The sequence below is a fragment of the Aptenodytes patagonicus genome, chromosome 1, assembly GCF_965638725.1.
Source record: "Aptenodytes patagonicus chromosome 1, bAptPat1.pri.cur, whole genome shotgun sequence".
NCBI lineage: Eukaryota > Metazoa > Chordata > Aves > Sphenisciformes > Spheniscidae > Aptenodytes > Aptenodytes patagonicus.
The window spans coordinates 41,179,776-41,756,491 of NC_134949.1; the positions used below are offsets into that span (position 1 = coordinate 41,179,776).

Below are 576,716 nucleotides of genomic sequence, written 5' to 3' on the forward strand. Positions count from 1 at the left end.
GTGAGGGAAAGGTGAAGGCGTCGCCTTCCCCCAGGGGCGGGCGGGGGGAGCCGCCCCGCAGCGGGGGCCTCCGGGGTTGCGGTCGGCACAGCTCCCCCGGGGCGCCCGCAGCCCTCCTGGCCCTGGGGGGGCTCCTGCCGCGGCGCGGGCGGCGAGGCTGGGCAGCGCCGGAGGCGACACCGCTCCCCGTCCCGCCCCGGCGGCGCTGGCGGTGCGTGGCGGCGGCTGAGGTAAGCGGGGACCGTGGGCGTCCATCTGCCGGCGGCTCTCGTCACCCGGAGACGGGTCTCCCCTAATCGGGTTTCCATCAGTCGCCGCGGGGGCGTATAAAAGGAGCCGCCGCGGGGCGACGCGGGCAGAGCGCGGCGCTGCCCCCCGCCCGGCCGGCCCCATGCAGCCCGCCATGATGATGTTCTCCAGTAAGTACTGGGCGCGGAGGGGCTTCTCGCTGGACTCGGCCCTGCCGGAGGAGCGCCCCGCCGTCGGCAGTCTCACCGTAAGTGGCGGGGCTGGGAGCGGGGCTTCTCCGCCGGGCCCACCCCCGGCGGGGACCCCCGCGGCGGCGGGGGCAGGAGGGGGGAGCCGCTGGTCGGGGGAGCTGCGAGGTGGGTCGGGTTCAGCCGGCCCGTCCGGGGGGCCCGGTGCCAGGGAGCCGTCTCCCTTCCTCTGAACTTTAAGGTCAGGTGAACAGTTTTTCAGCAGTTAGAGGGGCCGATGAAACTAACTGTGCAGTCTAATCGGTCCTCATTCAAAACGCAGCCTTCAGTGTGTTTTCAAACAATAGTGGAAGTTTCGTTAGAAATGAAAGCCTTGCTTACAGAAATTAACCGTATTGCTATTGGAATAATAGAAAATTACTGGGGTCCAGTTCGGGTGTTTTTAAATGCTTGAATTTTGAAAGCCTGTGATGGGTCCCGCCGACTACGCGCACTAGTGCTGTGTCAGCGGAATCTGCCTTTCCAAGGCACTTACAAACCTCGCAGCACGGTTTGTTTTTGGCAATACGCAAATCACATGCGCTTACACTGCCTTGGTGCCTATGGCACTGAGCAGCTGCCTTTGAGGTTGTCCAGCTTCTGCCAGCTAGCAGGGGCGTGAGTACGCCTGGGAGCTTCATACAGGGGGTGTGCAATTTCCCTGCTGAAAACCCTGTCCGGAGGTGGAAACAGTTCTCCGTAAGATACGGGTGCAACAGGTGGTTGGGTGATTTCAAGCACGGGATAAACTTCTGTATGCTTACAGGTAAATGTATTTGAATAGGTGCACTTTGATAAGAATAAAGAATGTTAATAGGTACTAATAACATAACCTGCTCTGAATATGTGAAATATTTAGGATTATGAAGACTTTGCCTCCTATAAAATTTTGCAACACAGGAAGATTCAGATCACTTGAGTAGAACCAACAGAATGCACCAGTTTGTACCAGTTGTGAACTGGCCTGTTGTCTTTATAGTAAAAGGTGAAATATCCCTATTTGTACATGCTTTGCTTCTATTGGAAATATTGAATTAAATGGGATAAATTTGCTTTACTGTCTTTATATTTGAGTTACTTTCTTCACTGAGTTCTGCTATAGATGACTTTTTTTCCTGAGTACTTGCGCTTGCTCCAGATAATTCATTTTCATTAGGAAAGTTGATCTGCTAGTCATTATTTAGTTATGAAGTATACTAATGAGGATGGCTGATAAGATTTGAGTTCTTGCAATATCACAGCCTCTTCTACTGGGCTCATAACAATCAGCTAATCTAGTTCTCAAATGCTTGAGACAGGCTTTCAGTCATCACTTCAGGTAGTGCTCTCTTGAGAGTATTAGGGAACCTGTGACAGTCTTGGAAGGTGCCAAGTGCTCTTGTTTCCCAGAGGAATTGATGGTATTGAGATTCTCAGACACTCAGTTGAATACATGATCCTCGGAACATAGCTTCCAGAAAGCAGCACACAGTGAAAAAAATCACAGATGCTATAAAAATAGCATCTTTGTGACTTCATGCAGAGGTTGTGTACTTGATGTATGTGCAAAGGGCTCAGCCAAATCCCAAATATTACTGAAGTTAAAGCAAAAGTGACCTTCTCCTAAGCTATCCCTGAGCAAACCTCCTACCGAGCAGAATCATATAAGCTCAACTACTAAAAAATAAATGTGTTTGAAACCCTTCATATATCATTCCGCAAACATAATTGCTTTTCCAGATTGTTTCTGTGTAGTCTAGTAAATGATGAGAAAAGAGCACAGAGACTTTTTAGCATGTCCAGTAAGCAGTTTAAGTGTGGCTAGTTTAACCTGTGTTGTTTAAAGAGTGGCTTTTGGTAAGATGATGCATTTTAACTAGCCCTCTTTTTAATTCAGTGCATTCTTGCACCTTTAAAAAAAATCTCAGTAGATCCAGTGGGAGCTGACTTGGGAGCTGCGGGCTCTCTATTCAGTGGATATTCCAGAGTGGATGAGGATCAGGTAAAAAGGTAAACCAATTTGACATGAACCATGTATATGCGTTGAGATGGATGTGATGCAAATACCTCATCACTGTCAGCGATACCCATTTTTAAGAAAATCATTTTACATAATCCAGTTTGAAAAGGAATCAGGCTGAAGCTTACTAATTTTCTGCTGGGTCACGGAGCACTTGATGAACTCTTGTAAAATCTTCTAGAAGCACAGGAGACTCTTTGCTAAAGTCCATTGGCGCAGGTCCACAGACATTATGCAAATGGGATAACCTACCTTTAAGGAAAAAATAAGAATACAGATTTAACTTGGCTGTTATCAAGTGTTGTGAGACTTGTTTAAAAACTTCATCTGTTACCAGGTTATTTTCCTTTCATGCTGCTTTACAGTTTACCAAAGAAAAAAATGAATCCATGTGGAATAGTTGTATATGATTCTTAATTTCTATCTTTACATTTTTTTTTAGTGACTATATTATGGATGATACTGTTTTAGAAAAAGCAGTTAGCAGCTCACTGGAGATTTCATTTCTCCAGGAGCCACAACCTGGGCATTGGAAAATGCAGGCTGGTTTTTGAAAATCATTGTCAATCTTATAAAAATTGTCTATAAAAACTGTACTGTTGGTGTCTCAACAAGATTTAAGCTAATAAAATTAAATTTTTTGGAAAATGCTGGCTGAAATTTAGCTTAAAGCAGTCTTTGACCCCCAAATTGTGGGAAGAATGTAGGAGTGGCCAAGGATGGTGTGATTTTTCTGTATTTTTTTGAGTTCCTCAGCCAGCTTATCTTCCAAGGGAGGTACAGTCTACGCTTGTATTTCTGTTCTCGTTTGTATAATCAACAGAGGTTTTGCTTTCTCAGGAAAAATGACATTACATGACAACATTAATTGTGGTACAACAGGGAACATAAAATTTATTTTTTAAATTTAATGGCTAATACAAAAATACAGACCAGTATAAATCATCATGAATTGACTGGTACAGGTTAGAATAGCATCACTGCAATTTTGCAGTGTGATTTTGCAGCAGTATTCAGGTTAGAATAGCATCACTGCAAGCTTTGCAGTAATTCAGACAATCTCCATTTGGTTCATGTTTATTACTAATGATAGCATTGCCCTAATAATATCATCATATTTGTATCCCAAACATTCATATACTTCTCCTTATGCTTTTTTTATGGACTGGCCTCTTACACAATCATCTCTAACAGCAGCTTTTGACCTGTGATACTGATTTCAAGTAAATACATTACCTTTTAAATTAAGTCTAGATGAGTTACATTCAGGTATTTTCTAACAAAAACTTATCTTTGCCTAAAAAGACTTAATTTTAGGAAACGCCCATTTGCATCTGAAATGATGCTATTCTTTATCCATTTATAGCTAAACAGATCGAGTTCTGGGAAAAATGAGGAAAAGAAGGGGAATAAGGGAAACGGGAAAGGTGAATCTGTTTCTGAAGGTGGAAAGACAGCCGTGGTGTTTTCCTTGAAGAATGAAGTTGGTGGATTGGTGAAGGCTCTCCGACTCTTCCAGGTAAAGCTTAAATCATTACGCTGACTGGACTGAGGAAGGCTACTGAGGTCAGGTTGTTTGTTGGTATAAATCTAATGGACTGTGGTGGAAGGAATAGAGTGCAGTTATACCCTGCAGAATTGAATAAAAGTAACTTAAAATTTTATGGACCATTCAACAAAGCATTTTGGGCTCGTGAAGGGTTTTTTGGAATAAAGTTTAACAGTGATGCTGATTTTCACACCATTTGCTTTAGATTTCCCATGTGCGATTCTCAATACTGTAAATTAGATTTGAAGTTGTCTGTGCAGGCCACAATGAAAGGAGGCACTTTCAGAAAGCAGTTCAGAATCTAAATTACATACAATCAGGTGGTGGTGGCAGCCTTGCCGCAGGACAATGTTTGGTCATGAAGTTAAATGCACCTTTAAGTGCTTGCCGGGTCAAGGCTTTATGTGTCTGACTAGAACGTAAATTGTGAAGCATTGGTTCCCATATAGATCCCCATGCAATCGGTGGTTTTCAGTCAGACTGCTGGTACTGCATGTAGTTTGCTTGCCTTATTAGTAAGTTGAAGAGGGCTTGGAGGCATGTCTGAGGATAGTTAAAGCAAAGCAGTACGATAAAAGTCTTAGGTTGTTCAGTCCATGCAGTGCAGTAAAGAGAATGTTAGGAGGTGGCTTGGGGTCTACTTCTAATGCCAAACCATCAGAGGGGTGTACGTGTGGGACCACTGGGCATTACCAATCTTAACTCACAGGAGCTTGCTCTGGGAGCAGATTCCCAAGGCTGATGTAGATACCTAGATTTCCCAGCCAGGGAAAAGGGGGTGTTAGATCCCTGGGAGGGAGGCTGCCAGGAACCAGGGTGTTTGACAGAAAGCTGGTAGGAATTGCAGGAATCATGTTTTCAACGCAGCTTCTCTCCAAGGGTTAAGTGTCTAACTGCAGCTCTGGCTTAAACACTTGAATGGGTTCATACCTGAAGTCCTGGATTTACACGTCAACTCCCCCTTCCTGGGAATGGGCCTATAACTGACTCTGGTCTCTTAAAACATGGCTGGAAGATGTTACAGAGACATCACCCCCATTCACGGAGTCACTTAACTATTTGAGTACCATGAGGGGGAGTGCAGGGTTTTGTTCTCTTCTCAATCTAGGATAGATCAAAGCCACTTCTCCGACTTCCCAAGAGAATGCCTAAAACTGGTAGCTCTGTGTCAGCTGAAAACACACAGGGGAGCCCTGTGGCCTGTGTTACTCAGGAGCAGATCATCAAAATGATCCTGCTTGGCTTTGTAATCTGCCAGTTTACAAATAGCAGATTCAAAACCCTCAGCACATACAGGGTTTTCCTTCTTTGAATATGTTATGTGAATGGGTTAGCTAAGGAGATACACTGTATGCATACCTTATGGAGCATGCCAGTTAAAGAATTATGTACGTATATCCAGAGGTGTAAAAGCAGAGACTGCTGGTTGGCTGTACCAGAGGGGACCTTCACCTGAAACGGACATTTCTGCAAAATACAGCAGGCAGGTGGAAGTACAAGCGCAGAGTTCTCCCCATTTGGAAGTCAAAAAATGTTTTATTGGCTTCACTGAGTAAGTGAAAGGATAGTTGTGAGAAGTAACAGATAGTTTGTGTCTGACGAAAAAAGGAAAAATCAAAGAGTCAATAGAAATACCGGTTGAAAGTAATCATCTAGTCCAACCTCCTGTTTTGAAGCAAGGCTATCACAACACTCGATCAGGTCAGCCATAACACATCATGGTTGTCTGTCATTGTACAACACCCTTGGCAGACCAGTAGTTGTGGTGGGAGAGATACCCCATAGGAAAATTTTAATGCTAGAACTATTTACACACTCGTGTTTAGTTTTGATGGGGACATTATAATAGAGAATAAATTGAATTAGATTTTATTACTATTACTGCTTCAGGTAATTCATAATTGCTGCAACAAAGGTAGATGAGGACTGATACACAGTTATCCTTAAAAAATATTTTCTCCCTTGTGTTCGTGAGAGATGCTGAAGTAGTACACATTTAATAGCGTCTAAGTAAACACACTCAAATGCAGTTAAATTAACAGTATTATTATGCACATTGCCTAGTAAAACTGGATTTCATGTTTAACAAAGGTAAATATACAATTGCATTACAATTTTTTTCTTTTTAAAAATTATAAAGTAATATTGTCCTTTATAAAAGATTGCCTTGTTAGATAAAATTAAATCATTAGTTAACTTTCTTCATTAAACACAATAGTATTATTTTTACATTCAGTATACAGATTTTTTTGTCTGTCTTATTTATTAAGCATCACTAACCAGTTACGTAGGTCCAAAGTGAGTACTTTCAATGAAAACATCTTTTAATAACTGGGAAAAACTTTACCGAGGAACATGCCATCAGTATTCTCCTTCTAGCTGGTATGTCTGCATTTCATATGCTATTTCATCTTTCCACAGGAGAAACATGTGAGTATGGTTCATATTGAATCACGAAAATCAAAGAGAAGGAACTCGGAGGTGGAAATTTTTGTGGACTGTGACTGCAGTAAGAAAGAATTTAATGAACTAATCCAGTTGCTCAAGTTTCAAACTAATATTGTATCTCTCAATCCACCAGAAAACATCTGGACTGATGAAGAAGGCAAGGCTGTTTTTGTATCACTTGGTTTAGACACTGACAAATGTTTTGCACAGGTATCTCCGTAGTTTTACGCTCCAGTACATTCAACTCACATTCTGTCTTCTACAGATCTCGACTGTGTCCCTTGGTTTCCCAGGAAGATATCTGAATTAGACAAATGCTCACAGAGAGTTTTGATGTATGGATCTGAGCTGGATGCAGATCACCCTGTAAGTGTAACATAAAATTGTATTTTTTGTAGATAATTTGTTCAGGTTATTTGCCAGTCAAATAAAAAGCCTGTTGACTGCTGATTCTGAGTACTTTTTTGAGTGTATGGTTTTCAGAAGATGGGGATTTAGTTCTCTTCAATGGTTTCAGTGAATTAATTTTCTTTTTCTGTAGTAGGACACCCAGAAAAGAGGTCCTCCAGAAAACTTACTCACTCTTGAACAACTATGTCCCCTTTTGTACTTCTTTTGTTTGTTTATTTTTTTAATTAACAAGTTGATAGAAGCTTTCAGACTCTGAAGAGTTTAGATCAGTGTGACCTTCAGTTCTGGCACAGCTCTTAGGTAAGAATTGATACTAACCTAGGTGTCAGAGAAGAAAGAATTATGAAGGAAGACTTCCTTGGGCATTCGAGATAATTGCAAAATAAATCAGAGCAACATGTTCCTGTTTCTGCATGAATGCAGCAGATGGGAAGGTGTCTCACGTTGTTTCCTGACTTTGGTGACAGGAGACATTTCACACAAGCCGTATCTGCAGTAGTGCCAAATGCTCAGCGCAGAAGGCAAAAAAATAGCTTTGTTACTGTTTTATTCCTTTTGGCTGATGTCCATAAATGCTTAACTTCTGGGTCTCTAGATGGCAGATGATGGCAAGCATTTGTGTTACAACATTTTCACTTGTTATAAATCCAAGTTTCTACCTTTGGACCACTTGGCTGAAAGATACTGATGGTAGCTAGTTGTATTCATTCCTACTCCAAAGTAAAATAGGCTGGATTAAACTGGTATTGTAGGAAACTTCCAGCTGAAAGGACGTAGGTAATGAACTAAGATATCTGACCATAAGATTGTCTTGTAATAGACTCAGATTAAACTGTAGCTGTAGGCAATAGTCTCCTTTGGTTTTTGTCACACGCATTTTTGTTGATATTGTCCAAGGTGGTGAAAAATCATAGAATCATAGAATAGTTTGGGTTGGAAGGGACCTTTAAAGGTCATCTAGTCCAACCCCCCTGCCATGGGCAGGGACATCTTCAACTAGATCAGGTTGCTCAGAGCCCCGTCCAACCTGATCTTGAATGTTTCCAGGGATCCCAAAGAGATTGCAAGTGACAGCAGAAAGATCAGTTTGGTGTAGGGGACTCTCTAGTGATGCATCTGTGCTATACCATGGTACTACAGCACCTGTGCGGACTCCTCCCCGGTGACTGCCTTAGCTGAGGAGAGGCAGGTACTCCTGGTGGCCCTGGGTTTGGGGCTCTATGTCAGTGCAGAAACGGCACTCAGACCACTGCCTTCTGTCCTGTCTGCTCCAAAGCTCCTACAGCTGCTGTGCCATGGTGGGGGCTCAGGCACAGACCCTCATGCCTGCATATACAAACAATGCACGTCATCATGATGTCCCCTGGCAGCCCCACTTCCCTGTCTCTGGTGTCACCTGCCTGCATATCAGCCGCGATAACCATCATCACCTCGCTTGGTTTTTGGCCATCTCTACCGTGCGTGGGCCCTTCCCACACTGTGGGCCCACAGCTGGGGAGCGCGTTCCTGGATCCTGGTTTCTGCCATGTACTTCTTGATGGCAAATGAGGATTTACCTCACGTTTTCTCAGAATGGAAAAATCTGTTGATTACCTGCAACCATTAACAGTAATTTGGTTCAAACAGAGGCCGTAGTGGCAGCTCATTCTAGCCTTGAGTCGATGACTATGACAAGCCATTTGATATTGTTTTATGTTCTGAGCTGGTGCCTTCATTAAATACTTGAGTGCTCTGCTGAAAATCTGCCTTCAGTTTTACACACAATGAAAAAAGACATTTGCATTATATGAATATATATTTTACACTTGGGGGAACTCTTATAATTTACACGCCATTTGTTAGCCTATGCAGCATGCTAGGTATTAGAGATGGGGGGAAAAAACTGTAAAATCTGTGACTGGGCTTTCAAAGGCCACTTCTGGTGCCTGCCCTGTTCCTTACCGGTGGCGTGAGGTGCCAGAGGACCAAAGAGAATTACCCTATTACAGAACCAGCATAGCCCCACTTCAGCAGCATAGCCCTAACACACTCCGTATCGGCTAATGGTTTCAGTCTCAGTTTCACCACACGTGACAGGCTTTTAAATCCCCTGTGCTGTCTTCCATCACTTTTCAGCTCTTCAACGGTCTGCAGCTGAGTAACTCAATGCTTACGTCAAAAGGTATTACGCCAACAAGGAGGCGCCCCCAGATTACAGCAACCTTTTGCCAGTCAAAAAGCTTTTCTGTGTAGGAGTGGAGGCTTGAAGGTTTTCTGCAGTCCTTTGACATCCTCCCTTTCTCCGCCCCAGCAGTGCAGCTTTGGTTATGGGGCAGTAAAATGCCTTCTGAGTTTTCTGGAAGCTCATACAAATATTTCAGATCAAATGATGTTATCTTTTCATTCCCTTCAGTGATTTGCCTTTGTGTGTGGGAGCAGTAAGGAAAAAATGCATTTTACTTTCAGCTCTGACTAGGGGAAACTTAAATGCACTTTCTGGGCTACTAACTGGGGAGCTTAAATAACTCTTTACCCTTTTTCATCTTCAAGAGGTTGGCAGTTCTGCCTTGAAAACAGATAACTCTTTTTGTAGTCCAAAACCTGAAGTGTCTACGTCTTTTATAGGTATAGAAGAGATCTTGGTTTAGTTTTGTATAGCTCAAAAGGCTGTAACTGGCTGGTGTGTATGTGTTACATAGCGCTTCTGCGCTTAATATGGAAAAGGCATGAGCCTCCTGTAGCCCACGAGGTAAAGCCCTTCCTCTGTAACTCAAAGTGGAGCAATATGCATATTTGCTGCTGGAGGCTGTTCAGTCCCAAATATGTTGGTTAAGATGGCAACTGCTGAAGTAGCATCTTCAAAATGAGTTGCGTATGAACTCCGGGCGCTTGATTCTTCTAGTGAAGAAAGATATATTAAGGATAGGTAAATTATTCTGCTTTGTGCCTGCGTATAGATCTCCATTCAGATTAAGGAAAACCTGAGTGAGATGAGATGACAAAAAAAAAGTTTCCCTTTTTCAACATCTTGGATGAATGACTGTACCTATGCACAAACCTGTCTTGAAAAAACTCCTGTGGGACTTTGGTGGGGAAAAAAGTGAAGAAATCCTTATCTTCTCTTGCAGTCCAGTAGATAGTGTTAATCAAAATACAATATAATTGGGTACTAAATAAACACTTTAATGATTTATTTTATAATTCTTACAGCTAATTTTCTGTCCTTATTGTAAATTACTCTCTTCTTCCTTGCTTAAGGGATTTAAAGACAATGTCTATCGACAGAGAAGAAAGTACTTTGTGGATGTTGCCATGAGCTATAAATAGTAAGTACCAGCATAATTCTTTCCCATGCTGCTGACTAGTTAGAATTCATGCTCTACTTAATTCTGTAGGATGAAGTTTAACAGTAGACAAACTCATCCTTTAAACTTTGACTAGTTTAGTGTAGCCTATAAATGACAAACCTGATGCCTGAAATCCCGTTACATTTTCGGTACAGATATAGGCAAGTAAAGCATTTGAAAGGTAAGCACTATCTCTTCAGCATTTTATTCGTAGCTGCTTAAACTTAAGAAACTCTTTTACAAATGCTTGCATGTCTTAATGACAAACTGATGCACTGCTGAATTGCACATATCTAGCATCCCTACGTAGTTGGACAAGCTCACTGAAAAACAAAATTAGTATTTTCTTTTCATGTGCTTACTATACTGGACACTGCAAAATACCATTTATCAATTTTTCCAACACAGCTCTAAACTTCTCAGAATTCAGTCAGTGGATTTCTCTGTAGTTAGTGGAGCTGGTGCCTGTGCACAAATACACTGTGTGTGTTTTCTCTTTTTTTTTTCCCCCCCCCCACATCAAGTCAGAATTTTCGATTTGCTACCATCCCTGGCAGCTAGAAAACTTTCTGTGCTACCTACAAACACCTACTGTGTTGTAATTTTCTTGTCACAGAAGCATTCAGCTAATTCTAATCATACTGCAGGTTTTATTTGCAACAGGCCTAAGCCCTCATTCTCAAGGGAAAGAACATACTAATTTCATGTTCTTTTCCATTTTACCACACCACTTCCAGGTTTTTCATTTTTCTCCTTTGAGATTTCTACCTACATTGTTGAAAGAATATAAAACACAACAATTTTTTCTCCCTTTGTAGAAGGCACGTCCTGTCAGGAAGCACTTAAAAAATAGATTTTGAAGGGGTTTCAGTTCTGTTTTTGTTTTTAACATAAGGCTAGTATACGGGCTGCAGAAGGCTGGGGGGACTGGAGGATTAACTCTGCTTTGTGACCATATAATCCTGATTATATTTCTCCTTTACTTTTGTTCCATTCCTGTCATTAAGCTATTACCAATCTAATAAATGTGTAAGTGCTAGTGTTGGTTCCCCTTTTTTCTGCCCATGGTGGCATTTGTTTAGCTGGGTGCTCATGACATTCATCTAGCACACTGAGCTGCTGCCTGCTGGGGGCAGTGTGCTGGTTGGTGGAGAAGCTTCCTAGGCTGACCAGGTAAGTACTAAGTTTAAACAGTTTTCAAATGTAAATTGAGACAGTTTTCTGGTTGGTGGTTTTTTTTTTTTGTGGTTTGTTTGTTTACAGCTGATTGATTATCTTTTTTTCAGTCTAATGCTTGCTGTACAGTTAGTTCGTCTTGCCTAGCATTTATTGCAGTGTGAAATGTCAAGCAGGTACCTGTGGATGAGGGCAGACTGTGTGTGCTCTTAGAGCTCTTTCTGTGATCTCGGATAGTTCTCCATTTACCCGTGATGGTAGCAATAGTGCCATGCATTTCACAGCTGGTAAGTTGCTGGAAAAATCTTCCTCCCTTCTCCCTCTCAGCTGCCTAAGTGCTAGAAAGATCGTGCTGCTGGCTCAGTGAGCAGTGGTTGGTCTTCTGCTGCAAAGGTTTTTTTTTTGCCCTGAAACCAGTGAGAAACATCTTTTCACAAAAATCACGTAGAGTAATCCTGCATATTCCCAGAAAAACAGATAAAGGAAAGATCTTTTCCTTCTTTTGGTTTTGAAGGCTCTACAACCATTTCTGCAGGCACATTACAAAAATCAAACAACCCAGAACAGAGGTTATTTGGGGGCCACATCTTGTACTTCAGCAAAACTGCTTGGAAGTACTCCTTCATCCCACTGATCTTTTCAAACCTTTAAAAGATTTCAAACTCTTCCTACAATTATCAGCAGAGGGAAAACAAGATGCTTCACATATTTTTAGCTAGGGACCACAAAATGGCTGGGGGGCCAGTGATTAGGGCAGTTGCCTAAGATCTTATTCATGCTTCTCGGGTCTCCTGCAGTGGTTATCTTAACCCCGGGGATGTGCCATATCTACCGGACTGTACAGTCAGTCTGTCGCCGGGTATGCCTGTAGAGACAGCCCAGGCAGACGGTTACCCTCAGCATCCTGCAGCTCAGCCTAAGCCATGTTGAGGAAAGGCAAATCAGCTCAGGAAGGACTCCGTGCTGCTACAGCTAAGCTGTTTCTGCTACCCATGCTGGGGAGCTCAGAATTAATATCGGTGTCCTGACGCTACATTGCAGTCTCATCACACTTTCTTCTGTGGGCTAGTGACTATTTATTTATACAAAAAGAACAGCTCTGCTGTAAGGACTGCTTCCCTCAGGGATAAATTCAGAGCATTGTCTTGAACCTCTCAGTGTCTTCCAGGTAAGTGACCTTCCTAATAATTCACTGAGGCTTGATGCGTTTCTACTTTTCATTTTCCAGTGCAAAAAAAAAAAACAAAACACACTTGTTTCCTTAAAAAAATAACAAATTTGGCTGCAAAGAATTGGCTGCAAGGAGTTGGCTCTGTAAAAAAGTTTGAGTGCAAGGTGGGTCTTGCTTGTTGAAATAAGAATGTGAGAAAAATGAGATTAGCAGAACTGAGTGAGAAAGGCATGGGTCCTCCCTCAAATCTGTCTCCCTTGATGCTCTCGATAAAGAAAGCAGTATCATGATCAGCTGGAAATAAGATCAGCTCTCCTAGGCATAAATCCTATTAAGGAGTTAATGTTCAGTGAACCTTACTTCAGTACTAATTAATTAATTGAAACAATAACTAAGTTATAAACCTTTTAGTGAGCAGTGAACAAGCTTCAGATCCTTGGTTGTGTTTATACCTCTCTAGTGACAGGCTAAATAGAAACCTGAGTTTTTCCACTGGTGCACAGATTTCTTCAGCTTTGCTGGGCCAGTGCTGACCCGTACTGGCAGTATCTGTAGTAGAGGTCAGGTCTGAGGAAGGGGTAGAAGGCACCTGTGCGGTATTCAGGCAACCCCAGATGGATGGAGTAGCAACCTGCTTGTATCTGTCATGTATGGTACAATTTAGAATAGCTGTGTTATGCTTTCTGTGAGCTGGCAGGCAGCTTAAGGCTGATGAATTGTAAAGGTGAAGACAGATACTAGACCTGAAGGACTGACTCCCACTGCAGAATGGGCACAAACCCAACACAGCTTCTGTTGATGAGAAATGCTTCACTAAATGTGTTGCAATTCTTGTCATGTCTGCAAAAGAGTGGCTGAAGAGAAACTAGCGGATGTATTGGATGTTCAGTGAGTCCTTAAGTATGAGTACCTCATACATAGTGGCCTTTGACTGACGGATAACTGGCATGGATCAAAATACTTTGACATAGTGAAAGGCAAGGGGATTAAATAGTAAGTTTTCAATAAAGATGAGGGGACAACCACAATGCATGTAGTGTGGATGCACTTCTCTTGTGCATGTAGGGACTGCATAGCAGCAATCACATGTGACATGAGGACTCATTCCTTGTTACCTCGTATGGTGGCGGCAGGACTATGAACGTGGTGACAGTCGAGGTGGAGAGCCAACCCCCAGCAAAAGCCCAGCGCTGCAATTGTCCTGCTGCAGTGAGATTCCCCATGCCCGATACGCCTGTTCAGCTGCTGTCTGCGACACTGGGGAAGCTGCAGCACTGGGCTGGGAGTGCCCATGTTGCCAGCCCTGTGGCGGGGGAGTGGGAGGTAGGGACTGATGGGGTGGAAGGGATCCTGTGAATCCCTTTGCCAATCCGTACTTCGTTACCGGGCGGGAAAAGAGGATACCTGAGGAGAAGGCAGACTGCACAGATTACATACTGTAGATTGTGAACATTAAATCCAGAGAAAGATTATAAAGTGTCTAGGGGGAATTCATAACGTGAGATGATGGCCCATGACCGTGGCACAGGAAATTCCTTACAGCTAAATACAAGGCAGTGCAAATTGGAAGGAGCCCTTCATACTCTTCACACTGTCAGTCAGTTTTGAATTAGCTGTAACCACTCAAGGCAAATCTTGGATGTCAGGGACAGATTAGCAGGTACCCTGGAAGGCTCCTGCTTTGCAATTTCTGTGCATTTTTGTAAGGGGGAGGAGACAGAGGAACGGTGCAGAAGGAAAAAAGAGAGATGTATTTAGAAGCTTAGTGTCACCTATGCTAGACTCTTGGCTCTGAGGTGAGCTTCCTCATGATGTAGTCATGCATGAATTTGGGGTTCCAAACATATCTGCACATGTAAGCAACAGTGTAAACAATAAATACATATATTTTAATTGGATCCACACATTTCTAAACATCTATGTAACTGCCTAATCTCACTTTGTAAAATGCTAGGTAATGATGCTGTGTGAATATTATGTATTTTAAAGAATGCGTAGAGCATGCAGTCTGCTGGTGGTCTTACTGAATCTACAAGTTAGACTGAATCAGGATCTTCAGCTAACCACTTGCAAAGGCATCGGTGGCAATAAACAGAAATATATTACTCTGGGATAGGAATATGGCATATAAGAAATCCATCTTTCTACTATGATATGTACAAAGATTAAGAAATATCTCATTGCTTAATAAGAAAAACAGTTCTTAAGAAATAAATGTAACGTACAACATAACATCAAGAAGAAATTCTAAGGAAAAAAGCATCTAGTTGTAATTTTAAAATAGTTTTTAATAGTTTTAATAGGCTCTGTCTACCTTTATTTATTTAAATAATACTTTTCACAGAAATTTTGCCATCCAGAGTCTGTCTTGAATCTGGTTGTATTCAAATGTATTTTGTATTATTTTATTTTTTACAGTGGTCAACCCATTCCCAGAGTGGAGTACACAGCTGAAGAAATTAAAACATGGGGAGTGGTATTTAGGGAACTCAGTAAACTCTATCCCACCCATGCTTGTCGTGAATATTTAAAAAACTTTCCTCTGCTGACCAAGTACTGTGGATACAGAGAGGATAATGTGCCTCAGCTGGAAGATGTTTCTATTTTTCTTAAAGGTAAGATTCATATTTGGTTTGTCAATAGATAGAGTTTCATGAAAACACTCTTTTCTGTTAGTACGAAATACAAAGAACATTGAGTGAAAAGACTCCCAGCTTTGTCAGTGGACTTTGGTTTAGTCTGAAGTATCATTCTGTATTTGACATTCTCCATGGCAGAGAGTTTGTTGAGTCAAGACAGTTGTATATATGTACCTGCAGGTATGAAGCTGAGAGGAATTAAACAGCTGAACACGTATCACATGATGTTATCTTGCCCAGGGAGAAAAGTCCTTCAGTATGATGAAAAGAAAGAGCAGAGTTAGCTCTGCTCTTCTCATTGCCACAGGGTGAGTGTTCTGATAACTGCAGTGGGCATCCCCCAAATATCCAGGCAGGTAAAAGAGGGAGTAAAATCTCAAGATAACTGAATTTAAAGAGGAGAGCGGGTCTGGCATGTTGTTGTACAGCCTGATGAATATGAGGCTTTCCTGAGTGCCCAAGACTTCATGAAGCTAGTCATTATATTTGTATGTTGAAAAAACTCAGTGGGACTCCATAGGTAATCTGGTACTTCTCTTTTATGTTATTTTTAAGGGGTCTGGATATTACATATTTAAATTTGAAAATACCCTTCTTTTTCATCTGTAATGGAAATGTATCCCATGTGGAAGGAGAAGTGGCCGACATGAACCTGCAGTTTTTAACTCTAGAGGAAAAGCTGCCAAAGAGTTCAGTTAAGATTTTCTCTTCTCCTCAGGGGTCCCTTCAGATACATACACTTGTTCTTTAATCCTCTTGCTCAGGAGCTTCTGGAGCTCAGGAACTAAAATATTATAAAGACAGCTGTTTGGAAAAAAAATGTTACGTGCTGTTAAGTGCTATGAGAAAAAATAGCAAAGTGTTTTGTCCCAGATGTGCATGGAAAATTTTTAACTAAGGGAAATAAAAAAATTGTAATGAAAGGCTTACTTTCCCCAGTCCCTGCTTCATCCATAACTCTTGTTTGTGAAACACTTGCATTTACTAATAACTGACTCATAACTCTCTGAATTTGGTTGTGTCCTCCTGGGTCTCTCATCTGTTATGTTATGGTCTCTAAGGAATGATGCCAAAGTGTACAGGTTCTTTCTTCCTAACTAGAAACTCAAAACCTCACACTTCTTTCAGAAATATGTTTTCAGACTAAATATGACAATAGTAGTGTCTGTTGAAGAAAAACTTGGAATATTCTCCTGTAAACACTTGGAAAAAGTAAAGAAAGAATCTGGGAGAGACGTGTCCTTTTCAAAGTCACCGAGTCTGAAATAATTCCCCACTGGGACTAATCTGACAAAGGAACACTTTGTTAAATAAATGAGGACCTCAGCTGTGAAAGTCGGTATTTTACTGTCACAAACAGTATTTTATCTGTAAAAATAAGGACAGGTTTGATTTAAACCTATTCTGTTTTGTTAGATTTTAATGTATTTTACAGAAGTCATCTTCTGTTTTGGAAACTTCTCTTCTGTTTGGTACTAGACATGAAAATCAGATACTTGGTGATTTGAGAACATCACTTATGGTACCTTACCATCTTTTCTAGACAAAGGTATTAAAACAAACTTTGAAATACCTCAAGCTGTTTTCATTAAACATATGCTAGCAATGCAAAATAGTTCTTGTATGTAATAGGTGAAAATGATGTGTGGTGATCTTCAACCAAGATATTCTGTGTGTCATAGTTCTGGTAGCATAATTAACTATAGATCATTACCTGTCCTCAGAAATGGATATAGGGATATATAATACGGTCTTTCATTATGTCCTTCACTTTCAGAAAGGTCTGGATTCACAGTGAGACCAGTTGCTGGATACCTATCTCCCCGAGATTTTTTGGCTGGCTTAGCATATAGAGTTTTTCACTGTACTCAGTACATACGACATGGCTCAGATCCTCTCTACACACCAGAACCGTAAGTTGCTACATTTGCTTTAGTGCTGAAAAAATATGATCGCTGGATTCTTAAAAGACCCAATCGAATTTGCCGAGATTGAAAAGAGGAACCTTCCCACAAAGGTAAAAATCTAGTTACACTATTGATGACAAAACCCTTCACATTGGTGAGCCAGAATTTAATTCAAAGGCTTCTTTTGGAATTTTTACTTTTCTTAAATAACTAGGCTATTTATATGGTGGGTCAAAAAATTCTACCTGGATTATTTTTCAGTGGAAAATGGAGTTTTCAACTAAACATTTTGAAAAAGTATCTAAAGTTTTATTTTCTGGTGGACAGCTAAGGAAAGAAGTTGGGAAAAGAAGCCCTGAATCCCTTGGGAAAAATTGCTTTCAGATTGATAATTCGGTCTTCTTGTGTCCTCATTTATCTTTTTGGGGCCAGACTCCACAGCTGAACTTCATTTCTCTCCTATAACACAATGCAAGCAAGTCATGAGGCACTGTTCTCTCACCCAGAGAGGATATTAGATATGAAGCCTGTTACAGGGAACATGATAGAAATAAGAGACACTTTAATTATGACTTTCATGGGACAGCATTGCAGCTTTTCCAAAACAGAATATTGTGAGTTTGGATGAAATATTTTGGCATGTGGTCTCTTGATGAAAAGTGGGGAAAAAAAAGATCGAAGCAACTGTAGTTCTTGTCTTGTATTATATATGGTGTGCTCTGTGCAGTAATAACAGAACAATACATGTCAGATAATATGGAGGTAGTTTCACCGAAGGCATCCACTGATCTTGTAACCACAGGAATGGCATTTTCGCAGTGCATCAGTCACCAGACAGTTAGCATGAAATTGTAACTGTTGTTTATTCAGCTTGTACTATTTTGGTGTATTTTATTTTTGCCAAAATTTACACAAAGGGTTCACATATATATATTCAGCTCCAGTCCTGTAAACACTTGGACCCGTACCTAACTTTGATTTCATGAATAGACTGCTGAAACCATGGAATAATATTTTTGGATATAAAAGGATTGGTGGAACCACATATTAACCTGTCCCTAAAAATGCTTTAACATTATTCTGGCAGGAGTCACCAGGTGGTGCTGTTATACACATATCTACTTTTTTTCTCAGCATGTGAACTGGGCAAAGTATTTGCTAAAATGCTATGAGGCTAGTTTTGTGTGTGTGTTTTTATTGGGAAAGAGGTGGTAATCCCTGAAGGAATTCAGTCACTTCTGTAACCTCTGTAATTAGAACTTTAAACTCTTAAATTTGTAGGCAAATTGCTACAATGTAAAACTCTGAAAGAAAGGCTTGAATATATGATGCTGGACCTCTTCTGGTCTATCTGAAAATATCTGTAGATATTTCAAAACAATAAATTATACTTGGGAAGTATCAGGTTTTGCACCAATGATTTCCTCTCCTGTGGGAAGCCAGTGTTTCAGATTGCAGCACCTGCCAATGCTCAGCAAAAGAATAATGACATTTGTTAACTTAATACAAACTAGGAGAACATTTTCATCTATTGATAGGGGATTTAGGTACATAACTCCAACAGGAACAAGGGAAGGAACATCTTCCAGGAAACAATTAAGTGCATCTGTGTTTTTGCTGATGTTCTCTGGTTCGTTGATTTGTATATTTGAGACTCCTGTAGTTTTCAGGATGCTGCTTACATTCAGAATTATGCAGTGTATCATAGCTGATCCTTAGCAGTAATGGCAACTACTTTTTTGTAACCTTTCTGGTCATGGTGTCTGGAAAGTCATTATGTAGTAATACTAGTTCAATTAGAATGAAGATTTTTGTCCCTTATTCAGGCTGAACCTAAAAATCCAGGTTATGGTCCTAACAGCTCTAAATATGACTAACAGAGGAATTAAGTTGTCATTTTCTAATGATGTTACTCTCTTCCTGCAGACCTACTTGTTCTGCAGGAACACATGAATTAAATAATCTGTACTATCAGGAACTCCATAGGAAAATTTTGAAAATCCCTTTTAAAATGTGTTCAAATTTTTTCATAACATAGAGCATATAGTAAGCGTTATCAGAAATGTAGAGTGAAATTCTGGCTTTCTTGTAAGCAGCAGCAAAACTAAACTGACTTGGGTGGGGACAGCTCTTCATCTTCTGCAGTAGCTTCAATGCCCTGAGATCTGCTGGTTGATATATGGGGCCATAACGAGGTTTGCTGCGGGTCCCTGGCTTGGTGAATGTTGCATTTCAATGATATAAACCTAGTAAAAAGACTCCCTTTGACTTCAGTGGGCTTTCCATCAGATTTAACACCCAAGCGATAGAGCTAGATACAAATTAGAGAGTTCATTCGGTTTGATCTGTATCACTACTATACACATTTTAAAACATTTCTTCCTGAGTTTCATTATGTTTCTACTACATTCACAGAGCTGTATAGATTTGCTCTGCTCTGCTAACTAATTTACTCCAAGAAAAATCTTTCGCTGTGAAAAGTGCATTACGAAAATTGTATTTTCTCTGAACAATGTGTGTGAATAAATTAAAGGAACTTAATTATTTCCTAAGTAAAACAAAACAAAAGAATCAAGCCTTGGTAGTTAAGCGAAGAATTATATTGTTTAGACTATCTATAAAGGGCCAGACTGGCAGGGAAATCTAAGAGACTCCAATGACAGTCCCAAATGCTGGTTCATGGTTCTGCTTCGAAGATTTGATTTTTGGGGGTTTTATTTTTGTTCATATGTGTTTGTTTCAAGCTACCCTCTTTATAACTGCACGTTCAAAATACTACTTTGCATAGTTTTAATGGAAGAATCTACAAGTTAAAGGCATGAGAGAAGTACCTTCTGCCTCCTCATCCTTCTCCCCCTGCCAGGAGAGACAAGTTAATGGGGCTAGGCTTTATCTGTTCTCATTTTGTCTGCAAGGATGGAAGTGACACAAGGAGCCTGTGTCCCAGTGCAGAACTAGAAATAACATGTCTTCACTTATTTGTTTCTGGGAGTTGTTACCTCAGCACAGGAAAATAGGGATGTAGACACTGACTTAGCTACTAATAGTGGTGATGCTGCTGTAGAAGCCTGCCTGGAGACAAGCGTGCTTACCTGAAGCCAGGAACTTGAAGCCAGTCCCACTATATCTTCTTTGCTCTCATTGTTTGAACTACTGATATGAAGTTATCTTAAATATATCTGGACTGATGCAGTGCAACATAGGTGAAGTGCTCAGCAATCGGTGTTCGTTTCTCTAGTGAAGATGGAAAGTGGAGTTAGAGCTCTGGACTTCCAGAGAATGGGCTTTGTGGCCCATTTCTGTGTTGGAAGGTGATGGTTGGATGAGTCGGGGTTCCTCCAGTGAATTGTTTGGTACTGGGAATTCTTTGGGTGTACCTATCAGACTGCAAGCTCCATTTCCCTTTTCCTTATCGTTAGCAAGCTAAACCTTTCAGGAGATGACAGAAGAAATTGTTGTGACTGAAAGTGAATAAATAATAGAGGGTCATTAACCTTTGATGATTATCCACTCAAGTGATTCAAACCATCTCCTGAACAAAGAGATGGATACCATGCAGAGCCAGCCAATTCTTTAAGTCTGAGCTCCAGTGAGGAATGGAGTAGTATCTAAGCTATGGGTCTTGTGGTAGGGAGCTTTAATCATCTTTCAAGACTCAGAGCATCACCAAAGGGGTGTGGAGATCATAAAAGAAAAGCCTTCTTACCGGTCACTTTTGAAGAAATCGGGAATTTCCCAGGCTCTGAAAGGACATGCAATGATGTAGAAACAAGGGAGGAAATACCTGCCTTTCAGGAGGAAGGACAAGCTTTACCAGGCAGTGGAAAACAAATGCAAACAATTTTCCTTATGTAAGTATGATGTCTGATACTGTTCCTAGCCAGCTGTACATATCAAACATGTTTCATGAGTGGGTGTTGACTAAAAAATACTGGCGCACAGTAAACTTGAGCACTTAGACTATATCACTACAACTGAATCTCTAGTCAATGTCCTCGGACCATGTTCGTTTTATCATGTCAGGCACAAGAGTATCTGTTTACCTCCCCTGCTTCTTTGGGAAATACATATGTCTAGGAAGGAAGAGAAATGAAATTTGGTAATTCCTCTGTACTGTTGAGTGAATTACTCATATATGAGGTTGGCTCAAACTTGTCATGCACAACTTCAGGGCAGTGCTTGTCTCACCAAAAAGTGTGAATGTAACATGAGAAAATGTTGGTAAGCGTCTGTCAGTGAGGCCATCTGGGCTGAGAAGAGAGACTTGTATGTAGCCCTCCAATACTGGAACTGTATTTGATAAGCGTTTGGTGAGGCAAACTAGGAATGCCAAAAAAACTAATCTTCATTTGCATGCATTCAGAAACTACTCCTATCTACCTAGACATGGTTGGCACAGACTTTTTGGTGAAGAGTACTGAGTAAAGAGACTTTAAATTATATAGAGGGATGTTTTTCTGTTCATGATTTAACTGAAGTGTCAGGTTCTGTGTCTTTTCAAACAAAAATAGTTTATAAAAGACAAATTGGATGATTTTGGATAGAAGGCAGAAAACCTGATGTTTTCTCCCTGCCTTTAAAACATTTGTTTACAGCTTAGGAAAAAAAAGAGAAATGTCTTTGAAGAGACAAAAGCAAAGGAAATGTCAGATCCGATTTTTAAATTGAACTTTACTACCAAGTCCATTATTTTCTGTGAACAAACGCACCAAAACTTTCAGAATTGTTTGAGAGCTTTTGTAGATGATGCATGTGCACTTTCATTAGGTTGGTTAGCAGTTTTTTGTACACTTATATCTGCACTTTGTTGTGACTAATAATGCACTTACAGGTGTGGACAGTAGTTCTTTCTAAAATGATTCGGGTTCTCTGCTTTTTCTGAAATCTGCTTGGTGAAAAGTGGACTGTGTAACAAAAGTACGCAGTAATTGCAGTAGGAAGTCAGGACTAAATGAGAAATTAAGCACATAGAAACCTCTGTAAATATTGCCCTGAATTTCTAGTGGCAAGTGGCAAGATGTTTGGTTCTGGAGCTGTACCCAGGTGTGGAAAGGGGAATGGAGAAGAGGAAGAGGGAATGTGTTGGATTTTGAACTTGATTCATGTGGAGAGAAATGCTGAAAACTGTCCTTGTGAGACATCTGGCTTTCCTTTGGGCAGTTTGGTCTTCGTGGTACTAAGCCTGGAAGACAGCAGTGATCAGGCCCTCCCACTCAATCTAGAAATGATGGGGAAATCACGGAACAGGTGGGGTTAAGTGGCATATAACCCATTTAATAGAAGCAAACCTGTATGTTTCTACAGAACCATACACAGGGAAGAACAACTATTCTGTAAAAAATACGTTTCATGGTAAGACTTTTAAAGTAGAGGTCAGACACACGTAAAATGGCTTATGTTAAATTAATTATGGAATGATTATGGAACTAATTTCTGTAATGACTCTCTTTTCATTTCCATTCCCTTAGGGATACGTGCCATGAACTCTTGGGACACGTGCCTCTACTTGCTGATCCCAAGTTTGCACAGTTTTCACAAGAGATAGGACTTGCTTCACTGGGAGCATCTGATGAAGATGTTCAGAAATTAGCCACTGTGAGTCAAAATCTTTTTGTGGCATGCTCTCTCATCTGTTCTCCTCTTTGGTTGATGAAGTGACGTGCAGTGTCTTATTAGAGCTGACTGCATTTTCAGGTTGCAGATGACTACAATGTGACAATCACAGAGCTTTAGGTATTTTTCCATTGTTTTTAATAAGAGCAAAGCTGAACATGCTAGTCTTCAGGTAGTCAGTTTTACTTTTTATGTGCAATAACCACCAATTTTCAGGGCTAGCTGAGATGGATTTTGTCTGCTTTAAGGTACTGAAAACAAGTAAGCAAGGTAATTTGGAAAAAAAAAACCAAACCCACCAAAACCCCAACATTTTGGCCTGTGCTCTCAGCTCTACACTGTTAGCTCCTCCACAGGTGGCCACTTTGGCTTTTAGCACTGCTATTTCTGTACTCACTGTTCTGTTTTGCAGCTGTTCACTGTATTGTAGTGTGTGATGGATTTTGAGATGATGTTGCATCCTCGCTACTGCTCCTGTTGGAGAATATGTAGTTACTAAGCCAAGGTTGTGCAGCAGTAGATCTAGACCTAGGTCAAGTGATTTGATGAACTATAGTTTAGTTAATCTTTAATCAAGATTATCTTTAATCAACATAATTTAATTAACTGTATTGTATTAAAAATCACAGAGTAAAAATCACAGAGCTTTAGGTATTTTTCCATTGTTTTTAATAAGAGCAAAGCTGAACATGCTAGTCTTCAGGTAGTCAGTTTTACTTTTTATGTGCAATAACCACCAATTTTCAGGGCTAGCTGAGATGGATTTTGTCTGCTTTAAGGTACTGAAAACAACGGTTGGACGGTTGGACTCGATGATCTTAGAGGTCTTTTCCAACCTCAATGATTCTATGATTCTATGAAAAACAACTCCATGTTTAAATATTTATCTCATGAAAAACTCTGTGACAACCAGCAAAAGAATTGGTTACTTTATATCTTATCCAGCATACTACTGCATTTCTACGCGAGAAGTGCAGTGGGGATTTAAAGGGTTGGAAATAATTTGGACACAGTGTTGAAGGCAGATTCAAACCAGGTTCAATCAAACTGTAATAATTTTGATGCACTGGCTTAGAGTCCCATCTGCTGAAAAAGGAGTTTGTACCCATTTGGTAGCTTTTTCTCCTGTAGCCCTCCAGAAGTGGCCACCAAATTTATTTACTCAAACAGGCCTCAATCCTTAGTTAGACAGACTCGGTGTCTTGCTCATGGCCAGTTCCTCTCACATGCTTCAGGGTGTGTTCCTGGGTTTTCTAATGGATGTCTACTGAGAAGAAACTGTTGTTTGTATGGATGAATCATGAAAGTTGTGTGTCTGTTTGCACACTTGCGAGGAAGGGACTTAGTAGGAAGCAGACCTACCTTGTCATGACCTGCAGCCTCAAAAGAAACTAGCTAACTGGCTGTCCCTGTAGGTACTTTGAGGAAAACAGTACGTCCAAGTCTTTCACCCCAAAATAACCTTGGATGACACGGGCTTGTTGCAGAGGACAATGTTGGGACTGATCTGTTTGGGGAGAGATATTAATATAAAGTGACCTCTGAATATTACATAAATGCTTTTACTCCTCCCCCTCACACAAGTTCCCAGTTTTGACTGACTGTGTCATCCAAACAATGAGCTGCTCCTGAATCACAAAGCCAAAAATAAAAGATGACAGCTGAATCACTTTCCCTTATCACACCGAGAAGCTGATATCTGAGTCAAAGTTGATTTCTCCTCCCATGCCGGAAATAGCTCTTTCAGATGGAAGAGACATTTAGAATGAGACTTAAGGTAACCCAGGTGGTGTTATTTTTCATAGAAGCACAATGAGGGGCTGTACTCCCCTGGGGCAGGTGCTTGACAAATACAGACACGTTACTTGCCCTAAAATTTGCAATGTAAACAGTTGACTTGAGAGCAAATAGAAGGAACATCTCTCAGCAGTGGGGGCGAGGAGGCCAAGAAATTCATTCAGCTGAGCACCAAATGTCACCCAAGGTGCTATTAACTGACTTTTGCAACATTTGGTCCCACTTCCATCCTAGATAACAACCAGAGACGCAGCGAGCTGAGAAATGCCAGCCAAGAGTCTTAACACAGAAAAGCAGTGCAGGTTCCAGCGAGGCAACTTTAAAGTAAATAGAGAAACAAATGAGTGGAGAGAGAACATGCATATTAACGAGCTTGAAGCAATATGCCCAAAGCAAGCTTGCCATTAGCATGACCCATTTCAAAAGATAGTGACATTAACAGCTGAGCCATTACAGGGAGGACAATGGCTTTAGGAAGAGAGGAAAACGCCTCTTAGGAATTCAGACCAGAAGGGGAAGAATTATTACAGGTGATTTTGCCATCTTTCACTCCATTCAGCTTTCAAAAGCCACCACATATCAGCCTTGATAGATCTGCTTGTTGTGCTCCATCGGTCCTGAGCTGCAAAGGAAACGTGCTGATGTTTTTGTCCCTGCAGAGCTGACATGGTGGATGTAGAGCAAGCTGGAGCCTGGTCCCTGGGCAGACTAGAAGTGTTTGCTAAATTGCAGTTAATCACATCTGTGCAGCCCCACTGAGAGCAGGGATTAAATGGGAGAGCATTGCAGAGGCCCTGACACTGGCTAGCTGGAGGGGAAAGGATGGCTGCAGGGTCAGAGGGTTGAAAAGGAAGGATGTGAGCTCCCCTCATCCTCTTGTTTGAGTCTGGTAGTCAGGTTGGGGCAAGGAGAAAGGAATGGCTTCTGCCCCTTTTTAGACTTAGGCATTCTTACTGTGGGAAGTGGAATATTGAAAGAGCCAAGCAACTGTCTTTGCAGTGTTTTTTTGAGAGATGCAGTTTCCTTTACAATGTTTTAAGAGAGTAAGAAAGAGGGAAGACACAAAAAACAAGTGACTGAGAGATATGTTACTGAAACAAAACAAAATATTTGCACAATCCAGTTTTTTGCTTGTAGTGTGGTATAATGTGGTTACTAGTTGAGGAAATACAATATTGACCATGCATGTCTGAGTGCTAATTATTATCATCATCATCACTAATGTCTTGTGCTACTCTGTGTGACTTTCTAAAAATGCTTTTGAGTTGATTTGTCTGTCAAATCAACTGTCTTTTCTGCTTACCTATCAAACCATAAGCTGTAGGGAGGACTTGACACGAAGTGTTTCAACTAATTTATATAATATATCATTTACAACACATTTAACAGCACATAACGTAAGGTTTTGTCAGGAAAATTGTACAAAAAATATACCTCAGTTTACATTTCAGTATTACCTTGTAATTTGTGGACCTGGGAGCCAGAGAACGGCTTTGTAAAGCTGCGAGTTGATAAGCAGGATCCTGTCTCTCTTGCTAATGGCAGAAATGACTCCCAGCTCCTGCTGAGCTATTTCAGCGCAGCTCAGGTTGCCCCTTCGTGATGCAGTATGTATAGGATGTCTTTGTGTATATAAAATTCACGGGGGCACGTTAGCTGGTGGTGGTTCAGAAAAGAGGAAGTTAGCAAAGTGTCTGTGGTTTGCATGCATCAAATCTTTCCACTCAAGAGTTTGGCCATTAGGGAGTAATTAGTCACACAATTTTTATTACAGTGGTTTCTTACTGGAAGTTACGTTTAAACCTTCAGTTCTCTAGAACTGTAAAATTGTCACCTTTTAATCTTTCTTGATATTTGTTCTGGTATTTTAACAGTGTGGGACAGTAGAAATCAAGACATTTCTCTTGTTTTTGCTAGCCTTTATGCAGAAAACCACAATAGTGAGTTACTTCTGAATTTGAAGGAATTGTGTGTGATGAGGTCTTGTAAGTGCATTTCAGGCTTGTTATGAATCTAAATGTTTTATCTTGCCTGGATGATGACTGAGGCCAATGGTTTATTTCAAAAGCTGACTTTAATTTATCTGTGTACGTATCACAAACAAAATATTTTTGATTTATATGCTGGGATAAAAATAACATTCAGGACCGCCTCTCTGGGAGAAGTCGGGGGTAATTCATGTGAGCTTACTTCTTTGTCTTCTCTCAGGATCCACGTTACCTGGTCTTGTTGGCTTCACTCTAGTTCTTCTCCCACACTGAACAACTGGCACATAATTCAGGACAATTACGTGTTACGTTTGCTGAGGAGATAGCCAGAATGGAAGAAACAGGGGCATTGCACATAAAAACTGAGTTACATTTGGTAACTTCGGGTAGATGCAGCGTTCATGGTCTCACTAGACAGAGCAGACTGTTGCAGTCTCTCATCTTGACAAACAACAGATTAGATTTCCCAGAGGGGCTATTGATAGTGCTAGGCCATAAGTACAGCTTGTGAACTGGATTACTGTGTTCCTCCATGAATGAACAAATGGAGCCGAGAAGACGACTATGAAAATATTTGAGATTTCGAACATTCCCACTGTGCATCTGAAAAATCAAGACTGCTTGAATGTTCCTCATTTATAGTTGAAAATGATAGACAGTGAACTAAGCACTGTGGTAAGTCTGTGATCAGCTCCCCTGCTGAAGCTATTCTGCCATATAAAAATAATTATGCATTGGCCAACTGAAACCTGGTATTATAGCCCAAGAGCTATGGCATTCACTGAGCATATTGAAGTTTAATGTTCAAATCTCTGCTCGGTCTTTTTCCTGTATCCCAATTGCATGCCATGATTGTGTGACGAATGCCAAGAGTGAGCATGGTGAGTACCTGAAGTCCAGTGGTGACATAATGGAGTTTCCTGCAAAGCAGTCGCTTCCAGCTACACCTGTAGTTAATGAATAAAGGAGCTGCAGCATGAAGAGCTGGGAGTGAATATGATTTAAAAACTGCTTGAGTAAATTTTGACGGACTTACAGGAGACATAAGAAATTACTCTGATTTGGGATGTGTGTCACTTAGAGAAGATGAACCGATTCCCAGGGTAAAAGCTAGGACTATAAAGCTGAAATCAGGTATGACAGATCACTATAGCCAGACGTAATCCTGCCACACAGCATGAGACTGGAAATGCTGTGATCCGTATTGTCCATCGGTAGATGGCCTGGGCTATGTTTCTGTTCCTGACTTTGACCAGGTGAAAACACCCATATGCGGATGTATTTGGGAGTTGCCCAAGTGCAAAACCTGAAACTGATACAAGAAGCAGAAGAGAAATCTGATGAAACCTTGTGGCTTTCTTAATTGTTACAAAGTCATACAGGTGTGTTTGAATCAGGAGCGAAGGATAACTTACTGATGGATTACTTTCCTTTGATTGGTGAGATGTTGCTGGGCACACTGACTGCTGCTCTAAAAGCATGCCTTAATTTGTGGGTTTGCTCTGCGTAATGTTCTAAAGGAATTAATAACAGGTAATGGTCTCCATTTTTTAAGGGTTTCTTTCAGCAATACTTTTTGATAAAGTAGCTGAAGCACTGATGTAAATTCCTTCCTACAGTATGCGTAGGTAATAGGTAAGCAGAAAAGATAGTACATATATCACAGAACAGGATTAAAGGGGAAAAAAACTTGTAGATTCCAGGGATCAATAGTTAATATTTCAGAATACTGCAGTGTTCCCCTGCAGTGCATTTTCACAGCCATCACGTCAGAGATTCATGGCACAAGAACAAAATCTCAGCATCGATACCTAACTAGCTTTGTGGCTCAAAACCAAATGGCTCTGTACTACATAAAAATAACCTAGCACTCCAGAGAAGTTACTACAGGGAGAATTTTAAGAGTTCTGTTGCTGAAATGTGAGCAAATGCTCAATGTTTTCTGCAGGAATTGTGACAGTTTGTTGAAGCCTTTGTTCTGGGTTTGGAGAGAGTCTGTTTCCAGGTTTGGATCTGTAATAATTGCTGTGCTGGTCAGGCCACATGGCTGGTGCCTTGTGCCCAAGTGCAGTCATAAATAGCTGCTTAGGAGGGATGTAAGAACAGGATGAGCATATCTGATTCTTTTCAAACGTTTTCCAGGTTTCTGACCACTGAGAATCTCTGGGAACTCTTGAGCCAAATGTGGTTTCTATGTATTTAATTATCCTGAATGGATTTCTGTCCAGAGACAGCTGTTTATCTTTGAAGACATGTAAATTTTTAGTACCTGCAGTAACTTTGGCAAAGAGCTCTATGGCTCAACTATTCACTGCCTGATGAACTGTCTCCTTCTGTTGTTTTTAACCTGATTCCTACTAGCTTTTTTGTATTTGAAGAGAGAACGATCAAATCATCCCTGTATGCTTTCTGTATGCCATCATGACTTTGCAGAACTGTTTCATTTTCTCCCTTAGTTGTCTCCTTTTCTGGTTTGAAAAGCAATTGTTTGTTTAGTTATTTGTCATGTGGAAGATGCTCTGTAACTTTGAGCATGTTATTCCTTCCGTGAACCTTTCTACCTTTCCAGCTGGAACTGGAAAAGAAAGATGATATCTCAACCACCAGGCTGGGGAGTGAGGTAAACGAGCAGTTTGAACCTGAATCCGAGTTTTGGTTAAGAGCAGCACTGTGGAGTTAAGCCAGTTTTGGATGTGCTTGCTATAGAAGTGGGAGCCTTTTGTATGGCAGGAAGAGTGGACCTGATGTTGTAGAGGTGACATGGTTTACTGCTTAGAGACGGGAGAAATGGGCTGCATGCAGGAGGGAAGTAGGATTCAGTGGATCCATCTTTATCAGCCAGCATTGCTATTTAAGGATATGAGTCCCTGCAGTTTCTGATCAGCAGGAGGTACAAAAGGGTGATTCTGCTGCTGCAAATTCTGTGAGGGGATGGGAGAAGTAATTTAGATGGTGGAGAAATCACGTGTGAGCCACTGCAGTGAAGGTGGGGAGCTGGACTACTGCTGTTGGAATTGTGGTGGTGGGTTTTGTTTTTTCTTTTTAATTTGTAGAGGGTGGTATAAAATACTGGTTTGCAAAACATTTTTAAATACAAACTCCCTGCTTTGACTAGTTTCTGGGCTAAGTAGGTCAACATAGGACATGTTACATCTGGAAATGAAACATTTTGTGCTTTGTACTGTGTCACTCAACGTTAAGATGGTGAAGGAGGGTTCACCTGTTGCTATGAGGGTGCCCAGTTGTTCAGGTCAGTGACCTGCTTCTTGAGAGGATCTCAGTTTGCCCTAACAGACAAAATTTTGCCCTCACAGGTAACTAGAAATAGTGTTGTTCTATAACATGCTTGTATGTTTGTATGCTTAGGCCCAACCCTGTAATGGGGAAGCTAGATGCAAGAGAGAACTAATTTGACTTAATTAGGAGCAGGGAAGGAATTAGAAATTTCGCTGTAGAAATAATATAGCTCCGTTTAGACAGGATGCAGTTTAAGAAGATCGAGCCCTAAGCAGTTAGAAACGCTAAAGAAAAAGCCTCTAATAAAATAACAAATTACAGCCAGACACTGGATTTGTTTTTATTTCTTGTAGCATTATGTTTCCAAAAGTGGTTAGATCATAATCTGTGAGGTTATTGAACTGCAAATGCAAATTTACATGCACACAAGTAATACATTTTGACATACAGGTTAACAAGAGAATGGTGCAAATTTCACACAGCACTGGCTTGCTAATTACGTTTGTTTATTTTCAAAAGCAACTTAATTTTCATTAAGAAATTGCAGATTTTGCAATAGTAATCTTTGCTGGTAGTTCAATAGCTCACACTCTGAACGTGTGCTCTGCTACAACAGCAATGAAAGTGAGCCTCAAAAAAAGAGCTCCGGAAGAATTTGTGGAATTTAGGAGTGCATGCAAGTGGCAATCATCTGCCATTTCGGTGTTGGATCAGTTGAGATAGGTTGAGGAATAGGTGGAAGGAGTCTGTGAATTTTGATGGGGTTTTTGCATATTTGTTTTCTCTTTGGACCTAGAGTAGGAAATGTATTAGCAAAAAGGCATAAAGTGTCTTTTATAGAACATATGTAACTGGGACAAAAGAAAGGACCCAGCATAAGCTTCCGGTGAGCAACAACAGCACAAGCATTTTGGGTAACAACTACAAACAAAGCACGTAAGTTACAGGAATAAAGGTTTAAATAGAGAAAATGAGGGGGAAAAAAGCAGTAGAGGAAAGGTTTGGAATATATTGCTACTGCTGTTCCTGACTGCCCCTGTGCTTTCACCAATACGTTGAAGGAAAGAGGTAATCCTAGGCCCTGTGTAGATACCATTCATACTGACACTGCTACACTTAATTTTTCTTTGGTCGTAGCACATACATGTGAAACTCACTTGTAAAATGCATTCATGTACAGTTCAGAACTGGGGGGGGTCTCATGCTATTAAAGCTTTATTTGTGTACTGTAGGACGTCCCATACTACGTTAAGAAGTATTCTCAGAGGAATACATAGGTGTCGAAGCAAACTAACAAAGTAAATTTTATAATGCTCCTTGCTTTTTCTATTGTGTTCATTTACATACTTAAATCCATAAGATTCTGTAACATAGAGTGGTAATTATTTGAGTCATTTGTGTAAGACGTGGAGATCCTCTGGCAGCAGCACACAGCTATATGGGGAAGTGAAGGAGTTCAGCACATGGCAACTCCTTTCAGCCATGTCTAGGTCTCCCTTAGGACCGAGGGAATGCCTGTGCTGTGGGTGCACAGGTGGAGGAGTTGGCTTTATCCATGCTTTCCATGGAGCCTGAGCACCTGAGGAGTGCTGTGCACAAAAAGTTTTGGTGACTGCAGGTGGGGTTCTCTTGGGAGCAGCTCCCTGAATGCAGCTGCCCGGTTATCTGTCTGGGACCCACGGTACTGTTGGGGTGGGCCAGCTCCAAGTTCTCCTTGCTCAGGGATCTGTGCACCCTGCTGCACTGCGCAGTGCAACCGTGGCTGTGACCCTGCACACCCAGCCCTCCTTTCGGGGGTCTGTGGGCCTGTCAGGAGAAGAAAGCCAGGAGATTCTGCTTTCAGGCAGAAACCAAACCAATTATGTGTAATGAAGAAAGTCCTCAAACCATGCACTTATCTTTTTATTGTCTGGAATATTTCAGTAAATAATTCTGCTTCCAAAAGGGACATTCATACCTGTAGCTACTGGCATAACCCAAATACCATCTTATGGAAAGAGTCTTAAAATTCACGTCTGTACAGAGCTGAAAAGATCCTAAGTTAATATTCACAACTATGCACTAATCTGAATTGTTTTAAATACTGGCTCAAGGACTAAGTGTACTGCATGTGTTCAGTCTAATTCTCTCACCCAGCATGTTCCTGGGTATTTTCTTTCTATGCACAGATAAAAGTATGGAAGTAAGACAAAATATGGCTGGTATCCATAAAAAGCTAACTATGCCTAGGGCTTAATTACTTAATGCTGCAGCTTTGGAAGTGGTTCTTGTGCCTGTCGTCATCTTTCTATCAAATGGCATCAAAGTGCTGGATGGATATGGTCCCATAAATTTTTAATTGAGATATTTTGGGGTGATCTACCATAATGATTTTGTAAGTATAACTTAATTATATATTTATAGGTCCAACTCTGACACTACAGAAGGCCAAGGGGAGGTTTGCAATTGCTTTCAATGAGGTTAGGTCTGTGGGCTAAATACTACCTTCATTTCCATTTATACAGTCTCCTAAAAGTCAATAGGGTTGTACACATGCAGATGAAAGTAGGATTTGTTGCTGTAAAATTAATGTTAATCATTTACTTGCCAAAACCTGTTATTTAGGAATATGGGTTTCTGCAGGGAAGGAATCGACTCCAGAGGACACATGATTTTGCAGTTGTGTCTCTTTCTCTGTCCAAACCAAGCTCACTTGGTACAGCACGCAACAAATTCTGTTAGCTGCTTCTCAGAGCTGGCAGGCCTTCTGATGTTACTGTATAAAGGGGTTTTTTATTTGTTGACGATTTTGGAAAGTTAAAGCAAACACTCTAAACCTGAGAGCATTGTTGAAGCCAAAGAAAAGTTTACAGAGAAGCGCCTTGTGTCTGTTAATTTTGGTTGTTTTGGTTTGATTCCAGCTGTGGCTGAAGTTGTCGCAGTGCAAGGTCACAGAACATCAACGTGACGGCACCATTTCAGGCACACTTTGAACAACCCCCCCCACTCCCTCAGTCTGTTTGTTAGGTTCAAGCTTGGTTTGGGATTTTGCTTTGCATCAGACAAAGCATTAGTTTTGACAAGATAATCTCGTTTCAGTTAGCATCTGTAAGCTTTATATTTTCTGTATGTTATAGAGAACTTTCTATAGATCATCATTGTGGCATTGATAGAGATGGTGTCTAATAGGGCTAGATAAAACAGTTTGAACTCAGAGCTTTTTCAAGACATGCTGGAAAGAGTGGGTACTCCCAGATTATCCTTTTTTCCCCATAAAACATATTACTCTAAAGGTTTTTGTTCCCTCCCTTGAATCAGTAGGCTGTAATTGTTAAAATTATATAGTTTGACTATATAAAAGTGGCTAAAATTACAGTTTAAAAAGACATTTTACATTTCTAGAATGTAAACACCTTTATAGGATTAATTTTTCAACTTTGAATAAGCATATTAGCTTATGAACAGATCCATATTATACATCTGCAATGAATTTAGGACTTACATGAGCACAGAAATCTTGCATATCAGTGGGAGCCTGATCACTAGTGACCATTTCAGAGTGGTCTTCACGTTTGGTAAGTCACTCCTAGACCACAGCCACTGTAAATTCCTTGGGCTTCGGTACAGTGAAGAGCCGTGATCTCTCTGCTCACAGGTACTTGCTCAGTATAACTTTTCTCCACCTTGCTGAATACATGTTCATGTGATTTGCTTTGTGTTTACAGACTTCTGGCAGGTAACTCAATGGTGACTCAGATGACTATTCTGTGGTTATGGTAGATTCATTTTACATGCCCTCACTGCTGAAAGTCAGGGAGCTACAAGGAGATGCTCAACTATACTTGAAAAAGATTTTGTTTGGGGCTGTGAAAAACGTTTTCAATTTGGATATATTTTTAGTAGCAAAATTAATAGATATTTAAAATTCCCTGAGCTACTTTTCTTCTTTGATCTGTCAGCTTGACATGAATAGAACTTACACTTTTGTGCTGATGCCTACTATCTTTTTTTGGTTTGTTTTTTTTTTGCAAGGCAGGTTAAGCAAATGCATTAAGAGCTACAAAAGCTTTTGGGAGTCCCTTTGCATTTATGAGATTAAAAGAACATTGAGTTTAAATGCAGTGTTGCTGTTGGAAACAGTGATGTTTGAAAACAAGTCTTAGCTATTAAATCAGTTTTCAGTAAATAAATGCAAGTAGTTAATTTTCTTTTTTAAATGTTTAGAAAATTAGTGTGGATGCTGTTATTTTTTGAATGAAGTCCTACCCTTTTTTTCTTCTCAAAAATAAATTTGAAATGGATGTGACTGCGAAGAAATAGTGCACTTTTTCCTTGAAATAAGAATTTTTAAACTTCACTGGCCAGTTGTCCCTGTCTCTTCAATGTGTTTCTGCCCCCACAATTTCAGGGCTTGCAAAAGTTCTGAGATCCTTCCAGCCCCAGGAGGCTGCTCCCCTTTCTGAAGATATGACTTCCCCTTATTAGCAGATACATTAGGACTTTTGCTGCTGATCATGTACACAAGCACCTCATACCCCTCCTCGGCTAAAATGTCACGGGAGGCTCAGTGGCTCTTCTGCATCACTCCCTGCAGTGCAATTGCCATACGCAGTAATTAGCTTGGCAATTAGGGGGGGGACAGCCTGCTCCAGGGAACGGCATCATGAGAAGCACCACATGTGCCTGGTGCCTTTCCCCAGGGGAATACCTGTTAGGGAGGACACTGGGGGGTCTGTCTCGGCTGGCCAAGAATAGTTATTAAAGAGGCCTTGCAGCCCGCAGTAATTAATTCTGACAGTGGACTGGCATAGGGCAGTGATTCAGTAAACTCTCTGCTTACGAAATTAGGATTGCCTGTACTGTGATTTGTTGCTGCACCTTTGCTTCTTGTTAATCTGTGGATTTACCTTACCAGTCTATCAAAAGCTTCTCCCAGGAAAAGTAGAAGAGACTCCGGTGCCAGTTTTCCGCTTACGCAGTTTCCTTGGAGCATTGCAGCATGTTCAAAAGGACAGACTCTGCCTCCCCAGCCTGAAGAGGTTTTCTTGGTATTTCAGGGAGTGTTGCAACTTTATGCCCTTCTCTTCTGAGTCTCCTTCTTAGCGTGCTTGCTGGCGAGTGGAAGTTGGTCTTTTTAGAGAAGGGGAAACTATGTTGGACCGGTGCTGAGGTCTACAGATCCTGAAACGGATCCTGAGGGCTGGGCTAGGCTTTTGTAGAGATACTGGCTCTAGATGCCGGAGGAAGAAAAGTGTCTGAGGTTGTTCTTGTCTGTTCTCTGGGTATTCTTCTAAGTGATGCAGCTCACAATTGGGGCAACAGTTCTAGGGTCGATGACTCCCCATAAAATGGGAATGCTGTCAGGCAAAGGACAGCTAAATGATCTCTTGTATATGTATTTGTTCCAAATTCTGCTCTCGCTTGTGTCGTGCCAACCTGTCAGTGTTCAAGTCCCTGGCCCTTTGCTAGAGGAGTCATACTCTCCAAGCTGTAGCATAAGCCACAATGCTGAGGCAGCACTTCTGGGGTGCCAGCCCTTGCCCGTGTAGTGTGCAAAATCAGGACTGTTCTTGCTTTGATAGGTTTTGTTAATGCAAAGTCCTCATTTGAAAGAGTAGCAGGACAAAGAACTGGAAAACAGGAATGGCAGACCCCTAAAGACAGTCCCTGCTTGCAGCCTGTGAATTGTGAAGGATCATGGTGGATCAAGTGTGTCACATGAGACAGCATAGACTGAAGAGTGTGGTTGGACAGCAGTGACATGTTTACTCACTTTTTTTTTTCTTTTTAGTTTGACTTTCAGAGGACTCCATCTCTTGGAGTCCCAGCTAACATGTCGAAAGACCTGACTGTGCCTCTTACGTTAACGGTGTGAAATACCTAGATGGCTGAAATTTGAAGCAACAGCTTGAAAAAGAAATGAGCAAATATTCACTTCAGCTACCGTAGGGAGCGCTGAACATGAATTCATGTTACATATTGTAAAATAAAGTGGAAAGGGAATGGCTCATTATTGCACATCATTTGTTCTTAATAACTCCATATGAAATTAATAAACCTTAAAACCCCATGTTTTAGAAGTTGTTCAAGATAAGAGTCAAATGATAGGGAAGGGGAAATAGGAAGGGTAAGGCATTAGGGCCTCAATGCCTTATGTTTAACAAATGATCTAAGCAGCAGTTCATAGTTTCAATGGTCTCATCTCCTTAGCTGCATATTAAGCTTCAGCACTATTAGTTAATTATGTTGAAAAAACTAGGAGTTCTTTCTCTGACAGTGTTGAGCAAGTTGAGGCAAGCATGCTTTTGTGGGATTGGTTTTTTGCATCATCTCTGTGACTGTTAGCTTTGGTGGAGGGGAATTGCTGCCTTGCCAGGAAACACCAGCCTTTTACAGAGAAACCCTTTCTGCTTAAGTGTTGAGGTTCCTGATTCTGCAGCTCCAAAGGTCTCCAAGGTTTTCAGCTGACATAAAATGAGAGGGGTGGACAGACATCATCTTTGTGCAGAGCAAGCTTAAATTCAGATTATTTAGGAGTAATTCAAACATGGAGTAGGATATCCAGTGGCTCCAACTCTGTGGGAACTAACTTCTTTTGGAGCGGCAGCAGCAGAAAGATCCCAGAAGTGCTTTGCCCTCCATTCTCTCTTCCCGCTCTTCAGAGTAGCAAGAGGGCCTCCTTCATGTGAGAATGAACAACAGAAAGACATATTCTCTCAAGAGACACAAAGGTGTTAGAAGGGATGTCCTTCAGATCTTATTCCAGAAGATGTATTGCGCCTGCAAGGTAGGCAACTGCCATACGCATTGTCTTGTCTTGGCTGGGCTCCCCAGTGTTGGAGGTTTAGAGTTAGCTCCTTACTGATACTGCTGTAGCATTGTGTTGCTTGAGGTACATTTTCTGCTTCCTTACAAACTCATGATGATAATTTTATTTTGGTTACCATTATGAGTTTTTCTCCAGAAACTCCTGAAAACAGAAACATATAATTTCAAAGTATTCACAAGGGGTTAAGCCCCCCTGTGCTCACTATAGCGCATACTTTCTCTGAGTATGTCAAGCCTCTGCATTAGAGGAATTTGCATGTGGTGAGCATGCTATGGCTGTCAACAGAAATGCGAAGGCTGGTGTGTGTCTATCCCCGAGTGCTCTAATGAGCGGCACCACATCTACTCAAACTTCTGTTTATAAAGAGGTTGTTCCAAGCATTCACCCTTAGTGAAAGGTCTGAATGCAAAGCAGTCAGATGAGGGAAAAAGGAGAATATTGTTAAATATATACACTTCGAAATCCCCGAAGGAAACCTCATTTCAGTGAGCCTAAATACATTTCAAAGTGGCAGACTAAACAAAATACTTCAAGAAGGTAACTCTGAAAAATTAGTTTTCTTATTTAGAAATGCTGTTGGCTGTGAATAGGGTCACTGCCTTTGTTGGAGGTAGGCAGATCGTCTATAATGAAAGACTTAGCCATTGAATTTTACTTTTTTTCTGCTTTTGATCTATTCACCAGCTCATCATGAGATTTACTTGTTGTTCAGAAATCTCCCTGCATTTCTACTCAATAATGTTCCCACATGAACAGCTGTCAAATAGCCGGTATTGCTTGATGTTTGGACTCCAACATTGGGTTGTACTGGCTAGTTGCCTGGGTTACCTGTGTTGTATCTATCTGTTTCTTGTGGTGGAGCATTCCTGATACTACTCAACAGACTGTGAATTTTGAATATTTCAGTCAAATATGAAATGCCAGCTGTTTTTTTGGTGACTATTGATGTCTTTGAGATTGAAAAATAAGCAGCTATTCACAAATTTATTTGCACCAGCTCTGAATGAAGAAAGAAAGCACAAATGGGAGTCATCGATATCTCTGGCAACTAATTTTTTATATACATATAAAGTGATTGTTTGTGCTACTATGTGTCAGCTTGGGGCTGTAGCCCCATCCCATTAGCAGTTCCTGTAGTGCTGAATATTCCTGTCCATGTGCCAGGGTTGCAGTCATGCAGTTACTCAATCTCTCCTTCTTCCCCCTTGCGACAGGGAGTGCAAGTGAATCAGCTTTTGACATGGTTGGTGTTCTCAGGACTCATCCTGACAACATCTTTACAAGGTACTTTTAGAGAACAAATAAAATCTCATGTTATACATCATGCTGAAAATTGCCAAGTGAACACAAATATCGGCCTCTAAGCTATACCGTAAGAAAACTAAGCGAAGTGGAATGGCTTGAAAGGCCTTTTTATGGACAAGTCAGATTTTGAAGTACTGACTCTGTGACATTAGCACCCAACACCCTGCACAAGCTCTTCCCACAGGTCTCAGGAGGGAGATGCCCAAATGCAAAATGATGTGATGTCAGGAGTGACTTTCAAAGCCTTAGAAACCAGTCAGATGAGGAGAATTGAGTTTATCAGACCTTTTTTCCTGCCTGTGAAAATTTCTAAACACTCTTGAATAATGATTTTTCTTGTTTTTAATTAGCTGTCATAGCTGCCACCGATTTTTTTCTTTTTTCTTTTTGGTAGTCCAATTTATAATGCAGGACAGTACCTGAACATGAACAATAGACATTGTGTTTACCCTGGAGACCAGGCTTGGAGTTTGCCAGGGCTTGATCTGTTCTGTATCTTTCCTGTCAATGGTAGGACAACTGATCTGACTCTTACAATCGCACATATACTGGGCCAGACCAGCTACCCCAGTATCTTGTCTCTGACACTGGCAAATTGCAGACATCTGGAGGACAGTGTAGGTCTAAAGCCATACGGTGGTGATATTTTCCTGTTGTACTGCTTTAGTTGCCAATGACTTTTGGTTCAGCGACTCCGAAGGAAGAGATCTGCTATATTAGTATTTAATAGCCCTTAATAGGATTTTTTTTCATGGATCTATTTAATAATTTTTTGAACCCATGTAGACAGTGTTTCATGAGCATGACTGTAAAGTATCTTTCATATATTTTCATTAAATAAGAAATAATTTAAAATCATGTCGTACGCTGTTGTGCTTTTGGCACAGTCTTGATCATTACATTGATGTCGGCTTAAAAATTATTTTTAATTCTTCATTTGGCACTTTGATTCTACATCTTATTTTGCTGACTTGGCTTAACGGAGCAGCATTTTAGTGGAAGGCTCTTCAAGAGCTACAGAATTTATACAACATGGAAAGACACCTTTCCTACTTCAGGAGCCTACCTATAGGTTGTAGCAAAGCCACACTTCACCCCAAAGATGAGGTGGAACTGGAAGTAAAGGGAGATGACAGGATATTGCGGTAGCTTGTAGAGGAGCCACATGTCTGGGGCCGCAGGCTGGGGAATATGCCAGAGACAGGTCCAAGATTTGAAATCAGAATGTGAGAGCCTGCATGCCCTCCTTTGTGCTTGCATTCACCAGCCTACATGTAACAACAATGTAATAATCAGCTATTTGCCTTCAGGTGAGGCTTTAAAAAATTTATTCATCTCAACAGCCATTTCTTCATTCAGTCATTCCCACTCCAGTGCAGTTACCCTGTATATAATATAGAGTACCATAGTCAGTGTAGTTTACCATACAAAGACAGGCATATAGTGGGTGTTTATGCGTCCGGTCTATAAAAAGTGTCTCTATATAGTTAATATTTAACCTCCCTATCAGTATGTCTCGATGTTTGTAGACTTGAGACCACAGCTTGCCAAAGCCTGCGGAGTCTCCTAATGCACCCAGCTGCCTCTGCCTGTCTGGCTGAGTGGGAGGGTGGGGGGAATCATGTATTGCTGACTAATGATCTGAAGGTGGCAGCATTGGGTGAGCTATCTCATTTTCTTAGCTATGCAGAACTCTCTTAAATACAGAAATTGTAGTTGTTGCATATGGCAAATTTATCAAAAAATCAGCTTTTCCTTTGAAGGGCTTTTCTTAATGCTATAGCTTAATACCACAAGTTGGTAGTAGGCAGACGTATTTTATCATCTGGTCATTTTGTATGCATTTTATTTGAGTTAGTTATGCTGAGAGTGCAAGTCTTGTCAATACTGAAGATAGGCTCTCATCAGTAAGTGTTGGCTCGTACTTATGACTCCCTTTCATAATAGTAACAATTATAATAATTTTTGAAGTTCAGTAAAAAACCCCTCCCTCTGTGTGCTGTCTATCCATCACAGAGGAAGTGAAATCGAGGTCTCCCTCTGTCTTGTAAACACCCTACCCCTGGGTAGCAGGGATCGCTCTCTCTTGTGCCAGTGTTAGCTCTCTGCCTTCTGCCCCTTCCTTCCCCATGAGTGCTCATCCTCAGGGGAGTGGAGAGCGTTTCTCTTCCCTCCCTCCGCTGGCCCTGTAGGTTGCCGAGTGGGCATTCTCCTGGGAGCAGCATGACATGGGTTTGGTCCTCCTCAGCCTGAGGAAGGTCTACAGTAAAGGTGTCCCACATATGGGGGCAAAGTCATGGCTGCTCTTACAGATCTATGACAGACAAACACCAGACCCTCCCTTTTTAGCTGCTGTTGGTTTTAAGAATGAAAATGACCGTGATCACCGTCTTTTATCAGGAGCCCAGTCCTGCTGTGTATTTGTCAGGGTGTTCATGTTCAGAGCATAACAGCTACTACCTGATGGGTTCTTTTAAGAGAGCTGAGGGGGAGGGGGCAAATTCAAAGGTGTTAGTGGGATTTAAGTGTAAAGCTGAGTGGTTCATTGCTGACAGTGGCAGCATGTACAGAACCAGGACTGTAGCCTCCTGAAGGTTTGTCTGGCAAAATATTTAGGCAGGGAATCTAAGTTTGTACTCTTCTTGGCAACAGGTCTCTTGGCTTCACTTATCACTCCTACACTGATGCCTTTGTCGTTTTGTGTACCTGGCTGTTTGTCCCTGAGGCGTCTTTTTTGGAAACCAGTTGTCTTGGCCTTCCTCTAAGTGGTGACATCAGCTCATTGCATCTAATGAAAAATTTTATGCCAGTTTGGCTTATCCGAGTCAATAGCAAAGCCAGACATGGAACTTGGATTGTTTTGTTTTGTTTTGTTTTGGTTTTTTGTTTGACAGTGTTGTGCTTTCACCTCCTCTTGTGGTTATCTGTGCCTTTGACTGCTGTGATGGAATCTGACTCAAGACATTTGAAGTCACTGCAACCTTTCCTTCTTCCCAGCTGACTTAGCAAGTTTGGATCAGACACAGGGCTCATGTTTTTATTCTTTTTTATTACACCCTTCTACGTAGTGCCATGCTGCATGAATCACTACCTCTGCAGGAACTTTTATGAGAGGCAGAGAAATGAATCATTCCTCAATTTCTAAACATTTGTTGAACTTAAAAGAGCTGTTAATTTCTGCTCTTTTGCATTTAGTATGATACTCAGCTTGGAAGAGTGGTGGTTTAAGGAGAAAATGGATGAAAAAAAATTGTGTTAGGATCCATTCTCAAGTTATTCAGAAAAACTTAAGATTTAGTACGAAATACTGGCTTGTTTCTTGTCCTAAATTCATATTTCCTGCAAAGATATGTAAATCTGTTAGGTTCAGTGGAATTATGTCCCTTTGCACAAAAACTGAAATTGTCAGATAATGTAATAAGCACACATGTATATAGGTAAGTGTGTGTGTGTATATATACAATATTTTTGTATAAATTAGAAACTGACTTCCTAAAACCTTCATATGTAGAAATAGTTACTAGCTTAATCTCAACTGTTTGGTCTAACATCAAAAAGCAATCTTGATGTGTCATGACAAAACCGAACTAAAACTCAGCACCATAGAAGCAGAAGTGACTGTCTTCTTTTGCATTTAGTGAACAGTGGGCTCTCTGTGCTTCTTACGGTCTTCCTAACATTTAACTTTGTTGGGTGGATACAGCAAAGTTAGATACAGTACTGTTATGCTGGTTTAGCACATCTCTCTCACAGCTTCTCATCAGTTTTACAGCTCGGATATGTTACCTGATTGAATGTAGACCTAAAGAACAATTGTAATGGATTGGTCAACTCATTCGACTGACTGTAATTTCTTTCTGTAATTTAAGAAGCCAAGTGGCATATTAGTTCTTCATTTATGACAGAGTAAAATCTAGTGAAGACTGAGGCCTCGGCTCAAGAAGGCTCTTAAGCACATACATACAAGAAAGTTCATTCTAACTCAAGCCAGCACTTAAATACGTGCTAGACTTTAAAGTGGCATCAGCTTGAGCTTAAAGCTGAGTGCTCTGAATTAGATCTCAGAGATCTTCAGAGGTTCCTAGACAGGCAGACCAACTAACTTGCAGGATTTTATTTTAAGGCACCTCATTTATTTCACAAGGTTTCAAAAATCTCTGCAAATTACTATCAGCGCCTTTGATACCTAAATGATCTTGCTCGTCTGTTCCTAACTGGCCATTCCTGTGAACTGCTTGGGTGCCCAGAAAAAAAGCAGAATCTCACATTTTTGTGCAAAGCTATCTTACTGCAGAACATGACATTTAAAGTACTTAGCAGTAATAACATACTTTATCTGAATTTATATTAAAGACATGAAATTCTGAAGAAGTGGGGCAATCAAGTGAATATGGTACCGATGTTCATTGCTGAAGTGCCTGTTTGCAACTACACTATATGTATCTGTATATCTGTATATTTTGCAGTGCTATTTTTTTACGATTGAATTTGGCCTTTGCAAGCAAGAGGGACAACTACGTGCTTACGGGGCAGGACTTCTGTCTTCTATTGGCGAATTAAAGGTATGTGCCCTTAAAGCAGAATCAACTTTCTTTTAATCTTAACAAAATAATAGTTGGATGTAAATATTTTGACGTTCAAATAACAGTTAAAGTTCTCAAGGTAAAAAGCTTACTTTTAAAATGTGATATTGACCTAAAAGCTTTGTTTGAAATATCAGCTGGCACTTGAAGCATGAAATGGATTTATAAGGCCCCAAGTACCAAAGCAACTATAAACTACAAAACTTATTTTTGTTTGAATTTGCATTTCTTGTAAAAGGAGGCTCATAGGTTCTAACAGGTAAGGGTGCCTTGGGCTCTAAAAGCTTTGTTTAGAAGAGAAGCATATATTTTTAATACACACAAAAAAATGTTTTGAAATCAGACACGATTCTGTTGTAAGTAATCCAATGTCTTTCAATGGATTCGTTATTGATATTAAAAGAACAACATTCACTAAGGTCCTGATTCAGTAGATTAATCATATTTAAAATTAAGGAATGCATATAAACTCATGCTAGACTTGAAGTACATGCCTATGTGACAATACATAGAGCCCTATTCTTATAAAGGTGAAAGTGTTTAACCTTGCGTGGTGTGAGCAGTTGTAGTGGATCATTTATTGCCTCTTTTTATGCCTAGAAAACACAGGGAACAAGCAAAAGGTATTTTGTCACAAGTGTAGTATTTTGGGACATAATGCATCTCTGTTGGCAAGATGGGAGGGAAGGGGAAGGAGAGGGAAGAGTACTATCTTCTGGGAACCAAATGAACTGTTGGTGGCTTTTCAGGTAAACATTTGGTTTTAGAAAGCATATACAGAATAGTATTTACAAACTGTTTGCAATATATCTGCTGTTTATTTGTGTTTAAACATCTTCCCACCCTCCTGGACTGGCTTTCAGTGAACTATCTGGCAGTTTAATAGAATTATCTCAGCCTCTTTTTGCTGTTCGTTTCACCTGTAACTGAGAATATTCATGGTGAAGCTCATTAGTCAAATGGCTATTCTTACATTAGTAGAAAAAAGGTTGAAGAAAATTACCTTCTCCAATATTTTTTCTTTGATTGCATTACAGTTGCTCTAAGTTCAGTGCATACTTCAGCCACAGAAGCATTCTGTATCAGCCTGGCAATATTTTATACCCACAGTGCAAAGATGTTCATCTCTTTGCATTTAACCATGTCCCACTTGTTTTCCTCCGGCCCAACAACATTCAGTGCTGAGCCCCAAATTCTGTGCAGGATTCTGCAGAGAATCAGGCCTTTTATTTAAACTAACAGTTACGGTCATTAGGTGATGACCCTGAAAATAGTTACCACATCATTTACAAAATCTAAGGGCACAAAAGCGAGGAAATGAATAGTCAAGAACATAATAAATCTTCTACCATCAATGTCATAAACAAACCCATTATTCTTGTCAAGTGTGCATATTTTGTTACCACACATTTGTGATCCCAAATCTGTGTTCTTCACTCAGCAATAATCTCAGAGTATAAATGCAAAGAACAATAATTTTGAAAAGCAACAGTAAAAATTAAATAATGTGCACATTAATGGACTATATTGATCTGCTTCAAAGGTATGGCCATATATATCATAATAATTTTCCCATAAATCTATAATATTATATACTTTTCTATTACACTACATATATATTTCATAGATGTGAAGCTAGAAGGGACTATTAGATCATCTGGTTTGACCTCTTGTGTATCATAAGCTATTAAATTTCACTAGATCTTGCATATACCGAGCATAGGGACTTAGGTTAGACATTTCACTTATTGAGAGACTAAGTACTTGTGTGCTGCAGGCACAGAACAGCACCATACCACAAATAGCCATAGTCTCCATGAAGGAACTGATAAGGTGAAAAATGTCTGGAAAGTCCTTGTGGGACTGTGCTCCAGGGTAGAAAAGAAGGTAAAAGGTAAGGAGAAAAACGCAAAAAACTACTAAGTTTTCTACTAATCTGACCATGGGAGAAGCTGCTTCTAGACCAGAAACCTGGCAGTGAGTGTGCTTCTTGTCAACAAGACACATCAGGCAGGTGCATAGGAAAGAGAATGCCTGGGCACCCAATGACATTGGTGCACAGCCTTGCATCAAGCCGTTGCCGGTCTCTGATGTTTCCTGGGAAAGCAACCTCCCTTACCTCTGCCCTTATCTACTAGTACCCATGGGAGGTACTGGGAGTAGCCATGTGAGGGAAAATTTCTTCCTTGACCTGAAGGCATCTGAAAGATAATGCTAATATAATAGACCGTAGTTGAGATCTTGATGATATCAATATTCTGATTGTAACTGAAATGCTAATGGATGGCAGCAAGTGCTCTGAAAATGATGACAATACCAGCTATTTCTGTGGTGAGTGGGGATGAATAGGAGACTCAGACTGCATGGCCATGAAGTCTGACCCTCATGTGTGCAACACCCATACTTCTCATAGGAGTCAGAGTGAAGAAGTCCTTTCAGAAATAACTACTGCCATTGTGGGCCCGTAGTCCCTTCTATGAAGAAGTTCAGATACTTATTTATCCTCGTCACTAGGAAGGTAGATCTTGTTTCAGTGTTGAATTTTGCTACCTTGACTTTACAGGCATTTGATATTAATATGCTTTTGTCAGCAAGAAGAAGAGCCTTTCTCCAGCAGCCCTCCTTATCAGCTCTCTTTTCAATGCAACAGTATTCACAGGAAACAAAACAGTGGCCAATTTTATGTATAATTTGTAGAAATTTTTAGAAATAAATGAGTCGCCCTACTTGCAGGGTGGAAATGGCCAGCAGTATCTGGGTCTTTCAGATGAGTGAGTGTCTTGTTCAGTCATCCCTGTTTCTATATTACACTGTTCCACTCTGCAAAGCTGGTCAACAGCTTTAGCAACAAAGAACTATAAAAGCTAGAGAAATGTGGGCAGCAGCCTATCAATATAGGATTCCCTTCAAGTCTTCTTCCCCACTCAGTATTTAGACTTCAAATTTCGGATACTGAAAAATGCAACTCCTGATGTGCATGCTATGGAAGCATCAAGCAAAAAAATTTTAAAAGCACAACAAAATAAGGAGAAAGAGGAGATTAAAAATGAAGCCTGGGGGGAAACGAATAATACAGTAAGTAGTTATAAAATGTTCTGCCTAATATAGTCAGGTTAACTCTAGCTAACGCTATTACACAGTATATATTTGGGGCTTAGAGATAAGGCAGAAATAATGTACATTTCAATTATTAAAACTATTTCTAAAAGGCAGTCCAAATGTCTTTGGAAACTTTAAGCCATTTGCTTTGTATGATGCTCTCTTGAACTCTTTCATTAAAGGAGTCTCCTATCAACCTCAGCTGGCTGTAGATCAAGTCATATATCCCTGTTACATGCTTCTATATTTAACAGAGAGGTAGACTTCAAATCTTTCTGTATAGATTTTTAAAGTCAAATACAATATCCAGTCATATTTTGTTTTAATGATAATTTATGTTAAGAAGAGCCAGCATTAGCCTTTATAACCAAAAAGATTTAAATATGAGTTTTGGCTCTGTTTTCTGAAGAGGATGAAGATGATGGAGGAAACAACTCCTGGATCCCAGATGCTCATTTTAGTGCTCTTTTTAAATAGAGAGTCTTTTCCTTATTTGTCTAAACAATATATAAAATTATACTGATGAAATAAAAAAATTCTGGTAAAATCAGGACACTGTCAGATTTGCAACCTATGTTGTAGATAAGCAGAAAAACATTTAAGAGCAGGTTTTCCAAGACTCTCTGTCATTCCCCGCCCCGGAATAACAAGGCGATAAAATCAGTACTGGCACACAGACAACTTGTCACCTGTGTTCTTATTCCGCCCTCCTGTATTCCTCAGACAGTGCAGTATTCATAACTCATCTCACGTTTTCCCCTTGCTAGCTGAAGATTGTGCTTTTTGGGGTTTGGGTTTTTTTCTGTGAAACTGAAAAGCTCCAAGTTGTATTATTACACTCCTTTTTTTTATACTCAAAGGAGAAATTACAAGACCAAACTCTTTTTTCATGTGTCAGTGATAGTGGTCACTTAGGAAATGATTCACGGTTGATCGGTGTAAATGCCTGGTGCCATCTGAGATGCCCCAGTATATCTGCCCAGCTCTCCAGCTGCCACTCCAGAAACGTGTAAGTCTTCTTTAGGTCCTGTGCTATATCTTCCATCCCTGTACAGATGTATCAGACATCCTAGGCCCTAGAGACCTGTGGTTAGGTACCTCAATCACTCTCTTAACCTTTGATCTAGCAGGGAGTGGAGGCATTTCTTTAGTGTTATGCTTATTTCCAATATGGGTAGTTGTCTAATTCTTAAGCTGCCCAGTTGTCTGATACTGCTGCTTTTCCTGGGAATCAGAGATGATTCATTTGGAAGTTTCACTCCGAACTCTTGTTGCTTGAACTGAAGGAGAATCACCAATACCTGTATTAGCATAAGCAGTACAATTTGTATGAACGGGCCATTGGAGACCGTTACCACAAATCCACAAGATGGTAAGATGCTCTATTTGACCAAAAGCTGTTTTCCATATGATTGTTAGCCTTCACATCTCATTGGAGGTGGATAACTGAAGAGGTTTCTGATGGAGAAATCCATATTGGAAACTTACTCATTTGAGTTCACTGAAGAACTGAATGTCCAAGCAAAACATAAATGAATAGCATTCATTAAAAAAAAAAACCAGGCCTGAGCTTGAAAGCTTTGTGACTCGCCAGACGAAGTTTTTCATTGAGATTCTGTACTTCATAATGTTGAGAGTGCCAAGGACCAACATTTTAGAGCACTGTAATATTTCTGAAAAAACCGCTAGTTCGGCTTTGAGTCAGTGTCCTGACCATCCTAGTCCACACTAGACAGTTTATGGTCTGTCTGAAGGTTTGTCTGCAGGCTCAGTTCAGTTGCTGAACTCTGGCATTGCTGGTGTCAGCGTATCAACTGAATAGTAGACGTTACAGACGCCAGGCCGCAGAATTTGAAAACACCATCCAGATTTGCGAAGATGTTTCCCATTGCTTTGTTAGCCATGACAATGCCTACTTGATCCAAGAGCCAAAAGACCATATTCTAGAAGGGAGATAGGTATCTCGGGTGGGAATTCATCAGAATTTAGACGCTTCATTCCCAAACTGCAATCCTAAGAATAACTGATCAGTTGTCACCTAACTTTGAAGGCATGTCTGAATTCTTTACCTGTTTCCAGGTTGTGTGTTTCCTGGTGTCTGCACATCCCAGTCTCTGCAGAGTTGCTTTGTGAAGCAGTAGCTCTGCTCATGCGTAAATTAAACTGGGATCCAGAAAGTAGGAGTCATTTCATACAGATAATCTGAGGAGAATAACCAGAAAGGCTTTCTCGGAGGACATCCACTGTGATAAAGAATTAGCTTTTGCTTCTCTTTAAACTCTCCCCTTTTATAAAATTAGGGCTCAGTGATTAGAGCAGTTGTTCACAATGCAGGAGCCACAGGCTGAATCCCTTCTCGCCTCTGATGGCTTCAATCCCAAGGAGTAGGCCTGGCCCAGCAGAGGCCATTAGTGAGTGGAGGAGAAGAGGAGAGGAGAACACTGTCACCCTTTCTGCTGAAGCTGTCACAGTAAAGGAAATATTTCATGAGCCAGAAGTGGTCACCTACTGATTCAGTTCCTAAGAAAACGTGGCCCGTATCTCTCTCTTGATTCCCTGCACAGGGCTTCACTCAATCCACTCAGAGTTTTAAAACTTTGTGCTTTAGACATTTGAGGCATCAAGTCTCACCTGGAAGTACAAAGGCACCTTAAGAGGAGATGTTTTCATCTGTAGTTAACCCCCCAGGGAGCCTATCATAATTCCCAGTCAAGAAAAACAAATTCATTTTGATAGAAGGAGGTAGATGCCTAAATTTACAGGCACTCAACCACATCATGGCTCTGCAAGGAGAAAATGACAACAGGGATATAGACAAGGGCCTAATAAGGTCAGCCTGTTCCTGCAATCCATTTAGAAGAGGATGCTGGTTAAGACAGACCATTTTTGATTTTTGTTTTCAAACCTTTTTAACTGATGGCTGGCTAGAAACAGCAAACCTTGTGAGAAGGAAAAGATAGATGTACTAAAGAAAGTTAATTCCCTGGCATTTTAAGATTCCATGCATTAACTTTTCATGTATTTATTTTTGGAGAAAGAGGAGGTGGGAAGAAGAGGTTCTTGTTCCAGTTTTATGTCCTGTTTTTTGGAGACTGCAGGTTGAGAGCTAGTGTGATATTTTCAGAGCCTTTCACAGGGATTTAGGAATGAGCATAAGCAAGAGCTCAGATAAGAGGTGTGGTGAATACCTTAAGGTTAATACCTCACTCTGCTATAAAGAATGTCCATGCAGAAAGAAAGTAAAGAAACGAGGCACCTTTGGACCTCAGGGATCTGCTCCCTCCCTGTCATTTCTCTATGCTTTTCATGCACATCTTCACTATGGATAGATATTAGGGGACTAAAGAAGGTTGAAAGTTGACCTAAATACGCTCCTATTCCTTACCTTGTACTTCTGTACAGAGCACTGAGAATGAAAATACTTGTGCTCTAAAACTTAAGGTAGATCCAAAAGCTAACACAAGTATTCAAGTGGAAAGGGGAGCTAGAAAAAGATTGTGTTGGAAAATGTCTCAGTACCTGATTTTTAGTTTTGAAACCTCTGTGTCCTTTCTAGTGGCTTGTGCCAGTCACGTGAAGAGAAAGGCTAATCGGAAATCTCTTCTCTGTGTAGCAGCATTTGATGCCTCATCTGCCCAGTGTCTGCTCTGTACTTATCTATACCTGTTTATTTAGTTATTTTTTCCTTGCAGTACTATACGGAGCATTATTGCTCAGGTGTACGTGGCAGAAGGGTAATGCATTTCATCAGCATGCAATAAATGGGCGTTATTTAATGTGTTTTCAGATATATAGTTTCACTCTTAAACTCACTGTCAGGAAAATAGTATATGATTTTGGCCTGAAAATGCAAAGCACAGATTATATGAATGGTTTGGTCAGACTCAATTCACCCACCAAGATCAGTTCTGCCAGTTAAGTGACATTTTGGGGACATACATATTTGTAGTTGTATAGATAATTTTTCAGGAGTGGTTATTTGATGACTTTCCTGTTTCCAGCTGAAGATTTAGGTCTGTAAGCCTACATGGCAGGTGCAGTTCTAATCTCCTCTGTATTATTTTAATAATTATTTTTTGGGAAAAAAATTACTCTCATAAAAAGAGCTTTTTTAAGTAACAAATGATTTATTCTGTTCAAACTGAAAAACCACTGTATGTAAAACAAGAGAGGCTACCAACTAATGGGAAACATAGAGCACAGCGATATAAAAGCTGTATATACGAACAGTTGTATACGTACACAGCAGTATCAAAATACGGTTTAACAGATCCTGTGGTATATTTTGCAGCATGCTCTCTCTGACAAGGCCAATGTGAAAACATTCGATCCAAAGACAACCTGTTTGCAAGAATGCCTTATCACTACTTTCCAGGAAGCTTACTTTGTTTCAGAAAGTTTTGAAGAAGCCAAAGAAAAGATGAGGTAAATTATTTCCCTTGACTCAAAAATCTAATTTTCTCTTCTTTAGTAGTTGAAAAAAAAGAGGTGTTAATTTTCTTTTTTCTTTCAGGGACTTCGCCAAATCGATCAATCGTCCCTTCTCTGTGTATTTCAATCCATATACGCAAAGCATTGAGATTCTGAAGGATACCAGGAGTATAGAAAATGTTGTCCAGGACCTCCGCAGCGATCTAAACACTGTATGTGATGCTTTAAGCAAAATGAACAGATATTTAGGGATTTGATATGTGTGGCACTGTGATTTGCTGTCAGTTGCTTTTTCTGTAGCCAGTCTAGTAACATCACACGATAGGCTAACTTCTCAAACCCATCAATTTTCCCTTTACAGCTTGGCCTGTGGCTTGCATCATTGTGTAGCTCTGTCTAATTGTAATGTGCAGACAAACCAAGGCAACGCTAATTTGTAAACGCAACATGGAATGTGGCAGAATATAATCATCAATTCCTCAACACAATGTCATGTACAAGTACACCATTAAAAACTTGCCTGGCAATGGTTTTGTTTCCATAAGATGGTTCACTTCAATGTATAAAAAATGGTGTTGCTGATTTCATTAAGTCTGAGTTTATAATCCCTTTCCTCCCATAAGAATCCAGAAAAAATTATTTGCAACATTTTCATTTTCTTTGTAAGAGAATCTGTATTTCTTTCTATAGTGGTGAAGACAATGTTTTGCCCATATATCTGTAACAGAACTGAGTGTCTCTTGTGACTGAACAATACAATTTATATACCAATGCTGAGATCAGGAAGGCTATGTATCAGTACTAAAAGGTCTGTGGAGATTACAGATTATGAGAACTCACAACTGACAAATGTTCAACGTGGCTGAGTAATTGCAACACAATAAAAAACCAACCTCTGACAATTCATGTAGAAAGGTAGTTCTAGTTCATGCAGGTGTTACCTGTGGCGGTCCTGAGCATGCTTCCTCTGCGAGGGCTATCTGGGAATGAGAGAGGAAGTGCTTGTGTTAATTCCGGGTTGTTAGGTGTGAATATAAAGCCCTTCTACATCATTGTGTGCCTTCTGCATTCCCTTGTCTTTTGAACATACTCCTTTTGCATTTCATGCATAATTTGCCTTTCCTCATTATGCCACATTCAACCTTGACATGGCCATGCATGACTTGGTCTACGCTGTATCAGTATCAGCACATATAAAAGGGTGAATATGCAAGTTGTTATTTAATTATAGCCAAGACGATTATCCGTTAGTAGATTACTTGTGGGGTGATTAAACCACAGAGACACCCAAGCTGCCTAGCTTGTACCAGATGGATGCAGGTAATGCCTGAGTTAATAAACTCTAAGTTAGCAAGCTCTGACAGAAGTACAAGCTCTGTCTGGGGAGCACAGTGCAGAAATATTTGAGCCGGCTCTTATCTGGAAGCAATAATTATGCATGTCTTTCCTTTATCTGGGTTATTCTATTCTCCTATTAGCCAAGATAATGGAGAGTTGACTATATTGTATGGACCCTTCTTAATGGAAACCACATAGCTTATGCAGATCATGTCAGTATGGGTGAAAGTGTCATAGCTTGTCTACATATATGGAAAATAGGTATCTATTGAAGCTGCTCTCCCAGCTGAAAGAGTCATGCAGATGCTTTTAAGTGTTGCTAGCAATTTCAGCATAAAAAGAGCACCACTTGATAGTACCAGCATATCCTTAAATAAGAGGCAATCTATAAGGATAATTTGCACAGGGAAATCTGCCACCTCCTCAAAGATAACTATGAGATAACAGAAAACGCTCTTTTCTCCGGGTGGTCCCTGCTGCATTCTAATGCTGCTGTTAATAGGGTGTGGAAAAATCTAGTTTTAGATTTAACTGTGACTGCCATTGGTACAACTGAAGAGCTGTTGAATTATCCCATGGGGATCAGCATGCCGGAGGAGTTTTTTAACTTCCTGATACTAGTACTGACTCTAAGCTAGCACTTATCACAGAGGAATCGCTGGCAACCTCGGCATGGAAGTTTCTCCCTCTTTCTTCCCATGGAATCTGATGAGCCTCTCGTAGCCCTTTCTGGAGAAAATGGACCGTACTGAGATTTGCTTTAACTGGTCTGAAAAAATGATTGCACAAGGAATAGTAGATCTTACTCAGTTCAAGAACTGACAAAGTATTGTTGCTTGCTTAAGTAAAATAAAGCCACGATGAGTAACAAAGATCCAAAGCTTACAAAGTTGCTGAGGCTTTCCCTTGAGTCAGAATTACGCAGGAAAACTTTAAATACTTATAATATCTGGATTTATTCTTGACTTTTCTGAATAGCTTAAAATAAGAATTCCACAGCAGTAAAACAATAGAAGCATATCTTTGTTTTGTTTTGTGCTGTTAGTAAGTAAATCTTATTATGGATTAGGGAGAAACCCTTAAAATCCAATAGTCATTTTAGGACTAATGATGGCAAGGAAACTGTCTACAATGAAGATATAACGTCAATGAAACAGAGCATTGTCAGAGGATAATGGGCTCATGCTGCTAGATATATGCTTAATCCAATGATTTTATTTCTGTTACACAACATGATTAAAAATAAATTAAATATAATGGGCTAAGGAATAATAGTGATTTAGAAAGACAATCGCTCATTGTTCTTACATAGCAAAGCTGCCTTCTTACAGGCTGCAGAGCAAACTGGCTTTGGGCTTCAGCCACTCAGGAGCCAGGACTGGGAAGGAACGCTTTAAAAAGTGCACTATTGCACTTTTATGAATGAAATAGTTCCAGCTTAGCTGAAATTCTTCTCTGCGGTTTTTATTAGCAAATTAAGATCAGCCATGCAGCAATCTCCTTGGATGACAAGCTCATTTAAGCATAATGAGGGAATTATTGACATTTATCAAATTACACTAACGTTTCATTTAAAATAGGCCATATTTATCTAAGGTGCTTGTTTAGCTTTAGTGAGCTGGACTCTGGAAATTGGACTCCTGGCTTAGGCTCATTTATTTCCTCTGTAATTCTGAACTGATGCTTTATGGGTCTGAGATATATGCGCTTGCTTTGCCTGCACAGGGTAAATGGGCCCGAGCTTAATGAATGTAAAGCATTGCAGTGTTTACTACCATGCAAAGTCTAAAATGAAAAACAACACTCTGAGACATTGCAGCAAATACAAATACCAAGTTTCATTTGCAAACCAGGATATGGTTCATGCATTTCATTTCATTTGTTTGGTAGAGGGGATGGAGTGGGAAAGGTGTTAACACAATATATTGTGTTTTCCCTCTACTCTTCGAGGCCTGTTTAGAAGCCTGTTTTAAGTTTAGCCCTTCAGTACACTTTCACGAAATAAGGTGTCTTTTCCTTTTTTCTTGTTATGATATCCTAATGTGATGGAGAAAATTCCAGAAATTTACTGTACTGTAATGTATATTTACTGATGCACTGTAATGGATTACAGAAGAAAGTTTCACATCTTTGAAGGGACAGCCTGGCTCAGAGAACTAAAGCTGCTGAAGGCTTTCACCTACAGGCTGCTGGTACAAATCCAGCTCAGTCAGCAGTTACTGAAAGCTATCACCAGCCAGCAGCAGCCTGGCTTCTGTGTGATGAACTGGGAAGCTGGGATTGCTTAGTCTGGAGTAGAGAAGACTGCGGGGAGACGTGATAACCTTTTTCAAACACGTAGAAATAGCTGCAAAATGGAAGGGACAAACTGTTCTCTGGCCTCAAGAACTAATGGGCTTAAACTGCAGGAAAGGAGCATTAAGTTATGTAACAGTGAAACGTGGGGGACAGATTGCCTGGGGAGACAGGAGAGCCTCCATAATTTTTTAAGAGAACAGGTTAGGCTGCTATCTCTCAGGAATGATGTTAGCACAGTCGGTCCCGTCTTGAGACCGGGGGAGAGGCTATACAACGTCTTGAAGTCCCTTAGAGTGCCTGGAAAAGGCTTCAGCCTGCTCATGAAAGGGCTCCAGCTGGCTCACAAAAGCAGTAATGGTCAACAGCCACCACCGCGGAGCGTTTGTACATCACCTGCACCTCTGCCTCCTCCTTCAGTCTTTGAATAACCCCAAAGAGTGGTTCCTCATCTTTCTGTCTTCCCTTGGGAAATGATTAGGATCCATAGTCTGAGTGTAGCCCCAATTGCTGGCTTTGGTGCTCTATTTTAAATTCATAGGCCATTTGAGAGAGCTCTGTGTGCGAGTTGCCTCTGGGTAGCTGTAACTAGCAGGTAAAAGACTGATAGTGAGTATTTGTCCTTTTTGTAGACAAGGTTTAAAGCTGCTCAACTTTATAAACAAAAAAGAAATGCATATTTCATTCTGTCTGTGCCTGCGTTTGGGCTGTCAGGAAGACCATGCTCCCTTGAACAATCTGGAGAACCTGGAGCTCTTCCAAGCTCCTGAGCCCGAGTGCTCCAGCCACACATCAACCTTGTGTCTTGGTGAAATCCAGGCACAGAGCAGCCTGTTCTCCCTAACTCCCCTGGTTTCCAAGGGAGAGAAACCCACTGGTGTAGTCCAGAAGGGAGCTTTGGTTCAGGCCCCTGACGTAGCTGGCCAGGGAACTTGGGGACCACACCTGCTGCTCAGCCTGTTGTCACATTAAAGGCCAGGTAAGGATCAATGCACTGCTCTTCCATTCAGGAAATCAGCTTTCTACCCCAACCTGAAAGCTTCTCTTCTTGTTTCAGCAGGACAGTCTATGCCTTTTTAGAAATATGGCGGCTTCCCTTCTATCTCAGTAGGAACCATTGTCATATTTCCAAATAATTTGCGAAGGGAGTAATTCTGGTATTGTTATATAATGGCTATGCTCTGTGGTATCAATCGCTCCAACTCTGCAGATGTTTCACAGACAAATTCTTGCTTTCTCAGTGAAGAATAGGTCAACAGTGACAGATTCCTCTTCTGGGCTTCAAAGTACGTTTGAGACATGGAGCTAAGAGGGAGATCCTGGTTATACTAGCAAATATTTATTAGTAACGAATCCCTCTAGTTGACATAGTGAAGGCTGTAGAGATGTCCTTGGCATCCTTACTGGCAATGTCCTGTAACTTAACTGAGCTTGGAGGCTAAATAATGTCCTCCTCAGTTGAAATACTCCATGAAACCTGTGTTGTTTCATTTTGTACCTGGTCCTAGAGAGAAGGTAAGTAAACACAAAATAATCGGAATTCAGTGATGTCTATTCAAAACATTTTGCAACAACTACATTTAGTTTAAAAAGGCCCTCCAACACCTTAGAGTAAGAATTCATATTTCTTTGCCAGTAGCTGAGATGTTAAGGTGAGACTAAAAGTAAGTGCTGGCATCTTCTTGGGATTTGGCCCGGAGTGGACTATTCAGGTGGAATAAGTGTGAAATGGGTTACATAGTCACGTACTTTAAAATGCAAGTGGGTGATGGATATTCAGGTGGACATTTTTTTTAATGTAGTCAGAAATTTCAAATGTCCAGGAAAAATAATGGAGAAGAAGCTGCTGTTGCCACACTCCACCTTTGGAGGAAGAGAGTTGAGTTTGCAAAGCAGCAGGAGGTAGATTTCGGTCCATGTTAAACTGGCACACAGTGAAACACAACCCAAATACACCTACATCATTGGCTTCTGCGTGAGCCCCGGCATGAATACAATTCTGATAACATAGCAGCAATAAAGCACTCCAGAGCCAAACAGCCCTGCTTCCCCACAGGAGACAAAGTGGGTGGTTCGAGACCAGCATGGCACAAATAAAATCACTTTTATTTCCTAGTAAATCAGTTTTGTTTCCTATTTCTTTTGCAAAACACCTTTTGAAATGTGTTACTATTTTATTTTACCATAAGGATTATAAAGAGATGTTAATTATGGAACGGTTGATGTTCTTAGCGCTTTCTGCCTCGAGCTTTTCTTGTTGCCACCAAACTCCCTACCTAGTCTTGCTACTTTACATGAAAGTATAGTAGTGCTGAAGATGTGATGCTGTCATTTCCCAGGGCTTGGCAACTGATAGGTACACCTAAAATGCTACCCTCCCTCACCATCCCTCCTTGTAGTGAATTGCTAACCTCAGAGATGTTAATAAGGACAGTTAATGGTAAATGGGTTCAAGGTTATGCACGCAGTGGATTTGCCACTATGTCAGAATTTGTCTGGAGGATCAATTTGGTTGAATTCCCTTTTAATGATTACCCCTGATAGATCACTTGCAGGTAAAGTTACAAAAATCAAGCGTCTCGCATCAGATGGGAACCAGGGAGTCAAAATCTCAACTGCTGCAAAAACAGCACATGTTCCAAGAGGCATTTTAGTGCCAGTGCCAGTCAGTTCAATTAGAAGTAGCTCAAAATAGATTTCGTAGTTGTTGGATTGAAAGGCTACATTTTACCTCCAGGTCTCAATCCAGCCACTGTTTTCTGAGATAGATCTGTGTCTGCTAGAGCAGGAGCTAGAGCCGTAAGTCAGGCACCCAAGGCCTGTTCCTTATTTCATTTGCAGGCATTTTTTAAAAGCCTCTTTTGCAATGCTATCTCCAGAATAAAAATGCAGTGCGCAGAAGATGCAGAGGCAATGAGGTCTGATCTTTTCTGAGGTCTCCTTTCTTCCTCCAAGTGTTGGTCAGCACAGTTCATGCAGCCAAGGGAAGACTCTTGGCCCATGCTAATTGACAGGGGCAGAAGTTAAGAAGCCACCTGAGTCCCAGAGAAGAGCTCCCACTCCTAGCCGCTCCTGTGGCCTCAAATGACCACCGTTTGTCTTCTGTGACTTGTTTTTACAGAGCAACTCCTCAGGCTTTGTCTGGGTGTCTCCTGGGTGTAGCAGGGTCAATTAACGTATGCTGTCATACGTGCAGGAATGAGGTAGTAGAGAGAGGTTGAAAAGCGCCAAGAATTTATTTCATAGCTCTCCTTTCAAATCTTTCCTTCTCATACCTGGCTTCTGCTTGAAAAAAATGCACAGTAGAGGCCCACCAGCATTTACCCGTCCCTGTAAATACTGAGCATAGATGATAAAGTCATCCTTCCCAGGCCTTCCTCCTGTTGCAGTCATCCTGCAGAAACTCTGCAGGTGGTCATTCTCAGCTGTCCAGTGTAGCCCCCCCTCTTCTCCGAGGATCTGAAGGGTTGCATGAGCTCTCACTGCTGTGCACACCCAGGGCTATGTCCCCGCAGGACATCACTGCCATGCAGAGGTGGGCAGCCTAGTGCAGGTCTCGGGATGAATGCACTGTGGTAGCACACGGTTCTGCCTGGGATGGTAAGCCCTGTCTCATTGCTGGAGTGAAGCCCTCCAGGATAGTTAGGGCTCTCGGTTGTACCAATACAATCTTCCTTGCCCCATTTCAGAGGCAGAATTACTTTAAATAGCTTGCTTCGGAAGCCTAACACTTGGGGACTATTAAAAATGTCAACGGCTCCCCCAGACTTACAAACACAAGGAAAGGGCATGGGCAACCATGTGGTACCTGTAGGCAAGTATTGACTTTCTCATCACAATGTCAGCACAAAATCCGGCATACAAACGACATGGGGTTCATGTGAATTCAGTTTTGATACACTCTCTCTCAAAAAGCTCAGGAGAATCAAAAGGGGGGCTGTTTGCAGCTGGATAGGCACAGGGGCCTCTGTATAATTCTCTCTGTTTTCCTGCCATTACCTTATTTCTAAAGGAGAGGAAGAGCACCGTATTCATGAATGCTATGTAAAAGCTGTTGCATTTTCACCAAGCGATAGTTTGGTTTGTCTGAGTTGGGAATGAAAACGTGGTTAGAGGGAACGAACTAAATCTCAAATGTGATGCCTCCGATTTGCAGAAGGGAAAGGGGAAGTGCTAAGTGAATATAGGAAATTGCAGCTTTATGCGTTGTGAGAGCAATTCTTTCCATCCTTGTAGCTAATGGACTGAACAGAAAGTGAACAATTTGTTTCATACAATGATTCACCAACACTCTGACGGGGTTTCCAGTTCTGAGCTCAGTTTCATATTCGGCTCCCTGTTTACTAGTGCAGTAGTACAATTATCTGTCTACCTCTTAGATTTTATAAACAGGCAAGGCTGCGGTATCTGAAAAGAATAAAAATAACTGTATAAATCCTGGTTGTTTAAGGCTGGAGGGAAGGGAAATGAAGCAAGTGTTATCTTTCCAGCGGTCTATTGGAACACTCCTCTAAAAATGAAGTTAAATTCCCTGGGAAAATAGGTCCAAAAGAAAAATGCCAATGGAACTCGGTTTTCAATTTCTATTTAATGTTTTCCCCATCCAGGTTTGTGAAGGGAAATCACAAAACATTTCCTATTTGAGTCCACTTGTCAAATTGTTGATAGTAAAGTAGCCAGAACTGTTACAGCTGAATTGGCCACATAAAGCTCTGGTGAAAACGGGATGCTTCTCCCAGAGGCGTCTGGTAAATGTGCTAAGCTGCTTTACAAGACAGGATGACATTTTTCTGCCTTTAACCCCGGTTTTACTGAGAATAGAAATCACTTGGACTATCAGGAGTTTCAGTTTTTAATCTGGAAATGTTTGTGAGCCGGCCCTGACTGCATACATTTCTTGCTCGTGGGATCAGAGTGTTTGAATGAGGGCAAATCTAGGAACAGCCTTCCAGAAGAGTATAATTAGTCGCTTGTTAATATTGACTATTTATGATACATTAGTGCTTATCAGGGCTATTTGGAATGGAGATTCTGGACGAATATATTGTAAAAGGGCAATCCCTGTCCCAAAGTATAAATTCAGTAGAGATTTTAAAATCCAGCAAGAGTCAATGGGTTGGGTGGAAGACGGCGATGGCTATAAAGTTGGCTATGAAGGCTATTAATAAGGGTAACAGACTGCATAGTTGAGGATTTAGGAGTCTTATTTCAAATTACATAGCTAAAATATAAAAAAAATTAGAAGTCAGTAGCAGCAATTACCTGTTGCAGCCCCTTCTGCTAGATGGTGATGAGGCTGTCACTTCGTGGGAGAATCTGAGATGATACCCCTTATGCTTACCATAAACAACGAGTATAAAGTTGATGCTAAAAATGCTTTTAGGCTGAGAGCTGCTTAAATTGATGGCAGCAGCAGCAGTCAATGTGGGTGCTGAAATCTAGGATCTTGCTGAGGAGGTAGGGCGGGCAGCAGAGGGGACCTGCCTTGTTGGGAATGGCACCCGTCAGTGGCTTCAGAGCAACTGAAGAGCATGAATTTCATAGCACCCATTTTGCACGTTGTTCCTGGAGACCCAAGGGGGAATTCTGCATAGCAGAGGGAAAGTATCTGCCTTTTTCCTATAGATATAATGGAAAAGGGACAGAAGGTTAGACAAAACCAGCCTACATGACTTTGGTAGGGGAGAGAGATTTAAGATTATCAATAGCAGAAGAGTTGGAGTTACCTAATCTTAGCATATTAAGTAAAAAAAATGCCCTTTTTTGTTAGTTTCTTATAAATCCTAAGCTATCAGTACCTCTGTCCATGCACAGGAGGAGAATCCTCAGTTCCAGGGCTACCTCCCTCAGTGACACTGGGATAGAGGTGCCTGGTTAAATGTCTGCTGAGTCTCTGGGTGATTTTGCTGCTGCCCTTTCTGGAAGCAGTACACTGGGCCTGGGTTTGCTGGGTAAGCCCGCAGTACTGGCTTCATGGCTGGGATTTGCGGTGGTACAGTTAATCCACTCCCTGTAAAATGGAGAAATGTAGCATTCCCTCTGGATTGCAGGAGTGAATACGGAGCAATAAGGGCAGATTTGTCCTCTGAGGTGTTTACTTCAGGATGATATGAAATGTAACCCGTGAGAGCATTACTAGGTGTCTCCATTCGGTTGCATGGCTCTCACCCCCTATCTTTCTGACCTTAGCAAGCTCCAGGCAAACCTTGGCAGCGGTCTGAATCTAAGTGAAACCTGCCATTTTTTTTTAGCTCTGGAATAAATCACATCTGGAGGAGCAGGAGGAATCTGCCCAAAGAGTTACCATGCTGTAATGGTCCTTTGCAGTTAGGTAACTCTTTGAGCTAAGTAATACAGATCATGGTGGCCCCAGGGCTGTCTTAAAGTAAGCCTGGGCACAATTTGCACAAAGCCATTGCTATGACTGGGAAGCTACAGCAGATTTCTCTGGATTCCCTTAAGTTTCTGAGTTTCTGCTTTCTACTGGGCATAGCATAAGGGAAAGAAGCCACAAACTGGGAAAAAATGTTTTTCCTCTGTTGGTAAGCAAGTGGTGCAAACAGAAACCTCCCCTTTCTAGCACCACCAAGTTCAAGAGAGTGACTGCTCCACTCCCAGGCTCCCTGGCACTCTCACACCAGAAGTTGTTGTAGACAGCATTTGTTCCCTGTGATTCCCTCTTACAACCTTATTTTTAGTTTTCTGGGGCACTACAGTATGGTGAAAGGTGACTCATGTTTCCCTTTCAGAAGATGGCTTCATTTTTGCTACTGCAGAAAGGACCTTTATTTCTTGCAGATTCCTGAAAAATGTTTTGTGGTAAGATGACAGACAGTACATCTACTTTCACACATTTGCCTAAGTGCTTGCAGCCTGCACACGTCCTTCACTGTTGGACATTTCCCAGTACTGGGATCTGTAAAGCCCTAAACAAAAACTAACCCATTCTAGTCTTCTTAGAAGTTTAAAGTGAACAAGCAAACTGATATTTTATTGCCCTCCTTCCCTTCTGTGTTTAAATTACCATTTTCCCTAATTAATCTTGCGTGTGGCTCCTCAGTTAGGCAATACAGTTTTTCAGTGTGCGTATGTATGTACGCGTAAATTAAAAAGAGGCCAGATTATTTTCCGAGCAGATTTTTCCAGGTCTCCTATGTCATAATTGCTGCCCAGGGTTCTGCAAAGTTGCACGTGCGGTTCTCATGCAGAAAACAGAGCAAACATAACGTAACTAACACATATTGACTACCAGATGCCTCAAAGTGTTCAAGACTTGCAGTAAATTACTGTTTTCTTTGGTCTGTATCCACTCTGCCTTCTGATGCTTTTCCCTTTGATGCCCTGTGACCTTGCTGCAAATGCGATGCCTTCTGCTCAGTGCTCACATGGACAGATGGACAATGGTGCCAGCAAGGGATCTCAATAATCAGTCCAGCAGACTCTTGCTTGTCATTCCTCAGAAGAATGATAACTGATTAACTAAAGCTAATGATTTCTGACAAGTGCTTAACTAGACTTAAAGAAATACTGTCTCTGTGTAACAGTAGAGACAGAGCCTTTTGATAGATATTTAAAACTTCACTTCTCTGCCAGATGCATGTGTTAATAACCATACTTCACCAACTGATCACATCTCGTAATTACAATTACTTGTCCTAGCCCAGGGAAAAGCTCAGTTCATTTGTCCAGGTATTGATTAACTGGTGTAGTCAAGATTACTTTACTTCACAGAGGATAGATAACCATTAATAATGTTATAATTACAGCCCAGAAAGTATGGTGATGAAGGCCTCGGTTGGAACTTCAATAGATAAGGAGACAGGCATTGTTTATATAATCCTGAAAAAATTACAGCTGATATGTTAAAAGGGGGTAATTAACCTGAGGGAACCGCTGATGACAAGGAGCGGTTCATGTCCTTGGGCTGCGCGCAGGGGGCTCTCCCGGTGGGAGTCCTTGGAGGTCAGTCGCTCGCTTGGGGCAAGGCCAGGAAAATACTGGCCCGAGTGACGTCTCAGGGCTGCAGCGTGTGCGGGAGCATGAGGAGGCAGAGACACAGGCTGTATTTTGGTATCGTGAAACCACCAAATACAGCCATACCCGCGCACAGGATGGGTGGCGTTTTAGTTCCTGCTCCCTGTCTGATCTGCTCAGGCAGGAGGGGGAAGGAGAGGCCAGGTTTTACACCCATGGTAGGTGCCATAGCATGGGGTGGTACCAGGACTTCTTTCTCCTCTCACCCCTCTCATGTGGACGCCCTCGTACTCCAGCACAGGGTGTCTCCCAGCACTCACCGACCCTGTCGAGGTGACAGCCCTGGTGCTGGCTGGCAGCCACGTGATCCTGGAGAGAAGAGGAGGAGGAGGAGGAGGGAAGCCCATCTCGGGGAGCGGGGAGGCCCCGCATGGGACTGGGGCACAGTGGGGCACTGCGGGCTGGACGGGCCAGTGCTGCACGCAGTGGAGCAAAGCGGGGCATGGGGCAAGTGTAACAAGCAGAGGCACTGGCATTGTCAAATGATCTTGTGCATGTTCAGAGTGGTGACACTGCTGTGGGATCAGTACACAATGAAGTGTTGGAGTATCTGGTGGCTGAGGAGAGGCCAAGAGAGCTTGAGAAGAGAAGGCTCTGGGGGGGGATTTATCAATAGGTATGCATGCCTGATGGGAGATGGGGATGAAGAAGGAGCCAGACTCCTCTCAAGCGTGCCCAGTGACAGCAATGGGCACAAGCTGCTGTACAGGAGGTGGAACTTGAACAGAAGAAAAACATTTTTACTGTGAGGGTGGTCAAACGCTTGCACGGGTTGTCCTGAGAGGTTGTGGAGTCTGTGTCCTTAGAGGTACTCAAAACCTGGCAGGACCCAGCCCTGAGCAACTTGCTCTGGCTGATCCTGCTCTGGGCTGGGGGTCGGACTAGACAATCTCCAGGCATCCTTTCCAGCCTCATCCATGCTGAGACACTGTGACCAGGACATTTGACAAATGCTGCTAATACATTGTAATAATAATTCCGTCGGAAGCTTTGCCATGTCTTTCTAAGCCAAATGTGGATAATGTTGCAGATTGCATCTTATTTTTGTGGTAGGGTCCACAGTGCTGTCTGCTTAATGTTTTCTTCTATGACTATCTTCCATGCTTTTGCTTGAGACATTAATCACTGATTATTAACCAGTAAGCTCTGTTCCTGACAGAGTAAGCTCTCTCCTGATCTCCCATAAAAGGACTAAAGCAAATTTAAGCATGTAAAGTAAAACAAAGTTTTGCATGGAGGAATGCAATGTTGCAAAAGAAGGCAGCAACTTGTAGCTCACTTAGTTTGTAAGTCTGTTGCTGGCTTATTCCTATAAGATTCAGAGTGAGCTGCAGCTTTGAGTTAAGAGTCTAACAGCCCCTACAGCTCAGCAAAGAAATCCTGTGAAGATCCTCCCACTGTGGACAAAGATCAGAAAAATTTTCTTAGCGCTTTGGGTATCGAAGTCCAAAGGCCAGGTCACTTTGCCCTGCTCTGAGGTTGTTGGAAATCTCTTGGGTTAGGGGAGCTTCCAGAGACCCACAGATGGGACCTTGTTCTCTTGAACTTCTGGAAGTGGTGAAGTAGGAGATACACCAAGGATACGGCTTTATGAATGGGGTAAAAACTGAGAAAATTATTATCGGGAGTCAGTAAGTTCATATCCTCAATCTCTTTGACCCCATTATCTAGACTTCAGCTAATTTCAAGTACCTGTTCCAAAACTAGTGTCAAAACACAGTCAGTTAATCTGCTGTTCATCCATTACACGGAACAAACGTGACCATTCCAACTGAATAGTGATTGCCCATGGGCGGTGTGTGTGTGCTTGTATTCCCTCATACAGCCCACTCTCCACACAGGTCCATATTGTTTTCTGTAAATTCATGCCTTTCTCAATCTCTACATGTGGGCATATTTCACCCATCTGATAAGGATCAAGGGACTCACCCCTTGCTATATACTTTATATTCAAACAAGCTGGGGTTAATTTGATACCGGGAGAACAGCTTTTAATTCTCCCTTTCAGGGCATTAAACTACCAACATTAACTTTCTATGCTCAGCTCTTGAGGTCTATAAGGAAATGGTATGAGCAAATTTGATAGCAGGTATATTGGCATGTGAATGTAAATCAGGTAGAGAGTTGTAGGCGAAACAAGTATCAGGCTAAGATGTGTGGTGCTTTGCAAAGGAAAAAATTTAACCAAATTAAGCTCGAGCTACTTTTTTTGTTCTCACAGTGTTGATAGTTTGGGTGTTTGGTCTGAACACTGTGGGTGGATCGTTTGGAAATAGTAGGTTGTGAGATCTTTTGTTAATGAAAATGTGGGGGGCTCTTGCGTCCCACTCTGAAATGTAAGATCTCTTTGCCAGTGCAAAGCTTACTGTTAATTTGATTTATTTCTGTCAGTGACCTGTGTTCCCTTCCTCCCCCACTCTCCTTAATGTTCTCCAAAAAGATACAGTCCTTCATTTTTGCCAATTTGGATGCATAATCCAGTAGCGTCCTTTTTATTTATAGACTAAGTGCCGAGTAGTGAAATGTAGATAAACAATAATCTGTCCAACTCACAAATACTGATTGCATGCCCCTTCTTTACCACTGCTATCATCACTGCAAAAGCTTTGTTAGATTTTATGGGGTATTTGTAAAAGTCAAGAGATTCCAGGGAATTTTACCTTTCTGTTCAAGCTAAGGGAAAATATCTCAAAGCTTGGAGCCCTCTTCAGCAAAATCATTGCAAGCAGGTTCTGCTCTTTCTTAAATTGGCAAGGCGACAGCTTGAGCACATCCGCTGAGTGCCACTGTGGCAGTCTGATCACCTGGGGAGAGAAGTGTCTCACAGACAGGCAGATCCCAAGCCGTTTTGGTAATTATAGGTGAAAACTAACAGCTTGCCAGTGCAGATTCTTGAGTGCCCAAGGCGTGTGCTTGCAGTAGGAGCCTCCACAGTACAACTGCTGCATTCGGTGATTCTGCAGCAGCTCGTCTGGGGTGCTCCAGGGGACTCCCTGGGGAGAGTGTGCTGTAAATAGAATAATCAGGAGATAATAAATGTAATGGACAGTAGTTTTGCAAGCTCCTGACCAGCTGGAGTTGAGAGACCCCGTGCCAGCTAATGCAGCTACCTGATTGTCAGGTGATGGCTGAGCATCTAACCAGGCCTTTTGCTTGCAAACCAAAGTAATGCTCCTTCTATCCAAAGGTTGTTTATAGAATCATAGAACAGTTTGGGTTGGAAGGGACCTTTAAAGGTCATCTAGTCCAACCCCCCTGCCGTGGGCAGGGACATCTTCAACTAGATCAGGTTGCTCAGAGCCCCGTCCAACCTGACCTTGAATGTTTCCAGGGATGAGGCATCCACCACCTCTCTGGGCAACCTGTGCCAGTGTTTCACCACCCTCAGCGTAAAAAATGTCTTCCTTATATCTAGTCTAAATCTACCCCCCTTTAGTTTAAAGCCATTCCCCCTTGACCTGTCGCAACAGGCCCTGCTAAAAAGTTTGCTGCCATTTGTTTATAATGTTCCTTGATTGCTTCTCCCAGTAACATTTTCATCTTCCACCAGCCTCGTCTTGCCTGTTCTCTAGCTTTCACCCAGCACTGAATAAAGTATCAGTCTCATTATGGAAAGGAGAGGCACTTACTGTCAACCTTAATGTCACCAGCATTGACATCAGGCATGACATCAGGCTGTCAATTTTCTGTTCATGTAGGAGTTAATTAAAGCGGTAGCCAGTTGGTAGGAGAATATCTGTGTCTTCAACAGGTCTTTTCCTGAATTTAGGCATCAGTGCCAAAATAGAGTGTGTGAAAGGGTAGTTTAGGCCAAGTGTAGACACCTAAGTCAAAAAGCATAGAAAATGCCAGCTCCTTTCCGGCTTACACCCTAGAGGTATTTGAATCGCTTAAGTGTCACATGGCTTGACTCTGTCATTTCCCAGTGCCTAGATCTCTGGAAAGACTCAGAAGTGCCATTATCAGGACTAGGTGACTGCCTAAGTCTGACTGTGATTTCCCATCAGGCATTTCCCTGAGCAAGTCTCCTGAAAGTCATGAACAGGTTGATTGGAACCAGGAGGACTAATTTCACAAAATTAGGAGTGTGTGATCTTCCCCTTTTAAAACTCAGGCAGGGAAAGTCCCCTCTCTCCTCCTCTAAAATACAGTAGTCAGCTGGAAGCAGAACTGACCAAAGGCATAAGAGGTCTTCTGCCTGAAAGAAGAGAGCGCAGCATGTCTCATCTGGGCTGGACATCCCAGCCACTGATGCATGGTCCATCTTTGCCAAGAACTCTGGCTCTGTGCATCAAGAGCTGGAGGGGGCAAGTTGAAGCCTGGTGTTAGGATGTAGTTACTTGGGGTTTAATTCTTTTTCTTTAGCTTAGCTACCACTGCTGAGAGTGAGTATTCCTCTCAGAGGTACAGTGGGAATTTGAATTAGCATGAAAGATATCTCACCCTGATTAAAAAAAAAAAGTGAATTCTGTATGTTGTTTCATGGAGATATTGGCGGTTTGGCAGCTGTGTGAGCCCACCTTGTGACCAGCCAGGAATGAAGGAGGAGGTGGTAACCCTTTATTTAGAGGGTCAGGGTAAAAGAGTGTGGCTGTTGATACGGCAGGCTCCACGGCGCTACCTGCACCAGGCACCACATGCGCTAACAGGTGAGCGGCAGCAGGCAGGCACAGCGACAGCGGGACCACGCGTGTGCCCTTGCAACCATACAGAAAGGACCTACAGGCTGGCTGTAGTCTTCCCGCATACCCTGAGGGCACCACAGCAATGACTGAGATGATTAAAACTCCTGACCACATTTTAGATCCTTATTAGTGATGATTCCTGAGATAGGGGAAAACCAAAGCTACAATAGCCTTTTTTGAATTTTAGGTTCCGGCCTGAATTTGGATGACAAGCAGTCTGGGAAAAAGAAATGATGTTCTTTTTTACTTTTAACAAGGTGAGTTGATCCAGAAGTCTCTGGAAAAATTGTAAATATGGAGTCTGACTGTGCCATTTTCTGCAAAGATAATCCTCAGACTGGAACTGCTCTTAAATGAGTACTGAACTATGAAGACAAGAGCATGGACTGGAGCTGTCTGGGAAAGTTCCTTTTGTTTAGGGACAAATTACAGTTTTTCTCTGTAATTGCATGTAAAATAACTTCCTTGTGTCCAAGACTCAGCTATTTGATGAGTTAACAAGACTGGTGTGACTGCATCATAGAGTACCAAATATAAGCTTCTGTTAAAACAAGTGAATTTCTAACCATTTTGTTTGCCAAGAAAATCTTCCCACAGTCTAATTAATGTAATGTCTGAGTCTGTAGACAGCCTTAACAGAAAAGCATGAACCTTTCCACCCCGTTCATCTCAGTGAAGTGCCAGCTTCACACTCCTTGGTTTCACTCAATGTCAGTGCCACTTGGTTTATTGCTGAGTGTTTTATCTGAAGGTTTGGAAGAGGCATACTTGGGACATGCAGGGAAGGAAAAGCACAGGAAAGAAGAGCAATGATACAGAAAGGAAGAAGGCATCAGCCATCCTCTGCACATGGGTGATAGATTGACCCCCTCTGGTAACTGCAGAGCAAAAGGGAGCTGGAGCTCTGGCCGGCTCATGCATCGCAACCTCCCCCAGGGCTGCCCCTTCATGTGTTGTACTGCTGCCAAAGGTGGAAATCTTTCCCCAAAGCCAGCTGAGATTGTTCCTCCTGCAAAGCAGGCTGGTTGCCTCTTGTCCTTCTGCCTTGTCCCACTCTTTCTGCTGTAGTAATCGGAGGCTTCATGGAGACTGGTGTGAGTGAGTATGTGTAAATATCCTGAGTGCTGTCAACTGGAGATGTTGGCATTGGCACGGACACCCCAGCGGCTCCATGGAGGCTCAAGTCTTCTTCTGTCTGCCCTGTATCCAAGGAGCACCAGTCTGCGTTTGGCCTTGTCTCCATCACAGTGGCTCCTTCCCTGCTCAGGTGCTTTTGCAGAAGACCTTCTCTTCCCTGCTTTCCCCCTCACCTTTTCCCAGTGGGTTTTCAATACACTGCAGTCAGATGCTCTTCTCCATGTCACTTGGATGGGACTCTCCGTTTTTAGTTTCCATTTTTTCTAAGGCCCTCTCACGGTCTATAGCCAGAATGAGAGAGAAGTGGCCACTTCTGGGGGCTATGACTCCTGAAATGTCTCTTCTCCAATGCTTCTGGTGTGAATACTGTAGCTTTGTGTGCTTGAGCTTTGGTACCTTTGTTACAAATGCACGCAACGTTCCTCTTCATGTAGAGGAAAATTCAAGGCTATGCTGCAAAACGTTTGGCTTTCTTCTTTTAAACCTAACAACCAAACTGCATGATTTTCTTCACCCCTCTTTCTGTGCTGTAGCTTTTTCACACCTTTCCGCTTAAGAGCCCCTTCAGATGCACTAAAAGAAGTCCCTGCTTCTTTGGAGAAGAGGTGGTTAAAAAGGCACAGGACTGTGAAGGGGAGATGGGGCTACGGAGCTGAGCGAGGCTGAGCCAAGCCAGAGGAAAAGGCAGCATCGGCTGAAGTCAAGGAGAGGTAAGGGGCTGGAGGGATAGGGGAGGGAGGGCTGCCGGAGCCTGTCCTTCATCAACTGAATAAACAACCCACATAGCAATAACAATAAATAATTTTATGAGGAGCTAGATAAGCTTTTAAGGGGAAAAATGGTAGGGGGCGTAACTGCAAATTGAGGAGGAAAGCAGCTGAGATGGGTTTCCCTGTTGCCGTCTGTCCTCTATTTGGCAGCAGCTCGTTTGTGAAAAAAGCAATCAAGAGTAGTTTATGATGCTAAGACATTTCAATGACTTGCACTCAGTGAAAATCATTGATGTTTCTGCTTTAGCTAGATTTTGCTGCTTGCAGTTTAAAGCATTTCACTGCCTGAAATCCTATTTTGTTAAACCTGGCAATGAGTAAAATCACAAGTTCCTTAAGAAAATCCCCTGGGCTTGAAAGGGGATGTGTTCATTACTCCTGCAATTAGCAGGAAAACTCCACCTCAACGGGGCACTCAGTCCCTTCTGATTCCCCTCCTCACAGCTCCCTAATCACCAGGTGCCATTCAGATTGTAGATTGCCATCATTTAATGCATATTGTAGAAAACTCTGACTACATGTCACTGTGAAACACTCCGAGAGCTGGGCCATAAATATTTCCATCTACTTGTCTCTCTACCATCCCCAGGACTCCACTTCCCGCAATACAGCTAATCCCTCAAAATGCAGTTTGGGTTTTGGTTTCTGTGGAGCTGACCCATATGCAAAGGAAATGTTACCTTGGGAACGAGGTTAAATGATAGGCTTATGGACCTGGTCTCTTTTTCCCCCTTTATTTTATGATGGAAATGTAAGATGTTGTGAATGGTTCGTCATAACATATGCCAGCAGAAGCAGGCCAAAAATAACAATCTGAAGCAGCACACGGTATGTAACGCTTGCATACTTCTCCGAGAGTTAGAGAGATCATTGAAACAACACATGTCAGATGCTATTACTGTCACATTGTTGGGGCCATCTGTTAGAGCCCAAGATCAAGACCTGCTGCTTTCCCTGGAACAGCAGCTCCACAAAGGACTGTGGCAAATTAAACTAAATCCGCTCAGGCCTGGGGAGTTCATCTGAGGGTTTTGCTTGTTTTATTTCAAGATTTCATCAGGGATAAAACCAACAGTATATTTTGGGTATTGCTCCAGGGGAAGTCTGGGGAAAAGCTTTTTAATTCTTTTCTGTTTGTTTGTTTGTTTGTGGGTTTTTTTGTGTGTTTTTTGGAGGGACTAAATAGCAGGTATGAGATAAGGACTGAATTGTCAGGATGGGATGTGTACATTTGCACCCACAGGTGTGCTTCCTGGGAAAACATGTTCATAAATAAAGTTCATACAAATGTGCACATGCAATTATTTGCAGCTAGTAAGCAATAATTTGCTAGCAACCTGCAGTTGTATATGACAACCAATTAATGCGGTTGTCTACACAGACACAAATTTCCAAAGCAAAGCAAAGACTTTTGAAGTTGCATATGGAATTTGGATGCCAAATCCTCCTGGTGGTCTTCAAAATCTCAGCTAGAGTACCTGTAAATCTGTTTATTATATATAAGATGAAATTCTATATAATTTTGAATCCACAGGGAGTTTTGCTACTGACAGCAGTGGGCTGGATTTCACACATACACTTACTCTATCGTTATAGCTACTGACACACACATCTATACATATAGATATGTGTTTTCAATAGTATTAACATAATGGCACAGCTTTTAGTTCCACTGCATTCATATAAGTTTACATAATGGGCATATATTTTACTGACCTGTTTCATAACAGTTGTAACAATGTCCTTACTGACACCAGAACGCTGAAGAATTAGCTGTATTGATGTGGAAGATGGGAAGTCTCTGTTATAAAGACAGACATGGTTCAAATGCCATGAAGCGGGAGTAGTTTTCAAATGTAGGTAAATGACATCATAGATCTGGAATATTTTTGTTTTACTGCATGTTGGTGAAAGACTTGGACCCGGCTCCTACCCGTTCTGCGCTTTCCAGTTAGTGGGGGATCTTGACCACAAAAAGCCTCCAAAACTTTGCTTCAACTCTGATGTAGAAAGAGCTTCTGCTTTGAAATCTCAGGCTGTGCTGCAGCATATGGATACTTTTCCTACAGACTCAGGATGCACATGTTCATCGCGAGAGCCTCCTTCTGCTCCCGGAGGAGTCCAGCACAAGGGGGTATGGTGGCAGGAGAGACCTCCCCAGGGAGGGCACAGGAGAGAGCCCCAGGGAGGAGGAGGTTCAAAGCTGGTACTGAAATAGGGAGCGAGCAGCAGGGAGATCCCTGTTACTCTGCAGGGCAGGAGGGAGGTGCGTGGGGAAGAGAGAGGACTGCTGGCAGCACCTCATCGTTCTGCCCGCCGGCTGTTTCTGTGTTTTGCCCAATGATCGTGTCATGTAAAATCTGTGGATGGTCCTTATTGTTGGGGTAGGATCCAGGTCCCCGTTTCCAGGAGAGCACTCTCACTGGCAGAACAGGGACTTGAAGTTTATTAACTGTGCCTTCAGGGCCTGGGGAGGGAGCTTTTGCTTGTGGAGGTCAGACTCTGGGGAGAGGACAGTAACTTTATGCTCTCGGCAATTTTATAATCTACCGCTGTTCTTTCCTTTGGGTCTCTTGCAGGAAACTGGTGTCAGAACGATGCTGCTGCAGCTGTTGCTGGCGAGGAGGAATGATCCCCACTGCAGCACCCTCTATACACATACCACTGTCTGGGGATACTAACAGTACAAACTGATTATGCAGTGCAAAAGTATCTAACAACCTTCTATTTATTTCCTTTGCAGGAGAAATTCCCCAAGTAGATCTCTGTCATTCCTCCCAGCCATTTTTACTCATTGCAGTGTTCAATGGGAAGTGTTTGAAATACATTATTGGAAGCCTTGTTTAATTGAAATGCATTGTGTCCAAACTAATTCGGAAGAGCCAAGACTGATTTTATGACATATTGGAAAACTCTTGAGTCCTTGGAGGAGGGAAGCGAGGTGGAACTGAAACACGGTGTGGCAGTTTTGGGGCCAGGAAAAGGGCGTGCTGTCGAACCACAGGTACTGTGGAGTTATTTGTCACCCTTGAGAAGAGCTAGGCTAAAAGAGAAGCTTCCATAATATGAAATAACCTCCCCTTCCCTCCCTCTCCGGGTTTGATCTCAGTGTTATTTGGGGTAGAATCATTTTTCTGATTTTGAAATTTCTGCCAAATGATAAGCTCTCAGGACAGGGCATTTCAGCTCGGTGAGACTGATGTTCTTGTCGCTTTTACTGCCACTTCCAGCACGAACGGGCAGCGATGCCAATTTCCGTGAGCAGCTGTCGGCGCCTGACACCAAGTGGGACTCTGGGGGGATCCACCAGCAGACTGGCTCCAGCTGAGGGACTGCACAGCATCCAGCATCTCCAGCCTGGGGCAGGTGTGCCAGCAGTCAGGACAACCGATCTCAGAGGGCTATCTTGGATTAAGCAAAAGCTTGAGATGCATTGACTGGCACATTTCAGGCTGCAGAGGGTGGTATTTTTTGACTAATCTTTATTCTGACAGCACGTTCAAACAATTCTGAAGCCCCTCTCAAGAATTCCCACAATCTAAGTGCTCACATTCCCTCTTTGCTGGCACTTCAGATAGGCTCTCCAATTTCGTTTAATATCCAGCCTGCATGTGACCAGAAAAGCTCTTGAAAATAGGTTCACTTTTAAGGTCATGAAGAAAGAACAGTCAATTCTTTAACGATCTGACCAGCACTGAGGCATTTCATAGTAAGTGGTAATAGAAAACTTTCATAAAGAAAACCCTAAACCATCCCAAACTGCCCTTTCCATGAATGAATTCAAACACAAAAACTGCCTGCCTGTGGTCTGCAGGAGTTCAAACCCAAGATGTGTCAACATGAGTGCTGTGTCCAATCTCAGTCATAATGACACAGAGAGACTATTGCTAGTCCCACTGCCAGGCACTAAGTAATTCCTTGCTGGAAGAGGTTTGTTCAGTCCCAGCAGGGAAAGAGGCTATCCAATTATGTGGATTTTTCAGGAAACGCTGTAAAAACATTTTCCTTCGTGTGCCTGTGCTTGAGCTATGTATCTCTAGTGATACAATATTTTTGTTCTGCGTGGCTTTTTGTGGTGTTTAATGATGTGGCAGGTTTCAAAAAATTGGTGATTGAAAGATTAAAACATATAGCGTAAAAGGTGGCAGAAGGGTGTTTTGTTTATTTGTTTGCTGTTTTCTTGCTTGATTTTCCTTAGGTTAGAAGCGGGCAGAAGATTTCAGCTAAGCGAAAATGTGTTTTTTCAATGTTGAGGAAATACAGGCTTCCTTGTTTACACTGGGAATATTCTTTAATGAAGACAACCCTTGAAGTAATAATATATATGGGGGAGGCTGGGGCTGGAGCTAATTCTCCTAAGTGAATTGTAAATTAATATGTGTTCCTCTCTTTTCCTCTCATTTCCTTCTGTTGGTAGTAAAAAGTATATACATACCGTAGCTTCAGTCCATGTGGTTTAATATCCTAGACTGGTTCCCCCTCGGGATGTAGCGGAAGTGGGGAGAAGGAGTATATTTAGAAAAGGAGATAGTTTGTCAGGAATTAAAGAGCATTTTGGTCAAAACAAGACCCCTGAAATGCAATAGATTCAATAGAGATGATTTCAAATATGTTGTCTAGCAATTCTGCGCTGCTTTTGCTGCACCCTATGGCTTCTGGATTCAGAGGAAGAAACGAAGAGTGCCAAATACCCTGTGTCTGCTAATGGCTGGCAGTGGATCCTCGGGGAGAGAGTAAGAGAAACCAGGCAAGCCCCGAGGGAGCCTTGCCAGCACCCAGTGCCGGTGGCCCAGCTCCCGGGGGCTCTGCTTCCATGGCGGGGAGCATCTCTCCTCCCCGGGGAGCTGCTCTGCCAGCACGCACCTGGCTTTCGGGTCCCCTGTCCCTCACCAACCCCCCTTTCCTCTGCCGATGTGGGGACCCTACCCAGGAGCTTTTTGTGCTTTTGGAAACATGCCGCTCTGCTTTGCCCTTGAAGGGCAGCACTGAGGGAGGAGGCAGAAACTGAGCCCCTTTTTTGGCCTAAATTCTACCCGCTTTAGTTCAGAAGAAGTCGGCACCTTCTGCTGTGCCAAATGCCTGTTCCTAGAAAGCACACAGTCACAGAGCCATTTAATAGACTTCTCACATCGCTGGGGGGAAGCCATTTGTTCATTTTATCTGCTTTTTCCCCTGGGGAAGTGGTCCAAAGCCTGAAGTGGCGTCAGGAAAAGCTAGAGGAATACTGACAGTTCTCATTTTGCAAATTGTCAAATGAACCCATTTCCCACTGTTGCTGGTAATGATGTCTTTCATTATGCCTTTAATGAAATTGTATTGACATATTTATGGTCTAATAAAATAAAAAAAAAAAGATACCCTGGAAAAGCAGTTTTCAGGAGCTGAAATGTTTTAATAATGGTTTCGTAAATGATTTTGATTTTTTTTTTAGTCATAAACTTTGGCAAAAGGAACTGTGGATAATTCAAAACCACTAATGAAACAATCTCTGGACTGTGCCATTTAAATCCTCTAAGATGTATTTTCTGCTGCCTCTCCTTTAAATTTGATGCCCTTCATTTTTAACATCTATGGGGAGCTGGCTGCAGTGTGTTGTATCTTCTTCCCATACAGCCCATTTATCCGCTATTATATTTTCCTACTCTCTTATCACTGGGAAAAGAGCACTTTGACATACCATTTTATGATTTATACTTTAAAATACTCACCTGATCCAGTTTTATTACGTCCTCTGTTGTTGAATTCAGAGTGAGTTAAAGTAGGGACTTTAGCGTCTGTTTTGAAATTGTTAGGGATTAGCCAGAAAATTTTGTAATGGTTCTGATGAGCACCTGTCAGTTTTCTTTGTGGGGCAGTGGTGAGAGCTTCCAGATAGACTGTCATGTCTGGTGGATCTGGATCCGGACATTTCTTAAGCCTGGGATCCAATCTGTTAATTGTGCTCATTTGCTTGAGTGCAGTTCTGGGTTTAGTAGTAGATGACGTGTAAGTTTTTTCATAGTTTTTTTCTTTTGTAAACTCATAAAATGAGTCTGACTGAGAGCGGTGTCTTTTCACTTCACTTGTATGAGTCGGCCAATTGCTGTATCCAGCTCAATTAACATCTGAATTTGCTTTCATGAAAAAAAGGCTATTGGTTCTATCCCAGAAGTCACAGCAGACTAAGAAAATAAAGGTCATGTTGTATCTTGAATTCAGAACGTGCAGATGTTATACAAAGATAAAATCTGAAACCCAGAAGGGAAAGGAAGACCTATTTGCAGCTGTACTATGTATATGTAAATGGTAACAGATGATTTACTGCTGGAAGAGTGTGGTATCCCTTTTTTCTTTTAACAAAACAATGTCATAAAAATAGGCAAACAAGAAAAAACCCAAAATGGACCAATGAATTACAACACATACTCAATCACTCTTAAATATGAGACTGGGGGAATATATGCTAGTTTCTCAGGATATGGCCAGTAAATATATAGACCCTTAGTGGCAAATCTGGCTTCTCAGAACATTAGTCTTATATCACAGATGAAAATAAAGTTATAAACATCAAAAATAAAGAAGAGAAACAATACATATACCCATGAGATCTCTGTATAATCCAAATCAGTTGTCTGCAAGAGAGTTAAAAAATACTTTATGCATTCAGGGAATACAGCTTTCTGTCAGAGAAATAAAATAGATGTATCTATAATATGTCAGCGCTGGTCTCATATTTCCTTTCTTTGGGGTTTACTCTGATTTGATTTCATAGTAGCTGTGCTTTTCCCTTTGAAATTCACCATCCTTAGCTCAGACGTAGGGACGAGGGACATTTCAGAGGCAGAACTCTTGGCATATTTTTGCCCATGTTGTAATTTCATCCTGTTTCACATTTTCAGTCTCCTCCTCCGCCTGCTGTGACTTCTGGCTTGAACTTGGGCTGAGTAACTGCAGAGTTCACCATGTTTGAGACACGGTGAGTGCAGAGCTAATACATCATTTCATCCTCCGCTGGGCGGGGGAGACATGTCGTCGAGGAGTACAAGGAGTTTGGCCCAGTTTTTCAGCAAAGACGTGTGTGATACCTGTCAGAGTTTTATGAAGGAGTTGTCTTTTAAAGCCATTTTTCTAGAAATCAAAGTGTGGCTCTGACAGACATATTTGTCTATCTGCCTATTTGTATTTATTATTGGCCACCTTCAGGAGGGTGGCTGCAATGGCTTATGTACTTAGATAAGTGCCACGTTTAGATATGAGCAACTTTTCTTTTTGTTTCATTTGATCTTCTGAGAAGCAGTCCCTCTGTGCGCCGATGCCTTTGGTAGGACTGCAGATGGAGAGCTGGGCCGCCTGTAACCTCATCCATGATCTAACTGCTGCAGACAGATGAGCAGGGCACACAGTTTTACCTGAGAATTAAGGCTGCCCAGGTACATTTCTTGACAAAACCACAAACCCTAAAGTGCAAAGAAATCCTAAATTGAGGCAGCATTCAGGGCTCTTGCTAGAGGCACCTCCAAATATTAGCCAAGTGCTGCTGCAGCTCAGTTATACCATCACACTGATGACCATCTCAGCACGCTCACCTTCAGTGCAGCAATACTGTCACTGTGTGTAGTCAAGAAAGAAAAATGATGTTGTAATGCACAGATTTAAAAGTTATAGTATTTGATTAGACACTGATGCATTGAATCTTAAAATCATAAATTTTACCATAACAGAAGAAAAAAAATCAATCTGATCATTTCTGCATATCTTACTTTACCTAAAACTCACACTTCTAATATGTTTTATTAGAATATATCATGGTTTTTAGAGCAATGGATGGTTCACTGTTAACTGAAATCACATACAAATTCATACTGAAATCTACCCGTTCCCTGTTTCTTGTTTATATTCATAATATACACAGCCCTTAAGTGACTGTAGTCTCCAGGTGTCAGTGTGGGATGTTCTGTTCAGTTTCACCAACAGACAACCAAAGCTCAGACGGAGTAAATGAGTTCCCTAAGGTCACATGTGATGTTTGTAATAGGAACAGGAGCTGCACTGAACTTCTCCGGTAGATCATTAAATGCGAGACTGTCCTGCCATGTCTTTGCCAGAACAGGGTAGCAACAAACCGGGGCAGAATATGAGAATGTTTGTGGTTTAGCGTTTCTGCGTGTTTGAAGGCTGGTTTATGACAAGATAATCCAATGCGCTTATGGAAACTATTCATGATTTTCATAGGATCATAAGAGCATTGGAGCAGACTCACAGTCCTGTGTCCCGTCTTCTGTGCCTCAAAAGCAGGTGAAGCAATTCTGCAGCAAACAGGTGTAGGACTTGGCTCCCACACGATAGCTCATCCGAGCCTCAAATAGAGATCTGCATGACCTTAAAGTGACACTCTTACATACTCATAGAAGAATACGTTCTGAACTACACGCTGAGGTGCTGAATTTATCTGATCTTTATTTTATAAAATGTCTTCTGGTTCTTGTGACACAGAAATACATAAAACATAAAAGAGAACACATATAATTTAGTAGCATGGATTAGAAGCTCATACAAACTAGAAGCAAGTCAGTCAGTTGTCACCTCTAAAAGGTCTGGAATTGATTTGTTTGTCTGAATGGTGTAAATATTCTTAGAGCTATTCTAAGGATGATTTTAAATGATGGATTCATAAACTAACAGACTTTGTAATGTATGTGCACAAAAATTTACTCAGTATGTAGTGTTTCTTACTAATTTGCAAAGGTTGCTCTATGTCCTCAGAAAACACAGTGGTTTAAACTTAGATGTTTGTTAGTTAAAGTTTTAGTGCAATTTTAGAACTGATCTATTCTGATGTCTACTAAATTCTATATTGTTTATTACTTTGTCTAAATAATTAGTGACCTGATCATACTCCTGGTCCATTTTAGTGGTGAGACTAATGATGTCTTCTGTTATTGATGTCTTAAATGTGTCTCAGTCTATATCAAAGGGCAGTACACTTCTCATTTAATGTGGAACTTCAATGATAACACGCCCCAGATTTTCACAGGATTGATTATCATGTTGGAGAAAAAAGTATCTTTTTCTTGCATGCTATTTAGTTTTAAAAGTTGATAATACACAAGAAAATGAAGATTTGTTTTCTTGCATTGAAGTAAATAGCAACCATTTGATGAATCATTACAGCATGCGTAGTAGTTCAATTTCACTCTTCAGTCAGTTTGTTTTAAATAAAAATCTTGCATAGTTCCTTACCAGTGTTTCCTATCTAGCTTTAGCTTTTGTAGGGGATATTGGAGAGTTAGCAACAGAGGCTTGTTTGTTCTCCTGATCCATACAAGAGGAATTGTACTGCAATGCAGTTTAGAAAAGAAAGGTAGCAGTGTAAGGAAGCCCAGTTTGAATCCATGCCTGTATAAACTTCACCTTTATTCTTCATTATCCACTGTAGAAGGTGAAGTGTCTTCGTGTTTGTTAAATCGTTGGCCTCTGTCTTGCAATTGCCATTCAGGGTCTGCAGCCATGACATTGCAGCTGTCTGTGAAGCTGAATTCAAATCACCCTCACTCTGGCTCAGAAGGCAAATGAAGGGCTTGGGTCAACTGATGGCAATATTTGGAACAAGAATTTAACTGGTTGCCTGAGGGTAAAGGGTTTTGTATTTGCTTATCGATCCCCTGAGCCCCCCAGGCTGGGCCACATCTCATGGTGAATGCTAAACTTGGTATGGATCTGAATTGATCTAGCTAATGGAGCTAGACCTCACCACCTCTGACCTTTCCTGGTCCTCGCCAGACTGGACTGGGCATTCTCCTCCGAGCTGCACCCGGGGTTGCCTTTGCTGAAACCCGTGAGCCAATGCTTACTGCATAGCTCCTTTTCAAGTATCCCTGCTTTAGAGCCCTCATCTGACATTTACAGCCCTAACATTACAAGTATGAATTCTCAAATAACAAGCGGAAGTCTTCTTTCCCTGTAGACTCAGTACAAGATCCCTGTGGCATCTGGTAAATACTTTCTTCTCTCCCCTGTGAGTCCAGAATAATACTGTAGCATGTACGGGTAGGCTGAGGGCAGGAATCACCAGAAGTCCCTACTCGAATTAGGAGCTCTCTCCTGTTTTTGTTGTTGTTTTAGTGGAACCTGTAGAATGCCTGCTCCTCATGACTCCTCTCAAAAATCTCTCTGAGATTTTCTATGTGATAAATTGTCTCTAAAATATCTTCACGAGTAAAGTTGGTAGAGTATTTCAGGCATGTTCCTGCAGAGACTGTAGGACCATTCCAGGAAAGGGGTCGCCTGGATCTGCTGTCTAATAACTCTTTATCTGTCATAGAACTTAGCATACTAGGACAGGGTGAATAAATTGCCCTCAGACACCTACCAGTAGAAATTTCTCTTCACAGCATCACTTTAAAAAGAAAGCGGTTCCCCAAAAATGTTAAATTGATGTTCCAGCTGAGAAAAATAACAGTAACCTTTGAAAGAGAATTTGATTTTTATACTCTTCTGGTTTAATAGGCAGCAACCTTAGGTATCTGCAAATATATCCTGAATACATAATCAGCCTATGCTGAAAGCAGCACAAATTTCACATATCCCTTGTAAATACAACTCCTAAGAAGGAGTATTGCACTACAGCAATACACGAAATCACCACATGGACTTACGAAGTGCTCTGAAAACCTACCTTTAAAGGGTAGTGCTTTCAAGTAAACGACATTCTCCAGTTTTGTAATCTGTCATGTGGATAAATGCATCATTTACCAACTGGGAGGGGACCACAAAGCTTTGTTGTTGTAAAAGTTTGATTTTCCAATTCTTAGGACTGGAAAATAAAATACAGATTGTCCTAGCCTTGTGGCAGAATTGACAAATCATTAATTCCATTGATTCTCACGGCAGTGAAATTTATCAAACTGAAATCCATTTGTATTAGCAAAAAAGGTTACATGCCATGGCATGGAAAGCCCTCTTCTTGTGCTCTTGTTTTTATATTTTGACTTTTTTTTTTTTTTTTTTAAAAGCACTGTTATGTGCCTTGTAAAGAACCTAGAGAGGTAGATTATGAACCCTTCTACTTGTTCTCGCCCATTGAACTCAATGCACTTGTGTCAAAGTTGCAAATACACCAAGCGTCGTGGAACGAAAGCGTTTGCCAGTCTTCAGATGGATTTGCGATGAGCAAAGGGCTGCGTGCATCAGGCTAACCCCGCTGCACCTCTTCCCCCCCCAGCCTGCAAACTTCACTGGCGCAAAGGCCTTTTGCAGGGTGTCAGACTAGGAACAAATTTCCTTGATTTCAAGAAGAAAACACTCTGATTCCTGCTTGGGTGGGTTTTCCCCACCCTGGCAGGTTTTTGACCTTGGCTGGTGTAAATCAGCACAGCTGCAGCTGGAGCGGTGGTGGTTTACACCACTGGCGATGCCGGTGGCAAGTGCTCTGCTGCTGCAGGGAAGCGCTGCGCTTCCATGGGAGCTCAGCCTCTGAATGCCACGGAGGCGCACAAGAAGAGGAGGGTTAAGGGAGATCCTGATTAAAGTTCCATTTACTGATCCTCTTCACTAATTTATATCCAAGTGCTACTTTGCTAATTAATGACTGCTCATGAAATGCCATGTGTCAGCAATGAATCACTTAGTTTTGTTGCACTTCAGTAGTATACAGCTAATGAGCAAGGACAACTCATATAATTAAAGCCTAAAATAGCCCTGTCAGTAGGACACAGTCAAGTGTTTATATCTTGCTGTAGTGGGTGGACCAGACTATATCACTTTCCTGTCTTTGCCTTTGCTAGTTTTACAAGAAAAAAGGTGGAGGGTTGAAAAAAAGTAGGGGGCAGTAAACTTTTTTTTAACTGTAGTAGTAGTAGGAATTGAATTGTATTTTAAAAGAACTAAAATCCTGCCAGTTACCTGTATCTGGAGTAACCTTAAAATAAGACCGTCTTAATTATTGCCTCTAATGGGCCTCATCAAGCTCAAAACTAATTAAAAAATAAATAAGAAGGAGAAAAAACCTGGATCAAAGGGGGCACTTCAGTGAAAAGTTACAGTAAAATCAGTAGTTCAGTGCTCCACAGCTGCAGGTAGCTATGAAAACTGAGAAAGAGAGTCAAGCCCTCTGTGAAGGTATGTAGGCAGCCGTTCATACTTTAAGCAACATCTTGAAAAATCTGCAACTGGACCAGTAAACCAGTAAATAGCATTTCTCCTGCTTGACCTGGTCAGTGCTAGCACAGCTGGGATCTCGTATTTTCATTCATGAGAGGTGAGACCAAGTCTTTGGAGAACATTTAGTCCGTCCATGCACCCTGCACGCCTTTCCCCACAGTGTTATACATTGCAGTCTGAATGACTGAGGTGGTCCACTAGTCTTCCTCACAGGAGGGAAAAAAAATCATATTTCTGAGAGAGTAAGTAGCTACTATTAGCCAAAGTACCCCATATTAGTAGTGACATGCACAAATGACATAAGGCAAACTGTTTCCCAGATTTGGCAGTAGGAAAACTGAATCCCATCTCCTCTGCCAAGGGATAAATGTGTCTCTTGTGGACCCGCTTATTCTGATGAGCATCAGGAGGGAAGGGGAGGAATCTATGTAGTCTATATTGAAAAGATAAGACAAAAAAGAAAGACATTATGGAAGGGATGGGCAAAAGAATGGACTTTTTATTTTAGTGTTTTGGATACAAAATATTTCAATGTCTAGGAGTTTAAGTTTGTAATGAAAAACAGTTTTATGAAAATATTGGCACATTCCTCCCCACAACAGCCCCTAACATCTCCCTCCCACTCCCTTTTACACAAACCTATTTGGAAACCTAAGTTTCTGTGAAGGAACAAAAAGCTTGACCAAAAGTTATGACCGCTCCTGCTGGAGAAAGCAAGAAGTTACTTTTCCAGGAAAAGAGCAATAAGGGTGAACATCCATTTTCCTTGGAACAGGTTCTGAATACTTTCTCAGTGTGAGCAGACCCAATCTTGCCGCTCAGCAGTAAGAACAGCAACAGCTCTCCCATTATTGCTAGCACGACAGATCGACAATTGTCCTTGTTTATTGTCTATAGCAAGCACTGGGTACACCCTTTGTATTGGCCTCATACGGAGGTTTAAAAAAAATCCCGTGAAATGAAGATCTTTTCTGAAATGACTTCTACAAATTCTCGGAAAGCTTTGTGAGTGCGTGACAAAAGCCCTCACTCTGGTGTATAAAGCGCAGTGGGATTGCCAGCTGTGTGTTTTCACAGGCTTGTTTAGGAAAAACAGTCAACTCAGGTTGAGTAGGGAAGACCTGAATCTCCTTATTCTTGAAAACGCTGCAGCCTTCCCCACCTGGCCTTGCTTGAATGTTAAGCTACGAAGACACATGTGCTGCCTGGATCTTGTCCCCTTCACGGTCCCCCCTGTGATCGCCAATGACATCCTGACACTGGACAGTTCCCCACTGATAAATTGGGGAACAATTCCTCTTGTCGACATCTGCTGTTCCATGTTTGTTTAGCTCTTTGGATGCTGTTTGTTTGCATCGACAAGACTACAGATAACCACCCTCCATCTGAGTGGTGAGATTGTGAGAGAAGACCTTGGATGGAATTAATTTAGATATTTTTGGTCTCTTGATGTCCCTTTTGGGTAAGTCAAGGTGCTGTATAACTGCCGAGTGGAGGCAAGGATAAGAGTACGAGACTGTCAGAGCATCTGCAAAATGGGCACTTCATGGTTTTAAAAAACACGCACTGCTGTGGAACAGAAGCGTAATATATGCCATTAACGTTAGTGTCATTGAGCAGCCTCTAAATTGCAGATTGGTGGGAAAAAATTGATATGAAAATGTAAACAAGAGAAAATGAAAACTGTAATAAGCTCTCTGCATAAGAAGGGTAATCTACAATTAAATATAAAGGCTAAACTGAAACAATGTGAAGGATGAGACATATTTCCTATTTTAAAGCTAAGACTGATGCTCTGTCTCTAACCCCCAAAGCTGTGACAAAAACTTAACGGTGTGAAGCAGAGACATCATGTCAGACTTCACTCTGCATTCCTGGCTCTGGATGATTTATCACTTGCAGCCATTCTGTTTGCTATTAATGAAGTACAAAAGTTATTTTGGTAAGTTAGCTTGGCTGTGCTGCATCCCCTTTTGAGCTTAGCTGAAAGTGAAAACAAAAGGCCTTTATTGCAGCTGCTGTAAATTCAGGATCCAAATGTATTCCTTTGCATTTGCACACTCATAAAATGAAAAAAGGCAGCCTTGATTCTCTGCTGTAGGTGCTCCAACACTTGTTATAAATGTGGTTATAAAACCTGATTACTTCTTAACAAATAACCTGCATGTATTATAACATAGCCACGAGGATGGATGTGATCTGGATGGTATTACCAAAGAATTCTGTCATTTTTTTTCCCTGACAGCGGACATATGGGCTTCGCTTTATGCTTTGGAGGACAATGAACTATTGACCAGCAAATGATGGGAGAGCGATGTTCCATGCTGAGAAAGTACTGCTGGAAGTGGCCTCTGGAAGACAGTGCTCAGCAGTGCAGGTGTTTCTTGGAACTGGAGCTGACTACCAGCCAGGCTGTGTCTGTAGCTCTGACTGCTTTGGAAACGGGAGGCTTGTGAGAGAAGAAGACAGAGCATCTTGCTGAGCTACAGCAATAACAAATTTGTGGCTGAATGTGAGTTACCACGGCCTACTAGCACAGCTTTCAAAGTTGAGTGGAAAACGCACTCACCCCTTTATACAACTTTCCTGGTGCCACATCCCCACTCTGCTGGGAACTCGGATGGACACATACCTATGGCAAGGAGCTGGTTTTTCTCAGCTCTGTTGAGAATGATTTCCTGCTCCTCCTGTTGCATCAGAGGAGTACTGGTCACCTTCTGTTTCTTTCCTTTTTTTCCTTCTACCCACAGAATATTAGAGTATCCCCCCATTTTCTTTTTCTTAATGGCAGTCAGGAAGAATGAAAGATAAACCCCAATAAAGGCAGCCCCAGAGTGTCTGAGTAATTAGATGTCTTGCAATTCAAACTATGCTGGAATACAAAATACAAAACTGATGACTGATGTGGCTTTTTGTTCTCCAATCAGCTGATTATAAGGTAAATGCTTCCTTCTTTCTTGCACAGTGATGATAGACAAGATGTGTTTGGGTGATGCAGGGAACCAGACAGTATTCAAATGCAGGATGTGGAGGATTTTGTCCCTCCGTGTGTCTGAAAGTCCCACCGAGCCCTCCTGTCAGAGAGTCCCTGCGCGGGTGGGAGATGTGCAGTGTGGATGAGCTGAGAAGGGACGCCGGGGGCACAAGAGATGGTGTGTGTTAGATACCATGAGCGGCTTCCAGTCCTTTCATCTGGGCTGCAATTGTACAATTTGTACCCGTTCTTTCCTCTGAGGATCTCGAGAGTTCTGCTGCAACCCTTCTCCAGCATAGCGATGCTGTGCAAGGGAGAAATCTAGTTTTTATTGAGGATACAGAGATTTAAGCATTCCCGTCTAATTCCACGCTGAACGGCTGTTTGGTAGCTCCTTGTGCTGAACTTCTGAGGAGCCAGCCCGCAGCAGGCGCTTTAACTAAACACTCTGCTCCTGAAGTCATCCCTAAAATTTAAGTAATCCAGACAATCCTTCAACTCCCGTTTCAGCTCAAGAAGTGTGGGTCCCCGGGAGCAGCAAACACAGCACAGGATACCTTGTATGTAGTACTATCTTTCGTATGCTGATTTTAACAGCCCTCTGAAAAAGAGGTTCAATTACAGTTTGCCTTGGGAGAGGCTTTCTTCTGAGCTGCATGAACCCTCCCAAGCGCCGTTTACAGGCCAGGGTCTGCCAGGCTTTGATGTTTGCTGGAGGAGGTCCAGTCCGTGGGCAAGAGTCACCAGCTCCAGCTCCTGCTGGAGAGGCCAAGCGGTGCACGTGTGATGAGTGCAAGAACCTGGGGGCTTCAGAAAGACAACACCCCACCCAGAGAGGTAATCTTAATGCCTAACAGAGTTTCCCAGAACCAGAATTGCTTGCTTTTCTGAAACTAAGAATTTTAGCTTGTTGAAATGAGGATACATGATGGGAGAAATTTAGTCTTGATGGAATATTCTTAGAAACATTTTATTATTACTTTTTGCACTGAAATGTCTCATTGTGTCTCATGAGAACCGTCATTAGAGATTTTGACATACTTTCTATTTAATTCAGAAATTAGCAGAGTGGTTTTGACAAAGTTCAAATAAACCCAGTATGAATACTGGGATACAAGACAATTATTTTGTTCACAAATCAAGAAGAAAAACAAGCAAAAGCCTATCTAAAGATTACAAAGATAATGTCAAAGAAAATAAAAAGATGAAAGAATGAGCACAGGTATCATTCCCTTGAATATTGTGAAATGTGTTTTATGACATTTGGCTGTAATCACAGTCAGCCATACTCAGGGCTGTTTGCTTGGCTGTATGTGCAAATCTGAATGCATGTGTATGAGAGAGTAATAGTGGCTGTACAAATTAATTTTCTTGTGAAGATCTGATTGCTCCACCTGTTATAGTCTGTCTACATCCCATATTCCCATCGAGTGTTGCTGATTAGTTCGCAGAATGTAATTGAATGAAAATAGAAGAGCAAAATGTCTGATTTATAGACTGAATTGGTTATGCCCAGTGATTTTTTTTTATGCTGGTTTAAATATTCTGTTATTAAATTGATTAAATAATTAAATGCTGCTATAAACATGTCAGATGGTATTTCGCATCAATTTTCTACCACTGAGTGGGACTCTCATTTACTTCCCAATGTAATAAGTATTACTGAAGTAAAGTTGATGCTAGCCTTGAACAAGACTGCTAAAGAACACTAAGGAAAGAAGGAAAGGGATGAAAATGTCCTCTGTAATCACGTCAGTGAAAAACATGGGCAGCTCATGTTGTTTGCATGTACTTTATTCATGTTAAATAAAAAAGCTCTCTTTGCTGGGTTGAGCAGAGCTGAAAGAATAACAGGTTCCAAAGGGAAAAGATGATTTCAATGATTACTTGTTGTCTTTAAAAATAGTTTTGCGACAATACGATCACCAGACCACGAGCTGCACTCCTTGTATGTTTATTCAGTTGTAGAACTAAATCTGTATTTGAGGAAGCATGAGAAGTTAAGACTTAAGAAATCCCAAGATCAAAACAAAGCCACTTGCTGCAAATCATGTTAGTAAAACAGATAAATTAAAAAATGTTTTTTGGGAAAAAATAAAGGCTGATAAAATCCAGGTGGACCTGCAGGAAATGAGTATTGAAACTGTTATAAATATTGTGAGCTATAGCCAGAGAGAAGGAGATCCAGCTGCTGTGTGTTGCTCTCCACTCAGAGCTAAGGCACTGCAGGAGCTCTGCTCCCTTTGGAGCATTGTAACTGAGCTCCCTTTCTTCATATCTGATGGCACCTGAACTCCTGCTGCCTAGTTTCTGTCTTTGGGTTCAATCCTGTATTTTTTGTTTACCCTGAACTTGCTTGGAGTCTATTTAAGCTGTACTAGTGGCTGTTGTCTGATTTAATATTCTCCCGGAGAGTCATAGTCATTGCCTGGCTTTACAAATTTTTGAAGGAACAGAAAAATCTGTACCTGCCTTTTTGATGGTGTTCTGACTTTGACGTGTTATTTGGCCCACTCGCTATTCTCCACCTGTGTGCGCAGAAGAGGAGGTAGCAGTTTGTATATCATGCAAAGATAGAGTAAAAGCAAAAGTGTGGAAGCCCATGAAACCCAAGCATTTCCTCCAGCAGTGGTGTTACTGCGTGGCTCCACTGTCACAGCCCATCTTGCACCTTCTTTCTGGCCCAACAGACCTTACAACATCCACAGCGAATCCATTTGCCCTTCAGAAATACCTGGAGATATTTCTGGGTTGTGAACAACATCCGAGATGGATTTTGTTTAATGCATAAGTAACAGTTACGTGCTTTGGATCGGTGGCTACTTCATGCCCAGGTCCCTCAGTGAAATCAGTGGATTTTGAGCTGCAGAGCAAAAGAAGGTACTACTTCCAGCAGTATCACAGCACCTCTCTGCAGATGGATCATTCATTTGCACTGTCTACACAGTGCCTAAATATAAATCTCTGTATGGAAATGTTTAAAGAAGGTTGAGGAAGTTATGTTCACTGATACACTATTGTCGAGAATATAGCTGGCTTGTCAAAGAGGATGGCTCCTTCACTGACACAGGACCCCTCTCAGGAGGAGTAGATGTATTTGCATGGAAAGAGATACCACGGTCGATAAATCTTTCAAAATGAGTTGAGAGTTTTTGTTGCTGTGCTTTGCTATGATTTTGTTCTTCGTATATCTTTAAATTTTAAGAGCATTCTGGATGCAGTATATGTATTTTGCCCCTAAGACTTTACTTTTTCTTTTTTGCTTAATGTATTCCATTAATTTAAAAGAAAATCAAGGCAGAGCCTGAAGATATAGTCTCTGTATATGGCAAACAGCAATTTCCAGGCACAGGTTTGCCTTACAGCAAATGTAAGCCTCTCGTTTTTAAACATCCGCATGGACCCCACATTCCAGGAGTCCCAATCTCCATCAATCCTCTGCCACAGTGCCTGCTTGCATTTCCTCATCCTTTTTCTTGTTCACTGAGTATTTTCAGGACTTAACTGTTTAGCGATTTATAACTTGCATGTGAAGGCAAAGCATTCCTGCTACTGCAGTGGCAGCCAGACGCCTGGACACCTCCCTGGCCGCTGTCATTTCGCAGGTGCAAAGCACAGGCCTTTTTGCAACTGGTCATTAATCATGAACTGTCGGACTCAGATATAAAGACTGGAAACTGCTTAACGCGCTTCAGGTCCCCTTTTCAGACCAGTTCTGAGCTGAGTGAGCGCCCACAGTCACTGTTCTCTGAATACGTATCAGAGTGGATCGCATTAAAGTCCTTTTTCAACTTGCTGGTGAAGAGATTTATTAAGAACTTATGGTTCAATGTGCCACAAGAAACTTGGGAATTTGACTCACTGGGTCTGAAAGCATGTACTCTGGCTGAAAGGATGATAAAGGATATAAAATTGGCATTGTGATTTTGAGGCTGAGGTTCCTCCAGATTTATTTAGGAGAACAAGTTAAATAATACTGCGAACAAAAGCAGAAAGCTTATAAAAGGATCAGGATAAATACTGAAAAATAAAATTATTTTTCAGCAGTAAAGAAACTGGAGAAGGCCAATAGATCTTGACGACAAGTCAGCAATGATCACTATAAAAGATATACTTGGAATCGACATCTCCACAATTCAAGTGACTGGCTTTACTCCAGATCTGTATTTCTAGGTCTTAAAAATGGTAAGTGTCTAAATAGCTCCAATGGTTTGTTGGCTTTTTTTTTGGTAGAAATTGCTGTAACTAAGAACAGATATGATTGGAATTTGGAAGGCAACATTTGTCATTACTAAACTTGTTTGCTTATATTTACAGTTCTTGCAGAAGAATCAAGCGAGGAAGATTTCAACTTGAAACAAATCTGCAGTGTTGTTAGAAGACGTGAGAGAGTAGCTCCTTTGAGATGCTGTCATGGTTTAACCCCAGCTGGCAACTAAGCCCCACACAGCCACTTGCTCACTCCCCCTCAGTGGGATGGGGGAGAGAATTGGAAGAGTAAAAGTGAGAAAACTCGTGGGTTGAGATAAAGACAGTTTAATAGGTAAAGCAAAAGCCACACGCGCAAGCAAAGCGAAACAAGGAATTCATTCACTCCTTCCCATCGGCAGGCAGGTGTTCAGCCATCTCCAGGAAAGCAGGGCTCCATCATGCCTAACGGTTACTTGGGAAGACAAAACACCATCACTCCGAATGTCTCCCCCTCGCTTCTTCTTCCCCCAGCTTTTTATGCTGAGCATGACACCATATGATGTGGGATATCCCTTTGGTCAGTTGGGGTCAGCTGTCCCGGCTGTGTCCCCTCCCAACTTCTTGTGCACCCCCAGCCTACTCGCTGGTGGGGTGGGGTGAGAAGCAGAAAAGGCCTTGACCCTGTGTAAGCACTGCTCAGCAATAATGAAAACATCCCTGTATTATCAACACTGTTTCCAGCACAAATCCAAAACACAGCCCCATCCTAGCTACTGTGAAGAAAATTAACTCTAAGCCAGCCAAAACCAGCACAGATGCTCTCTTTCTGTCTTGTAAACACACTTTGGCAATTTTATGTAGTGCACGGAGAGCCAGACATAAGTGTCTGTACATCTCAGTTCATTCTGCACTATTCAATCTGAGGATTGTACTTTGGTGTACATTTTATTAAATGCAAAACTGAGAAACAGAGAAAGCTTCTAAGCCCCATGTCAGTGAACCACACAGTAAAAGCGCAATTATAAAACTATAATAAATATTTATGCACTTAGCACATATTGTAAACTGTGCACATGCATGGAATAACAAAAGACTTAATACCGAAGCATTTTCTGCTTTGCAGATTACTTTAGGCTACCATGGCCCACCTGCTTTGGAAGCAAGATTATTTTCTTTTGTTAAAAGCGAACATTTTAAGATTTTAATGTGCATGAAGAAGTAGTCACTTGCTTGTATCTGACGAGGAAGATGTACATGACATAGTGTGTCCAGGATCAATATATTCATGTGGTGTATAATTATCACTTTTTAGCAAAGGAACCTCCTCCCCTTCTATGGACAAAACCCAAGGCTATTTTGTACTGTTTACTAGGCTCGCCCTGATTCTTATTCTGTCAAAATAAATAGTGAAATATAAACTCTATTCCTCTGCAGAAAATAAAAGCTCTACAACTTTTCTTTTTTTTTGGTGAATGGAAATAAAGAAGGTTGAGAGATAAGTCTGGGGGCTATAATTACAGAAATGCATAAATGAAACTGTCATATAATTCCTTTGAAGACACTTTTTAGCATGTGTTTCAGAAAAGGAGCAATTCATGTGATGGCAACCATCATTAATTGGAATTTCTGCGCCTTTGCTTTAATAAATTTGTTTCAGTTACTTGATCCTTTAAACTCTCCCATTAAGTGATCTGCACTTGTTAAGGGTCTGGTGTGAAGCATGTGGTCTGTGTGGAATTCTGCTTAAGTGCTACGTCCATTGATGAAAAGAGAAGAGGTGCCCATCCACTTAAGGCGCAAATATGCGACCTCCTTTCTGTGGAGAAGTGGGTGAAGAAGGAAGGCTGGAAACGGTGACTTAGACATCTATTTCTGTAGGGTTTGGTCATACCATTCTATGAATAACCTGATCTCATTCACCCAAGGCACTGAGTGTGCGAGTGATTCCCATATGGCTAAACAAGGATTTTAAGGTAAGAATGTGCTTTTGAGTGCAGGATCAAACCAATGAACATACACAAAGTATGTGGTAAGCAGTGGCTTGGAAGCAGCTGACAACAGAATAAAAAATACATCAGGATATGCATCACTGGCAGGAATCTTTCAACTGGAGCAGGTTGGATAATGTTTTAGAATCGTAGAATAGTTTGGGTTGGAAGGGACCTCTAAAGGTCATCTAGTCCAACCCCCCTGCCGTGGGCAGGGACATCTTCAACTAGATCAGGCTGCTCAGAGCCCCGTCCAACCTGACCTTGAATGTTTCCAGGGATGGGGCATCCACCACCTCTCTGGGCAACCTGTGCCAGTGTTTCACCACCCTCAGCGTAAAAAGTTTTTTTTTTTTTAACCCCCAGTTTTCTGGGGGGGTACTCCAGCCCCTTGTCATCACAGGCTAGGATGTGTTTCCATCATGTGGGCAGATTAGTGGTCATCTCCCCTTGTGACAGGAAGGTCCCTGAACCTCACCCATGTGCTCTCCTTATGTAAGTGTTGTGTTTCCAGCTGGATGAGCGGACACCAAATACTCCTGGCCATAGAGTGCAGCATGCAGCTGGCACCTGCCAGCCAGCCTCGGTGGTTTGGTTATATGGAGAAGGTGCTTCCTTCCAGCCATGTGGAGACATGGTGTGGGGCTATGGGGAAAGAGGGCAGCAGGGCTGGCAAAACAATTCAATATCACAAGTGAGGGGACAGAATCAGGTCTTGGGCCAAATTCAGTCGTCACAGTAGAACAGACCATTCATAGGGACTGGAGGTTGTTAGCTCCAATGCACAGTGAGGTACCTGTCAGTGGCAATTTGCCTTTTCAGGGATATTGTTCTTACACTTTAATGCACAAACAGAGATTGAGCAGGTGTACTGTGATTCTTCCTCATTTTTCTTAGTACTATTTCAGCTATTATGCTGATACTGTGATAAACACAGTATAAAAACATCACACATGGAGAATGTTAGTTTGCACGTCCATTTCTAACAACATGGTAGTACCCAGGGGCTGGTAAGTGGGTGTCGTGGTTTTAACCACGGCTCACTTATAAGTGGGCACAAGCAAATCTCGATGACCTCAAGAATATCCTACAGATCACACCTTTAGGCAGGCACAGGCTACAGCCAAAAGACAATTAGAAACAGGTGCCTAAATATGGTGATAAGCGAGGGCTGCTCACCCCTGGAAGAAAAAAAAAAAAAAAAAAAAATCTGCTTAACTGCACCTTTGCTCAGCTGGCCTGTCCCAGCCTGAGCACCCAGAGGAGCCTTTCTGACACCCAGGCCAGGTGGGGAGGCAGCAGTCTCCCAGGCTGCAGCATCACTCACCTTTTAGATGTCAGCCTAGTGCGCCAGGCATGCCGTGCCTGCAGAAACCACAGCCAAGCTGCTGGCACACCCAGCCTGTGCCCATCACCACAGCTTCTTTCTGTCGGTATCAGTAAAATGAGGTCTTGGTGCATAATTGCTACCAAAAAAAAAAAAAGGCAAAGAAAAATGGTGGCAAGGCTGTGGTCTAAGGGATCTACCAAAACAGTGGGGCCTTAGGAGTTACTTCAGCCATAAATTGAAGCTATCTCCAAGGATAACTTGAGGGAGTCATTTCACACTGGGTAGCAGGTCTTTTGATGTGACTCACAATTGAATAGCTAGAGAATACGATCTCTTCTACAAACACGTAATGCATGTACAATTTTACACTAGGTATTAATTGTATAATCGTATGTCCCCTTTTTAAATGCAGCAACAGGTAAAACTGTTCCTGAGCATCAGTTTTAATGCTATTTCTTTGAAAACCATAACTCCTGTTGCAATTCTGTGCCCAGTTATGAAACGGAGTACCTACCATCCACAGTAATACATGTCGGAGGGAGGCAAGAGAAGGATTAGTGTTTTATGCCAACCTGATTCAGTAAGTGAACTCAAGTTACCTAAATCACATGAAATCCTAGGGTAGCTCATATGCTTTAAGGTAGGACGTCCAAATACCTTGCTGGGCTGATAGGCTTAGGCTTAGAGAATTCCTAAAGGAATCTGAAATAATTTCTGTTCCATATAGTGACTGCTGATGCGAATTAGTTATATCTTTATCTTGCACTGAAAAATAGAGGAGTTTCAGCTTCAGATTTGTCCTCTGCATGTTAGGCAAGAAGGTGGCTTAAACGGCAACAGGGGATCTTCCTGAGATAGGGAGATGTCTCAAGAACAACCACTGGTTGATGGAGGCTTCTGGCGAGCAGAAGAAATGGCAAATGGGTTCCCTGAAGAGAAAAAATCTACAACATCTATCAACATCTTGTCAAAATTAGGTAGATTAAGAATTTATTTTCTTCAGATGGATTTTCACATTTAAACCCATTCTGTTTGATTATCTATTCATTCATAAACAAATACTTTTCCCCATAAGTCCTTTTCCTTTCCATAATCTTCCTTTCTGGCTTCTCAGAAAAAAAAATCACAGCATTTGAACTCCCTTGTGCCAAATTAGGATCCTTGAGTTTTAGGTACAAAATTAACTGGGAGGATATAAATTACTTGTCAGTAGTCGACATGACTGGTAAAGAGTCAGGTGCCATGCTGCAACTTTTTGGATATCTGGTTCTCAGCTCCTGAAGTGAAATGCTTAACTCTCCCACGCACTGTGCCCCAGAGTGGTAACCAAAGAGCCCCCACCCAAAGTGGAAAACCAAGCAGAGTTACTCACGGGAACCAGTTCAGAGTTACTCAAGAGGAACCCGTTCAAAGCTGCTTTTTTAAACACTAGTCTGGAGCTCCAGTGCTGAACTCAAGGTGGTAGAAAGGCACCACCGTTCTCAGCCTACATTTGTCTCTCTTGGATAGTCCCTGACCTGCGTTTGATCAAAGAATGGGACTGACAGCTTTCTCTTTCCTTGAAATTTGGAATTAACGGGAGAGATTTGTGTAAAAAAAAAAACCAGTCCCGGGAGCAGGAGTCAAACTAATGGCTTTGTCTCCGTGCTGAAGGTCCCAAGCACAGGGCTACAGCCCTGGTGGGGCTGTGCCATCACGAAGACCCCTGAGACCGCTGTGCCCTGCTGTTCTTCCCGGTGGCTCTGAGACACACCTGTGTGGGAAGAGCAGCAGAACATCCACTGATAGCAACAGTTATTCTCCGCTCTTTTGGGTGAGAGTGGCCCAGTTTCACTACTTCTTTGTCAACCTTCCTGCAAAACTGTTGCTTTGGACTCTTGCAGCAGAATGTGGGCTCAAGTCCCTTCTGGGTGAGGAGGTCCTAAGGTGATAAGGATTTGGAGGAGGAGGATAACAAGTGGCTTTTTATCTTTATGTTAGAAGTGAATGGCAGGAGAAGCACTGACATTTTATTAAGCGGGCGCTGGAGGGTGCCCTCTGTACTTGGCTCCTTCCCTGTGCAGAAATAACTTCAGTGGGAATTTTGCGGTCACAGTTGTCAGGGGCAGAGTCTTATTCACCTGCTCTTGTACACCTCTCCACTTCAACACTTTATTTTTCTTCTTTTAAACAAATAGAGAACAGTATTTTAAAGGTTTCTTTCTGGCTGTATTTATCTACTGTACTTTTTGCATCATTTACATCATTTGAGGCTGTTCGTAGAAAACATACTTGCAGTACTTTTGGGAATTGAAGCATGGAAGGAAAGAAAATTACATGTTTATCTTTATTTGATTTCTTAATTTGAAAAGCAGGGATAAGTTAATTAATTGACAAAGATGTTTTAGATTTATCCCATTAGCAGTTAGGGCTGGGACTGCTGAGCTGTTAACTATTTTTGACGTGTCCAGAACCTGAGAAGATTGGTTTTTGTTACATACTGTTTTTTCTCACTTCAGGCGAAGGTACTTTTATATTTGTTTTAATATTTTTGCTAAGTAGTGGGAATGTTATTATTAACTAACAGGAAAGGATGTCTCCTTCCAATAGCTTATACTGAATGATTATCTTGCTGGGAGAGTAACAAGATGATATTATGCTACAATTACATAGCTCTGATTCCATACTTCTCAATAGCTGGTGGTGTTGAGATTCAGGGTTCTTGCTAGATTCTGCTAAGAGACAGCTAAAGATCAACTGATAAGAATTAGTAGTAGTATTGCAGAATGCTAATAATACCTATAACTAATAATTAAATTTTTGTCGGTTGATAATTCTTCAGAAATCTAATCAACAAGTACTGACTCCATTGTGCTAAGTTCTGTACCTGAAATTTACAGTCTAAATATCCGAGGCAGCCAGATAAGACATTTATACTTAATTCAATGTCCTCTGTGTTCTGTATGTTTGGAGGTAACATTTAGTCGTAGACAGATCACTAAGTGAAAGCATCTATGAAATGCTGTGAGGTTCCTCCACAGCCAAACTCTTGCTCTGGCACAATTCTCCATATGTCCTTCAATTTCTAATCCCTTTTCCAGGCCAGCAGTGCATTAGGTATGTGGTAGGAAAACTCAGAAGTATTTTCGTATTCCATTCAGATCTCAAGTAATTTAATCAAAACCCTAAAGAGTTACACCCAGACTTGGTTTGGCTCTTTATATTTAGCATAACCTAATACTAGGGCTTTATTTCCTCCTAAACTATCTGATTGAATGCTGCTGTAAATTATTCTGCTTTTAGCGAAGCATTATTTAATCTTGGGCTCATGTTTCATAACTTTCAGAATCAAAAAAAGGAAGAATTTTTCCAGCTTATTTCCAAGATTTGCTTAGGTAAGCGTTATGATATGCCTGCAAGATTTGAAACAACAATCTATATCTTGAGGGACAGAAGGACATCAGTGACATTTCATATCGCCCCAATCACAAAGGGAATATATTGCATAGCTTAATTCCTCTCTGACACATATAGGATTATGGGGTAATTTGAGCTGGAAAGGGCCTCAGGAGGCCTCTAGCCCAACCCCATGCTCACAGCAGGGTCAGCTACAAGGTCAGACCAGGTTGCTCAGGGCTGTACCCAGAGTGTGGGCTTCAAAACCTCCAGGGACAGAGACTGCACAGCCTTTCTGGGCAGTTTGCTCCACTGCTTGATTGTCCTTGTGGGGAAACATTTCTACTGCCCAGCCTGAACCTCTGTGGTTTCACTTTATGTCCGTTGCCTCTCAGCCTCCAGACACATACTGCTGGGAAAAGCCTGGCTCCAATTCCTTGATAAGCTCCTCGTAGGTGTTGGGGGCTTCTGTGGTATCCCCCCAAAGCCATTCCCTCTCTAGGTGAACAAGCCCCGGTACCTCTGCCTGTCCTCACAAGGCACATGCGCCAGCCTGACCATCGTGGTGGCCCTCCCCTGGACTCACTACGGCTTATCGGTGCGTTTCCTGTACTGGGGAGCCCCAAACTGGACGCAGTGCTCTAGATGTGGTCTAACAGCTGCTGAGGAAAGGGAATAATCACTTTCCTTGATCTGCTGGCTGTGCTTCTGCTGATGCAGCCGAGGGCACTGTTGGCCCTCATTGCTGCCAGGGCTCATTGCTGGCCTGTGCTCAGCTCTCTGCCCACCAGCACTCCCAGGACCTCCTCCGCAGAGCTGCTCCCCAGCCTGCCTTGTTGCAAGGGTTTCTTCCTCCAGAGGACACGGCATTGCATTTGTCCTTGTTGAATTTCATAAGGCTCCTGTTGGCCCATTATTGGAACTTGACCTTAGGCAGGGCTGGAGATATAGTGGGAAACATTTGAAAGGATACAATTGAATTGAGAGGTTGCTCTTGAATCATCCAGGACAGAAATTTAAATACATTAAAGGGAGGAAGAATGTGCAAAGGTGTTCCAATGAATCCTTGAAATATCTTGAAATACGGAGACAGAGTCTTTCATCAAGCTGTGTATAGTGTTAAGGGTAGCGTAAAACCTGCCGCTGTAGAAGCAGAGCCCACAACCACTTGACCAGGAAAAAATTCATTAGTTGTCACAGCATGAAGCCCCATATTTAGCAGCAGTCAGCTACGTAAAGTGAACATTAGGTGTCTGAGGCAATAGGAGGTGCTGCGTATGCCCTCACACATATACACAGCGTGTTTGAATAGGACTGACAAAATGTTGATGGGACAGGCCTGCACATGGGTGGGAGCATATGCCTAGAAAATCCCCTACTTGTAATAGCAATTCATTAAAATCAAGGAAAACAAATGGAGGCACTTACTTTAGGTCCCGAGTATAAACAAAGTTGCACAGGCATAACTTCATTGTTCTACTTGCTCCCTAAATTAGGCCTCTTTTGAGAGTTATTTAGGATTAAGGAAGGACATGAATTTAAAGTGAAATAGCTATTCTAGTTTTTCATGTAAACAAGCTCTTATTTGATTTTTCTCTGTAATTATTCAGTAGGAAGAAAATTAAAGACTATATTCCCTATCAAAAACCTTTATTAAGTATTTGGCCCAAATGACTTGATTGTATCATTTTAATGAATACAGAAAAAATTAATCAGCACAAAAATTCATTAATTATAACATAGCAGAAAGCCACTGAAATAGACAACAATGGTTCTTTAACAGACAGGTAATTACTCAGACAGACTATTTCAAAGCCATCTTGCAAATTTATCCAATGTGTGGGCAACAGATTCACCAGGGGTTCATAAAGCCCTCTCAGTGCTTTACATATACTCCTACGTATTTCAGTAGGAGTCACCTGCTAAGGCTGGCTTATTCTACAGTAGTCTATGTACACAAAAGGCAGAAGAATTTGCTGCAAAAAGGGGATCCTAATTTTAGGATCCATCTCTCTTTTCATAAACACAATTTGATCAAAATTGAAGACTGTGAAAAAAGATACTGCACATAAAAGAAAGCCAAAAAGATTCTGAAAATGGATACAATTTAAAGCCACATCAGCGCTACCAGCAATTGCAGTCCTCACAAGTGAGGATTAAGTTATGTGTCTGTGTGGATGACGTATTTTAGATCTGCAGAACTCAGGACACTATGATTTTTCTTGAATGCAGTTCCTTTCTTGGTCCATTTGTTCCAATAAATGGACAGCAATCAACTTCTGAACCAGAATCCCAAACAATAGGTAATATCAAGTGCCTGAAATCTTAAAAGCCACTCCCAGCTGCTCAGACAAGAGAAATCCTGAAGAAGAAAACTGGGACAGAGTGTCAGGAAAAACATCCTGAAGAATGAAGTGGTTCAAAGTGCATGTTGGCTTCTTGCAGAAAATGGGAAAGCCACACTATTTTTTGTCTTTAAATCTTAACCAATCAAAACATAGTAGCAGGACTGTCACGTCCAAAAAATCAGGACACGTGGTTTAGAAATTAAGCGATAATATTTTTAATTAAAAAAAACCCCAAATAGCAGGATCATTTTATTCACCTTTGGGTTTCTGGGGTTTTTTTTGAGATTTCTGATACCAAGCTTTTCTCTTCAAGCAGTTAGGCTAGAAACTTAAGTTTTTTTTTTTTTTTCTACATGAATGCTGAGATTTACTATCAGTCCTGGCACTGCCTGGAAAGCATCAGATGGAGGAAGACCTGGGCTAAGCCTGAGAGAGGCTGGAATGCTAAGACTGCAGCGGACACCCCTGCACTGGTGTGTGGCTGGAAGACCTACTGGTGATTTCCATGGGCCAGGTCTTCAGATGGTCTAAAGCGGGTTAATTCTGAAGAAGTCAATGGAGCTGTGTTGATTCACGCTATCTGGGTATGTGGCTAAATCATTCCCTGGCAGAGTTACAGAGCTGTAAAGGTGCCAGCGCTCTTCCACCATCACTTTTTGTGGGTTGATTCTATATTTGCTGAAAGAAAACAATAATTGAGGCACTGATATTTGCTTGACAGATAATACTCATGGCAACAATCTCTCAGGCATTTATTGTGTACACAGTTATTGAGAACGCTGACAGTTTTCCTTCAGTTGATGATAAAATAAAATACTACAATTAGTACAAAATGTACTCAGCATTCAAAATTTAGTCGTCCAGTGATATTCATTGTTCTTGTGCTTAACAGTTTTTAGTGGAGAAGGATGAATTTACTTAAGTGATATTTGCATGTTTTTCAATTGATGCTCATTGATTTGAAGTAGCCAAAGGCAATGTGATTTCTAGATACCAGGACCACTTACATTTGTTTTGAGGTTTCCCATTAATCCATGTAATCTATTGAGTAAATTGCTATTTATTTCATCATGGATAGGTGCATTTCCTATGAGGAACAAATGCTTGGTCTTTTGTTCCAGCGGTATGTCACTGAAAGGAAACAATGACTTGCCTCTGCATGCTTTGCTGACTTTAAGATCACAAGAATAGGAAGTAAGGTCAATTTTCTAAGCAGGAGGAGGCTGTACTAGCACCGCGACATTCACAGGAACAAGGTTGCTTTCCTAATTTTGTTATAGTCAAGTGCTGTGACAGTGCAGTGGTATCTAACGGAGTGAATAGTAGGAAGAGGACAATGTTTGTGCTATGGAGACAGAAATGGCAGAAAGAACCTCCAAAGGATCAGCGGGGGAGATAATGACACACAAGACCCTGGTAACTCTTCCCTGTTACTGCCTAGCAGAATATTTGGCGGGTTTTGCTTGCTTCATTTACTGTCAGCCACTTGCCATAAACCATTAAATTACCACATAAGTCTTTTGATAGATAGCTAGCTATAGAACAAATGCATGCAAACCATTATCAGCATGAGCTCAGGGTGCTTGCTGAGGTGCATCCTCACCAGATATTTAACCTGGGTGAGAACTCAGCTCTGAGGCTTGAAACATATAAATCATTAAAGCTCCCCAGCACACGTGACATCACCCCTTACCTCAGTGCCCTTGGAGGTCAGAGTGCAACAGGGTGGTTAGGTTCACTTCTGAATTGAAATACGAGAAAGGCATTAAGAAACTGCTGTTTGCTGCAGCAAAACCACTGCTAATCCTGGAACTGCAGAATGGCAGAGTGAGGAAGGGACTTCTGGAGGTCATCTGGTCCAAGCCCTGGCTCGCAGAAGGTCCATTGAAATCAGATTGCTCAGGATCTTGTCCAGTCAAATTTTGAGCATCTCTGTTCACGAAGATGCTATATCCTCTCCGGTCAAACTGGTCCAATGCTTGACTGCCCTCAGGGTGAATTTTTTTCTCCTAGTTTCTAATTGGAATTTCCTGCGTTGCAACTTGTACCCTTGCCTCTCATCCTATCTTTGGGAAGAGTCTGTCTCTGCCTTCTCTGTACACTTCTGTTAGGTAGCTGAAGACAGCAAGAAGATTCCTCTTTAGCAGTCTCTTCTTAAGATTGCATAAACCCAGCTGCCAGCCACTCCTTGTGCGCCGTGTGCTCCCAACCCCTGCTAAGGTCCAGGAGAAAGAGGTTAAGCACAAGGACTTTTCCCTGCTCTTCCTTCCCTCTTCCGTTCCTGGGTGCTCAAATCAGGTATTGGTGCTGATGCTGGAGGTCAGAGGTAACGAGGAAAAGAGGGACTACTCAGGCAGGTATGATCTAAGCAGGCTGCTGGGGTCCCTGTCTGTGAATGCAAGAAATCAAATTGCAAGCCCAGGCTTAATGGGAAGCAACCAATTAGGGAGTATTACATGCAAGGGTCATCCTGATTTGGGCCAGAGCCTCAGCTCAGAGTCACACAAGCTCTTTGAGAAAAGAGCTGGTTCCTTCAGGCTAAGAATTCTCTGTGGCACAGCAGATTGATAAAAAATTTGACCACACAACACATCATGTGCAGATGCTGTTTATGTTCAGCACAGGTATTTTTAGAATAATTTAAATACCATTTTAAAAGATGTTATTGTAACTCTTGCTTGTATTCTTCCACCTGCAAGTCCATACTGAGATGTACGAAGTGTGTACCAAGGAAAGAGGAGCGATGTGCGCTGATGGTACAAGGACTCATTCAGTGCACCTCTGACAAGGCTGGATTCAATGAGGCAGGCTGTCTTCACAAATAAATAAGCCATGCATGCCCATCCAGCGCAGCAAACCTTTCTTCCAGTCACTGCATGACTGTATTAAATACAGAATATCTGATGGTGTAAGACGAGTTTAGCTTCAGAGGTGAGGTTTCAATTCTACCAAACTCATCCCCATCCCTTAAACTACCATAAGCTTGACTGGCATAAGGGGGATGGAGAGGAATGAAGCAGTGGCTCGGTTCTTCCCTGCCTCTTCCCCTATCCTGCACAGCTGGGTTTGCAGGATGGGAACTGCACACCCTTAAGACATGTTGGAGTGTCTCCATTGCCTTGGAGCTCCCACAGCCGATACACAGATTGCTTGGTTAACACTCTTTCCTGGTACTCACAGTAACTGCTCCAAGACAGCAGTACCCAGCAGCTTTCTGGGGGCTCATCTACTTGTAAAAATCCAATGAACATCTGAGGGGACATGGCAATTTCTTACGCCTGTCAATCTGTTATTCAGTTGCCAGTGCACAGCGTGTTGCAGAAGCATTTTCAATAGTAGGAAGTAAAGTCTGGTTAATCTCTCTAAAGCCCAGAAATAGTTCTCCAATCATCCCAGTTTAATGGCTGATTCTTTTGCAAGGATAGCAATGTCTACAAATTTCAGGTAGCTGTGGATTCAACAGAATACTGAGATACAGGGGCTTTCATGGCACAATCTAGTGAATCATAAAGTTATGCATGTACAAGCAGTTTTTAAATTTCGGTTTAAACATCAAATTGCCATGCAACATCAACATAACTTTGTCACAATGTTTAGTGGAAAACACTTAGAGCAAAATATTACCCTCTCAGCCAAATATGCGTCAGAGAGAAATGTTCATGTCTTTCAGCATGGCTGTAGACACAAACTGGAGCTAAGAAAAAAATACAACATTTTTAATGTAAGTATTTACTTTAGGTTGATTTTTTTAATGAAATATTTGACAGCCCTGGAGTACAAATGTCATGATTTAGTGCAGGATTTAATTAAAAGATGCCTATTTTTTGGCAAAAAAAAAATATCTGTCCTGAAATACCAGTGCTACAGTATGCAAGCAAAATAAATAAAGCAACACAATTTTGAAGTCCACATTTATTGTATGCATGCTTTGAAGTCCTATTTATGGGCCAAATCCAAGAACTTGTAGAGGAGGTCTCTGTGGATGAGGAGGTTGTACTGTGGGGTGGGAGAAGCAAGTAGGATGTCCATAAGACTCCTGTATCTCTTATTGCCACCTTCTTTTCTCCCATGGGGAATGGCTGGTTGCTCCACATAGTCATAGAGTCTTATTTAAAAACCAGCAGGTCTTCAATCCTCTTCTGCCCTACCCTACAACTGCACTTCACCGTCCGCTGAGTTGGAGTCATCCATATGAAGAAATTGGCGGGGTTTGGCCCAAAACAATTGTTTCAATAACTTGCTGGTACGTAAGTAGGTAACTGTAACTTGCACTCAGTCGTGGGCAGGGGCCTTATTAGGATTCATGGAGCTTTGGGTCAGGATCGAGGTGACCTCCCCTCTGCAGAGGATTCCCTTAGTGAGAGCTGGAACTCTTGGTGGACCCATGTGTTGTGAAGGCAGGCAGAGGAAGGGGGAGCTGTGCACATGCTCCCAACATTGGATGTCCTAAAAGGAGAAAAATACATATTTCACTGATAAGATGGTGGAATTGGCTGGCTTTTGGAACAGATGTGGCCCTCTCAGTGAGCAAACCTGTTACAGCAATAATCTGGGCAAGTTCTCTGCTGATGTCCTTAAAGTGAACTGCTGGCCAGAAATGTTTGTTGTGCAGAATACCAGCCAGGATAGAAAAGAACATGTGCGATACACACCTTCTTCCCTCGAAAACAATGCCACACTGCAGGTGTGTAAAGAGCCAGTGTTTTCAAACTTTCCTGATCAAAGTGCATAATTGCAAGGGTAGCCTGTATGCATGCATATGGAAAATGTGCAACACTCCCCTCGGCTACAGGAGAGTCAGGGCTTCCCAGAACTCCTCTCCAAGTGATCTTGATGGATGAATACCACAAATTTCATCCTCTGCTTCTCCCAGGTGCGTTTTCAATAGCACTGCTGGAGAGAATAGCTTTCATTCACATAACTGGCCTCAGTTTCCAATCAACATATTGCTCATGCTGACACTCTGAAGGGGAAGCTGAAAGAAGGAGGGTCCTAATCCTGTTCGTATTCAAGCCCAAGGTAATCTGTGCTTGGCTCACACATGTGTTGGTGTCTGCATCAGGTTAAAAGGGTATAAAAATGCTGCTGACAACTTCCCTTAGGGTTTCCCTTAGGAATTCTTATGATGTGGGATAATTAGCAGGGCTCCAGGGAAGCTCTGAGGGAGCTCCCTTTCCCCTTCAGGGACCCCATTGAATAACTCAAGCTCCCTCGGTATTTGCACAGCTCTCACTGTATGATGGATGAGGATTTAAAGCAAACAAACAGGGAGCTACAAACAGACAAAACCAAACAAAAACCAACCTAGCTGGTATCTAAATGGAGGATCCTGCAGCCAGACCTAGACAAGCAAATAGGTGATGTTGGTAAGGGTGCGTGCTCCCAGAGCAGCTCCTGGCGTGTTCAGTGGGAATTGTTACCTCCTCTGTGTGTTGAAAACCAGGTCATTCGCCGAGTGCCTGAACGTGGCTTTAACAGCCTCAATAGGGGTGGATGTGGTTTTCCTCTGAGGAACTCTTGGCCTTATGTTACATATTTGCAAAAGCACACACTTCCCTCCCACCCCATCCCTAAAAAGAAAAATAAAAACCCCACAGCTGCTGTAAATCAAGGAAAATTCATAACTTGCTTGAGGTACAACAGCTGTTGATTTAAGGCTCAACATCTTTGGGAGCACATTGCTGCTGGGAAGATAAAAATCCTTTCGACAAAGTTGTGATCATAAAAATTGCAAGGCTTTAGTCAACATTTAGAGAGGATTTGCATCTCCCTTATAATAAATAACAATAATAATAGTTCACATTTATACGGTGCTTCCCAGATTCAAAATGTTTTACAAACATCAGCTAATTAATCTTATTGAAATACTTTCCCTCACAATACAGTGATATACAGTCCAAAATGTATCTCATAAAGGGGGCTGATGACTCATGAAATGCAGCATTTTCCTCGCTGTCTGACTGTCACTGGCTTTTAAAATGGCAAATATAAAAATCACACACCTTTATATTTATGCAGCCTGTTCTTCAATTATTACATCCGTGCAGTGGCCGCTATGGTTAATTTGGGCTGGGAGCATGACTGGAATTTGGATCTCAAGTCTGATTCTCTGGTCTCTTCATTCTGTGCTCTGGGATTTGCTCACATTACGGGGAACTCGTGGCAGCCATCGTGAGCCTGCCAAGGCTAATGATCCCCAGCTCCTGCTCAAGGTCTGTGGGTGAAACAGGCTGCTCCAGGGGGCAGGTCAGAGAGGGCACCAGTCTTTTGGGGAGCAGCGGGGGGGTTACCTCCCTCTCAGCAAGATCTGCAAAGGCCATGGAGGGAGAACAGCATTGGCAGCTCTTGTAAATACTCCCTGAAGTCCTTACTCTGTTTTGGGAATGTAAAGGAGACCTGAAAGGGATATGTGCCAAATTTGCACTCCTCTTGTATCCCCCTCCTCATATATCCCATCTCATACCATGTCCCTGAAGGAATCAAGCCTGTGGTGGTGAAGAAGGATTTTTGCTAACACAGTTTCTAGGATATATTTCTTGACTGACAGCCAATGTTTTTGTGAGAATCTTACCAGTCAAACCATACCATTGACTTACTGTCGACAATGGCTGATCGAGGTTTTCCTGCTGTTCCCAGCAAAAAAATCTCTGTGTTCCCAGTGCAGAGGACACATCCTCAAAAGCTGGAAGCACAAAATAGGGTTGTACCTAGGGATTTACTTCTCCCAGAATGTGCGGTACCTTTATTGAAAAAGATCGGGTAATTTTACAGCTTTCACCATTGTTTACTGCTTCTTACTTAAAAATTAATGTAGGTGAAAATCCTATAATCTTTAAACTGACTAAAGATGAAGCCAAACTCAAGCCAACCTTTGCACCAGACACACATACTAATGACTCTTCATGCTAATATACTTTACTTGGACTTACTAATTACTGCTACAACTATGGTAGCATTTTTTATAGTAAGCGGTAAGGTAATTGCATAGCTGTGGGATGGGATCATTGTTAAGTACTTCTGCTTTCTCTCTGTAGAAATTTTGAAAGACTGCATTCTAGGTCTTGACTCTTATTTATATGAATGCTGCTTTACTCCATATAAGTAATATCAGAAGCATTACAGTGAATGCAAAAATAGTTTACTAAGTCTACAAGGCCCTTTTAAGCTGACAGAGTGGTACAAAGTGTCTTTAAACATTTATGAGAATCAGACTGTTGGGGCTCTTTACCTCAGATCCATGCTTGGTTTAAATCAGTTTGTTGACTGAAGAAAATGACAGCAGAGGAAACCAAAACCTGTGGAGTTTGCTCTCCTCTCACAGGCAGGTCTTTTTGCATCACAACAAAAAAGACGATGGCATCCTAAAAAATTTTCAGCAACTACCGGTATGTGTCTTTCTGGTCACCAGCTGTACCACTCAGTCCTGCCAGGCTCAGCACATCACAGATCCTGTGACAGGTCTGGATCCAAAGCTTCAGCTGCCCTAAGTGCATTGCTGAGACTTCAGGAGAGGAGCAGCCACTTGCAGCGAGGAAAGCCCCTGTAAGTCCGCGCTGGGGAGGAAGGACCTGGAGGCATCCAGCCATGGCTGTCGGCTGCTGTCATGTAGCCCTAGCCTGCCCCTTACCTCCATCCCTGTTCTTGGCAGTCCTGCCTCCCACGGCATAGCTCTGGGTTTTCTAGCAGAAGCCCTTACCTGAAAAAGCAGGCTTAGAGGTATCTGAATGCTCTAGCTAGTCTTGAAATGCTTTGCCTCAACTGTGAAAGGTCACTTTGAACAAAGGGGATAATGTAACCAATTGACCTTCTTCCCTTGTGTATTCAGTCATAAATGATGACTTCTGACTAAAATATATGTTTGCTACTTTTTCCATCTGTTACTGCTGAAGAACCATCATTACCGTGGAAGCATGAGCCAGGTTCTCTCCGGTTTGTGCTTCGTCAGCAGGGAAACTGCCCGAGTCCAGGCTGCAGCGCGCTTATTGCTGGTGATGCATGAAGTCAGATGCATGGAGCCAGCTTTCTGCTCACAGATCCACTTTGCAGGATTGCCCATTAGTAGAAGATAGCTTTTCTTTGGGACTTCAGCAGATTTGAGCTGACAGTTGTCAACATGTGGGATGTGAATGTGGAGCCTTTATGGCAGAAGTTCTAAAAAGTTACTTTTTAAGCTAGAAAACGTACTTTAAGCAGTGACACATGATGCTTCAGTGACAGGTACGGTTTTCAGATCATACCTTGCTTCTAATAAAATACTTTTTTGTATGTTATCACATCACATGAACGATGTTTATATCATCACTGAAAGAGTATTGCCATGACCTCATACTTACAGAGTAATCCCTGTGCTTTATTTACACATTTGAGACTGATTTTAAGTGTTTAGTCATAATTTCCATTTAAGCCTGAAAATAAATGTTTGAGATATCTGAGCATGAGTTTGTTGTTCAGACTATTCTTTACACCCAGTACTGAGCCGAGAGCCCTCTTCACATTTTTAAACTGAACCACATATTGTCAGCTGGGTGAGGGGAAGACATGAAAACTTTGCTGGTAAACAGGGATCAGCACTGCTCACCACTTTTAATTCATGTAAGTGCTAAGGAATTGACAAAAATTTATGTGTAACCACTTAGTGGTAAGTAGAAAACAGGTAAGGAAAAAGTATTATCATATGACTTGAAATTGCCATGAATCTAGTAAGTAACAGTTAATACCTGCCTTTTTGCAAATACCTATGTACACAAATGCTCTGGATAGATGCTCAGGCTACTCTACTATAAAAAGGCTAAAACCTCAAAATCTACAGAAGACCTCTTGAGAAATAGGTCAGAATGTGGAGTTAACTAGTAAGGAAATGTGGAGGACAGGGGAGTCCAAATGGCACGTATCTTACATCACACGGCTTTCAATCATTATTTTTCCTAAAACCAGAAGGACTCCTCTGCATTTTATGGCCCAGTGAGTAGAGCCTCCAGCCAAGATGTGGGAAACAGAGGGTCAACCCTCCTTTCTTCCCAAGGGATTCAAAGCCACATCTCCATACGCAAGGAGAGAGTGTTATGTTATCATTTATTTTTGGAGATATGGATCTGAATTTTTTTTGGAAGATACCTGTTTTAGCGAAGCTTTTAGCATCACAGTTTTGAGTTTAAGCACGTAGGCTGCACTTAAATCCCCTTTTGGGTACCCAGGCCAGAATCCCATGGGCACAGAGATGACAACATTGCTAAGCTGACAGTAGCAGTATCATGACAAATCTATGGTTTTGACCTTAGTACAGTTGTCTTACCTCCTTTGATATCAACACCTCTTCTGAAAGAGCTGTTGAAGAGAAGTAACGTTGGTCTTGTCATATGAGAAGAAACATAACTGTGCAGGAAGAGTTTTTGACAAGTAATTGTAATGTCCCTCCTCAGTCTCCTCACGCCCTCTTCTCTCAGCCCATACAGTATAAATGGAGTTGTTTTATAGATTTTATACATTTTTTTCTTTAATGACTAAAACCTTTTAGATCATTTTAATTGAAATTAAGGCATTTACAGAGAAAATTCTAAACCATTTCTTAAGAGTAAAAGAAACAGTTTAGCTCCTTTTAATCGTGTCTACCGATCTGAAGAAACATGAGCAACCTCTCTGTAATCCTGGCAGTCCTGTAGAGCATCCCTTTCTCTGCATCCTTACTCTTAGAGATCTGTAAGGAATAGTTAGGATAACCCTGTATAGATTTAAGCCTTTTGTAAGAGTTTATTCTCCCAGACATTACACTTCTTTATTTATATATTTTAAAATTTCAAAAGCAGAGGACTTGTTATAGTCAAGTATATAGTTCTTCCAAGCTAAACCAGACTAATATTTTACGAGCAACGTAGCATAGCGTGGAAAGAACAGAAATAAATAAATCAGCTGGTGAACCATTATCATTCACTTTACGTAGTAAAAAACAAATAAAGCTGTCATTTTTTATTGAAAATAAATTGAAAAAGTATATCATTCTTAAACCTAGCAAAGAAACAGAGAACTGCCTAATATTCTGTGATGTACATTACTTGTGTAATATATATTACAAAGGGGAAAAAAAAGAATGAAGTAGTGAGATGGTTTAAAGTTGTAAAAGTGGCTTATCATATCCTAGAATCATAAAAGACTCATTTGAAGGAGAGAGAGAATAAAGGAGGAGGAAAAAATCAATTAAGAGTAAGCAAAGTAAATAGTGGTTGTTTCTATCTTCCTACACTGCTTTGCAGCCACTGTATCAAGCAGAGAAAAGGGTAGGCGGGTGTGGGTGTTGTAAAAGTCCAATATAGGAATTGGCTCAAAACCTCGGATTTCTGAAATAGTTTCAGAACTATGCAAAACACTGAAGTATTATTTTTCAAGGATACCAACATAATTACATAGACTTCTCTTCTGAAAAGTAAAAGAAACTTACTAGCAATTTTCTTCCAGCTCTGTGGATTGGAGTCACAAAAGCAAAGCAAAGAGTAAGTCCCCATACTTTGTCAGTCTGTCAGAGGCACGTGAAGCTTTGGTAGCCCAGATGAACGAGCCAGGTTGTGCTCCATAGGACGTCGTCCTTTTTCCAAACACCCGACCTGGGAGTCAGTTGTGCTGAGGACAGTTTTGATCTTTGCTCCTCATTGACCAAACACTGAGCCGGGTGAATTACTTGTGTAGTTCAGTGAGTTCAACTGCATGATTCACGCTTGCCCTCCTATAACCAGACCAAGCCTACAAAACTAATTCCCAGGGTGACGTGACAACGATCAGTTTACAGTGAGTCTCCTCCACCCCACAAAGTTTTGGACCAAGTAGCTACGCAGAAAGGCTTCTTAATTAGTGTCACTTGTCCCTTCTACCACTCAAGGGTTCTTCAGCCCAGTTTCTGGCACTTTGTGCCTCATTACTACGGAAATCTATGAGTTGCCTAATCACTATTTTGGATTTCAAAACCAGCTCAGTTGAGAAGTTCTCCATCTTAAATGCTTCAGATAGCCCTTTCCAAAGGATGATCTGTGGCCAGCTGACATGTCCAGGGTGCTGACAGCTAACGAAACATGCACTGATGAGAAACCTGCTCACAAAGATAAAGGGTATTTTATGCAATTTGGTTATACGTTAAAAACAGTTTCCTCAGAGCAGTTGCTGATCACACATTAATTATCCTTTAGAAAAGACCATTACCAAAGGCTAAAAAGGTTTAACCCTATTGAGGGGAAAATTCTTGTCCTGTAAAATATTTTTCGATAGTCAACGTATAATAGCTCGCTTCAGAAAAAAATAGCAGATGCCATGTTTAGGGGGAAGTAATGAGTTACACAGTGTTCAGCTCCTTCAGAGGACCTCAGGAAACAGAGGACATGAATTACATTCTAATTTATAGTATCCTAATTGTGTCAGTTTACCTGGAGAAATAAACAAAGGCTTCTTCATATAATATACCTGACAAGCATTTATTATAGCATCCTCCAGAAGCAACTTCCAGTGAGAGGTATTTTCATGCACAGTCTTATTAAAAAGTTAAGGAAATTGGACAGGATATTTGACAGATAAAATTAGAAAATTAATGGAAATGGATAACCCACTCAGATATTCAGAAAAATTTATACTTTCTACTCAGAGTAAGAAGCACACAAATTGTAATTGAATGTTAAATACAATTATCACTACAACAATTTTGCTTTGCCCATAGAGAGCATCATGGTGTCATGTAATGTGAATAATTTCCTGGTTTGTGAAGAAAGACATACAATAATTTTGTTTTCACTTTAAACTGTCCGCTATTTCCTGCAGCAGTCTTGGGAAAATGTATGAAATTGTTCCTACTTTTGCTCAATTCCTTTTGAAATACAAGATTTAAAGTGTATGTGAGATGGGTGCATCTGTGCACACTTTAAATGTCATTATATGAAGTTCTGTGCATGACTGTTCATTTTGGAGCCATTGGCAAAGCTCAAATTGATTTCGAACTTTTCATCTGCCATAGGAATACATATTAACACGATGGACAAATCTGCAACCTAATATGGGTGACAAGTGACAAGCCTTACATCAGCTAGGAACTGTGGTGTTCAGGATTATTGTCAACAGAATCTGTCCAAAAGGATGCTTTGTTTTCATCGTTCTGAGCATATTCTCCTTGAAAATATATTTTTTACATAATTTCCTTAATTAATTTTTTTTGAGCAAGAAGCCATTTGCATGAATTTTTTTTCAATATTTGGCACTGGGTAAAATACTCTTTTAGATGATGATTACTATATTTATCCTCAGTTTGGGGAGGTAGTACAAGAAGATAACAATAAAATAAACCGCAGTCTGTGGTATGCCTTGGATGTGGCATTGATTATGCGGCTGCTACTTTCCCATTGTGCCCCTGTTCCTGGCACCCAGTCAAGCTCCTGACAACAATGATTCAGGTTCTCATTCTTACTGAGCATCCCCTTCTCTTTCTGTAAAAAGCCTTTTGGCTCAGCTGGCTTCTAAACAGGTGTATCCCTTTTTTCTGTACCTCATTAGGCACCTTGCCAAGGAGAGAAAGGCTGATTCAACGTCCCTGTCAAACGGTCTCTTTTAAAGTGGCACCTTTGAAAGTGAGATCCGGTATTTTGCTGGTGTGTCTGGGCTCAAGTTTGGGAGACAACGGAGCATTCCTGGTTACCCCAGAAATAAATTTCTTAAGCTTTAGTGATGACATTGGAGCACGGGTCTTTGTTTCTGCGTATCTCACCAAAAAATGTATATCGTGTTTCAGATATTTCCAGTAATGGTTGCCAACGTATGACCACAGATAAATAGATCTTTCATGGTTTTCTTAAGGTGGAATTATTCATATGAAGAAAGCTTTTCAGGAGATCCATTCTGATAGTTTTTAATTGGGAAACATTTCCTTTGGAGAAAAAGGGGCTTCAGCCCATGCAGAAGCTGAAAAAACAGGTTCTTCATGTAAATAAGGTTATCTGGTGTGTTTAGCTTCTACATGTTTTGGCTGGAGCCCTCCACAAAACCTGCTGAGATGTTCCTGCTCTGGGGAGCTACCGCAGTCCTTGCACCCTTCTGTGTACACCCCTGGTAATTACATCCTGCGGTGCCATTCCCCGCAGGCCACAGAGCTCCTTTTCTTGAGCGACGATGCCTTGCATGTCCTCTCTTTTGATTCTGTCAAGCTGGTTTCCCAAGATATTTAAGATTTCTTCTGATTCAATGACTTACCAGTGGGCAAAAGGCCATCTCACTCTATTTTCATCCCTTCCCTGATGTTTGTGATAGCAGGGGACCTAGGGACAAATGTTCTGCATTGAAAGTCTCTGGCCTCTGAACTGGTTGCAAGTTAGTGTGCGTGGAATTTTACACCTGGACAGACCACAGCTAAATATGATAAATATTAAGGCTGAGGGTTACAGAGCTAGGTTTACTAGCTACTAGGTTTAGCTAGATCACTCCACGTGAAATGAATAGCGGTTACGTGGATAATTCTCTAACTAGTTTTAATTAGACAATGTGGGTGCAAGTGTGGACATGCTGAATGGATAGATAATAAAAAAAAATAATCACCAGTTTATTCTTGCTTCTTTTTAGATTGTCAAATCTCTACTGCAGCTGTCATGAGCCAAAGCTGCGTGTTAAGTACATCACATAGGATTTTGATAATTACTTCCTAAGCTAAAGCTAAGCCTACTTTGCACGTTTGATCATAGTCTCAGCCTATGTTTGTGCTCTTGCTTGCCTGTTTTCCACCCCGTCAGCAACCTACGCTTGGCTCCCCTCACCCTGGAGTCAAACCAGCTTGGGAAATGAGATCTCCGGTGCTTTTGCCATGGGACTTGCGCAGCACATGAATGGCTGCCTCCAGCAAAGCTCTGGGGGCCTGGCTTGCCACCCTATGCTCCAACCATTTGGCGATTGGCCCCATGGTTGTGATTGACTCCCCTGGGGCACTGCCGGGGGGAAGCAGCCTCTGGGCAGGTGGGGGTCTCAGCTGGGAGGCAGGAGCGGGCAGCGGTCGCTGCCTGGCAGCGGGGCCAGGGCTGGCCGGCCCCAGCTGCAGAGCCTGCCTGTGTCCAAATTTGGGCTCAGCACCACGAACCAGGAGGCTTCCTCAGCTACCAGCCTCAGCCTGGGCCAAACAGGCTGTATAGGTATATCCCACTCATCTGAATGCACATGTGGTTGTGCCACCGTAACACCTGTGCTGCTATAGCCTATCCTAGACTTCTACTATACAGGCTTAAAAATTAATAATTTAAAGAAAACAAAGGAAAAAATTAATTTAAGGAGTGCTTGATGATGCCAGATAATGTGGCCATCTATCCAGAAAGAGAAGATTATATACACAAGTTACAAAGAATGTTTGCAAACATTATCGTTAATGTGCACACCTTATCAACATACATTGATTTTATATGCATCCTTTAATTTAAATAGTTTTGATTTTCTGTCTGGAAGACAAAAGAGAACATTAATAGCCATCGCTTAGTGAGTTTACAGAGCTGTACATTAGCTCCTCTAAAATGATCTTGTGTTTGTTATGCTTTAACTACTAATATTTAAAAGAATATTAAAAATGCTGGAAACCCAAATCAGGTAGACATGATATAAATAAATTGTATATTTGATATTAATTCACCCTGTTACTTCCTATCATCCTCTATAAAATTGTATACTTCTTGCAAAGCTACCAACAACAATCTCTGTGTGCCAGTTTATTACCTGTATAGATATCATTATTCCCCTGTGACAGCAAAGTCAAATTCAAGGCATTTTTCATAAACTAGGAAAAATTACCTTTCCAGTGACATATGACACAACCTTCAACTACTAAATGAATCCAGGAAAAATTCTCCTTTGGGAAAAGACCTTACACATGATTTGTCAGCCTTAAAAACATTTTTTGAGAAAGTTAATTCTGAGAGGCTTTACAACTGAGCAATGTTTTCTGCCTATATTTAAACTGTCCTCTGCTCTGATGCATTTCAGAATCAAAACTACAGAAAAAAATTTTGCTTTACTAAATTTTAGCTGTACAAAGACTGTTAGGCCCTCATGGTGAGATCTGAGACCTTACTGGAAATCTCATATAAAAATCTTATTTGTAAATGTCACGTCATGATTTTCAGCACCAAGGTGTTCCAGGAGATTGATGCTGTGATGAGGAGCCTGAGGAATGGAGACTAAAACTGAGGTGAGACATCTGGGGATTGGCAGGGGAGTTAAAGCAGGATGAAGTGGTTGAAGCAAAAAGCATCAGCTTTGGGGATGAGGGGAGGACAAAAGAATATTCATGAAAAGAGCACACTCCTGCCAAAATCTCACCTAGATTTAACCTTCCTTCTGCTGTTGATAAAGACGTGTCTGTAAAGCCCAGTGGCACCTGGGCTCCTCAGTGCTGGTCCATATGCAGGATGATAACCTACAGATGCTACTACCTGCCCTCAGTTACTAGGATGGGGTGAATCCATTCTGCCTGCCCACACCTCAAGGAGGGTTAATGAATGGCTTAATTACCTCCCCTAGCTGAGATCAAGCTGCAGATTTGAACCAGCTGCTGTAAGAGACGGCTGCCTGGGCATCATGGGGCAGCAGGTGGTAAGGCTGCAAGCTGCCCTGGAGAGGCTTCAGAGATGCAGGCTGACAGGAGTGGTGGAAAAAACAATGATGTGGAGAGGAAAACCGACAAGCAGGGAGCTAGGAAGCTGCAAAGGAGGAGGGAGAGATAGAGAAGGATGATCTGCTATTGCTTGTTCTAGAGCTGGCAGCAAAGAGCATCTCTGGCTATCTCTGCTCCCACCTGAATGGGTTGGGCTAGAGTGTCTGAAGTTAAGGTAGGGGCTCGTAGCTGAGTTTGCAACCCCTTGCATCTACAGGGTGTGACTTTGAGCTGTTCGTTATCTGTGGGGACTGGCTCTCATGGTTGAAGAGAGCGGCATGCGATGGGGATGCTTAACTTCATTGTAAGCATGTGCAACAGGCCTCTGCTGCTCAGAGCAGGCTTCTGCTGCCTGCAGCAGAATTCCTGGTGGAATTCAGCTGCGCAGCACAGGTCCGTGCTGCGCAGAGACCCTGAGGCTACCTCTAATGGCAGCACTGTATGGCACCTGTGTGGCACTTGGTCTCACACAGGTGATCTTGCTGAAAACCTTGTCGGAGCAGTCTGAACAGCACGGTGTTTAAAGCAGCTAAACCCCTTCAACCCAGCTGGATCACAGCTCTTCCAGGTGATGCTATGCTAGATATACAGATACTTACCATTCAGTGTAACTGAAAATACTGCAAAGGCAAGGCTCTGGTGTTTACTGAAGCAGGGTGACACTGCTAGTCTTCTCTATCCTGCAGTCTAGGAAAATTGTTTGCCATCTGCATATGCATATAGTGTTAAAATTGGAATTTCCTGGGATCTGGAGAACTTGCATTTCAAATAAAACCATGTGAAATTACTTATGTACGTAACTTTTCAAAAGCAAGTTAAGCAGCTTCTTCAGGACTGGAGGTACATGAGCAAATGTCTGTCTGAGAGTGGGGCAGGCAAGATGGTCACATCCCGGCAAAACTGGGGTCTGGACTCTGTCACTGTCTGACTCGTGGGACCTGGCTAGCGGTGAGTGTAGCTGCCGGTGAGGTGGTCAGACTGCCGACCAGCTGGGGCTGGGGGGGCCTCACGCTTGATGTGTTTGGGAGGAGGCTAGGCCTGGCAGAAGCAGAGCTTGTGGTGCATGTATGTTGTTTCCAATGCTGCAGAGGCTAAAAACCCCTTGTAGAAAATGGAACTCAGTTCTGTTAAGTACTTCCCAAAAAATAACACAAGGACCTTCTGTACAAACAATGGTTGCAGTCCTGGGTATCCTGTTACTTTTTTCTTTAGGGTATTTGTTTTATGCCGTTACACTCACTCTCCCCACTTAAACTTCATCTGACACTTTTGCAGCATTTCAGGATTTCAAGAGTGTAAAAAAAAAAAACAACCAAAAAAAACCCCAAAACACAACCAACCAACCAAAACAAACCAAAACAAAAAAAACCCCAAACAAGTATCAAAAGCCCATTTTTAAGCATGTGGTCATTCCTCAGTCCAGTAAGTGCAACTTTCAGAGAGGCAGATTGCTAGTGCCTGTCTTCTGGTGCTGGTAAATATGTAGAAGTGCCTGGTAACTGATCATAATTTGGTCTATGTGAAGGTTTGGGTGGGAAAAAGTGGGGAAAGAGTGTTAAGAGTAACTGATGTATGGTGGAGTCATGCAGAGACAGCTCTACCCTGAGCAACTGCTGAGATGTGAGCACAGGGTGAAAGCTCTCTCACTAGTTGTGTGTCATTCTTCACTCAACCTTATTGCAACTACTTTTTCCCCCTCCTGTCTTCTCAATAGAGAAGTATTTGCCCATCAGTGTTTTGCAGTGGGTGGCTGCTCAGCTCACAGCAAAACTTGGAACGCGATCGGCTGTGCCAGCCGTTGCTATCTCAGTATTTCCATGGGGTGTAGCATCCAAACACCATACAGTCATTAATAGCTCTTTTCCTCAAAGGCTTTTCCACTGTTTGGAGGGATAAAGCTAGCAAAGGGGTACAGGAATACAGGGGCTATGGAAGAAGGCTGTGGCTGTACTGGGAAGTCAGTTGCTGAGTTGTTTGCAGTCCAGGCTAGTGACCTGTCTGTTGGACTATCCTTCCTACTCTATTCTGTTTGCTTGAGCTGAACTCATTGTGTTTGAACTTAACTAAGACTCAGAGAAACTGCTGGACACCTACCTACTCTATATGTACAGTTTGCTGGGCTCTTCATCCTCGGGAAATTTCACTGAACCTTGCTGAACTTCAGTGTCTGCTGTGGCATGTGCTCCTGTGCAGCTCTCTAGTCTCTTCACATGTAAATAATAGCTATATCTGATCATGGGAAACTGCGTTTTTCCACTGTCTTATATTCTTTCTCACCTGTTCTAGTCATATGTCTTAAGGATGAAATCTAATTTCAGTAAAACCCAAGAGCTACCATTTAAAATGACCCTTCTCTTTACCAGCAAGACTACCTGATATAAGACTACTTGATTTAGTTTAAGAGATTTTCAGGGATGACTTATTTTCCTTTGTAAGTCTGTATTTAGTAAGGGATAATGCAAAGGAGCTGGCTAGCTAAAATACAGAATTTGCAAGCTTAAAGTGGTTTGTTGCTTTTAATGTGTATGTGGAATAAAATGAAGATGTTTTGTTTGGGGGCTTATAATGTACAAAACCTTCTTTCTCAAAGCTTCCTAAGTTGATCGCATTAAGAAAAGCAACAAAAAGGGTTAATAAAAGTAACAAAAAGGGCTCTTTAAAAATTAGAAACATTGGAAACGTGTTCTCTGCTCCTTTCAAGAAGACAAACCGAACATAATTCCACTGTCCACAGCTCCTCCCAGTAATGTATGAGCATGTGTTTGTTCAGTTCTGTAAGGTCAGGGGACAGCTGAGTTATTAGTGCTGTATTAGAGAACACATATTGTGACCATGATCCAACCAAGCCTTGATCCGAACGTCCTTTGCAGTACATATGTCCCCTGACACTTTTAATTTTTTATATACGTTTTTGAATGTCTGTGCTTTATCATCAGCAGACTGCTGTGTGCAAATCCACCCTGAATTTCACAGGCAAGTATGCTATGATGTTGCATCTGATCATTCATCTTTTCTGAAAGTGGGATTAGTGGGAGTTTACAATTATCTAGCTTTACTTCTCATGGAAAGCTGTTGCAAAACTAATGGCACTAAGGTACGGGAGCATTTTTCTTGTGGCAAAAATCACACAAGTCAGAGCTTGCCACTTACATTTTCCAAGATAAGTTTGATGATTATCCTGTAAATGAGCATTGATTTTTTTTTCCTGTAGATCCCATTACTTTCAATCCCAGAGAGATTGTTCTGTCTTCTTGCATACCTATTATAAATGTATAGCAAACATTTTCTCCGTACATTATTGCTTTTTTCTTAAAAAGATACCCTAAACTCCCAAACCCACAACGTCCCCTTTCCCCGTCATGCTCTGAATGCCAGACCCTGACTATTTTTAGTGCAGCCGGAGATGGGTGTGCTTTTATAACTGGCTGACCCACAAGGTGGCACTAAAGAGAAAAGTGACAACTTGGCTAATAAAAAGTGAAAACCAAAGGCAAAATACCTTTTTGTACTGTGCTGAATCAATATTATTTTAATTAGGAGCATGCTTCCTTTATTGTCGGTTTAATTTTATTTTGTGAAAAGCCTTAAAGCTATATAGCAGCAAAGATGGTTCATTGCCCCCATCCCACATCAAAAGTTAAGTTTTAAAAAGAATGAACGAGACATAGGTCATCTACTTATCACAGTTCCAGAATCTCAGGGAGGATAATTGTGATCAAAATGTAGTTAATTAATTTTCTTCTCTAAGGAATAAAGGAATTCAAATGCACTAAAAGCTGAAATCTTCTCAGTTATTAGTCATGTTGGTAAGAGATACGACATGAGGAATTATTTATCGTCTGCGATGTGAATGAGTTTTCTACTGGAATGTTTTGATTGCTTAATTTTTATGCCTTTGCTGTTGTGTGCTCTGGTCTTATTTCATAAACAAATTATTTGAAATAATATGGTTCTGTGATCAAGAATTTTATACCAACGGGGGTTAAATCTTGCCACTTCGATAACGAGTATGAATTCTCACCAAAAACATCTTAATCAGGAAATTCCTTTTGAGATCCAAGTTACAAGTGAGTGGTCAGATTAACGCTTTTCTAACAAGAAAGTAGCAGCTGTGACTGTTCTGTAGGCTGCTGACCTGAAGCTTACAACATAATTAAATAAATTGCATCAGAGTAATTTCTAGACCTTTATAACCAGACTAGCTACAGTATTTTTATTTCTTCTGAAATGTGTGCCTATGGGATCAGTACTGTTAAGGGCGATAGGGGGCAGGAGTTTACTTGCGAAGACAAACTTAAAATAGTACCAATGCATTAAGAAACAAAAAAAATCCTTAAAGGGATTCTAAAGTATTTTTCTGTGAGGTGAGCAGTATTACAGAAAACCTGGTAGCGTGCTCTGGGACCCACCAAATGATCAGATGTATTGGTAATGTATTTTGATGCTTAATGAAATTGCAACTTTGCAACCACCCTGGAAATCAAAAGTGACCCATGCGTAGCTTGAAAGACTGGAATCTAGAATGACTGGGAAGGATATTTTAATGTATTTTAAACATTGGTTAAAATCTAAGTGCTACTGATGCATTCAGAATAGTTGTATCACTGCAAACAGTTACTATTAAAAAAAATAAATCAATAACGGGTATTCTACATTCAAAGACCTCATTCAATTGGTTCACATTATTCATTGCGTGAGGAAGTAAAAGCATCTATTCCTCAGGATCCCAGTAAAAGCAAACCCAGGCAAATGTTAGCCAAGACGAGCACTAGGGTAAGCACTCCCGTCCATTCAGCTGACCTCCTCTACCCTTTCCTAGTTTATCCCCCCCCAGTTTAGGACTCCTCTTCAGCACTTGCTCCATTTTAAAGGCTAGCCCAAAGAAAGCCACGTTTCAGCGTGTACCAAAGTGCTTTGTTGGAATCAATTATAAAAACACGGCAACCATAAGCACACGCTGACCTTCTTCCTTGCAGTCCTTATTCACAGAAAGTTTGGGATCAATCAGAATTTGGACTGAAGAATTTCACAGCGATTCTGGTTGTAGATGTTTGTTACTGTTTTTACAGATCATTCTTCTTGAAGGACTATTGCAGGCTATTTTTCCCGCAGCCGTTAAATTTTGGCCACATTTCTTCAAAAATTGTCTATTTTATACTTTATCCAGGACATTTGGCAAGTCACAGATCCCTAAAGTATTTTGATTGGGAAGGTGAAGGTCAGCGCGTATATCCGTACAGTAACTCAGGGAGTCCATGGGAGGGTTTGACTGGTTATGGTGGAGCTGACTAAACACATTCACATACTCATACAGTGTCTACTGGACACAAAAATGGGCCTGAGGCAGGTGATGGTAAAGCACGACAAGTGCTTTTGCATAAGGGGGCACTGTCTAGCTTAGCTAAATCAGGAGACCCACGAGGGAACATCCATATTCTTTCCTTGTAAAATGGGAAATGGGATATTGAAAGAAACAAAAGAGCGTGGGATGTTTATAATGCTTCACAAAACACGCTAAACTCTGCCTGCATTGACATCCAGTACCAGAAGTCTGAGCATGTATTGTAGAGTTAAATGGAGAAAGAGATTATCCACAGATTTAAAAAAAAAAAGTGTTTTAAAATAAATTTTAATGGAAATAAACCCTTGCCTTGCCCACTATCATGCTCCTTGTATTTTTCAGTGAAAAGGTGCTGAACTAGCAGGTAAGACACGATCTAGGTGTGGCAATGTTGGTTCCTAACACAATCTGGAGTTTCCACAAATTCTTGCTCTCCCCCGAGACTAACTTCTTACCACTAATTGATTCCAATTAGCCAGTTTTAACTGTAATTATTCAGTGAAAGAAACAAATGGTATTACAGCTATGCTCTGCACCCCACTACTAACAACATGGCATTATTGAACTTGTGGAATTGAAATGGCTCATGCTTGGAAAAAAAAAAACCCACACCTTCAAGAAGCTGTGTTTAAAAACACTGAGAAAAAAACCCTTTGTAAAGAAACTGAAATATACTTTAACTAAAACTTGCTAGCGGAGAATGAGGACACTTGTTTTACTTCTAAATTGCAGCTGAAATGAGGAAAAAGAAATGAATGGGAGAAAAAGAAAAATCAGTTGCTGAATAGATGTGGATAAATATGAAAACAGAACATCTGGGGAAAATAATGCATCTCAGCCACCTAATTTAGAAATTTAAAATATTTAATTCTCATATGAAAGCAGACATTTTAATCCTAAAACTTGAGATAGAAAATGTTGGCTTTTGAGTAAAAAATGTTATGATTTAGTAGGGTAGTACTGAGTAGTTTTAAAAGGGTTGAAATAAAAAGGAAGACAATTCCATAGCAAAGGATGGCGATGGTACGATTTCAAAGCACGGGGTGAATGGGAAGCAGTGGATGGTCACTGGGGCCTGGTCGTACATCGGCGACACTCCATTGATGCCTCCTCAGATGTTCCTTCCAACTCGAAAAGCAACTGAAAAGAGGTGATGGTGAGAGAGAAAGGAGGGAGGAGAAGAGGATCCAGATTACTAGGGAGCCTGTCTGTCCTGCGGTAAACTTCCAGCTTCTCATTAGGTAGGACTTTACCCACAACATAGTGCAGCACCGTGCCCCTTCCTCTTACGTCTGTTCCTTTATAGAAGAAAGAATAGAACTTGTCCAAGACGAAGCCGTATCTAGTCATCTGGCCATCTCTAATTATAAACTAAACATAAATAGTGCTTAAAGCCACTGGACTTAAGTAAGAAAGAAGGTCATTTATACAGGTGAGATGAGGTTGAAGGAGCAGAGGAGAATGATGGAAGGAAAGTTCCTTTTCTTGGTATGTTTAAGCCAGCACAAATCACGGTGTGTCAGCTTGTTTTACAATCCAGTGTTCTGGCTGTTTTGGCTTTTAATTAGAAAGTCCTTTCCTTAGCATTTTTTCTTAGCAGTAATTTTTAAACTAAACAGAAGGTGTATTCCCCAGTGCCATATGTTAAACCTGACGTGCTACTGAAAATGTCTTCTGGAAAAAAAAACCCACCCAAACCCTACCCCAAGGTAGGACCACTGTCCCAATCCACTCCCTTTGGCCCACTTGCAAGCCTCAGGGGGACAACAGTCCCCTGTTAGGCAGTGGGGAATTAGTCGTAACTTGCAAAGTCAACAGATGATAGGCTGCTAATCTTCTCTTTGCTTCCCTGGCAACCTGTTGTGGCTTGGAAAGAGTCATACCCCAGTCATCCACCACTTGGTCGCACAGACAGTGGTAAGTAACAGCCACACGGAAGGTGGGTCTGTGGGAAGTGAATAGTTCATAAGACTTTGGGAGGTCCCCTTATTGATGTGTTTTGACTAACATGTTAGTAGGCTATGAAGTGTAGTCCATTTTAGCACTTAAACAGAAGGGATTAAGAGCTATGGGTATCCTTGACTTTGAAGTATGGAAGGAGAATCCAACTATGACCACAGAGATGCCTGACTGAGGCTGAAAGGGTCAGTGGAGCACTGACTGATGTGGGCTGACGCAGTCTTTTTCCCCTGTAATTCTTCCCTGTATAAATTCCAGTTGTTTATGGGCTTTGCACAGAAGGACATTTTCTGAGCCCTTTACCATGGATTTTTTTGTATGAGTGGGGTCAGTATGATAAAATCTGTCTGTAAACTTTTGGTATACCCAGATGAATGAAGGATGGATCACTCAGGTTAAAAAGCTGAAAAGGTTAGGCAGCCTCGGAAAGCTGTAATGTGCCGATCCCCTGTTTGGATGAACTGTACCCAGCTGCATGATATACAATAAGGTTGCTCATTTATAGAGCTTTTCTTCCAAGACTGTAAAGCACCACTGTGAATACCGAGAGGTGTTTCTGTGCAATCTTAACGTAACACAAACCACAGCTTTACGGGGGTCCCTCATCAGCTCTTTGCTGGCCACAGTATAAGCTGGTATAGAATTGGAAACTGTGCTGTCTGAAGTTTATCCATGTTTCTTCTGATACTTGCCTAGGGAGGGCCATCTCCACAGCAATACAGTTAAGGTGAGACACGCTCTTTTATTTTGTATGAGTAACTGAAACCCTATCCTATAAGCTCATAAAATGTGATTGCATACAAGATGTTGATGGCCTAGGGGAAGTTTTGAACAACTGGGAGTCATTATCAGGATTTTGCTGAAAAAAAGATCCATGATCTGATGTATTTTCCAACAGTCTTTGCAGAAAGACCAAAGGAGTTGCAAGCTTCAGAGGCACTACCCATGAAATCCATGTGTACGCTTATAACTGTGGACAAATGAAAAAACAAGAATTTTTCACAGATGTACACAAATTGTTTCTTGGGAGGCCCATGCCTTTGTAATTTCTCATCAAAATGGCTATATATAACAATCTGTACACAGAACTACTTGCAGAGAGTAGCATTTGAGAACAAATTAATAAGTTAATACCTCCCTTGACCTGTATCTGGTCAAGCTACATTTTTAGATTCCCATCATTACTAATATGAAGAAGAGGTTAATCTAGTAATGTGCAGTTTTAGAATGATAGATGAGTTGAGGCACATGAGCTATTTAACACTGTACCTAGCAGCAGCTTCTTATCGTAAGTCTCCAGACTGACAAGAAGCCCAAGGAGGGGCGGGGGGAGCTGCAAACCTCTCGATGCGTTGTTTGAATAATGGGACCAAAGTTGGAGGTGAATATAAACAGCCTTAACTCCCGTCACTCATGCCTTGCTCCAGTATTTTGACTGTGCTATTTCAACTTGGCTTAAAAGGAATTAGCCTCATGGCTTTTTACTAGCGTGCACCTTAAATCTTTTACATAACCTATCCGATACTGGCCCTTCAATTTATAGACTAACGTTGTCAAAGCTGAGTTGTGTGACTGACTCCCTCAGCTCGGCTTTGGAAGATCTCAGCCCGGAGAGTTATGTTATTTGTTATTTGTGTATTGAGAAGGCCAAAATGATGCTTCTGTGCTGTCACGTGCAGCTGTACATCCCTCTTTAAAAGTGGCAGAGCTGGTTAGCCCAACTGCCTGGCACTCACCACTTTTCTGAGAAGCCTTCACAAAAACCTTAGCCCGTGAAACTTGTAACTATTCAATTGTATTTAATGAAAAATGTGTTCAAAAATCAAGAATATTTATAAATAACGCTCAAACTGTTCCACCGTATTCCAGGCTACTTCTTGAAGCACATCTTTGCCTGAATGTCCCCCTGCGCTGCTGATGGGAACAAACATAACTTAAAAACCATTGCAGAAAGCGATAGAGGGAAACACTGCCTATTTTACTAATGCCTGATACTGACAGCCTGCATACAAAAGCTTAAAAGCACTCAGGCACTTCTTTTGTGCTCACTTTTAAAGTGTTTAATGAAACATATAGAAACTGACATTTTAAACCTGTAGCTTTGGATATTATTTTGCAGTGTCAGTTTGTTTCTTTTTTTCCAAATCACATAGCAATAGTTTTCTACCTTTCTGCCTCAAACTTCAGTCGACAAATAATGAAGGCTGTTTTCAGATAATAAAATGTTTCTGTTCTTTGGCCTGTTATAACAGGTGGGCAGCCAAATAACGCCGCAGTAAATATGTGGGAATGCTAGTTAGGGAGCAAAATCTTAGTCCTCCTAGGACATACAAACACAATTAGCATGTGTATCACCATACTTACAATTAAGAATAGTTAAGATTACAAGCCTTCATTAGACTGTGCTGCAAGATAAAAACAAAGGCTCAATTCCTTCCAGGGAGAGCAGACCTATATATAATCCTTATATAGAAATATATAAGGAAATATAAGGAATACATAAGAAAGCTGGTCAATCCCTTATACTTAAACTGGCATTCCTTAGACTTAAACTGTATTCCGCAACAGCATGCAAAGTCAGATCACATTTCTGGAAGATGTAGTAGATTCAGGGAAAACAGAGATTAGGCATTCCTTTGGGTTGTAAAATGGCTAATGTATCACATTTCATGAAACTCTGCAGATTTACTTTGCCTATGACAGAACTGTAGGACCTTCTTTTTTTTCCCTTCCCCACTATGGAAAATAAGGCCCTTATTCTGCAAATTGTTATATATGCATATAACTTGACGTACAGCATATATTCCCGTAGATTCCACAGGACTGAATGCCGTGGATAAACACATACGTAACTACTTACAAGATTGGAGCTAAAGAGCTTCAAAAAAGAAAATGAACGGAGATAGTTTCTGAAGTATGCAAGCAACATAAGGGGAACAGGAACGCTTTCAGACATTGATCTAGATCCCTGCTGTGTATATTAATTCTGTGTTTCTGCAGTCCCTATGTGCAAAAGTTTGGGGGTGGGGTTTGGGGGCAGGTGGAAGAAGTGGGCTCAGATTCAGTAATTCCGTTTTCCAGACCGGGGTTCACTCCTAGGGCTACTCAAGCCACGGGTTGGTGTATTACCCCAGGCAGCATTTAACACATCCTTAAATCCTTCCAACTGAGAAGCGGGGTCCAGCACGGGCAGGAGGGAGAGCAGGAGTGAGAAGGCTGTCCTGGGGCCGCAGAGTAACGGCAGGGGGATTTCTGAAAGTCCCAGCCAACACTTACGGAGCGATTTTTCTCGGCATACTAATCCTATCGATTTAAGTAGGAGTATTTATCCTTTTTTCGGCTCCATCCCCACGTTAGTATGACAATGCTATTGTCGTCCACACGTGTAGTCGGCGACTCTTTATTAAGTCTCTATAAATACGACACAGTACCGACGTTCAATATTTATGTGGAGAGCACGCTCACATGCCTGTAATCCCGGGAAGTCCTGCGGCTCGGAGGCTTTGCAGCCGAGCAGCCGCCCCGTCCCCGGCGCAGCCCGGCTCTCGCCCGCCGCCCGCCCCGGCCGGGGCTCCCGCCGCCGCCGCCTCAGCGACCTCCCCCAGAGCCGCCGCCTGTGACACACCGGAGAAAAGCCTCCCCCGTCGCCCCCGCCTCCCGCCCCCGCCCGCTCCCCCGGGGCGCCGCCGTCACCGCCAGCAGCCGGAGCAGCCGCTGAAGCCGAGGGGCGGCGGGGCTTGCCCGCCTCTCCCCCCTTCCCATCCCTTCCCTTCCCTCGGCTCTCCCCGGTGCCTATATATAGCCGCCTCTGCCCGAGCCAGCCGGGAGAGCGCTCTGTACCTGCAGGAGGCTGGAAAGACAAAATAAGAGAGGAGCCGCGAGGAGTGACTCTCCGGAGCCGGCCCCGCCAGGAGGACGAGGAGAAGGACGGGCCCGGCGCCGCTGTCCGGTGCCGCCGCCCCCGGTGCGGGGCGAGCCCCGCGGGGGCGGCCCGACCTGCGCGGCGGCGCGGGGCGCGCATGGCTCGGGCGCTGCCGGGGCCGGGCGCGGAGCCCGACCCCGGCCCCGGCGGCTCGGGGCGCGGGGGGAGGAGAGTTCCCTGCGGGCGGCGGCGCTAGCGGGGGGGCCGGGGCGGCAGAGCCCTCCCCCTTGGCGCCGAGGTGCGCTCGGCGGCATGTGCTGAAGTGCCCCGCAGAAGCCGCACAAGTTGCCTGCGCGGCGCGGCCCCGGCGGCCGGACAGCGGGGAGCGCCCGCCGCCGCCGTCGCCTCTTGCCCGACCCCGTCCCGACCCCCCGCCCGGGGGCCGCTCCCCGGCGGGGCTGCCGGCAGCCAGGGGTGATGCGGCTCGCCGGGAAGTGAGAGGCGGCACGGCGACGCGTCCCCCCCTGGGCCGAGGGCCCCCCTGCCTCGGAGCCTCTCATGCCTTCGGGGGCCCCTCGGGGGGCGGCGGCCCCGCGGGAGGCGGGGGCGGCGCTGCCGTGATGGCCCTGGAGGAGAAGCGGGAGAAGCGCCCGCCCGTCACCCCCATGATGATCGAGGAGGAGGCCGCCCTGCGGAACGGCAGCCGGGGGCTGCCGTCGGGCTCCTGGGCCGAGGCGGCGGGGCCGAGACCCCGCACCACGGAGCGGCACATCGCCGTGCACAAGCGCCTGGTGCTGGGCTTCGCCGTCTCCATCCTGGCGCTGCTGGCGGTGACCATGATCGCCGTGCTGCTCAGCGTCCGCTTCGAGGAGTGCGGCGCCGCCGCCGGCCCGCCGCGGGCCGGCGGCAACGGGAGCCTCTCGGGGGCGGCCCGGCAGCCGCCCGGCGCGAGGCAGCCCCCCGGCCGGCCGGAGGAGAAGGAGGAGGCGCGGGGCGGAGAGGCGGCGGCGGAGGAAAAGGAGGAGGAGGAGGAGGAGGAGGAGTGGCAGCGGCGGCGGGAGCCGCCGCCCTGGGCCCGGCCGCGGCTGCCGCGGCACCTGCGGCCGCTGCACTACAACCTGATGCTGAGCGCCTTCATGGAGAACTTCACCTTCAGCGGGGAGGTGAACGTGCAGCTGGAGGTGCGCAACGCCAGCCGCTACATCGTGCTGCACGCCCACCGCATGCACATCGAGGCGGTCCGCGTGGCCGAGGACAAGCTGGCTGGCGGCGTGCGGGTGGCCCGCTCCTTCCTGTACCCCCAGACCCAGGTCTTCGTCGTCGTCCTCAACCGCAGCCTGGAGGTGCAGAGAAGTTACAACCTCAAGATCATCTACAACGCCCTCATCGAGAACGAGCTGCTGGGCTTCTTCCGCAGCTCCTACGTCCTCCACGGCGAGAGAAGGTAGCGGAGCGGGAGGGGCTCGGCGGGCGGCCCCGCCGCCGGCCCGACTCGACTCAACTCGGGCCGAAGTTGGCGGCCCCCGCCCCTCCGCGGCGGCCCGCGCCGAACTTCGGGCGGGGCGGCGCTAGGACCCGGCGGGTCGCGGCGCCGCCAGGCGGGGGAGGCCGCGGGCTCCGCGGCGCGCTGAGGGGCGCGGGGCTCGGCCGGCCGCCGCGTCTGTGGGCTGGGGAGCGGCGCGCTGAGGGGCGGCCCCCGCCCAGCGGCCGCCCGGCAGGTCGGCGAGCGCAGGCCGGGCCTCGCCTGCAGCCGCCGCCTGTTTCTCCGGGGGTCCCCTCCGCCGTCCGGCCGCTCCTGAGGGCTGGTGTTGGGAAGGCGGAGTTGCGGAGGTTCTCGGCGGCCGCGAGCCCTTCCCCGCCCCGCCCCACCGGCCGGGGTCGGGAGGGCGGTCGGAGGCGGCGGCCGAGGCTGAGCGGGTGTGTGGGAGCGAGCGGGGCGCGGGGGCAGGCCGGGCGCTGCCGGGGGGGGGGGGGGGGAGGCGGAGCTGCCTCGGGCGGGCCGGGCTGCGGGACGGCTTTGGGCTGGGGCCGTGCGGGAGGCCGGGCCGGGCCGGCGATGGCCGGGCCGGGCCGGCGTTAGCCGGTGCCGCCGCCAGGTGAGCGGAGCGCTCCGCCCGCGCGCCCCGCTTCGGGCGGGGAAGGCTGCGGGCTGTAGCCGGCAGGTGAGGAGATGCCCCTGCGCAGCTTGGAAACGGACGGTGGTAAGGAGTGAACTTCCAAGGGTGACACGAGTAAAACATACCGCCCGCTCTGTCCCGGTCGGGGCGATCCCGGAGCGCTCCGGGTCTGTTCAATAAACACTCCTGTGTGCAGCGACCGTGTGTCTTCGTGCGACAGAGCCTTGCCAGGTTACAGATAGCAGCGTGTAGGGGAGCGAAACTTCTCTGCTCTTTTGTTTTTATTTCATTATTTGAAGAAAAAGGTTGTGGGATGTGATTTCACTTAATGCGAATACATTTATGCCACCTGCTGCAACCGAATCGCTGCAGATTTACACCCTGTGACAGAGCAGAGCGGGTCAGTGTTCGCTGTTCTCATGCAGAACAAGATTTGATCTTGATCTGTATTTACTCTTGTTATTATAGCCCTTGGGTCCCTGTCGAGGCCCTTGTTATGGTAGGCAGGGTCACTATGGAGGCCCCGTTTGGGCAGTTACGGGGGCTTTTTTTTATTAAGTAGTTTTCTCTTTTAACCACGACCAGACTTTGTGATAGAAAAGGAAGATGGGATGGACTTCTTGATAGTTCTGGCATTGTCTGTCGCTTTAGAATTAGTTTCTTTTTAAGCTGTCCTTTCTTGAAACATCTGTGCAGTGACAGGTTCTCTCTTCCTGAATCTTACTGTTTTGTACTGCGAAGCAAAGAGTTTATAATTGGAAGAATGGGGCACAAAAAGTAAGACAGAAAAAGAGCGCTCCTCAACTCAAATCAACAGCCCTTGTATTAAAACATATTTTCGTTACTATGATTACTGACAATTTTAAACAGCCCGATGTTAGAACTGCAGGCAGGATTGAAATTAAGTTTGTGCGATTTGTCATTGCGGTGAAATAAAATGGAAATTTGGAAAAGCACGGTTGTAGGAAAAGATGCAGATAAAATGCCTTTTATCTCTGAGGAGTGAATGACTGGGCTAATCGGGAGTTTGTGCAGACCTGTATGGAAATGGGCAAATCAGAAGACAAAATACTGCTAACAGCAGGGGGTATAATTCACTTTACAAACTCAAGAAATTATTTAAGCAGTTATTATTCTTGTGTGTTTAGACTTTGTATAGGAATAATTGAACTGTCAAATAGGTGTTGCAGTGACATTTGTCCAAAGTTACTGTATTATACTTCAGCACCGATGCCCCAGTTATGGTGTAAAAAAAAAAACAACAATAAAAAAAGGCCTATTCACTTTTTGAATCATCAGGCTAGCTTAAGACATGGAGTGAAAGGCAATGGTAAAATGCGTTTCCCAGTACTCTTTGTGTAACTTTTCAGATACAAGTCGCTTTTTTTTTAAATACACTTGAATATAGTCACATTGGGTGAGATCCTTACCTTGTGTAAGGTAGCATTGTTATATTGAAATTGGTGGCATTTTTTCTTTATACCCACTCATTTCTATCTCTTTCAGTAAAATGCTGTTTTTAAAACAATAATCAGTGCGTGGTTATAGTTTCAGGTGTTTAATAGCAGTACTGTTTTTCCTTTTCAGCTGTCACAGGCTTGACGACTCACTGTGGTATAAAGTAAATAATACACATTTTAAACCAGGGAACTTCTTTTGTTCAGAGCGTGCTTTTGCAGTGTAGCAATTTGCATTTTCATTAATAGCCCATTTTTAATGTAATACATATAACCATTTGTAGTCCTTAAACATGGATGGCTTCTACTATGATAGATAGACAGGCTTTTCTTATGCTCTGAGAGACCTTGATGTTCTAGCAGGACTTTAGCTTTTTGTCATGTTTATATTCGATTAAAATACAGCAACATCGTTGGAGTAGCGGTTGCTATAAAAGGGTCTAAAGCATCATTTTTCACTTTTGTTGTACATGAGGAGTGAATAACTCTGGCTAACTGTGAGGCTTCACAAACATAGTAATGCCTTCACTTTATAATTTTTTTTTTTTCATAAAGTTAGTTCACTTTCTGTGGTCTTCACAGGTGAAAGTCATAAATCAGCCTGAAATGTTGATAGCCGCGTAAAGGTATTTATTTTCTTACTGAAATCTTTGCTACTTTAATTGAAATGTGAAATGTAAGTGATATGCTACAAATTTACTTTGCGTTATGTGCCAGAATTTAGTGGCAGTAATCAACAGACATTTAATACAGGGCTACTGTAGAGTACCATAAGAATATGCACGCATAATTTAAATGAGCATCAAACTTTGGCATAAATGAAAAGGAAAAAAATTTTCTTACATCACGCAGACAAAACAAACAGACATATTCTTCCATCTTGTAACAACTAAGATGTCAAAATAGATAGGTTGTTGAGGAAATACACGTCTTCCTTTAATAGATGAGGTGGAATTAAAACACCTGCAAATTACTGTTGTGGGTATGCTGAGAAGACAGGCTGCAAGGCTGTCATTCCCAGAAGTACAACTTTTTATGGTGATATTTTGGGGAATTGGAGATAAAAATGTCAGTGCCCAGAGAGGTGTGGAGAGAGATGGATGAAATACTCAGCCTGGTCTTCACTTTTGGCATGCTATAGAAGTTTTGCTTGGCTTTTAACTCCTAACACAGAGAGAAATAGATAAACACAGACAATGTTTTAGTTGTGGTTTTTTTTTTTTTTTTTTTAAATGTGTAAGGGTTTAGTCTTTGGGAAGCAGTTTTTAACTTCTTGTTTGTTTTGCTTTATGGCACAACAAGCAAATCGATGTTTGATAGTAATGCACATGTTATAAATATCACTGTTATTGGTAGTTGATGTATTTTTAGTATGAAATATTGACTGCCCAGTGTTCGCCCAGTTATGTGTATGTGGATATATCTATCTGTCTGTGAGAATACAAAAGATGCAGAGTTTACCAGGTTTTATTAGTCTGGTGAAGAGATCGTTTCAATGGCCTAACACATAACAAATATTAAAAGACTACTGATAGGATCTCTAAGAAGTTGGGGGGGGGGGGGGAAGCTTCCTTATTTAGAGAGTGTCAGAATATATACAGTATTCCCTAAGTATGCATTTACATGTGTGTCTGAGCTCATTAAAAATGTTAACTGCAGAGGAAAATTCATCATTCTTGCTTTATTAATAACAGGCCAGTACAGTTTTCCATGCTCACTTGAAGCTTCTGTTGATGTCTGTAGCTGTTTAGAGTGTGCCTAGAATGCAGAGTCAGGTCCACTTGAAATACTTTGCATATAAATTAAGTTGCTTTGCTTCATTTAATTGGCTGATTTGGCTTTGCACTAGTGCAAATCCACTGATAATACGGAATTTTGCTGGATTAACACTGGAATACCTGGCACCAACTTTTTACCTTGTATTTAGCAACCTTATGCAGAATTACGATTTTAGTAATCCATGTTTTATAATGAGACAAGAAAAATGTGATATGATGAATTCCTTCAATAATTACTAGCCAAATAAGGCTTTTTATTTTAGGCAAAAGACCAATTGTAACTGCTTCAGTGGTGGAAAAATTTTTCAAGTTTTTAAAAATTAGCCATATTTGAACGAGGTGATAATTTCACCGGAAAACATATATCTAGTTCTATCAGGCGTGGATGCACAATAGCAAGATAAAAGTGTAACATTTTGAGAAGTTTATTGCTTCGTTGTTTTTTATACAAAATATGTATAAAACCCAGGAAGTTTTAGAAAAAGTTAATTAAATACTTTATTTTCCTTATGGGCTACCTACTTTTTTTCTCCCTCATCGTTAGAGAGTATCATATTGCAGAATAATGCTTACAGACTGATTAATAATAGGTGCCACCATTTTCATTATATCAAATCTATCCACCCATCCTCTTCCCTCAGAGGAGTAACAGATGATTAGTCAACCTCTAAAATTCTGATAGATGTTTACCTTGTATCTAAAATTGCACGGTTATTTCCACTGATGGAATCTTGGAAAGTGAGGTGTGAATCAATACCACTCAAAAAGCCTACATATGTGCTACCTTTACAGTTACGTAGTTGGCTCATAGTCATTTTTTCATCCTGCATGCCTCCAGAAAATATTTTTATCGAACCCCATAATTCAACCTTTTAAGTGTAGCTTTTTGTTTCTGCAAAGAGATCATTGCACATGGGTTTTCTCCAAATGTGTAAATATAAGGCTCTACCCAGAAAGGTTCCTATTCTCTATCTGGATTAAAATCTCTTTAGTTCCAAAGAAAACAGTTACAGATTTTATTGTCAAACTAAAGCCTTCCCATTCTCTACAGTGGCATAATAAATGTCTTTTCCTCCTTCACAGATCTTTTCATAATTTGACCCATTAACTGAGAACATCGATTTGTTCTCTAAAATACACCAGAAAAGAAAAGTGCATGTAGAAGAATGGTGAACTACTCTCTGCTTGTTTAATCATTTGCTTATATTTGTAATTCTGCAAAGCTCACAGAACGGTTTTTTGGACTTGCACAGTCATAGCAGTCCTGTATAGTAGTGTGTCTCAGACCTACATGCAACTGGTACAGAAGTAATCAGCTGTGGAAAACAATGACCCTCTTGCTTGCACTATGTGACCGTAAGTTTTCATGCCCAAAGAAAGGCAAAGTGCCCTGTCGGTGTCTCAGGGCAGAGTGAACTCCCTGAAGGCTGTTTAAATCCTGGTTTGATCTGAGGGCTGTGCTTGTTTTACATCGTATAACCAATATTGGCTAACTTTTTTTCACTTATTGATGAACAAAACTGCTAGAACCTGAAGTTTGATACAAGGCGAGGGATTATTTATTTAATGTCAGTGTGGTGTCTGCAAGTTTATAGGAAATTTGTAGACCATTACTTTATATCACTTGCGTTGCAGTACACGTAGTAAGAAAGTGATAAAGCAGTGTTCAAACACTATACTTTGTACAGTTTGTTTCCCCCCACCCCCTTAAACCACAATAGTCAAGCAATGTCTTATTTGGTACATCCACAAATCAAGTGCTGTGCACAGTTAGTAATCGCTTTGTTTTTTTGTTTGCTTCTTTTCTAGGTTTCTTGGTGTTACACAGTTTTCTCCTACTCATGCCAGAAAAGCCTTTCCTTGCTTTGATGAGCCCATCTACAAGGCCACTTTCAAAATCAGCATCAGGCATCAAGCAACTTACTTATCTTTGTCCAACATGCCCGTTGAAACTTCTGTTTTTGAAGAAGATGGATGGGTTACAGATCACTTTTCACAGACCCCTCTCATGTCCACGTATTACCTAGCTTGGGCAGTGTGCAATTTTACATACCGGGAAACTGTCACCAAGAGTGGAGTAGCTGTAAGTATTTCTAATGTTGTATCAAATACATTTCGTTATTTTGAAAACCCTCACTTTTTGTAAGGGATCATAACGTCAAGTACTTCAAGTATTTTCTTGATTAGCATTCCTAAAATTTGCCAGTTTATTTAATGATAGTGTGTATTGTTTGGGACCTTTTCTGAAGGTTTGTCTAACATTTTTGGTTTGTCTGATACTTTTTGTAACTGGTTAGCTTAGTAGTTGTGGTTGTCTGATGACATTTGAAGCTTTTAAATATGCCATTTCACTTCACTTTGATTTTCTTGGGAAGTTTTGCCTTGTTTTTCCTGTAGCCTTTTCACTACCAGTGTTCGTGGGACTATTTATTAAAAGAAAGCAGTAGTACTGGCAGCGTTGCCAGTCTCCTTCCTTCAATACTGACATGTCCCTTGGTGTGCTGTGTGCTAGCTCAGGAGACTGATAAAGTAATTTCTACCTTAGAGCTCTTGCTTAGGAGTAGGACTTTACAACCTATCAGCCTCCTGTGGAGGTCCGGATTGATGGAAGCACTAACTTTCTGGAGCTGTTGTTTCCAAATATGGCAGGATTCCAGGAGTTATGCCATGGAAAAAAAAGAGAGAAAATCCTCTATTTATGTCAGTTTTGTTTTGGTTTACAAATATCAAGCTCAGAAGTGTATAACAAGCCAAAACATACACGAGAAATGCTGTCAGCTTAATGGAATATTTTACAGCGCTGTCATCTTGGTTTTTCAGGTGAACATACAGAGAAACCCTTCCTTCTTAGTTACAGTGAATAACAAAACAGAACTAGTTCTGGAAGCAGAGGGCTAGGTGGCAGTTTAAGCTGTGTGCCTGAGCAAAGGGAGTGTTTACTTTATACTTCTGTAAATGCTCTATGACTTTGTGCTGTAGCCTGGGGGCATGAGGAAGGACTGCAGGCCTCCCTTCCATGGCTGATCAGGTCAGGAAATGTCTCCATAACCACTTTTAGCTAGTCTAAGCATTGGGCTGCTGTGGAGGGAGCTGATCCCACCTTCTCTGAGCCAAAGGTATTCTTTTGCCTTCCTTGTGCCAGCCTTCAGCTCTGTACAGCCATATGATCTGGCTGAAAACTGACCTGAAATAAGAGTGAAAATGTGGTGAGTTTTCAACCAAATCAGTTCTCTGATTCAGCTTTTTGTGTGACTGCCAGAGCCCTAGTATGGATTCAAGGATGCGCTGACGGCCGGTGAACCCAGGACAGCCCTCTGCATTGGCATCCCTCATTTAGGCTGTACTGAAGTGATCAGAAAATAAGTCTTATTTTTTTCACTGGAACAGCTGAGTAGGACACTAGGGGCCTTTCACTCCGTTACAGCCCTTTCATACCATGGCCAGCAGACTATGACAATACCCTCTGGCCCCACGAAAGGGGAGAAGGAAGCATGGCTAGGAAGTGGTTCTCTGAGGTGCTTTAACCTATGAGTGTAAGGATGTGGGAACTGCTGAGGCCATGCTTGCAGTCCCAGTGGTTACCTGCAATGGCTGAAAGCCTTTGGGTTTGTGGGTTTTTTTTGTGGGTTTTGTGTGTGTGTGTGTGTTGGTTTTTGGTTTTTTTGAGTGTTGTTTTTTTTTTTTTTGGCTTGGTTGTTTTTCTGTCAGTTCAGTGAGTTCAGTTAATTTAGAAAAGGATCTCACAAGTGCCAAGGCAAAGAAGTAAGAGGGGAGAAGTGGATGCCTGGTTCTTAGTGTTGCTGTCAACAGATTAATTATCTGTACAAGAGGGATTGCTCTTGGGACGAGGAATTGGTTGCCTCTGGCTGTTGTAATGGTCATAGAATCATAGAATGGTTTGGGTTGGAAGGGACCTTAAAGATCGTCTAGTTCCAACCCCCCTGCCATGGGCAGGAACACCTTCCACTAGATAAGGTTGCTCAAAGCCCCATCCAACCTGGCCCAACTTCCAGGGATGGGGCATCCACAACTTCTCTGGGCAACCTGTTCCAGCGTCTTGCCACCCTCACAGTAAAGAATTTCTTCCTTATATCTAATCTAAATCTGCCCTCTTTCAGTTTAAAACCATTACCCCTCGTCCTATCACTACGCTCCCTGATAAAGAAGAGTGTTCGCTGGCCTTGTAGAACAGGGTGAGATATCAGGCCATTTCAGGGGAGGTTTAGATTGGATATTAGAAGAAATTTCTTCACCGAAAGGGTTGTCAAGCATTGGAATAGGCTGCCCACGGAAGTGGTGGAGTCACCATCCCTGGAGGTATTTAAAAGACGTGTAGATGTGGTGCTTAGGGACATGGTTTAGTGGTGAACTTGGCAGTGCTAGGTTAATGGCTGGACTTGATGATCTTAAAGATCTTTTCCAACCTAAACGATTCTATGATTCTTACTCCCTATCAACCAGTACCGAAACAGACTTCTATCCAGGTAGGTGTTGATGATTTTCATTGTAATGTACTCCACCTGCTGAAGGATTTAGTCTTAAGCTAAGAATGGCCTGGTATTTTTCAGCTTTAGAAAACATTGGTTACTTGAGGTTCTCCCTTAACTCTAATAAGTTGGAAGTTTTTGGTGCATACTCTAGTAGGCAGGTCTTGTGTTCCTTGTGCTCTAATACAGTGTAATGCTTGCAAATTTGTCCTACGTAATACTACCCTGTTATCTCACTTTGAAATGTCCTAGACTCATCTGAGGAACAGCTGCAAGCAGTTCAGCTTCCAACATCAGTGTAAGCAAATACATGGAATGCGGGGGATGGACCTCAGGACCATTAATTTGGAAGATACAACCTACTTCCTCTTTAACTCCTTTTCTTGTAGTGTTATTCAGAGCTCATATCCTGCAGACTTTTGCTGCTTGAGTATGTTTGATACCCTGAAGACAGAGGCACACTCGTGTCTTATAGACAATAATTGAGAACTTCCTGCTGTTCTCATATTTGGCAAAACTGTTCTCAAGACTTTAGGTTTAACAGGAATCCAAAGAGAGCATCCAAGTGTTAATTTATTAGGAATTTGTGGCTACTAGGGCCTGATAGTTACGCTTGAGTCTGTTGGTTCAGTGCATGTAGGACATATAAAAGTATACTCCACCGGCTTGACAGAACTTGTACAGAACTTTGCCAACAATTATGCAAATCAGTGAATAATCTTCGCAAAGACTTGAAGACCAAAAGCCTATATCAGTTGAGATAGTTTCTTATCCCATAAAATTGTTCAGTTAGTCTAGAGTTTTAGCTCTTATTTTTTATAGTGCCCCTATCACAGAGGTATGTTAATGCCCAGTAATATCAAAATAGTTTACACTGAGTTATTGGTTAAATATATTTTGCTATTTTTCAGTCCATTTGTGATCTGATCATCTTTCATTGTTCAATTTTGTTGAAAGAGTATCTTTTAAGGTATGAACTCACGGCAAACACTTCAGAGCTGTGTTCATTCAGATGAATTGCTGAGGTAATCCACCTTTTTGAGTCTTTCATACTGCAATACCAGGAGTTCATGGACACTACTTTGAAATTTGAAATTACCTGAAACCTGGCACGTGCAATTCTAAACTTCTTGGTTTCCTCTGAAGCCACTTATTCACTAAAATTTAGTTGCTCCCATATCCATGGCATTGAATGTAAATGTATGATAAAAGTAAGTTTGCTTCTAAGAATGAATGAATGTTCAGGAAAATTAATCAAACCCCCATACTGAAACATCTTGATGGGCAATTTCTTGCATTGGGCAATCTTACTTCAATTAATGCAGTGTATGTTGTATTTATTTTGTAGACATATAGTAGACACCTAAAAGACTTCAGCTTGCATATACTTTTGCTTTTGCTTTGGCACTTTCTTGAACCTCATTTTGGTTCACAAAGCATTTTTTGTGTGTGTGTGTGGCGGGGGGGGGGGGGGGGGGGAGGAAGGGGCAGGGAAGTGTCCTTTCAGATTTGGACAGCATGCTAATGATTAAAATCTCACTTCTCTTCCAGCTGACCAGTCTTACTAAACTGCTATGGTCAAGGGTAGATAAACTCCCTGAGGAATAAAAGAAACAGTGAGATAAAAAGCAGGTTTGTTCCTAAAAAATTGTTAAGTGTTAGCTGTTCGGTTTTTCTCAAAGAATGACATTGTCCTCAAAATTAATTTTAACCTAAGCGTGAGATTCAAATACAAATCAAGTTATAAATAGAAACTGACTTTTGGAAAGCTTAGGTAGCCGATCAAAATATAATTTTGATATATCCTATATAATTCTTGCAGACATGAAGATGTTCTATATTTCATACACTAAAATTAATTTGGGAAGAGGAATTAAGACAAGCAGTGCTTTTCTAGGAGCACAGATCAGTGGATGCGAATCATTAGCATAACTCTTTAGTCCATATGGGTCTGACCAGAATCCCTTCCAGAGCAAGTAATTTAAAAGCAGAGTTGACTTCTTATATGCATTATATATATATATATATATATATTACGTTGTTCAGATTCATCTGGGATTACAGACAATGATTCAAATCACTTGATTCTTGGGGAAAGGACTGTGGTGCAGTCATCTATGCTGCTGTGGACTAGGGAGCAGTATAATTCTACCAGGGTGCTGCCTGAGGTAATGCTGTATTGAAGGAGGAGGGATGTCCGTACGAGCAGGCTTAGCTGATCTTTATATGGCCCTAGACCAACTGCAGCTGTGCCAGCTGTAGTTCATGAAAATCATGGAATCTGTGTACTGTCGTCTTTGCACAGTACAATAATCCAGAAAACTCCACTTACCTTCACATGCTTGCTTGCTTGCTTCTACTCATATTTTGTGTTTCCTAATCATACCTCTTGCATATGTTCTTTGTCAGTCATTCTTAAAAGCAAAATATTGCTGGCTGGATTGTAATGTCTGTCACATCATCTCTGTGTCTCTTTCCTTCATTATCGTCTTTATCTGTCCTTTTGATCCACCAGGCCTTTTCCTACTACTGTTACTTTATTTTTCCCCTGTCTGGATTTATTTCTACTGTACTTCATGTTTAGCTGTACCTCTATTCTCCAAACCCTCTGTTTCTCATCATTCCTTTGTCAGATGGACCTGGAAACTCACTATATCCTGCACGCCTCTCCACTGTCTCATAAGTGATTTTAATTCCTTTTTGTCATGGTTTAACCCCAGCTGGCAACTAAGCACCACATAGCTGCTTGCTTACTCCTCCCCGGTGGCAAGGGGGAGAGAATTGGAAGAGTAAAAGTGAGAAAATTCGTGGGTTGAGATAAAGACAGTTTAATAGGTAAAGCAAAAGCCACACGCGCAAGCAAAGCAAAACAAGGAATTCATTCACTCCTTCCCATCGGCAGGCAGGTGTTCAGCCATCTCCAGGAAAGCAGGGCTCCATCATGCCTAACGGTTACTTGGGAAGACAAACACCATCACTCCGAACATCCCCCCTTCCTTCTTCTTTCCCCAGCTTTATATGCTGAGCATGACGTCATATGGTATGGAATATCCCTTTGGTCAGTTGGGGTCAGCTGTCCCGGCTGTGTCCCCTCCCAGCTTCTTGTGCACCCCCAGCCTGCTCGCTGGTGGGGTGGGGTGAGAAGCAGAAAAGGCCTTGACCCTGTGTAAGCACTGCTCAGCAATAACTAAAACATCCCTGTATTATCAAGACTGTTTCCAGCCCAAATCCAAAACACAACCCCATCCTATCTACTATGAAGAAAATTAACTATCCCAGCCAAAACCAGCACACTTTTTTTCTGCTAATTCTTTCTCTTTTCAGTTAGTGGAAGGAGTGAATGCTCAGAGACAAAGCAGAGTATATCAGTGGAGATGAATGCATTGCTGGAAAGAGATGTTTCAGGGAGGTTCATTGTCTACCATTCTTCTCTTTTGCTGTGGATGGGGTGTGGAGATAGGTATGAAAATTAAGTGCCAACTGGCAGCTTCAACGTGGCTCTTGTCAGGGGGAGTATCTGCTAAAAAGAAGAAAAAAAAAAAAAGTGCGTGGAAAGGAGTGGAGTCAGGAGGAATTGTGGGCACAGGGGTTAGAAGAGCGAGTGCAGGCAGTGCCAAAGCAGATGGGAGTGAGCACCAGTGAAAGGAAGGGGCTGGGTGGTGGAGAGTGGGAAGAGGAATGTCGATGGAAGGCAGTGCTGAAAGAAGAATTTTGCATGGTTTCACTTTTGCTACTCCTACTCCTATTCCAAAATGGTTGCAGCATATGTTGCAGGACTGGCAGTGTGTGGGCCTGACCACAGCTTGGTCAGCTGCGCAGGGTAGGACCTCCACTGGCTGTCTGAATCCATGCGCGTTACATTTTGAAGTGAGCTCTACAGCCAGGTACATCTTGCTTTTATTAAACATTACTGTAGAGTCATCAGTGCCGAGTAATTTGTCACGATACAGAGAAAGACCTTGAGGCTAAGAAAGATCTTATGAGAAGAGTCATAGCACCATAAGGCCAACCTTTATTGCATTGCTGCTGTTTTGTTATTACTTTATCTAAGATGTAATTAGAGATCACAAGCTCCTGGTTAGTAAAAATCTTAATTCAATACCTTACAGTACAGTTAAGTCTTATCCTGGCCAATGAGGAGGAGTTGTAATAATCTGGCTAAAGGAGAATAAGGTAATTACTGTTTCCGTAGTGCTCCATGGCTTGCGGAGAGCCTGCATAAATGTCCTGGCACTGAATTCTCTTAGGCTTGTGTTTGGGGGGCTCGCTCAGTTTGGTTCGGCATCACACAAAAAGATAGAGTGATCTCAAAAATGGGATCTGTGCAGTAATAGTCGCTTGATTCTGCACAAGTGAAAAATCCTTTTTGTCCAGGAAGGGCTAGTGAATGGAGTCACATAAGCAGACTTAGGTCAGAATCAGTGCACGTCCAACAGCCCATGTTAGTTTAGGTCCAGCACCATGGGACCATGGTTTTATACTTGTCCTTAAGACAAGATGACTGGAGGTAGTGTAGTGCTTCTAGCCCTCCCTGGAGAGCTGGGCTAGGCATTCCCTCATCTGCAGTGCGGTGATCAGTCTGAGGAGACTGAAGAGCTGACTTTCGTTAATAGTCTAAAAAAAAGTAAAGTCAGGTTTAACAACTATTCAGAATAACTTTTTCCCCAGTGGGTTCTGTCATTTGTTAGTTACTAGAAAAAAACAAAACCATAGGTTCTCTGTAAAATAACTCTGCACTTATTGTGCGGTTCAGCCTGTAGCTTTTAGAAAATTATTCTGTATTTGAAAAATGTGTTAATATTTTTATGTAATAGCAGTAATGACCTCAAGACCAGGCATTTTCTGTCAGTTAATGACTACCTGGGTTAAAGGCCTGAGGCTCTGCCTTAGGCCCTCTCTTCAGCTGCTGGTTATTAACTGCCAGCAAAGTCTCTCCATCAGTTATTATTTATTAATCAGTATTGAAGCAATTATACACCAGATAATTCTTTGTGGGTGAGCAAATTGGTTACAGCAGAATGATATAGCTATCAAAAGTAGAATTAGTCCTCAATTAAAACTAAGTTTTTTTCCTCTGCAACCTGAATTCAGTCCAGCTCCAGAGTTGAGCTCTACTTTCTAAGCCCACCTATACCTGAAAAGTAACTTTTGTTAGCCCATCACTTACCACTGGGAGGCCACACGTGTATCTGATAAACAGAGAGCAGCTAATGCAGGAAGCACAAGGCATATTTCTGAAGCCTGGTGCAATGCAGACTTGTAACGTTTGATCTTTATATGTCCTGGAATGCTGTTCTGATAGGGATATGGTGATACTCATTTTTTGGTCTTTATTACAAATGTCCCACTCTTGCCTTCCGCAAAATAGCTTTCATCAAACAGTTAAAAATAAAATGCATGTTACAAAGAATATGATGGGAGGTATGCAGTTATATTGAGCTAGAAAAGCATGCAGATGTATGAACATGGGTAGGTGTGTTTGTGCTTTCTTTTGCTTGTATGAAATTTTCTCTGTAGTAACAACAGAAAGGCTGGTTCTACAAGTACCTTTTACCGAGTTTAGTGCTTGCTATTTGGAATTGTTTTAGTTAAGTGGGAAACCATAATATACTACATTAGTAATCCAAAGAAATCATAGCGTTTTCAGATTCATCGCATCAATATTTGTTTACCCATTCTGTTTCAGGTTTGTATATTGAAAATGACTTTTAGTTTAGTAATTTTTAAATACTGTAGCTACAAAATTGCTACAAACAAACAAAAACCTATGTGATCAGCATTCATGCTAAACTGAGTATGCCAGGGAATCTGTTAAAAACATGAATTGCAAACGTGCAATCCATTGTTATTGATTTCTGGTTGAATTTGTAAGTTGAATGCACTAGGAAAACACTGGACATGTATTATGCTTACTCCTTTAAAAAAAATGCTCTCCGTCAGCACTTGTAGTACATGTAGTATTTAAATGTGCTATTTATTTTATTAACATAAACTCTCAGGTGCACTCTGCAAATAATATTATTGAGTTGAAAGACTTGAGTTTGGGAACAATGTTTTGTTTTGGTTTTGCCTAGGAAGATCACCTGTAAGTATCTGGTGGCAGTGGTGTACTGAACTTTGTATGTAGTAGCAAGAAGACTTTGAAAAGTGTAAATTCTTAATTTATGGCTCATTTGTAGGCTTATGGCTTGCTTGCAGTAACAGGGAGCAGAGAGAGAGGCAGCACCTGTGATTGCTGTTCTGACAAGCATCAGGCCAGGGTCTTGATTGCAATTCTGTACCTTCAAGAGCATTGCTTCGTCTGGGGTATCTTCTGGCTGTTCATTAGAAAAGAAAAGAAAAGAAAGAAAAATCTGGGACTCTTAGTAGTTTCCACTCCTTCCCTGCCATTTGCTCAGAGAAGTAGTGTGAAGTCCCTGCAGTTCCTCCGTTTTCCCACATTACAAGCAGGGGAAGGAGGGAGATGGAGGAAGAAAGACTTTACTTCCTTTTCCTTTCATGTACTAATGAGCATATGCTTAGTAGTACGTACTGTGACAATGTAAGTCATAGTGAAGGCTGAACACTCGAGCTGTGCTCTGCTTTCTGTACTACATTCTTTCATGTCTCCTTATGCCTCTTATGTTCTGCTGTCGTATTTGACTTCATTAACTTACTCGTTAAGGTCTCTGTCCTTGGCATCAACATGAGTTCTGCTTTCTGACATCCAAGGAAGTAGCTAAGAGTCTATTAACATGTTTCCATAAGAGTCATGCTCTTGCTATAAAAGCAAAAATGAAGTGCTGAATAATCTGTAGGAGGTATCTCACCCCAGGACAACGTAAAGGTGACCACATTCCTGCACCAGCCTGAACATCTGTCAGTCAAACCAGTGTTAGCCTGTATACCCACCATAGTAACTGCGCTCTGTGCAGTGAAAATAGATTACTGAGGCAGGTGGTTAGTTCACATCTAGTTGAGTGACAGATACAGTATTCGTGAAGGAGGAGAGTGATGTGTACTTTTATTTATTTATAGACCAGTCTCTCCTCCAGGGTTTAGGTAAGTTTTAATCATATTTTTCATACAGAAACAAGAAATTTAGCCTATTTGTTCCCAGTTTTTATGGCCAGTGGTGGGAAAGTAACCACTCATTTCAGAGATTCATAACTGTTGTCAGTCCAACCCCTCCTTTTCTGACAGTCAAATATCTGTAACGTTCACCTTTTAGGCTTGCCTTTACCTCAGTTTTTTGTTGGAAAACCTGCATAAATGCCATCTTATTTTTGCCTTTGTCCCAGTATTTTTTGCTGCCTGGAGTAGACGAAAGGCTCTATGGTTTGTGGTGTTACCCCCATTTGCACTAGTAGAGGAGCTAGTCTGTCTGTTTGATTTTTCTATGAAGATGTCCGTACGTTTAACAAGACTCTTTCATTCTTCCAGTGGGGTGCTTTCACACTTCAGGTACCTCTTCTGAAGATTTTTTTATCAGATGCGAGAATGGCACAGCTTCACAGCATAAATGTACTTTTCCAGGGTGCAGCCTGGCACAGACTGGCTTCACGTGTCCTTCCCTGCTACTGTCCAAAGGCGTTGTTTGCACAGGGCAAAGTCTGCAGCTGTGGGAATAGCCAGGGTGACTCGACCGCCTTGCAAACGGTGGTTTCATTCTCGAGTTTATTCTGTCTTGTAGCAGCTGCTGTGGCTGCCCAACTGCTCGAGCCCTGCATGCGGCCCCGTCCCCTGGCACCCCTCTCATGCAGTGGGGTGGGGACAGGTGGCAGAGAACCAGCCGCGTTGGCCTGGTTCCGCTGAATGGTACCCCTAGGAGATCCTCCACTGCTCCTGTCTGGCAGCTTTCTGGCTGCTGTGTGCTGTTGAGACATAGCAAGAGCAGCCAGAGATGGGAACTGAGCCTGTTATCTTCTTATTTGGAATAGCATAATTTGAAAGCAGATTATGTTTCTCTTTGAAGGGTAAATGACCTAAAGTGTATTTAAAAAAAGTTATCCCATAGCGGATTATCCTGAAAAATATTTAGTGATGCGTTTTGTTTCACAGCATGCAGTGGAGCTGTGTGGCAGCGTGGGACAGAACGAGAAGACTAATACTTTATTTATTTGAAATGACTACAGTGGGGGAGGGGATAAGAAGCAAAAGGTGGTTATTAGCATTCACTGGGGGCACCTCTGCGGGTACCCACACTTTCTTCCCTCTCACCCTCCCTTTCCTGAGAGCAGTGGATAGTTTGGTAGTCACAGCAGGTTGGAACCTCAATTAAGAGTTCGTAACCTCAGGACAGCAAACGGTACCTTAGTTAATAAAGATAAAAGAAGAAGGGAATAAAAGGTGGAGGAGATAAAAGACGGGAATAAAAGGTGGAGGAGACAAAAGAAGAAGGGAATAAAAGGTGGAGGAGGAAGAAGGGAAGTGGATTGCTATGGATTAATTTCAAAGAAAGAAGTATACCTACTGAATCATTCGCATACCACACGTGTTTCTTGTAGTTCTCCAGTCCTCTGGCTAATTAAATCACAGTCCGTGGTTGAACAGCAGTACATCATGCTGTGTTTTGTTTTACTGAAAAGTGTTCCTATATGTTTAAAATTTGATAATGTTGTTTTGGAGTAAGTTCATTGTTACCCTTTAAATACTGTGGGGAAAAAAGGGAGACTGATTTATACCTGGTGAGAAAGTTTGATAGTTTTTTGTCTGACCTGAGTAATTCAGATAGAAGCCCAAATCTGTATGTGGGAATGTCAATGAGTGATAACATGTACTGCTTCATTTAAAGTCATATGTATGAATGCATATGCATTCATAAAATAAATACTTATATTTTTGGCTACCGCTGTGTCAGAGAAGATACAAGCTTTTTTCCCCTGGACTAAAGGAATAATTCTCTTCATCTTACTGAAGTTCTGCTGGCTGGATTCAGGTGATGGAAAGGGAATGATGCCCAAACTTGGTTTTCTTCTCTTCATTAACCTTTGTTTTTTATTCCTTAGCAATTCCATATGTTTAAAATGTGTTAAATATGCAGTTCTAGAGTAAGAGAACACAGAGTGATCACAGGGAATATCTGATATATTTCAGTTCGCAGTACTTTTACTATATCACCTTTCTGTGGTAAGCACCAGCAAAGGTAGTAGTAGCATTCTGCCCTTATTTGGAAGCCTCCTCTCATCCCATGCTCAAGTTATATTCATGCAAATATTTGTCCATCTACTTGCACAGAGTATGCATCTGTGATGCATATAAAGTGTATGTTTGCCTTTGTGCTTGAATTTAAAAACTCCTGCTATTCTAGTTCCTACTGGGAAAGGAATGTATATTATTTCTTCTCTATTCCCTTTGTTTCTTTTGAAGGAGTATGTCACGGGTTTCTTCCAGAACCTGAGACCTTCTTCAGTTTAAGGTCTAGTTAGGATTCTCCATGGGGCTGTGGTTCTTAATATGCTTTATTGTGATCTGCTGTTTTACCCATGGAATGTGGAGTGCTGTTTCCTTTTTGTGTTTGGTTTAAAAAAAACCCCACAAGGTTATACTTTACTTTCCTTGGAGCTGTTTAACGTTTATTCTTGACCCAAGCCCATTTGGTCTTGAACTGGAAATTTAGGCAGTTAATATGAGCAGTTCTAAAAATTACATTGCAGTCACCCATTGACCCTGTTGATCACTTTTAAAAGTTTTAATATGCAGAGGATTAAGACACAGAGGAGACTCTATTAAGTTTTCTACTTAAAAATATTACATCTGTTGTGGACAGGGTATGAGTATATTAAAGGGACAGGGACAGCAATGAGTATATTAAAGTGAATAGGCCCTAAGTTAGTAGAAAGATGACTTCACTGGGAGTATGATATCTCGGTGTAGAAGAAGAAAGTTTGAAACTTTTCCTTGTGTCTCTGTATTGCTTGGCTTGTGATGATCCACAGAAGACTGGTCATTCAGAGTTTCCGTGGGAAGTATCATATAAAATCTGTCTGCCAAGTAAAGTTACATTAACTTCTGGCCACAAGAAACATGTGAGGCATACAGTGGAGATATGGTGGTATCTTAGAGTTAAGAACCTAGTGTGAACCTTTTCAAAATTGTGATGTGGAAAGCATGAGGAGGCTTGAGAAAGTGAAAGGGGTTGAAGAAGGCCACCTCTCAGAAAGCTTGGCACTCCTTCCTATGAAACAACTTTGAAATGCCTAACTAGCTTGTATGCGAGAGCTGCTTAAGCAGCAGAAAAAGTTCAGCGAAAGCATAATTTAGGTATGGAAATGAAGATTTGTAATTTGCATGGTTACAATAGGGCATATTATAACATTTGTCTTTACTACAAAATACTTTGATGAGTCACACATGACTAGGAATGATTATACTACCATGAAGTATTGTGAGGATAAAAAGGATCAGTGAATCATAGTGCAGCTGGTAGAGTGTAGAGTTGCCTGGTTTCATAGTTTCGTTACTCCGGAGTTGATGTCTAAGAAGAAATATCCTGAGTACTGTTTTGTACATATGTATGTGCTTTAGCAGCGTTTAAAGTATTTAAATACATTTAATTATATAGTCTATTCCCTAATTGAACTCGCCAGTACAATGATACCTTGCAGTACCTACGTGAGGAAGTCCAGAAAAGAACAAAATTGATTTCCCTGCAGAATCTATCTGCTCTGAAAGATGCTTCCTCTCAAACACAGAGGAGATTTACTGATGCTGGGGTGTTTTCATGAAGTTGAACTACTGTAACAGTTACGATAAACATTTACAAGTTGAAGTGCTTTTTCCATATTTATTGAGCTCCCCCCTACCTGCCAACCCTTAATTATAGATTTTCATATCCTTTTTCTTTCTTGTTGTGGTTTAACCCGGCAGGCAGCTAAACACCACACAGCCGTTCGCTCACTGCCCCCCCCGACAGTGGGATGGGGGAGAGAATTGGGGGGGGAAAAAAAGTAAAATTCATGGGTTGAGATAAAGACAGTTTAATAGGACAGAAAAGGAAGGGAAAATAATAATAATAGCACTAATGATAAAAGAATATACAAAATAAGTGATGCACAGTGCAATTGCTCACCACCCGCTGACTGATGCCCAGTCAGTCCCCGAGCAGCGGTCACCACCCCCCAGCCAACTCCCCCCAGTTCATATACTGAGCATGATGTCACATGGTATGGAATATCCCTCTGGGCAGTTTGGGTCAGCTGTCCTGGCTGTGCCCCCTCCCAGCTTCTCGCTGGCAGGGCATGGGAAGCTGAAAAGTCCTTGACTAGTGTAAGCACTGCTTAGCAACAACTGAAACATCGGTGTGTTATCAACATTGTTCTCATCCTAAATCCAAAACACAGCACTGTACCAGCTACTAGGAAGAGAATTAACTTCATCCCAGCCGAAACCAGGACACTTCTTCAGTGGCTGCTTTGTGGCATCTAGTCACTTCAGACTTGCTGTCTTTCAGGTCCAAGGACTTCTGTGTTTTTCATTCAGCAGACCAAGTTCAGATAATGTTGCTGAACCATAGGTTGCAGTTTAGCGTTGTATGTAACACAGTGTAGCTGAGAGCTGCTACTGAGTGGAGTTGTTCCCCCCACCCCTGCCTGTACTCTTTTGCTATATCCTTTCTGTCAGATCTAGTGATCTGTGGCTAAACAGTGAGCCTGTTCACTGCAATAATCCAAAGGGAAACTAATGAAAAAATTTAATAACCTTTTGACCGAACCATCTCACCCAATGTGTGGATAGTCCATGGATCTAACTTGGGAGGAGGAAGAGATGCGTGACTGTCCTTTTTAGTGATATGCCATCATAACTGTGGAGTAAGAACAATACAGAACTGTCTATGAAAGTATTTTGCCACTCTGGCTCATGGGGGTGTCACTCTTTCACATCCAAGCTGCTCTCCTGGTTACTCAGGTGAAGGAGTTAATGCCAGATGCTCGGCATGTGTGAATTACAAGTGAGACCCTTCAGAGGGGTGAGATGTTTTTACTGTTTCTCTATCTGTACCTCACCTTCCTGATTATTAAGAACCCATTATCAATTATTTCCTGGAGTCTAGCTGTGTTGGGCACTATAGTTGGGGAAAAAATCCCTGTATTATCCACTAGGGAGGGACTGTGAAAAGATCCACAGCCAGAGCTGGCCTTCAAGTCGTGTTAGATTACACTGAATTTTTTTTTTTTTCCAGTCTTTTAAAAAAAAACATGCTTATTGTATGAACAGCCACAGGGGAAAATATTTGACCGTGTCCTATATGGAGACCAGTTTAGAGATGACGACCACTGGAGTATTATTCTTAGATTCCAGCTATTAGTGACCCTGACCTGGAGTTATACATGGGCCACTGGTTTAATAGCCGCCAAAGGGCCTGCTCTCTGTGAATGTACATTATCTGGGTTGGAAGCTGTTGCACTTTGCTCTCCGTGACAATTGGTGGCAACAAGATCTGTATTTTACTTACGTGTCTCGTTTACTTAAATGCATTTATTCCACATTTTCATTGGCTGCCCTCTTCTTTTGCTGTGACGATCAGTGACTGGTTGTTCTTCATTCGCTTGTTGTGTACCAGTCCTGATTTTATAGATGGTTTAGCTGTCCTTTTTCAGAACTCAAAAGTACTTAATCTCTCCTTGTGTGGGATTCACTTCCCATCTCTTCTTATTCTTATCACCTTTCTCTGTGCCTACAGTGCCTGTTTTGAAACACTGAGCGAAAGAGAGGTGTGGTGCCACAGCTGCCTGCAGTGCTCAAAGTTTATATACTTGAGTTTTGCATAATGTTTTGTTTTTTATTCTTTCCTTAACCAGTTGTAACATTGTGTTTGCCTATTGAGTATCTGCTGAGCACTGAGCTGACGTTTTCAGAGAGCTGTCCACAGTGACTCCAAGAATTCTTCCCCGAGCTATAGCTAATTTAGACTCTATTACCGAGTATGTATAGTTACGGTTATTTTTTCCTATTTGTGTTTCTTTGCACTTACCGATGTTGAATTTCATCTGCTGTTTTACCAACCAGCCTCTCGGTATCATGAGATTCACCTGCAACATTTTGTACATAGGACTATTCTGAATATTCTGTACAGACTGCACACTTTTCTGCTTGTATGTCCATGTCAGTTCTGGACACATTCCTTATTGCTTGTCTCTGCTGGTGTGGCAGAATAGTCCATGGCTAGCAAGAACATGGCAGTTTCATGTTCTGTTTTGTGGCAGAAAACTTTGATGGAACTTTACTGAGAAGTCTTGCTGAAAAAGATTCTGACAATGTGATAATATACATGCCTGAACAGGTGAATAGAGAATATAAAGGTTGTTGCTAGAAGTCATAGGTAATTATGGTTCAGGTCATTGCTGTGCAAGAAGTCTAGTAACATTAGCAATTGCAATTGCTATGCTGAAGTTGACCGACATCTTCAACACCTTGAGTGTATTTTAGTCAGTGTCAGCTGCTCTGATGTAGGTGTATCTGTTCTGGAATATTCTGAATCACTCTTTAGGTTCTATTAACTCTGTTGAACAGACCTCCAGACAGTGGAGGTACAGATACCATCTTGAATGCAGACATGTACATCATAGAGACCTTTAGGACCTGAAAGACATCTGAGGGGTCTGCTTTGTGAAGCATCACTCTAACCGTAAGCTGTAGTGTTTTGACTGTAATTCTGTTACATTTGTTCTTTAATCAAATCTTAGGAAATGAAACATTCTGCTTTATTTCCAGAGGAATGTATTGTCTGTCATGACATTAAATACTTTGGTTTTGTTTTGGTGATAAACAGGGTTAAGGCAAATTTGATTCAGTACTAACAAACTAAGAATGGCAAGTTCAACTGGTGAATTGAAGAAGTCAGTTGTTTGCACATCCCTGGTGAGATGTGCACTTAAAGGCTAAGTACTAGAACACTGGGGAGATTTTCTTCTTTATATTTCCAGTTTTCCTGATTTTTATGGAATGCTAGTAATCTACAAATGTAACAAGTTGAATGCAAAAAAAATTGTAAAAATTGTGGTTCTGGTATGTGGAAAACTGTTTTTGCATTGGTCACTTTATTTTTTTGTTAAAACGTCCAAGGCTGCAGTGACAGGAAGATAATTTCTTAACAGAGAGCACATTAGAACTATGAAAGAAACATCATGTCATTGTTTGAAAGTCTGTCTATGCTAGAGGAGGACAGCTAGTGAAGTATTTAACTGATCTTTATATAGCTGGACAATGCCAAATATACAGCTTTTTTGGGAACTCCAAAATGGAAAAAAGTTGGACCTTCCATACCTGAACTTTTAATCTGAAAGAGACTGTGGTTTTGTACCATTTTCTGCTCATCAGCATTCAGCAACACTGCAGGATAGAGGAAAAATACAGAAGCATGAGAAAAAGATAAAAGGAGACTGGGAGCTGAAAAAAGATAAATGACTTTGCCGTCAGTGCAGTATAATGAAAATCAAATCAGTGCTTGGCAATGCGCAATTGCCCAGTATGGCTAACCCCAGACTGTTTTAAGTAAAATACATGCCTCTTGTATTTTATTCTTGTATTCATATAAAGATAAATGACTTTGTTATTAGTTGATTGCAGGGGAAATAGACGTCCTGATTCTGTAAAGTCATAAGAATGAGTGTGACTTGCATGTTCAGTGTCTGTTCGGTTACTGGCTTTGCCAATAATGGAATTTTGTTGTTGCCAAGGTAAGGCCTGTTACAACCCCTTTTTGGTTTGTTTGGGTTGGGTATAAAAAGATTCTGCAAGCAGGATACACTCACCTTAAAAGTGTAAAACAATTATTTGTTTGATAACGCACACAAAAGATACCTAGGAGTTAGTAAGCTACTAGGCTCAGTGTTAGTGTGCTCACCATTGCTCACAATCTTTGCTGGCCTGGCAGGCACTGGCTGGGGGGGGAAGGATTGACCTGCATGGCGCCTTTCAATAGGCCCTCAGTGTTGCTGAGCTGCCATCTTCCACCAGTTCTCATGACACTGATGATGGTGATGACTGGAGGTGATGATTCCCAGTGAGGCCAGCTGAGCTCTCTTTACAGTTTTATACCTTTGTGTTGGTATTTTCTTCTTGAATCCCTGAGCTAGCGATGATGTTGTCTTGATAATCTCAACCTCTGTAACTTTCATGTTTTTATCTGTCTCCACGCTTTCTCATAGCTCTTCTTCAGTAGTTACACAGCTAGGCAGTACCAGAGCTGTACCTTGGCACGCAGGCAGCTGAACTGCTGGGTGGTGAAAGCAGAATTACCAGAGAGGTTTATAGGCTATAGTGGTAGTATTTACATGACCAAGTTACATTGTAATTGAAAGTAGTATAAAAAATAATTTTAATGAATGTATCAATTTCATTTTATCAAAAGAAATAAGAAAAGTACCTTTTCTGTTTTATTTTCAAATAATATTAATGTTTCAAATTATTATGCATTGGCACAGTGTTGCACTCTCTGTGGGAAATGCACAATGGCAACATAATTCATTTTAGAATGTGCTTATACTGGAATCAAAACATGAAAAGGAATCTACAACAACTTTGAAAGACTTCTGCAAACTTGCATTTTGTTCCCGATTTGGATCTGACAATGTATTTTTAATGAATGTAGTCTTGAACATCTGCAAACTGTTTGCAAGCTGGAATTTTCGAATAGCTGACTGTGGAATCACAGACTCTGTAATCATGGATGCTGCGTCTCCACAGTACCTATTTGCAATATAATAATCATAATAATAGCAATAATGAAATCCCTTCACTCCCAGTTAAAATTCAGTGTTCTGGATAGCATTTCATACTAGTATAATGTGCTGTTGGCTGTTTATTGTGGCTCACAGATGACTGCAAATGGCCTCCAAACACCTTGTACAGCTGAAAATACACTCGTTTTCTGAGTTGTTCCTTTCCAGCTTCTTCATTTAAGTAAATGAATCCCAGAATCCACAAGTGTACAGGAAACTTCTGAACCAGAGCTCTTTTTTCTTTTCAGATTAGATTACAATGCACAAACCTTTTGGGAGCCTTGTTTTTATGTCGACAGAACGAACTCAGGATCCTGGTAACTCTCTTATCACGGGAGTTAAATGAGACAGAATTGTTCACAGGGTCATATTGTTCCATCCATTCCTGTACTTTCTAAATATTTGTGTTGATATTGATATTGTAGCTTTTAAGTCCTTGAATACATCCATATGAATGCAGTGCAATGTACAGCTAGGAAAGCTACTGGTATATAAACTAGCAGGGGTAGGTAACATTCCCACTAAGGTCAGGTGTAGAGACACCACTAATTTAAATGAGAGACTGTATAGTTGTGATCATGCTGTGTTAACGTGGGAGTAAATGCATCGCAGATCAACTCTTCAAACATTACAGCGTTCAGTGTAGACAAACCCTTAATTCTGCATTTGCTTTCTTGGCTCAGTTTTCTTTTTAAGCTGCAGGACCAAAAGGGAGTGAAGTGCTATGAGGTCTTTTCCTTGCTGGGCTTACCGGCTTGCTTATGTGAGTGACCTAGTAACTCGATCTATTTCCATAATTCCTGAGCCCTCAGTGACCTAGGATTTGGAGTTTGTTCCAAAATACTTGCTCTTTCCAGCATGTGACGAAGATGCTTCAGTTTTTATGAGCTCAAAGGCCACCACCATGCTTTTTTTCCATTCAGTACTACCCTAGAGCTTTCAGAATGCCTATTGCTCGAGAGTCTGAAAAACCCTTAACCATCTCAGCAGTAATGACAAAGTAAAAATCGGCATTCAAAGAAGAGTCATTTCTCAGGGTCTTATATGAGTGTGCTTTGCAGAGTGTGCAAGTGCATCAGTGAAACTTGGGTCAGAGAAGACCAATGGAGCGGCCTTTGCTGCTGCTTAAGGGTCTGTGGTATGGTGTCTGGATACAGAAAGTGATGGAGAAGAATGTGGAGAACGATGGCTATTCACAGAATCATAGAATCATAGAATAGTTTGGGTTGCTGACTTAACAGCTATCGCACAGCTCGTATTTGACCCCATTCCTGCGTTGGTGTAAAATGAATGAAGCGCATCTGTTCTTTTTAGGGAGAGATGAGTAATCCTTAGTGGGGTACAGTGCAAGTACAGCATGGTGATCCCTTAATTGGCACTGATTTAGCTGCCTCTGGAACGGAGAGTGGGATAGCAATGTCAGCAGAGCGTCGTGTCCCAGGTCATTTACTGTGCTGCAAGTCAAGGCTTATTAGCTCAGACACGGCTCTGCCTCTGCCATACACGTGTCTGAGCGATGCTGGATTGTAACACGCAGCGATGCTGGTGCATCTGCTAGCTCCTCTGCACCATGCTCTGCTGCCTAGGGGAGCTCTCTCCTCACAAGCATGGTCCAGGCTGCTGCTGAGGTTGCTTGTGTCTCCATGTGCCCTCTCTTCCAAAAGCTTACCATTTTCTGAGACCGAGCTCACCATCTACAGGCCTGCACTGATCTTGTGGTTAGTTTGGGTTTTTTTTGTGAGTAATGAGGCCCTTTCATTTTGTTAGAAAGAAAAACAGGTGAAGTACTGTAATAATTGTTTAACATAATCTGTGACTACTAGCCTTTTTTATTTTTTTTTCATGAGTAAGCTGGGCAGTGACCAAATGCAGCTGTAAAAGTCACAAGGTCTGTTTGGATTTGTATGCGTAATGCACGGAGGCACTTGGGAACAGCAGCCCGCTGGGTAGTGTTTGGGAGTCCCTAAAGTACAGCAGCTGGAGGCTGACTGTCACTTACAGGCTTAATCCTTTGGGGTGCTGGCGATGGGATTGACTGGTCCTTGAACCAGAGAACATTTTAAGCTTTAGCCTTTAGTTTAAGAAGGAGTCAGTCAGCGTTGTGAGCATGTGATCCAGCAGCAACACTTCGCCCTGGGATTTCTTTCTTGTTCCCTCATCATTTTTTTTCCCTTTGCTCTGCCTAATAGGAAACGGCAGCTTTGAAGACCCTCATGGGAAAAGCGCAGTAGGTATTTTAGAGGCGGTAGCAACAAGCTACTTGAGAGCTTTCGGCAAAACTGGCAGCAGAATATTAGCCAGTGATATTTATACAAATGGTTTTCTTAGAAGCTTCTGGTAGCAGTTTCCTTCACTTCATAAGCTGATCTGAAGACTCTCAACTGAGTATTAGTTTATACTTTCTCTGCCTAGCTCCTTCAGTCCCCTTCTCTTTTTAATAAACTTCCCATATCGCCATGGTGTTAGTGGCAGTTTGCCTTTTACAGAAGTCACAGTACTCCTCACTGATGCTTTGTTGCAAATAATTAGAGTACACAAACAGTGGGACAGGATCAGGCCATTTGTCCTTCTATTCGACTGCCCTCCCAAACACAAGAGTCAGGCACCAGAAACTTGGGGAAAAAAGGGTACTGGAGGTCCTGTTCTGATATGCTGAACCTAGAGAAAGCTTCCTTACAAAGTCCCTGCTTTATCCTTTCCAGTGTTTACATCCTGTGGAAGCTTCCAAAAGATTTTGCATTTGTTCATGTCAGTACTTGCTAAAGTGCACAAATGCTCTTGCTGCCCATACACTGTTGATATTGGCCCTAATAATTGTACTTAATGTTTGTTAATCTGGATACCTGGAGGTGCAAATCCTCCGGTTGTAGACACAGTTTATTCTGTGAGTACGGATAGAATGAGAGCAAATAAAGCCTACTGTTTTAAAGGTTTACCTTGCATTGTGCAGTCAGGGTATGTCTCATGAGAGGGAATGTTATCTTAGACTCTACGAAAGTGTTCAAAAGAGAGAGACTAATGAAGCTGTTACATTGATGTGGATGTCAGCTGGAAGCTAAGCGGGGGAATAGCTTTCCTCATCAGCTAAGAAAAGGGAAGGAAGGACTGTTCAAACAACGGTGATCTGCTCCACTGTCAGCAAAGGAATATATCTGTGCTTGGAATTAAAGAAATGATTGTGGCAAAAATGCTTCTGTCTTCCTATTTGCCTGATAGATTGATTATTTGAGACTTAAACCTTTAGTGTGAGTTCAGTTTTGCCTGGGGTATGACTGCCATGCCTGCAGCATCTAAAAGTTTGGAAAGCCCAGGTTTCAGAAATATTTATCTTCTTTCCATTTTCCCATAATCCGTTGGATCCCATTGTTGCATTTCGTCCTAGTTAGCTTCCCGGGGAAGGAATTGCTCTGACTTTTTTTATAAGAAAGGGTTTTAACCCTTTTTCTTCTCCTAGACATGATCTTGTTCTAAACAAACTATACTAATCTAATGCTAACCAGCACATTGGTATGAATAAAGAGATCAGCTCTCACCAAAGTTTTATTTTGAGAAACCTGTGTGATAGTGATCCAGACCTAGTTAAATCTCAGCTGATTAGTTGACTGGCTAGCTGTCCAGATATAAACCAGATGTGGTGTTTGAGCTGTGGCTGATCAGAAAGTATTAGCAAATTGGCCTTTTCCATAGGCGTGCAGAGGACATTGCTGATTAACTCGCATCTTCGTAATGGGAAATATGTCCTGAGTAGCAGAGGTTTTAAGATGAGGAATGTAATTTGAATGATAAAATGTGCAAAAATAATTTTTCATAATCATAAACTTCTGAGCATTTCATATATTGGAAGGGATTTGATTAATAACCCTGCAGTTAAACATTTTATAGTATTTTATTTTAATTTAAACAATTCACATGTTGTTATATTAATGTGTGTTCTGTAGATTAAAACCAGCATGCCTCAGAGTCTTGTTTATCACATTTGTCTAAGTTTGTGTATGTCAGAGTACTTGAATTTTGCAGCTTCTTCTGTCTTAAGGTGCAAAAAGCCCCTGTTTGCCAGTTCAGATTCTTTGTGTATATATGATCTGCCACTTCTCATCTGTGTCTCTGCTGGCTGCTGGTTAAGGCGGTTAATCACTTTGATCCCTGGCTGTGGCCTTGATCTTTCTCAGATGGGAGGCCTGAGATAGGAATAATGTTCTAATTGATTCAGCACTTCTGTTTTGCTTTCTCTATTTATAATTGTAATTTGCCTTTGGATTTTTTTTTTCCCTCTTCTAATTCTCATGTTTTACACTGAGATTGGTGTGCCAAGAAGAGGGCTGGCATCCTTCCAGCCATGGGTTGGAGATGTTATTGGTAGATAACTGCCTCTTCCCTAATTTATCTTCTCTGGCTGAAGTGCTCATTCTGCCCATGGTTTTCTCAGAGGCTAGTTGTGCAAAAGTGTTTGGATACTATTAGCCCATTTAGCTTTTTATATTGTTCTGTGGATTTGGAGGCTTTTTAAAAACATTTAAAATATTAGTTGAGAGTCAGAAACAGAGCGTTTAATGAAGTTTTTTTTAGTGACTTTTAGTGTGTGTCCATACGAAATTTGATTTCTTGTTTCCCTGTTTCATGGTTTATGGATTTTGCTTTTACTGGCCAAATTGTCTCTCTGCTCCAACAAGTTTTTAGCCTGGAGGAACTCCCACTGTTAATGTGGTTGCTGCTCTTATTGATGTAACCCATTTTTATTTTTGTTATGGATTTTATACCAGTCAGAGCACAAAATTTCCCATGTGCATATTTTTCTCCCTCCTAAGGGCTAGGTACAGTTTTTCAAAAAGTATTGTGGGCTCAGTCCAGCGCAGTGCAGACTTGTCTACAAAGTGGTGAGTTTCCTCAATGCCAACAAGTTTTAAAGGGTGCTTTAAAACTCAGCATCTTACAGTACTAATCTGTTCACCTTGCAAACAGTTTTTCTATTAAGTTTACATGTAGCTCACAAGATACTTTCCTGTGTTTCTTTTGCTTATTGCTGCTATTATAAGCTATGCATTGAGTAAATGCATTTGAGCTCACAGATGAACTGTGCTTCTGCTTTGCTTTTCTTAGGACTGTATTTTGTCATCTGTTCTCTTTATTAACCACAGATTTTTTTTTTTCCTAATACCAATCAAGATTTACTGCAAACATATGATGAGTATGGTGAAATGTATCTCCACCAGACTATGGTTTCCACTATGGTTGTGCTGAATTTATGTGAAACACGAAGGTACCAATGTGCCCTTGCAATCAACTTAATTGGATTGTCATGTACAGTCTGTCTCTATCTCCTCCCTGTTTTTTTGTTATGCTCTGGACAAGTACATCACTTTACTTGGTAGCTATTTTGTAGGGGACCACTTTGTTGAAATCTCTTAAAGTAATTTTTTTTAAGTGAATAACAAAATATCCTTTCCCTTTAAACAAAGCTAAATAGTCTCAGCACAGTAGCCTCTTGACAAAAGATGTTGTTACAGGAACGGGATGGTGAGTAACGTGGGGATGAGTGAACGGGGGGAACTGCAGTTTTCAGAATGTCTTCTGAAGTTGAGCAATTTCAGGGATCCTGGTCTACAGTTTGGGATATCGTTTAGGTCTGGTTTTTGAAAAACATGGTGTGACTGAGGGACCTGAAAATCGGATTTTAAATTTTTTTTAAAATTTTTAATGGAAGAGGCTGTTTTCCAGAAAATGTGTTTTAGGAATAGTAATTTGATGATTTATGATGAAAAGATGAGTTTATCAATTTAGGGCAGTGAGGAAATTTTGAGTTCTATTTCCAGCTTTTTTTCAGATTTTCTTACTGATGTTAAGCCCATCTTTCTGCATCCTTCATTTATAAAATAGAGATGATAACAGTTCATTTCCCCCCTGTCTCTGTTTAGACAGAAAGATCTGAGAGTAACAGTCAACCCTTGCTCCTATTTATGTAGCCGGCTGAGCACAGGGGAACCTCATTGTCATATTGACAGCCTCTAGACAATACCAAAGTATAAATCAGCAGTTATAATAGTTGCAGATTATAATTTCAAATGGAATCACTCTAAGGTAACATCTGTGTGCTTGTGACAGAGCAGTCTCTACCCACGTGAAATTGGTCATGCTGTAGGGCTGCTGAATGTTGTAGGTCACTTGTTAGGACTTTCTTTAAACTTGTGTACTTCTGTAACTCTGTTTTTTATCCAAGAATAGCTAAAATATTATTTATGAATGATGTGTGACGTGAATGCTTTGACTATAAAATAGCCAATGAAAAATACTCTGAATAAGATAATTCTTTTAAACGCCAATCCAATCCCAGTCCAACCAAAGGAAATGGAAACTGGTGTTAACCCTTGGGATACATCTACTGCAGATTTTTCCTGGAGGAAAAAGCCATTCTCACATCATCTTGCCACCGGTGTTGCGATACAGAGTTTTTATGTATAATAGGTAAATAATGTAAATCTTTGTGCTTTGTTTCTTAAAGCTATGCTGATTTTTCACCTTCTACAAAGAACTGGAAGGAGCTTTAACCACTGGGAATCTCAACAATTTAGACACCGAATTCCCCACAATAACAAAGTTTTTCCTCCTAGGTTGAAGTTCTGTAATGACTCAAATTCATCTGTATCCAGTCTGTCATGGTCCTCTCTTCTCTCCAAAAAACGCTTTCTCGTGCTGGCTCTAGCACCGACCCGACGGGTGGCCAGGTGAGGAAGCTGGGCTGCCTGGACACTACCCTCCTGGCTGGCAGAGTTAGCCCACTCATCCAGTTGAAAGCTTCCTGTGAAGTGAGATGAGCTCTAGTGCTGATGTAAGGGAAGAGTCGAGGCTGAATGACTGAGTATGTAGTGGTGGGATCGCGGCAGTCTTAGTTGGCTGAAATGGCTATGAAATGGCGTCCGTAATTACATTTGCTATGCATTAGTTGTTAACAAGTTCACTTTCTGTCCCTGAGCCATTTCAACAAGATGATACAGATCCTGAGTGCTCTAAATTAATCTTAATGGCACCGTGGTTAGTGACATAGCCAGTATTTTATTTTATGCCAGCTGAGCATTGGTCAGATTTATATGTGAGTGCAGCTCATTAACTTTCCAAAGTATTTTATGATCTCTTCTGAAGTTAGAAATTGTAGCAAGTCTGCATGACAGTTTCACCTCCTGGTGGAATATATTGTTGCACCTTTGACTGGAGCAGTCAGCACACACTTGCATTTGTTTTTGTTCAGATGAGAAATTGATGAGGCAACTAGATGCTTTTCCCATGCAGTTATGTTTATTTAGAAAGGAGAGGCACAAAACTATTTCCCCAGTCTCCCCTTCACAACTCTGAAAATACGTGGCAATCTCTTTGCTTAATATTCCTCATTTTCCCACTCTCAGCTGGAACCCCAGAAGTTTCTTTCACTTCTTTCTCCTTCAGAGTCATGCTACAAATTTTTATCCAGGAACATCTGCTATGTCTGTTCGAAGCCTCTTTCCCCTTGCCTTGCAACAATGTTCAGGCACCCCTGTGCTTGCATTTAGTTTCCTGAGAAACCTCTTTACCAGTATAACTCCCTCTGTGACCATTTCTTTCATATAAACTTTATTTTTAGTGGTGAATTCTCTCATTTTAATTTTTAAACCAGGTCAAGCTGTCTTGAATGAGGATGCAAAGATAATGTTTGTTTACTTCATAAAAAGTTCCACTCAATCTCCAGCAGAACAGTGTTTCCTCAGAAAGTATCAGATCATTGAACTCTCACTGTTTCCAGCTAGCTTAAAAAAAAAAAAAAATTCCTAAATTTATTAAAACATTTTTTGGTTATAATTGTATCCAAAAAGAACTCAGTGCAGTGCTGTGTGTGACTGCTCAGTTTGGAGAAAAGTCATCTTACAAAGCTGAGCTGTGCCTTCTGTATTCAGTAAGCACATTTCATTACCATACAGTCTCTTTTGGGTATTGTCCGTGATTAATAATGAATAGGAGATTGAAACAAGGCATTTTTCTGTCATTTTTTCGCATTATCAAGTTTAACTATGTTCACTACAGCAGAATTGATATTTCACTACAGCTACCTCTCTCTTTCTCTCTTTCACTCATCGGTGTATCCTCACTCAGTTGTTAAATTTATTGCATTTGAACACACAAAACTCATGGAATTACTCACACACGTTAAACAGCTCATACTGTTTCTTGGCGGAACTTGGCTTGTAGCTTGTTCGCGTATGTAGTGGTGTTATTTTTTTTTAAATTTATCAGATTTAAAAAACTCATTTGAGATGCAATGCCTTGTTTGCAGAAGTGACTCAGGGATGTCACAGCCAAGACTGTGACGTCCAGACATCTGTCTGCTACATTAAATGTGTAATGTGAACATACATTTGTCTCTGTAACAATAATAAAACCAATGCCTGTGCCTAAAACAGTCAGTGAGCAAAATAAAGATGAAAGAGATCTCAAATTATCTATTAAATTGAAGCTTTTAAGTACAGAGGCAATGCATGTGTTTTTCAGCTGAGTGTCACTTGCTGCAGTAGTATTATGGATCTTGAAATAAAGAGCATAAGACTATTTCCTCCCCCTTTATAAAATTTGTAAGTGGCTGCCCTGCTGAAATCTTAGGGCCTTCTGAAACATGTAAATGCATGTTTGGGGTTAAACACATATTTAAAATTAAACATAAGCATAAGTGCTTTCCTGAGCTGAGATTTTTAAATCATCCTGAGTGAGACCCCAGATGTACCAGCGCTGGGCTGGAGCTAGTTTGGAGGGGCCTCCCAAGAACAGTGCTTCATGTGGAGTCCTCTGGCTTTGAGGATGGGATTAAAGAACAAGCATTATTCCCAGGGTGCCACTGCTGATGCCAGTTGATGTGCAGGAACATCTGTTTTGTAATGGGAGAGCACTCTGAGCTGCTTTAAAACACCTGACAAAAGTTACTTTTAATTCTGCTTGAAGTAGGTGGGAGGGGAAACTGTCCTTAATTGTGAAGTGGATTCCTGTGTTGATACAAGGTTACCTAATCCGTGCTTGCCTGAGAAGACAAGAAGATTTAAGGTTGTCATCAGACTTTTGTTCAATTTCCATACCCCCATTTGCTCCCGGTCTGTTCAAACTTAAGTACATGTAGCAAAATGGACCAAAGATAGAAAAAAGGGGGAGGGGAAATCTAGACAGTAGCAAAATAGGTAGATGCCATCCTTGGAACATTAGCCACGTTTGCTTGGAAAGATGCTGTAATAGTGCCAAGCTAAAGGAGAGGGAAATTCAGGTCTCTTGTGGTCCCACAGGCCTGTGATGTGACGGCATTCAGGGCTGGGCAAAGGCTCTCCGTGGATGGGAGTACCTTCGGAAGTGGTTTTGTGTAGTCATGTGTGTGGCAACGTCCATGAAAACAGATGGTGTGAACCAAGGGCTGGGATTATAGATGCATCTTCTCCCCTTGTCAGCATGAAACAGCCTTGTTGTACCTGATGCTGTGGCAGAGATACAGTAATGATTACTGCTGTGTAAATTCTGTGTCAGGATGTTTTCAAGATGCAGAGAGCTATTTTCCTTACAGCACATGGGATATAAATGTAAGATCCAGTCAGTGGTCCTGCTTCTCATGACCTGAACTGTCAGCGGGCATGACCAGATTACTGCCATTTAAAGGACTATTTTTTTTTCCTTTTTTTCCTGTGCACTGCCTAACAAGGACTACTCGAGTGGTGATCTAAAAACATGGACTGTAGACATGGCAGATGCTGTTGGTGAAGGTTGCCTTGGCAGAAGTGTTCCTAGCCCAGGGCCTGGATTGGTCATGTCTCCTCTGAAAGTCTGATTTAAAGCCCCTGTAGTTAACAGGAGTCATTCAGTTGAAGTCAGCGGGTGTTGTGTTAGGTCGTTAGAGCCCAATGAGCCATCTGCTCTTACAAGCCTTCCCTTCCTAAAACAGAGGTGCACTTTATTCCCTTGGAGCAGTATTTCTCATTCAGTGAGCTATGATCCCCCCAGGGCATCAGAGAAGGCAGTGATGGCAATTGGAGTGGTCTTAAAACATGGAAAAAAATGGCTAAACTTTTAAAGAAAAGGTGCCTTGCAGAATTAATGCAGGGTATTACATGGGATTGTCGTGATCAGCAAACTTTACTGTTACAATAAATAAAAGAATAAAAATATGTCTTGATATCAAGTCAGGTGACACTCCCCTAAAAAGATAGCAACACTGTAAGAATGAAGGTTTCAAAGGGGATACGTGCATTAAATAGAAGATGGCATAGAGAATAATGTCTTCAAGAGCAGGCTTCAAAGGTGGAAGTGGATATTTAATTCTAAAGTAAGAGGTGGGCTCTGGTATATGGCACGCTTCGGGCCTGCAAGCCTCTTGCTGTAACATCCTGATTTCTGTCAGGTTGTCAGCTTCCTTAATTCCCTGGGGAAGGAGGTTGGCAGGCTTGTGGCACCTCTAGCAAAGGTTATTAGTGTCTTTCTGTAGTGCCAGAGGGAGGACATACTGTGGCTCTCTCTGGTCTTCCTTCATCTTTGGTGAATTCCTGTAGAGGGAGAAGGTTGGACAGCAGTCTTTTTTCAATTAGACGTGTAAATAATGGATTTTGACTTTTTATTTCCATGGTCAAAATGCTGAATGTATTCCATATTCCTCCTACCTGCAAAGCAGAACTGAACAAAGCCTTCAGTTTGACCTGAAATATTTCACAGAATGTGAAAAAATGACTGCAGGTTTTTCCTTACCCTTCTTCATCCCTTTCATCCTTTTCTTTTTTTCATGTACTCAATTGTAATGCCAAAAAAAGAAAAAAAAAAAGTCGTGATTTTAAAATGTTAGACTAGAATAGTTCTACTTTTTCTGAACCCATTCCTCTGTTTATTATGTGCTGAAATTATCAGTCTTTGGTACAGTGGAAACATTTTTAGTGAACATACTACTCACCAGAAATTAAGATGTTCATTTCTATTTACAGTTTGTACTTGTGAGAATTTACCCATTGTACCTTGTATATAGTTAGTAATTCACATTTTTGTGAAACACTCTGAAGTAATAAGACAAGAAAAACTCTCTTTTTTTCTTTTTAAGTGCTAACTTTCTTTTTGATGAATAATTTTTACCTACCGTAGACAAGAAGATTTTCTGATGCACAGTCGTTAATAACCTGACTTTAGTTAGATGTGATTTGTTCTAAATCTGTTGCACATTTCTTAGCATGTATCACAACTGTCCCTCCCTATGGGAAACAGCGCTCATTTTACAATCACATTCATCTGTTCTGGTGACCTGGTATTACAAAATTTTTAAATTACTTTGACTTATTTTATGTAACAAATGCTGAAATATTGAGAGACTACAGAAAGCGTTGCAATATGTACAAATTATTTGTGAAAATACACTTTTTGTACAGCAAATACTTTTGACTAACTACAGAGAAGTAGACTATTGATCACTTATAACAAATACGTGGAATTTACCATACAAGTTCCAGAAATATTTTAGTATTTTATCTGATAATGCTGCCAAAGTCATTCTAAGAACTTGAGTTAGGTTACTAATATTTTTAAATTAATCCTTCAGGATGATTTTTCTGTCATGGTATCTGAGTGTGGCTATTGTATTGTCTTTATTTAAAGTTCTAATTAAAGTAGTCCAGGGCTTCTGGAAAGGAAGCAAGGGGATACAACTCACGTTTCTGCTCACTTTAGAAGAGAATGAGAAAATATACACTGCAGTGACTTCATTTAGGGTCTCTAATAACTTCTTGCTCTGCTGTTAACAGAAGTGAAAATGATTTCTAGCAAAGTGTATCTGGTTTCCTCCATCAGTGGCTGTGTGGTCTAAGAAAAACAGCGTCTTATACATGTCAAAGGGGAGCTCTGGTTTGTAGGGCTGAAGCTGCAAACCTAGTTACTCAAACTTGTGGTAGGAAGGAGACCGTCAGTCTGGTTCCATTTGAGAGAGAAATGAGAGGTTTGGATTTTTTTTTCTTAGTAGTCAGAACTTCTGTTGAAAGATTGGTAATGGTTGCAAATAGTAATGGATGCAAAGGAGTTAAGAAAAAAACCCCAGAATTTAGGTTCACTTTGTTATATTCATAGGTTTTATGGCAGTGTCATTACTACTATGGTCCCTCATAATATTTTTCTGGTATTTTTGTCATTTAGACACACAGGGAGCTATGCTGTGTCAGGACACCACCAGTGTGCTGTGAATATGCCTGTTGTCTGAACAGTCCCTACCTTATTAATTCCCAAATGTGGAAGATGCTTGGTGCAGGCTGTCAGGTGGCTGCGAGGCTGAATGCCATCTTTGAATTACCTTCCTGCCTCCGCCACCAGAATTGCTATGAGATGTCGAGCAAATCACATAAACTGACATGGTCTCATTTAGTCACTAATCGTGCGTTACTGATTTTCTTAATACCCAAACTAAGGCACCTGTGACCAGACTCAAAGCTGTATAAAGGTTCACCACTGCAATAAGATATAATCGGAACAGTGCTTTAAGTGCATGCAATAAAACTGTTAAGTATACTTGACATTGAGAGTTGTCAAGATAGGCACCCATAATTAGTCTCAGTCTCTCTTTGTTCTCCACTTTCTTACATGAAAATAATAGTATAACCTAATCTTGCAAAGGTTATGAAAAAGAGCTTCACTAATACTTGCAGGGCAGTAGGTGCCATTGCAGTGGGTGATGAATTATGCACCTAAGCTAGAAACCTCTTTATCTTTTGTAGGAGAACACGTAATACTTTTATTTATATTTAGGTCTGACCCTGCAGAAGATTTTCTGTTCTTATTTAAATTAATTTAAAATCAAATTCTTAGTATAGTGATCAAATAGCTTGTGGGAAAGTAGATAATAATTATGCATTCTTGTTCAGTCCAACATAAAGTAACACAACCTATCTGCCTTTTGAAATGAAAGCACTAAACAAACAAAAAAATGATGCTAAACAAATCTCATGTCTTAATCTTCATTGTGTTTTATTTACTTAAGCTCCTCTTTGGAGCAGCGTCTGAAAACTTTAGTGTCTTTATTACTTAATACTCAGAATGTTTGTATAATTTAAGGAAATAATACAATCCCCATTTTATGCACTTGGAGGTAACACATGGTCAAGATAAGCCCGTACACATTAAAGGACATCGGTGTGTGAAAGTTAGGGGCTTCAATTTCAAGCTTGTAAGTGCCAGCCTTTAGACTGAACTCTGACCAAGCTCCTTATACCGTGAATAACACCTGAGAAGGTGTCATCCAAAACAGCCAGCCAGGTAGGCAGAGTATCACAGACTGTCCCCTGCGGTAGCCCTCTGCTAACCAAGAGGGAATTTGCTGAGGCCAGGGGTGTAAGTCTGCGGTGGTGCCTCTAAGGTTCCTCCATGCATTTCACGTTCAGTGGTTGTTGGGTGAAAGGCAGAAGCAGGCCCGGCATTTGAAGATGGCTGGCGTGCTTCGGCAATGCCTGTTGCCTCAAAGGCCCTGAGAGACCTGGGCAAAGGCACAGGTAATTTCTGAACTGTGTTCCAGCTTAGGGGTGACCTCGGTGTGAGCTATGCAGCCCTGGCAGTCCGGAGCTGTTCTAGGCAGGCAGAGAGGCACCCAGGGAAACTTTACAGGCAAAATAAAACTATATTCAGCATTAGGCAGGTGGCAAATGAAAAGTTCGCAGCATTGTGGTTTTTGAGCTTTGATACCTGGGCTCCATCTCTGACACCATTAAATGCCTTTTCTGCATTTGCCAAAAGGCACACGTTGTAATGCAGTAAGTTGAACCTTGATTTTTCTTGTATGTACCTATTTTTTTCTTCCCTTCTGTTGTCCTGTTCCTTATTATGGACACATTTGGCCACTGTCAAATTGAATGACTTTTTGCATACTTGGTTGGCTGACTCTTTTTTTGCTAATTTGCTGATACAGTCAACTGTGCCAGTAAAGCAATTATGCAAAATTGTGTATAAAGGTTTAATGATACAAAACAGCGTTCATCACAAATCTGTGATTCTTACCATCCTTCCATAAACTAAAGGTTTTGAGATGTTTGAATTAAGATCTCTGCGGTTAATATCTATTTTTTTTTAAATATATTTAGTTTAGCAGATAAGGGAACATTTAATGTACACGTCACTGTTAACTTTGGAAGGAAGCAATAAACAAAAATAGTGACTTGGAAGTGTTCAGATAATGGTTTATATGCTTTCAGGTGGTGATTATGAGAAGTCTGCTTTATTACATGTCTCATTAGGTTACAGTGTTACCTGTTTTACATTACAAATGATAACTATGTATGGTTGATTGTACACTGAGTCTAATACAACATGAAGATAAAAATATAAAGATGGACATAGTAACAAAGCAGAATAATGTGTCTGAATACTGAAAACAAAGAGATAGTGGGTTAAAACAGAACTGACAGGTACAGTGTACTGAGGTTTGATATCTGGTTTCCACTTGGGTAACTGAACTGGTTCAGGAACAGAGCAGTAAAGCAATACTTGGTAATGTTTTCACTGAAGCCGAAAATCCCATTGGCTTTTCTTGGTCCAGAATAGAGCATTTAGAAACATTTCAAAACTGATATTTCTGCTTCATGTTTGCATTGATATTTTCTGATTTCTGCCCTGCTGCTTTCCTCGAACCGTGGCTGGGATTTAATCTTGCCACAGAAAGTATTAGCAAGTCAGATATTATTATTGGGACTGACATTTAGTAGAGTCTTGTTTGTATCAGGTCTTTATGTACTTCAGGGAGAGACCTTCTGCCACAGCCACTAGAGACAAAGCACACACTGCTTCCCCTCGGCTACCTGTCCATCAGACTGCGTATGAGGAGGGAGAGCGAAAAGTGTCTCTCCTTTCTATCCCTTTCTTGGTTAACAGTTCTCATTAGCTGCATGTCATCTTTGTACTAAGGAAGCGTTAAGGACTGTAAGGACAGGGAATAATGAATAACCTGGCGGTGCTTTCCGCTGCCTCGTTGATGGGGAAGGGAGCCGGTCACACTTGGGTGCTGAATTACGAAGGTGAGTTCTGTTTGCTTGGGTGCTCCATGTAGTCAGATGTGTGAGCTGTTTTATACTGAACACAGCAGTCTGAGGCTTGTATAAACAGCTTTAACTTACTGCTTTCTGAAAACAGAGGCCTGAAGCAGTCATGGAGGTTTCAGGAATGTTAATTGTTTGTGTACATGAATGAGCTTATAAATGGTTGTTTTTGCAGTCTTCCATAGCTCATCGAGGGTAACTGTGTCACTGTCAGAGAAAAGAAGAGAATGATTTTTTTTTTTTTTTTTTCTCCACAGTCTACTAATACTTTCAGGGCTCGATATAATGTGCCTTTAACAAACCGTGAACTTCTCTCCTACTGAGCCACTGCATCCTGCCTACATTCAGTGTAGGCAGAGAACCATTATACTAATCCACTCTCCCATCATATCTCTAGCAAACACATGTAAGTGTTTTCTTTGAATATTTATTTTGATGCAAGGAGTGTTAAGTCTTTTATTTGGCGACACAAACAAGTAAGAGATTGTGACTTCTCACCTTTGTAACCTTAATTGTGGAAGTTCTGGTTTTCAGCTACGACATGTTTTGACAAACACACGACAGTCACGTTTGGCTTTAAGAGAATAATCCTGCCACCTCACAACAACCTTAGAATAGTTCATCTCTGCAGGTAGGATAGCTTTAAAATGTAGATGCTGAAATGATCAGTCTTTCGCTTTGTTTTTTAACAGGTGCGGTTATATGCAAGGCCTGATGCAATACGAAGAGGATCGGGGGACTATGCTCTAAATATTACAAGGAGACTCATTGAATTTTATGAAGATTATTTTAAAGTGCCCTATTCCCTGCCAAAATTAGGTAAGATTTCCCCTAAAACATGAAGTTCATCTAGAGACAGGAGATTGTCAGCTTTTTTAAAGTAGATTTAAGACTGGAATGTACTAGATTTCAAGGTAAGAAATGTTTGGGTTAAGAAGGAATGTTTGTTTAGAAGGATCACTAAGTAAGGGATTTTTCATCTCTTCCTTGCAGAGGAAGGGAAGTCCAGTTGTCTCCTTTCCAGCCTTTCACTGAAAGCAGCAGGAAGCAGACCGTACTTAAGTTTGTTAGGCAGTTGGACTCTAGGAAGAGAACTTGAGACCTTTCACTGATAAATGGGTTAGCATTTTTTGATGCTGTTTATTTTGGTCCTTACTTTCATTAGATAGCCACTGGGAGATGTTTGTTCTGTAGTATTTGTATCTTGATGCCTCAGCCTTAGATGGGGAACAGAATTGAAAATATTTGTGGGAACTGGGAACCTGTAACAGTGCAAGGCAGTATTTTTTTGTGCTGGTTTACGTGGTTTATTGATGATGATTAGTACATATGCTTAATTGTATTGTTGCTTATTGAAAGAATTGCTGTGAACTTGTTTTGCTGCTCAAGTGACCTAAATGTAAAAGCCGTCACTTTCTATTATTTCTTAAATAGTTTCTTCTCCTCCTCCCTTTCACCACAATCAATTGTTCTTCTACACACTTGAATACTTTACACCATATTATTATACCCTCCCTCCTTTGGAGCATGTTTGATCAAGATCCAGAAAAGCCTGTTGCTCAGCAGTGGGAAGAGAGCTTGTATTTGATCAGAAGTGTTAGAGTTGGAACCACAGGTGATCCTCCCAGGAACTCGGGGTATATTTCATTAAATCCCTTGCCTGCTGAGTAGCTTTATTAGTCTTACAGCTAATGGTGTAGGAGATAGATAAAGTAATTGATGTTGCTAGATGAGGGTGTTGCAAGAATTTTTTATAAGAATTTTGTGGCATTTGTTTCTTGTCGTCTTTAAATGATGGGTTACAGGCATTGTTCTCCTGGAGAAATATGCAGATCGGTTAAACATGGCACATGCATCAGGCTTTGTGTGTGTCCTTTCATACTTGGCTTCAGGTATGTAATGGTGATTTCATAAAGGAAGTTATGGACTTACCGGTGCCAAAAATTTAGAAGGAAAGAAATAATCAAAAACTTGCCGTTGAATATAAAGGACTAAAGGTGGGACTCTGATCATTACTTCAGGTAGTTTACTGAGGATGCCAGGTAGCAGCAGGCAGTAGTGACTGTATCTGCTTCAGAATATCTATCACAATTGCAACATATGGTCTTTCAACTCAACATGCTATATGCATTATCGTTATGCTGTGGCATATCTTTTAAAAATATCTCATTGGAAATGAGTATGTTCCACGTTTGGATCTCTTTGGAATAGAACAGGAGGAATAGTCACAAGTAAAATTGTATTTTTTCATCAAGCAGTAAAATTATTGAGTTAATATGAAAAACGGCTTGAAAACTTCAGTTATTCTGTAGTGATACTATAGGAAATAATTTGCAAAGTTTGTTATGCTATAATAAGGTTAAATTTATTTAAGGTAAATATAATAAAGAACATTTCAAAACTCTATCAGTGACGTAATATTTTTGAAAATTTGATTTGCATATGAACATAGGTATCTTTGTTCCCAGTTCAGCAGAACACCAAGATCACTAAGTTTAAGCATGTGCTAGTACTGTCTTTAACCTGAAGGAGTGAATTTTATTTTTTTTACTGGAAAATGGAAGGTTAGGGACAATAGTCTGGCAGGTGAATAGAAGGACAAAAAATGAAAACACTGTAGTCTTCCTATGATAGTGATTTTGCGGTAGTATTAAAGAGTTTTCTGAGGGAAGAGGCAAAACAGCATTAGCTACAGCAGCAGCAGGAGTGTGCATCAGGAGGATGCATTGATACAGAAAACACGCCCGTGCACTCTGAAGCCTTGGGACTGTCACCTGATGCACTGCTGTCACCACTGCAAAGGATTGCGTACTTCATTAAGGTTGTAAGAAAAATCAGAATGTGTTTTGTGGGACATTTTAGGAGGTTTTCATTTGATTATAAATGTGGGAGTGAAAATTGAAGAAGGTAGTTTAAAAAGCTTTTTAATGACAGTGTCAGTTTTGTAGAAAATGTTCTATTTCAAACGTAGATGTTTTAAAAAATGGAAATTTTTTTTTCATATATTTTCCAGTTCTAACAAGAGTGAACTAAAACAAATGTAATTATTTTGGTTGAAAATACACTTTATTTTTTTCAAAAGAATTCTGTTGTCGAAATACTGACCAGCTTACTATGCAGGTGCTGTATGAGCTACTGAGCGCTATGTTGTTAGTGGCAATGCTGTGTGCTGGGGTGTGTGTGTGGGGACAGGGGACCTGCAACCCTTGGCAAAGCACTTTCATCGTCTGCGTGGTCATCCATTTGAACAATCTATATGGTGGGCGTATCTGAGGACATTTAGGCTTCAGACGTGTTGCTATATCAGAGGGACCTGTGTGTGTTTGTTCACTTTGCGTTTCACTGAGGTCCGCTTCCACAGATCCTTGGCATTTGGAACTAGTGCTTGTCATCTGAGATTGTAATAAATCAGCTAGTGTTCTCTATAGGAACCACTTTCTCCTGGTGCTCTTGACTACTGTTTTTGACCAGGCTTTTTTACTGTAGTTACATGCAGTCAGTTGTCTGTGGTTGCTGTTGCCAGTTGTGGGCTCCTCTGACTGTGGAGAATCTGGGGGAACCTTTTTGTCACCCAGTGACTAAGATTTTTTCAGTCTTGTGGCCTGTACTGGCTTCTGAATGTACTGGAACAATAGATTTGTTTGCCAATTGATGTGAATTCTGGTAATGAATGTGAATTGGGGATTTTTCTCATTTGAATAACCAATTTTCACGGTTAAAAGTTCTACTTAGCGTGTAGATAATGTGCTTTTTTTCCACATCATACTCTGAACTGGGAGGTGCTTGTGTAGGGTTTTAAGCTATTAATTCTTGTATGAATTTCATGTCTGAAAAATAAGTCAGGCCTTTAAAAAACAGATTTTTCCAAGACTGTAAAATCATTATATAAACACTAGTTAAAATGAGGGGTGGGTAAAGCATTGGGTTTTATTTAATTCTAAAGAGATATGCAGTACGGTTTTTAATTGTGTTTCTGTGGCTGGTGAATATAAAATACATTTCTGTATTTGTATCACATTTAATTTTACTCCAGTTTGCAATACACAAAAAAATTCCTTTGTATACATAGAGCTTTTTCTTATGAGGATCTTTGAGACTGGAATAGTTTCCCTATGGGGAATGATTAGGTAAGCAAGCACTCTTTCATAGAATCATAGAATAGTTTGAGTTGGAAGGGACCTCTAAAGGTCATCTAGTCCAACCCCCCTGCCATGGGCAGGGACATCTTCAACTAGATCAGGTTGCTCAGAGCCCCGTCCAACCTGACCTTGAATGTTTCTAGGGATGGGGCATCCACCACTGTCCTGGTTTTGGCAGGGATAGAGTTAATTTTCTTCCTAGTAGCTGGTACAGTGCTGTGTTTTGGATTTAGGATGAGAACAATGTTGAGAACACACTGATGTTTTAGTTGTTGCTAAGCGGTGCTTACACTAGTCAAGGGCTTTTCAGCTTCCCATGCTCTACCGACCGAGAAGGCTGGAGGTGCACAAGAAGCTGGGAGGGGGGCACAGCCAGGACAGCTGACCCAAACTGGCCAAAGGGACATTCCATACCATGTGACGTCATGCTCAGTACATAAACGGGGGGAAAGCCGGCCCGGGGGGGCTGCTGCTCGGGGACTGGCTGGGCATCGGTCGGCGGGTGGTGAGCAATTGCATTGTGCATCCCTTGCTTTGTGTATTATTATTATTATTATTATTACATTATTATTATTATATTTCAATTATTAAACTGTTTTTATCTCAACCCATGAGTTTTTCTCACTTTTACCCTTCTGATTCTCTCCCCCATCCCACCGGGGCAGGGGGGAGTGAGCGAGCGGCTGTGTGGTGCTCAGTTGCCAACTGAGGTTAAACCATGACAACCACCTCTCTGGGCAACCTGTTGTTCCATTGTTTCACCACCCTCAGCATAAAAAATTTCTTCCTTACATCTAGTCTAAATGTAGACAGCTGTGACTTTACGTGTGGACAGTTGTGACTCTTAAGTTGTGAATGATTTGGGGTGGAGGCGACTGTCTCTTCCGGCCAAGACTAAAGGGCCACCCAATGAGGTTAGCAGGAGACAGCTGCAGAGACCACAAAAAGATTGCTGTTACTGCGGCAGGTGGTAGATTTGTGAAACTCCTTGTCAACAGAGATTGTAGATGCAAAAATGTTCAAGGGGAGACATGGACAAGTACTTGGAGAGGTCCTCCATTGGAGGAAATCCTATGGTTTGAAAATAGATGCTGAGAAATACTCAAGAGGGTGCTATTTATACTTCCCTGGTCTTACTCTTTCTTGAACATCTGCTTATGGGTGCTGTTGGAGAGCAGAATACTGTGCTAGGCAGTCTTTTTGTCTGAGCCGGCAGGGCTATCTGTATGTTCATAGTCTTCCAGTTTCCCAGGTGTTTCTGTGAAAGGGCCACAGAATCTGTTTTCAGAATAATTCATGTACTGGAACTGGGAAACTTTACAAGGCACCAGTTATAAAAGACTGACAAAACTTCATGTGTGGTGCATAAACAAGCTATTTGTGTGAAGATTTTTGGGTTTCTGGGCCTTGGTTTTCCTCCCCTTAACAGCATTGTGGGATGCATTTACTGCTTCTCTGAAAACTCATTTTACAACTCGATTTGTTTTATTCTGAGTACTGTATTTAGAGACCCATGTAATTAGTGTAACCACTATGCATTGTGTAAAGAAACTCGGGTGTCTCAAGGGTCAGACACTCAGTGCCTAACTTAAAGGCACTTTGCTTGGATTCATTCAACTTTAGGCACTTAACTGGCACGTCTAAATTAGCAAGCTGATTGCCCTAGGTTCCTTATGTCATTAGTGGAGAGGACATCTTCCTGGGGATGGTTCAAATCTTATATGGGCAGAGTCTCCCGCTGGAACTGCCTAGGTAAGAGAAAAAATGTTTTATTAACCATTAGCAAGTTTGCTGACAATACCAAACTGAGAGGTGCTGTTGACTCTCTTGCGGGACAAGAGGCCTTGCAGAGGGATCTAGATAGATTGGAGCATTGGGCAATATTCAATGGCATGAAATTTGACAAGTCCAAATGCCATATTCTGCACCTAGGACTGAGTAACGCCGGACACAGGTATAAATTGGGAGAGGAGTGGCTGGAGAGCAGCCCTGCAGAAAGGCATCTGGGGGTGCTGGTTGACAGCAGGCTCAATATGAGTCGGCAGTGTGCCCTGGCAGCCAAGACGGCAAACCGTATCCTGGGGTGCATCAAACACAGTATAACCAGCCGGTCAAAAGAGGTGATTATCCCGCTGTATTGAGCGTTCATACAGCCTCACCTTGATTACTGTGTGCAGTTCTGGGCCTCGCAATTGAAGAAGGATGTGAAGGTCCTTGAATGCATCCAGAGGAGGGCAACAAAGCTGGTGAAAGGGCTGGAAGGCATGTCCTATGAGGAGTGGCTAAGGACTTTTCAGTTGTCTTGTTTGAAGAAAAGGAGGTTGAGGGGTGATCTCATTGCCCTCCAGCTTCCTGACGAGGGGAAGCAGAGAGGGAGGTGCTGATCTCTTCTCCGTGGTATCCAGGGATAGGACGTGTGGGAATGGTTCAAAGCTGCGTCAGGGGAGGTTTAGGCTGGACATTAGGAAGCATTTCTTTACCGAGAGGGTGGTCAAACACTGGAACAGTCTTCCTAGAGAGGTGGTCGATGCCCCAAGCCTGTCAGCATTTAAGAGGCATTTGGACAATGCCCTTAATAACACGCTTTAACTGTTGGTCAGCCCTGAGGTGGTCAGGCAGTTGGACTAGATGATCATTGTAGGTCTCTTCCAACTGAAATATTCTATTCTATTCTATTCTATTCTATTCTATTCTATTCTATTCTATTCTATTCTATTGTAACCCCTGAGCTTAATTTAAGTGTCATTTGTACCATTAAACTTTCACAATGTGCAGACCTGGGAAGGAGACGTATCTAAGGCAGTTTAGTGATGGAGAGCTGTGAATAGGGTTGGGAAGAACTTGGGCTTCTCAGAAAGCTTTTAATTCCCCATTGAAGGTGTCCTGCAAGGTAGAAATATGAACAGCTGAAGAATCCACTTTGGGACATGGCTGCATATGTTACAGAAAGGCTGTGTGAAAGTAAATCCCCTTGCTGTTTTTTCTTGAGGTCAGTGGATCTGAATCAATATTTAATTTATAAATACTGCAATTTGTGTGAGCACTACAGTGTTAAAATATGTTTAAAAAAATATTGTTTTCCTAGACTTTAGGAAGTCTCTTTTTCTCTAGATTTGCTGTACAGCAAACTTTGGGGTTACATTTGATATATTTTATGTTTCTTTTTTTCTTACAGGTGTGTTCAAGGTACTAATTACCTGGTTCATGCAAAAATGATACGGTCTTTTTTTCATTATGCAGCATAAAACACTTTAAAGTTGTGAACGCAAAGTCTCAGAAAATGATTTTCCAAGGGATTTAGTGCATGTGCTGCACAATAGAAGACAAGATTGGACCATTAACATTTGCTCTTTGAATATTTTTGGAGAACAGGATTCAGTTTTTAAAGTGTGTCATGGAAGAATTTAAACTCTTTCTTATGATGTAAAAAATAGCCATGAAAAGAAAAAGTTCAACAGGGAACTGTTCTGATATTTAAAGGAAACTCATGTACCTCTGCTCCATTTCCTGATTGTTGACTGTGAATATTTTGGTGGGAGAGAGTGCTGCTGCCTGTTGCTGTGTTGAGGCATTGCAGGCCCAGAATAAAAGCATGAAATGCTGTTGTAGGGTGGCCAAGTGACTTGCTGTGAGCACTAGTAATGACCTGTTTGTTTCGATTTCATTGCTTTACTATTAGCTTGACTCTTTGACATGTTCCTAACTTGTTCATTGCCATATTGCCTTCTGCCCTGTTGGATCTTCCATCACCTTCATCAGCACTCTTTCTGCTGCTACTGCTTTCTTACTTCCCCTTTGTTTGTCCTTCCTCCTGTCTCTGTTGCTCCTTCTATGATGAACCTCCATGTTGTTGCCTGCATTCTCTGCTTTAGTTCTGCTAAAAGTTTCACAATTCCTGCCCTCGTGCTTTGTCTTTCTCCCTAGCAAGGTGGCCTCTTCCTGCCGCCTGTCCAACTCTGACCTGGAATTGCTGTATTACATCAAGCAAGATAGCTAATTTTTCCTTCTCCATCTGTATAATGGAAACAATAATTAGTACTTTTGGTCTTGTTTTTACAGTAGTTGAAAATGATTGTCAGTTTGGTTGCCTCTTGATTAAGAGGTTCCCAACCTGAAAATTTAAGAAATGCTGGTCTGATCTGGCCTCCAGCATAGAATCATAGAATCATAGAATTGTTTAGGTTGGAAAAGACCTTAAAGCATGGCAAGGCTTGTAGAGTTTCATAGCGTTCTTAATACATCATAGCTGTAGCGTCTGTCTGAACTGTACACAGTCTTTCTGAAAGATGTCCAGTCTCTTCCAGTGAGAGAGAATCCATCAAAGCCCTGTAGGAGAGAGGGAAAGGAACGTTAGACTCTGTTAAGTCTGAATGAACTGTTAGTTGTATGGTCTTCTGAATTGAGAAGAAGGAGGTGTAGGAAGGGACATGCCGTGGGAGTTGGACATACGACTTCTGGAATGAGGAAAGGTGGGAGAGGAGGCACTAAGGACCTAAACATGTGCCTAAACATAATTATCTGGTACTGTTTAAAATGCCTTGGGGTATCCTGAAGACCCCTAGCTGCTGCTTCTGCTGGCCTCCAGATGAGATCCTGTTGGTCCATGGCTGTTCCATACCTGACAACTCCACATGGATTTTTTTTAATAACTTTGAGCATCTCAGTTGGGGCTATCACCCATATTTAGGCAGCAGAATTGAAACCTACTATTTTCTTTGACCAGGTACTTAAAACAACGCTAATGCCTCTGCTCACAGGGGACTATTTGTTGATACAGAGCATTCGTGCACAGAATGAACTATGTCACTTTTACCCTGACCTTTGAAGCCCCTGTTTTGAGGTTGTGGGGTTTTTTTTCTTTTTAAATTTCTAAGCTGTGAGCACTTCAAAACAGCAACTGGTCAGGGCTCCAGAGGGAAAAATTCCAGCTGCAGCCATAGGAAAAAGCAATGTTTTTTCTCAGAACAGTGCTTTGAAATGTGAAAAGGAAATGTGAGTTACTAAACTGAAACAAACTGAGTAGGAAATCAGTCCGTAGTATGATGTTAAGAAACAAGGGAAAAAATAATCCTTGCTTTGGACTTTTTCTTACTGTATTGCTCTAAACTATGTTAAATGGTAAGCCAATTCATTCCAGTAATTAGTATAATACAGCTCATAATGGGCATTGTAACTGGTTTAGGAAGTTTATTAAGGGGAACCTGATCTTTCTCTGGTGACTTGGCGTGACAAGTCTGGTATTGTTTGCAGGAGACAGGAAAAGTTACATGTAGGAATAAAGGAGCTTTATATAGAATAAAGATGAATGGGCTGTGGTGGAAATAATCCTCTTCCGAGTGAAATGTTTTCTTTTTATTATGTAGCGCTTTCCCTCCCTTCTTAATTGTGGCATGAATAGAATCAAAACCTCTCAAACAAGGAGAATGTTCAGATAGTAGCACTATTGCCAGTAGTAGTTCAGCCAGCCCATAGTAAAAGGGTGACCAAATCTGACAGCATCCCCACTGGCTACTCAGCTAAATCAGCTTGGCTTTTAAATGATTAATTAAAAAAAAAAAAAAAAAGAAAAGAGAGGGTGATGCTGTTGTTAGGAGAGTGTAACAGGATGTGGGATTGTAGGAGACTTAATGGAAATGTCAGGGCTTTTTTGAGCCATAAGAATCCTTCATCTGAATGTAAATAGATGTTTTTCTAAGCTGGTCTTCAGTAAGTCATTTGAGTAGTTAGCACCAATGTAGAAGTGGGTGCGCTGAATTTTAGCCATCTAAGAGTCTGTCTACTCTAAGTTCTTCATCTTTCGAGAAACATAGATGCTTCAGAAAATGATGCATTTTATCATGTAAGAAGAAATAAATCTTCCCTGCAGAGGTACGAGTCTCTGCTGATCTCTCATCTGGCTAAAAGATGAGGTGAATCCTTCTGTAAGATTTATAAAATGGGGTGAGATCTTTGACAGGCACAGAAACTCCACAGAAATTATGGGAATCACCAGGAAATTGTGTGAACTTTTACCTGGTACGAGATGGTTAAATGCCTAAAAGCGCATGAATCCAAAATACTTTTTAGATAGCCATGGCTAAAGTAGTTTTCATTATAGCTCCTTTCACTCTGCTTGAGCAGAGCTCTCATCCCTGATTGTCTTCTCCAGGGCTGCTAGTGATTGTCTTTTTGTAAGCTTAATCATACTGTTCTTGACCAGAAACGTTCACTTATGAATATCAGATTTTTGAGGGGTAGTACTGATTTCTGCTGCAAAATAGTATTGTTGGAACCAGAATCCTCTCGACCATGTCTAGCTTTTGAACTTTTTTTTTTTTTTTAAGAGAGGCTACTGAAGATTGTTAATAACCTGTTAGATCTAACAGTTGAGAGGGTTCATCAGAGACTTTGACCAGCCTCTGAAACCTTTTACACCAGCAACTGTAGCTTTGTCTTAAAGAAGCACACGTAGAAAAAAAGCTTAAGCCTTGGCCCCACAATGAACTTCATGTTTGTATAGGCATTGGGAACTGTGTTTTTTATTATGGGGTAGGGGTGATATGTCATTAGGATATCGGGAGAGTTACTTTCTGTGTATAGTATGGCACTATGAAAGTTACCGTGTGGAGATCGGAGCTGCATGGCGGAAAAACAAATATAGAAGGGTTTGGAAGAAAAAGAAGTGATGTCACTGAGGATACTGTGATAGATTTAGATGGTGTTCATGAAGAGGACTGTGTGTGAATCCTTGGCCAGTGTATGGGAAGATTGGATTGCAGTAGGATGTGCTAAACTAGGAAATTTTTCCTTTTAGAAATCGTACCTATAATGTTTAGTTTGAATCAAAGTAGGTAATGTGGTTGGTCTGTATCAATTAACTGGAGTACCAAGGAGAAAGGAGTGGCCTTTTCTCTCAGAATTGAGGTAGAAACCTGATACTCTCTACGTTTGAAACAGTACGGAAGTGTTATATAATCTGCTCAAGTATATTGTCTTTTGATGGAAAAGGGAAATGACTATTGTTGACCTAATGAAACATGGTCCACCTATGCAGTCTTCTACAGTGAGTGGTGTTTAGACAGCATCTTCAAGACAGCTGTATATCCACAGACAGAGCTAACAGAGTAACAGTAACATGTTCATAATGACACCATTTGAGTCAATATGAAAGTTTACTGAGGACTTACTTGACTTTCTGTAATTTTGGGTGTATCTCGTTCATATTCATAATCATATGACAAATTTTAAATAAAGATAATTTCAAATTCAGTTCATGAAGGTTCCAGTTTTCATTTAACCCTGCAGTTTCAAGTGTGGGGAAAAAACAAGGGTACTATGGTGACATGTGAAGCAGAGGCTTTCCTGCCTGAAGAATGAAGCTCAGTAATATCAAGGTATTGTGCTGATGAGGGAGAAAAAAAAGTGACAGATTAGAGTACTGTCCACATGAAACACCAACACAGTTCACTCAGACTTTTCTTTTTATATGTGCAGTTTGAGTACAGGACAATTTTATTCTTTACTAAGAATTTTTGTTGTGAATTGATTGAAACAGGTAGTTTTACATACTGGAGCAGCAGCAATATGTTTCAGTGGTATTTTCTTTTCATTCAGCATTGTGGTAAAGGTTTTTGGCCTCCTGCATTTCATTTGAAAAGTGAAGAAGTTTCAGGCCAGACTCAGAAACAAGTTCAAATGAGTCGAACAGGAGCTATAAACGATTACCATGGACTCTTTCTTCCAGTCCTGTCTATAAACATATGTTCTGTACTAGTTTTAGCTCTGCCTAGTGTTATGCTGAACCCTGTAGCTGCTGCGTTGGCTCTCCAACCCTGGAAGAGCTAATGTCATGACAAAGCCTGTTTAGACTCTTATTTCAGAAGCACAATTTTATTTAGCTTGAAACTCACAGAGCAACACCAGTGTAGCCTATTTCCTTGGTCGAGGCAGGCTAGAAAGGCTTAAAAGACTTTTCTCTTGCCTCTTCCCCTCGCTCCAGGCACTTAGAGCTGTTATCGTTTGCCTAGCTCCCTGCCTTCCTTCTCTTAGGGTAGGCCTGATGTTCAAAGAGTTGTTAGCTAAGTGTTTTAGGGTGCTTGGCTATAGTTTCAGAGCTAATCTGTAACTTCTACCACTTATTCAGAGTCTTTGAATGGCTGGAATGACAACTTCCATGCAGAAAGACTGAAAGATAAGACCAAGGGGAGATTTCAACAATACTTGCATTGTATGCTTCCTTTTTCAGAGATAGCAATTGTTTTGACAGCAATTTTGAAAACACTGCCATCATTTTCATGCTGATTAGGACTTCTAAGAATGTGTGATTTTAATTATTTTTCGTATCAGTATCATTGCTAAACTCAAATGAGAATGGAAAACATTTTTTTTGTTCCTGCAGCACTGGAGAAGTGTTCCTGTTAACTCTCCATGTTTTCAGTTTTAGAAGGATTGGGCTTCTTTGGGGTAGTTCGTTATGCTCTCCAGATGGTATTATGATAAAGTTTGTTTTCCATTAGATACTGATTTGAGGGCACCAAATGTATTACTTTGAGAAACAAAGTTTCCCTGGGCAAAACTGATGAGAAAGCAATTTGTCCACTGACTCACTTAAACTGACTTGCATTTGCTTTTGTTTATTTTCTTATGTTTATCTTGAAATATGCATAAATACTTAAAAATTTTGACCTTGTTCATGCTTACTGTAATACCAAGATCAGGACAACTCCTTAATTGTCCCTACCAAGAACATTCTTCTTCACTGTGGATCTTTTGTGCCAGAAAGAAAATAGATGAGGGATGTACACACACACACACAAATATCTGTACAATTAATATTTTTATTTCCTAATAAATCTAAAACTTGAGTTATGCATTACTGGTGCAGTGAGAGTTACAAAAAAGTAACCACTTACTGATAATTTTCTGTATATTAGAAATAGTTAAAAGTCTGTATGTAGATGTATAAAATGAGCTTTCACATCTTTCTTCTGTACTGTAAAAAACCCATAGATACAGACGTAAAGAAGATACATTTTCATATATCATCAAAGAACTTGAGGAGTTTCTTTCAAGAGATTATGACAGTGTCTTGAAAAAGATTATAGCACATTAAAGTGGGACTTAAATAGGCCAGAGATTTCTGTTCATACAAAAGATGTGAAGAAGCGTGTAACCACAGAGCTGAATAAACCTATTGCTGCTGCCTAGATTCTGATGGCTTAGTTACAAACCTTCCACCTGTACTAGCTAGTTTCTGTAAGCTACTGAAATTCAAAGGGATGTAGGTGCTCACCTTTTATTGCTTTTCCTAAGGATATTGTAACTGAAAAGATATCCTAACACAATGAATTATGCTATGCTTGCAGCACCATGCCTGAAGCAACTTCATTTTTGCATTAAGGAAACCAATGATTTTCAGTGTAAAGATGAAAATATTAAGATGGCTGAACAACTTTCATTAAAACAAGTGAACTGTCACTGTAGATTCCACCCTCCCCCCCCGCATTCTGGGAAGCTTCTTAAAATGGTATATGGACATTAAAAGAATCACTTAATAAAAATGCTGTGGAGATCTCTGGCAGATACTGCTAAACTTGCTTTCCCTGTTCTCCCTTGCCGTGTATAAATTCTCCTTTTCTTTGCATCTCATTTGTTTCAGTGCCATCTGCTTGTGTATTTAAAACGTAACATTTCCAGATTCAGGATCAGTTCTGTGAAGGCTGCATTTTGCTGTCTCTGATTCTTATCAGTAACACTTCTAACAAAGCTGTCCTCATGAAGATATATATTTGTCATAGTGATAGCACACTTCAGAATGTGTACTAAGCTAAACCAACTCCCCCTGTTCAACTCAAAAATATGCTCCTTGTCATATGCTACTCCTCACTGAAATTAAACTCATGCAATAATTTAGTCTAGAGAGATCAAGTCCCTTTTTCTCCTGGTGTGTTCAGCTTTGGCTTGGCTGAGTGTAGTTCTCCTGTTGTACGTTACTGAGGAATTGAATCCCAGAGTGGGTGGTGGGGGAAGGCAAGGGGAAAGATGCACAGTGATGTGTGAAAGAGAACTTAGAAATCTATTCTGGAGACCCTTGTCAGAAGTTTCTGCAGCTATTGCTGTCTCTCTGGGTGGCTTAGATAAACTTTTGGAAACCGTTTCAGAATAGCTCCTGAGTCTGTGGCTTTCTAACTGACCCCTCAGCTCTGCAACAATAGGGGACTTGTCAGCCGAGCTGATCATGGCAAGAGAGCTCCTATATGTATTTTATTCAGCAGGGGGGTTGGTCTGTCACCAACACTATGACATTATCTACAGATAGATTTCCTATGACAGTCATGATGTAAAAGCACAGGTATTTTGACAGAACTTTAATTACACATAGCTATGTTTATGATGTGACTCCTAAAGCAATAACAGAAGTCAGTGGTTGAAGTCCTCATATGGAATTATATAAGATATTTCCATAGTTGTCATAGTACCTAAGCATTTTATAATCACTACTGGCTGTTTACACATAGTGCATCTTGCAAATGGAGAAGTACCACGGTTTTGTTGTCCTATTTAGAGGCACAGCTGAAAGCCAAAGAGTGCTGAGAGGTGAAGGCAGGCAGATGTTTTGCTGATTAGACCTGCATAAAATGTTCACTTGTCAGATAAAATTTGAGTGTGTATTGAAACAGAAGGCGGTTGGCACTTGCATCCTTTCATAATTAAGTATTGATGATTCAGTTTCATGTGAGGGACATAAAAGTGGCTCCAATATTTCCTACTTTAAAATTAGTCTGCGAGTTGTTCATCCTAGGGTGCTAATTCTCAGGTGTGGAAATACATAAATCTTCACAAGACTGTCAGCTATAACTTAGATACATAGACAAATGCAATATATGTCTTTTCACCGCTAATGTAAAATGATTTCCTAGGCATCTTTTCTCCATATTCTTGAAACGTTTTAAGTTTTGATTCTGTCTTAAGGTAATCACAGACAATTGAATTTTATGAAGAAGCATTGCTGTTTCTCAGTAACAAACAGATGCATTAGAAATGGAGTTTTATGCTGCATGCCATTTCTCCAGGTATTTCTGTAGAAACCATACAACAGTTTCCAAGTGATTAAAAGGATCTGAATTGTACAAGCTATGATTGGTGACAGAATGATATAATGTAGCTCTTAAAAAAAACCTTCCAAAGATAAGAATGTTGTCAGATGAAACCAAAGGATATTCAGGAATCGCTATAAGTCATTCAGAGTAACAATGAACAGACAGCTTTCTGTAATGCTTGTACTGCATTTGGGGACAGCTGGATGAAAGTCCAGCCGCAGAAGAATTCAGTGTTTTATCTTTACCAGTCTATTTCTTAAAAAAAAAAAAAAAAAAGAAAAAAGAAAAAAAAATGCTCGCTCTTTGCAATCAAAATACCATTGCTGTGTGGCAACTCTGATATTAGTGGATATGGCGTATAAAATGGTCAAATCCAAGTACTCAGCTGAAGGATAATTTAATGTTGCAATAGTGAAGTGGAGAAATTAAACAGTACAAGTGAATATAATGCAATTTTAAATGATAAAAGCAAATCTTCCTACAAGTAGTTCTAGCCTCTCAAAACTTTACATATATTTGTCTGTGAATGCTCCTTTAACATTAATCTATCTTTCCAACCATATGTACATACACATAGACACATGCAAACATATATACGTGTTATCCTGGCTGTATTTGATGTGCATATGACTGTAATCCTATTAATTAAGGTTATACAAATACTTATCTATAGATAAAACTCCAGTCAGCAGGTGCCACAGACTTTTATGGAGGTTCTCCCAGGCCATAGTTCCCACCTTTCTGCTGTCCCATGTAATGGGGCCATCTGACCATGGAACCAAGAAGTGTTTGCACTACGGGATAGGGAGTCTGGGAACAGGGAGTCTCACTTCCAAGCGTTAGATGAGTTTGGATCTGTGGATAATTAGAGAATTGGGGCAGTGTGCTTGCTTTCAGGCCCTTATCTGAGGGTCCCATGGGCACGATGGGTCCTGTTTACTGGTTGTGGGCTAGACGTCCCTTATTTCACAAGCCTCCTGACCTTTTTCTAGCTGCCCCCTCCACTTACAGATCCTCACTGCAGTACTCTCTCATCAGACCCAAGAAAGATGAGGCAAGCAGACTCTGTCCTACGTGCCTTTTCATAAGAGATTAATTTCAGTGGTGTAAAGTCATCTTCTTCCCTTTGATTTTTGGGAGGTTATTTTTAACCACTTCTTTCCAGGGATCTGTTTTGTAGGCTGGTCCCACAGTTTAGTTGCATTGCTGAGAAGCAGTGAACTGTAATGTGGAGATGGGGACTGGTGGCTGGGCTATGGGTGAAATCCAGAACTTCTTAAGACAGCTCTGCTGCCAGTATTCATGAAACTATAACCCCAGGAAGATTATAGTCACAGATGGTTCAGCAAGGTAAAGTTAAGTGTAATTCCAAAGTAGCTCTTAAGATTCATATGTAAAGATTCTAATGTGTGTTGTATCTGTGTTACCAAAATCAGGAACCTCAGCATCAGAAAGCCCCTGGTTGCTGCCTGTTAGCAAAATAAAGGTGGCAGAGTGAACTCATGTAGAGAAAGAACTGTCTCATACTCCACCACCAGCAGCTTGTTTCCATTATGCAAGTAGCCTATAAGTAAAAGTTGACAGACGCAGAAGCTATAAAATTGTTTCACTTCAATAATCATATTTAGGAAGAGGGCTCCTACAGAGAGAGAATAGGACTGGAGAGAATATAAATGTCTCTCTTCATATCAAAACTTTTGACTTGACAAGCAAGCTATTTTATATTTTGGAAGGTAATTCCATGCAGAGCCAGTCTTGTGACAGCATATTCTTTGATCTGTAAGACTGGTGAGCTTCACTGAAACTCATTTTAACGCTCCTAGCTAGGAATTTGCCTTCACTGCACATCCAGGATCAAGGCATTTTGACCTAAGGATTATGAACAAGTCCAGGCGGCACAGTGTTACTTTTTCTTTGTGTGAAGACGGAAAATTCCTGATAATGTTGCTATTGGTTCATGGTATTAAAATACAGAACCGCTCATGTAGGTATATTTAAAAGCTTTTTTGGATGTCTTTATCCATCTATGATCACTTATATGGGATAATACTTTTCTTGTCTTCAAGTTGCTAAAACCTCATCTCTGATGTAGGCCTTTATAAAACTGGATTTAGATAAAAACCCACATGTGGATAAGACGTCTTTTCTCTGTCCTAATACTCTAGCACCTTGTTCTTCCTTAAACTAAGCATACTAGTGAAATGTATGTGTGATAGAAAGGTAGTGAGTTTTGATTTGTTGGTGGTGTTCCCTCAATACGCAATTCTCTAATTTTTTTTGTCAGTAGCTCTGTGTCTCCTGCTCTGATGGAGACGTTGCATTGTGTGTTCATCTTGGATGCATTTCCTTCTTGTCTCGTGACTTGACACTTTTCTAGAGGTGTGTGTGGAATACCGCAATAAAGGAAGAGCATCTTCTTCATCTTCTCACAAATCTGCTACAGGGGATACATTCTCAAATGAATAGAGTATGCTGCATTTCTTTCAGCCTGAATTGGTTGTATTTTTGGTATCATCTATATTACAAAGTTGCACCTGTAAAGATTCTTTCTTTCTTTCCTTAGCAGAGGCAGTGGAAATCAAATGGCAGATGGACGCATTGGGTTTTATAATAAAGAAATATTAGTACCTCAGCTTATATTTTTCTTTATGCCGATCACTGAGTTTTACTTCAGAATCTAACCTTTATATTTTCTCCTCTTTGCTTTCCTGGGGAGGATTGACTGTATAGACTGGTTGCTGAGTGTCATAATTATAGGGCTAATTGCCTCTGTCATCCTTTTCTGGTCTTTCTGAGTGTGCCATTTCAGGATGGTAACCACCTCTGAGTCAAGCTGTTTTCTCATTTGTACGTGATACTTTCCTATGGTGTACTATGGTTTTCAGCCTTGGTTAACAGGAAGCTGAAGCTGAATCCTGTACCTGATTGTTTAAAACTATAATCTGAGATTTACTTCAGATGTAGTACTGTACTGCAGTACTCAAAATGTAATAAAGTTTTGATGGGTTTTAGCAGCATACTAAGATTTGTATTCTTTAAAAAGAATTTTTCTTTAGCAGGTAAAATAGAGAGTAAAAAGAATTTTTTTTTCTTCCTTTATTTATCTCACCTGAAGTCCCACCTTATGACATTTGGGATTATGGGTTTATTTGGATTTTATCTTGAGTGTTTGGTTTGCCGGGTAGACTGAGCAGTTGACTCTGTGGATAATACTAGCTTCTCTATGTTATTGTGTTAAGTTCTGCATCCCTGCCAAAATGATTGTGAAGGCAGTATAGTTGTAGAACTCAACAGTATATAGATAACCTTTTGTTTACCATCTCTGCTCTCAACGTTATTTTTACGTCCACTGGAGCTGTTCTAACTTTGAACCCAGCTCTCCATCTTTAAACCTGAATGCACAGCTCTTTTCTATTACAGCAATCTTTGCTTGACATCTTCCCTTCATGTTTTTATGCATTGTGATGAGCAGTGAGATTGGGAATCCCAGGTGCTGTTAGACTAGAAATTCAGCACGTGGTTGGAGAGGTGCCAGGAGCTGGGATGAGTTGCAGATTTTAGAATCAATATGAACTGCCTGACTTTACTTGTGGACTACCAGCTGGTTGTCCTTGGCCCTCAGTATGCATGCTTGATTTATGTTTTAAATGCGATTGCACCAAAACATACACTTTAAAAAGATGATTTCTGACACGAAGATAATGTTCTGTCTGCTTGATCTTAAAAAGGTGATGTCCCGTTTAAGCCTTGGAATTATCATAAGTCTGATTTAGAATGCTTTCAGTTAAGAGATTTTATTCAATTGGATCAGACTTTATTCACTTCCTGCATGTTTCTTTTAAATCTTGATGTAATTAACGAAAGTTAATTTCTTTTCTTCTTTTATTCGCTATCCTAAGTGAAAATGTACAGTTTTAGAAGATGAGATTGGGGAGCATTCATATTCTGTATTTATGTAGACACAGAGCTTTTAAAAACAGAGTTCTGAACAACTGCATTGCTGAATGTACAATTAAGGTATAGCGTGTGATCAATGCACATGGGTTTGTGCTTAAATGTCCCATTACTGTGCACTAAAACTGAGCAAAACCATAACATATTGAGATCACAGTATTTTAGATTTTTTTTACACTCATCGCCATTGATTAATGTACCATGGCTACTAATAGCACATCTGTGTATTGTGGGTTGCTTCAACTAGGCCGTAATCCCATCAGCTATCATAAATCAAACATGGCTAGGCACGATCAGAATTTGCATGGAGGCTGTCTTGTTGGTAAAACGGTCTTCTAATTCAGTTGGTGATGTTCTGCTTCTGACCAACTCAATTCTTCTTTTGCAATAGGATGAAATAAAACCAAAGAAATCCTTCACCATGTCATGCCTTAAAATAGTTGTACATTTTGGGAGGTACAAATATGGATACTTATATTTGGTGAAATTCCGGCATAGCGTGAATTGTGTTTGTCTATAAATGAATCTTCAACATCTAAACCCCCAGTAATCTAAAATCACTTCAAAATAATAAGTGAAGTGATTAAGTTAGAATTGAAGTGCTATAAAATCTGTCATCACTCACTGTTACCCAACCTAAATTGTATACTTCACATAGAATATAAGTTGTACTCTTATTTTTTCTTCAATGAAATTGTATTGTTGGATGCACAGAATTTATTCTGTATATTGTCTATTGAATATATATAGTACAGAATATGAAATGAAAGTCTTATGTTGTACTAAAAATGTCAGAGTAAATCACATCCCATATATATTTTCATATGGTGATGGGTAAGGCTGGAAAAATATCTCTGTGACCAGAAATATTTGACATTATGAAGTAAGATGGCTATGAGGTTGTAGGTTTTATAGTTTTTACAGCTTGCAAATTTGATTTATAAAAAGATTAACAGTGTTGCTAAAGTGATTTTCTGGAATGGGTAACATTAGAGTGTAGAGTGATATCTAAATATGTTAAAAGCATTCCTGCTGACTAACAATTGGAAAAATATTCTTGTATTTTATGGTTAAAAATAATACTATTCATTTTTGTTTTTCAAATAGCAGTAGACATTTTTGGAAGAGAGGCAATTTTAAAATGTATCCAGTGGGTTTTTTTAGGACTGTTAACTGGCATACCCTCAATGGACATAAAAAATAGCTACTTTTTTCAGTAAGAACATAATAGAAGAGGAAGAGTTGTGCAGCCCTATACATTCAAATGAATAATTTGCCAATGGAGATTTCAATTCAGGAGTTATTTCAACAAGTCATGTGTTTGAATTTAAATACGTGATTATTTTCACTGACTCAAACCTAACATGTTTAAGTACCTCATTGCCCTGAACTTTTAAATACATAGCTGGGAAATGCCAACAGGTGATTTCTATCTGCAGTGGTATTAAATGTACAGAATGTTTGGTAGCTAACACATGTCAATATCAATGTGCTTACAGAAGAAGTGTTTAAAATTCGTGTAATAAAACATAAATGAAGAAGTTGAAATAGATGCAACACATACATTTACTTGCAAGAGACTTCATTTTTGAACAAACGGGTATGCTTACCTTTTTTGGCTTTGACTGTGCTGAGGTTTATAATTCATAAGAATGGAAAAAACATAGGTGGTAAGTAATGGTTTGCAGTTGGCTATAGTAAGCTTTCATTATAAAAGTATGACCAGTATTTATGACAGATTTTCAAACAGCTTTTTCCTGGTACCTGACTGCAGAAGAAACCATTTTTCAAATTTCCTTCAGTAGTCTTTAGGAAAGAAGAATTTTGTAGAATATTTCAGGTAATGGAAGGTGCTCCAGACAGCGTTTACTTTCACCTGTGTTCGATGGAATTTTTGATATGGATTTTCAGTCCTAGATTTTCAATTCTAAGTAATCCTTTCCTCTCAAATTGTTAGCTGACTCCTGGTTTGTGTGTTGTTGCGTACATTACAAGTAAACTATAAATTACATTAAAGTGCCATATGCAGTTCATAAAAAGGTGATCTGCTAATTGATGTGTCATACTGTTAAGAGATCCGTGGGTAGTAATGTTCTTGTTGGTGCATGGTACAATTGGTTGGGGTCACCTTCTCAACTAACACCTGCCTGAGGAATCTCTGGCTCTTTTGGACAGCACTTCAATGTAGCATAGCTCTGTACAACACTGTCTCCATCAGGATTTTCCCATCCTGGAAATACAAATATTAGTAGCAAGAGTAACAGACCAGTAAGCCTTTCCATCACCACTTGGATTTCCTTGAAATTACTGGTTTAAGTACCAAATCATAGGTTACTCAAGTGTGGATTCAAGTTAAATAAAAAATCAGTTTGCTTTCCAGACTGAGAAGAACTCTTCAGTTGAGCTTTTGAATCCATGGTCTCTTTTTGAGTCTGCAAGTACGGGAAGTCTTCCCTGTTGGGTCCCCTCAGACTTTATTTTGGGGTGTGATTATACCATACATTGGCTTCAGGAGAAATCTGGCTTATGAAGCTGTTCTTGCCATTACTGCTTGTTCCTGCTTCTCCCACACATGGGCCATTAAAACTGTTTATTGGATACTGCTGTAAGTCAGCTTGTTGAAATGACGCAGGTTAAAATAAGCTGCCAGGAAAGATTCCCTTGGGCATTTGGATTTTTTTAGAGATAAACTTTAACGTTCACTTTTTTAAAGATACATGAAGAAAAAAACACCTTTCAGCAAATAATTAACCTCCCCCAATACATTGTGTATTAATATGAGGCAGTATCTTGTGAAAGAGTGTCCAGAATCACTTATTCAAAATACAAAAGCAATGGACTGAAGTCAGCATTTCTCTAAACCAGATTTATAAACATTATGTGTTTTTTTTGTCAGCCCCTTTTCTGAGAGTCAGATTTTTTCCTGATTGATTTTTTTTTTTGCTTTCTGCCAACAAACTGATATTTTATTAGCTTTCAGATGTTTTTCTATACACACTTGCCATTTCCGTGCAAAAGCATAACTAGTTGAAAATTCTGTTTCCCTTTGCAAATGAGCCTGAAATGAGTCACCACTTTTCAGTGTGTCTGGGGTAATGTTAAGGTAGCTGGAGAAGTAAAGGGGCAGATTGCTATTGTTGCTGGAAAGTTGTTAATCAGCTGAGAAATGTTCTTCCTCTATGTTTTTTCTCTCTTTCTGTGAGATCTTTCTTCAAGCTCATGTTGACAAGATAGCAGTGAAAAAGGTTGTTGAGAAGGATATGGCTGTAGTCCCTTGAAGAGCTAGTATAGTCCCCTGTAAATTATGTAAAAAGAGAGAGAATCATTTGCCATTGACTTTTTACTGGCTGAAAAAGCAAATTGTCTTTTCTTTCGTGTTGTGGAGAATTTATGTTATTTTGTTAAACGATTTCTAGGATAGAATGAAAGCATCTGCAGGAAATAATCGCAGAGAAAAGCCCAAGGGATAATCTTCAGGTACAGCGAGATAATTAGAGCTTTAGCTATATAGGCTGTTTGAAGTGTGATTCCATGCCCAGTGGAGTCAATGGAAAAACCTGAAATGGTTTCCACAGACATCGATTCAAAGCTTTGAGCTGGCAGAAGCAGCAAGCCAATTTCTTGCAACTGCTCTATGTGGAAAAAGCTACACTCTGCTTCCATCAAGCAATTTTATAAATTCAGAATTTCTTCACAAGCTCTAATCCATCTCTTAATGCTGGCCTCAGGACCAAAGAATGTTTTCTGACCTTTGCTGCTTTCTTCTATGGCTAGAAACACCAAATCCCTAGAAAAAAGCTGTCTTTTTATGTATAATTACTGGTTGTTTCTTCCTGGGTCAGACTAAGGAACAAGATTCTCAAGACAGCAGAGTCTTTGTGCAATAGCTGAATATATGTCCTTCTGTGAGAGTAGATCCACTCTCTGATAGGTAGCTCTGGTAGATGGGCCTCTTAAACTGGTCAGGTTGTTCACGTGAAGTAGGTCTACTGTGCCTTTGTGTTTTAGATGTGCTGCTGGGCTGCAGATTGAGGTGCCTGGTGGGCTACTGACAGAGAGACTAATATTTTGCTTCTAAATATTGTTAGAGGCAGAATTGTGGAACGTGGGGAGACCATGTGGCACATGGCAAAAAGCCTCTTCAGACTTCACTGAATCCCAGTTCACTGCAAATCTGACTCCAGGTTTAAGTTTGTAGATGGTAGCTGTGAATTTGAATTCCCTTCTGGACTGGAGAAGTGACTTATGGATTTCTGCATGGACTATGGAGTACATACATAGAAACCTGTCTGCAGGACAGACCTTTTGCTCATCGGGTGCCGCTGTCACGTTGTTGTGTGCCAAAGAGGCAAGAGTTTTCTCATTGCTTCAAGGGAAGGGAGCTGAATTTTGCACCCGAGTTTCTGTAGGAGCCTGTCAGCAAGGCTTCCCTTGGTTTCAGATAGATTGTCATCACTACCTTTTCTTTCGCAGCAGCACCCGCATGTTTTGGCTGCAGATTGATCTGAGGAAATAAGGACAGGAATGACGTTACTCTACAGCAGCGTGATCACTGGGTAACCTTTTGTGTCCCTTGAACTGTGGGAGACAAAGCCAGTGTCATGTGTACGTTGCTGCTGCTGCTGTTGCTAAATTATCCCACTCAGTAGTGAATCGGCATTTCTAGAAGTAGATTCTTCAGTCAAAGGTTGTGTTATCTGGGGAAATGCTGAGCGAGTGAGTGCTTCCTCCCATCTATCACTTCACTCTGAACACCAAGGAGCACGTTCCTTTCAGCGTGGTGTCCTTTTGGAAGACACCAAAGAAAGAATTGAAAAAGGCAAAAGTAGAGTTTAGAGTTTACTTTAGCTATTAATATCTCACTTCTGCAGTGCTTTCATCAGCATCCCAAACTCTCTCTCAAGGATGGGGAACAGTGTTTTTTCTCCATGTTAATTGTGGGAAATGTCAAGTGATGGAAACATTTTTTAGTAATATTTCTGTCTACTTTCCATGTGTGCTTCCACAGCATACATGTGGTTTATGTATGCTGCTTGATTTATGGGTCAGACTCTTGAGATTCAAAGCTGTTACTTTTTGTACTGTGTGTTACAGGAAACATGCAGAACTGTCCTTTTGGTGTCAGGTTTCCAAAAGGGCTAAGAATGTCTTCAGTTAACTCTTCTTGGCACACATGTGATCTTGGCATCCTTCGAATAAGTGACTGAGAAGCAAGCACAAGCAAACAGAAATAGCTGTATATCTCTGAGTACCACTAGTTTTTTTTCTTTCAAAAAATTGAGATTTCTTCTAAAATGCTGTTGGGCAACAGCCCCAGGAAGATAACTTGTACACCTGCTATAAATAAATAGACTTATTTTCACAGTGGTAGAAATTGACTTGCTGTGGGACCACCCTAAATAGGAGAAAATGCAGGGATTGTTAGGGCCAGGTTGACAGAATGCGTAACACAGCTGGGGACACAGCCTGGAAAGGGACCTCCTGAGTCATTGCACCCAGTCCTATTTTTGTGTTTGACTGCAAGCTGTATCAGCAACTCATGAAACTCCAGTTTAGATATGTCTAGAGTCTTCTGCTTCTGATATTCCTACCAGAAAATATTGTGGATTCAGAATGTCTTGACACAAGTGAATCTTTTTAAGTCTGAATTCTAGTTGCAGTGACTGATAGGATTCTTCATGTCTAGTTTCTCAAAGTTCATTGTGGCCTTGAATGTTTAATTTTACACTACTTTTTGGAAGAAAATTAAAACATTAATTTTAAAGCATACCGTATAAAGCATTGTATATACAATTTTGTTTTTTCTTCCACAGTGAATGTATCTTGACTTGGTAAAGGAATGAGTGAGCTGTCTGTGAACAAACAGCTGTTTACTACTTGGACTCAATAGCTATCATTGGTCTGTAAGGAGTGGGCAGGAAGGAAAACGTGCAAGTAGGAAAGTCTGAACCTAGACCTTACGTGGTAGTTCATTGGTTTGAAGTAAAACCTTTTGACTTAGTGCCATACCTTAGGCCTGGAGCAGAAAGGAGAAGCAAGTCAGAGAAAAAGGGCTCTTGGCAATCAGGGGAAAGTCTGACAATTTAGGCATAACATGGTAACCTATTTCCTGCTAGGACCACTAGCTACATAAAAAACACTGAAGACAAAATCCAGATGTCCTATTTTTGGCACTTAAACTAGATGTCGCAACTCAGGTCCAGAAGTAACAGTAACTGTATCAGTCATGTTGTTTCTGTTTTGTGGGATACTAGAATACTGATTTAAGTGTATGTTCTCTAGGTACTGTATTATTTCTCCTTTTCAGAGTATGTCAGTTCCACATCTTTCCCAAATCCACTCAGTTTCTTTCTTCTTCATGTATTGATAGGGGCCATGGCCAGCTTTACTACAGGCAGTTCTTTCCCAGAGCTGGGTTTTAGAAAACCCATGCTGTGGCTGGGGGGGCAGATTCCTTTGTAAAACCTGGTGCTTCCAGTTCTCATCAAGGCCAGAACCTTGCAGGTGTTGTGAAAAGGAAGAGAGTCTGATGAATAAAAGCATTCATTTACAGTAGAATATCTGAGACTTTGTAAGAGTTGTAAACCCTCTTGCTTCAGCACATAACACAGCTACTGGTTGACAGGGATGGAAGGGCAGAAGGGAGAGAGAGGCTAACAAATAAAAAAAGGGAGAATCTTGTGCTGTGGGTTTTTTACAACTGCTCATTCCCAGTGGTGCTGCTTACTGAAGCATTTGGGTTAAAGCAAGGTGCAAGACTTACATGGTCACCGGAGGGGATGAGGGATTGCATTTTCTCATTCTGGGTGCAAAGTCAGCTTAAGATATTCATTAGGGTATCAATGTACCCTTCCAAACAGGATTAAGATCAGTTCATCCCAAACTCATTATCATCCCAAAGAGGCTTGTTACCACCATAGCTGGTGTCAGTAAAAAGACAATGTTGCCTTTTGTGGGGGTCACACGCATCGCCTGTATACCTCTATAAAATAAGAGAGATTAACGTGTTTCAATCAATCACAGGCTATGAGTGTGAAATGGTTCCTGCTCCAGTGAAAGGAGTCTTATACCTCGTAGGAAGTAACTTGCTGAGGGTTCACTCATTGTCAGTCCAGGCAGGTAACACTGTTTGGGTGTCACCTCACATGTTAGCACTTCCAAAGCAGGACATGGCAAAGATGATGGGTGGAGATACTAGATTTCTTCCTGCCTGGGTTGAAGTATACAAATAAGAGGTTTTTTTGGCAGAAGATGGGGAAATGAGAGAAGAGACTGGAATGTGAAGGATTCCAACGATAGAACTGGGTTATAGGAGAAAGAACGCGTCTTGTTATTTGGGCTCTTTTCTGGTGAAGGGTAAAGGCTACCCTAGGCTACCCTATCTACCCTAGGAGATAGGGCATGTGTGAAAATCACAGTCCTCAGCTAGAAAAACTACTGGCTTACTAACTAAACCATACAGTGTGGGAGAAACTTCTAAAGCTGGTTGAAGTGCAAAGTAAATGTATGTCTGCTTCCTTCTTCTCTTTAAATCATCATTATACTTTTTTTTTTAACTGTGCAAACTGGTGTTTGGATTTAGAAAATGAGTATGTTTGTCTCACTTTAACTCGATTTAAGGCTGATTTAAAAATAACTAGCTAACATCAATATACTCCTTATTGCTTGTAATAGTCCTTAAAAATGGGGTGCTGGAGTAACCTATCAATAAAGTACCCAGCTCCCAAATTCAAGGGCATAAAAAAACTGCTTCTCCCCTTAAATGGCATTGAATAGCTTTTGATTCTTTGATTTGGGAGAAGTGTCCCCCAGTGACCAGTGATAACGAGGGAAAGTCTTTGCCATGTGGTCGGTAATGTGTGTGTTAAGGGAATGTCTGCACACCGAAGCATACAGTGTCATTCTCTGTGATTTCTGTGAGATACATGCCAAGCATAAGTGGAATATAATACAAATGTGTACATGTAGGAGAGGGGGACAGAGCAAGACAAAGAAAGATCTGCAGTGCTGGAGCAGAACTGTTACATTCTTGCAGGCCCTAGGGACCCGATTGCATCAGTTTACATTTCCTAGGCCTATTTTGCAGAGAAAACAACTATTTTTTTTTTTTTAAACTGTAAATGGAAGTCTTTTTTCTTTGGCTTACAGATTAGTGTTGTTGACAAAGTACTCATGAGGTACCTCCAGGTTGTTGCTGTAAGTTGAAAGCCACTGTCAATTTTGTTTGTTAGGGGATGAAACTGTTTAAAAAAAAAAAAAAAGAAACAAGGAAAGGAGAGGGGAAAAAATGGAGGGTTTCCTAGGGGGTTGTTTTAAAATGCTATCTCCATGCTTTGCACCTGCTGAGAAATTAGGACTTAAGCTATCTGCAGTTCCCTATGGCTACTCGCTGTCAGTGCCTGTTTGGCAACCTCTGAGCAAACAGCATGGAACAGCTTTGATTCTGCTGCTTCTTCCCTCCTTCCCATCTGTTGCTTCACTCTGGATCATGAGGTTTGCCAGCCTCCTTGTGCTGGGAGTGAGATCAAGCAGAGGCTCCCCCGCAAATGCTGCCGGAGTCTGAGGCCCCTCTAATTGGCATTATCTACAATGTCCCAGGTAGCAGCCGAAGATCAATGCAAACAGAGCAGGGAGCGACACTCAGAGCCTTTGCACTGGTGTGCGTGGGTTGCTGAGAAAAGAAGCCCGGTCCTGCAAGTTTCTTGCAATCTCCTTGTAAGGCATTAACAGCATTAGTGTTCTTTGAGGCTGATACTTCTCACGAATCAGTCTTTAGGGTTAAAGCTATGCAGCCAGCGCTATATAATTTTTTCCAGCATATGCCACGCTAGGACTAATGTCAGCTAAAGGCAAAAATGTATAGAAAAGGCTAGTGTGTGTACACTTCAAACTGAAGGCAGAGATAATATTTTGTCTTTCGTTTTTTAATAATTAAGCCATTTTCTACCAAAGCTGAGAGCAGAACAGCAGCCAGGTGTGAACCAATTCAAGGATTCTGCCTTTCCCAGGAACAGTGCCAGGTATGGGTGACCAGAGAATATGAGAGATGTGACACTTCCTTCATTAGCTGCGTACTCATGATTTTGAAGTGTGATTATGAAATTCTTCTTGTAACACATGAATTTAAAGGTTTTATTTCATTCTGACTGCCATTTTTGCAGAAAAACTGCTTTGGAGAATGAAGGTTCCAGTCCGATCTATAGGAGTTTAGAAAGCTAGTTGATAAGCTGACTATTAAGAGTTTATAAAGCTATGTTACATAAACACAGCTCTCCAAATTTGGCTGTACCTTTCAGCAATGAAGGCTGATTTTTTTCCCCCGTTGTAACACTTCATCCTGAACGTTTTTTGTAAACTGGACAAAAATATTAACATCCTTTTTTATTCCCTTGTTTTCAGGAGAAAAGGAGGCTAGCAACAAAGAAAAGTCTATTTTGCAAAATGGAAGTGATTCAGATAAGAATTATTCTGAGAGATGGAATTTAAAATTAAAAATTACTTGTAACTTTCTTTCTCCCTTCTTTCTAGTCTCCCCTATTTTTATCCAAACCTGGTTTGACTTTGAGAGTACAAAATATATTATTAAGGGGGCTCTTCACAGAGAGTTTATTAAAGGGAAAAATAAAACTGTAAATGAATTCATGTAGAACTACAGTTCATCAGATCCTGCAAGGGACACTACTACATGTGACGCTCATTGAAAGTGGTAGGAGATTGGTTTAAAACAGATAAAATATTTTTTTACAGAGTTGCTAGTGATGTACAGAAGAGAATTTTTGATTAATTTGCTCCAATAAGAGATCAGAAGGAAGTTGCCACCTTTTTATCAGTTTCTGAAACTGATACTGTAGTTACTACAAATTTAATTTTAATATTTTCATGGTACACTAGTGTTCTCTAACACTGGCTTTGCTGGTTCCTGGAGGTTCAAATGGCACTTTTTATGTGTTTGTTTATCTCTGACTGTACCTCTGCTTGATATACTTGTGAAATAAAAAGGAAATGAACAGCTCTTGTAGTTTCCAAAACCGTCATGCTAAAATAAATCATAAGCATAATTTGGGAAACTTGTCAAACTGTAATTAGGATTAGTTTTATTGAAGACTGTGTTGTGGTGGTTACTAAGCAAAAGATAGAACATAATTAATGACAGCCACTTCAAGTCACCTCGGATTATATGCCTTTTAACTGTTGATTTATTGATGCAAAATTACAATGAGATGGCAGCGCCTGCCAGTTCAGCATATTTGGGTAGGCCATTCAATCACCTCCAACATATTTCCGATGTGGGCTGGCAGATGCAGCTCTGCATCAGGTGGCTTCCCTGCCAAGGGAAGATAGATGTGGCCTGGAAGCGTGCAGGCAAATGCTGCTTCAAGTATGTACTAAGTTGGTGTTTTTCCTGAGCACTCTGGCTTAATCCTTTCTACTTCACCAGCACTAGCTTTGTTCATATACCTATACAGAAACTTGACATAAAGAGTCAGGAAAAAGCGCATTGCAACAGGACTGCTCTTTTAGACACATTATATTGCAAGGAAGAAGAAAGATCAGTGGTCCTGCTTCAACCAAAATAACACACAGACACCTGCAAATTCAGTAGCCCACTGGAAAAAAAAGTAGACCTCAACAGAGTATGAAGGCAGGTAATTATAGTTTTATGTCAACATCAGTGTGTAACCTTCAACCTCAAACCTGATCACATGGTTTTCTGATCTGTGGTTTTCTGATACGCTGTGCTGGAGGACGAGAGAGGGACAGAATGTTATCAGACCTGCAAGACACCAATTGAATAAACCAATCTAGTCACCTTCAGTTGCAGATGACTACTTAATAGTCCTTTAGTTCAGAAGAAACCACAAAATACTTCCCAACTGCTTGCAGCATACTTAAAACCTTTAGTACAAAAGGTAAAACCTCAGAAGTTGCAAAGAAAGTAGGGGAGACCAAGAGGTCTAAATCTTCATTGTACCTGGAAATGTATTGAACATAATTTCCCATATGAGCCTGGTAAGCTGATCATACCTCATTCAGTAGACTAGATCAGAAGAACTACTATTGACCTGTGCCAGTGTGACCTAGGGGAAAGTTACTGGCTTGTCAGTGTGATAACATTAACAGGGCGGCAAAAAGATGCAATTGCTGATGCTGCATAGGAAAGGCTGAAAAAGCTGTTACGTGGGCAATTCCTTTGGGTGTATGAGTACATACACACAAAGGAGTTTTGAGAATTGATGACACCACTACTTTTGGAGTCACACAAGGTTCAGTTCTCTTTTCAGTTTTCTCTTTAGTCCCTTCCAGCATCCAAACACAGTAAATTGCAAATACACCTGAGGATGTGAAAGGCGGTAGTCTGGTATAGGCAAAAGGGGAATAAAGGGTTTTGATCAAGAGGGAAGCATCATTAAAGTATTGGAAGAGGGGAGGAGTTAACAAATAACATGAGCTGGAAGAGATATGCTGGAATTGACAATGAGAGTTATGGGGAGGCCGGAATGTCTGGAGAAGCTTGGATTTTCTGCAGGCCAAGTGGAAAAGTCGTAATAGAGATTCAGGTGCCTGGAGACATGCTCCCTTAACTGTGATTTCAGCAGTACTATTCTGATCAGATTGCATCCTGATACAAGTCAAGACATTTCACTGACTGAAAAAGCAATTCAAGAGGTGGAATCTCTAGGAATGACAGCTTTTGCCACTGTCAGAGGGACTTCTGCTGTATAGACCAAGTAGCAAAATTCTGTGATAACTTTTGTTATCATGAGGGTTCCTTGCCTTTCTTCATTAGTTGCTAGAATGTATTTCTATAATCCATGCATTTCTGTGTATTGTAGATTGCATAGAATTAATTCATTGTGTTTGGACATTTGTTTTCAAATGAAGCTAACCCATTAATTTATTACACAAAATAATTAATATGAAATTATGAGAGAATGTCTGTGGAAAAAGGTGAGTATCTAGGACATTAAATACCAAATGGATGAATGTGCTCTTCTGGATCTTAAAGTGATGGTTGGGATTATTCATCTTTTGTCTGATGCTTCTAAAGGTTTCCATTGGTTAGTTCAAGTGCTGAAGTTTGAAAGGGCAGGTTATAATCTTGTTCTTCAACACTCTGTCAAGCATATTACTCCATTTGCTGAAATTTGTGTTGTCAATGCAACACTGAATATTCACTTGTAAATGAAATAGCAATTCCTTGTGTAGCATATAGCTGTGGCAAGAGATAAAAGTGCCTTTTGATAAATACGTGTTTCATGTTTTCTTGCTGGCAGGGTAGCTGGTATTCTTGAAGCCCCTAGTAATTTGTTTCTGTGGATGACTATCTTTGGTCATCGCTGTAATACCTGCAAGCTGACATCAAGCTGAACTCCCAGGCAGAGCAGACAGCAAGGAATGTACTGAGATCATGTATGGTAATGCAAAGTGCAGTACCTCTCCTGTCATCTTTGAAGAAGGATGCATTGTGCTTCTTTTAAACAGCTATTGAAGCTTTGAAGAAGAAGAAAATTGGGATTGGAATATCCATAAAGAACTAGTCACAGCTGTGGATTTTTATTCCAGATAGCCAGAGGAGGTTCAGCACCTTTGAAGGTATTAAACAAAACCAGCCTTGCTTGTTTTAGCTCTATTTGAAATGCAGACAGGGGGAAAAAAAAATCAATGTTTGCTAAATGAGAGAGAACAAAATTGCCTTTAAGAGTAAAATACCTTCTTGGGGAGTATCAAAATAATAGCATGAAAAAACAAAACAAACTGTCCTCCTAGAGAAATACTATAATGTGCCTTTCATCAAGTAAAGCCATGAGATAAGGACAGGGTTCCTCCACTGATATAATTGTCATTGTTTAATTTAAATCAGGAGATTTTTAATGCTTGCACCAAGAAAGAATCCCCCAATTCTCCTTTGTTTTTCTTCATCCTCTTCTGCATCTCTCATTTGCATTCTCAGATGTCAGTGAAGTGCTAGGCTTTGATCTTCCACATACTTAATCATTTGCTTTAAGCAAGTCTTTAGTCCTTTTGAATCTGATTTACATTTGGACCAACACTGTTATACATTGTTCCAGCACTGAAAAGGGACCAGGAACCACGTGAAAATACTGTTTCATTCAGGCTGTTTTATACTCTGTCTTTTGAAGGAGAAGATGATATCTTCAGTGTAAAGGAGAACTTGGTTCATAGGCTTCAGTGTGAATCTTGCATACTTTCAGTGCAGATGATTTGATGTCCTGGGGTCCTGGCTTACTAAGTTCACTACAGGACTGTGGTGGTCCTCTGCATGGTATTATTAAGGTTTTTAAGAACACTCCCATGGTGCACGTTGAATTATCTATGTAGTCTGAACTGTGTTGACTGGAGTCAGAACAAAAAGGCTTTCTAGATTCAAGGACAGATCCCATACCAGTTGTTCTTTTGTGCCTTCCATTATACTGAAAATCTAGCAGGTTATTCTCTTTCTTCTAATAGACTTATTACTTGCAATACTTACTTTGTGCAAGTTACTCTTACATTTTCTGAAAAGAAAAGCATGTATGCTCTTTCATAGTCTTCATCAAACATTACTGATGCAGCAAACCTTTAATTGGATTCTTTTAAGTGGAATGATCAGAAATTGTTTTTTCTGTAAATAACAATGAAGCAAGATGGTATGGAAAAATTATGATTCTAAAAGAGAAAAGTCATCATAATAGAAACACTTGAAAATGAAAACTATATTGTTTTAATGTAAATTATTCATAGGTTATCAAGTTTAGATGAGGTTTGTGAACCTAACTTTGTTATGGTTCTTTAATATAACTTTAATATAACTTTAATGTTTAAATCTATGATGCAGGGAATGAAATTCTACTCAGGGAAACCATTCTGATTTCTGCATAATTGGAAAAGTTTATGTATTCAGTGGACTAGTAGTACTGAGAGCAGACATTTATCTCCATGACACTGTAATGCACAGTGTAACATGGGGCATGGACAAGCTTGTACTTGGACAAGTAGTGCTCTTTTAGGAGAAGAACATGCTACATCTGTTTTGGTCTCTTGTTGCCAATAAAAGGGCTGATCAGGAAGGTTCTCAGCTTCTGTTACTTGGTAGGTGCAATTGGTCGTACTGAATTTCTGTCTGCTTTACATTCACTTTACTCACATTTCTTTTTTATGGCTTCTTTTGCTAGTTCCGCTTATTTAACTGCTGTTTGTTCCTTCAACAACTTTGATGCTCATGTGGTCACTGAATTCTCTTTGTCACTGCCTTTTGTGTATATAATTTGCTCTCAAACACAACTTCACCATGTAAAGCTGTTCCTTCAGTAACCCTCAAGCTACAGTTCTTACTGATTTCCAGAGTTCCCGAGAACTTCTCTGCAGTCCTTCTGGCTATGGAAAGTTCTTCAGAAAGGCAGAGTGCATGATTGTCTAAAGTGTTGACACCTCTAGTTAATAACCAAACAGTTGCTGAAGTGAGTTATTTCAATACCTCATGAACCTTCAGCTTCTTCAGCTCTTTGTACTTGAGCAGTGGAAAAGATGGGATTTTTCACAGGTTCTTTGTTTCCTCTTGTTCTTTGCACTGAAGATATGCAAAAACTTATTGGAATGAGTCTGAGGAATTGCAAATGTGTCCTAACAAAGTGTCTTCAAGTAAGTGTAGTTAAATCATGTATTCAAGATTAAGCCTGTATTCTCCTTCTGCATTCATTTGCTCCCTCTTTTTTTTCCATGCCCTCAAAATGGTTTGTATTCATACTCCCTTTGGCAATATTTCCTCAGCTTCTAGGTCCTTACTGGCTGTCTCAGACAAATTTTTCATTTCTTTGACTTGTTTCTTAGTTTGTCTGTCTGTGTTTCTCATCTATTTCAACTGTGTGTCTCAAGCCTTCTGGCAATACTTCTCAGCTTTTCCCACTGCATTTTTTGGTACTCTGAGGCAAGATCTTTCAGTTCCATCCAGTCTTTTTTAGCTCAAGCAAGTGCTTTTCTGGTGTTCCAAGCTACCTTCTTAGCTCTTTGGTCGTCACCCTGAAATTTGTGAAACGCGAAATATCTGGAGAAGAAATAGGAATAGCCTCTTTCTTTGTCTGCAGTTCTTAGGTTTGTTGAGTACAGAAAAAAAGATTTCATTTGGACATGACAAGAGTTCCGTATTTACTCCAGAGTAGCATTCTGAGTAAAATGTGCACACTAACAGAAAGATATTTTACAGCAAATATACTAGTAAAAATGTACAAAATGATGTTTTTTAAAATGTAATTTAAATCAGATTTTTCAAAGTTTAAAACAGATGTTAAGCATAAAATATTCCCTTTTGAACTCAGATTGTAAGTTGTACTGGATTTTGGGGGCCTGACTGATCTGTGTTCTTTTGTGCTATTTTAAATTTGAGGTAATATTCAAACAGTTTACTGTTCCACTGAAGTCTTAAAAGAATGACAGACTTCTAAAATTCGAAAGGTAATTTGATAAACCCCATAAAAAAAGAATGTTGAAGTGTTGTATCAGTTTTGTGTAGTTATAGCTTCTTGTGCTATTGGAAGAATAAAGTTTTATTTATGTTGATTTATTCTGTTTAGTTCCATGACTTGTTCAACATGGAGTTGAAAAACCAGAAAAGCTGACTCTCTTTTTTCAATTTATGTTGAAGAACTAAAATTGAGGGGGTGAGATTTATTAGTTCAGAAGTCAAAAAGGACACAATGGCTGAAGAAATGGGTTTAATTCATACCCTATAGAATCATAGAATCATTGAGGTTGGAAAAGACCTCTAAGATCATCGAGTCCAACCGTCGACCCAACACCACCATGTCCACTAAACCATGTCCCTAAGTGCCTCATATACTCGTCTTTTAAATACTTCCAGGGATGGGGACTCCACCACTTCCCTGGGCAGCCTGTTCCAATGTTTCACCACTCTTTCAGTAAAGAAATTTTTCCTCACGTCCAATCTAAACCTCCCCTGGCGCAACTTGAGGCCATTTCCTCTCATCCTATCGCTAGTTACTTGGGAGAAGAGACCAACACCCACCTCGCTACAACCTCCTTTCAGGTAGTTGTAGAGAGCGATGAGGTCTCCCCTCAGCCTCCTTTTCTCCAGGCTAAACAGTCCCAGTTCCCTCAGCCGCTCCTCATAAGACTTGTTCTCCAGACCCCTCACCAGCCTCGTTGCCCTTCTCTGGACACGCTCCAGCACCTCGACATCCTTCTTGTAGTGAGGGGCCCAAAACTGAACACAGTATTCGAGCCTGTGCGGCCTCACCAGTGCCGAGTGGAGTGGCACGATCACTTCCCTACTCCTGCTGGCCACACTATTTCTGAGACAGGCCAGGATGCCATTGGCCTTCTTGGCCGCCTGGGCACACTGCCGGCTCATGTTCAGCCGGCTGTCAACCAGCATCCCCAGGTCCTTTTCCGCCAGGCAGCTTTCCAGCCACTCTTCCCCAAGCCTGTAGCGCTGCATGGGGTTGTTGTGGCCGAAGTGCAGGACCCGGCACTTGGCCTTGTTGAACCTCATACAATTGGTCTGGGCCCATCGATCCAGCCTGTCCAGGTCCCTCTGCAGAGCCTTCCTACCCTCGAGCAGATCAACACTCCCGCCCAACTTGGTGTCATCTGCAAACTTACTGAGAGTGCACTCAATCCCCTCATCCAGATCATCGATGAAGATATTAAACAAGACCGGCCCCAGTACTGAGCCCTGGGGAACACCGCTCGTGACCGGCCGCCAACTGGATGTAACTCCATTCACCACAACGCTCTGGGCCCGGCCGTCCAGCCAGTTTTTGACCCAGCGCAGAGTCCACCTGTCTAAGCCGTGAGCCGCCAGCTTCTCTAGGAGAATGCTGTGGGAGATGGTGTCAAAGGCCTTACTGAAGTCCAGGTAGAGCACATCCACAGCCTTTCCCTCATCCACTAGGCGGGTCACCTGGTCATAGAAGGAGATCAGGTTGGTCAAGCAGGACCTGCCTCTCATGAATCCGTGCTGGCTAGGCCGGATCCCCTGGTTGTCCCGCTCATGCCTTGTGAGCACCCTCAAGATGAACCGCTCCATAATCTTCCCTGGCACCGAGGTCAGGCTGACAGGCCTGTAGTTCCCCGAATCCTCCTTCCGGCCCTTCTTGTAGATGGGTGTCACATTGGCAAGGCTCCAGTCGCCCGGGACCTCCCCTGTTAACCAGGACTGCTGATAAATGATGGAGAGTGGCTTGGCGAGCACCTCCGCCAGCTCCCTCAGCACTCTCGGGTGGATCCCATCCGGCCCCATAGACTTGTGAGTGTCCAGGTGGCATAGCAGGTCATTGACTGCTTCCTCCTGGATTACGGGGGGTTCATCCTGCTCGCCGTCCCCGTCTTCCAGCTCGGGGGGCCGAGTACCCTGAGGATAACTGGTCTGCCTGTTAAAGACTGAGGCAAAGAAGGCATTGAGTACCTCAGCCTTTTCCTCATCCTCGGTGACAATGTTCCCCCCCGCATCCAATAAGGGATGGAGATTCTCCTTGGCTCTCTTTTTGTCATTAATATATTTGTAAAAACATTTTTTGTTATCTCTAACGACAGCAGCCAGATTGCGTTCTAGCTGGGCTTTTGCCTTTCTTATTTCCTCTCTGCACGACCTAACGAGATCCCTGTACTCTTCTTGAGTCGCCTGCCCCTTCTTCCACAAGTGGTAAACTCTCCTTTTCCTGAGTCCCAGCAAGAGCTCCCCGTTCAGCCAGGCTGGTCGTCTTCCCCACCTGTTCTTCTTACGGCGTACAGGGACAGCCTGCTCTTGCACCTTTAAGACTTCCTTCTTGAAGATCGTCCAGCCTTCCTGGACCCCTTTGCCCTTCAGGACCGTCTCCCAAGGGACTCTCTCAACCAGCGTCCTGAACAGGCCAAAGTCCGCCCTCCGGAAGTCCATGGTTGCGGTTTTGCTGGCCTCTCTCCTCCTTACCAAGAATCGAGAATTCTATCATTTCATGGTCGCTAAGCCCAAGACGGCCTCCGACCACCACATCTCCCACCAGTCCTTCTCTGTTTGTGAACAGCAGGTCGAGCGAGGCACCTCCCCTGGTAGGCTCACTCACCAGCTGTGTCAGGAAGTTGTCTTCCACACACTCCAGGAACCTCCTAGACTGCTTCCTCTCTGCCGTGTTGTATTTCCAGCAGACGTCCGGGAAGTTGAAGTCCCCCACGAGAACAAGGGCTATCAATTGAGAGACTTCTGCCAGCCGCTTATAGAATGCTTCATCCGCCCCTTCATCCTGGTTGGGTGGTCTATAACAGACTCCCAGCAGGATATCTGCCTCGTTGGCCTTCCCCCTCATCCTTACCCATAAACACTTGACCGTATCATCATCACAATCGTTGAGCTCTATACAATCGAAACACTCCCTAACATACAGGGCCACCCCACCGCCTCTCCTTCCTTGCCTGTCCCTTCTGAAGAGTCTATAGCCATCCATTGCAGCACTCCAGTCATGAGAGTCACCCCACCATGTTTCTGTGATGGCGACTAAGTCATATCTCTCCCGCTGCACAATGGCTTCCAGCTCCTCCTGTTTGCCGCCCATGCTGCGTGCATTGGTGTATATGCACTTGAGCTGGCCTATCGATTTTGCCCCCAGCATTAGCATGCCACCCCTAGGCTCATCTCTAGTGAGCCTGGTTTTATTCCCTTCCCCCCTTCGAACCTAGTTTAAAGCCCTCTCAATGAGCCCTGCCAATTCATGAACGAATTCATTAGATTGTCTTTGAAAGACTGTGGTGACTGGGAGAGGTACCTGAGGACTGGAGGAAAACAAATGTCACCCCTATCTTCAAGAAGGACAAGAAGGAGGACTCAGAGACCTACAGGCTAGTCAGCTGCACCCCAGTCTCTGGGAAGGTGATGGAACAACTAATTTTGGAAGCCATTTCTATGCACATGAAGGACAAAAAGGTGACTGAGAGCCGTCAGCATGGATTGACCAAGGGGAAGTCATGCTTGACCAACCTGATAACCTTCTATGATGAAATGACTGGCTTGGTAGGTGAGGGGAGAGCAGTGGATATTGCCTACCTGGACTTTAGTAAGGTCTTTGATGCTGTCTGCCATAAGATCCTCATAGAGAAGCTGATAAGTATGAGCTAGATGAACAGACAGTAAGGTGGATTGAAAACTCTCTGAACAGCTGGGCCCAGACGGTGATGATTAGTGGCACGAAGTCTAGTTGGAGGCCAGTCACTAGCAGTGTATCCAAGGGGTCAATGCTGGGTCCAGTCCTGTTCAACATCTTCATTAATGATCCGGATGGTGGGGCAGGGTGTACCCTCAGCAGGTTTGCAGATGACACAAAACTGGGAGGAGTGGCTAATACACTGGAGGGTTATGCTGCCATCCAAGGGACCTCAACATGCTGGAGAAATGGGCTGACAAGAACCTCATGAAATCCAACAAAGGGAAGTGCAGAGTCGTGTGCCTAGGGAGAAACAACCCCATGCACCAGTATATGCAGGGGGCCAACAAACTGGAAAGCAGCTTTTCAGAAAGGAGCTTGTGGACACGAAGTTGACCGTGAGCCAGCACTGTGCCCTCACAGCAAAGACGGTGAATGGTGTCCTGGGCTGCATTAGGAGTGTTGCTAGCAGGTCAAGGGATGTGATCATTCTCCTTTACTCAGCACTTGTGAGGCCACACCTGGAGTGCTGTGTCCGGTTCTGGGCTCTACAGTGCAAGAGATGTGAACACACTGGAGAAAGTCCAGTGAAAGGCCACAAGGACAATTAAGGGACTGGAGCATCTCTCCTATGAGGAGAGGCTGGGAGAGCTGGGACTGTTCAGCCTGGAAAAGAAGGCTCAGGGGGGATCTCATCAATGTGTATAAATACCTGAAGGGAGGGTGCAAGGAAGATGGTGCCAGGTTCTTTTCAGTGGTGCCCAATGACAGGACAAGAGGCAGTGGACACAAACTGAAACACAGGAGGTTCCTCCTGAACACCAGGAAACACTTTTTTTTCAGTGAGGGTGACCGAGCACTGGCACAGGTTGCCCAGAGATTGTGGAGTCTCAATCCTTGGAGATACTCAAAAGCTGTCTGCACACCATCCTGGGCAACTGGCTCTTGGTGGCCCTGCTTGAGCAGGGGAGTCTCACAAGATGACCTCCAGAGGTCCCTTTCAATCTCAACCATTCTGTGATTCTGTTAGAGCACTGCACTGATGCCATGTTAAAGGTACTTGAAGAATTTAGTTCTGTTTTCTGTCACACTGTTTCTGAATTGGCTGTGGGATTACAGGGACATCTCTTTATCTAACTCTTTCAGTTCTTGTTGCCTTTTCAAGGACTTTTCTGATGTCTGTAAATGGGATTTCTCAGTAGTGCTTACAGTAGTTGCTCATTAAAAAAACTACATTGGGCACAAATTTGGTTGCCTAATTCATTATTCCAAGAAATCTTGGTGTCTTTTCTATTGTCTATACATGATGATAATGCTGTCCTTGTGATTTGCCTGTGCACCTTTGTGGATTAACAGCTCTCTGTACTTCTAGTGCAGTACTTCCATTGTATGCCCTTTATGCCTTTTTTTTTTTGGTTTAGTTTTAGCTCGGCTTTTTTTAATCTTTCCAAAGTTGTCCAGAGCCTCTTGCCACTCTCTATTTGTGTTTTTTTCCCAGATGAAGTGTTACTGTGTAAAACTTGATACCCTGTCTGTGCCATCCCAAGATGAATGCATAACCTTTTCAAATTGCATCTGCCAGAATATTGTGTATTCATCTAACATAGAAATATTTAACATCAGTGGTCTCTCAAAATCTCTCCCCTTGTTGGCAATAAAAAAAAAGTTCCAATTTTACATGGGTTCTTGCTTGTGCAAAAGCAAGGGAAGACATACCTTCTTTATGTTGTCTTACTCTGCTCTGTGACTTAGAGAGCAGTGAGGCTGCCATGTGGATCAGTTGCTGCAAGCCCACTGCTATCCCAAAGTGATTCATTACTGGTGTGTTAGCATTACTGGTCTCAGTTAGCAGCCAGTAATGAGCTGCATACATCTTCTTCTATTTAGAACTTTGTATAATGCAGGTGAAGATTGATACAGAATGTAAGCTCCAGTGGAGGTCACATTACACACTGAAAAATGCAGATGAATTACCAAAGGGAGGGGGAAATGTTTTTATCCCCTCACTGAAGTCATTGAAGTAAGAAGCTGCTTACCAGCCAGTTTAGTATGGAAGATAATTTCTAGTGTAACAAACAGATATTTGCATATCTAAGGAAGTGAACAACCGCTGTTAAGAAAAATGGACAGACTGTGTCTCGAAGATGGGGAAAACAGAATGAGTCAGGATGAAAGATTAAGTCTGTTTAGATCCCAGGAACATTTAAAAGGTGAGATTGGTAAAAGCCTGCTGTGGTTTAACCAAGGGACGTGCAGGAATACGAAGATCTAAGAGTGGAGGAGTGCACCTGAAAGTGCTCCATGAGAAGTTAATCTCTTGCAGATGAATTCTCAGACCAGAACTTCTGAATAATTTTTCGATGATAGGGAAAACATGAAACATAAGGTGTGCACAAGGACCAGAGCTGTGATTGCCCACTTTTCAGTACCAGCTCAATATGGATGTAAGTATGGATCAGTGTAAATACATTAAACATAGATTTTATCTATTTGGTGGTAACTTTTGTAAGCATTCGTTACAGTGTTGTCTGTTTTGAAAGTTATTGATAAAATTTATTACTGATTTTTGACCTTTTGGCTTAAATATGATTTAAGGGAACTAACAAGGCATATTTTATACAAAAGTGTAGCAATACCACACCCTAGGGCATCTGTGTATCATAAAAGTACCCAGGAAATACTAATAGGAGTTGGTGTTGCTGTCATCATCCCCTTTGTCAATATTGTCACTCCATCGGTGGAGGGAAGAGATTTAATCCATCACCTTTCCAGTATTTCTTCCCCCCACACTGAAGAGGACTGTCGCTTGTCCAGACTGTCATTGCGTGTGCAGCTCCACATGCTCTCTGAGCTCTGCATGATTTTCTGTCTCAGGTTTCATTTCTGGTGGGATATTGGATTATCAATCTTACTCACTGTGTCAGAGATCTGTCCGATCTCTATAAACTTTGTTCTGGACTGGATGACTCCTGTTGTTTGTCAGGCTCTGCTTTTCCTTCTTTCTGAGTCTCCTGGTAGTCTGTTGTTGAAGTAGTTGTCCCAGGTCTGTCACAACCTCTTCCATTCTCAGCTCTTGTTAGCTTCTTGCCAAACTTCAGTAGTACAGTTCAGTTTGTATCAGTCCCCAGCCTCTCTTTAGTGTGTCACTTTTCTTTTGTAACTTCAGATTAAAAACATATCTTGCTAGAGTTTTATTTTTACATGGTTTGTAGTATTCTTCCATTTTTGTAACACATTTTCATGTTTGGGTTCTACTTTCTGAGTTAATTGAAACTATTAAACACTTCAAGTATATGTGAAACCACAACTGTCAGAAATAAGGCTACTTTCTAATTATTGTCTTTCTCTTTGCTAGTACCTATTGCTTCCAGGAGCAGAATAAAGCACCATTTCCATCTCTTCCCATTGTTTTCCATGTTCAGAGAGATTTTCAGCTCTGGTGGAGGTTTCAGCTGCTCTTTTCCATCCTGTTTATTTCTTTCAATTCCTTCCCCCCCCCCCCCCCCCCGCTGATAATCATGTGGGATTCAGTAATAACTCTGGGCCCAAGATGCTTTAAAAAGACCCTCTTTATTCAGAGACATATTGCTGCCTGCCTCTGTGTACCAGGATGTGGGCTGAGCGGATCCCATTGCTCGGCCTTCCTGCGCCAGGGAAGCGAAGCTTCTTAGAGGTTCAGGTCCTGGCTCTGCATTTTACTGTGGGAAATCTGGAGTAACTGTGTAGAGAAGGATGATTTTTTTCTGATTTTTTTCTGTCACAGTCTTGCATGCCTGCTTTTTAACTGTGATTTTTCACCTGTGATGGGTAGCCGTGCAGCACATTGCTGGCAGCCTGTGCCCATGCTGACCTGGAACAGAATGAAGGAGTAAATTCACTTAGTTGAATCTCTCCAGGATATCTAAATGCACCAAGAAGTTCAGCTTTGACTTTCACATTTTGGTCCACCGGGATGTTCCTGTGAGCCTCTTGTAAGGGTGAATATGGATTCTATGACAGACTTAGTTTAAGCGGTTACATCCTCAGGCACGAGTCGGGAGGGGAGAGTGTGGGCTTGCATGAGAACAGAATGAGTCCTCTGTTATTCGTGTTTCTCTAGAATTCAGGATGATGGTTTTTTTGTGGTATGTGACAAAGTTATTGATTCTTGGTGTATTAAATAAACTGATGAATAGATAGATACATGCTGTCTTTTATCAGAAAAGCGCTCTGATAACTTCTTTAACTCTTATACTAATAAACCAGCAAGGGGAGAGCAAATATTTTTATCAAGATAGTAAAATTTATCCTAATGGAATATTATCTGAAGAATTTGCATAAGAATGTAAGATAAACTTTATTTTAGTGCTTAGGATAAGCAGCAAGACCTAAAACCAGTATCTCCGGAGCTATCCAGGACAGTCCATTCTTATTCCTTCTTCTTACTCTGGAGGAAAGGAGAAGAGAAATAGATACACTCCCCACAAAAACATTGCCTTCAAATGTAGTGCATATGATTAGCTATATTGTCATTTTATCTCCAGGTGGAATGTTGTGATACATATTTTTGAGACACCTGCCTGTCTTCCTAAAATTCCTATTTCTACTTTCACTGCTAAACCTTGCCCATCACCTGTGAATACAATCTCACTTTAAAGCAAACATAAAAGAGGTAAATCTGGGTATATAGAGTGTTGTACTAATGGAAACATTCATGTCTTTATTACTGTGATGCAAATCAGTTTTATGTATGGCAGATGAAAAGATTTATTTTACCTCATTGTTATAATTCTTCAGTAGTATGGATTTCTGGATTTTTCTGTATACATGCACCTCGGTTTTGCAGCGAAGGGAAGGAATATGGCAGTGGCACTTAATCATTTTCTTTGCGGCAGTATTCATACTGGAAGTGCTTAGTAATCAGTGGCGTGTTGTTTTCAGCCGTAGAATCCTCATGCTCTATTAACTGGTGGTAGGAAAATGGCTGTTGGCAATTTTCCATCATGTCAATGCTCTTAGTATTTACGTTAGTATTTATGAAGGCAACAAAAGTCTTTCTTGTTTTTTCCTCTCTCCAGATCTTTTGGTGTTGCGAGTTGGAATCTATTTTCTCTGTTCATCTGTTGTGTATATACTGTAAGGGATGCACATATAAGTACTAACCCTATAACTTGGAGTAACAGAAACCTGAGCTGATTTCAGTTTGTGTCTCGGTTTGTTCCATGTAACTCTTTGTTCTAATGTATGTCTAAGAAGAGTTTAGAATACCCCCATTAGACTGAAGGCTGGGAAGAAAGGTTTATATTTATAAAGAAACTTTGTGAAAGGTTTTTTTTTTCCTTGTTTGTTACTGTGCAGCAATTCATAATGATCTGTCCAGGTATTATTTAAAAGAAAAGCATTGTTCATGTAGAGATCGATACAACCAAGATGATACATAATTCAGTCTCAGTGGGCGATTGAATTCATTTTTCATTTTAACATTGAATCATTTGATATACTTTGAAATAACAAAGCAATGATCTGTAGATTTGGGTTATGAAAATTGAAAGCAATTTAATAATATGCATGTCAAATAAAATCAATGGGTTTCTATTTTATTTTCTTAAACTGTAAACTAGCCATCACCCAGTGTCAAGGCTCAGTTGCTTGAAAAAATAGCAAAGTTTTTCTTTCTATATTACTGCTTAGTCTCCCCCCCTTACCCTCCCCAGCTTTCTGTCCCACATTTTTTTTCCCTCTCGGGTCCTTTAGTATTCACATTGCATTAAACATCTGCTATTCATATCAAACACTCTGGAAATCCATCCATTGTTTATGTCAGTTAATGTTAAGTAATACTTTGTACAGCAATAAGAAGCAATAAAAAACCCAGCAATAAACTGCTGTGTGTCAGTGATTTCTCCTCAGGGTCTCCAACAAGCCATTTGATTTGACTGAAATAATGGCACACAGTTTTAGACCTTTGTGTTAACTCTGCAGGCTAACGTCCGTGTGGGTTGGTAAGTATCATGCTTGCATAAGGATATTGGTGATGTAGACCCCGAGATAAAAACTGATGGGTGCCAGAATAAGCATTTGGGTAAACAGAAATGTTAGTCAAAGAGTTCCCGTGGGGTTGTCATCCAGGTTGTTTCCGACTTCTGTGTGTTTGAATACTTTGCGTGTAGTGAAAGAAGATAGAAGAATACTATTAAGTTGTAGTTTAAATAAAAGTAATAATTAAAAGACATCTAATTTAGGGTACCTAAGTCCTAAGTGCCAAAAGTGAGATACTGAAATGGTTTCCTTTTCAGGAAACACGCACTTAGTATATTCTGAAAATCAGGCGTCTCGAAGTGTATCAAGGTGAACATTCAAATCCATTTCTGCTGTTGCGGTCAGTTGGAGACCTTCCTGTTGGCTTCAGAGAGCCTTCACCAAGTCCTGGGATGTTTGGGTTTTTTGTTTTTTTTTTTCCCCCCAAATAACTTTTTAAGGGGATGAAAGTACATACAAGGAAAACATGGTTTTCCAGCACAAACTTCTCTGTCATATACTAAGCAAACAGTGCAGAAAAGAAAGTTTTTCAGTAGCCAATTTAGATATTTCTTATAAGTACTGTTATCAGTAGTTCTTTATCAGTAGAAAATTTGGATATTTCTTACAATAACTACTGTTTGACTTAATGATTTTTAACCAGAGCTGTCACTTTTTGTAGTTGGCTTGTTCCTTAAAATCTGCATAAATCACTAAATGGTATTCCATTACAGAAAAGCATCTGCTACTTATTCTTAGTAAAAGAAATGGCTTTGATTAAGGAATCTTAGTGGCAGAAATATAACCCCTTTTAGTAAATAGTTCTTTTTTTTGTACAACAACATTCATTTAGGAAATTGCACGAGACGTTTAGAGAGATTTAATAAAGCTATTGATTGCATTATGCAGCATTAGGAAAGGGCAAAACTGTACGTTGGGTTTTCATTTCTCAAGACTAAAATAAACTGATATTAGTCCATGCTTTCTCTTAACTTGTTGAAATTGTTGTCAAAAAAGTGAAATACCTAGTAGCAAGAAGTTTACACCTGAAATCCTGAAGAAAGCCTCTCTGAAGAAATGAATGAAAATAACATTGTGAGAGGCATGTAGGTAAATTCAAATTATTTTTATCATGTCATTTTTGTAATAAAATAGGAATTATAAGGGAAAAACATGGAGTTCATGGAGTGAACAGTTTATCTCTGTGTGCCTCCTGGTTTTATTAAGGAAAATACGTGTAAAGATGCTTGACAGAAGTTTCTCACTGTATGTTCTCATTCACAAGCTGCAGTGTTTCAGGGCTCTCAGATTTATTTCGGAGACGTACCATGTATGATAACAGAAAATTTGCAGAAATTGTTCACACATTTAGTTAGTTATTTGTGCTGGTTTTGGCTGGGGTAGAGTTAATTTTCTTCATAGTAGCTAGGATGGGGCTGTGTTTTGAATTTGTCCTGAAGACAGTGTTGATAATACAGGGGTGTTTTAGTTATTGCTGAGCAGTGCTTACACACAAAAGGGTCAAGGCCTTTTCTGCTTCTCACCCCACCCCACCAGCGAGCAGGCTGGGGGTGCACAAGAAGTTGGGAGGGGACACAGCCGGGACAGCTGACCCCAACTGCCCAAAGGGATATTCCATACCATGTGACGTCATGCTCAGCAATATAAAACTGGGGGAAGAAGAAGGAAGGGGGGACATTCGGAGTGATGGCGTTTGTCTTCCCAAGTAACTGTTAGGCGTGATGGAGCCCTGCTTTCCTGGAGATGGCTGAACACCTGCCTGCTGATGGGAAGGAGTGAATGAATTCCTTGTTTTGTTTTGCTTGCGTGTGTGGCTTTTGCTTTACCTATTAAACTGTCTTTATCTCAACTCACGAGTTTTCTCACTTTTACTCTTCTGATTCTCTCCCCCATTCCACTGGGGGGGAGTGAGCAAGCATCTGTGTGGGGCTTAGTTGACGGCTGGGGTTAAATCACGACATCATTCTTTTTTTTTTTCCCTAGTAGGTGCTTTTTATTTTCCACCCTGAGTATTAGAAATTTAATACTGTCAGATGTTCTGCAGGATCTAGCCCTTGGTTACATTTCAACCAGCAGCTAAACCAAATAAAATTGCAGTACATAATATTACTAAATGTGTTCATGCATGTGGATGTCTGTCTGTCTTTCTGTGTTTATACACACACTCATATGTATAGTAAGGATGTGTGTCTCTTATACTAGTATCCCCATCAGACTTCAAACCGAGGTGGTTAAACATAGTGGAATCACAGTGGTGGAAAAGGTGCTTTGATGTTTGTGAAAGAGTAGGATGATAAAGGAGAGGGGGAAGGACCCCCAAATTCAGGGTACTCTGCATGAGAGAATTGGATCTTGTTTCGCATTTAATCCTATTCAGTTCTAACCCTGCTCTCATTTAAAGCAAGAGTGATGTTCTCAGTTGTGGGGTTTGGGGAATTTAATGTTTTTTAAGGGTGCCTAGAAAATACTGTAACTGAGTGGGGGAAAAGGAAAAATAGTATCATTTGTTCAAATTGCACAGATACTAAGTTCATAGATAAAGCTAAAAAAACATCGATAGTTGATTTGCTTTGTGACCAACTTAGGTGTTAAATTGCTAATTTCTATTTTGCTCTACGATGACACTTGCTAATAATGTCAGACAATTATATTTTGATGTAAACTCACATAGTTATGATACCTTAATTAAACGTTCAGAAATAAAAGAAGCTGTTGAGCTATGTACAGTTACAGTTGTTACTTGAAATGTTTTTCATGAGATTCACACAGAAATAGATATAAAAAACATCCAAATGCTATCCTTGTATTCGAATAATTGTACCAGTATAGTATGTTAGTGTGAAGTTCCAACACGTTTTTGTCCTGATGGCTTTTCTGGTTATTTTATTTTAGCTGTATAGTTTTTACTTCTTGATCATGAATTTAGTCTCTGTGAAGGCCAAGAGGTGGAAACCCTCTATTATTCCAGCAGTGCACAGGACTCTCCGCACTGCTGTATCAGGAAATCTCAAGTAACAGTTTTATGATGTATGAGGATATTATTCTCTGCAAGCAATAACACACATTTCTATTTCCCCAGCAATATCCACATAATCAAACATTCACAAGTGCTTTACAAAGAATTTAATTAAATAGTGTGCAGAGTAAATGGATGCAGCATGCACACAAGCTGTTATATATTCAGTAGTTCACATTCTGCAGTTAGTGCAGAACACTTTTGAGCAGCAATATGTGAATGATATTTCTATCAAAACATGCGTCATCATCCCTCCTTTTGTACCTTGCTCCTTAAAAATTACACTAAAACCTTAACAGATGTCACCTCCAGGAGCACAGGATACCTTCCTCAGTGCTCTAATGGTGTGATAAACAGAGGAAAATACAAATTCTCGTGTTGAGACTTGAACATCAAATGTTGTTCCTCTGAAATCAAACGTTTATGACTCCCCAGAGAAAGATATATATTATTGTGTCTTTTACCACAAAACTAAGCGTGTTTGGAATTTTATTTAAAGGTAGTAGAAATTTGTGGAGCAATCAAGACCAACCACTGAAGAATTTAATTTCTGAATTAGCACCAAGACTTGGACATTCAGAGTTTAGAGTTGGACAATGAGAAGCAAAAGATTTCTCATTTTGTGATAACGAGTATGTTCAGAGTCCATTCTGTCAGTCACATGAGATTAACAAAGTCTCTTCTTTGGCATTAAAGTGCAGTGCATCAGACTCCGCGCTAGGAAAAGGTAGGAGTGTGTTCATATGTTGTAGTACACTTCTTAATTCTTCAGTGTTATTGGTATGCTCATGCATAGTATGCAAGGATTAGCGTTCTGGAAACCAACAGGGTTATCTATTACATTTTGTTTTGTCTGTTCAGAAAAGCCCTTTAAGCATTAGCCGGTGCATGAGAGGAGTTTCCAGGCTTGCAGAACAACGGGGCTGTGTTGGATGGGAGTGATTTAGAATATCCCTCTGCAGTTGTCTTACCTGCAAGGCAGTTAGCTGTCCATCAGATTGGAAAGTTTTATTGCTATGTCAGTGCTATAAAGTATTGGTCTAAACCAGCAGACCAATACCAATAACACAAGTAGTGAAAGACAGTCTATAATTAGCCTGTAAAGGTGTTTCGTATGAGACCTCACCCTTGTTTCCCAGTTCCACAGTTATTCCAGTTTATTACTGGCTGACACTGACAAAATCTGTCCGTTATGACTGGCAAGAAAGACCAAAAACTACAAATGAACCCAAAGGAGAGAAACAAAAGGATCAGTTAAAAGTAGGGAACTGTTTTTACTTTCGTGCTAGTTCTATTTTGGTGTCGCTTTGCTTATTAGAGGGGAATTGCTGAAAACTTAATTGGTGTGAATAAGAACAGACTCTCTCTGTATTCTTCTTCTGAAGATGCTTTTTGGAGGAAAGTTTAATCGCTGTAGGAGAAGCTACAGCTTTCTTTACAGAGTTGAGAATGGGAGAGAGCCCGGTTTAATGTTAATGAGGATTTGCCATTAACTTCAGTGATTTCACCCAGTAGCCTTTGTGTCCTTTTTTTTTCATCCTCATCCCTTCTTTGTATAGCAGACAGGAGTTTTTCGTTTTGCATGTCATTTATAACAAATTGCAGTTATTAGAAAAAAAATTTTACAGTTCGAGCTTCAACTGAAGAAGAAAAGGAAAGCATGTAATTTTGAATTTACTTGCATGTCTAATCTTGAACACCATGTTTTGGATTTTTCCTTTATTTTCTTTAATTAGGCTCTTGTTCTAGTGTCTGCCTTTATATAAAATATTTATTCTTTACCATTTGTAGTATGTCTCTGTTTGCAATTTGGATATTTTCAGTTTGCTTGTATTTGGAAGTAGCTGCTAGACTCTCTCTGTGCTTCCGCAAGAAGGCTGGTATTTTTATGCTTCTTGCAGCAGGCCCTTTTTGGGAGTGCTGGAATATATCCAAGTTCTCCGTTCCTGATATTTCAGTGGCAACTTCCTGTGAATCCTGAAGTAGAGCTCCTGCTGTCAGGTTGTTTGCCAAGCCAATTCCACCACACGTATCAGCAAGCCAAAATAGACAAACTTAGGAGATATGTCAGTGCTGTGATATAATTTAGAGTATTATTTAGAATAAGCAGGTCAGAATTTTTCTTCTTCGGGTTAGGAAGTCAACCCAGAGACCTTTCATCCCACCCAGTGAAGTACCACCTAGGAATACTTGTGTTAACTGTGAATGAACTAGCTTTGGAACCAGAAGTAATACAGCCAAATGAGAGGAGTGTGGCAGCCAGGCTAATTAATTAAGAAGCCAGGCTAATTAGTTTGACTGGAGGGAGCACCATGCTGATGTGACAGTGTAGCTTCCAAAATTCTGGCTGATTTGTACACAGGTTGCACTGGGCTTCTTGTAGACATACAAGTTGTTTCTGGGCTCTTTCAGATGTTTTTGCCATGAAGCAGCATTGTGTATTTGTTTATTCCCGATGTCAATTTACTGTAATTTTGGATTTATTTCCAGAATAATAATCAATTTTAGTTCCTTCTCAATCTTCCGCAGTACGATTTTTCTAACACATGGGTGGACATTGTAATATTGTCTTGTTCAACCTCATGCCACTGAGAGAAATTCCGCTCTGCTTTTTTTTTTTTACCTGACGAAGGACCTTCCCATCTTCTTCCTAATATTTGTCACTTACTGAATACAAAACTGAAGTAATACTCCTGAAGTTGTGTATGGCACCATTGTTCCAGCCTGCCGGGCTGAGAGGTGGCTGTAAGCAGTCCTGTTCTCAGAGGAAGCATGCTAGCAATAGTGCACAGTGAAAGATGCCTTGTTTTGTAAGAACTGGTGATTCTGAACAGTTTGCCATCTTTTTGGTTGTTATGAAACAGTGTTTCTTCAATGCACCCCTCAATGTCAGTCCTTACATACAGTTTAATGTGTAAGATGTTCATAAAGTAGTCACTTTAATGAAAAGATAAAAAATACTTGTGGTAAAAGTCTGTGTTACTACATTTGCATGGTATAGTAGACATGAGAAGCAGTATCAAACCCAGAAGTAAATCAACAAGGTATTGTAAGCTGGATTCTGTATAGAAAACTTCAATTAGAAACAGTAAGTACTGTGTTTAAGCAATAGCATGTTAATCATGTGTGAATGGATAGTGGCATAAGATAAAAAATTAATATTTTATTAATGTTAAATAACATTACTAGAAAGCTGAAATTAAGTTTGGTTTTTTACATGTGTGTTATTTAAAATGCTTTTAGTGATCATTTATGGCCTTACTTACAATAGCTCTTCAGCATAGTAGTTCCCAAAAGGAGTTAACGTGTTTTTTCTATTTCTAGATCTGTTAGCTGTGCCTAAGCATCCATATGCTGCTATGGAGAACTGGGGACTGAGTGTTTTTGTGGAGCAAAGGATACTGCTAGATCCAAGCATTTCTTCTATATCATACCTCCTGGATGTCACCATGGTCATTGTACATGAGCTATGTCATCAGGTACTAAATGTGTTCAGATATTTGATATTAATATCGGAAACCATGCCTTCCTTTTCAAAACTGAAAATGAATGTGTGTTGATCACATAGACAGTTGCAACTTTTATTGTAACTGGAGTCCAAATAATACGGGCATCTGTAAGACATGTCACTACAATGCAGAAACTGGGAAGACTCAAGATGGGGATAGAAGAGAAAATTAGTAGCAATGAACAACTTCCCTATCTTCTGTATGATTATATTCTGTATGTTTGCGTGTGAGTGTGTTGTTGGTGTGTAGACTAAACACGTTGATAATTGTAGAAAATGATTTATTGCAGAACTATAGCAGATTCATGCTAAGTTTCATGTTCATGTCAAAAAATGTTTTGGCTGAAATCAGTTTGGTAGTCATCTTCTTCCGTCACCTATACCCATACTTCCATTTTCTTTTTCTTTTCAAATTTTTTTTAGTTTGGTATTGACCCTCTGTTCACTGATGGTGGATAATCGAGTCTCTATGTGTACAGAAACTTTTGTATCAATAAGGAAACCTTGTATTAAACCCATATTACAATTTAATTTACATTTCTTCCATCTTCTTATCTAAAACTAAACACATTACAAGTGTTGAGTAATATTGAGTTGAATGCAAATGTTATTTAAGAAATTTGCTACAGGGGCAGGAAACCCTTTCTTGCACTCATAAGAGTCATAATTATAGCCTTCAGGTTAAAATGAATGAAATCCTACTGTGTAATCAGCATGGCTTACATCTGTGACTTTACACAGTATTCTTTAAAAGGCAATGCAAATTCTTAACATTTTCTGCAAATAAAAAGTACCATATAAAAGGGAGCCTTTGTAATGAAGTTCTGGTAGATGAACCTGGAAGCAATAATGTTTGGTTCATATTCATGTTTCACATTAAATCTGTCATAGAATCATAGAATCATAGAATCATTGAGGTTGGAAAAGACCTGTCGATGAAGTCCTCAACTACAACATGAAATTTTTATTGAAAGTTATTGCCGGTTTGTTCTCAATATGATCATCTGATTTTGTTACATGCTCTTGATTGTGCAGTACAATAAGTAGCATGCTGTTCAGCTAGAAAAATTACAGTGCCTTAGGAATCAGGTGTGGAAAACACATATTAGGTCACCAAATCCTGGCTCCTGTTAGTATTAGATTCTTCTGTGTGGTGCGTTTTGTAGTGCCGGGTTCAGTGCTCCTGATTACAGTGTTATGCCACTTCCCTTAAAACCTTTTGATTAAATCTGATGGTCAATGACTTTTTCCTAGCGTTCAGCTTAAGTCTTCCTTTTTCTGAAGTCATTCCATTACTTCCAGTTATTCTTTGCACCACTTTAATAATTTCCTCTGCTTCCAAAGCAATTTATACTTCAGATGTGGGCAATTATCACATCAGTAACTTGCCAAGTTTGTTTATTTGATTCTCATTGAAACCGAAGCCTTTTTAAATTGTTTTGGGAATATCAGAGGATCATGAAGCGGGTGAAAATTATATTTGAATTTATTTTAGGGTAGCAATGCGGTCATAGAGTGCTTTTAAGTGACCTTAAAATTGCAAATCAGAAGGTTTACTTGGTGTCCATGTTGATATGACTTCCAGTGCTGTTCACTTAATGAAAAGTATCTTCCTCCATTCATGTTGCTGCAGTTTCTGTTTTAGTACCATGCAGATCAGGTCCTTGCTCAGCTGCTTCACTGGATAACTAGACAAGATAGAAAATATTCAGGTGGAAGAAATATTATTTCTACTTTTTAGATGCAGAATTGAGTCACAGAGAATATGGATTATTCATCTGCAAATAAAGATTAAAGAGAGAAACCTCCAAAAATACAAGCCACAAAACACTGTCTAGCACCTCCATCACAGTATTGTCTTCATTTAGCCGTTTTTTTCTGCTTTTATCTTACCATAGTCAGGAGCCCCTCAAGGAAACTTTAGCTGTGGATAGCATAGAGCAGGAACTGTAAACAATACTAGTTTAGCTGAAAGTGTATTGAACTGAGACCAGGTCGGGTCCAGGATCTCTTGTCTCTGCTATTTAGTTGTTAATTATTCACTGCATTTTTCATCCTCTTTTGCTGTGCGTCATCTCACCTGCTAACCTGGGGTGGCACATGAATATTCCTCCCCTTCACTCATTTTTACACACAGAATAACAGACATTAACCAAAATCACTTCTGGCGCAGCCAAAAGTAGAATCCACATCTCCAGCTCTACTTTTTATTTATCGATTTTTTAAAGTTTCAGGTAAGAGGAAAGGAAACTCTCCTAAAATACATTTTCCTAAAATACATTTTTTTCTTTTTCTGAAGAATTGTATCATTGTCCTATTTCCCCTGATTTTAAACCCATGACTTTAAGACTTACAGAACATATCTGACCATGTAGCAAACTGACCTGTATGAGACCCTTATTACTTAGAGTAACACAGCAATTGCTTTGCTAATGTTGTTCCCAAGATTATAAAAATCAGATGAATATAAAGAATTGGGATTGTTACCTTTAGATATGACTGTTTAAAATCGGAATTCCCAAACCTGCTGGGTATTAATGCTTGGGCACAGTGTTCAGGACAGATAGAAAATGAGAGACAGAATTGCAGAAGGTGGTTGTCAAAATACAGGTAAAAAGCGTGTAAGAAAGAATTTTATGCCCAATTTCTTCACAGGTGACTTTGTAATGCTTGACCAGATATTTATTTCAGGTACATGTTTTAGGAGGGACACATTAAAGTTACACGGGTAGCTTTATTTTAGTAATTTGGTAGGTTGCTGGTGCTTGATATTTCTGCTTGAGTGTTCTTTTAGAACATTTTATATATTTAGTTAAATTTATAATTGGATGATGGAATGTATCGGCATAAAAGCTTCTCCTCCAAGCCCCAAAACACAAATGAGATATCGGTCAAAACACACATATTTCTAGCAGCTTAAGTTGATAGCTCGAAATAATTACCATAATTTATTGAAATAATTCTGTTAAGGTAGTAATCAGTTTTAGATGCATATCACAGATCAGTCCCACCTACAGCCTTTGAAGAAAGAGTCATTTGAATTTATGCACTGTGATTTTTTTCTGATAGTTTTCCCACCTGAGCACAAAACTTGGTGTGACAGATTGAGTTAAAGAGGCATGAAAGCAGAAAGAAAATTAAAAATTCCTAAATCAATGTTTTTTTAATAATCTGTAAAGAAAGCATAAAGGAAAGAGCGTCCTTTCAGTGTGTTTGTAAAATAAGTGCCTTCTGCATGTCAGGCTGAACATAATACCCGAGGGAGATGAGAAATTTATGTAATCAATACATTTCAATTCATTTTTCTTTTCCAAAATGAAAAGAAGTAATGATCTTCACTCCAGGCAAATAGTGTCTATGGTCAAATACACAAATAAGTAAATAAACAATTACATAAATGAAGTGCTTTACTGAATGTTTTCCTTTCATACATGTAACACCTAGGAAGGCGATAGCACCTTTCTGCTGGAGGATTTGGCTTCTTTAATTGCAGTCTCTGGGACTGCTCTGTCTCTGACATTCATAACTATCTCTGATACTATTCAAGACGAGTTAAGCAAATTCCCTACATTTTCATATTGGTATCACATGCTGTTTTACACAGCCTGTAAAACACTTCTTCCTTTAGGTGGATAATTAAACGAATACTTTTAATTGTATCATTAATAAATAAACCTGGAAAACTCACAAAGGAGTATAAGAAATTCTCTTTTGTGACATCATAAATTAATGTTATTAATTCTTTTGAGTTAACAGGAGGATGTATTATGAACTTTACAACCTTTATTTTTTTAAATCTCTCTCTGAATAGTCATAGCATACCATGACTGTTACTGGTTTCATATTTGTTCAGCAGTCCTCTTGTAATTCAAGAAATAATCTCTGTGCTATTGTGTTTAGTCTCTGTCATTAGAAATCATTTAATCAACCTATTCTAGTATAAATATAACTTTCATACTCTTCTGGTGGTATGCTACTCTAACATTTCAAACTGTGAAAAGTGCATTATCTATATGAATGCATTTCCAGTGTTTCTTTGTCTTTTCAGTTAAATGTTCTTAAGATCAGGATCTATCTCTATTGGTCCTGTAGAGAGTTAATTTATTGATAGCATTCAACTAGATTATGATCACTGAGTGTCCATTAAGTTTGGTTTCACTTAGTGTGTGTATATGACTTTTGTCAACCTCATCTTTTCTCCCTAAATTCTTAAGTTGGTTGTCAGTGACATTCATTGTCACATTTCACTTCATTTTTTTGTTCAAATCCTATTTACTGAACATTGTGTGGCAATCTGGTAATCTCAGTTTCTGTAGTCTGTTCTTTGGAGCCCCTGTGTTCACTTCACTACAGATCCTCGTCGCAGCATTGATCCTTCCTTGGTGCTATTCTCACTCCACAAAGACATGCACAAAAGCGAGACCTTTCATTCAGGTCCCAGACAAAGCCTTCAAATAAGCCAACTGTCATGAAAGCAAACCGCTTACTGGTTAACTCCGCTTTCATTCGTTCCCCACTCTCATTACAATGTCAGCAGCAGCTCCTCTGCTCTGACATGAGTCTCTCCCTCTGGAATACTTATTTGCTGCTCCCTTTCTGTGTATTTTCAGAGCTTACTACTCCATGAAAGCTCAAAATTATCTGTGTTGATTATGAATTAATCTCATTTCTTATCACATTAAGAAAAAAACTGGCAGAGAATTTTACTGAAATAAAGTTTTGGTATTTGTTTGGCAAAAAAGATGCTACAGAGAGTATGAAATATGTTTTCATAATAGCATATGTGTTTCTGCTCTTACCGCTGGTGTTACGATGATCCAGGTTGCACAGGACCATTACAATAATTTAAACAGGGTCATCCATCAGCAGAAGAATTGATGACGCCTGATTTCCTTTGAATTTTTGTCCTCATTCCTCTTCCAATGATCATCCCAGCTCTGTCTAAAATTCCTCTGACACCCACACGTCCTGTACCGTTACAGGTTTGTGGCTGTTGGCGGCTACTGAGCAGAGTATCTAATGGCCGCGTTCTTGCCTTGCCTTCAGTTTAGGTCCTTCGCCTCTTTTCAGCTGCTGATCTTCATGTACTTTTGTAGGAGTTTAATTATCTTTGAGATCTCTGTCCTTCTTTCTAAATTAGATTGAAGTCAGTGGGGAAATTCAAGAGTGACCTGGGGGAAACGGGAAAGGCAGTCAGCTCAGTAGGGTTCTTTTGCATAAACGTAGGTGGCCAGTGCCGTTTTAGATACCCTCTGCCTCTGGTTGCTCTTTGGGAAGGCTGCAGATCTCCTGTAAGTCCTGTATGAAATTTCCTAGGCCTGTGTGGGTATCTCAGATACCCTAGGATGTTCTTTAAGTGGCATCAGCTACCTGCTCTTAGGCCTCTGAGTCCTACCCACAGAGAGATGGTATGACTGCATGAAACGGCTTTCCGTAGGAAACAGGCCAATGAACGGAGTGTCAGTAGTATTGTAAATCTTAGTGGGCAGACATTGTGGAGGAAGAAATGCTAAAATTTTGGTCTGGGGTATGGAGATTGTGTTCCCAGTTTTTCAAGATTTGCACTATACATAGTGAAGTTTCCAGGTAACGAGTCAGATTACTCGAGTTAGAAGCCTTTTTCTGTCCATTGTGTATGTTAGTCCCTTAAACCTAGGTGAGCATCTACTTTAGATAACTAAAGTAGACACTGTAAATACATCCTCAATGCTTCTTTTCCCCTGCTTGTTCTTTTCTAATATTTTACTTTAGTAACTTGTGCATCCTGTAAAGGCTTAATTCATTAGTACATGAAAAAAACAGTTAATGAGTTTCAGTGGGTGGTATATACTACTGTTTTTATTAAAACTTGTGAAGAAAGTGTTCTGTATAAATGAGATGTATGCAAACATGGTTTCCTAAAGGTTGTTTATTTGAACTTTCTTTGCAGTGGTTTGGTGACCTTGTAACTCCAGTTTGGTGGGAGGATGTGTGGTTGAAAGAAGGTTTTGCTCACTATTTTGAATTTGTTGGGACAGACTACCTCTACCCAGGGTGGAACATGGTAAGTCAGTTTTATTTTGTTAATTTGGAGACTCCCAGAAAAGTTGCTCTGCTGTTACACTCTGGCTTTTGTTATAGACAGGGACTGCTGAAAAATACCAAATGATGCATGTGAGTATCGGATGTCCAATGAAGCAAAATCACTAGGTGTGAAATAATTTGACAGCATTCCAAAAGTGTAATCTGCAATTTATTACAAAAAGAAATAAGGTCATGTCTATCACAAGCCAACATTAAAATTACTCTCTGTCTGCTCAGAAACATTTTGGATTAAAGCAGTTATGATTTAACATTGACCATTTTTGAAAATATTCCGAATATTGAATTTTATCCACAAATACAAGATAAATTGGGAAGAAATGTTTGGCTAAAACATACTGTAAAACTAAGCGTATTTTTTCTTACAGTATTCTGTTCTCTCCCTAAGTTTACTCTTTTTATCTTCCTGCTATTATTTGGCCATCTAGCAGTACATACTAAGTTAACATGGGGTAAGTTAATTGAGAATCCAGGTTTCAGTATGATTTCTAGCTGTACACAGTTGGACGTGTTTTGTCAACTGGTGTGCAAATACTGGACCTCTCTGAGGGCAAACTGGGAAGGCCATGCTGGGACATTCTTTTGGAGTCTTTCTGTTAAATCATATCATACCTAGTTAGGTCCCAGTTTATATCAGCCGCTGTAGTCTAGAAATATTATGCTTATAAGGAAAATAAGAGATACGAGACCTGAAGACAAGGAAATTGTGTGTGAGACCATGTTGAAGGTTGCTATATAGATTTTATTGTCCTTTGGAGAAATTTTTCTGTTTACTGTCCTTTTGCGTTTACATGTTTAAATATGTGGCAAAATACTTGCTATGAATACAGATTACCTGATAGGGATTTGTTGTAGCTTGAATGTTTTGCTTAAACTCTTGCATAGTAACTTCTGAAATATTTTTCCCCATTTTTGGGTGATTTATTGGGTATTCTTATCCCATTAACTTTTGTGTGCCATGAAATGAAAGTGCTATAATTATGAGTTAAAGCTAATTTTTTAAAATAGTTGTATATAGGTATTCTTGCTTTAGGTATGCTTCTTGTGAAGTTTGAATTCTTCGTAGTATTTTAATTTTTTCTTTCAGGTGTCAATTTTGGTTTATAATTGCATTATGAAAAGGAAAATAAATGTTTATCTGAACTGACATCTGTCTTGCATAGGTAGGCTTGTTGGGTTTACGTGGCTTTGGCTGTATTAAAACTCATTCTTCTCATCTTAATGAAAAACACATCCTGAATTACAATGTAATGATTCTAATTATGAATGCAGTGAAATCTGGCAGGCCTTTATGATTTTAGCATAGTGAAATGTCATAGATGACAACGTTTATACACTGAATTTTATCTTCAAATCATCAGTCATTTGTTCTTCACATAATCGGTTTAACAAATCCAGAATAACTTTGCTTTAGAAGTCATTCGGAATATAGAATATTTGCTTGAGATTTTTGTGGAATGAATATAATGTTCACTGTTATGCAAATGACATGCCCATCACGTGAAATCCTGGAGTCTTAGCAGAATATGGGCAAAACGAGTGAGTTGAACAAGGTATGACAGTTAAACTGGGAAATCAGACACGTGCTGTATAAATTAGAATTAAACCACAGTAATATTGCTGTGCCTGAAAAAATACTCATCTGTCAAGATTTTCCTTAAATTAAAAAGAACGTAGACATAAACTTTTCATAAAGCTTTGGATATCATTGGCCTTTGATGTAAAAATAACCATACTGACATTTTTAAATAATTAGAAAATTGGTGGCAAGATGGAACACTTGATGAGTTAAACATTTAAACATACAGCATTCTTTTGTAGACTAGGATAGGAATCAATACTGTGATGTTTCAGCCTTATTACAGAGATTGTAGGAAGAGGAAGCAAAAGTTACATTTACTGAAATTTGGCTTGCTGGATATTTTTGTTATCAGTGTAAAGCACATTTGCTGTTCAGATCATACTGACATTTGTAAACTTGAAAAAATAAAAAGTGAGCATTTATAAAAAGAAAAACTGTTCCAAACAACTATTTTTTTTCAAAAGTGAAGGATACAGTACAAGCTTCGTGAATCAGTTGCAAAAACAAGAACTACAAACCTTATTTTCTGTAATGATGCTTAAACAGAGCAATATTCCAGCTTTCCGGGTGGTGTTTTCAAGGATTCAAGGATCACCTGCTTCAAGCTCAGGAGCGATGCATCCCAACAAAGAGGAAGTCAGGCAAAAACGCCAGGAGGCCTGCATGGATGAACAAGGAGCTCCTGGACAAACTCAAACACTAAAAGGAAGCCTACAGAGGGTGGAAGCAAGGACAGGTAGCCTGAGAGGAATACAGAGAAGTTGTCTGAGCAGCCAGGGATCAGGTTAGGAAAGCTAAAGCCCTGATAGAATTAAATCTGGCCAGGGACATCAAGGGACACAGGAAAAGATTCTATAGGTATGTCGGGGTTAAAAGGAAGAGGGGGGAAAATGTGGGCCTTCTCTGGAATGAAACGGAAGACCTGGTTACCTGGGACATGGAGAAGGTGGAGGTACTCAATGACTTTTTTGCCTCAGTCTTCACCGGCAAGTGCTCGAGCCTCACCACCCAAGCCGCAGAAGGCAAAGGCGGGGACTGGGAGAATGAAGAGCAGCCCACTGTGGGACAACATCAGGTTCGAGACCATCTAAGGCACCTGAAGGTGTCCAAGTCCATGGGACCCGATGAGATGCATCTGCGGGTCCTGAAGGAACTGGCGGATGAAGTTGCTAAGCCACTATCCATCGTATTTGAGAAGTCATGGCAGTCCGGTGGAGTTCCCACTGGCTGGAAAAGGGGAAACATAACTGCCATTTTTAAAAAGGGAAAAAAGGAAGACCCAGGGAACTACAGGCCAGTCAGTCTCACGTCTATGCCTGGGAAGATCATGGAACAGATCCTCCTGGAAGCTATGCTAAGGCATACGGAGGACAGGGAGGTGATTCGAGACAGCCAGCATGGATTCACCAAGGGCAAGTCCTGCCTGACTAACCTAGTGGCCTTCTATGATGGCGTGACTACATCAGTGGACACAGGAAGGGCTACAGATGTTGTCTACCTGGACCTCTGTAAGGCCTTTGACACGGTCCCCCACACCATCCTTCTCTCTAAACTGGAGAGGTATGGATTTGATGGGTGAACTGTCCGGCGGGTGAGGAATTGGTTGGATGGTTGCATCCAGAGGGTAGTGGTCAATGGCTCAATGTCCGATGGAGATTGGTGACGAGTGGCGTCCCGCAGGGGTCCGTATTGGGACCGGTACTGTTTAATACCTTCATCAATGACATAGACAATGGGATCGAGTGCACCCTCAGCAAGTTTGCAGATGACGCCAAGCTGAGTGGTGTGGTCAACACGCCAGAGGGACAGGATGCCATCCAGAGGGACCTGGACAAGCTCGAGAAGTGGGCCTGTGTGAACCTCATGAGGTTTAACAAGGCCAAATTTAAGGTCCTGCACCTGGGTTGGGGCAACCCCTGGTAGCAACACAGGCTGGGGAATGAAGGGATTGAGATCAGCCCTGCTGAGAAGGACTTGGGGGTACTGGTGGATGAAAAGCTGGACATGAGCTGACAGTGTGCGCCCTCAGCCCAGAAGACCAATTTTTTCCTGGGCTGCATCAAAAGAAGCATGGCCAGCAGGTCGAGGGAGGTGATTCTGCCCCTCTACTCTGCTCTGGTGAGACCCCACCTGGAGTACTGCGTCCAGCTCTGGAGCCCTCAGCATAACAAAGACATGGACCTGTTGGAGTGGGTCCAGAAAAGGGCCACGAAAATGATGAGGGGGATGGAGCACCTCTCCTATGAAGAAAGGCTGGGAGAGTTGGGGTTGTTCAGCCTGGAGAAGAGAAGGCTTTGGGGAGACCTTGTTGCAGCCTATCAGTACTTAAAGGGGGCTTATAAAAGAGATGGCGGCAAACTTTTTAGCAGGGCCTGTTGCGACAGGACAAGGGGGAATGGCTTTAAACTAAAAGAGGGTAGATTTAGAGTAGATATAAGGAAGACATTTTTTACGCTGAGGGTGGTGAAGCACTGGCACAGGTTGCCCAGAGAGGTGGTGGATGCCCCATGCCTGGAAAGATTCAAGGTCAGGTTGGACGGGGCTCTGAGCAACCTGATCTAGTTGAAGATGTCCCTGCCCGCGGCAGGGGGGTTGGACTAGATGACCAAACTATTCTATGATTCTATGATTCTAAGTGAATCTATCCACAGCCTCCTACCTAACTTGTTGGATGCTTATAGGCTACAGGCACATAAGCTTTCACTATTAAAGCTCCATAAGCCCCTAAAGTTTTGCTACTACTTGTCTGAAGGTGTTTCTTTTTTAGCAGAGCTGAGCATTTTTCAGTGTCCATCTTATTTGGCATTCACAGACTTGGTATGGCTGAACCTGGGACTCTTGAGGCGAGCTATCCATTAGGCATGTTCACACCTTTATAACTTAAACCAACAGCACTGAGTTCTGCACAAAGCAGAGAGCCATGGGTTTTGTCTGAAACCTGTTTTCTGGCTTTTCCTTCTCTAGATTCTTTAGCTTGCTTAAACATTTCTTCCTCCTCTGAGGTTCTTGATTTTATCAGTTTTTCTTCAGTTGTTTTATAGGCTTGTCTTTTACCGCAGGAAAGATGGATGGATAACAATATTGAACGAACTGCCATGGAGCTGTAACACTTTATTGAGCTTTCCAGCAGGTCTAGAATTTCTTGTCTTTTCCAGAAGGTGTTTACATACTTGATCAGGCTTGCATAATCTTAATGAGAAAGGAAATCCAGTCCTTGTTAAACCCTTGCCATCCTTATGCCCTGGATCCTCCTATTAAAATTTTGGGTGAAGAACAGAACGAACAGTCATTCTGATGGAGGCGTCCATTATCTATTACAGTCAATATAAGATGCATCAGAACTCTCCTGAGGAAGTGGACGAAGTTTTGCTGATTTTAAAACAGGAAGGTGAGCTTTCTGTGCTGAGATCCTTTATGGTTCCACCACTGGTCTTAATACTATTTTTAAAATTTAAGTTACTTCAGATCAAAGCTAGAAATTCTCATTTCCTTCCCTCAGCTAAAAAGTAAGTCCTTGCATGTTACTTTTTACCTCTTGAAGGTAAAGCTACCTTTGATTTTACAGGAAATACATCCCTACTATACTGTCATTAGGCATTTGCCATAGAAATTAATTCACTATTCTTCCCATTTCAGCCTCTTGCCTTGCCTATCCCCCAAATTAAGAGTTTTTTGAAATTCTTATTCTGAAATGTCTGAAATTCTTATTCTTAAATCTCATTCTTCAAGGTCTTGGAATTTTAAACAATTGTTTCTGTGTTGTCAGGATGGTTTTAAAATGAAAGCTGGCTCTGCAAACTGTTCCCCCCAGAGATCAGAGAATTTTGCTTGATCATGCATGCTCAGAGTAGTCATCTGCATGTGAATTCCCTGGCTGTTGCTATTCCATGACTTAGAAAGAGATGAGGTTTCTGTATTAGAGGCTTACCATATAACTGTTTGCTTGTCTCTCTGTGCCATTAAAAAGCAACAGCGGCTGGATGCGAGTTCTTGAGCTGTAAGATCTTACGACTGATACAAGGTAGTCTCACCCCTGTGGAAGGTGCCTCTGCTAGTTTTAGGATCAGAGAAAAGAGAAAATGACAGCAGAAAACTACAGGCTGCTAATTTCCACTTCATAGCCTTGTCTTTTCTCATCTACCCTGCTCACCTTCCTCCTTTCAGAGGCCCGTTTGCAACCATGTATTCCATCTTCCTCTGCTTGTTTCTCTCATTATCCTGAAGTCCTTTGTATGTGACTTTGTAAAGGAAGGAATTCAACTGAGGCTTACAGATCCAGGAATTTATTGACTGATCTTTTGCCTCCTTATTTTCTGGTAGAAGGAACAATCATGTTTGTCCTTGAATGTCTCTGGTATTGGGGTAGGTTTTGAGGACTATGACAGCAGGAATTACTGGCATGTAATTTTCCCTTTCATCCATCAAATGAGCATCAAATACGTTAGCGGTCAGTACCTGGCTTGATGCTGAGAAAGCATTTCACAGAGCCCAGCTGCCTTCTCCCTTTTCTTTATTATATAAAAGTTAGCTTTGCTGACAACTTTATTGGCTGAGTCAAGGTGTAGTACATCAGTGATAGCTTTGAATCCTCTGCCTTCTCTATCCATTGAAGCTCTGGGATAAGATCTCCCACTTTCTTCTATGCTTACTGCTTTTATAATTAAGGATGGGTCATATTTGCCAGAAATTTTCTTGGTATTAAACAATTGTGATTAAAGTATTTGGAGTAAAACTTTGCGTCTACATGGAAGGGCATCTTTCATCTTTCTTAAAGTGAACCGTGCTTCCTTGACACTATTAGGTTCCACAGTCTAGATGATCCTGCCATTACTACAGGCAGCTGAAAATAATAATAAGGTTGCATATCAACATTTCTGTTTTAAAAATACGTGCTGCAAGAAATTACCTGTGCCTAAAAAAGTTAACAGAAAACCATTTAACTGAACTTCATTACATTAAGTACTTTGAACATCATGCAACAAGATGCCCAAATTCTTGATAAATGATCTTAATTGCCTGTCTTTCTCATTGACTCGGTTGAAATAATAAAAGTGAATACGGCCATTAGACACATGCATATCCTTAATGTGCTTTGTCTCAGATTGCCTCCTAAAGCATTTGTCTCCATCTGTAAAGTTTTTTTAGGCATTGTTTGACTGATAGAAAACCAAGAAAATCATTGTAAGTTTTGAAGAAGACTTAAGAAATGGGCCTTTGTGATTTATTTCATTATTATTTTGGCATTTCAGACCTGAGCTGTAGCCTGCTTGATCCTTCTAACCCAACATAAATATCACGCTGGCTCAGCATTGAGAGAGATTCAGCCTCTCGTTTTTTAAAACTACTTTAATCTCTTCTTTTTTGGTTAAAGGCTCCCCATGCTGGTATAAAGTAAGCCTTTAATTAATACCACATGGAGTGTTTTTCCCCCAGTAACTGCTCAGTGAAGTCAGTCCTTGTATGATTTTCTGTTTTAACTCAACTATGGGGGAAGCTTTCAATGTAAAATTAACTAGAATCTCATGTATAATTGACTTTGGCAGGAAAAAAGAGATATGTAAAGGTAAGCTGCAAGATCTTCTGCTTGCTAATTACTAGTCCTTTTTAAGTTTACCAGTTTAGAAATCCTTATACTAAATTTAGCTTATAACTAAGAAAATAAATTTCCATCTCCACATGGTCTTCCTTAACACAGTTTCTTTTTTTATGCTCTGGCAAGGTGGATTAATATATAGAATTCTTAACTTTAAGTAGTTAACTCAACATTTAGAGATCAGAAATAAATGAATATCAACATTTAGATGAAACTTTTATTCAAGAGATTAAGTACAGGTTTGGAGAATGTCAGTGTGTCTTCTTTCTTCGTGTCATTATCTGCTCATCTTGAGAGAACAGTTAAAATGACATGATGAGAGCTTTTGGGTCATGTGAGTTCAAATCTCCTGAGTTCAGGGTTTAGATGAAGCTTTGGTTTCAGAAAGAAACTTCAGTCAACTGGCTGAATTTCACATAATTTTGAATTAGTAACCACTTTGTCTTCAGTAAAAATGAGAAAGAACCGTTATGGCAACTTTTGCCTCAAGGCAAGGACTCACTGCAGGGTAGCCCTACTAAAACAAGAATACGCACTTCATCAGGAAGTATAGTTGATACGGGAAGTTCAATGGCAAAGCTGTAGCTGTGTATTTGAAAGACTCAGCTTCTCAAGTTTTCAGCTGTCCTGAATGTGCTGCCACTGTTTATGTTAACATTGTGCCAGTGTACAGCTACTTGGAGCACAAGCTGATAAGTAATTTTTGGTGTGCCTGCAAAACATCTTTGGTTCCTTCAGGACTTAGCTCATTGAATCTCATCACTTTCAGGTTGAAACAGAGTCTAGGTGTGCAAAATCCATCTAGTAAATGTTAGAGCACCTGAAAAGTATTCTCATTGATGGTGACCTCTGGCAGTTGCTGCTGGAAGTTGACTCAGTATACCAACCACATCTCAAAGCCACTTTTGATTTAAATATTATTTACTGTTTCTTGAATTGAGGTAAATTTCCTCTACAGATTCCCCCTGTGGAGTTTGAATTAGAGGATAAACTTCATACTTTGTTGCCTAATGTTTTAAAATGCTCTGGAGACAAATGCCTGAGGAGACAGTGGATCTGTGTTCATCCGTTTGCTTAATGACTGTATTTCTGTGAAGGCAACTACATACAAGGTGACAAAACATGATCTTGCAGAGTGAAACGGGCCTTTTTTTTTGAAGTGCTGGCGGTCAGTATGTGTTGTTTCCTTTTCTAACGCTCACTTTTTTGTACTGCATCCTCCCGTTCTGTAGGCCTACATTTGGCATATTGGATCTGGTGTACAACCAGATCAAAGCTATACCTGAAAAACAGAGTGGTGAGACGAAACGGCAGTTGAAGTAGCTGCTGAAATTGCTTAAAAACTCCAAATCAACTACCCATCTGCTTGGCAACTTAAGCGGGTGGTCATGAATATCTGGTTTGGCGCTTCATTAAAAAGAAAATACATATCCAATTCTCTTTCCTGATACTCAAAGCTATTGGTCTTCCTTAACTACGAACTCCTAGAACATCTATGTTGCTTTATAACAACAAAAATTGTCAATCAATGTGAAAATTTCTCAAGCAGAGGGACAGAAATATTGCAAGAACTTTGACTGAAGATGCAGAAAAGAGGGTTATGAAGGTAGACACGGAACCATGACATATTCACAGCTGATAAATGTAGAATGTGTTGCAGGCCTCCTTCAACAAACTATGCACATAATTGAAGCACACATGCAGAGATATAAATTAAAAAAAAAGAGCAGTCTGTAAGCTGCTCAAGCTATTTACAAAAAATTACTGTTGGGAAGAGAGAAAGAGAAAGAAATGTTGCTTGCATTTGCAAGTACTCAGGAGACTTCCTGTGTTATGACAACTTAGGATTTATAAGCATGTAGACAGAAAGAACTTGCTTTTGGCCCCCAGTGAATCTTTTCTGGCCTTAAGGTATTTTATTGAACCTTAGGTTTCCTCATAGATGATACTCCTCTGTAGTTTGTTAAGCTTCACCCTGAAATATATTATATTAGAACTGAACTGCTGGTAGCGTATATGCTGGTGTTCTTTGATTGCTTTCAAAATTTGCCCCTATTTCTTTTTCTCTAGGGTGCACTTTCCCTATAAACCCAAGTATTGCGTCTTGCAAATGCTTGTTTTGTCAGGCATGAGAGATCACTTATCTCCTTTGTATTCCTGATGGCTAGTAAAGCTCTATATTTTGGAGAAGATATTTCCAGCAAATTTGTCAGGAAAATAATTTGCAGATTTGCACACCAATATTAAGCTTTATTCATGTAGATTTCTCAGTCCATAAACTGTTTGAATGGCCGTCCCAGAACAAAGGCGATGCCTTTAATATTGAGGCCTTTGATCTCTTCTCCTAATTATCAGTTTTGGCTTTCGTTGTGCTATTCCTTTTGTTCCACTGTTGGATGTTTTCCAGTTTTTTCATTTTAATTCTTTTCCCTGGTATTTCATATTAATTTTTAAAAATTATTTTATGTGACTAACTTTAAGTGTTACGTTATTGCCATGCTAACTTGTACTCTGACATTATGCCTCAATATGATATTGTAAAATCACCAGCAGCAACCCCTTTCCATTACATCATTGTTATCCTGTTATGCACAATAAATTTTTAATGGCTCTTGAAGGTACAGTCTTTTCTGCCAAAAAATGTTATTTCACAATTGCTTTCTTTCCATTTAGAGGTAGACTAGTTGAATGGTGGGCATCCTGTTGGAGATTAATACACAAAGAGTGACCACTACCTTTCCATAAACCTTCTTCCCTAGAACAAGGTGAAATAAACCAGAACCAGAAAGCTTTCTTGTGGTTAGCCAGTTTCTTACTCCTGATTCTTTTTGCTATGGAATGATTTACACTACAGATCCACCTTTAAAGATCTCCCGATTATTTCCATAATGTGGAAGAATTGCTATAGGTGGAAAGTTTCTGACCATGTTACCCATAGCATTTGTGCTGCTTTTACCCAAAGCAGTGAAATTTGAATTTTCACAGTGATTAAATGTTGGCTAAGGAGAGGATAGCACAGAGAAGGGATAAGTCTTTCAGGACAACCTTGTACCAAACAGAGAAGGTCTTACTGGTGAGGAATAAAAGAAGTCATTCCTATAAAAAGACAAATACTTGAATTTAGTGACCACAGATGTTTGGGAAATAATCTGAAAATGTAAATCTTTGAAAGGTGTGTTCATCTCATCTGATAAGAGCACTTCAGTCCCTGCACCTGGAAGCATTCTCAGAGTAAGCGGGAAAGCAACCAGAAATAATTGGCATGTCTTTTCTTCTCAACACAGCTCTGGTCTCCCAGACTTTGACTATCCACAGTTCAAGGAAGGCTCTGAGGAGAGGAGATGAAGAGATGGGACTCCAGGTGGGCAGTAGGAAGACAAGGAGCAGAGGGGCTTCCTGCTTGCCTTTAAAGAAAGGCACAAATTTGAGTGGAAGCACCTCTGTCCCTATTTCAGACTAGGCTTCTGCTGCTGTCATACCAACTCCTGCTCAGAGACCTGGCCCTGTGTTAGCACTGCACAGCATTGCACTTATATGCAGCTACTGACACTTTCCAAGCAAAGCCTCAAGACTCACCTGAAGTCCCCTTTTCCTTACAGGCGGATCACAGTCTTTGGCTTTTCTCTTGCAGTTGAACTCCCTCACAGGACAGTCATCTTGAACAACATTTTGTCATTTGTTTCAGGTCTAGCTACACACCTGTTTCCTACCGTGTTAACAGCTCGCTGGCCTCAGTAAATGCATTCCAAGATTGATTTTCTTTACAATTTCTGTGCTAGGTGTTTCTTTAGTCCTGTAGGTATCATGTTAAAACAGATCAATTCCACCGTACTGCGTAGCGTAAAATAACTAGGAAAGAGAAAGCCCCTCTTCCACCAGTATAAGCAGTTTGGTCACGTGTGTTGGCCTTTTCCCCTTAATGTGCTGATAAGACTTTAATAGCTGAGGTAGTGTTTCTTTAACATAATTAAGGCAGTTTTAGTTTCTTTCTGCGCTTCTGTTTCCTGTTGCCTCTTCGAGCTGCAGACCCCCTGTCAACCAGCAAACTCCTCTCTCTTGCTTTCTCTGTGTCTCCCTGGAGTTATATTTGAGCCTCCTTTTGAAATCTGCTCTCAGAGGATTTGTGCTAAAGGGAAAAGGTGGGAATGTTTTGGAAATCCTTTTAGTACAATAAATTTAGCTTTATAGGTCAAAACCCTTCTTAATTCTCAGTAAAATGCAGGTTTACATGTTTGGAGGCATACCAGCTATTCCAGTTGTATCCCGGTGTGATGGTCTGCCATAAATTTCAAGGAAGACTTTTCAGCTATGGTAACTTGAATGAGCGATCATGAATCTAAAATGCTCCTTTTCAGCCCTTCAGGAGGTAACCAAAGAAGCAAACAGAAAACCAAAATGTAGCCTGTCCTTTTTATATCTTTTGTATTCTTCTTCTTACAGCTTCACTTTATGTTTCCTACATGCTGATTTTCTTGATTCCAGGTTCTGTATTTAAAGTATTAATTTGTGATTAACAAGGGTCCTTTTAATGAGTCAATTCCAAACAGTAACAGTCCACTCCCACAACTGTTTGTCAATTGTGATATCCAAACTTGAATTTGGAGACAGGTCCATACCTCTGTTGTGTTCATACCTGTATGTATTACATATCATACATCTGATGAAACTGGGGCTCTGTTACTGACTAATAGAGAATGTGAGTGAGGTGTAATCAAAGCATCTACAGTCCTTTACACCTCAGCAGTTTTCCCCTGAGTAGGACTGTCATAATAATTGTTTCCCTACACCGTTTTTTTCCCATAAAAAAGGGCAGTTACTAACTGTATATGCCTGAGAAAATTTGGAAATGAACAATAATATGAACAAGACATTACTTTTCCCTTCACAAACCTTACCTCATGCAGCCAGCTGAGAACACTGAGAGTGTGTTGGGTAATTGGCTTTCCTGCATCCCGTGTTTTTAATTGCCTGAATATACAATCAGCTCAAGGTACATTTCTTGTGCTCTAATGAATTTTAACATAAAGGTTTATTTCCAGATGGATCAGCACTTGAAATGCTTTTTGGCTGTCTTATAAATTAACACATTGATAACAAAACCTTGCCACCCAAGAAATTAAACATAGAATTTATTATGTAATTGTGTGGTTATTTTATATGTGGACATCAAGGTGGCTTTTGAAAAAAATGCAGCATTCCCTAGAGTTTCTTTATATTATGGCACTAGGTTGACATTAATTCAGGAACTGTTGTAATTTAGATAAAGTTTGAGATATGTCATTTCAGGGTGGGAAAAAAGCTTATTTAAACCTTCCATAATTTTTAATTAACTCTTTGCATTTATTTGTGACTTGAAAAAACAAGTAAATGAAGCTCTTCCTTCCTGACACAGTCTTTTGGATTAGAGACATCTATATGAATGCAATATGGGGAGTTTTTAAGGCATGTCATTTCTCAGCTGAAAAAGTCCCATCTAGTTGCACTGTAAAAGTGAGTGCAGCGCAGTTCATAGAGTATATACATGAACACTTAATGTTGCTGCCAGAGTAAATATGCAGCAGTTTTGATGTACCTCTGCAATCCATATTTATAGAAGGTATAGAAACAAATTAGTATGTTGGATGTTGTTTGGGTTTGCACCTGTCTCTGATATAGCTGTGACGTTGACTGTCATTTAACTTCTACATGCACCTATTGTCCCACTCATAAAGAGAGATAATAATGGTTTCCTTCAGATGGAAGTTACAAAGTTTGTAGAGCATGCAAGCTCTTGAGGAGAAAGGATTTCTATACCGGAATTATGAAAGACAAGGCAGGCATCTGCTGTGACACTGCTGTGGGCTCTGTTCATTGTCCTGTCCCACATCGACCTGCTGTGTGAACTTGGAACTAACAGCCAGGTGACTTAAACTTCACTAAATAAAGCAGTAATAATTGGATTTACCCACCTCTGTCAAAAGTTTTCATACCTGCCTATGCAATGAGCTCAATGACTTGTAGCTCCATATATTTTTGTGATTGAAGACTACGCCATTTCGCCTCTCTCCCCATCCCTCGTAACTGTGAATGAATAGTCATAATCAGAATTGCAGTCTGCACCTACAGATACATTTTGATTCATTTAATAGTCTTCAATTTAATTTCAGCCAAGTTTCATTGCAGCAAAAGATCTCAAGTCAGCGTCTACTCCGTGTACCTGTTCAAGATTGTAGGAGGTCATGGTGGCTTACATTCAAACCAGAAGGTCTGATTTTGGTCAACTGTCATATTAGTCAACTGCCTCTGATAACTGTGCATCATTTCTGTATTGTTGTAAATGTGTATTTGTCTGTGATACTACTGCGTATGCTGTATTTCAGGAAAAGCAGAGGTTTCTGACAGATGTCCTACATGAAGTGATGTTGCTGGATGGTTTGGCCAGTTCACATCCAGTATCCCAGGAGGTGCAGCAAGCCACAGACATTGACAGGGTGTTTGACTGGATTGCCTATAAAAAGGTGAGACTAAACCTATCTATCTCTATATATAGATATGTCAGTAGCTATTAGAAGATCATGTTCCGTCTGTAAAATAAATACTTGTAAAAATACATACACTACAGTGGCTACTAGTTGGGAAACTTTAATTTGTGTGGAATGTATTTGGAATATACTACAGTGATTTTAGCCAATTACATTCAACACATCCAGTGCTATTAAGTGTTATAAATAAACGTGGGAGGCTGTCAGAATTCAGCAAGATGATTTGGGTTTTTTTTATTACTATTTATTTTGTGGCAGTGTCTGAATTGTGTTAGATGCTTTAAAAAGCAGAAGGATATGTAGTCCTTGTCCTATTGAAACTCTCTAGAAAACTTGTCAAGTGCTATAGTTAAATGTAAAGTTTTTTCTGTTTTTTCTATGCATGAGAATTTTTCTGTCAGCTAGTGAAAACTCTGAAGTCATTGCTGAACAGTGGGAGTGGAGGAACTGCCTTCTGGGGTGGTGAAGGAATATGTATTAAATTCAGGCAATTTCAAATTGTATTTCAGTGAATAGAAAGCCTTTTGGCCAGCTTTGGGACTGAACAGCTTCTGTGCAGGAGTGAGAGGGCTGCACACTTCCACCTTCTCCATCGTATGACTGGGCTTGCTGTTAGCATGTGTCCCAAAAGGTGGTGGTTTCCATCATACCACATGATTATTCTCTGCTACATGGTATGATGTGTAATACTGTGCCTTAATATCATGACCAAACGTGCTTGATGTGTGATGCAGAGGCTGCTGCCTGCAGCCTTCCGCTGTGAAGGCTGTACTGGAGCTCTCTGCTGATGATTCAGTTACAAGAGTCTTTTGACTATCACCTTTGCATTTGATAATCTTTTCTTCTGCATCATTAGCTGCCTAACACCACACTGTAAGAAGACAGCAGCAGCATAGCACTGACTTGTCTACTGAGCCTCCAGTTTATCCAGTGCTCATTCTGGGCTAAAAAAGCGATATATCCTCTCTTACAGTCATCAGTTACTCCCAGTCAGCAATAACTTCAACTTGATCCTCTTCCATGAAAGGATCCTATGCCTTTAGGGATGGGCAAATGAGAGTGTGTGTGTGTGTATGTCCATGTAATAGGTATAGGATGTAGTATGAAAACACAAAATACTTAGGAAAATATTTTAAAATGCTGGAGTTGCTCAAGAGTCCAAGTAACATTTTCGAAAATCCCTTAACTGGCTTTGAAAACATTACTCTTGGTCAATTAAGCTATAATAGCCAGCAGCTTTTAGCATAGTGAAGTCTTCTCATTATTTAAAAGTTTCAATCATATGTTTGCTGGTGATAGCTGAACCTTGGTAGGTTCAGAGGCTTATCTCACATTAGTATCTTAATATTTCAAGCTAATTTTTTTTTCTAATTAATATAGTAGTAATATCACACAGTAAATTGTAATATTTGACACATCTTTTCATCTTATGAACACTTTGCAAACATTAAGTAATTTTCATTTACATTGAAATGACAAATAGGACAGTAGGACACATCTATATACTGTTAGCTATTTTATGCAGGCTAATAGGATCACCGTTTTCTGTGTAGATCAGAGTACAACCTTTACCTTGTATCTGTCCATTTAAAGGTTCCTTTTTCAGTGTAACAGTGGCCATGCCCAGTGGATACGGCAGCGTTTCCACTCAGCTTCTCTGATGGCCAACTCTCCCGAACCCTAGGAGACACTGAATGTGTTCATAGCAGGGCCTGATCCTGTAAATTTTGAACCCAGTTACCAGATCTAGCAAACCACCTTGAGGAATGGCAATGGAAGAATTTACTTACACACCTTCATAGATGAGGAGATTAAAAGAGCCACTCTTTCACCCATGAAGTCTTTGTTTTCCTGTCTGATAATTTGTCTGCTATTCTCTGTAACCATTCATCCTTTTGCTTTAGCTACAAACAATATGTAATAGGAAGAAACTTTCCCGACTAGCTTCGTAGCTGCTCTTTTCACTGTTTCTGTAGCTTTCTCCAAACACCTGACACTGTTTCCTTCTGAGGATAAATTAGAGCAAATTTAACAGGTGTGGATCTTAAATTCTTTCATTCCTATGTAACCTTGTATGCATGCATGCATAGCTTGCACTTAAAATCAACTAGGCAAACAAGCTCTTTTATTAGCTAGCTAGAACATTTGCCTATCCTTCTAGCTTTCTAGTGTCTGCCAATATAAATACTGTGATGAATGGTATGTCAATAAAATCCAAACTGTAAAATTATACTGAAGGCTTTTACCTAGTCAGGCGCGTGCTCAGATATTTTCAGGTGCCTCAAAGCCCTCCTTACACAGTGAGCCCTGCTGGAGGGATGTTGTTGCTGGTGTTTCTGGGATGGCTTTTTGGTTGTTTGCTGACATTTTTTTTAAAGTGCTGTCAAGTATTAAGTTCTCGGAATTTTTTTCTGTTGACTGTAGTAAACTTTGGATCAGGAACATTAGTGAGGACTTTTCTACTGTCTTAAATAAAATGTTCATTTTTAAACAGTCTAGCACTACGTGCAGTATCTTTTCCCTACATTTTGGTATGTTTTTTTTTCTCATTCTCTTTTAATTTTTTTTTAAATGTCCACCTTGTGCTCCCTGGGACCTTGGATTGTCCATGTGATCTCTTTTCTCTCTTCACGATTTTCTGCATGATATTGAAATGATGAAACTTTCTCCCATCTTAATTTTTGTTCAGTCAAACGACAGTCATAGAATGTCATTGTCATTTGATTGTCTTTGCTGTCATCAATATGCCATAAATCAGTTAGACACCATTTAAGTGCCCATTTTTGCTTGACACTCAGCTGTCATTTTAAAAATATGCCTTTTTCTCTTTCTATACACTTCAGAGATGACCACTGAAACTGTGCTATTTAAATGCCTCGGAGGTGAATATATTTTTCATTTCCACTTTCTTGTCCTTGTTGATTGCACATGTTAAGAAGTCTCATGACATAAACCCCTGAAGAATGGTATTCAGGTAATCCCACAAGCATAGTGAAACAGACACTACAGCCCTGCAGCACACAATGTTTTTCCACTTAAGCTGTTGAGGGTAATGTTTGCCTCTTTCAAAAGCATCATACTAGTCATTCTTCAGATAGGAGCGTGTCATCCTCCACGAGGGCCACAAATATGTAGAGAAAAATGAGAAGTCGTGATAGTTCATTAATAAACAGTACTGGTAGATGATTCAAGGCTCTCAAGTTACATGAGAGCATGGATATGTCTTCCTAGTGCAGCTGGAAGCGAGATAGTGTCCTCCCACGATGACGGGAAAAGTGGTTATATCCCAAGTGCAGTAGGAAATATAGCCTGTTGAACACAAGAGTGGATCTGAGAATTGTTAAATCAAAGCAAAAAGCGTGACAGCCTTTCCACACCAGAAATAACTGACAGCAGGAATCATAGCCCTGGAGAGCTGCACCAACAGAGGAGGAGAGAGTGCAGCAAGAATAACATGAGGAGCAACAATCAGCAAGGAACAACTGGCTGTAATAAAATGGAGAAACAAGACAGCTGCATCTCAAAGGGAGCAGCCAGACCCAGAACGGTGTGAAGGAGAGAAATCCCAGACAGAACTAAAGGAGTCATAGCCCTAGATGAGCAGTCACAGCCAGATAAGAGAAGGGATGAAAGGGCACCAAGGACACTGTAGAGAGCCAGATAATATCTGAAGTAGTTTCTGTCAGCCTGCTGCATGCTTTGAAGTGTACTGGTTGAAGATTCTGGCAGCAATCAGAGCAGGCAAGACCAGTATGGAGTGTAACTATAAAAGTACCCCCAGTAGAATATGTCTTGCAAGTGACAAACAATAATCAAAACAAGGAAGAGGATGACTGGAATAGGGAAGAATATTCCTTTTTTTCCTTCCCTGTAAGCAAAATTAACCTCAGCAGCGAGATCAGTTACTGGCCCTGGCTTTGTAGTGCAAACAATTCATTATTTCCTAAACCTTTTCCTTCTTAACTCTGTGCCACTTCTTTAAAAATGCTTTTACCTGCTTTCTGTGTCTGAGTGATGGAAGGAAGATACATTTCTAATAGTAATAAAGGGGGACCATGCTCCCTGCCTCCCCTCAAAGGCAATGTTCTGCTTTAGGAAATCTGTTCAACTAAAAATCTGCACAAACAAAAATGCTCAGCTTCCCTGTATGTTGCAATAACAGTTCTGGCAAAGGAGAATTTAAGAAATTGAAAGCAGTGGCTTGCTCACCCTTTTGAGTGTAATCCTCTGAAACTTTACAGCATAACATGTTCTGCAAGAATGTGGAAGAAAAGGAAGGCTAACTGCAGTCACTGGAAAGGCTCTCTAAAAACTTTGTGTTTTTACTTCTGTTCCTCAGGCACTGGGAAGGATATTGGCACTGTAATAACAAAATAAAACAACAACAAAAAAACCCCAAACAAAGCATCTATTCTGCCCGGTAAAATCAGGATTAGTATCCGTGAAATCCACTCAGTTCATGAGTACAATGAAATTGTGACAATATGCATCCATGAAAGGACCACAGAAAAGTGAGAGCAGCTCATTAACAGTGAAAGAAATACTACAGAAATACTTATAAATAGTAAAATATAATAAAACAGGTTTTATTTTTAAATATTCACATAACTACATCAGTAATATAAGATGGCATCCAGCTAGTTAAAAGTCTTACAATCCAGGTGGCTTCGCAACCCATTCCCTTACCGCAGTGTAAAGGGAGAGCTTTTTGTTCTCCCTGACTAATTTAGCCGTGATGTCATCTGTGAATGCCATTAAGTCCTGGGTGCGCATTTGCGTGATGCCGGTTTCTGTTCCATGACTTGTGAGCGCAGCAGGTGAGTGCCCAGATTACAGAAGGCGCTTTCAGGAGCCATTTGTTTGTAATGCATCGTAACAGAAGAATTATCTTGTAATGAAAATAATTTCTTTCTGTTTAGATAAAAAGGTTGTAGGTCATTACTGCTTCCAATATGACAGCCATTGAAACTCAGAGTTGGTGAAACCTTTGGGTTCAAGTTCAGAGCTGTCCCCAGGGTGCCTGACTTCACGGATGCAGGCTGTCCCACTCCAGCCGATGGGTGCTAGTGCGTAAAACTAGGCAGGTGCTTCAAGATACTTAAAATACCTGTCTTAAATAGGGCATTTGAGCACCTTCCTGACTCAAAACAAACTGTCATTAACCTTTTACACCATTTAGTGTATACCAAGATAGTATTTACTGAGGAAGAAACACAGAAACCACTGTGTGGTATATAAACAGCTACACACCTACAACACTTCAGGAGCGTTACGTTCCCCATGCTGGGGAGAGCTGTATATGGGTTTGATTGGAAATAATAAAAATAGAGCACAAATGTTACTAAAAGCATTTTCTTTTAAAGAAGAGCTCGTTAGACTAGATTGCTCAGGTAAGGTAGAGAAATTGGGAAGACGCAACCTGTTGTGGTACAAGACTGTCTTCTGCCTGTTCCCTGTCAAAAGGCAGCAGCAAACAGCAGCTCCCAAGGGCTGGAGGAGGTGATCAAAGCAGAAATGGCAATGGTGGCTCACAACACTGTGCCCTGCCATCATTTCTTATACTTCTTTCCCCAACAGGGAGTAGAAGGAACAGAACTGTGCATCCGTGCCTCAGATGTTTTCCATGGCTTAAAATAAAGCGTTGATAAAGGTGGGTGTACATGGAGGTACCAGCCTATGCACCAGAGTTCCTGAAAGGCACTTGACTTTTCTGCTTCTCCGGCTTTACTTTGTAACGGTCATTTTCAGCAAAGGGCAAAACAGAAAGTACCTTTGTAAGCCTTTACAGATAGCTTCGTTTTTTTCCCCGAAGGAGTCCAAAAACAACGATGTCCAAGTAAAGGCAAGGGATGACTTCTGCTGACACACATCCTACTAGTTCAGATCAGTAAAACAAGAGCAACAATTACAAGCGTTAAAGTAACTTGGAACAAATTGTAAGAATTAGAAATAGAAAATAAACTGGAGGTAATGAAATGGAGTAAAAGGAAAAAAAGACATAAAAATATGATCAATATTTTGATCACAGTATGATCCTGCAGGCCTGCAGGATCTCTATTCAGGAGGGAACTCTGGAACAACCTCTGCCACACTGTTTTGTCGTTGTTGTTTTCTAAAGGTATGTTTAAGTACTGGATAATTTCTGAAGCTTAAAAGAGGTATTAAAAGAGAGAAAGTAGAATGGCATGTTTAATTATAGTTAGTTGCAAATCAGTCTTAGGCGAATGGATTGAGATTCTTATGTGGTATTTAGTGAATTAAAAAAAAAAAAAGGAATATTAATTTTCATGCTTCATGGAAACAAACCTGGTCAAACAGACCTGATTTCAATATTTGATGGGATTAAACGTGTGGTTGGTAAAGATAAATTGTGTTGAGACATAGACTTTTAGAATCTTTGTTTTATTATGGCATAATACTCTAGTTAAGAAAAAACAGTGCTATACCATATCACTACAGAACACATTGGCTGGATTAATAGATAGCTATCAGATCACACTCATCCCCAAGGTAGTCATCAATGGAGAATCATCACAAATTCTGAGTTTTATTTCACTTAATTTGCTTTTGGATTCTCTGTGGAGCTGGTTGGTTAAGTGGTGACGCATTGCCTCTTTGAAGTGAAGTAACTGTGACCGTGTAAGCACTTCTGTAAGCACTTCTGTAAGCATTCATCATAAAAGGGAAAATCTTTGTCTGTTACTCCTAATGGAAAACATGGATTTGTCGAGCCAGTTTTCTTATTACAAGAGATTGTTAATACAGTGGATTTTAAGATGCACTAGTTTATTTGCTACTTACTTAACTTCTGATGATGGCCCATCTCCGTGAATAATGTCATCAACCTCTTGTGTTTGTCCATCCTTGAAGATTTCCTCATACAAGCAGTTAATGAAAAAGTATAACACGTTTTTGTCCTTGTCAGTGGTGTCAGAACATATAAGAGAGATTTTGGTGGTGAGGCTAAATAAAACTCCTGTTGTAAATGGAGTCCCAACAGCATTTTGTCTAGGTGACGGATACGTTTTATTATTCAAGGAAAATGATGTGACAATATCCACCTGAAGAACATGATTAGTTATGGTCATTTACCCCTGAATTTTGTTCTTTGTGTCATGTTCCTAAAATTTGCAACAGAATTTATGTCTAAGACAAACATTTCACCAAAGCTCATCTTACCATCTGACCATTTTGGTATTATCCAGCTCTAGAACAGCTGTGTTTGTCAGGATAGAAAATGATGATGATTTCCCAGTGAAAAGCTCTCCTTGAATATAATGTTGCTTTTTCAGTGATGTTTTGGCATCAGATAAATGGCCTTACAATCTATAAAAACAACGTAAGATGCCTTTATGCATCTTTGATGATTTAGCACAATACTTTACAGGTTTATAGGTATATTTGCTGATTTTAAAAATATTGACTCAACCACACTGTAAGTAAAGTTTTAAAAATAGTGTAAGTTTTATTTGTTTATTAAAGTATATTCTGGTTTTATTGCTGAGTATCAACAACGTGTTAACTTGTGGATGCTTGTTAAGCAAATATCAATTGGAAATTATGTATTACTTTAAAAAGTAAAGATAAATTAAATGACTGATATTTTTTTCTAGTCTGTACTGTTAAAATGAAGTAGGGATAGTTTTTTTGGGCTCCTTTTAATGAATGTAGTCCCTTTTAATAATATGTTACCAAGTGCATGGAAACCAGTCACACCCGAATTCAGCCAAGTACATAGTTACTTGCTTAATTTTATATGTGTAATCTGTGGAATTTAAGTGGGGTTGCTTACATGTTTAAAGTACTTCAGAGTGTCACTAAATGATGGCCCAGACTAAGAACTTCAGGATTAGACTCATACTGTCACATTTTGTACTAGTATGCTGCATAGTCTGCATATACCTATCTCCTCCTTACTTCTTTTACGGCTTTTACATGGGTTTTCCAAAGGGAAAGCCTCTAGGAATTCATTTGATCATTTTACATTTCTGCCACAGGGAGGAAATCATAGGCACGTGTTTACTCATTTAAACAAATACGTTCTGTTATCTTAATCAAATAAGGAAGCATTCACTCTCATCAAATTCACATGCATTAAGCTTCATTTTTCTTGTAGTATTTGGAGGTGCTGTTGGAGAATACAGAAAATAGGCAAGCTGGTGTGGTACAGTTCTCAGTTTCTGAAAATGAAAGAGGGATTTAGTGCTGGTGACTCATGATACAGTCTAATTAATTCCCTGAAAATAATTTCTCAGTGAGTACTTCTGCAGTTCCCAGAGATGAGATATTTTGGATAGAGACAGCTGAAGAATTCCAGAGAAGGCTTTGCAATTATCTCTGCTTTTACAGCTTGATAGAAGGACTTTAGCAGAGGTCTCTCAGGAGCCCGCCACAGTACCGTGTTGTAACTGATGGCACGAACAGGACACACTTGTTCCACAACTGTCGGGGTAAGGCCATATACCATGAAAGACGGTTCAGATTACAAAGGTAGGAAAGTAAAATACATTTCAGCCTGCCCTTCTGAGTGGGAGCTGAAGAATGGTTGGGCTTCTCCTCGTGGGGAAAAAGGAAAAAAGCGAGAGTGTATGGTGAATATGTTTGCTTAAGGAAGCACAGTTTAAATGCAACACCTGGATTTGAAAGTGGTTACCCAGTTCTCTTACAGGAGAACTAAGGGATGTCCGTTGATTTGCTTAAGGTCACACCAGTTGCTCAACAGGCATTACAGATAGACTTCTCCCATCTCTTGGTCCTCTTCTTTTAAGGTGCTGAGGGTGACAATTCAGTTAATTCAGTGCACTACGTGTAGTGTGGCAGAACAACTCAGTTGACCAAGTTTTTGAATAATTCATTTACACACATATACACTATTCTGTATCTGCATTTGAGCAAATTCTGCAGATGTGACTTAGTCAAAACATATTTTTTGTGTTACATTTCTCCAGGATTTGACAGATTTCATTTTGTTTTTTAATTTTATGTAAGAGTTCTTTTTTAAATGTCACATTTTTGCTACATGTTTGATATACATTGTTCTTTCACTTTAATTCATGCTGTGTTTTTCCCAAAAAGCTAAATTTCATGGGGCATCCAGCTGTGGTTGCTTAGTACCAACAAAGAATGATTGTTTTGGAAAACGTGACTTGGATATTACTTGTTGGCTAGTGTTCACATTACAAAAATAACGTGCAAATGTGCATTCTTCGTGTGAGTGCTTGGTAACATGCTCTTCTAATATTTGAAATGAACTTAGAATCACAGAATTATCTAAGATTTTGAGAAATAAAGAATAATGTATGAATTCAGGAACTTGGAACTGAAATGAAATTATACTAATTTACTTAAGAACCCATTTGATTGTGGATACCCTTAGGCTTCTATGTGATAGAGTACTGTAAAAATATGTTCAACAATTTAAAAAAACCCAACCCAACCCGTATGCTGCTTTTATTAAATTTGCAGTTCTAAAAAAATCTCTTTCTTCAGCACATTTCATGAACAAAAGATACATTTCAACCATTATTCAAAACATACTAACCAAAACTTGAAAGTTTCTGTGTGATCTTAAGTGATTCTGCTAAGGTAGTTCATGCCTGACTTGAGTGTATACAGCAGGTATGGCTCTGGGTTACTGGTGAGGGACCACGTCATGGCCAAAGGGTAAAAGGGGGACTCAGATTTTTAAGAATATAGCAGAGAGGTGCAATGACTTATTTGCATTGGACTTCCCTGCTGAAGAATGGGTTGATTCCCATGCTCAGTTTATTTTTTGTAACAGATAGGTTGCGGGAACTATCAATTTGAGGTAGGTATATGGGAAACACTAACTAAAAGAGCTGAGTTAGTTGTTAGGAAGTCTGCAGAGCTGGGTGGCACCCACCTGCACGTTCTGAAGGTAACCAGATGTGGAGCTGCAGAACTTCTGGCAATGGGACATAGACTGTCCTTACAAACGGCCACTGTGCCCAAGAATTGCTGGGGTAATGTACAGAAAGGGCTCCAGGGCAAGTCCTGGGAGCTATAGGCTGATGAGTTTGACTTCCTTCTCTGGCAAGGTGGGGACTCTGTAGGATATAAAGAGTAAGATAACTGAGCACATGGATAAATATGTTGGTCTTGCCTGGACATAACTGCTGCAAAGGGAGATTCTGTCTCACTAACCAGCTGGAGTTCTTGGGGGGAGTCAGTAGACACTGGATTTAAAAAAAGTCTTCGATAAGGCACCTCACCTATAGCTCAGGGTATATAGTTTAAGGAGGGAACTAATTAATGTGTGTGTAATGTGACTGATTCATTAAAAAAAGAATACTAGTATGCATCAGGTATATATTAGTAGCCATCAAACTTTGTATATTGATTCTCATCTTGAATTAGGAGCTCTTTATGAAAGAATGGTGCCTTTGTGAGTGCCTGTATGTGGTCTAAGCCTTGTTTTAATCAATGAAGATGAAGGTGATTATAAGAAGTTATTATTGATAATAATATCTCTAAAAATAATATGAATAAAATCTAGTGTAATTGAGGTAGACGATAGAGTAACTCACATTTCCCTTAGCTAGAGAGAAAGTAACCCTGATCTTGAATTGCAGGGATACCAGCATACAGAAAAATAACTGTAGGCCTCCTATCTGTGTCCCATTGTATTTGAAAAACAAGTGGTGCTATTACATATTAATCAAGACTGATTTTGAACTGACTGCTGCACAATAGAAGAACGTTAGTAAGTCACCTGTATTCAATGTTGGTTTTGGTTTTTTTTTTAAATGAGAGAAGAAAAAGGAAAATGGATGGGTAGAGGTTTTGTGGAAAATTGATGTATTAATTTTTTTTTCTTTTTTAGAAATTCAGTTGTGTGATTTTTGTTGGTAGTCCAATGCTCCTCTTCTCAGCGCCTCACTCCCTGCTTACACCTTGGATACCATGGTGGTGTTTTTCATACCAGGATACTTCCTGATTTTAGCTTTTTTGTCACAAAAGGAGTTGTTCCGAACTAAATCAAAATAAACAGCTTTCGTTCCTAAACAAGGATGGCAAGGTGGACATTCAGTGAAGAAGAGATATATTGAGGTCTGTGTGATTATTATTACTGATATTTGGCATTACGTGAGATAAATGGATAGGTGAGCCTGCAAGATGCTGTCTCAGACTTCACAAGCTCAGGGAGGTGTTTTTGCACTGTTTACGCTTTCACATTTTCTAAGGTTGCTCCGTAAGTTGCAGGATAAAATATCTTCAGAGGGATTCATGTAATCTCACTTGGGATGTTCACTGCGTAGGCTCCTGCAGTTGACTAGTCCTCTAACCTCCCTGTATCATCAGTGAAGATAAACAGGCACTTTTAGGGTGAAATTAATCTGTCCTATTTTAGATGCATGTCTTTGGATGAGATGAATCAGGATGAGCTGAAGTGTTTGCTTCTCTCTCCATTGCCTTTAAAAGGGAGTCAGGCAGCTGGCTCAGCTGTGTACAACTGAGTAAGCATCAGATAGCTGCAATGTAGGCATCTGCATTCAGTCAGATGAATCTCAGTCCTACGGTTAAAACAAAAACAACAAAACACACAAAAGCAGAACCAAAAAGAAAAAAGAAGTTGATGTTCCAGGAAAAAATGACAAGTTTTGGTAAGAAGGAGGACAGAAGAGCTATGCTTTTTCTGGGTCAGCCCTTTATGCTCTCTTTGCCTTCCCCAATCCAATCCATTTACAAAACGGTAGATTATTTCACCCTGACAAGAGTCAGCTGTAGTTCATGGTTTGTGTTTTGTGTTGGTGACATTTTTCTCTCGAGTACTTTTTAGAATACCAACATAGTTTTTGGTCCTTAAAGGAATAATGCGGAATGAATTCACAGCTCGTTTGTATCTCTTCACACATGGCCTCTTGCCCTTGCCTCCTAGCTTCTGCATAATCCTGTGTGCTGGTTTACCGATTTTTACATTGTTCCCTTCACTGCAACTGCTTCACCAGTTCATTATTTTAAGTGGTTTTCTTTGTTGTCTGCTCAGTACAGAACATCCACCTTCTACTAGCAAGCACACTGCCCTCTCTTCAGGGCCCTCTCTTGAATACCTACCTTTGCTGGTTTTCTTATATGAAAGTATGACAATGTAGAATAAACTGAGATATCATATATGTTACATGACTGTATATATAGAAAAGGATGGTGTCACACCAGTTTTATAGCTCCACAATGCAGAAATTCTTGGGAACTACTTACTAGTACAGAACTTTTGTAACAGAGTGGGGAATCAGTCTCTGTATGGTCTTTTTGGACAATGCAGTTGAATTCATTTCACCTCACTTTAGATGTCTGCAGTGCAGATACATATGAGCTAGTCACCCAAGGCTACTTTTGGAGTGAATTATAAGAGATGGGTGCTTTTAGGGTACAATTCTCCCAATCTGTTTGGAGATCTAATTTAAGATGAGATAAAGTGCACCCAGAAGTGACTGGCGCTGTCCATTGACTGTAAAGGAAGTCTAAACAACTAAAGTAATTGTAGGCACAAATGCTACAGATACTCGCATTTAGTCAGATGTGTCCCCTCCTGTGTGGCTGTGTAACAGTACTGTGTTGTATGCAGTAGTCATATTTTTGTTGGTTCATACATAAGACTTACTTTTTTTTTCCTGTTAAAGAAAATTCCATTTGGTACTTTCTTTTGTATAAGAAATGATTACAGGATGCAAGTTGCAAGTGAAACAATCAGTTTAAGAAATCAGATATAATAAAATTCGATCATTCAATAAGTCAGAGAATTAAATTAACTTACAGTAATTGTGACCTGTAGTGATGCCACAGGATCAAAAAATGTAGGAGTGAGTCTTTAAAAATTAGTTTCATTTAATCTGAGATCAAGGTTGCAATCACGTTATTTTATGTTGGCATGGAGAGAATTAGACAATGCCTTAGCTGTGACTCTGCATTTTGTAGATTTCAAAGACAAGTTCAGCTCACATATAAAGGAATTTTACTCCTAATTTTAATTATGGACGGTCTTTACCACGGTGTGAGTGTGCAAACCGGTTTCTTCAGGGGAAGAAAGAGCATAAACTTACAGCACTTCAACCAGTGTTGGATAATTGCCCATGAGCATGCTTTTTCCCAGGAGCACTTTGCAGAAAAGGACTGTGTGTGCAGTTAGTTTCCATGGAGTAGCTGACATGTTCTACCTTCCTTTCCTAAAGCAGTGCTGAGGCTGAGGAAGCTTTGACTGTGTCATAGGTTATATGAGGAGCATGCTGGGTGGTCTTCGGCAAATGATTTCACTAAGTTGTGCCTCAGTTTCCCTTTAATTTGCAGGATATTGATATCAATATCTTAGGAAGCACTCATGAGATCTGCTAATGAACAAGTGCTTCACCAGAGCCAGGTAGTGCCATTAATCATTGACTGAACATCCAGTGTATTTGTCTGAATAGACCTTTATTAAGACAGGGTACAATGGCTTAAGGTGAGTCAGATTTTACACTGACAGGAACATAGGTACGTTTTTTGAATAGGAAAGAATTGCTTTCCACTAGACCTGTTAAACCAATGTGTTTTACCTCTTGACAAGGTACTGAGTCATCCACAGCCTGGAGGAAAGCACTTAAATCATCAATAAATGGCCATTCTGCCCTGTAAGAGAGCCAGGTTCACTTCTCAAGACTCCATACATCATTCCTCGGTTGGGCAAATGTTGGCAGAGCAGAAGTGGCCCTGAAAGTGAAGTGGGGAGCAGATAGGTTGCATGTCAGGGCGTTCAGGGAACGATGCTGACAGGTTCCAAAGAGCATCCTCTGCAGCAGGACAGTTTTGTTGTGATTTAGGATTTTTCTGTAGGTTTAGGTCTAGGTCAGAGAAGCCTTCAGAAGGTATGGAAGCGTAGGTCCTCTGAACTCCATCTAGTTCACTGCTTGCTAGGCAGATAGGCAGTGAAAATGCTAGCACATTTGGCCATTCAGAAGACCCCAAGGCTGTGTGTTCCATTGCTTCTGTAATTGAACTTACTGCACATACCTTCTTTATCTCCCAGGACTCTCTGGTTAGGGTCATCCTGCAAGCTCCTCTTTTCAGTAAGCCCCTCTTCCTTATGGCAGTTACTCTGCATACCTCTTGCTTTTTAATCCTTCTCCCTGCAAAACCATTTCTCTTCATCTCCAGTGAGAGTGCCAGTGTTTGCTGCCTTTCCCTTTCCTTCCCAGAGCTGGGAATGTCTTGATTGCTTCTGCTCTTCTTACGAACGTATCGCTGTTCTCTGTTCTGTCTGCTTCCGAAGTGCAAGAAAGGTTGAAATAAGTTGTTTCCTCCCTTTTCTTCCTCCCATTTCTTTTCCCTCCACACCAAGGGCTGCATTTGCTCCTGTTTCTCCTGCCTTCTCCCCAAGGCAGTTTTTTCCCCTTGAGGTTCTCTGGTTTTCTGTTTTCCACTTTTTCTTCAGAATCCCTTTCCTTTTCTTCTCTCTCCTTTCCTATACTATCCTTCAGGAAAAAAGTCATGAAGGCGTTTGCCTTCCCTGTGTGGGGAAGATGGCAGAGCTGGAACAAGCATATTGTTGTTCTGGAAGCTGTAAGTAGGACTTCTGGATTTCCTGAAGGTAAATAATTGGTAGAAAGTACTTCTAAAGTGGCTGTGAAAACGGATGGATCCTGAGAGAGTAGTCCTGCCTTTGTGCCTTGGATCTCCTATTCAGTCTTTAATTGCTTTTTTATTTTGTTTGGTGGGTAAGGGCCATCCATAGTTCCATCCAACGTGGCTAAATCTTACCTGTGAAAGGAATTTTATAAATTTTTTTTTACGTGTGTCTGACAGTTCGTGGTCTCTGGATTAAAAAAGACTCTGTGGGCAAGATCATATGAAGGTATTTGCTTGCTTACCTCTCACAGAAATCAGTAGAGTTAAGGTGCCTATGTAAATATGCCCGTTGCTACTATGTGAAATTTAAACTGTGAGAAAGAAACAAGGGGACCCTGGAATACCAACAAGTGAGTAGGAAAAGGGATGTGTGATGAGCGGAAGAATGTCTTTGTCGTTAAGGATTTGGACTGATCTCTTTTATGTATTTTTGGTTCTGCTACAGATGCTTTGGGTTGCCTTGCCCAAGTTACTTATCGTATAAATAAGATTTATCTATTTCTTAGATTTTTTTAATCTCCTGTTTATCTGCTTAGACAGATTTGTCTGGTATTTATCTGCTTAAACATCTCTGAGAACTTTACTCATTCTGTTCCTCTGGTAAACTAAGGGTAATAATGCTTCCTGACCTATGGTCTTGTCTGTTCAGGTAATAATCTGTTTTAATAGGGATTATTTTCTATGCTACTGTGTGTTCCAGACATGATTGGTCTCCCAGTAAGATTAGGTACCGCCATAAAAACATAGCACAGAGTTAATAAGGCAAACACCATCTTTTGGTTTATCCACTGTTCAATTCTTATAAGCAATTACAAACATCTCCTGAATTAAGTTTTTCTTTTTTTTTTTTCAGTTACTTTAGTAACTATATATTATTTGTTGTTGCTGCCTATTTGAAGAACTTGTTGTGTTTCTTAAGATTTACTAATAATTTACTAATCTTTCTGATTTATGTCACTATTTCAAATGTTGGTTATTATAGATAATTCCTTCAGTACTTCAAAAATAGGCACTATACAAAAAAATGAGTGGAACGTGTTAAACAGTCCAAAAATTGGACAGCTGTTGAATTCCAAAACTATTTTGAACTTTAACCTAGCAGGAAAAGACATAAAATCTTGCTTTGAAAGCTGAAGCTAGAGAAATTCAAATTAGTAAAAAGATGCACATTTTCACTGTGAAAGTAAATATTAGTTGTGACAAGTTATGTAGTACTGTGAAACATTTTTCTTTTCTTGAATCTTCCTAAAATAGATGCTATTGTGTAAAGAGAAGCAATAGGGCTTTTGCCTAATACACTGTTTGACCTCTATTAATGCAGGAAGTCAGATTGCATTGTTGTAATAGTCCTTTTGGCTTTAGAGCCTGTGAATTTTTGAATCTGTGAAATGTTTCTTTTTTTTTATTTTCTAATTGAGCATTAACCTAATTCCTGAACCTACATCTGTAGATGAGGTGGTTGAGTTCTAGCATCGTGTTTTCTTATGGCCTTTGATTCACTGACTTTAAATCAAAAGTGTCCTCCCTCTCGTGCAGTGATCAGTACTAAGTATAACATTTGATTAATGGGATTGGAAGGCTGGTTGTCTTGAAATTGGATTGCAAAGTGGGATATTATAGCTAAATCATCAAATCAGATCTGCAAAGATATTTCTGCTTGAAATAGAGCACTTGTGCAAGGGGAAAATACACAGCAATTGTGGTTCTAAGAGGGAGTGAGAAAACACAAAAGGGATGCCTTAAAGAAAGCTACTCTGGCAAGTATCTATGTTTCTTGGTGTAAGTACTGAGAATTAGAATCACCTGTGAAACAAAAGAAATTTTTTAGATCTCTCTTCTTTGCCTGAAGGGGCAAAGGGATAAGAACTGGTATAAGTAGAGAAAGAGTGTTATACAAGTACTTGCCTCTTTGCATGGCAGTCTGGGAAATAAGCTGACTATTAATAAGTCAAATATGTATATCCACATCTTATAAAATTCTTATGAAAATGATCCACTTCCAGATCATTTGATCTTGAAGGCTTTTACAAAGGAAAGTAGCGTCACTAAGTCCTCATTTACAATAGTATAATGGAGGTAAAAATATTATGAATAACCACTGTGGTAGAATTTAGCATGGATGTTATTTTTGCCCTCATTTAAAACTGTGCAGTACTGCTGAGTGCCCAGAAGGCCTGGGCGCAACCAGCTGTGGAGCTGACATATCTGTGCTCCAGCAGTGGAAAGAGTGTGTTTTACGACCTGCGCCTTATTCAGTATATGGGGCAGGATATGAACAATATCAGTCTACTTCCTCACTTTTCCTTGTAAGCATTTGCATTATCTTCTCTCTCTCTTTTTCATTCCAACACAAATAAAGATTATATTAATCACAAGTTTCGAAGATGATAGTGTTGGATGGAAATGCCTACTTCAGATTGTTATTATTGTGTAATACATGCAAAACCGGTAACTTCTTTTTTTCTCTATTATTTCCCACAGGGTGCAGCTCTAATTCGAATGTTGGCTAACTTTATGGGTCACTCTGTGTTTCAAATGGGCTTACAAGTAAGTAAAGGCATTTCTCTTTGTGTAGGTGTGCTTTTCTAGCAGTTTCTCTTTCTCTTTTTTCTTTTTAAACTATATTTGCATCTATCTGTGGAAATGTTTCTTTACTTCAGGACCATCTGAGGCACCAACATGTCCCTGAAGCTGAATTTGACGGAAGTCACTGAGTAGTGTAACACACATTGTGGTGCCCCCAGTTTCACCTATGTTTCTTGGTGTATCAAGCGATTGCACTTTAACTGGCAAATGGTTTTGTGTCCATTTTGAACAGATTGCCACGTAAAAACCATTTTATCCATGTGACAACTGTGTGAAGGGTTAGCTGAGGAAAGAGCTACTTCTCTTCAATTACATTTGCGTGCTGGTATAACAAATAATAACAAATGATGTCAAGCCAGCTAGAAAATACACAGCCCTAAAACTAGTAATGCTTTTCAGATAAATGTTTTTGCCTTCCCTTCCCCCATAGCAAAATCCCTGAGCTTTATTTTTACCTTTGATAAGCATGGAGTGGTCTCTGCCTTAACGATGTTTTGAAAACTCACTCTGCCTTTTAAAAGAAATTTAAAGAGGTAACATTTCTGTAGGAAGAGAAAGAAATTCAACATGCTGATTACCAAGGATGAACTCTTTTCAGCAATAATTCAGCACAAATGAGTGTTTCGTAAACTATTTAAAAACAAACAAGCCAAAGCATAAAAAACAATGCGACTCCCTCGATTCCATTGAAATGTGCTTGAGTAAATCATGTTACAGGCAGCTGTGATTGATGAATTATGTATGATGCAGCCTGCTACTTAGAAGTGTCCTTTAAAGTAAATTGATGTTCACCTGAAATACAATTATGCTAAGATGGAAAGAGCAATCAATCTTATCTGTTCTTAGTAAGCTTTTCATTTTGAAATTTAAATAAACTACATCTAGGATTTTTTAACAGAATAATTCTACCTCTAACCAAAATAAATTGGAAGATAAAATATAAACCAAAAGTTAAATAAATGCCTTGGTTATGTCAGAGAGGTGTGTTCCATGTAATAGGCAATGAAAGGCAACCTGCTGGGGAAATACAGCTCTTTTTGGAGAGTTTACAGGGCGTTCAGGGTTTGCAGCATAACTTCTTCACAGGACCCAGTTGGATCGTTTTCTTAGTTGTAACATGAGGTCAGATCAGTTAGATAATCTTCTTATCCAGATAAGAAATCTTGAAATCAAAAGTTTCCTTTATAAAATCTTGTTTATGTCACAAAACCCTCATCTCATTTAAGCCAACAAGACTTCTGTCCTTAGTCCAGCAAACTCCATATTGCAGCCAGAAACTTTTGCCTGCACAGATCCATTCATATGGAAATTCAATAGCACTTTTTCCCAAAAAAGCATTTTATTCAGGATTTTAGAAGGGGAAAGTTTTAATACGTACATCTCAAACCCCATTTTTCTATTTTCTTCTACGTTTGCCTGAGAAATAACAGTGTGTAAGTTGTTCTGAAATAAATTTAGAAAAAAGTTCAGATCAAAGAATAGGGCTATGCAGGGATTAAATAATCATAATTACCATAAAGTTGTAATGGAGCTTTGTTTTTTGATTTGAGTGGTTCCCTATTGTTTCTGCTTTTCACCAGTTCTACTCTAAATAGAAACTCTTCTGTTTGCTAATGAAAGTCTATGAAAAATCTAACTGTGAAAATCTGACTAGTGAAAGTCTTGGCATCAGTTCAGTACGAAGATGATATTCTAACTTCTTTTATAAAAACTGTTTGAAATCCAGATAGAGATTTTCTATGTGTGTGTATCCAAGTTGAACAAAATAAAACATAAAGTTCGTAAGCTTGTTCATAAGCTACAAATTATACAATTGGAAATGTCTGTCAATCATTTAATTCTTTGTGTTATGTGGATCTAACAAAATAGTGTTCCTGCACTGTAGAGTTGGGAGGCTAGCTTTGCTAATGATAAGGGGAACTGGAGGACTAATTTACCCTTTCTATCATGCATTGGTTTAGGCTTTTTAGCTCTTTAGCCCTGGCAGCATTACTTGGGATTTAGCATTATGTTGCCTTGAATCCAGTTTTATCATGGAATTCTGATGTTCAGCTAAATGGCCTTTCTCAAGGATAGCTGCAAAATCGAGTATTACTACAATTTATAAATCTCTTCAAATAGCGAATACTCTGAAAGTGCACTTGACGGTTCATTCCTCCTGGGTTATTCTAATGGCTTGCTGAGTAACTGAGTTCTGAAGGACCTTCGCTTTATCTTATTTGTTTTGTTTTTCATTAGCCTCCAGTACATGGAGCACATCAGCGTTAACAGTATTATTATTATTTCAATTCTTTTTAGTGTATTAGATATGTCCTTATGTGTTTCACAGATGATAAAAAAGAGTATTCCTGTAGTCTTATTACAATAGCATAAACCAAAATGAGTAGCCCTTTATTTGTGTTTGCGTTGAGTGTTTGTGGTTTCATCAAAATCAAGGTATGATTCATCATCTAATTAAGAGCTACAGAATCAGAGCTTTTATATAAGAGAAGCTACATCAAATATGCTAACCTTTGGGTTAAGGAGAGGAAAAGATAAGGTTTAGAGCAAGAAGCAAATGGGGTAGCTACCTTTTTTGGTCGTTACCACTTTTTTCTTAATCTAACTACATGCTATCACCTGCCAGGTGGACTTTTTGAAGAGCAGATCAAGATGTCTTGGGGGAAAAAAATCCCTTATATGTCAAAGAAAACAATCAATTGTGTTAAAAAGAAGAAAAAAGTTGATGAAGGAGAGTGGGACTCTTTGTTGGATATTCTATAACAATGAATATGAGTTGAAGGAAATGTATAAAGGTGCACATGATCCCTAACAGTTCAGCAAACTGTTCTGTTGAGGAGTCTGCAAGGAGGTAAAATTGTAGTAGAGATGCTCGGGTTTACAGCGTAGATGGCTTTGGAAAGATTCACCTCTGTCAAGAATAACTGGCCTGTTCCTGTCACGGTAAATAGACTGTGAAAGACCATTGGATTATAGTGTGGAAGTTCCGCAATAAAACTGCAGCCAAGAGACTACCTAGTGAAGGTATGATTTTCTGGAAGCCCTTCAACGACATATGATGTCTTGAATCATTTGACATTTTCAAACAGAAGATTTAGTAAGAAAGACAGAACTTTCTCACTGTTTTCACATAGTACTCCATAGACAAAACCGAAAGAGAACATATTTATATTGGCTGTAATGAATACTTGAATAATGACAGTAATAACCACAGCTGGTAACACTTGCATACGAGAAAGCCACAGCTATTATTTTTGTAGAAAATGTCTAATAAACCCTTCCTTCTCACAGTAGGTGATTTCTTTCTTTTTCAAAAGTCCTGACATCTTTCATGATGTGCAAAGTTTCTTATGCTCCAGGGAAATTCAAGAGGTGCACGTCACTGAATGCCAGTACTCTTCTTACAAAGTGGTGTTGCTTTTCAGTCAAAAAGCCATTAATCAGCTAGACAGCGATTAGAGTATGAAGAGGCTTGGTCAGCACCACTTGCTCTGATTATGCTTCTGAACTGCATAGATTGGTAGAGGAAGAAGCTGTAAGTTGGCCTTATCATTCAGTCATCATTCAGGCAGTAATATGCAATATAATATTAGATTTGTGTGAGATTTTAATCTGTAGGCTGTTGTTCCTAATCTGTGTGCTTGAAATAGATGGTTGCTTACATGACTGATGTCACAGTATTAAATTTCCTGGAAGGTTTTACTGCTTTATGGCAAGGCACCTCTTCAAGTTATCAGTGGGGATTTTTTCATATTAAATATAGAGAGAAAGCCCACTGATTTGAAGGTCTGGTACTTAGATGTACCTTCAGCTCTGTAATGAGACATTTCTGCACTGGTTTATTTAAATTTTTCTTATATTTGGTTTGATTATTTTGGAGCCTCATCTCTATTACTGTACGTTTGTCAACACTGCATTTCATTTGCCATGTGGCAGCTCATTGATCACATAGATCTGTATCCTTTTGAACTTCACTTGCTGCTATGTATGTGTTCATCACTCACTCTGATTTAGTGCATCATCAGCAGTTTGAATTAGTTACCGTAGGAATCTCTGCTTCTGTGATAAATTAACTGCTTTTGTACTTTAGGCTTCACATTGTACATTTGGAAGAAGAATTTCCATACAGTGCTTTGGAGCTGTCTTTTTTGGTGCTGTTGAGTGGCCACTGTATTGAAACAAATTGGTCAACCTTTCAGAGGAGCTGTCTGGGGAAATGTGACATGCAGGCTGTTAAATACAGCAAGGTTCAGATTTCAATCACTTTTTACTATCATAAAGCTGGCTAGTTAGACTTTCTTTCATCTACACTGCTTAGTATTTCCTGCTTTTTAGACACCTCTGTGCATGCCTGTGTTCTGTTTGAATTGTGGCAGTCAATGTGAAACCCTATCAGAAACTTTCTAGGTATATAATAAAGCTCTAATGTGCTATTTTCCATATTGTTTGCCACTTCTGTCCAAGAATCTAGTAGTACAAGAAATGTATTCATCTATTTCCACGGTATTATCTTATAATCTATTTTTTACATAGTATATCAAACAGGTTTCAGTGCACCCATTTTATCATACCTATTTATTATATCTTTATTCCCAGTTCACAACAGTTAGCTGTATGCTGTTTAAAATGAGACATCATTAGAGACTTCTTAATAGAGTTTGCTGTAAAAACAAAAAAAATCAGGCACCTTAGGATCAGGCTCAGTGAAGCAATGAGCTGTGATGCTGTCCCTGGTTCAACAGTGCACGTGGAACTACCTGGAGTCTTCCTTTGCTCAGTGGGAGGATGTAACTTTTGCCACCAGGCAGGAGCATCTTTACAGCCGGAGAACCTCTGGTGTTGCAGCTGGTGCATTTAGTAGATGTCAAGTGAAGTGCTTTTCAGCTAATTCTGCACCCATCTCCTCTAGTTTAGAAGAGCACAGAGTATATGACCTTGGTGAACATCAAAGTATCACCATGGGCATACTGGCTATGGCCTCTCCTTAAGTTAGTTGCTACTGATCCCTTTATTTTTTAAACTGTCTCACTTCTACTGACAGTTGTCAACAAGATAACTTGAGCGTGCTAAAAGCGGGACATAGGAAGTCATAGGAAATCTCATAGGAGCTGACATCACTGTTTTCTACACTGCATGTCATACGCTATTGATAACATCTTTTGCCTTTTCTGGCCCCTCAGCATTTCTCATGCTTCTAATTTACATCACTCTGGATTTTAGGCTTACATTCGTTAAATGAATTCAGTGTTATGGACTTTTTCTGTAGCTCTTCCCACCATGACTTAAGTAGGTCAGTAAAAGTTTAAATAAAGTTCTGTAAGTCGCACTGTAACAATATTTTTTTCCTTTGAAAGTGTTAAAGATGTACAGCTTAGTAAGGAACAGACTCGGATATCACTACCAAAAATGGAAGTCCTTCCTCTAGCTCCAAGAGGAGTTGAGTGTACTATGTATATAGCAAAATGCTTCTGTTTAAAGAAAAAATGTGATTGAAGATGCGTAATTTAAATGTACAGTTATTGAGAAATGCTAAAGTTAATTTTATCTTTGCATTCTTTTCCTTTTTTGTATGCACCTTAACCAGGATAATAAATTATGCAATTGCCCAGTGTTTTCTACATAGGGCAATGTCTGATTCAGTTCACAAAGTGGACCATGCTAACTGATTTGTCCTTCTATTCAGTAGTTTTGTATACTTCTCATTTGCTTTGTAGCCCCAGTTCCTAACTGCTACATACGATTTTCTTAAATGCCATCCAGTATGGTATCAGAGTGCATCACCAACAGTTAGTGAACAGAAGACATAAACCTCATAGGGAGGGAAGGGGTGGTGCTAGCCTCATTTTATAAATGGAGATCTAGGCCCACAGACATTTAAGTTAAAATTTACACAAGTGTGGAGTATGCAATATGAGACGCCCAGTGCAGCACTTTTCCCTCCTATGTGTCTTAGCACTTACGGATCGGAAGAGTTTATGTGTTCAAAGCACAGCTTCCACTGGCTTCATCGTCAGCTGTGAGCGCTCAGCGTGGCTGCAGCTCAGCCTCTGTGGGCACCAAGGTGGGCCTCCAAAAATGTCGATCATACAATTAATGTTGCTATAAATAAATCAGTGAGAGTGGAGTGGGGGAAATTGGACCAATGCAATTAAAATAAAAAAAGATCCATGAAATTTGGATATCTATTTTGAAACCCAAGAAGATGTTCTGCCAAAGTATTTAGCATTATAAACTATTTCAGATATTCAGAACAGACTTCACATTGGGTGCAGTCACAGAGCCCAGCTCTGCTACAAATCAGGCACAGGGCCGTACGTAATGCACCCACAATTATAGCAGCCACCCATCATGACTGCTGGTGTTTTTTGCCCAGTATAACATAGGTAGGTGCTGTGCAGAGAGCGCGTTTTCCTAAAATGCTGCATTAGCAGAATATTCCTGTTTGGTTATATTAACTCCTTTCCCTCCTTTCTGCTCTGCTTTTTGTCCCCAGTGCATTTGGATCAGACGGTTTTCTACCCCGGCTGTCGGGGATTGCCGAGAGAAGGGAGAGACGGGCTCTTCGCTTTGTGCTTCGGAGCTCTAACCTCCCTCTGAGCTTAGGCAGCTGTGAGCCGTCGGTACAGGGAGAGAGAGGGACTCTCTAACTGCTAGGTCACCTAAAGTTGATCAGTGCTAGGAAAAAGCACGTTCTTGAAACAAGATCACTTTCCTTCTGACCTCTAGACCTCTGCTCCAGTGCATGGGGACAGCAGAGCTTTTCAGAGGAAAGAGTGCCAAGAAAAGGTAAAATGTGGTATTTTTCCATACTTTTGTTCTGGTGTTGACTGAAATTTTGGAGAAGAATTCGGTCTGAGACAGACATTTTGAAGACAAGATTTCAGCTCAAACAGTTACATTTTGGCCACATTGGAGGTCCCAGCAGGGAGAGTTAATAAAGAGTGATGATGGCATGTGCTGGTGAACCTCAGTAGCTGGCGATGTCCCCAGTGCTCACGTTCAGAGCAAGGTTACGGTCAGTGTCACCTTCATTAGGAGGAAGTTGTGCTGTCCTTCAGCTAGGATAAAATGTTGCTTTATTGCTCCATTGCTAAAGCTTCTTAAAAAAGAAAAACAATTAGTATACCCACGATTTATTTACCTTGTTAAGTTTGTTTCCTCAGAACAGGATTGCCCTTTACGACAATGTTACAATCAGTCATATTACAGATCCTGCGTACTTATTCACTTAGTGTGCTTTCAGTGAGCTTCTCTTATTTTGTTGCATGAGAAATTCAGTTATGACTATTTTCTCCTTCAATTTTATTATAGGAATTATTAAGAGCAAGAATGAAAGGTATGAATTCTCAGATAATGTCAGCGGGCTGAGCGGCTATTTAAGAAAATGTTTTCTTTTGGAATAAAATTATACTGTTCTGATAGGAGCTCAGTGGCAACCTCGCCTCTGTTGCTATGAGGCAGCACAATGGACTTTACAGGGTGCTGGAAGTACATGTTTTGTGTGTGATTCTGCTGTCCTCGTGCAATCAAAATTTCTATTAGCTTTTTAGAAGTCAGTGGGGATATTTCCAGCACAAAGATTGCAGGATTGAACTCATAGTTAACACTTAATACACATTGGAAATGAAATAAATCCGCTTCTGTTCAGCCCAGTGGAGGACATTCAGAAAAAAGCTGAATCCCTACTGGATAAACAGGCTGTCATTAAAACTCTCTCCTTCTCCTTCACTTTCTTCTCCTCCTCCTTCCCCTTCCCCTTCCCCTTCCCCTTCCCCTTCCTCTTCCTCTTCCTTTCTCTACGTACATTTAAAGTTCCGTTACTGTAGTTAGGTAGACACAGTAGCATATAGCCAGATGTAAATGCTAATGATTTTTAAGGTGTCTCCATTTTGCAAAATTAAATGCAGCTCTAGTGACTGTATTGTATGATGGTCTTTTGCACCATGAGAAACATTTGCTCAATTGAATCAAACAACAAATAACTTACAAGCAAAGTCGAAGCTTCACTGTTATTGCTTTCCTATCTGTTATACATTGTTACTGTACAAATGTTGCAGGTCATTATGATCTAGACACAGTGACATGCACATCATACTTACAATAAGTTTTCTCAAGTGATTTATGGTGACCTTTTCATAATAAATAGCATTAATTTCTTTCCAATTCTGGGGCTTCTATAGAAAACTTATTACAGAAAAGTACACCAGAGATTTTTTGCCTGATTAGCAATCCCTGGGCATGGTTCAAGTTAATGCAGAGGAATGAGCAGCCAACCTGTCACAATTAGCGGGTGCGTCCAAATATCTCTGGAAAACATTCCATCATTTTTGTGTGCATTAAAAATACATTTACTGAGCAATATCTGGTTTTAGGTTCAAGTGTATTATACAACCAAACAAAGCAGAACTAAAATTCAGTCAAATATATGCAGTTCAATTCCAGAGAGTACCTTATTTCTATAAGATTTGTTCTTAGCTCAGTAGTTTGGTACCACTACCAAATAATATATCAAATACATTTTTCTTTAAAGCCAAGCTTAATATACTAGCAGGTATCTCACTGCATAGCAGATACCATCAGACTCTGCTACGCAATAACTCTGCAATCCTTCTAACTGTTCCCTTTAGACTTCTCATGCAAACTGTTTTGCTACCAGACTGCGATTGCTGTTGCTGTGCTTCAAAATGGAACCTCCTTCCTCTTCATGTTAATAACTAATAGGTGAAGCTGAATTTTACGAGGGAAATAAACCTCTCCATTTAATAATTCTGATCTTTTAATAAGGATTCCCACCAAAGCAGGATATATTTTAAAGTAGCTGGAAATTTGCCTGAGTACAAATTTTGAGTCTGTTTTAGATGCCCCATTCACATTGGATTCACTGAATTGCAATGCAGAAGAGATCTATTAATTGCAAAATTGCGTTTCTTACGGTGGTTTGAGGTTTGATTCTTTTCTCGTGTTGAAATGAAAATGACAGGGCCATATTGATTTTCATAGAATCATAGAATAGTTCGGGTTGGAAGGGACCTTTAAAGGTCATCTAGTCCAACCCCCCTGCCGTGGGCAGGGACATCTTCAACTAGATCAGGTTGCTCAGAGCCCCGTCCAACCTGACCTTGAATGTTTCCAGGCATGGGGCATCCACCACCTCTCTGGGCAACCTGTGCCAGTGCTTCACCACCCTCAGCGTAAAAGATTTCTTCCTCATATCTAGTCTAAATCTACCCCCCTTTAGTTTAAAGCCATTCCCCCTTGTCCTGTCGCAACAGGCCCTGCTAAAAAGTTTGCCGCCATCTCTTTTATAAGCCCCCTTTAAGTACTGATAGGCTGCAAAAAGGTCTCCCCAAAGCCTTCTCTTCTCTAGGCTGAACAACCCCAACTCTCCCAGCCTTTCTCCATAGGAGAGGTGTTCCATCCCCCTCATAATTTTCGTGGCCCTTTTCTGGACCCGCTCCAACAGGTCCATGTCTTTGTTATGCTGAGAGCTGGACGCAGTACTCCAGGTGGGGTCTCACCAGAGCAGAGTAGAAGGGCAGAATCACCTCCCTCGACCTGCTGGCCACGCTTCTTTTGATGCAGCCCGGGATACGATTGGCCTTCTAGGCTGAGGGTGCACCTTTTTCACCCATGAAATCCATACCTCTCCAGTTTAGAGAGAAGGATGGTGTGGGGGACCGTGTCAAAGGCCTTATAGAGGTCCAGGTAGACAACATCTGTAGCCCTTCCCATGTCCACTGATGTAGTCAGTCCATCATGGAAGGCCACTAGGTTAGTCAGGCAGGACTTGCCCTTGGTGAAGCCATGCTGGCTGTCTCGAATCACCTCCCTGTCCTCCGTATGCCTTAGCATAGCTTCCTGGAGGATCTGTTCCATCATCTTCCCAGGCACAGACGTGAGACTGACTGGCCTGTCATTCCCCGGGTTTTCCTTTTTTCCCTTTTTAAAAATGGGGGTGATGTTTCCCCTTTTCCAGCCAGTGGGAACTCCACCGGACTGCCACAACTTCTCAAATACGATGGATAGTGGCTTAGCAACTTCATCCGCCAGTTCCTTCAGGACCCGCGGATGCATCTCATCGGGTCCCATGGACTTGGACACCTTCAGGTGCCTTAGATGGTCTCGAACCTGATGTTCTCCCACAGTGGGTGGCTCCTCATTCTCCCAGTCCCCGCCGTTGCTTTCTGCAGCTTGGGTGGTGAGGCTTGAGCACTTGCCGGTGAAGACTGAGGCAAAAAAGTCATTGAGTACCTCCGCCTTCTCCGTGTCCCGGGTAACCAGGTCTTCCGTTTCGTTCCAGAGAAGGCCCACATTTTCCCCCCTCTTCCTTTTATCCCTGACGTACCTATAGAATCTTTTCTTGTGTCCCTTGATGTCCCTGGCCAGATTTAATTCTGTCAGGGCTTTAGCTTTCCTAACCTGATCCCTGGTTGCTCGGACAATTTCTCTGTATTCCTCCCAGGCTACCTGTCCTTGCTTCCACCCTCTGTAGGCTTCCTTTTAGTGTTTGAGTTTGTCCAGGAGCTCCTTGTTCATCCATGCAGGCCTCTTGGCGTTTTTGCCTGACTTCCTCTTTGTTGGGATGCATCGCTCCTGATTTTCATTGGGTTACTTCTGATTTACAGTACTGGTCTCTTTTCAACAAGAAGCAGGTAGAGCAAAGAAAGCAGTCCCATTGACTTAATGATGGCTCTTGCCTCCTCCTTTCTCTTACTAGTTTCTCTTGTGTCTCAGCCTCGATGGCGCGCTGTTTGGGACAGGACGCAGGTCCTATCTGTATCCTCTAAATGAATGTTACACTTCCAGCACTGTGGATGAGATACTCTCAACATTGCCCTAATTTTTCTCCCACTGAAATCAGTGCTAAAAATCCCATTGACCCATATAATGCCAGAAATGTCAGTTCTGCTGATCTGATTATTGTTAGAGCGTATGGGAGTGTTATGAATTACAAAGGAAAAAGGACAAAGTAAAATACTATAATTATGTGGCCTATTCAGCATCATTGGCTCTAGAGAAAATTAAGATTTATTTCCATGTATGGTTCCAGTATCACTCTTCCTGATTAGTAGTTATAGCTTGCTGTTTGGATATAATGGTTTAATTGCAGATATGACATGTTGACAGTGGATATTTTCCAGTTCCTGCTGATTGCAAGCATTATATCACTGTTGTGTGTGAAAAAAATCTAAATATACCTTTTGAAAATAAAGGGCTGGAATTTCAGCTGGTGTACATTGATGGGATTCCACTGATTTCCTTCCCTAGGATTTTATGCATTGTCTGAGATAGTAGCCCAAAGAGAAGGCAAACCGCAGCTGAAGTGAATACTTGCAAGATGCTTCTGAAGTATGTTGCACACCTCTCGGGCTTTTTTTAACTTCTTTTTACCTATTTGTCAGCTTGAATCTAGAAGTTAGCTAAGAAGTTCCCGATAGTGGACATTTTAAACACCGCTTTCCTGTGGTACCACAGTAGGATTATTTGGAACATTGAAACTGTTACTTGCTCTTAAGAATTTTTAATTGCTTAATGCAGCTAATGGTAAAAATACAGGCTGGATAAATTAGCAATTGAAAAAGTGTGATTGTATATGGAACAGATAAAGTTCTTTTGTGTTATTATATAAAGAAAAAGGCAAAAAAGATTCGGAGAAGATTAAAAAAATAAAAAAAAACCCCAGTCCTATCTGCCAGGCCTGGACATCTTACAGGGACACCACTTTCAGAAAATGAAGAGACAGATAGAATTACTAATCACATAAAATATGTTAGCCAATAAATTTCTATGTGGAAGCGATTCAACAGGTAGCTCCACTGATACGTGTAGAATTATTAGAAATAAGGAAAAAAAAAGATTATCCTTAGCAGCTGTATTCTTCGATTGTTCAAAGTGGTGTAAAATTCTAATTCGGAGTTTTATTTTTAATGCCAAGTAAACAAGGTTTAAGCTGTGTTTATACAGGGACACACAAAATTTCATTCAAAGTAGCTGAAGGTGTGAATTGTAATTGGATTAGTTAAACTTCATTGTAGCCCCATGTGGCCACTTTCAAAACTGAAGTTAACTGTTAATTCATTTACTCTAATTCATGATAGTGTTTTCATTGTGACTTGAAGTCGCTGAGTTTAGTCTACTTCAGTTCTGAATGACAGTGTCCATACATAGGGTTTAATGAAGGTTAACTAATTCACTGTAAAAATGAGCTTATTGATGAGGAATGATACCATCAACCATTAGTTGAACATTTGAAAAGAAGAGTTGAGCATCGCTTTTAGAGAAATGCACTTCAAAATAAACTTTTTGTTTCCCTTAAATGTGAGACATTGATAATCTTTCTTTTAACTGTGTTCTGAAATCACCGCTGCATTTCTTTCTGTCTGGTCTCTTTCATAATACTCAGCGCATACTTGGACAGGACACTGGCTTAGGAAACCATCCTTTTGTTTTCCTCAGTGCTACCTCCACCTGCTCGTTCCCATCCATGCATGGCCACCCAGTGCCACTTCATTTGTACCAGTGGAAGAGTTTGGAGTCCTTTTTGGTAAACTTGATCAAGGAAGGAAGGGTGTCCTTGGTGCAGAATGATAGATTTACTTCCTATACAGGCCATTTCAGAGGTCTAGTTTGCAAAGTACCCTCACAAACAGGGGGGTGGGGACAAGGAGGAGCAGAGGTTGTGGAAAGTACTTAGTCTGGCTGTACCACCAAAGTGTCATCAAACTGTAGCTCAAGGGAGAGACAGGAATGCATTTGATGCTGTGTCTGTACATAAAACAGATGTGATAATTTTAGTACTAGGTGGGGACTATCTACACTGCAGGCATGGCCTTACACTCCTTATGTGCTTGCTGTTTCAATATCATTTTGATGCTGTTTTTTGTTATTGTAGGTTGAAATGCTTTTTAGTTAGTTTAATTCTTGGCTTGTTGGCGAGTGAGTAACTTCATTTTTTGTTGGAGGAACACATTTTAATGCAATAGTAGATTAAAGTATGGGAAGGTTATCAACATTTTTGATCCTCTGGTAGAACTCACTCATGAAAGTTAAAGTATATTCCATGACTCTACTGTATTCTGTAGGTTGACAGTTTCTGACAAGACTGCCTGGAAGCAGTTTTGGGCACTCTTAGTAAAACTGATGTAGAAGGTGAAGAAGTTGCTTGACTTGCTTGACCTGGAAAAATCTGTTTCCAAGGTTTTTCTTAGCTGGCTTTGCAGTACTGCTTTGATAAGTGGTCTGATCACAGCTGTTCTTTCAATTTAGAGCTAGCTCTGCAGCTTGACTCACTGGTACAAATTAACTCCGACACAAATAGAGTTAACCCCCATCTAATTCGCCTTATACAATGTTTACCATGACCAATAAGGTGAATTTACCTACTTCTTATTTTGTACTCTACTGCTTGTCTGACTGCCCAGCCAGGAGGGTGATCACTTCTCTTCCTTAAGGCTCTTTCTCAAGGGTTTGTCTATTGTACAGCTGAAAAATACTGCAAACCTAGTTGGCTATTTTAGCTTTTCTATTCAGTAGTCTTCCTCTCTTATCCAAATCTGCGCTTCTTTGTAGCTTGCTGGTAGTGCTTTACCACTGGTTCTCACTCCCTCTTGTTTGTCACTCACCATTGCAAACATTCAGTACTTGAATATACAGTAAAAATATACAGTATCTTCCTCCCTCTGACCCTTGCCCCAGCTTTTTTATTTGAATGTTAGGCAATGTCAAGATAATATATGATAGCAGCTTTGATGTTAGAGGTGTGAAGGAAAGGGGTAAAAAAGGTGGCATGTTATATATAGTCAGTGGGTCAGCATCTGTCAGATGGTGTCTGGTGGCTTAAGGTTAAGTATACAAATTTCTGGGAAAACAAACATGCTGGATTTGATAGCTGGAGCCTTAGAGCCTGATTTCCACCTGAACTAAATGTTTTTATTAGTAGCTCTAAATCTTCGGTGAGATACAGCAGTCATGTATAAAACTGTTCAACAAGAACATATTGTAGGCTGAAGGGAGGAGGATGTGCACCCAGGAGTAGGAATGAAATACAGAAGAGGGAGGTAGAGGCAAGACTGCTGTTTCCTGAGCCCTGAGAAATGAGGGCATTCAGAGGAATGTAGCCACAAGAATTTGATGCCAAAATATTTTGCTACTTTTTCCTCACTCATATAGTAGAATTTCCCAGTTATCTTTAGGAGAAAAAGTAAGTTATTCAATGTTAATCTGTTTCAGACCTCAGCACCACTCATATAAGTCGGGAGCTGTTCCTTCAGCCAACCAATCAACTTCATACAGATAAACTGAGAAAGGAGTTTGGTCCTAGAATTATGTTTCAGTTCCTGGTTATAGATCTGAAGTCTCCCCTGAAAGTAAGATATGTGTTTGGAGACTTATTGCCCCTTTACACTTGTTTAACCTCTTTGCATTTATCAGTCACTACCTTTTATTCATTGTGAGCATTATCATGCTTGGATGGTGGGGTAGTTCATTTTTTCGAAACCAGTCCCGAGCTCAATCCCTAGCAGTACTGAGAGAACTAAGATTGCAAAGGCATAAAAGACTTTTTCCCTTTAAATAATCTCTTTTTCTTAAAAGAGTCTAATACAATAAAAGGTCTGCAAGCTTAATCAATACAGCATTACTAAAAACATCTTTCAAAATCCTTTAGCACTTTTCACTGTACTCCTATTTCTACTACTGTTCAAGCTATCTGCTTCAGTATTCAAGTAATAAAATAATTTCAAAAGTATTGAGCCTTTTAATTTTTGGGGGGGGGATTAAGATTACTATTTGACAAAACATTATATTATAGTCTAAATCTGTTGGGATTTTTTCCAAGATCTTAGGTTTTGGTTGTGCAGTAATTGGACTTTGTTTTCATGGTGTGACAGATTCTGGATTTTTTTTATTTATTTGATTTTAAAAATTACTAAAACACATGTCAGAAAACCACATTGATTATTTTTTTTTTATTGATAGAGGTGAAGGGATCATATTCTGTTATTCTTTCTGGCAAAGAGTGGCTTCATGTTTTAATGACAAGATATTAAGATTATTACAAGAGGATGCTTGCTGAAAATGTAAAACCAAATGATAATTTTTGTGTGTGTGTTTGATTAATTTTAATGTTGAGTGACACTGCACTAGGGTCTGTGGACTCTCTTTCTACTTTCCCCATGACAAATAAAAGTTTAAAGGCGGCATTACAGTGAAGAAGAAAGGGGGAGTTGTAGAAGAGTGCTCTTGAGTTTTGGGTTGTTAAAGAGGGTTTTATGCTATCTTTTCTCCTCACACGTACCGTAGGGTTATAGCTGAAAGTTAGGAAGGTAGCTGAAGCATATCTTCATGCTCCAGCATACTCCAGTTGATGGAACAGCTTTTGTAGGTGACAGACTTGCAGGTTTATGATGGGAAGCAGCCTTGCAGCCAGATGGTTCTGGGCATATGTATTTATGAGAAAGTGGCTCTAAGTCACTTTACCTCCTTTGGAGCTGTGCTGAGCGCAGCTTAGATTCAGGCAGCTCTGTTTTCCGTGTCATCCTCCTTTTCTGTTCTGTGGCTTGCATCTCTCTTCTGTTTGCTTTGGTTCTTTTCTGTTCAGTGTAAAGGTGAAGGAGTGGCTAATACTCCAGCCCTGGAGAATTACAGTGAATGAGAACATGTCTTCTGCCCCTTTGCAAGCTACTTAAGACTTAGATATGGGTCCCCAGGAGGAAAAATGGATTATATTCCTGCTTGTTCCATCCTTAGAACAGACAAGCAGGGTATGTATAGATCTTTGGCTCCTATTTTAATACTTCCTGGGATGTATTTGATGCTGATATGTATAAGCCTTTTCTCTTCCTTTTTAAGTTGAGTGCCTGTCCATGAAAGATACTTCAAGAGGTTGATAATTTGGTAATGAAAGTTCAGGCTGGGTCATGGTAACCCTAGCTAGAACAGCTTGGAGGGTGGTAACAAAATGTAACTTTGCAGCATAGCTGGGAGCGGTTCGGTCTGGTGGTGGTCTCAGTATAAAACCAAGCTCTGGTATGTGGACACATACGATACGGACCTGTAAAAGCATGAATGGCCTGGGGAGAGGGAAGTAGGGAAGAGTAATGCACTGTGTCTTCTAGTGCCAGAACTAGGGAGCAGCAGATGAAACCAGCAGACGGGCAGATGTTTGAAGCAGGTATCTTCACACAACAGATCACTGAAGTGGGAAATGCTTTTTTATAAGGTGTTGCAAATGCTGAACATTTATACGGGTTCAGAAAGCAACTGGCCAAGTTCATAGAAGATAACTATTAAATACAAAGATACTAATCTGCTCAGGATCCCTTGTGCCATGAAGTGCTGGATGCTGGGAGAGCATACTGGGGAAGTATCACTGTATGCTCGTCCTGTTTTATACCCTTTCTGGGTGTCTGCTACTGGTTATTGTTGAAAACAGGATGCTGATATATGAGGACGTTTGATGGGACCTGGTTCAGTAACCCTTTGCTCTTGTTCCTGTAGAAAGTGCACTCAGATTTTGGATTGCAATGTCGATTTACTATTGGAAGCATATTTTGATGCACACTGTCACTTAGGACTGCTTTTTGTGTAGCATGCATTCGATAACACTCCTAGTTTGATGCTATGTATACGGCCTCAATGCAGCTTTCACGAAATAATGGAAAAATGGGTGATCGAGTTGTATGGTGCCAGGACTGTACTCGCATGTTGTGCTTATCATTGTATTTTCTTAATTCATTGTAAATGTTAGGATACTTTTTGTTTTTCTTTGTGTGATAAACATGTTAGATTGGAGGATGATAAATTTTTAACCAAGTGATGAGCCACATCTAAACCTCCCAATTTGTGTATTAGGAGAAAAAACAAAAGAAAAGGGCAGACGCATTTCACCTCTTTGCAGTCTTTCTGAACGCAAAATGTAGAAGTCAAATTTAATGTCTAATGGTAGATTGGTAAACAGGATTATTGCCTGGATGGAGTAAATCCTCAAGTGTTCCACCCATTTTATTTTGCTGTGTAACAATTTTGAAAGCGACTCTCAGAAGGACCAATACATGGAGCATTTTCTAGTACCGCTTAGAATGCACATGTATATTTGTTGTTATTTATTTACCTCATCCCACTTTTGTTTGTTCCTATTTTAGCTTTTTAATTTGCAATTCAACTTCTTTAGCTTTGAAAGCTATTGAATATTTCACTGTGCCTTAAATGATTCTGTATTTTTAGACAAAATGGAAGCACAGTGTGCTCTAGGTGCAGCCTATATAATATTGTCTTTTTTCCAAGTTAGTCTCATGACATTGTTAAGACTCGGCACTGCATTTACAGAGTCAGTGTTCTCATTTAGCCTTCCTAGCCTGTGATTAAATGGGAGTTGCTGCTTGTTGTACTATGAGTTGGCTGACAAAAGCTAAATCTGTCACAGGTGCTACAATTTGTGTATCAGAAAATTTGCTTTCCAAATACCAATTATTCCCAAAGTATCTTACTTCACACAAAGCACAGATAACAGAGTCAGCAAATTTGTCCCAGTTTTATCATTGTGCTGTAAATTAGGGTTTGTCTCCTACCATTGTGTAAAGTGAAGATGGTAGAAATTCAAATGCAGGAGAACCCATTGATTTACAACCTCTGATGTGTTTTTTCACTTAATTCTTCCAATCAAAATGCTTGAAATGTATGTTATTCAAATAATCATTGCTGAATTTCACTTCTGTAATTGAATGAGCTGTTGTCTAGGGACATAGGATGGTGGGAAACTAACAGTATTGTCTCTCCAGATGTCGTTAAAAATTGGAAGCGTTTTGTGCCTCAAAGGCCCAGACCTAACCTGGTCATATGCTTAAACTATTAATTTGGGAAGTTAATTTAGTATGACGGTAGCTTATCAGGAATTATCTTTCTGGTTGCTATGGGAGAAGAATGGACCCTAAGTCATTGAAACTGCGGCTGAATAAGTGAAAGCATTCAGTTTATAACCTCCTCAGACTCTGAGTCACGTATGTCGTGAAAACACACATGTAGGTACCTGTGCACAAGCACAGAGTTGAGTTCCCGTCACCCCTCTTCCACCACTACCTGTTGCGGAGAGCCTTTGTGATAACCTGTTAGAGCCCCAGTTGCCAGTATGATGTATTTTGACATTGAAGCGCCAGGATCTCCCTAGATAAGTTTGTAGTTCAGGTAGGCTATTGCTCAGTTAAATCTTTTGTAACAATTCTAGCTGTCACCCGAGTGAGCAAATTTTTGACACTAGCCGCAGAATGACCTGCTAAAATAGCAACTGGAACTGTGTTTCAGCAGCTTCTCCTTTCATTGCCGAGAACTACCTAGGAATCCCTTCTGAGATTAGACAAGTATTTTAAATGTATATTCAAAATACTTAGCTTATAGAGTGACTTACACAGAAAAGGAAGAGCACTGAATGCTCTAAATGAAACTTCTAGCAACAATTTTTGCATTGTAAACTAGCCTAAGAAACTGTTTATTTACTTCCTTAGGATGAACATATTGTCTATTTCTAGATTTCTGACAAATGCAAACATTGATGTGATTTAACTTCTAATAGCAGTGATTCACAGCTCTTGTTGTTTGGCTTGTGTATAGTAATACTGATTTGTATTTTTCTTTCATTTCTGTAGGACTATTTAACCATTCACAAGTATGGCAATGCAGCCAGAAATGATCTCTGGAACACATTGTCAAAGGTAAAACGCTTTAATCTATTGCACTGAGGGAGAAGCAGGAATTTACTGTGTTATTTTTCTTGGTGAGGTTAGGAGTGAGTAGTGCATAATGAGATCTTCAGACCCCAGAGCAAATACAAAAATTGATGCCAAGAAATTCCATTTGAATTAACCTAGTGGCAACATTAAAATATGTTTTTTGCAGCGTTTCTCTTCTTTGTTATGTTAGAATATATTTCCTTGTGTGTGCTATGTCACTGATGTGCAGTAAAAGATACTTCATGGAATCTGCTATGTTTGACTTTAGTGGCAGCACGCTGAGGCCCATAAGCTGGAAAGCACATGAAAGTGCTGAGCTTTGGCATTTACATCAGGTGTGTTTGCGATTTTGTATGGAGTTATGATTTGTGTGAAGGACAAAACTATTAAAGCTTTAAAGTTTGGTGTAAACAGATAACTATTCACTGTAACATTTGGCATGCTGTAGAGACTTATAGTTGCTATGTCCAAGCTCGTCTTGAGTTTCTGGAGCCTGGTCCAGGTATCTATAAGGGCAGAGTTTAATTTTTTGTAAAGTGAGCCAAGCATGCCTGAATTTCTCACCTACAGAGCTCGTCTGGGCGCTCCAGAATAAAGACAGAGTGCAAGCCAATGTAAAGTACAGTCAGGGAGTTTGGGCATAAGTACCAACTCAAGCCATGTGTAAACATGGTAATCTAGTTGTAACTATTGACGCCAAAGCTGGGATTCAGCTGGAGGTCAAGACATCTGCATTTATCTAGACAAGCAGGTATATACATATAAGCTAGGTGTCCAAGCTCCTCTTGTTGTCAATGAGGGCTGGAGTCAGTTGCCTGTTCATAGACATCTAACAACATTTACCTTAATTTATCCTACCTGGCTTCCAGGTACCCTTCTGGAGTGGCAGGTCAAGGTCAAATGACATTAGCCACCTATGTGGGGGCAACTGAACTGAGTCCTATGTCTGTACTGACTGTTTATGAGAGTTGAGACGTGTAACATACAGTCAGGCTCTTAAATCTATGTCTTAACCTGAACTTGAATGCCACTGCAAAAGTCTTTCTTGCTTCTTATCTGGTGTCTTCCTCTGTTAAAGCCTTTAGGACAGTTCTCGGTGATGGGAGGTCAGAGGGATGAATGTAATCTTGAGAGAACAACAGAACCCACAGCTAATAAAATAGAACAAAAATGAGACTGTGTTCTGGTCCATAGCCACTACGGCTATGCTGTATGCTCAAATCTATTGTTAAGGCTAGTAATTCCGTTCGTGTCACCTGTAAGCACGTTTGTTGCCAGCCACTTAGTTCCTAATGCATTGCAATTGCAGCTTCAGTTCTGAAGACTTCTTGCTGGGTTCTGCTTGTATTCATCAGAGGTTGCTCAGTCTGTGATCTAGGACTGTTCGTCAGCTAGGGACATTTCTGTCGCTGAAGAACAAATGATGCCTTTGACATACGGTATCAAATAGGAACACATTAATCCTCCATGTGTTATGACAGGTACAGTTTATGAAGGAGCTGGAGATATCTTTGTATACATGGCCTCAGTTTGGACATGAGGGGCAGTATTTTCAAATAACTAGTCATTTGATTTTCATAACAGAGAAGCTCTGTACTTTTAAAAATCAGGCCCTTTGAATATGCCTTATTGTAGGTACCCTAGATCAACTAACACTGATTTTTTTTTAACCTTAGCTGGTCAAGAACATGTTTTGGAGACAGCCACCCAGTATTTCTGTGGCTCTTGTTAAAACCCTGTAAAGCAGGTTTTTTCTTCTGTTACAGCAAAAGTGGATGAATGATGTGGGAAACATGAGTTTCTGACTGTCACTCTCCTCTCTGGCAAGATTGCTCAATGTTTATTTTTAAGATATACAGAAGCTGTTGGTTAAATTCTGTAGTGTGTGTGCACTTGGTGTAAATGTGTGTGCGTGCATGCGTGATGGTTATTTAAACTTCTAAAACTAATTATGGTCTCTAGGACAAAAAAAAAGAGTTTTGTATGTTGGATGATGGTATTGCTTCAACATATTGAACCTTTTCTTTTTTCTTGAAGGCTTTAAAAAGGGTTGGAAAATCTGTAAATATCCAAGAAGTAATGGATCAGTGGACACTACAGATGGGTTATCCTGTTATCACTATCTTGGGAAATGAAACTACGGACAATGTCATAGTGATCTCCCAAGTGCGTTTTGTTTATGATAGTGATGCTAAACCCAAGGATCCTACCCTTGGAGACAACAGGTACTTGCATTTCTCAATATCTTTCAAGAGGCTGTAGTTTTTTAAGTAAGTGCTTCATGTGTGTATTTTTATAAAGATGGCTTTTTAGAAATCTCTGAGCTTTGCTTGGTATCAATAGCATGTGGTGGCCCTTCCATTTGAACTGTAGTAAAGATGACGGTAGTTAAAAGAATTGAAAAAATCGTTAGAGTAATAGAACAAGAAGATAAAACTTGTAATGTGCCCATTTGCATCCTGACAGTTCTCTCCGTGACTACGTCTTATGTCACACATCTGTTTCCTCTCCTTTTCTTTTGATTTTGTCGCACTCCATGAAGTAATTTGGAATGTGGTTGGAAGGTCTGATACTTCTTTTTAAGTAATTCTTTAGGGTGGACCTCTCCATGCTCATACATCAAGTAGGCAGATGTAACTGTGTGTCGGGTATATGCCTTGCTTGAGTTGGGAAGCAGTCAAGAGCTGAACTGGGCCTCTCTACAAGGCAGGGGGTTCCAGCTGTTCCAATTTTGAAGCCAGCTGAACTGGTCCTATGGGGATCGTTACATTTGCTGAAATCAGCAGGCACTTACGCATCTCTGCCCCTACCCTTTTTCCTTCCTTACTTTTCCTTCCTGCTCCCAGCTGACTCCACACACTTCCTTCATCCCAGAGACAAGTTGACATTCCTGGCTGATGCTGGGGAATCCTCATCTTACTGTTTAAAGCAGTTTTGGCATCATATTTTAAGGCCAAGGATATAGAGCAGATGCCAGAGATTTACAATTTAGCCTTAGAAGCTTCTGTGTTCACCTTTTCATACTCAGTGGGAAAGAGAGCATGCTCTCAGCCTTGAGTACTCTGTGCTTGTCCAGTAGATTTAAAACATTAAAAAGTAAAATTTAATACCAAATTTTGCTTGACATGTCTGGAGCTTATAGAATATTCCTATTGAGGAAGGCCTAAAAATATAGTTACGTTTATTGGGAAATGTTTAGAAGTTTGTTATCCTTTTTTAGAACATGAATATTATGGAACTCAGACATGACACAGAGTAAATTGTTGTTTTTCTGGCTATATTGGAACAACCTAGCAGGGTATTAAGCATCTGTTTAAGTTCTGGGCTGAAATTAGTTCATTTGTGAAAAAGAAATAAAACAAGCTAATGTGGACTGTTGGAAGTGTTCATGATTCACAGTTCAGTGCAGCGTGAGAGTCTTTTGTGCAAATGTATATATGCGTAATGTAATGTGAGTGGATTTTACTACTCAGAAAAACAGAGATTATTAGTTTTTTGATTTATTAAAACGGAGATGTTAAGCCTTTCAAGTATTGTAGAGACTTTCTTAAATAGATTTGCTAGGTGCTCAGTATTGATTGTAATAACTGCTACTGTAATTCATGAGTAAAGACTACTGGGTGCGTAAATGTTTTGTAAGGTGGAACATCAGGGGTGAGAATAAGACAGTTTTATTTTCATGTGACATTAATTCAGAATTCAAACCGTATCTTGAGATATGTGGAAGGGTAGCGTTCTGCACCAACAGGGCAAGTTATGCTGAATTTCTTAGGAGATTTTGTCTACATATTTTATCACAATTATAATTTCTAAACATGGGAAGTAAGATTTAGTGCTATAGGCAGCACCAAAAAAGATATCAGCATGGGCCCTGCCGGGAATTTACTGTCCTAACAGGCAGTACAATACATATTATATGTATCTCCTGTGGCAAGACTCTTTCCCATTCTCTTCCCCCTTCGGATTTGTTTTTCTCTGTGCTTCCATGTCCTTTTAACCACAAATGGGAAGGAAGCCGCTTGCCCAAGGAGGGCTTTACAGATGGGATGTTTACTCCAGCCAGTTAGATGGTGGAGCTAGTTTGCCACTTCCCAGTTAAAGTTATTTGAAAGTCATGTTATGTAAGTATAAATACCAAAGAACAGGAACGACATACATTCAGCAAAAGGTGAAACTTGCCTATGCCATTCACCTTTCAAAAATCATCCACCAATTTATATTAAAGTCCTATGGCTTAGTTATAAATTAGTGTCTAGAGTGTTATAACAATGACCATGCGATTCATTGGTGCGCTGCCCACAGGCACGTGTGGCTTGGTATGCACAATGGCTTTGTGTCATTACATGTCCTTTCATACCATCAAGTTAAGTAGAAAAACAAGATTGGCATACTGAAAATAAATTTACGCTTTCTGTCAGCAATGATCTAGATCTTTTTCAGGTTTTTTTAATGGGTTTTTTTCATTGGAAAAGTCACTATTGCTTCAATTATTGTGAAAGCAATAGACAGGGAAAATCACATTGATGTGATGACATTTGACAATTCGTGATACATTACCTTCGTTTTTAACATTGGAAGAGCTGAAGTTTGTATGACATGATACAAAGGGTCCAGTTTTTCTACAAGTACACAAAGGGGGGTGATAACTGGAATGGAAACAGCACGTTGACGGACGTTCAGCACTGCTGCGAAATGTGGTGTTCTGGCTGATTCTGCAGGTGGCTTTGGTCAGGAAGTTGGCAAGGGTTTACTGACGTTCAGCAGGGCCTGATAACACAGGTGGATGTTGTGGGAGGCACAGAGGTATATATATACACATATATAACGTCAGCCTGCAGGCTTTGGGGGTGTTACCTATCAGTGGCCTAATTCACAGTCCAATAAAGTCGGTCCTCATCTCCCCTGCGTGACCCATGAATTAGGCATTGGACACATGGCTCCCTGGGGAACCATAATAGGCACTGTAAATAACGGGGAGCAAATGGTATTTATGCCACATTTGAGGCCATGCTCTTGCAGGGCAGGCAACATTGGCTTCCTTAGGGTAGTTTATCCGTGGATTAATCGTGACGATCATTTTAAACACCATAAAGAGTAGAGCTGCAGATAACACAGAAAAATGTACAGGTCCAGGCCTTTCCAGGAGTTTATCATCTAAACAGACAAAACGATGTGCACTGGAAGGCTCTGGGGAAGGCTATTAAAGCATCCATCTGCCATATAGTCTTTAGTTAACCAGAGGTGGGGCTGTAGTTCAGCATGGCACAGCAATAAACGTCAGTTCTGTTGTCTTCAAAGTGATGAGGAGTTTAAACTTCTGGTTCAGACCCTCTCTAGGCAAATTTAACTTTGCCTTACTTTAGAAAGAATCACTTCAGAGTAGGTCTTTCAGATGTATCTGCTGCATAAGAAATGTAAATAAAGAGGCAAGTGAATATTTCAGAACTATTCTAGTTTTATAAAATGTCTGTGCTTTTCTTTATGCTATGTATTTATGCAGCAATTAACTGTTAAAAATGAAATGTGAAGCAGCATATTTAATTTTTCTCTCTGAAATCATATAGAGGAATATAGAAGCAGCAAGCAGATTTTTCGAAGTGATAAACGGTAAAAGTGAAAATTGTTGATACCTTTGGCAGTGGTTTACTCCTAGTTCTGCCTAGTCCATTATTATAAGTGTCTTTAATTCTACTGCAGAAGAGAATGATTACATATAGTTGATTTTCCCATCTCATGTACAGTTGGACTCCTTGTCTCTATAACTGCAGAAAAATGTGTTTCAAGGGCCATACATATATAAACTGTGATTTATTTGTGTGCATAGAATCGACTGTCTGGCATGCTAAGCTCTAACATTTGGCCTGAAATTATAGAAGGTATACAATTTCACTTCTTTGCAAACTGAACATAGATTTTACTTGACACTTATGCCTTCACATGATCCATAGTTCTCATTTTATGAGAGAATAAAACTAACAATGACAGACGCCGTTTCTAGGAATCCCATTCCTCAGAAGGGCCAAAATCAGCAGCTTTGATATGCATGTCGAAGACAGTGGTTGGTACAATGTTTCAGTAGCAATTTCAGCTTCTCCAAGCAAAAGTTTAAAACTCCTGTAATAACTGTATAATTCATATTCTTCCCCCGAATAACAATCCTTTAGTTATGTCTAGGTTCAGTTCTGGACTCCTGTATACCCCTGTGAGAATGGATTATGCCCTTACATTGCAAGGCTACAGGGGAGGAGGTGATATTCCATCTGACAGGGTTCAGTGGGTTTCCCTGCTGACAGAGAAAATGATGATTTTAAAGCATCAGTCTCATCCATCATTACAAGAATGGCTCACAGATATGACAAGAAATCTTATGAAAAATAATCTGTGGTCTAGACAATAAACTAATCAGTTTTGATGAAATCCATAAACCTTTTATATGCTGTATTGAAGAGCAGACCAAAGCTTTCTGGTTATGGGTATAAGTTTTGCCTTTTAAAAATACGCAGAGCTTGTCTCTTCAAAAGTGGAGAAGTAACCTTTCCAATGTTATCAAAATAATTAAGTTCGTGTTGCTGAGGTAATATTCACTTGTATAGTGTTCTTATCATGCTCGCAGTTTCCATAGCTAATCTTCACTTGTTCATGATAATATCCTAAAGGGAAATGTCATGCTAGATGTTGAACACAGCTAGCTGTGAGGAGGGAGAAAAAAGGAAGAGGTACAAATCAGGATACGGACAGGGTGTTCGTATGTGCTGTACTGTGGTAATCCTCGGTGCCTTTCTCCGTGTGGCTGGACTAGGGAAAATTCAGTCGAATGGTGCAAGCCAGGGACATGACCAGCAAAACTAGAGCTGTACAGACTCATGGGTCTAACACCATGTAGTAATTACGACAGCTGAAAGGCTTTACAGCGGGCAGCAGAGCTGCTCAGCAGTCACTCCACTCCAAGATGAATGATTAACTGCAGAATTTATTTCCCTTCAAGTCTCTTCTGAATTTCCTACCCAGAGCTCATTTATTCAGGCTTTGCAGAAAAAGGGCTGTGCTTGTCCCTTTACTGATAATTGTTTGAATAGTAAAAGCATAGCTGTGTTTGGATATTGCCATGTGTATTCTTACGTATTTGTATGGTATTACCACTTGAGCAGCGATGGGGAACTTACTCTGTCCACTTATCAGCTGAGGGGTTGGTTAAACACAAAACAAAATGTTAGGAGCATAAGGGGAATGCTGATAACTATCTTTGAGATCTTCTTAGAACAATTGCCGAATAATGTAACATATGTAGTATTAATTATGTAATAAAAAGGACCATAATATGGACAAATATTGTTCCATAAGCTGAGGAAAAAGGGCTAACAAAATATAAATAGAAAAAGAAGTACTCATTTACCTCCCTATCTCTGGGAAATATCCTCTAATCTTCCATTTTCTCATGTCCTTTGAGTGTTTTCTTGTTATGCCTTTCGTCTTTACTATACCTGAAAGATTACGCTTATATCAGCGTTTCTACTAGAAACAGCTTTTGTGTTGCTACCTAGGGAGTAGATGTGGTACCCTGGTTCATCTTGACTGACCTGAGTGCCTCTATATCAGCTATAATAACGATGAATGGAATGGGCTCCAGGAGAGGAAGGTACTGGTATTAGGCACAGAGGAAATGGAATTATCAGGAACAAGATTAAAAAATCAAGAATCCTTAGTGGAGCACAGAACTGTGTGTGAACACAGCCAGATATTGATTTGACCAGTTTTTTTGCTGGTCAAGCAGGGACTTGAAAATACTTGCTCTTGCAGAAGAGTGAGAAAGTGTGGGGAGCTCCTTCTCTTTACATGTCACTGCTGTTTAGTAGAGGACGGCTCTGTGACACCAACAGATTTTGTCCTTCAGTGTGCATAGGGACAGTCCTTAACCCCAGCAGCCTGAGAGAGGACGATGCTGTGCAGAGCGCGCCTCCTCCGACCGAGCAGGCAGAAGAACTGCTTCTATGAGTGACCTGGAGGAAGCCTGCCTGCATGGGGTGCGTGCAGGAGGAGTGTCTTTGCTGTTGGATGCCGGTGTTTGCCAGCTCGGTACTTGTGCCGTGCACTGCCTGCTGCAATAAAATTTTTTTGCTGTAGAAGCCACTAGAAAGTCCCCAGTCTTTTGTCTTGCCTTTTTATTTTTTAGAGGCTCTTCTGATTGTTGCATTATTATTGAATCAGAATAGGAAGTGCTCTTAAAATTTGTTCCTGCACTTATCTGTGCTGATGTCTCTCCAGCAAGATTTTGCTGCTAGCAAAGATCTCAGAAATGCCAATTGTAATTTAACACTTTATTTCCAAAACGATTTTACAGCTTCTATTTGCAAGAAACACTTCTCACTAGGCAAACTTCCAGGACGCTCTGGTGTGCAGGATATGGGCAACCTTCAGTGTTAGAATTTGCAGAATGCTAAAGAAGACAGAATTGGTGTATTGTCATTGCTTCCTGTGCAGTGGCAGCACTCGTATCCTGACAGAAGTTCGGCTGACAGGGAAAAGCTGCTGCTGTATTTTATTGTCACTGCGGAGTGTGTCACTTTCTTAATCTTACTTGCTAATACTAACTCTCACGAATTGCTAGATACCCAAACTACTTAATTAACTCACATTAATTAAATCAATTTCATGGTGAGGGAAGAAGCATGTACTTGAGAGCAGCACTATATTTTAATTCAGAGTGAGGTGGGGGGACGAAGAGGAGAATCAGGGCAGCAGTGCTGGTGGGGAGCTCCCTAAGATGGAGGGGGAGGGAAAGGGAGTGCTGTGTGGCAGGGTGCAGACATGAGCAGGAGTTGGGAGCATTAAAGTTGCGTAGCTGGAACAGGCAAATACAGAGAACCAGGGAAATGGAGAAGGTGGTTAAGATGGGGGCTTTAGTGAAGTAAAGAGCAGATTGGGGAAAGCCCAAATAGCATTTGGCAGAGACAAGGGTAATGGGAGGGATGAAGGTGGATAAATGTCATATTTTGGCTTTGTAAAAATCAGAGATGTGGATTCCCCATTGCAGATCAGAGGGTGAAACTACTAAGGTGCTTCCTTTTTTACCTCTTCTTCCTTTTGGTTTCTTCAGTTGCTGATGATGGATTTTTTTTCCTTATCTCTGTGTGTAAGCCTTCACGCTTGCTAGTATAATCTCAGATTTTATGGAGGACATACTTTGGTGGGGGACTCTTAGGGAAGTTTACTGAGGAAAGAGAAACTATCATAGGAATTATGTTTTAATCTTGCTTAAATTCACAATATTCTGAGGAAAAATCAGAACTGAACATTGGAATACACTGAAAAATGCTTGGCACTAAGTCTCTGAGAACATGTTGGAGGATTGTAGGCATAGCTAAAATGCTACTCGTATTCCTACTGGGGGGGCCCTCCTCAGCCCATAACACATCCTTCCACTCTGTTCAGAGACATCTGAGATCTGCACTCCGTAGTCAAGGGACTATGCTCGTGGGTAAAGGGCAACATAGAGATGGGGTTTGCATGATCAGCACCACGTGTGCAATTCTGCAAGGACGTTTTGCACTGGTGCAAGATGGAACAGAAGATGCTGGAGAGATTAAAAGCCTTTATTGGAGGGTAAAGAAGCAGCTGTTAGAATAGACTCTTAACACCGCTTAAACCCAGCTTCCTTCTATCTATCTCTGACTCAGCAAGCAAAATTGCTTGTCACTTTTGAAAACGAAGCCTTTTGTGTTTTAGTATAAAAAGGTAATGTTAGGCAGGGAGGAGAAAGCATGTACTGACAAAGAATTTGTAGTATTTGTTCTTTGCCCACGATATTTTTCTAAATTTAGTAAGGTACTCCGCTAGCACTGACACTGAAATGAGTCAGTTTTAGAGAGCCCCATAATATTTATAACCACCTGATTTATAATTTATTTTGGTATGAAATGTTAAGCTAAAATTGCACAGAACTTTGTAGAAGGTTTAGTAATCAGATAATTATAATCAGATAATGTTATACTATTATCAGACAATGCAATTTTTTTTCTTTTCAAATTGGATAATTTAATTCAAATTAACTCATTTAAATTACCTTGTGTCCACCCTTAAAAAAGCAATCAGACCAAAGGAGAGTGGGGTTTATATGGGATGGCCGAAGACATACAGCTGTTTTCTAACAGAATATGCATGCTGTCATCTTAAGGCAGTCCCATAGTGCAGAGCCACACATGGGCTCTTTCATGCTAGTGCTGCTGTTACAGCACTGAAGCCTTTTCTTATGTCTGCGACTTTGTGGTTTCGTTGCATTGATAAAGGCATTATATTTGGCATAAGACTCCTGAAGAACGTAAATTATTTTCCCTATTTCAGCTCTAGGACTTACTCATTGCTGAAAATTATTCCAAAGATTCTCGTAAAATCCAGGAAGAATTAGGACTATGGCAGAGTAAAGGAAAACCACAAAATCCTCATCTGTAATACGTTGCTGTTAAACATGTTAACCACTGTTCTGACTACAGATGAATTATAGTGTCAATGATTGTATTAAAACACATGCCTCTAAAATACATTGCAGCAATACCGTATTGGCATTGAAAATATTTTTCCCTCCGTATCTTTGTATTTAGATCCTTATAAGGAAAAAACACAAATGATCCGTGATCTTTCCTAGAAATAGTTGCTCTTAGAAGCAACTATCAACCCTTATTTTAGAATTTACCAATATGATTGCCTTTTTTAACATAAGTTTCTAAATAGAAATCCATAATAGACAAATATATAAAATTAGCAGCTATATTGAGGCAGAACTGCAAATAAAGAGGCTTACCATCAGAAGCAAGTCATCTCAGAAGTGCTAGCATCTTTCAAGACTAGAATATAAGCTTCCTAGTCACCCTCTCATGCAATTCTCACTATTTCTCCAAACTATAAAGATTATCTGTAGTTTCCTCCATGTATGCAGCTAAGTGTAATTTGTATTCAAAATTATAATAGGCCCACAATTCCAAATACCTCCCAAATCCCCAAGTTTTGCTTCCCTCTGAAATACGTATCAGGTGGATCCAACTACACATCCGACCAGAGCCTTTGAAAACCTCAGACAAAGTAGATAAATGTTAGTAGTTAAAAGGCAAGACTGCTATACAAATTGATTTCTGTTCATCTATGAGGCATCTATTAAGTTCACTTCTATTAAAAACTTGCAATACTCTTCAAAAGCTGACACCTCAGGTGTGGAGCCCATTCAGATCCACCAGGTGGTCAAGCCATTCTCTGCCTGGCAGCACCAGAGCTGACCCCATCGGGTTGTTTTGGTTGGTAGGTTTCTCTGACTAAAAAGTTGAATTCCTCCATAGGTGAGGCATTAGTGAGAAAGGAGAAACTGATACAAAAAGCTCAGTTAGGTTTTGACACTGTTGGGTATAGATGGTAACACAAAGACCATTAATTTCTGAGTAACGTGCCTCAGTTGCAGTTTTGTTATCTGCTTAGACAATACTGCATGTGTATTACATGGCACCCTAACTCCATTATGTCTGGACTCGTGGACGAAAAAAATACAGTCTGTATTACAGTCAGATAGAGCTTCCTAAAGACTATGCTGGAACACTGTCTTTAATTCAGAGAGTCCACCAAAGTCCAAATTCTTACCTTGCTTTTTTAAAGGGGCTGGAAATGCCTCTGCCCGGCATAGTCCAGAATGATCTTGGAGTAAACACTTCCACAATCTTTTTCTTTCAGTCTTTTTCTAGTGGGTCATGTAGTCACTGTTATTAACTGTCCCTTTTTTTGCCTTGCCTTACCTTTTTCTTGTTGGCCAGTCTGTTAGTCTTGGGTGAGGGCAGAACCCCTGGAATCCCAGGATCCCAACCTTAGCACCATTTCCTTTCCTCATTTTGCTCAAGTCCAGCAAACCCTTGATATGCATTCCACAATTAATGTGGTGTGGCATACTTACCGTGTCCTGCTCCCTTCATTTCCTCACTGCATACAGTGCTGTAGTCCGAAATTGTCTATCTGCAGGACTTGTGAAAGTCCTGTCCTTCTCCAGTTAATAAAACCCAAGTGCTGTCCTTTCTGAATTCAAGTTGGCTGATTGCAACTTCTTATTTGATTAAAAAGTCTGCTGTTGTCTGCTTTTTCATCCCACTTGTAGGGGACTCCAACTTAATCAGTTACCTTTACCAGTGTTTTTCACCTGTTTCTCATTGTTGCTTGCACTAAACTTCTTGTTCTCACTGTGAACATAGGAATTAAGATCACACTGGGCATATGCAGATGACCAGTGAATACATCCAAGCTGTGCTCAGTTGATCTCAGTTACTTCAAATTGTTCTCCTTTATCCATTTTTCATCTTGTATTTGTCTTTGCTACAAAGTTAGTGAAATCTTCCCTTCCTATCTGCCATCTTCCGGGCTGGCAGGGTACGAGGAATCCCTAGGCACCCTGGCTCAGTGTAGGAGGTGTAACACTTGTGAGAGTGGGAATAACATATTCTTCTGTTGTGTTGTGCCTCTGGGCACAGCTTACAATCGCTTTACTGGCATGTATTAAAGCTAATGAAATCTTTGTGTTCTTCAGTCCTGTGAGAATGATATTCACAACATGAATATATCATCAGCTTCTTATCCATTAAATAGAACTAACACTCTGTAGAATCACACTTAATAAAAGTATGTGATTTCCTGTGATATTCACATGAGCTTCCCCTGGAACCTGAAATACTCTTTACTGAATGAGATACTATACTATATAATAACCTGGGAAAATCTCTATGATACTTTTAAATTATCTTTCCCAACACAATCTCTCTAGAAAGCATGGCTTACAAAATTTACCCTGGTACTGCTGAGTTCTGCTTCGTGTATAATCTCTTTTCTGTAGTAGGAAGCTCTAAAGCTGTTGTGCTGTTCAACAACTTCCACTTGCTTCCCACTGACCACCTTATGTCTACTTGTGCTCTCAGCCTAGGAATAAATGCTTCCAGGTATCATGGCAACAAGGCGTGTAATTTCGTAGATTGACTGAATACGCTTTCAGGTTTTCCGTTAACAATTTATCTTTGAACCTTCCACTATCTTAATATTCAAAGTTCACTGAAAACAAAAGCCTTCTTTAGCCTTGCTAACAGAAATTGCAGTTGTCTTGGCAAGGAGAAGAAATGAGAGATCTCTGCTCTCTTCCTGCTATACTGATTTAATGTCCAAACTTCACACTATCCTTTAGCTAGTTCACGTTACCAACTTTCTGTGCCCTTTATTTTATAATAGGCTTTAAGGTTATTAGCCAGGAACTTTTGCAGCCATGCAGCTAAATGCTTCTTTTTCTGGCCACTATTTGTATATGTCTCTGCAGATCAGCCAAGTATGCAACTGAAGTAAAAATAAAAATCTTTAATTCTTTGTTTTCATTTTGTTCTGTAAGACTTACTTGCTTTCCAAAAAGTCACATTTTCTCATTACTTTGCTTTTGTGTTCTTTTGTCTCTGAAATCCCAACAACATGAGTTCATGCGGATGGCTCATAGCAAGGTATTCCCTCGGTAAGAAATGCCCCTGTCAGCATCCTAACCTAATCAAGGAACCGTCACAGTTGGCAAGGGCCACACCGGGAAGGTGTCTCCTCCTCAGACTCAGCACTGCTCCCCCAAGCATATGTCTCTGTCTACATGAAATTTCAGCATTCTCCATCTGGAGAGCTGGGAATGGGAAACTAATGCCAAGGAGTCCTTGCTCTCTGTTTCTCAGCTTCAGCCACTCTGGATATACCAGACTCTTATCTTTAACTGAAAAGGCAGAGTTGGCATTTTCGATATTAAGTTCTGGTGGTTAAAACAAGGAGCCAGGTGTCTTAACCAGTCAGTTTTACTCTTGGATTTTCTTTTTATCCTTTTTACTCTTAAATTATTTTTATGCCTCACTTTATCTCTGTGTTGAATAGCTTTAATCGTATCCTTCAGTGATACGAAGTCTCAGATTGTTATGTTCTCAAAATACTTTACAAGGATTACTGAGTGTTACAGATGAGCAAGAAATGGATTCCCATCCCACAGAAATTTTCAACGTATCAAAACATTTTCCCACACTGAATCAGGACAAAAATCAAAGCGAAAAATCGGGGAAAAATTGGTTTAGAACATTAATTTCGATTCCGTAATTTTGGTACCTTACATTTTGTTTCACTCATTTTAACTTCTCCCTTCAGTTAACTTGTATTTCAAGCCAAAATTAATTTTTAATCAGCAAACTGGAAGTTTTTATTTAAATAGTAGTTATGAAATGTTTCAGCAGTGCCTGTTTTAAATATTATAGTTGAAAATCTGTGTTGAAGTCTTCTCTTTCTTATGAGCAGCTTGGTTTTGAAAATTTGCGTTTTTCAGTTAGAAATGAAAAAGTTTCCTTGGGAATTGTGGAAGGTATCGTTGTCAACATTGAGTGGATGGAGAAGCTCATTTAGTTGCTTGCACAGGTGACTGGTGCCATTGGAGGTGCCCTCAGGTATCTTGCTTGACCTTGTGCTGCCGCTGCATGGGCAGGAGCATCCATAAGTGCCATGCCATATCTTTCAAGCCCCTGACAGATGTCTCAAGTACCTCACGGCAGCTCACTTGACACCACCTTGCACAAACGAATTTAGCTCAGAGAAACTAAGTCATAGAAGAGTGATGGCTGAGATTTCACCAGTGCCAGCTGATAGAAGATACATTATTTCTGTTTTTCCAACCAGGAATACTTTAGACAACTCACCATTTCATTTCTCAGCCTAGTAAGCTGTTTGAAGGTACATACAGCTTTTGGTGTTCAGCTTTTCTGAAAGTAATTCCGTAGATGCTTTGAACTGGGAGGGATTACGAAAAAAAGCAGATGGCAAATCATTTGCCACATTTGACTTTGCTGACTTCATGTGATGCCGCTGAACATACATCCTCTGTATCTTCTCTGATCTCATGTTCTACCTACAACGAAACTCTGTTTTCCTGTCCTGTTAGCACCTATGAGCAGAGGGTTGTATCTCCTAAGGTCCCTTCCCACCTAAATCATTCTATGACTTAAGTTCATGATTGCCACTACACTTTAAAATAATTATGCTTCTTATATCCTGCTAAGAGGCAGATCACTTAATTTGCTTTTGTGCATAGCATTTTAATTTTGCCCCTCATTCTTCTGTTGTTAGATGTACTAAAAAATAATAATTTTTTCCTAAAGTCTGTACATTGTTCTGTTCTTCTATCTTGTCATCGTTCTCCTCCTTTGATTTTCTAGCTAAGTGTATAATCAAAGACTATTAATAGATGTCTTCTATATCTAGATGTATCTAGCCTCTTGTCATTTTAACTGTTCTTTATGTATTTTTGGAGGTCCAGCTTCCTCATTAATGATTCCTAAAAAGATAATCTATACTGGGATAAGAGGGAAGATCTCAGTTCAGAAATACAAGCAAAAACATGAGAAATTAAATGGTTGAATTTCTCAGTGGAGGGTGATAACCCATTAAATTCTTGAGAAACCTGTGCTGAAGTTTCTCCTATTCAATGATATGATAAAGGCCATGGAAGAGTGAGGTGACAGAGTTTTCTGGTAACAGGAGGTTTATGAGGGTAGTAAACCCAAAAGTTAATTACTAAGATTACAGAAGTATCCCTTAATGCTAGTTGACACGGTGATAAAATGACCGATGAAGCTTAACATTGATAAATGCAAAGATGATACATGTGGGGAAGACAGTCCTAACTTAGATGCTCAGTGGTGGGTTCTGAAGAAACTGTTCTCTCTCAGGAAAGAGGTCTTGAAGTTATGGTAGGTAATTTTCTGTAAACATCAGCTCAGTGTGCAGACACAGTCAAGGAAGTAAATAGAACAGTAGGGATTAGTAGGAAAGGAGCGTATAAAAAGTATAAAGAAGATAAAAGAATTATGCCACTCTTAATCCGTGGTAGACCTGCCTTCAAAGCACAGAGGGCAGGTCTGGCTTTCTAACCTGGAAAGGAGTATAATAGACAGAAAAAATATAGAGGTGGACAATAAGAAGGATTAAGTATAGTTTCTGTATAAAGAACAGCAGGATAGATTAGGAGTCTTTAACCCAGAGGTCTGTAAAAGCAGAAGGATATAGAGAGGGATGTGGTTGTTCACATCCTCTCCCATTCAAAAAGCAGGTTAGCTAAGTTCTGCTATGGTATTTTAGGTACAGATGTTCTGTCACAAGCAATCACATTACTTGTGTACTCTTTATAATGCAGCCAAGGATAATAAGGTTCTGAATATTGAGCAGGTATCTTCATTGTTCTGTGAGTAATGACTAGGAATAGCAGGAGTTCTTTGTTTAGATTTTAATCCAGGGAGAAAGGAGAAATGTCACTGGAAGAATGTGGTATTCACGAGAGGCAGTGGCTGGAAGCTTGGCACATTATGGTTACTGGGAGGATGAATCTTGAAAATGTATGGGTTTACATCTCAGCGAAAACGTTCATTAATGTGAAAAATTAGTTGAAAAGGTGTGCAAAATCTGAAACTCCAGGAACCTTGCCTTTTCTTTTTTAATGACCCGAGATCTTTGTTTTGTCAGCAGAGGAAATAATCTACTGCCCTTTTTTGGCTTTGCATAGCTCTTTACAAAGAAGCCAACTAATTGTTCTACTGAAAATCCAATGTTACTACAACATTACTGTTCATCAGAGGCAGAAGTGTGAGGCATCATGTTTGTTTAATACTTTATGGTCTCAGAATTTGCCCATGAAGGGATCTCAGTTCTTATTTGTTGGAAGTCAAGGCGTAAGCAAGTACTCATCACAAATATGATCATTTTCTGAGTGAGATAAAGTACACTAATACTGGCTATGTAGTCATTATGTAATGCTCAGGACAAAAAAATCTATATAATCCAATCAGAGCATTATTAGCTAGCTTCTAGTATTGCATGTACCTTGGCAGATGCAAGATTGTATTACTTTATCAAACAAGTCCCTGTGATTATTCTTTAAGCTGAATGGAGATGCTAACACACTTCGGTATTATGCATTGATGTGGTGCTACCAGAAAAAAAAAAACAAACAACAAAGCATTCCCTTTAATTGTGCATGTCAACCTAAATTTAACTATTTCATAATAACAGTTTCTCACTTGTAAATCAACAGTAAAAGACTTGTTTATACTACCTTTCAACAAGATCCCCCTTTCCTACATCTCTTCAAGACATTTATGACTGAACAATGTATGTACAGCACAGTTCATATTTACCATGTCTGTTCCAATTTTAGATGTCTCTCCTCCTCATCCTCAGAGCTGGTTTCTTAAATTCCTGATATAGCCCTTAGATTGCCCACAATTAAGTGGTCTGCCTTTAGCTCCCTGTTAAGGTGACCAGTTTGTATCCAGAGGGACATAATGTGCGGATCCCTCTGAAGCTCAGCAGCATCTCAGGCAGATTGGACACACAGTTCGTTAGCTCCATTTCACCCAGGGGCTGAGTGTGCTACTTGAACAGGCATCCGATTCCTGCAGACATGTTCTTGAGGGTAGGAGAACCAAACGGGTTGTTTCAAGTCCTGCTGCCTTAGTTGCTGGGCCCTCAAGGCTGGATTCTTATTTTCACTGGAACCGGTTTGTCACAGTAGGCAGCAGATGGCCAGGTGGAACAGGGTGCTCCTTTCCCTGGTCAAACACATACAGAGAGCATACGTGCTCCCAATGTATAAAGAATAAATAAAAGATGTGCACTACTCCCAGACAAAGCAGGAGGAGAACAGGCAAGTGGGCCCTCTTCCTCTTTTCTCTGTAAAGTAGAAGAGTGCGATAGAAAAGTACAAAAAAGATTGCTTCTTCCTAGTCACACCCGGAGAACACAGTCCATACGGATCACTCAGAGATGGTGTGTAGGAGAAGTCATCCGAACGAAAATTCTTGAAAGGTGAGCCAGATACATCTGCCTCACATACAAATAAAAAAGTTAACCATGGCTGCTTCTGCAACAGTGGCAGAAGTTTCACTGAGAATGAAGAGGACTGGGAGGGGAAAGCAGATAAACATCCAGAGAACAGCAGCAGTACCAGCAGGAAAAATGGGTGTCTGGAGAGGTCTATTAAAAGGAAATCTGTGGTTCGCCTGGTAAACCAATAACCGAGAGGATGAGATTTGGAGGTTCTGGAGAGTGCTGAGAACATCAGTAGGTCTCTCATCTTGGGGAGATGAAAGTTAAATCTACTAGTACTAATCTTCCCAACTAAATCCACATGTGTTTTCTGAGGATGGGTAGCTTACATGACTCCTGTTCCACAGCTAGATCACCTTTCAGAGAAGGATCTGTCCTTATTTCAATAGGATTTACCTTAATTGGAGGTAACATAATAATATAAAGTAATATAGAAGTCTTCTCTGTATAGATATTGCAATGTACAGAATATCTTTTTATGAAGTTTCTTCTCAAAATAACAGGTGTCCATGTATATGTTCATACACTTATATTTGTCTATGTTTATATATGTGTTTAAATAAGCTACATAGGCAGCTCTCAGTATCTTTTATTTTGCAGTTTAACTTTTTCAGTAGGAGTTGATCTCAAGAGTCATAAAAGTACTATGCAAATGCAGTTCTTTCATTTTTTCATATACCAAGGTTCCTGTTCTTTCAAGTAATGTATAAGCTTTATGCTTAATTTTGCCTCATTTTTCTTGATCCCAGTTTGCCAGCGTCTTTTTCATTCTGGAGAGACGAGTATTTAGAACTGTGTGTGTTTTTAAAGATGACATATTACCCCGAAGGTTTTTTGGACAGACTGTAAAACACTGGTGGGTGTCTAGTACAGTATAAGGTATTTAAGAGAGTAGTGAATATTCTCCGGTGCATCCGTTTGCAGCATCTCCTGACTGCCCTCACCTGTCAAACCCAGAAGTTACTGCTGCTGTAGCAGAAGCAGCAGGACACAATACACGTTTTCACCTCATTACTCCAGTTCACAGTCCAGAATATTAGTCAAGCCAACAATGAAGGTAACTTTGTGTGAAGACCCCAGACTGACAACTGGCGAAGCTAATGCACCAGTGGACATCCTTTTCTGCTGGCTGTGCTATGGAGGGTGGTAACATCCAGCACAAGGAGTGGGCAGGCTGGTAAAGGCAGTAGCATCTTCAAATGCCACGGCTTAATTATTCAAAAAGCGTCTGCCAGAGCATGTGCTCATGTGGAGCGTGTCTTCAGTGCATGACTAGATCTAATAATTTTCCCAGTGTGTTATGATACCAACATTCAGAGAATCCAAAATCACATGGGACCTTTTTTCTTCTCCCATATGGCAATAAATGCCATGTTTTCTTTCTAGTGTCACTTATAGCTCTTTCAGCTGTATAGTTTTCCAAATATCTCCCCCTCTCTGCTGAATCACTGCTGTACGGACAAGTGTTTCCTGGCACATGCGGTTCTGTTCTGAGCACTGCAAACCCCCGTGTGTGTAGGGGACTCTTCGCGAATGGGTGGGGAGCCGGGAGCTGAGCGTGGCAGCAGGGCCGGCAGAGCAGGGGTCTCTCCCTCCCCCAGCCCCCAAGTGAGGTCAGCAAGGCAGGCCTTGCAAGGCAACCCTTGCAAGCCAGCACATGTTGACTGTGGTTGTGGCACATTTGGGTGGTGTTTGTAGTTCAGTGGAGCAGGCTTCTGGGTAAGCGGAAAGGAGCTAACCTAATTTTTTTTAGTACCATAGGCTAGTTTTGCAATGCTGTGTACTAGCAGGAGAAAAGCTGATGTAGACGTCAAGAACTTGCCCACACTCATCCTTGCACCATTTTAATGCAATCAATCTAAAATGATATACTTATTTGGTATCAAAGTGGTAGCGTACGGTGATATCGGAGTTGGGGCCATTCTCTTGCCATGCTGCCTTGCTTAAATGCACACATACTACCTAGACCATGGTACCACCTGTACCATTACTGAGTGCTTCCCCTTGACTGGTGCACAAAATGACATGGCAGGCCTGTGAGGGAAATGTCTGTTCTTTCACTGGCTGGTGAAATGATACTTTTGAGAGTTCAGGAATAGAGGTGGTGATGAAGACACGCAAGAATTCATCCTTTCCATCTCTCCCCCAAAAGATTGACTTCATACAGTCAATTTCTGTTTATTGAGATAAAGATGTTATATAAAAGTCTTAGGTAAATTATAACATTTATTCCAAATGAGAAATGATTTGTGCTACCCTATAAGGAAGTTGGGGTCTGATTACACCAGCATATCTCCAAATCCACATGTAGCATGTTTTGTCCAGTTTGCATACACGTAAGTGATAATAAATGGTGCAAAGAAGTGGAGATCCATACCATTTGTTTTGTTTTTATAAACCAGCAGCTATGAAAGCCCATCATAGCTTTTTAAGAAGTTGCTAGAAAAGTACGTTATTTTTAAACTTTGGAGTCCCTATAAATCAAAGCATGTTTTACCTGGAGGTTCTCTCTTTCCAAGTAAATGTAAAAAAATGTTCTTCTTTCTATGGGAAATCATTATTTCCTCTTTTGTGAGTCATTTTGTTAAATTAGGGAAGCCTTGCAAAAAAGGCCTCATATGATGATAGTGTGTGAAAAATGTAAAATATAATTTAGGTTTTTTTTAAGATGAATGGCTTTTTCATTGTTTTATTGCTAATAGCAAATGCATTTCAAAATCAAAGTAACTTGTTAGAATCCACATCTTTACACTGCTACTGAAATTGTGTTTTGATTTCTTTGACATGATCCCTGATTGCTATGAGAAGAATCAGTTCAGTATTTTTGTTCTTAGATTCCCCCTCCTTTGTCTTGCAGCTACTTGTGGCAGATTCCATTAACAATTGCAGTAGGAAATACGAGCCACATCTCATCAGAGGCAATTATATGGGTGTCTAACAAATCAGGTAAAAAACAAACTTTCCTCCCAGTGGAATCTCATAAAGCATACTTGTGTTTTCCTCAACTGTTTCTTTGGAATTGATCCTAGATAATTGGTTAGTTGCTGTGCACCCAGTTTTAGCTACTTGAAATGAATTACAAAAAAAGGAGAGTTGGGAAGGGAGGGAGGAGGAATGAAGGATGAGCAACAAGCAAGATTTATAATTGTCACAGAAGTTAGACAGTATAATGAAAAGCTTTTACATAGACGTGTGTACGTAAGTGCTAAGTATTTTATATTTGGCAACACATATCAAATCATTGATGAATGCAATTCACTTTATTGATTGGTGAAAGTTAAATGTAATATTTTTATAGCAAAGCATCTGATTAGTATGACTTAGTAAATGCAAAGTATTTAGAATTCTGGCATTTTTAACTCCGATCCATAGTCTGAACCAGGGCTAAGAAATGTTTACTGTTATTAAAGTTTCCTTATTGATCTATCAAAGTATTTCTTCTCTCTATTAGATAACCAGATGCTGGACCTCAAAAGTGTATTATTCTGCTTACTACTTATTTTCTCCCTCCTCAGTTCCTACGTGATCGTAATAGTTATTGTCCTGAGGACAGCTAGGGCTAGATACCAGTGGTTTTTTATCACCTAAAAAAGGAATCCTGCCATAGAAATTTCATGAAATATTTCTCTGTTTCCTTAGCAGTTCATGCTACATCAGCTGACAGTTTTGGACTGGAATTGAAGAGAGTGAGGGAAGAAATGTGGAAACTTGAATAGAATGATTATATGGAAGGGAAAAGAAGGATCCATGCATCCACTCGACACATGGGCTGCAGAGGGAAAACTGACCCCTTCTCGTAAAACTAGAAGGGTATAGAGGTTTCCCTCTGATAGAAATTTAACTGGAGAGAGGAAAGAGTCAAACCTGTATAAGCCTGTGTTTTTTCCTTTTTTTCTCTTTTATAAGTCACTGAAAGATAATAGTCACATAGAGCTTAGCAGCCAGCAGGACTAGAAATGAATGGTGCACGATCAGTGGAAATCTGAGTATCCCAGCTTTCTAGTGGTATAAGGTATGTTTTTTTTGCCCTGATCGTTTGCAGCCTATCAGAACATAACATGTTTTATGCTGCTCCTGTGATATAATGATCTAGAAATGTGCCTGGGACCAGGGCGCTTTTCATACCTGGGAAACATACTTTAGTCAGAGCATACAGATGCTGCCTCGCTTTGCAGAAATATATCGCATTGGCCATACTTTTTAATATTAACACCTCTGGAATACTTCAAAACCTGTTTACACTTTCACAGTCTGCCTTAATGACCTGCTCTACTTTTGTCCTTTAGGGCTTGATCGAACTCTCATTGAAGTTAATAGAAAGATTCCCACTGACTTCAGAGAGAGTTGATCATCTCATCTCATCTCATCTCATTAGGTTGTACATGCATGCCTCCTTCCCTTCACTCCTGCCTTGAAAGTTCAGTATATCACTATTATCTGCACAGTTGCTTCCTCATTGCCTTTTACTTGCAGAGTGCTGTGGAGGAACAAGTCCATAAAACCACTACCCACTCTTTTAAGATCTACTGCTCCTATCGGAATGCCTTCAAGAAATCAACAAATTAATGGTGGCCAGTGTGAGCAATGATTTTGGGGTGGCTGCTATATAGAAATTAAAGAGGAACCTTTCTGAGTCATCAGTTTCCTGTGTAGCGAATCAATGCCACTGTGATCTATTGTCATTATCCTTGTCCTTCCTTATTACTTTCTCACTCACTCACTTGCTGTACCTCATTGAAAATGAGACTGTAAACTTATGACTACAGCAAGGATGTCCTCTTGCTTCTGCTTATTGTTGTCTAGCTCAGCTGGAGAATTCATCAACATAAAAAAGTCAGTAAGAACATCCCTGGATGTACTCAATGTATGATTCATTGTACGTGCTGTTACGTATTTGAGCTGGTTAGATGATTTTGATACTCCTGGAGATTTTCTGCAGCTGGTATGTTTGTTTCATGGGGATGTGGGTGGGATTCTGAGACTGGAAAGGGTGGTTTCCAGGATTGACTCTTGTGGATGGGAAGAATCCTGAAGACTTTCTGTTGTGCAGAGGACACAGTTTCAGTGTTGTCCCAGTGAGTAGTCTGGGAACAACTCTGCAAGCTGGAGGTGAAACAAACTACTCCAGAGGATATTTGGAAGATTGAGAGTGGTCACATTGTTCTTCAAGTGAGTGTAATTGAATGCGGATACTCAAATCAAATTTGGAGGAAATGCTGTTCATGAGGATGGTTTCCATGCCCTCTTTAAGAAGGAGTGGGCTTTTCTGTCTTGTTGACTAAACTGCTGTGCTAAAGAAGCTTCCAGTGTAACCTGAAGAGTGGATAGGAGATGATGAACAGCTGTCTGTTGTCTGTCGTGTAATACTGATCACATACCTCATTTCAGCTGCCAATAATGAAGAGGGTCCATGTTAATGACTACCATTATGATATCTTGGCATATCACTTAAATTTTTCAATAAAATTAACCTTGTCTGTGTGTTATCTGAGAGAAAGGAAACCACAGCAGTTTTGAAATAGCTACCTATATTGCCATCAAGAAATACTCCTTTTTTGTGGTAGTTTAAATAACAATTTCCCAGGGGAGTACACCCCCTGCCTTGCAGTAGAGTTCACCAGGGATGCTTATTTGCTGATGGAAGAGTCTCTTCCTTCACGTACATCCAGAAGGACAAGAGAGAGAATTACTGATTTTTACATCCTCTTTGCTACCGTGTCTGTGACCTCATCAAGGTATTGTAGGATGCCAGTTGGCATTTTCATGAACAAGGGATAAAAGACTGCTGTCCAGTCTTGTGAGAGCCACTGAATGTAGGATGCTTGGGTTGCTGCTCTCTACTCATCCTGGCAGCATCTGGTTACATACTAGAGATAGTGAGGCGTGCAGATCGCTGATTGTTCAATATGTTGAGCAGGATTAGTTCAGATAATTGCAGATCATCCCAGCTGCTGGCAACAGAGCTCATTCTGTCCACTCTTCACAACACCAAGGTGAAAGGACACATTGGAAATTACAACTATGCAGCGTCTTTTTGAGATGTAATTCATTGTCCTTTACAACAAGTCCTGTAGAGAGGACAGTGCCAGGCCTTGGCAACTTGTCTGACAAAGTGCATAATCTCCAAGATGTCTCATATTCAATGTAGCTCTTCACACCTGTTGGTGAAAAGTATGTAGTCGTAGTTTTGGAAGGTTTTCATTTTGCAAGTGCTTCTGCCAGTCTCTCTCTTCTCCTCACCCAGTAAGCATTTATGTAACCATTTCTCTACTCATCAGTTCATATACCAGATGACCCTTTTACTGGCTCAGTTTGTCTGGGCATGTGAAATGGAGCTGTCTCTTTTGCTCTCAGAGTGCTGCACAGATATGTTACCACCACCTTTTTCCCTGTTCACTCCCTATAGCCACGGATGAGGATGTTCTGCTTCAGGCGAGTGACAGCTATTAAACCTCTGAAAACTAAACCAGTCACAAAGGAGACATCTCATGATTAGCCTTCCTATCCATGCTGAGGTCAGAGACATCACACTAAGATAGCTGCAATGCTCTTTGCGCTACAGTCTTGCAGCTCTGCTGAATGATAGATTTCACCGGCACTGTGGAAATCATTGGCGTTACAAACTTCTGCTCTGTCATAGATCCAGGGCTTGTTTCTGTTCCTCCTAGATAAGTTGCCTCTATTGTGGTCGCTGTAATGATGTATGAACATAATGTCCACAGCGTTTTGGGATCAGCCCAAAATCAGAAGTGGATAAAAAGTCAAGGACCAGCTTTGAACTCAGCCCGCCCCCACAAGACGACTGCTTAGCAGGGCTTGCAGGAAGGTGTTGGCGATTGCTGCTGAAGGCATACTAAGTGTGAAAGCACAGGCTCACCTGTCGCGTCTCTGCAAATCCAGGAGAAGTGACCTTAACCTCAAGTGAGGAGGTTTAGCTAGCATCCATTTCAAACGGGTGAGCAAGGCTTTGGACAAAGGCATACCTGCCGTTCCATGGACGTGACTGTTCTGGCACTCAGGCTCCAGGTAGCAAACATCTCCATGCGACTCAGCAAGTGCCACTGAACTGACTGACACAGCTTTACAATCTGCCTCCCTGCCCTTTCCATCCCCACCTCCTGGACCTTGACTGGTTTGTTATGTCCCAGGGAAATACTCCTCTGATGGATCTCCCTGCCTCTGGTAAAGTGACTCATTCAGACTCCTCTTAGTATCTCCACAGGATTGCCATGAGATGGGGGAAAGGAAGTTCAACAGGGCAATTGCCTTCCAAACAGCAAGTCCCAACTTACTACATTATGCCACCTCCTACTAGATAATCTCTGCTTTAACTGTAAGCCCCTTGACGGTCTGATTCTCCTCCATGAAGTGTTTTGTAGAAGACAGGTGCTTCTGAGCAGGGTTTGCAGGCTGCCCACTGGGAAATAGAGCATTAGTGCAGCATTAGAAAAATATCCTTTCTTTTCCTTTCTGAGACTCAGCTGCTGAGCTTGACCCGTGTTGCTTCCAGACTCCACTCTTTTATCTTTCAAAAGCGGGAGGAAGGGAAACACTGTGAAGTAAAATAAATATATAGGTCCTTCTTTACAACTTTAGCCAGCCATATATCCCCTTATCCCAACAGCTGAGCAAAGATCCTAACAGAAGACTGCTGCTTACGTTGTGTATCACCTTAGACATTAGCAGTTCCATCATATAGGAATGTTAATAGATAGAAGGGTAGTCTGAGGAAAGAGTATGTGAGACAGAACATGATCATATTTCCTGATGTGCTCCATTTATTGTGTTGTTCACTATACCAAAACATTTTTTTTCAACATGGAGCTATGACAACATGGCAAGTGAGGTGGAAAGAACTTTTTCTTCTGGTTTGCCTTCTCCCAGCAAGTATGAAAAGTTCTTGCAAAAAGATTTGCAGAATTTAGTTAAAGCCAGTATCTTTTCAGATCTATTTCACAAAATATTGTGGTTGTGATGAAATCCCTCATGGAACATTTTCTTTGTCAGAAAAATTTCACTTGCATGAAATTGTGCTACTCTTGTGCAATTATTTTTGCAGGAAAATGGAGTCAGTTCTCCCAGTAGGGATTCTACCAACATAAACCAATATCCTAGTATGCTGGGGGTTGTATAAAATGAGTTAAAATAGCAACTGTGAGTCTGAACACTTGAAACGGTAGTAGAACTGTGTTTAGCCCACGCTCTTGTCAGCATTGGAGTAGTGTCTTGCAGAGGGGTGCCCTTCACCCAGACCTGCCTCACAAGGTGCTCATGTTGCCGTGCGGAGGAGCAGGCTTCCATCATTCCTGCTGGTTTTGATGGAGTTGAAGTTGCTCGAGAGCTGGGAGAGCTCAGAACTTCCAGCCATGTGCAGTTAGCACCAGCTGGAGGACTGTCTCACACTTCCAGAGCAGAGAAAATGAGAATCAGACCCTAACTGATATTCTTACTTCAAAACAAATGTTATAAAATTTAATCATTTCCTCCTAAATATCTCCTATATGTATGTGGCAAAACTGGAAGTTTCAGAGCAGTGTTATTTTCTGAGGCATCCAGACCATGAAAATGACATGACCATGGAAAAACACTTTCTGATGGAAGAAGATTAAAAACATTTCCCTTTAATCTCAAATACAACTGTATATATATTTTAGATTGAATTTTAAGAGGTGAACTAAAACCATCAAAGATAGATTTCTTCCCAGATGAAATCTTTGTTGTTGTTTAGAAAGTCTTGAATGGTTTAATATAGGGTTTAACACTGAATGACTACCTTTTCCTTAACTATAATACTTGTAACAGGAAACTAATAAATGTGTTTGTGGTAAGTGGAGAAATTGCCCAGGTGTATAGAAATTTTCAGTGCTTTAATCACCAAAAGAAAGAATTTCTTTTATAGGAAGGCGTGAGAATTGACAGACTCAAACATCAAATTCCGGTAAATTATATAGAACTATGCGAAGCACATGCATCAGGCAGTCCCTTAAAATAACCACCTGCTTATATGAGCTGGAAAGGCGTGAAAGATTCCTGTCCTGTATGTCAGGAGAAGGTCAACACATGAGTGGTCTTATCAAAAAATAATAGCAAGTGGTTATGGCTAGATTTAAACTGACCAAAACAGCAATAATGCCATCAAGCTTTGAAAAGATACTGTTCTCCATTAAAGCAATATGTGTTGGAGGTGTTGCACAGCTGTTACTTGTGAAATAGGTTATTTTGAACTTGTCATATTTGACTGGCAAGTATCATTCAGTACTGTATTAAAGCATAAGTAATTTCCTCACTTTGGAGATCAAAATTTAATACGAATGCTCAAACAACAAAAAATATATGTCTTTTTTTATTACATCTGATTTTGAAAATTTCCATTTCATGTATTTATTTACCCAGCTATTGATTAATGTGTGCTCATAGCCCACTTGGTATGCTTTTAGGTATCACAGCGGTGCAGGGATTAACCAGTTACAAGTAGCTACTTTCAGCCATGGTGGCATTTAAAGGTTAGTTTGCAACAGAAAAGCGTGGTGGGAAAGCAGTACTGCGTTAAGGTGGTAGGATTTTCTGCCAGGTGTGAGCAGCCTGCTCCTGACCCCACGTGGCAGTACGCCCCTGAAGACCCAGAGAAACTCTAAAAGGTGTCGTTTCCCTCAGCAGTCTCTCCTAGATATAGAAGTGGGCATTTTTGGTGTTGCTCTTAAGAAACCCACTAGGTTGATAAGGAACATAGCTGAGGTTTAGGGGTGACAGGCTGTATTCACAGCACCACACTGGGTAAACTAAATCTGGATGGGGTAGATCCAGATTCAAATTCCTTCTCTCCCTGTTTCACAGCAGATATTTGATCCAAATCTGTTCTAAGAAAGTGCCTTTAACACTATGCTGTAAATTGTTAATGATCTTTTACAGTATTTCTACAGTAATGTTTTTCTTTGTATAAGATTCAGTGATTTACACAGGAACCAGGATTCAAGGCTTCCGTAAGTAGGCTGGAGCAACTGGGTGATTCTGACTTCAGGTCCAGTGAAAAAAGGATTTAAACAGAGGAACAACTTCAGTATAGCAGCCTAAGAGAGTTTGCTTAGGACTGAGCTATATAGCCCAGTGTTTAACAGACCCCTGTGGAAGGAAGGACACCCGGTGTTAAAACCGTGTTCCAAATCGGATTGCGTGGCACAAGCAGCTTAGGTGCTTTGACAGTATGAACGCCTGGGAAGCCCACAGAGCTGTAGGACTTAATTCTGGTTTTCTCACTTAGTCACATTTCTGCAGGATACGTTGGCTCCTAAAGGATGTGTCTGCTTGGCGCTTTATCACAGATAACTAAATGGATGTAATCAATATTTTAACTCAAACCAGGGGCCTGTAGGCAACAATTGAGTTATTCTGGGCTTAATATTTCTAAGTGTATTTTTAAGAGATTTTAATGATGGCAGAACTACCTAGGTGAGAAGAGGACTTTCTTTTTTAATCCTGCAGCTTTTTATCTGAATTCGTGTGCATAACACAACTCCATGAATTTAAACATATAATTAGGTGTTTTTAGGATTGGGGTGTTGCTGCTCTTTGTGTTTTTTGCACCTTAAAATGATAGTTATTTGTGTGTTTGCTAGAGATATTTAGTCAAGGGAGAAGCATAACTTTTATCTATAGTCCTAGTCATCTATTATTTCCTCAGAAATTACTTTTTTATAAGAAAGGCTGAAACAAATCAATTTCTTTAGTAAGTCAAGGTACTAGATAGTATGTGTGAATTGTTAAGACCGTATTGTTAACTTTTTTTACCATTCGTTACTTTCAGGGAATTCAAGCACACCAAACAATTCCCTGATGGAATTATGTATAAAACAAATTTTATTTATTTCTTTTTTATTTTTAAAAATGCATGAGAAGACTGCTCCTTTTTTCAACAGTGTACAAACTAATTTTATTATAGTAGAAGAAATCATTGCTGAATTGTTAATGAGTTCTGGTTCATGATCAGTTTTGTCAGAATAATTGACTAGATTGAAGGCTTCTTCAAGAGACATTGAAGCCTGAGGCTTCATTCCATGATGATTCTTTCCATAGTGACAGAAGTGTGTGTTGTGAGTTCAGGGTGATTTTGTTGTTGAAATCCCCAGTCCTGCAAATAGTTGTGGACTGCCTGACTGTACAAATACTGGAATAAATTTAGACTTTCAGCCCCAAAGCGATTACTTAAAAAGAGAGGAAAGGGGAGGAACAGGTTAGTTGATACAAGGTTAATCGGTCTAGCTCTAAAGGGGAGCCTCTCAGTGGTTAGTAGCTAGAAGCTGTACAACTGGAAATACTTTAATTTAAAATCCAGTATAAAAGCTTCATCGACTACCTGCAGAAACATTTAAGATTTTTTTTTTTTTTTTTAATCACAGGTTTAGTCTTCTCCCTATAGCACATCCATTGAATTATTGGAGTTATGGTTGTAGAAAGCTATTTTAGCATGGCCAGAATCAAGGTACCAGACTTAAAATGGGCACCTCTCATATAAATACTATTTGCCAGAAAAAAACCACCCTTGGAGTTCTGTGTGGGTTAAAGGTCCCCATACGAATGTCAGTTGGCGTCTTTCTCTACATCAGAACAGATAAAGGAAATTATTAATCAAACACAATGTTTTTGTTAGTCTTTGAATTAATTTTACTGCCTTCATGGATATTTAAAGGAGAGAATTTAACAGATATGTCTTTAGAATTTTTAAATTTAAAACCAAGTCCCCTTCCCATCTTGTTCTTTGTTTCCAGAACACCACAGAATTCCTGCTTTGGAAGAGGCAAATTGGTTGCTGGGAAACATCAACCAGACTGGCTACTTTAGAGTTAATTATGATATTAGGAATTGGAGGCTGCTAATTAATCAACTAACAAGGAACCATGAGGTAAGCTCCTCTTCTCATACCTAAAATCTGCTTTGATGAAACCTCACTGTTTCATCACCCTAAATGGTTCAATTTTTGTGCTTGCCCCTCACAGGTTATCTCTGTCAGTAATCGAGCAGGCTTGATTGACGATGCATTCAATCTAGCCAGGTATGTTTCCTGAAGATAATCTATCCTCATACACATTGCTGCAATAACTCAAGCAATCATTAACTCAGCAGTTGAGTGTGTTTCGACATTAAATATGTTTTAAACACACTTTAGTTCTTTTCCCCTCCCTTTTTTTTTGTATGGGACATAAACATGGTCTATAGCACATTCACGGCTCTTGATCAATAATTGCCATAGGGTATTTCCGAGTCTGGAGAGATCTGATCAATTTTGCAGCAAGTTCAATTTAACACTTTGGAGATAAATAATCTCTTTCCTCTTTCTCTAATGAATGAGGGTTTTTTCTTCTGTTTCTCCCTAATGCCCTGCTTCTCCTTTTTTTATAACTGACCCTTGTGCTGTATTTAATTTGTGATGGAAGGCACCTTCAAGCTTCAGGAATTTTTTTTGCCCTGACTTGTACTGTTATATCATTTTTCCAATATCTTTCTTTTCTTGTTATCTGCTAGAACAGACTCTTTTTTCTGCATGATGCTTTTCACACAGAATGGAAAATCAGAGTTCTGTTGAGCGTTTCTGGAATTTATACAACATTTTGTGTTTTACTATGATTAGAGTTAATTATTAACACATATAGTGCTGGTTAGGTAATGCCATCTTTACAATTTGAGGCAATGGAATTGTCCCCATTTTGAAATCAGGACATGCAATATGTTGGTAGTGAAAGTGTAAAGTGAGAGGAACGTAGTGGAACATTTCAAACTTTTTGATTCTTGAGGTACCTGGGAACATTGCATCAGTAAAACACTGTGATGTCAGAGACAGCATGAAAAGAATTCCTGATATTACTGGCTTTTCTGTTTGCTAGCGTATTTATAGCCATATTTGAGCAGGGGCTTGCAAGAATCAGCAGTACTGAGGTACATTTCACTACAAATGGTCACCGGAGATGTTTGAGATTCAGGCACGGTGTCACACAGAAATTATGGCTCAGTGATGTTCCAGCATCACTGCAGTAAAACACAGTTCTGTGCCCTACCACTCTGTTCCTGCTGCCAGTGCTAGACTGAATATATGACATAAACTAGTGATTAGCCCCTGCTTAACAGTCCAGAGATGTAGTAGGGAAGGAGGCATCATGGGGAGTGAAGGAGTATCCATTTGCTTTCTGCAGCGCCCTTCATTCTTGCCTTGTGGCATCTTCCCATTGGCAACAGTAAAGGACTAGAAATAGGTCATCACTTCAGATTTCAGTGGACCGTGATTTGTGTACTCTCTGGCTAGTAGAATATTGCAGAGTATTCTGAAATATCTAGACTATTAGAAGAACTACTAAATGTTCAGTAATGTAACAGTCTGTTCCAATTTTATTTGGTTATGGCACCTCAGAGAAGTAGTGTGCAGTTGCACAGAATCAGTGTGGCGCTTTCTTCTTTTTCCATGCACTGAACGCAGTCAGATGTGGCCAGACTTCCCTGAAAATCTAGACACTGAAAAAAGCTGTTTCTTAAGCTTGTAGGTGAGTGTTTTTCTTCTGAGTCCGTACTGAGCCAGTGCTCTAGGATGTCGTGTTCATGAAGTGTAAAGGCAAGGTCTTGAATAAAGGCCCAACCTGCATCGTCTGGCCAAGTTTTGTCTACCTAAAAACCTCCCAGAGATTAGATGAGTAATGCATTCCCAACTTGCTTTCCAAAGCAGTTTTATGGTGATACTGGATCCTGCTGCTTTTCTGGAGGTAACTACGCCAGAGCTCTGTGAAGTCTTTCTCAAGATTTCACATTGTAAAAACTTGACTTTCTTTTGTTAATGATGAGCTGCAGCGGACTACTGCTACATTTGCTACTCATGCACCATGGAAAAAAGTAGTTGAGCTAAATATTTACAGCGTATACACATGTGCATACATGGATATTACTTATGAGGAAATATTCTTCCAACAGGGATACGTAGCTAGATTCCTGTTTCTTTAAAATCTCTGCACAGACTCCTGTCAGTAGTATTACCTTGAGTACATGCCTTACAAGCCAGTCTGGGTGGAGGAAAGATCTGCATGTTTGCAAACAGTAGATTTATGCTCTGTATTTCAAGAGTAGCAATAAGATATGTGGAGCTGGCTAAACTTGCCATGTAGGGTATACTTTTTGTTGATCTTTTTTTTACTTTATTCATCTATCATCTTTCCTATTAAAAAACTCCCAAACAATTACAGTGATGCTGAAGTTAGTCTAATTGGCTAGCTGACTATATGATACCTTTTTAAGAAGAGTTTGGTATTTTTTGTTTTCATTTCCCCTGTCGCAGACAAAGAAAGACCAAGAATAGGTCTAATGCTTGCTCTGTTCCTTTATCAGGAGTAGGACTAGAGAGGCATTAAAGACTGTTAGAAGAGGGTTGTGTTGGGGGCAGGCCTTGATGGCAGAGCACCTGAAATTCTGGGAGTACGAAAGCAGATGGAAAACTCTTGCTGGGACAAGCAATGGGGAATCGCACACTGACGCTGCGGTGTGGCACAGCTGCCCCTGCTGTGTTGGGTGCTCCAACGTGATGCTGCAGTGTTCCTAAAACAAGGTCCGAGGGCTATCAAAATCACATAGACCCTTTCAGTTTCCTCAAAAAGTCAGTGTTCAGAAGGCCACCATCGGCCTAAAAGCAGCTTAGCTTCCCTCCCCTTGGCTGCGAGGGGCAGTGCAGAAAGTCGCTTCACTTTCTTTTGGAGCAGTACCATGGTTTGGATGTTAGCTGCCTCATGGATGCCGTGCTGATTCAGTCTCGTCTCTGATGCACAGCATGTGTTTCTCCCTGCCTATATAATGTTACGTGATGGGGAGATCAAACGCGTACAATATTGTCTCTGACTGTGACGTGAGAAAAGGTGAGTAACCTTATTGACCAGGCATAGAGGTAATAATTGGTAGTTTAGACCTGACTTCTGAGAAGACTGGCTGTTTTTAAGGGTAATTCAGTCCTCAGCTGTGGTCCCGAGTTGCACCGATATATTATCTTCTTGTCTACAACTATAAACATACACATTTTGAGAGAGAGAACTGTGGAATACATACTTTTATTTTAATCCCTAGGTATTATTTTCAGTGATAAAATAATGCAAAAATGAAAACATAACTTCTTAAATTCATGCTGGTCCTTTTTAAAAGAATTTCTAACATAAATCTTTTTACTGTACTGAAGAGACTGGATTTCTTCAAAATACCCCGTCCTTCTTAGAAACTTCTGAAGTACTCCCTAGTGTGTTGTTGAAATTGATACAGATAATGTCCATTCCACACCAGAAGGGTTTGACTCAATTTTTCCACTGTCCTAGTATGGTATGTCTTAATATGATATTTCTATGTAGTTTTACTGCTAATTGATTTTGTCTGTAGAACAAGTACAGGTCTTATCTTTAGTGAAATTTAATAATATTTAGATCTGGAGAAAGATGAAAAAATTGCTCATATAAATTATTTTGGAGCACCACATTTTATTTTTTTTTTTAAAAAAGGTGTGTTTGATTTCATTCCTCCAAAATGTTTATTATCCTTTTACTGTCCAGCATAGTGATTTCTCCAAAATTAACAACATAAATGAATTGATGCCTCCAAGGAATATTTTAAGCTCTGTAACTTTAATTTCATAAAGTTTTGCCCATTTTATATGGAAATATATTCCTCCTTCTTCCTTCTTGGTGCATTTTGGTTCCATAAAATTAATCAAGCAGAGTTGAATTGAATAATGGCAATAAAAGAAAGCTACAGCTTGCCCACTGTGTTTGAATTCTCACAAGCTTCTTTGTTTTTCAGATTTTTAAACGTAATTCTGTTCTCAGCTGTAGTACATGCACACACCCTGAGGACCTGGAGAGCTGTAGCCTTGGCAGTAACATAGCTTATGGAAATAGATGCCCCAAATTCTTGAGCAAGAATAGCACCTTGGCACTCTCTCTTCCCTTCTTGAAGATCCTTTATCTTTTGGGGATGTTTTGTATCAAATTTCAGTACAATTTGAAAATACCTTGATTGTAGTAAATGGGATGTGTTGACTGAGAAAGCCAAGAGAAGACAAATAGAACTGTGGTTTTCTTCTAAGCTTAAACTGAGCAGAGGGCCGTTCAGATAGCTCCAATAAGTAGTGTCATAGGAAATAACAAAGATCCTACTGTTTCTTGAGTAGTGTTGTCAGCTTCTCCTGTCTTTCTCTTTCCTTAGGATAAGGGGTCAGTTAGTGAGTATGTGAGGTGGGATGTCTCCCACTTTACTTTAGGCAGCCCGAAGGTAGACCTGTAAATCTGAGCTTGTCACCTTGCAGTGCACTGACAGTTAGTGGAGAGACATGTGCACCTGACCTCTCAAAGCCACTTAACCACATAGGATAAGATAAATTACCCTCCTAATGTCAGGAGTGTTGTGTCACCCCTAGTTCTTCCTTGCTGGACTCTAAATCTTCATATTCACTTCCCCTCATTAAACTGGTTGACTTAATCTAATATTATGTCAAAGAAATAGGTCTGGTTTGTATTCAGTGTTAATCAGTGTTGGATCAGATGTGACTGTGGATACCTATTTTACTGTCATCTAAAATAGTTACTGTTCTTTCCAGTTCTGGAAGAATCCATGAGTTTTGTCTCTTGAAACCTAATGTGTGTCTCATACCCCGTTGATCCTGCTTGCACCATAGTCAGCTCACCGTGTTAAGGTGGCAGGTGCTTTGTTTGCCTGCCAGCTGCTCAGGAAACCCTTTTTTTCATGCTGACAATCTGTCTTGGTATCGATTAATATCATATCTTCTGTTCTACGATTGAAGAGATAGCGGTGGAGTTCCTCGGATACTCAGATTTTCCTGTCGGTTCCCTTTTGGGTGGGTCATAGGCCTAGTGACAGCGCAGTGCATGTCAAGACTACACTCATTGGTTACACATTGACAAAGGCCAAAGATAAAACTGACAGTAGTGTTTGGATATATCTTAGCAGCATTTCTTTGATGTTTATCAGAAGCTTTTTCTTAACTGGATTCGTGAGAAAGCATGAAGCAGTGTTGTTAAGTAATTGTTCTGCTCCAGGGATGGATGGCCATGTTGGAGTGCTGTCCATTTCCTTTCACAGGTTAGGGGGAGAGTGAGCTATAGTCTCTTCAGATGAAGTTTTTTTAGGCCAGAAAAGCTTGCCCCTGTAGACTTCACAAATATAGGGAGCTGTGTCAGACTTGAGCAACGACAAAAAAATATACCTTCAGAATTATCTGTGAACTAAGCGACTTCCCTGCTGCAGATGGCCTTCACGAGAGTTCCTCTCTCTCAGAATTTCATTCACCAGGCCAAACCCAGGAACCTGGTGCAGATATATGATGAGTTATAATGATTGTTTTCCTGCCGTTAATCAGTTCTTCTTGGCTTGCTTCTTTCCAAGCTGTGAGTTCTGCTGACTCTAGAAAACCAAAGTCTGAGGGTAAGGGAAAAGGCAGTGCCAACATAACTTTCAATATATAAATCCAGATTCTCTCCCTTGACATAAATTCATCTTTAACAGCTGGTGCATTTGACTCCAAGGTTGATGCCAGAAGTAAAATACCAAAGTAAGCTACTGCTCACTCCAGATCACCTTCTCACCAACTTGAAAAGAAAAACTCATTTAAAAAGTAAGTCTCAGTTAACCAAGTATAGCCTTTGGGATCTGGAAAATCATGTCTTTAGGACCCTTTGTTTTATTTATTTCTTTAAAAAAAAAAAGCCAACAAATCAAAGCCAACCCTTTCCTTATTCCTTAAGCTAATTCCTGGATGTGGAGTATTGCCACTCGGGCAAAAACATCTTATCCATTCAGCTACCTGAGGCAGCCCCACCCCCCATAATGATTAGCTGATCTTATTTCTGAAAACTGAGAGTTATCTTGTAACTAAGTCTCTAGTTTATACTCTTCTGTATAAAATCCAGAATTACTACTGCTAAATTGGAAGAATGTTTTCTTGAAGTTTCTGGTGGAAATACGTGCATAACAAAACTAAACTATGGGGTTGAAGTGATCTTCATTGTTGTTTTCCTTCTCCAGAGATTAAGATTTCACTTACTGTAGCATTTGAAGTCTTCCAACGTATCTGGTCTAATTGGTTCCATGTTACATTTGTTTGTGTTACTTAAAGTCCTGTTCAGTGTAATGTCAGGAACGGTCAAGGCACTTGAGACCCCATTTAAAATTCTGGGGCTGGATAATAAGTAGGTGACAAAGGTAGAAGTTCTCATCTAGCCCAATTAATGTACTTCAAAATGTTTCAAAATTTCAACAGCCACATCCAGGGTTGTTGACCTTGTTTTGCTTGGGTATTCATAAACAATCATATAGGGTCCATTTAAATGCATAAACTGCAGTTTTACTCCAGCCATCATTATTACTCCTGATCACATTTGCTGGTAGTTCAACACAGAGGCAAACAACAGGTATGTTAAGCAGCTCCCTTAATTAGTGCCTCTGAGTACCAGCTAAGGGAGCGAGTATTAGTTCGATAGTTTGTATCATGCTTGATTAATAGTGGTATAGATTTACTATTTTAATAAATGAGGCCCCATCTAAATTATTTCAGCAGATGCCATAGTAACTCTCTTTCACTGTCAGGCAAATTTTGGTGATGGTTCACCAGCAATTGATTTAGATATGGCTTCCTACAGAAGTTGTTGGATTTCCTTTGACATAAATACTCTCTCAGTGGGCCAGAGCAGCTGCGCCTTTTTTCAAGAAAATAGAAAGCTACAAATATTTTAAGGTAGCCATCATTCATTCCATATGCTGCGTGTCAGTCCATATGTTCTCTGACATATCCCAGCCTTGATATCTGCTTTATGTGGAGATACACATTTCAGCAAACGTTTGCATATGTTTGTACAAGAATCAAAGCGATTCTTGAGAGTAAGCACACTTAAGAGTCAATTCTGCTTTTGTAGTATGTATCATATGTGCATCTGATCCTGTTGCATAGCTAGGAGCAGTAAAGCAAATTGTACGGCACATTCCAGGGAAGTGCTGGTGCTGCGAGAGCATCCTGGACAATAGAAAAGCCTGTTAAGAGCTCAGGAAGAAGTTGGAGAAGACTCTTCAGCATGTACAAAAGAGAAACTGTATATCTGAGTTCTCTGCAGAGTGTTTAGTGCAGAGTAGGGTAGGTGGGGGTAGGTCTTGGTCTAGTATACGTCTGTCCTGTAGAAGTGGGTGATGTTGTTCATGCATATCCCCACAAAATTTGCCTACGCTTCACTTATTTCTGGTACTTCTGAGTTACTATAGCAGTAATTGTTTTATCCTGTAAATGACATTAACTTAGCCGAACCCAGAATAAACTGTCAGGAAAACATGACTCTGGTTTCAAGGGAGTGAAAGAATTATTTTTAGCTAATGGTTGTTAGCCCATTGTCTTTTCACCCCATGGTCTTGGTCTGTTACAGTTCAAGCTGGTCCCTGAAGTCAGCTTGGTATGGATGTATCCGTGTTGCAGTGCAGATGTCAGGGACTGCTATGTAATGACAGGGTAAGGGAACAGTCTGTGAAATTTGTTTTGGGAACATTAATTAAACCAGGTCTGAATTACACTTCAAGAGAATGTTTAACTTGGAGTTTGAGGTTAAACAAGAGGAGGAGAGTGGCACGAGTGGAGCTTGCTGAAGGCTTCTTAGCAACTTTGAGTATTGGAAAGGGGGCTGAGAGGTGCAAATATGGCTTCAGGAATCTGTGTGTTGGTGGGGCAGGGAGAAGTCTTCATCCAGCCTCACAACGTATGCCATTCTGTGGGGGCCCTATCCTCTCCCACCTAGCATACACCTGTTCCCTGTGCCTTCCTCTCATCTACAGACCCCTTTTTCTTCTCTGCAGCTGCCTGGTCAGCCCTTTTCCCCACCTCCCTCTCGTGTCCTCTCACAATAAGCAGCTTTTTTACCTCCTTACCCTTATCCCAGAACCCATTACTTTTCTTTCTGATGGGTCTGGCCGGACTAGTATGGAAAGCAAAAGACCCTGCTGCTACCTTTGTCAAGGTAGCAGCAATGAGCCACCCTGAGAGGCTGGAGGTGCTGCTCTAAACACCCTGTCCTTTCCCAGCATCAGCAAAGGATATATGAATAAAAGGCAAGAACCAGCTTCTCTAGCTAGAACGGACAATGCCAATGCCTCATCAGCATAAACAAAATAGTCTGCCACCTTAGGCTACTGACTGCTTTGCCTGCTGTTTTGACCTGACTGCACCATTGCTTCTCAGAAATGATCCTACTTTTTGGGCTCATCCGATTGCTGTTGGCCAGGATTGTTGTCCAGAGGAGGTCTGGTCTTTGTGAGTGTATGCTCTATCCGCTTGGCAGAACATACTGCCAGGGTGAACTTTTGAATTCAAAGTGCAGATTATAGTTTCAAGTTTTTTGGTCGTCTTCTGGTGATTTTATAAAGCAGTTTTTTAAACTGTAGACTAAGGTCCCTTCACTTGATAAAATTTAAGAGAAGTCTTGGGAATCAATATTGTGTCAGTTTAGCTCCTTCCTATTTGGCTAGAAGTATGTTTTCCTCTACCCAGAAATCAAGCAATAAATGACAGGAAGGACCGTGTTACGACTAAGGCACCGCACAGGGAGTGGAGAAACCTGGGATGCTGTTTCTGCTATAGACTTCCTAGGTGATCTTGGTAAAATCACTTGAACTGTTTGTGTCTGTTTTCTCTCTGTAAAATGGAGATAAGAGAATAGGTGAGGGTTTGTGAGAATTTCAGAGAGTCTTTTATTATAAATATGTTTATCTGTAAATTGCTTTTACAGAAATAATATCCAATTCTATAGATACTCTCGCAAACAAAATTCAGATTGTATGTGTATTTTCAAGATCAGGCTTCTGTGCTTTCCATATGAAGTTTCTAGCTTTTAAACACACATTTCACTTGGATGACTGGTATGCAAATTATAAACATTAGAACAGGAAAAAAGAGAGATATGAAAAAGTATTGTGCATTGGCTTAGACAGGTGTATTCTGCGCTGGGTAAAAAACTGGCTGGATGGCCGGGCCCAGAGAGTTGTGGTGAATGGAGTTACATCCAGTTGGCGGCCGGTCACGAGCGGTGTTCCCCGGGGCTCAGTTTTGGGGCCGGTCTTGTTCAATATCTTTATCGATGATCTGGATGAGGGGATCGAGTGCACCCTCAGTAAGTTTGCAGATGACACCAAGTTGGGCGGGAGTGTTGATCTGCTCGAGGGTAGGAAGGCTCTGCAGAGGGACCTGGACAGGCTGGATCGATGGGCCCAGGCCAACTGTATGAGGTTCGACAAGGCCAAGTGCCGGGTCCTGCCCTTCGGCCACAACAACCCCATGCAGCGCTACAGGCTTGGGGAAGAGTGGCTGGAAAGCTGCCTGGCGGAACAGGACGTGGGGATGCTGGTTGACAGCCGGCTGAACATGAGCCGGCAGTGTGCCCAGGCGGCCAAGAAGGCCAATGGCATCCTGGCCTGTATCAGAAATAGTGTGGCCAGCAGGGGTAGGGAAGTGATCGTGCCCCTGTACTCAGCACTGGTGAGGCCGCAGCTCGAATCCTGTGTTCAGTTTTGGGCCCCTCACTACAAGAAGGACATTGAGGTGCTGGAGCGTGTCCAGAGAAGGGCAACGAGGCTGGTGAGGGGTCTGGAGAACAAGTCTTATGAGGAGCGGCTGAGGGAACTGGGGTTGTTTAGCCTGGAGAAAAGGAGGCTGAGGGGAGACCTCATCGCTCTCTACAACTACCTGAAAGGAGGTTGTAGCGAGGTGGGTGTCGGTCTCTTCTCCCAAGTAACTACTGATAGGACGAGAGGAAATGGCCTCAAGTTGCGCCAGGGGAGGTTTAGATTGGACGTGAGGAAAAATTTCTTTACTGAAAGAGTGGTGAAACATTGGAACAGGCTGCCCAGGGAAGTGGTGGAGTCCCCATCCCTGGAGGTATTTAAAAGACGTGTAGATGAGGCACTTAGGGACATGGTTTAGTGGGCATGGTGGTGTTGGGTTGACGGTTGGACTCGATGATCTTAGAGGTCTTTTCCAACCTCAATGATTCTGTGATTCTATGATTCTATAATAATAAACGAACTAAATTTTGAATTTGCTCAAACATGCTCTCATAGCTACCATTGCCCATTGAGAAGTTAAGGAATAGAAGGGCTGCTTCATTCTACCCTTCCCAACAAAATCATCAAGAAAGAAAATAACACTTTTAATAATTGAGTCATCTGAAATTGACATCTATAAGCCCCTGAAATACATTCAAATTCCTTTAGTTAATTTAAGTGTGTGAATGACATACTTCTCAAAAATCAGTTTCATGATGATGAAAAACATGACATACCTAACTTACTTCATAGTCTTAATTTTCAGCAGTAAGATTATTCCTTTTCACCTTGCACTACTCTTCTTTAATTTTTTTTTTTTTCATATGGGGAAGAAGAGGAAAGGAGAGATACTGAACTCCAATTTGAAGGAATTTTTGTTGCGTTTTTACAAATGGGGTTTTAAGTTTGGGTTTTTTTTCTGTTTTCAACAAAGGTGATTAATTCAAATTAATATTAGCCTTTGCTTATGTGGCAATTCTAAAACTGTGCAAGATAATTTAAGCCCCGAGATATTCTGATAATTGCATTGAATTTGGACTATTCTTTGTAGGATACCTCAGATGCTCTTGTGTGGAGTTGAATGTCGCTTGAAGAGTCCTCAAATATTTTGCATGTAAGAAAACATAATAATAAGCAGGCTTCACTTAAAACTGTTATACTCTCTGAATCCTTTGATGTTGGAGAGATTGAATGCTGATTAAATTTAGTACTTAAAATGAGCTTGTAAGCCAAATGTTGCTGTTGTATTTATCAAAGAGTAGATGTGCATTCTTGTCCTGTTTACATGGAATTCCACAGCTGGTACAAATCATAATGCCTCCATTAAGTCACTTTGGATGTCTTAGAAAAGCAGAGTCCTTATCTGGGAGTGGATGATGAGGTAGATCATTCTTTGATACTGGGTGTCACTGGGCCTTTGTTACAGGTTGCCCATTAGTTTTCTATGAGAAAACATTCTTTTTCCAGCTTCCTTTGTTGAACATGGATGCCAGTCATCATAAGTTTTTAATCTTTGACTTCCCAGTCTTGCAGGAGTTGAAGGTAAAATCTGTGACTACAAGAGTTGGTTTCCTTGTTGCATGCGTCGCCTTGCTCAAAGCTTTTTTTACGTGTCAGGGTTCAACATACGTGTTTTTACTTAGCTGCTAAAGAACTGCTCTTAAAGCACTGTGGGAAAGAATATCCTGAATACATCAGTAGGGGCACCAGTCCTTGATAGATCCGGAAGAAATGAATAGGGTTAGAAAAAGCCAAATACAGTTAAATGTGAATATTCATTGGCGCCAAGTTTCTCTGTGAATTATTCTAATCCACACACTTGACTTTAAAGGTAAAAGAATGAATCAATGAATAAGAATCCTAACTTATTTTAAACTGTCCCGTTATGGGTTAATGAGTATAGTCTAATTATTCATATGTTGCACATGCACAGAAACAGAACTGAAGTTAATCTGAGTTGCACGTCTATGTTCTGAAGAGCTGCGTTTTCCCCCTTCAAAATTATCCAGACAAAAAGCTAGTCATGTTTTACATATTTCATAAGAAACAGACTATGCAGGGTGAGTTTTAAACCAGCAGCAAGTAAATTACCTCATTTTCATTGTTTCAACAATGCAGACCAGTTTGCTGCCAGCTTGGATTTTCTAATTTTGATTTAAACACATGACTTATAATGACTTTGTTGGGTGGTGGGACTAAGGGATTTATGGTGCACTTGTATGTGGGACTCTCATCACTGTATGGCAACCCTGTCATTTTTGTGACAGAGTCTGTTTGACTGGTGCTGGATTTATGATAGAAATAATTCAGAACAGAGTAATAATTTTCCCTTGGCAATTACACTACCATTTGGTACTTTGTCCCTAAGGGGAAAATGAATGTGCTGGGATCTGTCCATAAGTTCAGCGGCTCAGTGTAAAGAACAAATCAAGGTCAGAATGCAGCTGAAAACACACTGATGTTTCATAATATAATCTAGATCTCCTGCTTTTATCTGACTTATTAAATGCTCGTGTAATTTAAAGATTATTTTTGATTACTATGAGATTTTTAGTGGGAATTCTTTGTGAGGAATATTTCATTACCACGTTCAGTACTTTCTTTTTCTGTTCATTGCCTCTTTTCTCTGTACCAATGGCCACCCTAGCAATTTCTTCAGTGTGAGCAGGATAGTACCTTGCTAAGGGTTGGTGCTTATGATAGTATATAATGTCATAAGCCACTTAATATATATATTTAACTTTTGAAAGGTCTTTTTCCACCTCTGCCCTTGTCGTAAAAATGGGATATCACCTTTTCACCATAGTTCCTCAGCAGCCTCTTTAGTCATGAAAAGCCTGCTGGACCAGGATGTTTGTCTAGAGGTAATTTGTCTAATAACTAAAACAGATCTCTTTGCTAGTCTGTGTTCCTGTTCTCCTGTTCTCCACTTTACTTCAGCAGGCAACTGTGAAATTAGGAAGAGAGATGATAAGATGAACCTCATGTGGTGCCGTGTTTCTAACACATGCTAAAGTTCTCATGTGTAACAGTGGCTACAGAATGATTGACATGCTGACAAACTGATGGATAAGGACAATTATATAACAAGTGATAAAAAAACCAAGGGTCTCAAATGTGATCTTTTTGGTTAAATTTTGCTTTTGTAGTCATGTTTTTTAAATGACTCAGTGTGGAGAAGGCTGGCTTAGAGCTAGCTTGTGGAGGCTCTTTTTTAAGTCTGGGCTCCTTTCTATGTGACCAGTGATGTCAATCAAAACCCTCTACTCTAGAATACAATAAAGAGGGACCCCTGCTTTTTGTAGTTTATACTGAAGCTACATAAACAACCGTTCATTTTAGGACACGAAATGGATCTTTTGGTACTCTTCTGTGAATATTTACAGGGCAAAAGACCAGAGTTATAATATTCTTATTATCATGCCTCTGAGGAGTGCTGAAATTCTAGTGCTCCTAGGATATCCATCGCTAGAGGCCTATATGAACAAAATGAGACAAATTTCTGTCAGGAATGGCATTGGTATGAATCTGCTTTGGGTAGGGGAGAGACTAGATGAGTTCTTAAGGTGGCTTCAAGCCTTTTCATTCCAGATGCTGGAGGTAAAGTTTTGTAAACTTTTTAACCTGTACTTCAGAAATGCTTAACCTGAACTTCAGTATGCATTCAGCCACTGTTTATGAATCAACACTGTTTGATTTGACTATTTTATCTGTTAAGATATTTGTCAAGACTATCCCAGATTCTTCTGCAGAATTTTGTTGGTTGTAGGTATGTGCTTGCTAAGATTCTCAGGTGGCTACTGGAGACATACCTGGAGAAACAGTGTGACTGTTTCAGAGCAGATATAAGATTGGACATCACAGTGTTTCTGCGGTGTTTATGTTTGTTACCTGGTTTCAGTATAGCCCATAATCAGTTATTTCCTGAGTGACAGACAATATTTCAATTTTCCTCTGAGATGGCTAAGTTGGAAGAGAACTTTGTCTCTTAGCCCTGGCTCTCATGCATTTGGACTTTGGCAGGCAATATCTGATAGCAGTTTTGCTGGACTTTAAGGATACCAATATGATTGATGGCTAAAAAGACACAAGAAAAATAAGGATTTCTGTCACTGATCTTCCAGTGACATTGTTGGAAGAGAGAGTGATAAATCAAGCTGCATGTGTAGAGTATGTACTTAACTTATGTTATATTCTATAGTGCCTTTGAATAAATATTATCAGACAATTATATGACAGGGAAATTATTTTACATTTTTCCCTTTGATGGGAAGGCTGTTACTGTTACTTTTCTTATTATTGTAATGACAATTGTTAAACATTTCTGTTTAACATTTCTGCAGGTCTGTGTTTTTCCATCAGAGTTTACAGAGATACTCAGAACAGACTCATTCTTTGTTGTGCCTTCTTTCCTCATCTTGGTTATTATCCTGCTCCATAAATGACGCAAGTGATTTCAATTAGCAGTTGTCAGCAGCTGGTGATGTATGTTTGTCACAAGTCCTATGACACTCATGAGTCTTTGACCATTCCTTCCTACTTTGCTGGATGCAAAATTTTGCTTTTGCTGACCAGATCCTGCGTAACCATCTTTGAACCTAGTTCTTCCAGGCTAGTGAAGGAGAATCCTAGAAGCATGCCAGCACCCCTTGGCTGGTGAGTGAGTTTGCCACTGTTCAAGTGAGCCAGTACCTCTTGCTGGATGCGGTATCCCCTGGGAAAGAGGAGTCTTGAAATCACTCAGCACTGGACAAGCTTTTAGTGTAAAGTAAAAGAATACGGTTGTACTAAAATACAAAGCTTAAGAAACCAGCTGCTGTGCTTTGTGAAGATGCAGAATACTACAGCGTAGCTCACCACACAGACACGCTGCTTTGGCTAGTTTCTGTCTTCTGCTGACCTGGTTGTCATGATAGTCATGCTACCTCCCAGGACAATTCATACAGCTCCTAGATCTGTGATCTGGATTTTAGGACTTTTTATCCGTACGTGGTTTTATGGTTCATGGTTTATCTCTTTTATAGTTTAGGATGAGAGCTTCTCCTTATATCTTGTTTTCTCAGCTACAAATACCAAAAATTAGCAACCTTAGTATTTGGCATTACCATTATCAAACTCTTCCCTTTCTTTGTGAATGAAAATATTCCTCAAGCTTTTTAAGCTGTAGTATACATCTAATATTTTATAACATATACGTTCTATACCACATTCTACACAAAAAGGTAAAACAATGAATGTATTTATCACTATCTCTTGACAGAAACTATTTAATGGCAAATAGTCTGGGAGTGCAGTGTATTTGGTATAAGAGGTTCACAAACATGGCTTGGTGGCTGAGGGTGAAAGAATAGGGCTATCATGGTTTTCTGTAGGAATCCATAGGATAAGATAGTGTAGAATATATAGAACATTCTGCCAAGGCAAAGTTCCTGAAGCACTTCTGTTTTCTTCAGGGAAGTGCTCGTATCTTAACTGCCACTGTGAAAGGGTTTTAGATATGTCTCTGCTCAAGTTCCCTCAGAGGTCCAGCCTAACAGCTGTACTTGAAGCACATCTGCCTAACAGGTGCTGACAGAGAGTTTAACATTGATCGTAGCAGCCATAACTGCTTTCCCTCAAAATCATGATCTGAAGTGATGAATTTGTTGTTGTTTATATAATAATGTCATCCACAAGGACCTGCCCTCAGGACTGATTCTGTTGATGCACAGTATTTTGATGATCCTGTGCATAAGCTCTTCAAGGGTGATACCCAGGAAGAGAAGGAAGTTCAGGAGTAAACAGGAAAAACTCAGACTTTGCCACAATCTGTTTTTGTGAGAAGGAATATACCCTTAGGGAAACATTAGGAAAAGTGGGGGACGGGGGAGAGGCAGGCAGAATTGAATGGGCTGATAAATTTGGAAGTTAGAAGCAATGAGTGATGAGAGTAACAGTTTCTGTTGTGAACAGGTATCATCAGCTAAGAATCACGATTTTGAAACTGATTAGGAAGGCCGAAAGCTCAGGAATAAGTGACAGATCTCTCTGAGTTCACTTCTTATGTGCCTTTATGGAGAAGTTAAGCTTAAAAAGAAATAATCTGTTTGTTTTGCAGTGATGATTTCCCTGTTGTGCATAGCATAGAGACGTTTAATTTCAGAAGCATGATCCTAAATGTCCATTAGTGCAGCTATAATAAACATTCGTCTGTTTATTCCTTAAGCAGCATGTTTCCTAGAGCTATTCCTCTTGTTCCTTATTCCACACTTTCTCTTGTCAATCAAATTATCAGTAACAATAATCACAAATCCCATTGGGAACTAATTACATATATGCAACTTCAAGCTAGTTTACCTCTTTGCCAAACATTATCTCCAAGATTTTTGACTGCAGTCAATCCAGCCTGCTTCTGGCTCCATTAATTATGGTTGCACATCTTTACAAAGTATTAAGACCTAGAACTTATCTTGATGATATTCTGCTGCTTCAGAAATAAGAAAGACCTATAAAATGGAGTAGTTTATAGTTAGCTTACTTTCTCTGTCTTCAGATGCATTGAACTCTGTCCGCCACCCACTCTAAGAGCACCACCATTCTCATTTCATATCTGCTCAGTTCCTGAGTGACACAGTGAGCTCCCCAAGTGATCTTGTTTTTCTTGCTTGACTATGTGCTGTAACTGGAGTTGAGAACAAAGCCTTGCTGACAAAATGGGGACAAAGATCACATGAAGCAGACTGGAGAGTGGGTCATCATAAGGACATGGGATAGATACTTTTGCAAGCTGCTACATGAACTCACTTCTTTCCCGAGAACGTGAAGGGAACAGGGTGTCATTCTTCCAATAGAGAGTGTGAAAAACAATGGCTTGCATGGATGTGGTGCACCTTGCAAGGAAACTATGGTTTTGGACCATACCGAGAAGAATGATCTATGTCAAATATTTTAACAAAGTCGGTTTTATATGCTGTTACAACTGAGATCAACATTTATATCAACATGTATGTATTGGTTCATTTCCATAATAATCTGTGTAATTTTCTTTGTTTGCTGTATGCATGCATCTCTACCCCAGACAGTGATGGAAATTAAGGGGAACATTTGCAACCAACAAGGAGGAAAAATAGTCTATGAAGATGTGTCATACTGTAACCTATGTTAAATTGAAGCTTGTGTAATCCAGCTTGCTGACTTTCAGTGTTTAATGAAAACAGAATCATTATCTCCTCTCTAGGCAGGTAGAGAACTCCTCTGGGATTTAAACACATGCATCAGGAGAAGAATAGACCTGTGTGTTTCTGGAAAGTTCACACCCACAGGGTTACACTTCGTTTCTGCAGTCTGGATAGTTAAGAAAAAATGCTGTTCTGAAAAAGAAAATTAGAGCAAATCCTAAAGCTTGGTGTTTCCAGTACTCAGTTTTAAAAAGCAGCTTTCAGATGCTTGTGTCTGTATTGCGCTTTACTTGTAAAGCTATTAATTTAAAAAGCCTTCCTGAAACCCTGCTAAACTCTTTCCCTTGCAGGGAGAGGTCCTTTATGACTGTAAAAGAATGGGGCAAAATTCTAGCTGATTGCTTTATAAATACCTGAAAAAGTCATAGTTTGTGTGGAAAGTAGTGAAACATCCTTAACCAAAGTGATGTCACTGAATTCCACTTCAGTTTAATAAAATAAGTAATTCCAAAATGGCTTAAGGTGGGTAGAAGACAAGGCAGCTCTACAGGAGAGAGAAAAGAGTAGGGAGGAGAACTGTGAAACTAAAGGATGCTTCTTCTCCATTAGTTCTTCCCAATTTCCCATGGCCAGTAGAAATGTTCTCTGCAGACAGCTTTCTATCTTACAAATCAACAAAGCAGCATCTTCCTTTTGTTTTTTTTGCTTAAAGTCAGTTACTTCATTGTTCATGTCTTTTATAGCCACAGGAATCCATAAAAAGTAGGTATAGCTTGTCTAGTTTTCTTTCATGTGTCTTCATGCCTTCCTTCATCCAGTAAGTATGCTTGCACATGTGTTGGGAGAGACTGTGAGTTGCTGTTTTTTATAAGGTTGACTTTTACGTCATTATAATGTGATGAGTTTATCATGTTTTTCTGCCTTTTAATTTCATTTGGAAAAAAAGAAGTAATTTTTGCCTCATCATGTATCTTCTGCAAAACCAATGTAATACTAACTTCTTTTATTTTGCAGAGCTGGTTATTTGCCTCAGAATATTCCTTTGGAGATTATCACATACCTTTCAGAGGAGAAGGATTTTCTGCCTTGGCATGCTGCCAGCCGAGCTCTTTATCCTCTAGATAAATTGCTGGACCGCATGGAAAACTACAACATCTTCAATGTAAGACATACAGTCTTCCCCTTCCCTTCCCTTCCCTTCCCTTCCCTTCCCTTCCCTTCCCTTCCCTTCCCTTCCCTTCCCTTCCCTTCCCTTCCCTTCCCTTCCCTTCCCTTCCCTTCCCTTCCCTTCCCTTCCCTTCCCTTCCCTTCCCTTCCCTTCCCTTCCCTTCCCTTCCCTTCCCTTCCCTTCCCTTCCCTTCCCTTCCCTTCCCTTCCCTTCCCTTCCCTCTTTCTTTCCTTTCTTTCTCTCTCTCCCCCTCCTCCACCCCCTTCCTTCGGTCCCTTCTCCCTCTCTCCCTCTCCCCGCCTCCCCTCCTTTCATTGCCAAGAGTTGAACTATTCCCCAGTCAGATACTGTAAATGACCTAGGCATATTAGCTTTCTTCCTAATTATTCTTTATTTAAACATAGCAATTGTCAAGCTTTGGTTCATTTGCATTTGAACAGTGATAACTGTTGTTTAAGGCATATATGATTAGTAGAAGGAAAGGTAATTGTCCCCCCTACAAAATCTTATGACAAATAAAGTATTTTACTTAAGAGAGCCAAAGTAATCTATTTCCAGATTTTCTCTTTTGAGGATCCCCACGGCAATATTTAGATTGATGCCCAAGCTCAGCAAGGACACCAAATGCAGGCACAACTGAACAGGATGCATGCAACTGAAGTAAAGATTTGTAGTCATTATCTCATCCAAAAAGCCATGGTGAATTCAATGCAGTTACCTTAATTAACAAGGATTAGATCGCCATTGAATCAAAAGCCCATTCATAATTGGGTCCGAAGGGACAGCAGTAAGAGCTAGCAGTAGATAATTAAGATAGACATGACAAACATTTTAACATTTTACCTGAAATAAAAAAAAAATCCTAGCTACTCTGAAGCATGTTTGATGAAGTACACAGGATTTGATTGCAGCCAGTGACAATTATGAACTCTTGTGGTATTTTATTCAATATGAATTTTATATAGTCTACATATTTTCAATGGTCAACATACTGTAATTTTATGTAATTTTGTAAAGCCTTCAAATGAAGGAACTCTCTAAAGCCTGAAATGCTTAAAGGTGCTTTTTTCTTCTTAAGCATATATTTGCTTGTGTGTGTGTGTCCAGAGACACATGCTCAGAAAGCAGGAAGCTAGAGGTGCCTGGATGTATGTATGTATGTAGAAGTACATATATATATACACACACACACATACACAGAGCGACCTGCTGACATGGAAAATTATTTTTGTAGAACATATACTACAGATTAATAAAGACACATTGAGATTCTGTCTTTGTGAACCTGCAGCGTGGGCCTATATGCAAACCAGAGCCATAATATAAAATGATGTGGAAATAACTTGCATGTTTAGTCTGTTGTTAACTGCACAGAAAAATTCTTATGAGTCTGCCATTGCTATTTCACTTTTAAACATGGCTGTGTAAAGAAAACACAATTTTAATAAATAAAACCAGTAAAATTCATGGCTGGGTTGTGTTTTATCACTACTGATGAGAGCTTTGAAAGCAGAGGTGGTAGCAGAGGAAATAAAAAGTCTTTTTAGTCACAGAATAACACATCTGCTAGAGAAAGCTGCACTATGAATCTCCTTTTGTGTTGACATCATAGATACATGCCCGTGCATCCACAATAATATAATAGATGCTCTCCTATGCGGTTCTTTTTATCTCAGTTCTCTTTTTCAATTTGGTAAATTCCACTGGCAAAAGATTATGCTGAATACAATGACAATGGTTTTCTTCACAACTGGCCAGAATATGTAAATATGTCTCCTGTGTAAAAAGTAAAAGTAAGTTAAAATGTATCTTGGGCTTGTTTTGTTCTTTAAGCACACCAAGAACCTGAACTTAAAACATAGTGTCATTAAATGTACAAAGCTCGTTTGCAGCCACATTGTTCAGTATTCTGAAGTCAATTGACTGTACTTACATGACTTTTTTGCCATGGCTATGGATATTAAAAGAATATTCTTTTAAAAGTGAACATGCACAGTGTAGTTGAGATTGGCCATAGAGTAGAAATTAAGTTGTTGACACTCTTGCAACTTTTCAGCCATGTATTGTGAGTTCAAAATAGCATGTAAGAAACTCTTCTTAAATTGATGAGATGTATAACAATAAATTGTCTTATCCTAGGCATCTAATCAAATAGCTGTTCTATAGATTCCTTCTCACTATAGCAGTGAAGGAGGATTATATGTGGACATGTTGCTTTGCTAAATGCAAATCAAAATCTTTGGAAAGTAGGACATTATTTGAGGGTAAAAAAGAGAGACAAAACCTCAGTAGTCAATAGTATTTCAATTTCAGATAAAAAATAAAAAATAAGTTAACACTGAATATATTTTTCTTTTCCCTCTCAGGAGTATATTTTAAGACAAGTTGCATCAATGTATCTCAAGCTTGGATGGCCAATGAATAATTTAAACAAATCGCTTGTTCAAGCATCCTACCAACATGAGTACTGTTATTTATTTTTTTCATTATTGTTTGTTTGCAGGATATAGTTGTAATAATGCACTCTCCTAAAATTTGGTTTCATCTTTAGCATGTCATACTTTCCTAGCTTTGTCTTCCTTCTGTTTTTCCTTTCTGGGTTAGAGGGAGAGGAGGAAGATGCTGTGAGATGAATTCCTCTTTCCTGAGTTTGGAGAACATGTTTTCCTAAGCCTTAATTTACAATTTGACTGCACTGGATATTTAAGAACTTGGACTAATGTGACCACAGAGGTCAGGAAGAGTGCATAAGTGTAAATAGGGGCTGGTTTTGGTTCACAACCTTTCTTTAGTTGTTGCAGCAGCTGTAGGCATTAAGTTGACACTGAGATTTGTATAGCTAGATTATCTTTGATATGTTGTCCAACTATCAGCTGCTGCCACTGTTATGAGAAATAACTTGTTGTAAACATTCCAACACATTTATTAATGCAGCCTTATTGCTTTTTTTAATTTGGACAGAGAGTTACGTCGGGAAGTCATCATGTTGGCCTGCAGCTTTGGTAACAAACACTGTCACCAGCAGGCTGCAACGTTAATCTCGGATTGGATTTCTAGCAATAGGAACCGGTAAGTGGAACTGAAACGTGTATTTCCCATTTCTCCTACTCAGAGGCAATACAGCTGGCATGCTCTTCCTCTCCTGCCCGCCCCCATCCGCAGTGCCCCGTTCTGCAGAGTGGTATGGGAGGAAGCAGAGGTCGCTGGCTGTTATTTAAAAATGTCTCTGGGGCTTCAGAATGAATTATTTGACTTTGTGTGTATGAGCGGGTGGAGGGGACACCGAGGTAGGCTCTGGCCACTCCTGATAAATTGCTGTCAGATAATTAAATGCTAGAAGGCGAGAAGATGGGTTTTAAGGAGGGGATTAAAGGAAGAAAGATGAGCGAACACCGCATTGGCAGACAAACAGGGAGCCTCTGTCGGGGCAAGAGAGGAGGGTGCTAAGTGATTAAAGAAGTGAGAGAGGTTAGAGGCAGAAGGACTGAGCAGTAAGAAAGGAGTCGAAACAATGTTTTTGAGGGAAATGTTATGAAGTACTTAAGGGTGAAGACTTGGAAACTAATGTTATTCAGGAATACATGGAAAAGCTCATGTAGTGTTTCAGACAGGGGATAATATGATAGCTGATGTGTTGAGCATTAGCATCACTGTAGTGGTTTGACAGCAAATATGTAAGTTAGGCTGTCCAGACACAGGTTTACTCAGCTGTGGCAAGGGAACACGGGCCATGGATGGTGTATGAAGTTTATCTTTTAAAGGCAAGTGTCTAAGAAACGTTAAATTACTGAAAATACAAATATTTAAGTATGTAGTGATCTATGGACAATAAGTACAGAGTATAGGTTAAGACCACGACTTCTTGAGAAAGGATGATGGATTTTCTGATTATGTGGAATATGGGTGTAGAAGTATTTGTGTAAGTACATCACATGGTATTTTGGTTTAAAGGAAAATATTTTACTTTCAAGTAACAAAGAAAAAGAGAAGAGAAAGAGTCTTACATTTTTAGTCCCAATCTTGTATTAGCTCTGCAAGAGGATCAGATCTCTATAGGCATAGAGGCATGTAGGATTTTTCAGACACCTTGGGCCAATCAGGTGTTTGTTTGCAATTACAGTATGTCTGTCTGCCTTTGTAATCTTTGAAAATCCTTTACAGGCATACCCAGTTGTATAAGTACCTGAGTGTCTTTTAAAACCAGCCATGATCTGAGCATTAATGGAAACTGCATTCCTATATGACTTTGAAACTTCTGAAAAAAAATTATCTTGAAACTGAGACTATATACCTTTAAATAAGATGTGTGTGAGGGGGAGGGTTTTCTTGTGTAAGATGATACCAGATATATTTACTATGAAATATATACCCCAGGGTTTTATATAAATTCTTATTGTCAGCAGCAACAATCAGTATGAAACTATTCAAAGAGGAGATTAAAGAGAAAGAATCATTGGAAACAATCTGCAAAAGTAATTTACTTAGATATTCATTTGCAAAATTAGTTAATCAAACCTAACACCATCTATTAGCATGCACAGCAGTAGATTATGCGGTGTTAAAAAGCTGTCACCCTGCAAAGCTTTCTCCTACCCTGTGTCTTCATCCTTTCCAACAGGACTGAAGAAGGAGACATCAGGAAAAAAACAAAACAAAACAAAAAGCTTGTTGCTTTACCAAGAATAGCAAGAGAGGAAAGGGCTAAATTTAAGGATCCATCTGAAGATTCCTCTTAGCCTTTCTATGGGGCCATTCTTGGGAGCACAAGATTGTGTCTGCCAGCATATGATGAGTATTATGATAAAAGCATCACAGCAGGGCAGAGGAAGAGAACAGCTACTAAGTTAAAGCAGTGCATTTCTCCAAAGGAACTGCACAGTTTTGAAAAACAGCTGCAACAAATAATGTAATTACAGAATACAGATTGACAGTCAGCTGATAAAGAGGGGTACAACTTGCAAAGAAGACAGAGACATGTTTTTATTTATTTCTTAAGATTATAGGATTTTTTCAGTTCCCCACCCCAGAATTTACCAGTTGCTATTCTCAGAGCAGTCTCACATACTGAACGTAACTAACGCATGAGCAGACTCATTTCATATCTACTTACATTGAAGAGACATTGCAAAGGCTACTAGTAATAGCACCTCGGTAGACATAAAATCAACTTGTGTTTCACAGTAACATTTGTAGGGGTCTGTCAACATTCTCTGAGGAACGTTCAGATTCTTGCTTGTGGTTTAACCTCAGCAGGCAGCTGAGCACCACACAGCCGCTCGCTCACTGCCCCCAGCCCCAGTGGGATGGGGGAGAGAATCGGAAGAGCAAAAGTGAGAAAACTCATGGGTTGAGATAAGAACAGTTTAATAATTGAAATAAAATAAAGTAAAATAGTAATAGTAATAATAATAATAATAATATACAAAGCAAGTGATGCACGATATAATTGCTTACCACCTGCCGACCGATGCCCAGCCAGTCCCCGAGCAGTGGCCCCCGCGGCCAGCTTTCCCCAGTTTATGTACTGAGCATGACGTCACATGGTGTGGAATATCCCTTTGGGCAGTTTGGGTCAGCTGTCCTGGCTGTGCCCCCTCCCAGCTTCTTGTGCACCTCCAGCCTTCTCAGTCGGTAGAGCATGGGAAGCTGAAAAGTCCTTGGCTAGTGTAAGCACTGCTTAGCAACAACTAAAACATCGGTGTGTTATCAACATTGTTCTCATCCTAAATCGAAAACACAGCACTGTACCAGCTACTAGGAAGAAAATTAACTCTGTCTTAGCTGAAACCAGGACACTGCTGTATCAGAGCTACCCCATATCTCTCCTTTGCTCTGTTTAAACCAACTCAGACTGAAACCTGAAAATAAAGCAGGGTCTGTTTTCCCTGCTTTACCACCAAGAAAATGGTGATGATTCTACAATGAGAATTTAATTAACATGGTATTTGAGTCATGCCTTTGCCTCTTTTAGCACTTCAGAGACAATAGCTAGCTCAAGTGCAAAAGTCAAGCAGGTAAGTACAAGACACATGCAGAGAGCACATCCAACAGGTGCCATTTTGTATTCGTTCTCATCAGTCAAGTGTTTTGCTCAGTTTGATGCCCTTAACAGCTGTTTGTCAATTTGCTGCAAACAGCCACCTCAGAATCTGTGGGAATCCCTCAGGGCTTGTTTCCTCACAAAAAAGGGGAAACTCATGCTGCTCATCTTTCTCCAGACTTCTCTGACAGCTCCTGGTGAGGAAAGCTGGTGACAGGTACAGAAACTATATGCATCCTTGCCTGTTCCACTCCTTATCAACGAGTAAAGTTGTATCTGCTGAAAACTACTTTGAAAGTTCTTGTAGATGCCCTTCCCTCTTCTGAAACAGAACAAAGACATTGACTGATGCGTTGGAGAAAGCCTGGTCTTGGTGGGTTTGTATAGCCAGAGCACGAAGATAGAGTTCCAGAGAGCTCAGAGATATTTTTATATACAGGTATAATTTGAGTTTGACTATGAGAGTAAAAATAAAGCTAATCTGCAACCTTTCCACCCATCTCCTCCCAAAAACCTTATTCTGGAAGACAAGATGTTTCATGCAATGAGCTAATTCACAAGCAATGCATGTTGGAAGGAACACAAATTCTTCAAAGCAGTAGACCCCAAAGTGAGACTAGGGAATTAGGCTTGTGTCCCAAGATTCTAATCAATACAAAATTAGGGTGATATTAAATTAATATGTGGTATTAAATACCACATAAATGCACAGGCAGCAAATCGTGTAAAGGAGGTTTTTGATTTCCTGGCAGTTACTGCAGTTAAAGTTTGAATAAGCATAACAGAGAATGTGCAATTAATAATACTGTACAAATGCTAAAATTTGTAACTTTTTAGCCATGTTTTTAATCTGTGGCTTTTAGAAGTTCTTTTGAAATGTTTTTTTCTGTTTCACTTGTAGCATTTAATTATGGATAAAGTGTTGGGTAATAAACAAATACAGTAACATCTAACTCTGTTTTACCAGCATATGCCTACAGTTGCTGTGGTTTCTAGTAATTATATTTAGCCTGGTAGGTCCAGAAATTAATTACCATCTACTCTTCACTGTAGGGGATTAAAATAATCATAATAATCAGTTACTGTTTGTACTTTGTAATTACATGTTCTTTACTGTGCAAATAATTTGCCACTGTTCACCAAGTAAAATAATGGTCATTCACAGCACAAAGCCAGAAGTCCTCTTTGTGTTTCCAGCACTATTTGAAAAAAGCCGTTAGATTTCCAATTGTAGCACTGCAGATTTTCTTACAGAATTAGTAAAAAAAAATCCTATACATGGGATCTGCAACATTAGCCTCCATGCGTGAAAGTGGAAGTCAGCTGAGAGGCTCGAAGGCTTGAATTTCTAAAGTAATTGGGTGTTGCAGTGCTTCATTCTTAGATGCCTGGCTCACAGGGCAGGATCAGATGCTTGGAGTTACGCTTCCTACAAGGGGATTTGGGAACCTCTAAATGAAGTTGGTGGCAGCCACTATGCTGAGTGAAGACCCTCTTAACATGAGTCTGTGAAGAGAGAATGGGCCCTCTTACGGTCCGGCACTACAGGCAGAAAGAGACCTGTATCAAATGAATATGTAAATGGTGATCATAGGGTTACGGGTCCTTGCAAAAGATGCCTTTCAAAAGTGTCACTGAAGCAGGAAAAGGTCTGCTCCTTTTCTTTTCAAACACAGCTGGCAGAGAAGCTGCTTCTCAACCCCCTTTTAAACAGTAGTTCTGAGATGGTGGTAGAGCTTCAGTTTAGTACCTCAGCTCTGCATCTGCCACATGCAGAAGACCACCCTGATAACCTATCTGTGAGGTGTTTGGGACAGTATTAAGACACTGCAACACACTTTCCTCCTCTAGTTGAAGCTTAGCCACTGGGACTTACTTCATTAACAAGAGAAATAATACAGCTCTCCAGCCTAAAAATGAGAGCATTCATCTGAGGGAGGGATGCTTGAGTACCTGAAATACCAGGATTACTTAGTATGCAAAGGGCTTTAGGTGGTATTGCTCACTACCATTTTTGCAGGGCAAAACGTGATGCTAAAACAAGGAACATAACTCTAAAAAAGAAGTCTGGCTCTACAAGGAGCAAACCAAACATATAACATCACGTGCAGAAGAGGCTATATGGAAACATCTGGTTGTACTGGTCTAGGAATTGATGTCATATTTAAATCCTTGCAGTTGTTTAAAAAGAAGTGATTATTTCTTTCAGCTGAAAAATCTGAGATTAGACTTCGAGATATATCTTACTGTCTTTTTAATCAATGAATTTAAGTAATTTTACTCTTTTTAAATGGCTGATGGCTCCAGCACATTTTGCTTGAAAGTCTGCATTGACTTCTGACTTGATAGTTGATATGAAGGCAAACATTTTCACTCTGTTAAGTTGGGATATATGCTACTCCTGTATTGGAGCAATGGAAACCCTTGAAACTTCCATGTTGATGTTCAGAAGAATACAAACCTAGTAGGAAACATATAAGCACATTGAAATTCCCCTCGTAGTTTCAGAATGAAAGGTTACTGCGATTCGGTCAACAGCAGAATGCTGTACAAGAGAAGCTACTGTTGGCTGAAAATTAAGATGTTTGCTTCTACCTTCATTTAACTGAGCTCATTCCTGTGAAGCTCTTTCATGTGTGAAGAAATACATTATTCACACTCCTTAGAACAGCATTGTGGCTCAGCCTAAAAAATTAACAAAATTACCATACAATGGTATAAGCTTGAGAATCAGCCTTGTTAACCCCTTTAACTTTCACTAAATATCTATTCTGAAAGAAAAACACGTTTCTCAGAGGATCAGCATTTTCAGACTTTCTGCCTTGGATAGACTGAGTGAACGTGTATTTCTGAGGTTCAGGAAGGAATGTGTGGAGAGCTGCAATCTATAAACTCCTGACAGGAGATATCATAACAACGGGTAACGTGAATACGCACTATGATGGCTCAAAGCATAACTTATCCATAGACACAAGCATGTTTTTGCAGACCTCTCTGTGGGTACAGGCGTGATTTTCTTCCAGCTATTGTTACCATCCATCAGCTACAGGTTGCCACGTATACATTTCTGCTGGCAAAGTGGACTGTGGATGTATGCTTGCTCGAGGCAGTTAGACGGGATAGCGTGAACGTGTGAATATGTGAGAGCTGCTTTGAACTGAGACAGCTGATTCTGCCTTCAGCAGGAAAAGGAGTGCTTGTATTCTGGTTCTGTTGGAGCTGTGGTGATGCTATTCTTTTGCTAATGTGCAGCACTGAGCAGTGGGAGGTGATAGTATTGCATCAGACACAATTACGTGCAAAGTTTCTTTAAGATGTTACTGGGCCCGTTGGAAGGCCCCTAGCTAGTCATAGCCACTTCAGTTTGCTCTTATTTTTTTTCTTTAGAAATGTAACCATTGCTATTTATTGGTTGCTGTCTTTTAAATGGGAACAAAGTACCTTAATTAATTGCCATAATACCCCTAGAAAACTTACAGTAAATGCATTTGATTGATCTGGGCTTCATGTCACTTTGGGGTGATTTTAGTTTTAATGCAATTTTTACTATTTTTACTATGATTCTTCTGTCACAAGCACTGTGACCAGTTTTGTTTACTTGGAATACTGCCTTGCAGATATTTTCATCAACTGAAAAAAAATGGGAAAATCCAATATTCTACCACATCAAACTTGTGTAAAGTGAGGGTTGCATTCTGCTGTCTGCAAATTTGGTGTCTCTTGTCCTTGCACCTGTTATGCTGACCTTATGGTTGATAACAATCTGCTAATCTTTGATCAACAGAGCTAAGCTTACTATGCTATTTGATAAGTAGAGCTAATGTTCAATACTTAGCTTCTTTCTAATACTTTTTTTTCTTTTTTTTCAATTCTGAGTGTACGTTCAATCTACACTTTCTAATGCAAGAGAGGTAGGAAGGCATGGGTTTTCTTTTTTCTTTTTTAAGGAAAGCAATGCTCAGATGAATAGATGATGTTTGCAGTGGAGTGCAGGCTGCTGCACTGAATTAGACTGAAGTCAGAATCCATTCTGCAACCCATGGGTTAATGAAGTTTGCATTTGTCTGTCTTCGTGAATGAGGAGAAGTAGAGACTGCCGGATGATCCTAAATGGAAATCCAGATATTTTGAATCTGTTCTGGTCTCTAATCATCCAGGTCGTTCTGAGAAGTCTTGGGGTGGTGAGGTGGGGCCAGAGATCTCTGAAAAGAGAATATGCTGTGAATTTTACTGTTCAATCTGTGGGTTTCAAGTCAGAACACATCTGTGTGTCGTTTTGCACTACAGATCAACCACTTTTGGTTACTAAAAAACGAAATCAGGATCTTGGATGATTGCATCCTAGTACTCAGTTACCTCATTTAATCTTTTTAAGTGTAATAATGTGGATATGGGCTTTTCCAGTGACTTCTGTTTGCCATTTCAAAGACTTTTGTCACATTGCTGTGACTGTTAGGAACAGTAGTTAATTCTTTATCAGTCTTAAGAAAGGTGCAAGTAATGAAGTAAGATGACTTCCATCACATAATTTGAACAAAGACAGCGATAACCAACAAGCCTAATTTGAGAGTACTAAATCTCCATACTTGTTTGTGCAGAATTTGTATTTCCTCTGCAAGGAACAATGGATTCATGTCCATCCACCTGCCTAAATTGGCGGTGTGCTTACTTGGATGGACCTTTAACTACTCAATGGAAATGCCACCAGAAAAACAAATTGCACTGCAAGAGCGTACAGGAGACTGTAACATGTCTATAAATGAAACTATCCATAGATCTGAGGGAGTGGTAAATAACAAATTACCAGTCATTAATTGAGATTATTTCAGTGAAGTCTGGCTTAGGTGATAGAAAATCAAATGTTTTTCCAAACAAAGCATTTTTTCTTTCCTTTTCCTCCTCCCTTATTTCTCTCTCTAATGACCTGAGATACATGATTTTGTTGCTTTGTTTCACATGGGCACACTAGTGCTACAGTCTTGCAACAACTTACAAATGTACTTAAGTTTAACCATCTACATAAGTATTTGTGGGAATGTGGCCAACAGGTTAATTATTTTTGTTAGTTGCTTGGAAAAGGCACTAGCTTTTTTCACGGGTTTGATGCCCACCAGCTATTTTTGGAAATCATTAGCAGCAAACATGAAAAAATGAGAGTTATTTTCATTTTTTTCACACATGAATGTCTGATAAATGTAATACAATAAAATGGATCCCTTCTTCTGTGTTCTCAGCCCCTAGAAGTTTTAATTACTGAAAAAATTCAGGCATAGCTATTCGTGCATTTTGAAATGTTACTGGAGCTTTGCCAGCTAATGTCAGCCAATGTTGCTGAAGTGATTTAACTAATTAATAGGTTGTTACAACATTTGAGTAGAATCTTGCACTCAAGTCAATAAAACTGTTTAAGGAGGAAGAAAACACTGTTGAGTGCACAAGTTAATCAAGGAGTTAGTGCTCTGAAAGACCATCTGGGGAGTATGTCTGAAAAGAGAGAGGATTTCGTCTTCTGAAAGGCAAAACTGGGCTTTATGGGGCAGCTGGTTCAGGTAGCATTTTTACCTTCTGACTTCTGTGTGTGATGACAATAAAATGACCCTATAGGTAGCAATTATGGATTAGCAGTAATTAATTTGCAATCCTTAGAAGTTAGATAGATTTGTCTCCAATTTTCTCATTCAGGAATGATCTCTCCACAACTCTGCAAAACAGTTGAACAGAAAGGACCATATTTTTGTTGCAAAAACTGTCCAGAAAGGACAAAACAAAGCATATCTACTGAGAGATTAGTCTCACAAAGAAGTGCTTAACTCACCACTCAGTCGTTAAAATCAGTGTTGAAGAGCTTGAGTGTGCTAGTCGCGTGTTCAGTTATGGGATATCTGCCGTAGGAAGGGAAGGGAGCAATAGCAGTAACCATCACTTGAGGGATGATGTATTCTCTGCCTGCCTCAGTCAGACCCATGCGGTACCTGAAGCTCGGAAGCACAGGACTGAGGCTGAGGAGACCTGGCATCTGTGCATAGCTTTGCCACAGGCACCCCGAGTAGCCACACCCTCGGTTAATATCCCCTGAATTCAATGCCTGACAGGCACCTGAATGTCAAGCCCGTCACAGCTCTGTGCCTCAATTTTCAAGGGGAAATTCTACCCTTTCTCTTCAGACTGGGCGCGTGCTATGGCAGAGGATGCTCCCCTCCTCTGTGTGCACAGTGGTGCCAGCAGCATGGCTCCTGGAGTTTGTAATAGAGAGTGGGAGTATAAGCTTTGGGACTGCCATCTTAAAAAATAAACTTTGTGTGGTGCCGTTCCTTATAACAGAATCTGTATTACAGATCTGCCAACAAAATACCAATACTTCATTGTTATTTTTTATCTGAGCCTTGTAACCTATTAAACAAGACTATAAATATAGTCATCAAGAAAAATAGGCTTAAGTTAAATGTTAAATAGTTGCAAAAATAATGTTTCTGATTAATTTTCTTTGTCAAATAGTACCCTAAATGGTATTGAAATTTGTCACTTAATCAAAGAACTGTCTAAACTGTGTGCAATTACATTTTAAAAAATTAGAACACAATTTGCCCAGAAGATAAATAATTATGGTCCAATTTTATAAGTGTATCTCCAATTGTTAGAACATACTTTAAATAGGAGCAAGTATGTACCAATTAATTATAACTTAGGAGATTATTCTTAGCTCATTGTAGAGCTTTATTATTCACTCTTGGAAAAAAAAAAAATCCCTGTAAAGGCACAGCACAATTTTAATTAATTTTTTTCTCAACTGCTTAATTTTTAACTTTTTTCCCAAAGTGTTTAATTTTTAAACATGAGCTCTGCTAGCTACATATTTCATTCTCACCATCATATCTCTTAAGCAAGAGAAATAAAGTTAAGTAAATTGGATCAGTATTCAAATAAAAGCCATTTAAAGTGATGCTTTCAAAAGTTAAATCTTTATCTTTATTCATCTGAAGTATCCATCAATCATATTAGCTCTTTAAAAATGAGAGCAGCCTTGAAGGCCCAGAAGAGGTTTAATATAAGGAGGGGATACGTTCTGCAGTGTTATTACCTAAGTGGTACTGAACCAATGGTAATTTTATCCACTTGATTCTGTTAATACAAGGGGCAAACATTCCACATGCTGATCTAGTGCCTTGGAACTGCAATTTTAGAACAACATTTTCCATGAAGCTATAAAATCAAAAAATCTGTAGACTGGGGAGATTTCACATGTTTAGATAACGATGAAATACAGGCCCATAATGACTGGAGGAGAGAGAAAGCAAAAATTCCCACAAATGGAGAAAATTCAATTAGAGGGCTCTCTGTTGAGGCAATAGTTAAAGAGAAATGACTTCGGGGATATTCGCATTTTCATAAACAGTTTTCATTTCCACAAGAACTCCCCTGTCTACAGTCCTGATTACAAGCCTCTCACAGGAGTAATTTGTAGCTTTTCATAGCCGTAAGTTTTTTAGTTTCTGAAGCTAAGCCTTTTAAAATCAGTATTTGTTTTGATGTCTTGTTTTGTAGGGGCTGATTTTTTCACGTTGTCCTAATGACTTAGCTTATAGATAGAGACCTAAAACCTTCCCTGGAGCAATTCATTGGATGATATTGAGTAGATCTGCTGCAGCGCTGCAAGTATGCTATTAGCAATTCGGTGGCAATAGAGTTTTCTTAGCAAGAAATGTGGTGACATCTAGGCTATGGGCATGGGATCAGTGCCATCACTTGTTTTAAGTCGTCCTTCCTTCCCAGAGCATGCAAATGATCCTGCGGTTACTGACTGCACTGCTGCTAAAATTGCTGGTGTTGGCACTTAGAACGTAAAAGATGGAGTAGCTGGGAAAGCTCATTGAATTGATACGTTTTACTGTAAATTTCAAGAATTTAAACTTCACAAGTGAGGAATGCTGACCTTTCTGGGGTTAGACATCCACTTCTAGGTACCTCTGCTGCTGACTGCACTAGCCAAACACAGAGTGACAGTCCTTCCAGCACACAGTTCCTACCTGAAATAATGGGGCAATCAACCAAAAAAAGAATTACCTTTTCCAGGTGCCTTATAGTTCCTTAGAGTATCTGTTGGCTGAGTCGCATCTCTTGCAGTAAGCCAAAGATAATATTTCTGCCGGCAAAGCTCAGAAAGAACTACACGTGCTTCTAAAAAAATGATTTAGCGTTTGGGTGTCAAGATATAAAGCCCTTCCTTCACTGAAATAGGGCTTGACTGGGTTCAGTTGTTCTTCATATTCAGATATCGTATGATAAAACAGATTTGGGGCAACGGGTTGTTTGGTCCCACGGTCAGGATAGCATCCCTTAGTCCTTTTAGTTTAGCATATGTTTCTTATGGCTGCTGTCAGTGTATTAAATCCCAAATTGAAAGCAAAAAAAGACATAAGCTGGTAAGGAAGTTGTGCTTTAAGGACAAATAACCTAGTGTATCAGAAAATCAAGACACAATGATATCCCTTTCATGTTCTATGCAGTGTATGTGTATATGGCTGCATATTTATGTTACTGTAATTGCTGACCTGAAGTTTTGAGAGAGTTGCAGTTATTTAGAAAACTTTAGGCCTCATTCTGAGTTAATATAAGCCAACACAAAGGCAGCACCTAAATATCTGCTCCATTAATTTTCTTGTGTTTAAATATGTAGTTTTAATTTTCTGTAATAGACTCAATTATATGGAGTTTCCTTTGCATGCACTTTTTGAAAGAAAGGTTAAATGGGGGGGAAATAAACTGTTGGTATTCATTAATGTTTGAAATATCGCAACAAGGGCTTAATGATAGACTTTCAAGTAAGAAGTACAAATTCCATTACAGCGAAATGGAAATTCAGCACCTAGCACACATGGATAATTCTGTAAATGTCAACCAAACTCGCATTTTACTAATGTTAACTCAGTTTTTGAGAATCAAAACTCAGTAGTATGGAAAGGCTGGTGAAAGTGATAACTTTTTTTCTTTACTGCCCATTTATGTTTAAACACTATTTCTTTTAATGGATCTGGTCAGCTTTAAGGATTTTCTGGTTTCCTTGGCCTTGGCGTAGCAGTTCTATAGGCAACACAAAAGCAGTTGCATAGACCATACATAAGCCAAAACCTACTGATCCTGGGTAAATCTGAGGAGAGTTACTAACTTTTTTTAGTGCCAAGCTTTTTAGGTCATCTGAACATTGAGGGAAAAAATCTAAGAAGGTAATAGTAAGCATCAAGGGGGAGGAACTGTGGAACCCGCATTTTTTGGAGGTCCCATCTGTGTCGGTGGCATGTAGGAATTGCTTGAGCTATGTGGTCATAACCATAGCAATGCTGATTGCCTGGCACGGCTCGGGACGGGCATGTTCTCACACAGCGATTTGGTGGTGGGAGGAGAAGAAACAGTAAGATCTCGAACCATGCCAGGATCTGCACTGTAGTACCAATCTACACTGGCTAGGTGGTAGCAGTTCATGGCAGAGATGAGACATTGCTTTAGAAGGCAATGTTGCCGATGTGTGCTGCGCATAGGTAAAAGTTTCATATTCCTAGCAACTTTAAAATGGATTACATTTCTCTTGCCTACTCTTTCAGTTTTGCTTTGGAGAGTTTACTCCTGAATAAATGTCTGGGTTTGTCTGCATCAAATGCAAAGTACTTCAGCACTAGTCAAGGCAGCCCTTTGTGGCTCTGTTAACATGGGACTCTGCTAAAAAATCTCCAAGAAGCAGCACTATCCTGAGCCATGTCAGCTCAGCAGAAGCAAAATTCATGTGACTATCTGCATCTAAACCTGCAGATACGCCCTCTGAGCTGATGACTACACTCACCAGAGAACATGAATAAAGCCTCAACCTCAGGACTTTTTTACTACTCAGAAAAGTGTAACAAAAAAGCAGTAGGCATTAATTCCCCAAAGTTCAAGGAGTGCACTTTTTTTCCCAGTTTTGCCTTAATTTAGGTACATATTCCTTTTATTCTTTTTCTTAAGAAACCATCATAGTTGTTGGGACCAGCTAACCCTATAAGAGGCAACAACAGTTTGTAACCCTTCACAGTCATCAATATATGGTTTCCTACCTTGCCTACTTCCTTCTGAAGTACTGAAGAAGAACCAAAACTTTGAAATGCTGAAAAGCGTCGCTGGTTTCATTTTCCAGGGACTCAGACATGGCCAAAGAGATAAGCTGAAGTTTTGTAACAAAAACACTCATCACAGAGCCCAACAACAGAAAATTTCAGTGGAAGAAAGTTTTTTTTCTGGAGAATGAATAGATGGGAGTAAAAGAACCTTTGTTCTTGACTGCGATAGCCTAGTCTATGGTATAAGACTTTGGTGAAAGTCTTATAATTAAAGTATTGATCTAAACTTTTCTTTCAGTGTTGTGTTAGATTCGATATTAAATTTTACAGAGGTAATTTCATTCTTTGTCTCCCTGTATTACTGACCAGACACTGGCAGCAGCTGTATGTACTTCTAGATTCTCTAAAGAGGTCTTGCATATGAAGTTCCAGAGGTGTTTCAGCCCAGCTATTAGTAACTAGGGAACTGTGTTTTGGTATAATTTTTACCAACAAAAAGAGGGCGTTCTTTCCCGCAAATCAGAAGCATATTCCTCTGAGAAATGTCTAGCTTTATCTGCAGGAATAGCCTTTAGCTCACAAATGTTTCAGCTTCTATGCTTGTATAGTGTGGATGTGGTCTACCTGGACTTCAGGAAGGCCTTTGACACTGTCTCCCACAGCATTCTCCTAGAGAAGCTGGCGGCTCACGGCTTAAGACAGGTGGACTCTGCGCTGGGTCAAAAACTGGCTGGATGGCCGGGCCCAGAGCGTTGTGGTGAATGGAGTTCAATCCAGTTGGCGGCCGGTCACGAGCGGTGTTCCCCAGGGCTCAGTTTTGGGGCCGGTCTTGTTTAATATCTTTATTGATGATCTGGATGAGGGGATTGAGTGCACCCTCAGTAAGTTTGCAGACGACACCAAGTTGGGCGGGAGTGTTGATCTGCTCGAGGGTAGGAAGGCTCTGCAGAGGGACCTGGACAGGCTGGATCGATGGGCCCAGGCCAACTGTATGAGGTTCAACAAGGCCAAGTGCCGGGTCCTGCACTTCGGCCACAACAACCCCATGCAGCGCTACAGGCTTGGGGAAGAGTGGCTGGAAAGCTGCCCAGCAGAGAAGGACCTGGGGGTGTTGGTCGACAGCCGGCTGAACATGAGCCGGCAGTGTGCCCAGGCGGCCAAGAAGGCCAATGGCATCCTGGCCTGTATCAGAAATAGTGTGGCCAGCAGGAGTAGGGAAGTGATCGTGCCCCTGTACTCGGCACTGGTGAGGCCGCACAGGCTCGAATCCTGTGTTCAGTTTTGGGCCCCTCACTACAAGAAGGACGTTGAGGTGCTGGAGCGTGTCCAGAGAAGGGCAACGAGGCTGGTGAGGGGTCTGGAGAACAAGTCTTATGAGGAGCGGCTGAGGGAACTGGGACTGTTCAGCCTGGAGAAAAGGAGGCTGAGGGGAGACCTCATCGCTCTCTACAACTACCTGAAAGGAGGTTGTAGCGAGGTGGGTGTCGGTCTCTTCTCCCAAGTAAGAAGCGATAGGACGAGAGGAAATGGCCTCAAGTTGCGGCAGGGGAGGTTTAGATTGGACATGAGGAAAAATTTCTTTACTGAAAGAGTGGTTAAACATTGGAACAGGCTGCCCAGGGAAGTGGTGGAGTCCCCATCCCTGGAGGTATTTAAAAGACGTGTAGATGAGGCGCTTAGGGACATGGTTTAGTGGGCATGGTGGTGTTGGGTTGACGGTTGGACTCGATGATCTTAGAGGTCTTTTCCAACCTCAATGATTCTATTCTATGATTCTATGATTCTATAGGAAACATAGGCAGGGTAGGAAATTGAAAGCCCAGCTGAGATCTTTTTAGAAGAAAATGGTACATATGCACGTCCTATACTAGGTCTGAATTTGGCTTCAAGAAGCTTTCAGAACTGTAGTCTGAGTTTATATTACTTGAGCAGTAATCACAGTTCACAACCATCCTATGACATAGCTGGTTTTGTACTGGTATTAATATGCTGAAAAAATGAACAGCTCTTTCTCTTTTCTTCACTCCTGAAAACACCATTTTTAAGTAACATTGTCTCAGCACATCCTTCCTTACTTACATGTTACTATATGAAGATGGAGCACTTTACAGCACAAGCAAGGAGGAGTTTCTGGCTGATCAGCTCCTGTTCTAAAACCTCAGTACTAAGGACAAGAAGAGATTTGGCTTAGAGCCTGGCAACAGAGTGATAAGATCCCGTGCTAATTTGGAGAGCTTATGTTACCTGTCCTGCAGGTTATGTGGTACATTATGTGTTGATGAACTGGGTGATCATAATTTATAGTCTCCTGACGAAGTGACAGCGTTATGAGAAGAATGGCATGCATGTGTTACCCATTAGAAAATCCGTTAGGATGGCCTGGAAGATTTTTGTGGCAGTAAAGAGATGCAAATGTAATTTTCCAGAAAAAGATTACTGTTGCACTTTAATTTTGGAGTCTCATAAATGTAGTGATGTTCCTCCTTTGTTTCCAATATCGGGAGGCTGCTTATTTACCACAATGCTATTACTGATTTCGTTTGTAGAATCCCACTCAATGTGAGAGACATTGTCTACTGTACAGGAGTTTCACTGATGGATGAAGATGTATGGGAGTTCATTTGGATGAAATTTCATTCTACCACAGCAGTGTCTGAGAAGAAAATACTATTAGAAGCCTTAACTTGCAGTGATGACAGAAACTTGCTTAACAGGTACAAAAATATTATATATCTGTATCGGACTATTACCAATAATCACTTCAGCATTTATGGATCATCACTTGAGCTTTGGTCTAAATGGAAGAACTATGCTTTTCAAGCGCAGGCTTACTGTCTCTTTAAACTGTCTTATGTTTTTGCATTAATGCGTATGAAAATTGACATATATTATGTCTTTTCACTTCCAAATTTTCCTATGTTCATTGGAAGTGTTTGAAATCCTATAATAATTGCTGTTATTTTTTTGTTGGCATATCCTTTATTTAAATGTATTGACCAGTCTGATCTTACTGATGTGCATGAAAATGCACATGTAAAGTTCCACTCAGTTTTTACCAAAATCCTTTTACATCGAGATTTTTCTGAATCATAAATGTGTCTGGTCTTCAGAATCATAAAAATAAACCACTGAATTCACTTGGAGATTTAAACAAACCATTTGGCAGTGATTTTTTTTTTTTCTGAGAGTTTTCTGATGTGCTGTTGTTAGACTATGTGTTGGTGAAACTAAATAGGATTGTTTTTCCTTGTTTCTCCCACTAGGCTTTTGAATTTGTCTCTCAACTCAGAAGTTGTCCTGGATCAGGATGCAATTGATGTGATAATCCACGTAGCTCGAAATCCACATGGAAGGGATCTTGCTTGGAAGTTTTTCAGAGAAAAATGGAAAATATTAAATGCTAGGTAAAGATAAAAAGTCTAAATTTATTTTCTTTTTCTTATTTTGATGTAATTCATGTAAGTATTGTATATGTATGTATTCATGTAAGTTCTTGAATCTAGTCCATTCTCTTCTAATCCATAGAGATGTCTCTAAATATGAAATACATACATATGAGTCATAAACACGTTTATTCATGGATTATCACACACATGCATAGAAGCATTTGTCTCAGCAATCATCTGTATATATATCTATTACTGTATTGTGTCTGCACTTATGATAATGAATTCTATCTATATGTCAAGTGCTGCAGTTCTACTTTTACATAGATAAAAAAGCAGCAGTTCCCAAAGGAGTTTTGCTGATTTTAAGTCTGATAGAAAAAAAAAGTTTTCAAGAACATTATTTCAACGGTGGGAAAAAACACCAAACCATTTTTGAAGCATTTCCATTTTCAAAAGGATGCTAATATAGCGTCATCCTCCTTCCTTCCACTCTGTGTTTCAGGTCAGTTTCAAGTCATAGTAGAGCAACATTTTGAATTAAAAATACATGAACGGGAAGGAGATGGGGTTGTTTCTTATACCTACTTCTCTTTCTCTTTGAACAAATGCTACATGCTCCTACTCGGAAGCCCAGTCAACATTTTAAAATCCTTTTTGATGAAGATTTTTATATTAATTCAATGAATGAGAAATTTCTTTAGTTCTTTAGGGACAGCCTGAGGGTCTGAAAGATTTCACAGCAGCTCATCTGATACTGACAGATTAGAAGGGACCGTAACTCAGATGAGGTTCAAGTTCTTAAAGGCGGGTGTCCGAGAACTTCAGACACCCTATGCCAGGCCATTCCCATGGTGTTGGCAGAAAAAGTATTGGAGATCTGTTCCATTCTGGACTTGTGAGGAGCCATCTAGTGTACCACAGAATATTTGAAATGGTATATTTAAGATGCTGTATTTAAGCAACTAAATCCTAGTGCCTGATGAATACAGGTACAAAGCTACTATAGGTTTCACAGCATCAAAAGAAGAGCCAAGGAAACTCAGAGACTTTCCTAAAGATTCAAAAAGTTGTTCATGCTGTTTTGGATAATACTTTATACTATAGTGGGATTTTAGAAGAAGTTCAGCTGGGAAAATAGGTTTGAGCTGGAATTGGTTTTGGAAGTTTATATTGCAGGAGCATACTTTTTGAAAGTAATTTCCAAAAAGCTTTAAGAGTGCTGAAGAGTTTAAAAATTAAGAATCCTCTGCTTCTGGTATGATTATTCCAGGAACTGGACTTTTACACAGAAAGTGGATGGCAGACCCATTGCTATTATGCAACCCAGTGCAGTTAGTTATGCTCTGGTTAGCAAATAATTTTTCAGGTTATTCCAGGGATTTATACAGAGTGTAGGCATAAATCTGTCAAAATCTGTATTGCTACAAACACATATGCAGAAGTTGTGTCCTACCTTAGCAAGTACGTTCATCTGACAACCTAGCTGACACCTGTGATTTTAGATGTGGACAAGGTTAAGCAGTGTAGACAAATGGACAAGATTTAGAAAACTATGCCGCGTGCCAAATTTTTTTTGTGTTTTAATTTTAAATAGCTTAACTTCACCTAAAATTTGAATTTTATTTATCTCACTTGCTTGGAATGCATCACTGTGTTATCTGAGTTCCTAACAATTAACAAGGCCTCATCAAAAACCTGTTATTGTCCTTTTTTTTAACGAGTAAATAAAAGAGAGTCTGTCTCTGCCCAACACTGACTTTATGTTATCTGCATTCAGTTTGATCTCCAAACACAAGTCAGAGCCACCAAAAGGATTGTAGCAGTTGCATTTTTCTGAAAGGGATATCCAGTTGAGTTTCTATCAATTGCCAAAAGATTCAAAACAGTGGAATGAAATAGTTCATGCAAGCTGTACATACGTGATGTATATTGAAAATAACTTTGTTTTGTAATTGTAGATTAAAACCTTTTAAGAGAGACTTTGAGAGGGTGGAATCAGTCTAACACCTTGGCCCTTAAAATGTTCAGTGAAGCAGTGACAGGATAGAATGCAAAATGAGGCTTCTGATTTAAGCTTGCCACACTAGTACATTTTTAAAATACAAGCTTTATTGCAGAATTATAGTTCCAGTATACTCTGTCCCAAGGCATCTTTTTTCTACAACTATAATTTATTATTTAATTTTATTTAAAATTAAAATACTTTGTACGAACCATTAATTTAATTAGGTGATATCTCAATGGTATTTCCCATTGAATTTATTATAAAAGGTGTTGACGTTTGAGATAGTAACATGAAAGAACTGAGGGTGATTAAATTATACTATAATGCTATTTCCTCTAACTTTAAAACACGGCATGTCAAAGAGTTGGAATGACAACAAAATATTGTTATCCCTTTATATTTTTACAGTATGCTTGTATTCACATTGTCCAGAAGATACTGCTAATGTATAAAGTCTTCAAAATAATTTATATCCCATTTACAAAGGTGACTTAGAAATTGAGGTGCCTAACAAGTCTTTCATAAGAAATCCGTGGGTCTAAGACTGCTGAACTTCTGAAAGGGAGAATCAAAAATATTATGCTTGAATTCCTGTTACCTGAGCATGCACTACCTTGGCTCCTAAATAATTTTCATCGTGTCTTCACGTGTGTGTCTGTGTGTGAAAATTTAATCCAACAGCTGCTTATAAGAATTCCTTCATTCTCAAGTGCTGAATCATTTGTCAGCATTTGGGAATTTGACAGTATTTGGGAAGCCATTTACATCTGTCCAAAGTAAGTGGACTATGCTGCCTCTCAAGTTGAGTTCACACAAGTGCAAAGCCTGTACAAATGTGAGGTATTGGAGGTTCACACCCCCCGAAGTAAAGGAGCGGGTGGAGAGCCCGTGACTCCAGGATGTTTCCAGGGAGCTCAGGCGTGTAAGGTCCTGGTTCTGCAGTGCTGTTGTCTTTCCTGTGAAGGGTGGGAAGACCGATACTTGCAAGACTTTTTCTATTTATTCTCTTGTTTCACAGCTGCAAAATACTATTTTGGGAGGTGGCTTTTCTAGAATTTTTGCCAGCAGAGCCCATTCAGAAATTGCTGTTAGTGGCTGACTTTTTACCAAGTATGCGTAGTGGGCAGTAATCAGCACAGGTATTCATGAAGGTATCATTTTCAGTGGAAGGAATTCTGCTACTTCTTGTTTGCACTGTGGCTACAGTACAGACTGCAAGAAAAATAAAATCCCTGCAGTGGTTTTTATGAGGTCGCTTCTGTAAAGTGGATTGGTGACCTTGTCAAAAGACCCCATCAAGAGGAGCTTCCAATTTTCCAAGCAGTCAATTATGAGGCTAAGCTGAGACTGTAATAATAAAGGGCTTTGTTAGAAAGCCTAAACGTGCTTAAAGGACCATGAAATCCATACTTCCCATAGGAGGCGTTTGCCTCTGGATGTCTGTATATGTCAGTGTGACTGAAGTTTTGGAAAAAGATGTACTTGCTGAAATATCCATGAATAATTCAGTTATTAGTGGTCAGGGAGTAGGATTTTTGATACCTATAACTGTGTTTCCCCTTATACAAGCTCAAGGTAGCAAGCAACACAGTGTACACCTTCCCTAAAACAGAATCTTCTCAAAGAAAACCCAGTTCTCTTCCCTCTCCCTCTTTCTATCCCTCTCCCTGGGGCTATCCCTCTCCATTTCTCTTTCTTTCTCCCTTTTGAAAGGACTGTGGCTTAGAGTACCTAAGCATTTAAGGATAATTAATTTAGGATTAATAAGAAGCAGAACAGAAAGCTGGGACTGTGCTAGTTCATTTCACTTTGAATTTTGAATTCCTCCTCTAAATCAGTTTGTAAAAGTGGGGTATGAACTGAATTGTTCCCCCAAATAAACTTAATTGCAGTGAAGTCTGTTGGTATTACTTACACATGTCTGACAGGGGAGCTGGATTCACCATCTTAAAAACAGTCATGTTCAGATTAGCTAGATACTGCTTTGGATGTATGTGCAGATAAAGGTAAGGATAACTATTTGTCAAGTGCCTTTTGCTATGCTGAATGACATCTAACTGGAATAAAAGAACTTGCTTTCAGTTACCAGTGGAATTACATTCTTCATACTAGAGACTTTGGAAAAAAAACCCAAGCCACAAACTATTCCAACATGAAATACAAAACTTCAGGAGCAGTCTAGGTAATCTTGTAAGTGATGTAGATGCTTCATTTGGGGGATTGAAAAAAACTTTTGGGAAAGCAAGTGGAACAGCAGGATTTGAATGGCCAGTTTCAAAGCAACTACCTGCAGAAGGTCGTTGCTGATTGCCGCTGAGTATCCTACCCCGTTATACACTGGCCTTTAAATATTCCTTGCCCAAACTTTCAAATTTTCATTCCAGGTTGGTTCTTTGAAGATGCTGCATCATGGCCCAGGGGATTATTTTAGCAGTATTATTCTCTATCAGTATTATTTATTTTAATTATCATGTACTGGAACAAGAGAATTTGATTCACTTCACTTATCTAGACGTTATTTGTAATGTAGTTGAGGTGGATGAATACAAAATGCAGAGAAGGCTGCAGCACTTTAGAAAGTCTGTTTTAATGGTACAGCTAGGAGGGTTCCTCAGAATACTTCTCCATAGCTGCTGCTCCCCTCCTTCTTTGGCGCCTGTATTTTGAGCTGCTTCATGTCATTACATTGAAAGCCATCTTGTTAAGCGTTCGTTGTGGTTTGGTCCTCTCCTCCTCTGGAGCTCTCATCTGTGGCTGCAGTTAAGCCCATTCTACTTAGTAGCATCCAACTAAAAGTTAACTACAAATAGCTCAGCCTAGAAGAAGGTCTTAGTCCAGGTTTTTAGCATGAAGCACTGGAATACCAGTGTCCAATTCCAGTGCTATTCCCTTGGATCCCCAGAATCTCTCCCCATGTCTTCTCCCTTGCTTACAGAAGACTACTTTCTAATTTTCAGCTGGCCTGGCACTTGCACTAACTCTCTGTGCACCTTCCTTTTGCCCTTGCAGGTATGGAGAAGCATTATTTATGAATTCGAAGCTTATCAGTGGGGTCACAGAATTCCTCAATACCGAAGAAGAACTAAGAGAGGTAATTTTTAAATGACTTCCAGCACGTGAGGCTGTATTTGTTGTAAGCAGGGAGCAGGGTAGGAGCAATAAGGTGTCGGTTGTCCGGGAACTCTGGTTACTCAGCTGGAGTCGCAGGCCTGTGCTGCAGCTGGGCAGCACGAGGATGAGGAGCAGATTGCAAAGGCACCCGAGTGGTTAGAGGTGGTGTCAGGAGGTGGGTAGTGCAGGCAATTCTCTGTGCTTGGCTGGATATGTAGGTTTGTTTTTTATCCCTTGACTATTGGTTGAGAAACTAAAGATGATATCTTTCTATCCACGTTAGTTTATGCTGCAGAGGGCAGCCCTGAAATAACCCAGTGTTGAAAGCAGAAGCTGCCAGTGCCTCCTCTGTTTTTCTTTTGCCTACCGTATTTACATGTGAGAAAAGCTGTTAACCTGATATTCTGGCCAAATGACACCACAATAATTTGTTCTAAATGCTAAGTACTTCTTATTTAGATTGCAAAGATTTCTCATTTTAACTTAACATCTGCCCTGACTGAGGTAGTTGTGCGGTCGTGTTATGCTCTGCATAGCAGCTGCTCGACATTACCCCAAATGGATCAAATGGTTCTTATGCAGCATAATCACCATTAATTGAACTCTGATTGCGCTACGATATTTTGTGTCCAACCATTTGTCTGCACTCAAGTCTAGTGGCCTCAGGAACTTAGGACAGAGCTGCAGCTGGTTTCCTCAAAGCTACCCAGGTGGGAGGACAGCGCTGGCGAGATTTGAGTATCTGCGCTGCACAAGGATGCCTTCTGTACTCTTAGTTTCCACCTCCATGATAGCATTGGCAGGCTGCTTGTTTATATTTCCCCTAAAAGAAACTGGCCATGTAAACATTTTGGTATAAAAAGTACAGAGATCAGGTAAGGGCTGATTTCGATAGTTTCCAGGCCCCTCCCATGCTTTTAAGTGCGATGGGAATGAGAGAGTTGCGGTATCAGCCTTTTGAGTTTTGAGCCCATGCACAAAAAGATGTGTTGGAAGTTAGATTTAAATAAACAAGGTGAATTTGGTGTCACCAGGAAACAAAAATTAACTAGTTATGAATAAGTGTTGCTACAACCACCTAATTTTATACAAGTCAACATAACCAGCAACCTACTGTACAGATCAGCCTTGCAGTTCTCACTTAAAAAGAACAGTAATTCAAAGCACACCAGTGCCATCAGCTATAATAATCCAGGTGATAGTGCTATAATTTGAGTATACGCAAGAACAGAGCAGAGGCCTTTTCAGTCTGCTGAAAAAAGATCAAAGATTTCTCATAAAGGAAAGAATCTGTTTCAGGCGTTCAAAGACTGTCAAATGAGTGCCCACTTGCTATTTTGCCATTCTCTTCATGCTGTAACCATCCCTCCCTATTCTAAACAACCAACCTGCATTATATCATCAAAAGGGTTCTGCAGATCAAAATGAAATAAATTTGTTATGAAGGTTGATAAAATGAAAGGGCATCAGGGCTGCCTTCTGCTGATATTTGCATATAAACCTGAATTAGAAGCATTTCCAGTGCTCCCAGTTTGGTTTCTCAGGTAGAAATAAAAGTTTAGAGCAGCCCAGCTGTCTGCGCAGTGCAGCAGCTGGGCTACAGGAGAGAAGGAGGTAATGATATTAATGTGATCCAGCACTGACATGTCAATATCTTCCAGTGCAATTTGAAGCACTTGCATCACTTATTACATCAAATGTAATAAGACAAGCTGCTGTCTTATTACATTTCCTATTAAATCTTTCTACACCATACTACATTTACTTCAAGAGTGATCTTAGAGGTTTGTCCTAAATGGCTGACTTGTTTGTGTGCACTGGAAATACTTACTTTCTTTAGTTCCTGCAAATGTAACCTGTTAACTTGTATTTCCAGCTAAAGAACTTTATAAAGAGTTATGAAGAGGGAGCTGCCGTCTCTTTCTCTCGTGCCGTGGAAACAGTGGAAGCCAATGTGCGGTGGCAAAGGCTTTATAAGGAAGAACTATTCCAGTGGCTAAGAAAATCCTTGACACACTAATCTGTCTTTCCAGCCAACCATTTAACATGAAGCTCTGCAAGAGGAAGAGGAGACATTTTAGAAGTGTTCAACATTAAAATCATGAAGACAAGATCAGATTGCAGGGAGAAGGGTTTGCTTTTCCTTTTTTTTTAATTGTGGGATTTTTTTTTTTACACTGGGCTCTTGTGAAATTGTCAAGAAACTTTTCAGAAGAGAAGACCATGAATGCTTGTGAAATCCAGTCCTCAGTGTACACAGCCAAACATGATATTAAGTGGTGCATGTAAATGTTGAAGAAAAACAAACAAAAAACCCTTCAAGGACTATTTTGTGCATGCTTGTACCGTCCCTGCCTGTATTCTAGCATGCTTAGGTATAACAGCCACATTTTGAATGTGAGTTCCAGTTACATCAAAGATGGGCATTATACAAAGCACAAAGACTATCTACGACAATCAGTGTTGCAATAGACAAAAGGAAAGGAAGGAAAAGGAAATACAGGAGGCTTCCAACTTGGGGCAGTATGAGATGTAAAGTCAGCTTTCCCGCTAGCTGCCAATTAGTCTACCACTCAGATTGTCTCTTAATGATTACAAAGATGCCAGCTCATTTCTCGAGTTGCCAGTTGTTGTATCTGCAGTCTCCATATTCCCATATTTAAATAAACAGCATAGAAAACGAGGAGAGAGAGGAGGGGGGAAGGGGGGGGGGGGCGCGGGAGAAATCGAGAATGAGAGAGAAGGACATAATCCATGCATTATAGTTATAGGCGTTTATTCACTGCTGATCAGTGGAACAGTGTAGTTTTAGCTGTGAACGTATGCAGTGTTTGAGGGGAGCTTTGCATTGATTGCACAATCCACGAACCATCTCTTCTCAGCAGTTTTACAAGGCAGTGGTATTCACGATGGGTCACCCAACCTGTGCAGTAGTAAGTTATGCAGCTGATAGTGCACAAGTATTATAAATAAACATAAGATTCAAATGGAAATTAGCAAACAGGGAGAATTACCTTGCATGCAAAGACATAAAATTAACCAAGAGGGCTGTCTTGCATGTGGTAGACCACCCTCTGTAGCGATTTATTATGATAGACAGGTCAGATTCTCCATGTGGGCAATACTTTTGCAAATATGGGATGTACAATTTATGTCAAATTAGAAAAGTGAAATATGGAGAAAGAGGGGTGTGTGTGTTTATTTGTGCTGGCTAATACCGAGAACATGGTTTTCTTTCTTTCCTTGTATTTCACGTAGACTGTTCTAGATGAGTGACGCTTTTCTTATCATATGCTTGTTTCTTTTTTCTCAATCCTTAATCTGAAAGATCAGTGATACAGTGGAACTGATACTTGTACAATGACCATCTGCACCATTGGTGCAAAGTGTTGAGGATAAAACTGACGGGGCCCAAATACTATCCCATGTTTGCACCATGGAGAAAAAAAACCCACAAAACTACAGAGACTTTTCAGGAGGCAGGTTGCAGCAGCTTCAGAGGGGGAATGTAGATGTACGACAGTGTTTCTTTATCCCATCCCAGCCTACCACAACCATCTGACCACATCATGGCCCTGTACCTTGGGAACATGTGGCCAGCCAAAGTAGAGAACAGCCATTTTATGTGGTTGTTTCCTTCATGGTGTGTGGAAGTTACCAACATGCTTTACAGTTGCAGTTGCTTAACCCCAGCAAGCTGTGAATTGAAACGTTAGTGCAAAAAGAACCAAACCCAAGCATCTTCAGATATTATCAGAATTGTGTGGAGATGGTATTTTTTTCTGGGCTCTCATTCCCATGGTACTCTGGTCCTCAAGAACTGGTAGACACATCCCATAACTAAGCTGTCATACCCATCTTGAGCCTGTCATTTTGTGTCTTTTACTGTGCAGAGGGTGCAGTTTGTGGATTGGGTGCATGAAATCCTTGTGTGGGCATTTGCTCCACTGTTTGGTGCTGTGTAGCACCGCATGTTAGCTTGACCACATATAACAAAAAGAAGAATGAATCCTGTGCTCTTGTACTGTTAACTCTTTGCCTTATAGTAAGCCCTAAACCTTTGTGCTATGTTACAATGCTACTGAACCTAATGCCCAGAGATACTATCATGTCCAAGTTGAGTGAAATCCTCCTCCTCCTATGTATTTTACCTACCTCACAGGGGTGTTGTGAGGCTTGACTAATGTTAGCAAAGCACTTGGATATCCTCTGATGAAAGGCATTTAAAAGTGCAAAGTATTATTTTATGTGGTTGACCGAACTCAACCTCAGTGCCAGTATGTAGCGTCTCATCTTTAATTTCTACTGAACAAAATCACATGCAGATGTGTTATAATAAAAAAGCAGGCCAAATATTATTTAATATAACCTCTACCCTGTAGTGAAGGCCAAAATTATGGTATCCAAAGAGTGTGCAGAAAAGCAAGCCCTCAAACATGAATTGCTTTGAGGATTTCAGAGAAAAGAAGTGTGCGTAATGGTCTGTCCCTTTGCAATTTTATTCAAGATTGTCTGATGACTTTTCTTTTTCAGCACCACAGATTAAACCACATACCTCCAGGATGCGCATAGGAGTTTCTAGTCTTTCCACTGATAAAGGGCAGGCTAACAATATGTTCCAAAGTTGAAAGTTTATTTCAGCCTGTGTATTCTGCACAGTGCACAAAAATTTCCACTGTTGCTCATTTGAAGTTCTTGCACAGTTATGTGGTGTTGGATGTAAATTAATATTTTAGTGGCCTTGAGCAACTGGTCTACCACAGATATCAAGCCCTAAATGTATCTATTATGCATACCTATTGATGTATTGCTTATAATTGTTGTATTCTAGTAATGTTCGTATTACTGCTAAAGCTAAGGTTGAGCTGGCCTTTCGATTATAATTCCCTATTCTTTTATTTTTTATATTTTGGTTTTTGCTGTTTCACACTGAATCAGGATTAAATTTAAATGGATTAAATCCAACAAAACTATAGTTGTTTTCTACAATATTCAACCCCCCTGCATTTAATTATATGTCTTTAGAAACGTTTTTTAATAAGAAGTTCCACACAGCTGTGTGTTAAAGAATAGTTGATACCTCATGGAAAACTCTAATACAGTCTGCTTAGAAAAATCTATTTCTCTTATTGATTTTCTTTCTCCTTTACCAGTCCTTTTCTTCCTTTGTCCTTACCTAAAGACGGGGCCCCATTTTTATAATTTGGATTGTGATTAGGAAGCCAAATACCCCAAACTTCTCAGCATTTTAAAATCCAGGATTTAATTTTCTCCTTTCTAGTGGGACGAGATGCTGCAAAATGTGAATCCAGTGTGGATGTGAACCTCACCCAGGCCCTGGGCAGCATTTCATAGAGATTTGATGAGGCCTGTATCTCTAATCAGCCTTTGTATGACGCAGGATCCTTTGCAGTTATTAATTGATATGGCTTACTAAATCATATAGGAAGACATATGAATAGACAGGATTTTATGCCAGCATAACAATATCCCTATTGTAAAAATACCTATTGCATTTTTATAACATTGTCCACCACAAAAATCTCAGCCTGTTACTTTGTAGCTGGTAGAATTATTCATGTATCCACTGCTAATAGGTGTTAAAATGATAGTAGCTACTAATTGTGACTAGGGCAGAACAATGTGAAAACATTCTTCTGAAATGAAATGTCACTTCTGCCATAACTGGGAGTACTTGGACATTGATTTTGATGAAAAAAACTTCACATGTCCTTAAGTACATCCAAATTTGTGACCTTTGCTGATCTTTTCAGTGAATATAGCAAGAATCCCTATACTATGTTGGAAACTGAAGATTAATTTTGTGCAGCTTTTGGGCTGTTGTGGATATTTCACTGAGCTTTAGAGCGTCAAAGGAAATATCTCCACTGATGCAGAAGGGTGCTTTCACAGCAAGGATCCTGAACCATACAATTAAATCCTTAGTAGTAAAGAATAAAAAGAAAGAAATTTTTATATATAGATATATATTCATGTGAAAAATCCTCTGTAGAGATAATTTTCCTGTAAAATGTCAGTAAGTCTGATTATTTGGATAGAATAAAGTGAAGCCAATATTTGCAGATGAGGGTGCCTTTGTTTAGGTACCTGCATAATAAGATTTTGGTTTTCCATATGATCGTAGCCGATACTGAAGTCAATGAAAATAGACTTTGAGTCAAATGTGCAACTTTCTCTTTGAGGAAATGGGATCTGGCTTTGAAAACTGTTTATGTGTATAATCAACTTACCACCACTTCTGTTATGAGTACTCACCATATCAGGCTCCCTGTCCTAAGCAGGATTTATAGCCACAGTGTCAGTATGAGCACGAAGGAGTAAAAGGACCGTCCTGCTTCTGAGCAGCCTGAATAGAGGCTGTTTGCCCAGCGTTGGATGGAGCAGTCCGAAAACTGCTGGCTGCATCATCTGCCGCTGCCGCCAGCCCACCCGGGTCAGGAAGGCAGCTGGGAACCACTGAAGTGCAGAGAGGCTCCATCCAAGTTTCCCTCAGCTAGACAGGAAGGGCAGAAGGTCCCTGTGCTGGTTATGGGTTGTGGGTGATCTTCAGAGGTTAGCGTCGTTGCCTTGTGCTAGCAGGAAACAAAGGTCCAGCTAGTGAGCCTGCATTGCACAGAAAAACCTAAATCCCTAAGCTCTGGTCACCCCAACTGGAAAATGTTGACCAAAATATTTGTTAAGTTCTAGAATATTATAATGTCCATTCTTCCGAAGTAATTGCAAACAGTCAAATATTTTGAATTTTCAAGTATGCATAAGAACACAGACAGTCTTTTCCTTTATAATATTTTTGTTAATGTTGAGAACGTGCCATGAGTTTCTCGGGCCTTTTTCTAACAAATAGTTTGGAAGGATGTCACTACAAATTATTTGTGGTAATAATAGTAGTAATAGCAGTTACTGTACTAATACCATCAAAAAATTCAGATGCGTGTACAAACCTGTAAGGCACTAGTGACTGTGCAGTTCCCTTTTTGCTTACAAAACTGTAAAAAATTGGCCACTTTGTTTCTCATGTGACTGTGGAAGCTTCTGCCTATCTTAAAACCAATACTGAAACCAAGTGAAACCACTCTGACTTGAGCAAGTAGTCCACGCTGACACGAGCAATTGCGTTTTCCATGAGAAGGAAGGGGAAAAAGGAGTGCTGTGTGTAAGGATTTTTCACCAAAGTTAGGCCACATGCCCTAGCTGGAGCAGAATTTTAAGATCAAGTATATTTTGAAAAAGCTGGCTGAGCTTAGCTCCATCTTCTGTCTTTATACTGACAGTGGAGGGTAGCTCGACCTCAGAATAACCCCACATGGTAATGCAGTTGAGGTCGGATTTTATAAAACAGGTGTGGAGCCAGTTTCAGTGAGATGTGTTCAAGGAGAATCGCCCACAAGAGCAGGTGCCGTGGGTCAGACCCAACGTCCTTTCTCAGAAAAAACGCATTTATGTTTGGCTGATTTGTAACTAGTGAATTAAGTGCAACTTTGCCAAGCAGCATTTCTGAATGCTTTACTTATTTTACACGCACTGTTTCCTAAGGATATGAAAGCGATGTTGGTAGAGAGCACAGAGATGAGCAGCGTTGAGAGGGCAGAGGGGACTCTGCTGCAGCGGGCAGTCACGAGCCAGGAGGCTTTAGCCAGAGTGCCCCAACGTTTCCTGGACAGCGTCGCTTGGATTTGCCTGACGAGAATAGCCTTGGTACAACGGACGAGGCCAAGAGCCGAGATGCAGTCTCAGTTCTCTGCGATACGTTTCAGTCCCCTTAATACGTTCATTTCTGTAATTTCAAAATAACCTGGAGCCAAACTGGCAGCACGTGCGTGGCCGCAGATCCTCCGTTGGTGCACAGTGAGGTAGATCTGTTGAAGTGACTGATGTGAATTGCAGCTGAGGATCTAACCCACTGCTTTCGAAACAGCCCCCCGAGGTGACGGCTGGGCTGGTGTACAGGATGTTTCGGCTATGTGTATCTATGTTTCAGTAGCACACATTGAATGCCAAATGTTTTTTGTTTTCCTTTTGCTTTTTGTTAGAATAATACTTTGCGATCGGTTCCAATGTGATAAAGCTTTATAACATGTTTGGAGAACTGCAGAAAACGGTACTGTGAAGAGTGTGGCTACTACCCTCTCTTTTTCCTGCAAACAGTAGAATTCAGCAGAGATGGACTTCCCTGGACTTAGACACTCTGTGAAAAAAAAATATTCTGACAGTTTCTAATGGAAACATCGTTGTAATTACTGTATAACTACCCTGTACAAAGGCAGCTTTATTATATGTGTAAATGTAATTTTGCTATGTTGTTTTTATGTTTGAGGGACAACAGGCTTTGGTGTGGGTGAGACGTATAGCCTTATGAAAACAGAGATTGTAGCTCCCTGTCTGATGCTTTACTGAAAGGTGTGCAGTTGCTCTATTTTTGCAGAAGATAAACATATACCAGTTCCCTGAAAACTAATGATCTATTCCACTACACAAACGTCAATGACATAAATGGATCATACTATTGAAAATAAAGGCTTGATAATAAATTGCATTATTTTCCCAAGAGAGTCCACATGTAAGATCTTTTGGCACCTTAAGAAGAAAGAAGTCCTGCAGCTATTAATGCTGGTTATAATGGATGAGTCCCTCTATTAATTCCTTCTCAGCCTTAGATTAATTCTGAATACTGTAATTAGAAGAACATATTTTTCCATCACTTCTCAAATCTATACTGTTTGGAATTCAGTTCTTTGTCAAATGGGAGGTGGAGCTGGCTCAGTTTAAATACAGGTCACCAGTGGTTTCACACAAGCGAGTGTTTGCAAGATGAGAATGCCAGAGAATGCCGTTTTCATTTAAAGGAAATGCAGATCATTGCACAATGTCGCAGTTCTCTCTCTATGTACCGCATATACATGCATGTATAGCTTCTAATTCTGGACCATCTGCTCTGACAAAGCTTTTATTGGTTATTTGTATTTACAGATCTTACTCAAAAGTTTAAATGCAGCAAAGCAGTTGGACATGGGCAGGGTGCGAGGCTGTGCTGACCACGACTGGGCCACATACATAGGCACGTGGGCAGTCCCACTGATTTCTGTGGGATTAATCAAGTGCTTCAAATTAGGTATCAAATCGCGCATCTGGCTGAAACAGCCTTTCTGGCAGGTGATGTAGGTTGAAACCTGTTTCTGCACAGCTTTCAAGTGCAGGATGTGGTGATGTGTTTTTGCTGAATTTAAAATCACAACTCACTTTATATAGAGCCATCTTCTCTCTTTTCTTTTTTATAGAAAAGCATGTATTTTGCATACAGAGGGGAGATATACTAACTGATTCTCAGTATGTCTAAAAATGCCAAATTTAACAAGGTTTTTCATGTATTGTTTGAAGCATCCTAGGACTTGAGAATAAAAGCAGAATTATTCTTAGAATGTTAATTAATGAATATAGATCTAATCAGCAATTTAAACCATTAGCCAAATAAAATATATGAATTCCTGTTACAGTTTACCAGAAAAGTTTTTCTATGATATGCCTTTAAAAATGACTCCATAAATACGGAACCACTGTGTTCAACATAAATTTTTTTATTCCACTCTAACTAAGGACTGACTAAATGGATTTTTTTTTTTAAATGAGAAACTTTATCTTCTGTATTTCAAGCAGAACAAATTTGAATTTTGTCTCTGATAATAAAATTTTGTATAGTAATGTGTAATTCATCACTGTCTTAATTTTCTGACGTGGAGACATGGCTAAGATAAATAATACCCAGCCTTTTGATTATGTTCCCATTTCAGTTGAGATAACAGTTTAATAATGCTGAATAGATACACTGAGGCTTTACGATGAAAAACATGCAAGAAAAAGTATTTTTTGATGTGAGGAATTTTTCAAAACAAATTAAAATGCTGGGACTAGTAGAAAGCAAAGGTCCACAGAAAATACAAAATGTGGGCTTGGAAGCACTCTTAAGCACTCCAAGGCTAACAGGACTGAGACTGGAATAGAGAGAAAAGTCTGTCTTTTGTGCTTTTATAATTATGTAAATTTTGAATAAGCAAAAAGGTCTTTTCATTGGTAAAAGTGATTTCAACTGGAATGCGGTTCAAATGACTTTTTAATAGAGTCCTTGAATTCAGGCTATTATTTTCTTTTTTTGAAGAACAGTTTTCAGAAACAATGAGATGTGAAATATGTGCAATTATTTACCCATTGGATACAATCATGTTCCCACTGAAGTCAATTGGAGTTTTGACATTGACATCACTGAGAGTAAAAGCCAACCCTGTATTTTTCAAAATTTACCTTTCAATGCCAGAATGTCTTTTTTTCTTTAACAATAAAGATGTTTTCTTCTGTACTGCACGTCTTAGTCTGCTGAAAAGCTGAAGGGAATTTTTGAGGTCCTGATTTTGCAAAGCACAACAGGCAGCATCGATGCATTGAGCACAGGTAAGCAGAGCTGCGGCCTAAATGGGTATTTTTATAGCACTCTACCATTAAACACCTCACTGTGTTATACTGGGGCTAGAATTTTGACCATCCTATATGCATATGTCAGCAGAGTATGGAGACATACCCCTCATACCTCTTTTTTCTGAGTTCAGGTCTGGAGCAAGGAGTTCAGGAGGCCCGAGGAGGTGGCTTGGGGGCCAGTAGAGAGCTTTCACATTAAGAGGGGGTACTGGCGTGTAGGATAAACTGTGAAAGGCTAGGATGTACTACTGCCCCCAAAAGGGGCCTCGTCCCTCCCTTTTCTACTACGTATACCTCTCCGGGAGTGTTGAAACAGCTGAGACGAAGTGCACGGCCACCTTGGAAGCATCCCTGGGAGAGGAGGCAGGGATAAATGGCACTTCCCTCTGAAATCCCAGTGGCAGCACGTCTCCTAATCAAACATCAAAAAGTACATGCTTGTTTCTTCGCCAGTGCGGCCACTGCAGCCAGCAGCACTTCAGTCGGTGGCTGCGCTGCTTTCAAGTTGAACATTTTCATACAAGACCAAATGAAGAGCTGTTTATTTGCTCTCAGCTCAGTGTCTTCAGTAAGAGCAGAACTTTAAAGGCATCCAGTTGCTTTGAAAGCTCCGCAGCTGAGCTGGAGGGAGTAGGAGGGAGAGAAGTTAGAGCCTTTGGTTTGTAAATTGACTTAGGAGTATTCGCTATCTTAATAATGAAAAATTAGTCTTTTCTGACTAACTCCCTGCTTCCTCCTATTTCTAGCAAAAATTACCTAGCTTTGTTTAAGCTGCACCTTCTGCATAGAAGCCACCATGTGGAGTCCCACTGCTATCAGAGGTCTCTGACTCTTGCATACTGCAACTGAGCAGGACCGAGGCCTCGGGAGTGGAGAGGAACAATTCAGTGAGCTGGCAATAGTCCTGGCTTTTCTGAGAACCAAGCACATAAATCCCATGTTGGAGAAACAGTATTGAGAACAACGTATTTGATGGCCAAGGTTGAATTATGGATGGGATGGGAAAAGGAGCATAAAGATAGTTGTCAGAAAAGTGTAATGAAAGTAAGGCTGAAATGATGTGAAATAATGAGGATGTGCTTGGGAAATTAAAGCCTCGTTACGTTGAAACTTAATTGTTGAGTTAGCAGCCACATCTACTGTGGTCTAGTTGTTGAGTTAGCAGCCACATCTACTGTGGCCAAAATCTAACTAATAGTAAAGAGAAATTGCTGAATGGTTAAAAGGAGGCACCCTACTAGTGACTGTTGTTTACAGCTTGGGGCAAATTACAGAAACTCCTCTGTGCTGAATCTAGCCCATACTGTCCTGTATGTCTGTGCCAATTTGTCCTAAGTCAGCCCATTAGAATTTGGACTAATGGTGCAAGGCTGCATGAGAACTGCATCAGCAGGGCCATGGTGAGACTTGATCCTTAGGTACGCTTCCCATGCGTCACCTCCTTCCCTTTCTGTCACGGTCCTGCTGTTCTTCTCAGGCCACAGCAACTGTAGGAACAGCAGGGAGAGCCTGGGTATATTTTATATGGTTTTGCCTTTGTATCACCGTGCCTCTCAGCAGTAATTAGAGGGCTGCAATAAAGAAACCGGGGCAGAAGGATCTAGGTGGCCTTGATCTTCCATGGTGCTAACCATCCTGCCTCTGCCCCGCCGAAGTGCCTCACTATCTGCTAAACTGCTAGGGCCTAAGCAGCAGCATTAGGGCTCAAGCCCTAGTATAGCATGTTCGTTTTGCAGTGTGTTGAGCACGATGTTAATTACTCACTGTACTGCTACAGCGTTACTTTTAGCAAACATCTTTTTTGCTTCTTGAACTTACTTGGGAATCACTTTTGTCTGTTATACTTACCATCATTTTTGACCTGCTCATTGCAGGTTAAGAAAAAGAAAGAGGAGGAAGAGGGGGAGGATAATGAGATGCTATTACATGACATGTCTATTACAGTAATTCATTTCATGTGGCACAGAACCGTTGCCAGTGATAAATGCATGTTCCTGGTACAATTATGAGATGTACCTTGAACTTTTCAACAATAAAACTGTCAAAAGGTTGCAATAAGCACAAGCACAAATGTGAATACATCCCTTAAAAAGATGAAATAGCTCACAAATATGATTTTAATAAACGGTATTATTTTCAGAGATGCACTTTTAGATCCATTAACTATTTATAGTTAATACCAAAAGTATATATTGTTTCCACTCTACAATCATGGATGTAATGCATTTTTTCCCATCCCACTCAGTTGCTTAGCTGATGATTGACACATTTCGAATACATTTCTATGGAGGTTAGAGTAATGGTGTCATAATAGAAGTCTTAGCACAAAATCAGCATGTATTTCCATATAGACAAGAGGAAATCAGAGCAGTTCTGTCCCTTTCAAAGCGCCTGTAAGGTTTTGGGTGGTTGATATCAAAAGCAGGTTAACCCAAGCAGATAAGTAACCCCGAGGCAGATAAGTTACTCCAAAGGAGAACACGTCATCTTGGAAAGCAGAGGCACTTTGGGGAGGGGGAAGGGGGTCTGTCTTGATTTTTTTCTGAAGATTTGTGCAGCTGTAAAGGACAAGCAGAGCAACCAAAGAAGCTGGAGCAAATGAAACAAAAGCCAAGACACAAGCAAGAATTGGGACTGTGGCTCTGAGAAAAGCTTACAGAGAAGGCACCTTGGGCTAAATGCTGAATTAAAAGACTGAAAAAAAATATGTACAGAGGATTATTTCACATCAACAGGTTTAATTCAATGCCAAGCAGTTACAATAATCTCCAGTGGAACCAGTGTGATAGGAGAGAGCTCAAGTTTTTATGTTCAAAAGTCTACACTGGTCAATGTCATAAGATTAATGAAACACATGCATTTTAAAACATTCTTCCTGTAGTTACCAACAACTGTAAGGCAAGTTATTTCTGCTTAAGATAAACACTGGGTGATGGTTACCCCTAAGTGTGGTGGGTTTGAGAAGCAGTAAAAGAGGAAGACTTCGTTAGTGCCTTATTGTGACTGGTCTAGGCTGGGGGGCTGGGAGCCTTGGTTAGGATTTCACACGCTGTGCTATGCAACTGCAGACTTTTCCCTTTGGTTTTAAAACAGTGTAAGCCATAAGCTGTACCATATATACAGAGTGCTTGTACCATATTAAAATACATGAACTGCTTAGGGGAGCTCTTGCTTGAACTCAGATTAGTTCGTAGAATTCAGTAGCGGATAAATGGTTGACTCAGGAATTTTTTTGTTCTGTTTAAATCTCCTTATCACTGAGGGTATTTTTCAGTAACTCATAGTTCAGCCTGGGAAAAATAGTCAGATGAGTAAAAAAACTAAAGACAAAATATCAGGATCATAGTTCATAAAAACTGTCTCTGCTTCTGCCTTTACATAATTCATTCTTTTGTGACCTTGCCCAACACCAAAATTTCAAAGGCATAGATGGGGTTTGCATTTTACTATTTTTGTGTGCACAGTATGACACTAAATTAAAATGGGCAAATATTTAATTGATATAGCTGCATGGAATTTCTATGGAGGCTAAGTACTCAAAATTACGCATATAATAAATGGGAAAATGAAGGTCATAGGTTTAAAGTTAGGTATGCAATTGCAATTACAATTTTAAGAACATTTCACTTGTGTTCAGCAATTGTACTTTGTAATAGGATATAAAATGATGCTACACATTTTAAGTGTCTAAGTGATTTGTTTAGGCTATAAAAGGACAGAATTCTACTGCTTCCTTCCTATGTAGAATCATAGAATCATTGAGGTTGGAAAAGACCTCTAAGATCATCGAGTCCAACTGTCAACCCAACACCACCATGTCCACTAAACCATGTCCCTAAGTGCCTCATCTACACGTCTTTTAAATACCTCCAGGGATGGGGACTCCACCACTTCCCTGGGCAGCCTGTTCCAATGTTTCACCACTCTTTCAGTAAAGAAGTTTTTCCTTACATCCAATCTAAACCTCCCCTGCCGCAACTTGAGGCCATTTCCTCTCGTCCTATCGCTAGTTACTTGGGAGAAGAGACCGACACCCACCTCCTACAACCTCCTTTCAGGTAGTTGTAGAGAGTGATGAGGTCTCCCCTCAGCCTCCTTCTCTCCAGGCTAAACAACCCCAGTTCCCTCAGCCGCTCCGCATAAGACTTGTTCTCCAGACCCCTCACCAGCCTCGTTGCCCTTCTCTGGACACGCTCCAGCACCTCGACATCCTTCTTGTAGTGAGGGGCCCAAAACTGAACACAGGATTCGAGCTGCGGCCTCACCAGTGCCGAGTGGAGGGGCACGATCACTTCCCTACTCCTGCTGGCCACACTATTTCTGATACAGGCCAGGCTGCCATTGGCCTTCTTGGCCGCCTGGGCACACTGCCGGCTCATGTTCAGCCGGCTGTCGACCAACACCCCCAGGTCCTTTTCCGCCAGGCAGCTTTCCAGCCACTCTTCCCCAAGCCTGTAGCGCTGCATGGGGTTGTTGTGGCCGAAGTGCAGGACCCGGCACTTGGCCTTGTTGAACCTCATACAATTGGCCTGGGCCCATCGATCCAGCCTGTCCAGGTCCCTCTGCAGAGCCTTCCTACCCTCGAGCAGATCAACACTCCCGCCCAACTTGGTGTCGTCTGCAAACTTACTGAGGGTGCACTCAATCCCCTCATCCAGATCATCGATAAAGATATTAAACAAGACCGGCCCCAGTACTGAGCCCTGGGGAACACCGCTCGTGACCGGCCGCCAACTGGATGTAACTCCATTCACCACAACTCTCTGGGCCCGGCCGTCCAGCCAGTTTTTGACCCAGCGCAGAGTCCACCTGTCTAAGCCATGAGCCGCCAGCTTCTCTAGGAGAATGCTGTGGGAGACAGTGTCAAAGGCCTTACTGAAGTCCAGGTAGACCACATCCACAGGCTTTCCCTCATCCACTAGGCGGGTTACCTGGTCATAGAAGGAGATCAGGTTGGTCAAGCAGGACCTGCCTTTCATGAATCCGTGCTGGCTAGGCCGGATCCCCTGGTTGTCCCGCTCATGCCTTGTGAGCGCCCTCAAGATGAACCGCTCCATAATCTTCCCCGGCACCGAGGTCAGGCTGACAGGCCTGTAGTTCCCCGGATCCTCCTTCCGGCCCTTCTTGTGGATGGGCGTCACATTGGCAAGCCTCCAGTCGTCCGGGACCTCCCCCGTTAACCAGGACTGCTGATAAATGATGGAGAGTGGCTTGGCGAGCACCTCCGCCAGCTCCCTCAGCACTCTCGGGTGGATCCCATCCGGCCCCATAGACTTGTGTGTGTCCAGGTGGCGTAGCAGGTCATTGACTGCTTCCTCTTGGATTACGGGGGGTTCATCCTGCTTGCCGTCCCCGTCTTCCAGCTCGGGGGGCCGAGTACCCTGAGGATAACTGGCCTGCCTGTTAAAGACTGCGGCAAAGAAGGCATTGAGTACCTCAGCCTTTTCCTCATCCTCAGTGACAATGTTCCCCCCCGCATCCAATAAGGGATGGAGATTCTCCTTGGCTCTCTTCTTATCATTAATATATTTGTAAAAACTTTTTTTGTTCTCTTTAACAACAGCGGCCAGATTGCGTTCTAGCTGGGCTTTTGCCTTTCTCATTTCTTCTCTGCACGACCTAACGAGATCCCTGTACTCTTCTTGAGTCACCTGCCCCTTCTTCCACAAGTGGTAAACTCTCCTTTTTTTCCTGAGTCCCAGCAAGAGCTCCCCGTTCAGCCAGGCCGGTCGTCTTCCCCGCCCGTTCTTCTTATGGCGTACAGGGACAGCCTGCTCCTGCGCCTTTAAGACTTCCTTCTTGAAGATCGTCCAGCCTTCCTGGACCCCTTTGCCCTTCAGGACCGTCTCCCACGGGACTCTCTCAACCAGCGTCCTGAACAAGCCAAAGTCTGCCCTCCGGAAGTCCATGGTTGCGGTTTTGCTGCCCCCCCTCCTTACTTCACCAAGAAGCGAGAATTCTATCATTTCATGGTCGCTAAGCCCAAGACGGCCTCCGACCACCACATCTCCCACCAGTCCTTCTCTGTTAGTAAAGAGCAGGTCAAGCGAGGCACCTCCCCTGGTAGGCTCACTTACCAGCTGCGTCAGGAAGTTGTCTTCCACACACTCCAGGAACCTCCTAGACTGCTTCCTCTCTGCCGTGTTGTATTTCCAGCAGACATCCGGGAAGTTGAAGTCCCCCACGAGAACAAGGGCTAGCGATTGAGAGACTTCTGCCAGCCGCTTATAGAACGCTTCATCCGCCCCTTCATCCTGGTTGGGTGGTCTATAACAGACTCCCAGCAGGATATCTGCCTCGTTGGCCTTCCCCCTCATCCTTACCCATAGACACTCAACCGTACCATCATCACAATCGTTGAGCTCTATACAATCAAAACACTCCCTAACATACAGGGCCACCCCACCGCCTCTCCTTCCTCGCCTGTCCCTTCTGAAGAGTCTATAGCAATCCATTGCAGCACTCCAGTCGTGAGAGTCACCCCACCATGTTTCTGTGATGGCGACTAAGTCATATCTCTTCCGCTGCACAATGGCTTCCAGCTCCTCCTGCTTGCCGCCCATGCTGCGTGCATTGGTGTATATGCACTTGAGCTGGGCTATCGATTTCGCCCCCGGCATCGGCACGCCACCCCTAGGCTCATCTCTAGCGAGCCTGGTTTTATCCCCTTCCCCCTTCGAACCTAGTTTAAAGCCCTCTCAATGAGCCCTGCCAATTCATGAGCCATGATCCTTTTTCCCCTGTGAGACAGCTGGACTCCGTCTGTCACCAGCAGGCCCGGTGCCATGTAAACCTCCCCATGATCAAAAAAACCAAAATTCCTCCGATGGCACCAGCCCCTGAGCCACGCGTTGATCAGGTGTGTTTTCCTGCTCCTTTCAGTATCCTTCCCTGCCACTGTAGGGATAGAGGAAAACACTACCTGTGCTCCCGATCCTTGAACCAGTCGCCCCAGTGCCCTGAAGTCCCTTTTGATCACTGCAGGACTTCTCTCTGCAACCTCATCACTTCCAGCCTGTATAACCAGCAGCGGGTAGTAATCAGAAGGCCGTACCAAACCAGGGAGCTTCCTAGTGATGTCTCTGACCCGGGCCCCAGGGAGGCAGCAGACTTCCCTGTGGGACGGGTCCGGTCGGCATATCGGGCCCTCCGTTCCCCTCAGAAGGGAATTGCCTATGACAATTACCCTCCTTTTTTTCTTAGCAGCGGCAGTCGTAATGCGTGGGGCTGACTGCCTCACCCTAGGCGACCCCCCGGATGGACCTTCGTCTACATCCTCGTTTGCCTCGCCCTCAAGTTCCAGGGCCCCATATCTGTTGTGTAAAGGCAACTGGGAAGGTGAGGGAGGCCGGGTGGGGGTTCGCCTGGCACGCCGAGCAGGGACCCATTTCCATCCCCCCCCGTCACTTAGGTCCCCTCTTTCTACCTGGTGGCCAGAAGGCAGGGGATCCTCTGCTTCTCGCGGAGCCTCCATCTGCTGCCTCTGCCTCAGGGACGGTAGGGTGCGGCTCCACCAATCTATCTCCCTCTCACACTCCCGGATACTCCTCAACCTTTCCACCTCCTCCTTCAGCTCTGCCACCAGGCCGAGCAGATCATCCACCTGGTCACACCGCACACAGGTGGTGTCTCTGCTGCCCTCCGGTACAGCTGACAGGCTCAGGCACTCCCTGCAGCCAGAGACCTGGACAGCTGTATGCTTGCGTGAGGGCTCCGTCTGGGTCGCCACATTCCTTCTGGCGACGGCTTTCGGCCGAGTGGAAACCATAGCTGATCCTCTTCTCGGAAGCCGACGATTACCAGTTGAGTTGGCCTCTGGAGCCGGGAGCGGGACTGTGCCTTGCCCGCTCGCCTTCCCTGCGCGAACTGCCGCGCAAACTGACGCGCCACGCCCTTCTGACGCGCCACGCCCTGTTCGCCACACTCCGGGTCGCTCGCGCTCCCTGGGGGCTGCTCTTCTAAGTGAGGGGGTTTGGCCACCGCCCCTCTTGTCCCCGCCCACGCTGAGTCAGAGCTGCCGCTCGTCAGGAGCTCCCTCCTCCGGCTCGGGGAATGGGGGGGCTGGGGCTCCCCCTCGCTCCCTGCGCTTTTGCTTTTCGTGGGTTTGGCCGCGGTTTTTGCCGCTTCAGGAAGGGTCCCCCGTCGCGATCCTCCGCTCCGGAGCCCTTCGCCTCAGTGGCTTCCACTGAGGCTTCCATGTATGTTAAACTTGCAGCTTCTGCTGACCAGATACAAACCTGACAGGGCATAAAGGTACAAAATGCTAATTGCGGTGTTTGAAAAACTGAAGTAAATAAAGAGATTTGCTAAAACCAAGGGATTAATGGAAATATGTAGTGAGAACTGACTCTACAAACTTCAGCAGGTTAAGTGCAGGCATGTATAGACAAGTAGATAAACTCGAATAAACAGAGTTGACTCACTTTCAGCAGGGCAAGATAGAGTTTGTCTTCCTAATAAGTAAGTATACCCACTTTCTGTACATTGTGCTAGCAACTTCTAATTTGTATCAGAGTTGGTAACAGAAGAATTGTGTCCACTGGTCTGAAGGCACAGCAGGACTGGGACTTCCATGTGTCCTGGTAGTAATGATTCAATTAATGTACTATCCAGTTCTATTTTAGCAGAGCTAGAGAGATTTGAACAGCTGAGACAAAGCAGTGCAGCACACTACCTCCAAAGAGCCTGGTTCCTACAACGTGTGTCGGATTTGCTAAGTTTAGTTGTCTACTAGATATAGCTGTCTGCATCTGAGCTAGTTATCGAGGATCCCTTAGTCAACACAGAGAAAAAAACCTAAATCACATTATAAAATATGCAACTAATGCAGTAAGGTGGATAGAAAAGATGAATATAATGAATTTCGGTAGTAGGATAACGTATGTAGGAAATTTAAGGCATAACCTGAAGTGGGTGATGAACTTGGAAAAAATTACTCCATTTACTGTAAATGAAATTAGTAATTGAAGCCCAACTCAGGGAGTTGGTCAGAACATGAATGTTGAAAAGTAACCATCAAACCAAGGGAGCCTCAGTAGGGCGCTTTTTTTTTTCCATAGACCTCTGTCACTCGTGTTAGATGGGAACCAATATATACTAGTCAAAATATGTTTGAGGATATACACTGTCTGTTCGGACAGATGACAGTCCTCTGATAGCAGGTAATTGCTGCAAAGTTGATAAATTGATTCTTTCTTACATCTTGATTTAAACCCAGATATTTTTTTTTTCCACACCACATGTGGGATATTAGCTTTTGTTCACTTCATTAGTATTTAGAGTTTGACTGTTTCCTGATGACATTACTCAAGAACAGACACGGAGCAGTGCTTTTGGCTAAAACTAGCATAGCTCCTGAAGTATTCCAAGGGCAGAGAGCAGATGCATTCTCTGAGTAAGGCTCTAGTTTGTTTTATTAATGAATAATATAATTTCTTCCTGACTCTTTGATGCCATGGTAGGGGAAATGTTGTCTGATATAGAAAATCCTTTATATCGTCAGGCTCTTTTCAGTTTGTAATATCTTACATTATAAAAAAAGAAGTAGTATCTAAGCACAGGTAGTGGCAAACATAAGGTGGTGCAATGATTTTCTTCACGGTGAAGGCAATTGGCAATAAGCTATGAACAAGGTGGCTGTAGCAAAAAAAAAAAAAGGTTGTAGAAATATAAAAAAATAACAAAAGTGCTCATGGCCTTGGATAAAGGCACTGGGCTGAAATGGATTAACATACCACTTTAATCTGGGACACGAAAAGAGCACCAGACAACTGAGTACTTAGTGAAGAAAGATACTGAGAGAGAAGTATGGAAGTGGAACAGTACAGTACAGCGCCAATAATCTGGAAATTATGTATAAAGATGAACTATTTCCTTTGACCAAGCAAGAAGCAGCTTTAGGCTTCACAGCCCCTACACACATTTCAGACCATTATTAGAAACATAGTAGGCAAATGGCAGAACAGAAATGGAGAAATAGATTAAAACAACTAATACTTACTACTGGGCTTCAGAAAAATTGAAGGTGGCAACACACAATGATTATGTATACTTAGGCAGCCAGAATATTGCCCTTTAATAAGTCTAACTTTGATCATTAGGATGCTAAAGAAGTGTTTGGAAAAAAAGGCATTTCTGGACTTCTGGAGGATAATGAAAGCAACAGCATTAAGTAGTGTGAATTTACCAAGTACAGATCTTGCAAAACAAACTCGATGATTGCTTTTTAGATAGAATTGCAAAATTATTGGATGGATTCAGAGCAGTAGCTATCATTTATTTGGGTTTTAATAAGGCATTTGACAGCAGCTTTTAAAATTAATTCAAACTGGCCATGGAACAAACATGTTCACATGGACTGAAGTTGGCTGAAGAACTGTCAACAAAAGATAATGAGAAGTGGCAGTCTCTAAAACTTGGGTGAGATATCTAGTGGATGCCTGGGTTTGCTCAAGTTTTAATATCTTCATTAATGATTTCTCAGAAAGGAAGGAAAAAGCAGCCTCTTAATGAAATTTACAGTGTGAGGGACTTGTTAACAACAGTTAGGATGGGGAAAATTTACAAGACCCTACCTAAAGAATTGAATAATGGTCAGGAAATAAGATTCACCTCTAAATGCAGGCTGATTCTCCTGGGAAAAATCATTCACGAACTCAGTTACTCAGTAGAATGAAGAAACCTCAATAGTACCACTGCAAAATAGTCTAGAGGAGTTAGCAGAGCAAAGCAGGTACAAGTTTGCAATGAGTTATAGTAGAAAAATGAGCTAGTACCATTATGGGATCACTCTGTAATGCATAATATCACCGAGCAAGGAGTTATAATCTTTGCCTACCAATTTTTGTTTGACTGCAATTGGATATGGTTTTTCATTCTCAGAAAGAATTTAAGAAATAGGAAAGAATTCAAGATGAGAAACAAAGCAGGGTTTAGGGAGATGGTATTTGATTACTCTAATCAGATGTCTCAACTTGCTAATAAAATAAAGTCCCGGCAAAGAGATTATGAAAATAGAAAGTGTCTATGTATTTATGTGTACACTGAATAGATATAAGATAATTAAGAAAATCTTAAATGAAAGACCAGTGACTAAGACAGTCTATGAGTAACCTAAACGTAATAAAGGAGAGGAAGTTTCTATGATTATGTCTGAAGAGCTCTAATACCTATAAGAAGCGTAATTGCAATGTCATCTTGAATTATTTGGATCATTTATGTGTTTAATATTTGGATCCTTACATCAGCTATGGTAATATGTGCCTTTAGAGGCAATAAGAAGGGGAAGGAAGAGGCGCCATAGCTTAGCTATCCCAAATTTCCTAGAACGGACAGGGTAAATCCTCCAGTAAGAATAATGGGATGAAGTTAAGAAAAGAAACGCCAGACCCAGGTGAGCATCCAGGTCTGCAAGTGCCCTCTCAGTGTTTCCATTGAGTCTCCGGTCTGGAAAACATTACAGAGACTGAATCGAAATCAACAGTGGGCCAGATTTACTGCCTGTCGTGTCTTTAAATTTCTCCAGCTGCTGTCAGTTTGTGTCTTTAAAAGATGTTTGAAGAATGCCAAACACCTTCACTCACTAGCTAAAAGGTGTGTAGATTGACGTCTGCCACTAAAAATGGATTGTACCTACCTGCCAATAGCAGAGTTGCGAAGACCTTGCTATCCTTACTGGGAGCTGCAAGGAGGACGGGGAACTGGAGGGTTTGGGCCATCCCCCTACCAAGGCCTGGAATGGGCCCATGACCAATCTTAGCATAGTGATTGTCAGAAGGGATGGCTTTGGGGTGAGTAATTATTGATAAGAAAATATAAAGCATATCATTTAAATTTAATTTATTCCATCTTTAGCTTTTTTGTGTGATTGCGGCTATACCTTGAAAAACTCTTACGTGACTCTGATTTCTAATCCTCAGACTCTCCCAGAAAGAAATTATAGCAGTGCTCAGAAACTCACCCCATTGGTAATTGAAAGCACTTTGGGCATCTTAAAAATGAGATTTTGATGCACAGATAAATCTCGCAACACATTACAATATTGCCCTCTGAAAGTGTGCAAGATATTCCTGCCTTGCTGCATATTACATAACATAGCCATTAAATGTGGATTATCTTTCAAAAGAGAGGCAGAGATTAATGAGTCAAATGAAAATGATGAATTAAATGAGCCTGATCAGACACACTTACAAAATTAGCTAGCAAAGAGTTCTATAGAAACAAGAAATATTCGAGCTAGATTGCTCAAACACAATTTTAAGAAGAGTGGCAATGCATATAAACATACATTATCACATTATAGTATTCTTATTATATTCTATTTTTTTTCTGTCAATTACATAATACATTGCAGACATTACTCCGCAAACAGTACCTTGGGCAAGAAAAAGGTGGAATGCCTTCTCCTAGATCCAGTGCTGAGATTCAGACTGCTGGGTTCTGACCCTGCGCTGGCTCTTTCTCCAGTGGGGGCTGGAGACTTCAGTGGGGCTCCATGTGAATCCAGAAAAGTCTTCCCTTGCAGTCAGGCCAGATCAGAGCTATAAATCAAAGCCACTGATTTGCTCTGTGTCTTTAGGCAAATCATTTATCCTTAGCAGAATGCAAGCCATTTAGCCTTTGCATAGTAATACTTTCCCCTCCAAGGGATATTGGGAGGTCTGAGTATTGAAAGGTGGGAAAAAGTTCGGAGAGTCTTTGGTGGAAGTTGTTTTGGGAATACAAAGTTGTCTTGTTTTTATATGCTATAATGGGCAGGAGGATGGTGACTTGCTACTTACCAGTCTTAATGCTTGTTTCCTGCTCATATCTGCTAACAGATTTCCTTGTGTGTTGGCAAGGGTGTCACTGATGCAGTTGTTATCCAGCTATCACTAATATTGATCCTGGAACAGAAGGTTAACACCTCCCCAACCTCTTTATATTCATGCAAAGTGTTCTACAAAAGGAACAGTTTCAATGCAACAGGGACACAGCTCATCTTTGGAGCATTTCATGGGATCCCCAGACTTGCCAGGCACATCTGCCGACACAGTGCGGTACTGTGGTCCCTCCAGCCCAGCTCACAGCCTGACCCAAAGCAGCTGCCTTTCTACCTCCCCTCTGTAATCGGCTTTTCAGCTTAAGGGCTGCACTGTTCAAGCGTGGCTGAACTGCTGGTACTCCTTTCTCTTCCTCAGGTACAAACTGCTCTGTTCTCCCAGTCTCACCGATTAACACAGTTAAGTTAAGCAGCAATCTGAACTTACCTGTAGGTTGTTCTGTTTCAAAACTAAAGAAGGGCTTTTGTGCCTGAAATCTTAGGGATTTTCTCCAAATCTATCAGTAGGTTGAATAACAGATATATTTCTGCCTACCAGCTTTGTACAGCCTTCATGCAGACAATCCTGGCTACAATAACAGTACCTCTGCAAAAATTTACAAACTGTATATTCAGTGGAGACTGCCAAGATACCTTGCTGACACTACTTTAATTACCGTATCATCTGATAAATGACTGCATAGCTTAGTGAGATTCCTTTGGTGAGGGAGATCAAGACACTGGCTCCACCAGACTGAATACAACCTCTTCACTTAATTTATGTAAATCTCTGAAATCAGTCATATCCCCAGCATATGTTTCTGGAACTCCATCCATCACCGTCATGATGTCTTTATCAGTTGATGCTAATACTGCTGTTTCTAACTTGAGAGCTAAAAGAAGATGTGAAAATTGATGGATAGATGAATAGCTGCTACCCTGGAGATTTCTTATTCTTCATGGAGTTTGGGCTGACAGGTATGTGATGAGTGAATTCGACAACATCCTGACTGTGTTTGTAATTACATTCTCCATCCTTATTTTTATAATAATTCAGTATTTAGCATCAATGTTCCAAAATATTGTTGTAAAAGAGCTGTGATCTATAACACTCTAACCAGAGCTTGAACCGAGAGTAATATATTTTCTGAAAATGGGCAATAGAAATCACTGGAGAAAATGAAATTAATTCAGATGCTTGATCACTGGCAGAGGCACTGGCCTTGGAGAATATAACTGTAGCAAAAAAGGAACATACAAGATCTATGTGTGGCTGTGCTGACTGCGGCACTGTTTAATTAACTTGGATGGCCAACCTTCCCAGACGCCTTCTAATGTGAGGGATTTTCATTGTACTTTACAAAGAAGATGGAAAGGACCCTGAGCAATGTCTCTGGAAGAGTCAAAGCAGTCAAGGCGGGGAAAAAAACACTGCTGCTGTGATTCATGTCTGCTGGCAGAGGGCTGGATAAGGAGGTTTCAGCCCGCAGGTGGGCTACGTCGGCAGGGAGCTCATGCCCGGCGTCCTCAGAGAGGCACAGGGCAATGACCAGGCTGTGTCTGCAGATGAAATTCAAAAGCGGCTGCTTTAGGGCTGCCCTCCCTGAGGCCTCTGCCACCTTTCTCCTCCCAGCAGCTCCCGCCGTGGGGCCGTGCCAGTGGCCAGTGAGACCTTGGCTGGGTGTGCAGACAGCCAAGCTGACGTCTTTCATTGACACAGGGCGCTGTGGCGAGGTGGGCTGGCTGCTGGCTCTGTCCGTGCCCTGGCTTCCCAACCTCAGGGTTGGACACCCCTAGAGTTTGCCAAATATCTCAGTGAAAAAGGTGACTGAGGTCTATTTCTGCTGTGGAAATACCAGTTAACTTTTTCTTCTGGTCCAACTTAGCTAAGAGTATTTTTTTGTCACTTTCATCTGTTACTCACCCCATTTTTGGCACTGCTGATTCCCATGAGTGATTTGGTCCCTACAGCAGCCTGAGAGAGAGACCAGTGTAATTTGGGGAGATCCCTACCAAATCTTTGCACGTTTTCCCTTGTGAAAGATGGAGACAAAGAAATCCAACGGCAGAGCATCTCTTCCAGACTTCTGGTGCTCTGCTTCAAGCCAGAGTGTCTTGACAAGGCAGCAATAATTTCAGTGGTTAGTGATCTCATGGGAAGAGCAGCACTGCCTGATCAGAGAAACACTTCAAAGCACTATCAAAATTATGATAATTCCTTCATTTAAGAACTCTTTCTGGCTTCCTATCAAAGTGTATCCTTACACTGTAGCCACACAAGTGTTATTATAGATAGCTTTAAGCTAACTATGTAGCTTTCATAACAGGACAAATAAGCTGATACTTTTCTGCATGCTGCCTCTGAACTGAGGAACTTCAGACACTGCTCACAGGCAGTTCTCACATGATGTTTACAATCTTTAGCTCATATTTCTAGTCTAATGTAGTCTAACTTCATACTATGGTCATTTTCAAGTTCTTAATTGAATCTTTCTTGTTCCAGAGCCTCCAGGGAAGACTCGTGGCTAGAAATTACTCTCCTTGAGGCCTCACATGCAAATGTCATCATTTCAATGAATGCCACTTCTGCTTCAGGGCAAATTCAAAGGTATGTTCTTCTTGGGGCTAATCTTCAAGGACATTCACTCACCTTTTGTGAAATACAGAAAAGCCCTGGTCCACATTTTCCTTTTGGAAGATGAACTGAACCCATTGGATATTTATAGCCTAAGCCAACCAACACCTGGTGAAGGCCATGGGATCAAGTCCAAACTTTACAAAGGACAGTAGATGCCATTGTGGCTGATGACTTGTTCCTCTTCAAATAATGGTGACACTGTGACCGCAGTCATTAAAATGTTTCCAGTGATTGGCATTACCATACAGAACCAATTCACCAAAAGAATGTTATCTGCCTGCAAGAATAATATTTTAGACTATTTAATCATGAGCAACACACATAACAATTGTCTTTTAAGCAAAAATGGCAAAGTAAAAGTTAATGTAGTAATTTTTCTTACATGATAAAGAGGCACATTTAGCAAAGGAAGACTGTCATTTTCTATCAAATAACTTTGATCAAGACTAATGGCTTTCCTTCAAACTCCCATTTTTCTTCAGATCTCCATACTTCCTGTAAAAACTAAGGTTTTAATTATATTCTTCTTCCCTAGAGAAGGACTTTTATGAAAACAAATCTTGAGCCTTGCAGCACTTCAGCATTATACTCTTACTTCCTATTATTAGTATAATTAAATAAGTTGATTTCACAGAGCCTATGGACACATTTTTATTATACGTTGCAGGCTCTCCAAGCGTACATCCTGCGGAGTTCTTTCCATGGGATCCCATATTCTCTCTTCTTTCTTTGACCGTATAACTTTGGGACTCTAAGAGAACAGTTTTCAAAGGGATTGATCTCTGCTTGCATTTTATTGGGCAAAACAATCATGATTTTCAAAAGAACTTGGTAGGCATTGTCCTAATTCTTTTCCCATGAGGTTAATTGTACATTTCTATTTATTTTCTGGGAGCAGAGTCATACAAAGCTACTAACATCTAAGTACATTTTTGTGCATTAAACTTGGTGAATTTTGAGCAGCTTGCTCAATCGATACTTATTAAATGATCAGTCCTAACAATGAAGTGTGGTCAAAATAAGTGGTAGGCCTAAAATGCAACATTTTTGATTACTAGAGATTTAATCAATTGAAGAAAACAGCGAGGCAAAATAATGAGTGATTGAAATACTGCACATGAATAATTTTAATAGTCTAATTAAGCTAAAAGTAATAACACAGCCTTTGTCAAGCTTGTCTGCAACAAAATGCTACCGTGCTGAAACTCAAGAATCAAATTTCACATTCTCCATCACATGGTGCAGAAGAAAGCAAATGAGGTAAATTACAGCCTGAAGTGCCAAAGGAAGGCACTTGGAGGATAAATGTACCTACATCTTGTCAAAATACAGCACTACACATTTTTTCTATCTGCATCAACAATGTGTACCATGGGAGAGAGAAGGGTGTGAGCTGGCAGAATTAGATTTTAGGGATCACATACTTTAAGGAGTGACAGAATTTGTGCTGCAGTGTGCCGTGTTTTGAGTGATCTGAGTCCTGATGGAGAGAGCAGAAGCGCAGGCAGAAGCGGTGGCAGTATATCCCACTATTGACAGCATAATGGAGGGAGAGGATGCAGAGTGTTTCAGAAGTTCAGACAGAAGTGTGAACGCATTGAGATTATTTATCATCCTGTTTTCCTAATGAAATGAGTTACTTCGGCATACAAGTGGTAAAAAGCACTTGAACCAAAGGGAAGTGCAGGTTGAATTCTGGCATCTTGGCTCACGAAAGGATTGTTGTCTGCATAATTTTTCCCTATATGTGGAAATCCCTATATATTTCTATATGTGCATCAACTCATGCACATATAGAAAGGAGAAGAATGAGAAGGTTCAGAATGACATCACGTGAAGTGTATAGTGTTAAAATGTGACACAGTGAGTCACTGGCTAAGACTGCATTAGCAAGTAGTGTGTGTGTGTGTGTGTGTGTGTGTGTGTGTGTTAGGAGCAGCAGCTCTATACAGACAAACTGGACCTAACACCAGGAGTTTTATTTCAGAGTAGCTCAGGTCTGCTCCCACGGACTAAATGCCTGTTAGCTGCTGGAGTGCATCTTCTGGCTCAGTTTCCTCCAGAAGAAATCCAGTGCAAGCTTTCCAGTATGGATCCCTGATATAAATCAAAGTGCAATTAGGTTTGGGGGAATGATGGGAAATTCTCTTCAAAGGTACACTCCTGATCTTTGTCTTAAGATGCACAAGTATAATTTCAAGGTTCTCATTGTAGGCTGTTTGTATATACAACTACTTTGAAAAAGTGAAGCCCTAAAAGGCACAAAAATATTACCTACTGTATTAGAGTACAAAACCATTCTTTCACTGATCTTATTCATACTTACTAAAACAAGAGTAACACAAATTAAAGTTCTTTTTAAATATGAGGACCTAAAACTATACATGGTAAGTAATCACATAAATGTACTGGTAATGACATAAAAACCTTAAAAATTATTTTAATGTTATCTAAAGAGGAAATTTAATATCAAACTTTGAGGTCTTAAATTTGATTTTTTTGTTATGACTGTGCATTATGAAGTTGCTTAGGGCACTTAGAGTTTAATACTATGCAAACAGGGACAATAAGAAAAGTATATTTGAATTAGTCATCTGGTCTTCTCATACTTAATGGAGAGAAACACGGTGTTTTCCATCTCATTGTAATGCGGATATCTAAATTAGGTCAGGTGGTCATATATTGCATGCGTTGCCCATGCAAAAAGTCTAGATAATCAGGAAGGTGCAGAACAGATGTATGCAGGTAGGTGAGCGGAGATGAAGATCAATCATAGTATCTAAAGTGTACAGGATATTGTTAAATCTTACCTTGATGCATTATAAACAGGTTTTATATAGTGTTGTGGTTTAACCTCAGTCGGCAACTGAGCACCACACAGCTGCTCGCTCACTCCCCCTTCCCACCCCTTGTGGGATGGGGGAGAGAATTGGAAGAGCACAAGTGAGAAAAACTTGTGGGTTGAGATAAAAACAGTTTAATAATTGACATAAAATAATAATAATAATAATAATAATAATGATGATGATGATGATGATGATAATACACAAAGCAAGTGATGCACAGTACAATTGCTCACCACCCGCCGACCGATGCCCAGCCAGTCCCCGAGCAGCGGCCCCCCCGGCCAGCTTTCCCCAGTTTATGTACTGAGCATGACGTCACATGGTATGGAATGTCCCTTTGGCCAGTTTGGCTGTGCTCCCTCCCAGCTTCTTGTGCACCTCCAGCCTCCTCAGTCGGTAGAGCATGGGAAGCTGAAAAGTCCTTAGCTAGTGTAAGCATTACCTAGCAACAACTAAAACATCGGTGTGTTATCAACATTGTTCTCATCCTAAATCCAAAACACAGCACTGTACCAACTACTAGGAAGGAAAATAACCCTATCCCTGCCACAACCAGGACGTATAGTCATTACTTGATGCAAAGTTAATGGACTTCATGCTTTTTATGTCTATGCCACAGCTTGTATATACAAAGTCTTTTGAAATCGGGTGGTATTAAACCAGTATGGAAACATTATAGAGGGCAGGAAAATCACATTTATGCTCAAACTACTGCAATATTGTTGATTTACCTAACTGACATTAATTTAATCGCTCAAAACTTTTAATTTTTCACAGTTTTCAAATTAAACCCTAAGACCCATTTTCCCATTTTCTCTCAGTTAAGCACTTAAAATGAGACATACAAAATGTCAATGATTTTTTATTTTAACTGCTGGTCATTTCAAGTGGTAACATAAGTAGTGTTCATCTTCATTTTTATATAGTTAGGAAAAAGATTGTCTCTGTTCCTGAATCTTCAAGAAACAGTAATATACACACACAAAAATTACCTGGATTTTATTTGTTTACTGCACAGAAAAAGTGTGTGCGCTTACCATGGCAACCTTACTTTCTTCAATAACACTTGGCACATCTGCGAGCCACTAATCTTAATGGAATATATTTTCTCATTTAAGCTATGAATGCACTGAAAATTGCATCAAGTGTAGGATAGGACACTGCATCAAGGTGAGACACTCAGCTTCTGTCTCCATTTTTTTCCGTTAATAGCCTGGCTGTTTCTTTCAAATAAACGAATGTCTCTAAGCCTCTCCTTCTTGCCCTGTCATTTCTCTGTCTCACCTTGTCAGATGGTTGTTTTGCTGCAATTAGGGACTTCAGCTCATCCTGATGCTCACGCAGCTCCTACCAGGATAGGATCCAGCTCTTGTGAGTGGCCTGCTGCTGATCTCATACCATGCACAGCCACTGATCGGTAGAGGCAAGCCAAAAAACAGCTGTCAGAAATTATTGATGATCATCTCTTGTAAAGCTGTCTCCTTCTAGTCTTTATAGTAGTGAAAAATCAGTCCCGATTATGTGATGGAGATGAGACAGCAACTGTATGGAGAACTGCGTAATGCTCTGCACATGTTTATGTATTTATGTGTTTGTTTATCTGTGCTATTTTATTTCCTAACATGTATCCCATGGTTAGGAGTCAGAAGAGCCCCATGCTGCTGGCAGCGGAGCACAGAGACCCCGAGATAACATCCCAGTTCTTCCTCCCCTGGTGTGACTCTGCCTGTGACTCCAAATCTCAATGGCATCCTTTCCTAAGCTGTGGCAGCTATTGCAGGTGTCCCTCCAGAATTCACTCTGGATTTGCTCCTTCTCTCTCTCTGGGCCAGAAGGTGGTCTTGCTCACCACCAGGAGTAATCTCCATGACTGATACTTCCCTGGATGAGGGCATAGATGAGGCGAGGTCCTAAGCCCCTTCAGAGCTTTCTCAGCAAAGGATTCAGGAGAAAATAAATGATGTCAAGGTCCAAAGTGACATTTCCATGACTGCCATTTTTTTTTTCCACAGATGTTACCTCTGAGGACGATGACTCAATTTCTGAAGCTGCTGGTATCTAAGGGCCTTGCAGAAAATCCCCACCTCTTTTCACAGCAGACAGTCTCTGTGGCTGTTTTAAGATGCCTGTGTGGGAGATAACGCAGTTGACAGTTCAGTCTGGTTTCCAAGAAACCTTCACATCTTGGATGATGCAGTACAGACATCTTCCATCTCTAGGCTACGACCACACTGCTAAAAGGCATCTGCTCTGGGGAATGGTGCCTAGCTCTCAGGCCAAATCATAACGTATTTTTATATTCACTCACATTGTTCTGTAGACTGGGTTCATGTCTTCTTTGGGCTCTGGGTAGCATGCTTATGGCCCTAGGAAATAATTGCTTGCTTGCTTTGTGCATTTTCTTCAGTTCAAAGAAAATATCTGGAATAGTCTGAGCGCTGTGTTATAGCCTGCCAGGCTGCTGTTAGCGTGTACTATGTGCCCTAGGGCACGGCAAGGAGATGCAGGATGGAGTTTGAGGGGTGCAAGACCTTTTTGGGCTAGATTTTGAGGACTGAGGTAGCCAAAGCTGGCTGGTCATGCTTATGGAGTGTGGGCTGTATCCTAGCCTGGCTCCCCTTCCTGAGTCGCTTCACTTCAAAAGAGAGCTGAAGAGTGACCTAAGGCACATAGATACAGTTTGTGTAAGATCAGAAGAGCAGGGCCTGGGAAGGAGCTGGGGAGCTAAATTGTCTGACTGCTGTCAGACACATTAGCTCATCCACAGTAAAGGCTGCCTAAAACAGCTCTGTAATTTCTGGCAAGGAAAAAAATGCACAAAAGGCTGATAATTATGATAACAATTGAAATGGATGGTTCAGAAGTAAAACAGAAAGTTACAACTGTAATGACAAACTAGATATCATCAGAGTAAGATAAATGGGATGAGCTTTTGCTTTGTTCTTAAGCAGGATGGCACAGCAAGAAGGTAAGGTCTTTTCCATAGCATTAAAATTATGCAAAATCATTTTATAAAGACTCCATCCACTTATTTTGGAGAAGAGAGCCATACTACAGACAATATCCTGCAGGTTTTAGCAAGAGGTGCTTTTTAGTCTTTTTTTTTTTTTTTTTTAAATACAATACTGTAGATTATATGCACTATAATTGTTTGCATTCTGAGAATATGGGATGAAATTGCACCATTGAACATGAAAGAGCCCACTGATGCATTTGCCCAGTTATAGCGCACTTATTAGCTAGGGATGGGGGATAGGGAAACTCTATTGTTTCTTTTCTGTATCATGCAGTTGAATTTTCTTTTCTGTACAGTGCAAGTCACAACAGCTTGTCAGTCCTCACTGGAGACTTTGGGAATTGCAATATTTACTCCTTCTCTACTGATATATAGCAAAGGTAAAGTCTCTCTCCTAGTTTATTAGTGTGTGCATGTGTGTATGTCAAGAAAGTACTCTAGAGTGTATAAGGGCTAATCAGCCCTAGAGTTCAAAATTAGTATAATTTCCAAAGAGAGCAAACACTGTAAATAAAATGTTTATGCAAATGATGAACTCAATCTCATTGTAAATGGAAAAAAAAATACTGGATATAAAAATATATAGAATAAGACAGTAGCTTTCCCAAAGGATATGTGAAAGGGAAAGAAAGCAATACAGATTAACCAGTGTTTGTAATTGTATTAGTGTGAGTATATATTTCTTTATGTGTTAATGAGAGGATAAGGAGAATGCTCTTTGAGATATGATCATGTTTTCCCTGTAGAATGAGGAATTATGACTGCAGCTCTTCAATGAGATACCCTCAGGAGCTGCGAGTTTAAGCCCTCTTACATCATAAAATCTTAGCATGAATGGCGGTACAGTGGTAGCAGCAAAGAGGAAGAGAGGAGGCGGTGAGAGGAGGGAGATGTGTTTAATTTCAATGAAATAATACATGTTGCATTAGACAAGATAGACCTGATGGGAAAGTCCAATGTAATTTTTAAAAGCTTTCCATGTGTTTTTGACACAGACTTTAAGATTTAATAAAAATATTATGCTTGCCACAGTATTCTATTGCATGGATTCAGTATGCCTTTAGATAGGGTAGCATTCTCTATTTAAAACTTTCATATTAAAAATAAATGTAGACACCTTCTTTGTTTCTGGCCTACCATTTGCCTGCAAGACAAACACCTCAAATCTCCTTCTTTAAAAAAAAAAAAAAGTGTGATCAAACAGATATCTTTTTCATATTGTCACTGCCTAGGCTTGAAAGAGTATCAGGGATCTCTTCAGCAATTTCTCTGCAAATATATTTTTTAAAGAGTCTTTGTACATATTGCCTGATCCAGACCTCACTAAATTAATTGTCAAGAGTCCCACTGATTTTGCTGGACTTTAGATTAGGTCCTGAATGATCTTGGAAGAGCGCTTTAGTGTGAGTGCCTCAAACCATATTCTGTACACCTTATCCAGCCTGCAGATATACAGTAGGATCACATAGACTTACCATGGCAAGTGTGTGGGGAACAGTAGATTGGAGCAGTAGAACAAATAAATCAATGTGAAATTATCAGCTGAATGGTACACCTTGTCCCCAGTGAGTGGAAACTTTAAAAGGAGGTGTTTAAAAAAGTGACTTCTTAAAAATACTATGGAGTGTGTATATATATATATGAGATATGTGATTTATGCTTACATAACTCCCAAGCCTGCACAAATCCTCTGCACATCAGACTGAGAGGTCCCTATAATTTTAGACAAATTATTTTTCTGACAAATGTACATTTTACTGAAACAACATATTTCTAAATAGTGTCTGACTACTTTCCTGTGGAAGCTGGGAAGCACAGATTAGTGACACAAGCAGGGAAAGGGTAATATTTCATAGTCCTGCCTTTCAAAATGATGGAAAAATTCTAAAAGAAGAAGTTTGAACCCTAAAATAGTAACAGATCTGATAATGACTTTGGCTTTGGGCATAAAAGAGGCTACTGTGAAGTAATCTTAGGGGTGAATGTGACACACTCATAGCTACTGCACAGCAACTCCTCGGGTAGGTTCTTGTAAGCCCCCCTGTCACTATGATGATGTTTGCACTATTCCACGTTCCCCTTTGGCTAACAGCCATCCATGCAGGAAATCCCCAAGGAGTAACCAGCATGTTGCAAGTTAACACCTTTCCTGTCCACAATAACGTGCATCTTTCTTGGCCTGTGGTGTGTCTACAAGGATGAGAGCTCTCTGAAAGGGTTTAGGAAGCTGGGGCTGTCTCTGCCCATACTGTTGCCATCTTTCTTTCTTCCAACTGCAGTAGCCTTGCAATTCTGTTAGGCACGCCAACTCCCTCCTTCCCCCTGGACTAGCTCAATTGCCCTAATCTTTCAACCACATAAGCAACAGCACAATCTCTAGTGGGCAGAAACCAGGGGAGCCAGAGAGCCATGAGTGCCGTCTTGCCCTTCCTCAGCCGGGTGGAAAGCCAGGAGCCCTGAACTGCTCTGTCTTTGCTAGCGCACGGCTGACGGTTACCCAGTCTCTTTGCCAGAAGTCACTCTTGCCTGAAGCACCACCCAACTTGCCAAAAACCATTTTGACTGTTTTCTGGATCCTACCTTTTCCTCTGTAGCAAGTTTTTTTGGTAAGGGCTGCAACAGAGTTCAGAAATTGTAGTCCCCAGGGGCAAGTAGCAATACAGAAGGGAGAGAGGGGGAGAGAGAGAAACTGTCTGTAGATTACAGCAGGTTAGATGGGGCATGGTTCAGCTTGCAAACCTCTCCCATCCTTGCTGCTCAGCTATTCCCAATTTCAGATTAGACTTCACTTACGTCTCAGACGAGCACTTTTCTAGACTGATCTGACTCGGAGATGAGGACTGAAGAATAAGGATATGGCCACACAGTGCAAGATGTGGCCAGGATTTGGCTCCGAGAACACTGCCAAAGTGACTGTAAACACAGCTCTTCAGTGGTCACTGCGATATATAAATTGAGAAAAAGTGGAAAAGAGAGAGAATTAATTCATCGTACAGTGGAGCAGAAAACTCACATCTGTCCTTTATACAAGTCAGTACACCCCATTTATTAATGCTGTTCTCCGCACTGCTGGGTCTAGGCAATTAACTTTCCCTGACTGGCTTCCCTAGTGTGAGGAAGGATAGACAGTATGTTTATCATGGGAATATATTGATTTCTTTTTTAAAATTCTCAAGTAACTGGAATAATTTTCAATATGTTAGAGACTGTAAGATAAATGCCTGGTCACTTGCAATAATTAAGGGATGAACTTAATCCTCTAAATTCTGGGGCTGAAACACCTCTTAAAGCCAGTGAAAGGCAATTCTGGGTAAATCAAGATTTGGTTTCTTTAGCCTGTAAATGAAGGTCTAGTTTCAAAACTCCAGGTACTTCTGTACCCCAGAAAAATGCATAAAAAATTAGCCCTTCACACGTGCAAGCATTAAGAGCATCAGATTTTCTGAGATAAACAACCACGTGCAGCGCACATCTGAGATTAAAATCCACTAGCCCTAAGGCACCTATTTGTAAAAAATATATTTAGGTCATTTCAGTGCCCATACTTTGTGTTTCGATGTGGAAAAATACGTAACACTAGCTTTTATGTAAAGCCCATGCCTTCAACTTGTTAACTGTCCTTCCTCCCTCCTCAAGTCTCTCAGTCATATCTCACGTCTGCTATAATCTAAGCTGAAAGGAAAGGAAGGGTACAAAATTAAGGACTGACAAAACTTTCAAAGCAAATGGCTGTACTCAATACACAGAAAACTGGATGATTAAGATGCATTGTCACCTCCAATATTTTAGAAAGATTTGGCCTGTTTACTCTGAGTTTCCTTACCCAAATTTTATTTACCCTGATGTTTTCCACTTTGAACAGATGGTGAATCAACCTTCTGGGTGTAAGGCTGGCTGGGCTTTTTGAAAAGGATTTAAAATAGTAAATAAAAGGATGGATAAAGTGCATCATCGCAGAGAGGCTGTATGAGCAAATACAAAGCACAGAGCATGGCTAAGATTAAATGTAGAGAAGTGGAAGCTGCATTTGTCAGGAGCAAGGAAACGGCCAAGGTAAAACATTGCACGTTCTTGTGTACAGAGGGCCGGACCCTGCCAACTGTCCTGACACCACGCGGTGCCTTGCTCTGCAGGTTGCCACTGGAAGAGGGAGTCAAAGGCTTGCCAGCAGCAGTAAGATGGCAGGGCACTTCTGCCAAGCTGGGGGAGCAGGGACGGCTCTGCAGGGCTGATCTGTGCAGGAACAGACAACTTGCAGCATGCTTGTCCAACACTTTTGGCTTTAATCAAATGCGGGTGGCCTTTCTTTTCTCAAGAACTACTCTGGGGCTTGCAATATCAAGCTTAGGAAATCTGAATTCCAAATGCCATTTGAATGGGCCTCACATGAAAGAGGTAATTTAGGATCAAAGCCGGGAGGAAGTGTTGCTCTAGAGGTTGAGAGCAGCAGTCCAAAGACTAAGGTCAGGCTGATGGAAATGGCAATAACAGTAAAAAAATGGAGGCAATAGCCACAAAATCAAAAAACAAGTGGAGACTCATACAACAAATATTAGGCCAACAAACGAGAATGCCTGAATATAAAACATCAGGAAGAAATGACCTCTGAGGAAAATGTCATGAAGATGCGAAATAAAACAGAGGAAAACTAACAGGAGGTAAGAACTGGCTAAACCAAATGCAGAATAGAAGCAGAAAACTCAGGCATGGAAATGACCATATCTAGAAACAGAGAAAAATGCAATTAGTGGAAGAGAGCTCAAACTGGGTGTATATTTAAGAAGCTCATTAGTGGTGGGTGGAAGCGCTGGCAGCTCCTGGCACCAGAGAGCCCCTGCGGGGTCTGGGTACTGCAGTGATGCCAGCCACGGCCCTCGCTGCACCCAGGAGATGCGCCGACCCTGTGCGTTTTCCAGGCAGCTCCTGCCGGCTAAGCTCTGTGAAATCTGGCCGGAGTTTAAAGGCGTAGTGCTGTTAGCCATCCACTGGGGTAGATGTTTCCACTGGCAGAAAACTGCTGGCAATGAATCAAGCAGTCAGTGAATGAAAAATAAGTGCAGCCAGACGTTTGTTAACAAAAATATTGTCAGAGAAAATCTCCGGCTCATTTAGAGCTGTCTGTTGTGCTCAAGGTGTCTGTATGCTTCAGGAGCTGGGCAGAAAGCAGAAAACAAGCCACACTGCTTCACTAAAGTGTAAACACACCATGGATTTTGATCTGTTAAGACAAACTGCTTTTTTGCGAAAATTTTCAATGATCCACAGGAAGTGCTGGTGAAAAACCAGAACCAGATACTGGCAGAGACAGGACATTTCTCTGAGCAAGGCAAGGGGTAGATATCTGTTCTGCTTAACTCTGGCAGTGATGTGACTTGGGATTGTCCCTTCGCAGGTGGGTACCATTACCACCGGGTCGAGAATTAACACTCAGGCAGAAAATTTCTGATGGATCCAACTCTCACAGTTTAAGAAGCTGCTGCCTGCAGTTGCCTGCTCTGTCTCTCTGCCAAAGGTTGCTGGCAAGAAGGAGTGCAAAGCAAACGTGTGCTTATGCTTCATTTCACAGCCCAGGATACTCACGTAACATCCCCAATAAAGGCGGGTTTGTATTAAGATGTCAAGCTATGAACTCCTGTGGCCAAGGTATGGGTTCACTTTAATCAAGCCTGATTTGTAATCCCTAGTGAAGTGTCAAGTTAAGCAGTGATTAGGATGGTCTTAAACCACCTCAGCTATTAGCTTCATTGCAAGTGAGGCAGAGCTTTCACATAGTTCTTGACCCAGTGCATATTTTAAATAATTTAAGTCCATATAAAATGGAATGGCACCAACAGAAGATATTGAATAATCTTTGCAAATAGTCACCCTGAAAGAGACTCACATAAGGATCTCATAGTATGCGAACTATACTCATAGGTCACTCACACAAATATATGACAGCCTTGCATGAATCTCTGCACAAAACCAGTAAAACCAAGAACCCAAAGCCAAATTTTTCACATCTGCATTGTAACTTAGTGGTTATTGGCTGTACCAGTGTTATTAGCAATTTGCAAAAGTATTTAAAAAAAAAAAAAGATTTCTCAGGTTATTCCTGATTCAGGGTAGGAAAAATGTTTAAAATGACAGAAAAATCCCCAGGATGTAAATGAATGAATGTCTTGGGAGTGGGCTAGTATCTTATTATAGATAGCTGTCCTACCAATAATCAAACTGATTTTGTAGTGCATCTGTTTTGCTCTTCATTCTTAAAGATGGATATTGCAGAAAAACTTTCCATCTTCTGGTTAATGTTACTTTCTCTCCTCTGTTTTTTGTGCTTTGCTTCTTCTATTCATTTCACACTTCTCTTTTTTCCCCATCAGTCCCTTTCTTCTCTCCAGTCATTTTTCTTCCTTCTGTTCTCCTTTCAGCAACATTTCTTTCTTCCTTGCAGTGACTCCCTTTTCATCACAAGAGAAATCTGGAAGAAAAATAGTCAAGGAGTGTTTTCTCTGCCTCACTAGAGGAAAGTCGCTGACATAGTGGGCCATCTCTCAAAGGGCCAGGGTTGAGCTCCCGAGGTGCACACACTGACTATACCAGCCCTGCTTTTCTTTTGCTGTTACGTGCTGTTACCTTACGTGCTTTTTCCAGGCAGCCTTGGTGTTAAGATTAATCTTCCGCTTTCCTGCATATCTTCTATAACACCTTCTTTGTCTTTTTGTATAGTCATATATAGAATGTCTCTCCTTCAGACTGTCCCCCTACATCACTCTTTGGATTTTCTTCCAGGTGGGATGTGAGGGCCTCCTCCAGCTGGGAGGTTTCACCTCTGGTCTTGTATCTGGTGGTATAGATGCACAGAGAAGACAGACAGGATAATTGCCCAGTTCAAGCATGGATGAATCCACAGATGGACTATTCCATCTGAGTGTGCATTCTTTAAATAAACAAAAAAATCAGCTAAACAATTGTTACATTAGAGCAAATCCAAATAAAAATACAGAAGATTCAGAATATGGAACTGGCATGCAAGAGGAAGAGAAATGCATTCACTATGTCTTAGAGAATAAATGACAAATAACAGGCTTCCTTGTACTTGTCCACACAAATGTATCTGAACAAGAGGAAGAAGTTGTGGAAAGACCTAAAATTGGTTCAACAATTACAGAATACTGTTTGTGAGATTCCACGAGTCAAACAACTTCTAAGGGTTTGTTTTGTTGTTTTTTTCTTTTGTCTAAATTTGTTTAATTTTTCTTTGTATTAGTACCAACTGGAGGGAAAAATGAAACATTGCCATGGCAAAAGTACATAAGCTCAAATCAGTTTAAGGACCACTACTTTTTCTTCTTTTTCTGGCTTTAAATATTTCGGCATTAATTTGAAGCGTATGCAGTACTGCCTGTGGCAACTACATGTTCTTGCAATCACAGGACTCTGAAACACAGATCAATATCACAGAGGGGCTATAATCAACATGCAGATTAATGAACAGGATTGTATCCACCAGGGAACAGTAGAACAAAGACTAGTTGTGCAATTTAATTGCTGAGTTGCTACTAAATCTCAGCTTTCTGTCAATCTCTCTCCATTATAACTATTGATGCATAGGAGACGTTAGGAAGAAAACAATAACATAGTAATTCAGAACTGCTGGGTTTTGAGTGAATTGGGGACCTTAGTGAAAAAAAGTCAGGATTATTTTGTACCTCTGAGCCTGTGAAAAGATCCAAGAGATTATTCCCAATTCTTGCTTTGAGTAGGATCTTTTGGTAATCCTTTTTCTCAGTAGTACTAGTAAAGCAAATTAATAGTTAAGCAAAACCTTCCTGGAACAATTTTAAGTCTATCTGTTTCAATGTGCTTTTGAATGAAAGTTCCAACTTTTCATTAATTCAATTAAGTGAAGTGCTATAGAAAATTAGTGGTGGAAATGACCTCTAGGTATGTATTATTTAGCTTAGCTACCTGTAATGAAAGCTTGTTAGCTCCATCAGGCTGTCTTTTTAATGCTTTCTTTGGAGCTTTTTATAGACATATGGTTCAGCAGTTCCTGAAGAGGCTGTTCTTCACTTTCATAGGCTCCACTTGTGGGACACTTTCGCACAATTTCCTGCTGCTTCATATAATTTCTGCTTTTCCCCACCTTTATTCATATTCTTTAGTTTTTGGAATCTTGTTCCTTTGTAGTTATGCCCATTCATGTGGATACCTTATTAAAAACTCTCCTCTCTTTTTTTTTCTGTCTTTTTTTTTGACAAAGCTGAGTACCTTGCTTTTTCCTATTGGCATTACAGCACTGTTAGCTAATTCATTTCCATCCCTGTACCATTTTTTCTCTTCAGCTAATCCCTGCAGAAGCATGATTGTTAATTACACCTCTCTAAATTCTTTCCTAGCACGTGGAGGAAAGCTAAAACCCCAGGACCTGATCCCTTAGCTTATTCAACAGAAAATTGCACTGACTTTCTGATGGCCATTATTGCTTATTACAAACTCATCTCCAGTTGCCTGTTTACATAGCACTTTCTCAGCTCTCAAATAGTTTATTCTTTTATTATTTTTTTTAACTCATTGCTTTCCAATCCTCTTTTGTGTTGACTGTCAGTATTTTTATTAATCATTACCAGATAAAACCACAGATTCTTGCTGGCCCAATTTAGCTGAATTTTGGCATCTGTAAGGCAGCTGCATGTAAGAAATCTGACTATGATTTTACTATTTTCCTAACCATCATTCCCCAAGTTCCATATGACCCCACATTTGAAAACCACATGTGGAATTTCTGCTAGCTCATCTTGTCTGCTCTGTTCTTTCGACTTCATAGATAGCCGATCAAACACACACAGCTTTTGCTCATTGTTCATTATATCATGTTATAAAGCACCCCCATCTCATTTTTCTAAAATTTATCTTGAAAGTACAGGTCAATATAAAACTTTTATTGAATCTTTAAGAAGAGTCAGCTGTGGTCTTTCTTTCTTTCCTATTAAGACCTATGTCTTAAGTTCTGTTTAAAGTTGATGTAAGAGGACACTTTTTCCTCCTCCCAGAGGGATTCTAACTGGTTTTCTTCCTGGCACTATTTCTGCATCAATAAATGGCCACTGAACGGTATGTCTATTCCTTTGCTAATAGGCTGAAGATTATCATAGAGAGGGTTGCCTGAGAAGATCCAGCTGTTAGTTTCCCTTTCAAGGTCACTTGGGTCACCTGAGAGTCTCTCCGACCTCTCTCCAGTCAGAGGTTTGCATACAACGAGTGGAAATTCCCCAGCCCTCTTCAGACCATCCTTTGACCTTCTTGTCACAACTCCTGTCCTGGCACCCACAAGGCAACAAGCCGTCCTGCTCCCTCTAACTGGGTCACAGATGGCCTAAGCCACATTCTTAACTTACTTACTGAAGGAACATCCGTGAGATAAATTAGAACAGATGTACGGCAACTTTTTCTTTTGGCATTTACACCACCCTCTGGTCTAATTAATCCTGACATTGTGACCATCATAATACGAACTGCATCAAAGGAATGAAATAGCAGATTGTCCTCTCGATGGCAAATATGTTTATTTTCCCTTCCAGTGAGACATGATTTTTCCCTTTCTGTGAGACAAGCTCTTATTTTCTCCTGCTATCTCTAAACTTATAACAACGAGACAAAACATCATGAAGCCCTTAAACTGAGGTTTGCTTAAATTCCCATGAAGGGAAAGCAGATACATTTAAGAAAAAAAGAATCTACTTTCACACATATCTTCTGATACAGAATTCCATATCAGAATTCTCATTTGTTTTTCTGGTAATAAGGTACCGTGCTAACAATTTTGGGTACCTGTTAATAATATATGTGGCAGTTATACATATTTTATACTAAAGGCTGCCTTAAAAGCTACATCTTTATAGGTAATAACCTGCTTAGAAAAACACTTTCTTGAATTATTTACTTATTTAGAACAACAAAATCAGCTATCTTTTTATAAGGTCAGGTACCAAACAAGAGCCATTAATAATATAGTTACATATCTTGGGACTAAGGTGGCTTAATATCTATTTTTTAATCATGTAGGAAAGACAGTTAGCTGCAATATAACTAACCAAGCAAGACTTGTCTGTAAAGCATTCTAATGTGACTTCATATGTTCATAGAAAATTTACTAAAAGGAGAATGTCTGAGAATGCTTTCACATACAGAGATAAGGGGAAAGGGAAAAATAGTAAGCTTTGCAAAAACTTGTCTCTTTCTGTGAAAAATTTAAAAATAACAAGTACTGACAAAAATGTTATTTTGAAAAATTTACAAAACTTCATTAAAATTTTGGGTCAATGGTGATAATGAACATCGTCAGACTGAAACAGAAAAAAGAAATCCGTCACAAATCTAGCCCCATAGGGAGACTGACATGGGCAGAAGTCTTGCCTAAATGGACAATACCAAATTTAATAGCCCTGCTTTGTCATTGCCTTAGACTTTTTGCCATTGCCTGCAAAGGCAGTGTAAAATTCCATGAGTAGTTTATGGCATTTTCACACAGTCTGTGCCAAGTATTCTTTATTACTATTCGTATCATCCCATAAGAAGAGGGGATCTTCCTGGGGCAGTTCCTTGTGTCTTTTCTGCTGAGGAGGGATGCTTGCTCTTTAGCACCAGCCTGGTCTCCAACAACCTTCAGGCTCCTTGCAGGATCAAAGTCTCCAGGGTCTTTGCTTTTGGTCATATCTAGAATGGACAGTACAACAAGTTAAATCACTGGAAAATTTCCATGGGAACCATGTGGGAGCAGCTTTGTGTGACTCCAGGCCTGTCCTTTCCCTTCCTACTTTGGCTCTCTGCCTTTTGAGGAACCCTGGAGACAGGAGCAGCCACAGAGATAGCTGACAACTTCTGTGTGAAAGAGGGAAAGATGCCTTCATGGGAATGCTGACATTTAGCAGCTTTTGTCAATAACGGTTTTGCAATACTACCATACTCCAAGAACAGGAAATAGCAGTGAGCTGTTTCTGTTTCCTCACTGAGTGATTCCCAAATCCACAATAGCTTTCAATATCAATTCATAAATGCCTCCTGAGAAAATGCTCCCATGAAAACATATAAAAAGAAGTTCTCCATTGGCTTTCATTTCAATGCCAAAGCTATCTCCCTTCTGGCATAAATTTAGTGTTACTTCATTTATGTCACTGGACTTAATTTACATGGACAATAAAAAATTATGAAAGTGATATTAGAGAATTTATGAATATTCAGAAAATAAAACTCACAGCATCTTAATTTCCCTACCTGAGTATTTTCTTTGTCCTTTTCACTTTCTGTAATTGTGTCCTACATTTATGCCTCAGAAAGCTGGAAGGCCTGGTGCACATTGCCGTGTACTAGGATTCTCCTTTCTTTGAACACTTTTGCAACCAAAGCTTCTTCTGTGAGTATTTGTGTGCATTGCTTTAGGAAGGTCATAAACATCTGTGAACCCAGTATTCGAGAGAAGAGTGAAATGAAGAATGTTGAATGAATTTTTGAACATACTTTTCTCCATGTTACTGCCCATCCGTGTACAGGAGATACTGCCAGTTCTCAAACAGTTGTGTTTGCATTTGTGCACTGTGTTTTTCCAGTGCACATGAGTGCACATACTAGGCTGAATGCATGCTTGGATAGCTAATGCTATATTTCTTCCATAACCACTTGGTTTGTATTATGTCAAACTGATAGCAAGAAACAATTGCTTCTGCCGTTCTACCTCATTGTTATTGTAGAAAAATTGAGAGGAATATTCACATAGATGGATCTTCAGTGTTATTTTCTTTTGTGTTTGGTTTTGTTCTTGGCTGGGGTGGGTGCAACCTTTTAACAAGAGACAGGTATTAATGGAACTACTGTTGCAGAGAAATCAGTAGTCTGTGAAGCAAACTGCTGCCTCTCAGTCAGAGGAGGAAGAAAGCCCCAGATGCTCTGTTCTTTTGACTGCAATCTTGCTACAAATCTGGGTGGAAACAGATTGTTGTTGTCATTCATATAAGAGCTGTGATAAAACTTTGAGATAGGACTTTGATTACACCATAAGGGCAAGTTGGACCAGATCTAAGCCTTACTAGTGCTCATCAGATCTTTCCAGTCAGCCTCTGATGAGTGCTGTGCAATGGTTTCTGATCTCTTTTCAGAAAATACTTTAAAGCTACACCAAGAACTTTCTGGCTGTTGTCAGTGGATGGAAATACCAACAGAAATTTTTTTTTGGACATCTTTAGGAACAGAGAAGAGAAAGTGCCGACATTTTAATATCAAGCTGATATTAATTTAATATCAGCTGATGCTTTTGAAAAATTCATTGTGGTGAACCAAGCAGGTTAATTTGGGCAAAATTCTGGGAAAAAATAACACCCTGAAAAAAAAAACCAGCTAACTAGGACGTTTCATTTTCATGTTTTCTTCTTTGTGTTCTTCTTTTTCAATTTTAATGGCAATCTCCATCATGTTTTGTTAAAATAATGCCCTTTAGAGCCTAACTGGCTAACTGTGCACCCTGTATCGTGTGTTCAGGCAACTCTCCCATTGGATAGAATCAGTTTTGCTTGAGGGCACTACCAGTGCCCTGAACCAGCAAAACACAAGAATTCGCATTTGTAACCTTCCCGTTTCTTCTTTGCTTTTTCTGCTGTGCTTTCTTTCAAGCCCTCCTAATACATCAAATGAATATTCTGTTTGTTCTCTTCACTTTATACATTTCAGGGTGGGTGGAGAACTTAGAACTGGTATTTGGGAGCCTACTGGTTTGTAAGAGAAGCTTGTTAAGATATTATGTTGGCAAAGGAAAACAACCAGACATTAATGCTAAATAGTCTCTACTTCAAATCAGAAAACACTTTAGGCTTTAAAATGTCCATTTTTTCATAGCAGCACAGATTTTTTACTCCAGTATTGTACAGTTCCCTAATAGCAATGTTCCCTAGGTATTAGTCAGTAAGTGACCTGTTAAACTGTAAGTGAACCATGTTGAAAGATAAAAAAAGTGGGCTGTAAAGAAAACATCGGTCTCGCAGGTTAACAGGTATGAAACCTCTTTCACTATTGCTATAACTGAGTGTTTGGAATGAAGACTATTGGCCACTTAAGACATTTTGGATCAATTCGCCTTAGCCAAGAAATAGTTTTTTACAGTTCATCCTAAGAACAATGAGTAAGGGACCTCTATAAAGTCTAGGAATATGAAGATGCTGAGCTCACTCTGAGAAATTTGTAAGTTTTGTTAGTAGAGGTAAGTAATTGCTCAATTCTAATAGAACTTTATAAGGCCTTTAACTTAGCACTGCATGATAATTCTGATTAAAAATGGTCACCTTACATTGTCACTCAAGCACATATTAGATAGATTAAGAATTCACTAACTAGCAAATCCCAAAAAGCAACTGTCAAAGGGAATCATGGACTGAAGGGTTTTCAAGGAGTACTGTTGGTATTCAGATGAGGCTGGATGGTGTTCAATATTATCTTCAATGATCTTAAAATATATTTATGATCAGAGCTGATAAAATGCATGGATGAGACACTTTATAGACAGATAATGATGAAGATTAAATGCTTCCCCAGGGAAATTTGGATGACATAGTAAATTTGGCTTATTCCTGTGGGATGTATTTCAGTGTAGCTGAATACTGAGCCAAAAATCTCACAACTGTGAATGCAGAGCATCTGCACAGATCAGGAGACTGCCTCTTGGAAAGCCATGTCTCAGAAACAATGGAGGTATTCCAGGGGAGAACTAATTTGACATGAAAATTCAGGTGATGCAGTGCAAAACTGGAGAATGACCCAAAACCGTGTGATTCATAACTTTGACAGCCTCTATAGGCTTCTTGGCCCAAGTACGAGGTTTAGGCACCACTGTATTACTGAAAATGCTTGTCTCACTGTCAGTTAAACTGGAATGTGAAGTGCCGTCTCTGACAGTGGTTTGTAGAGAGTCACACAGTCAAATCCATATCTGCAAATCCTGGTAAGATCCTGAAATTGGACATTCCCTGTCTCTTCATCTGCAAGATCTTATTTGGTAGACATCCTCAGAGCTGGATCAGACCTTGCATAAGTGATAGAGATGAGACACTGCAGTTAGCAGCCTATTTAAGCCAGTAGCTGGAGTATTCAGCTGAACAGCAGGAAACCTGTTTGGAAGCTGAGACCAAGTATCTCACTTCCAAGGACAAGATGTCCTTTGTAATTTTCTTGGATGACACTATTGCAGTTGCATGAAATAGTTAAATACATTTTTGGCCTGAGAGAGGAGAGGAAAAGGGTGAATCTGCCTTTAAAACTTATGGGGTAGGACAGTTGGTTGGGATGCAAAAGCCAGGTGCAGATCCTTGCTCTAAATCAGGAGCAACAGAGGTTTGGAAATATATCATTGACCCTTGTCATTGACCTATTGGTTATATGAAGTAGCCTTTTTGTTCCTTTATGACTCTATTTGTAGTTAAATCATGAACACAAGAGTACAGCGAGCCTTCTTTGCCACACATTTGCTGTTCAGATGCTGCCTGTTTCTAGGTGGATCACACTCAGTGTGTATACACTGCATTTAGGAAAAACAGTGAGGGTAGTACATGAGCCGTAGCTTAACCACAGCCTTGGGGTGTGCCTGACTAACAGAGCAGTCGTGGCTTTCAAGCTATGTCCTTTCTTACTGAGATGGGCAATAGCCCATTGTCCCGTTTTTTCTGGCCCCTTTCCGAGAAGCATAACCCATACCTTTTTTAATGACATAATGACTCTGCAATTGATGCTGCTTTGGTCCATTCCTCTACCCTTTGATATTCTCTTCTGTGTAGATGTGAGACTTTCCAGGAGAAAAACTCTTACCATGTGTGCATAAAAACCTAACCTGATGTGACCTTATTGGAAATAGCGATAAATTAAGGTAGTGCATTTCTTCCCTTCTTATTTTGCTCCAGAGTTTAATCATCCTCATTTTCAGCTGTTAACTCTGCAAGTAATAGAAACAACATCTTGTGTTCCTATGGATTTATGTCTCAAATTCAGATTCTCCAGTGTCTAGCAGCATGTTAGCTGTAATGGAAGCTTTTCCTTATAGTTAAGAGAATGGATAACAGCTCTTCCAGTAGGGATTCTTTGGTGTCTAATGGGAGCTGAGTGCATGTCTTTCCCTCATTGGGGAGAATCTACACAGTCTTTCTCCTCTAGTTGCTTATTTTCTGGCAGCTTGCAGAGACTTAGTAATTTCTGAGACAGTACTTCTGAGATAATAAATCTACTTCTGTGGCAAACATGGTGGAAATTTATCAAGAGGCTCAAGCACAAGCAGGTAGAGACAGACAGATAGACAAGACAGACAAAACACAATTCCTCTCTTTTGGAAGCCAAATGAAAAAATACATGCTGAATTTTTAAATGTTAATTTGTTTAGCTTCAACCCCCAAACATTGTTTCTTGATGTACTTTTTCTGCAGATTATAAAGGTGTTTGGAACTTATTTTCTTCCTGTCAAGGCAGTTCCATGCTATAATCAGGTTCCAGCTCCTGTTTCTTTTGACAGACTCAACAAATTGTATGCTCTAAATCTGTCAGTGCAAGGTATTTTTATTCCAGACCTGAGATCAAGTCTATAGTTCTTTCCTAAACATTTTCCACATCTCTTAGTATCCTTTACAGAAAACACTTACCAGACATATATGCACTATTTTAATATCAGCCTTCCCTTCTTTTGTAGGTTTATGTTTAGCTTTGACCATGAGTAAAGTATATTTAAAAAAAAGAAATCTGAATATTTAGTAGCTTTTGCAGAATTTTTCAGGCTTCTGGCATAGCCATAGCTCTGATAAATAAGTTACAATTGCTGGTTTCAGCAGCCACTGGAGGTTTCAAGTGCCTGATGCCTCATAGAGCATTGTGTGTGTTGTAAATTGTTTAAAATGGACAAAATACAATAATTTAACAGACAGTTAAAAAAATTGCATTTAGAAAAATGGAATAAGTGCTCTGCCTCCCACTTTATAAAACAACAACCCAACCCTCTTACTATATTAAATGAGAAGATGGCAAATGCGAGCTTTAGAGGTGGAACAACATGTTGCAAGCTCATTATGTGACTGTGATGTGCCAGTGCCTCCCAGCTGCTGCATGACCCTGTTGTATATTATTTTTTTGCACAAATACTTTTCTGAATCCTGGAAATACTGCACCACATCTTTGGACACGTCTTTCATAATGCTCCGGTAGGATGTCCTCATTACAATATAGTGCACATCTTGTTAACATGTGCATTTTATAGCTGTTTATAATCTCTTTATCTATGTCTGGGGATTAACTCTGTAGCTTTCCTCATCAGTTCTTCTGTTGTTGTAGGGTTTTTTTCTTGCAGCACATCAGATTTCAAACTTATTTTAGATTTTTCTTTTTTCCTCTTGTTGTTGATGAGTGACTACTACAGGATGTAAACCTAATCTAAGTTGGCCCTTTGAGAAGCTGTTAAGACTAGCTGACCTCCAAATGTCCATTCAAACTTGTGATTCTTTGTAGAAGAAAACAAAACCAAACCTGAAACACCCTGGAAAATAATTTATTAGAAAATGTATTTTAAATTTTTTTTTCATAAACTGGAAAATTTCTGACACAAAAGCAAGGGATGGCAGAAGGTTTCTCCTCTTGTGACTCAGGACCTCAGTTGTCATTTTGTGATTTGTTTTACCTTCTGTAGAGAAGTCCAGATGTAGTTACATGAGATAAAGGAAGCAAGGACTCTCCCTGCTCTAAAACAGTCAGTGTTTCTTTAGTACACGAGAATATCAGTGTAAGCTGGTGGGCATCTCCTCTGTAAAGCCTTTGAAGCACAGCAGCTCAGGGCGTAGAGACTCTGAATTGTGAAGAGAAACATTCTCAGCCATCTTGTAGACAAGTTCTGACCCTCTCTCAAAGCAGAAGGAAAGAAAGAAAACTTTTAAATACAAATTGTTAATTTCTTCCATAAGAAGCTACTGGTTTCATTTAAAACATGGAAAATATCAACATTTATTTAGTGCTATTTTTATTATTTAGTCCTATTTTTCTTCAGATAACAAAACATATATTGTGCACCCTGTTTTCAACCAAGGTAAATCTGTCTTCTTGTTGCTTCAGCAGAATCATTTTGATTTACACCTGAACAGTATCTGACAAACTGAGAAGAGAACACTCTTCCTTCCCTCTGAAAAGCATGTTTATGTAGTAGTGAATCATGATTTTTTACAGAAGGAAATGACACACTCTAATTACTCTGATAACTCTGATACCAGAGCTGGACTTTAGTGCAACATCATGTGTCTCTTCTCAGTTGTTTCTACTGACATCATTGACTTTTATGGTTCTGATTTAAGGCAGCACTTTCATTAACAGTTCTTTAATTTGATCCTTGGCTAGAATTTATGTAATTAAAAAAATGTAAGTACATTTTTAAAAGAGAAAATTTATTTTAGAGCTGTCTGGTTTATTTATTCACACATAATTATTATGCATTTATTGCATTTATGGTTTTCCTTCTTTGAATGACTCACACACTGAACTTGAAGGACACTTTCTGACACTTTATGGTACAAACCAGTACAAGTGATCATAGAATCATAGAATCATAGAATCATTAAGGTTGGAAAAGACCTCTAAGATCATCGAGTCCAACTGTCAACCCAACACCACCATGCCCACTAAACCATGTCCCTAAGTGCCTCATCTACACGTCTTTTAAATACCTCCAGGGATGGGGACTCCACCACTTCCCTGGGCAGCCTCTTCCAATGTTTCACCACTCTTTCAGTAAAGAAATTTTTCCTCACATCCAATCTAAACCTCCCCTGGCGCAACTTGAGGCCATTTCCTCTCGTCCTATCGCTTGTTACTTGGGAGAAGAGGCCGACACCCACCTCGCTACAACCTCCTTTCAGGTAGTTGGAGGGCACAATAAGGTCTCCCCTGAGCTTCCTCTTCTCCAGGCTAAACAACCCCAGTTCCCTCAGCCGCTCCTCATAAGACTTGTTCTCCAGACCCTTCACCAGCTTCATTGCCCTTCTCTGGACACGCTCCAGCACCTCAACGTCCTTCTTGTAGTGAGGGGCCCAAAACTGAACACAGGATTTGAGTCTGCGCAGCCTCACCAGTGCCGAGTGGAGGGGCACGATCACTTCCCTACTCCTGCTGGCCACACTATTTCTGAGACAGGCCAGGCTGCCATTGGCCTTCTTGGCCACCTGGGCACACTGCCGGCTCATGTTCAGCCGGCTGTCAACCAGCATCCCCAGGTCCTGTTCCGCCAGGCAGCTTCCCAGCCACTCTTCCCCAAGCCTGTAGCGCTGCATGGGGTTGTTGTGGCCGAAGTGCAGGACCCGGCACTTGGCCTTGTTGAACCTCATACAGTTGGCCTGGGCCCATCGATCCAGCCTGTCCAGGTCCCTCTGCAGAGCCTTCCTACCCTCGAGCAGATCAACGCTCCCACCCAATTTGGTGTCATCTGCAAACTTACTGAGGGTGCACTCGATCCCCTCATCCAGATCATTGATAAAGATATTGAACAAGACCGGCCCCAAAACTGAGCCCTGGGGAACACCGCTCGTGACCGGCCGCCAACTGGATGTAACTCCATTCACCACAACTCTCTGGGCCCGGCCGTCCGGCCAGTTTTTGACCCAGCGCAGAGTACACCTGTCTAAGCCGTGAGCCGCCAGCTTCTCTAGGAGAATGCTGTGGGAGACGGTGTCAAAGGCCTTACTGAAGTCCAGGTAGACCACATCCACAGCCTTTCCCTCATCCACTAGGCGGGTCACCTGGTCATAGAAGGAGATCAGGTTGGTCAAGCAGGACCTGCCTCTCATGAATCCGTGTTGGCTGGGCCTGATCCCCTGGTTGTCCCGCACATGCCTTGTGAGCACCCTCAAGATGAACCGCTCCAGAGACAGTTTATCTCACAAGAGAAAATTATTTCCCCCTTTAAAAGTATTTCTGGGAAGCATAGGACTAGTGTATCAACTCAGTTCAGGAAAAAGGACTGCTGCTGTTGTGACCCTACATTTATCACATCCAAGATAGTCTCACATGCCTTCTAACAGTGGGAAGCCACTAAAAGTTATGTTGCCTAGAAGTTCATTCAGGGCCATAGTTAGTGCCTTGGGGTTTTTTGAAAAGCATTTAAATACGAAAAAAAATTTTAATAGAATTTGAATCACATATTCCAACATAGGTATTTCTGGACATAGATGGGCAATGAGGGATGTTTTGAAGGCTTAAGCAGTTCTGGTCCTTCTGCAGGGCCTTATGGAAACAGGTTTCAGTAATCAAGCCTTGATTGAAGGAGATGAGATCTGGCCCTAAGTGTTTACAAGTATTCAGCCAAGGAGCATTCTGCACCAAACCTGACTGCTTTATCTTGGACTTTAGGAACACACTGACCCTCAGAAGGATTTTAAGAACACAGCACCTTCTCATGGACCATAATTCTTGACCACTCACTGTTGGCAGAGGCTGCTTTCACAGAAGCGGCACAGTTCATTTTGACTGTTACTCATGGCATGTGATTAGTCATCTCAGTTCAGTTAGTTTTGTTTTCACTCACATCCTGACTGACTTCTATTTTTTAAGTAGAAGGTATAAATACAGAAGGATCAATAAACAGCAATGAATAATTCTCTGCTTTTATTTAATGTTTGAAAACATTTCCATGAAAACCTGAAAAATAAGACTGGTCATATACCAGAGACTTCTTAATGATCTGCATGACACTCATATCACATTTTCCAATGAAGTGAAGTCAACCCATTTGGTTATGAATATACCTGAGACTTTACATTTCCATTATTCATCTCCATTAGACCTTGAAGTATTTGTTTCTGAAAGGAAACAAAGAAAAACAAGAGAAAATCTAATTCCTTATAATCTGAAGGCAGACTAAATAGTGAAACTATTTAGTTTCACAAAATTATTTAGTGTGTGTGTGTGTGAGACGAAAATATTCCAGTGATATTGTCTTCTAAGTTGCATTCTCAACTGCCTTTTCTAGGATTTTTTTTTCTTTCATTTCCATCCACTTTCCAACCGAAAGAGCCCAGAGGCCAAATCATGTGCAAAGGCCAGCAATGCAATAGCAGGCATCGACAGTAACTTTAACAAGAATGAAGCATTTCTTCTGGATTGTTCACTATATTCACCTGTTCTTGACTTTATATTCCAGTTTTTTTTGCTGACGACGACTGCTTTATTTTCAGCATATTTTGCCTATTGTGATGGTGCCATGTATTATAACGTTTTATAGACTGAATTGCAATTAAATTAGGAATATATTTCAGGTTAAGGACTTGAAGGCCACTTTTACACCAGAAGCAGCTCTTAGAGTGATTGTGCCTGTCTCAGTCATTTTATATATTACAACAGGTTTGTTGATGTAGCTAAGCTGGTACCGTTCTAGTGGCAAATGCTTTTTCTGTAGAGACAGCCTGTGCCAGGAAAGGGAAGTGTTGTGCTGTAATTTATAACATTTCTTCCAATAAAATAAACTATACTGGCAAAAGCAATTTTTTTTTCCTTTCAAACACAACTGTATAAAGCACTGGCTCAGTGCTTTAATAATCCTCAGCAAGTTATTGTACTGGCACAGAATGACTGACTATTGGTGCACTAGAGCTGGCTGAGAATTAAATATACTGCCCATAGAAACCTAAGCTCCTAGGAGCATGGACTGCTTTTACTGACACTTTTGGTAAGAAAGATTTCTCTTCTGTGACTGAGAATTCCATGCTAGGCAAACCCTTTTTGCATGTGCTGATGGTAACAGACTCAACTGTGATGCGTGAAAGCAGGGTTGATATTCATATTCTGGGTGATATAACCCAGTGTCTCAGACTTTTTCCCACCCTAAGTGAACGTGCTGTTTCAGGTGTTCTGAGGTCCATAAATCTCACTGTTTTGTGGCAGCTATGGACACTGTAATTGTGATGTGAAACAGAAAACTGTTGAAATCATAAAGAACTGCAGTGTGGAAGAACTCTTTCCAATCACCTCTACTGGTTGCTAATATTTCTTTTGTGTTGCTTCTCTCCATATAAATGGTGTGAAAAGGAACAGGGGAGCATTTCACTATCTCCAGGTACCCCCTCATCTCATAAAGCTGCTAGGTACAGATCGCTTTTCTTTTCCCCCCATGGTCATCAACTCCTACAGAGCTGGGTTTGGGCATGCTTCAGTCCCACGGTGCAGCAGGAGATGAAGAAAGGTTCTTTAAATCTCTTCTCTTTGGACCAAATGAGTTGGTAGCAATTCAAAATATTATCATACAATGAAAGCTAGAAAAGAAAAAAAAGTAAGGATGCTGTGTTTAGAAAGAAATGACAGGGCTTTTTGCTAACTTGTGTAAGCTGTTGCAACAATAGTTGCAACAATATCTGTTATTAAAGCTCATACATTTCTCTGTGAAGAAATTTCTGTAAGTGCAATACAAAGAAAATATAATTTAATTCATTGGACTATGCAGTCTACCTCAGCTTTGGAAAAAAAAAAATTAGTATTCTTTCCTTGGCTGATGCACTGTGTGGCATATTCAGAGCACATATTCAACCCGTCAGTTATTTCCAGGTAATTAGTGGTTACCAGACATCTACGTTCCAGTGGCCATAGGAGTGAAAATGGGTTTCCTTTACACCATTTCCCTTCATTACATGACTTTCATACCACTCTAATTTTTGTTCTTTTCATGATCTTTTTGACAGGAGAGCTTTTGTCTTATGCAAATGCTCAGTGTGAGCTAGCTTGAACCAATTTTAAATAGAGACTGTTGTATTTTCTACACTGTTTGCTCAGCTCTAGTTTCTGCTCTTTGATGTAATTCTAGGCAGAGAGCAGAAAATCCCCCTATTTTGACCCTTTCATTTGAATTGCTGTTAACTTGCAACTTTTCTTTTTACTTTGTCAGCCACCTTTGAGCAACAGATCAGATTCTCTATCAAGGCACAGGATGTTTACAGCTCTGTACTGCACAGAACCTTATTAACCACATCTCTACTCTAATTAGTCAACCACAAGTTATACGTACTGATGTGGTTTCTAGTGCTGCTATTTAGAGGCCCAACAAATGAAGAGAATAAGCACAATCCTTGCTTCAGACAATGTGAAGACCAGGATCCAGAGCCTGGAGAAGGATCACAGGTCAGCAGGAGAGCACCTGAAGAGCGGCACAAAGGAATTCCAGACACTCCAGCCAGTAAGACAGCTTCATCGGGGGCCCAACTTAAATGCCTCTTTGCAAACGCACGTAGCATGGGGAATAAACAAGAAGAGTTAGAGACGTGCGCACGCCTGCAGGGCTACAGTCTCATTGGCATCACGGAGACGTGGGATGGCTCCTATGATTGGAGTGTTGGGATGGAGGAATACAGGCTCTTTAGGAAGGACAGGCAGGGGAGATGAGGAGGGGGTGTCGCTCTCTATGTCAATGACCAGCTGGAGTGCATGGAGCTCTGCCTGGGGATGGATGAGGAACCGACCAAGACCTTGTGGGTCAGGATTAAAGGGAAGGCAGGGACAGGTGACATTACGGTGGGGGTCTGCTACAGGCCACCTGACCAGGAAGACCATGAGGATGAGGACCTCTATAGACAGATAGGAGCAGCCTCACGCTCACAAGCCCTGGTCCTCATGGGGGACTCCAACCACCCCGACATCTGTTGGAGGGACAACACGGCAGGGCTTAAGCAATCCGGGAGGTTCCTGGAATGCGTCGATGATAACTTCCTTCCCCAAGAGATAGAAAGGCCAACGAGGAGAGGTGCTATGCTGGACCTTGTTCTCACCAACAAGGAGGGGCTGGTGGGGAACGTGAAGCTCAAGGGCAGCCTTGGCTGCAGTGACCACAAAATGGTAGAGTTCAAGATCCTTAGGGCACCGAGGAGGGCGCACAGCGAGCTCACTACCCTGGGCTTCAGGAGAGCAGACTTTGGCCTCTTCAGGGATCTGCTTGGCAGAGTGCCATGGGACAAAGCCCTGGAGGGAAGAGGGGCCCAAGAAAGCTGGGTAATATTCCAGGATCACCTCCAAGCTCAGGAGCGATACATCCCAAAAAAGAGGAAGTCAGGCAAAAACGCCAGGAGGCCTGCATGGATGAACAAGGAGCTCCTGGACAAACTCAAACACTAAAAGGAAGCCTACAGAGGGTGGAAGCAAGGACAGGTAGCCTGGGAGGAATACAGAGAAATTGTCCGAGCAGCCAGGGATCAGGTTAGGAAAGCTGAAGCCCTGATAGAATTAAATCTGGCCAGGGACATCAAGGGACACAGGAAAAGATTCTATAGGTATGTCGGGGATAAAAGGAAGAGGAGGGGAAATGTGGGCCCTCTCCGGAATGAAATGGGAGACCTGGTTACCCGGGATACAGAGAAGGCGGAGGTACTCAATGACTTTTTTGCCTCAGTCTTCACCGGCAAGTGCTCGAGCCTCACCACCCAAGCTGCAGAAAGCAACGGCGGGGACTGGGAGAATGAAGAGCCACCCACTGTGGGAGAACACCAGGTTTGAGACCATCTAAGGCACCTGAAGGTGTACAAGTCCATGGCACCTGATGAGATGCATCTGCAGGTCCTGAAGGAACTGGCGGATGAAGTTGCTAAGCCACTATCCATCGTATTTGAGAAGTTGTGGCAATCCGGTGAAGTTCCCACTGGCTGGAAAAGGGGAAACATAACCCCCATTTTTAAAAAGGGAAAAAAGGAAGACCCGGGGAACTACAGGCCAGTCAGTTTCACCTCTGTGCCTGGGAAGATCATGGAACAGATCCTCCTGGAAGCTATGCTAAGGCACATGGAAAATAAGGAGGTGATTGGTGACAGCCAACATGGCTTCACTAAGGGCAAATCGTGCCTGGCAAATTTGGTGGCCTTCTATGAATGTTTCACATTCCTTACAACAACAACAACAATACTGAGTGCAGAGGGAATCATACATGTGGGGGTCGCTGAGTAGCCCAGGCCTGAATACAGAATAATGTTCTTCAGAACAAGGGACATTGGAAATTCAGAGGAAGAAATGTTTCTGAAAAGTTAACAGCTGCTTGGTTGACCTGCTTGTATTTGTGGAATGACGGAAAATAAAACTTGTTTTTAACAAAGAGAAAGAACATAATGCAAGAAACAAAAAATAATGGTCAAAATAGGTCTGTCTTACAAAGGCAGTGTTGGTGGATAAGGGAAGAGGAACTGATGTCACCTACCTGGACTTGTGCAAAGCATTTGACACTGTCCCACATGACATCCTTGTCTCTAAACTGGAGAGACATGGATTTGATGGATGGACCACTTGGTGGATAAGGAATTGCCTGGATGGTCGCACTCAAAGACTTGTGGCCAATGGCTCAATGTCCAAGTGGAGATCAGTGATGAGCGGCGTTCCTCAGGGGTCAGTATTGGGACCAGCGCTGTTTAACATCTTTGTCGGTGACATGGACAGTGGGATTGAGTGCACCCTCAGCAAGTTTGCCAATGACACCAAGCTGTGTGGTGTGGTTGACATGCTGGAGGGAAGGGATGCCATCCAGAGGGAACTTGGCAGGCTTGAGAGGTGGGCCCATGTGAACCTCATGAAGTTCAGCAAGGCCAAGTGCAAGGTCCTGCACATGGGTAGGGGCAATCCCAAGCACAAATACAGGCTGGGCAGAGAATGGATTGAGAGCAGCCCTGAGGAGAAGGACTTGGGGGTGCTGGTTGATGAGAGGCTCAACATGACCCAGCAATGTGTGCTTGCAGCCCAGAAAGCCAACTGTATCCTGGGCTGCATCAAAAGAAGCGTGACCAGTAGGTCAAGGGAGGTAATTCTGCCCCTCTGCTCCACTCTCATGAGACCCCACCTGGAGTACTGCATTCAGCTCTGGGGCCCCCAACATAAGAAGGACGTGGACCTGTTGGAGTGAGTCCAGAGGAGGACCACGAAGATGATCAGAGGGCTGGAGCACCTCTCCTATGAAGACAGGCTGAGAGAGTTGAGGTTGTTCAGCCTGGAGAAGAGAAGGCTCCAGGGAGACCTTATAGCAGCCTTCCCAGTACCTGAAGGGGGCCTACAGGAAAGTTGGAGAGGGACTTTTTACAAGGACATGTAGTGATAGGACAAGGGGTAATGGCTTTAAACTGGAAGAGGGTAGATTTAGATTAGATATAAGGAAGAAATTCTTCACTATGAGGGTGGTGAGACATTGGAACAGGTTGCCCAGAGAAGTTGTGGATGCCCCGCCCCGGAAGTGTTCAAGGCCAGGTTGGATGGGGCTTTGAGCAACCTGGTCTAGTGGAAGGTGTCCCTGACCATGGCAGGAGAATTGGAACTAGATGATCTTTAAGGTCCCTTCCAACCCAAACCATTCTATGATTCTATGATCATGCCAAGCTACCATAGACATATAGAGTGGTGATTTGGGGGATAAGGTAATGGCAACAAGGTCACAGTAAAACATTCTTACATAAGTCAGTATATTCAGAGGTGGAAATTATCACAGCAGTATATTAATGTATTGATTAATATATTGATGAAATACATAATATATATATATAAAATGTGCTATATAATAAACACAAATAATAATCTGTCTTTCATCATTATGTTCTAATTAATCTCTTCTGTAATCCATCCTGTTCCTTTCTTCCTCTACTTCACCTTTTCTTCTTGTTTTCATTTCGTCCATTTGCACTGTAGGAATAATTCAAATGCCTCATAAATACTCCTGTTCTGAAGTGATTTCTGCAGAACAGAAGCTTTGAAGTTCTGACTTAAATTATACATACACCCTATTAATATTTCTTGAGAGATACTGCTCTGAAAACTTTCAAGTTACAACCATCAAAGTTTTCATACATGCTCAAACATTGCCAGATCAATGAATGATTGTTGGAACTTATTAGTCTCTGCAATTTCTATTTTTGTAAGATAATTACTGATGAACTTCAGAAGACTTCCTTATTTTCTTCCTTGGGTTATGGTCTTATCAGAATTGGCAAAGGATGGTGAGCTTTGGTCCTGAGGAAGCTCCACAGAGGACTTGGAGGTTCAGAAGGAGAAATGCTTTCCTGAGGTTTGAAAACTCTATCAGAATTGGTCAGGAATCTTTTCTTGAGCCTTCAGAAGCTTCAGATCTGTCAGAAGTGAGTGCAAGAAATCATGGACAAGCTGTCTCAAACTAAATTGACATGTTGTCAGACTTCAGGAGCCTTAATAACGGCGGTGTTTGTCTGGTGTTTGAGACTACGTGAGGTGGGAAGAGGCTGTGGTGGTCCTCATCTCTGAGATAGTTTTCAAGGTTTCCACTCATATAAAAGTAGAATTCTTACATGATTTTTTTACATGTATAAGCTTCATAAAGAGAAGGTTCACAGGCCTTGGTTCTGCCTCTTTTTCTAGGGCCAAGTTTAAGCCAATAACTTCAGCGAATGTGAAGGGAGATGTTTTACTCTGCATGGTGCTATCTTCGGAGAAAGAAAGTCTGAAAGAAACTGAAGTCTGATCGTAGTAGAGCTCTGATTCAACTTCTCACATAGGCATCAGAGTTATGCTCAGACCCCTATTTAAAGGTCTACCCTAGAGACACTGCTGTTAAATTAAACAGACCAATGCTTGTCCTGTTTATCCCCGGCAGCACTGAGATCTCTATAGATCCCATTCCATCTGTATTTTCACTGCAAGTTCTACAGGTTTTAAATTCTAACCACCTACCAAACCACTGCCTCTAGATTTCTACTAGGATTTGACCCTAGTCCAAAGCTTGCTCAAGTGGGTCTTCACTGTTGTCTGGAGAGTGCAGTGTAGTTGCCATTCATTCAACTTTAATTTGCAAAACTGTTTTGCATCAATCTTCTACCCTGCAGCTGGAAATGGAGATAACACTTTCTTTTGGATCCTTATTCTGAGTGGTATTGCTAAGTTGCAGTGCTTCTTAAACAGGTACTTTGTCCAACCTGAGCAGTTCATTTCGGTGGAGCCACTGAGATGAATTCTGGTTACTGGTGACATCTGTGAACTGTTTTGGCTGAGCTGAAAAACATGACCTCAATCTGAAATTCTTATACAGTACTCTTTTCTTCCATTTTTACTAGACTTTTAAAGAATTTCATAGCTTTTTATGATAATAAGTGTATCTGAAATTATTCAAAGCTATCAAGTATAAATATGTATTAATATTTTTTCTGTTATTTTGTCTGTAGCATTAATTATTAATAAGATTTCACTGAAGCTCATAGCTGTAAAATATAAGGCAAGTTGACAGAAGTAATTGTTAGTTTTAGTAATATTTCTGGTAATATGTTTCCTTTAACGTATCAAGTGGCAAAGAAATCCTGAGCTATGGCATTGTACCAGGATGTGCAGGACCTTTACAGACAGAGCTGGTCCCAGGGCAGGGCAGTTCCAACCCAGAATGGATTCAGGGGAGCTTAGTCCAGGGGGTCAGAGGAGTGTGCCTGGGACAAGGTGCAAACCTGCTGCTAAGGTCCATGAGCCATCCTTTCCCCAGACAGAAAGAGTGAGAGCAGCGGAAAGCAGTGAATAAATCTTTTTGTTCACCATGCAAAATGGATCAACTTCTGGTGGCACCTCACCCAAAATAGCTGACATACCAGTGACTATGAAACCTTTTGGAGATATAGCTTTATCCCCCATGAGGCAATGAAGGTTAGCCCAGGTTCCCCTGAATCTCAGTGGATGCACACATCAATATATAGTTTGTTAACTGTTGTTTTCCTGATAAAAGGGAGTTGGATTATTAGTAGCTTGACAGATACCTTTTAAGAAATATTGATAAGGACGTATACTCAGTGCTAAAATCATGAGATGAATCCAGTGTGGTTTCTGACAAGCTGAAAAGCACTCTCTATAGCATACCACTGCTTTTTGAGCCAGTAACTAAACAGGATGACATCAGTTGTGCTATATGCTGACTTACATGAGCTTTTTCTTAGGCACCGAAATCAGAAATTTTTCCTGTGCAAAAGGTCATAGTGATGTAGGCAAAGATAGGTGGGCAGCTGCATCCCAATAAAAGGGCTCTGAAGGTTCTGTTAAAATTTCTTTCAGAAGTGGTGTCCTTCTGAAGAAGAAGACATGGAAAGGCTATGTAGTTACAGCTGGTCAGGGCTGAGGTTCTAGGGTCCATTTCTTGCTTTCACAGCCTTTAACAGTTTTAGGAATATAGGAATACGTAGATATGAAATAAATGTTCATTTAAGAATCAGAACCTTTTACCTTCTCTGTGCAAACACAGGATAAGTAATTTTCAGTCACAAATACATTTGATTATTACTGTACCACCCAAAGAAACCTTTAGTACTCATTAGGATTTCATTATTGCCTTAAAGAGGTGAAACTGATAGTAGAATGTCTTTACGTCTAAAGACGTTATTATCAAGTTTTGCTGTTAGCTACAGGCTACTGTATGTAACAGAGGAAGGGAAGACAGTGTGATCTTTTAATGATAGCTAAACCACGTTTTTGACATCCTTCTTTTTTAATATCTTTTATTAGCTATTCATTATTCACTGTTGGAATATATTACTCTGTGTTTGTAATACTCATTTTCCAGGAGACACATTTTAATCATCAAAGCTCTTTAAAATTACGTGCAGTAGCAAAAGCTTGGTGAAATTTAGGTACAAGCTGACAAGTTAATATTTGCTTAAGCAGGGAAAATACATTAAAAACTTTTTGTGACTGAAGAACAAAAGGCCATGAAAAAAATGTAAGGGAAAACAATCTGAACCATCAACCACCCAGCTCAGACTGCTAAATTCTACCCTAGAGAAGAATACGGTGACAAAGAGCAGTGCATACAAATTATGAAACATCTGATGTTTGCCATTATATTTTTTTGCACTGTAAGAGAACAATCACTAGCTTGTAAATACCAATTACAAGGCAGAATGAATGCATTGAGAAGGCATTGATTTTTTATTTTCTATTTGGTTCATGACCAATAGACTATTTCATATGGAAAATGTATCATAAAGAGCCATACAATAGAAACATACAATCTATGTGTGACTAAAGGTGTGTAAATGCATAATTAAAATTCCTAATAAATAAATCCTGTCTGATTTATAACAGTAAGAAAATAGCGAATTTGCAATTTAATGTATATAGGCACAGGTAATAGCACGTAATTGCAAAATCATATTTTCTTTCAACCCTTTTACTGAAGTATCTGTGTTTTTCCTCAAACTTCACTCTTCATATTTTCTCATTTCCTTCTCGTTTGATTTTTGTATATAGTTTCTTTCATATTTGAAACAGTCTATTCGTCATCAACAGCAACAAAAAAAATCAGTGCTTTGTCTAGCCTGTTCTGTACATGATTTTTGAAACTGTTTCCTGTATTTCTGCTGCCAAAAGAAAAAAAATAAACTGCAGAATAGTTTGTGGATGTCATGTGACACAACGAGCTACTTCTGTCTGGCCATAATAAATGGACAGAACATTAATCCTTTTTTCCCAGGATGTTGAGAAATTGTTTGACTCTGGAATATATAAATCCAGCTGAAATAAAATCAGCTACAATACAGAAATTTGTTTGGTAGCTGATATGTTGGGGGATTGTTTGTTCGTTGGACAGAAAATAATGTTTTCTGACAAAATGAAACATTTTGCATGACACTGTTTCTCTTCTTTATACAGTTTGATCATTTCACCAAACAAGCAAACAAACAAAATTTAAGTAAGTAAAGTCAGAGGCTCACTTCATGCATCTCCTTTCTATATGGAGAAGGAAGAAAAAGGTGTATTTTGGAAGCTGATGCCCAAATGACCTGAGAGTCTTGCTCAAAAATGTGGATGTCATACGATGTTACAACATCATTTTGCACCTGAATATTATTTTTGATATTTTACTGAGAAACCACCCACAATCTCAGTAAGTACGCAAAAAGTATTTCCTGTGTTTGCCAGTTTTTTCTGCAGGGGGTAGCCTGACTCCTGGTTGTCTTTATCTACAGTCATTTTGCTTTTAAAAAGTCCAGTAGAGAAGTTTAAACCTGATTCGGGAAATGCAAGTTCCAGTCACAGGATCAGCACAATAATTTGTGAGAGGTTTCTAAAAATAAGTAAAGGGTTTCTGGTGGGAACTTTGTGGTTAGCTCTCCACACTCAGTGTCATTGTGTCCACTGCCAAGGTTCTCAAGGGGGACAATTTTATGAAGTATTTCTAGCCTGGTTTGAAGAACCAGTCTGACTTACTCCCTGGTGGAAAGGTGGGAACAACTTCCAGGTTTTAAAGGGAAGTTAACCACTTCAAAATCTTGATAAGGATGGAAACCCTGCCAGAATATGCAGGTATCACTGCTTTGTAAACCAGCTTCATGCTGACCTCATTTTTGGGTTTTGTAATTTAACCTTGCAAATTAATTTGTAATATAGTTCCTATTGTCCTTTTATGCACACGAGAGCTGTACTCTTGCAATGTACATGCTGTGAACTGGCAAATGCTGGGAAGTGACACACTGCTTGTAATTTCATAAGCTTATATATATAAATTTTTTTTTTCTTCTCTCTGAGTACTTCTGTTTTATACGGCTTCTGGAATGACTGGCTACCTTCCCTGGGATATGCTCAATCAGTATGGATGGTACGTGAATTTATGAAATCAGACAGTATTTTTAGTGTTCAGTGTTTTGTATATGCTTAATTCTGTTTAATGGCCACTCTTTATTAGAATCTCTACTGCAAGTGGGTCTGTGTATTGAGATATTCTTCGGTAAAATACTCTAATGTATCTTCTGCAACTTGGAGAAAGTTGATAATTTCTACTGTAGTGACACACTTATTTCCTAGTTAGCATGTGCATTATTCTTGTCATCCTTTAAGGTTTATTGCAAAATCTTCTGATCGTTCTTTTAGACTCTGTAGGATGCAAAGATATGGCAAGATTTGAAGAGAATTAATAGTAATTTGTGAGGAATATCATGCAGAAATAGTGAAATCAGTGTCATCACTAGCTTATTGGACTGTATGTGTACAGCATATTCTTTCCATTTCCATTTGGTTTATATACACTAGCCATTTTTCAATAACACTGAAAGTATATCCTTGACTTTAGCTTATCCTGTGACAATCTCAGTGTTTAAAGCTGTACATTCTCTTGATCACAGTGTTTTTGACTTGTGAGGTACTAAATGACCGGGGTCTTGACTTCCTACCTGATAGCTTGAACAATAAAAACATTCAAACTAACAATCTGTGGTCTCAAAGTGAAAAGGATGGAAGCTCAGGTACCCAAAGAGTATTCCTGAACTTCACTTTGACACAGCTAAGAGCCATTGATCCTTGGGGCATTTGCTGCAATTCATCTATCTCTCTGAACATGCCAGGGAGGGTGGCTGCCTTCTTGATTTTGGATGGTGTGGGGGATTTTTGTGTTGGGTTTTTTTTTTTTTCCCCTTTCGGCTCAAGTAGCAGCTATCTGTAATATGCATCTGAAATATTTTTCCTTAAAAATTTATTTGCCTTTTTCAAGTATGACCGAAGTGGAGCTATCTAAAATCAATGTGACCTCAGGGTTTTTGAAGTAATACTGACCTATTTTTCTTTGAAGCAATTTTAAAATAAGCTTCCTTCCATCTTTACTCTCTGCAAATTTCTGGGATTGGTTGTAGACTTACTTAAACTTTTGCTTCCAAACTTCCTTTCTGTAGTGAATTAATTAACTTTTAGAAATGCAAAATACTTCCCCTCAAAACCAGAAAAAACTGCAGGACTAAGATATTTCATATCCCTGCTGATATACTGCAGTACTAATATTCAGTACTACAACCATTTTTGGCAGTCATTTCTGCAAAGAGGAATAAAGTATTGCTAAGTCTTTTCCTCATTTTTATACATATCATCACTTGATTTCGGCGATGGGACACTGCAGGAATGCTAATTACTGCATTTCTGTGGAACTACGTTCAGTGAAAAGAATGCCTTTCTGCTAGGTATATGTACAAGATCATCACATTTCTACTGGGTTGGGAATAGATTGCTTTTCTGTGAGCATGGGGTAGCTGATGCAGAGATGAAAAAAGGATGTGGTCTAACTCTCATCTGCTGGGTATATGGCCTTTGAACGGTATTGTCAGTCACTAGGACTATCCAGTTTTTTTAGAACTCACCCTTAAAAATATTTTATGACAAATAAAATTTAGAGATAAAAAAATGCATTTCTGCAACTGCACAAGTTGTTAGTCCAAAATCCCTTACCTTTGCTCAAAGAAACAATGTCTATTCAGAGCAGCATCTGATAACCTAAATGCCCAGGACCTTACTCTGAATTAGCTGTGTAACAGGTTCAACATTGAACTTACTCACTTCTGAGATATTGGCCTAAAATTCATGATTGTAACCCTGGTTTAAGCATATTTTTTTATCAGTAAAAGTATTGAGTTAAGGCTATGACTTTTTCCTGTTACACTTAGATACTTACACTCTTATAACCACATACAATGTATTCAGTCAGACTCTTATAAAGATTTTATAGAAATACAATCTTTCTCTGTGATATAAGAGCAACTATCCACTCTCTCTCTCTCTCTGTTTTTTTTAAAATAGAAACATATTGCTAGACAGCGATGCAACTCTATAGAACAGGCAAACCTTTAAGTCTTTAACTCTGAATGAAATCTGGATTAGCTAAATAAATAGGTCAATTTCACTTTAAAACTCTGTGGCCAGAATTCTGGTCTAATATATGTGTGAGGAACTCTCATTCATTTCAAAGGGGGTTTCAAACTTCTAGCTGAGAGCAAAATTTTGCCCCCTCGAATTGCCCACTCACTATTTCTGAGGTAAAAGCAGAGAAGCAGTGACAAGGAAATTCCTATCCTCTTTGTCCTCTTAGTATACACTTCATAAGCGTTTTATTAATTTGCTTATTTTACTGGTGAAAATGCACTTATATGTATTCACACCTTATTCAAATTTTAGGAATACGTAACAAACCTCGTAAATAAAGTGAAGGAGCTGGATCACTAAAGTATTACGGAAAGCAGAATATATAAAGAATGAAAGTATCTATTTTACTTTTCAGGTGGCCCTAGGAAAATTATATATCCATTGATAAACTGCTCTATAATATAAGGGGAAAAATATTTTTACCAGAGAAAGCAAGAAAAAAGTTGTTGGTGGGAAACTACTTGTAGAGTATGGTGTCATGTAATGACACAGAAACAGGAATTAGTGTACCCATACCACGCAAAATGCCTACTGCACCCCAAAGCTAATGACTCCAAAAAGAATCAGAATTATTGATTTGTGACAGAATTTGTCAGAAGATTACCCTAGAGCTTTTGGATGAAGGATTTTGAATGAATTTTCCAAGCAGATCTTAAATCTACTTCTCTTGAGAGATGTTCTTTTCAGAGATCATCTTTGATCCACTTGATCTGTTCAAAATTATGAACTTTCATGTGGGTGATAAAAAAGTTACCACAAAGTAAAAAGCCCTCATATTTTTGGAACTACAGACTGACCTACAAAAGGAGAGTCTTTGAGATGGGAAAAGCTATGTGCATCTCAGGGAAAATATATGCAACAAAAAAGCCCTCCAGCTTTTCAACTGCAGAGCTGGGTGTAGTGTAGATTTCAATTTTGCTTTTCAGAAAGTGAACAATCTGTATTTCCCAGCTGGAGGACCCACAGCCATGTAACTAAAATTGTCAAAATTTATAAAACAGCTTTACTTCTGTTAGTCCTGCTCTGACAGTTAGGGAGCTGAGACTTGTGGAGTTCAGATGCTCAGCACAAGCGGGAGCACTAAATAAAAATAAGTCTCTGAGGAAGCAAAGAAGATGAGAGCTGTTCAGGGACCCTGGGACCTCTTGAATCCATCAGGATTGAAAATGCTTTTCTAAAATAGCAATAACCAAACACCAGAATTAAGTTACCGGTCAAAACATCTGGTTGGCCTATTCTAAACCAGACATTCCATGAAAGGAGGACAAGAGATCTCATCTCCAGGGTTGAGGGCATGCCACTAAACAAGGAATATTTTTAGGCACTGCTTTCTCAAACTGGCAGACCTACTGAAAAATGGCATTGGATTTTCACTTTTTTTTCCTACCTGAATTTGTAAGTCACTCAATTTTAGCTAAAGTAGTTCCAAGTCTCAGCCCCAATTCTAAACTTAGATTGCAAAGCAGAATAAGTTAATATGATCCTATTATTTAATTAGTCTAGCACAATCCTTTAACAATCTCTCTTTCGCTAAGAAGTAATAAATAATAAATAAAGGTTGAGCCATTGAAGAAGGAAAAACCTTGACTGTAGTGGTACTAATGGTTTTACCCTGTTCTCCCCCAAGCACTCAACAGCAAAAGGAAAAAAAAAAAGGTTAACTCTATTCTTTAAAAATAGTCAATAAATTATTTGGTAATAAAATTGTATCAAATCACAGATTGGCTGTCAGAGATTTTTAGCCAACCAGTTCAGTAAGGACAGGTAGAGTACCTGACTAAGGAGTAACAAATGCATGCAGTCATATTTAGGAGATGGGAAGAAATGGGAACCTCAATGCCATTGAGGTTTACCAAAGAGATGATGTGCCAGACTTTCTTGGTAGTTTTCTTCTGATGAGAGCTGTTTTTCTAGACAAAGAAAATGCAGTAGATCGCATCTTTTTTGGACTTCAGGAAAACACTCAATGTAGTGGCACATGGGAAATTATGAGTTAAGAGGGTGAAGATGGGGGTTACTAGGAGAACTGTAACACATTAAATGAACTGGCTAAAAGAAGATGAGAACAAGTTGCATTGACAGAAAAACTGCCAGGTTTGTAGGAAATTACCAGTGGAGTAATTCAAAAGTTCTTTGTGGGACTGAGTTTTAATTTCTTCAGAAATGCCCTTGCCACCAGAAGTGTCAGTGTGTTGATGAAATTTGTTGGTGGTGTGAAGTTCAGAGACATCTTTCATACAGAGGAGAGAGATGTGACATAGGAAGAACTTCATGACTCTGAGATACGGTTTAATAGAAATGAAATGATACACTGATATAAAGAGAACAAGGTGTTTTTTTGCTAAGGGGGTAATAAGAAAGCTTGTGCAGTAAGCAGAGAGCATGTGAGTTGGAAAGAAAGCTTGGAGTGGAAGGTGCAAAGGGAAGTAGCTGATCTCAAGGTAACTATGAATTAGTAATGTATGCCAGTTTGGGCATTGTCCTACCTGAGAAACATGTACAAGGAATGAACTCAGATTGGGACAAATACAGAGAAGAGCTATCCGGATGATCAGAGGAATGGAGAAACCTTTGCTAGGGAGACTAAAAGATCTTGGGTGTTTAAACCACTAAGCAGAGGATGTTACTATTACTACTTCAGGATGAAGGCAAGGAGCAGGGAAGGGGAAAAGCTGTTTAAAACCAGGAATGAATGGTTTTAAAGAGAGGTAAGTTGGAAGTGAAAATAACCTAAATATTCTAGCATTCAGAGCAATGACTTTGTGGACAGTCTTCCAGCAGAAGATTAATAATAATAATTTTGAATGATGTTCTTCATTGAACTCAAAAGGATTTCTTGCTGAGTCCCTGAGGTAGTGTGGACCCCAAATCAGTGGTTGAGAATCCCTCCCAGTACCGTGGTGTTAGATAAATACTGTACTAAAAGGGACCAGAAAATTATAGCTACAATTATAAAATTGTATTTCTTTTCCTTGATCAACATGTTTCCATAGAAAATGTCAATGCTTTGGCCCAAAAAAAAAAAAAAAACCAAAACAAAAACCCACCCAAACCAACTCCTCCCCCCCTGCAAGCAAACACCACCAACGCCAACACCTAAGTCCTGGAAAATTGATTTTGTCTGTGAAATCCACCACACCGTCTCCTGGGAACTGCCGATGCAGTCCCTCATGACCTCATGAGTCCTCTCATGACCCCCTCAGGCTGGGCTCTCTGCTCTGTTTCCCACAGGCACCACAGTCTGTCTTGCTGGTGGACTGCATTGTGCCTGATGAGAATTGTGGCTGGTGGAGAACTGGGACATGCAGGGATATCTGAGAGAGCTTTTCTGCTTTTAGAACTTTTTATTTTGTTAGAAGTAATGCATTTCCATGGAAACAAAGCTATTTGAGGAAATTCAATTAGTCAAAAATCCCATTTACAATAACAATATAGTTTTGATGAAAATGTTTTTTACATAGTAGTAATTAACAATGCAGTAATGCAAATAATTCCTACATGCTCAGGCTAGCTATGAGAAAAACACAGGCTTTGGAGATGGCTAAAATTTCCTATGGCTTTGATAATTTGCTTTCTTAGAACTGAGCAAACATCACACTGGTATCAGGAACCTCATCAGAGCTTGATCTTGCTGTCACTGGCTTCAGTGGGAACAAGACTGGACCCCAGGTGAACTTGTGAGATCACTGTTAGCTAGCTTAAATTAATTAACCATTGTCTACCCTCCAGCAGTAGCTGCTGTTAGCAATCTCATTTCATTTTCTGAATTGAAATTACAGTAATGCTAAAGCATTTAACTTTGTCTCTTTTATATGACACTATTTTTGACATCTAATAGGAATACTCTTCTGGCATTTACTACCCTTCCTTTATTACAAGTCTGCCTGCCTTTCATTACATTTTCATTATTCTTATGGTGACTATATTTCATATTTATCACAGTGGTTAAAATTATATCAGTCACAATCAGCAATCATATACATTACTGAAATGTTTATTGATCTGTAAGCAACAGGTACAGTAAATTTAAAAAATGTTGTTTCCCAAAGGACATGAATTAATTCAGGCATTTTGGAACTAGGTAAAATACTGTTACTGTGGTAAGGATGTTAATTTATCATGCAATAAATCGTTTGCTTAACTGGTCAATATTGATTATGTGCAATAACTATGACTGCAGTTGTAGGCAGTGGAACAGCAGAAGAAAAATTGTCTTTTTTAAAGAACTGTTTTCATTGTTATTTGAAAACAACACTGTTAAATGACAGTATTCTTACTACTAATGAGTTCCTATTAAAAAAAGTTAAGAGTATAAATCAGTAAACAACCTGATTTACTAAAAAACAAAACCTCTAACGTATGTCTTTGTTCAAACTGTTGGTTGTTTCGGATTTTAATGTTCATCTTCTGTGTTTGAGATTTGTAAGAGATGAAATAGAGTTTTTTACCCATTCTAAAATTTGTGTTGACAAATATTCATAGTCAATACAAATAGACTTGGTTTCACTTCGAAACTGCACTGAGAAATCGTTTCCAGCTCTAGCTGAAAGAGTATTAAAAAATTGTCAAGGTCAATTCTTCTTGGCCAATGTTCCATTAAGAGTCATGTAATTATCCTGCTGCCTTGCTTTCTTAGGAAATCCTAATTATCCAAGGTCCCTAGAGCACACATAACCAGCCTATTAAGGCATATTTCAGTTTCCTGTAAACTCCATCCCATTAAACCACTGTTATTTTAACTAGAGAGCTATATAGATGTCCAAACCTTGTGTGTTTGTGAGGACGGAGGGGGCTGAAGCTGTGACTGACCTAGTGTGACTTTGTGCCTTTTCATTGATTTGGTCTCTCTCATTTCACCACCTAGTCTTGCCTGTCTCAACAGCTGAGATTCCCAACAAAGCTGAGACCTGAGCTTCCTTGCCACTGGCTGCTTGGCAAGGGGTGCTCACTGCTATGGATCCTCAGCCCCATAGCCCTAAATGGTGGGACAGTTCATTGCTCTGAAATTGTGTTGAATCAGAGGTAAGGCTGAGGAGAAGGTACACCTCTCAGTGCTTAGAGTGCTATTTCAGGACTTCAGAGACCTAATGTAAGTCTCTGAGCACCAACATATACAGTCAGGGGACACCCTTGGAAGTATCTTTTCTGTCTCCCTGTTCCCCTGGCTGATGACAGAATTGCTTGCAACAACTCACCACTGCTCACAAAGCAATACAAAAACAAATTTCCATCCTGAAGTGTTCAAGGAGAAGAGCAAAAAGCCCACTCCACCTGCGGACATACAGCTGAGGGGAAGGTAGGGCAGAGAAAAAATGGACCGTATTCCAAAGGAGCCCATAGAGTAGAGGGACAATTTCCTCATGTCCAGTCTAAACCTCCCCTGGTGCAACTTGAGGCCATTTCCTCTTGTCCTATGGCTAGTTACTTGGGAGAAGAGACCAACACGCACCTCGCTACAACCTCCTTTCAGGTAGTTGTAGAGAGCGATGAGGTCTCCCCTCAGCCTCCTTTTCTCCAGGCTAAACAATCCCAGTTCCCTCAGCCGCTCCGCATAAGACTTGTTCTCCAGACCCTTCACCAGCCTCGTTGCCCTTCTCTGGACACGCTCCAGCACCTCAACGTCCTTCTTGTAGTGAGGGGCCCAAAACTGAACACAGGATTTGAGTCTGTGCGGCCTCACCAGTGCCGAGTACAGGGGCACGATCACTTCCCTACTCCTGCTGGCCACACTATTTCTGAGACAGGCCAGGATGCCATTGGCCTTCTTGGCCGCCTGGGCACACTGCCGGCTCATGTTCAGCCGGCTGTCAACCAGCATCCCCAGGTCCTGTTCCGCCAGGCAGCTTTCCAGCCACTCTTCCCCAAGCCTGTAGCGCTACATGGGGTTGTTGTGGCCGAAGGGCAGGACCCGGCACTTGGCCTTGTTGAACCTCATACAGTTGGCCTGGGCCCATCGATCCAGCCTGTCCAGGTCCCTCTGCAGAGCCTTCCTACCCTCGAGCAGATCAACACTCCTGCCCAACTTGGTGTCGTCTGCAAATTTACTGAGGGAGCACTCGATCCCCTCATCCAGATCATCGATAAAGATATTGAACAAGACCGGCCCCAGTACTGAGCCCTGGGGAACACCGCTTGTGACTGGCTGCCAACTGGATTTGACTCCATTCACCACAACTCTCTGGGCCCGGCCGTCCAGCCAGTTTTTGACCCAGCGCAGAGTCCACCTGTCTAAGCCGTGAGCTGCCAGCTTCTCTAGGAGAATGCTGTGGGAGACGGTGTCAAAGGCCTTACTGAAGTCCAGGTAGACCACATCCACAGCCTTTCCCTCATCCACTAGGCGGGTCACCTGGTCATAGAAGGAGATCAGGTTGGTCAAGCAGGACCTGCCTCTCATGAATCCGTGTTGGCTGGGCCTGATCCCCTGGTTGTCCCGCTCATGCCTTGTGAGCGCCCTCAAGATGAACTGCTCCATAATCTTCCCCAGCACCGAGGTCAGGCTGACAGGCCTGTAGTTCCCCGAATCCTCCTTCCGGTCCTTCTTGTAGATGGGCGTCACATTGGCAAGCCTCCAGTCGTCCGGGACCTCCCCCGTTAACCAGGACTGCTGATAAATGATGGAGAGCGGCTTGGCGAGCACCTCCGCCAGCTCCCTCAGCACTCTCAGGTGGATCCCATCTGGCCCCATAGACTTGTGAGCGTCCAGGTATATAAATATACCTAAAATCTCAGTCTTTGATCTTAATGTACAGAAACAACTATTTAGGTACTGACCTCTATGCAAGTGTTTTTCTTCTTGAAGAAAAGTAACTTTTTATCTGAAAGATAAATCATTCTGAGGTGTCATTTTAAATTTGAAAGTAGATGGCCAAATATTAGAGTTTTACAGTGCCACTGCAAGAACTGGACATGAATTATTTATTTGCAGGAGTGAGGCAATAAGATCTGAAATATTCCTGTTATAATATTTAATAGAAAATTATTACTTTTTTCCAAAAGTTTAAATCGGATATGAATGCTTATAGTAGCCAGAAAATTCTGTGATTTAATAAAAAGATATACCATTAGAGTAACTAAGTTGAGATACCCAAATCTATGGTGATGGTTCACCTTAGTTTTGTAAAAAAACCCATATTTGACATTTACATCTTGAGTCATGCTTTCATTTCAAAGCCCATATTCACCAGAGACTTGAGGCAGTCAGGACTGCAGTTTGGTTTGTCTGAGACCAAGATTTTTTACTTTAGTATGCTCATACTAAAGGCTCAGAAGGAGGTCCTAGCATTGCTTTGTCTTCAGCAGATGTACCTTCATTTATTTTTGACCACGGAGACCCTTCAATTACTTCCATTTCCCCTTTACTCCCAAAGGCTCTTCAAAGTAGAGCAATGAGCTGTGTGTCATGGAAGGTTATTGATTGAAGGTCTTATAAATAATCTCTTGCTCTACAGGAATGAAATAGGTGTTAGTGAGATTTTATTTGTTTTGCAAAGTGATGTGAAGGATTCACTTTTTTCCCCATTTGGGGAATGAGACAACATTTCAGTCTGAGATGCAAAAAATAACTTTATAAAAACATATCCTTTTCATTTTTTGGAACATGTTAAGTGCTAATTATACCAAAGCAAGCTACTTTCCACTGGGTGTTAAAGTAAGACATCTAAAACAAACTGTCAAGTACATGTATATATAATTTAATGAACTTGCTTTGATTTTTTTAACAGAGCAGAAGTGAGCTAACTGTCCCTTTGATGCTGTAAATGATGATAGTGAAGAAATCAGAGACTGGGTATAGCTGTGAACATGGGCCATAAAAGGCTGCAGCCACTGCCAGGAGCTTACTTCAGGTACTACTTCTTTTGCCTTTGCAATTTACAGAATCAAAAGAGATTAAAAATGAGAGGACCAGATAATCTCTCATTTTACACAGCTAATTGAGAGCTCAAACACTCATATCAAATACTTTGGCAGAATAAAATAAAGATGAAAGATAAATGATGAAAATATTTAGAACAGATAAAAGAAATTCTATCTATTTCTTGGGGGCATAAATACCCCATATAAAATCAGTAGTCTCCACTGGATTTCACAGAACCTGTACTTCTCTTGTACCAACTTTCCTCCCCTGTCACCTTTCCAGTTTCCTCTGAAATAACCTTCTAATAAGACACTATCAAGAAAAAGTCAAGGAGTTAACTAGTGTGTCCATGGAAACAGTAGGAGCTGATGGAGCCATGTGTACAGTGAGACTCTGTCAGCTTTAACCCTGGTACTTGCAAGGCTTTTTCTTTAAAGCTTGAGTCAAAACCAGAAGGTTATAAAGAATATACAAAACAGTATTTGAAGAATTTAAAAAAGGTACAGGATCAACAGCCTGGAGACCTGAGTCTCTTGGTTCTGCCATAGACCTCCTAACTTCTGTGAACATGGACGAGTCCCTTCAATGTCTGTTTTCCCCTTATACTCTTTTTTTTGTCGAGACGACTTAGACTGCCACTCGAGGGAAGGACTGTCTCCTATGGTGTATTTGTTACAATGCAGAGCACTTTGGGATTCTGACCAATGTCAGAATTTAATGTCACCAAGGGCTACTATAGTGCTAAATCTAAATAATAAAAATTATATAAGTACCAACATGCATTCTCAATAGCTTTGGAAAGATTGCAAATTGTTTTGCTCTTGCTTTATTAAGCTACAGACAATAATACTTCTTTCTTCTAAGGCCCTACCCAGCAGAGCAGGGATAATGATTCACTGTTTCCCTAATCTTTTCCTTCATTAGGAATTTTTAAAGCTAAAATAACAAATTGATCAAGGGCTGAGTGTTGAACAGCAGTATGAATTATTCCCATTTCATTTTTCTAATAGATTACTGAATTTCAGTAACATCATTCATCTACCACAAGATGTCCACAGACCTAGCTGTCATTTTCTGCTGAGGCCATAAATCCATGACAGAGCGCATTAGTTTGAGCAGAGCACTCTGCTAAAGTGGGCATTCAGCTTTCAGGACAGACCTGGCTTATACTTGCCCAGGTTAGTGTGTGTGTACGGCAAGTTCACCCGCAGCTGAGCAAATTAAGCAGGCAAACAGACTAAGAATGTGCTTTTTCTCAGGACTCCATCCCTTATTGTACTGCCTCTGTTGCTGGCTGGCTTTAGGTGCAGTACCTGGGATTAAACCTCTCAAATAGAGTTTTTCAAAATATAAGGCATGAAATGCTTTTCAGAAGGCAATGCAGCTTGCACTGAAATGTTTAGTAGTTTGAAGTGGTTTCCATTTAAATGCAAAATCAGCCTTTCTAAAAAAAAATCAAAACACTCCACCTGTTCCAAAACCCAAGCCAACAACAATACCTTCCCTAATCTATACAAAGCAAATTTTGGAAGTTGTGATATGATCCAGACTAGCAGTTCTCATTTATTTCCTTGATGAAATTTAGTTACTTTTTATCATTGTTCTGTGTGCTACTAGTATAAATTCAATATATGATACAATTTTTAATTAGCAGGAAATGAAATACAAGTGGCATTAACAAACAAAACTCTAAAACCAACTCTAAAACCAACTCTAAAACCAACTCTAAAAAATCTGTGCAGCAATTTGGTCTGGTCTGGTCTTTAGAATAAACTTGCATCAAGCATGTTTTCTTTTATACAAATCTACTGCTTTATTTGATACCTAAATGGGTGTAACTCTTTCTGAAAAAAAGCCTTCTGCCTTTTATGTGCTTATCTCTCATATAATTTACCCTGCTTTAAAACTAGTGTGCTTTAATTGCTGACTTATACCTGTGAGCTGCAGAATGACACATCTCAATATCTTTTATTTCAGTCCAGGAAATAAATTATGGTCTATTAGAAATAGGTTAAACCCCCCCAAATAAACAAACAAAACCCTCAAGTTTTAAAAACTCTATTATTCTTGAAAGTAGTGGTTGTAAAAGGAAAGCAGAAGGAAAAGGGAAATATAATAAAGGAGAAACAATTTAGACTAAAAGAATAGACACAAAAAGCTTTCCCCACTGCATTTGTGCAGTGTCTGTTTTAAGGAAGGAAGGTTACCAGAAAAGTGCTTGCAGACTGTAGTGTAAAAGTTACTGTCTTATGAGATGCAACCTGAGATCATCAGTTGTGTTAAATCCTAATAAGTGATCAGAGTGCTAATGAAAACCACAAACAGCATGCGTTTCTGTTTTGTTGACTGTATTCATGGCTCACGTTTCATTTATTTCACAGATTCAGAAGTGCTAGCAAAAAGAAAAAAAATACTGAGTATTAATTGTTAACATTTCAGAGGAAATACCGCAAAACGTCAGGCAGAGATCACCGCAAGCTAAGAAAACACCGTTCACCATTTGCTGCCAGATCCAAGCCCCCTATGGATGTTACCCAACTGAATGCAAATATGTAATTTGTACGCAGCCTAATAAGATCCTCTCTACTTTTGCACAAAGATCATGTAATTGAATATGAGGTCTTTTTTTTACTTTAGCTTTTTCCATATTTGGAGTTTGAGGCCTCATCTTGCATGGAGAGAGCCCCAAGAAGGCACTGTGTCTCTTTGGCTGCTCTGAGTAAGAGCTGCTCCCATGGACCTGCTTCCTCCCGTGCATCCCAAACGGTGCAAGGTGGGAGAACCAGCTGAGGATGACCTAAAACAAGCATATTCTTCAAATGTTCTGCCCAACAAACTGATACACATCTGTGCAGCACTGACATACCCCTGGTTTTGGTGATAGTTTGTGAGAGCAATGGAATGAGTAACAACCCCAGGCCCCTCTGTGGTCCTCCTCATCTGGAGGACCAATCTGTACCATCCCAAGAAGAGAAGCCAACAACAAAATGACAATGGGTCCATTCACCCTGGGTAGGAGGCTGTGGGATTACTTTTTAATGGTAAAGTCATGGCTAAAGTAAGGATTTTTTTAATACTTCTCTCTCTCTTTCTTTCTTATTTCATTTCTTCTCTCATTCTCTTCTCCATTATTAAAATTCATTCAACCATTTATTTATTCAAAATTTCCCTTTGACCTGGAGTGTCCTATTTCAGATCTCATCTGATTAAAACTTTTTTCTTAACATACTACATATTTCTCATGAAAATCTACACATTTCTCCTGAATCAATGCAGTATTTAATTTTTTCTTTTTTTTTGGTTTTTGTTCAGACACAGATGTGAAAAAAGAGAGAGTAAAGGAAAAGGAAGGGATGTGACTGTCCTCCATGTTTCACAGATAATTGTTGTGCTTAGGAAAATTAGTTTTGATACGGAAATTTAGTCTTACACTTCCAAATAAAACTATGGCAGGAGATTAATCTATACAAGTCCAGCGATATGATTATCTAATCCAGTCTTTGTGTCTGTGGTGGGTATTTTAGCCTAAACGTTTGTAATGTAATCTATCATGACAATCAGTAAAATGTGGATACTTTGCATAATACTTTAATAAGTGTGTTTGCACACAGAATAAATCTTTAATTGCTGGTTTGAGGAGGCCAATTTTAGCAATTCTCTGTCAGCCTTATTATGATGAATCAAGTTAATTTATACATGTAGCTTACTTCTGTGTCTGAATTCATCTTGCATTTCCACTGGCTTGTACTGGAGGAAATCACAGGGCAGATCTCAGATCACAGTATCTGCCAGGCAGAAGATGGTTGAACTGTGAACAGCTACAGCCTTCTTCCAGGTGGGCATGGGGCGGGGCGGGAAGCAGCCACAGATGGCAAGCCCAGAGCCCGAAGTATGCACGATGGGTCAGAACATCCAAAAAATTACTCTTCGTGAGTGTTTTCTGCAGAATATGTTTGTTGCGTGTCATATGGAGGACAGCAATGGAAACACCGTCTCATTTCCCTATATTCCCATTTCCCTATGTAAGCATCTTTTTTTGGTGATCAGGGCTTTGCTAGGTAAGGCAAGGTAGGTTGAAACTGTCTTCTCTGCTTTAGTGAATCAAAATCATGGATTATAATTGTGGGCCCAATCTGGCAAGCTCTGATACACTGTTGTATACTCTTCTGCAGAAAAAGTGTATTCCTGGAATGGCCCCATTAAAGCCACTTGGAACCATTCCTGTGAGTAAAATTAAGCATATGGGTAAGTATTTGTGGCATCAGGATCTATGTCTAAGATGGCTGCTGAAGCACAATATAGCCACGAGAACTGATTTAAGAATGTAAATTTTCTTTGCTAATGAATAATTCTCCTGACAAAAGAGAAAGATAGGGGTCACTTAGTACGCGTACCTGCACCTTTTTTCATGAGTTGTTCTGCATTCTGTTATACCCAATACTAATTTTTCTCTGTACTGACTGAAAACAGAGCAATTAATTTATAGTGATTTCAATTACCATTTCCTACACTGACTAGACTTAAAACACAGTATCAGGTCAGTATATTGTAGGGAAATTGCAATTTTCTTTGAGCCTCTGTAGTATTCAGACAGCTGGTGTAGGTTCATTAGGAAAATTAGAAAGAAAAAAACCCCCACAAACAGAAAACAAACTGGCAAAATGAAACCACACAATATTTCTCCTTCTCTTTTTGGGTGAGATAGCTGCCCTCCATTTTCCAGTCTACTAACTCTTTCAATTCCATTGCAGTAACTGCAATTTTGTAAGTTTTAACAATAACCTTCTGAAATACTATAGGATAAAATCACTAGGAGAGACTGGGGCTATATAACCTCTACCAGTTTCTCCAGTATGTAAACACCAGGTCAGAGAGTCAAAGTGTAGGTCTCTCAGCAGCAGCTGCTTACCTCAAATATAATGCAACTCTGAGGAGATTAAAATGATCCTCTTAAAATAAAATACATTGAATAATTCACTGACTTTATTACATCTCCCCAAAGAGGTAAAAAGCCCTGAAAGAAAGAACAGTTATAAGGACATTCACGGTCCACACACTGAGGAAATGGATGGCTTTGTGGTGACAGATCAGGCATAGCTTGTAGTGAGGACACAGCATAGACAGTGCTTGGCCGCAGAGGCTCCTGAGGTAACCAGAAGGTTTGAAGAAGTTTGCTGCATGACAACACCTTCGACATCTCCAGGAGAGGGAGCACCATTCATTCGAGGCAGGCAACGAGGAGAGAGATGAACTCATCTTCATCATGGCCCAGTGGACAGGTCCAGTGTGTGGATGCAGAGTTGATGACCTGACAGGTCCCCGCATAGGTAAAGCATGGAGGAATGCAAACATCTTTTCTTCCCTTTTGACCTTTTCATACAGTCCCAGGCCTAGGCTGAAGTTCTGTGTATGGCTACAAAGCATACAGTCACAGCGAGGCCCTCACAATTATGTGTGCTTGATCGTTAGCTGAAATCAAAGCAGCTAAGATCCATGGGTGCGCCATAGCAAACAGCAGGAACTTTACCTCTGGCTGTATGAATATAGAATTAAGTTGTTATGGCAGAGCTGACCTAAAATTGATAATAATTCTACCAAGGCTCAAATAGAGCAAAACCAGAACTGACTACTATTTTTTGTTTGCAAGAATGCCGTTGGCATTCAGATGCTAAAATTCAGTGGAATTTAAAAAAGTAATGAGTTTAAAACAGTGTCCTTTTGAAAAATGATTAAAATAATTCCATAGCAAACCTTGCAGTTTCCCTTCTCTTCGCTTGTAATGGCAACAACACCATCCACCCTTAACCTCCCTGTCATTTACAAAGTTTCATAACATGGCTGTAGACATTTGCTCTGAGGCTGAATTTATGTCAGATAAGTTCTGGGCCCAGAAACAATTTGGGCTTTAACTTGTGAAATAGAGGTACCCCAGGGTCTTTAATCTTTCTGTGAAAAAGCTTTTATAAGTTTTCTGAAATGTCATGTAGGAAACCCGTGTATACAGGGACCAGATTATGACCCAATTATCACCTATGCAAATCCAGAGTGATTACACTGAGTTCAATGGAGATGCTGAGGATTTAAAATTATGTCATCTGGGATCAGAATTTAGCTTGTTGTCTCCTGTGTTAACTTCAGATCTAAATATTCCAGTAGAAACATTAAAAGTTTAATTATATGGCCTTTTTTTTCCCCCTAAACTCAGGCATTAGGAAAGTAAATCTTATTTTTTATGTGTTGCTATTTCATAGTGTTTTTTTTTTCTTTTCCTAAGATAAGTGATAGTGGGAAATGCAATTTTCTGTTGGCAATTTGTTCTTTAATAAGCTCTTTAACATTCCAGCTATTCAAAGCTCCATGAAGCAAACTTACTGCTGGTTGCATTTTACTCTAAAAGGTAATGATAATTATCAGCTAGGTAGAGTGCTGTAAGATAATTCAGGTAAACTGAAATGACTAATGTAGACTACAGTGAATTAATTATTTAGAGATGTTCAGCAAAGGATTTATAAAACTGTATTGTAAACTCTCTGGGGCAAGGACCAGGCTTTTATTCTGTGCACAGATCCCAGAACAACAGGACCCGTGACTGTGGCAGCTAGGCACACGTACTACAAATTACAAAAATATAATATCACCCAAGCAAATCAACAATGGGTGATTCTGATCTCAGTGTAGTGAAACTGCGTTGTCTTTAACAGTGTTATTCCCTATTTACTGCAGTGTAACTGTGGCCTACTACACTTATTCCCCTACCCAGCATTTTAATTTTATAACAGCAATAATGAGTATAGCACAGGGCATTTTCAGTGGATCTTTATTGTGCTCTGTCACAGCTTCAGTGCTGCTGTGGGAGATGCAGCAGCATTTCTTTAAAGTACCAGCCCCAGTTCTTTGTTGACTCGGAATGACTTGTCTGGTACAGAGGGAAGCATCTGACAATGCGTCCTACCCCATGGACACCATATGCTCAGCAGCATTCAAGTGGTTAAATGATCAGGTATGTTTAAAAGCCTCTGGCTGCACCTCAGGCCATCAGATTCTTCCCAGCTGGCCATTAATCCCCAGGAAATGCCCTACAGATAGATCATTACTACTCACATACACAATTAGGGATTTACAGTACGCTGCTGTCTGCTGAAAAATAACAGGGAAGGAGGTAAGAGTTCAGAGGCATTTGAGTTAAAATGTAGGTTGGCTGTAGTAGTGACTTGGGATCCCATGTACAAAGGCATGTAACTCTCTGCCCAGCGCTTTGTGAACATGCTGCAGGAGCCTCCTACAAGCTCTCTTCAGTTTCTGCTTTTTTCGCCTTTGCTTCATACTCTTTCCCATCACTTTCCAGCTGTCATTTGCTGTGGGGATGGCTAGAGAAGCCATAGCTCCTTTCCCCCCAGGACCCTCTAAGTCGCCAGTGCATTGGACTAGACTTGCCCACAAGTTCCCCATCACTGATACTGGCACAGACTCATCATGCTGCTGAAGGTGGAGCTGCATTGCCAGCACATGAGCACAAAGAGCACTCTTTGGTCCTGTTTTCCCTGGGACATCTCAGTCCCAGATTTTTTTTCTACATGGGAATAATAACTTTCCTCCATGAAAGGTTTGGCCCCATGTTTTTCTACCTGCAAGGTACAAATGAAGAGCTCTAATACAGACTGTCTTCTGTCTCTTTTGAGACACTGTCTTGCACAGAAATTTGCTGTGACACTTTCTCCACAGAATGAGGTGAGATGAATGAGTGATAAAGGACAGAAGGCAGCTTTTGGCATAGCAAGCTGTAAGGGCGTGCTGGGAACTGGCTTGGTAGGAGCACCTTCTGATTGTTCTCACCCAAACTCCATAATATTTTTTCCTAAACAGTGTTCAAAGCTTGGGGTTTTGGCTGTCATGACAGGGCTTTGGATCACCTGGTGAAAAGAAGGTGCTGAGTCCCAAGGTTACAGGCAGTCACAGTATGCCTGGAGGGATGTCTTTTCTGGGCGTGCGCATGGCCCTATTAGATGGCCAGGCCCATGCCTTGCTGGTCACTTGGTGCCTGATGCAGGAAACAGGGCAAAATGCTGTATTTCATTCACATGTGCCTAAACTTCAGTAGCTGTAATGGCAGAGGGCCCCCCTGGAGCATGTCTCAGCCACACTGCCAATTGTACAGGAGGTGGGAAGTTAGAAGATCCCCGGGGAAATTTTTCAGCGCATGTTCCTTTGTTTCATTCGCCGGACCAGAGAGGATTCCAGATGTCCTCTTCCCTGTCAGCAGTACACAGGAGGGAATTCAATCCCAGGTTGGAAAAGCTTAAAAAACACGACACAAAAAAGAAGGCTTCTCAGCTCTAGGTAACTTTACTTTGTGTGGTTACCATTCTGTTCATCCTTAATGTTGATTTGACCCCAGTAAGGGCTATTCATATGGGAGCACATCCAGGGAGCAACATTCCTGGACTTCACACTATTTGGAGCAGGTACTGTTTCCTTACTCTCTGTAAAATGCTGTGCATATCTAAGTTGTCATAACAAATGCTTAAGTAATACTGCTTTGGCATTTAACTGAAATCAGTTATATTTACTGGGAAGATCTGAAACGCCTCAGCTCTCCCACATTTAGTAAGAGATAAAAGGGATAAGAATTTTTTTTTCCAATTAAATGTGTTTAAAAGTCTTTAGACAGAAGGGGAGAACTCCTAAATTATTTGCAAATACTGCAGGATCTACCAGTCTCAAATGAGTGAATACAATTAAATTGTGGCTTAAAGTCTCAATGAAAGGAGTGAGTACGGACACAATTATTTATACCACTTGTCTCTTATGTAGACTTTTTCTCTGAGAGCAAAGACACACAGAACTATTTGAACCACACAACCACTCACTCACTGCCCCCTCCGGCAGGTAAAAGCGAGAAAACTCGTGGGTTGAGGTAAAGACAGTTTAATAAGTGAAGCAAAATACAGAAGATTTAGATACCTCTAAAACTGCAATCCAAAGTCTCCTGCTTGAATGTTGCTTTACCATGAAGACACTTGGATGCTTTAGTTTTTGACATGAAGGTTCTAATGGACTTTAACCTGTGTCTGGCAGGACATCAAGGTCTTCTGTGCATATCACATGGAGGACTCTGTGTTTGTTTTCCAGATATACCTCCTAGATTCAGACCTACATGAAATGCAGCTGCTGCTTTCAAAAACAAGGCCTTTTTATACAGAACAATTGCATTTTATACAATATTAAGTGGGTTCCTGTGGGGGTTAAAGCGGCACGGACTCTGGCAGGCACGGCAACCAAAGACCTTTATTGCTTTTTGTTAGCGTCTTTTATAGCAAGCAAAGTGTACATGAGCTACCTGCAGCTTGCAGATAGGTTATAGCCTTGTGTTCACGTGCATCTATGCTCTAGCAGATTGGCCCATTCTTCCTGATCATGCGAAATGCCTTCATGGTCTTTATCTTGTTTTTCTCCTTCCAGCTGCACATTCCTTTCTCCGTTATTTTCTGCTTACGTGCCTTGTCATGCCAGGTGGTACAGTGTTTGCTCATTAAAATCAAACTCAGGAATGTCCGTTAGTGAGATTCCCATCCCCACAGGTTCCTAACATCAAAGAGGTTCTGGGAGAGATGGGGTAAGACTTTCTCCTCCTAAACGGACATAGCCTTCTCGAGGGAGTAGGCTAATCAGCATCTTCAGATGTTGCTGACTGCTTAGAGATAGCCACTTTCTTCTAGTCTCTCCACTTTGCAGCGGGTGAGGGTATCTAGGTCACTGAACCAGAAAGTGAAGCTCCTGAAGTACACAAAGGAATAGGACTCTCATGTGGGAGTTGGGAGACCTGCTCTCAGTCCCTAATCCAAGAACAGTTTATGCATTTTACAACAAATAATCCATAGATAAAATCATTAGAGTAGAGGCACAAGTCCTCCCAAAGGAGACCGCTTACCAGAGCTTACACAGTGGATCTCTGAGGTCAGTGCAAGGTGAAAGAACTGCTGGGGAAATTTCAAGTGAGCAGGGCCCTCCCTTAGGAAGGTCTGGCAAGGTGTTGGCATGGTGTTTAAGATGTTCTCCTCAGAGATTTTTAAATTCTTCAGGCAGAAAAAGGAACAACCAGGTGCAGGGCTGTCATGTTCTGAGTGAGGGTACTGACAACTGCTTAACGCAAAGTGAGCTTTGCTTCCTTGTCATGGTTTAACCCCAGCTGGCAGCTAAGCACCACACAGCCGCTCACTCACTCCCTCCCAGTGGAATGGGGGAGAGAATCAGAAGGGTAAAAGTGAGAAAACTCATGAGTTGAGATAAAGACAGTTTAATAGGTAAAGCAAAAGCCACACGCGCAAGCAAAGCGAAACAAGGAATTCATTCACTACTTCCCATCGGCCGGCAGGTGTTCAGCCATCTCCAGGAAAGCAGGGCTCCATCATGTGTAATGGCTGCTTGGGAAGACAAAGGCCATAACTCTGAACATCGCCCCCTTCCTTCTTCTTTCCCCAGCTTTATATGCTGAGCATGACACCATATGGCATGGAATATCCCTTTGGTCAGTTGGGGTCAGCTGTCCCAGCTGTGTCCCCTCCCAGCTTCTAGTGCACCCCCAGCCTACTTGCTGGTGGGGTGGGGTGAGAAGCAGAAAAGGCCTTGACGCTGTGTAAGCACTGCTCAGCAATAACTAAAACATCCCTGTATTGTCAACAGTGTTTTCAGCACAAATCCAAAACACAGCCCCATCCTAGCTACTATGAAGAAAATTAACTCTATCCCAGCCAAAACCAGCACATCCTTCTGCACTGCGTTTTGCACAATATTAAATTTTTGAAAGGAAGATCTTTGTCCTTCAGTCTTTAGTGAGAGGTCAGGACGGTGTGTATTAGTTCAGGGAGTTGCCCCTGGGTATGGCTGAGTAAAGGACATGCATTTCATGAACAGAAGGAGTGTCTTGTGTTTTATGGGTTAGGTAGCTCTCAACATGCTGTTCAGCCTGCTACCTTCATGGACCCAGTGCTGAGGTGACTACTTCTTCACATTCAGGAAGCTGGATGGAGGAGGCCTTATTCATGAAGGTGGAGTTTATAATGAGGATCACGTATGCAAAAATAGGGAACAGCCATAGTCAGAGTGGTTGCACCCATTTGTGGGTGTGAGGCTGAGAGAAAAAAATGCAGTGTACCCCTTCTGCTATAGCTTCATTGGATCAACAGTGTTTTGCATATTGGTAAGTAGATTTGTATTGTATTAACAAAAGTGTTAGCAATAGCTAACATTTATGTTTCATTAGAGAGGGAAAGTGTCCAAAACCAGAACAAAACAAATCTGAATTTCCCCATGAAATAAGATTGCAAAAATTTTTGGCTTGACACAATAAATTTTAGAAAAATTGAAACTGTTTCATTCGAAGTTAATCATGCAGCACTTCCATGTTTTTAATGTTCTTTTACATAAAAACGATTTAATTTCCCAAAAATCATTTTGAAGCAAAAAGTGAAACATTTAATTTAATAAATGTAGACATTATTGAAAGTTTTGCTGTGTTTTTTCCTTAAACAAAAAGCTGTCAGAGTTGACATTTTTTCAAAACATGTGAATTTCAGGAAAGGTTGTATTTTTTTTTCCACTGAAAATCCATATTGACAAGGGAATTCAAATGGAACCTAACGCTCACGGGTTTTGTGTGAAGTACTGAGTCTTTTTGAAACTGGCATTGAATTTGGATATGTAAGAAATAATTTATAAAGAACTAGTTTGCGGGCTGCTGCTGAAATGAGTTGACTCCAGTAACATTCACTTGAAGAAAATTTGGACCAAAAAAGTCCTGAAAGCACCAGAAACAAAAAGACATAATGTTTCCAATCTGTAGAATAACAGTAGTTTTCTTAAGTATGCTTTTTAGAGAAGTCTCCTTTTTTAACCTTCTGCACCAAACCCTATACTTTTGGTGAATGGCTTTGCAAGTACTGGCCCAGCTGAGCCAGCTGTGGATAAGCAACCAAGGCAGTTTACACAGCCCAGTCCACATGGGGCCCTAAAGGGATAAGCCCTACCTAAGCCTCCCTGCTAGGGGAACATGACTGTAGGTTTGAATGCTTGCTGTTAGCCCATGTGTGTAGATAACCGTCACATCATTTCCTACTGTTATTAGGCCCATTGTACATTTTTTTTTTTCTCTGTGAGTAAAATCAGCCATTAGTATGGAAAGGAAAAGCTGGTAGTGTGTGATTTCCCGTGATCAGGTCTGAGCTATTTTTAGTGTGCTGAGCTCCACCAAACACTTGTATGTGACACTGCATTAAAACACTGAGAGAACACAAATCTTGAGTAGACAGGAGTTGTCTTATACTTGAGATTTCTGCTGAAAAATTGAAACGAGACCTAAATGAGAGTCTCTGAGTGTGCATTCAAGGCAGTTGTTCTGACAGAAGAGGCTGAGATCTCCAGAGGTTCTGCAGTGATGTATTTAGTTGTCAATAATTAATGTTTTAAAGGTTTCCTAAGAATAATTCACATATACAAAGTGCAGACATACAGGTCAATAGTGTATATTTGAAAGAGTTCATAAGCATGCAAGATCTATTAGAGTTTAAAAGATCAATAATTCTGTTAGGAGCCCATACATATACATCAACAAGACAGGGAGGGCTGTTATTATAGTCTATCAAATCAATAGTCCACATTTAAGAACTGTATGAAAGGTAGTTTTAAATGTGTATCAGATCAGGCGTTACCATGTTGTTAGAGATTCAGGGATCAATAAGTGGGTTGTAGCCAACTCTGAGGTGATAATAATCCAGTAAAGGGCTCACATTTGATCTTTTGGGTTCTTCCAAACATTTTGGGACCAACTGTCAGATGATATGACTAGCTTTATGGCAGCAACACTGCTATTTCAATTGCACTGATGATAATTTTTTTGATGGTCCCAAGTGGGTTCTGAGCACTACCCTTTCCTCATTCACATCAGCACTGCATGTTATCTAAGCTCTCAAATGCCAGGCAGTGTTTAATGTGTGATTAATAAACGAATTCAGAACTGGCAACTTTTTCTTGTCAACAAGGTATGTTTTATCTTCAAAACCAACAAACAAGCAATGCAAAACAAAACAGCCTTCCAGCAAAGCTCCAGACAAATGAAATATTTTTAAAAATGGATTGATGTAGCTGAGAAACCTGCTGAGTTATTCCAATTCCAATGGATTTCAGCTACAGAACTAGTATCTGTGAATGTCAGATAGAGGTCCAACCCTGATATATTTAATTATCAGTTTCTTCCCCTGAGAAATCTGATTATTCTAGGCAATGCTCCCCAAGAAAGTTATTATCTTGATTTGATCTATTTAAGAAAGGATTTAATCTATTTAAGATAGAGGTTATGATCAGGCAAGTAGAGGAGGGTATTGCTCTTTTTGTTGAACCCTGATGTGTTTCTAATTTATTTGCAGAATACCAGATACTGCGGAAATGCACATAATGATGCAATTACTGAAAATTCAATCATAATGATGCCAACTGACACTCCCAGTAGGGCTCCTCTCTGGGGAGTGAACCCAGGGGAAGAAAAACTCCATGTTCCTTCTGTTCAGCTTGACATTAACAGTGCACATGATTAGAGGGGTTGAAATGGGTTCACTGGCCTGTCTCAAAATGTGAGTTAAGTATGTAGGAGACTGAAGAGTGGATGTTGTCCAAGGAGCAACCAGTGGGGAAATGGGAAAGAGAAAAAGTAGGGAGGAATCTGTGGCAGGGAATGGCCAACCCGCAGACATAATCCTTTTGCAGTTCCTGTTTTGCAGACAGTGATAGACATTAGTTCACATCTTCCCAAGACGATGGTATCTAACTTATGTCCTGAGGTGCCAGGCATGCATGCTCGTATTTAAAACAATACATAGCATGTCCTCAGAAAGATAGTCAATGTATATAAGCTGTATTACCTGTGTTGGCAAGTCCAGACTGGCCACAGTAAACCTGCTTGGCTTTTGAATCTATCACCTAGAATGGAAGCCATGGACTCCATACTGGTCAAGAGGACCTTCCATTTTACCTTTTGCTTTCGTGAAGAAACTGCTTAGTTTTTTATTGTACTGATAAATATTTCACCAATAAACAGTCAGGTCCATCCTCATCCCAGCAAATAAGTCCTAGGATTATGGATGTCTATCTTGAAGTGCTAGAATAGTGCCACAGTGCTGACTGATTTCTTCTGCATAGGAAGGTCTTCAGTCTGACTGTGATCATATGCTGGTTTTGGCTGGGATAGAGTTAATTTTCTTCATAGTAGCTAGGATGGGGCTGTGTTTTGGATTTGTGCTGAAAACACTGTTGACAATACAGGGATGTTTTAGTTATTGCTGAGCAGTGCTTACACAGCGTCAAGGCCTTTTCTGCTTCTCACCCCACCCCACCAGCAAGTAGGCTGGGGGTGCACTAGAAGCTGGGAGGGGACACAGCCGGGACAGCTGACCCCAACTGACCAAAGGGATATTCCATGCCATATGGTGTCATGCTCAGCATATAAAGCTGGGGAAAGAAGAAGGAAGGGGGTGATGTTCAGAGTTATGGCCTTTGTCTTCCCAAGTAACCATGATGGAGCCCTGCTTTCCTGGAGATGGCTGAACACCTGCCGGCCGATGGGAAGTAGTGAATGAATTCCTTGTTTCGCTTTGCTTGCGCGTGTGGCTTTTGCTTTACCTATTAAACTGTCTTTATCTCAACTCATGAGTTTTCTCACTTTTACCCTTCTGATTCTCTCCCCCATTCCACTGGGAGTGAGTGAGTGAGTGGCTGTGTGGTGCTTAGCTGCTGGCTGGGGTTAAACCACGACAGATCAGAATCAAGTTTTGGATGACTCAGTACTGGGAGTTGTTAGTTGTAACTTCCAAAATGCAAAGGAAATCAGAACAGAACCTGACTTTTGAAAACAGCGGTAGGTCCTCAAATGAGACAAAAATACTAAACAAAATGAAACATGCTAAAAGGAGATTCCACGTCTTAAAATTCAAGCACTCTTCGGATGATAAAAATGAATACATTAAGTATAAAGCAATAGGAACTTTTCTAAAATATTTTCCTCTCTTTCTGAGTCTTCTTCTACTGCATTTAGAACCTATATTTACACAGAATATTCTGACATCTTGAAATAACAGTGGAAACAAATATCATTCAATATTGCAGTCTCACATGCTATTTTATTTACCTGAAACAAACAGCAATCTTCATTTCTCAATGGCAATTCTCCAGGAAAGGTACATAAAACCTTGCCAGCTGATAAACTGAACAGATCACAAAAGAATATTAGTATCATAAAACCTTAAAAAGCATAAATGAGGAGATAATATGAGGGGTGGGATTTACTAGTTGAAAGGTGGGAGCAGAATCTAATGAGTGGTCTACTTTGCTTCTTATTAAGTTACTGGTAAAAATGCAAAGATAATTTTAATAAAGGAGATGTTGGCTGCAGTCAACTTTTTTTGTCTCAGAGGTGAAATCTTAAATAGTCAAATGAGCATGAGAATAATATGGTCCCCATTAAAGTGATTTTAAATTTAAGCATAATTTTTGCTAATACCACTGAGCAATGGGAATAATTAGAATGATTTCAGTAATGCTGAAGATTTGAATAATTAAAGACACAAGATTAATTTGAGAAGAGGCATCATTAACCTAAATCAAATATTAGATTTCTTGTAAAGGAGAGGGGGTTTAGGCATAACCACATTTTTGAGATAGGGAATCTCATTAAATACCATGGTTTGTGTTTTACTCTGCACCCACAGGATTTACTTGCATGAATATTAAATCTGTGTGTATTGAATATAAGCTTTTAAATCCCATGATATGGCCCAACATTTTTGTACTGTGTAAAGTATTAATTGAATAATATTGTTTTCACTTTGGATGATAATAGTTACCTAAAGGTCACTTTCAATCACATTTTTTCCAGGAAAAGAAGAGTAAAAAATTCAAGCCTGATCTGGTCAAAGCCTTTTTTCTGCCTGAAAATATTTCTCTCTAGGCTCCATTTATTAATGTCACAACTGCTTTTTTTTGGATGAACTAAAAAACATTTTAAAGTAGACCAAAGAAAAGAGTAAATACAGGACAGAATGTATATGTATGTGCTGTACTGGAAGCTGCAGTTATCCAACAAGGGAGTGAATTCCTCAAAGGGATAATGAGCAAGGCACTTTTGTTACTTGATTGTTAGCAAACATAGTGCATTTGTGTTGATTAAAATGCAGAAGTGGATAATTAAACAAAGAACTCATGATAAAAAAAGCAAAGTTTTTCTCCATTTATAGGAAAACAGTCCTTCATAAATATTGATTTGGGCTATATTTTTTTCCCCACAATGTGGTGGTTTTCTATAAATATCAGTATCTGATAATGAGTGCTTTCACTACTCATTATTTCTCTACTTGCAGAATTTAATGAATAGAAATGCATTCATTATATGGAAATCTATCTACCTGTTATGCCTTTGATGAAGCCAGCCCCTGATTTGAAATTTTGTCCACCATTAATGATATGCAAAGAACTCTGTCTTATCTTTAATGATATGCCTGAAGAATTTATCAATGGAATTTATTAGATGCTAATTCAGCTTCCATGCGTTACTTAGGCAGCTGCATCTCACTTTTGTAGCACTTTTTGGAATATTTTTTCTCTGTTTTTTTTTTTTTTCCTCTGCCCTTCCCAAAAAGGGTTTTCTGTGATGGAAACATAACCTATTTCTAAACCAGGTTTGAGTTCATTGACTCAAAAAACCCCTTTCCTTGTCTTGGAAGCTCCTGCGAAGTATTGGCTGCTTGTGATGAATTTCTGAAGCCTGTGGACCAGCCAACTTGAATTTTGATTGAGTCAGTACTCCATGGTTTATTCACTGCTCCATTAGAAAGTCAGCTTCTTCCACCTTCCCTGCCACAAAGCGAGAGTTTACCTTGAACCATGTTTGTCGAAGTGCTAACTCTATATTTAGGCAGCACTTACTGTTACATGCGAAGTTGGGCATTTTTGATTCCTAAGGATCTCTGTCTCCACTGGGGCTGTTTTGGTGGCTGCAGTTCTTCCATCTCTGTACTCTCAACAGTCTGAACACCAATCACGTAGTGAAGCTGGAGGTCTATGTCACTGCTGATTGACACAATGCTTACAGCATTTTTGCCTTACCACAAGCAAGTCTTCGCAGTTCTCTACACAGTCCTTCTGTTGGACTTGGTAAATTGGCCCTGCTCTTCTAATACATAGAGGATGAGCCTTCAACAAGTCCAGAAAGAAAGAGCAGAAGATGATTGTCCATTTAGATACCATATGCATTCTTTCTGATGATATACTCTTTGTGCTTTCTCTTCTTTCCTCAAGTATAGCTACATGAAAGCTGTTCTGTCTAGACTTTCACTGTCATCAACCTGGCAAGCCATGTCAGAAGGGAAGCTTATTCCAAATATGAAAAAGACTCCTCTGAAAAAGAACAGAAGAATCATTTCATTTAAAACTATTCAAAACTCTATTTCCTGTTCATGGGTGATTGGATGAAAAATACTGGCCTTAAACTGTAGCCAGGATGTTCAGATTAGATATTAGAAAAGGTCTGATCTGCTCCAAGAGTAGTGAAATATTGGAATGTGCAGGTAAATGAAATCTCCATCTGTGGAGTTTTTTAAAAGAGACTTAAACATCTGTTGGGAATTGATCCTGTCTTGGGAAAGGAGCCCCAGACTTGTTTTCTATGAGAGTAGGAGGCAAAATGCACATTAAATTACTGTATTGTAGTGGTTCCTCAATAAGGCAGCTAACATCCAGCACCTCTCATCTGGAAATGTCTCTTCAGATCTGGTCCTTTTCATATTGTCTGCCTGCATGGGTACCTCCATCCATGGAAGAACCCTGGGGGAACACTGCCTTTTCCTTCTCCCCTAAGAAAGTGAAACTCCCACCATCCTAAGAAAGGGAAATGGCTATATGGATCTCCCCTGCACATACAACCTGGCTGGCAAGTCTCTGTCCCTGCAGACCGTTTCTGTGGTTTAGTTGGTGAGGAACCATGTCCACAGCTGTCCCTCCACCCTTCCTCCCTCTTTCCTCAACCCCTATTTCCACTTCCACCATGATCCTTGCCCCGATGCCAATCTATGTTTTACCCGCAAAACAAAGGTTCAGCTGTTTTTGGTAGGCTCTGACTGGATGCTTTGCCTCACCCTGTCCAGCTCTTGATCTCATTCACTTTCAGCACAAGCATTTGGATCAACTAGTACTGATGTTAGCTTCCCCAGAGCAACAGGCAGGGCAAGTGCTTAGCATGTTCCCCTGGGCATTCATATTTTTAGCCCCTCCTGAGTCACCTTCACTGTCACCAGCAGCCACAGCCACAGCCCTGGCATCTGAAACAGCCGCAGCAGCAGCTTTTCAGAAGAGACTGCATCAGCTAAGGCTGTCTCTTCTCTTCCTGATGCTTTTTGTCCCTGTCAATGACTGAAGAGCAGGCTGATCAAGTGCTGCAGTGTTGGTTTTTTTTGCTGAGGCGTTTTTTCTTTTTTGTGTGGAAGCTGACACAGTGTCAGAGATCGTTTCTTCCAAAAATATTCAGGACAACTCTCAGCTTCAAAAGAGATCTGTAGAGTGAAGCCCTTTGTTAAATTCCTTATATATATATATACTGTATTTGGTTTGCTTGGCCTACATGCACGTGGCTTGGCCTATTCCTCATGCAACTATCAGTTTTGTGAAAAATATGATGTTGCAGCCAATTTTGAAAATGTTACATTTTTAGAATCAGAAATAAATTAACATGAATCAGCATTGCTCCATTGCAATTAAAACTGAGGGAGGATCTGGGCTATGTTTCTGGCTTTAAGGCCTCACTTTCCCACAAATTTCATCATGCTCCAAACCTGTGGAGAGGTGGTTTCATTTCAGTCTCACTCTTCCTTCTCCAAGGGTCCAACAGTTGCATTTCTTCAGGAACAAGATCACATCCTTTTCAAGTTAATTCCTCAGGATGCTAAATCATCAAGGGCATCTACATCATTTCTAATCACCTGGTCCCAGGCCCTGCAGACTTCAGATGTAAATTAGAGCAGAGCTTCAGCACTGCTTTTACATCTCTTACTCGCACGTGTGCATGGGGAGAGTCACCACATGATGAAGCGTCCTGTGGAGATCCCAGCTGGCGGTGGCAGCGGTGTCTGGCCTATGTGGCACCCAGCCTTAGGGCAGCTGCTCTGGCTCAGTCAGCTGGCTACATCAGCATGGGTTCACACACAGTCTCCCCGTGCTCCCCACGCCAGATGGGAGCACTCAACACCATGCTGTGACTTGGGCTGGATGTGCCCTACGGCCTCACCTGCAAGCTCAGAAAGCTGGGAAACTCTACGGAGTAGAAACTCTTCATCAATACCTTTTACTCTAGATCACATTTTTGTTATAGCCTGTGAGACCAGCTGTAAGTAGAGTAGGGAAATTGCTAACTAATTGCACCTTAGAGTAGCACACCAGCATGAAGCACCTTCACAGGACCAAGACCCTGGTCCAAGATCTAACAAGCTAATTTGTTAAAGGTCCCTTTCATTGAAAAATTTCTCATGTTCATCATGTGTTTTAAAAAATTCACCTCACAGTAAATAAAGCCAAGCTTAAAAAAAAAATTTCTTCCTACGTAAATATAGTGGGTAAGTAGGGCCAAATGTACACTGCTATTTAGTTATGGATTTATTTTCTGCATTTTTTTAAATTTTGGATTCCTACAGAGTGTAAAAAGAGGGCAGAAATCTAGAGATTAAGAATCCACTAGCATAAATTACAAAACACCTCCCAGAATGCAACATTGTGCATTGCCTAGAAATTTGCTTTCTCATCAAAACCACATCAACTCTACCTGCTCAATGAATGTAGCAGACATTTCAGAAATCGTGACTTTCTGGCTGTCGGATGAAATATGTTTCAGGGTTTAGTGTCACCAAGCCCTTTCATCAAGCTGTCTCGTCAAGCTTTCAGGTATATATGTCATTTAGGGTCAAGTTTTTTAATAGATATTGGGACCTACACATATATAAACATATAGTTTCTGTCCTTCCCTACTTTGTTAATTAGGTGCTTCAGGAAGGATCTTCAAAAGTATGTTGACAACTGGCTCAGGAGATAAGGTCTAGAACTACAAGTTATTTAGACCTCCAGCTCCTACCAGGCTTAAATTAGATTTGTAATTACCTCTGTGGGGCTTTCTGTAACATCTTTCAAGTATGGGATTTGAGCACTTCAGTAAATTCTGCTGCATCTTTATATCTGTTTATGACTTTACACATCTTTCCATTAGGGTTTTATGTATAGTAAAGTCTGGAAGATGATAGACATTATTTTACTTAATGGAAAAGGCAGCCAGCCTCTTAGATTATGACTATACTAGTGGATTAAACAATGTTTGGGACAGTTCCCAGGCACTGTGGTGTGACTGTGTTCTCTGTCCCTAACCTGTTTTTAGCACATGCTGGCTAACTCATTCCCAAACACTTCCTGAGAGCTCCTGGCGCCATTTCTGGTAGGCTGTTGTACATTGCCACCTTGATCTAAATCTAAGTGAACCTGCAGGCATAGATACAGCCCATTCTATTCAAGTTGGCCTTGGTGGCAAGGAAAATTTCATTTATTGGTGAAAAAACATAGCCCTATTTACCAAATCTCACCATTTCAGAAAAGCCCTACACCATGTTGTGCATATGTGTCACATACTTCTGGCAATATTAAAGCATAAACTGTATGTAATTTTTTCCACATATATTAAAAGTGCCATAAAATTTCACAATCCCACAGAGGCTTAAGTTTTCATGTCCAATAAAGCTTAGTACCATCAAACATCATGAGACCATCTAATTTCCTTGTTCTCTGTTGTTCTGGGTCACTAATACAGTAAAGTAAGTATCTTCATGCATTAAAAGCATGATTTGCACAGAATGAGAGCTCATTTTTCAGTAAGTTCGGATGGCAGGATATGTTCGCCACCAAATCAAAACTCCAGAGATCAGTTCAAAGCAACTGCGCCTTCAGGATGCTTTTATTTTTTTTTTCCCCAATAGGCAGACTTGGCAGACAGTTCAAAGAGTTTAACAACAACCCAAACAATAATTATTATTAACAACAACAACAATAATAATGCTTTTTATAATACCCCAAATAATTGTCTGAGAAATGCATATGCCTTAATTGCAAAACTACTGCTGGTGCAGAGGGGAAAAAAAACAGCTCATAGTAAATGGCACTTTGAGGATGACATTTGCTCTCTTTTTCAATCTATTTTACAGCATTTTGGTGACTTTGTTGTTATTTTGTTTGCTCATCTTCCCATTTGCCAGATGTTAAAGGCAAATTGGCTGAGGCTGTATCTCTCTTAGTAAGTAATATAGACCCATAGACTAGATCTTTCTGGCAAAGCAGTTTGGTGCTGAGGACATGACGTCTACATTATGCATGTTTTGAGGAAGTAGGAAGGAAGGAGTGGGGTAATACTTTGGACTAACCTTAGTCTCGTACCATGAAGTGGAAGGCCATTAACTGTTAGGTATCTCCTGGAGTGTGTATTCCAGTTTAGCAGCAGCCAGGCTGCATTCTCTGAGACTGTTCAGCCATGTGATCTCAGCAGAGTAAGGGGAGATACTCAGGAGTTTTGCTTTATGAGTCTCTCCCTCTTCTGAACTAAAGTGCTAAGGTAGGTGCACCCTGTTATCCTATTGCTGTGAGATTAATACAAAATGAGCACTTCCAAAATGCTACATATTATCATGTAGAAAAATGATGTAAGCAAACACTCTGGGTGCAAATCCCATTCATACTTCCTTATATCACTGTTGCTTTCAAAGCTACTTGTGATTGCTGCTGGCACACAAATTAAATGAGTCAAAGCAGTCTAAAATAAAACAAATCAAATATCCTTATTAGAAATGAAATTGGAAATGTCCAAGTTAAATGACTCTCTTGGTAGTGAACTGAGTGCTAACATTACAATTTTAGATTAATTTTTCTGTTTGTTGGTAGCTGTGGAGTAGCAACAAAAGGAGGAATAAAAGTGTTTTTGTGCAAATCAGCTATGCTGATCTGCGCTTATAGTGGAGAGTTGGGCTTGTGAATGTACCATGTTTTCAGGGTATGTGTTTGCTATCCAAAATGGGTGAATCTCCATGAGTTAAGAGCACACGTCCCCTTTCAGCGGACAGACCATTATGTACAATTATAGGTTAGGTGCTGGCTAGAGATGTACACAACAGTGAACAGAGTGTCCAGATGGCTTATTTTGCTCAGGTTAGCTGGTGTGATGGAAAAACCACTTTGGGATTACAAGCAGTTTCTCTAGGGCTGGGATTTTGTCCCAGTATTAGTAAATGCTCCCAAATGTTGACATTTCCTTCATGTAGGTTGGTAGACTGTGGGCTTTACAGGTGTCATGGCTATAAGCTCAGTGATGTCTCTGCCTGCTGCACTTTCCTTTCTGGCACGTCAGTACTACTGAGAAAACAGAGAAAGCTGCTCAGAGAGAAAAAAGAAAAATAGGGTTCAACCCAAATCAAACTGAAATTACTTCTTCCATTTCATCATCTTCTTAACTCTCATGAGTGGAAGTTCTGAGAATATTCATTTTTGGAAACACTTAAACAAGTATTTCTGGCATGAAATAGCTCCCCAGAATCTGAAGCTGCCCAGTGAAATTGAGCCTTGTCAAACTGGAGACTGCTAATAGCTGTCTTCATTCTGTAGTCAACCCTCCTGAAGCAGAAATTATGTCCCCGGGGAAGTTTTATGTCAGAAATATAAGCTCCTGCAGACCTTTAGGCACCTCTAGGCAGCAGCAGTATGCAGGTTTTGAGATTAAAATGTTGACAGTAGGTGCTCAAATCAGATAGATACCTAAGTAACACCTGTCTCCTGGTGAAGAAAAGCCAGCATAAGAGATATTTATTTTTAATGAAGAAAACATTCCTGATCTGTGTTCACACAGATCTCGGATCCAGACACTGGGAGATTTAGAAAAGATATGTCATTACCTGGACTTGAGCCACATCTTTGTTTCTCCCATAGCCTTTCTAGTTAAAATCACAATCCGGATTATGGCACATAGAGAAGACAGGGAATCATGGTAAAACCTAGTATTTCAAAAAGACATAGAGCAAAAATCTTTCCAGACTTGAGATTAAACAGGTGTTGCATCTGACATTGCATCCTCTGGTTGGCCAAAGAAATAGAGACATCAGCTGTTTTCTCAGTGCTGCTGTTTCTGATGCAAGGTTCGACACTGAGAGATGAAATGGCTGACAAAGCACTGTCAAAGCCAGCACTTCAGATGGTGTAAACTGGCATTGTTTCATTGCCAACTGCAGAGGCGCTACCTCAGACAAATGCAGAGAATGTTTTCCAATTTGCAAAAAAAATCAAAGATTCTCCCTGTTTTAATGGCTTCCAATTCCCAGGTCGGGGGCTGCCCTGAACAGTTATTTGACTAAACTTTGGCTGCCTGTATAAACCCTGAGAAAGTAGCCAGAACTGAAAAATGACATGTTGCTACTTTTCTGTCAGCTGTACATGGTGCCACTTTGACTCATGTTTCCAGAGCAATCTCAGCCAGGAAGAAGTAAAAGGGAACTCACTGGATGTATAGCAAAGCAGAGCAATCTCTTCCCTGCTCAGAAGACCTGCTCAGCAAGGGGCAGGGGATCAGAGGACATGAGCATTACCTATGTTTCACTTTGGTGAGGTGTCCTACCCCAGCCAGGATTTGGGGGTGCCCATCTCTTGTGGGGCTATTAGGGACAGTCTCAGAATGAGTGAGCGAGCGGCTGTGTGGTGCTTAGTTGCCAGCTGGGGTTAAACCACAACCACCTGTGGAGGTCTGTGGTCTAATCTCCCGCTCAAAGCAAGTTCAGCTACGAGGTCAGACCACGTTCCTCAGGCTTTATTCAGTTAGGTCTTGAAAAAACATCCATGGATGAAGACTGCACAGCATCTCTGGGCAACCTGCTCCACTGCTTGGCTGTGCACATTGCCTCAAATTTCTTTAGTATTGCCTCTTACTCTCATCAATGTTCTTTAACATCCACTTCAGAGGAGGAAGGAGAGATGTCAGGTGCAAAGAATCTTTTAAAAAATAAACAAAGGTTTGCCTATTCTGCTTAGAATAGTTTGATTAAGGATAGACTTTTTTTTTTTCCCATTGGATGAGGAGCTTTTTTAGGAGAAACAGTTTATGGTTTTCATTATAGAGTAAACATCACTGTGTTGCATGTTTATTTTATTTCTGATTTAAAGATGATTCTCCAGTATGCATACATTTGCACTGATTCATAACACAGCATTTAAAGAATCCTACCAGTGTCTGATGCACCTACTGCTATAATTTAACAAACTTACTCTCACTAAATTGCATTTCTTTATAGAGAAGGCGAATGGGGTGTGTAGTAATTTAAAAAAGGTTCTTGCTATGAAGTCAGGGACTGTTGCCTTGGTGAAATCACATATTTTAAAACCTGAAACATTGGAAAATTGTTTTATCAGGAAAGGTAATTGATTCAGCTGGTAGCGAATAAGGCTGGAACCTGATGGTACTATAAGGATAATTCAAATAAAATACTGAAGTCAAGGTAAGATTAACTTTAACTTTTAAGATTTCTTATGTTCTGGAAAACAACAACAACAACTGTGCCTTGCTTCCATTCTGATGGCAAAGCAACAATGATGTTATTATTGTTAATAATGATGTTAAATATGACATTTTCATATATTTGATCAAATCTGGTATCTTTTCAAGTTTAAAAAATACAAGTGTTTTCCAAACCAGTCCTCTTCCTCTGAAATCATTCATGATTCAGAACAATTTACAGAAAGTAGTGGGAGGAAACTGTACTGGAGGCTGCCCTGCAAATGCCAAAGGATGGGGCAACTTCAGTGTTGAAAAGAAAGGAAAAGGATCTTCACAAAAAGGTGATTTCTCACCTCCCAAACACTCTTTCACTTCTAGTCTCTCTTGCATTTTCAAAAAGCAATTTCTCTTTTTCCAAAGGTAAACTTTCAAAAAATAAGGCAAACAAGCAGACAAAAACAATGTTCAAACCAATGAAACAACCAAACCTGTCCTGGAAAACACCCTGAGAAAACAAAGAAGTAAACAGAACCAAGTGGCGTGCCACAGTTGGCTTGCCAGATTTTCAGCAGCGTCCAAGCCATGTTTAGGCAGATCTTGCTGGCGAGCTGGAGCAGCGCGAGCTCTTTTTGGGTCGGCTGCACTCCAGCCCCATTGAAACAAGTGGGACTCCTGCCACCTGCTTCCTTCTGCCCTTACATTTGACATGAGACAACTTGTATGGTTTTCCCCACCTCCATTCTCTTTTATATGCAAAACAGCTGAAGCCCTTTCTTCTCTCCAGTACAAAGAGAGCTGCAAACAACAGGAAAGAAAAAACACTAAGGACTAAACCAGAAACAAAAGATACCTGGTCTGTTAAATATAACTGCCAGCACTTCCAGTTTTGGCACGAGACTTCTGATATCAGCGTTAGTCTTTCACACTGTTTTTATCTCAACCCACAAGTTTTTCTCACTTCTACTCTTCCAATTCTCTCCCCCATCCCACCGAGGGGAGGAGTCACCAAGGAATGAGCGAGCGGCTGTGTGGTACTCAGTTGCCGACTGAGGTTAAACCACAACAATTGTTATCTTAATATCAGAATTTAGAGCAACTTTTCCTTTAAAGGTCTACTATTGTTTCGCATAATTCCAAAATGCACTTAATCTCATTTTTGTATTTTAAAATATTTAAATGAGTGGAGCTTAAGCAAGCTCAATGTTTATTTCTAGGTTTACTGAGGGAGAAAAATGGTGGGTTCTGTGTTGTAATACAACAGGGGCTGTAGAAATATCTAGAACGTATTTCGTAGCTCTTAGTAAGAGCACCAAAGTGTGAATAGTTATGCAGATGCTGAAATAATGTCATTCATGGTTGTTTGGGGTTTTTTTTTGGGGGGGGGAGCATTTGAGAAATGCTTCTTTAAGGATACACTTCCACTAATCAGGCATCTCCTCTCCTTGCCCCCAACTCTTACATAGGAAAGAATTCCCTGTGTTCCAATAAAATAAATGAAAATAACCCAATTTACACTAAAGGTTTGTGTTTTATAGTACTCTTGAAAAATAAACCATTTCCCCATGGCAAAATTCTTCATTATTCTGATATAAAGATTCACTAGAGCCTTGGTTTTTTATCATAGAAAAAGGAAGAGGAGGAAGGCACCAATTCAAAAAGTAGAATTAACTGTGCTTCTGGCAACGTATGATTTTTTCCAGATTAACTGATGATTCAGGATCCCATGTTATAATCATTCTCAGTCAGAACGGAATAGGAGATGGAGGAAAAAGGGGTTGCTGCAGGTGTGGAGGAAATACTTAGAGAAGACTGTATATAAAATTCCCTTAAACTAGTCAAAAATCATTTACTGTAGTCCAGCTGTTCATTTACTTATTTTTCTTTTAAATTTGGCATGAAAATGAGTATATTATTTTTGCAGAGGGTTTTTCTTTTTTCTCTTTTGTTGTTGTTGAGATGAGAATTTTCAGATGCAGCTGGGGGATTGCTGTACTTGGGAAGCTGAGAACAGCAAACTTGGGAAAGAAGGAAACAGGATATGGGATGCCAAGAAAAATACATTTCTGTGGCACTAATATGTAGATTTTCAACACATTTTGTTCACTTTAGGAGAAAAAGAAAAGCAAATCAAAATGCTAAGCAAAGACAGCTGTTAAATTCTGTATCAGAAAACTATATTTTATTTACCTCAAATTGCCTCTGAGAATTTCATCTGAATAAGAAGTTATGCACCTTCAACCATGAACGATTGGATAATGGTGCTGTATATGGCTGGATAACTGTCTCTTCCGTTCCAGTGGTGGCTTATTTTCAATGAAATGCAAAATGCTCCTCATAGTAAGGTCTCTTTACAGTGTAATTGTTCAGGCCATGATTCAGGAAAGCATTCCTTTCCAGGAAAACATACACATACTTGCCTCCAAGAATTTGTAGACAGCAAAATACAGGAGTAAAGATAGAATGGTTATGTATCACTTCTTGCAACAATTTTCCCTTTGAACACAGTTAACCGTTTAAAATTGTTGAAGCTAAGATAGGAAAGATTTTATTTTGGTACTGAAAAAAATCAGGATTCAAATTCATTGGTCTTCATCTCACTCCTCTTTATATATCTACAAAGCAGACCCTAAAATCTGAGGTACAGTCTTGTCTCTCTTCATAATAACTGAAGGAAAATGGACTATTTTGAAGTGTTAGATTGCAACCAGCTAGCTGGCAGTATCTAAATAACACTTTAAATGTCACTTCTTAGATCAATTATATGAGATTATTAAAGTAGGTGAGGAATCTGTATGGTTTCTTTCTATTATTATCGTTATTATTATTATTTCTATTACTATTATCATAAAGTTTTTTAAAACTGCTGTGTCACAACAGTCTGCTAAAAGGGGTGAAAGTGCATAATCCTCTCACTTTTTATGCTGTGTCCCTTACGGATGACCTTGTTTTTCTTTTCCCATGACTAGTTGTTGTCATTGGTATAATCCAAGATCAAAGAAGCAGAAGGAAAACAGTTTATTATTTCTTCCCTCTTGGAGTGCTGTGGTTTCCAAAAGGGTTTTTTTTTTGGTAGGTGATACCAAAGCCCTGTTTGCCCAGTTTTTTACTGTTACATGTCTGCATTCCATTTCTGAATCAATGTTCCTCTTCTTTTGTTGAGATAAAGGGAGTTTTGCAGCTAAACCTTGTGTGAAATAACAAAAGCCTGAATGGCTATCAGCTGCATGTTGGACCACAGAGAGAAACTTTGTCTTTTCTCTTATGTATGCATAAATGAATTAAATTTGTACAATGAATATAATTCAAAAAAATGTCAGGAAAATAATAAACTACTATGATGAAGTCAAAATCATAAACTGTTGCTGTGGTTTTAAAATGGTTTCACAAAGAATGAAGTTATTTTTTAAGTTCCACTAATGAAAAAGATGGTCAGGTCTGGTTTTGAGTGGGTATTTTTATACAGGATAGTGTGTGTGTGTGTGTGTGTGTATACTTTTGTGTTTTGTTTAAAAGGGCAACAGGATGATTCACTTCAGCTATTATCTGTCAAATGATGCTACAAATAATATTAATAATTTGTTTTTATAACAGGTCATGACTGATACAGTTAGAATAGGCATCAAGAAATGTAGTAGCACTAGGTGGTAAACTAATGCAGGCAGAGATAATGTCAAAGAATTTTTAACCTAAATTAACGCAGAAAAAGTACACATTATTGCCGTCATTCTGCAGATGAATAGACCTATACAACTTTAGCAGGGTAAAAGACCTTGATCTTATGTCTCTCCCACAAACCTTCCCTTCTTGCCTGGTGTCTGGACAGCCCTGTTATGGGGAGAAGACTTGGGCCATTGTGTAGGAAGAGGGCTGGTGCTCTCTGAGCTGCTTCTTCTTGGTAATCTCAATGCCATGTGCTGTGAGAAAAAACATCCAATTGCTCAGCCCACTGTCAGAGGTGCCACTGCACCAAGAGCTGAGCTCTACAAGACTATCCCATAGCGTCCTTTGGACGCACGGGCCATATCCCTGACAATCAAGATATTACCTAAGATGTGAGGAAGGAAGGGATACTAAATTATTGACAAAGGCAAACATGACTTTCAAAACCCAACCAACCAAGCATGCATAACAAACTCTCCCGTCCATGTGGGACCAACCTTCAGCTCCATTTGTCCTCTGCTGTTCAAGGTCCAGCAGGGGGAGAGTGAGCTGGCTGGAAACACTTCTTTGAAACCTGCGCTGGCACTGACAGTGCTGGAGCAAATACAAAAATATAAAGAAGTTGTGTTAATTTCAAGGTCCATTAGGCACAGAGGATCTGCTCCTATTCCTGATGAAGTTAAACTCTCATTGATTATAAAACTCTCATTGGCTGCAGAGGTGCAGGATCAGTCCATGGAGAAAGAATAATCAATGCTCTGTATGAAAAAAGAACATTATTGAACCAGATATTTTTTTCAATTGTTAAAGGGACTATTTTCCAAATTCCCAGTGTGGCAGATACAAAACTTCAATAAGGCAATTTACCTGAATGTAGTTGCCATGTAATTGCAAGTTTACCAGGTTTGAGGCCTAAAGCTATCCAATATTTTAACATGGATGCCTGTATAATAACATGGATTCCTCCATCAAGTGTCTAGTCTAATGCATCTGCTTTCATGATAATGGCCTAAGGCAAGTATAAAAAAATAGAATTACATTGAGAAAATCTGACCAAACAAAACCTTGACTGTATTTCAGCCAGGAGCTCCTGATTCACTTCTTCACACATGTTGTACATTGATTGCAGAGCTCATGTGCAGCATAAAGGCAGTAAAGTATCTATCTATCAATACCTTTCTACTTATTTGACATTTAGAGACTCTCTTATTCCATTATCCTTGCTTTATTTTGTGACATTTTTATCAACTTCAACATTAACATGGCAGATTTTACAACTAATACACTTAAAAGGTACAAAGATGTCAGCAACATCAATTATAAAAAAATTACAGCTCCTGCTTTATCTCAGAGGTAATTAAACGAGCTGTAATTATTAGCCTAGATTCATTAGATTCATGTTCTCATGACCTCCTCAGATTGGATTATTGTAATTCTTGGTACGTCTGTCTGCCAGGGCAACACATTGGCAGCCTTGAATGCAGTCAAAAAGGCAGAGGTAAGAGGACTGTTGAAAACCGAATTATTTGGGCCCTTTATAATTCACTGCAAATGAATTCTCTATTATCTGTTCATGATGATATTGCCATAATTCCTTGGTATTTTGTGGGTAAGGACCCTTATACTTCCAGGTTGTTGTCACTTCTGGAGTTGTCATTCAACCAGTGCTACAGTTGTGTTCAGAGTGGAGAGGCTTGGAGTGACAACTCTGATTTGTACAGTGGCATATAAGATATGCTTATGGGTGATACGTGAGACATGCTTGTATCTTGGCTGCATTCATTTTGCTTATGCTATGACCCTATTACTTGGAGACCAGAACTAAAACTGGTTTGAATTTAGTAAGAGAACAACTAAATCTTGGGGTTAAGCGTATGGAAAGTCAGAATGTTCCATGCAGACAGTAGGGAAAGGATACCCAAGAAGCAAACCCATGTGATAATTAGACAATAGATATAGGACTAGCAGTATATTAGATTATAAAGTGAGTGAAATGTAGCTTCTTAGGCATCATCTAATGTGGTTTTATTTAAATTTCTGTATCCCTTCAAGTTTCTTGATTACAGCACTATTGGTTCCCTGCCTTTAGGGGCACAGTTTTGCAGAACTCCTCATGTTGAAGATTGCTTGGCCTCCAAAAATCACATATAAGACTTATCTGTTGGTGTTTTTTTGGCTGAGGATCAAATCTTGGTCTATTAGAATTGTCCAGGCAGTGCCTGTGGTTGGGTAGCCATTGCCTGTGATACACAGTGTGATGTCACAGAGAACTTTATGGGATCACCCGCATTCTAGTCAGGTACCTGTGCTTTAGAACTTAGCAGTTAAAGAACAATGTTAGTAGAACACGGAAATTACATTAGCTTTGATGTGTAGTTTCAAGTTATTCCACCTGGACAACAGCAAAGCCATTTAATCTTTGGAAATAAAGTCTCATCAGATGTCAATTAAAAAAAAACAACAAAAAACTCACAACAAATTAATATTTTATTTTTATCAACATATCTTTGTATTCTGTATGTACTTTGGAATCCTCTCAGAGATGGGGGCCAGATCTGGCTTTCACTGAGACAAAGAGCGTCATTGTCATGAATGGCACTAGGAGCAGAAGCAGGCCAAAAGAGATGAAATTAAAACATCGCGTGCCCCAAATATTGTCTGTCCTAGGGCTGTCAGTAAAATGCAAGCATTATCTCTGTCCTACTAAGAACTGATGGAAGAGCTAGAAATCCAATTCCTTTGAATCTCCAGAGAAAGTAAAAATATTTCCTCTGATGTTATTGCATGTGAAAAGCTTCTAAAATAAAATAAAAAAAATTACAAAACCCAAACCCAGGTCATTGTCCTGGTTTTGGCAGGGATAGAGTTAATTTCCTTCCTAGTAGCTGGTACAGTGCTGTGTTTTGGATTTAGGATGAGAACAAAGTTGATAACACACCAATGTTTTAGTTGTTGCTAGGTAATGCTGACACTAGCCAAGGACTTTTTAGTTTTCCATGCTCTACCGACTGAGAAGACTGGAGGTGCACAAGAAGCTGGGAGGGGGCACAGCCAAACTGGCCAAAGGGACATTCCATACCATGTGACGTCATGCTCAGTACATAAACTGGGGAAAGCTGGCCGGGGGGGCCGCTGCTCGGGGACTGGCTGGGCATCGGTTGGCAGGTGGTGAGCAATTGTACTGTGCATCACTTGCTTTGTGTATTATTATATTATTATTATTATCATTTTATTTCAATTATTAAACTGTTTTTATCTCAACCCACGAGTTTTTCTCACTTGTGCTCTTCCAATTCTCTCCCCCATCCCACCGGGGGTGAGGGGGGGGAGTGAGCGAGCGGCTGTGTGGTGCTCAGTTGCCGACTGAGGTTAAACAACGACAGTCCTTTTTTGGCACCCAACGTGGGGCACGAAGGTTTGAGATAATAACAGATTAACCGGAGTGTATTAAGGAACTTATATCTGTTAATAGTTGTGGGTCACAATGTTGGTTTCTCTGTTCTCGATATTGATTTGTGTAATCTGCATCGTGCTCTTTTTCCTGCTGTACATGTTAAAGATTGGTGTTGGGTTTTGCAGTTTGCTGTGGTCTGCAGTGATTAGTGATGTCTCGCTTGTGAGGTTTGTTTTTAGAACATTGACCTTGATGTTAGTGTGGTATGTAAACTTCGCAATGAAGCCGTTACTGTACCACGGAGACCATTTCGTGGAGACAACTAGCGATTACAGTGACTTTTCTGAGAGTTTTTTTACGGAGGAAATACAGAATGGCAGTGTCACTACCTTCTTCTATGATGTTTCCTCCTTCATTACAGTAACTTTTCAGTATTTTGAACAGCCTTGGGTAGGTAAGATACTTCTATTGGTACTTCTTGGGAATATTGTTTCAGTTTTGTCTAAAGTTGGTAAGCAATTTAAGAATATCATCCAGAGATCTGCCCCAAAGCCGAATAGTTTTGAGTGGCAGGGTGTGTGGGACAAGATGGGCAAGTACCTAGGCCAATGGGCACCCCCAGTGTTTTGGAACTTCACCCCTGAGCAAGTGCGGAATCCTGAAGAGTTAATAGACTATTTGGACGAAGTATGCTGTCACCCTGGCAACTCCAGAGAGATGCAGATCATTGCACCGTGCTGGGGCCTGGCCCATGCCTACCGAGCCCTGTTCAACACCATTCAGTACCCTCAAAGGGAAGAGAAGGTGTCTGGATCTGACGGTAAAACAACACACACTGCTGCCACTCAGACCCGGGCAACATGCCCTGTGGCTGAACCAAAGAACCAGCCTGTGCCGGTGTCAGTCGTCCCTGTACACAAGAAGAAATCTTGGAGGCGAAAGTCGGCTTGTTTAGTAAGGGAGGAAGAAGCTTCTTCTAAAAGGGAGACGGAGGAAGAACTGTACAAATACCCTGGAGAAGGGCCATCACGAGAACGGGAAGAGGAGAGACGGCCGCTGATCGGGGAGGAGGAAGAGGAAGAACTCATAAACGAGGCAGTGACCACCCGATCTCTATCCCTGAGTGAGCTGCGAGATATACAAAAAGATTTCAGCCGCCGTCCAGGCGAGCATATTGTCACCTGGCTGCTCCGATGCTGGGATAACGGAGCCAGTAGCCTGGAATTAGAGGGTAGGGAAGCCAAGCAGCTGGGATCCCTTTCTAGGGAAGGGGGCACTGACAAAGCGATTGGAAAAGGGACACGAGTCCTCAGCCTCTGGAGGAGACTCCTGTCAAGCATGAAGGAAAGGTATCCCTTTAAGGAAGATGTCATATGTCGCCCAAGCAAGTGGACCACCATGGAGAGAGGTATCCAGTTTCCGAGAGAATTAGCTGTGCTGGAGGTGATTTATGATGACCTGAACAATGAACAACTATCCAAAGATCCAGACGAAGTCAAGTGCACACGACCCATGTGGCGGAAGTTTATAAGGAGCTCACCATCGTCATACGCCAATTCATTGGCAGTGATGACCTGGAAAGATGGAGAGGAACAAACAGTGGATGAATTGGCTAGTCAACTCCGGCAATACGAGGAAAGTCTTTCTTCCTCCATCGTCTCAGCTGTGGAGAAACTGTCCCGGGAGATCCAGCAACTCAGAGAGGATAGGTCCTACTCCTCACCTGTACGGACCAGTATCTCGGCTATTAGGAGTCAGCGTTCTTTTGCTCAAGACAGAGAATATAAAGGGTACACACCATGGGGCACCCTATGGTTTTACCTGCGTGACCACGGAGAGGACATGAGGAAGTGGGATGGGAAACCTACCGCAGCCCTAGGGGCACGGGTATGTGAATTGCAAGGGAAAACAATCACAGAAAGAGGTTCTTCCAGGAAAATTGCTGCTCCAGTTTCCAGTGGGCAGTTTCCCAGACAGAGTAGAAGGGCTGATCTTACTCCTGATCTTAATGAAGAAACTTCTGACTCCTATGTACAAGAAGTGAGAAACGAGTACTGTGATGAGGATTAGAGGGGCCCTGCCTCCAGCCAGGGGGAGGAAAGGGACAACCGGGTTTACTGGACTGTGTGGATTTGGTGGCCTGGCACATCAGACCCACAGAAGTATAAGGCTCTAGTAGACACTGGTGCACAGTGTACCCTAATGCCATCAAGCTATATAGGGGCAAAAGCCATCTGTATTTCTGGGGTGACGGGGGGATCCCAACAGCTAACTGTATTGGAAGCCGAAGCGAGTCTAACTGGGAATGGGTGGCAGAAGCACCCCATTATGTCTGGCCCAGAGGCTCCGTGCATCCTTGGCATAGACTACCTCAGGAGAGGGTATTTCAAGGACCCAAAAGGGTACTGGTGTGCTTTTGGTATAGCTGCCTTGGAGGCGGAGGAAATTAAACAGCTGTCCACCTTGCCTGGCCTCTCGGAGGACCCCTCTGTTGTGGGGTTGCTGAAGGTCGAAGAACAACAGGTGCCAATCGCTACCACCACGGTGCACCAGCGGCAATATCGCACCAACCGAGACTCCTTGATTCCCATTCATGAGCTGATCCGTCGACTGGAGAGCCAAGGAGTGATCAGCAAGACTCGCTCACCCTTTAACAGTCCCATATGGCCAGTGCGGAAGTCTAATGGAGAGTGGAGACTGACAGTAGACTATCATGGTCTGAACAAAGTCACGCCACCGCTGAGTGCTGCCGTGCCAGACATGCTAGAACTTCAGTATGAATTGGAATCAAAGGCAGCCAAGTGGTATGCCACAACTGATATTGCTAATGCGTTTTTCTCAATCCCTTTGGCAGCGGAGTGCAGGCCACAGTTTGCTTTCACTTGGAGGGGCGTCCAGTACACCTGGAACCAACTGCCCCAGGGGTGGAAACACAGCCCCACCATTTGCCATGGACTGATCCAGACTGCACTAGAACAGGGTGGAGCTCCAGAACACCTGCAGTACATTGACGATATCATCGTGTGGGGCAACACAGCAGGAGAGGTTTTTGAAAAAGGGAAGGAAATAGTCCAAATCCTGCTGAAGGCCGGTTTTGCCATAAAACAAAGTAAGGTCAAGGGACCTGCATAAGAGATCCAGTTTTTAGGAATGAAATGGCAAGATGGACGTTGTCAGATCCCCATGGATGTGATCAACAAAATAACAGCCATGTCTCCACCAACTAGCAAAAAGGAAACACAAGCTTTCTTAGGCGTCGTGGGTTTTTGGAGAATGCACATTCCAAATTACAGTCTGATCTTAAACCCTCTCTATCAAGTGACCCAGAAGAAGAATGATTTCAAATGGGCCCTGAGCAACGACAAGCTTTTGAACAAATTAAAGAGGAGATAGTTCACGCAGTAGCCCTGGGGCTGGTCTGGGCAGGACAAGATGTCAAAAATGTGCTCTACACCGCAGCCGGGGAGAACGGCCCTACCTGGAGCCTCTGGCAGAAAGCACCTGGGGAGACTTGAGGTCGACCCCTAGGGTTCTGGAGTCGGGGATACAGAGGATCCGAGGCCCGCTATACTCCAACTGAAAAAGAGATATTAGCAGCATATGAAGGGGTTCGAGCTGCTTCGGAAGTGATCGGCACTGAAGCACAGCTCCTCCTGGCACCCCGACTGCCGGTGCTGGGCTGGATGTTCAGAGGGAGAGTCCCCTGTACACATCATGCAACTGATGCTACATGGAGTAAGTGGGTCGCACTAATCACACAAGGGGCTCGAATAGGAAACCCCAGTCGCCCAGGAGTCCTGGAAGTGATCATGGATTGGCCAGAGGGCAAAGATTTTGGAATATCGCCAGAGGAGGAGGTGACGCGTGCTGAGGAGGCCCCAATGTATAATGAACTACCAGAAAATGAGAAGCAATATGCCCTGTTCACTGATGGGTCCTGTCGTCTTGTGGGAAAGCATCGGAGGTGGAAAGCTGCTGTATGGAGTCCTATGCGACAAGTTGTAGAAACTGCTGAAGGAGAAGGTGAATCGAGCCAATTTGCAGAAGTAAAGGCCATCCAGCTGGCTTTAGACATTGCTGACCGAGAAAAGTGGCCAGTGCTCTGTCTCTATACTGATTCATGGATGGTGGCAAATGCCCTGTGGGGGTGGTTGCAGCAATGGAAACGGAGCAACTGGCAGCGCAGAGGCAAACCCCTCTGGGCTGCCGCATTGTGGCAAGATATTGCTGCCCGGGTGGAGAACCTGGTTGTAAAAGTCCGTCACGTAGATGCTCACGTACCCAAGAGTCGGGCCACTGAAGAACATCGAAACAACCAGCAGGTGGATCAGGCTGCTAAGATTGAAGTGGCTCAGGTGGATCTGGACTGGCAACATAAGGGTGAATTATTTCTAGCTCGGTGGGCCCATGACACCTCAGGTCACCAAGGAAGAGATGCAACATACAGATGGGCTCGTGATCGAGGGGTGGACTTGACCATGGACACTATTGCGCAGGTTATCCATGAATGCGAAACATGCGCTGCAATCAAGCAAGCCAAGCGGTTAAAGCCTCTCTGGTATGGAGGACAATGGCTGAAATATAAATATGGGGAGGCCTGACTGATTATATCACGCTCCCACAAACCCGCCAAGGCAAGCGCGACGTGCTTACAATGGTGGAGGCAACCACCGGATGGCTGGAAACATATCCCGTGCCCCATGCCACCGCCCGGAACACTCTCCTGGGCCTTGAAAAGCAAGTCCTATGGCGACATGGCACCCCAGAAAGGATTGAGTCAGACAATGGGACTCATTTCCGAAACAACCTCCTAGACACCTGGGCCAAAGAGCACGGCATTGAGTGGGTGTATCACATCCCCTATCATGCACCAGCCTCCGGGAAAATCAAATGATACAATGGACTGTTAAAGACTACACTGAGAGCATTGCTCTCAGTGGTGGGACGTTCAAACGTTGGGATACACATTTAGCAAAGGCCACCTGGTTAGTCAACACTAGGGGATCTGCCAATCGAGCTGGCCCTGCCCAGTCAGAACTTTTACGTCCTGTAGATGGGAATAAAGTCCCTGTAGTGCACATAAAAAATATGCTGGGGAAAACAGTTTGGGTTATTCCTGCCTCGGGCAGAGGCAAACCCATCCGTGGGATTGCTTTTGCTCAAGGACCTGGGTGCACTTGGTGGATAATGCGGAAGGATGGGGAAGTCCGATGTGTACCTCAAGGGGATTTGATTTTGGGTGAGAATAGCCAATGATCTGAATTATGTGATGTTAAGTACTAATTATAGTTATAATAGTGATACTAATAATACACAGATATACTAATCATACTAATAATATTATATGCCATACTAATGTTATTACAATAAGAATCACCCAGACTAATGAAGAATAACTTCAGTGAAACCAAGTAAAGCACAGTGATGATGGTACCAGAACTGACTTCAACGTGAAACAATCCAACACCACATACCATCTCCATTTTTCCTGCCCTGGAAGATTATTATGACAGATGGAGCCCGAAGTCATGGACTAAATGAACTCACAGAACGTTTTAGAGGGATGGCCGACAGACTAAGGGAATGATATCTCTGTGTGTGTGTGTGTGTGTGTGTATATATATATATAAAAAAAGGGGGTGGTGATTAATGAAAATGTACTGGAAAATATGAGACTTGAGCATGACGCAGATGGTATAGAATAAGGGGTGGATATTGTCCTGGTTTTGGCAGGGATAGAGTTAATTTCCTTCCTAGTAGCTGGTACAGTGCTGTGTTTTGGATTTAGGATGAGAACAAAGTTGATAACACACCGATGTTTTAGTTGTTGCTAAGTAGTGCCTACACTAGCCAAGGACTTTTTAGTTTCCCATGCTCTACCGACTGAGAAGGCTGGAGGTGCACAAGAAGCTGGGAGGGGGCACAGCCAAACTGGCCAAAGGGACATTCCATACCATGTGACGTCATGCTCAGTACATAAACTGGGGAAAGCTGGCCGGGGGGGGCTGCTGCTCGGGGACTGGCTGGGCATCGGTCGGCGGGTGGTGAGCAATTGTACTGTGCATCACTTGCTTTGTGTATTATTATTATTATCATATCATTATTATTATTATTATTTTATTTCAATTATTAAACTGTTTTTATCTCAACCCATGAGTTTTTCTCACTTCTACTCTTCCAATTCTCTCCCCCATCCCACTGGGGGTGGGGGGGGGAGTGAGTGAGCGGCTGTGTGGTGCTCAGTTGCCAACTGAGGTTAAACCACGACAGTCATACAAGTTAGAAAATCTAATATGGAGTGACACAGTGGAGCAGCCTCCAGCAATGTCTTTGGACCAGACATGGTCACCTTTACTCTCATGGAATAGCACCTTACTCAGAAACTAATTTCATTAAAATTAATGAGAGTGCTCCCAGAATATCACTCCATTTGATTGTGTGCAAGCTGAAACTGGCCATTTGTATTCAGAGAAAACAGAAAGCTACCTATGGGAACTTGGAAGTTTACCCAGTGAAACCACATGTGCTTTCTCAGCACTTGCAAGGCTACATTTGAACATGTCCATTTCTTTGGGCAACTGCTGTGCCTACAAAATGAATAAAAAGCACAATTATTCATCATTTGTGTCTGTTGTCTACTACTCTTAACTCAGGTCCAAATGCACAAATGTATGTGTAGATGGTGCTCTCCAAAACAGAGGACCGTTGTTTGAAATTTTGGCCCTTTCTGTGTGTGGTCTGATTTGCTGTCAGCAGAACAATCTCCATAAACAATATCCTGTTTGTGGACCTTACGCTGGGGTAAAACAGACACCATTTAGTTAACTTGTATCGATAAAAAGGTCAGATTATATTAATTCCTGTAATAATTCACAATAATTAAATGTGTATTCTTAAATAGCTTCCTAATAGAGAGCCAGCGTCTCATTAATCTAGAATGTACCAACCTGAGAACTCTAGGGAGGTCACTAAAGATAACTAAAATTTGAGGAATGCCATATACAGCCCACCAAAATGATTCAACACTATAATTTAGATGTGAATAGAGTACATACCTTTCTCAGCAAGGTGGGCATCTGAGCATTGGAAAGAGTTATTTATTAACGAGTAACATAATGCAAAACAATCATAGCTAACTACATACTACGTTTCCTCCCCACGTTAATAAGCCCAAAGTAATTTTAAGGCCAAATCCTCCTTGCTTTTCTAAGCCAGTCTTCATATCTTCAGTAAGATGACTTCTGGGCCCAGCATGACAAGAAATTGGTCCTCATACACGATTATATACAATACACCCCTACTCATTTAACTTTAAGGGTACAACACTAAAATAATATCCAGAAATGAATTCTCCTGCTGTGATGTTATTTTTAACTTTTTGCCCATTTGCCACTGAACAACCTACATAGTACCATGTTACTCAGTGTAACAGGCAGCAATCTTGAAAGCTGTCTGTGTAAAATTCATGCCTATGCAGATAGAAGGCCTCTGTTCCACTAAGCAAATCCCATTTCCAAGGGTAAAAGGAACGCTATTTTTCTGTCCCATCAGCCATCAGGAGTCCTGAAAAGTGAGTTTACACATTATAGCCAGTTTGCAGGGAGGTGTCCTTTGAAACCAAAGGAAAGTTTCCCACTAAATTCACTGGGCTTTGATTCAAGATCAAAATGAGAAAATGCTTCAGATGTTAAGGGCAGAAAGGACCACAGTGGTCAGACATCCTGACTTCTTGTAATGCAAGACATAATTTCACCAAGTAATAGATACATCAAGACTGCAACTTCTGATCAAGGCACTTCACATCTTTGAGAAAGACAGACAATTTTATTATAAAGAATTTGAATGATAGAGAACATATAATATACCCAATACAGGCATTAGTTAATTAACTTCTAGGAAAAAATGGGCACTTTATTTCTAGCCTGATTTTGTCCACAATTAGCCAATCTTATAATGTTTCATAATGTAGAATTTTTCAAAGGGATACCCAGTGCCATAGTCATGCTGCTAGCATGCTGCATTCCTACCCAGTGATGGATCTAGCAGTATGAATATCAGGAATAGTCTGAAAAGAGTAAAATGTTGTTTCACTTCCCCAAAATATTTTACTGGTGTACTTTGTGTAATGCAATCAGTTCAGTCATTTGAAGAAGATGGCTCTTCAAGGGCACAGGTAAAGAGTTCTGTGAATAAACTGCAAATGAAAAATTGATGCAGAAGACAAGTAATACATAGAAACTCTGGCCTGCATTAATGAGAATGCTGCTAGGTAGCCATAAAGTCACTCCTGCCTAGAAGCAGGAGTACGATCAAATCAGGTTTTACTTTACTAAGTCTCACATTTGAGAAGGCTGAGAAGCAAATGCAGTTTAATTTTGCCTCAGACATTGCCTCTCTGCATGCTTGTATGACCAGGCTTACTTTGGACATAACCATACAGAGTGATTGATACTTATAACTACTTAGTGTGAACTACTGTCAGAGTCTGACCCAACTTCCATTGAAACTGATGAGGTTTTCCACTGGGAATGTAACTGGGTTGTGAGGACCAATTCCTTGACGATATTCAGATGCCGGGCAGAGTATTGGCTAAGTGGAAGGTAAATTCTGTGTGAACTTTGATTCCAATTAAGGGTGTGGGTTCAGCTCTGCCGACTTTCAGTGTCACTGCTGTAGGTGCGTGCACCTCACTCTAAAGCAATCATCTGCATCCGATGTAGGAATCGCACTGTAATCTTCACCAAGTTTGTTGATTATTTTTATCCATTTGCTGTAATCACAATCTGTATGCCCAGCTCAGCTATAGATACTTACATTGGAGACACCTGAAGTTAGATGGGTTGAATCCTACCCTAGGTACCTAGTTGCTTTTGAAAGTCTCACTGGACGCTGGCAGACTAACCAAGATGCCCTTGTTAAATTTATTGCAGCGGAAGGTAGGGGCTTAAATGCCTGTTAGATTATGGGTTTAAGTGATTAAATATCTGTATAAAACTGCCCCACGGTGCAAGTTAGTCACCTGCAAAGGGTGACTTAGGCTGTCAAAAGCACGAATCTTTCATGAGTTGCTTCTCTCTGCATTTACGATATAGAACGGTAAGAGTGACTGCCTGAAGGTGGGGGCATGAATCCTGGCTATAACACTTGATCTTTTGTGTTCACGTGTATGTCCTCACAGCAGTGCCTACCCTGTACTTTAAATAGAACATTTGCATCACCAAACTCTGTGCAATAAAGGTACTAAGGAGGCAATATATATTGTTTTACACAGTCATAAATGAAAAAAACCCAATAGATATTAACCAATGAAACATGCTAAGTTCAGTTTAAATGCTTCCTGGTTTCTAATATTTAATACCTATAGCTAATTATCACTAATTTTCTCTTCATTAATCTATAAACTGAAATGCCCTAATGGTATTAATTGTAATAATTATTACTTCAGTCATTTTGAACAACATATTCTACAGAGAAGAGGTTTTTAAATAAAACTAAGTAATAGCGAACATATAATACAAGTAATAAAAGTTTGTTTTATTACCAGCTTGGATTTGCCTAGCCCTAAAAGGAAAATATCCCTGCCACTGTAATACTGTACTCCATAAAGGGATTGCTAAAAATTAAAAGCTTTCATTCTCCTCTGGAGCCTTGTTGCAGCAAAGAGGTTTCACAGTCTCCTGACTTCCATGGTCCTGATAGAAATACGTTTGTAGTCTAAATATGCCAGAAAAGTGTTCCAGTAGAGATTATGGGGTAGCTGGAGTGCTACTGTGATTTACTTAATTCAAAGTGGTGCTTGAAAGAGACTTTTAATCTGCAGTGGACAGAAGCTGCAATGCTGATACTGAAAATTACATTTAGCAACAATTTCTGATGGCTTTTTCTGAAAGTGGCTTGGGGAAAGCATCTCACTGATACCAGTGGTGGAGTTAAGCTTCTGAATTTTACATATGAAGATGATGGAGGGAGAGCTATATTTAGATGAAAGGGATTCACTTCTTTCTAATACCACACAACCAGGAAATCTGAAATTCTCCATTTCAGCCCTGGCTCAAAATGGTTGATGTTAATTTTTTCATTAGTTTCACTGACCTCTCTGGAGGCCAATAAAAAGGCTGCCAAAAGATCAAAGGTCCAGAATTAAATGGTATTTATGCGTGTCACGGCCATTCATTTCATGGAGTGATTTTGCTGATTTTAATTGAAAATTAGGATGCTAAATACTTTCAAGGATCTGAGCCTAAGTGATTAAAAAAAAAATTATTAAACAAAGTCCTGTGTTAGGACTGCATGCTTCCTTTTTTCTTAAACATTTGAGTGAATAGTCTTATTACACCTGCATTAACACAAACATCTCGTACTCCCATCACACCATCTCACCATGTGTGCATTAAGGGCCAAGGTGGAAGCTCCTAGAAGTCAAAGAAGGGAAACTTTCCGCTGGCTTGCAATTAAATCAATGGTGCTGAACTGCTGGCTTCAGTCCCAACCTCTGGCTCCATGTTCTGCACCCTGATCCTGTTTGTCGTGAAATCTAACTCATCAATCACCTTGTAAAACTCAGCAAAACACATCCCCTGGTTAACAACGTCTGCCCTGAAATTCAGGTGTGCCATTTACATAAGTTTGGTTGTGGATAGTGATAGAATAGGAGGGGAGGGTTCAAATAGAAGAGGTAGTTGAAAATTCATCAGTAGCTTTAGTGTAAATAGATTTTAGAGAATTCATACAGACTAAAGCAAACCTGAGTTACTGTTGTTAGTAATCCCCTTTGGAGATAGACATGAGATACTAGGTATGGAATACAGTTTATTGAGATATCTAGAGAACCTCAAAAAGAAAAAAAAAAAGACAGCTGAAAACAAATCAGAGCTTGAAGGCTTATAGAAAAAATCTGGTGAGGAGAAAATATTACCGGAGGAGGTTTAATATGTCTGAGAAGATTGCCGATTACAATAGGAAGCAATCCAGGAAAAAAAGAGGTTAAAAAACTATTGCAGACAAGTATTTTCAAAAGCTTGTCATGGTTTGAAAGCTTGTCCTTTGGAGGTTGAAGCCATTAATGGGATCCACAGAATATGTTGCTGAATAACCTGAAACTGAAAAGGTGAAAATCTTTTTCTATCCACTTTTCCCACAGGGGGCATGCGGAGTTTCTAGGGTAAAAAGTTACAAAAGACAGAGGAAAGAGGGCTCAAAGTCACCGAGACACACAGAGCACGTGTGTTTGGTTTGCTTTTCAATGAGGCTTGCTGACAGAAAGGAAAGATTTCTACATGCACAGAAAGGAGGAAGGGAAGGGGATAGGAATAGCGAGTTAGATTTTCAAGAACCAAAGCAATTTCTGTCCAGGCACAAAAAGACAGGAATGAAGATTGATAATGCAGCAATAGAAGCAGGAGCACAGTGCAGAAAGATAGTTATGGATGGTTAAATGTTTCTAACTAGTTACAGATGTCTGTTGCCAGGAGAGCCTATTTTAGGGCCCTAAGCACGTGTTTGATTTTAATGAGATTTATGCTCAGGCTAAATGTTAGGCATGGTGCAAAGACTTTGCTGAACCAGGATCAAAGAGAGAAAACTGTCATTTGATTTAAGTATGGTGATTTTGTCATATTCTTTTGAATTTATGAGAATAAATTCCAAATTTTTGTCAGAGGTAACAGTCAGATTAGTAGGAAGATAAAAAACAGATTGACTACAAGCTTCCTGGTCTGGGTTTCTACATGTGGACATGAGATCAGAATCAGGGTTTAGTTATTAAAGTTTAGAAATGAAGAAGCAACAAAAAAACCCCACTGTCACAAATTGGATGAGAAGTTTGAAGAAATGGGGTTGAAATGATGATGGTAAAGGAGGGACAGAAGCAGTGTAAGAAGAGACTTTTAATACAGAGGAACATGTAAAATGGACATATTATAAACAGTCCAGACACAAAGTTAGCTAAAAGTGAAGTCTGGGAAAGAGTCAGAGAAGAGATACAGAATAAGTCTTACCAACACTGGAGAGAGGAATATATAAGCTGGTGGTGGACAATGGGGTTGTGTTTTGGGTTTGCGTGGCAAGGTTTTGGTAACAGGGCAGGGCTATAGGGGTGGCTTCTGTGAGAAGCTGCTAGAAGCTTCCCGCATGTCCGATAGAGCCAGTGCCAGCCGGCTCCAAGATGGACCTGCCGCTGGCCAAGGCCCAGCCCATCAGCGACAGCGGTAATGCCTCTGTGATGATGTATTTAGGAAGGGGGAAAAAAAACCTGTGCAACACCAGCAGCAGCAAAGAGAGGATTGAGAATATGGGAGAGAAACAACTCTGCAGACACCAAGGTCAGTGAAGAAGGAGGGGGAGGAGGTGCTCCAGGTGCCAGGGCAGAGATTCCCTTGCAGCCCGTGGTGAAGACCATGGTGAGGCAGGCTGTCCCTCTGCAGCCCATGGAGGTTAATGGTGGAGCAGATATCCACCTGCAGCCTGTGGAGGACCCCACACCGGAGCAGGTGGATACCCGAAGGAGGCTGTGACCCCATGAGAAGACCATGCTGGAGCAGGTTTTCTGGCAGGACTTGTGACCCCGTGGGGTACCCACGCTGGAGCAGTCTGTTCCTGAAGGACTGCACCCCGTGGAAGGGACCCACACTGGAGCAGTTCATGAAGAACTGCAGCCCGCGGGAAGGACTCACGTTGGAGAAGTTCGTGGAGGACTGCCTCCTGTGGGAGGGACCCCATGCTGGAGCAGGGGAAGAGTGTGAGGAGTCCTCCCCCTGAGGAGGAAGGAGCAGCAGAGACAACGTGTGATCAACTGACTGCAACCCCCATTCCCTGTCCCCTGCAGCACTGGCGGGGAGGAGGTAGAGAAAATCAGGAGTGAAGCTGAGCCCGGGAAGAAGGGAAGGGTGGGGGGAAGGTGTTTTAAGATGTAGTTTTTATTTCTCATTATCCTACTCTGATTTGATTGGTAATAAATTAAACTAATTTCTCCAAGTCGAGTCTGTTTTGCCCATGATGGTAACTGGTGAGTGATCTCTCCCTGTCCTTATCTCAACCCACGAGCCTTTCGTTATATTTTCTCTCCCCTGTCCAGCTGAGGAGGGGGAGTGACAGAGCGGCTTGGTCGGCACCTGGCATCCAGCCAGGGTCAACCCACCACAGGTTGACGCACTGCACAGTGTTAGCAACAGTTTTGGTACCTCCAGGGAGATGTTTGTCTTACGTTTTCATGCTGCTGTTAAACCATGTGCTGTTGCTTGCCAAACAGCACTTCAGCCAAGTGCCCCCCTTGTTCTTCTCGGGTCTCTGCTCCTCACACTCCCTCTCTGTCTCTTCCTTCCTCCTTCCTCCCTCTCACTCCCCTAGTACTTTACTACTCGCATGCATGCAAGACTATTTATAATTCACACCCACGTTTTTCCACCCCTCATACCACATTCTGCTATAGATAACTTGGCATGAAAATGAAAACTAGAAGGCAAATAGGAGTGCAAAGACCAAGACATTTCAACTATACTCTGTCCTGCATAGATAGGGAGCACTGTTGAAATGAGGCAACACTATCTAACCAACATGAAACATCTCTGCCTAACCTTTCCTTATCCCCCTTCTCTTTTTAGGTTGTAGGGTTCTTCTGGTAGTAGGGACTGTATTTTAGCATGTTTATACAGCAGCTAGAACTGGAGGGCTTTCATATCATTATGGCGACTTCAAGTGCTGCCAGAACATGGGAAATATTTATAATTCTGATAAACAAAAAGTATGTCAACTTTTATTTTATCTGTCTAAATAAAAGAATAAAGAAAAGAAGCAAAGATGTAGATCAAGTTTTATATTGTTTATCTAAATAAAATAATAAATAAAAGGAAGCTTCCTACCTTCTAAAATGCCAGATACATAAACAAACACGGTATTTAAAGTCTCCTCATTGTTACTAGGCAAAACAGTGAGGCCAGCAGCTGTCATACATTTTGAATCCCAAGCAATTCAGAGCAAATAAAATAATAGTTAGGAATAATCTAAAACTGGTGCTGCCTAAAGAATAAACAAACAAGTTTGACCTGGTTTTCTGTGCACATAAACAGACACAATGTTCCCAAATTTAGTTAAGCTACAGGTATTTCTACCAGCTTCAGTGCTCCTGTATTACTCTTACCAAGAGCAGAGACAGACAGTTTATTGCAAAACAACACTTCAACTGTAAACCAAAGTGAAATACATATGTAAAATATTATATGTTTACCAGCAACTGTGCAGTAAATACAGCATAGCCCTTATAAAAATAAATACAAAATGTAATTACACAGACTGTTTGTCAAAACACGTGTTTGAGTCCTGTAAGCATCTGAGTTCTTACCAATGCTAACATTGCTCACCCTGCGGAGGTGCCCAGGCCTTTCAGAAATGTCTTACAGGTCTTACATAAATGTACTGAGCTAGGCCTCGCAGTGCTCCAATTATCACTTGCACAAGTGGTAATGTTTTAAAGTTAATGAAACTGGTTCCAAATTTTCTCCCGCAGGTGGAAGAGGAGAGAGCTTGCAGTGAACCGCTCAGGTGCCCTATGGAAGGAGAGGTTTGGTGACCTGCCTGTGGCCAGGAGTCCTTGCGCGCACTTAGGGCTATCAAGGACAGTGAAGGCTCATCTCTTCGGCAGACCTGCTGGGGCAACTGCACAAAGAGCTTGGCTGGGAAGAGTTTGATTACAAGGCAAAATAGATGATCCTACTTTGATTCACTCTGCAGGGCTTCCTATTCTTTTAATTTATTTCTGTAGACTATATTCTGAGTGTAGGCACAATAGGCAGGTAATTTAGGTAATCGGAGTCATCTTGCTAGGACCAGGCAAGGGCATTTCAAGTATTGATTGTAGCATCTATGTGAGACAATTAAAGCCAGTAGGCAGAATCCATCCATAAATCTTGGGTGAACTGGAACCATTCTTCTGCCCTTGCTTGAGGATATACACAGTTTCTTAATGTACCACAAGTATCTTACCATGGCATTTTGCTGTCAATAGATAATTAGCTGCTAGTGTTGTCCAAAGCTTTCCTTTAAAGAAAATATTCTGCTACTGAAATCAAGATAACAAAACCCCCCGTCTAATAATACCCACCTTTCTGTGGGTCAGTGGTAAGGTCACTGTATTGTAATGAAATATGCATTTCATTACACTTGATGAGATATATGCATTAATTTCTGAGGTAGCAGTGGACAGTTTGTGATGGCATCTATTAATTTCCTTGCTTTTAAGTGTTTGTGCTTTGTTACTAGAGAGATAGCTAACTAAATTGGTTTTTGAAATCAGGTTTTAAATATATTGCGAATGCATTCTTTAATACATTCCCACTCAACACTGGAAGGCTGGGAAGACAAAAGCGCTGTCTAGATTGTTGTCTGAGGCACAGCACCTGCACAGTGCAAACCCAGACAGAAAGCCACAGGATTCAAGGAGATCACATGGGGAAAAAACCCAACATGCATCTTTTCGTTAGAGAGCTAAAGTTAAGTGTATAGCCTATACTAGTCATGTGGGTTCACTTTGTTGGAACTGTAGAGCAGACGAGACACTCCAGGGAGTAATGCATCCTACTTATCTCAGACAATGAGCTAGGCAGCTAGTTTGGACCAGAGTGAGTGAAGGCCGGCTGGGCCAAAGTGTACACGACTGCTGCCCCTGGCAGGAACAAGCAACGTTCCCTACAGCCACTTAACTGACTGCACCCCATATATAAAAAGTGTGCTGCTGTCTGTTAATAGGCTAAAAGAGCTCTTTTGAGGATAAGTCTGCATTCGTTTTGCTTTCTGTTAGGCTCATAACCTCCTTGTGTCTTCTCTTTATTTCAGAAACCTATGAACTTATGGCTAGAATTTAGCCTTTTTAGTATGATTTATATTTTCTTTGTGTATACTGTCCCTGGTCAAGATCACAAGCACTGCATAAATACACTGGCCTGCATCCAAAAAGATGTATTTCTGGGAGAGGAAAAAGTAGAAGAGTGCACTAAGAAGGCCTTTTTGCTTTCATGACCATCATGCCGTATGGTACATGTGCAGGGTAAATTGACAGGACTGTTGGTGCTCATATGCAGCTCTCTGCATTAACATCAGAGCTGCACTAAGTACTGACTTAGGGTGCTTAGTTTCTCTTAGGACACTTAACCTTCCACTGAATGGAGAGTTCACACCTAAATGCTTTTGGGGATGTGGCCAAACAAGACAGATGATGAAAAAATGCTGTTTGCCTTTGCTGAATCCATGAGGAATTAAGGAAGAGTAGGAGGAAGGGACTTCTTTCAAGGTCATGCAAGAACTTCTTGTCGGCAGACAGAGAAATTAAACCTGTGTCTCCATCCCAGGGCCCAGAGCAAAGAGTGTGAAAGGAGGTGGGCACATCTGATAAACCCTCTGCCCTTGAATCTCTTGCCCACACGTATACGTGTAGTACTGTATAAGGTATAGTAACATCCTGCTCAACCCTCAGCTGGGGCTCCACAGGGAATGAGTGTCCTCCTGTAAGCCCTGTGTTATATTTGCCAGTTCTATGTGGAGACTCTGGATATCCTCAGATGTCTTAGGTGGCACTATAGATTTCTGGGCAAGCAACTGAATCAAGTTCTAAATGTTTAAAGACTAATCATAAAACAATTAAGTGGTGGAAATAAGCCATAGAATTAAATATTTGATTGGATTACTTGAAACAAATTTGAAGAGTGGAGTAAGCTGAACAAAACACAACAAAACAGAATTGTTCCTGACTTACATAGCTAATGCAGTTTTTTTCAGAGAAATCTGGAAGGGGGTTTTTTATAAAGTAGACAAATAGGCTTGGATAAAGAGCACTTTTTAAATGACAAAGGGGACAAATTATGATACCTAACTTATGATACGTAATCTTTAAAACCTTCAGAATCCTCTAAGGTACATTTACTGACAGCTTGAAGACATTTACTTTACTATTAGTTACTTTTCTAGAAGCTATGATCTGTATCTCTAAGTTGGATTGTCTTTCCGTGATGCTGCTGCCTTTTGCTCAATTAGGAAATTCCTCTGAAATCTGTTTGCATGCAGTTACTAAACTTGAAAGACGGAATCCAACTCTGATTACATTTTGAAAGTATAACTTTCTAAATCATCGTCCAAGAAAAAAATTCCTTCTTAACTAGGATTATAGCAAGATAGATGCTTTGTTATGCAAATGTGCATTTCTGTGCAGACATTATAATCCACGTTGGAGGTTTCCTTGAACTCTAAAGCCACTTTATTTTGGATTCACAGAGATATAGTTACAAAACAAAATAAGCTCTGAGATAGAATTTTTGAGACTGAATAGAAAGAATTAAGTGGATAGTTAAAGTCAGCAATGTCAATGTTTCCTGGTATGATTTTGTTTTGCCTGAGGATCAATCCTTCTTAAAGGTACTGGATTATCTTTTTTCTCCTGCATGAGTAAAAAAATGAGTGTACGTGAACTTCATTTCCCATTCTACACAGAAATGTCTTCAATCATGGAAAGTTTTAAGAATCCTGTTGCAAAATCCTGTTTCAAAAATAATCTCGACGCCTTCAGTTTCCAGAATATCAGTTTTATGATGTGGTTGTTGCCCAGAATCTGCAGTAACATTTTTGTTTATGCAGCTGACCACATGTTAAATGATCACGCTGTTCTTTCTCTGACCCTAAGGTATTGGTGGCTTATTTGGGAGCTATGACTCAGTTTGGACATGTGGGTAAGAGTTCTCTTCAGTAGTTTATTTCTTTCATAGACTATTTTAAGGATGTTAACATGTATTTTGTCTATGTTTCCACAGGCTCTTCCCCTGGAGATCTATAGGACTCCATCTGTTCAAAACAGCTGCCAAATAGTTTTTTTTGTGTGTGCCTATGTATTAGTAAAAAATACACTAGTAAGAAAGCCATAGACTTATCTGTGGTTGTGATATCACCTGCATCATTATAATGCACAGTTTTATGTATTCCTGTCTCTGAAGCAGAGATATTATCCTTTCTTTCTCAGCTGAGATAGTATGGTGAATGTCAGCTATCTGTCTTTGTCTCCCTGTAAATATGCAGAGATTTTTTTTTATTATAGGCAGCACTTGATTGTACCGGAGGGATGGATGGGGGCTGTGACTGATATTACGATTATTATAGGGAGATTATAGGGAGACGCAATTGCTTTGGATGTCTTGACAGCTCAGAATTTTTCTGGATCCGTCAGCTTTGATCTTCAGGTGGCTGTGTTAAGTTGGTTTGCAGGGTGACATTTTCCTTTCTGAAGCACCCTGTTACAGTTATCCATGCCATCGTTAACTTCAGGTTAATCTGCTGCAACATGGCCTGTGCTGGTCTTTCCTGCACAAGAAAGCAGTTCAGAGTCTTTTGACGGTGTACAACACAGCATTCTGCTTGTTCAACTGATACAAGCGGATGACCCCTCTGCTTCAATCTCTTTAACAGCTTCCTGTTCCTTTAGAGAAATCATTCAATGTAGAGACGACTTTCTGTAAAGCCCTAAATAGGCTGGCACTAGCCTCCTTTAGAGGCACACACTACTCATGGAGTATACTTCGTTTGTCTTCAGCATTAGAGAGCATGTTACAGGAGATTATTAACAGAGACCTATGAGAAAATAATTACATTAATTTTGGAGATGCTAGAGCATAAATTATTATATAAAAAGAAACCCATTATACAGCAATATACTAGAGCAAGTTTTTCAAGTGTGCTTCATGTTATTCAATAATTTTGCCTCTGTTGAAGTTATTGGGAGTTTTACAATGGATGCAATTGGAAGAGTTTTGACATTGCTGAATGGTTTGACAAACCCACGCCAGAAAAAATCTATTTCAATATAGAGATTTTTGGCTTAATGCTGAAATGAATTTCAGCTGATTTCTCCAAAATGAAACATATCTTCCTGAACTAGAAAACAGGTCTCCAACCAGAGACTTAAGTTAGTGAGCTTGTACAATCAGCTTGTCTTGTCAAGGATAATATGTATGAATAAAATAAGTCAAAGCTAATTATATTCCATTTAGCATACTCATTTACTTCTCATAATTTATGGCACTTGTTTTCTTGTTGGCTTTCACTTTGGTTGTGAAATTATGTTGTACACATTTCCCATACACAATGCTTTTCTGCTTATTTGAAGAAGTGGAAGAAAATACATAAATATAAACTTTTTGCTGTTTGTTAAAAATATTAATGCTACTTGGCACTTACATAGGATTCTACATATTCAAAGTACTGTATAAATATTGACAATTGAATCCTTATACTACCCCTACTAAGGAAAGCAATTAAATATTGCTATCCTAATTTACAAATAAAAATGTGAGCTAGAGAAATTAAACTGTGTGTCCAAGGCATCAGAAATATTTGATTTCAGTGGCAGGATTATTTCAGGATCCAACAGCTACTTTCAAACCACTATAACAGTTGTTTGTCCTTTACTGAACTAATGACATTTAAGAAAATAGACTGGACATTTTCTTTGTGTTAATATACACTAGCTAGTTCAATAAACCTTTTTTTACAGCAAAGTCTGCAAAGATACCTTCCAGTAAGCCAGAAGCTATAATAGATGCAGGTATGTGTTTTTCCACCTTCTGCCTCACTACCTAAAGGATAAAACCAATCAGGACTTAGGTTTTTGGAGAGTAACTTATCCTCTTTAGGCATACTTTCTTGAAATATGTGCACTCATTTGTGATAAGCCAAATGAATTCCAGCAATACTGCTGTTTAGGAGTAACTCAAGCAAGTGCTGTCATGCACTATTTCATTGTTTTTCAGGACACTAAATTTGCAGAGTTTGGTGTTGCATGTGATTGAACTTTTAACATATGGAACCATTACAGTGTTGTTATATACCCTTTGCCACATCAAATGAGAAGCCATCTCAGTAGCTGGTCTTACTAGTGCCATGATAGCATTGTGCAAACTGTGGCTAGAGATTCCCTTTGGTGTTTCTTATCTACTTGAACTCTGGACAAAACAAGTGTTTATTGGCATGGCAAAGCAACACAGAAATACCCGCAAAGGACTCCAGGAGGTCTGGTTTTGCTTTACAGCCTACATTAGATGTTTACAACTGTGCACATATCATTACACTGGTTTGAATTTTTTTGAATCAGTCAACGCTACAGTACAGCCCTCTCTTCTCTAAGTTCTGAAAGAAGTCTCTAGTAAACGATTCTCCCAGGAGTGAGAGCAGTTAAACTCTCAGACTGGGGACAAGGTTTTCTCTTGCTGTGCACCATTGCATAGTGACTAGAACACAACAAAAGCAGATATGCAGATCTGGCTGAAGCTGTGATCTTGCAAGCATTGTACAGTGATGTTTTCTTTCCCTTATATTACTCAGAGGAAGTGCCTTATTAGACACTGCAGAAGGTCAAGCATGTCCCTTGTCTCCCTGGTAAACCTGTTTTTGGCATAATACAATGTACTGATTTGGTATAATTTTATGAACATTTTAGAATCATAGAATCATTTCAGTTGGAAAAGACCTTTAAGATCATCGAGTCCAACTGTTAACCTTACACTGCCAAGTCCACTGCTAAACCATGTCCCTAAGTGCTACATCTAAACATCTTTTAAATACCTTCAGGGATGGTGACTCAACCACTTCCCTGGGCAACATGTTCCAATGCTTGACAACCCTTTCGGTGAAGAATTTTTTCCTAATATCCAACCTAAACCTCCCCTGGTGCAACCTGAGGCCGTTTCTTCTTGTCCTATCACTTGTTACTTGGGAAAAGAGACCGACACCCACCTTGCTACAACCTCCTTTCAGGTAGTTGTAGGGAGTGATAAGGTCTCCCTTGAGCCTCCTTTTCTCCAGGCTAAACAGTCCCAGTTCCCTCAGCTGCTCCTCATAAGACTTGTTCTCCAGACCCCTCACCAGCCTCGTTGCCCTTCTCTGGACACGCTCCAGCACCTCAACGTCCTTCTTGTAGTGAGGGGCCCAAAACTGAACACAGTATTCGAGGTGCGGCCTCACCAGGGCTGAGTACAGGGGCACGATCACTTCCCTACTCCTGCTGGCCACACTATTTCTGAGACAGGCCAGGCTGCCATTGGCCTTCTTGGCTGCCTGGGCACACTGCCGGCTCATGTTCAGCTGGCTGTCGACCAACACCCCCAGGTCCTTTTCTGGCAGGCAGCTTTCCAGCCACTGTAGCGTTGCATGGGGTTGTTGTGACCGAAGGGCAGGACCCGGCACTTGGCCTTGTTGAACCTCATACAATTGGCCTTGGCCCATCGATCCAGCCTGTCCAGGTCCCTCTGCAGAGCCTTCCTACCCTCGAGCAGATCAACGCTCCCGCCCAACTTGGTGTCATCTGCAAACTTACTGAGGGTGCACTCGATCCCCTCATCCAGATCATTGATAAAGATATTAAACAGAACTGGCCCCAAAACTGAGCCCTGGGGAACACCACTTGTGACCGGCCACCAGCTGGATTTAACTCCATTCACCACAACTTGGGCCCATCCATCCATCCATCCATCCATCCAGTTTTTTACCCAGCAAAGAGTAAACCCGTCCAAGCCATGAGCAGCCAGTTTCTTCAGGAGAATGCTGTGGGAAATGGTGTCAAAGACTTTACTAAAGTCTAGGTAGACGGCATCCACAGCCTTTCCCCCATCCACTAAGCAGATCGCCTTGTCATAGAAAGAGATCAGGTTAGTAAAGCAGGACCTGCCTTTCCTAAACCCATGCTGACTGGGCCTGATCACCTGGTTGTCCTGTACGTGCCACGTGATGGCACTCAAGATGAACCATAACGTCCCCTGGCACCAAGGTCAGGCTGACAGGCCTGTCGTTCCCCGGATCCTCCTTCTGGCCCTTCTTGTAGATGGGCATCACATTTGCTAACCTCCAGTCAACTGGGACCTCCCCTGTCAGCCAGGACTGCTGATAAATGATTGAAAGTGGCTTGGTGAGCACTTCTGCCAGCTCCCTCAGTACCCTTGGGTGGATCCCATCCAGCCCCATAGACTTGTGTGTGTCTAAGTGGTGTAACAGGTCGCTAACCATTTCCCCTTGGGTTATGGGGGCTTCATTCTGCTCCCTGTCCCTGTCTTCCAGCTCAGGGGGCTGGGTACCCAGAAAAGAACTGGTCTTACTATTAAGTCTTACTAAAGACTGAGGCTAAGAAGGCATTAAGTACTTCAGCCTTTTCCTCATCCTTTGTCACTATGTTCCCCCCCACATCCAATAAAGGATAGAGTTTTTCCTTAGCCCTCCTTTTGTTGCTAATGTATTTATAGAAACATTGTTTATTGTCTTTTACGGCAGTAGCCAGAACAGCTATAGAGAGAACAGAAAAAGCAGAACAATGAAAAATAAAGATCTGGGGATTCAGCAAGCTTGGGTTCAACTCAAGACGACTCTTTGATTTCTAGAGCTCATGTAACATGCCCAAACTTTCAGTGCCAAGCATAACTCACCTGACCTCAAGTTGTCCCTCCAGAAGGGTAGTGGTCTCCCACAGGTTCCCTGTCATATAAACTAGTCCGTCAAGATGCCTCATGTACCCCTTGGTGCTTGAGATGGACACTAGATGCCTATATTTAGGCACCTGAATTTAGATGTCTATTTCAGAGCAAATTAGATCATGCTCTGAGCCCCTCATTCAATGAGTGGCTGCACCCATTGAGACACAGTGGAGACTAAAGAGTGATTCATCTCACCCTGAACTGAAATCAGGCATATAAACATGGGTACCTGGTGTTATTTCAGATTTCCCGAGATATCTCGCATGGGGCTGCCAATGCGATAAGCAAACTGAGAGACCTGTGCCCCTCCAGAGGGTCACACAGGGACATCCACAGGGTAAGAGCATCTCAAATGGTACAAGATGCGTCATTTAAGCAAATTAAATGTGCCCAAGATTTGTACTGACAATATCCAGAGCTACCTGCTGCTCATTCAGTCACTTACATGCAGGCCACTAATTTTGGGTGCCTTAAACTGAAACTTATGTCTCCAGGATGACTGGACATTTATAAGCAGATAGGAATTAATGCTTTTGTTGACAGAGTTTGCCATTATTAAGTACTTCTCCTGGTTAGAGTAACATCAGAAGAGAGGAGAAAATAAATGCTGAGGAAAAAAAAAGGTAAACACCTTTTTGTGTTAATGAAGACACACAGCAGCAGCAAAATGTTTCATTAAAAGTAGGTATATACAATTAAGGTTCTGCAGACAGTCCTGAAGATTCTTTTCCATAATAAACTAGTGTTACTTGAAGATTATGGTGATGAAGAAATTTCAACTTTTCATGTGAACATTTCTTTTTAAAGCTTTTGTAAGCTTTACAATCATAGCATGATAAGCCTGATCTGTTAGTAACAGCAGCTGTAGTGTGTGTGACTCAGGAAAACTTTACGCATTTGAGTTTGGTGTTGCTTTCATCAGAGGATGAATAATTGCTGCTTATTAATGGCAAATTCAGAACTTCCAAAGTGTGAATGTGTCCTCATACTTGCCAACCTCAACGTTACTGTACAATGATCTCAGGTATTTGTATAAACCTGCAGAATTATCAATACTTAGTTTAATATGGGCAAATCTGTGCCATCGTTATTTAGGATCCTCCATGATTTCATTCAATGAAATCCTCCATGATTTCATTGTAGACTTTTAGTGACATAATCTCAAAAGACAATAACATTGCTTGTTGTAGTAAGTTAGATATATATTCTACAGGTTGGCTTAGAACTCAAATCTAAAGACGAACCAAGGACTCCTTTAAATACTGTCAGGTTTAACCATACTTTTCCACTTGCTAATGAATTTTTCATTTTTATCTGGAGGCACCAAATCTTATTCCTTGGTCACAGACTTTCCTAGGTACATGCGATACAGATTGCATTCATTACACTATAATGTGGCAGTTATTCTAATAAATATATTAGTAATTTAATTTGTTGATTTTTTTAGATTGAATCATGATTAGATACCATTGTTTTGCATCAATAGGAGCTGCAGAAGAATTTATATAGTGAGTTAATTTCCCAGCATATTTTATATTTTATTTATTTCATTGACCTTAAAGGGATAGATATCCTGGATGACCAGGACTGTAATCTATTTCTTGCATTAAGGTTAAGAATCAGGACTATGCACTGGAATGAATGCTTAGTAAACCCACTGTAGAATTTATCTACATTGTTATTTTTATTTTTTCTGGAAAATCACAGCTGATAGTTCAGCTACTTTGAATTTATAAAATTAGAAAAGACACTAAGATGAAATCTTTCCTCTTGAACCTGATAACATTATGTCTACTCCCATATCTATTTACAGAGTTAACAGGACATGGTCAGCAACCGTGAAAAGAATTAACCAATTTTCAAAGTTATTCCTGCCAGTGAATTTTGATAATCTTTCAGACCTCCTAGTATGAATTTCATTTACCTCAGATGAGGACAAGAGCCAAGATAGATAGATCCACCATAGCTTTGTGAACCAACATATTAGCCCCATAGTAGCTGACCCATGGTTTACACAGGTTAAGAGGTAAAAGGTTATGTGAAGACAAAGTAACTCTCATCTGAAGATGATATGTTATTCTGACCTATGAGACAAATTCTGAGGCCTGGATCCTGGATTCAGTCCATTTAATGTCATGCAACTGAAATGCTTACATTTGAAGGTTCCTTGCCCTAGGCAACCTTTATTTACAATGGAGATAGGCACTTCCAAGGAGTGATTCAGATCTTAGGTGGTGAGATAATGGGAGCACAACATTAAAGTACTGTATCACTAACCCCTTGAGATAATCAATTTTATGTATTCATTTACAATTAAAATCTCTGCTTTGAAGTTGCTATCTATATTTATTGCCCAAGTATTCATACACCAGGGAATTTAGCTGAAAAATTATTTATGAAAAATCAACAATGCAGGATATCCAGGCACAATATTAAGACAATGCAAATAAATTCCAAAGCAGGCAGCAAAGAAAATAAACACTAAAATGCCAAGAAAATAAAAAGCTAGCTCAAGAAGCATAATGCCACATGAGCTGCAACTGAACATCAGGATTCACAAGGAAGGAATACATGACCTGTCCATGGGCACACCCTTATGGGCACACATCGTCATCTACCCAAAACTGTGCAATAGCTGTAAAAGGTAATGCTTTGAAGGAGAGGCTACAGAAAATGATGTACTGATAGAAAGGTAGGCCTACTTTCTGTGCTTGTTTTGTTGGTTTGTTTTTTTTTCTGCTACCGGCTATTGTGCCAAGTGTTAACTAGAACATTTCCCTTTATTCATGTTCTGTGATTTACAGTTAGCTTTTTGTCCACACACGTACACATTTAGTAACATAAATAGATTATTTGCTACTGAAAACCTAAAGTGCTTGCTTACTTTATATGTGTACTAGCTTTTACAGGTTTGTAGATGGGAGGGTCAAGAAAGTTTCAGAGAAAGATGGTTAATGATGACTTTCATTTTAATCCAGGCTATAGCGCCACCAGAAAATGTTATCTCCCTGGAGATCTTTTCCAGAAAAAAAAGTCGTGCTTGTTCCAAGCTTTTTAGTATCTTGGTATCATTGATGTCATTCACTGTTTGGTAACTGGGGGCAAACTAATGACTAAAGTGGAATAGTGAGCTCGAAGAGGGACAAGTATGTTTGTCCCGCAAAAGGCTGACTGAGGAGTAGGACTCCCACCTGAAAGAAAAGTTCTGCATCTTTTTTGAGGGCAGCTCAAGCTTTTGTCTCACTTAATATGTTTGCTAGAGTAGAAGCTTGCAACATATAGACAGACCAGATGTATACCTTTATAATATGTTAGCCATGGAGAGACACTGCCTACTAGACTGATTGCCTAGACAGTCTTTGCAAGATGTTCTAGTAATTCTAATAACCAGGATGCCTCTGAAATACTCAGTGATGGCACCAGTGTGTTGAACATGCTCGTGCAACCCAAATCCTTAAGACTGAACATATTATCTCTCTTAAATTAATAATTTGTAATTGTGGACAAATAGCAGTGAGTGACATAATGATTTCTTCATATTTGTTGGGGAAGGTGGTTTTCCGCCTTTTTCGAAATCAAGTTTGGTTTGCATGTGGTGGTGCAAAAGAAGTAGAAAGGAATAGCAGAAAAAATACCCTGAATGAAAAGCTGGCACAGAGCAGTCCCTTTTATAGAAACAGAATTAATCAGAAAGAAACCATTTGTTCTGTAATGAATGTGTCATGAATGACAGCAAAGATGGACTTCATTTATTATTCAACTATTCTGCCTCTGCCTCTTCTCTGACCCATCATTCTTCCACTGGGCCTGTGGTTCAAGCTTCTCCTGCTCCAACCTAAAATTCCTTGAATGTCCATTCATGTACGGACCCTCTTCTTTTGCTCAAAAATAACTAGGTCAAAAGATGGTTATCCATAGGCAAGCCGTAAGCAATATGGTATATAAATTATGAACCAGCATAAAAGGGCCGTTTTAAGTGCAGAAGAACAGAGGAGATCAGTGGAGAGACTCCCTGCCACTGCATGGCTCAGTCAGAGTAACATGTTTCCTATTCTGAGATCCCTGGCATGTTTAGACTTTAGCTTATCTAAAACTGTATTTAGCTTGTCACAGATGTTAAATGTGTCTATGCTCAAGTAAGAGTGAATGTGTAGACAGGAACCAGTCTAAAATTAAATACCACTATCTTTACTCACTTTGCAAACCTGAATATCAAATAATTGTCACCTACAACTTCCCTTTCCACCTTTTAAAACTAAGTTGTATATATTTAAGATTAAGTAATAACTTCAGAACACAAGTTCACTGTTTTGAACACAGCTCAGTGTTTTCAACATTTATAAAATACAGACTACATTTAAGATTTCTGCAAGGAAACACTCAGGATCCAGAATAATTTGCAAAAGGATCTATCTGTGTTCTCAAGTGAATGTATTTTGACTTCTAGAATTCTTAGAATTAAAATGTTTGCCCAAATACTTGGTAAGAAAGAAGTCAGGAAGAAAGGAGGCATGAGTGTCAGAAGTTCGAGAGACTGCGAAGTTGGAATGCTGAGTTGCAAGCAACGCAAGGAGTTTGAAATAAATACTTCTCTTTCTACTAAGAATGATTCTTATTCTGAAACAAACTCACTTTCATTATCACTAGAACTTGAGCCTTGTGCTAATAGAGAAATATTCAGCTGAATTTCACCTGATTAAAATAAGTACTATTTAAAAATAACACATTTGACTATAACTATTACTCAATTGCCTCTTTGAAAAATATTTTGTGTCAGACAAATAACATCATACAAATAGTTAAATATACACTACTGGAATCTACTTGTGAATGGTAGAGCTGAGCTTTATTATTTGGCATCACACTGGCTTATTTTGTTGCACAGACTGTTGGCATTTCTTGAAAGAATTTATTCTTTTTTGTGGGCACTGTCACTTTCTATCCTGAAAGTCTACGTCATAGTCAATATGCATATACTCCTATCTCATGCTTATTAGTTTATAGAAGTTGTACAGATTAGGAAGTTTAGAGTTTGGTAGGGGTAACAGGAAGGTGAGTGCTACTCCTTTCTTCCATTAACAGAAGAAAAGTAGGAGACATGATCCCAGGAAAAGCATTAAGTATTTCTAAATTAGTGGTTCTAATTGCAGAGCTTGCCACAAAAGATTGGAAGGCTCAGTTTGGGTAAGAATAAAAGGAAAACAAAATGCTGTGCCACTCACACCTCAATTCGCATCTTGCTGAGAAGTAGAGTCTATCACTCAAAGTTCATTTACATAAAAAAGCAAATTCACATAATGGTAGTATCTAATAGACCTTGTAAAAAAGACCTGCTTTTTGTTTCAGTTAATCTGCAAATCTTCACCTAAAGAGATGTGCAAGTATTCCTGGGTTAGTTTTAATGGGCCTGACTCAGACACATATATCTAGATTTGATCACCTAGTACTGGGAACATCCAGACATCCTAAAACAAATGTCGTTGGAAGTCACATATTGCATCCAAAGCAGGGAGCTAGCTCTCTTATTTACCTGTGAAGGAAAATGATAGACACCTACTTCTGTTCAGCACCCAGGCCTCACACACGTCTGCTTTTAAGGGACTATGCATAACTTTTCATCTTAAGCAAAAACCAGACAAAACCCCAAACCTTGTGGCAGCACCTTGCGGCAGCACCTTGCTTTTATCCTTTTCAGACTAACCTTGTAGTCTGACTACTTGCCCAGGACTGAGCAGAAGGTTCTTTACCTCTTTGTCTTGAGTGGTCATTTTCACACAGTACTAGCACAACTCTCTCTGACATTTTCTGAAGAAATAATGGTACAGAAAGTCCTGGGAGCAGAGCCCAGAAGAGTAGGACATTACTCTAATCATTATACTGGAGTTAGGTTGTTTATTGCTAGCTCTGGTCCCATGAACTTTACTTTCTTGGCAGCAGAGTGGCTCTACGTTAGCAGAAAATGTCAAATGTTCTCATTATGAATTACTGTGATGCAGGGCTTTGGGCCAGTAATTTGGCTTCAAACACGCCTAGGATGGCTATGCCCAGAATACAGGTAAACCACTTCCTTCGGATGTGTTCTGATTACAAGTATATCATGAGAGAGACAGCCTCCATCATTACTGACATTGGTTGTGCTCAGGATCTTCGGTAGCTCTGAGGACTCATGCAGAGCCTTGGTAGTTGTCCACCTACAGTAATATCACAACAGAGCTCTAAATCAGGATAATAACAGAGCACATAACCCAGAATAGGTATTTCTTACCATGCATAGCGGCTCATAAAATTTTCATGGAAGCTGGAAGTAAGAAGATCTCTGTTAGGCCTCAAGGTGGATCTCCACAAATGCAGACTTAGGTGCCAAAAGGGACAGTCCTGATTTTTAAAAGGTTTTATTTATCTGCCTCCAACTGTTAGAGCAGTTAAGCCCTAAACATGCTATTTGGGTCAATTCTCTGTCTGATACAGGCTGCATCCACAAAGCAAAGTAGCTTTACTCAAGCATATACAACAATTTTCTATAGTTTAAGTATTATTCTGTAGTTAGTTGGAAACGGAATACTCCTGGGTAGGTTTCAGCTCACTGTTATTACTGTAACGCCAGCAGTCAGCAAGACCTTCACTCTCCACAGTTAGAGTGCTGAGTGTATTCCCACTTTTCTGCATATCAGCTGGTGCAGTCATACAAACCAGCACATCAGAGATAAAGAGAAAACAAATTAAGAAGAATAATTGCTCCATTTTTGTCTAGGTTTAAGTGCAGGAAAGATTATATTTTAGAAGAAAACCATTCTTCACATACTTTACTAAATCAATTAGGTGTCACATTACTTTTCATAACTTCATACATCAGCAGCATCAGTCAAAACCTCATTTGATAACAATATTCAGGTTCAGAAATCATCATAATTTTGGTGTATCTTGATATATATATAGACAAAACATTGATTTAAACCAGCTCTCTTGTTTCTTCCATTTAGGCTTCCTTCAGGCAATCTCCTGACTACACCATAAAACAAAATGAACGATGAACTGGGTTGTTGGGAGGAATAAGGATGTCATGAGAGCTGTTGCACTTGCATTGGATGGAAACTGGAAATCTCCCTATCTCACAAAAAGAAAGTAATGATCTGCCACCCAAAGCATTTCCAGATTCCAAGCCTGACTTAAAGGAAATGCTACACAGTCAAGTGGCTATAGAAAAGCAGAGTAAATTCCTGTGGCTGCTTCCACTGATCAGCTGGCAATGAAGGAAAACCTCTCAAAATATTCCCTAGACAGAATACCATGCTTTTCAGAAAAAGGCCAAGAGGGTTTAATTCATTTAGATTCATTCAAACTAAGAAACAAAATCGCTAAAAACGGGCTTGTACACAATGGATCCATTTGCAGACACAGGTTACATTCCATAAAGAAATTCCCAAATGATTAGATTTAGAAATTGTCTTTTTTTTTTAGGTTATCTAATCATCAAGGTAGTTGGGCAAATATAAAAAGTATTTTAAATACAGGCAATAGCTCACAAAATTACCCACAATTAAGGGATGACTGCATATCAATCAAGAGATCAAAAAGATATGAGGACAAAGACTTCTTTAAATCAAATGTTAATTTCAACAGCAATTCCTGACTGAATATTTAATCACAATATGCTAAAGCAATTAGTGCTTTGTCACAGTAGTTTTAGGTCACCACAAATAAAGTAATGTGAATTCATTGTGGTATTATGTGAATAATGTGAGCAGCTAGGAAACAGAACAATCCATTGATTTAGATCTCATTCTGCTCTAATGTGTTTTTTATGTTGAAACCCCAGGCCTTGATGGATAGCCATTAACATGCGTTTCTTTACCTCTGCAGTGTTTGAGCTTCTTAGCACTTTATTTGTGTGTCTTGTTTAAAGCACAAGGAGGGAAAAAAAAGTCTTTTTAACAGATGGTGCCCGACATATGTATTAAATGTAACAGGTGTAGAAAGGCCTGCTAGTCAGAGCAAGTTTTTCTCTGCATTTAAGCATGGGCTGCATATGCATGTGTTTGTTTATCCCCTTATGGAGGACAAGAAAGCCATCAAGATGTCAATTGCCTGTTGTTAGATTCATACGGAGACGTGTATGTTCTGAACACAGGACATTATCACAGTTGGACACAAAAGCCTGTTGTCAATGATGCGAGAAAGAGAAACAAAGAGAATATGTTTAGTTCATCAAAAAGTGAAAGTTTCCATGTGGTTAATGTGTGTTCTGTGTGTTGCTGCTAAAGCCAAACAAACTTAGAGAGCATAACAAAGCTGTAATAAAAATGAAACCTTTGGTGAAACCAGGTCAAAGATTATGATGTTTATTGAATTTTCTCTCTCATTTAAACTCTGTATCAAAAGATCTCTGGAGTAAAGCAATATGAGTGCTTTTCTATTTTCAATTTTTTTTAATTAAACACTCGGTCTGGTTGTAATTTATATTACAGAAGACTAATAATTCCTCTGCTATATAAGAAAACTGAACTCAGCATATCTTTATTTTCCATAAATTTTCTGCTGCCCTTTTCTAAAGGAAGAACTTTGACGGTAGAGTGCTATAAAAATTATTAAATTGATCAAAAAGTAAGATTTAATATAGGCAGCTGAGAAAATCAGAAGTTTGCACAATGGATCACCTCGGATTTTTTTGCCTGGCTTCTAAAGGACATAAAACATTTGTGAGTGTGCTGTGTGCCTTTATGGCAACTTCCTGCCCAAATGATTTTTCAGTATCTTGCTGATTCCAAATACATTTGATAGTGAAATACAGAGCAATTTCCAAGAAGTTTCTGAAAATAAGTATCTGAAGAGGGAGGAGTGAGGCTCACCTTAGTGACCTCCCTGAGTAAAAGGCTTCGGTGTGAGCTAGCTGGATTAGTAGATGCCAGCAACAGCCCCGGGCTGACATAATGCTTATAGAACTGCTTGTTCCTATCAAGTGCTTTTTGCTTTTTGCACTTATCGGGTCATGTTTTTTTTTTGTTTTGTTGGGTTTTTTCCCCCAAAAAATCTATTAGAAGAAAAGAAAGATACATGGCAAACCCTGCACAATTGTATCTCATGGAAGCAGTACATCTAGTTCTTGGCTTTCAGTGAAATTACATGAATATAAGCAAGCGTACAATCTAGCCTACAGTTTTCAGTGGATCTTGCTAAGCTTTTTAATGAAGCTTTGGCAATTTTTTAAAGGACTTTTGCCTTTGTACAGAGACAAGTTTCAAGCAACTGAGGAGACACTAGGATTACTTTGTTACATGACTACTGGTATCCACAGATCTCTCCCTTTAGAATTTAAAGTTTATTTTTGAATGTCGTGTGAATGAGAAGAAAATGCATACATCTTCTACTTTTTCTTCAGCATCAAAACTTGTGTAATGGTTTGGAAGAAACTATTACATGTGAAGACTTAGTATAGAAAAGCTAAGCATATGGGTGGGGTTTTCTTGTAGATAAATGTAGATAAATACATGCCCTCTCGTAAAATGTCATTCTTATTTCATGTGCAATATCTTCTCTAATTTCTTTTTTTTTTTTCTTATTCCTAAGAAAAATACATCTCCAGCAACTGAGCCTCACACACATTTTCTAGTGACAAGATCAGGTGAAGACATCACCACAGAGAGAGCTTACTATCACGTGGATCTAGCACCATTATTATACAAGGCCATGAGAATTACTCAAATAATCTTAACATGCTTGTTTGTGAAAAATGGGAACCAGTTTATGGAACAGCTAACCTGGCAGTGATGTGCCTGAGAACTGGTGCTAGTGTACAGATCACCTTCCTGTTGCTGTAGCTTACCTACGTTTCTGTGCTTTATTTCTATGTGTATAGAAACACAGGGGATGAAGCTGGAGGGAAAAAGGACGTCTCACAGAACCTACCAATGTCCAATAGGATTGAACGTGTCTGGACAGCTGTTACTGATACCTGGCTGTCTGTGTCACAGTGGTTACCTGAGTGTTTCATTGCAATACACAAATGAAGGAGATACTACGATTTTGTGTCTTAAAAAGTGCATATCCTTGTATATACTTTAAAAGGCTTTAAGGAGATAAAAAATCCAGATTATGAATTGCACATTATAAATATATGATATTTGTTAGGATACCCAATACTTTATTTTTAGAGTACTGTGATTTCAAAGTGAAAGTTCAGAAGTATTAGGAGCCTGTCTGTTTAATATCCTCCCATGTCTCAGACAGATACTATATCAAAAAATGCCTAGCCCTGTAATGCTTGTATTCAATAGACACTTCACTTCTTCCTCTGAAATTTTTCTTGCAGCTAATATTAGTGTCGTGGTTTAACCTCAGTTGGCAACTGAGCACCACACAGCCACTCGCTCACTCCCCCCCACCCCCGGTGGGATGGGGGAGAGAATTGGAAGAGCACAAGTTAGAAAAACTCATGGGTTGAGATAAAAACAGTTTAATAATTGAAATAAAATGATAATAATAATAATATAATAATGCACAAAGCAAGTGATGCACGGTACAATTGCTCACCACCCGCCAACCAATGCCCAGCCAGTCCCTGAGCAGCAGCCCCACCGGCCAGCTTTCCCCAGTTTATGTACTGAGCATGACGTCACATGGTATGGAATGTCCCTTTGGCCAGTTTGGCTGTGCCCCCTCCCAGCTTCTTGTGCACCTCCAGCCTGCTCAGTCGGTAGAGCATGGGAAACTGAAAAGTCCTTGGCTAGTGTAAGCATTACCTAGCAACAACTAAAACATCGGTGTGTTATCAACTTTGTTCTCATCCTAAACCCAAAACACAGCAACTGTACCAGCTACTAGGAAGGAAATTAACTCTATCCCTGCCAAAACCAGGACAATATCCACCCCTTATTCTATACCATCTGCATCATGCTCAAGTCTCATATTTTCCAGTACATTTTCATTAATTACCACCCCCTTTTTTTTTTTAATTATATATATATATATACACACACACACACACACACAGATATCATTCCCTTCATCTGTGGGCCATCCCTCTAAAACGTTCTGTGAGTTCATTTAGTCCATGACTTCGGGCTCCATCTGTCATAATAATCTTCCAGGGCAGGAAAAATGGAGATGGTATGTGGTGTTGGATTGTTTCACGTTGAAGTCAGTTCTGGTACCATCATCACTGTGCTTTGCTTGGTTTCACTAAAGTTATTCTTCATTAGTCTGGGTGATTCTTACTGTAATAACATTAGTATGGCATATAATATTATTAGTATGATTAGTATATCTGTGTATTATTAGTATAACTATTATAACTATAATTAGTACTTAACATCACATGATTCAGATCATTGGCTATTCTCACCCAAAATCAAATCCCCTTGAGGCACACATCGGACTTCCCCATCCTTCCGCATTATCCACCAAGTGCACCCAGGTCCTTGAGCAAAAGCAATCCCACGGATGGGTTTGCCTTTGCCCGAAGCAGGAATAACCCAAACTGTTTTCCCCAGCATATTTTTTATGTGCACTACAGGGACTTTATTCCCATCTACAGGACGTAAAAGTTTTGACTGGGCAGGGCCAGCTCGATTGGCAGATCCCCGAGTGTTGACTAACCAGGTGGCCTTTGCTAAATGTGTATCCCAATGTTTGAACGTCCCGCCACCGAGAGCAATGCTCTCAGTGTAGTCTTTAACAGTCCATTGTATCGTTCAATTTTCCCAGAGGCTGGTGCATGATAGGGGATGTGATACACCCACTCAATGCCGTGCTCTTTGGCCCAGGTGTCTAGGAGGTTGTTTTGGAAATGAGTCCCATTGTCTGAGTCAATCCTTTCTGGGGTGCCATGTCGCCATAGGACTTGCTTTTCAAGGCCCAGGAGAGTGTTCCGGGCAGTGGCATGGGGCACGGGATATGTTTCCAGCCATCCAGTGGTCACTTCCACCATGGTGAGCACATGGCGCTTGCCTTGGCGGGTTTGTGGGAATGTGATGCAATCAGTCTGCCAGACCTCCCCATATTTATATTTCAGCCATTGTCCTCCATACCAGAGAGGCTTTAACCGCTTGGCTTGCTTGATTGCAGCGCATGTTTCGCATTCATGGATAACATGCGCAATAGTGTCCATGGTCAAGTCCACCCCTCGATCACGAGCCCATCTGTATGTTGCATCTCTTCCTTGGTGACCTGAGGTGTCATGGGCCCACCGAGCTAGAAATAATTCACCCTTATGTTGCCAGTCCAGATCCTCCTGAAACACTTCAATCTTAGCAGCCTGATCCACCTGCTGGTTGTTTTGATGTTCTTCAGTGGCCCGACTCTTGGGTACGTGAGCATCTACGTGACGGACTTTTACAACCAGGTTCTCCACCCGGGCAGCAATATCTTGCCACAATGCGGCAGCCCAGATGGGTTTGCCTCTGCGCTGCCAGTTGCTCCGTTTCCATTGCTGCAACCACCCCCACAGGGCATTTGCCACCATCCATGAGACAGTATAGAGATAGAGCACTGGCCACTTTTCTCGGTCAGCAATGTCTAAAGCCAGCTGGATGGCCTTTACTTCTGCAAATTGGCTCGATTCACCTTCTCCTTCAGCAGTTTCTACAACTTGTCGCATAGGACTCCATACAGCAGCTTTCCACCTCCGATGCTTTCCCACAAGACGACAGGACCCATCAGTGAACAGGGCATATTGCTTCTCGTTTTCTGGTAGTTCATTATACATTGGGGCCTCCTCAGCACGCGTCACCTCCTCCTCTGGCGATATTCCAAAATCTTTGCCCTCTGGCCAATCCATGATCACTTCCAGGACTCCTGGGCGACTGGGGTTTCCTATTCGAGCCCCTTGTGTGATTAGTGCGACCCACTTACTCCATGTAGCATCAGTTGCATGATGTGTACAGGGGACTCTCCCTCTGAACATCCAGCCCAGCACCGGCAGTCGGGGTGCCAGGAGGAGCTGTGCTTCAGTGCCGATCACTTCCGAAGCAGCTCGAACCCCTTCATATGCTGCTAATATCTCTTTTTCAGTTGGAGTATAGCGGGCCTCGGATCCTCTGTATCCCCGACTCCAAAACCCTAGGGGTCGACCTCGAGTCTCCCCAGGTGCTTTCTGCCAGAGGCTCCAGGTAGGGCCGTTCTCCCCGGCTGCGGTGTAGAGCACATTTTTGACATCTTGCCCTGCCCGGACTGGCCCCAGGGCTACTGCGTGAACTATCTCCTCTTTAATTTGTTCAAAAGCTTGTCGTGTCTCAGGGCCCCATTTGAAATCGTTCTTCCCCTGGGTCACTTGATAGAGAGGGTTTAAGATCAGACTGTAATTTGGAACGTGCATTCTCCAAAAACCCACGACGCCTAAGAAAGCTTGTGTTTCCTTTTTGCTAGTTGGTGGAGACATGGCTGTTATTTTGTTGATCACATCCATGGGGATCTGACGACGTCCATCTTGCCATTTCATTCCTAAAAACTGGATCTCTTGTGCAGGTCCCTTGACCTTACTTTGTTTTATGGCAAAACCGGCCTTCAGCAGGATTTGGACTATTTCCTTCCCTTTTTCAAAAACCTCTCCTGCTGTGTTGCCCCACACGATGATATTGTCAATGTATTGCAGGTGTTCTGGAGATTCACCCTGTTCCAGTGCAGTCTGGATCAGTCCATGGCAAATGGTGGGGCTGTGTTTCCACTCCTGGGGCAGTCGGTTCCAGGTGTACTGGACGCCCCTCCAAGTGAAAGCAACCTGTGGCCTGCACTCCGCTGCCAAAGGGATTGAGAAAAACGCATTAGCAATATCAGTTGTGGCATACCACTTGGCTGCCTTTGATTCCAATTCGTATTGAAGTTCTAGCATGTCTGGCACAGCAGCACTCAGCGGTGGCGTGACTTCATTTAGGCCACGATAGTCTACTGTCAGTCTCCACTCTCCATTAGACTTCACACTGGCCATATGGGACTGTTAAAGGGTGAGCGAGTCTTGCTGATCACTCCTTGGCTCTCCAGTCGACGGATCAGCTCATGAATGGGAATCAAGGAGTCTCGGTTGGTGCGATATTGCCGCCGGTGCACCGTGGTGGTAGCGATTGGCACTTGTTGGTCTTCGACCTTCAGCAACCCCACAACAGAGGGGTCCTCCGAGAGGCCAGGCAAGGTGGACAGCTGTTTAATCTCCTCCGTCTCCAAGGCAGCTATACCAAAAGCCCACCGGTACCCTTTTGGGTCCTTGAAATACCCTCTCCTGAGGTAGTCTATGCCAAGGATGCACGGAGCCTCTGGGCCAGTCACAATGGGGTGCTTCTGCCACCCATTCCCAGTTAGACTCACTTCGGCTTCCAATACAGTTAGCTGTTGGGATCCCCCCGTCACCCCAGAAATACAGATGGCTTCTGCCCCTATATAGCTTGATGGCATTAGGGTACACTGTGCACCGGTGTCTACTAGAGCCTTATACTTCTGTGGGTCTGATGTGCCAGGCCACCAAATCCACACAGTCCAGTAAACCCGGTTGTCCCTTTCCTCCCCCTGGCTGGAGACAGGGCCCCTCTAATCCTCATCACAGTACTCGTTTCTCATTTCTTGTACGTACGAGTCAGAAGTTTCTTCATTAAGATCAGGAGTAAGATCAGCCCTTCTACTCTCTCTGGGGAACTGCCCGCTGGAAACTGGAGCAGCAATTTTCCTGGAAGAACCTCTTTCTGTGATTGTTTTCCCTTGCAATTCACGTACCCGTGCCCCTAGGGCTGCAGTAGGTTTTCCATTCCCCTTCCTCACGTCTTCTCCGTGGTCACGCAGGTAAAACCATAGGGTGCCCCGTGGTGTGTACCCTTTATATTCTCTCTCTTGAGCAAAAGAACACTGACTCCTAATAGCCGAGATACTGGTCCGTACAGGTGAGGAGTAGGACCTATCCTCTCTGAGTTGCTGGATCTCCCGGGACAGTTTCTCCACAGCTGAGACGATGGAGGAAGAAAGACTTTCCTCGTATTGCCGGAGCTGACTAGCCAATTCATCCACTGTTTGTTCCTCTCCATCTTTCCAGGTCATCACTGCCAATGAATTGGCGTATGACGATGGTGCGCTCCTTATAAACTTCCGCCACATGGGTCGTGTGCACTTGACTTCATCTGGATCTTTGGATAGTTGTTCATTGTTCAGGTCATCATAAATCACCTCCAGCACAGCTAATTCTCTCGGAAACTGGATACCTCTCTCCATGGTGGTCCACTTGCTTGGGCGACATATGACATCTTCCTTAAAGGGATACCTTTCCTTCATGCTTGACAGGAGTCGCCTCCAAAGGCTGAGGACTCGTGTCCCTTTTCCAATCGCTTTGTCAGTGCCCCCTTCCCTAGAAAGGGATCCCAGCTGCTTGGCTTCCCTCCCCTCTAATTCCAGGCTACTGGCTCCGTTATCCCAGCATCGGAGCAGCCAGGTGACAATGTGCTCACCTGGACGGCGGCTGAAATCTTTTTGTATATCTCACAGCTCACTCAGGGATAGAGATCGGGTGGTCACTGCCTCATTTATGAGTTCTTCCTCTTCCTCCTCCCCGATCAGCGGCCGGCTCTCCTCCTGCTGTTCTTGTGATGGCCCTTCTCCAGGGTAGTCTGTCTCATATATTTCTTCCTCCGGTTCCCTTTTAGAAGCAGCTTCTTCCTCCCTTACTAAACGAGCCAACTTCCACTTCCAAGATTTCTTCTTGCGTACAGGGGTGACTGATACAGCACAGGCTGGTTCTTTGGTTCAGCCACAGGGCATGTCGCCGGGGTCTGAGTGGCCGCAGTACCTGTCGCCGGGGTCTGAGTGGCTGCAGTGCCTGTCACCGGGGTCTGAGTGGTCACAGAGCCTGTCGCTGGGGTCTGAATGGCTGCACGGCGTGTCGCTGGGGTCGGAGTGGCCGCAGGGCGTGTCGCCTGGGTCTGAGTGGCCGTAGTGCGTGTCGTTTTACCGTCAGATCCAGAGACCTTCTCTTCCCTTTGAGGGCACTGAATGGTGTTGAACAGGGCTCGGTAGGCATGGGCCAGGCCCCAGCACGGTGCAATGATCTGCATCTCTCTGGAGTTGCCAGGGTGACAGCATACTTTGTCCAAATAGTCTACTAACTCTTCAGGATTCTGCACTTGCTCAGGGGTGAAGTTCCAAAACACTGGGGGTGCCCATTGGCCTAGGTACTTGCCCATCTTGTCCCACACACCCTGCCACTCAAAACTATTCGGCTTTGGGGCAGATCTCTGGATGATATTCTTAAATTGCTTACCAACTTTAGACAAAACCAAAACAATATTCCCAAGAAGTACCAATAGAAATATCTTACCTACCCAAGGCTGTTCAAAATACTGAAAAGTTACTGTAATGAAGAAGGAAACATCATAGAAGAAGGTAGTGACACTGCCATTCTGTATTTCCTCCCTAAAATACCTCTCAGAAAAGTCACTGTAATCGCTAGTTGTCTCCACGAAATGGTCTCCGTGGTACAGTAACGGCTTCATTGCGAAGTTTACATACCACACTAACATCAAGGTCAACGTTCTAAAAACAAACCTCACAAGCGAGACATCACTAATCACTGCAGACCACAGCAAACTGCAAAACCCAACACCAATCTTTAACATGTACAGCAGGAAAAAGAGCACGATGCAGATTACACAAATCAATATCGAGAACAGAGAAACCAACATTGTGACCCACAACTATTAACAGATATAAGTTCCTTAATACACTCCGGTTAATCTGTTATTATCTCAAACCTTCGTGCCCCACGTTGGGTGCCAAAAAAGGACTGTCGTTGTTTAACCTCAGTCGGCAACTGAGCACCACACAGCCGCTCGCTCACTCCCCCCCCTCACCCCCGGTGGGATGGGGGAGAGAATTGGAAGAGCACAAGTGAGAAAAACTCGTGGGTTGAGATAAAAACAGTTTAATAATTGAAATAAAATGATAATAATAATAATATAATAATACACAAAGCAAGTGATGCACAGTACAATTGCTCACCACCTGCCGACCGATGCCCAGCCAGTCCCCGAGCAGCGGCCCCCCCGGCCAGCTTTCCCCAGTTTATGTATTGAGCATGACGTCACATGGTATGGAATGTCCCTTTGGGCAGTTGGGGTCAGCTGTCCTGGCTGTGCCCCCTCCCAGCTTCTTGTGCACCTCCAGCCTTCTCAGTCGGTAGAGCATGGGAAACTGAAAAGTCCTTGGCTAGTGTAAGCATTACCTAGCAACAACTAAAACATCGGTGTGTTATCAACTTTGTTCTCATCCTAAATCCAAAACACAGCACTGTACCAGCTGCTAGGAAGGAAATTAACTCTCTCCCTGCCGAAACTGGGACAATTAGACAACCGTTTCTAACGTGCCTGTTCAGGTGAATGACCCAGAGTCTCTTCACTCTCCCTGCCCAGCTCTGAGGCAGGTTGAGTCAGGTTAGTGCAGCCTCCTAGCATTTACAAAAAGCATGATTTTTTGCTGGTGCTACCTACCTTTGTATAATGGTCAGGTAGGTGGGACATTCCTCTAGAAAGAAATAGACCTACAGCTTGATTACACCAAAGGCAGATGGGGCATGCAATTGTCACAGCCCCAGGGTTTGCCCAGGGCGTTGATGAGCCCTCCCTCTTGGGGCAGCCTGGATGCAATGGGGCACTCACAATCAAAGGAGGCAGCAAGAGAGCCTGCCTGCCTCGTGAGGTTAACTCTCACCTTACGGTTTTAGCACTTAACTAGGAAGGAGAATCATTATGCTTTCATATCCAGCTCCCTGCAATGATATATTTCTTAGATGAAATTTCTGTTGGATAAGAAGTTCTGAGAGCAAAGTCCAGAACCTTGTTGCTGCCTCTCATTTTCCCTCCACAAGAAATACCTGCTTGAAATGCAAATGTAGCAGATTTGCTTAAAGCGACCCATTTGGTCCATTCTGAAGATCAGCATATTACAACCCTGCTGAAGTACTTGGCAGTACTTGCCCAGTTTCAGCAGGATCACAGCTTGATTTGCTGTGCAACTGCAGCCAGAAAGATGCAGACAGCAATGGCTGCACACATGAAAGTTATATTCACAAACACAGCTTTTGGTTTATGCAGTGGTAAATACAACAGAGATAGGGTAACCAGTCATGTTTTTGCTGTCCTTATTCTCACATATTTTATCTTTAACATGCATTCAAAACGCAGAAATACCATTTTTTCATTTGGATCCATTTATTAATGTAATTCTATAGTTCACTGATTTTTTTTTTATCTTAGACACTTTATTATGTGTCTGTTACAGTTCTGGGCTGAATTTAAAATCCATGCTGTTATACTGACTGTTAGTTTACTTTGGATACATGATTGAATTCTTTTGTAAAAGGGTTAAAACATGACAAATACAGCAGACCCATGTGTTATCAACATACGCAGGCAATTTCCTTCCTACTGCATTTTCCCAAGTTTTAACTCTGTTATAGTCTTAAATAATATAAGAGGTACAATGATTTCTATTATCACAGACAACAGAAGGCTACTGATATGACATCTTGCTATACAATGACATACTATATTAGAAAGGTGTCATGTTTTTATATTCAGATTCAGTTAATATCTGAGACTTCACATTTTTTCCCTTTCTTTCCAACTTCTCTTCAAACTAGATACTCTGCAATGCAAAACGTGCCTTGTGTTTAAATTTCAGTATTTTTACAGTATCTTGCAGCTAATGGTGTGAGCTTCACAGTGTGATAATTTCAAAGATGTGTGGAATGAGGTGAGACAATATTAAAATTTGTAAATTGTTTTGCAAGAACAAAGGTCCAAAGTAGAGTATAGTAAGCTGGAAATACTTGTCTTCGAAACATGTAATATAGCCCACCTGCTAAATACAGTTGGCAGCAAGAATAGTCTGATTCAAGCAGATAAGAAAGTTCCTTAAAACTAACAATACCAGTGCTTTCAGCTTCTAGCTAGAATTTATAGGACCTTCATACACTTTTACTGAAAGATTCTAACCCTTCTCTGCTCTCACTGAAATGCATGAAACAACCAAAGTTTCAATAGGTAAAAGGATGAAATACCAGCTAGGGCGATCATTTCAAAAATATATGCAAAGTAAATAGTCAGTATTGTAATTCATTTTCCCACAGAGCTGTGAGAATATTCAATAAGGACATTTCACTTTATTTATGTCACTGTTTGAATCTATGGTGCAGGAAACCCAAGTGGCAGCCATGAACATTTGCGTACAGAAATCTGCTCCTGCGACCAGCACTGGGAAGCCTTTTACACTTTGTTTTCTCATCCAGCGCTGAGTATATGTGTAAATAATATTACTAGAGGAACTTGTAGCAAATGTCCAAAGTTTGGGTTTGTGTATAAATGCAAATTTATACAACTCTCATTCCTTTGGGGGAAGGCAAGATGGGAAAGAAAGTGATGGGGTAGGATTTGGGAATAAGCGATTACTCTCTAGGAGTGGTCTGATGATGACCCTTCAGACCAGACTTCTGACCCTTCTGTGTTCCAGACTTCTGAATTTGGTGACAGGCACTGCCAGAGCACCCCTTGTGCAGGGTCTTGCAGGCCCAGGATGCCGTGGTGGATGAGGGCACTCATGTCAGCAGCGTGCTCGAAGCTGTCCAGGAGGCAGTCATCGTGACAGAAGGGGAACGAACCGTAGCCCGTGCCCTGCTTACAGCTGCTGTATAAACAGAGCAAGTACAGCCCCAGGACTGAATTTTTAACCCCAGGTTGTGTGAGAGGTGTTTTTCTTCCTCCCACTGTACACTGTCTTCCTTCTTCTTAGTGGGAGAGAATAAGGACCCCCAAGGGCATGGTGCGTGCAGGTCTGGATGCCCCTTGAAGCTGGTGGGCAGCCCAGGGAGCTCCGGTTTGTGCCCTCACCTCCACGGTTCCTCATGGTTGGAGTGTGAGGGAGGCCTTCTGCTGCTTCTGCTCAAGCTGTGGGCTTCCATGCAAAGGCCTCTACATCCCTGCCTGAACCTGGAATCCAGAAGTAGGATTCATCCCTTTCTCTTGTCGTTTGTTCTTCATTTCTGTCTTTTCTCAAGAGATTATGAAGACTAACATAGGACTGTCTTTTAATTCTAAGTGTTGGGATGGGTTGTGCTCTGCCTTCTCCTCTTTAAACTGCTACTTTTCTTCTTACACAAAGGGTGAAAAAAAAAGCAATCCATAACTAGCAATCTCTTTTATAACAATTTATAGCATTTATTGCTTCTAGTATTGCACAGAATGTATTTTAAAAAGCAGAAGTCAACTCATACGATGAAGTGCATTATATACTTATGAAATCTGCCTTAAATGATAACTCTTTTCTTGCATATTTCTCTATGAAGACTGGTCACGCAGGTTTGTTGTGTGCTTCTGTCCAGAAGTCATATTGGTCCTAATATTAAGAAGGGCTTTTTCCCTCCTTTTTTTCAGTAGTTCTGGAAGGAGGAAAACTGAAGTATAAATGGCACTTATTTTAGCTTTAATTTGTCTCAAGTGAGCAAAGGCAGCTTGAAATGTATTAAGCACTTCATTATTTGGGCATCTTCAGTCATGTTGTCATAAAACCAAAACAAAACACCTCTGGATTTTAGTAAATCAAAAATGACATTACAAGTCTGCTTCTTATTGAAATAAACAATTATTATTTCTAAACTTTGCTGGATATCTCTTACACATGTATTTATATATTCCAAAGATTAAAAAGTGCTCTTAGCTATTTCAGTAGTTGTCGATCATAACTGTGATGAACTGTCAACTAGTTTAATCTGCATCTAACTCAATATACCTTTTTTTTTTTCTGTCACAGTGGGAAATATGTTATCCAATCATAGCTGCAGTGTTTGTTGTTTAGTATTTTTTTTTTTCTTCCTTCATTTTAGCCCACTATTTCAATAAGAACAGAACTTACTCATAAGACCCCCAGAGCTTGTTAGGAAACAGCAAAGCAACAAGAGAAACAAGTATGCAATCAAGGGTTACCTTGTACACTTAATAATATAAACTATATGAGACAATAAATAGAGTTCTTTCCTTCAGTGTTACCATAGTCAGAGGAACAGCATGCGTGAAATGGCCTGTCTCACTTTGCTGTTTGTATTCCTGAGCAGCAAGCCAAGATAAACTGAGCCCAGGAGCTGCCCTAGGTAGGGAGAGCTGTCGGTGCTGAACCTCAATAATCTCTTGTCACTCTGAGCAGGGAAGAGACTGAGACCGTGAGGGTGGCTTAATGGAAGGATATGGCTCGCCTCAGTTTCTACTGTACAGACTCCATTGGTACTTTATCACTTCCTTGAAATGTTTTGACAAATTTGACTTCAAAATGTAGTTCCAGTCTGGAAAAGCAGTTCTGTAGAAATAGCATCATAATGTTCCGCATTTATTGTCTTTGAATTGGTTCCAAATTGAAAATGCTTGTTTTAACTGGGAGAAAAACAAGACTTTTTTTCAGCTTTGAGTCCTTCAAACTCAATCTGATCTCAAAAGTTAAGTCAGATAAGATTACCTTTTTCCCATTAAAAACCACAAAAAAGTTTATATCTTTTGTTCCAACTATTCCTTCATCTTAATAAAATCATACTCGCATGACCGCTTGGTCTCTCAGTGAGAACTGGGCAAATAATTTGTGATTGCCCGGGTAATAACAAGTCACATGTCAGCTGTTTCAGAGGGGTTAGTTTTTCAGGGCCAGTAGGAATAAAAAGGTGTTAGACACTTATTTTCTTCACTGAAGGGAGCAGAAATGACATTGTATGCACATGGGGAGAAGACGTGGGTTTTTTTACTGTTCTGAATAGAACTGCTCTTTAAAATACACACTGGGTAAAACCAGCTTTTGAGAAGTCCTGTGGTTATTTTGCACATGGAATAAGATTTTTTTTAATGGGAGTTTTGAGTCCTGAGCAGTTGGAATCAGAATTAGTCAGGGCTGATAATGCTCTCAATTTGATTTTAAGTTGAAGTTTCTTAGAGATCTAGCTGCTGAAACAAAAAAATGCAAGATTATGACTGTCTTAAAAAAAAAAGTGTGAAGCTCATCAACTAACACAGAAAAACATAAAGTTGTAACATAAGTGCACCCCATGGGACTACAGGCTGCAGGCAGAGAATGAGACATATTTTTCGTTTTGAACTGCATCATTCCTGAAGTATTCTGTTAATTTGGGGACCTGCCTCATGACTTTTAATGTTTAGGACTGACACTATTCCTCCTGAGCACAGGAGAGGTGGACAGGTTTTGCTGAGGCAATGAGGGTCCCCAGAAAAGCCAAGCTGTGGCTGAAACAGCTGTTGGCACAGAGCCCTGGGCTGGAGCCATGCCTGTTTTGTTGATGTGAGTTGCCAAAAGATACCAAAAAAGTTCTAAGACTCTATTCTGCTAGAGTACAATTAATAACCCAGAAAAAGTAATGCTATGAACAGAGATAAATCAGATCTGTTAGGTGACACATTAAACAAAACACTTAAAAACCTAACTCCCCCAGATGCTATGTTCTCCATATGCTGGTCCTTTTCTCATGCTTTCCTATCTGAAAACTATCAGTAGTTTTCTGGAATGAAATAAACCATCAGTGTTCTTTCCAGGCTCCAGAAAAGTCTTCTCCCCTTCTTTGTCTTGGTTGGTGTTTTCTGCCAATACCAGCAGGCTCCCCAGGCATCTCCCACCTTGCTGGGGCAGCTTCTCTGCGCTCAAGCTCCTTGCTTCTGTCCAGGAGCTTTTGCACAGCCAGAATAGTGTAAAGAGTAGTCCTGCTTCCCAGCTTGCTGGCCATACCCTCTTTAATAGTATTTTTCTTGCACTGTAGTCCATTAATAGCTTAAATATATCATACAATGCATGGAAGCAATGGGCACAGTTGAGACATTTTTTCCCATGATAAAGAAATAAAATATCACCTGACGGAATGTTCTCTTTCCGAGATCAATATCTTGAATACAAAACTCAGAAGCAGTCCCAAATTAACACTAGCTACATTTATACATCTCTACAACTGTTCTTTCCTTTTTAGACCTCATACCTTAGTATATCCAATCAAGTATTAAGTAAAAAGGAATACGTATCAATGCCTAATGCTTCAAGGTACCTATCATTACTAATACAAAAAAATATACATATTTATGCTTTTTGACATCAATTATTCTAATGTGAATAATTATACCAATTATTATGTAAATTATATGCAATTTGCAATGATTGCTATGAAAGTGAAAGGTAAGAGCACATTAGCATCCTATTAGTAATATGTTAGATGATAATGTCTGTTAATCCTGAGAGGTATGGAATTCTTTGCATTGAAAAGTATAAAGAAACAATTCCAAGCTAGAACCTTTAGAAAAGTATACGTAATAAAGTTTTATTTGTTTTTATTATTGTTGCTCATATGATTTGCTTTCAAATTAATTCCACAGCACATGGTCAATGGGAATACATGCTATCTATTGCAGAATAACCTATATCTTTTATGCAGTGGCTGTCAATATTTAATGAGGCTCAGCTGTGAAGTTCAAATCTTCAGCTGCTTCCAAACTTTTTCAAACTTTAAATTCATGTTTTTGGTGAGGAAACTGACAATGATGTTTCAAACTAAGAGGCTGTTCTTTCCCTTAATGCTCAAAGACCTCAAATCTGGTATTTCAAACTCCACTTTGCAAGTTAAAATTAAATGTAGTAAGTGGCTTGTGAGATTTTACATTTGTGATAGGCATATTTGCTAGAGCAAAATGTTTGGGGTTCTGCAATAAATTTTTGTGCCACAACTAAGAATGTAAAATTTCTCCCAACTTGCAAACCATCATAATCATTAGTCAATACTGGTCTTTATTATTATAGTCAGACAATTTTGGTTTGCTTGCAAAAATAGTCTTTAAAAATGAAAGGAGATCCCTTTCAAGGTCCTGTTTAAAAAGCAGGTAAGTGACTAGGTCTTACAGATTTTTTTTTTCAATGCAAAGTGAAGATAAAATTGTCTCTCCATTTCTAGTTTAAAAACCTTTTGTTTGTGGGGAGAATGATATTGTAAATGTGGTGTAGAACGAGACACTTTCTAAGTGACTGTATTTTGGATGTCATACTGTAGACAAACACAAAATAGTAAACATAGAATCCTAATTACTATTGCGCTGCACCTCCCCACACTAATCCCTATTATTGCCTCTGGCTCTATTCTTCACTAATAATTTATTCAAGGATAGTAATAGGGGCATAATTGAGTCATTACTCATCTGACATAAACAAAATTACCACTATGTTTTTTTCCAATCCATCAGCTGCACTATCATTACTACTTGATTCTGATTTTGCACTACTTTTGTCAAACTTAGGTCTTGTTAGCACCTGAGCATTTTACTTAGTGAAGTACAAATGCTTTCTTAAATCTGTTTTGCTGGATTATGGCTTCAGCTGGTGCCTTTTTCACTAATACTATTTATTAAAGATTTACAGAATTGTAATAAAATACAATGAAAAAAGTGAAACAAAGGAATACTTTTATGAAATAAAGCTGGAATGGAACATGAGAGGTTTTTCCAAGTTGCCCATACTTGTTCTGTCATGCTGGACAGATGCCTGTCTAACATGAGCACTCAAAAACTGCCAGCAATAGAAAGTTCACAGGATTGATTCCTTGGTGAATCAATCTTCTGAGCAGAAAATCTTTCTAAAAAACTAACCTAAATCTCTCTTGTCACCAATTACTTCTTGCCCTTTTCTAACAGATATGGAGAGCAGAGTACTTCTTAGTTTCCACAGTTTCTCACAAATTTGATGAATGTCATTCTACAACCCCTCACTTTTCTCCTGTAGAATAAATAGGAAAGTTTCTTCAAACTTTCCTTAAAACTTGCATTTTTAGACCACCACTCTTGATCTGCCTTGGACCTCCTTTCAAATTAGTGCACATCTATCTGGAAGATCGGTGCCCAAAATTGGACATAAGATTTCAGTTGCAGTCCTGCCAATGCTGAATGAAAGAGAAAGTTTACCTTCTGTATCATCTGTATAAAGTATACTTTTGTTTGTATGCCCCAGATTGACTTTTACCCTTTTTGCAATAACACGATGTTGTTGATACTAATTTTCACGGAGTAACCAGATACCTTTCTGCAGAACAGCTACTTCATCTATTTTGCGAAGTCTTGCATTGACAGGGTTGATTGTTCCTTATAGGCATGGAACTTCGCACCTGTCCTTACGCTTGGCTTCCATATCCTTTCTTCAGACCACTTACACAGCTAATCCTGCTGTCCATCAGCTCTCTGATGAGTTATTAGAAAGTGTATGGTAGGTTAGCAAGCTATCACACAGCAAGCAGGTAGATCCCCTCATTCCTTCAGTGAACGGTGCATTCCCCTTCCAAAAGCCAGGCATGTACACACAGAGAAGCCTAATCAAAGCTAGTGCTGGCAGAAGGTGAAGAGGGGGAAAGTTTCTTTTCCATTAAAGACCGTATATCCATTGACATAATAAATCAGAAATAGCAATAAAAATTGTCTTCCCTAAGCAGGTCCTCTTTATTCCAAAAGAGTACTCCCTTCTAGAGGAGGAAAAGGAGAAATTAATAAATATAGGAAGACTACCTCCAGGAGTCTGTTATCCTTCAAATGACACCAAAAAGAGAAGTTAGGAATCATGTGCAAGCAATTCCCCCTCAGAATGACGTGTAGCTCTCAGAGACTCTATCTGAAAAAAAAATTTCTCCTTTAATTCATTTCCAGACTACAGCAAGTCAGATGTGTAGATAGGAGTGTGGTGATTCTGGCAGGGCACTTTGTTTTCATTCTGTTCCCATTAACTCAGGAGGTGAAATCCCAGCCTGCTGGAAGCCAAGGGAGATTTGCAATAGATTTCAACAGAACCAAATAGCCTGAGCTCTCTTGCAGGCAGCCCTGTGCCCTGCTGACCCCCCCAAACTGCCCCTTCCCCGCCCCTTCTAGACACTGCAGACAAAAGACACAATCAGTCCCATGGCACAAGCTCAACAAGAAAGGTTGTTTTGGGTTTTTTTAATCTTCAGCACTTGAAGTACAGGTCTCTAGCACTTGATCTGACTAGTTATATTTTTAAATGATATCATACACTATTATGTGTTACTTATTTTGATCGGTTACAGCAATGCTCAGACTGAAGCATAAATGAAGCTCCTGCCTCAGCCTGTATAAGTTTATAGTCTCAGGCTTGTGAAGATCAAAAATGTATTTCGCTTCTGGGAGCAGAGAGCCACTGAGGTGATTGCGACTCCTGAGAAGGTTTAACATTCAACACAGTTTTGTAAGTTTTTGCAGAACTGGGGCATGAACTGAAACAAAAGGAAAGGGGTACAATGTACAAGAATAAAGACTGGGTGATTGAAGAATTGATAAGATTTTATGGGTAACAAGTTAGGTACATGCCCTAAACTATAATGATCTGTTTTCAGCTCTTAAGAACAGCAGGTTGCTTTTCATCTTTGTGTCCCTTTCTCTGTAGATCAGCAGTACCATTTACTCACCTGAATACACAGAGGTGATACCTGTGTCCAACCAGAGGGTTTGGGGAAGGCTCTGGCTTAATTCGTTGTCCTTTTTACCTCTCTTTGCAGACTACAAAGAGCTGTCTCACAGTATATTTTTGGCATTACTATGTCTATATGTCCTATGTGTATCTTTTGGTCTTTCAGTGAGTACTGAGGATGACACCCATGATGGTCCTTTTCTGAAACTGGGGGAAAAAAAAAAAGAGACATTTTGAGCTAAGAAACTTCCTCTATTGTGGTTTTGTACATACTCAGAGGATAGTTAATACTTTAAAAGTTTATAGAAAATAAACCTTGAATGTAGGTTTCAGTGAACAAAGTGCTTCAAACGCAAACACAGCTTGCAAGCAATTCAAAGACTAAAATACATTTATATGAAGACTGAAATATTCTGAATTCCTGCCAGTAATTTATGGACAACAGAAAAGACAAAATTCTCCAAATAAATCGTAGCACATAGTTTGTGTTTTAGTATAAGCTTGACATAGAAAAAATATTCAAGAATGTTGGCATTTTTCAGTAGCAACAACTGCTATATTAAAATGTTTTAGTGTTTCTTTTCCTGGTGAGTTAAATGACTAAGAAAAAATAGGGGTTAATGTTGATATTTCTTTTTGTTATATTAAAACACCCATCTGTCATCATATTCCACCTTTGCAGGCTCAGGAAGAAAATATGTGTGCAAAATTCAGATCTGTTTGGAAGGTAAATGTATTTGAAGTTTGTTTTCTTATAATTCATTTTACACACTTTGATGGCTTCATGTCAAATTAAGCCTATGGAAGTCTCTAATGCTGTGTAACATCTCGCAAGTAATGAACTGTATCACGATTCCTAATGTGGTCCTGACTGATTCAGGATGTTGACTCCTTCCTGGCAATTTTGAAATGTCTATTTAGTAAAAGATTCATGGTGTGGTGATATTTATCCTCAGAGAAACATGATACAGGTTAATAGAATTTATTGCATATAGATGTTATGAGTTAGACTTCAGGGTATTTGCTTCAGCTTATGTGTGATTTAAGATCTAGTGTTAGTGGACTTGCTAGTTGGCAGGATAGGGTGATGGTATTAAAAGAATAACATGACATTTAGTACACATTTTAATTTTGTTAGTCATGTTTTGTCACAGCAAGCATAGAAAACTGCCTTTATGCTAATGTTGCCCTGTATCAACTAAAATTTAATTGCTGCATTATTCAAAATAGAATTCTGTCAATTAATTTGCCAAAGTAAAGAAAAATAATTGGCTTATTAATTTTTTTCAACACAGACTTCTTGTTACTGATGATACAGTAAAATAACACTTAAGTTACTATTAAAACTGATGATTTGTTCAATACCAACATAAAAATAAGCAACCTATGCTTATCTTTCTACAAAGAGATATGCTTGCTTAAAGGTCATGTATTGAATAAAATTGCATATGCAGTTACACTGTGCATATTAAGAAATTACATTTACAATCTGAGGGCTCCCACCCAAAATGTAACCCCTTCCAATCCCCCCCCCAAATCAGGATTTCGTCTATATTGTGTTGCAAGGGAGAATTCACTGTGATTTCTCTCTATTCTTCACTAGATTTTTCTTCTTTTCAATTCACAACTCTCCCACCACATTTCTTCCAGGACCCCCACCAGACTGCTATGAGATTCTTACATTACTTCACTGCAGAACAGTGTGCCACTTACACTGCTCTTGGACTGTATTGCACGCACGGACAAATTGCATAGTTTCCAGAAGTACTCTGTTTCAGGTTTTATTGCGTTTACAAGCCCATTCAGCAAAGTGCTGGACTTTATCATCAAGCAGGGCCGTTTTTTTCCTCCTTTCTGTGTTTAGAGTCCTGCAAGCTCTCTAGTGAGACATGCTGGAACAAATTGATAAATTAAGTTGTAAGTTCCCAAGACTGAATGCTTTGTAGGGTTTTGAAAAAAAATACAGACTAAATACTGACCTAATAAATAAAATGTTTAAAAAGCTCATTAAAATCAGCTACCATCCTGTGGGACTGGAAAGTGGTGAATGTCTCTCTGTCTTGAAACTATGTGGATGCCATCCAAGACAGAGCAGATCACTGAACCATACTTTGGAATCAGTTAAATTGGCTGAAATAAATAGAAATGCTAATTATCACCCACCTGCTGGAAAAAAAACATGGTACAGGTGGAGCAAATAGCAGTTGATGCCTTTTCCTGCATACTAGAATCAGAACATTTCCATAGAGAAACTGACTAATGTGAGGATCTCTTTCTTTGAGATTGCCAATACAGTTATTGGAAATTAACTGTGCATTTAAAATCTATCAACACATTAAGTATATTAAGAAAAGTTTAGGTAATCTAACCTGCAACTGGAAAGTGTCAGACTGGTGCACCCTGCCATAAAGCGGTTCCAGCACCTTGTGCCTTCTCATCAGTTGTTTTACACTACACCAAAAAAAAAAAAAAAAAAAAAAAAAAAAAAATCATAGCACAAAAGATAGGGTGGCGTGGGAACAGGGATCAAAACCTGGCTCTTACCCATGCCTGAAGAGCAGCCAAGGTGTTGACATCTCTATCCTCTATGAATGTCAAATCATTTTCCATGTTGTGGCAGATACAGTAGGGTAGAAAAGAGACATAAGCATTCACACTTCAGTATGTAATTGACCCCTTAAATGAAAGAACTTCTGGGGAAAAAAGTGTCTGGTAAACAGCTTACAGGATCATAGAGTCCTCATACTTTCTTTGTAAACATCTGTCATTAACTGCTAATAAAGACAGGATACTGAGCCAAATAGACCACTGAGCTGATCAAGCACGAACATTTCTATATTACTATATTCCACTGTATTTTTTGATAATTGCCACATGCTGGTACTCAAGAAAGAAATGTAATAGAGTGACAGTGATAATAAGGGGTTTCAGTTGTATTTTATGCATATTCTGGTATTTTGTGCATATTCTCAAGCCTAGAAGTAGTATTAGTCTGATTTTAAAATTTAGGCTAAGTTAGGGCTCTCATTTCCTCATTTGGATGCTCATATCAAGAGAGAACAGGGAAAGATGAATGCTTCAGGTAATGCATATGCCAAATGTAATAGAAAGAATAAATTATTCTAATACTTCTATTTGCTGGACAACCCAAGCGTTGTAGGACATTCTCCTGATACTAGCGCAATTTTTCCTATTTATGGTAGGCAGCCTGAAACAGAGACTGAAGTGTACCTGTGTGTCATCTTCATAAGGCATAATTTTGTGACATTGTAATGAGTACTGCTGGAATGGAGAATAAAAAACTGAATTCAGAAGCCCCTTGTCATTATTTTTCATTAGCTGTATTTCTACATAAAATCATTAAAATGGTTCATCACTGGGAAATGGGCACTCTTTTGTTGAAACAGAATATTGTAATAATAAAAGGCATATCAATTGTGTTAGAAGATAACAACCAATTTGCCAGATGTCTGCAATGATAACACTTCATGAGCAGGGAGTTCATCTCAGTGGTGTGATACCAATATTATTATTAATATCAGGTTTAGAATGACGGCTACTTTGTATCTATTAGTCAAAAAGAAGCTGTGTATTTTCTGAATTATTATTATCAGGCACAACTTTACTTCTAAATTACATTGTTTGATTTAAAACTGTAGATAGTTTTTGAGGAACATAATTGAGTAGATATTTAGTTTGATTTATAGGAGGCTCCTATACTGTTAAAACTTAAAGGTTTCACTCAGATATTATTAGCATTTCCACACAAGGCTCCAGAAGCACAGAGGCATAATAGAAACAGGTTGCCACAGGATTATATCAGCAACATACCCAGTGAGAGCTCGGGGATATGATCTGCAAAACACACAACTGAATCTAAAAAAAGGTAAATTAAATGTTTCCCACAACATTCCCCAAACAGCCCACATCCTAGATAGTAACAAATGTAGTATAAGAGAGAAAAACAGAGATATGCACAATGGCTATAATAAAGAGAGTTGTTATTCAACATGACAAATATTGGAAGTGTGTTGGAAACAATGCAAATTATCAGGCAAAGCCAGTGAAGAATAAAGCAAAGTCAGAGTGAGATGGCAGAAGTAGCTAATGGTGCAGGTGGGATCATGGGATAGCCCAGACCAAAGCAGTTGGCATGTTATGCTTTCCAGAATTCTGGAAATTTGTATGCTAAAATGTGCTACAGAATCTCAGAGTAAGAATATTTAGTTCATTAGAAAGCAGATAAACAGAGAATAGAAATGAAAAAGTCTTATATCATTCCAGAGTGATCCCTTTTTACGGAAGTAGTACCGAGATGCATGATGGGACATTTCATCTGGTCCTCTTCAGTGAAAAGAGACAGAAAATAAAGACTTTTGAAAGGTAATGTCCAGAGTGCATGGAAGCAATTAGGAGCCTCTTAAACAGAAATGTTACCTGTAACCTTCCCCTTCTCATTGTAAGTTCCCATGCATCAGTCTGTGAGGGAGTGATTTAACTCCAAAGCATGCTTTCCATGTTTCCTCTTCATGTTGAGACCAGTTTGCTCAGTCTCAAGCACTCACTGGCTCTCCCACTGTAGCTATGTTCAGCCTTTGATGTCAGTATGAGACAAGAAATGCCAGTAAAACAAGGAAAATGCAATTATGCACCTTATTTTGTAACGCGTATGTCTGAGGACAGCCAGGGAAAGTGAAATGAAATTGAAAATTCCTGCTCTGCTGGATGGATGACAGGATATAGATGGGTAGCGGGTACTTCCTTTGCAAAAAGGTGCCAAAGCAGTGTGCGAAAGCAGATCACATACCATAGGTGATGCCCCATTTGATGTGGGCTAGAATATACTTAATCGGTTCATCCCTGAAACCACACGGCCTGTGTTGTATTATAAATAAATCATGTTACCCAGAAATATCTGTGAAACAGTGCTTGGGGACTTTTGACCAGAGGAATTAGAGTGGTTAACATCTGAAGAGGAATGTTTGGAAGCATACCTGTAGAGATATGCTGGTCACAGAACTGCTAGATTCTAGTCAAGATTTCTGCAACAAACTGTAGAAAGTAGCAATATATCATCATCACTAGCCATATGATTGTAACCCGGGACAAATACAAATTCATAGCAGTTCTCTCAATGATTTTCATCCTTCCCATCGTTTTTCCCTTGGCAGTTCTCAGAGCATCTCCCTGTCCATGTGGTATTTAACACAGAGCTACTGAGGCTTGAAGCTATCTACCTCTCTGCTCTTCTTCTAGGCTGAAGAAGTCTGAAACTTTTCTTCCCCCCAAGAGGATCGTGAAGGCCTAAAGTATTTCTGCGGATGTCTGCTTATTGCACAGGCCACTGCCTTTTCCCTACAGGTAGCCTAGAGGGAACCTGCATGCACCTTGACATCCTGCAAATAAAGAAGGAGTGTTCAAGCTCTTCAGCCATTGCTGGAAATCGATTTAGCAAGCGCAGTAGGACAAAGAAACAAGAGCACTTGAAGGGAAAAAAAAGAAAAAAAACAACCACCAGAAATAAAAATGGGTCCTTTTCTCAGAGACAGAGAAAGAAAAGCTTTTCCTATGAGATGCTTCTGTCTTTAATCCTCAGCTCTTAGGTTGGGTTTTTTTTTTCCCCTTCCTCTCCCATGCCAAATATATTTAGCCTGTTAGTTGCAGATTAAATTGGCTGTATGTTTCTTGCCCTACCAAGCTGCCACTGTTGTTATAATGGTCCACAGATGAATAAGCTTCATTCCAATTTGTTTGCTAGATGCAGCATCCTCTGAGGAAACAATTCTGAGATTGCATGTACTTTGTAAAGCCAGTGGATTGACTTCAGATGATAGCTCCTGGGTGAACTGATTGCCTACAAGTGAGATGAGCAAAAGGGTCTAGCTCCCTGCTCCTTGGCTCCTTTCTAAATATTTCTCTGCTGATATTGCTGAGTTAGAAGCAAAAGGTCAGCTAATTGAGAAAGTCTAAATAACAATCTGGCACTAGAGGAAAGCACATGCTCTTGATTCACAGGGCGTAACACTCATAAACTGAGAATCTCCAGGAAAGAGTACAATTCTGAAGATCAGCAGGGAAAACAGAAGAAAGTCACATATTAAAAGAAAGAGGGCTTGTTTTTGCAGGCTTTATTTTTGTTAGGAGACATTCACAGAGTAATGCACTTGACTTTGCATTTGACACACAACCTGGTTCATTTTCATGGAATAATGCAATGGGTGAGGCTGGATGGGAGCTCTGGAGACCATCTAATCCAACCCCTCTGCCCAAAGATGAAACATTTAAAGCAGGCTACTCAGGACTGTGTCTGGTCAGTGTTTAAATTACTCCAAGGATGGGGACTCCACAACCCCCCTGGGCAACCTGTGCCAGTGTTCAACCACCATATGAGTGAAGAGTTTCTTCTTAAATGGAATTTCCTGTATTTCAGTTTGTGCCCATTGCCTCTTGTCCTGTCACTGGGCACCACTGTAAAGAGTCTGTCTCTGTCCTGTTTACTCGCCTCCAATCAGGAATTTATATACATTGACAAGATCCTCCTGAGCCTTCTCTTCTCCAGGCAGAACAGTCCCAGCTCTCCTAGCCTTTTCTCATAGGAGAGATGCTCCAGTCCCTTAATCATCTTAGGGGCCCTTCACCGGACTCTCTCCAGTAGCTCCACGTCTCTCTTGTACTGGGGAGTCCAGGACTGGAGCCAGCACTCCAGATGCATCTCACCAGGGCTGAGTAGAGGGGAAGGAGCACCTCCCTTGACACACTGGCAATGTTCCTCCTAATGGAGTCCAGGAGGCTGTTGGCTTTCTTTGCTACTAGGGCATGTTGCTGGCTCACGGTCAACTTGGTGTCTACCAGGAATCCCAGGGCTTTTTCTTCAAAGTTGCTTTCAAGCCTTCCTGCCTACAGCCTGTTCTGGTACCTGGGATTATTCCTCTCCAGGTGCAGGACTTTGCACTTCTCCTTGATGAACGTTATGAGGTTCCTGTCAGCCCATTTCTCCAGCCTGTCGTGGTCCCTCTGGATGGTAGCACAACCTTCTGGTGTATCAGCCGCTCCTTCCAGTTTTGTATTACCTGAAAACTTGCTGAGGGTATACTCTGTCCCATCATCCAGGTCATTAATGAAGATGCTGAAAAGAATTTGCCCTAGTATTGATTCCTGGGATATATTTTGTGTAAAGAAAATCAACTTAAAAGCTGTAGAATCTTCAGTTAAGCGGGTTTATACTTAGAGATTTGTCTCATAAAATAATGTAAGATTATACAATATAATTATTGTCCTGTTCAATATCAAAATTTCCATGTTCAATACTCAGCCTTTTACTGGAATGAAACACTTCACCCAAAAATTCTGGCCAGATCTATTCTTCTTCAGTAGAATGTTTGAACATTTTCCTTGGGGACAAGGTGGAGGAGGAGGATGGGGAAAGAATAGCAATATGAGGTTTTACAGCCACACAGTTATTTTAAATGGGATTTTATCTGACGATTTTGTGAAATTTTTGTGTCAGTTCAAAGTAAAGAGCTACAGATAAAGAAACAAAGAACTTTCAATCACTGAGTCAAGGTGACAGTCTGAATAACTCAATTTTTTTCTGAAAAGTTTGCAGAATTGATTTTTATTAGAGTGAAGAAGGAAAACAGATGTTAAAAACCTTAAAATTTGTTGTGAAATGGAATTTTCATTTTCTGGTCAGTTCTAGTCTGAGAAAAGAAATTGTGAAAAAGCTCCTTGACTACAAATCACCAATAAGCAATTGTGGGCATTGCTTTACTCAAAAGAGGTCTCTTTATGTAGGCTAGCAATAAAGTACTGAGATTTAGAGAAAAAAGTAGTGATGCAAACAAAACTGTCTTTATCCCAAGAGTCACAGTCTATTGAAAGGGTCCTTTCAATTTCAGGTTACTCCTATTTCATGACAATCACCATCTCTTTAATCAAAATTGAACACTGCAGCAAGTCAAGTTTCATTTTTATTGCTCCATGTAAATATATTGAAAAAATGCCAGTATAAACAATTGTAAGACAGAACCACCCATACAAAGCCTGTTTTGTTTCTACTCTGAAGACAGGCTATCATCACAATTTGTAGTAATAATCTTTTACATTTAGTGCCAATCTTCACAAGATACTTGAAATAACTTGTAGAAGCTAATGCTCAGCAGTTTCCAAAGGCAATCATTTTAACATAAATCAGTAGGTTAAAAGAAATTGTCAGAATCAGGGGGGTGATTAGTGTGGCACTATTTCAAAACTGGTGAGTGATGAGGATTGTCATATCTAAGCCACATAGGTATCTCCAGATGTGTTGGATATGCCAAGTACAAATTGATGTCTGGCAAGACCAAATTTTGATATCGCTACATCCAATTGTGGTATTATAGAATCAGTCAGGGAGCAGTAGCCAAAAGTGTGATTTCACCTTAGGACTACTTTTGACTGATACATTTAAAAACTAAGGACTGAATTATTTAGTATCGTCTGATATAATTTCCAGGAAATGTGTTAAACTGTTGGCTATGGACTTTTTTTACTTAGCCACACAACAGTTGCAATACATCCAATAGTAGAGTAGTTTCTCTCTCATTGCATTATCAATAGGCTTTCTCAGGGGTTTAGCAAACAACCTGTAAGTTTGTCTGGTCTGAACCTTATGCACCTTGACGGTAGAACAGTGCAATCTTTCCAAATGCATAAGCTTTTGCAACCATTTTATGGCGCATATTATGCACAAGTCTAAGAGTAAAACTTCTCATTTTAGTAAACATTTGTAGCATTGAGTTTGTAGCTTTCTCTATCAGAAATTTTAATTTAGTTCAGCTGTATGTTTGTCAGAGGCACAATATTTTGAGACATATTTGCAGAGATAAGAGTCAATATTTTCCTCCTAGTGGCATCTATTTCATCCATGTGAGGAAACAGAGTGTAACATTTCACAGCTGAAAGAGAAGCAATACCACCTAATAGAAAATAAGCAACTTAATGTGCTGTGCAGTACAATTTTCATTGTTAAGTGTGAAACATCACATGATCTAAGAGAATGTGCAGGGGAAAGTGAGTAATGTCAAAATGAACAGGACCCAAACCTTTTAAAGACAAATGCCTCTACCTGAATCACTAAATTCATAATTAAATATTCAAATCGAAGTCACTCTATGGGCACTATGAACTTTTTCTTTTTTCTCTGAGGAAATTTAAAGCATTTTACTTAACAATTTTTTGAGGGCTTCTCAGGATCACTGCTCACCTTGGATGGAAAAGAAAACAGGCTCTAAAACCTGTAATAAATGGAGATAGTTAGATGTGAACCCATCTACAAAAATATTTTACTGTTTTTAATGATGAGACATATTCAGCACATTTCTTCATCTCCTATTTTGTGGGGTAGGTGGTTCATGAAAGCAATGACCACAATAGTACTGACTGCTGAAAAAGGTAGATTTAAAAAAAAATGGGATCTATGCATCAGTTCCTAAAGAATATTCAGGATCAATGACTTTTATTGCGCAGATAGCTGTCTTTTAGGATTTGGCTCAGAGATACAGATTTGTTTCATACTAATCCCCACATAATTTTTGGATGCTAAAAGCTTTTGGCTACTGCTTACCTAAGGGGAGGTAATAAACTTTGGGGAAGGACGTGTCACTCCAGGTACACTGTCTTGGCAGAAGATAATTTGTTGTCCCAAACACAAAAAAATTTTAAAGGCAGATATAGGATGAAAACACGTGACTCCCCCAGACACTCAGCAGAAGCTCTCTGTAGCTTTGAAAATCAGCTCACACAAAGTTAACTATGTCTAAGGTACCTTAGAGGAGATGTCCATAATTTAAACCCCCAAATGTTTATCTGTAATTTTTCACAGCTCAGCACCTCCAGTTGTGCAATCAAGCTGTGCATAAATAAATCATCTGGCTATGGCCCTAGGGAGAGGAGTGGAGAATGGCAAGTAGGCTTGCAAAGCCAGCATTCACCAGTGATGAAGCTGGCCCTTTTTGTTTAAAAAGCCTCTGCTCTGTTCAAACTCAGTGATGGCAATTAGATAGTTGTTATTTGTCAGTGCAGAGTGAACAGTTATAATTGTGTTATTGCTGTTTCCTCAATTTTCTTCCTAAGTAATAATTTTGGCAACTGTATGGGGAAATGTTTTTTTGCAGACTTGAAAACACTGTTACAGATGAAAGCATTTTGCATTTATTCCAGCAGTGACAGTAAGAAAAAGATGGCTTGCTTCCAAACAATATGCCAAACATAACACATTTGATTTGTCCCATCATTTTCTTTGTCCCCTCTTCTTCTTTTTGTAACCACAGCACTTCACCCCTGCAGACTCCTCCACCTAATGTTGTTGGATGATTTTTGTCAGCAATGCTTTGTGAGATAATATTCTGCGAGCCTGCCTCTTGCACAATAGCTCAGGCATGCTTTTCTAAAAATACTGTTCTACTTTTTAGACATCTTACATTCACTGTTGAATTTGTTCTTGGACTGATTCTTAGGAATCCCTGGTCCCCAAAATACCGATGAATACATTTAATTTTTCTCTCAGAAAACTTGTGCTCGGTGGCACAGATTAGTTATGTAAATTTAGGCATATGTGAGGTTATGTAAAGTGAGGCATGAGCATATGTTTGCAGGACTGGAGCTCTGGTTTGTGCTAGAGGCATGATATGAATGAGATTCAAAATCTGGACAGTTATAATTACACACAAAGCCAGGGCTTGTTAGAGTAAAGGATGTATTTTTCTACTAGTCATGAATGTGAGACTTATCTTAAGTGTAGTAAACTAGAACTGGGTAAAGCAATGACCATTCCTTTTTTGCCCTAGGAAGAATACTTTCCTAACTTCAAGTAAACTGAAGATTTAAGAACAGAAAATGGCATGTCCGTGCATATCAATATAAACCAGTCATCTAAGCTGAGCATCAATAAGAGATTTCCTTTTTTTTCCTTACAAAATAAAGTTCTAATTCTTTTATTTTTATTGCTTGTTGATATTTAATAAATATCAAAATCATAAGCAAATAAAATCTTTCTTAAATTTCTTAAAGTATACTTTTTTCTACTAGTTCCACAGTGATAGACAGCAGTAAAAGAGAGAGTATACAGAATACTTTGTGCTTTTGGGCCACCAGCAAGTCCTTGGGAGGTCAGGTATTGAACACGACTATGATAATTCTAAACCAGCCCTGTGAGCCATCAAATCACATCAAACTCAGCTATACAGAAAAAGCCTAAAGGTATGTGTGACATTTTCATTCTCTACAGTCCAAATCCTCACACATATCAGCCTGTCAAAGAAGGGAACAATTGGGGATTATCTTCTAATAGGTACACCTGCACCCACAGAACCGAGAACAAAAGGAATGGTTTACTTTTTGATTTCAGTATATTGATTGATTTTTTTTTTTTCTTCTATTTTCCTTCCTCACTTCATCAGAACTGTAGGTTTTGGGGGGTTAGTTTATACATAGTTGGGTTTTTTTTTGGATGGGGTGGGAGGGGAAAGGGGAAAAGAATTTTTCCCCCACAATAACCTGTCCGCAGCACAAAGTCAGACAGCACGGTACAGTCATGCTAAGGCATGACTCCCAAGACTGTCTCTCCTAACAGTTTAATCAAGGGAAAGCATGTTCTTTCAGGCTCAAGCCTTCTGCTGATGTTTGGAAAATGTAAGGTCTTTAGATCGAGGACTTGTCAGTGTCAACAACAGGCTTCCAGAAAGTCATTAGGAGCATGTTCTTGTTCTTAACAACAAATTTCTCTTGGCAAAAGTAGTTAGAGTGGGACTGGACTCAAGACTGGAGCCTATCCCAATGTATTTGTAACTGAAAAACTGCACTTAGTGTCCTGTGGATTTAAAGAGTGGAAGAGTTCAGCATGGCCTTCTTTTGATTTAGGATCTACTTAGGAAAGCTGCAAAGACCAGAGAGAAACAATGAAATTAAAACTCAGGTAACATCAACTAGAGAGTGAAAAGAAAGAAAAATATAGACACAAGAACTGTTAAAAGATAAAAAAAGGCAGAGAATGAATTACTTTAAAAATGTGCATACCACAGCAACTTTGTTTGTTGTTCCTAGCTCTCCTTTTACCTTTTTTGAAGATTTCTTTTCCCACCACTGTGACCCTCCATAGTATACAGCAGAACCTAATACAGACACCTCTCATTGCTAATATGGCTTGGTTAGTAGATGGATTCCAAGCTGGTACCAAAATCCATCTGTATGTCAAAGCATCAAGCATAAGCCATTTGATATGGCTTGTGGTGGACTGGATCTCTGTGATGGGAGACAAATATTTTCCATGCAATGTACCTTCCCAGCAGTATCACTTTACAGCAGTTAATGCATAATATGGCCATATGTTGTGTCTTACTGAATCAAGGTAAATTGGAATGCAACAAGCAGCAATCATAATTTTGCATTATAGAGGTACAATATAGATAAAATTACTACCATCTTATACTCAAGCATGAAGTGTAGATATGCCAAGTTGAGTCTAACTGTGAGAGACAAGACAGGCATTCACCAGTTTCAGAGATTTTAATGCCTTGTCTATTTCTTCTCCTGAGAACCAAAAAAAAAGGTACTAGAGCAGATTTCTAAGCTTCTCAAATTTTATGGGATCAAAATATGGTCTGTGTTACTAATACTTCCAGAACCATCTTCCAGCTCGGTTCAGTCAACTCTGGTTTCAAATGCATTTAAGATTTTAAGTATGACGACAATCATTCAAATGTATCCCATAAAACCATGAAAAACTTAAATGGTTTTGATCCAGTAGGTTGCTCCTTTGTTGCTTAATCAGTACAGTTTAACTGAAGCTGGTCGAGTGATTCAGATTTCCCTGACATGCATAAGCAAGGTCGTTTCTGTAATTACTCGTGATTAACTCATTTTAGCGATGCCTCCTTATCCTTAGAATTGCTTCCCTGCACTGGTTCGATTGGCATTGACTTCTCACAGATTGCAGGTGTTCTTAGAAATCCTTGTATTATATGGTGGACACAAAAGAGCCCTTACTATGAACTCTTCTGGCTTCTTTATCTTCTCCTATTATTTTGCTTATTATATTTCCTTAAGAAGAAAAACAACAATGGAACATTTAACTGGATTTAACTGGATCATCATCATAATAATGTGCTTCAGCTGAACAACTGAATTTACCTTCTTATTGTCTCCATTTATTTTATTTAGCATTTCCGTCACGTGGACCTGCCCATCTGTTGCCACTGGGCTAAAATTACCACCAAACCCAATGTTCCCAATCCTTTATTTGACTTTAAAGAGGTCAGCATTTCACTTTTGAGATTAAATTCAAAATTTAACACTGCAAAGACCTTTAATTTATGAGTTAATTTGCTCACATAAGTAATCGCATTGAGTTCAAAAGAACTGAACTCAGTCGTCTGAATTTATCCCCATACATGAGCATTTGCAGACAGTATGCTTGAGATTGAATGCTATTTCTGAACATGGCTAAAATTTCTGTAAAGTGTCTAATGCATTGCTAGAGACTGTGCACTAATTCAGTAATAACAGTGTCCTGGTTTCAGCAGGGATAGAGTTAATTTCCTTCCTAGTAGCTGGTACAGTGCTGTGTTTTGGATTTAGGATGAGAACAATGTTGATAACACACCGATGTTTTAGTTGTTGCTAGGTAATGCTTACACTAATCAAGGACTTTTCAGCTTCCCATGCTCTACCGACTGAGAAGGCTGGAGGTGCACAAGAAGCTGGGAGGGGGCACAGCCAGGACAGCTGACCCAAACTGCCCAAAGGGATATTCCATACCATGTGACATCATGCTCAGTATATAAAGCTGGGGGAAGAAGAAGGAACGGGGGACGTTTGGAGTGACGGCGTTTGTCTTCCCAAGTAACCGTTACGCGTGATGGAGCCCTGCTTTCCTGGAGATGGCTGAACACCTGCCTGCCCATGGGAAGTAGTGAATTAATTCCTTGTTTTGCTTTGCTTGTGTGCGTGGCTTTTGCTTTACCTATTAAACTGTCTTTATCTCAACCCACGAGTTTTACTCACTTTTACCCTTCTGATTCTCTCCCCCATCGCACTGGGGGGGAGTGAGCGAGCGGCTGCGTGGTGCTCAGTTGCCGACTGAGATTAAACCATGACAGTCCTTTTTTGGCGCCCAACGTGGGGCACGAAGGGTTTGAGATAATAACAGATTAACCGGAGTGTATTAAGGAACTTATATCTGTTAATAGTTGTGGGTCACAATGTTGGTTTCTCTGTTCTCGATATTGATTTGTATAATCTGCATCGTGCTCTTTTTCCTGCTGTACATGTTAAAGATTGGTGTTGGGTTTTGCAGTTTGCTGTGGTCTGCAGTGATTAGTGATGTCTCGCTTGTGAGGTTTGCTTTTAGAACATTGACCTTGACGTTACTGTGGTATGTAAATTTCGCAATGAAGCCGTTACTGTACCACGGAGACCATTTCGTGGAGACAACTAGCAATTGCAGTAACTTTTCTGAGAGTTTTTTTACGGAGGAAATACAGAATGGCAGTGTCACTACCTTCTTCTATGATGTTTCCTCCTTCATTACAGTAACTTTTCAGTATTTTGAGCATCCTTGGGCAGTTAAGATACTTCTATTAATACTTCTTGGGAATATTGTTTCGGTTTTGTCTAAAGTTGGTAAGCAATTTAAGAATATCATCCAGAGATCTGCCCCAAAGCCGAATAGTTATGAGTGGCAGGGTGTGTGGGACAAGATGGGCAAGTACCTAGGCCAATGGGCACCCCCAGTGTTTTGGAACTTCACCCCTGAGCAAGTGCGGAATCCTGAAAAGTTAGTAGACTATTTGGACAAAGTATGCTGTCACCCTGGCAACTCCAGAGAGATGCAGATCATTGCACCGTGCTGGGGCCTGGCCCATGCCTACCGAGCCCTGTTCAACACCATTCAGTGCCCTCAAAGGGAAGAGAAGGTCTCTGGCTCTGACAGTAAAACGACACACACTGCGGCCACTCAAACCCGGGCAACGCGCCCTGCGGCCACTCCGACCCCAGCGACAGGCTCTGTGGCCACTCCGACCCCGGCAACATGCACTGCAGCCACTCAGACCCCGGCGACAGGCCCTGTGGCCACTCCAACCCCGGCAACAGGCCCTGCGGCCACTCAGACTCTGGTGACATGCACTTGCACTGTGGCCACTCCAACCCCAGCAACACGCCCTGTGGCTGAACCAAAGAACCAGCCTGTGCCGGTATCAGTCGTCCCTGTACACAAGAAGAAATTTTGGAAGCGGAAGTCGGCTCGTTTAGTAAGGGAGGAAGAAGCTTCTTCTAAAAGGGAACTGGAGGAAGAAATATACGAGACAGATGACCCTAGAGAAGGGCCATCACGAGAACGGGAGGAGGAAAGCCGGCCGCTGATCGGGGAGGAAGAAGAGGAAGAACTCATAAACGAGGCAGTGACCACCCGATCTCTATCCCTGAGTGAGCTGTGAGATATACAAAAAGATTTCAGCCGCCGTCCAGGTGAGCACATTGTCACCTGGCTGCTCCGATGCTGGGATAACGGAGCCAGTAGCCTGGAATTAGAGGGTAGGGAAGCCAAGCAGCTGGGATCCCTTTCTAGGGAAGGGGGCATTGACAAAGCAATTGGAAAAGGGACACGAGTCCTCAGCCTTTGGAGGCGACTCCTGTCAAGCGTGAAGGAAAGGTATCCCTTTAAGGAAGATGTCATATGACGCCCAAGCAAGTGGGCTACCATGGAGAAGGGTATCCAGTTTCTGAGAGAATTAGCTGTGCTGGAGGTGATTTATGATGACCTGAACAATGAACAACTATCCAAAGATCCAGACGAAGTCAAGTGCACACGACCCCTGTGGCGGAAGTTTATAAGGAGCTCACCATCGCCATACGCCAATTCATTGGCAGTGATGACCTGGAAAGATGGAGAGGAACAAACAGTGGATGAATTGGCTAGTCAGCTCCGGCAATATGAGGAAAGTCTTTCTTCCTCCCTCGTCTCAGCTGTGGAGAAACTGTCCGAAAAACTGTCCCGGGAGATCCAGCAACTCAGAGAGGAGAGGTCCTACTCCTCACCTGTACGGACCAGTATCTCAGCTATTAGGAGTCAGCGTTCTTTTGCTCAAGACAGAGAATATAAAGGGTACACACCACGGGGCACCCTATGGTTTTACCTGCGTGACCACGGAGAGGACATGAGGAAGGGGAATGGAAAACCTACTGCAGCCCTAGGGGCACAGGTACGTGAATTGCAAGGGAAAACAATCACAGAAAGAGGTTCTTCCAGGAAAATTGCTGCTCCAGTTTCCAGCGGGCAGTTCCCCAGAGAGAGTAGAAGGGCTGATCTTACTCCTGATCTTAATGAAGAAACTTCTTACTCGTACGTACAAGAAATGAGAAACGAGTACTGTGATGAGGATTAGAGGGGCCCTGTCTCCAGCCAGGGGGAGGAAAGGGACAACCGGGTTTACTGGACTGTGTGGATTTGGTGGCCTGGCACATCAGACCCACAGAAGTATAAGGCTCTAGTAGACACCGGTGCACAGTGTACCCTAATGCCATCAAGCTATATAGGGGCAGAAGCCATCTGTATTTCTGGGGTGACGGGGGGATCCCAACAGCTAACTGTATTGGAAGCCGAAGTGAGTCTAACTGGGAATGGGTAGCAGAAGCACCCCATTGTGACTGGGCCAGATGATCCATGCATCCTTGGCATAGACTACCTCAGGAGAGGGTATTTCAAGGACCCAAAAGGGTACCGGTGGGCTTTTGGTATAGCTGCCTTGGAGGCGGAGGAAATTAAACAGCTGTCCACCTTGCCTGGTCTCTCGGAGGACCCCTCTGTTGTGGGGTTGCTGAAGGTCGAAGACCAACAAGTGCCAATCGCTACCACCACGGTGCACCGGCGGCAATATCGCACCAACCGAGACTCCTTGATTCCCATTCATGAGCTGATCCGTCAACTGGAGAGCCAAGGAGTGATCAGCAAGACTCGCTCACCCTTTAACAGTCCCATATGGCCAGTGTGAAGTCTAATGGAGAGTGGAGACTGACAGTAGACTATCGTGGCCTAAATGAAGTCACGCCACCGCTGAGTGCTGCTGTGCCAGACATGCTAGAACTTCAATACGAATTGGAATCAAAGGCAGCCAAGTGGTATGCCACAACTGATATTGCTAATGCGTTTTTCTCAATCCCTTTGGCAGCGGAGTGTAGGCCACAATTTGCTTTCACTTGGAGGGGCGTCCAGTACACCTGGAACCGACTGCCCCAGGGGTGGAAACACAGCCCTACCATTTGCCATGGACTGATCCAGACTGCACTAGAACAGGGTGGAGCTCCAGAACACCTGCAATACATTGATGATATCATCGTGTGGGGCAACACAGCAGGAGAGGTTTTTGAAAAAGGGAAGGAAATAGTCCAAATCCTGCTGAACGCTGGTTTTGCCATAAAACAAAGTAAGGTCAAGGGACCTGCACAAGAGATCCAGTTTTTAGGAATGAAATGGCGAGATGGACGTCGTCAGATCCCCATGGATGTGATCAACAAAATAACAGCCATGTCTCCACCAACTAGCAAAAAGGAAACACAAGCTTTCTTAGGCGTCGTGGGTTTTTGCAGAATGCACATTCCAAATTACAGTCTGATCTTAAACCCTCTCTATCAAGTGACCCAGGGGAAGAACGATTTCAAATGGGGCCCTGAGCAACAACAAGCTTTTGAACAAATTAAAGAGGAGATAGTTCACGCAGTAGCCCTGGGGCCAGTCCGGGCAGGGCAAGATGTCAAAAATGTGCTCTACACCGCAGCCGGGGAGAACGGCCCTACCTGGAGCCTCTGGCAGAAAGCACCAGGGGAGACTTGAGGTCGACCCCTAGGGTTCTGGAGTCGGGGATACAGAGGATCCGAGGCCCGCTATACTCCAACTGAAAAAGAGATATTAGCAGCATATGAAGGGGTTCGAGCTGCTTCGGAAGTGATCGGCACTGAAGCACAGCTCCTCCTGGCACCCCGACTGCTGGTGCTGGGCTGGATGTTCAGAGGGAGAGTCCCCTGTACACATCATGCAACTGATGCTACGTGGAGTAAGTGGGTCGCACTAATCACACAAGGGGCTCGAATAGGAAACCCCAGTCGCCCAGGAGTCCTGGAAGTGATCATGGATTGGCCAGAGGGCAAAGATTTCAGAATATCGCCAGAGGAGGAGGTGACGCGTGCTGAGGAGGCCCCAATGTATAATGAACTACCAGAAAACGAGAAGCAATATGCCCTGTTCACTGATGGGTCCTGTCGCCTTGTGGGAAAGCATCGGAGGTGGAAAGCTGCTGTATGGAGTCCTATGCGACAAGTTGTAGAAACTGCTGAAGGAGAAGGTGAATCGAGCCAATTTGCAGAAGTAAAGGCCATCCAGCTGGCTTTAGACATTGCTGACCGAGAAAAGTGGCCAGTGCTCTATCTCTATACTGACTCATGGATGGTGGCAAATGCCCTGTGGGGGTGGTTGCAGCAATGGAAACGGAGCAACTGGCAGCGCAGAGGCAAACCCCTCTGGGCTGCCGCATTGTGGCAAGATATTGCTGCCCGGGTGGAGAACCTGGTTGTAAAAGTCCGTCACGTAGATGCTCACGTACCCAAGAGTCGGGCCACTGAAGAACATCAAAACAACCAGCAGGTGGATCAGGCTGCTAAGATTGAAGTGGCTCAGGTGGATCTGGACTGGCAACATAAGGGTGAATTATTTCTAGCTCGGTGGGCCCATGACACCTCAGGTCACCAAGGAAGAGATGCAACATACAGATGGGCTCGTGATCGAGGGGTGGACTTGACCATGGACACTATTGCGCAGGTTATCCATGAATGCGAAACATGCGCTGCAATCAAGCAAGCCAAGCGGTTAAAGCCTCTCTGGTATGGAGGACAATGGCTGAAACATAAATATGGGGAGGCCTGGCAGATCGATTATATCACACTCCCACAAACCCGCCAAGGCAAGCGCCACGTGCTTACAATGGTGGAGGCAACCACCGGATGGCTGGAAACATATCCCGTGCCCCATGCCACTGCCCGGAACACTCTCCTGGGCCTTGAAAAGCAAGTCCTATGGCGACATGGCACCCCAGAAAGGATTGACTCAGACAATGGGACTCATTTCCAAAACAACCTCCTAGACACCTGGGCCAAAGAGCAGGGCATTGAGTGGGTGTATCACATCCCCTATCATGCACCAGGCTCTGGGAAAATTGAACGATACAATGGACTGTTAAAGACTACACTGAGAGCATTGCTCTCAGTGGTGGGACGTTCAAACGTTGGGATACACATTTAGCAAAGGCCACCTGGTTAGTCAACACTCGGGGATCTGCCAATCGAGCTGGCCCTGCCCAGTCAGAACTTTTACGTCCTGTAGATGGGAATAAAGTCCCTGTAGTGCACATAAAAAATATGCTGGGGAAAACAGTTTGGGTTATTCCTGCCTCGGGCAGAGGCAAACCCATCCGTGGGATTGCTTTTGCTCAAGGACCTGGGTGCACTTGGTGGATAATGCGGAAGGATGGGGAAGTCCGATGTGTACCTCAGGGGGATTTGATTTTGGGTGAGAATAGCCAATGATCTGAATTATGTGATGTTAAGTACTAATTATAGTTATAATAGTTATACTAATAATACACAGATATACTAATCATACTAATAATATTATATGCCATACTAATGTTATTACAGTAAGAATCACCCAGACTAATGAAGAATAACTTCAGTGAAACCAAGCAAAGCACAGTGATGATGGTACCAGAACTGACTTCAACATGAAACAATCCAACACCACATACCATCTCCACTTTTCCTGCCCTGGAAGATTATTATGACAGATGGAGCCTGAAGTCATGGACTAAATGAACTCACAGAACGTTTTAGAGGGATGGCCCACAGATGAAGGGAATGATATCTCTGTGTGTGTATATATATATATATATATATATAAAAAGGGGGTGGTGATTAATGAAAATGTATTGGAAAATATGAGACGAGCATGATGCAGATGGTATAGAATAAGGGGTGGATATTGTCCTGGTTTTGGCAGGGATAGAGTTAATTTCCTTTGTAGTAGCTGGTAGAGTGTTTTGGATTTAGGATGAGAACAAAGTTGATAACACACCGATGTTTTAGTTGTTGCTAAGTAGTGCCTACACTAGCCAAGGACTTTTCAGCTTCCCATGCTCTACCGACTGAGAAGGCTGGAGGTGCACAAGAAGCTGGGAGGGGGCACAGCCAAACTGGCCAAAGGGACATTCCATACCATGTGACGTCATGCTCAGTACACAAACTGGGGAAAGCTGGCCGGGGGGGCCGCTGCTCGGGGACTGGCTGGGCATCGGTCGGCGGGTGGTGAGCAATTGTACTGTGCATCACTTGTTTTGTGTATTATTATTATTATCATATTATTATTATCATTTTATTTCAATTATTAAACTGTTTTTATCTCAACCCACGAGTTTTTCTCACTTGTGCTCTTCCAATTCTCTCCCCCATCCCACCGGGTGGGGGGGAGTGAGCGAGTGGCTGCGTGGTGCTTAGTTGCCGACTGAAATTAAACCACGACAAACAGTCATCATAACACATAGAGATGTAAGGAGTACAGAGTGGATAAAAATGGGCTGGATAGTTGATACTTAGTTTTCCCATCTCTGTGCAAATGCAACTCACCTACAGAGTTTGAAAAAGTGTATGTGTATCTGCCTATGACGTAAAGTATCTTCTGCTCAGAAACTAAGCTAACCAAGAGACCTCAAAAAATGCCAAAAGCTTATGAAATTCACTGAACCTTCAATTTCATATTTGCACATTTCTTTTTCCCTATCCTTTATTAAGCACCTGAGCCATAAGAAATACTTATTGACGCTAAAGAAAAAAAAAAACAAAACAATGAAAATGGGACCTCATGCTCCAGAGGGCAAAATCCATATGCAGCATTCACTCTGAAATTTGGCAAAGTGAGAGATGCATGAGAGATTGCCGTAGGGCAGGTTTACTTCCTTACTACCCATTCTGTCACTGCTCTGAAATACTTTTGCTGTGTTCCTGGGTAAAAACATATACAAACTGCAGCCACATAGCATGCAGTATCTGAACTACCGTGCCTCTGGGTTAGTAGCATACCAATCAACAACCTCTTTACTGTTTTTCAATGTTTTAAACAAACCAAGGGGGAATTCTAGCATACTCATTTCAATAAAAGGTCAGATTCTCAGTTGATGTACGAATTTGATGGAGTTGTTCTGGCATACATTATCTGAGGCTTTAGACCATTATTTCTAAAATATTAGAGCAGAGCTTGAGCTAGTGTAAATCAGTACGACTCCATTGACTTCAGCAGAACCACTCCAGTTTTCATTGGCTGAGGATATTGGTCTTTATGTAAATACAAAGCAATTGATTTATTTCTGTATTGCACTGGTTTTCCATGTGGAATTACATTGTTTTAAATTAAAGCTGCTCTGTTACAAAGGTAGAGCAGCAGAGAGTGATGAATCAGTCCCCGATCACCCGAGGGGGATCTGATCAGCTTGTCAGAGAAAGTCTTTTCTTATATGAGTGCTCGTTATGGCATGGTCCCTACGGCTATGCTGAGAGTGAAATGTTCTGTGACACCAGCACACTCTGATCATGAAGTGCCTTAATCTGCTGGAGCACAGCTCCTGTGCAGGTGGGATTGGCCACAGGTACCATGCAGTCCTACGCCGTTCCCCGAGGCCTCCCCTCTGAGAGCACCAAGTGTGGGAATCCCCATCCGCACCTGCACGGCAGGCCGCCAGCATGCTTGTGGAAAACTTAAGTCATGCTTACTTCCAGGAGTGCTCTTAAGGATGCCTCTTATCCACAAGCCTTGCCATAGCACTTATCTTTCATCCTCCTTGTCTGTTCCATGGGCAATCCTTGTCTATACCTACCATACAACTCCATAAAAAACATGTGCCAGCTGCCTCTGTTGCTCTTGTAACTTACTCCAAAGCTTAGTAAGGGTGAAAGCCCCAGCTGGCTCAGCTCCCCACCAGCCACAGTCTGGGATGAATGTTCTCTGAAATGCCCAGGGCTTGGCTGGATGGCCAGTGGCACTGCCCCTGCATCCACACCTCTGAAGGCTACAATGATATGGATGCATATCACTTGCTTCACTGGTGGGATCGTGTGGTTATTCCAACTCACATGGCAACTATTTGCAAGAAGTGAAAGGCAACTTTGACTGTACTGTCAGGAGCTTGTGTCAGTCTGGCAGGGAGACTTCACCTTGGTCCAGAGGTTAGTAGTGTTGTCTCCCTGGAGCTTGGAAGAAATGGTTACTACAGATCATGGCACAGCAGGCTGGAATTCACAAGTCTGCGATCACTGTAACTGGAGCTTTTGTGCAGCTAAACAACATTTGTACAACCTCATATATCCTTGGGAAATACTGTAGAGATGTAATGTACCCAGGAGACACACTTTCTTGTCCACTATAAACGCCCATGATAACTATATGTGTGAGAGGTAATATTCCTCATTGATCTTAATGTTTTATTAATAAAAAGAACAAAGTAAATAGGCTGCTGTTTGCAAAATTGGCATCTTCCTACTTGTAAAAAACAAGCTGCGCATCACTGATCACCCAGCGGTGTGATCTCCATTCCCATTCTGGTGGTATGGGAATTCCCAGCTGGATGGTTACAAGGTGGTCTATTTTGTATTTTTCAATATGTGCAAGAACAGCAATAGTTTTTCAGGCTGGGAGACTGCAGAAGACTGGTCACCCCAGAGGACCCTTGATTAGGGTCTGATGAGTTTGGGTATGACCCTAATAGCCCCAAGGTATCCATGAGTGGATCACTGGGACATGGCATTCCTCATGGCATTGTGGAGTATGGGTTGCTTGAGTTCGGCTGCCCCAAGCAGAGTTGTTGCTGATGCTGGTCATCCACTTTACTGGAGGTAACCTGCCAGTGAGAGCATTTCTGTTGCATCCCCACTGGACTGCACTCAGGACACCCAGGAGGGTACTCCAAAGGAGGGACAGTGTTGCTGGGACATCATTTGGCATTAGGAGTATTCGCAGAGGCACTGTGACAACAAAGTGTGGATGAAACCAGTCTTCTCTCAGCATAGAGCTTACTTCTCCCCTGCTGAGCCATTTCCCTCTTTATCCAGTGCTCTCACTGCAAGGCGGGCTGAAAGGCCACAGGCACATCTTCCCCCAGCCTTGCTGATCCAGAGCTGCCACTTGAAGCTGTGCTGCCACTGGCAACCAGCATCACAGAAGCTTTCAGGAGGCTTAAATTGATAACGATCAGAAACCAGCTCACGACAAGGAGTTACAAGGTGAGGTTTCTGTCACTCCAGTGCCCATCCATGTTTGTACAATGTGAGCTGAACTGCAGTTCAGTTCAGCCAAACGAGACACATGGCTTAGACAGTAAATGCAGCTGTTGCTTATTTATAGAAGGCAGGTTTTTTTCTTTTAATTGAATTTTGATACATGAAAAAAAATGCCTGATGTATTTAATATTGTTTCTCTTGTGACCTATGCTGTTTGTAGCTTTAATCTGTATTCAAAATTTGCCCTCCCTATTGATTAGGGGCCCCATCTGTCAGTCACTCTGCTCTGAAAATCCCGTTGATTTCAAAGGGATTTGGCCAAGCAGAATGATAGCTCTAAAAACCAATTTTCATTGGTTGGCGAAAGTTAGATAAAGTTGGATGTTGTGTGATTTCCAGTGCAAATGATGTGATTCTTATGTTCTGACTGGGTAAAATAAAGGGTGAAATTAAACTGACAATGAAAATAAGGGGAATAATATCTATCTGTGACCCTGTAACTAAAGCAGAGAGTCCTTTGTAGTCACATGTTATGGTATATGTGCTTGGTCTAGGAACATACTTTTTCTATGCCATAGGAGCCTTAGGCTGAATACTTGATAACTAACTCAGGGTGACAGTTCAGGGAACCTGAGAATGTGCAAAGACCTCAGAGTTCAATGTTTCTGTGCACTTGCTTGGTTCTTCCTCTCCTTCCTCAAATTAAAATATTTAATACCAGAACATTTTATTATTGCTGCATTTTTTTTTTTACGTTAACAAAACGGACTGAAAAACACAGTTGTCATGGAACAACCTCCTCAAAGTTTTATTAACAAAAAGACCAGCACAGGTACAATTTTAATATATATCACTATGGAGTAATTAAATTTTTCTAACAGAGCATCTTTTTTATTTGAGTGCTTTTTTTTTCCCCCCCAGCAAAATAATCTCGGCTTAAATGTATGTTTGTCCTGAGAGTTCCCCTCGTACTTGCCATTATTGTGCCAAGGGATGAGGAAGTGTCTTATAGAGAAATGCATCTGGCATTGATCTGTGTTAGGTTGGTTTTTTTAGCCAGTGCTAATGCAGTGACAAGCCTTTTAGAGAGATGATGAATGCAATATAATGTCTTTGAACGTGAATTTTTTGTGTGGAACCCAATTAACAAACCTAAACTACTTCTATTCAAATACTCTGGAAAGATAACACCAGTCACAAATGTTAAATATCTGTTTTGCTTTTCTTTGCTTACTCATGCATTTATTCAACAGTTGCTATAGCAGTTTATCTAAAATTAGGTCCGAAGTAATTTAGGCAGCCATACCTTATGTGAGAGGTTCTGTAGAAGACTCTAAATCATAGTGACAGCCATTAGAAATTGCTTAAAGGAAAAACATTTCTGAGCAATTTTAGGCCTAACAATGGAACTTTTTAAAAGATTTAAAAAACCCACCTTGTGTATGGATATTTACGGTGTATAAAAGCTGAAGGTCCGGTATAGCTCCTGCATTGTATATAGTACCCTTGCTTGCACTTTAAGTAAAACTGAACTTGTCAGCAGATAATTTAAGCTATTTGGAGTTTCCCAAACCTTGACCTCTTCAACTCTGAGTTCAGTGCTACTCAGAAATAATTCAGGAGCTAAGGACATGATGCACAGCTTACTCTGTGCTTAGCTTTTAGCTTTAGAAACATCAGTCCTTTCAGCACCTTCTATATACGCTTGGGAAAGGCATGCTTCTCTGGGGTGACCTTAAGTACCTCAGTTAGCAAGTACTGGTCGAAGGAGCACACATTCTGAGGGAGAAAATTAGACTTTTCAGTCTCTGTTTCAGCATCAAAGTGCTCAGAAGTGCAGGACTCTGGCCAGAGCAACCGAGCAAATAGAAAGTTTCACGTTTGCTCTTATGGCAGCCTTTCTCCCCATTTTGGCCATTCATGTCACCTTTTCTCTGTCTGCCTTTATCTGCAGGAGGTGGTGTGCTGTGAAAGCAAGATTCCTGGGGACAATGGCTGCACACCATGGATGCTGGCAGCGTGTTATACCGCCAGTGCATCCTTCCAGTTCCCTTTTGATGCAGCCTGACAATTATGTCAGGGATCTGCATTTCTGCTCCATGTATTGTTTGTATATATTTTGAGTCTCTTGAATTCTTTTATTGCAGTTACAATAAAATAATTATAGTTCATTTTTAATGTCTTTGATTTTATATTCACTGTTAAAAATGACTAAGTTGCAGACAATTAAAAAAGAACCCCTACTTATTGTATTTTGATGATGTTTTAATATTACAAATATAATTTCTATATAAACCTTATTAAGAGACAGGGATTTAAGTTGAAAATTAAAAGCAATTCTGCTCTTTCTTCAGAAGTATTAATCTGTTTTCCTAATTCTGGTCTGGTGAACAAGGAAGGCATAGACTAGAAGTACTGCACAAGGCCAGGTCACCCATCAGGCTACAAATCAGTATAACCACCATTACACAAGAAGATGCAGTCAGGAAAAGGTTCCCAGGGAGTGATAACTGAGGTCCGCAAGGCTAAGCTTGTATTGATAAATAAACTTACGTGTAAGTGAGAGTGGCCCTTGTGAGGCAGGGAGAGATCTTGGTGTCCCAGCCTGCCGGGCTGCAGAACTCCTTTGAATCAAAATGCTTGGAGCTTCTTAAGGGGCACATACCCTCACAACTCCCCCTTCCAGGGGAAAGAAATGTACACATATAATACATATACAGTGTATACATAATACATAATACAATATGTACCTGTATTTTTAGCCAGTCTCTGAGTTGGTACCTTATATCTTTGAGATCTCTTTGAGATCTTATATCTTTGAGGCGTTGCATGTATTTAAGTCTCTACAGAGCTGTGCTCGGTCCCTGCATTGCTCTGCTTAGACCTTTCCCTTGGTAACACCTAGTCCACATGCAACTCTTCTGCCTGAACTTCTTCACCTTGGCTCTGTTCTTCCTGTTTTGCTCTTACCATCAGGCACTGGTGTCTAACCACTTTAACAAAAAGGGGCGGCTTCATGGGAAAAAAGTCCACATTTTAGGTGTATGAATGCACATCGTCAGATGGCTGTCATGACACATTTAACTTATTGGACCTTTCTGTTTGTTGTTTTCATTATGCTTAAAAGGAATTCACAGTACTCCTACTTTTAATAGCACTGGTCTAAATTTTTCCTTTTCTAAACAACATCAGGCCATTGAGGATTTAGATTCAGGAGGTACTGCCCTATAACTTACCAGGACCAAGTGCAGATCTGAGCTAGTAGAGCGGGCTTTTAAGAATCCTTCAGATAATTTTGATAGTTTTTTTTCCATTTGACTGTGTCTGTCTTGGACCTGAAAAAATATACCTAAAATAACAAACCTTTGCAAAGTGTTAAAACTTGTTTCTTATATGTCATTACTGTGGCTCACGTGTCATATCTTGCAAATATTGATTTGTATATGAAATCAAATTTGTAATGGTTGTGTTTTTTATTCTTTATCCTTCTGCTAAGTGGGAATCATAATCCAAAATCAATATCTATTTTCCAGCACATAGAAAAACGTCTATGTGAACTGTGGACCATTTATAAAGTTTCCTTGTTCTTATATGCAATGTGTATAACATTTTTGAGTCTCACTCTGATGTGAATGTCATTTTTTAAAAGTGTCAGTATTATGTTAGCATTTTATTTATATAACAACTTCTCAACTTGCTAAGAATATGGTTTCTCCTTTGTGTAATGTATTGAAGCCTACCTGAAAGCATGAATCACTTAAGTGAGACCTCGACTACATCTGCCCAGCTCTTACTCATTGTTAGATGATTATGGTACGTGCTGGGAAAATAAACCAAGCACAAATAATTGTTATGGGGGAGCCTTATCCAGAACCTCTGAACTACATCTGCCCACCTTTAATGGTTTAGGTGTGCATGGGGAAGAAACCAAGAAACACAAAGTTGTTCTTAAGAATGCTACATCTTTGTAACACATTTAGGGTGGGATATCAGAAGGTGAGAGAAACCCATGTAGAAACAGCTAGCTGGCTTTAAATATGGAGAAAGTCAAAGGTATTTGTTCTGGGGTGACAGACCAGCAAGGCCTTTGAAAAGTTAGTCTGACCATCTAAGTTAGAAAGCAATAAAGAGGTAAAGCTCCTTGATAGGAAGACCTCCCCAGGAGCCCAGCACACTGCAGAAGGCTGAGCCCAAGACGGAAGCACCATATGAAAGCCAGGGCACCAGCCAGGGCTCGGGCACTTCATCCAGCTGTGAGGAGTCCTGCTGCCCCAAGGCTGCCATGACACTCAAGCTGGACCTGAGGCCGTGGCTGATGGGAGTGTTTCTGTATGACGTGCACGAGTGCGTGTGTTGTAAAACAGAAATTGCTACCCACCCACTATACTCATCCTGGTTAGTAAATAAATTTTAAATTTTATGGGATGGAGTGCTGTGGCTTTACCCTTGTGGCTACTCCACCCCTAAATTCTGCTGTGACACCTTTGCTGTTCTGTAGTTTCACTTAGTCCTACTTTTTCTTTGTCATTTTTACTTTCCATCTTCTCAGACTTCTGCTTCTGCACTGTGACCTCTCAGTGAGATTTAGGGTCTGATACGCCTTCAGCCCTGCAATATGTGCTCCATCTCCTGCAACAATTCAAACTCTGTCTTTTCAAGACTTTGTTTTGCCTTTATTTTCGCTCATAGAAAGAATTCCTCTTGTGACTTATCTGAACATTTCCTATCCACACCTGGAAATAAGACTATGCTTTAATTTTAAATCTTTCCTTGTATTTTTAGATATCACATTAACTTGCCTATGAGCAATGGATGTATATGGAACGAGGACTTCTCTAATTTTCAGAATAACCAAAGGGTGTTGTTGAAACACATGCTATTCTCACAAACTGTTCTTCTTTTTTTAAATCTTTTTTTCTTAGGTAGTTTCAGTCCTTTCATGTCCCATTTTAGTTTCCCTTGAATATAGTGGTTCTGCTGAAAGGCTGAGCACCACTAAAGTCTGTACTTCCTTTCATTATGCTTCTTGCTCTCTTATTCTGATTAGGTTTTGTACTGTAATATTTTTAGTTTTCTGATTTGTTCTGGTAATTTTTATGGTCTGAGACGTACCTGCAAGAATTTTTCCCCCCCTCTAACATTACAATCTAATCTGTTTGTTATGCAGCTGGCATCATCATATTCTTTTTCCAAATCTAATCCAAGATGTAAATCTAATGCTCTTTTTTTTCTTAGTTGTGCTTTTCTTACAGGTTTTGACAGGTTTCTGATACCTGTTACAGTCTAATCTCAGGTTAAGGATTTGTCAAAGCTTTCTGAACAGTCTATTTGTCTCAACACTCTTGAATATGTACTACATGAATCCACTTCTTGGATTACAATGATTGTTAAATTTCAGTAACATAATCTGTTAACTAGCTTGCTCTTTCTCATTTAACTGTTGATTCTTAAATTAATCTCATACTCTGCAATATTAAAATGAGAAAGCCTGCCTTATTCCATTTTTCTTTTCAGGGTTTCCCCTTGGCTTCACAAAGATACAATTATCTTTCTTGAACCTTTTGAGTCATCTGCTGTACTCCTGGAGAGTTTCAGCCTCTTTAGATTTTTAAATTCATGCTCCACATTGTCCAATTATTCCTTTTCTATTCCACTGTTTCTCAAGTCACTCTTCTTTTTCAGCCGTCACTCCTGATACCATGCTGTAATTATAGACGGTGACTGGAGAGAACTCTGTCTCAGAGATTATACTCTGATGAGTTTCTAACATAATAATTCTACTTAATGGATCTCGGTCAAATATCAAGTGTCCCAAAACTACCAAAGATTTCTCCAACATCTAGGTCTGATTTAATAACCTGGGTTAATTTTTACAGTTTTCTCACAACCTTTTGAAATTATCTACATTGTTTACTAACCAAATCCAATAAATGTCTAATGCAGTTACAGTTAATTGGTAGGAGCTGATAACACGGACTCACTGTTTTCTGTTAATGTCATATCTGCAGGCAGCGGTACAGCTGCCTCCCTTTAATCCTATTCTGTTAAGCCTACTGGGAGAAGCCACCCAGCTCCAGAGAGACTTTGTTTCAATCCCCTCCTTGTCTGAGGATTTTCAGGCTTTTGTCTTCTGATGCTGAGGAGAATGCTGACAAGATCAGCTCCATTATCTTGGCCTCAGCATCATGATAAGAGAGAAATCTGGCGTTTAGTTAGGAAGACTGCAAAATCATATTCACCTTTCTCTACATATGTGCGCTTTACTGGCTAATATCAAGACATGCTGATGATCTAAGATATACTTGATATGTATAGTAGTATTAGCAGACAAAGGTATGAATGTAAAGGAAAAAGTATGAGAAAGTGTATTTTTGCAGCCTCTTATGGTAAGGAGAGGTTGCTTATATTGATCAGGTACCATGTCTTCTGTTGGAATGGTTGCACAAATATTTGCTCTTCACTGGAATGAATTTAGTTTGAAGAAAATAACTCTAAATGAGCACCTTTGTCTTACCTACTTTGGAGGTAGAATTTTTCTTAACTATGCACTTAAAACCAGCCTAATTTACATTCTCAATTTAAATGTAGGAAAAAAATATTTAAAAAAAAATGAAGACCAGTGCAGGTTAACCAGTTATCATCTTTTTAAATTCAAGATTTCCAAATAAAGATAATTCACATATAGCCAGATTCACAGTGCTGAAAGTACCAAAACATTCTTCCATACATCAGTTTTGCAAGAAACAGTGTAACAATTATGCTATAATTGCTAGATAACTAAACATTTATGTGTATGTAATTAAATTGTAATTTTTAGCTACAGATGCCTATACAGAATCTAGAATGATATTATATGCCATTAGGTAATTTATTCTACAATTACCTCATAGATTTATTTAGCCAGTGAAGTGCCAGCATAGAAATTACCAAATAGTGTGGATGTTTTATAAAAAAACCTGGAAAATTATATAACAGTCAAGAAGGGTAAATATGGCCTTTGAAAACTTAAGCTGAACTTTTCCTTTACCTTTGCGAACTGTTTTTTCTCAAGAATTTGTTTACTGAAAGTGTTGAAATATAAGTGGAAAGAACACTAAAGTTACAAGGGAGTCCATACAAAGAAACAACAAAATATACACCTATTGACTTGGCAATACAGAAAGGACAATATGAGAACTGAATAGAGCGAGCTCTACCAGGCTGTGTAATTTTTCCCCAGTGAGCACATAGTGCATTTAAAATTAAATTTATCTGAGGAAGCAGAAACCTTTCTGTAGGCAACAATTTTAAGTGTTACATGGAAGAACCAGACAAATGAATAGATTTTTTTCCATCTTCAAATTAAGTAGAACAATTTTATCTCTCATACAGCCCTGTATCAGAGAGCACATTAGGACTGTGATTTTGTGAACTTTGTGAAGTTTGAATTCTTGATTATATTTTGGAAAGTTATATCCTCCTGGAAAAAAAAAAAATCCACCCAAGAAATAGTTTTGTAATGTTACATACTTAATTAGGAGGGGCAGTAATAGCAACATTAGCAGTTTTTTCTTTTCTTTTGAGAAAAAATGTGAGGGGGTCAGTACACAAACGCTGCAGTCCTGCCATCATCAGTTTAACTAACTAGTTATCCTCTGCATGGAAGTGGAAATTCTCTACTGTTGTATTTTCTCTGTGGTTTCTTGCATTTCCTCTAGCTTGTCTGGTTTGCACCCCAACCAAGCTGTCTATGAAACCTAGGGGACTGACCATAGGCAAAGCAGTCGTACTGCCTGGACGTAATTTCCTGCTAAGGATAGTAAAGAATAAGGCTTCACTGCTGTTTTGCTTTTGTGCACAGTTTTCACACTCTGTTCTGCCTTCTTCCCTCTTGCTGCTGGCATCCTCCTTATTGGGGTTTTCAAGGGTCTTTTTTTTCTCGAGGAAAGTAGAGAGGAAAAAGACTGCCTCTTCTCAATGTGGCAAAAAGAGACAAAATTCTTGCAAGTTAATCTCCGAAAAGGAAACAATTCCTACCTACTTGACTCTTCAACTCATGCTAATATCAGAGGTTCTGAAGCTTGAAGTATTACATTCAGTGTAAACTGGGACTTTTCCTTCAGGGAAAGTCACAGCTGATTGAAAAACAACAACACAATTTAAAATGCCAAAGTAAAGGCCTTTTGCTTTCATTTTCAAATACACTTTTAAGGAAAATGAATTTGATTTAGAAAAAGATTTTTTTAAGCTTATTAGAGTTTATATGTTTGCAGTCAGTTAACTTTGTATGGACAAAATGCATTGCAATGTTTTCCTTCAGCTTTCTAAATTCAGTTTGAACATTAAAAAAATAATGTGCTCTAGACTTAAAAATGTCTAATATGAAGTAGTTTCAAATAAAAGTAAAAAACCACCAGGGATAAACTAGATTTGTTTCTAGCTCTGACAGCTGGAAAACAAAGTAAGCCAATGTAAAATGTTTTCAAGTAAGTAAAAGAAAACAGACCTCTGAGCTGGTTAAAACTAGGGAGCTACAATTCCTTAGCTCAGCTCTCAATTTCAGACTTTTCTATATATTTTCTTTTCATTAATGCCATGTTCTTCAAGTTCGGGAAGTTTCCATCGGTAGGTACTATGTGTAATGGATGAGATGGTGAGCATTGTTGTCACTTCAAAAAATGATGGATTAAGGGACAGAGGGTAGAGATCTGGAAGATATTAAATAGATCAGTAGACAAGTTGTTGTCTCCTTAATCATCATTATTTACAGTGAAAACAAAGGGAGTTTTGTGACAGTGAGTCTGAGGTTAGATGGTCTAGCCAAAGCCATACTCTAAGCGCATCCTTTAAGTCTCTTCATTAGCTGGAGGAAGTTCAGAGCTTTTTCTCTACTGTTTCCTTCTATCAGCAAATATGGAACGATGACCCTTGACTAAAATAGATAGTAGATCTTGATTTAAAGAGATGACAATCTGCTAAAAGGCAAAATTTTGAAGTATAATTAGGCAATACCAACCAAGACAATTCTCCCCAGGGACAAGATGTAAGTTAGAAGCAGCTGATGACCTAAGATCCTGTAAAGAGCTAGCTGTTTATTTTCTCCTAGAAATCAGTCTATGATTGGATTAGTGTCACAGTCATGCAGAGAGACAGACTATTATTCTATCATTCTTATTAATGAGTAGCGTTCTTTATATTTTAATATCTTGCTCTAATTATTTTAAGAAAATTAAGACTATGCATTGGCCAGTCAGATTACTTACATTATCTCTCATCTGTCTCTGCATCTCAGAAGATAAGGACAGAATAATGTGGTTACAGTGGTTATTTCTGAGTCAGAGCGGGGGTGTAATCAAAAAGTAAGCATCTAATCTTCATAGCTAGAAAAGTTAAGCTGGGTAAAATCACTCCTCTTCTTTTTTTTCCATGTTCAAAGTCTCAGTCTGGCTTTAAAACTGTTTGTGTTAAGACTGAAATAGTTCACTAGTCTGTGCTACCGTCTTGTCCTCAAAAAGCTGCACGTGGCTATAGCTGCCTTTTGCTGCCTCTGTTGGTTCTAATCCACCATCTCACAAGAGCTGTGTAGGCTGGGTGAGGTCCAGGACCCAAAAATATTCAATATCAGACCAAAAGGTAAAGGTGCTCTCTCTGAGCAAAAAAGACATTGGATTTCAAGCTAGGGAGAAATTCTACTGTATATGGGAGGAAGATCTGCACTGCTTCTTTGGACAATCCCTACTGACAGTTCAGTCCTCAATTTCCAAGAAATCAGAACTCCACTTTAAGTCTTTAAAGTGAGTCTTTCACATTAGGGGCTGCTGGTATTTCCTCTTATCTCCCCAAATTCAGATCTGGCTCTGATAAATATTTCAGTGACATAGATAAAAGATAGCATTTTCATGCCATACAAATACAGGCAGAGCTAGCTGAAGGTATAGGCAAAACAGGGAGTTGTCCAAGGCAGGCAACCTTCTGGGGGTGGCAGTATAGCCACAGCCCATTTCTTGGCCATTTCTGATGGACCTCTGGAAATCACGCATATAGCAGGTGCTGCCATTTGAAGGGGGTTTGTGCTGTTTGGAATAGCTGTGGGGCTGCAAGGGAAAGGAGGGATATCCCAGAAGCAGTATGTTTTGCTCCTGCTTCTCCCTTTGTGCCTCTATCGCACAAGAGCAGTACACCAAGCCTTGTAGGGGTCTTCCCTCTGCCTCTTCTCTTCCTACTGTGGGCTCAGGCCCAGCCTTTCATCCTTGAAGTAACAAGACTGAGGAGCTCTCAGGAGTCCCTGAGCTCAAGTTTGAAAATAATGTGAATGCAAAGAATAACCCTCTAGGGATAAAAACTAAGATTTCTTCTTGTCTACAGAGGTAGCTCAACAGCTCAAAAAAGCTATTCAGACACAGCAAGGACAACAGTAGTTTTTGAAATATCATATTTTTATGCAGAAATCAGAGAAGACTCCAAACTGCGACAAGGGACCCAGGCCTTTGTGTGGAATTTTCTGAACCTCTGTGCTGTTTGGTGGCTGAATTTTTATATAGTTCACAATCAGCAGACAGAGAGAGTGGTGAGCCATGACATTTAGACATAAAGACATAGACTGGATACAGACCAATCCAAAATGCAGAACATTTAATTAGAAAAGAAATTCCCACAAGATAGTTTAAAATCATATTTGCTTAAGATTTTGATACTGGCTTGAACTGATTGTCCCTATGTAGCTGCCCAGAGCTTGCTGCCAAAATGGTTTAGTTTCAGACTAGAATGGAACATTTCTGGATAAAAAGAAAAAGCAATTTTATTACATACGGTTGAACTGTTACAGCCAGACTGAATGTTGATTAATTGTCCAAAATATTTTTTTTTCTGTCCCTCGAATAAACTATGTTTCCAGGACATTACAGTTGGCAGAGGGATGGAGGATCAGCCTGCTGGATGGAGTGACCATAGACGTTGACAGGTTCACATTTCTTCACTGGCATGACAAAATCAATATGCTATTTCCCATTCGTAAATATGACCCAGAAAAGGCAATGTATTATCAAGAAACTTCCAGATGCAGAGGAAAGTAAATAAACCAATCCTACCATATTTCACTATCCGTAACCTCTACAGGCGTTTCAGGCAGTATCCGCACAGCGCCAGCGCACTGCCACGCAGAGAGATGGCTCTGCTACCTCTGAATAACACTGTCAAGTACTGGCAACAGCGTAATGCGATACTGCAGCCTGCCTAATTAACTGTGTGGAGGAGCTGGGTATGTTTGCAGCAGTATGCTGTCACACTATTGTCTGTCTGCTGCCTAGGGTACCCAAGCTAGCTCATTCAGACATCATTTAAAACCTCCACGCCCATCGAAGATAGTAAATATTATCAGTGCTAGTTGCTTATGCTTGGGTGAAGCTCCCTGCAAACATCTGTGAAGCTACATCATTATCCTCCTTCAAATCCCTCATTAAAGCTCTCCTTTGCCATGATGCCAACAAAAAACTTGTCAACAGTTAATTTCTGGTTGTGTTGAGATATCTGCTTGTCATGCTGGCTCCGGCATCACGCTGGCTCCTTGCACTTCCCCTCTGCCTCTGCTTCCCTCTCTTGGTTTGTGTTAGGACTCAAGGTCTGTGGACTGAGGACCACCTTTTGTTTTGATGTCCACTGCTTGGTTCACTGAATTAAAACCCCACAGGAAAATACTTTTCTGAGTTAGCTGAAAAATTTGAGATACATAGGAGAGTGTCAGAAGAACCGTTCACAAATTAGAGAGGATGCCTTAGAGAACTCACTCAGCTTAGTTAACCAAGAAAATGACTGAGAGACAACGTAACTAGTGTAAATAAGGTCCCTTCAGGGGAAGAATATACAAAGAGCTCTTTAGTAGCAAAAGACAGAAACAAGAAATGATGGATAACAGTTAAAAAACAAATTCATATTAGGAATAAGCTACTCATTTTTAACAGTCCAGGTGGTTAACCAGTGGAATAAAGTGGTGAAGAGATGAAGAGCTGCTGTCTCTTGATATCAGGAGAGGAATGCTGCTCAGATGCAGGTCATGCATTGCTGGACTCCACTGGAATACAACAGCTACGGATATGTAGGAGGTCAGTCCAGAAGATCTTCTCTGGTCCCTTCTAGCTTTATGAGTCTGCAAAAAGTGGGTAACAACTCTGTGAGGACTTCAAAGATTCACCTAAATGGCTTGTCCAATCCATGAGTGGAAAGACAAATGATATGTCTATCTGCAGTTTTGCTTACCTATTTAAAATTGCTGATTTTGCTTTCTTTCTGATTTCAGGTGAAATATTGGCCGCACAATATAACCAACATATCTGCACTGAGGAGAAAGTAAGGTAAGAAAAATAGCTTATTTGTTTCCAAGGGGAAAACACACAACAAGTCCATAGAGGCGATGTTGCTCTAAATTATTTATAGCATCTATTAGAAGAGCAGAGGAAGATTTGTAAAGTGTAAATGAGCTGACTCATATGATTTTTATATGTGGAAGAAAATACCTAGAAGAGTAGTCAAATTCTAAATTTAAACAGTTTATAGTCAGGTTAGTAGAATAGTTTACACCAGCCTCCCTAAGCAGATTTTTTTATCTTTATGTTTAAACAAACTTGGAATAAAAGTCTTTCAGAAGGCTTCTTTTTGTCCATTGCTTGTGTTGCTTATAGATAGTGCCAGTTTATTGCTTTAAATAGTCAATACCACAGATATTTAAAAAGCCCAATTTATGTGCAGAGGACATCTTACCATGTTCTTCACGCAGTTAGCCCTGGATTGTGTGAAAGCTTAGTTCGCATCACTGAACTATTTAATAAAGCAGTGACCTTACCAGTGGCGTACATTTACACTAAAAGTTCAGAATTACAGTATCTACAAAGGTAATGAGAAAATGGTTACTCCAGCTTACACATTGAATTCTCCAGGGAATTCTATGTGCAGCAGTGATATTGCAGATCGGTAGTTCCCACATTTCTTCTTTGGAGCTTCTAATAAAACCAAGGTTGAAAAACTGCTTCAAGTGCAGAAAATATTTGTGAAATTTATTTGGTTTTATTGAAGAGTCAAACACATCCCTTACATTCTTGAAAGAAGCTTGTTCATATACAGCCAAATTGTAGCAAAATAAAACTATATTTAAGCCATGTGCTCAGTGAAAAACACTGATGTAATACCGTGTTTCAGTGATTCTGAATACCTTTTCTCACCCATCCTTTACTGTGAAGGAAGAAAGAAAACATGTCCAGGTCAACAGTAGTCAAAGTTTTTTTGTGGATGGGTGATGCTTTCTCAATGAACCGCAAACATGAACAAGAATTTAAGAACAAAGCTGTGAGTTGGAGACTAACAAGAATAAGACTTTGACAAAATGCAGTCAGTCCTGGCATTAGTTACTAGACTAAAAATGTCGAGTCCATTTTCTCTGAGTTATATCAGACTTGAATTTCACTTAACTAGGCAGAGCTTTCCTCACCTCTGTTTCCAATCAGACTAATGTATAGTAATTGCTACTGTTATTTTGCTTATCCACTAAAAATATATAACTTGAATCAGGCTCTAGTAGAACTGTAGATAAATGATAAAAATACTGGGCGCATTTAGGCAAATTAATTGTAGAAAAGTAATGGATTATAGATTATAAAATAAAATGGGACTCTCAGCATGTAAAGTTTTTTTTTAATGCTTAATTTATTACTTCTTGCTGGTCAAGCAGAAGGCATAGTAATTTCCCTATAAACATGCTGATCAATATTTAGATAAAGCACCGAATACAGTTTTATCAAACTTTATAGGGCTATAAAATGGGTTTGAATAAAAAGTTGAGAAATGAAAATAGTAAACAAGAACTGTCACAATAATTACTTACAGGCTAAAGACTGCTTCCTTCCATACTCCCCAAACTAATAAAAGATACTTTTGCACGGAATACAGAGTAGGGTTCGTATTGATTCAACTACTGCTATTTTCATTTGTCATTACAATTAAGGCTTTTGGATAAGCCAGCTCTGCTTTAAATAACATAAAATTGTGATAGGCCCCAAAAGATTGATTTCCTGGAGGTGGTTTACCTAAGCCTTTGCCTGATTGATCTGCCCACAGATCTGCCTTGTGGCTTTCCACTTTTCTTCCTGCCCAGGGCTCTTGTAGATGAGTTGAGAACTACCCAATACCTGGATCCCTTCGAATTCTGCTTATAGTGCTTTGACCAGAAAGGAGGGAGTCTGGGAAGAAGCAGAGAAAGCAGAGGCACCCTGTAGCTAGTGAAATAACTTATTTTCTGGATCCTTCCAAACCAATGCTGCTTTAAGGCAATCTGTTGCTCTGGAAAATCAAAGCTCCTGGTTTTCTGCAGGGACTGGGAATTTACTACAAAAGACATGCCAATAAGTAAATAGTGCAGGCTTTTCCTTTCTAGATTTTACTGCTATGGACTTTACCACCTGAAAACAATTTTTGCACCTCCTTCAAGGAGTTCTGCCTTTGTATTAAATATAAAACAAATATTTAAAGTTATAGGAGACATCCCAAATCTTGTCTAGTGCTGACTGCCGCTTTAGGGACTTTACTTTCTTATCGTGCAACCACATGTGTGATTAAATTATCTCCCCTTATGTTGACAGCTTTGTTCTTGTTCTCTGATAAAATTTTCCTTCCTCCAAAAGATTCCTGTCGGGAACTTTCCTCCTTCCAAGTGATTCTCCTATAAAAGGAGAGAATAATATTTAGCACAGCTGACTTCAAGGAACTTTATTTGCTATTTAGAAAGGGATTCAGAAGATGATCGTTAACCTTTGGAAGTTTTAAACTTTTGACATTTGAAAAGTCAGATTGTACTGGGCTAAGAAGCAAACCAAATTTTAAGGACAGATAGGTAATGCAAGGCAAATCACAGTCTCAGAGTAAGACTGATAAAGGAGAAAGCATAGGCTTAAAAGCCGGCTATGTGGTGTTGATAAAGCAATTGCTGAATTATCAATTCGTCTCCAGCTGTTACTTTAAAATTGAATCTTTTAAGTAAGATGTAAGTAAGTAAATTCTAATCCTTCCTCCCCCAGATCTGAGCAATTCCCATAGAAATCACCTCTCCCCATATCTGGCAGAATTTGGCACTTTCTTTTCAAGTGAAGCTGGGAATCCTACTTCACTGAAAGCAGGGATTCCTATTTAGAAAATAGGAATCTTTATCTTCCTTTCAACCAGTAACAGCTATAGGTAGTTGTTGTGGTTTAACCTCAGTCAGCAACTGAGCACCACGCAGCCGCTCGCTCACTCCCCCTCCCCACCCCCCGTGGGATGGGGGAGAGAATTGGAAGAGTAAAAGTGAGAAAACTCATGGGTTGAGATAAAAACAGTTTAATAATTGAAATAAAATAATAAAAGCAGTAATAATGTAATAATAATAATAATAATAGTAATAATAATACACAAAGCAAGTGATGCACAGTACAATTGCTCACCACCTGCCAACCGATGCCCAGCCAGTCCCCGAGCAGCGGCCCCCCCGGCCAGCTTTCCCCAGTTTATGTACTGAGCATGACGTCACATGGTATGGAATGTCCCTTTGGCCAGTTTGGCTGTGCCCCCTCCCAGCTTCTTGTGCACCTGCAGCCTTCTCAGTCAGTAGAGCATGGGAAGCTGAAAAGTCCTTGACTAGTGTAAGCATTACCTAGCAACAACTAAAACATCGGTGTGTTATCAACTTTGTTCTCATCCTAAATCCAAAACACAGCACTGTACCAGCTACTAGGACGGAAATTAACTCTATCCCTGCCGAAACCAGGACAGTAGTTCTCCTTGATGTACCGGAGCACAGCATGAAATCCATTACCTGTCTTAATATTGCTGTTTTTAAGCCTATCAGCATTTCAGCAACAAAGTCTAAACCATCCAGACTTAAGAGGTATTTTTATTAAATTTACTCTATGCAAAAATATAAACATTTCATTGTAATCCAGGAATATTGCCCTCTCTTTTAAATACTGTATATATATGCACGCATATACATGTATGTATATAATGAACATAAATAGAAATACGTTGTGGTGGGTTGATCCTGGCTGGATGCCAGGTGCCCACCAAGCCGCTCTATCACTCCCCCTCCTCAACTGGACAGGGGAGAGAAAATATAGTGAAAGACTCGTGGGTCGAGATAAGGACAGGGAGAGATCACTCACCAATTACCGTCACAGGCAAAACAGACTTGACTTGGGGAAATTAGTTTAATTTATTGCCAATCAAATCAGAGTAGGATAATGAGAAATAAAAATTAAATCTTAAAAACACATTCCCCAGACTCCTTCCTTCTTCCCGGGCCCAACGTTACTCCTGAATTCTCTACCTCCTCCCCCCGAGCAGTGTAGGGGGATGGGGAATGGGGGTTGCGGTCAGTTCATCACATGCTGTCTCTGCTGCTCCTTCCTCCTCAAGGGGAGGACTCCTCACACACCTTCTCCTGTTCCAGCATGGGGTCTGTCCCACAGGAGACAGTCCTCCATGAACTTCTCCAGTGTGAGTCCTTCCCACAGGCTACAGTTCTTCATGAACTTCTCCAGTGTGGGTCCCTTCCACGGGGTACAGTCCCTCAAGAACAGAATGCTCCAGTGTGGGTCCTGCACAGGTCCACAGGTGCTGCCAGAAGCCTGCTCCAGCGTGGGCATCCCATGGGGTCACAGCCTCCTTCGGGCATCTACCTGCTCCGGTGTGGGGTCCTCCACAGGCTGCAGGTGGATATCTGCTCCACCATTAACCTCCATGGGCTGCAGGGGGACAGCCTGCCTCACCATGGTCTTCACCACGGGCTGCAGGGGAATCTCTGCTCCGGCGCCTGGAGCACCTCCTCCCCCTCCTTCTTCACTGACCTTGGTGTCTGCAGAGTTGTTTCTCTCACATATTCTCACTCCTCTCTCAGGCTGCAGTTGCTGTTGTGTAAATTCCCCCCCCCCACTTCTTAAATACGTCATCATGCAGGCGTTACCACCGTCACTGATGGACTGGGCCTTGGCCAGCAGCGGGTCCATCTTGGAGCTGGCTGGCACTGGCTCTATTGGACATGCGGGAAGCTTCTAGCAGCTTCTCACAGAAGCCACCCCTGTAGCCCCCCCGCTACCAAAACCTTGCCATGCAAACCCAATACATACATGCACACTTCTTTTTTTTCTATTTCACAGCTTATCTTTCATCACTGAAATAATTTCAAAACTCTGCTAATCTTGACTCAAGTTTGTCTTCACTTCTTTGGGTATCATCTGCTTCATTTATGTTCTTCATCAGTTGTCATTTTATATAGATAGATATTCAATTAAATGACTGACATCTATCTATGTCCTCACTGTAGTGCTTGACTGGCACAGATTGCACCACTGATAATACCTGCACATAGAATATTAAGTATGAGGAAACAAAGGAAACAGTAACTACATGAATCAGAGAAAATATACCCACAAAATGATAGCACTATAAAGTGAGTTAAAAAGGAATTATAACTTCATGACAAATGCATTAATAGGGGCCATTTTAAAATGGGCATAAGAGTGAAAAGCAAATAAACAAACAAGCTGCATAAAGTATCAGCCTGTCTTCAGAGGGAATTCAAGCACTGCAGGAAGGTAGAGTATTTTGAAAAGAAATTACAGAGTCAAGTTGTAGAAATGTGCCAGCATTTCTTGGTAAGAAGCAAGACAAACAATGACTATATGTTGTGTATGATTTCAAACATGCATACATCTGGTCCTGGGACTGCAGTCAGAAATATGTTGCCGTGATCACCTGTGAAGCTGTATTTGTCATGGCAATCCTCACCTCATTGTTCCAGTATGCAGGTGAGTGTGGATTTAAAGGAGAGGAGAGAAAATAAAACCAATCTTTCCTTTCAGGGTGCTACTATCTGTACCGGTTTCTAGCTGGAAACTAGTCCTGCTGTGTCATGGTTCTGCAAGGAGGCATTGCTCGATTTCATCATTGCTGCATCTGAGGTCGTACACAAACACTAAATTAAAGAAAAAATAATCAGAAAAAAATAAGTCAAAGAGATTATGTTGTAGCATGCTCATCACATAAATGACCGAAGAAATGTGAAATGCTTAAAGTGAAATATACCAAATGTTACAAATGCTTGAGCACTGCCAGTGTACTCCATAACCAATATCACAAATAATATTAGCAAGAGTCATTGCTAACACTCCCCTTCCTGGGCCTTAGGTGCTACAAAAATCACCTAAGAAAGCCCTCCTCTTACCAAAAAAGGGCTTTGGTAATTTTCTTCTCCCCGTATCTGAGACTCATACAGCACTTACACTACGGATTTTTCCATTTACAATACCTGCAGCAAAAGGACAGCTAAATCAACAAACTGATTTTCACAGCTATTTTTCCTTCTTATTTCATTTATTTGGTGATTTTCACACTTGTAATTTCAAGAACTACAAGACAAAAGAAATTGCAGTTATACAATGGATGTTTGAGCTGGACATTAGTAAGTGGTCGTATTATGTTCATACATCTTTGACATCTTTCAGTGTTACTGCAATCACAGAGACAAATGCAGGCTTTTCCTGCAGTAATAAGCCAATCATGGCTCTTTCACTTAATAATGAAAACACCATGCAATAGGAAAATTGCTAACATTTTCCATAAAAATGAATGGAAATGAGAAAATCCGTTGCCATCTATCACTGGCTTTTTAGAATGAATAGCTCTCTTCAATGTATTTTTAATGTGGTTCTACTAAACTTTAAACATCCAAACATTTCTTTATTATTTGTATCTTTATATTGCTTGATGTATATTAGGTATGCAGTGTGTGGTTTGCTGGAAATTCAACTTCTGCAAAACAAGACCCTCTGGAGCTCAGCTCACAAGGTTCGTTGTAATGGTGTTGATTCATGCCATACCTCCTGTTAATGATATTGTACACAGCAAGGCTTTGAAATCACTGAATGACATTCCTAGGTGGGAAATCATGCCACCAGTCCAGTGGGAAATTTGCAGTACACCGTGCTCAGGAACCAAAGCAGTTGTTGAAACCATATGGTAATGTTCAGAACTAGAGCACAGTATAGTTTTGTTCAGAGCGCAGACACAATGTGGTAGCATTTCTGAGATGAGGCTTAAAGGTAGAGCTGGGAAAGTGATGGGTTTTCTTTTTTTTTTTTGGTTGGTTGGTTTGGTTTTTCTTGTTTCTGGGGGTGAGCTAGAAATCTTGTTCTTTTTCTTTTCTTTGGTTTCACTTCAGGTTGAACCATTAAATTAAATTTAATTAAATTCCTTTTGTTTTTTTTGAGGGAGGATCTAGCAAAACAAAAAACTGGACAAAAATACTTGGCAAGGGGAGGATAAAACTGAATACATTTGGGCTTTTTTTTTGGCAAATACTTCAGTTCAGAAAAAAATCTAAGCAGCACCATTCACGAGCTGCATTGAATGCACATTTGTCTCTGTAACAAGCCCTCCAGAGAATAGTTTGGATGCGCTCCCAAAAGAGCATTTCTATTTTTATCCAAACATCACAGCCTTGAAAAAATACTAGAAAAAGGAGGGAAAAACTACAAATCTGTTCCAGATTAATTCCAGATATTGATACTGGGGATAGAAATATAAACCAAAAGCTGTTGTTCTCAGGTCAGTAAAATTTATTTAGGGTCAAGACTCTGGATTGAGAACATCATTTAACCCTAAAAGCTGCTGTAGACCTTTGAATATTTTACCTGGACTTTACTTTCAGTGTTCCAACTCCACGGCTGTCACTGAGGATTCCTGGCTAATAATAATGCCAGGAGATTGAACTCACCTGTGTTTGGGCACCTCTTTAAGTTCTTTGGTGAAGCTTCAGGTTTCCCTAGAAAGATGTGAAACATTTTGACAGAAAAGTTTGTCTTCAGGTTAAGAGACCTGAAACCCTTATATCTCTTCCCCATCTTTCTGTAGCTCTTTTTCTCCCTGTCTTTGCCTCCCTCAAAGCTTCCAAATTTCTGTGTTTCCTAATCTATGGCTCCCCTTCTTCCTAGCTCTTCCACAGGTTTCTTTCATGTTTGCCTTTTCATTACTTCCACATCACTACATTTTTGCACAGAAGGAAGTACAAAACCCACCCTCTCTTTTTTTTTCAGGCTGTTTCTTACCTTTCAGGTGTTGGCTGCTGCTGAGCAGCCTGAAACCAAGAGAGAGGCAGGGTGTCTTGGCCACCTTTGCTGCAGCCGAGGGGAAGAGCCAGCAAGGGTCCAGGAAGGAGCCCAGCACAGCCGGGAGATGGCCGTCTGTTGCTGCGATGGTCATGGGGCAGTGCCTGGGAAAAGGGACTTGTTTTTCTCAATTCTGTAAGACTTCCATAGCTAAACCTCAAGTCTCTTTCCCTGGGAATTGGGATATGAGCTCATCACACAAATGACATTGATTTTTTTTTTTTTACTGGTTAGGATTAAGATGAAATTTAAAAATATGGTCTCACAGAGACCCTTGTGAATCAAGAAAGATTTGATTAGAAGCAGCAAAGCTCCATAGTGTGAATGCAATGTGGGCAGGAAGGCAATGTGGCACAACTGAGACACCGTAAGGTGGATTCATCTCCAGCAGGAGGGGAACCAGGCCAGCAGACCAGAAGTCCACTCTCCAGATGGATCAGCCCGGGTGTGTCAAGAATACACTTAGGTGACTCTGGTCTAAAACTCTTCAGCGCTTCCCTTGTGTTCATACCAGTTAAAGCAATGTATAAATGCACGAAGAGCATCTGCTTCACTGTCTCAACCCATAGAACTGGTGTAATGAACAGATAGCTTTTTAATGTCACATTTACCTGCATGAAAAAGAGAATAGAATGGTGAAAAGGAAGAGCAGCCTTTAATCTTATTTCCTCATTTCTGAGTTGACATCGGGAAAAGAAAGAAACTGAATAATCTCTGTAATCCAACTGCAGGAAGTATCACCAAAACTAAATTTTAGTGACAGACAAGAGGGCATTGAAAAGAAAGAAATTTAACTACCAGGATGAGAAATACCTTTTAAAATACACCTTTAAACACATAAGAAAAACAGACAGAGGGGATGTAAAAGAAAAGCTGTGGGTGTGGAAATATTTCTTTTAAAATTAATTTAATAAAAACATTCCCTGTAGCTTGCTTGTTACACTTAGTTCCACTTTCCATTGTATTTGCAAAACTCAAACTTGGAAGAAAGCTGAAGGGGAGAGAAGCATTTATAAATCGGTGTATGTCTCCAAATGATTAATGTAGCAGTCATGTTCTTTCTCATCAGTTCAAGACCACTTGCACATCTATAGAAATCGGGCGTGAAGGTGTGCTGAAGCATATTAAAATCACTTCTTCTACTTTTGTACTGAATAATCGTTCCTGCTCTTACTTTTGTACCAGTTAAATGAGAAAGAAGGCAATTTAGCCACTATCACATGCAGCCTGAGGCAAATGTGTCATATAAGCTTCACTCAGAAAGATATTTTAAGATACTTATTTATTTTCTTTTAATACAGCTTAAACACAGCACTTAGGAAAATGCATTGTTTTCTACATTTTTTGCCTGACTACCCTTGACTATTATCTATCTATCCAAGATAGATAGTACATTATCTATCCAAGAATCAAGGAGCTGGATATGGAAAATTCCTGTTAGATCTTATAGCTTATCTCTCTCTAAAAGCAGGATTATTTCTTACAGCAGAGATTATAACCTGGTTTTGAGATGTTGCACAAAGGTAGAGTCAACTTTCTTGGCTCTTTCAGTTCATCCTACCGGCCAGGGTCTCAACTCCTCTGCAGTATTTCTCACTAGAGGAACACCATTGACTGCCTAGCAGCTTCAACCAGCTTCTGTTCAATTAGGTTATGTTCCCTTTGACATACAAACAGCTAGGAGTGGTTTATTTTGCAACCAGTGGGGCTGGTATTACTGCCTGTAGCTCTTTGTTTTCACTCGTGCTGTCAGAGTCCACCTCTGCCCGAGGTAAAAGACAGTCAGTAAAGGTGGGATTTAATGAATCTAAGTAGTTTTGCTTGACGTACATAATGGATCACTCCAATGACCTCTCCTGATGCCCGAGCAGAGGGACAGCAACCTCACAGAATCAAACAACAGCTGAGGCTAGAGATCATCCAGTCTGATGCCCTGCTCAAAACAGGATCAGCTAGAGTAGGTTGCTCAGGACTGTTTCCAGCCTGTGTTTCCATATTTCCAGGGATGGAGACTTTACAACCTCTCTGGGAAACCTGTTCAAGTGCTTAACCACCCTCAGAGTGAAAAAATTTCTGCTAATCTTTAAATGAAATTTCCTGTGTTTCTGTTTGTGTCCATTGCCTCTTGTCCTGTCACTGGGCACCACTGAAAAGAGCCTGGCTCCATCTTCTTTATTCCCTGCCCCCATCAGGCATATGTCCCTTGTCACAGGTCCCCAGCTCCATTTAGCAGCAAGCCCATGTTTCCCCTCATCTTTCTTTTGCTGCTGATAGACCTGTAGAAGCCCTTCATGTGGCCCTTCATGTCCCCTGCCAGGTTCAACTCCAGACTTTTCAGCTCCAGTTTAACCAAACGTAATTTGCCTGGTGGGATAACAGGCTGTGAAGATTCTGGGTAAACATGAAATGACCAGTGTCCTTAAAACTCAGTATGCTTCCCAAAGAGAAAATAAAACCAGCAATTATTTTAACTATCAGGTATTCTAGGCAGGAGGCTTGGCCGAACTTTAATTAAGATTGGGACTTTTGTCCTCATAGTGCTATCAGAAATAGATCTATATCATGTATTGCCCAAGCTGGGGTTCATCAAAGAAGTATGTATAAAATAAGATAGACCAGAAGATAAAATAGTAGAAGAGATGAAAGGAATGAATGTCCTATTGAGGTTTCTCTTTCAGCATTTCTCAAAAAAAAAAAAAAAGCAAAAGAAAAATGCTTTCTGCAGTGAGGATATTTAAGGGTTGTGTTGCTACATTAAAAGGAGTGCTCGTTCCAGAACAACTCCCTCTTTTAATTGCAAAAAATGTTAAATAGGAAGTAGTTGTTAGCCAAGAATGATGTTCCTTTTTTCATTAGTTTACTTCTGTTAATATTTCCTTTAAAAACAGCAATGAGCTATCTTAATTCTCTATAATTTTCCTTTTTACAATAACTGCTATTTTTAGAAGGATATTTTGGGGAAGAATTTTTGCCTCAGTACCTTGAGAAAAAAAGATAATTTCAACAAAATAAGAGGATAAATGTATGTGCAGATAGAAGATGCATTATACTACATATATACTTTCTCTATTTCTGTATGTATATGCACTATATATATCCTCACTGGATCTCCCAGTTCAAATCTAGATTTTCAATTTTAATTCTCCTTGCAGTTTTATGTAACAGTGATTTTTTAAATTTTTGTGCATGTTTATATTTTACCTGCTGGAGATAGATAATTTGGGTAAGTTTGAGAGTCATCACCAAAGCCAAATCAGTGATTTACTGCTGTTTACACCAGCAGGAATTTTGGCCCTCACACTGCAAGATCTTTAATCAAATGGAAAGGCTGACCCTCAGCAATGCTTAGTTCTGACTACTTTTGTGGCTGTATCTGAACAGTGTGTAACAAAAGGGGATTTCTGGCAAACCTGCATAGACAGTGTTTTTTGGATTTCTGTCTTTGGTGTTTCCATAATAATATGTCTGGGTGAGAATAATTTCAAATTGGTTCTTAGAGTAACGAATGAGATTAATTGAAACATTTTTGGACACAAAAGATTCAAGCATAAAACTCACCTCATTAAAAATATAGCTACATAGTGATGCTAGGTAAAGCGAATGGGTCTGAATAGAATTGCTTGAATACTGCAAAGCAGTGTTTGTGAGCACATCAATCACTTCAATTTTTGTCGTTATTCACTTTTTCTGAACATTTAGGTGGGTAGGTTTTTGTGTTTGCTTGAATATTCCTGGGACGTCTGATTTTTTTTTTCGGTACTCCTACTAGCAATGCTAACAGGGATGACCATGCATGCAAAGGATTATTCATTTTTTGCTATTCGTTAGTCTCCTGGCTGAGAAATGCCAGTCATTGTGTCTGTCAGTAACTGAGGCCATATAATATGAGTCAGGGACTAATCAGACATTGTGAACAAGGAGTAAACAAAATGAAGAACTGATAAGCTATCTATCCATAGCTTAAACACCTCTGCCCAACCCTGTTTTTCCCAGTTTTTCTCCTTTGTTTGGACTTGTTTCTTTGCCTGTCTGTAGAACCTTTACAAATCACAAAACATTAATATTACTTTTCAAATATACCCAAATGGAAGAGATCTTTTTGCAAACAAATAATATTTGCAAGGTAATTTGACTTTTTCTTATATATGGTGTTTTAACTTTTTGTACAACCATAAGAATTAACTTAGACATGGAGACTCATGCACAAGCTAGTAAATGGTTATGAGAGAAACAGCCTATGGATAGGGAGCATGAAAAATTGAAAAAGAGACAAGGAATTAAACTCTATTATTTCTTATTCCTTGGGAGCATGAGTTGCAGCTATGCTAATGGTTAGATCAGCAACATTTAGAGGCGCAAAATGATAATGGATCCACATGGCTGCTATGATAACAGTCAGCATACTGAATAATTACAGAGACATTGGTAGCATGTTGAGCTTCCCAGTGAATGTAATTAATATGGTCAGGGCCTCATTTACTCAGTGAAGCTCACTGAAGCCTAAATCTGGAACAAGGGCTCCTGTTTCTGCAAGGTTCTACTGTGAAAGTCGTGGTGACTGCACAACCACTCCAGAACAGAGGAGCAAAATGAGAGAATAAGAATTACGCTGCAAAACCAGCCTTTAGGCAAAACACTTTCAAAAACCTTGTTCCACGAAAGTGCAGGGCTTAACGTTTATAATCAAGGCTTATGCTTCCTTTTTCACCTAACAGCCACACTGATTTATCTTAGTAATAGTTTGCAGCTGCCCTAAGAAGTAGCAGCAGTATGTGAGCCTTTGCAATGTTTAAGTTGTGATAAAATACTCCTCAAAGCCAGTAAGTAAATTTGGTTTCTTTTTTTTTCTGTTATGTCAAAGGTACGTTTCCTTCCGCTTGTGTTTTGTGCCAGGATCTGCTTACAGTCAGGGCCAAATTCAGTCACGGTGAAGAACTGAACTCATCTGAGGTCTAAATTTTTCAGCCCATCAGTTTAAGGAAAAAGAACTCCACGTCTCTGGGTCTGGTTTCTTCCCTGATCTCTGGGGTTTTCCTTTCTTCTCCCAGCTCATCCCCGGTAGCTCCCTGTCGGCACAGCTGGCTGCCTCCCCTGGCACTCATTGTCTGCAGCCAGCCTCTCCTGCAGTCCCAGAATGGGACCTGCCGATGGTCATTCTTTATTAAACAGGCACCAATTATGATTAGATTAAAAACCCCAGAGTTTATTTGACACGAGTAATGGAAAATGGAGATAAAACCAAAGTAACTAAATGTAAGCAAAATAAATCATAACCAACATCTAGGCAGCCTAGCTAGTTAGACTAAACCTCATAATTGCAAGATATTGATTAAGTAGGAGTAAAAATCTTATATCTCCTTGATGTTTATGTGGCTATTTTCAATAGTCATTTGAGTCTGGCAGCTCAAAAGTCCTTTCAACAGAGCTGAGTAAGGTGTTTCTTTTCCTCTGATGGTTATTTCTTCCTGCTTTCTCCCCCTCTTTCAATACTCCTGGGCTAGTATCTTTATTTTTCTTGTCTGCTAAAGCTCACTTACAGCATCACAGACTTTAGATTGAAGCCTATATATTATAACATATAAATATATTAATATATTGATTAATATTTTAGTCATGTAGTAATTTAATTATTTTATTTAATTTAGTTATTTAATAATTTAATTATTTAGTAATATATTAACATATAGAATCTGTTAATATATATAATATAATATAAATATTTTAGTAACATTTATATCAGTGTCAGAGTTCACACCCAGTGCACAGCAGCACAAAGGTAACCCATGATGCAAGGCGATGTGTCCCTTCCCCGGGGCTCTAGCAGTTGCACGTGCTGCTCTTATGGTAGAACAGCGCCAGCACACCTTAGAACAAAGCACAAGGCCAACCTCCTGAGGACATCTCAAATTTTCTATGTCTTGTCTTATATTCTTGGATAGAGTGACATGCCTTGTGCTACCCTAGTAGTATCAGACATTTTGGAGGTGAATAAACACAGATTCAATTCCTCTTCTGCCAATGTTCTGCCTTGTCCCAGGGTGATGGTGTCATTGCGAAGCCCGACCTGTGGAGCACACCAGGGTACGTGCAGAACTCCAAAAAATGATGTAAAAATCTTTCATCTGAGGCTAGATAGGAAAATGTACAGAGGAGATGATGGCAGCTCATGCTAAATGTTTTTTAAGGTATATTTTTAAAGACCATCTTCCTATTCTGACTAAACAGCATAAAAAGTTTTGTTCACCAGTTATATGTTTTGGGAAGTAATGAAAAGATTTAAATAATAAGCACCAGGCACCATCTCCCTATGAGAGAAAATCTGAAATATTGTACACAAAATTAATGTATCAAAACTTCATTTATTATCAACTAATTCAAGGAGAGCAGACCACAATTAAAATTATATTTTTATATGCCACTTATCTTCTATGAGATTACCTCTTGATTATTTGGATCAATTAATCTTAGTGCACCATTTGGTTGTAATAAGCTTCATAGCATTTTTTCAATTAAGAAAAATAATCACTTCTGCTCCTTAATTTTAAATGCTATCTCTCAACAAATATCTCATCTATCTTACTCAGAACTAATGTGTCACACAATTTTGGATTCATAGAAATATCGATTCTGAGTCTGCTACCATTTCCTAGTTGAATGCTTAGTTCAGAGAAATCAGAGTAAATATCAGCACTTACAGTGAAGTGTCTTTCAAAATCCTTCCCACAGCTTTTTAAATTTCTTTTTTTTTTTTTTTTTTTTAAATATACAACAAGCTGATTACTTCTCACAGCAAACTGAGTTTAGCTTACGTGGATATGTTGGAGTTGTATTCCATTTCCTATTCTCATCAAATCCTTTTTTTTAGTTCTTTTTCCTGTCCACAATTTTAGCATCATTTGCTGATATTCAGTTCAAGATCAAGCAGATAATCTAAACTGGAATAAATTGGTCAGAATATCAATTAGGTAAAAATAACACATCAGGAAGTTGCTTTTCAAATATCTTAAATTTTATTCCTATATAACACTGGTGTTAAAGTTTGGACTGTGTCATCGATGAAATTTTTAACCTGTTGTTACAAGGAAGGGGTAGTTTTCATAAGAGAAGAGGCAAACTGGCCTGTATGGTAGGTGATAACGACGGGAAAGGAGTTATGTAGGCAGGTTTAGGTTTACAGTTTTAGTGTTGAGTATCCACACAGTATTTTCAGAGGTCACAATGCACCTCATTTCCATTTATGTTAGTGGCAGATAGCAGATACATAATAGAAGCTATATGCCAAAACATAGTTAACCTTTTAAACCCACACCTACGAAGGTATGATGATATCTGGTGCATCTTCATGTCGAACATTTAACTGCCTGGCTCGGGGGGCTCTCTGCATACGTCTGCTGTGTTGCCCTTTTCTGCAGTGCCCCTCTCTCAGGCTGAGTCTCACTGCCCCCTTACAGGGATGATGCCATGAGCCCCACATGAGAGGCAGTGAGATGCTCCTGGGTCTCACTGCCTGGTATAGGCTGGGGTATAGGGGTCCATGGGGAATGATTCCTGGCTTGTCTTTGTATTGAAACTTGACCACTGCCAAGCTAGAAATGCAAGACTCCTAGCTCAAACTACTTGTTGGTTTCTCATTAGAGGAATATCAGCTTCAAGTGTGACATTTACTTTTGTTTAGTGCCTGTTTGGGTTATTTAAAACGTGAATATTCTATTAACACGCTGGTTCCGAGTCATTAATGACTCGGTGTACTTAAAGGCTGGTGGCAAAGCTGAAGGTGGTAATTCAAGGGGGTCATTAACACACTGGAAAAAAGGCCAACACTGTGTGAAACACATTATAATTCCAAATTTTCTACAAGATAGAGATGACATTTATAAAAAATATATCCTTGCAGTATTTTTACTCCTCTCTTTTTTTCTGTTTTATTAGTTAATAATAGAATTAACTGACCAGTTGGAAAGCTTTTTTAATAGCCAGTATATTGCATTCAGCTGCATGTGTTTTGCACAAGTATTCTTTGTTTGTCTTCTTTTTTTTCCCAAGTAGGAAAACTAACTTTTCATCACATATGGGGTCCATCATTATGAAACTTATTTTTATAAATAATAGAGCAAATTCTGGTCTTGCAATGCTATAAGAAGTAACTTCACTGAATTCAGTGGCTACATTGATGTAATATGTCAAAGAAAAGTATGACTTCAGGACTCTTGGTGTTCTGGCCAGAAATCCTGAGCTAAATCACTTCAGCAGTACTGATTTATAGCATTTGAGGTTCTGACCCTGTATTTAATCAGCCACATTACCACAAGGAATAAGTAAAAGCAAAATGTCAGCCAACAAGTATAAAGGTAACTAACTACCTCCAATTCATATAGTTCTCTGAAGAACTCTAAAACCAGAGAAGGTTTCCGTGTTACTTACTGCAGCAATATAGTGTAGAAATACCCCACCTGCTAAATGAGTGAACTGGAAAAAAATGCACTACAATGGCATATTTTGGCTGTATGGCGTGTGTGGAGCAGACAACCCTGACAACAGGTGTAGCCATTGTTCTCTCAGACTCCTGCCATGAAAACAACATCCACCAAGATTTGGAGGAGAAGTAGGAGAAAGCTGATGCTCATGTTTCTTCTTTTGATCTTACCCGATGTCATTAAAACATTACAGATAAGGAAGCTGAGAACAAAGTGTGTTTTAAACAGCTTGGAAGTCAGAGGATATTTAGCCATGTTCAGGCTTAGATGTTAACATAAGTGATTTTTAATGAACCATAAATGCTATTTTTAATTTGCATCTTTTAATTACACTCAGTGAAGTTCCTCTGTGAATTCGTGATGGGGGGGAGGAGAGGCAGAGGGCTGTCTTTTATTGATTGAAATGCTGTGTTTGCTCCTCATGCTGAGTAGAAGCCCATCAGAAACAGCCTGGCCAGAAAAGACAACTGTGATTGCTTCCTCTGGCTGCGCATATAACACAGACTCTCCTCTCATTACAATTGAAATGGGAACATGCTTTTTTTTTGGTCTGACTTCATCTATCTTTAACTTTCATCTAGAGGAGTTTGGTATTTCTTTGTCCGCTTCATTTAAAGACCGTGATGATCAAACTTCTACTCACTTCATAGAATCACAGAATCACCAAATAGCTGAAGCTGGAAGGTGCCTGTGAAGATCATCTAGTCCAAACCCCCTGCTCAAAGGAAGGTCACTTACAGTAGGTTGCTCAGGACCATGTCCAGTTGGGTCTTGAGTACCTCTGAGAATGGAGATTATACAACCTACTCCAGTGTTGACAACTCTTACAGTAAAATAAAGTGGTTTATTATGTTTAAATGGATTTTCCTGTTTCAATTTGTGCCCATTGCCTCTTGTCACTGGGCACCACTGAGAAGTCTGGCTCTGCCCTGTTTACTCCCCGCCCATCAGGTATTCACACACATCAACAAGATCCCCCTGAGCCTTCTCCTCTTCAGGCTGAACAGTCCCAGATCTCACAGCCTTTCCTCATAGGACAGATGCTCCAGTCCCTTGAACATCTTAGTGGCCTTTTGTTGGACTCTCTCCATGTCTCTCCTGCAGCGAGGAGCCCAGAACTGGACACAGTACTTCAGGTGTGGCCTCACCAGTGCTGAATAAAGGGGAAAGATCACCTCCCCCAACTTGCTAGGATCTCTCTTCCCAATGCAGCCTAGGAGGCTGTTGGCCTTCTTTGCCATGAGGGCACGTTGCTGGCGCATTGTCAACTTGTTCACCAGGATACCCAAGTCCTTTTCTCAAAGCTGCTTTCCAGCTGGTCAGCCCCCGGCTTGTGCTGGTGCCTGGGGTTATTCCTTCCCAGGTGCAGGGCTTTGCATTTTCTATTGATGAACTTGATTAGGTTCCTCTCAGCCCATTTCTCCAGCCCATTGAGGTCCCTCTAAATGGCAGCACAGCCATGGGTATCTACTGCTAACTGGACTTCTTTCCAGTCAATCCAACTCAAAATGATTTTGCCTGCTCATTATTCACTATACATTCCCTCAGACCTTGCTATTTGGGAACTTCAGTAAGAGGATTCTATATTTGTTCATTTATTTTGTGGATCACCAGTGAAAATCCTGAGACACACAGAGGAAGGTTTCAGGAAATATGGAGAATAGAGAGTTTTAAGATGTGTGATAAGTCACACATCTGCCCAAGATTGGGCAGTTGTTTTATTTTTTGTCCTTTCCTCTCAAAGCCAGTTTGGGGGAAAGGGCAGTTTTAACTTCTGGATGGGCAGAGATTCAAAAAGGGAAAAGAAATAACGGTATTTGATTGTTGCTGTTTTTTTCCCATCAGTATAATCTACAACCTCCTGCCTTCCTGATCTTTGCCTCCACCCTAATCCTCAGCAGTGAAAGGTAAAGATCATCATTCTGCTTCAAAGATCTGGTTGTTCAGTTCTGGGAAACTGTGTAGCAAGAACATGCTGGATGGACAATTTGAAACTGCAGTTACATTGTTCTGGTACTGTTTTTAAACAGCTGGCATTGTCTCAGTTACTAGGTCATCTGGATATAACACTTAAATAATTTCTTTTTTCTTTATAGCTTCTGTCAACTTCTTTCCTCATTAGCTCTAGCTACTTTATACTGCATTTTCCTCCCTGAGGCAATTCTCCCTTGTCTCTGGAGACCATATGGGAAAGGGCAGAAAGGATTTACATATGGTACAGGACTGTTTCTGCTTTAAATGGTGTGTTCATTTTTTTCCAGGGTGTATTTGGTAGGGATGCCAAATTAAGTTCTTCTCACAATACTTAGAAAGTTTCCCTTGGGTGCTAGAACACTATAGTCAGTAATTTTTCCTTATGTTTAGGATCAAAGCACGGTCTATAAAGTTCAGAAAGGGTACTCAAGGTCACCTCACTTGACAAGTGAGTTGTTCTCACATTTTGTTTGACTGTTGCAGAGTAGAACTCTAAAATGTACTGCTTAAAACAGATAAATCCTGCTGAGGTTTCCCTAAAACCTTACTTCATAAAAGTTCCTTTAAAACAGGGGCATTGCCCCACAGAAAACCACTGTCTATATATCTTTTATCAGTATGTGTGACCTGTTTTCTATTACTTCCACAATACATTGTTTTACGTGTGCATGTGTCTGTTTCTGTGCTTTTTTATATGTGCATATGTATTTGTATACATATGTATATATACAAATATAACCTACTTGGCTTCTCAGACTTCACATTCTAGTATTTAAAGTGTTTTTTGTTGATGTGGGTGACCATGGAATAGATGCTGGTCATTAATACTACTAGACCCTGAGAGGCTTTGTATGTCCAAGAAGCTCTGGCTTGAACTTTTTACAATAGCTTTTGTTTTGTGCAGAGTTTTAACTTAAAATTCAGCTAGTTAATCTGTCGCCTTTCTATGTTTCTTTACTATGCTTTACATCACTGTCAACCAAGATACTGGATCACGATGTGTTAAAGGCACCTGAAATCTAAGATCAAAGAGCCATCTTTTCCATCTCCTTGTGATGGTCCTAACCACTACTCATCACTAACATCCATCCTCCTTTCTCTCAGCAGCCCAGAGATTTTTCAGTTCCTTGCCACCTGCTGATACAATTGCAAGTATAGTGATAAAAAGATCTGCCCCAAATCTGGTCTACAGCCTGGGAATTCAGATACCCCTCAGAAAGATATGCTTCATCCTTTTCTGGCTAAAGTGGAAGAATAATGTATTAAACAGGTTAGGATATAGGAGGGGTAGGGCTACTAGCATGTCCACTTCCAGCATTCACATTTCAAAGGAAAAGAGCAAGCTCTGCCCGGATCATTATGAGGAAGAACAGGTTAGCCTACTTACTGAAGAAGGTTGAAGCATGTGAATCCAAAAAGGGCTCTTCTTTCAACCCAGAATAAGGTGACTTAAAGGCAGAATTTTTTATGTACTCAAGTGTGTACTCTCTTGAATCACCAACTACACAGGTGAAATTTCTTGGATCCCATTCTTGGATACTTAATCTTTTATTGAAAAACTAGATGCTCAGGAAATGCCTTAGACTGCATTGAAGACTTCACCCTGAATTTTTAAGAAAACTGTTCTTATTAAATGTTTAGATTGTAGGCAATTTAATCTAAAATGCTCACAGATCTTAGCAAGACAAACTTATCATCTTGGCATAAATTTTTTAAAGGGGAATGGTTATAATTTTGATCAAATATTATAATGTCATGGTTAATTTGAACCTAACACAATTATCTCTGTGCTTGTGAAGAGAATCAGGTGCTGTTTTCAACAACCTTTTACAGTAAAACAATTACATATAAGTGTTCTGGGTGAGAACGTAGAAATAAAATAAATATACTAGTAATTCAACTACATGTTAGAATATACTTTTGATTTTTGAATCAGAAAATACATAGACTACATAAAACCAACACAAGTTAGTGTAAAATGCAGTGAATTTTCTCATTTTTTCTAGATTTGATTTTATATTTTACCTCTCTATACACTATAAATCATTCTACTTATGATATTCATAGCTTTGACACAAATGGGCAATACATTTGAAAGACAGACATTTCTGCCTCTGATTAATTCACTGGCCAGTTTACTGATTCAAAGGCAAACAGTACATTCCAATAATTTCAGGCTCTTCCTATCAAATAATTTGTCACAGTGGCTGCACTGATTCTAAATACAGCTTCTTTTATTTTTCATAGATATATACAGTTACTAGCTAGGCAGCTGGGCAATATAACTTTTTTAAATAACATATCTTTGGAAGTGCTGAGCATTTTGGGTTCCAGAACTGTAAGTGGGAGGGACATTTCACATGGCATAGGACTGGTCTCTACACAGCCCAAATGACAGTAGAAATGTGTCTTGCAGATTTTGAGGCAGTGTGGTTGAAGTCAATGAGTGAGCCTCTGACTCAGCTCTGCTGACAGCTTCAGAGTGACCGAGGAATCAACAAAGGGTGATTCAAAGGGAGTACAAGCTGGTGCTTTCATGGCAAGTTGTTACAGTGGAAACTGCCTCTGGGGTGAGATGGGTTACTTGTTTAGGGATTTGTTTTTCACTCGGGAGGTAAGCCAGATCTGCAGGTCCTCTGGTGGTACTCAGCTGAATTTCAGGTGGCAGTGCATTTTTTGCACTTTTTGTGATGTGGGTGTAAGCTCTGTGAAACTGCCTGCTGATATGGTCCGGAGCTGAAGCAGGGCTGAGAGGTCCTGTCACAGCTTTTTTTGCATCTGTGCTTACTGAAGCTACCAGAAGTTTGTACTGTACAAACTCTTGTACGTGGCACTGCCCACGTAGTTATTATCCTGTATTCACCACTGAGCAGTATGATCCGCATAAGTTACACAAGGCTGAACCCCGATGATGTGCACAGTGTGTTGCTTTAAAAACATGGTGTATTGAGTGTTTAGCAGTATAAACATATGGTACTGGAGTTATTGCTGTGCCATATGGGGATGTGTAGAGCTCTCTTCTCTGCTTAGCAGATAGTGCCAGGAGCACATCTGTACGGTCTCGTCGTCAGTGGGCACTGTCGGTTCTGTTTCTTTACACCTTTTTGAGCACCACTAGCTTCTGTGCTTGTTTTTCAGTTTAGATTGAGTATGAGAAGTTCACTGGAGATTTTCCAATTTCTAATTACTTGACTTAATTGGAAGAATTTTAGATTTGTCTTAGGTGGCATTTTCTTACCATGGGTAATAGCTTTGCTTTTTCCATCAAAGTTTAAAAAAATCTAGTGCAAGACACAAACAAGTCTCTGAGCTGTGACTACCTCCTGTTCATAATTATCAACAAAATAGAGAAAATCACAGATTCTCTATTTCCTGCAGTGTTACTAAAGGAACATCACAATCTTTTAAAGAACATACAGATGACCAAAATTTAAAGAAAAAAATAGATAAGGCACCAAAATTAGGCATCTCCATGACAGCTTTTAACTCAAAAATAATTTTAAAATATACACTTTGTATTGTTGTGGTGAGATTTTTCACAAATGAACAATGCTTAAAACATTTTCCCAAAACTATTCTAAAGTGGCTGCAGAGGTCTGTGGTAACTTCTTTTGTACTTTCCGAGTGATGAACAAAAAAGTGAAAAAAATGACACATCCTCTGCTTTTACTCATTTGCAAAACTCTTTATATTCTTATTTGGCTACATGTCTACTGTACAGTAAACATTCCTGATACCTTTGTTGCTTTGCACATCTTTTCCTCCTTATAATTAAACTAATTGGACAGTTAATCAATGTCACTTGTAGCCCTGAATGGCAACTGACATTAATGAAGGAGGTTGTTCATAGTCCAGGCTTGGCAGGGTAGGAAGAAAAGTCTATATTCTGCAGATGGAAAGCCAATTAAAGCTGTGGAGTTAGGCTGGTACAGATTGGAATAGAAATGAGCTTTGTGAAAAATATCAATTCCTCGTTGTCTTTTGAAAGGTACAATACCACCTGCAGCCTAGAAGTCACAGGAAAAACCACATATTTTGTTGTTGCTTCACACACCATTGTAATTAGATTGCTGAGTCCATCAACCCTTTCCTAAATTTTAGAAAAATAGTCTCTCTGGTCAAAATATTAACAGTAGAGTAAAGCTTAAGAGATGAATTGATTGTAGATCTGTGTTTCAACAGCTCCACTGCTGTGAGACGTTCTGGTTTTGGCAGTAAACTTTATCAAGCTGTAATAACTGCTATTCTAGTTAATAAAACCTAAGTAAATCATATATAGCATATAAAGGGCAAGCTGCAGGGACCAATTTACCTCTGTTGGTGAAAATTAAATCTCCTATGCCAGTAGGGTGCCATCCCTTAGGAGCAGGGGGTGAAGAATTCATTGTCAGGGAATGGAAAACACCAACTGTTTTCATCTATTGCCTCAGTGAGGATTTACAGGGTGGCAGCAAAATATGAGAGTTGGGACATTCACCCCACCCCAGGTCCACTTGTTTTTCAATGCACCATTTCTTTTGTCTGTCTGTATTTTATTTCTATACTCTAGTATACATATGGCCTGCCTCAAATGCTTCAGGCATCCACACCTTCATCCCTGCTTTACAGGCAAGTACCCAACCTCATCTTACTTACCTGTTGTCCCTGCCATTTGTCCTCAACCTGTTCCTGGTGTGTGCAGTAACATTAAAAGAACTAAAAAGAGAGATTTTGTGTCTATTAAGGGCTTCATACAAACATCCCTGTCTATCCGGGGAAAGGGTTAATCCACCGTTTCTGCAGAGAGCAGTCCATCGTCTTCACCACCCACAGGTGCAGAGTCTGTGTAATCTGAAATCCTACTGCATTTGTGACATTTAATTTGCCGTTTATACTAGATCATGCAGAAAGGGTCTCCGTAACCCACATTTGAGCCGAGACCCTGAGTTTTTCTGTGAACTTATTCTAGCATCTAAAGTATCCTTTAAGAGACGTGTTCTTTAAGATGTGTGAAAAATGAAATACAAAAAAGAAAAGCAGAAGACCATGCAGCTAAAATAATATAACTTCCTTTGTTAGCTTGAAGTAAATTTAAATTAAGAAGGATTAGTAAAATACAGAAAATTAGGCCAGGGAGTGAAAATGAAGCGGGCTATCCCAGTTCAACACTGAGCAGAGCTTCCCAGAGTTATGAAAGATGGATCCTTTTTCTTCCTGGAAATCCTTGTTAAAGATAGCACTGAGCCATTAGCTACAAAATGCATAATTACCTTATCCTGTATACTCATGGGTAATGGAGGGACTAGAGATCAAAGGTCGCTTCCTCTGCAGGTGAAAACTGACAGATTCCTCCTGCCTTCAGAGCATTTTTGCTGGTTTATATTTCCTGACAGTCCAACTACTACAATTTCCTATCAGTGAGAGTTAAACAGAACCCAGGCAAAGAAAAGGATGTCTTTTAAGTTGCTGCTAAGTTACAGGAGAAAAAAACCATGATAGTACAGAAGTGGGAAGCTTAAATAAGAGGGTGATGGGAGTCGGATGTCTACGTGTGATGAGGCTTAGCATTGCAGACTATGTCTGTACTATGGGACCTGGGAGCTTCTAGGGCCAAGCTCTCAGCCTAGGAGCCTCCTGACTGCATCCTGGGGCAAATCTTTACTGTGTGCTTTTGCTTACAGGCGTGTTGGGGCAAGAAGGAAAGCAGCCCCTGGAAGGTCCAGCAGGCTGTTGGGTTTGGCCAGCTGGGAAGGCAATAGCAGGTACAGCCTGGCAGATTTGGCATAAGCTCCTCACCAAAACACCACTGTGTCCTATGAGGGGGTTTTAATAGAATCCATGGTCTGGAGTCAAGCATCTCTGTAACCCTGCTGTTACGTACCAGGAGCTAGGCACCTCAGACTGGCACCAAAAATGTGACAAAAGCATTGACCTGGGAAATAAGTACTGAGGGGTTGGAGGAGACACTGCAAGGCTTAAGTTTTATAGCTCCCAGAGCTTTGCTTAAAATTCACAAACGTGAACTATTTACTTGAGGTAGGCAGGAAACTCACACAAAGGAGGAATGCAAGGAATTAGAGGAAAAGAAGTGGGAGAAGATTTGCACTGTTCTTCTGAGTAGGAGTTTCAATGCAGATATCTGACCTTGCCAGAGACTACACCAAGGATTCCTCCACAGGGCATTTCAGAGAGGTGGATAGAGTGCAGCTGAATCTATTTCTCCTTCATTCAGCTACTTAAGTATTAAATGAGACAGCAAGTGGGTGGTGATACCAAGCATGGTGATTAGGGTACTGAATACTCTCCCTTGTGGGAAACCCTGCTGCAATATATGTGTAAGCATCTGGTACAAACTGCAACATTCTGGCAGCCTTTCTGTGGCCGTGGAAAAGTCAATTAACAGTTTTGAAATTACAAATTAGGATTAGATGCCTAAATGGAAGGTAGATGCCCAGGCTATTTTTTTGGATCTAGTGTTTGGATAAAACCTTTGACCTATGCCATAGGTACCTCTTTAAAAACACGTTAAGAAGTATGAGCACCTGCACCTTTTATTTATGAAATGTAAGAAAAAAGTGAAGGTAAAATAGGATAAGGTACATTAAAAGGAGAAAAACTTGAGAGGCAGAGCAAAGTGATACTCTCACCACAAGTTGAGTTTCATCCGATCTTGTACTGTGCATCACAAAGGACAGTTAATGTCTTTGGCCCAATTCTTTGCCTTGAGGGAATGCTAGAAAGCTATAACCTTTGGCCTAAGGGAATAAAAAATCTTAATACAAATAGTTCACAGAGTCACTCCAAAGCATAAGTTCATTTCCATTGTACATGGGTTTTGATAAATTCTGAGCTTGGAGTTCAGATCCCCACTAAGCAAAACAAATTGTTTCCTAGGTCTGGAAAGCATATTATAGCAGTTATTGTAAAACAGTTCATATCACATGCATTCTCAACAGTGCTCTGACTATTTGAGACTGAATTCTTTGTGTAACAGTTGCAGTACTCTTCAGCTCCAGGAGCAGAAATGTAAATCTAGTGCTAGCCCTTGAATTTTAGCTCCTTTGCCAAAGGTGCCACATACTGTACTTTCAGCTTCACAACAAAATATTCAAGGGTGAAAAACATATACTGAAATGTGAATAAATATAGAAAGTGACTGGTAGAAACCATTTTTTTAGATTACAATTGAAGCATGTATTTTCCTTGATTCACATTATATTTATACCACAATAACTTCTACTGTTCTTGTTACTTTATAAATCTGTGATAAGAAACAGAGTGCTACAGAGAGCTTACAAACCAAACTTTATCATTGCCACGAGACTGCTGCCCAAGCATAGCCACATGAAAATTAATAGAGTTCCCTCTTGAAGATGGATCTGCAGGATGAAGTTTAAATCAAGAGCATGCTTAACAAGTGAATAACTAGTAAGCATAGAAGGAAGAGAAGGATGTCAGAAGAAGGGAACTTACAGTCATACAGACAACAGCTACCTAGTTATTGTTAATTTTTTTAGGTCTGATAAATGTAAATATGGATCAATACTCTTAGAAATGAGTTATAGTGTGCATGAGATTTCTTACAGCATCTGAGCACTTACCTACCCATCTGGCAGGGTTTGACTTAGCATTTCTCCCTTCCCTTGTCTTCTAGTTTTGCACCAAGCAACAAAGCAGAATAATGGAAATGTATCGGTACATGACAGGAGTTTGGCATATTCCATCTCACATCATTGACTAATGCATGTGAGGAGATGAGTCAAGGGTGGAAATAGGGAGGAAAAGGAGGATGAGGAAATATTCTGCTAATTCAAGTAAGTTCTGTGTAACAGTTGAAAAATATATTAATTCCATTTAAAGCTAATTTAAATATTGCAGAACATCTGAATATTTAGTCATTTTATTATAAAGCCATTTTACAGATCTTTATAAATAAAATGCAAGCCGTTTCAGTTGTCTCAGAAGCACACCAGTATAAATTTTCATCTTGAAAGCCCATCATTTGTTTGTAAATGTTTAGTTTTGTCTTAGCCAGTTTTGATCCTTGACAGTACTTTACAGCTTGATTTCCTTAAGAGTATCTTTTGAGAAAATTTGTCAAAAGCTTTTAGGACATCCTACTAAAATATATTAATTGTTTCTCCTTCATCCGCTACGCTGTTATCACACTCCTAAATTCTAAGAGAATGGTGAAGCACAAGCCTTTCTTCCTCATGGAAGCCACTGTAGTTGTATGTTTAATTTTTACTCCTTGAGGCATTTCTTAAGTGTATCTTTTATTGTCATTTCACACAGCTTTCACTCTGAAACTGAAGCTAGGTTATGGGAATAGCAAATGACAAACATAACTGTTCCAGCTATATTAAAGCTGGGCAAAACATTTGCTGAATACCAGTCATTGTATAGAGCAGTTGACTCTGAGACATTATATATTCTTGCCAGCAGCTCATCTATTTCATTCTTAATTTTCTTCAGAACTCTTAATTTAAGATTTTCCAGTCCTAGTGACTAGTCAGCATTTAATTTTCCAATTTGTTCCAGCACCTCCTCTTTTGATTCTCAATTTCAGACAGTTCTTTTTATTTTGTGAAAATACAGGACTGTCATTGCCACACACTTGTATGTGCGGTGACAAAAAACCTAAAGAACTGAAGGGGTGGCAGTGGGGACAGGGTTTTTTCTCCTTCTGCTTCGTTGGGTAGCTGGTTTTATTTTATTTTGCACAGTGAATGCTACTTTTTAGGTCTGTGCTTTTATCAATGATCTGGATGAGGGGATCGAGTGCACCCTCAGTAAGTTTGCAGATGACACCAAGTTGGGCGGGAGTGTTGATCTGCTCGAGGGTAGGAAGGCTCTGCAGAGGGACCTGGACAGGCTGGATCAATGGGCCCAGGCCAACTGTATGAGATTCAACAAGGCCAAGTGCCAGGTCCTGCACTTCGGCTGCAACAACCCCATGCAGCGCTACAGGCTTGGGGAAGAGTGGCTGGAAAGCTGCCTGTCGGAAAAGGACCTGGGGGTGCTGGTCGACAGCCGGCTGAACATGAGCCGGCAGTGTGCCCAGGCGGCCAAGAAGGCCAATGGCATCCTGGCCTGTCTCAGAAATAGTGTGGCCAGCAGGGGTAGGGAAGTGATCGTGCCCCTGTACTCGGCACTGGTGAGGCCGCACAGGCTCGAATCCTGTGTTCAGTTTTGGGCCCCTCACTACAAGAAGGACGTTGAGGTGCTGGAGCGTGTCCAGAGAAGGGCAATGAAGCTGGTAAAGGGTCTGGAGAACAAGTCTTATGCGGAGCGGCTGAGGGAACTGGGGTTGTTTAGCCTGGAGAAAAGGAGGCTGAGGGGAGACCTCATCGCTCTCTACAACTCCCTGACAGGAGGTTGTAGCGAGGTGGGTGTCGGTCTCTTCTCCCAAGTAACAAACGACAGGACGAGAGGAAATGGCCTCAAGTTGTGCCAGGGGAGGTTTAGATTGGATGTGAGGAAAAACTTCTTTACTGAAAGAGTGGTGAAACATTGGAACAGGCTGCCCAGGGAAGTGGTGGAGTCCCCATCCCTGGAGGTATTTAAAAGACGTGTAGATGAGGCACTTAGGGACATGGTTTAGTGGGCATGGTGGTGTTGGGTTGACGGTTGGACTCGATGGTCTTAGAGGTCTTTTCCAACCTTAATGATTCTATGATTCTATGATAAAACAGAAACTTTCTAAATCCTTTTTTTCAAGATTAAATTAGCTTTTTTTTTGCCTCATTTAAAATCATTTTGTATGTATGGGCAACCAAACAATTTTTTAGGGAATTAATTTATGAACAACAGCAGCTGGTACCAGAAGCAACTTCCATCAGTTTATTCATCCAATAGAAATAGTTTGGCATAAATAATGGAGATACATACCTTTAGAGAGGACTGTTAACACCTTTAGGAAGTGTCCCCACACTGCTCCAGTTAGTTATATACAATTAACACTCTCCTTTGGGGGTCTTCCTTTATGCTTTATTTAATACAGTTAAAATATTACAAAGTTATACCAGGCCCAAATGACAAGATATGTAGAAGTATCAATTCTTGGAAACAGATTGTAGTATTTAATCAGTGTTGATACTAATGCTAGCTATGTCCATGATTTGTTAAGGGTTTTCTAGCTGAATGTATTTTCATTATCATAATTCAATGCACAAGAGTTAGAGCCCAGATAATTACAAGTGAAGAGCAGGGGATAAAATATAAAAAGTGACATTTCCTCTGACAAGCAAATATTAGCTAAAAATAAAGCAGAGATTTCCTTTTAAAATTTAATTCTGTTACAAAAGGAAAAGAAAAAGAAAAGCTAATGAACCAGGTCACCCTCACTATCTTTACTTACAGCTCTTTGAATGTATAGATTTTATAGTTAAGGTCAGAAAACACTCCACTCTAAATCTACTCTATATTAAACCAGCAGCCTGGTCTGGATTATCATGTTATGAATGAATCATTTCAAGAGGATAGTTTAGAATAAAAAGGAAATTAAAAAGGAAGAAAGAGTTACCTTCTTTACCCCTTTAGGGTTACTGTTGAATACATTATTTTCCTTCTCTGTCTCAGATGGTCAGGTTCTGCATTGACAGAGATCAAAGACACCATATATAAAAGGAGGAGAGATCAATGAGGTATTTAGCCTAGAAAACTCCATTTGTCATAATTCTCAGACTATTTTTTGGATCAAAGAAATTACAGAAATCAATCTGCAATGACCCTTACAGGGTCCTAAAAAGACCCCTTTCAAACCCTCTGTGGTTCGATGCATGACTATAATGGTGGGACAACAACAGTGTCCCTTGTTAATGAAATCCACCAAACATTGGGCAGCCATCCAGCACTGCATACTGATTTATGTCTACAGCAAAGTATCCTACTAATCACTTAATGTTAACATTAGCCCAATTGTGCTCCTATGAGTAAACGAAAACCACTCTTTACTTCTTCCTTTTCTTCTGAGTGGGTTCCAGCGACCCGAAAGACTTCCTAATGCAAGGTCATGTTTTCACTACTTTTATTCAGTGTGTATATTAGGTCTCTAGAGAATAGTAAGGGACTTTTTAGACTGCAGTCTCATCAGTTTCCTTATCTTTCCACCCCCTGAAGTCACTAAATCTTTCTTTGAAATAACCTGCTTGCAACGTAGACAGGGCGGAAGTACAGACATGAAAAAAGAGAATTATAAAGAGAAATATATGGAGGATTAACTGCAATAATTTTTTTGCCCTTATAAGAATACATATATTCATTCATTGTCAAGAAAATTTGCAATCGCATTCTTTTTCCACTTAAAGCTGCTTCTGGGATCTCTGTTGAAGGTAATAATTTGATGTATGCTTTCCCATTTGAATCTGGTCAAAAGGCAACCTGTGGTTTGTCTGTCTTTTAAGGTGGAAACATTATATTAATAATCTGTGCTGGGAATACTGCAATACAAGAGTTAAATTGTCACTTCAGGATAGACCTTAACCCTGTAAACAATACAGAACAAATAACATTGTTGCTTTTCTTGTGTCATTTCTTATTTTGGGAGCAATTGAAAGTAAATACCTAAAACTCTAAAAAGCCCTATTATTTATTTTTTTTTTAACGTACTAGCTACACAGCCAGTCTTGTTGTCTAAGAAGACGGTCAGAGGATGTCTACATCAGCAGGTAGGTCACAGTGGTGCTACAGAATCTGCATGGTAAAACAGTTACTGGCTGAGGACCTGATATTCACACGGAATTGGTTTCAATCATTAGCCTCAGGCTAGCTTTAGTCTAAGCCCGTGGCCTGAGTGCCCATCGGCAGCTGGAGTATGTTCCATGTGCCACGGAAGAGCATCTTTCTGGCACAGTTTTGGTCAAAAGGGGTCTATTGTGTGTGCTCTGCACCTGTCCATGAAGTGAGCCCAAGGGTGGGAAGTTGCATTGGCTGATCCACTCCAGTGGTCTTGATCCGAACCAAAAAGCTAATGCAGAACACCTAGTGACAGCTCTGTAACACACAGTATGCACAATGGGAATCAACACCTTAAGGAGGAGTATAACTTCATAATATGTTTCCAGTTCCTCCCAAGTGCATGGGAAAAAGGGATCTGGGCTAAAAAAATGGTAAGTTGTCCATTGGCACTGCCTGGTAAAGGGCCTTCAAACATCATGCCCCATACACACTGAAGTGGGGAAAATCACAAACATTTCAGGATTAGTCAATGTGAAGGGAGGTTGCAGTAAGAGCCACGGTCGTCAACTTTCTCCGTTCAGAAGCAGAAGAGAGCTATTGCTCTGGGAGTCTGCAGCTTTGAACAAAAATCTCACTACAGTTTCATATGCCTTTCAGATGTTTACTCTTCAGGGAAAATGTTCTTTTTTTGTTATTTTGTGGTATTGTATAAAATGCAGTATCAGCATAAAATGCATTATTTTTTCTCAGAGAAATTCCCACGATTTTCATGTCCCAGCTTAATATCTCAGAGCCACTTAGCTAGAAAATTAAACTGAAAAAGGATTAGAAAAGATTAGTCAGATGTATATAGAGAACTGGTATCAATACGGAACTTTTCTTTTTGTTGTGTGCCATGACTAGGTGATGAAAACCACAACTTTTTCATACTGTTGTCCCTGCATGCTGAGGAAAACTGCAATCAATATTTTCCTATCTGTCATTATAAGAAAACAAATCATCCAAAGAATGTAATTAGCCTGTAATTATCAGGTGATAATGAATACCACATCCAATATCTTGCCTCCTTTGAAAGTTACAGTTATGCTGTGAGAGAAAATGAGACAAGAAACAGCTTTCAGTGCTGTGCTGTCAAAATAGGTGACTGAGATTCTAAATAGTTTATGAAGTAGTTGTTGACAGCTAAAAATAATCTCCATGCAACGTCGAATTATCAGTCCCTTGAAATGCCTCCATAAGCAGGGGAATGAAGAATATTAGTGATTAATTAATTACAAATCCAATAAGCAGAGGAGATGAAGGGAGCAGTTAGAGGGATTAATAACAAATGAAAAAATATATTTAGGTGATGAGAGTATATGCTGAATGTTGGAAATGAGAAAATTCAAGGAAGGCTTTATCCTTTTGAAATCAGTCAGTCTTTTGCCTATACAGCATGTGTTTACGCAGTGTAAATTATGGCCAGGGGAAGTAGCTGAGGCCAGGAATTAATAGGATTTCAACACAATTTGACAGGTTTGTTGATATGAAGAATGTCTCATTATCCTTGTTAATGCTAACTAAAATTAGGCAGAAGTGTTATTAAACCTCATGCTTGAAGCTTGAAGCCCACCTTTAATTATTTTTGATCAGGAGGAGACATGTGCAACAGCAAATTAACCTTAAATTTGCCTGCTTAGAGGTCTTTGAACTTTTCTTCACAACATCTTCTTGCAGGGCCCCTTTAGAGCCTGGGTGAGTGGGATCTGAATTCTGAGCCAGAGGGTGATTCTGATGTTCCTGTTTCTTTCTACTAGTTCCTCTTCATGGGTTTAGGATGAAGCCCTTGAGAAACTGTGTATGTGAGGATGGATTTTTAAAATTATTATTAGATAAAATATGCCCTGGTGCTCTCATAAAGACAGGGCACCTTAATTACCTGGTACATGAATGGTATGCTTCACATTTTAACAGGTGTTGCCTGAGGTCTAAGCTTTTCACCAAAGTACCTGGTAAGGAGGTAGCAAGTACTGTGATCTTATTACATCTGCTACTATAAGCATTAGAATTAAAGTAATTAAAGATATGATTATTATTGCTACACAGCAGCCAATACAAACTGAAGCTGAAGTGGTTTTACAAGCTAGAGAAGGACCTTCCTCCTAGTACCTGGTTTCCTATGTTCATTGTGTTCTAAAAAACCCCAAAGTCTCTTTCTGGCTAATATTTTCTATGCTTAGCCTTACACTTTCGAATGCAGAGACATTTGGGCAAATGCTATTAAGCTGTCTTGGGAGAAAACAAATGTGTGTGTTTGGGAGAACATACAATAAAAGTTCACTGTTAAATTGGCTGTTCCTCACAATCTGCAGTTTTTCAAGCTCTCTGTGGGGAGGGTAACAACTCTGATCTCAATTTTGATATCAAATTCTTATGCAGTCTTCTTTTCTTACTGAATTTTACATGAAATCTTCTGATTTGTATTATTTCTTAACTTATTCAAAAACAAGACAATAAAATGCACACATTAGAGTAATTTAAAATATCATTTCTATATGCACAGTAGCATCTGTTCCTGATATTTTGAATGTATGTCACAATGCTGTTGGTGGCAGCTAATATTTACATAGCAATGTGGAAAATATTTGAATAGGGATGACTTTCTCCAGAGGCAGTAAGTAGAGAAGCTCTTTCCTTCTTGCTGTACTGTGTGTTCCACTCTATTGTGTTATTATTCCATCATTGCAAAAAGCAGTTGCAGCTGGAGAGGCCGTTTGGACTCGCTGCACTCCTGAAGGAGGAGCAGAAGTAATTAGGCTCTCTCTGCTCCCTGTGAAAGCACAGACAATCTTCAGCGGCTGATGCAGTGTGACTTGACTTCATCCCCAGTGTACCGCAGGACCTAATAGGTCCAAATGAACTATAAACCATAGTGGTAGACAACAGTTGGTACTCCCTTTATCAGTGTAATTACCGCTGTGTGTGAAAATCTAAATTAGGAACCAGACCATGAATGGCAGCTCAGCTGTGCTAGAATCAGCACAGAAGAAGTAAAAAGTGACTTCGAGCAGTTTGTGCTTTCTCCAGATTCAGGGGCCATCGGTATCCTTGTTAGGCATCACAATCCGAGTTGTGTTCAATGAAATTTAGAAAAGCAGCTTGATTTTTTGACAATGAATCATTTCCACAAGCTTTTCAGCTGTAATCTATGCACTAAATGCTATCTCTCTGTATATCATGACTTTTTCTTGTGAATATTCCATTTTTAAAACTAAGCCTAAGCTTGCCTATGGACAGTAACAAGTATAATAGAATTAATTTTCATTAACTGCTCACTGTGAATGTGTCTTTTGTCTTAGTGGTGTTAGACATATTTTCTCATAAGGCATTATGTATCTGACTCACCCACAGATATAATGCAATCTCTGCAAATCATTTGTGGATGTAGTCAGGAAATATCTGATTAAAACATTCACACTATAACAAAGAAGTTAGGAAGGCATATCGGAAATTTACCCAGATCCCTTTGTGAAGCTTATAATATCATGCACCCCATCTTATGACTAAGCTAACAGAAGGCACCAAACCTTATGTTTGTGGCATGTAGAAAGGGCTGATAGCTCTAAAATGCTTGTAAATGCTTGAGAGAATTAGAAGTCAGAAATTAGTGTCAGGATGTCACATTGTTTTCTGTCTGTTATACTTGGAAGGAGGAAAAATGGAAATTCTTTTTCAAGGTTGGGGCTCTCAGGACAAGATTCTTTGCTACAAAGAGGCAGGTAAACTCTTCTCCTAGGAAGAGTTAATATATGTGTTGTTGCATCATTTAGCAGCCTTGTTCACCCCCAGAAAATATGTTTGTCTTGTCTTCTGTTTAGTTGCCTGTTCCACGATCTTACCTATATCTCCAGCTAAACACTGCACAAACTGCTGCTTCATCAAACTGTGGCCACTGGTTGTTCCTTGCTATATTGTCTGCCACTGCTGAGGTATTACATCCTTAGCGTCTTCTCCATCAGACTAAACAAGCTCAGTTCCCTCAATCCCTCCTTGCATGTTGTTCTGAGTCCTGAACAATCAGGGTGTATGTAGAAAGAGGTGAACTGTGCTCTAGACTCCACTGACTATATTGACTAGCTGACCTCCTCTGATTACAAAGGAAGTGACTACCTCAGACGTAGACATTTCCGAGCCAGATAATCCCACCCAGCAGTCACTTCCAACATGATCTTTATGGGTGCCCACTACAGATCACTTTTTGTAGGAGAAACTTGCATCACAGCAGATACTATACATACTTTACATCAGTGAATATTAGGGACCAAAATATTCTTTCAGCAGGAAACTATCCAAAGTATTAAGCATGTTTCATTGCCCAGTTACACTTCGACTCAGATAATGACAAACTTGTCCAAAGGAGTGTGTAGAAGAGCTTCCACCAAGAGACACTTGAAAGTATTTGAAAGTGTTCATAAACCAAGTCATAAATATCAAAGTTTTTCTGATTTCTGCAATGTGAATGAGCCTGCAAGAGGGATGTATTTGTCCCATTTTTCTCATCATTGTTATTTGAATATTATTGATTTTGATCAGCTTTGTCCTTACATTCTTCTGAGACATATAAACTTTCCTGCTACTTACCCATGGGAAAATGTCTGGACATTTTAAGAAGCTGAGATCAGATTTTAAACTGCAAGTACAGGAAGCATAGGTTTTAAAGAAGGGACGGGAACTCTTGACCTCAGAAAAGCTCTTCAGAGGAAGGAAACATTTTCTTGGCATTCATATAAAAATGAGAAGAAATACCCATTCCCTGACCAGTGTTTTTCCCTTTCAAAGGCTGAAAGATGTCTCCTGAATTTGCATTCATAATTTTCTGCCCAGGCAATCATTTGTCAGAGGAAGTCACAGAACTTTTAAGGTATCTGAACTTACCTGTTTGGGCATGAGGTGATGTTTGTATCTCAGATGAAGAGAAATTGTATTACTTTCATGAACAAAAATAATAGGCATTCATTTTTGAGACCATATTGAATGTGTTGAACTTTCATGTTCAAGATAGAACATGAATGCACAATTGCTGTCAAATTTGCTTATATAGTTGCTGTATAACCACTTTATAAGCTGCTATATAGTACCAATTCCTTTTCTGTTATTTAAAAACTGTCTTTAAGCACTGCCAGTACATGAATAAGAAGGGCAGATGTAGAAGAAACAGGTATTTTATGATAACTTGTTTATCCCTTCAGATTAAATGCTCCATTTTGTAATCTTTTCCCAGTATTTCTACAAGCCTTCAAATTTTAACTATGTAACAAAAATACCAGAAAGGGCTGGTTACTAACTAGAAAGCAGTGGAAACCCTGTGTAGCACTCAAAACACAACTGTTCACATAGATTATTGAAAGGCAAAGGGCCTTTGTATTGTGTACAATTACCTTACTGTGTTATACTATCTTTTTTCCTTCAAAAAATTTTAGCTACAGCATTTTTCAATTGTTTTTTCTGTAAATAGATTAGTTAAATAAAAAAGATAAACATTGTATGTTTTCTATGCTGTTTTCTATTCGGCAATTTTAGGACAAATTGCTATGATTTTCTCTTAAATAAGGCATTTATTCTTGAAACTTTGTCCATACATATGCTGTTGTTAGCTCAATATCATAATCGATGGAGTGGCAGAAGATTGTCCGCACTCACCCAGCTCACGTCCCATGACACAATATTTCTTTAGTATTGTACCACTGGGATGCTATGCTAGAGTGGAAGGATGGAAGGAGTATCTCCTTTTGGAAGTGGAGCAGTAGCCAAACCTGTACCTACTACACAATTTTAGAAGGAAATGTATGGCTGCCCAGTGACCCCTGGGCCTTGGGAAAGGGGGCAGCTGGGGTGCCCAGCACAGTGTGTATGAAGAGGGGAGACGACTCCTTACACGCAGGCTAGACCTACAAGGTGAATGGACTTGAATTTATATCTACTGACAGAGATATGATATTGCTCTATATTTGTTTAAGATATTGTCTCGTGGGCTTTCTTGCAACACAGCCTGAATTTTTAAAAAATAACATTAAAAGAAAGTAATTGTTTTCCTTCAGGCCAAATGAAAATTTAAAGGGTCAGATCCATATATAAGAGAGAATCCCAGATGTAAGAGAGGATCAGCATAAAGAAATACAACAAAAGTTACATCTTTGTAACTCTGTTCTTCTTCTGATAAATATTAAAAGGAAAATTTTGAACAATAAAATTCTGCATATATTTTTCTTTCAATTTATTCCTGAATTTCAAGATTGAAATAGCTTTCCAACTCTGAAGCAATGAGAAGTTAAAAAAAATCAGCAATACTGATAAATACCTAAAGATAGTGTGAGATGATAACTAATTTAAGATTGACTTCTAATGTGATGCCATGTCTAAGAGAGAGGATGGGCTCTTTATTTCTTTAAGAGCCACAGATGAAAAAAAGCATATGAAAACACGTTTAGCTGTAAAAGTAGGTGAATATCCAGCAGAGAGTCAGGCTCTTTTACAGTAGTGTATGCCTGATTTTTAAAAAGTATGATGAGATAAAGACGACCTTCCAAGAAGGTCTGGGAAATGTATTATACAATGAATACTTCAATAATCTCAGTCTGCTATTTCATTTATTCCAGAGAAGACTAATAGGTGACTTGATCACTGTCCACAGATATTTATCTGGACAACAATATTCTGACAGTTACCTTCAGTAAAGTAATAAAAGGCCTTGTCTGAAGCCTGAAGCTAGACTAATTCTGCCTAAAAATATGGTAATTGATGTATTTACCTTTTAAAAAAGAAGGTAATCATCACATGAATATTTTCCTGAAGTTATTCTGGTTTTTATTTACTGGAAGTTCTTGTATAGAAGTTTCTATTAGCTTTTCTGTTCAGTACACAGCACTTAAGAATCAGGTGTAAAGTTTATGTCATGTTCTTTTCTATGCTATGCAAATAAACTGTCAAGGTCATTTACAAAAAAGAGTTAAATATCTTGCTGATATCTCACTTGGAAGAATGAACAGACAAGAGATTTATTCAGTGATAAACCCTTATAGGAACCAAGTGACTTGGGGCCTCTTACTTTGTGCTATAAGCATATTCACTATGTTTTGTCACCAGAACTAGCCATCAAATCATGAAACTATTTTTGGGAAAGTAGCTGATTTGACAAAGCTCTCACTGAGATGGTTTCTCAAATCAGGATGGGATTTCTGATCAAGAAGACTCAGATGAACGGGAGACTTCCCTTAGATTTGTTCAGTTCGATGTCAACTATACGACACGTTTCTCACCTCCCAGATAAATGTTTGTATTCTTTTACACTGGGTTTCTTTAATTCTCTTGTAAAAGAAATACTTGTTTTGCACAAAAAACTATATTTAAATTGGACAGGGAAAATGATATAGTGTTTATAGCTTAACATTTAGGAAGCCTCTGCAATACAGCAGAAAGATTGACTGCAGTCTGAGTCTCTACCTTTTATTTGTTTTTTAATGAGAATAAAAAATATCTCCATTTCATTCAAAGGCAAAGCAGAAAAAAAAAAAAGAATGCCCAAGAAACAAGAAAAATAATTTTCAACTAGGTTCTACTTCCCACTTACAAAATACATGTACCGTGGACCTCACAAACAGGCAGGAACCCTCACAATTTGTAATTCAAATCAAACTGTGGTACTCCCCCTAACAGAGCTTAAAGGGTTTTATTACCATGCATGCCCTGATATGGCTATCCCTTTTCACTATTGCAAGCTGCAGAAAAATTCCTAGCCATGTTGTTATTTTGCTTATGGGGTTGCCGGAATCCAAACTTGTGGCTGGAAACATTTAAGATTTGAAAATGTTTCAATAGCTTTCATGGGGATGAGAAACCACCACATAACATAAGTTCAAAATGCTACAGTTGGATGAAGGCTATTTGACCAGAGGTATGATTCTTGGGGGAGCCTTGCAAAAAGTGCAGAGCCCATAAAAATGTCAGATGGGGATGGTACGATTCCAGTTCAGCAGAATTTTAGGCATCTCTCTTAATTTGCTAAGTCCAATGGCTGGTCTTCCTACATTCCCTATAATATTGCTAGAAAAACAAAGAGAGAGATCAGGATGCTGTTGCTGCTCTACAACAACCATTAGGAGGAGGTCCATTCCCCTAATTTAGGTCCCTAATGCTGGGACATGATAATCCCTGTTTTGTCATCTTCCAGCAGATGGAGCAGCCCCGGAAATGTCAGGTGTCCTGACATTTGAGTGACATCTGGATTATTGAATCGTGGAATATTAACCCTTGCCATGATGTCCACAAAAGAAATGGCTAAACAGAATCTATTATTAGAAAAGTTGACACAGGACCATTACCTAACACTGCAAATGGAGAGCTACTCTGCTAGCAGTATAGGCTATGCTACTAAGCAGATTGCTGGGAGATGAATATTGATTCTATTTTCTTTCTGTATTAATTTGTTTTTAAACTATCTTGTATGTTGGACAGTCACTAAGACAATATTTGCCTCAAGGAGTACAGGTGTATGCAGCACAACAAAATACCAGTATGTTCTGGGTCTGTAAAATTATCCATCAGAAATAGTAATTATTGATGATGTTGCAATTCTTGCTAAAGTGAATATGTACCTCTGCTTATAGCCTATTTTATCCATGGTTCTTGCATACAATATTCTCCACAATAGCAAAGACTCATTTCTCTTTCAAAATGTCTCCTGTTCTGTATTTCTATTATAGCTGTGTCCAGATCATCCATCCCTAACAGTTTTAAAAAGCCAAGAGAAGTGCACGGGTACTAGCAAATCTAGTGAAAACTCATTTGCAAGGGAATGAGCTGTGTTCTGATACAGGTGCAGTGAAATAGCCATTCAGATAGTAGATCTGGATGTAATAACATTTTTCATAAAATCCAGTTATAAAATGAACATACATGATGTCTGTTTGGACTATCTGAAACTTTGATCATGTATCATAACTATTAAATTAAAATATTCACACAAAGACAACAAAGGAAATAAAGCAGCAGCACATTATAAAAGCTCCTTGCTTTGATGTTTTGAAATTTCTTTTACTGCTTAGTTTAAATGCCCTAAAATTCCTTATATCATCTTATAAGCATTTTGATTTTGAGACTTATTTTAGTGTGAAGACACTTTGCAAAATCCTTCGATATAGCAAAGTACAGATAAACTCATTCCTTTGCAAGTATTGCAAATTTCTTCTGCATATATTTTTTTCACTGCGAGACAAAGCAGCTCCAAATTTCCTTATGCAAGTGTGTAAGAATTCACCCTTACCACTGATTGCAGAAAATGATGTCTTCAATTAATAAAACTCAGTAAATTCTGCTAAGGAACACATCAGTGATGAAACTAGCCTTTCATCCTTTCAAGCTGTAATGGTGTGTAAAATTATTCATTTAATCTCTCAATATTTATTTTTCTTTTCTTTAGCTTAATAAAAATTGAGAAGGAAAGCTGGTATTCTTTTAAAAAGGATAGAACTAAATATTTTCATATCATGGTGTAACAAGGTTCAAATTATTGTTGCTCAGTCTGATAGATGAAAACCTGTCATCATTAATACTTTTATAAGAAAATAAGCACAATACGGAATGATTCTATATATTGCATGTGAAACACCTACTATTCAATGTCTGGATGGGAAATAGGTCTTTTGTTTTATGTGCAATATCATTTTAAGGAACTTGCTCAACCCAAGGTGCAAAATTCCTATAACTTCTAATAGGAATTTTGCCTGTTTAAGAACTTAAAATTGCCTATTGAAGAACTTGCAGTTTACTGAAAGGCTCTTTTGAGTACAATTCCTGTTAAGGCAGACAGCACAATGCACCTCCCTGGAAATAAAATAATTCAGAAATGTCCAAAGTAACTGAAATTATTGTTTCTTCTGTCTGACTCCAATTACGTGTCAATTATCTTTACCTTCCCCCTTGTGAGTCACCCGTGCCCTTAAATTCAACAGTGGAAAAGGTAGGCTGGTAGTTATGCAGAACCAGAAGGAATCCTCTTCCTGTAAAGAGTTTATGAAGTGTAGCAATGGTTATCTTCTGTGGTCCTAACAGGCAAAGTGAGGCTGCCAGCATGGAGAACATATTTGTAACTCCTCTATGAGATACCAGACTGGGCCTGTAAAGCCAAATCTACCCAGATGTAAGAAAGCAGTTCTAATTATAGTTTAATTCTTCAAAGCAGAAGATTGGAAGGGACTTCCAAGGCAAAGACAAACAGGTAATCGACATCAAATCCAGGGAAGCCTGCAGAAAATCCACTTTATGCCCCTTCTTAGTTTCCTAGATCAGCTTTTGCAAGATAACTTCAAAAATGGCACAGTGGCTTGAAAAGCAGCTGCAGTCTACCTGGCAGTAGGAGCAAATCTCTTAGAAGCAGAAATCCTCACATTCCTACCCACAGGTAAAATACTTAGGCCGACTGTGACTGCAATTTAATTGTGAAGCAAACTGTATCCATAACAAAAGAGAACAATTACAGGTAATCTGGCCCCGTGGGCAAACAGAAATCAAGTATAATGATGTTGTAGGCCAATTATTTGTTCTGATTTCTCTAGCTGGGCATTTCATTCAGAATGGACTAAGACAGAACTTGTGGAAGATGGATTTTTGTAACAGCTTTATGAGGAAGATCATTTCAGCAAAACCTAGAGGTGTCCATTTCCTTTAAAAAAGCTATTATCCTAAGAAACTTCTATTGATGTGGACAGTTTCTCCAGCTATTTCCTTGGTTTCAGTCTTTCTGAGAGCCACGATGGAACATCTCTTATAGAAGATGGCTACTGGACTCTTAGTATTCCTCTGGTATTTTGGCTTTTTGGTTTCAGCGCAGAAATGACATGGGGATGGTTTCATGAGCAATGAAGAAAATCAAGGGTGGGATGAAATTCCAGACTGAGGTATCTAAATTTAGATGTCTATATGTAGACTAGGTGCCCAGTCTTTCCCTATAGTCATTGAAAACTTGGGTCTTGATTCAGTTGGTGACATATAGAATCATAGAATCACTGAAGTTGGAAAAGACCTCTAAGATCATCGAGTCCAACCGTCAACCCAACACCACCATGCCCACTAAACCATGTCCCTAAGCGCCTCATCTACTTGTCTTTTAAATACCTCCAGGGATGGGGACTCCACCACTTCCCTGGGCAGCCTGTTCCAATGTTTCACCACTCTTTCAGTAAAGAAATTTTTCCTCATGTCCAATCTAAACCTCCCCTGGCGCAACTTGAGGCCATTTCCTCTCGTCCTGTCGCTTGTTACTTGGGAGAAGAGACCGACACCCACCTCGCTACAACCTCCTTTCAGGTAGTTGTAGAGAGCGATGAGGTCTCCCCTCAGCCTCCTCTTCTCCAGACTAAACAGTCCCAGTTCCCTCAGCCGCTCCTCATAAGACTTGTTCTCCAGATCCCTCACCAGCCTCGTTGCCCTTCTCTGGACACGCTCCAGCACCTCAATGTCCTTCTTGTAGTGAGGGGCCCAAAACTGAACACAGGATTCGAGCCTGTGCGGCCTCACCAGTGCCGAGTGGAGGGGCACGATCACTTCCCTACTCCTGCTGGCCACACTATTTCTGAGACAGGCCAGGATGCCATTGGCCTTCTTGGCTGCCTGGGCACACTGCCGGCTCATGTTCAGCTGGCTGTCGACCAACACCCCCAGGTCCTTTTCTGCTGGGCAGCTTTCCAGCCACTCTTCCCCAAGCCTGTAGCGCTGCATGGGGTTGTTGCAGCCGAAGGGCAGGACCTGGCACTTGGCCTTGTTGAACCTCATGCAGTTGGCCTGGGCCCATCGATCCAGCCTGTCCAGGTCCCTCTGCAGAGCCTTCCTACCCTCGAGCAGATCAACACTCCCGCCCAACTTGGTGTCATCTGCAAACTTACTGAGGGGGCACTCAATCCCCTCATCCGGATCATCGATAAAGATATTAAACAAGACCAGCCCCAAAACTGAGCCCTGGGGAACACCACTTGTGACCGGCCGCCAACTGGATGTAACTCCATTCACAACAACTCTCTGGGCCCGGCCGTCCATATAGGCGTCTAATGCCATTTGAGAAGCCCTGAGATATCTGAGATGTTTCTACGTGGCTGACAGATATGACATAGGAACCATAATACACCCATTCCCGTGTGGACTTGCAGCTGAAGGCCAGGTGATATAGCCTAGGGAAACATAAGATGCACTAGGGCTAGCTTGTGGAAATCTGAGTGGAGCCAATACCAGCTGATACAATCAAAAGACTCTATAAACCTGTTCTTCAAACCTTTATGTAGACCTACATTTGACTAAATTGGGCACATTCGACCAAATTCCAACCACAGGTCCACACAGACACTTTTGAATGGATTAATACAAATGATACAATTCACAAATGCATGAGTTAGCTGCCCAATTTTCCTACAAAAAGCTGCACCAAATTCTGTGGTTTTAGGAGCTGACAGATAGAGTAGGATTCGATTTGCCCTAATTTTAGGTGTCTATGCATTACCTTAAGAGTATAAGCTCCGTTATAGTTAATGAAGAGCTAGGGCTTCAGTATAGGAATCTTTTGCCTCAGCATCAGACTCTGGTGTGATATGGGACCAGCTAAGGTATCTGAGATGTCCAAAGGGTCTGGCAAGGGAAACACATATCCTTCAAGAAACCTGTGTCCTTTTAGAATGGCAGGTGGAGGCTGGGTGGAACGTCCTAAGCAATCTAACACAGCACTAAATGTCTATTTGTGGGCAACTGAATCATCCTTCTAGTTGATACAGTAAGAGATTCAGTTTGCTCTGAGATGGATTATTTTTAGATAGACACATACTTTTGGTACAATGTAGATTTACAGCTGTTAGTTGTCTGATTTTCCTGTAAAAACATGATTGTGCGTTGAAATACCGGTGTTGAACATCACCCCCCTTTGAATTCTTCGCTTTCGATTTTGACTTTGTTTGGTGACATTACAATTGAAACAAAATGAACATGAAAATCATGAAGGTTAATGCTGTTCACAAGCTCTGTGTGTGCTCTAACAATAATAATCAGACCTCAGCTTTGACATGCCATAGCTGTGCAATACTCACACCTTCGTGAGTGTTGTTCATTTTTGCTCTGGATTAGTCATTAGCTGTGTTTGACTAACCTCTTATTTATATTCTGTCATCCATAGCTGGGGGTCCCACTTTGCTTCTAGGGGCAGACAGTGCCATTCTCTGCCCTAAGGTGTTTTAAGTCTAAATACACCAGATAGACAAAAGAGGGCAGAGGAAGAGTGTATGCAAGATGACTCTCCCGCCGCATGGCACAGCTGGGAAAGTCTGTTTCATCTGGGTTCTGCTTCAAGAGACAGGTTCTTGGCAAGACCAAATGCTCCTCACTCTGCTTGTGGTGCATTACAGAACCAGCACCAGAAAAAAGATGTCCAAATCCTCCTGTTAATGTAGTTCTGCTTGCTAGGAGTCTTACAATTTCTTAGGATTACACCACACGGGTGATGTCCAATCCTAGTGGAAAAGCAAGTAAAAAAATGCTAATCCTAATAGAAAACTTCACATTGTACATTAAAAGAGATGGTGTAAACTTTGATGCTTTCTTCCCTTCTACAGATCAAAGGATAATTTTGTTTATGCAGCTGTAACAGGAACTCTGCTCAGATGAGAGTAAATAATGCTGCCTACTCTGAAATAATAAAACTAAGATGTATACAGAGACATATGAAATATTTATGGAAAACATTCCATTAACTTTCTTGGAAGTATGATAAATGAACACTTATTTTTAATTTTTATTATTTAAAATTTTATTATTATATTATTATTTTTCCTGATACTGCTAAATAAATAAATGTAACTAAATGGAAACAATAACAAACAACTAGGTAAAAATAGTTTCAATATGCAGTCATTAAATCCTTCCTAAATATTTGTATTAGCTTATAGAACATATATAAGATAAAACATAAGCAAAAATGCTTGTTTCATACAGTCACCATTGTATACAGTGCCCCTTTATGTCTGGTGTATGGTGTAGGACAAGTTGTCTTGTCTCCAAAAGATTAAATTTCTGGAACATTCAACTATTTTATGTACCTTGCTAATCCTGTTACATTTTCAGTTGTGTCAGCATTTCTGTGATAGTCTCTATTTTCCAGGGGTTTACAACACAGATGTAAAAATTTATTCCATGCTGAAAATATAATTTATCATTTCATACAGATAGGCATGTTATGTACTTAAAGGTTACTATATGTTTTATGCTATATATAAAATATATACAAAATACAGTATAAATTAGATATAAAATAAGATTCTTACTAAATTCTTAAGTGTAGATTTTTAAAAGTTCTGTTAGCATCAAAGAGTGCACACATATACAAAAAATTATGATAAATATTTAAACGATCTGTATAAACTGGATATTTAAAACAGATTCAAAAGCTTCAATTTTTAACAGAATTTTGGCCTGCAGTTGATGCATTGTAAACTAGATACTCAAACTAACCGAACTTGGGCTAGTCTAAGAATAAAAGTGTGTGTGTATGTGGTGGTGTGAGAAGATATGAAATCCTATTGCAAATAGCGCCACATTCTATGTCGTTTACTCCCACCGCAAGTCACAAGGGTGTACCTGGGAGTAGTATCAGGCCTCCAGGATTTGGCCAAGAATTTTTCATGCCAAACAGAGAAAGAGATATTGGAACCACCATGTAGGGACTGGATTTTGTATTCTCTGCTGTCATGATTTACTCAGTTGGCAACTGAGCACCACACAGCCGCTCACTCACTCCCCCCCCACCCCCCAGTGGGATGGGGGAGAGAATTGGAAGAGCACAAGTGAGAAAAACTCCTGGGTTGAGATAAAAACAGCTTAATAATTGAAAGAGGATAATAATAATAATGATGATGATCATAATAATAATGTATTAATAATAATAATAATATACAAAGCAAGTGATGCACAATGCAATTGCTCACCACCCGCCGACCGATGCCCAGCCAGTCCCCGAGCAGTGGCCCCCCCGGCCAGCTTTCCCCAGTTTATGTACTGAGCATGACGTCACATGGTATGGAATGTCCCTTTGGCCAGTTTGGGTCAGCTGTCCTGGCTGCGCCCCTTCACAGCTTCTTGCTGACAGGGCATGGGAAGCTGAAAAGTCCTTGACTAGTGTAAGCACTGCTTAACAACAACTAAAACATCGGTGTGTTATCAACATTGTTCTCATCCTAAATCCAAAACGCAGCACTGTACCAGCTACTAGGAAGGAAATTAAC

The 576,716-nt window shown here is 40.6% G+C and overlaps 2 protein-coding genes and 1 long non-coding RNA gene across 3 annotated transcripts; 2 read left to right on the forward strand and 1 right to left on the reverse strand.

The window, feature by feature from the left end:
• Positions 1-361: 361 nt before the first annotated feature.
• Positions 362-50,490, forward strand: TPH2 (tryptophan hydroxylase 2). The gene is made up of 11 exons (XM_076328660.1): positions 362-496; positions 3,842-3,994; positions 6,446-6,629; positions 6,738-6,838; positions 10,121-10,188; positions 14,975-15,171; positions 16,973-17,108; positions 22,571-22,697; positions 42,317-42,412; positions 49,824-49,957; positions 50,046-50,490. Exons 1-11 carry the CDS (start codon positions 392-394, stop codon positions 50,218-50,220), a joined length of 1,476 nt encoding a protein of 491 aa, XP_076184775.1. The 5' UTR covers positions 362-391; the 3' UTR covers positions 50,221-50,490.
• A 46,811-nt stretch (positions 50,491-97,301) lies between these two features.
• On the reverse strand, positions 97,302-123,458 carry LOC143157882 (uncharacterized). Its single transcript, XR_012994865.1, has 2 exons — positions 123,353-123,458; positions 97,302-101,012 (listed from the first exon to the last, which is right to left on the reverse strand). It is a non-coding gene; the product is annotated as an uncharacterized LOC143157882 (long non-coding RNA).
• Positions 123,459-123,846: 388 nt separating this feature from the next.
• On the forward strand, positions 123,847-345,626 carry TRHDE (thyrotropin releasing hormone degrading enzyme). The gene is made up of 19 exons (XM_076333043.1): positions 123,847-124,818; positions 130,536-130,809; positions 164,642-164,768; positions 214,609-214,763; positions 220,722-220,835; positions 234,408-234,545; positions 251,670-251,735; positions 270,413-270,478; positions 272,534-272,721; positions 291,249-291,337; positions 300,154-300,287; positions 300,382-300,437; positions 318,157-318,304; positions 320,677-320,774; positions 321,272-321,379; positions 336,982-337,149; positions 337,699-337,839; positions 342,839-342,920; positions 344,817-345,626. Exons 1-19 carry the CDS (start codon positions 123,995-123,997, stop codon positions 344,958-344,960), a joined length of 3,120 nt encoding a protein of 1,039 aa, XP_076189158.1. The 5' UTR covers positions 123,847-123,994; the 3' UTR covers positions 344,961-345,626.
• The last annotated feature ends 231,090 nt before the right edge of the window (positions 345,627-576,716 follow it).

Coding starts and splice junctions, on each gene's coding strand:
- TPH2 (XM_076328660.1), top strand. CDS start 392: ATGCAGCCCGCCATGATGATGTTCTCCAGTAAGTACTGGGCGCGGAGG. Junction 497..3,841: donor CCGCCGTCGGCAGTCTCACC/GTAAGTGGCGGG, acceptor ATCCATTTATAG/CTAAACAGATCGAGTTCTGG. Junction 17,109..22,570: donor CCTCTCTACACACCAGAACC/GTAAGTTGCTAC, acceptor CCATTCCCTTAG/GGATACGTGCCATGAACTCT.
- TRHDE (XM_076333043.1), top strand. CDS start 123,995: ATGGCCCTGGAGGAGAAGCGGGAGAAGCGCCCGCCCGTCACCCCCATG. Junction 291,338..300,153: donor ATGGGTGTCTAACAAATCAG/GTAAAAAACAAA, acceptor CTTTGTTTCCAG/AACACCACAGAATTCCTGCT. Junction 321,380..336,981: donor ATTTCTAGCAATAGGAACCG/GTAAGTGGAACT, acceptor TTTCGTTTGTAG/AATCCCACTCAATGTGAGAG.